This window comes from Chionomys nivalis, chromosome 2 (assembly GCF_950005125.1).
Source record: "Chionomys nivalis chromosome 2, mChiNiv1.1, whole genome shotgun sequence".
Taxonomy (NCBI): domain Eukaryota; kingdom Metazoa; phylum Chordata; class Mammalia; order Rodentia; family Cricetidae; genus Chionomys; species Chionomys nivalis.
The window spans coordinates 6,622,547-7,199,262 of record NC_080087.1 but is presented as its reverse complement, the minus strand read 5'-3'; the positions used below and the strand labels follow the sequence as shown (position 1 = coordinate 7,199,262).

Here is a 576,716-nt window from a genome sequence, read left to right as displayed (position 1 = left end):
AAGCATCAGGTGAAAGCCACAATGAACTCACACCTTGTCCTGATAGGACAGCCTAGTTGGGTGAAGGTTTAAATGAAAAGAAAAAGTGAAAAAGAAACTATATTATTTAAATCACTGCTTGGCCTATTAGATCTAGCTTCTTATTGGATAACTCTTACATATTAATTTAACTCATTTCTATTAATCTGTGTATTACCATGTGGCTGTGGCTTACCAGGTAAAGTTTTGGCATCCATCTCTGGCAGGGCTATATGGGTTCTCTTGACTCCGCCTCCTTTCTCCTTGCATTCAGCTTAGTTTTCCCTGCCTATCTCTGCTCCTTAAGGCCCAAAGTAGTTCCTTTATTTATCAATGGTAATCACAGGATACAGAGGGAAATCTCACATCAGGTAAAGAGGATGCGGACCCCCAGTGCCTCACTGCATAGTACAAAATGACTCAACAAGTTGGGACATTATTTGGCTTTTCTTTATATTAATGAGAGAATTACTATATGATTCAATAATTCTACTCCTAGGCAAGTTCCTACATTAGTCAGAGATGGGAACAGCACCAATGCCCACTAATGCATGAATGGACAGATGTGTTGCTGTGTAAATACAGTAGCATTGTTGCCGTGTAAAGGAGGGAGGAGCTTCAGTGTACACAGATGTAGATACTCTGTTAAGGGAAAGGAGTCATGCACAAAGGACCACACGTGGTATGGTCACATGACTCAGTATACAGTGAGTATATGGAAAATCAGAAGATCCACAGAGAGAGCCCAGACTGTGGCTGCCAAGAGAGGAAAATTAAAGGATGTTGCACTGCCCTTTGACCGCTGGCTTAGAGCCAGACGATAGCTGCAGGGTGTTGTGTACTAGAGCTGACACCATTGAGCCATACACTTCAAAAACAGTTCATATTGTGTCCAGTTCATCTCAATAAAATGGGGAAAATATCTTACAATTTTCTTCATTTCTATTTTTCATCTGACTCTCAGCTTCTACTGAATAATGGAAATATCGGATGTGCTCAATAACCATTCTGGGTTTAAAACCACTGTCTTTTTGTTATTAATCTCCTGAAGATGTTCAAGCCAGTCCCCCTTTATCTGTAATACTCTCTGTGGCCACTCCCTTCCTGTGGGGAGCAGTGCACAAAGACATTGACAGGGTATGGCTGGGCTGGGTGGTGAGGACACCATGGTTTCTCCCTGGATATTATCTCACAATGTTCTTGTTAAAATTTCAAGTTAAATGCTTTCCTATGACTTAAGACTTGGTGATTTAAAGGCACAACGACTCTTGCAATTTTTCTGCCTCCTTTTCCACACTCTTCCCTGAACCTAGAAGGGGGTGGTACAGATGTCCCATTTAGGCCTAAGCATTTAATGATTATTTATTCTTAGTAATTTGACAAAATTTGGTCTCTGCATTAACCATCACCCACTACCAACACAAGTTTCTCCAATTAAGGCTGGGAGCAGCACTAGTCTAATAATATAAATATAGATATTTAGAACATAGTTGAACACTGTGTTCCTTTAGCAAACAGTAAGAAATAAATTACCTCTCTAGGACCCATGACTTCCCAACCATAGGTTTTTAACAAGTTTGTAGTACCAGGAATGAAATCCCTCCCATGGAACTAGCTTTAAATCCAAACAAAAAGCAGTTGGCTATTCTCAAACAGGTGTGCCACTATTGCACCAGTGGCTACATCTCGATGCCACAGCCCATTTCATAAGGAGCCATAGGAACCTCTCCATCGCAGAAGCACCAGGAAACAGTCTCATTGCTCTTCTCTGCTGCCCTACTCCATGGTGGTCTTTGGAGAGACTGAATACATAGGTGTGTATCTGGAGAAATATCTAAAGTGCTTATTATTGGCTAGCACAATGGCCAAGTCAATCAACTCAGTTACCCATAGGCCAAACTGGCAGACTTGAGACATGGGTAAGAGTCAATGCTATGATACCCTTAACTCCAAAGTCTAGAGTTGCAGGCAGCATTTCTTAAGTGCATTCTGAAGGCAGAATTCATCATCTTGAGTAACATCCATTTCTGTGCATATAATCTTTGGCTGAACAAATGTGGCCTCCCTAATTATGGGGAAAACTCTACTTCACTTAAGGTCATTTGGTTGCAAATATTAATTGCCTCTGATAATCATAGCAAAGAAAAACATGTACAGCAATACACAGCCTGATCGACCCAACTCAAGCACTAATATACAGTCAAGCTAATAACTGAATTATCAAGGGCCAGGGAGACAGACCAGTGGATAAAGTTCTTGTGGCAGGAGAGTAAGGATCGGAGTTCAGAACCCCACTACCCCCATAAACATTATTAGCAGGTGTTGTGGACTGTAGGCTTTGCCCAGTCCAACATGGCAGAGGTATGTTCACTGCCTCTAAGAGCCACGCACACTGTCCCAGCTCCAGGGTTGCATCAGGTCTATGTCATCATTAAGCAACTAGTAGCATGCTGCTCACAAACTCCATTTAAGTGCTCAGCCTCCTGAAAGAGCCAGAGCTGTTCCTGCAACTAGCACAGACCAGGTGAAACTGCTTGTGGTCTTTTTCTGTTAATGCTGAATCAAGAAGACCTCTCTTAAAGGAGCCACAGCACACCTGCTAACCCCAAGAAAACAGAGCCCCGCCACCCCCAAAATGCAGCTACCAAGCAGTGGCACTAAACTCTGTTTATTCTGTGTCTAGAACTCCTTTTTAAACTCTTTCAGATTTTGTGTGGATTTAGTTGCCATTGTTGGCACCAATCTGTAGTTGGAAACGGCTCATTCATTTCCTGTCCACCCAGACCCAAAATAATTAGACTGAAACTATATTAATTGCAATACTGCTTGACCAATAGCTTAAGTATATTTATAGCCAGATCTTACATCTTAAATTAATCATTTTCTATTATTTTATATTTTACCATGAGGCTCGAGGTTTACCGGCAAGGTTCTGGCATGTCTGTCTCCTCAGGCAGCTACATGGCATCTCGCTGACTCTGCCTATCTCCTCTATCTGTGCTTGGAATTCCTGCCTTACTCTATTCTTCCCTGTGATAGGCACAAGGAAGATTCTTTATTAACCAATGATATACAGAGGGTAGTCCCACATCAGTGGGTGACTTAAATCCCACTCATCATGAGGCAGAGACAGGGGATCCCAAGGACAATCTGGATAGCTAGGCTGGCTGAATCTGGAAGCTTCTGGTTCAATCGGAGAGCCTTTATCAGTAAATAAAGTGGAGAAATAGTAAAAGACATCAAATATAAACCTCCACATACATGTGCATTCACATACACACATATTTGTAAACATACACAGACCATACACACATGCACTCACACACACACACACACACACATGCACATACACCTATAAAAGTCAACCTGGGTACATACCCAGTAATCTGCCAGACAAGTTCTGCATGTCACCTCCATACTCTTTAGAGAATCAAACAATGCTGTATAATCCACGATTTTCCCTGCTGACATTTAATAACCTAAGTTTAACTTACCCACCTGGGCCTTATTTCCCTCATGATGACTGAACACAGCATCCTTCCTCCAGGTTCCCAACTCCCTCTCAGCACCTAGGGAAGGGGCATGACACCTAATCCCTTTCTTCCTCCCCCAATTCACTCATTCAAAGCACCTTTCTTCCTCCACAACATGGAGTTTATTTCTACCATATTTAGTGTGGGGTGTGAATACCCATCCTTTAGGGTCTCTTGATCCCTCTATGTCCAACTTTGTCTCTGCCTTGCTTGTCACTGCGGGGAAAAGAGGAAGATGAATAACACACTTTGTGCCTCCAGCCTTCCGGCTGCCATGATAGCTGTGTTCTCCACAAACCATTTGGCTATGCATTGCTATGCCAGCTATGCAAACAGACAGCAACTGTCCTAGGTTAGAGTCCCAGACTCTCAACAGAGTGAATTTATTCCCTCAGATGGCACTCTAAAGCGCAGCCAGTCCAGGATTCGGGGACAACAGACGAGGGTAAAAGAGACCCCACTGAGGGAGGAATGTCACTATAGCTGGCAAGAGCAATGCACAGGTGGCCCCTTTTCTGGTTGGCACAGAAGTGTGAGAGCATTAGGGCTCACATATGCGTACATGCTTAGTGTGTGTGTGTGTGTGTGTGTGTGTGTGTGTGTGTGTGTAAGCTTGTGGGTAGCAAGACCTAGGCCAGCTTATGAGATTTCAAGAATAAGAAACAGACTTGAAGGGAATTCTTGAAACTTAGGAACCGGCTTGTGTAGGTGTAAATAACATACTGCCTGAAGATGCCACATAATCTGTTCACTAACCCTAACTGGCTTCTCTAGAAGACGTCGGGGAACGTCTGTTCCTCTTCTGGTTGTTCTCTACAGATACCCTTGTCAGCAAAGATATGCCTGTTCTTACTCAAGTGTTTATCACTTTATACTCCCAGATGCTGACTTGGTTTCCCTGCTTCATGAGAGAAGCCACAGAAAGCAACTTAACTTAGAAGCACAACCCCCTCATTGGCAATGCACTAGCTGATGCCTTAGCAGTTCGACTGGCTGTGGGGCTCTGGTGCCTTCTCCATCACTGTCTGTCAAGCCAGCATCTCTCCTCTGCAGGTACCAGATCTCTGCACCTCACAGTGGTGGGATAAGAAACACACAGGGAGCCTGTTTTCTGATTGACACACAGGTGTGAGAGCATCGAGGCACATTCACAGGTGTGTGTGTGTGTGCACATGTGTGTAAGGGAAAGAGGGACTTCATTTTGGTTGCTGTGGTGATGGAGAGATGGTCCTGGGCACAAACTTTTGATCCATGACATCATTCTCCATCACACTTGTGAGACTCTGAACTCTTTATTTATTAATCAGAGTCTTGTGCGACCTTCACTAATCTTCACAGATATTCAGTGCCAAAGGCTGTCTCTAGTAGCAAAGACTTCGTTTACATAATCTTTTCCCACTTTTAATTTTAAATAATCAAGTATGCCTTTTCTCAACAATTAAGTAAGACAAACCCCGACATAAGAGCTTGCAGTCCACAAAGGCTGAGAGGCCCACACTGGACAGTACCACGGGGTTAGTGAACCCCAGCTGATTGGCAGTCAGGGTGCCTGCTGTTTCCTCGCTTTGGGCATCGTGGTCTTAGTGGGAATCCGCTCACATACAGGTACTGAAAACAGTTCCATAAATGGACCATTTCGACAGTTCAAAGAAATCACAAGAAGTAGCTGGGCATCTGGTGGCTTAGCTAGCCAAAAGTTTACTGTAGTGATTCTGAAGGGAGGAGGTTTTTATTAAAATTCACAGTGAGCCATGACAGAGAAAGAGCTATTCCCTAGGCAAGACATGGTGTACCCAACCCTATCTAACCTTCAGGAAGAGGACAAGGGAAGGAAGAGGGAAGCCTTATGCTCCAGCGTACTCCAAGAAGGGTCTGATGGTCGAACTCAGGTGTGGTCAGCATGGCTACTGTTGGCAGACTCCATGTGGAAGCTGGTCAGCCACCTGGAGCTCAGGGATGGAGACATGAAGAACAGAGAATCTCCTCTGGAGAAGAGAGCCGCAGTCAGATCCAACCATTCCACAATCTCAGCCTCCCTGCCCAGTTGGCAATTTAGGAGCCCACAGGTTCTTTTACAGTTTACAGTCCTCTTCTGTTCCACGACGGTGGGCAGAAGACAGTGACAGGAAAGGACTGAGGTCAGTGGGGCCAGTTCATCTTCTCACTGCTCAAAAGAATTGCTGTAGTTCCTAGCCAGGTTGTCCATGCCTCCTCCTGGTGCTACTTACCCCAGTGTTTAGTGACCATTCCTCCATCCCCAAGTCCTCACTGTGAGATAAGACACGACTGAATGGCTAAATGTGTAGGATTTTTTCCCTCCTTAAAATGGCTTTTTTTTCCAGGAGTAATTACATGTCATAATTTCTGTAACATCCTGATTTCAACTATTCTTTCTCATTGTCCCCATTTTGTCCAAGGGCTCTTGCTGGAGCCATTTCCAGCTGTGCACTCAGTGCAGCTGTGGAGACATGACTTCAAGTGATGATGAAGACCTTGCAGAATTCATGCACTATAGTTATCAATAAATACCATTGTTTAAAGTCACATTGTAATACACAAACCCTGGAAACAGATTTGTGTGTTCAAACGCAAGCACAAAAATCAATTGCCAAGCAACAATTCCCTCTGTGCTGCAACCTCTCACGTCCCCAAGTCATCCAAAGTTATTACAGGTGACCACGCCTACAGAGACGCCCTTTACCTACTCTGCCAGGCTTTTCCCTTACACAAGAAAAGGGATGTGATAACCTGCTTATGGAGCAGTGGAAATGCCTTTGTCTTCCTCTTACTTCCATTTAAATCCACGGGACTTCTGTGTTTCAGCCTCTGCAAACTAAGACGGCAAACTTAGTTGTTTTTGAAAGGTACGTTAAGGAGAATCGAGGGTCTCGTGTGGAAAGTTGTGAAACTCTTTCTGTTTTATTAGTCACATTAGCATGTCATTGCCCTTTAAATGTCACCAGCTCAAGAGCACAGCTGCATGGATCCAAAAAGCATCTCTTCTTGCTCTATCAAAACACTCAGTTTCCTGAGACCTTGAAGGAATGATGAACCACACAGCTGGGTGCTGATGGGAGCGTATCGCTGTGCTACAACTAATCCAGTCCAACATCAGTGAATTTGGGATGGAGAGATGACACAGGGGGTAAAAAGCTTACTGCATAGATGCAAAATAATAAGTTCTAATCCCAGAACCCAGATCAACAGTGACCTTCAGACACATTACCCAATTATTCCTTCCAGTCCAACAGTGCATCTATGTGACTCTATAAATCAGTATGTAAGGGGTAGACAGTAGTGGCCACACAGCCTACAGAGCAAATGTCTGTTAAGTAGGACAGCAATGATAAATGCAAACCAGTTTGTGCAATAAGGTATGTGCAGACTAGTCAATTAGTCTTTCTGAATTATGTATGTGTATTATATATTATACATAATATATATATACATATATATAACCTGTATCAATAGTCTTTCTTTAGTGAAATGTTACTGAGCTTTCCTTTATTTCTCTAGCCCTTCATTCCATATTCATCAATTTCAGTCTATCAAGGACATTTCCTATTAAATATTCGCTCTCATGCTAGTAGGACATATTTTTATCCCTTTACAGGCCTCAAACTTCATCCAAACCCTAACATTTTAGATAATATAGCAACTTCCGTATTAGATGGCTTCACCCACACCTCCAGACATACCACTGGCAGGTTTCTGCTGCCAATTCAGCTCTTCTCATTTCAGCCAACTGGTTTACCTGCTCTCCTGTAGTAGAACTGTAAGTTCTATGTGAGGTGTGTAGGGAATGAATTCTGCCTAACCTTTTGAGAAATGTTCTTGTTCTTGGGGCTGGAGAGATGGGCCGGCAGTCAGGAGTGCTTGGTGTTCTTGAAGGGACCAGAATTCCCAGCATTCTTAGAGCAGCTTTAGCTCCAGAGGAACCGATGCCCTCTTCTGCCTGAACCCATGCATGTACATGCATGTGTTTACATGTGTGTGAACATAAATAAATATCTTTTTAAAAATGTTTAGTTTTAACCAGGCAATGGTGGCACACGCCTGTAATCCCAGCTCTCGGGAGGCAGAGGCAGGCAGATCTCTGTGAGTTTGAGGCCAGCCTGGTCTACAGAGTGAGTCCCAGGACACTCACAGCGGTTACACCGAGAAACCCTGTCAGAGTAGTCAGTGGATAAACAGCCATGCAGCCTACTCCTGTCATCCCTTCCACATCTTCCAGCCTCTGCTGAGTTTATCTGAATGAAAATGAGGCCTTTAACCTTTGAGCAACTTACAAGACTGCTTTCATGCTCACTTCCCACTGTGCACAGCCCTAACGATCAAGCAGAGGTGGCTGACAGGTGCCTAACCCAACTAACGTCTTCCTTCCTCCAATGGGCCTCCCAGTCTTGCAGCCACAGGGAATCTACCAAGGCCCCGGTTTCTCGCCGTTATTGAAGTTTCTGTTTGGAAGTCTAATGCGCTTGTTTCCTGCCCTGAAATCCCAGCTCAGAGAGCTGAGGTGCTGATGCCAGTTTGCTAGTATTTTGGCAGCAATCGCTGAGTTTGAAGTTTTAGACAAAATTAGAAAATGCTTTACAAAGAGAAAACTTAAAGACATATTCAAATAAATATAGAAATTCTAAATAGCATCATTATGATAAAAAGAAAATAAGTAAACCTGTAATTACAACATTCCCAAAATGAGATCTCTAGTCCAAAGAATTAAACCAATAAATTCTTCAAATTCTTCAGGAAAGAAAGAGCATTGTCATAACAATGTTTTCTGTGGAAGAGCAAAGGTTACCAGGAACTTAATCAAAAAAATAGTAACAATATTACAAAGAAATTAAGACAATTCATGCACACATGTATAAAATTCTCAAAAAAATGTTAAAAAATAATAACATACTGAGATAAATCAATGACCTTTCTGAAAAAGTCATTTTTAAACATTGAACCAATGTTCCCTAAGTCAATGGAGTAGCGATTTTCACATAAGTAATTGATAAGTTTGAAAAAAATTAATACATCTATTTATGATGAAAATATTTCACCAAAGTAAAAATGGAAGGCAATAGGTAAATCTCATAAACAATCTATAACACTGAAACATGATAAATAGATGATAGATAGATAAGTAGATAGATTATATAGATAAGTAGATAAACAGATAGAACGATAGATAGATAGATAGATAGATAGATAGATAGATAGATAGATAGACAGACAGACAGATGGATGAATGGATGACAGATGGACAGACGGATAGATAAATGCAAACATAGGTAAGATGTGTGCGTGAGTTCATATACTATCTACTCCGCCGTGCTTGGCTGCATGGCGGAGCCTTCTAGGGACAGATGTTCCATTTGATATTCTTTTCTGCTAAGAGGAACCACAACCCTTGGAGAAAGCTGGTGCCAAGTCTGGTGCAGTGAAAGTCAACAATGTTCCAAGAGCATCATGCTGCTTTGGAAGGAAGTGCTCAAACCAGGCACGACAAAGGAGCCAATTCAACACTACAACTGTGGGGACGGTTTGAGTGTCAGAGTGAATTACATAGTATTTCCTATACAATGTACATGGGAACAAAATACCTCAAGCAAGGATACAAATAGGGTCATCATCAATTTGGCTTTAGCTGATATTTTCTCATAGTAGAATAAAGTGTGTCATTTTTAAATTGTGGAATACAATAGAGTAGCAGTGGGCAATAAAAATGAGGAAACTTGTATCATACACAACCCAAAAGAAGTAAAAAATGTAACACCAAGTGACAGAACAACATAAAAGAGATGAATTTGTGTGCTCATGTGCATATATATTGAGTCTTGTTGTGTGAAATATGAACAACTTGTATCTATCCATTGTTCTGGAACTCAGCATCTTGGTTACTTGTGGGGAGGGAATGGGAATGAAGTGGCAAGTGATGATGACAGAGAATATGATTTCCTTTGTCACCATGTCTTTGGTTGGTTGCATGGAAATAAAAAATGCTATGAACTCATACTCTTGAAAATACTTAAACAACTGCCCGATTTCTCCCCACAGAGCAAACAGACTCACAGAGCGTGAGAGCAAATGGCCTCAGAGTGACCCCACAGAGCGTGAGAATAACAGGACCGTCTCCTTTCATCTGTTTCACGGGTCCTCGTGGTCAAACTAGTGCTTTGCAGTACAGATCAGCTTGGCTGTGCTCCCTCAGCAACAGTGAGGTGGTCACAACATCCCACAAAGGACTTGACATCCCACGGGAGCGCTATACCACTGTCTCAAATAACCGGGGGGTTTGCACTCACAAGCAGTCATGGAGCCGACTCTAACTTCCCAGGGTGAATCTTATAGTGGCAACAACTTCTGGAAGTGATTTCCGGGCTGAAATATTGAATTAACACTATTATCCTTCTATGCCCCATTAGATGCTTAATGAATGTTTTTTACACAGATTACAATGGCCATTGGTATCCGGGTAGACTTATAAAAGAAATCATTATCTTGCCACTTTAATATCCTTCTTTGCTTTACTTCTCTTAAAACCCTTCCAGTACAGAGATCCACACTCTTCTCATTCTTTATACCTCTCCTGGGCTTCCACTGGATGCTCACTGAGGTGCCCTGGTTCATCTGCTCTGGTCTGTGGTGATCGCAGGCCTCTCTGTGACTACTTCTGCATAACACCAGGCATAAATTGCTGTTTATTACCAATGTACATAATGTGCCAGGATTATGGAGGAGAAACTTCCCTCAGATGGAAAAAAAAGACTATATAAAATAGATGTTTGCATTTTAATTGTTGGAGACATGGCTACTCTTACTTTCGCCTGTGCCAAAATCAGAAAATAAAGCAACAAAAGAAGAAAATGTTGGTTGAAAGGCAAACCCTAGCTAATGCGCACTCTCTTTGTCTGGGCTGCAGGAGCCAGGCAGAACATGAGAACTCAAAGTGAATTAGTCACGTGACAGGGATACTTTTCATCAGTAGCAGGTCAGGTTCACACAATAGAAACGATTGATGGATGGTCAGGTTATCATTTTCTGCAACAATGTTTTCCTTGTATTTCATTTTGTACCATTTTGAAACACAGCCCAGGAGGTCCTGGGAAGAATTACACATCCAGCATGTTTTTCTTCTTTACCAGTCATTCTTATTTCCTCTTCCCCATAGCACCCATCTCTGTGAAATGATATGTCTTCTCACAAATCAAGAGCTTTTTAATCTCCCAGGTCAATGGGGAAAAAACGTAAAAAAAAAAAAAAAATCAAATAAGTAGTTCACAGTTGAGTTTGTACAATCCTTCTTTGGAAATCTGAATTAGGCTCCAAGGTTTGGAACTTTTCAGAGGGCAGATATGAAAACACGTGCAGAACTCCATACTGAGAAACACGAGTCCTCATCTGTTATTAACACTCCCATAGCTTCCTTTCCAGAGGCTGTGATACGACACTCTGGCCAAAGCAACTTAAGAATAAAGGGCTCATTCTGCATCACAGTCTCAGGGCTATGATGGCAACAAAGTCCAAACTTCAGGAGCTCAGAGCAACTGTCACACTGCACCCACAACCAGATGAAGACAGTCAACAAATGCATATTGCTGCTCAGATCCTGATTTTTATTCAGGTCATGACCCCAAAGCCCAGGGAATGGTGCTGTCTGAAGTGAACAGCCCTTCACACATCAGTTAACGTAACTGAAATAAACCCTCGCAGACATTCACAGAGGCCCTCCCCTCAGGTAGCTCTAGACTGCTAATTGACAATTGAAACTATCACAAACACTATATAAAATTATCTCTAGGGCATGAATACAAGGGACATCAAAATTTTAAGAAAATGCTGCTTTTAGAATTGGGTTCCAACCCCAAGATAGTATGTAAAGATCTCAGAATGCAAAAAAGGAAAGGAAAGAAGGAAGGAAGAAAGGAAGGAAGGAAGGAAGGAGGGAGGGAGGGAGGGAGGGAGGGAGGGAGGGAGGGAAGGAAGGAAGGAAGGAAGGAAGGAAGGAAGGAAGGAAGGAAGGAAGGAAGGAAGGAAGACTCTGAAAAGAAACAGTCATAACCCCAAGCACTTTAAATACCAGATACTTAGCCTATATAATGGTCTTTCTTATATCTCAGTGACTTCAAACGCAAACTACCCCTTCCTCTAATGGAATGCAGAAGAACCCTTAATATATTCTATTATCTGGAATAGTGAGAAACCCCACAAATAAGCCAGGGTTAGAACCATTCCCAGATTGTGCAGCATGGGACAACATACTAATGTACTGAAAAACTGTAAAAGTGCCAAGTGTGATGACCGATGTGTGTCAGTGTGTGTGTGTGTGCATGTGCACAGATACATATGCACATGTATGATTTATAGGAGGGATAGGAGAACAACTAACCCTTTTAATTTGGAAATATTATACCTCTTTCCTTTAAAGACTCCAAATACCCCTTTCACCATTAGAATTGATGAAGAAAAGCAACTCCACGATACTTCTTACGTCATGCGCTGTAGAGACAGCAGGCAGTTAAGGTTCCCACAGTCCACTGAGCTGTGGTAGTTGTTAGGACTTGAGTACCAAGTCCATCAAAAACTAACTGTGTGGGAGGATTGCTCCTAAATGATGGTGCTCTTTTGAGATAGTGGGAATTCTAGCAGGTGGAACCTAGGAGGGAGAAGTTGGTCTTAAAATGTGTGACCTTGAGAGGACATTTTGTCATTCTAGTAATTCTCCCTCCTGCCCAGTTTCCATGACAAACCAGCTCTGCTCCTCCACACGCTCTCATCCATGACAACTGTCCTCACTTCAGGCCCACAAACTTGTAACCATGATCCAAAATGCTCCTTTCTTCCTGTAGGTCAATTTATTTTCATCATGTGGTGTGGAACTGCCTGTCTCAGAAGTGAACCCACCACTCCAGTGGACAGTCCACACATTTGCTTTCTCTGGAATGTCTATATCTCCACAAATTTTCAGAATTGTGTTTAAAGGGAAATAGAAAATACATACATGGAAGTACTTTTCACTGTATCACTTGAGATGTTTGTGTTTTGAATAAGTTTCTACCCACAATTTCTTCTGTTGAGAATTCTCTGTTCAGATCAGTGCCCCATTTTTTTATTGGGTTCATTAGCATTTTAAAGTTTAGTTTCTTGAGTTCTTTATATATTTTGGTGATCAGACCTTTGTCTGTTGCAGGGTTGGTGAAGATCTTCTCCCAGTCAGTGGGTTGCCTTTTTGTCTTAGTGACAGTGTCCTTTGCTTTACAGAAGCTACTCAGTTTCAGGAGGTCCCATTTATTCAATGTTGCCCTTAATGTCTGTGCTGCTGGGGATAAACGTAGGAAGTGATCTCCTGTACCCATATGTTGTAGAGTACTTCCAACTTTTTCTTCTATCAGGTTCAGTGTGTTCAGACTAATATTGAGGTCTTTAATCCATTTGGACTTGAGTTTTGTGCATGGTGATAGATATGGATCTATTTTCATTCTTCTACACGTTGACAACCAGTTCTGCCAGCACCATTTGTTGAAGATGCTCTCTTTTTTCCATTGAATACTTTTAGCTCCTTTATCAAAAATTAGGTGTTCATAAGTTTGTGGGTTAAAATCAGGGTCTTCTACTCGGTTCCGTTGGTCGACTTCTCTGTTTTTATGCCAATACCAAACTGTTTTCAATACTGAGGCTCTGTAATAGAGTTTGAGGTCAGGGATGGTAATGCCTCCAGACGATCCTTTATTATATAAGATTGTTTTGGCTATCCTGGGTTTTTTGTTTCTCCATATAAAGTTGATTATTGTCCTCTCAAGATCTGTGAAGAATTTTGATGGAATTTTAATGGGGATTGCATTGAATCTATAAATTGCCCTTGGTAGAATTGCCATTTTTACTATGTTGATCCTCCCTATCCAAGAGCAAGGGAGATCCTTCCATTTTCTGGTATCCTCCTCAATTTCTTTCTTCATTGACTTAAAGTTCTTGTCAAATAGATCCTTTACTTCCTTGGTTAGGGTTACCCCAAGATATTTTATGCTATTTGTGGCTATCGTGAAGGGTGATGCTTCTCTGATTTCCATCTCTGCTTCCTTATCCTTTGTGTATAGGAGGGCAACTGATTTTTTGGAATTGATCTTGTATCCTGCAACGCTACTAAAGGTGTTTATCAGCTGAAGGAGTTCTTTGCTGGAGTTTTGGGGGTCGCTTATGTACACTATCATATCGTCTGCAAATAATGAAAGTTTAACTTCTTCCTTTCCGATTTGAATCCCTTTGATCCCCTTATGTTGTCTTATTGCTATTGCTAGAATTTCAAGCACTATCAGAGAATTCTCAACAGAAGAAATTCAAATGGCCAAAAGACACCTAAGGTCATGCTCAACCTCCTTAGCGATAAGGGAAATGCAAATTAAAACAACTTTGAGATACCATCTTACACCTGTCAGAATGGCTAAAATCAAGAACACCAATGATAGCCTTTGCTGGAGAGGTTGTGGAGAAAGAGGCACACTCATTCATTGCTGGTGGGAATGCAAACTTGTGCAACCACTTTGGAAATCAGTGTGGCGATTTCTCAGGAAATTTGGGATCAACCTACCCCAAGATCCAGTAATACCACTATTGGGAATATACCCAAGAGATGCCACATCAAATGACAAAAGTATCTGTTCAACTATGTTCATAGCAGCATTGTTTGTAATAGCCAAAACCTGGAAACAACCTAGATGCCCTTCAATGGAGGAATGAAGAAAGTGTGGAATATATACATATTAGAGTACTACTCAGCAGTAAAAAACAATGACTTCTCGAATTTTGCGTGCAAATGGATGGAAATAGAAAACACTATCCTGAGTGAGGTACCCCAGACTCAAAAAGAGGAACATGGGATGTACTCACTCATAATCGGTTTCTAGCCATAAAATAAAAGACATTAAGCATATAATGTGTGATCCTATAGAAGCTAAATAAGAAAGTGAACCCAAAGAAAATCATATAGTCATCCGCATGGAGAGGGGGAAGTAGACAAGATTCCAGGGCAAAAACTGGGAACTTGCGGGTGAGGTGGCATGGGGCAAAGGGGAAATGGGATGAGAAATATGAGAAGGGGAGGATGGGAGGAGCTCGGAGGATTGGGATGGTTGGGATATAGGAAGGATGGATACGGGAGCAGCGAAGTATATATCCTATCTAAGGGAGCCATCTTAGGGTTGGCAAGAGACTTGACTCTTGAGGGGTTAGCAGGTGTCCAGGAATATGTCCCCAGCTGGTACCTTGGGCAACTAAGGAGAGGGAACCTGAAATGACCCTATCCTATACTGATGAATATCTTGCATATCACCTTAGAACCTTCATCTGGCGATGGATCGAGGTAGAGACAGAGTCTCAATTTGGAGCAACGGTCTGAGCTCTTAAGGTCCAAATGAGGAGCAGAAGGAGGGAGAACATGAGCAAAAAATCAGGACCACGAGGGATGCACCCACCCACTGTGACAGTGGAACTGATTTATTGGGAGCCCACCAAGGCCAGCTGGTCTGGGACTGAATAAGCATGGGTTGATTCCGGACTCTCTGAGCATGGCGGTCAATGAAGACTGATGAGAAGCCAAGGACAATGGCACTAGGTTTCGATCCTAATACATGAACTGGCTTTGTGGGAGCTTAGCCTGTTTGGACGCTCACCTTTCTGGACGTAGATAGAAGGACCTTGGTCTTCCCGCAGGGCAGGGAATTTGGACTGCTCTTCAGTAACGAGAGGGAGGGGGAATGGAGTGGGGGGAGGAGAAGAGGAGTGGGGATAGGGGGAGGGAAGTGGGGGGAGGGCAATATTTGGGAGGAGGGGAGGGAAATGGGAAATGGGGAGCAGGTGGAAATTTTAATTAAAAAAAGAATAAAAATAAATAAATAAGTAAAAAAAAAAAAAAGAAAAAAAAAAGTTTCTACCCACAAGAAATACCTCCTCTGTCTTGATGGAGATGAGAGGTGACATTTGGGGGTCAGTTTTTGCCAATCTACTTAAGAAAGGACACAAAACTTGCGGGAGAAACTGGAGTTTACTGATACTGAGTTTACTTCTCAGCCCTTAAATGGGAAATTTGAAGGGAAAGTCTCCATGACTATTTACTATTAAAGTTTGTGGTTTTGTTTCTAAAATTTTCAATTCCAGTGACTTGTCTGTGAACACAATCACAATGCATTTTCTGAATTAATCTTTTGATAACACGGCATTTCGGGGCAAGCTGAATTTTTCAGGCTACTACTTGAGGAAAACAAAAAAACAGGTAACAAAGCAGTAACAGGAACTGTGAAAAGACCGTATTTACAACACAGTAACGCATCTCCCAAGCTGAGCTCCTGCTTTCCAACGGGAACTATACTTTGCAGTCTGGATTCTACCAACATGCTCAGCTCTGTCCGAGTTGCTGACAGAGAGAGACTGAAAACAGCAGACAGCAAATCTGCAGGGGAAGAGTAGAGCCCCAAGCCACATCAGGATGCAGTAGCCCCTGACTGCATTCTTTTCCTAGGGTTTGAGAAGAGTTCAGCTCACAAAACCATATAAACTTTCAGGCAAGGATGAGAGTTTTTCCATTGCCAACATCAGCCGGGTCCTTTTCACCAAAGACCGTATTTGCCAGGTCCTTACAGGCAAGAGTCTGCTCATCTCATCTGCTGGATGATGGAAACGAAAAGAACACTTCACATTCCAAGCCAAACCACCGTGCCAGTGCTACAGAATGCCAGTCCCATCTGCTCACTGGCTCCCAAGCGTTGTGTCTGTAACTGGTCTTAAATCACGTTATAGAGGAAACTGGTATGGGGAGATAAGAAAAGGGGAAATGTTTATGCATAGAAACAGAAGGACAGAAAGGCAGGGTGAAGGGGAAGAAGAAAAAGCAAAGACAGAGAGGGAGATGCCATAACACCCAGACAGAAAGAGAGAAAAAATGTAGAAACAGAGAAAGGGTACTGGGACTAAGATAGCTTCCCAAGTCTCTTACTGGCATTAGCACAGCAGAAACGGAGAGCTGTGGGTGCTATCAAAGGAGCTAACCTCTAAGAAAGTGAGAGTGCAGAGGGGACTAACCCAAGAAGCTTTCATTCCGTGTAAGCATTTCCTATGTCAGCAAGAGCCTTAAAGACACAGTTCTGGTGAGCTGTTCATCCTCGTCATCCAGTAAAGGGTGTGTGACAGCTCTCACATAAGCTTACTCATTTACACAACCATGAGAGTTTACATGAGAAACGCCCCCATAGTCTTGTGCATTTGAACAGTGTCTCCAGTAGGTGGTGCTGTTTAGGGAAGTTGTGGAACTTTTAGGGGTTCAGCCTTGATAGAGGAAGTAAACTATGTGGACAATCTTTGGAAACTTACAGCCTCACCCCATTCTCTCTGCTTCCTGCGTCTCTCTGCTTCCTGTATATGAATAAAAACATGATTTTCCAGCTTCTTCTCTAACCTTCTGTTGCCATGCCTCCCTGACATGATGGACCTTCCCCTCTGGAACTGTAAGTTAAATTAAACGCTTCCGTCTATAAGGGGATCCTGTCATAGCATTCCATTATAAAAACAGAAAAGTTACTTATACATATAACTATAATAATGAACAGGATGTGGTAATTAAGAAGGCAAAGTTATCCAAGAAAAATTCCTAGAAAAAAATTCTAATTTAAGTGAGGAAGAAACAGAAAGAGAGGGGGAGGGAGGGAGGGAGGGAGGGAGGGAGGGAGGGAGGGAGGGAGGGAGGGAGAGAGAGAGAGAGAGAGAGAGAGAGAACAGAGTGATAGAAAGAAGGGAGTTTTTCTGGTGGCGGTGGCTAAGTCACATTCACTGAGCATTTATTCTCTGAGGAGTGTGTGAAAACATAGCATAATAGTGGTTGTAGGAAACAAATCCTAATTCTAGAAATCACACTGAAAATGAAGAGAACAGAGAAAATGCATTGTCGGCGCTAACATAATGACTGATTGTAGCAAGAACAAGGAGTTTGGGGAAACACATGGTGAACGACAAGATAGAAAACTGAGTCAGAAACATGATCTAGAGCGCATTTTACCAGGACACCTGAAGAGCTGTGTTCAGGCCTGATAATGAGTTCCTTAGTGCCCAAAGAATAAAAAAATAAAAACGTTATCATTGCTGCTCAGACAGCGATCCTGACAGGCCACAGGATAAGGATTTTCACATGAGTACCAGAAAACCCAACTATCTAGATGATCGTGCAAAGAGTAGGGTCCTTCCATGGTACACATTACATTTAACTTCTAATTTAGATTTAAACATTACTATTATGACAAAATTGGAGAGAAGTAAAATTAACCTATCATCCAATTTCAAATACTTTATTTTTACTCAAGTATTTTATTGACGGAATGTGCAACTTTATTTTAGGAGCACAGGATACCCAGGAAAATGAAAACAAACTACTGCTGTCAGGTCATCTCATCTACACAAATGTATTGATGTTTGGTGATTTATCCTGTTGTATGCTCATTACTGGAGACTGACTTTGCTCTCACTAAATTCCAGTGATGAAGCCCTGGCCCATCGTGCTTTAGGACATGGTGTGTTGGGGGTGAGTGCTCAGCAGGCGATTACGCAGAGTTCTATCTCTGTGTGGTCAGTGTCCTTACAAGAACAGAAGAGAGCAGGGATGTCGAGGAGAAATGCGTGTGCCGACACCCTGAGAAGGTTGCCCTGGGACTTCCAGGAGAGGGGACTTGGCAGGAATAAACTGCCATAGTAAAATCAGGTTTGTTTTCTTAAAAATATCCATGTTAATGTGGTTTTACAGATACAAAATATATATGATGATTTTTAATTTTAAATATTTCTTTATTTTTATTTTATGTGCATCAGTATTTTTCTGTGTGTATCTAAGTGTACTGTATGCATTCTTGGTGCCCACAGAGGACAAAATACGACACAAAATCCCTTGAAACTGGAGTTAGAGACTGTCGTGTAGTGACGTGTGGGTGCTAGGAACTAAACCTTGGTCCTCTATGGGAGCAGCAAGTGTTTGTAACCACTAAGCCATCTCTCCAAACTCCTATTTTTTCATTTTAATGCCTTTTTCTTCAAAACACAACATACAAAAATATACAACATACCAAGTAGTATATAAAATACTGAATGACCTTCAATACCTAAGGCTAAAAACATAATTCAATTAGGACCCAAAGAAATCCATCATGTATCAACCCTTCATTAAAATACTTAATGTTCTAGGTATTGAAGGATAATCAATTTTAGTAACTGAATCATAAAAAGTTTGAAAGAAACAGTGATGTAAATAAAAGGATTTGAAAGATGGAAACATTCCGACTCATTATGTGTCAAAACACAGTCAACTCTGTTTTGATTATGCACTACTTGTAGGACTTTCTCCAAAGTTTCACATGTACACACAATAAAAAAAGACACAGTACCCAATATATTCTCTACAGGAAAAAAAAAACAGGGAACAGGGATGGAGAAAAAAATCATTAAAACCTGAATGCTAAAATGCTAAAACTTGGTGTGTGCTGTGTGTCCATGGTCCTGTTTACACATGGCATTCTTCCACAAACATGGAGGGAAGGCCGTATACTATCTCTACACACAACAATATGCTATAATAACTCAAGGTCCTAGACCAAAAGAAAAATAAGGACTTATTAAAAACATAATCCAAGAGAAAATCACACGCTATAGAGAAGTCATTTTCTGATGAAAGGGATAAAATCTGTAAAACTCATCACCATGAGAGAAGATTCACACCAAGAAAAACTAAAGGTGTGATCTGGATGGAAAACTAAAGGTATGATCTAGATGAAAACTAAAAGTGTGAACTGAATGAAAAACTAGAGGTGTGATCCGGAAGGGAAACTAAAGGTGTGATCTGCATGGAAAACTAAAGGTGTGCTCTGGATGGAAAACTAAGGTGTGATATGAATGGGAAACTAAATGTAGGATCTGGATGGAAACTAAAGGTGTGATCTGGATGGGAAACTAAAGGTGTGATCTGGATGAAAACTAAAGGTGTTATCTGGATGGGAAACTAAAGGTATGATCTGGATGGAAACTAAAGGTGTGATATGGATGAAAACTAAAGGTGTGATCTGGATGGGAAACTAAAGGTGTGATCTGGATGAAAACTAAAGGTGTGATCTGGATGGGAAACTAAAGGTGTGATCTGGATGAAAACTAAAGGTGTTATCTGGATGGGAAACTAAAGGTGTGATCTAGATGGGAAACTAAATTGTGATTTGAATAAAAAACTAAAGGTGTGATCTGGATGGGAAACTAAAGGTATGATCTGGATGGAAACTAAAAGTGTGATCTGGATAAAAAACTAAAGGTGTGATATGGATGGGAAACTAAAGGTATGATCTGGATGAAAACTAAAGGTGTGATCTGGGTGGGAATCTAAAGGTATGATCTGGATGGGAAACTAAAGGTGTGCTCTGAGTCCAGTTTCTCCTTTGCATGTCTGATTGAGTCTATTCTGTGCAAGCATACCACCTATGATGACTTCACCCCTAATACCTTAACATTCACCTCAACAGTCTTGAACCAATTTGCCTTTTGATAACAACCAAAGCCTTTGCCTAGATCACTCCACAAAATGTAGCCATACCAAAGCATTCACATTCAACCCTTCCCTCACCACCAACTTAACAGTGTGGATTCCACCATCTGTCATTTAAAGATGTGGTTCATTTGCCTTACAAACTAAACCACTTAAGAGCTTAATTAGTTTTAATGTGTCCTTTTTGTGAGGAAAATGCATAATTAATTACATTGCATAACTGATCTGCAATAATCAGATTTCTTTTCAGGCATAGCATGTCTAGCATTCATGTCTTCTGATATCTCATAAGTTATATCTCTCAATGTGTTCAGGGGTCCTGTGTCAAGATGGCTCTTCAGTTTCTTAACAAATAGTAAGGAACTGATGACAAAATTCCACCCTGAATTAGAGTCCAGCTACAACATAAAATACAAGTGGAATTTTGAGAGAAAAACTTCAGCTGAAGTTTTATTTTTAAATCCTTTTATTGTCTTAAATAATATCAAACCAACAAATGCTGCTGTCATACAAAGAGTGAAATGACTCTTGAGTACAGCATTTGTGTCCTACAACAAGATGAACTGACTTCGTACACACACCACTGCATTTTGTGTTTCCATGTTTTTAACAGGTACATATTTTATGCATCGTGATGCAGTATTGGCTGTGGAGTATAAAATGCCCTGTCCTGTCTGTAATGTCTGTGGTAGATGCCATACACACTCAGCATTATGGAGAGAAAACTAACCCTGTGTATGCATGTGTGTGCATATTTATATGTGGTGCCACAGACATGTATGTGTGCATGTATGTGTTGTATATAAATGTGTGTGAGCATGTGTGCTTGTGTGCACATACATGTGTATTCTTGTGTGTGACTGTGTGTTTGTTCCCACATATACATGAGAAAGATATATTTAGGAAAGGTACTTCAGCATCCAATAACTTCTCTGAGTACAACTTAATTAGTGTGAGAAAAAGGCATGAAATTCTGTCTTTATATCATGTATAGTCAGTGAGTTGTTTCTAGTGAAATTTCCTCAAGGTATCCTTTCACAGTGAGAAGCATTAGCACATTGTGCCATCAGCTGAAGTTCCTACTTAATGGGAAATGCTATGGGCACAAAGTGTATTCCTGCTAATAGGCACTAATGAGGAGGAACCAAGACAAGATCTGTTGCTAAGCAGATTTACATCAGGAAATGAGCCTCTTTGGACCATTTACCCTGGGTACAGGACAGAGTGCCATGGTTGGAATTTTACGTGGTTTTTATTAGTCCTGGTTTTATGGCTCTATATTCAGTCTTGATGCTTCCTTTATTCTAGCTTAAGCTTATTCATCAAAGATTTGATAAGAACATGCCCTGTGATCTGATGCATTAAGAGATTTGAGAACAACCCTTGTGAATATTAGATTCTTTCCACAGAAGAGAATTTTACAAACTTCTGTAATACAGAGCAGAGGAAGTGAGTGTATGGTAAGCATGGAAGGTGTGAGTGCAAAGTATAATCCTGTGGGCATCCTGTGAAGGTCAGTGCACTGTGGAAGGATCTAGATGACTGTACACATAAGATAGCTATCCACACTGATAGGATGGAAAGGGGTATTGCAGATAAAAAGGAGGAGAAAGAGAAATTGTAGATTGTGCTTAGGGGACTGTGATTCTCCCAGTATTTCAGACTTGTTCTCTGTATGACCTGACCTCTATAAATTCTGTCAGAAAATATTTATCTTTCTGTTTGAAAGTAGGGTCTCTGGGTGAGGGTTTTAATTAATGAGCAAAGAAATACAAAAAGTGAGATCATAAAGGGCAAGGAAGGAATTCCAAGTAAGAATCATTTTATTATGTAACAAAATAACAGAACTTTTAGAACAGAACAATTAGATCAAGTTTTATCAGCAACAAAGTGAAGAGATGGTAGTGAGCAAACAGTTTAGATTCCACCAGGGAAGTGCTGATAAAATGAGGTTAATGGGATTCTGCAGGCAGGGTGGGTCTACACATGACATCATGACCACCTTGCATCTCCATAGCACATTCCCTGTGCTATGGAATAATCCTCCTGCACACTGTGAATATGTATTACTCAGCTTGGTTTAATAAAGAAGCTGACTGGACATTAGCAGAATGGGATTTTAGGCGGGAGAGCCAAACCGAGAATACTGGGAGGAAGAAGGGCAGAGTCCAGAGTCCCCAGCATAGAGAGAAGCAAGATCAGCATGCTGTACAGAGAAAATGTTCCAAGCCACAGCAAAGCATAGATAATAAATATGGGTTAATTTAAATGTAAGAGTTAGCTACAAACAAGCCTGAGTTATTGGCTAAACATTTGCAATTAATATTAAGCCTCTGAGTGGTTACTTGCAGGTGGTCAGGACAGAAAAACTCTGCCTACAGATGATGCCCAAAGTTGACAGAATTTTTACATAAGACCTGAAAAAGCTTTAAAAAGATTATAAACACAAAAATGGAGCCAAACATGGCTTTCTAGTCTCATGTCTCTCATGGCAGCCACAGTATAGAGACATGTCTCCTGGCATCTGCCAACACACCATGAGCTACACTGCAGAAAGAGTTCTCACAGTCACACACAGGCTGCAGTACAGAAAGGCTTCTCTCAGTCAATGCCTGTGGGCTTGAACTACCAGCACAAATTCCACCAGCACACTGCAAGGCGAGATTGGGGTTCTGCTCATGCAGGCAGGAAAGATAACAGATACTCAGGACAGACAGATTTAGACAGAAAAAACTCTGAACAGGTTAGAGTGTGTTTAAAAATATATATAAGAATGGGAGAGAAATCGAAGTTAAGGATAGTCATAGAAATAAATATATAGTTTTAAAATAATTAAGTCCTTAAAAGGGGAGCAAAATAATTTTTAAAAAGTCATATAAAGATGGAAAATACACATAGAGTCTGAATCCTATAAGTTGTGTTGTCTTTAAAGTTTTTGGCTGCTAAGAAACACTAGATTATAAAGAGGTACTAGATTAAACCAACCTATATATTTCAAAAATATCTTGACTTCAAATTTTAAGACAAAAAAAAATATGTTACTTTGGGAAAGTGGCTATGCTTTTATTTCCACAGAAAATCAGAGGCTGTGGGTTCATTCAAGGTTAAAGATGATCAGGTTGAATGGAGCAAGACCCTCTGAAATCCTGACTACAGACATAAAGGAAAAAACATAAAGAACTATAAGACATGTGATATATTTTACCCACTCAAACATAAAACAAAAAAATCAGCCTTGACTGACTTGTGTATAATACAATTCTATACTCATATTAATGTAGATATGTATATTACCTTTAAAGTTTATGTATTTTCAGAGTAAGGAAAACAGACACCAATGAAATGAATGACCCAGGTGATCCAACATCTCAAAATGCCTCTGTTGTAGTTTCCAATGAATTCTGCATCCAAAAAAAGCTTCAAGGCCACTGACTGAGATGATCCAGCCTCACAGAATACTCTAGGCAAGACTTAACCATTATCCTAAATTTTCTCAGGGTCTAAAGATTACCAGTGCCACCAATCAACAGGAAGTAGTCTAAAGAACTATTTCCATATTCCCAAACAAATGGGTTATGGATATTGTTTATCACTTAGGTTGGTTACAAGTTATTAATTGTAATGGTCAGGAAAAAACTGAACAAAGAAGATTGCATTCAAGGATCTCTTTCTGGAAAGAAAAGGGAAGATACAGAAAGGATAAGATAAAAGGGTAGATTATTGAATATACTTTTAAACCAAAAAAGCAACTAATAGTCTTAAATGTTACATTGGTATGGCTTTTTGCATATTGATACAAATTTAAAGTTAATTTTATTATACTGTATATATATATTTTTACTCTTTTGGGAGATTATGTCTATGCAGCTCATTTAAAAATGTAATGTATAATTAAAAATACAGATTAATAGTCACCTATAATAGTTCAACTTATAGTCATGCTAGAGAACTTTTCAAGGTCATATGCAGATATATTTAGATAGATACATGATCTTCAAATACTTCAAAGACCTACAAAATATGGCATTTGATATGTTTAATAACCTAAGCGTTTTCATGACAGGCACATCTGCTTCCAGCAGCAACAATCTACTTCAAAGAAGATGATGGGCATCAAAGAAACTCTATATGGAGTTTGTTTTCTTTATGACAAAAGCTATCCATGTTGGCAAAACCTGCCCTTGTCCCAGTTGCTGACAGTATACTGCCCAAATTCAACCAACAGGGTATAAGAAAGTAGGCTGTCAAACTTTACCAAGACATGGTAGGATAGTTCTTCAAAATCCCCTGCTTCTCAAAAAGTTTGTCTGATATACAAGGGCCATAGGCCCATAGCTGGATGCCCCAACATCACAGAAAAACCTAGGATGACTGTCCAATTAACCTGATGTCCCTGACATGAAGTAACATTTCACCATTCTGGGGTCTTTGATGGAGCTGAAGATTATATAGCCATAATTATTATTTTCTTTAATTATTAAAAAAAAGGCAAATTAGGTATAAAACTTTAGATTCACCAAGATCAGATAGATAGATAGATAGATAGATAGATAGATACATACATACATACATACATACATACATACATACATAGAGATAGATAGATAGATAGATAGATAGATAGATAGATAGATAGATAGATAGATAGATAGATAGATAACAGAGTATTTTCTCTAATTTTGCCAAGTACAAATAAAACAGAAACTTTACTTTTGTTTTCCGGTCATCCAGTCCTGAATAATCACACAAAACTATATTAATTACAACACTCTTTAGCCAATGGCTCAAACATATTCCTAGCTAGCTCTTATCTTAAATTAACTCATTTCTATTTATCTGTGTATCTCCACAAGGTTGCAGCTTACCTAAAGTTCTGGCATCTTTTTCCCTTGGCAGCTACATGGCATCTCCTTGACTCTACCTATTCTCTCTATATATCTCTGTTCAGATTTTCTGCCTGGTTTTATTCTGCTAAGCCATTGGCTAAAACAACTTTATTCATCAAGCAATAAAAGCAACACATATACAGAACATCCCATATCACAAATGGACTGGATATTCTTACTTGATAACTGTTTATTTTTTAAGATTTTTAGTTATTATATATACAGTGTTTGGCCTGCATGGTCACCTTCACGCCAGATGAGGGCGCCAGATCTCATTACAGGTGGTTGTGAGCCACCATGTGGGTGCTGGGAATTGAACTCAGGACCTCTAGAAGAGCAGCCAGTGCTCTTAACCTCTGAGCCATCTCTCCAGCCCCCTTGATAACTGTTTTTGTCATATATAATTTTACTATGTTAAAGTTAAAGCCTTCCTTTTTATTTAGACAAAAAGGGGAAAATTCTATGGAATATTCCTTTATAATATGTGAATATATGTTGCCATGACTGTTTTAATAAAGAATATGACTGGCCAATAGCTGAAAAGAATAAAGTTAGGCAGGATAGTCAGACTATGAGAATGCTGGGAGAAAGAAGGGTGGAGTCTGGAGGTTTTAGTCAGATGCAGAGGGAGCAGGAGATGAATAAGCCATGTAAATAAAAGTACCACCATGTGGAAGAGAATGAAGAAGGAATATGGGTTGACTAAAAATGTAAGAGCTAGTTAGTAATAAGCCTGAGCTATTGGCCAAGCATTTATAATTAATATTAACCCTCTTTGTAGTTATATTTATATAGACAGTCAGGACAGGAAAACTCTGCCAACAACCCTGTGTCACCTGCCTAGCTGGGATCACAGGTGAAGAAAATGGGGACCAGGGTGGAGCCTGAAATATTGATGGACACATATCAAGGATGACAAAAGAGGAAGAGATGTGAACAGGGATTTTGGACCCTTGAGCCTTCATCTCAACCTCAACAATCTTCACTGCAGCTGAGGTACAGAGAGTATCAAGTATTTGCATTCCTCCAGCTTCCCTGGGGGCATGATGCTCATCAGGCCTCTGTTCTTGTTCTGCCTATCAAATTCACTGCCTTTTCTCTGACCACAGGCTCTCCATTCTTGATAGAAGCCCCTGACTCTTATCAATGCCTTGCCAAAGCCACTCAATCCATCTACATCTACTAAATAGTGACTGAAGACTCAAAATGAAGAGAAAAGAGAAAAGTGGGAATGGGCATAGGGGAGGATAGTAAGAGAAGCACTTGAGAAGCAAGGATTTCCTATGTGACGTCATGGATAGGTGATGGTGAGGGGCATTGGGACAAGATGGCAGGTAGAAATGATCTGTCTGACCTGCTAAGGAAGAGTCAGAATAGGAGATACATAATCTACTCTGAAACACCAGAAATTTACTACACTGTTTAAAGAGATCTTTTAAAAGGCTTTTATTTAAGTTGTTTTCTGTTGACACTTTCTAATTAAGGATAGAAAACGCTATTCCCTATCTAAAAACCTCTACAACCCCAAACTTCTTCAGTCAACTTTGTAGCTTCCTTCTGTGCATCCTCACAGTGCTGAAGCAGCTGATGGAGCCTGGACTTTAGGTTTCTTCAGCTGTGAATCCCAGTTTTCACATGCAAAGGTTTCTAAGTTCTTTGCATCACAAGTATAAAAATTTTAAATATAATTTTGACTCTACTGTGCAGTCACACCTGGGTGGCCACCTGGCTTTTCTCCAGAGTATCTGCTGCTATGGACACCTCTTGCTTCCCACCGTATCTGTTCTTTTGGACACCTGTGACTTAGGAGCTCAGCATGTGCATTAACTGCCATCCACCCACCCCCCATAACTGCTAGACTTGTTTATCATCTGTGAGGAGGAAAAAAAACACATTTTCTATCATAACAACAATGTTCAAATTAAAAAGAACATTTGTTCAAGGAAGAAACTTTAGAAATGTTGCAAAGAATAAACAGAGAAAATGCTGTTTGCCTTACACTTTCCTTCTGGTGTCCTATGTGTATGCATTCAACATGGCCAGTCTCAAAACTGAAGGGAAACAGAGAAGGAGTGGATCTGGGAGAGAAGGGAGGTGGGAAGAGTGTAGGGAGGGAAACTGCAGTCGACATGTATTGAAAACAAAATAAAACAAAAGACATAAATGACTTAAAATCAACTCTGAAAAAGCACTTAAAATTCAAGGGAAATCTTGATTCTAAAGGCATGAATTTTAAAATATGTATCCAATAAAAATCTTGGGTTTAGAATATGTAAAGATCTCTTGCAATGTACAATGAGAAGACAGAAAACACTTGACACTCTGCTGGAAACTGAAAAATCAATCTCTAAATATCCTAAGAAGTTAGTACTTCTAATAAATACAAACTAAAGCTGTGGGGACCAATCCTGCTCCTTGCACTCCACAGAGGTTAAAAGCAACAAGCATTCATCATACTAGATCATGGTGGTGTGACTGAAAGCCCCCAAGCACTGTCCCTGGGGACGGACAATAGGACGGATCCTCAGAAAGTGATTAGAAATTTCTTATAACCTAAATGTGAACCTGTCATTCAATCTAGTGCTTGTTATCAGTCCACCCACGATGAAGTATTTTACACAAAGCAGTTCATATAAGGGAATGTCATTCAACAATAAAAAGAAACATTGTATCAAGCAGCGGCATGGATAAATCTGAGACAAATTATAGAATGCAGCTAAAGAAAATGACAAAACCAAATCTTAAGGACAGAGAGTGGAGTACAGATTGCCATGGTTCAGGGTCAAGAGAGGCAGGTGACTCCGTGGGAATTCGGGGTGACTTCCAGATGAGTAGTGATTTTCTTCATCACTTTCCTTGGGTGTGATTCCACAATTGCAAATGCTTATAGAGATGACTGAGTTCAGTCTGAAAATGTGTTCATTTATATATGTAAGTTTATATCACCAAAAATTTCAAAATACAACAACGTACACACACACAATCAACTCCATAAGTTAAATGGGGTTCTCCCACAAAAACCTCTGCCCAAAACTCGAGAGGAAGGATATTCCGATGTAAGTGACAGTGCTCAGCTGGTGAAGAAGACTTACTATGATTTCATCCACACCTGGGTTGTGCTGAATTTCTCTATCCATAATGGAAGATTCTAGCACCCTGGTGATGTTTAAATTGCTATCAATTAACAATAAAAATGTAAAAGTTCCTCAGACATGACAACCATGGCTAAGTCACCACAGCCAGGTCAGGAGCATGTATTGCACAATATCATTCTAAAATGTCTCACTGGGAGCAAAATATATGTTTACAGAGCAAAATGGGAACATATATTAATTTTTCATTTTATTCCTATTTAGAAGTGTGGTGTTTAGAAGTACCACATACAGATGCTAAGCAATGGGAAGGAAGCACTAAAACTTTCATGTTTTATGCACCCAGATGTGAATATTTTAGAGGGTTTCTGAGTAGCACATGGGTCAGTGGTCACAGGAAGCATCCTACTTGCGGTCTACTAGAGCCATAAATAAGAGTATATGGTTTTGCAGGCTGATTAAATATTGAGGGGAATACATGGAGACGAATGGAACTCCAATGATGATGGATGCTTCCACCCTCCTTCAGTACCAACCTCCGTTTCCACTTAGTTGACTTCTTCCATAGGCAAAAATTCGATGACTTTCTTTTTCTTTTTCCTCTAAAAATAGGTATGGAAGAAGTGTGACTTCTGTACCAAACAGAAGATGTCTCTGCTGACTCTCAACTTAGTGGGTTCTTCATGAGGATATTAATTGTGTGAAAATAACAAATTTCATGTCGACTTTCAAAGGGTTGAACATAAAATTACAGTCCAGGGAGCCACCATAAGCCTTTGTCACTGGGGCTTCTAATGGTGACTATGACGTCAAGCACAAATAACTACAGTGTGCAGACATAATTGTATGCCTCTTCACAGACGCTGGTCTCTAAGTTCCTCATGATAGAAAGCCAGTCATCCTCATGGCTTCTGTTATCCATGTCAGTGTTCTTACTGAACATCTCTAAGCAGCGATCCTGCGATTGTGCTTTAATGGAGCACATACAGTCGCACTGTGGAGGGACTGTGTAGGACAACAGCATGTAATTGAGACACTTTCAAATTAAGTCTTTTATGCATTTTACTTCCAAACTGTTCCAGTCTGTGGATGGATGGTCAACAAGCAATTCCTCGCTGACTCTTCTTATAACTTATGAGATGCAACTGCCCCTGGGAAGACGGGTGTTTCTCAAGAGGCATTTATCCACCCGTGGGGTATGTTTTCCATTTTTATTGCTGGTCATGCTCTAATGTGTCTGGAGAAGAGATAGTGAAATTGAAATTGGACTGGTCCTATCTCGCCACACCAGCCGAGAACTGGCAGCCTGGAAAAGCTGCTGTGCGGCTCTTGCCTTTTTCACGCAAAGAATAAAAGTATCTTTAAGAAAGTTTTCTGTGACTTCTGGAGAAAGTTAGATTCCACTACCTACATGGGCGTGTTTCAAGGCCTGAATGCCTTAACATATCATTAAAAGCCCTCCGACATCATAGCTCTCCCTTGCTCTCCTAAGCCAGATTTAACTTGAGAGCCTCCCTCAGCTCCCTCAGAACCTGCCTTCTCTGTGTCTGTGCCGTCCCATGGTGTGAACGCTGGGATCCCAGGTAATTTCCATGTCTGCCCAGCTTTTATGTAGGCCCTGGGGAATCCAAATTCCAGCTCTCAGGAAAGCAACAGAGATCTGAAGACTAGACAGTCAGTCTCAAAGATGAGCATGACTATTTCAGGCTCTCTGACGTCCTCCTGTCTATAACTAGTCCCTCTAAAATCCTTCCCTTCCCAAGCTCTTTTTTATCCTACACCTGTGAATAATTTACTTGTGTGCATTTATGAAAACATCATATAGCTATTGTTAAACGTCACATTTTCCAGAGAAAGGGATAGAAGGATTTATGATGCTCCAACCTACTCTTGGGAACCCAGAGACCCAAATGGATTTGTAGAAATGCATTGTTTCTCAGGGACCCAAAAGAGCTAAGACTCACGTATGGTCAAATCTATAGAGATATACCAACAGAAACAGTATAAAGAGACAGCACTGACTATGGTAAAGTCAGCTATATACACATGCTATAGGGAAAATAAATTTCTCTGTTTAGACTTATTTTCCCATTGATTGATAGAAGATTAGGAAGGGCATGTATTAAGGCACGTATGGAGAATACTGGATAGGGGAAATAGGGAATAAATAAAATCATAGTTTATTGTAAGATGTAAAAATGATCAAGAATAAAGAAAAAATTTAAATAATTTTATAGACTAATAGTGGTAAAGCTAAATCCATAGGACAATTTGATCTATTTACTTTTAATGCAATTACTAATGTAACATAAAATTTATTACCATAATCTTTGTGGCTGAATATGTCTTATACAACTGTGGATTTTTATTTCTCTGCTTATGTATTTTTATATTAATTAGATGTATCACAGTATGGCACTTTAATTGCCTTGTTGCTTTTACTGTATTCTTGCGTTAGTTTGCTTCCCTGGGAAATTATAATTGACATTTTATTCCAGTTAAACTTATATAAATATCATGGCAATTGTAGACAGCATCACTTTTCTTTCCTTTTCTATTGCATTTTATATTCCTGGAATTTTCAACTTTATAAAGTGGAGCCTATGAACCATACCACATGTGACCTCCCACAGGTGTCTATAGAACCACTCCCTGGTGTGACTTCCATGAACACCAGCCACAACCCAGATGACAATATTACACAATGTCAGAGACTGTGCCCCGAGTTCTGTATCAACCCTGCCACTTGCTACTTACAGGGCCCTAAGTTCGATTAAATGCTTTGCCTTTGTTTCCACAGTTGTGACAAGAATAAAGGTTACTTAATGTGAAACAAATTATGACTGCATCTAGCACGATGCCTAGAGCAAACAGATCTAAACCTAAGGTGTCTCTGGAAAGTGTTCATGGTCAGCCTCCTCTCACATCCCTACACTTGTGAGGATGCTGGGATATGCAGGTACAGGACGCCCATAGGACTTATCCAACACTGCTTTGATCAGTGGGGAGAGCAGAGAGAGCAGCAAGAGGGGGACAGTGCCAGCAGCCCAGGTCTCCTCACTTCCTCCCTGCACTGCACTGGCTGGGAGCGCTGGGCTGTCTTCAGGACCTGGTGTGCTAAAGTGTCTTTAGCATGCTCTTATATTTGTGATAGCGAATGGTCTCCATTCTTCCACAATGCTGATTTGCTCTGTGAGATTCATGCAATATGAATGAGCAAAAACAGGAGTCAGCATCACTCCATTAGCCTTTACTACGCAATATCTTCACTTTTCCTTTCTTACACTACTTGGACTACTGTCCAACACTCCATTTTACATTGGGAAAATCACATCCTCCTGCAAGCTCGCAGGTCTGCCAGTCCAGCAACGACAGTGATGTACACAGGAGGCACAATAAGATGAGAGCATCTTCAGTCTCTGCTAGAGCTTTTTTTAAATCCCTATTCCTCTTTCTATTTTAGAATTCTCTTCTCATTCCAAAATAGACACATTACAAATGGAAAATTAGTGGGCAATGGATAAGGACTTGGTGATTATGTGCCTGCCTGGCAGTAGGATTAGATCCTATTATTTAAAGCAATCACTGACTGAGCTTTCTAATTCATACAGGATAGAAAAGACAGGGCATATGTTCTGGAAAAACTCTCCTTTGGTGTCCACTGGCTATTATCCACAGGAAACAGTTTCCCTACAAATATCCCTTGACTGACAAATTTGTAATTATATTTGGCTAAGAATTAATCATTAGTGCAAAACTGTAACTCACTGACAAAGAGGGCATAACCAATTACCTGAAAGTTTTGTGGTTCTCTGGTTGTTCCCCTAGGAATGGCCCTAGGCTGTTTCTTCCAGCCTTCTCATGCAGAGACCTAACCTGGTTTTAGAGAAGTTCTCTCTGACATCTGCTCCAAAGCCTTCCATTCTCCTCAAGCCAGGAGGTGAAGAGCATCTAATCAAAGCTCCATGAAGATGACTGACAACAACCCCAGATTTCTGGGGGCCAGGCCAGCAGACTGCAGCACATACATGTGCTGTTAACATATGTGTGTGTGATGCTGACAGAGAAGACAGTTCTCCAATGAGCAGCACAACTGAGCTCAGTCTTCAAGGGGCCAAGAAGCCTGATTAGGAGGAGAGCTCAAAAGATATGAAAGGTGATTAATAAATGACTTGCTTTTGATGTGATAAATACAGTTAAATTCATGTCACCAAGGGTCGTGTTGATGAGTGCCTAGGGAAACAGCTCTAGGGTCCACTTCTGTAACTCCTCCAATAATGTTGGGTAAATACAGAGATCAGCATGGCCCCTGAAGAGGACTGAAATGCAAACTCACACAGTGTTTCACATGAAACAGTACAAAATGCTGACATTAAAGCCACGGTTGAATATACATCTAAAAACCTTCAATAGGTTCTGAATTTTAAAAATAAACAAAAAAGGGTTAGTTTCACAGCGAGAGAGTCTAAATATTGAGTAAAAAAAGATCCCTTAGCAAATTTCATGGATTCCCCTGGAAAGTTAAAACTGACGGGAGAGTACTGTCTCCCAATTTTCCCTGTTCTCCGGTGTCTGACCTCAACACTGTGCAGAAGAGTGGAGTCTCAAATGTTTAACAGAGAATGGTACCCAGGGTGCCCACATCTGGACATCTACAGTATCTTAGAGGAGCATCATGCTCAGGATCCCTAGAGTCTTCAGACTGTAACAGGGCTCTTACAGCTGACACGCAAAAGCTCTCTGATTAGTTCCAGGAATGCCTTGGGAGATGGCCCTAAGCCCTTGCCAAAATAAGACAGAGGCAAAATAAATAATGATGAACATGTGCTGTCAAAGTTCACCCTTCATCTGAAGACTTTTGATCTTATAGCATATATCTCATATAGTGAGTCATGGATGAGCAATTTCCGCCTGCTGTAACTGGTGCTGCAATACTGCCTTTAGTTACATGGTGGAGTTTGCCTCCACCTGGCCTCCCTCACATATTGGCCCAATGTCTTCATGGCCTTTAAACCATCCTGGAAAGTAAGATACTCGAATGCAGGACCAAAAAGTGGCTGCATTCAGGTCATTATTGTTGTTATCATTATAATTATTACTATTGTATGATTATTTCTTGGCTACCTTCTTCATTGTTTTATATATGAGAACTTCTACGACCTTTGAAATCTTCTCAGTAGCCTACCCTGGGCATCAGTGCAATATTTTAAGTAACAAAGACCTTACTGCTAACTCACAAAGTAACTTTATTTCTGTGTTATGTACTTGAGAAAAAGACTTGGCAAGTTCTGAGGAAGGAAAAATGGATTCTGGTTGGAAATTCACTAGGTACATAGACATGTTTGTAAAGTCAAACTGGTGTTTCAGACTGCTTCTACCTTCTTATATTTCAGTAAAAGGAAAATGAACACATACACAAGAGCGAAAGATGGTAGCAATGGGGTGAGAGAGGTGGCTCAGCTGTTAAGAGCCCCGCTGATCTTACAGAGGACCCAGGTTCAATCCCAACACCCACATGGTGGTTACAACCATTCATAACTCCAGTTTCAGAGAATGTGATGCCCTCATCCGGCACCTGCAGGCACCAGTCACATGTGTGTTACACAGACATACATGCAGGCAATTATTTAAAATAATTAACTAAAATCTTTATAAATATGGCAGCAACTAAACAGAATAGGTAGTAAAAAATTGAAAAGGAAAACATTGGGCATTACTAATACTCATAATGTAAGGGAATCATTAATCTATTCTATTTTTCCCACTAAAATATTTTAAAAGTTAACATCATTAATTCAATGGTTACTGTACATCAGGCACAGTCCTAAGAACTTAGTTGACTGTAGTTACCTATTCTTGGGATGTGTTGTGATCCAGCTGCCCTCACTCCCCTGACTGACAGCGGAACTTCCTTGTGATCTGTAATTGACAAGGATGTTTGTGTTCTTTCTGACTGGTGGGTCTCCACAGAAGGAGTAAAGTTATAAAAGGTTGCTGGGCAAAATAAAGGTTGCTGTTCTTCCACCTGAAAAGAAGCCTCCGTGTCTCAATCCCTGCACCCCCGGCCAGTCTTGGCTATCCAGTCTGCTCTGACCGCAGCAAGTGGAGGTTCCTCCGAGATTTGGAGAGTGGGGATTCGTGAACGGGGTCGCTCAGTCTGAGGAGCATATTGGGGAAGGTAACGTGTTTTAATTTTCATCCCCAGAGATAACTCTGAGGGACATCCTCTAAAAGATATAAAAAGGCAGGAGGGTGAATTGAAAGGCCTCAAAAAGTAACTAAAACTCTTAAAGCAACAAGGCATGGAAGTAACAAGGAAGATAGCCAAAGATTTTGTGCAGGAGGGGGTTTAAATGTTCTAGATTGGGAACAAGTCAAGTCAGATTAAAAGGAGTATGTGTTTATTCATAGCCAGAGATGCTTTGAGTGGCGCCCTCTGGCAGACTGGCCAGTAGGGAAGTAATAAAGAGGAGGCAGGAAGGTGAATTGAGGACCTCAAAAGATAGAATGTGTAGATATATATGTTATTGTGTTGATTGTGTTGTCTTTTGTGTTCTGGACTGGAGAAAGACATTTGATTCTGGGAACTGCTAAGAAAGGTATTTTGACTTTAAAGTGCAGGCCTAAGGATTTGATGCTTTGGAAAAGAGGTTCTGTTTTTGTCTCCACAGAGGATGAGAACCTGTGGATTCATTGCACATTTATGCGGTTTGAATTACTGAGACTCCCTGAAATGTAAAATATCCCCCCAAAATGCAGCGCCCATGCTCAGCAGGAAGTAGCCAGACAGGTTGACAACACCCTAATTCCCTAAAAGATTCCTAAAGTGGGGCCCCTTCAATGGTTCTGGAGCAGGAGCAGCAAGCCTGCTTCCCTGAGTTCTGCTCCACTCCATGCAGCAGTTTGGACCCAGAGAGAGTGTCTCTGGGGCCAGAAGGCAGCTGGAGCAGAGCTTTGCTAGGCATGTTGCCCTGACCCAGTGGGTGCCCGGCATGGGGGACACCACGGCGGTGTCAGGAGTATCAGCAAACCATAGAAGATCGGCAGAAGTTCACAGACTGTGCAGATGGCTGAGACTGTCAACCAACACGCTGAAAGAGTGAGCAATGCTTTGGACATTCAAAATGATCTTAATGGACATATTCACTTGGACATATTGTCCTTGAACCAACAAGTGGCTCTGGTTCAGGAGCAAGTGGACTATCTTTGGACTTTTCAACAATTAATCATGTTATGTGTGTTACTCATGGCACTGTATTGCATGCTTCTGCTACTGTTATGGAACTCAACCGTCATATGAGAGGGTTTGGTATACTGCTTTTGTTAATTTTACCACTCAGTTAGTGCATGCTAGATGGTTGCAGTGCTGGTCTGGCTCCTTGGCTCTGTCAGTCCTGGGCATACTTGGTTTAGGGCTATGTGTCTGGGTAGCCACAGACAGGCAATACTTTGGGGGCAGGATGCCACCTAAGACAGGGAATATTAGAGGGTTATTCCCCATGACAGGCAAGGTATTATAAAATAAAATGGGGGGAGTTGTTGTGATCCAGCTGCCCTCACTCCCCCTGACTGACAGCGGAACTTCCTTGTGGTCTGTAATTGACAAGAATATTTGTGTTCTTTCTGGCTGGTGGGTCTCCACAGAAGGAGTAGAGGTATAAAAGGCTGCTGGGCAAAATAAAGGTTGCTGTTCTTCCACCTGAAAAGAAGCCTCCATGTCTCAATCCCGACACACACACACACACACACCCCTGCCAGTCTCGGCTATCCAGGCTGCGCTGGCTGCAGCAGGGATGGATAGAGAATGTGATCGTGAAGATGAGGAGATAATAAACAGATGGATGGATAGACAGAGAAAGGTGATAGGTAGTTAAATAACTGATAGATGTGTAAATAGATATTTAGATAGATAGATAGATAGATAGATAGATAGATAGATAGATAGATAGATAGATAGATAGATGATAGATAATAGATAAATGATAGATGATAGATAAATGATAGATAGATAAATAGATAAGTGATAGATTGATTGATAGATAGATAAATGATAGATAGACAGATAGATTGATATAGATAGACAGATGATAGATAAATGATAGATAGATAGATGATAGATATAGATAGATAAATGATAGATGATAGATAAATGATAAATAGAAAGACTGATTGATAGATAGATGATAGATAAAAGATAGATAGATAGATAGATAGATAGATAGATAGATAGATAGATAGATAGATGATAGATATAGATAGATAGATGATAGATAAGTGATAGATGATAGATAGATAGATATAAATAGATAGATGATAGATAATAGAAAATAGATTATAAATAAATAATAGATGATGATGATGAAGATAGGTAGATTGATGATAGATCGATAGATAAATTAATAGATAAATAATAGATAGATGATAGATAAATGATGATGATAGATACATAGATAGATAGATGATAAATAGATGGATAGATAGATAGATATCTGCTTTTCATGAGAAATTAACTGGCATACAAAGTAGACACAGTAAGGAAAGGCAGGATCCTGTCTTGGAGAGTGGGTCATAAAAACTACATTTCTTACATACTATCCTAGATATTCAAGATTAGTTAATAATAGTACAAGACCCAACTACTACAAGCCACAACATTATAAAATAACTGCTCAGTCATCTTTTCACAAATGGCTTATCAGAGTCAAGGGCTTTAGTGACGATTAAACCAAAATGCAAGGAATTTGGGGATTATTGCTTTGTGAATAAAGTGGCTGTTTTTGCTGCAGATTTCTGCTGTAGCTGACTCTCCTCTGTTACAACTTTGGGAATTAAATTCCACAGTTCAGAACTGTTTGATCATTTACTGAGTACTATCTTCATATGCTTTTGGGGTTTACTGATCACATTCCCCTAGTTACATATGAAAATAGTGTTCCACTGCCAAGCCTTTGTTCCTCTCTCCTAGGTAAACACAGAGATCTGCCTTACTGCAATTATCTTTATCAACAGGCATTTGGTCAATGTTTAGGGTCCAGGCAGAAACATTCCATTTAAGATATTCACAGATATCCAAAGACAGAGAATTACTACTAACCCAAAGCTACTGATTCATAGTTGCTCAGAGAGATAGAAGAAAAAGCTTGCCCTGGTTTTACCTGACTTATAGATAAGGAATACAGTGACCCAAAACTAACCTTACACTAAAAGATTCCTAACTCCTTACTCTCACCCTCATCTCAGGTTTTAGTTCAGGAAAGGTATTGCTTGTGTTTTACTCTCAAGGACAGCAGAAGAGATAATCAACTGCAACCCAGAGAAAGACTGCCTTCCTGTTGGCACCACAGACCTGTTGGAGGAGGAGGCCACTTGTTTCGATCCTGGCTGCTCAGCCCCGAAATAATCACACAGAAACCATATTGTTTAAATCACTGCCTGGCCCATTTGTTCTAGCTTATTGGCTAATTCTTAAATCTTAATTTAACCCATCTCCATTAATCTGTGTATTGCCATGTGGCAGTAGCTTACTGGCAAAGTTTCGGTGTCTGTCTCCAGCAGGACTACATGACGTCTCTCTGATTCCACCTCCTTTCTCCCAGCATTCTGTTTATTTTTTCCCCGCCTAGCTCTGTTCCCCTATAGCTTTGCTATAGGCCCAAAGCAGTTCCTTTATTAACCAATAATATTCAAAGCATACAGAGGGGAATCCCACATCACAAACCCACAATGCCCACGATCAGAATGGCTGATAACCACATACCCGGGAATTCATCATTTAGAGGCCTGGCTTCCCTCTTTGTTTCTACCACTTAGAGCAATAGGTGTGAACTCCAGACTTGAAGTTCTGTAAAACTGTAGTGTCTGGTGAATATGCTATCAGATCAGGAACCATAGCTTCCCCTTGACTGTTTGTGTAGGTTGCCTGGCTACCTGATATCCTCTATGAATGCTGGGGAAATAAAGCTGCATGCTGATTTAAAAAACAATCCAAGCCCTATTCATGATTTTACTGAAAATAAACTTTTTAGCTCTTTATCTAACCACCTAAAAATGTAGCGTAGCATATGAATCTCCCCTCTAGAATTCCCTGACTTTATCACTTTCTTAACTAACTTTCTCCATTAAGGAGTCCAGCAGACGTTTACTAAGCCATTCCCACCTTTGAGCGGAGAGCCACGGGTGTGTGTGTGTGTGTGTGTGTGTGTGTGTGTGTGTGTGTGTGTGAAAACTCTTATCTGACTTGGGGGTAAAGAATTCCAGCCCTGTAACCTGCTAGGGCTGGGGAATTGTTCATTATAAGGGTATATATTACTGGGAACATTTGTAACAGAGAGAAGAAAAAAACATGGATTGAAAGATGATGGTGTGAGTAGTCTTTCTAGCCCTCAGATGTTAGCTCTCTCCATTTATTGTGATGTCTTTATTTGAGCCCTGAGAGGGATTCTTAAGAGTTGGACTCTTAAGGTTCCTGTTACACAACAAAGTAGGTAACAGCTTGGCTCAGCATTGTGTGTGTGTGTGTGTGTGTGTGTGAGAGAGAGAGAGAGAGAGAGAGAGAGAGAGTCACATTCTAGTGACACTTGGAATAATTTACCAGAATCACATATGAAGTATGATAGTCCATTTGCCAGCTAAAACACAATCCTTCCCACAGAGAAGCCACAGTATAACCAGCAGAATTCAAGGCATCTGGGCTATACTGGGAACAGAGCCATTTAAACCTAAAGAAGTTGTCCCTAGGGTGAGTGTGAACTATTGTGATACAGTCCATAGCAGGACATGTGAAACTTGACCCCATCGTTCACCAGCTACTAGTACCTGCTTACCCAGGCAATTCTGCATATGCACTATGCACTATAGGCATTTCTTTAAACATTTAAAATCCTGTGACCACAGAGTACTTCAGGGTTTGAGTCAAGAACCAGAAGATAGTGGGAGATAAAGAGAACCTGATTCAACACCACATTATGATTATAAATGTATCTACTCTTTATACCAAATGTCTAAATTCATAAGATAATACTATCTAATCTAAGGGGGAGAATGAAGCATAAAGCAACAGCAGTCAGGAACCACAGAACCCCACTTCTAGGGATGCCAGCACCCCATTGTTGCATACCACAGCACCCCATTTATATCAGTGAAAACATCATCCTTATAAAATTTTGTAGAGATATTTTTCTTGGTGACCTTCTTTGCTTAGGTAGGTTTTTTTTGTTTTGTTTTGTTTTTTTGGTTTTTTGTTTTTTTTCTTTTGTTGTTGTTGTTGCAGGCAAAGGTGCAGATCCATTAAGAAAGGCTTCCTGTCTCCACACTAGCAACAAAAACCTCACATCTCTTTTAAGAAGCTCTGCCACCACACACTTAAATGGTGTTTATGAGCAGTTAGCATCAGGCTTCCTGGTTGTGGAATGGACCTAGAAACTCCACAGAGTTGTGACAATAAATGTGTCTGCACCAGTACCTTCACTATGGAGCTAGACAACCAAAAACCTAAGGAAAGGACAGAGCCAGCCACCAAAGCCACAGCTTTAATCCTAGATATACTGCTTAGCAGATTAAAGACTCATGTGGTCAAAAATGATAGAGCTATGCCTTAAAGACATATTCAGAAGGAAAAAGAAAAAAAACTCTAAATGGTTTACAATGTGTATAAAAATATACATAGACTTGGGGGAGAAAAGAAAAAGGATAGAGAAAGTCCTTTAAAAAATAAAGCAGCTGGGTGTAGTGGTGCACACCTTTAATTCCAGCACTTGGGAGGCAGAAGCAGGCAATCACTGTTAGTTCAAGGACAACATGGTCTACAGAGTGAGTTCTAGGAGAACCCGGTCTACATAGTAAGTTCCAGGACAGCCAAAGATACACAGAGAAACCCTGTCTCAAAAGACCAAAAATTAAAAAATAAAAATAAAAGAAACAGAGTAAGAAAAAAAAGTCATGTAAAGATAGAAAATACAGAGAGTCTGGACACTGTTATATTATTATGTTGTCTCTGAATTGTTTGACTACTAAGGAAGAAACAAGAGCCACTAAAAGACATTTAATTATAAATGCTGCTAGATTAATCCAACCTACATTTTAAAAATGCCTCGACTTCAAAATTTAAGCCAAAAGATATGTTACTTTGGAGAAGAGGCATTGTTTCTGTTTCCACAAGAAATGAGAGGCTATGGATTCATTCTTGGTTAAGAAAAGTAATGTTTGATTGAGGAAGACCCCCTGAATAATCTCCAATGGGAATGGATGGCCCAGATGATCCAACATTTCAGAGGACCTCTGTTGCAATTTCTTCTGAGTTCTGCATTCAGAAGAGCATCAAGATTACTGACTGAGATGATCCAGCCTCACAAAATACTCCAGTCAGGATGTGACCATAATCCTGAATTTTCTTTGGGTCCCCATAAGATTACCAGTGTCTCCGATCAGCAGAAAGTAGCCTAGATAACTGTACCCACATTCCCAAAAAATAGATTATGTAGATGCATGTCCTTGTTTACTATGCTGCTTACAAGTTGTTATAAACAATGATAGGAAAAAAGCTAAACAAAGGAGATTAGATTCAGGGTCTTGCTTTGAAAATAAAAAAAGGGGAACTGCTGTGGGATAATGCTTTTGTACACTGCAAAAAATGTGTCACTCATATTGGTTCAATAAAACGCTGATTGGCCAGTAGCCAGGCAGGAAGTATAGGTGGGACAACCAGAATAGGAGAATTTGGGGAAGAGGGAAAGACACAGTCACCATCCAGATGCAGAGGAAGCAAGGTGAGAACGCCTCACTAAGAAAAGGTACCAAGCCACATGGCTAAACATAGACAAGAATTATGGGTTAATTTCAGCTGTAAAAGCTAGTTAATAAAAAGCCTATTCTAATAGGCTAAACAGTTTAAAATTAATATAAGCCTCTGTGTGTTTCTTTCTGACTGAGTGACTGACTACAGGAGCAGGCTGGACAGAACTTCTGTCCTTCCATGGTTACTGGGGTACTGTTCACAGTTGAAGTGTGGCGTCACCAAGGTGCCTATCAATAGATAAATTGGAGAGCAAAGTGGTGTGTACATGTAGGCTATGCTATGTATGTATGCTGTAACAAAAAATGCAAATCTGTGACTCACAGATAGGTTCATGGGCATGAAAGACATTTTGTGAAGATAATAACAAACAGATACTGTTAGTTCTTTCTCAACTTTAATAGCGAAAGGAAATATTCACCACAAAGGAGAAGATAGGAAAGTAATCACTAGGGTTTGAGAAGGATGGAAGAGAGAAGGATACGATGAATATAAATAACAAAACAGTTCAATAGAAGAAGTTCAGCTGGTGCTGTACAGTCAGTAGGATGGCTACTGTTTGCCACAAGGAACCATAAATTCTCTAAAGATACAGAGGAGAGGAACTCAAAGGTTCTGAACATGAAGATAAGGAGACGACACGCTAATCTGATTAGTTACACATTCTGTTCACATGCTATCACACTGAACTCCTCCAATTGTTTCCAGAAGCCATTAAGTTAATAAACAAAAAAATCCTGGTACCAGGTGCTCAGTACGTGAGCTGTTAGTCATGGAGGCCTCTGCATCTCCCAAAACAATGTCGGCTACTATTGCTCTAGGTTGCCTACAGAACTAGATGACTGGGCCTTATTGCAGAAGCCATCACACATTTCAGTTGTAAGATATACAGAAACCAAAACGGAAATGAGCTGAAAGCTTCCTCCTTATTGGCTAGCTTTCATATAATATAAAGTTATATACAGCATCTGAGGAAGGAGAGTCATCAACAGTCTTAGCAGAGGTGGGTCAATCCTCCGCTACCTTACCAACCTTCCAGGCAGGATCAGTACAACCAGTGGCATGGCTGTTCTGTTATGGGGATTACCAACAACTTTCTGATTGAATCCGAGGCCCTATTCTACTGGAGGGAAACCATGCCTTACAACATAAAATTGGTCGAAAGCCCATAGCTAGAGAGAGTATGTACTCTAAAAGGAACCTACAACTGTCAATCAGCCTTCAAAATTTATATGGTCACAGAAGTTTCTTTTCTGCAGGAAGTAGCAGTGAATACAGAGACTCATAATGATTCAAAGTGCTGAGAACAAGAGATTACTGAGTGTTCATCCATTACCTCTACACAGACAGTTATGGCATTGATGGAGGTGGGTCATCTTTCTATCTGTTGTTTCATTGGTTAAGTAATAAAGAAACTGCCTTGGCCCCTTTAATAGGACAGAAAATTAGGTAGGCGGAGTAGACAGAACAGAATGCTGGGAGAAAGAAGCCGAGTAAGGAGTCGCCATGATTCGCCCACCAGACACAGACGCAGGTTAAGATCTTCCCTGGTAAGCCAGCTCATGGGCTACACAGAATATTAGAAATGGGTTAGATCAATATGTAAGAGCTAGCCAATAAGAGGTTGGAACTAATGGGCCAGGCAGTGTTTAAAAGAATACAGTTTCCGTGTAATTATTTCGGGGCATAAGCTAGCCATGCGGGTGGCCGGGTGCTGGGGACGCAGCCCCGCCGCTCTTATTACAATAGAGTGGCGCCCAGCGTGGTAATGAATGCCACGTAAAAGCTGAGAGGGCTTAAAAAGGAGAGAGAGAGAATTCAAGACAGTTTTTTGCTGTTTGTGGGTTGCGTGCCGCAAAGAAATTGTCCTGACTCAGCAGCAGGAAAAAACTGGCTGTTTTAAAATGCCGGCTTTCTGGGCTGTGCCGCCATTGCGATCTCTGTCTGGCTCCTGCAGGAGACAGAGCTTTTGAATTGAGCATTTGGAGTAAAGTGCTACGATTTGTTTGATGACAACTAGACTCACTGTGTGCCTAAAAGGAAGTCATTTTGTGCTGCGGCTCAGAGGCACAAGCAACTCCACCATGCTACTGGTGCAATGTGCAAGAGGCACGTGTGGCTCCGCCTTGTTGGACTGGGCGGGGCAAGCAGGCAGTACCTGTTTTTGACCTAGGAATGTCACAGCTTAGATTCTTTTTTTTTTTTTTTTTTTTTTTTTTTCAGGTATAATTTTTTTTTTTTTGGGATTTTTTTTTTATTAATTAATTAATTTAATTATTAAAGATTTCTGCCTCTTCCCCGCCACCACCTCCCGTTCCCTCCCCCTCCCCCAATCAAGTCTTCCTTCCTCCTCAGCCCAAAGAGCAAGCAGGTTTCTCTGCCCTGTGGGAGGTCCAAGGACCACCCACCTCAGTCCAGGTCTATTAAGGTGAGCATCCAAACTACCTGGGCTCCCACAAAGCCATTACATGCAATAGGATCAAGAACCCATTGCCATTGTTCTTCAGTTCTCAGTAGTCCTCATTGTCCATTATGTTCAGCGAGACCGGTTTTGTCCCATGCTTTTTCAGTCCCCGGCCAGCTGGCCTTGGTGAGTTCCCGATAGATCATCCCCATTGGGGTGCACCCACACACTGAGGCAATGGGGATGATCTATCGGGAACACAGCTTAGATTCTTAAGTGCTTAGCGATTTAAAAGCACAAAACAAAGTGCTCCTGGATAGTAAAAAAATTAGATTCACAATAGAACTGATTCAGACACTGTTGGATGAATGTACGTAGGCTTGAGAGAGAGAAAAATATATATATAAAGAATAAAGTTAATGTCTTAAAAAAAGGGTAAAGTCTTTAAAGAGACAGAGTACAGATAGTTATAGATTAAAAGAAATAAAGAAAAATAAGCCACGTAAAAATGGAAAATTCACAGAGAGTCTGGATTCTTTGTATTATTGTGTTTTCTTTAAAATTTTTGACTGTAAAGGAGCTAAGTGCAGAGAGACATTTCATTACATGGACTGCCAAGCTAAACCAAAATGGATATAAGGGTGTTTTGATTTCAGAATATGTGTCTAAGGATATGATGCTTTGGAGAAGGTCTTCTTTTGTTTTCACAGAGGACGAGACCCTGTTAATTGCTTCTATCCCAATATGGTATGATAGACCACGCCCTCCAGAAAGGTTGCTGTGAACACCCTCAAAAAATTGCTTCACTCAACTGCCCACTGAGATGAATGAACCTGGCACACAGGTTATATCATGAAAGACCTAATTAACGACGCCCCCATTCAGCAGGAAGCAGTTTGGAGAAAAAAAACTGCGCCCATGTTCCCAAATATTGTTTATAAATGTTCTTTTACATTTAAAGGGGGATATGATATAGATATGAATAATTTGCATTGGTATGGATTTTAAGGTCAATTTTGTTATGTGTATATGTATTTCTGATCTTGATTACTGTATTGTGATTGTATAGTTCATTTAAAATGTAATGTATAATTAGGAAATATAGGTTGTTAATGGACAATCATCGATAATTGTCAAGCTTTTAGTCATGTTAATTAGATTTTCTAGATGTGCATAGATATATTTCAGTTAGATAGGCATTCTTCATATCTTTCAAAGACTACAGAACATGGCATTTAATGTTTTAATAACTTAGGGTTTTTCATGACAATGAGACACGTTTGCTCCTGGCAGCACCAGCTACTTCAAGAGGAAGATGGGCACCGAAGAGGCTCCTTATGGAGTTTGATAGCCATTTGGGCAAGAAACTGTTCTTGCCTGGACTGTTGCATAAACTGGACACAAAGAACCTACAGAGAGAGGACTGCTGAACTTGCCTAAAGGTGAGATGGCTTTTCGGGGTTCCTGACTCCTAAAAGAGTCTGCGAGACATTCTGCAGGACACAGCAAAAAGTGACTGAACTGTCTTTGGAATTTCCTGCTTGATGAAAATGTCTGCTGGATACTATGAGCCTGAAGGTTGAAGATGGATGCCCCAACAGTACAAAAAAACTTTGGGTGACTGTCCAGGCAGTGAGATGTCTCTGTCATTTCTAGAGTTTTGGATCTCTTGTTTTCTTAGGTAATATTATATCCTTCTGGAGTCTTTGATGGAGTTGAAGAATGGATAGATAGTTATAGTTTTCCTTAGTTGTGATAAAGTAGATATAAATATTGTAACTGTAATTCTTGCTTGATAACTGTTTTGTTATATGTAATCTTACTATGTTAAAGTCTTTCTTTTTTGTTTAAACAGAAAAAGGGGAAATGATGGAGGTGGGTCATCTTTCTATCTGTTGTTTCATTGGTTAAGTAATAAAGAAACTGCCTTGGCCCCTTTAATAGGACAGAAAATTAGGTAGGCGGAGTAGACAGAACAGAATGCTGGGAGAAAGAAGCCGAGTAAGGAGTCGCCATGATTCGCCCACCAGACACAGACGCAGGTTAAGATCTTCCCTGGTAAGCCAGCTCATGGGCTACACAGAATATTAGAAATGGGTTAGATCAATATGTAAGAGCTAGCCAATAAGAGGTTGGAACTAATGGGCCAGGCAGTGTTTAAAAGAATACAGTTTCCGTGTAATTATTTCGGGGCATAAGCTAGCCATGCGGGTGGCCGGGTGCTGGGGACGCAGCCCCGCCGCTCTTATTACAATATGGCATCTTCTCCAAACCTCAGTGAACATTGCAGAAGACAGATAAGAAGGGATACAAGAGCCAGAGGATGGGGAAGAATGGTGTAAAATATGGCCTCTAGGTATGACGGAACTGTCGCATGCATAAACTCAGCAGACAGTGGTCACCTGCATGAGACTTAGCAAAGCCATGTTCCATTGTGTGTAATTAGAAGAGTTCACGAGACTCCACCCCTCCTTGAGGCAGTTAACAGTTACTGCACCGCATGCTCATGCAAGCAACCCTAATCAAACTCGGTGAGCCACAATAAAAAAAAAGGCATAAGTGTAGGATGGGGTTTGAGTGAAGGATAAGGGGTTCATAGGTGTAGGGATGAAAGAAGGTTACGGGGACCAGCTATAGTCCAAGTATGTTTTGCGTGTGTGCATGCGTGTATGCATGTGGGGTGGAATAATGAAGTTACATAATATAATTTTACAAAACAGCACCAAATGAGAATAATATGGCATGATTCATGTTTTCCAGGACATCTCCCTGCAGTCAGGAGAAAGATCATTGGGCATGTCTGACATGGCAATGCCCGGCCATGAATACATCGTGTTCACTGGTGGCTTTTATACTCAGTATGGACTTTCTTTTACTTGGTGTTCCCAGGTAGAGGGTTTCCTTCCATCTTGAAGGTGTGGGCTAAGTGGATTCCTTTTACAATGCAGCCATAAAGTCATAGTCCTGGTAGCAGCAGAGGGGAAACCCAAGAGCTTTTACAGACAGCCACTCATAACAGATACCATATCCCTGGCTCAGACTGCTGCTGCCTAAGGATTTACACAAGCCCCGGGCACAGGCAAATGTCAGCTACTTTGTAATTCAGCAAACCGGTCCAAGAGTTCTCATGTCTGCTTTTGGAATCCAGATTTCTCAGGTTTAGAGGGTCCTAATTAGCTGAAGTTAATAACATTTACACAGATCTCCACAACTACATAAGCCTCTTACAGCCCGAGGATGGGACATAATCTTACATAATCACTAATCTCATCCTACGGTGGGCCTCCATTTCGCTAGATACAATTTCCCTGGATTAGCACAACAGAAGGCAGAAGGCTGCCCTGTGGGGATCCTAGCCAGAGCCTAAATGAATGGAACCAATGAGAAGGTGCTTTGTGAAGGACAGTGAGCTTAATGACTTAAATTTTCAACCTGACTCATTGCATGTGCCAGGGTTTGTTTGCCAAGGAGAAGGACTAGGACCCATGCGCCATGGGCTTACATGTCAACACACACAACTGCTTCAACCAAGATTGCTTCTGCGCACGCCGCATGGCCTCCACTTGTGCTATTCTGCCCTCTCTTCCCAAAGGTCTTGGTGGTTTGAACACCACAGGAAATGTCTGTCTCTAGATGTCACCAGGGTTCTGGTATCTTCTATCAGCTATGTGTAAGTAATTGGTCCTGGACTCAGCTAGGAGGGAAATACATGTTACCAACTCCAGACACGTTCGTCTCCGTTAGGATATCAAGACTACCCCTGAAGTTTACAGAAACATTCTGCCACTGGGAGTATAATAGGGTAACTTTAGCATGTGGTCTTTATTATAAAACAAACAAACAAACAAAAAACCTGACTAGACTCCTTCTTATCCAGTGAAGTCAAAAGAGAAAAGATACTGAATTCCAAATAAACACAATACCCAGTAAAAAATTGAAAAGACCCTAAATTTGACTTAGTCCACACTTGCTCTAAGATGAGCTCGGTGATACTCCTTCCATCTGGCGTATTTCCACAGGACAGCACAGAACACTAGAATTCCATAGGCTGATTCTCTCTTTCCATTTCTCTCTCCCTTCCTCATTCATCCCTTACTTCTTTCTTCCTCTCTATCTACATATACACTATACACTTTTGTTAGGAACTATGACTTGGGGGACACCCTTCTTTTATAAGCAGCCCCGTAAAGAGGCAAGGCACCAAGTGACAAGGCACTGATCTTCCTATGAGTAGCTGCTTGGAAGACCATGTCGAACCCATCAAGTGTTCAGATGGCTGTTGAAGGTGTCCTCTGCATGACTCCAAGAGTTCTGGAACTTGAAGCATGTAGATATTAAAATACATATGAAAAACACCACAATTAACCTATTATTTTATACAATTACTCTATGCTATTTAAATTGTTTTTAAACAAGCAAAAGGAGACATTCAATTTCTTTTTATTCTCTGAGTGACTATGACCACCTCACCAAATATATAGAGTTGCTAGAATAAACCCTTTTTTATGCTGTATATGCTTCAACAATACCTTGTTTTAAAAAAAAACAACATTGGACAAGTTTTAATCAAAAGCATAAAAGAACAAAGTCAGTAAGAATAAAATCCTGAGTGACTGTATTTCCTAAACTCGCTGCCTCTGTTTATATCCCTGCTGCTATGGTCAAATGCCTTGAGAGAAGTTACTTACAGACAAAGGGTTTACTTTGGGGCACAGTTCAAGGTACAGCCCATGTGATGGGGAAGTCCCAGCAACAAGAGTTTGAGGCGCTGACCAGAGGCATCCATAATCAAGAAGCTGGGATTGATGTACTCATGTGATGGATGCTCACTTTCTTCTTTGTACACAGTCCAAAATCTCAGCCTAGGGAACAGTGTCACCTGCAGTAGAGTAGATGGGCCTTCCCAGCTCGGTTCACCTAGACAGGATAACCCTGGCTAGGCTTGCCCAAATGCCTGTCCCCCTACTGACTCCACATCTCATCTAGTTGACCATTGACATTCGCCATCACAGTCATGATGTAAATTTTGGTTGAAACTGGATGAAGACTTAGAGACTGACTTTTAGGCCATCTCTGCGGTGGAGACACATGCTAGTTGAGAGAATCCCCCTGCAGTTTTCAGATCATCCAGTTATCATTAGTTCTGCTATATAATAGCCTCTTCTATGAAAACTGAAAAAAAAGGAACAAGGAAAGAAAGAATTCTAAGGATTGTTGATGAACTAACGCATAACTAAGTCTTCATTCTTAATAAGCAAACTCTCATTCTGTCTCCACAAAGTGGTGGAGGGTGTGATGGCTCAGTGGATAAAGGCATTGGCTGCCAAGCCAACCAGCTGAGTCTAATCCTTAAGATCTACAAGAGGAATGGAAGAACCAACCTTCTATATTGTCCTACAACTTCCATACACACTCTGTGGCCCACGCTTCTGCATAGATATCAAAAAGATAAGACAAATATGGTATTTTCATGGAACTGATGTATTGAGTATGAAATTTAAGAGTTTTGCCATTTTATGACTATGCTAGACACTAACATTTATTTGTAATGTATATATGTATATATATTACAGAAAAAGTATGTCTGTGTGTACACAGAGAGGGGATAGAGAGATAGAGAGAAAGAGACAGGGATGGAGACAGAGAGAAAGAGTGACCTAGAGACTGAGAGGGAATTGGAATTTCCCTTTTCAGATCACATTAAAAACACATTAATTAAGAACACATTAAACTAGGGTATTGTCCTTCCCTAGAATGTAGGACCTGTTACTATGGTATCATCTTGATACCCATGACACTCAGAGAGGGTCTTCCATAAAGCAGATGCTCAGCTTCCATGTGATGAATGCATAGGTGTGCCAGTGAGTGAGTGTGTGTGCCAGTAAGCGAGTGTGCTGTGTATAGGTTTGCCAGTGAGTGAGTGTGAGGTATGCATAGATGTGCCAGTAAGCTAGAGTGTAGTGTATATAGGTGTGCCAGTGAGTGTGCTGTGTATATAGGTGTGCTAGTGAGTGAGTGTGTGTGCCAGTGAGCTAGTGTGCAGTATGCATAGGTGTGCCAGTGAGCGAGTGTGTGGTGTGTATAGATGTACCAGTGAGTTAGTGTGCAGTGTGCATAGGTGTGCCAGTGAGAGAGTGTGTGGTATGACCACAACCCTGCTCTACTCCTCTGCCATGTCATAATCACATTCACAGCCATGCACATGAATAATACACTGAATGACCAGGCAGGTTAGCTCTCTAAAAGGAGACAATCATCCCTTAGAAGTGAGAAACGGGAGCTATGAGTCCACTGCCACCCAGAGCAGGAACTATTCCATGTCCTACCTTATCTCTGACCCTATACTGACATTACTCTGCCCTAACACTGAGATGATAGGGTCCCCTTTCCACCAGTTAGTATTCAAGTGCTAGCACTGCCTGTAGATGGCTTGCTTTATTCAAACTCTTCCCTGGCTCCAGCACCCTTTTCTACTCCCATAAATGCAAACACTTGAGGTGTGGCCAAGAGAGGGGTAGTGTGAGCTACCTCTCTCAAGCCGGTTGAAATAAACCCAGGCCCCTTCTGGGATCCTCAATTTTCTATAGTGCTATGGTTTGACAAGAAATGTCTCCTAAAGGCTCACCTATCTGAACACATGTTCTTCAGTTGGGGGTGCTGTCTGGGGAGGTTGGGAACCTGTAGGAAGAGGAAGCTCACTGGAAGTGCATCAAAGGAAGGCTTTGAAGATGTATAACCTTGCCCCACTTCTTGCTCACCCTGCTTCCTGTGTGCTGGTGAAAGTTGTGATCAGCCAGCCACCTGCCCTGGCCACCTGCCCCGGCCACCTGCTCCGGCCACCTGCTCCAGCCACCTGCTCCAGCCACCTGCCCCGGCCACCTGCTCCAGCCACCTGCTCCAGCCACCTGATCTGACAACATGCTGCCATGCCATGTTTCCTGCCATTCTAGACTCTCCCTCTGGAATTTGTAAGCCCAAATAAACCCTTTATTTTCTAACTTGCTTTCCTTGGGGTGTTTTATCACAGCACCAGGACAGTGACTAATACATGCAGCAGCTCCTAATTTTGTTTCCAAAATCTCTATCTCTAGCTAGCAAGGTATCCCAGTACTCAGGAGAGAGGAGGCAGGAGTTCAAGACTACCCTCAACTACTGAGAGAAGTTAGGTCATGCTGGGATACATGAGACTCGGTCTAGAAAAAAGAAGAGAATTGCCAGGGTATATAATATGGTACCACCTTAGCACACATTAGTGGGTATAAAATTGCTAAAACGAGCCTGCTGGGCTCTGGTCCTGTGGTTACTGTAGCATTTGCTACAGAGTCAGGTGACCCAGTCAATCCCACCTGGTGGCTCAGTCTTCTGCCCTTATGTTCTTTATTTAAAATTGGATCATCTGAGGATCTTTCAAGAAAAGGAGATTTTAATAAACCATGGAGTCCTCCTTCATATTTTAGGCCTCTCCTTGTCTTGAAGTCCCTCGTGGCTCCTTGTCAACCGGATTTCACAAACTCATGTCACCGATCTTTGCTCCATTTCAGAAACCCACTGAGTCACTGGAGTGAGCATCGCTTTTGATAAGCTGCTCAGGAAAGGAAGTGGAAGAAGTTAATGCATTTAATGCATAAATTATCAAGCCACCGGGCACTCTGTGCTGCTGATGTGACAGCCAAGAAATGAAAAAGAATAATATTTTACAAGGTAGAAGTTGGTAGGGAAAAAATGCATCCTGTTACTCTTCTCAAGACGTAAATGGCCCCGTGTTGGGGGCTAATATTGACTCTCTTTGTCACCAAGAGAAGCAAACTTTACCTTGATAAAAATATATTTCTTATTTTGCAAGAAGGGGATTTAACTACATGTAGTATCTGGTCTGTTTTTCTCTTTCAAACGTGTGTGGTTCTAGCAGCCTTATGGATGGGTCTGATAACTAACAACAAATGAATCAATTATCTAGCTCTTAATCTTTCATGAAGACAAAAGAACAGCAAATCCTTTCCCTTCCCACTTTCAGGCTACCTGCCCCTTTCTGAGCATATCCACAAAATCTGCCTCATTGACTCTGAGAAAGTCTGCACTCATGGGGACGTCATTATGATCATTGCATGTGCCCACAGATCAGCACAGTACCATGCAGAATGCTGTGAGGTCCATTGTATGGAATCAAATAAAAATCTCCCATGATGTAAATTTGCGAGCTGAAGATTGACAAGACATTCCCATGTAAGAGTCATTGTTTGTGTCCAAGAGCAGTCAGCAGACAGGCTGCATTACCACAGTTCCATTGAGAAGCCTTGGCTCCTCCATATGGGCGGTTTTTGCTCCTTCATGGAGCCACACAGAGATGAATAATGAGTGATCTGATGCAAGCCCAGTGGAGTCATGTTCTCCAAAACCTAGGTGCATCAACCAGCTGCTAAAACCAGAAGATGCATGCCATCCCCAGTACCAAGCAACCTGGATGCATCTCTCAGCTCCGCTTTATGGGGAGTCTTGAACTTGAAGGTTTGTAAGAACAAGATGTCACGCTCTGCTGTGTTCAGACTCCTCTCGCACAAGGTCATCATACAGTTTAGATCTGTACACAGAGAAATACATTTACAGATAGTGTCAAGAAAATTGTAGCTGGCACCATATAAAGGATAATGTAGAAATTATTCTCCATCAACTGGAATGTCTGGGAATCATGGATTCTTAGACACAAAACTCCTCACTTTGAGTCAAGTCAGGGTTCAACTGTTGCCACCAGACTGTGTTGCTCAGAATATTCAGGTGCAGTGTGGCTCAGACTGGCGAGCAAGTGCAGGGGTAGGGGTGGAGTGAGTAGGCTGCAGGTCTGGGAAGCAGAGTGTGAGAAGGACTGCATGATGTTTTTACCTTATCCAAATTCATCAAGAAGCAAAAGTTGAACTATAATGAACATCGCCTGGTTCCCAAACTAGAAGCCCTCTTTACTATTTCATGACTATTTTTAACATACAGGATAAAATCAAGGTTATATGGTCCAACTGCTGAGCCATAGGTATGCTAAAGTATATGCTTAGTTCAAGAAAAATCCAACAAAATCCTCAGGACTAACATGCTCTGGAATGCTCTTGTACACTATAAAGTTTCATCACTTGTATTGGTTTAATAAAATGGTGATTGGCCAGTTGCCAGGCAGGAAGCATAGGCAGGGCGACCAAACTAGGAGAATTCTGGGAAGAAGAAAGGCAGAGAAATAGTCACCAGCAAAATGGAAAGGAAGGAAGATTAGATTGCCTTATTGAGAAAAAGTACCAAGCCACATGGCTAAACGTAGATAAGAATTATGGATGAATTTAGGTTGTAAGAGCTAATTAATAATAAGCCTGAGCTAAAAGGCCAAACAGTTTACAATTAATATAATCTTCTGTGTGATTCTTTGGGACTGAATGTATGTGGGACCGGGCGGGGCAGAAACTTCCATCTACACTAATGAGCTTTATTTAGCTTTAGCTGTCAATTTGACACAGCCTCGAGTCACCTGAGTCTCAATTAGGAGGGTACCCAGATCAGACAGGCTGATGGTAACCTCTGTGAGAAATTGTCTTCATCCATATGGGAGAGCCCAGTCTACTGCAGGGGCACAATCCCTACGTAGGTGGGTCTGCACTACAGAAGAAAGTTAGCTGAGCAAGAACCAGGGAGCAAGCTGGAGAGAAAGTCAGTAAGCAGCATCCCCCTAGAGTTTGTGTTTCAACTGCTACTGGAGTTTGTCTGATTTCCCTCTGTGATGAACTACGCCCCAAGCATAAGCTGAAATGAGCTCTTCCCTCCCCACAGCGTTATTGGCCAGTGTGTCTTATCACAGCAACAGAGCAAACTGGAGCACAATGTCTGATTTCTTCCCTGCAGAATGACTCGTACTGGACCTCTCAGGGCAAGGCTGAGCCAAATGAGAAACAAGCAAGCAGATGGGAACCCAGCACAGCGTCTAAAGAAATCCTCAGCACCAGGAACGATGACTGGCTGAGAATTCACTCGTGTTTCAGATTCGGGGTTTTAGATCTGTGGATATTTCCATGTACACAATAAGATATGGCTCTAAGCATAAACACATATTCAATCTCATTTCACACCCTTTATACACACAGCCTGAGCATTGTGTGAGATAGGAGTGATATTCTTCTGAGTTTGGTAATTCTGCAATTGTTGCTGTTGTTTTGTTTGTGGTACTGAGGATAGGATCAGAGCTTTGCACATGTCAGACAAGAGCTCTACCGCTGAGCAACAGCCACAGGCCCAGGCCTGGGTGCATATTCAAATCTGGGTCACCTAAGGTCATGTTGGCATTGGGGCAATGTTCATAGTCTCAGACCTCAAAGCTTTGCAGATTTGGGCTTTTGGGATTAAGGAAAGTCATTTCATACTAAACTGATTCACAGAACAGACCGTGAGCTCAGCAGTCTTCTCTCCTAGACAACAGCTGCCATGTTGGTGAGGAAGAAGGCAAAGGAGAAAGTTATGTGTTCACCCACCACTGTCTGTGAGGGGTGGTTTTCAGGACACACACACCCTGAATAACAAAATCCATGATGCTCAGATCTCTTACACTAAACAGTACCAATTTTTGGTAGAATCTGTGTACACACTCCTGTGTGCCTTAAGTCATCTCTGGTTTATGAACAAGAACCTGGAATATTGCTGATCCAATACTCTCATTTTAATTTCTGTTGGGCTATCTTTAGTTCCTAAAAATCCATCCCTTGCCCATATCTATGTCAGACCTAACCCACTTAAAGTTAAAGATCTTCAGAATACAGAGACCCTCCCTCAGAGACCCAAGGTTAAATCCTTCCCTCCTCTGAGTTGCTTCTGGTCGAGATGTTTTGCCGTGGCAAAGTGGATGATACAGATGTCCTCCAAGCACATCCTTCCTGTGTTCAGATCATGATGTCCTCATCCTCTGGTTGCCTGAGGAATGGGAGACTTTACTTGAGTCTAGCAAACATGGGGCTTCGCTCACTTCCATGGCGCCTGGCATTGGAGGCCCTGCTCGGCAAGGCTGTCCTCAGCTCTGGCAACCTTCTAGACAACTCTATCATTCCGACTCTGTCCTCCTTTGCTTCACACTCTGAGAACTAGAGGCTCTTGGTCTGCAGGCGGAAGAGTAGCTTCTGGCTTGCTCAGATGTCTTTTGAGAATGCCTCATTGTGGTAGCGCATTAAATGTGCGTGTAATGCGTTGATCCATTAGGCTGCGGCGATAACCCCTCCCACAACAAGAGCTGGCAATGGCAGTTTGAGACATTGTCCCGTGCTGTGTTTATGCTGCCACCTTTGGAGCTCAACCAGCAGCCGAAGCAAAGGGCAGAAACAGTAAAAGACTGCAAAGCACGGTCTGATATTTTCTTCTCCCGACAGCCTTTGACCCCAGCCACGGCGAGGTTCTCTTCCAGGGCTCTGGGCTGCTTCACATCGGAGGTGGCTGTAAGAAACGTTTTAATGTGTCTCGAGCAGTAAATATAAAGAAATTGAGTCCGAATTACTATCTGCAATAAAAGCAGCACTGGGTGAGGAGGGCACTGTAAGCTGTGAGCGGCTCAGCGGCCTGCTAAAGCCCAGGCAAAGGCAGGTTCATTTAGAGTCCTTTTAAACCCCACCCGGAGATAGGATGGAGTTGTTCTTGTTCACGGGTCAGTTTTTCAGCTCCGCTAATTATATTTTGTGGACCTAATATCCTCGATGCCATTTCAATTTTGGCATTCACTCTTGGCCTCCTTGCCACCCAGAAGTTGCCTTCTAGACCCTACTCTGCAGTGAGGGGGCAGGAGGCATACCACCCTCGGCCCACCCCTGTCACGTGACTGACCTCCGGGCGTCTCAGTCTGCTGATGCGGAGCAGCCACCGAGACTCGCTGTTGGCTGGTTATTTATTTTTGCAAGTCCCATGTGACAGGAAATATTAATAAGTGACCCCATAGGAATTTGTCACTCCCTTATTTGGAAGGACACCATGCTGTGTTGTCTGTGGGCTTGGACACATGTCATATTTACCATCTTAGAGCAGATTAGACAATGGCACAGGAAAAATTAATTAATAGAGATTTCAGCTTGGCTTTCACGTCCCTAAAGACTTGACTCAGGCAGACATTTCATTTTTTTTTCCGAACTGGACGCTGTGCAGAGATAAATGAAGGCAGATGGCCTTACCACGAAGCTACTTATCTTGATGGAAAAGCTCCGGGAGCCACAGCTGTAAGTGACCATGACCCTGTGACATCCCGCACATAGACAAGCTTGGAGACAAGGGGAAGCAGCATGCCGCACAGCTGCAGCTGTAGGAGGAGCCCTCATGGTGCGGCTGTGATTATTTTTGGTTTAAACTCTGCATCCCATTAATTCTGATATAAAAGGCTGATCCCGTGATTCTGATGTATCTGCCACCAAGAGAGAGCACGATCTGATTGAGCAGATAGAATCCCACACCGTCAGACCCCAGCCATCTCAAATCTGAGCTCCTATCACCTCGCGGCTGTTATATATTTTAAGGTCTCGGTCCTCAGAGTTACCTCAGCAATGTTTCATCAGCAGACAGTGAAAGGAATGACAATGGGGCTATCTGGAAACATAAAAGTCATTTGGGCACCTGTAAGTGTCAAGCTATTAAAGTAGGAAATGAATGCTTGGGGTTGTTCTCCTCCCTCCGGATAAACATCCGAGGGACATGATGAATTGCAGGGAACGAAACAAACCTCTTATCTCCACGTAGACTAAAGAGCTCTTGCCAACCGTTACATCCTCTGTGCCTGTAGATAGGGAACACCTGCTGCGTGGGCTGGAGTCTCTTACCTAGGGTGCTTCTGTCTCCATCCAAGTGAGCATTTGTTCATGCAGCCAGGATATCAGAGACCAGCATCATAAAAGCAGATGTAATGGACAGATTTAAGGCTGTCCTGAAGGACTCAGGGAATACATTTGTGAACACAGGGAGCAGGGTTGAGTGTTCTCATGAATTACAAGTTGGGGGTAGATTTATTTTATTCTGTGGGTATGGGAGTTTTTCTGCATGTGTGTGTACCATGTGCATACAGTACCTACAGAGGCCAGAAGAGGGCATCCAATCTCCTAGAACTGGACTTACAGTTATGGTTATGAGCCATCATGTAGGTGCTAGGAATCTAACCCCAGTCCTCTGGAAGACCAATAGGTGGTTTCATCTACTGAGGCATCTCTCCAGCCCTGAGTTATAGTTTCTAATGACTCACACCAGGCAGAAGTTTAAACGTATCAGGGTGGGATCAGTTCCCTTCAAAATCGAAAGGAAGTAACCATGACATGGGAGATGATTATTAGGTGTTAGGTGAGAGAAGAGGGTTAAGTGACTATTTTCCCTTCCTCTGCATGGAATGCATTAACAGCTGCATTCTAGTATAAGCCTCTGCTGTGCAGGAACAAGAACAATAGCATGTCATTGTATGCCTTATTTGGGGGTTATCTTAAAGCTTGGTTATAATCATGTCTTGCTCTCTGGATAGCCAGTGTATCTCAAGACCCTTGCAAGCCTATCCCAGGACACCACAGATTCCAACCCTCTTTTAACATAGCTGACTCAGCAATCACATCTATGCTCCCTTTGAAGGAAATGTTAATTCCTTCAAATGTTAAGCATGCGCATTCAGACCTTCCCAGACTGTCTTCCTGCAGGTAGCACAGGATTCTAAGGAAAGACACAAGACTCTGCAAGTCAGTCACGAAGCACACAAAAAATTTCTTGGAGCTGTTCTCAGACTCTTTGTAGGAAAAAAGACTCTATCTTACAGTCTCCCCATAGAGTGTTTTTAGGGATACAATTTACCCCATGTTATCCACACAGAGGGCGCATTTCCTCCATTCAAGCCAGGTTAAGAGAAACACAGCTGACGTGTATCAGATAAACCTGAAAAGACCTTGAAATTAAGTACCTGGCACAGAGAAGGAAAAGTCTAAAAGGCAGTGGGTGGAGCTTTCTGTCTTTGATTGACAAATGAGAAAAGATAACTATCCAGACAGTGGCCAGTCAAGTGCCCTTCATGGTAGAATAGCTAGTCACCTTGGAAAGTGGCCTGTGATGGTTTGGAGATGGACCATTTCAAAAAGCAGCCTGCCAGGGAGGAGGGAAGACAGCAACAAAAGGATTGTACCCAAGGTATACCACCAAAGAAGCTGAAGGAGAAAGGAATCAGGGTGACATAAAAAAAAAAATGATTTTGGAACAAGCAGGATAACTAGATAACCAGGGGAGTGATTTTGAATAGCGTTTCTCTAGTGATAGAATCAGACCTAAGATGAGAAAGATCCTAGCAGAGCATTCTATGGAGAGAGAGTCGGGACGACAATCCAGTGGAGGACCCTGGCTTTACCTGTCACAAGAACAGACAGAAAGCTTCTACAGACTTCAGTCTTCACAGAAGACAGCAGCTCCAGACTCACCATGGAGAGTGGGTGTCTAGGGAGTGATACACAGAGGTTAGCCCTTGCCTGTGTGACACAGGACTGACAGACAGGAAGTATAGGAAGTACAGTGTTGAGAGACAGACAATGGTCCAGTGTGACTGGCCCAGTGTGATGATCGATCCTGACTGTCAGACTGACGGTACTTAGAATTCCCAAAAACATTCTGGCTTGTCTGTGGGGGAGTTTCACATAGAGTTAGCAGAGGCAGGGAAAATCCATTCTAACTCTGGACAGCACTATTGTATGGGTTGGCTTCCTGGACAGGATGATGAAAGGCAGAAGCAAGCTAAGTGCCAACACTAATCCCTCCGCACTTCCTGGCCACAGATAGGCAGAGTGTGACTGACGACCTCATGCCCCTGCTGCCAGGCCAGGATGACACCCTGCTGGATGCTCACTAGGACTATGTACCCAACAAGCTCCTCCTTCCCTGACTGGTCACAGCAGTAGAACCGGCTAATCCACTTGGTCATTCAGGGCTCAAGCCTGGTGAGAAAGCAGAGAGTATCTGCTGGCCCAGGAGAAGCCACCTTGAGACAGGGGATTTGTGATTCTGAAACACTACTCAGTGATGCTGCCCAGCTGCTGAGTGAAGGCCTGGTCTTGGTGGCCACTAAGAGGTGATAGAGATGGTGTTGTTTGCTGGCGTTCTGGAGAAGCAGCTTGGCGAAGCTTGGTGAAACCAGTGAACATTCGATCAACAAGCACACAGGACTCTCCCAGCAGTTACAGCAGGAGGCTGCTGAAGGAGAGGAGTCAAGCTCGCCAGCCAGAACCCTGAATGCCCAGGAAGCCTTGGGACAGTTCACAGGAAGTGAGTGCAGTGGGTTGGAAGGGCAGCTAAAATTCCATGTTTCATATATCGTGTGTGTGGTCTGTCACTCACTCAAATGATGACGTCACAGAAGCAATCAGATACAGGAGGCCATTGGGAAATCAGAACTGGAGTAATCAGCACAATCATGATATTTAAAAAGATGAGTACCCCTTTGTCACACGTGGGAAGAATGAAGATAGAGAGGGAGACTCAGAAGCAGTTCTTAGAAAAACAAACATTTAGAGGTCACCTGAAAGACAAGCCATCCTTCAGATGAGGGAGCCCCCAGTGAAGTTGCTAGGCAGCCAGAAGAGATTCTTGAACCTCTGACATCATGGCCCAGAAACTCCTTGTTCTGCTGCCTCCCAAGTCCCTGCCCATTAATGGGGCATGCACATGCATGCATGTATGCTCAATCACATGTGCACATGCACACGCACACACATACACACCCCATACCTGAAAGCCTCTGGGAGGCAAAACTACTCTGGTTGAGAACTAGTGTCCTGGACCAAAGGAGCTGTCAACTGTGTCACATACAGCATCAAACAGTCCAAAGCACTTAAGTGACCAGACCCCAGGCTTGTCAACTGGAGGTCATTGTTGGGCTCTGAGAAAGTCAGGTCACTGGAGTGTTGACAAATGAGACAGAGATGGAGAATACTGCGGTGCTGTTGGAAGGCCTTGCTTGGATAAAGAATACTCACAGGATGGGCACTTGAGGTAAAGAGGTCCTTTCTCCCCTGGGAACATGCAGAGGGCACTTTATTCCCCTGGGAACACACTAATGCTAATAAAATAACTTAGCAGAGAGGAAGGAACTGGTGATTCAGGAGTTTGTAAACTGTGCACAGAGAGCCACACTGGGACCACACTGGCTTTGGGACAAGAACTTATGATGCCAAATGAAAGGGACATGTGAGGAAGGCAATGCTTGGACACAGAATATGGAGGCAGGGTGCCTCTTGTTGTACAGAGATGCAGAACAACCTGCCCATGTCTTTTCTGAAAGGGCCACTGACTTGAGAGTAACCTCACAGCTGGATGTGGGTGTCCAAGACTTCTCCCCAACTGTTCACAAACCTGTTCAAATGCACAGCTAACTCCCTCAGCTCACAGGACCTTCAGCCAGCCCCATGCAGTAACTACACAGCACTCATCCCTCAGTGTTTTTATTACCCTTTTATGCCTTGTGACTTTCTCCTCTTCACCCATCTCTTCAAATCCTGAATATCTTTCCTTGTTTTCTATGACACTGCTGACCAAGAGTCTGATGGAGTATTGATTGTAACATCCCAATACCTAAATATTTACCCAAAAAACATAAACAGTAACTGTAAAGTAAAATTTAAATTTCAGTATATAGTTTAAGTTAGACTTTCAGGGCAAGATGAAATAGTAAAAGTATTATTCAAGTTTCCCTGCAGAAACAGAAACAATAGTAATATATGTTTACTTGTGCAATATGATTTATGTTCATGTGTGTGTGTTGGGGGAGGGAGTGAGGAACAGACAGGCAGGAGGCTGTTATAATGAGTTCTACGGCAGGCTTATGGAGGGTGGTGAGTCCCGAGGGTTGTAGTTCACAATCTGGAGCCGATAATATCCAATGGAATCTTTACCCAAACACGAGAGGCTACAGTCTTACCTTAGAAGGACTAATAAATACATCAGTTTAGTGTAGAGGAACTGATGTTCAGCTCCAGGCAAGAATTCAGGAAAGATTCCTTTCTGTTCAGAGAGATAAACTCTTTTCCTTCTATCTAGATCTTCAGATGAAGTGCTTTCTCACCAGGAAAAACAATCTGCTCTGGTCTAGAAACCCGAAACATCAGAAACAGGATCTGGAGCCTGTCATGACTGGAGTCATTGCCTTCCCTGTTCTTGGCATTGCTGCTAAAAACGTCACCGTGTGCAGTGGTCTTGATGTGTGAGGACCCCGACTCATACATTGAAATACTAACCCCTGGGGTGGTAACCATGAGGAAGAGACTGCCAGAGAGGTGAGTAGATCATGAGGACAGAGTGTTCTGTTCGTGCTGGAACTAGAGAGCAAGCTGAGTAAGGACAGCCTGTAGAGCAGCAGTGTGAAGAAGCAGGGAGAACAGCCCCCAGAAGGACCCAACCGGCTCACCACTGCATCCCTGCATTCAGCGCCGGTGCCTCCTGCTGCCACCATGCCCAAAAGAAAAGCTGAAGGGGATGCTAAGGAAAACAAGCCAGGCTGGAGGACTAGCCACAGAGAAGAACTACAAGGCTGTCTGCTAAACCTGCTCCTCCAAAGCCACCGCCCAAGCCTAAAAAGGCCCCTGCAAAGAAGGAAGAGATGGTACCCAAGGGAAAGAAGAGGAAGGCGGATACAGGTAAGGATGCAGATAATCCTGCAGAGAATGCAGATGACAAAACAGACCTGGCCCAAAAAGCTAAAGGCGCTGGAGAAGCCAAGTGATATGTGTGCGTTTTTTATAACTGTGTACTTCTGGTGACTGTACAGTTTGAAATACTATTCTTTATCAAGTCCTATAAAAGTGCAGAATTTTGTTTTACTTTTTTTTAAAGCTATGTTGTTAGCTCACAGAACACTTCATTGTTTGGTGGAGGAAGGAATATGTGTCACTAACAATGTCTCCCAAGCTGGATTGATAATGGTTGATGATGGAAAATATCTTTCCCTGATAATTTTGAAAGACTCCTCTTGGCTCCCAGAAGAGATGTCCTGGTATTGACATATGTGGCCACCATGGTAGAACATGCCCTGTGAGAAAAAACTAAATTCATTTTTCTACCTCCTTCCCCTGTACCATCAACATAGACTTAACTCCCTTAAGACCAGAAACCTGTTGGAATCTGACCTCCAAAATTGGCTTTGCCAGTCTGTTGAACAATCTGGACTTTTCAGTGACATTATTGAGTGTCCTCAAAATAGTAGCGGTTTCTTCTATAGAAGATTATGGATCTTCAGATGGATAATTCTGTTTTCATTTCATTTCCTGGAAGTCAGGGCCTGCTTGTGAAATGTTGTCAAACAGCATTCTCAATGTGAAATGCAGCCCTCACTCTAAGCTCCTCCCCCTTTTCAAAGCATCAGAAAGACTCATCGGGTTTTGTAGTGGCTTTCTGATGTTGGTAGTTGATACAAGAATGGAGTTTGGAAGTTCTTGTACCCTGTAAATGACTGTCTGCTTGCATCCTGCCTGGAAAACCATGTTTGTGGAAAGTGTCTTTAATAAAGCTGGGTGCAATTTGGCTTGGAAAAAGAAAGACAGAGAGAGACAGAGACAGAGACAGAGACAGAGACAGAGAGAGAGAGAGAGAGAGAGAGAGAGAGAGAGAGAGAGAGAGAGAGAGCCCATGGACATCACATCCTCTCACCCCAGGAAGACACAGTAGGAAGGTTCTTTCTACAAACCTGGAAACAGGCTGCATGCGACACACAGTGTGCCAGTCATTTGGTCTTAACCTTCTACCCTCGAGAGCTATGAGAACGAATTTCCATTGGTTCCACTCCAACCAAGCTAAGGTTTGTTACCAGACCTGAAGAGACTAGTACACCACGTGAACCCATTTGTCTGCCAACCTAGGCTCTTGTTCTGCTTCCAAACACACAAGTTATAGAGTATTATGTTGTATTATTAAAGTTACACACTGCCTGTAGAATCAGACTCACCCCACAAAACAGAAATTTTCCTATTAGAATCAATGTGCCAGTAACTCTGACAACTATCCCACCTCAAAGATACAGGCATATCACCCACTGGGTGGCTGTAGCCTGTCCTTTTATGGGCTGCACCTAAAGAGTTGAATCTTATCAGGATGAAGTGTGATTACTTGTGTGTCTGACTGTTTCCTGTAGTCTCCGAGGTTGACCAGATCTTCCTCTCACTCGCCTATCCTGAACTACAGTATCTGCCTTTCCTCGTGTTCCTGGGAGTTCTTGGCTCTCTGCTGCCTCTGATGGTGCACAGCCGTCAGTGACAAGCCGTTTGGACACAGTCCTCCAACTAATTAAGGTCAGCATAAATGGCCCTTGAATCAATTTAAATGTCTCTGCAAGTCACATAAATGAAGTTCAGATTCAAGGAGTATTCTTCCTGTCCATCTAGCTTCACTGAGATTTATAACCACCAGGTGAACTTTCCCAGAATTCTTGTGAGGCACGGGGACCAAAACCAACAGTGTAGTTAACACATAGACCATCAGCTGAAAGTGTGCCTTCACCCCCTGACCCACACTCTCATCAGCTCCTCTGTGAGTCTCATTAAGTGGATTTAGGCTATAGAACATTTCTGAATAAGAAATAAGTGGGCCTGTGTTAGGACAGGCTAATAAGGTAGCATTGTGGTACCTTGTGTTTATCACCAAAAAAAGACACCTTGAAAAAAGAAAAATAATTTAAATATAGTAGATACAACACATACACATTCCGATGTTTGAAGCCTCATTCAAAATGTAAATGCATAGGTCTTCTTTCGTATTTCCTACAATCAAACCACCTGAGCAAATAGTTTGTGCTTTTTCTCATAAGCTTTAATCTATATAAATGAAGCTTGTATCACTTTATGTCCTGCAGTCACTGCCCCCGCCCACAGCCATGAAAGAAAGTTCTCCATGGAGACATTTTCTGTCTGTTTTCTTCACTGGTCAAGGACTGAGCCTGAGATATCATCAGTGCCCAAGAAAGTACAAAGATTCTGGATTTCTTCTGGAAAGCTGTTTGGGGAAGAAAAGACATAGAAAACAGACTGCCCCCTGCTCTGTCTCATTTATTTCTTTTTCTCTTCAAGAGAAAGCAGAGACAAGAGACTTCCGTCTCCCCTACCTTGTCCTTGTGCTGAGGGGCTTCAACACTGGGTCCCAGCTCCGTTTCACTAGCTGCATTTCACCTAACTGCCCTGATATTCTGTGATTATTCATTTCCCAGTGGCTGGGGGCTATAGTTTCTCACCTGGCAGCTCAATGTCCGACTCTCTTAGATGTCTCTGCTCTAAGTTACATCTTTTCTGTCCATCAGAATGGCCTCGCGTGCCTGTTCAACTTCATGTTCATCAGAAGGAAACACAGACCTCAGAGTACCTGAGCAGTGACAGGTAGCATTTATCACTGCCTTGTTGACTGGAAGCCAAACCACAAAGCCCTTTGGACCCATCTCAGAACTACTGTTTCCTTTCACCAAGACTGGTACTGAGCTGAGTGTCAGAATGTCCTCACCACTGTGGCCATACACACAGGACTGCAGCGTCGTGATTGACTGGACCTGTGGCCCTGTAATTGCACGAAGTCACTAGCAAACTCCATCATCCTCTAATCTCCTATACCTCCCTCTGGGACCCCTTCTCATCCCAGCCCAGCAATCGTCTGGTTCCCTAACCAGCTTCCCTTCATTGGTTGCCCTAAATTATTAGTTCCCACCTCCATTTGTTAAATTAAATAAAAAGGAGAGTGAATATCTGCTCTAAAGATGGAGCACTCGGGGTTGAAGATTGAGGCATGGCACTCTTTGGTACCTGGCACATCATAGCTGTCACGGTGAAGGAGGACACGACATATCACAGACACGGAGCATCATTCCTGACAACATTACCTGTTTTGTAGCCATATAAGGAACTCTGGGAATATGGTACAGATTAGGGGAGCCGCAGGTATGGCTCGTTTCATCCTGATCAAGGCTGAAGCATCATGCTGGCCTCTTTCAGAGCCATTGTTCTTACATCCATTCATCCATCGTCACAGCAGTAAGGGGCTCCAAGGCATTGGAAAGACGATAAACACGGGATCCATCCTCAAGACAAAAGCGTTTGAGAGGGACCGCATGCTCTCATGAGAAGCTTCCTCTTCACTAACAGTAGATGTTGATATGTTATGCTTCACAGAATGTTACATGAGAAAGGGGAGGCTAGGTGAGTCTAAAAAAGACAGGAAAGGGAAGATGAGTAAATGGGAGGGATTATTATTTGGTTGAAGAAATCAGGGAGCAGAGCAGGAAGAATAAAGTTGAAATATTCCAATAACATCATCATCTTGGGTTCAGGGGCTAAGATCAGAGGGTGAATCTCTTCAGCTTTTGCTTGTGAATCCATTAGTTCAAAAGACTGCCCCACTGAATGTTTCTACCACAGCAGACACTGGGCCAAGAGAATGAAGGAAATGTGAATCCCACAGAAACCACTCCCACATTCCCGGATCACGTCTTAGTGGAGACCACAACTACACAAGGAAGAGCTGGGAAGGAAAGAGCAGGCCCTATGGAGCTGGCAGATAGATACTGGGAGCGGAGCTGGGGAAACAAATCCCCAGGGCAGGAAGAGCAAATGCAAAGACCTCTGTGCAAACAGCTCAGCACATGTGGACACTCACAGAGGACAGGACGGTGGCAAGGGAGCAGACCTTGTGTGAGAAACACGGAAGGGGGCAGCTGCAGACAACCAGCCCATCTTAAACACAAAGGGACCCCACAGCATGGGGGGCTATGGAACACACTGGGGTATTCTATGCCAAAATGACATATAGGTGCATGTTTCAATGAAACCATTCATACAGATTTGTAAAGAACACAACTGGAGTGGCAAACACAGAAGTCAAGACACCAATCACGTGACTATGGCCAATGTTCATGGGAGAAGCCCTGATATCCTCAAGAGGTACCCAGAACAAAAGCCACAGTTTTCATATTTGGAATCAATGGTTGATAGTTGAGGCTGTAGGCCAGTGATAGATCAGTTGCCCACCGTGCACCAGTCCCCAAGCTCAATCCCCAATATGCAAAAAATAATAATCAATAATAAATAGCAATAATAAAGCAAAAGCAATGCCCAACCACATGTCACAGCGAGTCAAATTTTTTTTTCCATCTCTAAAAGCCATTATCTGAAAATGAGATGTGTGGAGGCAGGAAGGAAGCAAGCGGTAAGGGCAGACATCCCCGATGGAAAAGGCCAGCAAGAAAAGATGAACCGTCGATGGAGGTGGAGACGCCAGCTGGGAGGCTACCTCCAAAGTCAATACCCTTCGTCCTCAGAAGGGTCAGAAGGGAAGGGGAACACCTAGCTTAAGAAGCACCATGGCAGATCAGGAACAAAATCTCATGCCGTGTTCCAAATATCCATTCATTTCTCATCTGGCTGTGAGCAGGATCAGCAGTTCCCACATTGGAAGAAGGTGGTGGGAAGCTCAAAGTCAATGGTCCAGGACAATCATCATTTAAGGACCAAGAGAATCAGGTGGGGCATGGTATAAGAGGGCATGGGAGAAGATGGAATGGGAAAACAATAAACAACACTGGAGATACTTTAGAACCTATGTTTTAATAAATTTTCTTACACCTACACGTTTAAGTAGTGTAAATGGAATTCACATGGTAGGGGGATAATTGTCTTGCCAGAAGCCATAGAGAGTCAAACAAAAGCCCAGCGTCAGGTACGGATACATCCCTCTCTTCAAGTTGTTCATCAGGGAGTCCCAGAGACCCCCAAACCAGTACAGGCTCTTGCTGTTGCCCTTGGTTGCCCATCAGAACTTGAAAGTAAAGTTCTGTGGATGGAAACGCCACAGACTGGGCACAGGGTGAAGAAACCAAGCTGATACTGGCCTGATGTTCCCTCTCTGATAGATGACATTCATAGTGCCAGAAGGTGCTAGGCAGGTTGTGCAGGAAGACAATGACCAACTAATTGTACCCATCTGTGAACCCTAAAAGCTACAATAACAACTGGCATGGCATGACATGCCCATGGTACAATAGTGGCATGAAAGCCTTGGGAAGTAACCATATTGAACAATATTTATATAAGTAACTATATTTACTATATTTATGTAGGTAAATATAGTTAAGACTCACTCAACTGAAAGAAAATTAAGCCTACTACTATAAACCTGAACAAGATTCTGTGGCTAGAGAAGTCATTGGCCCAGAGCCTGGAGGAGACCCTCCTACTGTCTTCTTAAATTGATACAGTATCCAAGCACCCTCTAAACATCTGCATCATACTTTCTCCCTGCCAGCTTCAGAGCACATCTCAGAAGAAAAGGCAGAAAGGTCACGGGGCCAGAGGACGGGGAGGAAACTGTGAGTGGATGGGAATCTACCAAAGATGGCAAGGCTGTGGCACCCACGGACCCTTAACAGTCGGGGAAGTCTTCATGGGAACTGCACTGAGTCCAACCAGTCAACAAGGTAACATGGACAGGGAAAGGGCTCCCAAGGCCCCCTTTCTGGTTGAGGAGCTACAGGTGGTCATGGCTATGGATGGAAGGTCGGTTATTCTCAGGGGCTGCTAAACTGTGGCCCTACAACCATATGCATGTGAGAAACACTAATCGAATGTGGTAAAAGCATAGCCCTAAGGAGGGTGTCATCCAAGGGCTGACTGAATAGAGAGATGTGGAAAGAGCTTGGGTTAGATTCAGGACTCAGATGAGTAACCAGGGAGAATTTAGCTCTTGGGTTTATGAAATTGAGCAATCCTAAATCCCTTTCGGAAAATTGCTGTGATTGCCTAAATAGGACTCTAATGTAGGTATTAGCCGCTCACTGAGAAGAAGGAAAATAAGCTGAACACAATAGGGTCTTCCAAACTACCCTGCCTTTGTCACTGCTCAAGCTTTGGAGATAGCCTCTCCTTTCCTCTCCTCTCCTCTCTTCCCCTCCCCTCCCCTCCCCTCCCCTTCTCTCTCTTCTCCCCTCCTCCCCTCTCCTCTCCTTCCCTTCCCTCCCCTTTCCTCTCCTCTCCTCTCTTCCCTCCCCTCCCCTCCTCTCTCTTCTCCCCTCCTCCCCTCTCCTCCCCTCCCCTCTCCTCTCCTTCCCTCCCCTCCCCTTTTCTCTCCTCTCCTTTCTTCTCTCCTCTCCTCCGTTTCATATCCCAGATCCCTCCCTTCTGTTCAGCCCCATTCCTTTAATTCTATTCTCTGCAAACAGAAACCCACACACCTCTGTGGAAAAGCTAGCTCTCAGATTTCCGTGGCTGGGCTACCACTCTGCAGCAGCAGCAGCAGCAGCAGCAGCAGCAGCAGCCGCCGCCGCCACTGATGGTCCCGTCCTCTTCTGATGCCCTGAAACCACAGTAATTTGGAAGGGGGGAAGCTTAAGTAAAGCCCTAGCCAATGGTCACACTCAATAAGTGGGGGAAGAAATTGGCTCTGTAGATTTCTCAGAAAAGTTCCTGCTGGAATAGTTGAGACTCGGTGTAAGGAAATAGCAGCTTAAACCCACAACAGGGGGATGAACAGATTGTTCCTCCCCTAAGGCTTTTCTGGTCTGAGCACTGCACCCGCCTGGTGTGCGCCTTGTTTAAGTTTCCCAGATCCTCTCTGTAGACTAGTCAGTCCTATGATCCTGCAGTTTGTGTTTGTTCAGTCTAAACCCTGGGCTTGTCTGAAATGCTACAAGATAGGTGGGAATCAGAAGGGGACGTGCACGGGCTGTGGGTGGCTTTGGCAGTATGCGCCTCTATTAAGTAGACTCAATTTAGTGCTGGATAAAGAGAAAGACGAAATTAGAATCATGGTTGGCAGAAATAGTCTCCATCTGGCTCTGTAATTACACACTGTCTTGACCTGAGCAATCTCTGCTGTTTCAAATGCTGTTTCCTTCGAGAAGAAGATTTTAAAAGACATCGTAAACCACAGGTTAGGTAATCCATAATTCCTGATATCCTCCGCACCTTTCAGACAAGGAAGCCATATCCCACGTTCCCATTATGGCTCTGTCTTTTGTAATTAGATGAACTCTCCAGTGACCCGATGAATGTCACCTCTTCACAGCAGGGTAAACAGAAGAGATCTCCAGGTCTGTTTGCACCGGTGACATCAGACACTATTTCAATGGGAGCATGACTCAGTATCCGCCTCGGTGCCCTCACTCCTGAAGTTCCTTTAAGGCTGAGCCTGGGTTGCTGCCGACATGCGGCATTTTCAGAGACCCATGGTGCTCTTTATATCAACCCTTGACTTCACCTTCGATGCCAACAGGAAATTGTATATGGCTCTAATCTCCCCAGCACAGCCCTGCCAGCAAGCAGGCTTCTGCGCAGTTTGATGGCGCCACCTACTGGCCACACGCACCCTTTGCTTGCCTTCTCTTGTTTTTGTTGTTCTGCTCTAGCGTTTGGTGTGTCCTCTAACTCCACGGAGACCTCACTTTTAGCTTTTCTACTCCACAAGTGCAGCAAGCTGGACTCAGCAAATGAAATCTCCATCTGACCCGCTTCTGGCTCTAAGGTCTTACCGCTGGTGGGAAACTCATGGGCAGGAACCAGGCTCCTGTTTACCACCAGACACCACCCTGTCGAGATGACTATGTCTCCTTGAACCTTGAACTCTGCCTGACACATTCACCCAAGCAGCCTGATGATCCCGGCTTCCTCGCCTCAGCCCTGAGGTGGCGCAAACCATCACTAGACCCCAAACACCTTTCCCATCCCCTCAAAGGCTCCTGCACTCCTAGGCATGCACACGAGTGGATTGCTTTTAAACAGAATGACACTGACTGTCACTAAGCATAACAAGGGCCTTATGTGCATTTCATTGGAAGCACAAGCTGAAATTAGCCTGTCAGCCTCTCACTATTCCGGATGCCAGTGTGGCGGGTGACACAATTAGCTCAAGAGAATAAAGAGCAGGCTTGTCAGAGAGCTCCTCTTCTTGCTTCCATCCTTTCGTGTGCCTGATTTAATTCAAATTTTGTCCATGCTTGGAGGTATGAATGTGAGTGTGTGTGTGTGTGTGTGTGTGTGTGTCCCATCCAAACTTCAAAACAATCACTCGGGGGAAAGCTGGAGTAAATTTGGCATTTTCTATAAAGTCCCAAATGCCTTTTCTCCCTTTTATTTTATTTCTGCAAATGAGAATTTATCAAAGGCTAAGTCTCGGTCCTTTGTGCCGGTGGAAAAAAAATATGTAAAATTCACCTTGCTGCTGGAAAGATCAAAGCGGGAGAATGTTGGCCAGAATGACTAATTTCCCATCAGCTCGGAGGCTTCAGAACACCGAGCTCTTCTTAGAAAACAAGGTGTCGGAAACTACATGTCTGAGATGCTGAGGGACATTGAGGGTCTCTCTGGTATGTTTCTCACCTTTAACAAAAGGCAGCTTGTTATCCGACCCTTCGGAGCAGCTTCAGTGCACGCCTCTCTACCATGAGACCATGAGTGTCTGTTGCAGAGCTAACACCACACAGATGCAAGTGTCTAGGGGCAAATGTGTACATATGGATGCTCGTGTGTCAAGAACTGATGCTGTCTCAAGCAGAGTTGGTCAGCTTTCTGCAGAGTGGCAGAACACCAGAGAGCAACTTAAAACAAGGGAGGGCTGTGTTTGTGTTTCCCCTCCTGGTATTTTCGTTCTGAGGTGGTTGGTCCCGTACATGTTGCCTGTGTGGAGGAATAACACTGAGTAGGGTGTGCAAAGGAACACAAAGCCTTCATCTCCTGGATGCTGGAAAGCAAAGGGTTGAGGAGCCAGTCCCAACATCCTCTTCAAGGACATCATGTCCCCATTGATCTCACTTCCTTCCTTGGGGCCCCACCTCTTAAGGATCCCCTTACTTGCCCACCAGATGGGGACCGGTTCTTTAAGATGTATCTTGAAACCATGGGCAAGGGCTGTTTTGACCATTCTTTCAATAATAAAGGGGCATGTGACAAAGATAAAACTGCCAATCAAGAAAGTGGCTGTGGATGATCCTGACATGCAGCCTGGGCAGGAGAATAAGGTAACCAAAGCTTAAAGGGAAAAGACAAAGCTGTTCTATTCTTGGGATGCCCTTTCTTCCTCTAGGGGGTGCTAGCCGCTCTTCGTGTTTAGAATTTTCAGATGGATCTCAGCCTGACCTCTAGAAATGGACATAGGAAAGAGGTGCCAGGACACAAAACTTCTAAAATAGCAACTACTTTGTACGGTGAGGACAGGTGGTCCACACTCTCCTATGTGTGCGTTTGACCACTTTTAGTTCTGCTGTGTACTTTTAGCAGTTGCAGAACATGCAGCACCTTTCAGGGCCACTTGTTCATAATTTTGAGAGGTTTCTATGCCACAAGAGACATTATGGATCCATTGTGTGCACAGAATCCCCCCACAACTTCTTCAAAATCCTGTCTTTCTATTTCTCCCTCTTCTTCTCTATCCCAAACAAAGCACAAACCAGCATCTAGTCACTACAGATAAGCGTGCATTTTCTAGAGTTTTATTTGAAGGAAGCCATGCCGTATAATCTTTTGATCTGTTTATTTTACTCTATACAACCACTCTGAGGTTCATCTAGGTAATCATTTTTATACCTAGTCTTTCAGTGGGCGAATTCCCATAGCTGTTTTCCCTTCGGTGGACATTTGGGGATGGGGCCATTGTCCCAGCCCAGTTTTAGACTACAGCTAATAAAGCTGCTGTGATCATTTGTGTGCAAGTCTTTGCATGTATGTACCTTCCATTTCTTGTGTAAATACCCAAGAACAATGGACGTCACAGATCATGTCTGGGTCTCACAGGAGGCATATGTGGAGGTTCTAAGGTCATCCCGTGATGCTGTGTGCTGCATTAGTTCTCATAGCGTGTGTGTCAGACACCGCAGCCACACTCCTCCTCCTCAAACTCTGCCATTATCTGCCTCACTGTCATCTCCACCTGCATTTACCTAAAGCGCCGGCTGTCTCCAGATGTCTCCATGCTGTGATTTTCTTTGTGATAACATTACAATCGCTCATTAACTGCATTCCTGCCTTCACAATCCTGGTTTATTATTATTTTGCATAAAACAACATGAGTTTTTTTCACCAATTTCCTTTTCTTAAAAACTGGTAGAACATTAAAAGTGTGCTTTACCAGAAATTACTCATAAGAAGATACATTTTAGTAAAAATCAACCAAAATTATATTTTAGTTTTATGCCCAAATACATCTGTGGAAAGAAACTTTTATACATTAATTTGCTCACCAGAGCAAATATGTGTTTTCATCTGAGAAACGTATTTTCTCATAGAAGTTGCTTAAAAATTAACAAAGACTATCTTAAATCATTTGGTAAAAGACTGAAATCCTTTATCATGTTTACTTTTAAAAACGATTCACTTTTAAGTGCAATAACCTAGATGCTACAGATCTTTTAGAGTTCTCCTATACCAATACGTACATTTATCTCAGCATAGTTGTCGTTTTTATAATGTGTAAGTGGTGTGTTCTTACTATTCATATTTATTTCAGAGTTTTCCAAACTAATTGGGTCAGAGTGTAAGGAGGGTAAACAGATGACGTTGTGTTGGGGAACATCATTTTCAGCTGTGTGACTGTGTTCACGCTGCATTTGTTTCACTCTGTGAAGCTGTGATTCTTTGCCTGCCTAAAACACCTGATGGTCCCAATAAGGAGATGAGCAGCCAATAGGAGGCAGGAGGACATCAGGGGCCATCTGCAAGCCATGGAGAAAGAAGTAAAGAAAGGTATACAGAAATAGAGAAAGATAAAAGCCCAAGGGCAAACGGTAATGGGGTTAACATAACACAAGAAAAACTGGCAATATATAAAACCAGATAAACATTGTTAGAAACATTCTGATTATATCAGTAATCTAACAAGCAATAAATATCCATATTTCTGCAATATGCTCTCTGACTGCTCATCCATCAGCTGTCCGTTTTCTCTTCTAAAAACGAGGCTTAAAGTGTGGCATGCGCGAGAGATGCTGGAGAGGTTCGTTCAGCATGGATAAATAGTTTCATTATCACAGTGCAAAACTGTCTGGCAAACTAGAGAAATGAATTGTTCACAAATGAAACCAAATGAAGCAGGCTTTACAGAAAAGCACCCAGGCGGGGATGGGATAGATGCTGAGTAAAAGAACGGCAGACACAGAGAGAAAGCGAATCCGGTGTGGGGAACTGAGAAAAGAAAGGTTAATGAGGTGGAAATGAGTCTGCGAGGAGGGACAGGAAAAGGGGACATTAAAAAAATCACACACGCTGGAAAATTCCAACTTCTCCCTAGTGCTCAGCTAGGGGACCATCCCCCCAATGTTGGACTTCAGAGGTCTGCTAAAACCCCATCCTTAGCAGACATGCATCCTTCAGGGACATCTGGGGAACCAGCTCTTATCTTGAAATTACCAAAGCAAACATCCCTCGAGAGAGGAAAATAAAAGACACACAATATATTACAACCTAGTACCGATTGGCTGTAAATGAAACGGGGGATCTGGGGAGGGAGGACCGCTTCAGGTGATCTTCCAGCCTTGTATCATCCACACCAACTATTTTCATGACGCGGTCTCTATGAGTTAAAGAGATTAAACACTCTCTTTGCCAGCAAGTTGTTACTAGAAGATAAAATTAATATTTTGATGGAAATATTTTGTACAAAATCCATTTGAAACACAAACTCCGTGAGCATCATTAAGGGACGAAATCTGTTGCTGTCTGCAAGCATTTATTAATAAATTGTTGGAACCCATTCTCTTTGACATCTTAATTTGATCAAATTTTGTTATTTGGCTTCGACTCAGAAATAGAGAATGCTTATGTGCTGATTTCTTGATCGTATAATTAAAGATAAAATTTGTATTAAGACTACTTAGATTTTTTTTTCCAGAGTCCTCCTCTAAATTACAGCAGATTTGGGTAACACAAAGGAGAGAGAGAGAGAGAGAGAGAGAGAGAGAGAGAGAGAGAGAGAGAGAGAGAGAGAAAGATCCCCTATAATCGATCAAAGGTTAGGATCATATTTTCTAGTTATTATATATTTTAATTGCTTACCCATAATTTATTGCATTAATGTAATACACTTCATTTAAACAGCTTCTTTAAAATATTGCTGTTTTTACACCATTCTTGTAACGTGTTAAGTGTGGTTTCCTCCGATCTCAGAGGCAGCCACAGAATAAAAGCTGCCTCATTTAAATGAGTATTGGGAAGTTGCTCTCCAGAAGGCGTGTGCTCATTTGCATAATCTGCATAGTAACGCGCAAACAAGAAAATCGCCTTGTTACGTTGCCTACAGCGGTTCCAAGCGGGCGTTTTATCCATTAGAGTTCCAAACCTGAGGGGCCCCCACACCTACACCTGAATAACCAGCTGGAGAGGGAGCTCAGGCCCCCAGCCCCCCTCCTCCTGCAGGAGTGGAGGAGTGGAGGAGACTGTTGCAGCCTAAGCCACCACGCGCAGAGACTCTTTCCTGCTGAGCTTTGCTTCACTCGAACCACTGTCGGCGGCGGTTCTTTGAATACAGTCAAGAGTGTCTAGCTCCTCTGTAATGCTCTTCTCACCTCACCTCTGCCTCATATCAGCTAAGGCTGTGACTGTAGCCCTTGTGAGAGGTAGGTACTGTTCCCCTTGGCCTCTGAGACCTAGGTACTGTTCCGCTTGGCCTTTGAACCCGCTCCTCCCCGTATGCCTCCGCTCCTCCACTTGAAACTTGGGTCTCAGGGGATCTGATTTCCTTGGCCAGTGCCCAAGGTTTCTCGCACGTTCTTTTAGCTGTACCTTTCAAGTTCACCCCCTCAAGTCTCTCAGTGAGCCTTAATCCCCAAAGCCCACAGCAAACTCCTGACGACAGAGTTCCTGGCACCAGCAGTCCCTGAGAGAAACTGGGTCAGAGGCAAAGCCAGGTTTCCCCTTCTTTTCAAGGACCATCCTCCAGGGTAGAACAGCTTTTATTTTAAATTCTCAAACTCTGGAGCGATGGTTCTGGTTAAAGCACTTACCAGGCAAGTGTGAGGATCAGGGTCTAGAGCCCAAAACCCAAATAAATACTATTATGAGCAGACATGCGGCTCACCTGTAACTACAGTCTCAACATAGCAAGAGCAAAGCAAGAACAGCAGCATCAACGGGCTCTGGCTTCGACTGAGACACAGTGCCTCAGAGAATACAGAGGAAGAACAAGGAAGGATGAACTAACATCAGCCTACATCCAACCCAGGACTTCATATGCACACGCATGCCAGCAGGCATGAGCACACACACACACGGAGGGGAGAATCTTGTCCCTATGCTTCCTATCCAGGAAGAACTTGTCATTCACAGCGTGTTTCAGGTCACACACGGGAAACCACACATTCTTTTGGTACAGGTAAGAAAATCACCAGTTTAGCCCTCTAGGCACTATATACGATTTAAGACCAATAAAATTCTGTTCATAGTTATAATTAGCTTAGGAGAGATGCTCTGAGGTTAAGAGCACTTCCTCTTCTTCCAGAGTACCCTTTTGGTTCCCAGCACCCAGGACAGACAACAGCTCACAACTTCCTGTAACTCCAGTTCCAGGGGATTTAATGCCTCCTTCTGGCCTCTGCAGATACTCACATTAATGAATATAAATAAAAAGCAAAGTTAAAATCACCTTGTAAAAATGTGAGCACTTGGTATTGTTTCAATGTCTAGATCTCCAGGTAAACACGCCAGGACTGGCTTTGAGAATCATAGCCCCGCACTCAGAAAAACCCTTTGTGCTATGTGTCTCTGTATGTGCATATTTCTCAGAGACAGTTTATGGGACAGGAAGAGACTCACAATAACACAAAGGGTAGCCTCTTGCTGAGTTAGATTTTTTTTTTAATGTCCCTTTGCTGCCAGGTCTATGGTGTTGTTTGCTCTTTGATGAAATATTTTTTCTCCTTAAACATTCCCACCTTCTTGCACAGGCAGTAGAGAGAAACGACTCCAGCCATGCCATGATTTCTGCTTAGGGACACTGCTGGTGGCAGAGGAGACAGTCTGTGGAGCAGACCTGCGACTCTGGGTACCAGCCAGGAAGAAGAACAAGGCCCTACTGTTGTCCTCTTCTAGGTCCTTCCGCTGCCCACCCCACCCCGCAGGCAGTGGTGGCAGGTGCGAAAGACTATTGGAACAGGAAGGCACAGTCCAGAGAGCTCCGAGACAGACATTAATTAGAAAATGCAGCCCCTCGACCCAGCCGCCGATGACCTCCGAGTACAGATGCTCAGTGCATCCTGGACAAAATTATGATAGCGGGCTTCTCAAAACGCTCACTTTATACACAGGCAAAACTGCCGAGTAGCTATGCTGCCGCCTTCCTGTCTGGGCACCAGTGTTTCCCGAGGCGGCAGCCTGGCACTGGGGGGTGAATCAAAATGCGAATCCTACAGAAAGTCCCTGTGTGCCAGTTCTCAAAGGACAAGGCCTGGCTGGAGTCCCTGGTCCAGCATGCACCAGCGCAGGGAAGCTCTCCCTGGGAAACCTCAAAGGGCTCTTGTTTGGCTCCCAACATTCTAAGCTTATACCTCTGGGGATTCATGGTGGAACGTTCTAAAATGTTTTAAAGCAGGCTGCCCTGACACCTTGTGGCTAACATGGAGAAAAAAAAAATTCCTCGTTCGGAATGGACACACCAAGCAGAAGAGAGTGATGTCCAGATTTCAAATAGAATGTTCCAGAAATAAGGAGTGCATGGTAGAGCCTTCCAACTTGACCCAGCATCACCACCTTCGTGGAGTCCCATGAAGAACTATTTATAACTCGGTAACAATCTTGACTTATTTTATTAATTGGATTTTCTGAGTCATGATATTTTGACCATACAGTTTGATAGGTTCTGACAAGAAATTAAAGTGGGCCATGACTAAAAGAATTTTTGTCGTTAATTCTCACTACTAGATATCAGCCATGGACATGATCTCTCTCTTTCCTCCTCTCTCTCTCTTTCTCTCTCTCTCTTCCTCTCTCTCCCTCCCTCTTTCACACACATTATATACAGTGTGTGTATGTTTATATATAGCGTGCATATTTTTATATATAGCATGTGTATATTTATATAGTGTGTGTTTATATATAGCGTGTATTTTATTATAGTGTGTGTATGTTTATATATAGCGTGTGTATGTTTATATATAGTGTTTGTATGTTTCTATATAGTGTGTGTGGTTATATATAGTGTGTGCATGTTTATATGATAGTGTGTATATGTGTATGTATGTATGATGTGAATACCAACTACATGTACTCTATCTAAAACGTTCTATAGATTGACTCCTACCACAGGTTCTCTTGGCTTCCTGACAGCTTTCACACCAAGATTTTGAGATTCATCCCTGTGGTTACATGAATCAGTAACTTACTATTGTGCAGTTTCTCATAGATGTATATTAGAATTGATATATATTCAGTCTGAGGGACATGGGGTCGTGGGTATGCAGGCAGTTTTATAAAGAAACCTTTCTTCCCCAGTGCTCACCCCATATTGAGACATTATTGGCAGTTCATAGGTGCTCAGGGAGGGGAAGGAGCATCAGTCTTCTTGAAAGGCAGGACCGCTGGCAGTCCTCCAGCTCCCATTGGTTGCCCCACCCCCATTCACTCAGGGCAGCACCAGCTGGACCTAGTGAGTTACCAAACAAATCTCTTTAATGAAAAAGATGATAAAGTTGGGAGAAGTTGTGCTAGGGGTTATAGAGGGAGTTGGGGGCGGGAATGAGGGTAGAGATGATCATATTCCACTATATGTGTGTTATATATATTATGTATGTATATGAAATTACCACAGGACAAAAAAAGGAAGATAAATAAATCCTTAAATTCTTATGACATGGTTCTCATTTCTTTTGGTGAAGGCATAGAGCTTGAAGACAGACACTGATGGCTTTACATGGTCCTCTCCCAAGTGGTTATGAGACTTCTCTGTCCTCCTAGCAAAGGACAGCAGTGCCTGGCCAACTCAGCCACAGCAGTGCTGGCTGCTGCTAGCCCTCTGTCTCCAGCTGTCCCATGCTGTGGCTGTAGCTTGCTGTCCCTGAATGTGGCTCTGCTATGCTATCATCTCAAGGCCCTCCTGGTTCTATGCTGTCTCTTTGGGTGTTGATGCAGTGTTTTAACCTCTGGGGCTGACATCTCATGTGTTCCACTTCTCTCCTCCATTCATTGGCAATTCTCTCTAATCTAGAATGTGGTTATAATATTTATGCAATCTATGTTAAAGCCTTTCATTCCTGGGTCTGTTTGTACTCACTGGTTTTTCCCTTACAGCTCACAGTTTGGTGTTTGAGCCATGCTGGGGATGGACTTCAGGAATTTAGCATGCTAGACAAATAACCTAGCCTGGAGTCACAGGTGCATTGTTAGAGAATTCTAGATATGGTGAGTGTCGCATTGCTCAGATGTCCTTGCCAGACTATAGTCCAGCAGATCCTTGGACTCTCGTGTTTCCATGGGCTGGGTCCTGAGCAGCCTTCACTCCTGAGCTCCTTCAGCCTGTGACTCATAGACTAGCTGTCACAAGTAGCCAGTGGATCGGAGACTCACGGCCTCACAGCCAGCCCTGGGTGAGTTCTGAGAACCATCTACCTCAGCGGTTCTAACACACTGCACCTGTGAGGTGTTCAGGGCGCTAAGTGTAAGCAGACGCCTGGACACTATCCTTTGTCCCTTCTAGTTCTCCAAAACTCTGCCTGGCCATTTGTGACCATGTTTGCCTCTCCAAGTACCAATGTGAGTGTCTCTGGCTGAGGACACTTGCTTCTGACCACCCACAATGCTATAAGGACATTCTCATCTCTCCCTTCTCGGGGAGGGGTGTGTGTGTGACTATCTAACACCTGATACTAGTTGGATCATCTTCTTTGTAGCACGAGAGTCAATCTAACCCTGGATCACCCATCAATCATAGAAAACCCAGCTTGTTGACCTTTCTAACACAGTGGGAAACTTCGCATATTTTCTCCCTGTGGCTATTATGTCATATTATTGACGGGGGTCTCACTCTGTAACCCAGGATGGCCTTAAACTCAGAACGTTTCTTGCTCAGCCTCCTGAGTGCTGGAGTTACAGGTGTGCATACACCATTGGTTCTCAACCTTCCTAATGTTGCAACCTTTAATACGATGTTTCATGTTGTATTGTTACCAATTGTGGAGTTATTTTCATTGCTACTTTGTAACTGTAATTTTGCTACTGTTATGTATGAATCCTAATGTAAATATCTAATATGCAGCATATTTGATTTGCAACACCTGTGGAAGGGTCCTTCAACCCCAAAGTGATCACGACCCGCTGGTTAAAATTAGACAAAATAACTAATTCCCTAGTGGTTCTGGAAGCCAGGGTCTGAAATGAAGGTGCAGGTGAGTCTACTACACACATCACTGAGGCCACAGGCAAAAGCGGTTCTCTGCCCTCCCAGTCCCTACTATCCCATACTTTCTGACTGGTTTCTTCATCACAAGGAAACATTTTTGAAAATCAGATCCCCTGTAACTAAGAATAAAAGTAAACACCAAACAAGGGTGTGCAGTTCCACTTCTCAGCAGGGAGGGGACAGACAGACTCCCAGGCTGGGTGCCCAGAGGAGATGCTTGGAGTCGGTGGACATGGGGTTGAAGTTAGGAATCTAAATTTTCCAAAAGCCAAGAAATGTAAGAGAGAGAGAGAGAGAGAGAGAGAGAGAGAGAGAGAGAGAGAGAGAGAGAGAGAGAGAGAGAGAGAGACAGTGTTATCAAAATGAAACTGTTCTGTGGGGTGGGGTCTTTAGCGATGACTTCAGCCTAGCTATGAAAGCCTATTGGAAAGGGGCATGGGGCTAAAGGATTTGCCCTCTCAGGTGCTGGAGGAGAAGCATGGCCCACCAATCAGGGAGATCAGGTGAGAAGTGCTAAGGAGGGGTTGGTTCGTCCAGGTAGAAGGGATAGAAGGGAGCCCAGAAGGAGCTAGATGTCCATAGAGCTTAGGACACAGAAAAGGATGGAGAGGATGTACTGAGGCATGTGACTGTCACTAGGCAGGAGAGGTTGTGGGAGGGACCATGCAGCCTTGTCACACTGGTGCATGGGTAGCTTGGGTAGCCTGTGCTCATTCCCTGTAAGGAGCTCATCAGAAATGCAGGAAGTTTAAATTTTGCATCATAGGAAATGGCCTATGAAACACAATTTATGACTCTGGCTTGGTCTGTTTCTCTTTCCTGTGGATTGATTAGAAACATCGAGGAAACGGAACTGTGCTCTGTACTGGTTCTAGAGTCAGAGAGTTTAATACTGACGGGACCGCAGCTTTGCCTGTGTCTTCTCAGAGTAGAAAACTACCAATAAAGTCATCCACCTGAATTGCCAACAGAGAGGTGAGTGGTGGAGAAGTCACAGAGAATTCCAAGGTTTCTATTTGAACCAAGCAAACAGAAATACGAAGAAGCCACTGTCATGCAGGTTGACAAGCAACAGCATGCGAGGTTTTCCTCTGATCACTGGAGAAGTTAGAGGTGTGTGAATTCCTTAGTCTGGACACATCATTTCCACTAGAATGTGTGTGACTAGATAACATGGACTGGGCAGGGACCTGTTTATCAGGAAGTGTGTACAGGGTTTTGTAAAGGTTTGAGCAACATCTTCCATGGGAATCCCAGATTTCCTGGAACAAAAGAACTGTTGTGCAATTTCTAGTTGGTCTTAAAAATAAAGACCTGGGGTAAGATATTAGGGTGAAAGCTGAGAGATCAGAGAAGTGGCAGCCAGCCATGAGTTCTTACCTCTACAAAATCCTCAGACTGAATGGGGTATCCTGTCTCTACAAGTCCTCAGACTGAATGGGATATCCTGTCTCTACAAGTCCTCAGACTGAATGGGGTATCCTGTCTCTACAAGTCCTCAGACCGAATGGGGAATCCTGTCTCTACAAGTCCTCAGACTGAATGGGGTATCCTGTCTCTACAAGTCCTCAGACTGAATGCCTCAAGCTCCTGTCTCCTCCTGCCTTATATTCCTCCCTCTGCCCAAGCTTATCCCTTCCTGTCTCCACCTTCCTTGTGTTAGGATTAAATGTGTGTGACTCCCAAATCCTGGGGTTAAAGGTGTGAGCCATCCTTACCTAGCACTCTTTCACTTTCAGACTGGATCAATCTAGTGCAACCCAGGGCGGCCTTGAACTCACAGATGGCTATCAGCCTCGGCCTCCTGAGTGCTGGGATTAAAGGTGTGTACCACCACTGCCTAGCCTCTATGGCTAACTAGTGTGGCTAGCTCTACACTCTCATATTCAGGCAATCTTTATTTGTTACAGCACAAACAAATTATCACCATAGAGAATCCTCAAGCATGTTTATTGTTTGTTTATCTTTGGAGAAAGGGTCTCATGTAGCCCAGGATGGTTCCAAAAGAATTTTCTACCTAGCCAAGGGTAACTTTGAACTTCTAATCTTCCTGTTTCCTCCTCCAGAGTGCTAGGATCACAGGCATGATCTGCTTTATGTGGTGCTGGGATCCAACACAGGTCTTCCTTCATGGTAGGCATATACTCTATCAAGTGAGCTACATCCCCAGAAAACCATTAACTTTGCATATGTTATTTTATTACTATTACAAATAACACATGCAAAAATTTCATCAACAGTAAAATGATTTACTAAGTTTTAGTATTTTTCTGAATTCTTGAAATTACTAACCTGAAAAAATTAGGAGTACAGACATTTATTCTCAAGTCTGCATGATATATTTAATTTATACATGAAGCTGAAGGCAATTTAAATTAAAGGAGCATTTCTTTTAAAAAAGAAAACAACTGGGGCTGGAGAGATATCTCAGCAGTTAAGAGCACTGGCTTGGATCTCAGGGCTCACATGGCAGCTCCCATTCATAACTCCAGCTCCTGGGGATCCAGCTCCCTCTCCTGGCCTCTGCCGGTACTGTATGCACATGGCAAATGGATGCAGGCACAACACTCGAATACATTGGATAAATACATGTAAGATATTTTAAAACTGCTTATGAGAACATCTACAAAGATCTCATGTAGTTCACAAGCGTTTTAACTGTACCTAAAGATACTCTGTTTTCTAGATCATTTATTAAGAGATATACTGTAAAATCATGGGTTTTTTATAGATAGCAGGGGAGCTGCACTCATGAAATCTCAACAGTACAGCTGCTCAAACAAGACCTGACTAATGGCAATGCCAGCTGATATGGCATGGGGCCCCACTTCTAGGTGAAGAACTTCAGGCAATCAACAATTACTGAGAGGGTAATCTTCCCCAGAAATGAACTCTCCAATCCTCATGTTAGTCCTAAAAACATATACATACAAGCCACACGAAATGCGGCAACTGGTTGCATGTGTACATATATACATATATGTATATACACACATGTGTATTTATACATAACATATATATTTGTAATTTATGTATATATTATAACAATTATTGTAAGAAGCCAAGAATTTGAAAAGTAAAGTGGAACATGGGAGACATTGGAGGGTAGAAATCATGTAAATATATTTTCATTAAAAAAATTAAAAACAGCAACCACAACCAAAATAAGGCAAGTACTTGAAGGAGCTTCCATAAACTTTCTCATGAAGTTTGCAATCATTTCACTCATCATATTTAGTTATTACAACCTTCATTGTATCTTTCCAGGAAAAAAAGCACTTCTGTAACTTTCCCCATCCCATTGTGTCGTAACAGAAAGGGAGGCCTGGCATGATTTCACCTCTCGCTGTAAGGATTTTCTTTTTCAGTCTTTGTCTAAAGTGTCTCCACAGAAAGCCTGGAGTAAAGTTGGAAAACGGAGAGAGCAAACGCATCAGACTGGACAAGGAGAGTGGGCAGACACAGGGTGGACGGGTCTAGGATGACACAGATCAGACCATAGAGCAGAAACACATCCAGGGAACACCCAGCACCAGGCACTCTGCCTGAGCCAAGCAGCCTGACCCATGAGCACTGAGGGTCACCCGTGCCCTCCTGCACCTGCAAAAGTGTTCCGCTTATTCTCTAGGGAATGGCACACAAAACTATGAAAGGGGCCGGAGACTAGACAGTTCCAGTCCCTGGGGGTAGACCCTGCATTTCCTGCAAGGACAGCTATCTCTCAATGATGGATGAGAATTCTAGGTCAGTAGATGCCCTCAAAACAGAGTCACGATAAGATTTTCCCACAGTGTAGCCTTATCCTTGGGCACAGTCGCCGCTCTTTCACACTCAGAAGCCGGTAGTGTCAATTTACATTCAGAAATTTGGCTAGAAGGAGTTCACCTTCCGCCTCACACTGCTGCAAACAGCCAGGAGACATCCTCCCAGCCTAGCTGTAGGCAGAATGCCCCAAGCCTGCGTCCTCAACCCAAGCGGAGCTAACCCACCAGAAAGGAAAAGTAGAGGTAACTCACCTGCAGCAGAGTGTTTGAGGAAGTGACACTAGAGGCAGCAGACACCAAGGAGGGTAGGAGCTCTGAAAGGCATGTAGGGACGGACGAGTATGGAAGTTTACAGCCGACCCGGAACTCAGCAGACCCGGAAGTCAGCAGACTCGGAAGTCCTCCTCCTCCGTTCATTGTACTGGTCCTGTGGGTGTTTGCAGGGGGGCGCAGGCAATACAGAGACCTGAGGAAGATGCCTTCACCGTACAGCCTGAGAAGAGGCCAGTTCCCTGCTGGAGGAAATCCCCAGGGAGCTCCTGGCCACTTCCTCCTTCCACTTGAGTGGCATAGAGGAGCTGGCACAGGTAGAACCAATTTCTGTGATGACTGCAGCTGGGGCCTTGAGCATGCCCAAGGGGGCCTGGGACCAGGCCCACTGACTGAGGTTGAAGTACAGGCCTGTGCCAGCTGTGCAGGAACGAAACTCTTCATATGCACAGTGTCTTCTATACCACAACTCTGGCAGCCAAGACCCAGGTACCTCAGCATGCTCAGGGGCTAACATGGGACATCACGGGAATACCCCTTTCCCTGTCTCCACCGCCTTGCTGTCAAGCCCTGAGAATCAGGAGGCATACCAACACAAATTGTCTGTTAATTTCATGATTGCTAACTATACTCATACTTTACGCTTTACTTTTTAGATTTAATATTAATCTTCAACTAGGAATTTGCACCAAACACTTGAGGATAATTGAACAGAGGGAAACCTGGTACGGAGTAGCAATCCGTTCATCAAATGAGGAGTCCAGGGTTTTACAGTAGTCCTGAGAGATGTGAACAGAACTAAGAATGGATGACAGGGCCTCCACACTAACCTCCTACATCTACTAAGAACATAGAAGATAGTAACTGCAAGAAAGACAGACATTATAGCCTCAACATGTGTGTCTGGGATGAGCTCACCACTGGCCTCATCCTCTGTAGAACAAGGACCGAGACCATCCCTGAAGTGATAAGGCCCAGGCCCAGACTGCACTGGAGCAGGCCTACCAGCTGGGGATAATGGGCAGATTGCATGCATTTCAGGGCACTGCATGTTCTTTCTGCTGCATGTTTATATTATGAACTCAGCACATGATACTAGTTAGTATACCAGTCACCACACATCCTTACCTGGGTTTGTGGTAAAACATTTAAGAGTGAGCTTCGGTCATCTGTAGCTATTATGAGAGCACCAGGCAACAGTCTAGAGTGGAGAGATCCCATCCAACTGAACCTTTATACCTTGTCACCAACATTTCTCCGGAACACTCTCAGCTCTAGAAACCAGAGTCATCCTGAGGCTGCAGACTTCACATGAGTGAGGTTAGTCTGTATCACATAAATAAAATAATGCCCTCTGCATGCATCTATTCTGTCGCAAAGGATTCCTTCTGTAAGGCAGAGTCGTGACTGCTGTGTGTACACATCCCTTTATTCATCAATAAGCATGTTCTTTTTGTGTACAGCTCGCTGTGAAGAAGGCTGTGATGAGCATGGAAGAACATGTCTTCCTCTCACTGACTCTAGTCCTTTTGGGTATGAAGCCAGCAGTATGTATGACTGTTTTGTATCTCTGGTCCTTTGTGCAGTTTTTCATAAAGCCAAAGTTGTGTTGCTGTGGCAAACCATCAACACGTCTGGGTACTCGGAGTGGTCTTAGAATGTGGAGGACTATGGATTCAGAACCCAGGCCCCTCCGTGCTCATAAGGTCCATGGTCTCAGTCATGGCTGGGCACAAGCAGTGTTGGCTACAGTTTGCTACATATGGACAATGACAGGTCTTAGTTCTTTACAGATGGTGTGAGAGCTGAACATACTGTACAAAAGGCATGGGTGCGTCAGAACCAGTGCTCGCTGTATCACATCCACCTCTGCTGTTAGGTCAAGGAGTGGACCAACCAACTTAACCCATAACGTTAGAGGCAGGTACTCTGCTAAGAGGAAACCATAATGCTAGAGGCAGATACTCCGCCAAGAGGAAGCTGATGGTGCACCAAATAAGCAAGTAAATATAAAAGTTAAATATAACTCAGATGATCAAACAGTAAGTCAAAGCAGGCATGGTGGCAGAAGAATAAAGTACCTCAGAATGAGTGGACCTGGGCCCCAAGGAGACGGCTGAAAGCAAAACTCACTGGGATCAGAACCAAGGAAGATGGGAAGTCTGGAGGTAGGGGCAGGACAGGGTGCCACTGCCAGCACATGCTTGAGACTCCCAGGAACCAGGCTGGACCACTTCCCTTAGAGTACATGGGGTGGAAGGTGACAGAGCAACTGGTGGCAGCAACCTTGGGAGAACCTGAGGGATGGGAAGAACTCAGCTCAAGACAGAAGGTTCCAGAGGGTGACCCCCTTCCAGATTGAATGAGTGTCAGGCTGTGGTGCCAAGAAAAGATGCCCCACCCTGATTCTGAACCCAACCAGTTTTACTCAAAACAGCCTGGGGCTTTCCGGATTACCTCATTGGAACATGTCATTGACATACTTCAGGTCACACTGTAGGTCGGGTATGCAGCGCTGGCAGGCAAGGACCTGCCATCTGAACTGATGACAGACAGGCAAGGGGAACTATTTTTAGCAAGGAACCTGACATTCAGTACCTGTCACATTCATCTCAAGCTCTATCATAGCAGGTGAGCAGAGATTGCTGGCCCAGCTCGAAGCTGAAGGGCTTGTGGCTAATACAGGTGTTCATCCTTCAGACCCTGCAGAGGGCAGTGATCTGTGTGGTACTTCTTGTCAGTGTGATAAATTCAGTACAGTTTTGTTAATACACTCACTCCCTGTACACTCACCCCATGTGACAGTGAACATGACAGGGACACCCAGAAGTAAGACAAGAGTTCTCTTCTTAATGAGCAGACCACATCGAGGCCATGGACAACCAGCATGCATTTGTGAAAGATGCCCTGATGGAGGAAGGTCATTGGTTAATTAATAAAGAAACTGCTTGGCCTGATAGGTTAGAACATAGGTGGGTGGAGCAAACAGAACAGAATGCTGGGAGGAAGAGGAAGTGGGGCAGACGCCATGCCTCTGCTCTCCAGGGCAGACGCGATGAAGCAAGCCGCCAGGTCAGACATGTGAGTCTTTCCCGGTAAGACTGGTGCTACACAGATTACTAAATATGGGTTAGGCAAGATAAGTCACCACCTCGTGGTGCTACACACATTAATAGAAATGGGCCAAGCAGTGTTTATATGAATACAGTTTGTGTGTTGTTATTTCGGGGCATAAGCTAGCCAGGCGGCCGGGAGCTGGGTGGCAGGAGCACAGCCTGCAGCTCCTCGCTACAGTGCCCCAAGGTCCTCGTCAGCAACAGACATCTTGTGGAGAAAAGTCTAGCCCAGACCCACAGTGTGTGGCCTGCATCAATTAACACACACATTCCTTTTGTTTTCATTCAGGAATTCACAACTGCAGAGAAATTTGGAGAAGCAGGAATGACAATGAAGTTAGGAGAGCCCCAGACTCAATGGCTCTTGTCTGAGTCTCCAACCAGGGTGAACCTGGATGAACATTGTCTTTCTTGTTGAAATTTAAGAACTCCTGAGGTGTGGATAGAGGGGCAAGAAAACACCATGAGCAGAATGTATGCTTTGGCTAACTTCAGGGTGGGCCTTCTGGGACTCAAAGCAAGCCCATCAGCACACAGGGGAGGATGTAGCCTATGTTCCCTTCCCTAGGTGGCAGGAGCCATTCTGAGCCCATGCATTTATACCATTTTCTTTCCCAAAAAGTGGAGCTATGAGTTTGCATCCCAGAATGTAAAAACCTGCTGAAATATTGTATGTACACTACACACCCCGCTGCTTCAGGAAAATATCATGTTCAGTTGAAACACAAGGGATCCAGATCATTCCCATATTTAATCCCCTTCTATTGTGGAACAATCTTTTTGTACAGTGGGAAGATATATTGCTCTCACTAATAAAGAGCTAAATGATCACGAGCTATACAAGAGGAGGTGATGCAGGGCTTGGAGACAAAGAAAGAGCTCTGGGATGAAGAAGGGTGAGCTGTCGGGAGATGCCTGGAGAAGCAAGATGAACATGCCATATTAAAGGTGCCAAGCCATGTGGTAGAGTATAGATAAGTAATGTGGGTTAATTTAAGTTGTAAGAGCTAGTTAGTAATAAGCCTAAGGTACAGGCCAAGCATTTATAATAATAAGTCTCTGTGTGGTTACTTGTAAGCTGGCTGGCAGGATAAAATATTCCATTTACACCTTTTCCCACCTTTCTTTAACCCTCATTAGAAATATTAAATTCCTATGGAGCAGCCTGAGCAAAGGAGATCTTCCTGAATGTGAGACTGGCCAGGACTCACCCATCCAAGTTAGCACCATGCTCATGGGCTCAGTACCACCTCTCAGCCTGGTGGGGGATGAGGTCACATCCCCTCCTCTTTCTCTGCTCCCCACTTTTCTCTCTTCACTGTAGCAGCAGAAACACCCCCGCCTTTCTGTGAAGGTTAATTTTACATGTCAATTTAAGCACACTGGCAGATGCCTAGGCCAGCGGTTAAATGTTAGTTCTTACTTTATTTGTGAGGATAGTTCTAAGGGAAATTGACACCTGAGTTGGTGAGGTGAGTCGAGCAAATGCACGCCCGTGTTGAGTGAACACGTAATCCACTAAAGAACCCAGCTCAGCAGGAGGCCAGGAAGGTGAAATTCGCTCTCTGGATGCAGTTTTCCTACCTTTGATGCTCCTGGAAACTGCACAATTAACCCCTAACCGCCAGGCCTCCAGGCTGTACACTGGCCTCTCTGATCTCCAGCTTCCACAAGACAGACCATAGGACCTGCCAGTTTCTGAGACTGTGTGAGAACGTAGCTTTTCTCAGTAGTTCTCAGCCTGTGGGTCACCTGACCCCTGAGGATGCGCAATGTTTTCCCAGGGTTCATAGCTCGGATACCATGCATATCAGATTTTTCATTATAATTCATATCAGTAATAAAATTATAGTTATGAAGTAGCAGCAAAATAATTTTATGGTTGGGGGGTCATCACAACATGAGGAACTGTACTAAAGGAAGGTTGAGAACTACTGACTTATGATAATTCTACTGTTAATGAGTCAGAGATGGAGACAGGGACAGACGCTCTCTGGCTGTGCTTAACTGACCTTTCTGTTCTGTGTTACGATTGTAGTGCAGCGGCAGAGTCTCACTCTGGACTGAAGCATGGCTTCCAACTGTTCCACCACTCTCCACCAGCCGTGCAGTGTGCCCCACAGTGGCGGTATCTGGTGAGTTCTGTGGTGAAGGGCCACAGGTGAAGTGCCTTAAACATTGAAAGTCACTATCTCTAGATGTCTGGGTGCCAGATGTGTGATGTCAGAGTACCGGCTGGACCACACCCCTTCTGACAATGCTACGGAAAGATCTGACAGCTTGTTTTCCAGCTTCTGGGGTACACAGAAGATGTAGACATAGTCTCTGCCTTGGGGAGTGGCCTCGTGTAGAAGTAGCTACTCCTGCATGATTAAGCTCAGCTGAGATAATCAGGGTGACCCCCTACCCAATCTGCTCTGTGTCTTTATATAAAGGTTGGACATGTGCATATGGAGAGCATGCACACATAAGTGTGTTCCCATCTTTCATGGCGCATAACCCCAGCCACTAAACATGTCATGTCATATGGACATGACAGCTCAGACATCGCTGCTCAGACTCTTTCCTGAGGGGGCAGCCTCACATCTAGGGGACAGTTGTTATAGAATGTTATTTTAAGACCTGTGACCTTTGTTTAATGATGCAAAGATGTGTTGCGTTCTTTTCCGTTGTGTTTGTTTAGCTTTGTGAAGCTGTGTTACTTTGTCAGTCTGAAGCACCTAACAATGAGCTCAGCAGCCAATAGTGAGGCAGGAGCAAGGATAGGCAGAGCTGGCAGGCAGAGGGAATAAATGGAAGGGGGAAAGAGAGAAAGAAGAGCAAGGAGCAAGAAAGAAGAGAAGAAGACTCCAGGAGCCAATCACCTACCCACACAGCAGCAATGGAGTAAGAAGTAAATAAAGGTATATAAAATGAGAAAGATAAAAGCTCAGAGGCAAAAGGTAGGTGAGATAATTTAAGAAAAGTTGACTAGAGATATGTCAAGCTGAGTCCGGACACCCATAAGTAATAATAAGACTCCATGTGTGATTTACTTGGGAGCTGGGTAGCAAGCTCCCCAAGAGTCAAAAGAATAAAGAGTGAAAACAACCAGCTACAGACAGTGGACACAGAACAGTGCTGGATCTGTAACGCTATCTCCGTAGAAGGGACTTCATGCCCGTCCTAGTAAGGTGAAGGACAGCTTGTGTGACTCAATTTTTAAAGATAATGAGTACTGACGGTTGTTAAAAGAAGGGAAAGCTATTCTTGCCCAGAGCTCTCTTCTGCAAAGTCACAGAGATCCTTGGACAACACTTACGGCAGGTTGAGGGAGATGGGGGAACCGAGGAACCAAAGTACGTGCAAGAACAATGTCCACCCAGCACAAGGGACAGAGGTCTGATGGCAGCAAGTGTAACTGGAAATGAGAAAGTCAGCAAGGGCAGGAAATAGCTCGTGGGTGTCCTGGCTCCTGAATAGCAAAGAAAAGAATAACTTTAAGTGGTGTGTGCCCTTAAATTCCAAACTGCAGACAGGTGGGCTCAGCATGGCTTCGGAGATGATGGTGTCTCCTTTTACACTGGGATGAGCACAAATAAGTCAGCTTCAGAACCCCACTGCCCACTGTGAAATAAACCCTTCCCTTTGTTCTGATGTAAACAGTTTAAGTCTTGTTCCCATGCCTAGATGGGAACAAGGCACACAGGGCAGTCTCTATCTCTAACATAGTAGTTTGGATAAAAAACGGCCCCCATAGGCCCATTGGGAGTGGCCCTATTAGGAGGTGTGACCTCATTGGAGGAGGTGTGGCTTTATTAGAGGAAGTGTGTCACTGGAGGTGGGCTTTGGGTCTCAGATGCTCCCTGCCACTGTGTCTCACTTCTCTTCCTGCTGTCTGCAGATCCAGATGTAGAACTCTCAGTTACCTTTTCAGCACCATGTCTGCCTGCATGCCTCCTTGTCTCACCATGATGAAAATGGACTAAACCTCTGAAACTGTAAGCCAGACCCAATTAAATATGTCTCTTCACAGCAATAAAAGCCTAACTAAAACATCTAGCAACCACTGGGAGGTTGGGGTTTGGCACCATAACCGACCAATCAGCATAACTGAGTTCTCCTTAAAGGTCTCAGTACCTATAGCCCAACACTTTCCTCATAAATCTGACCTGAGAAAATCTCTGTAAATGAGATTTCCAGATAAAAATGAAAATCACCAGGACTGGAGAGATGGCTCAATACTTAAGAGCCCTGGCTGCTCTTGCAGAAGACCTGGATTCAATTCCAAGCAGCCACTTGGTAAATCACAGCCAACTGTGTGACTCCAGTTTCAGGAGTTCAGTGCTCTCTTCTGGCCCCCATGAACATCAGACAGGCACACACATCACACACATACATACATGTGGTCGTTTATATACATAAAATAAAACTAAATAAATCTTTAGAAAAATTGAGAACCACCAACTTGGGATTGTTTAGGATCTACTCAGGAAGACAGAGGAAAGGTCACATCTGCTGTGTTAGGAGCCTTTGATGATGATATATGTAATGAAACTCTGCAATAATTTAATAACACGAGTCCCTTATGAAGGCAGAAGTGGGTAATGGGTGCCGGTTGGTGGTGAGAAGAAGGATAAAGGGGGATTTGTGTTTCTTTGAAGACCTAACAGAGAAGAAAGAATTAAAGATAAAGGACAAAGAGTAATGGGCGGTGCTGGAGAACAGAGGAATCACCGTTTGGTGCCTCTGGGACCTGGAGTTCACGTGAAGTGGGTGAGGGAGCTCACTAAAGTGCCTCAGAATCCCTTGCAAGTGAGAAGAGTCTGAGATCAAGAAGAACCCAGAGCAACTGCCTAGCATCAGAAACTCAAGTGCTATGCAGATCGGGCAAGGAGCCTTCCTGAGCAGTTCTACAGGGACTCAAGTTCTACAGTTAACTCAAGAACCGTTCCTTCCCCTCAGAGGGCTGTGCACATCTTCCTGCACCATTAGAACGCAGGGAAGTGGGTCAGCGCCCTGACTCTAGCTACACTTGGTAAACGTACAAGACAAAAAAAACTTGCCACACCTGCTGATAAAAATCTGGAAATTGACCCTGGAGGGTTCACCTGTTACGTTTTGAAAGAAAATGTGGGATGAATGTCATGATCACAGATTAAATTAAATTAAATAGTTCTGTAAAGTAATACCCATTAACACACCACCTACAAAAAACATAGTTCAGTGACTTAGGCCAAGTGGATTTATATGCCCATGAACATAAAACAAATTGTCCATCCAAACATAATAACTGAAAGGTTAAACTATGCATCAAAGCTAAGCAAACTCCAAGACAGTCATGATCTTTGTCATGACCCTGATGCAGCAAGCAGATACTGTGTTGTGCAGTTCATTCTTGCCAACAATACTCCCCCTTGGAATTTCATTCTACACACTTGAATGGATACATTCAAATAAGACCACAGGATCAAACCCAAGTTAAGATAAACTCACTAACTCTAATTTTGTTAACTAAATTTGCAAAATACAATTCATGAAAAGACAGTGGTGTCTGAATAGATTTGTCATTGTTTCACCCACTATAATTATTTGGTCTATGTTTTCTATCATGCTTATGAATAGGGATAAAGATAGATGGTATGAGGATGATAGGCAAATTAGATAGATTGATAGATGATAGATAGATGATATAGATATATAAATAGATGACAGATGAGTAATAAATAGAAAATAATAGATGATAGATAAATGACAGATAGGTAATAGATATAGATAGACAGGTAATAGATACAAATACATAGATTGAAATACTTATACACATATATATGATAAATCTATATAGTAATAGAGAGACATAGATATGGTGAGATGATTTATAGATAAGTAGAAAATGGGTATATAGAAATAACTGATACACCAATAAATATGTACAAATACATATGATAGATATATCAACACATACACACATTATGAGGAGAGATAATTGATGAATGGATGGATGATGGATATGTACATAATATCTGGATGTGTGGAAGATAGGCAATAGACAGATAGCTGGACCAAGAATATTTATGTACCTAGAGATAGATAAATATAGCTATAGACAGGCATAAATTGATAGGATTTTTTCAGGGTTTTTAAAAACAAAGCCACATGTGATTGAGTACACATAATGGCAAATTCTGCTTTCTGACAGTAACTGCTAATACAGAACACTGTCTTCAGATTCCACGAAAGTCCACACACCAGCTAAAATACTTTGGGGCAGCCATCCTCCCACACTTCCTCCATTCAAGTCTCCCAGGCTTGTTATCATTGTAGGGGGCAGAAGAGACCTCTGGGATTTGCAGCAAGGTTCCCTTCATCTTCGCACCATATCCCAGATGATGGAAGAAGAAAATGAATTACTTTTGCCTGTTTCCCCTCTTAGAGCCTAGCCATGCATGATAGAAAGTCATCAGAACATTGAGAGATCTTCAGCCTTGCCCAGTTAGCTCTATGAACATACTGTACTGAACTACGCTATACTGTTCCATAGAGCCCCTGAGGCATGGTACCTGCTACCACAGGCTGACATGCTATTTCTGCCTCGGCTCCCAGGTAAAGCTGATGATCATGGGCCTGTCCCTCCGTGCCTTCATGATGGAAGCATCTAGCATCCACAGAACATATCTCCGGGGTACTCATGAAGACATTTTTCTCTCTTTCTCTGGAAAATGGGGAAGTGAGGAGCAGACATAAATGAAATGAGATCAGGGAGCCAGGAGACTTTGCACTGCACAAACTAGTATTAAAATTGGGGACAAGAGGAGACAGAGATGGTGTGAAGGACTTAAGGAAGAAGTGCAGGAAAAATGGGGGACACTTGAGAATGTTGGTTAGTCCTCAGAGCCTCAAGAACCCCCTACATTTCCAGGCTCCACCCTTCCCTGCCATCAGTATGAGGCCAAGCACGTGCCCAGAGTTTCTTGGAGAACAGTCCTATGAAAGACCTCCTTTGAAGTGGTGCTTATTTAAGAGGCTCCCAAGTCTTTGAAAAGATCACTGTGGTTTAAGGGGTCCTAAAAGGACCAAAGACAAAGATACAACTTGTCATGAAATGTTACATGGTAGCAGGCAATGGAAACAAACATCACCAGCAGGTGCACTTTTGCCTCCACCCCTGCTCAGTGTTCTGTCTGCCATGTGTAGGAGAGACCCATCCAATCACCTTGCTAGCAGGGGGCGGGGTCCCCCGAGGATATTTTTTACTTATAAAGATTGCAGGCATGCTCCCAGCCGCCCCTTCTACTTTCCTGTTTTCCACTGGAACTTTGGTTCTGTGAGTCTTTCCCAAATTAAAGCTGAATATTTTATTATAATTTCCGTCTTCCGTTCATTTACACCGCAACACCTGGCGCCCAATGTGGGGCTTTTCCGATACCCATCCCGAATCAGAACCTCCTGGGTGGCGACCCCTGGGAGCCAGCGGCCCCCACCTCTCTCCGGAGGCCTCTCCCTCCACGCAGATTGTACCTTCTCAGCACAGCTGAGCTTCTGAGTCACTGAACATTTGCAGCAACTCGAATTTTCTTGGCATTTGCTAGAAAGTCGGCAAACGGGACTTCTGAAGGGCGACTCGGCCCCGCCCGCCATACTACTTGGCCCGGGCCGCTAGCCCACCACAGCTTTCACAGCGCCTGAAACAGAGCACAATCATGGCTCAGTGGATCGCTGACTCGGCCTTGCTCGGGTCTAGCAACAGGGGTGCAAGCACCTCTGTATTCAACGCCCCCCCAGCACCTAGCAGTAAACAGCGTGATCAGTACATAGCGCCACTCCGCATATGTGACTGCTCTGCGTCCCCTCCCCATGGGTGGCTGAGTTTGGCCTTGTTTTCTGGCCCTCCCCCCTGCTGCTTACAGTAACTTGCGATTTTGAGTTGTTTCAGACCGGCTCTGACTTCGGCCACGTGGACTCAGGTGCATTTCTTTCGCTGCCACTGGCAGGAACCGGTCATTACAGGTAAAAAATTTTCTTTTAAATACTGATTTGATTAAACATGTCTGAAAATGTTACCATTCAAGACTTTAACAGCCTTTTTGATTGTACCATGTGGGACCATGCAGGATGAGAGGGAGGAGAGACAGCTTGAGTTCTGCAGCATCTAAGCTGCCTCTCTGGTGAGTTAGGAATGCCTAAAATACCAGCCCCTCACAATCATTAAAATATGTAAAGCTGTGATTAGATTTCATATGCATGCAGCATGATCTGGAAACCTGGAATGTAAACAGCGAACCAGATGCAATTTCCTAAGAATTGCAGTCTCAAACCCTTCTCTAGAGCACATGTAAGATGCAGTGGATGTTCATGAATTTCGCTGGGCATGGCATCAAGAAAACGGTCAATTCTTATTTTGGGGTCGGCTGGTCTTTCTTTGTAAGAATAAAGTGGGAGGCACAGTGGAGGGTAAAGAAACACAAGCCTACCAACCCACAGGCAAATAGAAGTGTCATCCTCCAGGCAGAAGGATGCCACTCCAGAACTGTGATCTCAGCAGGCTGGGGTGCCCACCGCAAGGGCAAAAATGTCACAGCAGGCTTGAGATTGAAGAGCAGGGCTCTGTAACAGTGAGTCTCACCGGGCAGGGATGGGCAGGAAAGGGGGAGTCAGTCCCCAAACAGGGGAGCAACCGCAGGCTGAGTCTCTGTGGCTGAGGCAGGAGCAATCCTCAACTTATAGTAGGAACTTTAAGTCTCAGGTGCTGGACTGGGAAAACTAAGATATGTATATTCTCACCTGGACCCTGATTGGCCAGGTACATGGAGAATATTGACCAATTAGAAGAGAGCCTGCCAAAACCAGAAAAGAAAAAAAAAAAGCACAATGCTATCAGGGCCTGGGAGGGGCTCAATGATGATCATAGTTCTACTCCTCCCTATCCCTCAGTGTTATAGAGGAAGCTGGAAGGGAAAAGGGAAACCCCTTAACAACTGAAGATGGGGGGTTTGCCTGGATTCCTAGGAGGTTCCCGGAGATCTGCACTCCTGTTGCTATTGTGATGGTCCTCCTGTTATCAGCTGTGGTCCCCTGTCACAGGAGCCCCAATGACTGCAATACCTGAGGCAGGAGGCCGTGCCTGATTATTCAGGTTCAGTCCCTGGTACCCACGTGGTTGAAGGAGAGAAGTGACTCACAAATTGCCCTCTGACTGCCTCCTCATACATGCACACTTGATAACACAGAGAGAGACACGCACATAAGCAAACTGTAATTTTTACACACACTCACTCTGCTGGCAAACTGTCTTTTATAGACTGGAATGCTGATAGAATGAACATTGCTGACATAAATAATGGCTGGGAAGAACTCTCATCCACTTCAAAAATAATATTTTCCTCACAAAGAGGAGACATTCATGGTAACTGTTACAAATTTTGCTCTTGACAAAGCCGTCCTGTAATTTATATCAAGCTTTTTGGGAAAAAAAAGGTTTTTTTATGACATTAACCAGAATAATGAAATAATTCAACAAAAAACAAGAATTACTTTTCAATCTTCTTATCCCTATCACAAATTTATCTGGACCCTAAGACCCAAACCTCCATGAATATGAACATCCAGCTCCAAATATTTAAAACCCTGGCCTGAGCCTTTTGTGGGTAGCTCTTCCCTTGCATGATCAAACCTGGGCTGGTTTTTAAGTTGTACTGGGCTTTCCACCACTTGCTGGCAATGCAGAAACCACCTCCGTGTCTCTCACAAAGTCTGCCAACTCCATGGCACCATAGGACAAGTGCTAGCTGCTTTGGACAGCTGTGACAAACACCTTCACCGAAACCTACTTGGGGAGGGGTTGGAGGGCTTATGTGGGCTTACCATTGGAGTCCATCACAGAAAGAAGACAGGCAGGAACCTGGAAACAGGAGCTGGTGCAGAGGCCATGGAGGAGCATTGCTTCCTGGCTTGTTCCTCATGGCTTGTCCAGCCTGCTTTCTTACACAACCATGACCACCTGCTCACAGAGGGCTGGGCTTCCCGCATATGTCATCAATCAAGAAAACCACCCACAGGCTTGTGCACAGGCTAAATCTGATGGGAGATATTTTCAAGTGAGGTTCCCTCTCCCCAGACGACTCTAGTTGGTGCAAAGTTGACAGAAAAGATAGTAGCCACCAGCACCATGAGACAATGGACTGTAGGAACCCCATCAGCCAAACACAGGGTCCCTTTCTAGCTCTGCCACACACAGGGAGTTTGAGCAAGTCAGCTAGATGCTTCACACAGCGTCCCCTCCCTCAAACTAACACACCAACCCTCTCTTTTCCCTCCTCTCTCCTCTCTTCTGTCTCTCTCTTTTCCCTCCCTCTCTCCCTCCTCTTCTTTGCCTCCCTTCTGCAGTCTTCCAAATTCGGGTGAAATCTCTCCTGTTCATATTTCACCACTCACATGTGACCCTCAAATAGGAAGCGATGGACGCTCAGAGGCGTTATTGCCATTTCCACGCTCCATGCTTCCACTAGCACATGCCCAAAGAACTGAGAAGACATCCTTAGTCTTCGAAACTGTCACAAGTTCAGAAATGGCTGAGGTGTGTCCAGCCACCATACAAACATTCTAAGAAGACACAAATATTATTTAGTTAAATGGGTATTAATTCAGGCACTACTGTTACCGTTTCAATCCCCCCACCACACACACACACACACACAAAAGCTCCTGTTTATGGCACTCGTCCCCAAGGTTGTGTTGGAGGCACTTGTCCCCAGGTGATGGCAAGTGTTTCAGGGGCGGCTGTGGAACCTGCATGACTGTGGATAGAAGCTGACAGAAGCAGACCAGTAGAAATCATGGCTCCTCGTCCCCATCACACTCTCTGCTTCAGGTCAGCACTGGTATGACTGTCTCCATCACACGCTCCTTCTGGGGAAAACTAAGCTGCCCCAACCATGAAGGACTGAAACCCCTGAGATCATCAAAGCAAACCTCTGTTCCCTTCAGTTATTTCTGTCAGACCATCCGCTCACAACAATAAGCACGTGGCCAGCATGGGTGTATCGTTTATTCCATTAAAGAACGTATTGAAACATGTTAGCACTTAGACAGGACTGGTATACAACACAGCAGGGTTAAATCATTGTTCTTAATAAATATTTAAAGTGGCTTGTCCAGTTGAAAATTATGGAGTGAAAGATGAACTAAAGATCAGGACACACATGGAAGAAGTCAAATGAATCGCACGGAGCACACATCTATCAACACGCCGAGGAGGATGCAGATCCAGCACTGACATTGTTAGTGGAGAGTTGACAAAAAGAAACATCTTCATCGAGCTATCCAGGTGGTGGACTGGGTAGTGGAGACCCCTCTGTCACTTTCCAAACATCTGAGAGTCATCTTCTGCATCTTCTAAATCTGCATATTCCTTAATAAGATCCCAAAGAATCCTTAAAATGCACAAGACATAAATGCAATGGATTAGGAAAAATAGACATTAAGGAGAAAAGTAAAAGTCCCAGTAAATATCCATTTTAGGACAAATCTACCCGAACAGATAAGACTGAAATCAACAAGCTTTCTTTTTGGTCGTTCAGACACACAGGCCTTGGCCTTGAATACCGTGGGATTTCTCTAGGGCCTGAGGGGTACCCCCTATGGCATCTTCTGGGCTAATGATACCATGTGGATGACCCACCTTCTAGCCCATCCATTAGCCAGAGTGAGATCTTTGCAACCGTGACTGCCCTTTGCTGACTTCTGGCACAACATAAGGAGCTGGGAGAACAGTCCAGGCTCTCTCTGCACATTCCTCTACCACGTGAGAGGGAAAGTATAGTCCCTGATTTCTGCCCTTCCCACGACTACAGCCTGTCGGGACCTCATGCTAGCAGAGATGTATGAGGATGTGCCTGAAAAGACCATCTTTCTACATCAGGCAAAATAAGTAAATAAGTAATAAAAGAGCCTCAGAAAGAAAAAGGGCTGTTTGTCCTTTGCCTTGTAACATGGACCCGATGTCTAGAAACAGCCACTGTGGGGCTCCATGAAGAAACACAAATGCACAGAAAGTTAGGGAAGCAGGACACCGCTGGGCCCAGGCCACGGTGCATTGTGGAGGCCAGAGGAAAACTTGTAGGGGTCACAGCCCTTTTCTGCCATGTGGGGGTCAAGGATCAACTCAGCCTTTTAGGGATAAGGCTTACACTTACCAGCTGAGCCCCCTCACTGGCCCCCATTTACTTTTTAAATTGAGAGTTTAGATGTATACAGGATTTCATTATGTTTTTAATAACATTAAAAGTCCTTCAATTTGAGCAAAGAATGCCACCCAAAGCTACATGCTACCCCCATACCATATTTCTGGCCTTTACCCCTGAGAATTTACCCAATCCTTTAGCTTCTTCTAGTGAAACTATTTGCATATGGTTAGAGAAAATGTACATGTTGGTTTCTAGATCTTCAACTGATCACATGAGACAAAGCACGCACACTCAAAGCAAGCGCTCATGAGGGCTGCCAAAGTCCCGTCTCCTTTCAAGGGAACAATTTCTCAAGCACTCGAGCCCTTACCAGCACAGTATCTGGCACAGGGCTGGGGAGATGGCTCAGTGGGCAAAGCACAGCCACCAAATGTAAGGACCGGAGTTCATATCCCCAGAACCCATGTAAATGCCAGCGAGGCATGAAGGCACCCTGTCACGAATCCCAACACTCAGAAGGTGGAGACAGACCTTTGGGGCAAGCTGCCTAAAGAGACTAATCCTGTCAGTGACCTCTGGGTTCACATGAGAGATTCCGCCTCAACAAATAGGGTGGAGTAAATGAGAAAGAATCCCCACGGTAACCTGGAGCCTCGTGTGCACATCTCCATCTGCACACACGTGTGCCCACAGATATATATAAAAGGCACATTCACACACATACACATTTCAGAACACAGTATCAATGCTTACTGCCTCTCCTCTTTGCTGATCTTACTCTTTTTTATGAGCTGCTTGACTTGGTTTTCGATAACCTGCAGAGAGATGAAAATCCTCCAGTCATCTAGAACACCACGAAGTTGGTCATGCAAAATGACAATAAAATAGAATCAGAACTGGTGGTTCTGCCAGTTATAGGACACTAACCACACCCTGCACAGCTCAAAGGCGTACACAGCCAGGCTGTGCAGAACTATGATGTAAGCGGCAATTGTCCATGTGTGTTTGGAGTGTTCCACTCCTTGCTGGCTGTCGTGTTCACTGTTCTGATCCCAAGGTGTGTGGATAAGTTAGAGACACAGTTATGATTGTCATCACAATGTAGTGTGTCTTCACTAATGCACTTGCTTACAAGAGTCCAGCTCTAGGCTGAAGTCTGCACAGCCAGACACAGCAAACACAGTAGACAGCTATTCCATAAGAAGAAAGCAGACATTTTTGGGTGACTTATGACAAAGGCAAACAGACATGTCAGGAAATTTTTCTACAGATAAACACCAGTTTGCATATTAAAAAGACATCTTACTTTTATTTTCTTCTTTAAGATTCTGTTGGTTGTTTCCGATTTTAAAGCTTCATTCTGAAAGCAAATGGTTTTAAAAGCAATTTTAAAAGAAATGGGTAAGGCTTTATTTATGAAATTAAAGAAGCATTATGAGACAGGCTTGGCTGTAAATCTAAGCATGCTCAGTACCACATCACTTTTGAAAGAGACATTTACTCTGGTCAGGCAAGGAGGTAGGCTAACTGCAGATCTTCATCTCTCCCTGTGTGCCTCCAATTCTAATCCACCCATCTCATCCTCATCTCTATAACAGACCACTTGCTGCAGCCTCCATGCCCCCTCACCTCTAGCTGCTCACACAGACCTTCCCCTCTTAATTTCCCTCCCTTCAGCCCCGCCCCTACTCCAGCAGCATTCCCTGGGAAGCTATAGGCTTTCTTCTCTTCTCTGTAACAGTCCCCTGCTTCAGCCTCCCATCCCCCTCTGCCCTCATCTCCAGCACATCACATAGATCTTCTCCAGCTCTCCTCTCCATTCATCCTGCAACCCCAGCCCCAACTCCAGCCCGCTTACCCTGGGAATCTGCCTGTCAGAGAAGCAAGCTACTTCTGAAAAATGTGAGAAATGATGGAAATTGCTGGCTGCCTGGACAGTCACCCTAAGTTCCTCTGCAACATTGGGGGCATCCATCTTTGGCCTACAAGCCTAGCACATTCAATAGACTTTTCTGTGAGGTGGGGATATTCTGAAGGGCTGTCCCTCCTTGTCTTGACAATGTTTAGCACTCACTTTCTTTTGTGTCCTACTTGTCCAGTTAGGAAAGCATACAATCAGCAGTCAAGGCAAGGGCATTTTCTTGCCCAGTTGCTCACTTTTGCCACAAGGTAAGTAAACTCCATGTGGAGTTTCTTAGATGCCCATGTCCTTTTCTGAAGTAGATTGGTGCTTCCAGGAGCAGACATGTCTCATTGTCATAAAAAAGAACCTATGTTATTAAAACATCTTAAATGCCATATTCTGTAGTTCTCTGAAATGTTTGAAGATGACCTGTCTATCTAAAATATGAATTTGTTTGACCTTGAAAACATACCGAATGTGACTATAAATTAAATTATAATAGATGACTAATTACTAACCTTTTATTCCCTTATTATCCAAAACAGTTGTTAATAATAATTTTCAAGGGCTAGAAATTTGTATTGAATTGTTAAATGAGTTGTATAGGTATAATACCTTGAACAAGAGTAGAAATATATGTACAGTATGTTCTAACAAAATTAATCTCAAATTTGTATCAATATACAAATTTGTATACAATATACAAGAGCTTAATCCAATGTAAATCATTTAAAACTAGCAGCTGCTTTTTAAAAGTAAATTTAATAATCTAGCTTTTTATCTTTTATCTATATCCACCATTTTCTTTTCAGAGTAGATTCAATAATCTACCCTATTGAATCTATATCCCCTTTTTTCTCTTCAAAAGGAGAAACTTGAATCTAATTTCCTTGGTTTAGTTTTTTCCTGATCATTACCAATTATAACTTGTAACCATCCCCCCTAAACAATAACAAATATCCATAATCCATTGAGCAACCAAAAACTACCCACCCCACCTCTTAAGAATGTACACATTGTACTCTTAAATTTACTTCCTTCTGTATGGGGGTTACAGTATCTTTAGAGTATCCAAAAAAATTGAATTGTCAGGTCCTGGGAGAGGTAGCTATATCATTTTTTTGTTGTTGTTGTTCAATCTATGGGAAATGGGAAAGTACAGGGCTTGTCTCAAGTCCTGGCTAGAGCAGTCTGCTAGACTGGATCATCTCTGCTAACCACTTTGAAATTATTCTGAACAGTCTGTAGTCCAAAGCGATCACTGAGTGGTGCATTCAGCTAAATGACATCATATGAACCAAGCGGAATCATAGTTGTGCTGCCCCATCTTCTTTTTGGAGACTTCAGAGATTACTCTAGGAAAATGTACTGTTCATTGTGGAAAAATTAAACATTGTTCACATCAAAATGGAAAGTTTGTATTGATAGATATGAATAAAGAAAGGTACCGCAGAGACAAAAATAGGTATGGAAAGTAGTAGAATTTTTGAAAGCAGAGTTTTGATAACCTTAGTCTCTAAATTTTTACCTTTCTTCTGTCCCACACCAGGTGGCTCTCATGATATGAGACAGAAACTCTGAATTTTTCTTTAAACCACATACTAAGATTTAAAGAAGGAGAGCCACAGTTCAACTCCAAAGCCAGATTTGATTTGTAAGTGAGTTGGGACTACCATTATATTGAGAAGTAAGGAGATATGTATGTTTAGGTAGTAAGATTTTACCCTACAGAGACTACTGGTATCATTAGTTAGATTTTTCTTTGCTTTAGATTTTTCTGGATAGCTATCTTTTCTTTCTTAGGCATATAGATTTCCAAGGTCTTTTGACTTCTTAAAGATGGGTATTTTCTGTTTTCCTGCAAAGATAAGAACATAAACCTGCCATAACTTTTGTGAGATTTCCTTACAGCCTGTGGAATTGTCACCTCAGTGAAGGAGCTGTCATTTCTCTTATCAAGATGTTTCTTCTTTTCAAACTGAATCTTGATTAATTTTGATGGCATCCATAGCTTTTGTTCTTCTGTGGAAACAAGAGTGAAACAACTTCCCCAATGTAGCACATCTCCAGGTTTCCATTCTGAGGTCAACACATCCTTGAGATACACTGACTGATTTAGTTTAAAAGTTTTCTCTTGGGGCTAGAGAGATAGCTCAGCAGTTAAGGGCACTGACTACTGTTCCGGAGGACCCAGGTTCAATTCCCAGCACCCACATGGCAGCTCACACCTGTCTGTAACCCCAGTTCCAGGGGATTTGACATCTTCCCATAGACATACATGCAGGCAAAACATCAATGAATATAAAATAAAAAAATAAATAAAAAAAAAAGTTTTCTCTTTTGCCCAACGGCTCTCTCCAGTTGTTGCTCCTTTCTCATAACCATAAGAAAATTCAAGGATAATAAAGCATTAGGCAATCGATTTGGGGGGTATATTTACCATCCGTTTTATTTATTTAACATATTATTTATAGTTTGATCTTTCCCTAACTTACTGACCTGTAGGACTGTTTAGTATACCTATAATATGCTTCGTATTATAATATGAAAAAAAACACTGTTTCATTTTCTTAGTGACATATGCTGGGGCATTATCTGTTTTTATTTGTGCAGGTATAACAATGATGGCCATAACTTCTAGCAAATGTGTGATTACTGAATCACCCGTTTCTGAATCCAAAGCAGCTGCCCATTTAAAATCGAATAGGTGTCAATGGTGTGATGTACATATTTTAATTTTCCTAATTCTAGAAAATGTGTAACACATTCATCTGCCAGATTTCATTCATTTGAGTACCCTTTGGGTTACATCCTGTAGGTAGTGGTATTTGATTGTATAAAGAACCAGTAGGACATAGTCTTATAATTTCCTTACTTTGTTGTCAGGTGATAAAAAGTCCTTTTTTAAACTGTTGCTATTGACATGATGCTTTTTATGAAATTCTGCACGTTCCCAATCAATAATTGATCAATTTCTGCATTATCTTTGTGCTAGAGGACCTGGCAGACCCATATGAGATTGGATATGTGCTATGTACATGGGATGATGTCTACTCCTGATTATATCTTGTATAAAGTCAATTTTATTTTCTGTATGCAAAACAACTCTTTCTTCATATTGTGAATCAGTAACTATTTTGAGAGATTCTTTAAAATCCCTTAGTACCATAAAAATTAGCATATATTTATGACTTTTAGACAGAATCATAAGGGCTTTCTTCTACTTTACTTCAATTTTCTGGTTTGTAACCTTCCTTTCTTGATTTATTTCCATTAGTATAGAATGTAGGGGCTCCAGTTATTGGTGTGTCCCATACAATGTGAGGAAGGAACCAATTAGTTCTCTGATAAGTCAAGTTCTCTCACTTTCTGGGATAGCTGTTGCTAATCACTCCCCAAAAACTTACTACAAGCTCTTCGCCAACATTTACTTTCTTCCCATAATCTGTTAATTTCATCATTAGTGAATGGTACTACAATTTCTGCAGGATCTATTCCTGCAAATTGACAAAAATCTCAATTTTCCTTTTATAATTAACTCAGAGACCTTTTCCACATATGTTTTTAATTTTTTTTACTTGGTTTATGTGGTTGAAAGTTCCATTCTAAGATAATATCTTCCCTCTTCATTAAAATTTCTGTAGAGGGTTGTTAAGAGGGTAATATGATCAGAATGCAGTTAAGATTTGTATTCACATGATCTACATGTGCCTTCCATAATTTCTCTCCAATCAAAGTAAATTTTCTCTCAACTTCAGCTGGTATCTCCCTGGGATTATTTAAGTCCTTGTCACAATCTGAGGTTTTGTTTAAATTCATAGGTTCATCAGGTTTTATCCAAATAGTGGGCCATAGATTGAAAATGTCTCCTAGCACTCTGTAAAAGTGATTAAAAGTCTGCAATTGATCTCTCCTCATTTTGATTTCTTGTGGTCTAAATTTCTGTAAACCTATTTTATAACCTAAATAGTTTATAGAATCTCCTCTTTGTACTTTTTTAGGAGCAATTTGTAGTCCATACAAGGCAAAACTTTTTTTACTTCTTCAAACATTCTTTCTAAAGTATCTGCATTTGAATCAGATAGCAAAATGTTGTCCATGTAAAAGTAAACTACAGATTTAGGAAATTGCTTACATATCATTTCCAAAGGCTGACTTACAAAATATTGGCACAGGGTGGAGCTAGTTAACATTACCCATGGAAGAATCTTCTATTGATATCCTTTAACAGGCTGAAAATTAGTATAAGTAGGCACTATGAAGGCAGATTTATCTCTGTCTTTTTCTTAAAGATATAGTGAAGAAACAATTTTTTAAATCAATAACTATAAGATGCCCTCCTTTAGGTAATACAGAAGACAAAGAAATTCCAGATTGTAGGGAGCCCATTGACTAAATCACCTTATTAAAAGCTCTTAGGTCTGTTACCAATCTCTATTTTCCAGATTTCTTTTTAGCAGCAAACACAGGAGAATTCCAAAGGGTGGATGATTCTCAATATGTTGAGCGTCTAGCTGCTTCTGTACCAACTGTTCTAAAGCCTGCAGTTCCTCTATCATTAAAGGCCATTTCTTAAATATAGATTTGTCTGTCAACCATTTTAAAACTAAGGCCATTCGTACCTCTGAGAGTTTGCCAGTTGTTGTTCTGTTTTTGTACAGCCTGAATGGTCAGTGACTGTTTTTACAGTACCTAATAATATCATTCCTAGAAATATGAGTTGGTTTATGGTACATTTCTGAGAATGTAGAAATGTTAATCTGAGTATTCCATTGTTGTAACAGATCACAACCCCTAGATTCACTGCCATCTTAGCCACATATGGCCTCAGTCTTTCTCTCTGTCCTCTGACCCTATGCATTCAACCCATCTCTTGCTTTGCTTTTCCTGAGATAGAGTTCCAGTTCCTCAGAATTGAAAATCTGCCTCCTAAAAAGGCCAATTTGCTTGACAAATTTTGTTTCTTTTTCTTAGGAATTGAATGTTGGTGACAAGCCTGTGTCAAGCAAGTCCCAGTGAACTTAAGCATGTTGCACCGATGGTTTATTTTTCATTGTACTTAAAACAGTGTGTTGTTAAGCATGGAGTTGTCTGCCATAGAATTTAACCATAAGTTTACATGCACTGAGAAATCGAATAATTCTTGCAACCCATCTAATTGTGGTGTTTGCTTTTCGATGGTGTCTACAAACCAGTCCACAGCATAGCCCAGGTATGCTTGCATCCATAAATAACACACACAACAGCATCAATAACTGATTGTTAGGGTGACTACAGGAACTGTGTTCAGTTAATATCCTGCATTCCCACCCATGATTTAGAGCAACACCACCCTTCTATGTATTTTGCAAGTCTTATTCTGCATTGTAAACAAAAAGCACAGCACTGCTAAAATACATGGAACTAGCCACAAGAGACCCTACTAGATCACATTTCACACAAGTTCCACGCAAGCACTCTCATGTCTCCTTTGTTTTTATTTTAGCTAGGCCTTCACTGCTCTATGTAGACACTACACCTTTTGAAGTAAAAGCATATTTAGGACTAAGCTTCATTAGATTTTACCCTGAATCAAATTGTTTTGTGGGTATGGTTAAACAAACAAACAAACAAACAAAAAAGGAAATCTTTACATGAATAATTTGCATACCTCTACACTTTTAATCCCATTCTCGGTGATATCTGACACTCTTGAATGCACCATCGTCTCTTTAATGTGTTTCTCAAGTGCTTTAATCTCATCCCATTTTTCAAGGATTTCGCATCTCCTCTTCTCAACCTTCTCAATCAGAGTGAGTTGGTCCTCATCATTTTTGTTTCTATCAAAAGATTCTGGAGATAGTTTTGAAAGCAGTTACTCTGTTTAATATCTCAACACTTGTTAAGAGTGCTGGGTGTATGATGTCATATGTTACATATAGTGGTAGTGTAACTATATATGTATATATGTATTAGCTATATCATATAACTCAAGCATATTAATAAAAATTAACTGTTCTGAATAAATAGGGTATTCCTCTCAATGTGGTTGCATACATTGTGGGTGCCTTGTCTCGCAGACTCCAGGCTAAGTGGAAAGGGGCAGTTGTGAATGATGACCAGAACCTCCAGCAGGTTAGTTTTCTCACAGTGCACACTTCTGAGAAACCACATGAAAAGGATGGAGCAGGGGAGGGGTGCACAGCACCCTGGGGAGACCCCTGTGAACACCATGCAGTTTGGTTCAGGTTTTAGGAGAATCTGCTGAAGACTGAGGAACTAGAGGCTGAAGTGGGAGTAGGAATTAGGTAGGTGTATGTATGGTGAGGGAGGAAAGGGAGGTGGATCAAGACACCCAGAGAAGATACTAGAAAGGCAGCTGGCAGTTCTGGAAGGCACTCACCTGATTTCTCCTTAGCAGACTGCAGCAACAGGCTCTCCGCCTCCAGTTCACTTCTCAGTCTAAAAATCGATAGGGAAGCAGTTACACAATAGCAAGCTCTGCTTGGGCCTTATTGCAACTGATCATTTTATAACACAAGTCTTGTGTGTGTGTGTGTGTGTGTGTGCGCGTGCATGTGTGCCTGCTGGTGTGTATGTGTATGCATATATGTGTGCATCAGTGCATGTCTGTGTATGTGTGTCTTTGTATGTGTGTGCACATGCATGCATGTGTGTGCATGCATGCATGTGTGCCTGCTGGTGAGTTTGCATGTATGTGTGCATTAGTACGTGTGTGTGTGTGTGTATGTGCATGAATATGGATACACTTGTGTATGACAGTGTGGATGTGCCTGTAACACACATACCTGTGGAGGCCTGGGGTTGATGTCAGGCGTCATCCTTGATCATTCTCTATACACTAAAACAGGATCTCTCACTTGAACCAAAGCTAAGTATTCCACATGTCTAGCTAGCCTACTACATCAGGGGATCCTCTGTCTCCACCTGCATATGTGTTTCCAGGACAACCACCATACCTAACATGAATTTCTATGGGTGCTAGATTGACTCCCTCCTGATCTACTCCCCAGCCCCAGTCATTTTTAAGAATGACATGCTCTGCCCAATGGTGACATCACTCTATACAACTGCTCAGAGAGTATCTTAGGGTTTCTATTGCTATGAAGAGACACTATCATGACCATAGCAACTCCTACAAAGGAAAATATTTAATTGGGGTGGCTTACAGTTTCAGAGGTTTTGGCCATTATCATCATGGTGGGACTTGGCAGCATGCAGGCAGACATGGTGCTGGAGAGGGAGCCGAGTATCCTACATCTTGATTTGCAGGCAAGAGGAAGTGGTCTATCTCACTGGGCATAGTTTGAGCATGTATGAGACCTCAAAGTCCGCCTCCACAGTGACACACTTCCTGCAACAAGGCAACACCTCCTCCAACAAGGCCACACCTCCTAACAGTGCCACTCCCTTTAGGGGCCATTTTCTTTCAAACCACCACAGAGAAATTTCAGGTTTTTCTAAGTTAAGAAAATCAGAAGGCTCTTTCTGGCCCAGCCATCCTCAGTCCAATCAAGGAAACCTTCAGAGACCTCCAAGAGGCTTGCCATGAGGTCCAGCACCATAGTCAGACATGCAATTGTTTGTGGGAAAGTCCGGGTTAACAGGACAACGTTGGTACAGGTAGTACATCGCACATGGCAATGCAGAAAAATTCAGATACTGAGCATCACAGTTTCAAGGTCTTGCTAAGTATCAGTGGAAACTTCACCAGCACCACACCGTTGGTTCCTTACTTGTCATTGCGCTCCAGGGCTGCCAGGGCAGCCTGCTCGAGCTTCCTCAGCTGCTCCTTGGCTTGTTCAATGTCTGTGCTGTGCACGGGGCTCTTCTCCAATCCCTTAACTTCGGCCAGGAGCCGCTGCCAAGAGCAAGGCACACAAAGGGTAGGGTGGTCAGGGAGAGAAGTCACTCTGGGCTCTTGCTCAAGTAAGGCCCAGGTTGCTCATGTAAGGCCCAGGTTGCTCATGTGTGGCCCAGGTTGCTCATGTGTGTCCCAGGTTGCTCATATGTGGCCCAGGTTGCTCATGTATGGCCCAGATGTCCTAAATGAGTGCATTGGGAGAGCTGGAGGAAGAAGCAAAATAATACCAAAGTTCCAAGTATAATAATCTTCACAATAATTTAAGATTTTATCTTTCTAAGAATTCTTAAGAATGGCAGGGGCATTCATGGTTTCTTTGTGGAACTGGGTTGGGGAAAGACAAAGAAGAAAGGGCTGGGTACATCATTATCAACTATTTAAAAAATGTGATAGACAATCTGAATCTCCTATCTTTATGTGAACATAAAGGTGGGGCTCATGCTGGGTGACAAAGGCCTTTGCCTCGTTAGGTCCTGGACTTCAAAATGGAAAGAGAGCCCCAGAAGCTTGCCAGTTCTCTCACTTGGGTGTCTGATTGAGATGTGGGCATGAATTTTTCTTTTCTGCCACACAGAGTAAGGCCTGTGACTGTAGTCACTGCTCAGTCCTGATTTTACTTAAAATGCTGATTTGATTGATTGATTGATTGATTGATTGAACATTTATGTGTATGCGGGTTTTGCCTGCATGTATGTTGTTTCACCACATGCATGCCTAATGCTTGTGGAGGTCAGAACAAGGTGTCAGATCTCCTGGAACTGAAGTCACAATGGTTGTGTACTACCATGTGGGTGCTGTGAACTGAACCTGACTCCTCTGCAAGAGCAGCCAGTGCTCCAAACTGCGGAGCTACCCCTCCAGGCCCTCAAAACCTATTATTACATAGCATTGAAAGTCTCAGAATACAGAATGTAATGTCCATGTGTGTTTTATTAAGATGTAATTTAGAACTGACTGTACGCTAGAGGATATATATGTGTGTGTGTGTATATATGTGTGTATGTATATGTATATATGTACACATATGCTTTATTAAGTGTACACACATATACATATATGTGCGTATATATGAAGAAATATATATATAAAGAAATTACATTTATATATATGTAAAGAAATATATATAAAGAAATTACATTTTCTACTTCTCAAAATAGTTACTAATCTCAAGGTGCCAGGTTCTTGGAGCTTTGGGGCTGTCAGTCTGTCATTCCCTTAGGACATTTTTCACTAGAACAGGGCATGTTTATCTACTGACCCATTGGCCCTACAGAGAATACTGGGAAAAACTGTCATCAGTTACACGAGGAGACAGAGATCTGTGTTGTGGCTCTGGTATACTTGCTGTGACAATCGGCCCACTCAGGGTAACAACAGGATGCTATTTCCTGGGAATCACTGCAGTACCATTTATGCCCCTCCCTAGTAGCGCTGGCTGTGTCAATGTACAGGAAAACTCTTGGCCCACAATACTTTAGCTTCATATGAAGATCACCCTCTTAAAAAAGAAAACACCAGCTATTTTGCATGACAGAGGAAGAAACAACCTGGGGCTTCCCAGGTTGAGAGTGTCCTCCTGCTCCTAAGTATGAAGTCATGAACATACAGGCTCACTCTGGGTCCTTCTTGGTGGTTGCTACCTTATACTGTGCTGTGGGCTGTGAGTCCAGAAGAGCCGCCATGTAGAGTTCGTATTCATCCTGTGGGGGAAAAAACGTCACCAGATGGATGGGCTTGTGTTATGGGGGCGGAATGCAAGGGTGTGTATGTACGTGTGCATAGGCACCCACATGTGCGTGGGTGTGTATATACGTGTGCATAGGCACCCACGTGTGCACACAAGGGTCAGGGCTGACATCAGGCTTCTTCTTCTATCACTACCTCCCCTGTGCTTGCTCACAGATTGGCTAGACTTGCTGGCCAGCAAGTCTGGGATCTTCCTATGTTTCTGCCTTGCCCCAGCACTGGGATTCAGATGTGTGTCTCATAACATTCAGGCTTTATGTAGGTACAGGGTATTGAAACCCAGGTCCTGCAAGCACTTTCCCCCACTGAGTTATGACCCAGCCCCAAGTATTATTTTTTTTTGCATGCATAAGTCCCACAGGTATTAACTATTTCAGTTAAAAGCACTTCAAGCATGAAGTCTAAAAATTGTGCAATGTGTTTAAACACACACACACACATACAAATTTATAGCACTGAATTGTCGTTGAATCCTATATTGACTACAAGCTACTGATCCATTCAAGATGCTGTTGGAAAGCATCCTGACACACATCTAAGCATGCTATCCCCTGCCATGTGTCAATCTGAGAGCTGCAGAAGGGGAGGTGGCAAGAGCCCAGGGAGATAAGCAGCACACTGCCATCGCTAGCCACCCCTTGTCCTCAGGGAAATCAGAGCACAGCACGGGCCTTGTGATGGTTGGGATGAGATCGTCCCCACCAGCTCATGTATTTGAACACATGGGCCTAAGTTGGTGGTACTTTGAGGAATGTAATGGAGCCTTTAGTTGGTGACGCCTCATGGGAGGGAGGGAGGCAGGCAGAGAGGAAAGGAAGAAGGGAGGGAGGGAGGGAGGGAGGGAGGGAGGGAGGGAGGGAGGGAGGGAGGGAGGGAGGGAGCATCTAAAGACAGGCTTTAAGTACTTATATCCTGGCTCTAGTTTCTATTATTTCTCTCTGCTTCCCGTACATGGATGACAATGTGATGGACAGCCATGTGTTTCCTGTCTGTTGTTATGACTTCCCACCACCATGATGGGCTCTAGCCCCCTGAAACCCAAGCTAAAATAAAGACATTCTTCCCTATCTTGTTCATACTCTGGGCATTTTAGCACAGCAGCAGAAAATTAACACAGGCCTTATGCAACTCGACTTCAAGCTGGATCCCACACAGCTACTTTTAGGGCAAAAATCACAAGGTCTAAGAGCCTCGTTCTGAAAGTGCATTTGCCATGCTGTTCTGAACTCATGGTTGGGAAGCTGTGGTGGGCAGTCACAGGCCTAAGCAGCAAGTTAATCAGTGCTTGCTTCTCATGGCTCCCATGACAGACAGAACAGGAACTGTGTAATTGCTGTGGGGCCCGAGACATCTCAGGAATGCAGCTTCTCCTGCATAGCTCTCAACCATGATGAGGAAAATGCTCCTTGTTACCTTAACCTCTTTCAGGAGGTCCCCAAAGATCAAAGAGCTGTTGCAAATATCCTCAAAGATTTCCCCAAAGACCTGCAACCGGTTGAACTGCTGAGGATTGCAAGTGCATATCTTCTCAAGCTCCTGGAAGGAAGACGCACAGTCAGTCCCTAAAGGCGGTGGGGTCCCCGTGTTCCTCTCAGAACAGTTTGACCTTCTGAGGGTATGGTTGGAAAAGGCGATCCAGATGCTGGACTCTGCAGAGGGGGTGGCAAATCAGGGAGCCTCTGATAGCCTTCCTTCCACAGTTGCTCAGAGCCTGGCCACTCGTGTGTGTTCACGCCTGCTCATTTTCTCTCTCCACCCATGCCTCCTGCAGTCCAAAGTTTATCCTCTACCCCCTTCCCCCGTCCCTTCCCTTTCTCACAGAATTCTCGTTCCTAATCTTAGGCTGTGGCTCTCTGACACATATAGATGGCTCTTCTCTCCCCTCCTACCTTGAATTCTTGCCCACAGTATGCTGCTCTGGTCAATAAGGTTCCCTCTCAGCCCATAGTCACCTCACACACCACGGCCCCCACCAGCACACCACCATCATTCCTAACCCAATAGCATCTGTGATGGAGGAAGGTCATTTGTCAATAAACAAACTGCCTTGGCCCATTTGAGAGGCCATCCCTTAGGTGGGGGGAGTAGACAGAATAGAATGCTGGGAGGAAGAGGAAGTGAGCTCAGATGCAGGGCAGCTCCTCTGAGGAGCAGACGCCATGCTCCCCTCTCCCCAGCAGACGCAATAAAGCTCCGACCCAGGATGGACGTAGGCTAGAATCTTCCCGGTAAGCACACCTTGGGGTGCTACACACATGAATAGAAATGGGCCAAGCAGTGTTTAAAAGAATACAATGCGTGTGTTGTTATTTCGGGGCATAAGCTAGCTAGGCAGCCATGAGCCGGGCTGTGGGAAGAGGCCCACAGCTCCCTACTACAAATGGCGCCCAGACATGGGGCACTGAATCTACAGAAAGCCTGAGAAAGCTTGGGAAAGAATAGAGTAAAGCATGTTTTCTTGGTAGCAGCAATTTCTCGGGTCTGCTCTACCTGCTAGAGGCAAGCAAGCGCTCTCATCTAAGAGAGGCTTCCTGACTCAGCTTCAGCTGCAAAACCCTGCAGCTCATTAAGAGATCCTGCCACGAAACATTTAAATGATATTGATAAAAGCTGACTGCATGCTTTTCGGTTTTCAGCTGTAGCAGGAAAAAAGTTGTGCTGTTTTAAAATGCCGGCTTTGTGGGCCATCCTGCCAGGGCAAACTCTGACTCTTTGAGGCAGGAGGTCAGCTACAGAGAGAGCATTTGAGTGTTGTAGCTTGTTTGCTGGCAAGGACCTTGAAACGCCACGGAGTTGTGGTGATAAACATGGCTACAGCCGGTACCTCAGCCATGAGGCTGGAAAGCTAAGGAATGGCTGGATCCAGCCGTCAAAGCCACGGCTTTCATCCTACTGATATTTGATGGAGGAGTTACTTTCATTTAATAAAGAAACTGCCTTGGCCCATTTATAGGCCAGCCCTTAGGTGGGTGGAGTAAACAGAACAGAATGCTGGGAGAAAGAAGCCGAGTCAGAAGTCGCCATGATTCTCCTACTCCAGACAGACATAGCTTAAGATCTCCCTGGTAAGCCAGCTCGTGGTGCTACACAGAATATTAGAAATGGGTTAGATCAATATGTAAGAGCTAGCCAATAAGAGGCTGGAGCTAATGGGCCAGGCAGTGATTAAAAGAATACAGTTTCCGTGTAATTATTTCAGGGCATAAGCTAGCCATGTGGGCGGCTGGGTGCCGGGGACGCAGCCCCACCGCTCCTATTACTACAGATATTGCTTGGTAAATTAAAGACTCGTGTGGTCAGAAAAAGAGAGATATACAGTAAAAGAAAGATTCAAAGTCAAAGAAAATGTTTAAATGATTTACAGTGTGTTAAAAATATATGCAGGCTAACAATTTAGTTCTTAAAAGTAAAAAAGGAAGAAAGAAAGTAGTTGGGTGTGGTAGTACACACCTTTAATCCCAACACTTGGGAGGCAGAGGGAGATTGACCTCTGAGACTTCAAGGTGTGGTAGCACACGCCTTTAATCCCACTGCCTGGGAGGCAGAGACAGACAGATCTCTGAGAGTTCAAGGACAGCCTAGTCTAAAGAGTTATTCCAGGACGAAGATATACAGAAAATATAAAATAAAAGTAAAAGTAAACGAAATAGAAGTTAAAATAAAGCCGCACGAAGATGGAAAATACAATGAGAATCTTGATACTATATGCTATTATGCTCTGTTTGAATTGTTTGAATGCTGAGGAAGGAGCAACAGCTGCTAAAAGATATTTGTTTATAAATGCTGCTGAACTAATCCAAGATAGATATTTTCAAAATACCTTGACTTCAGAATTTGGATCTAAGGATATGATATTTTGGAAAAGAGTTTCTTCTTTTGTTTTCACAGAAGATGAGACTCTTTGGATTGCTTCTATTTCAATATGGTATGATAGACCACGTCCTCCTGAAAGATTGCTGTGAACACCTTCAAAAAATTACTTCACTCGACTGCTGACTGAGAGGAACCTAGCAGACAGGTTATACCATGAAACTTGATTAACAGCGCCCCCATTCAGCAGGAAGCAGTTTGGAGAGAAAAAACTGCGCCCATGTTCCCATATATTGTTTATAAATGTTCTTTTACATTTAAAGGGGGAAATGATATAGATACGAATAATTTACATTGATATAAATTTTGCTTTGTTGATACAAATTTAAGGTCAATTTTGTTATATGTATATATATATATATTTCTGATATTGATTAAGGTATTGTGATTGTGTAGCTCATGTAAAAATGTTATTATATAAGTTGTTAATGAATAGTTATCTATAATAGTCAAGTTTGTAGTCATGTTAGTTAGATTTTCTAGATGTGCATGGATATATTTCAGATAGGCATTCATCATATCTTTCAAAGATTATAGAATATGGCATTTTAAATGTTTTAATAACTTAGGGTTTTTCATGACAATGAGACACTCTGCTCCTGGCAGCACCAATCTACTTCAAGAAGAAAGAAGATGGGCATCGAAGAGGATCCTTATGGAGTTTGATAGCCATTTGGGCAAGAAACTGCTCTTGCCTGGACTATTGTATAAACTGGACACAGAGAACCTGCAGAGAGAGGACTACTGAACTTGCCTAAAGGTGAGATGATCTTTCGGGGTTCCTGATTCATGAAGGAGTCTGCGAGACATTCTGCAGGACACAGCAGATAGTGACTGAACTGCCTTTGAAATTTCCTGCTTCATGGAAATGTCTCTGGATACTATGGACCTTTAGGCCGAAGATGGATGCCCCAAGGGTACAGAGAAACTTTGGGTGACTGTCCAGGCAGCGAGATGTCTCTGTGATTTCTAGAGTTTTGTAAGTTGCTTACTTTTTGTTTGCTTAGGTAATATTGTATCCTTCTGGAGTCTTTGATGTAGTTGAAGAATAGATAGCTAGTTATAGTTATAGTTTTCCATTGTTATGATAAAAGATAAAATATATATAAATATTGTAACTGTAATTCTTGCTTGATAACTGTTTTGTTATATGTAATTTTGCTATGTTAAAGTTAAAGCCTTTTTTTGTTTAAACAGAAAAAGGGGAAATGATGGAGGAAGGTCATTTGTCAATAAACAAACTGCCTTGGCCCATTTGAGAGGCCATCCCTTAGGTGGGTGGAGTAGACAGAATAGAATGCTGGGAGGAAGAGGAAGTGAGCTCAGATGCAGGGCAGCTCCTCTGAGGAGCAGACACCATGCTCCCCTCTCCCCAGCAGACGCAATAAAGCTCCGACCCAGGATGGACGTAGGCTAGAATCTTCCCGGTAAGCACACCTTGGGGTGCTACACACATGAATAGAAATGGGCCAAGCAGTGTTTAAAAGAATACAATGCGTGTGTTGTTATTTCCGGGCATAAGCTAGCTAGGCAGCCATGAGCCGGGCTGTGGGAAGAGGCCCGCAGCTCCCTACTACACATCTGTATCAATTCTTTTGACCAGGCTCTTCCCACCCATCTTCTACAAGAGGTTAGTACCTTGGATACAGAGTTTCCAAAGCTGTCCTCACCCATCACTGAATATTGCTGATCATGAAATTTACCTCCAGCTTACTTTTGTCAAATGTCACCTTCCTCCCCATCACCTTAATTCTTATTGACCATCCTGGGTATTAGGTGCATCAGTAACTTTGTTTCATTCTGCCTGAACAAGTAACTGGAATACCTCAGGTTGAGTCTGGGCCCATGAGAGTCTCTAAACTTTAGCCCCATGTTGAGTGCATGAGCCCCACTCCCCTTACCTCCTTCAGTTTGTTCTCGTGGTTCACAGCCACTTTGCTCCCCGTGAAATCATTCTTCCGGAAATCTTCCTTTGCCAACACTTCTTTCTGGAAGCTAAGGAACTTGTTGTATCTGTCAGCTTTTGTTATACCAGCTAGGTAGGAGCTGACATAGCGATACATATCCCTGCCTGGGAGAGACTTGTAGCACTGGCGACTGGATGTCACCTCTGGGTATTTGAGCACTTTCATCTCAGGCAGCCTGAGCTCCTCCTTCCTGTGTCTTTCACGCGAGAACACGTGTCTTTCCCTTACTTCGTCGTCCTCCTCGTCCTCTGGAAACGTCTTCAAGGCGACACCCTCTTTGTAAGCATGGGAAGTGATCACACGTGGGTTCAAATACCGGAACAGCCGCGAGTCGTGGCTGTCATCTGGATGCAGGGCTGTGTTGATGGTGAAGTAAGCCCATGCGTCTCTCATCTTTGCTAACTGTTTGTCTCTGGACACAGAGGGTGGGAAGACCCTGGTTTGCTCCCTTGGCTGGTTTGCATTGCGCCAGTGCTGGGTAATAGTCTGGGGTGGCTTATAAAGTTTGTTGGGGTTCAGGTGTCCAGAGGTGTAGACATAGACATCATCCCTGTGCTCCTCCTGGAGTCGGGTGAGGAGCTTCCTCAGGTTGCACAGAGTCTTAACATCAAGTGTCTCACGGTGCCTCCACTTCAGGTAAACTGCTCAGGAGAGAAAGCACAACCGTGAGCCCCTCCTGCAGTCACTGGAAAGGTCTTCAGAGAGGACAAGACCAGTCATTGTAAGTCAAACACACCTGTGGCCGCCTCAGGTGTAGCTGAGGATAAAGAACACGTGGGTGAGCTGCAGGGGCTCTTATCAGCATAAAACTCACAACCCTCCAAGGGCAACCTGCTGGGTAGTTTTAATTGTCAATGACACAGTAAAATCACCCATGAAGGGAATCTCAAGAAGGGAGGGTCCAGATCAGGTTGGCCGTGAGGTCTTATTTGTCCCAGGTTGTCTTTATGTCTTTAACTGATGTGGGAAGAACCAACCCACTACAGGCAGCACCAATCCCTATGCTCAGTGCCCCAGATGGTGCAGGCATAGAGAAAGCACAAAGGACAAGAAAGACATTTACATTCTTTCTCCTCTGCTCTTGACTGTGGTGCAAAGTGACTAGCTGTTTGAAGTTCCTGCCCCCTTGGTTTCAGTGGTGTGATGGACTGGTGCCTGAAATCATAAGCCTGGCAAACCTTTTAGCTCCTAAACTTGTTTTTGTTTGGAATTTTTTATCAAAGAAATGAAAGGAGGAGCACCAATCAGAAAGGAGATGAAGTGCTTTGACGTGACACAGTGTTGCTTATGAGTATAAGCAAAACTACTCTGAGAAGGCAATTTTCACATGAGGTTCTAATTTTCCTTGGCAAGGATGAAAGGGTCACCTCTAAATGTGATTAATAAGGCATGCCAGGGAATAGGCAGGGGTTGCTTATTTGTTTGATTCTTTCTCCCCTCCAATTACCAAAGTGGTATTTCTTAACCTGTGAGTTGTGACCCCTAAAAATAGAATAACCTTTTCACGGGGGTGCCTAAGACTGTCTGAAAACACAGATGTTTACATTACAGTTCATACAGTAGCAAAATTACAATTATAAAGTAGCAAGGAAGATCATTTTATGGTTGGGGGTCCCCACAGCATGGGGAACTATAGTAAAGAGTCATGGATTAGAAAGGACTATCAAGGTCCATGCACCCAGCCCCTAATGGCTGACCTGCCCTTCAGTTCTTGCTCTCCTGTGCCCGTGTTGACAAGTTCTGCTTCTTATTGATGGAGGAAGGTCATTGGCTATTAAAGAAACTGCCTTGGCCCATTTGATTGGCCAGCCTTTAGGTGGGTGGAGTAAACAGAATAGAATGCTGGGAGGAAGAGGAAGTGAGCTCAGATGCAGGGCAGCTCCTCTCAGAGCCAGAAGAGATGAAGCAAGCCGCCAGGTCAGACATGCTGAATCTTTCCTGGTAAGACTGATGCTACACAGATTATTAGAGATGGGTTGATCGGGATATGAGAATTAGCCAGTAAGGGCTAGAGCTAATGGGCCAAGCAGTGTTTAAAAGAATACAGTTTGTGTGTTGTTATTTTGGGGCATAAGCTAGCCAGGCGACCATGAGCTGGGGCGGCAGGAACGCAGCCCACAGCTCCTTCAACATCTTATGCTTCAGTGGAAGGACTCTGAGAACCTGATCTAAGATACCATGTTCTGGGGAGCCCTGGACTCCATACAGTCCTCACTATGTGGATACAGACCTATTACCTTATCCTCTGAACTAGTGCGTTCTTCCTCTGAAAATGAGGCTAACCATCTCTCACAATACAGCTAGTAAACAGTCCGCCAACAGTCCCCTCTCTTGTTTAAAATCCCCTTACAAATGCACAAGTAGAGGTGTACACAGATCTGTAAGGCATCATTTTCCACCACAAGGGCAGAGTCCACAGATGTCTCCAAAACCAAGGCATTGACTTCTAGGAAGGTCCTGGAGGATAAATAATCAAGCATCACCCCTTCAGTAACATTGGGACCTCTCTTGTCCCCAAGCCATAGAGATTCAGGCTCCGGGGTTGGGGAGGGGACGTCAGGTGATGTGGGATTTCCCTCTAAATGCTGTGATTACCACTGTTAAATAAAGGAACGGCTTTGGGCCTATAGCAGAGCTAGACGGGGAAAACTAAATGGAATGCTGGGAGAAAGAAAGGCAGAGTCAGAGAGAAGTGATGGAGCTGGAGACAGATGCTGGGAACTTTAGCCGGTAAGCCACTGTCACGTGACAATACACAGATTAATAGAGACGGGTTAATTTAGGATATGAATTAGCCAGAAATATGCTTAAGCTATTGGCCAAACAGTATTGCAAATAATACAGTTTCTGTGTGATTATTTCGGGGCTAAGCAGCCAGGAACCAACAAACAGCTTCCGCCAACAGTCAGACCTGCCTTAGATGTGAGCAGCCTCACTCGAAGCAGGCCAGGATGTACCCATAGCCATCACTTGTCATAGCTGGGAGTCCTCAGGATGAGCCCATCTGTGAGTAGCTGCATGGCCATCACGAGGAGGGCTGCTGGGATGCTTATGAGATCCTTCCTGGTCCAGCCTTCCAGGGTCAGAGCTGATAGCTAAGCACAGCTCTCTACCAGATGTTGGACTGTTCTTACTGCCTGCCTGACTACCTGACCAAAGGTAGGCAGGAAGATTGAGGACTTTAGGACCTTTGTTAGGTGCAGTTCCATGTATGTACCCAGTGCTGGTCTAAAAGCATTGCCTAAAAATTCAGGGTATATCCTGGGAAGAACAGAAGGCCAGCAGTGATCCAGCTGTCTCATAGTAACCAGAGTGTGTCGGACAAGCCCAGAGCTCCAAGCCCCAAGTCCTGTGTTCAGGTCTCACTCACAGGTCTGGGACCCAGGGCTGGAAGCCTCAGGGGAATTTCACTCCCATACACTGGCAGAATCATCTTCTGTACACACACACACACACATACACACACACACACACACACACACACCAGTGGTCCAGGTAGCTCTCCCTTCTGGAGATCAATCATTTTTGACTCAGAAACCCTGCATCTCTGACTGGCTAATGATTTCCCACCCTTTGCTTCTAGTCACCCTAGGCTCCCAGTATGCTACATTGTCTTGGGACCTTAGGACATAGGACTATCACCAAAGCTCCTCCTTCTCAGACCTGAGAGTGATGCCTGGAGTCACACCAGGTACTTAAGAAGCTCTGGCCATCTCAGAATTCTGTCTCTTTGGGAATGTGGTCAAACCCAGATCCCAGTCACCCTAGTACAGCCCAGTGTGGAAGTGAGCCATGCTCTTTCCTGCGTGAATGGTAACAGCTGAATATTGAAACAAACTCTTCTGAGAGTGAAATTTTTTAAGATTTTACCCAGTACTACAAAGAAATGCCCTTGACTGGCAAAATATTAATGTGACTTTCAAAACTGATAGTCCTGAACTTCCTCCAAAGTATGAACACACAAATTAGGAAAGATACATGACCCCAACTGTGGGAAATGGGAGCAGAAGGTTTCAGCTGTGGGAAATGGGAATGGGAGGTTCCTGGTGCTACAGAGACATTCCTCTGTTAGTTTACGTCCAGGAAAGACTCAAAACCACCAAAGCCACCAGCGAGTTCTTTCTGCTTAGAACAACCTTCCTTGAATACAGTTCCTCATGTTGTGGTGACTTCCAACCATAAAATCATTTTTGCTGCTACTCTATAACTAAATATCTAATATGCAGGCGGTCTTAGGCGACCCCTGTGAAAAGGTCGTTTACCCCCAAAGGGTTCTGTTTGCCTGTGCGAAGTCACCAGCGTCCTGACCAAAGACACTAGCAGCCTGCACCTCCCACCATCTCTGCCCAACTCCCAAAGACTCGAATGTTTGAACTGCTCCTCGGGAAGTGCAGACCCCCCACAAATGATCTGAAAACAAGCTGGCTTTGGGGGAAAACAAGAGAGCTTTTTGAACACTCTTTAATGAGGACAACACAGCGTTGGGTTGTTAGACACTGCGTCAGCTCAGTTAAATACCCTCTATATCGTCATCATTTTTTCTTTTTCTTTTTTTTCTTGCCAAGATGCAAATAATAGGCTTTAGTGTGAAGATTACATTAATTTAAACCATTTTACTCAATCTAACCAGCTCCTGATTTTATTTCTGTTCTCACGGGCAGCATTTGGACAAGCTCTGTGGACTAAGAGAAGAAAGCACTTGGGACACTGTGAACTCAGTACTGTGTTCCGTGATCACTGAGGGCAGACTGTGAGTGGATGAGTGTAGTGGACACTTAACGTCAACACAAAAACAAAATGGAGGCCTTCCTGCTCCCTGTCCTGACATGGGATGTGCTGACAGCAACATGCTGGGATCAGGTGACCCATATCAATCAGGAGCAAAGGCCCCAAGGTCTGCAAAGACAAGAAAAGCCTCAGCAGGGTCATACAAACCCAAGCTCCAAGAGGCTCAGCAGATACTGGTCTCCTCCCGATGGACCTCAGCACACAAGAACCATTCACATACTCTAGCAACATGAGATCCTGTGAGGCCCTGACTTTGCAGACTCCATTTTTGAAAAGGGGTTTCATCTTAAGCAGTCTAGTGACCAGGGAATGACCTCAGTTCCAGGAACGCGCTGTGATAGCGGAATTTAAATGATACCCTAGAAATAGCCAATTAAGGAGATAAGGAGCAGGGTCATAGAACTTATGGAGGTCCAGATGTTTTTTGCAGACACCCTCGTCTTTGCAGACCTCCTGACAGCAATTTGTGGCCCTTTGTTAACAGTCTGCACCCAAAGTTTGACCAATGGTTGCAGAAATCATCTTACTCTGTACCCCCTTCAACCAATCCCAAGACCCCAAAACATGTATCCATCCACCCTGATTGTGGCAGTTCTCCTTTAAAAGCTCTCCTTTCCCCAGCTCTCCTCACCCACTGTGTTGGTGTGCTGGAAGAGTGTGGTCCAGACTTGAATTTGTTAAACAAAGACCCTCATGCACTTTGCTTTGGTACAGGCTCCATGGATTCATTTGGGATTCAGTGACACAGGCATAACAGTTCTTTGGGTGACCATGTCTCACCAGATCACTTGCCAATAGCCCGGCTCTGTAGGTAGCGAATGTCCCACACCCCACTGACCTGACTAAGCACACCTGAGGCTGCGCCTGTGCCTCTGACACCTTCAAGGAACACCTGGAGTGGAGCTAGCAGCCACTCACCGTCCTTCCCACCAGAGGGTGTGGACGTGGGGGTCTGCTGGGCACTGGGCCTTCAGACTGGTAACCTCCTTGGTGCCACCACCTCTACCAACGAGTGAACTCTGCCTCTGGATATCGGTGTCATCATGTAGAGCGAAATTGTTAAGGTTGTTAGGTTTATTTCATGGGAATTGTTCTCCACATGTGACTGCCTGTTTCTCTGTGATCTTCTGTGTTCCAAGACAGCAGTATGGCACAGAAAGTTTCTCTGAGCTCAACGTTATAGAAAGCAGACACTGAACTAGAGTAGTGAGTCCCTCCATCCGTTTCCCTCCAGGGCACTGTACATACTAACACACACGTACACCTTCACACATCCCACAGACACCATGGGATGGTTACTGTTGATTTTAACCTTGACACACACAGCCTAGACTCCCTGCAGGAACCCTCAAGAGAAACTGTCTAGATGAGGTTGCCCCGTGGCTATGCCCTGAGGGGTTTCCTTAAATGGGTTAGTTGAGGTGGAGAGACCCACCCTGTTTCCTGGGCTGGGCTCTAGATTGAATGAAGTCATGTGTCCCTTGCTCCTGGTTGTGGAGAGAAACGACCAGCTTCTTCAAGCTTCTGAAGGGGCAATGTGCCTCTGGGTCCAAGCAAACCATCCTGATCCAGGAGCTGATCTTCGGCCATCAGAAAGGTTCCTACTTTCAAACCCACTTCTGAGAAACAGGCTTTCCCAGGCAATCAAACATCACCTAAGCCAAGTAAACACACAAAAATGGAGACAGACAACTTACAGTCAGGTTCCAGATCCTTAGCCATCGTCCCTCCAGTCACCAGTTGGGAGTCAAGGCTGCAGTTGCCATGGGAACAATCAACATTCTTAGCCCCTCCTCCACAACACAGCTGTGGGGCCCCGCCACAGGGTGGCAGGAGAACCTGTATTTCCCATGGCTCCTCTGCCAGGCCTGCCAGTATTGCCAGCGAGCACAGGAAGGATGCTCACTGGCTTAACTTTTCAAAACAAAACATTCTTTGGATTTGACAGCAACTAAGCAGACTTATTATGGAGCCTGGGGACAAAAGGTGACTCTTCCCTGTGGTGTCCCAAATGAATGTGCTTGGTTTAGCCCAGAGTGCAGTGGACACTAAGGCAACCCTGGGCTGTGGTGTTACTGTATATGTGATAGTGCCACCAATGGAGATTCTAGACTTCTGTTGACTTACTCAAGGCTGTCCAGGGAGGAAAGAACTCCAATTTACACACCTCCACCAAACTCTATCGCCTCTTTTTTTTTTTCTCTAGCCAGAAAGAATTCTTGCAAGTCATAACAGCCATGCTACCTCTTAGGTGACAAAATCAGAACACCAAGGCCTTAAGAAGACAGCAAAACCCCAACTCTCTCCTACTGTTTAAAATAGTCCGTCAAAGTGATTGAAGAAGTATATTCAATTATTATCTGTGCAATCTGTCAAAACAAAACTGGATTTTCCTGAAAGCAAATCCCTGGTTTATCCATGTTGTTCTATGTTCTTCCTCTGTGTGATGCTGGGGTCCCTCTGAAAGCTAAGGGATGGGAGGACCAGACACACCTAGGCTGTCCCAGGGAGGAGCCTCCTTAGCAGCAATATCCACGCCTGCCCTATGGAAAGCCAGGAGAGCAGAGGTGCCAGCCCCTCCGTGACCTTGACCTATGACCTCAGCAGTGAATCCTGACCCAGAGCCAGCTCTGTGGAAAAGCGGCTGTGAGGTGCTTCTCAGTTGTCAAGATCTGGGGTGCAAGGGAACAACTTACCTCAGAGACAAATGTCCTACCATGGCGCAACAGTCACCAACCACACACCCCTAGCAACAGTCACCAACCACGTACCCCCAGCCCAGCTAGCAGCAGAGTCGGGGTGTGGGATGTGTGCATGTGCGTGTGTGAAACCCCAGAGGAAAGCCAGCCCCTGCCAGACAGGACAAGAGGGTGGGCGGGAGTAGGAGACACAGCCATCTGCCTCGTCTTGGGTTTCTGTGGCTGTCATCAACACTGTCGCCAAAAGCAAGTTGGGGAGGAAGGCATTGCTTATGGTTTACAACTTTCAGGTCCCGCTCTGTCCCCCAAGGAAGTCAGAACTCAAACTGGGCAGGAACCTGAATGTAGGAGGCGATGCAGAGGCCACAGAGGAGTACTGCTTACTGGCTTGCTTCCTTCCCATGGCTTGCTCAGTCTGATTTATTATACACTCAAAAGCACCTACACATAGTGGGCTGGACCTTCTCACATAGGTGGTTAATCAAGAGACATTTTCTAATTTGAGGCTCCTCTTCCTGCATAACTCCGGCTTGTGTCAGTCACCAAAACACTAACAAGCAAAGGCCCTGGCAAGATCAAGGAGCAGTGGACTTAATGCTTTATACAGAGAGGCTACCCCTGGTCCCTCTCCACAGAGACAGAGCATTTGACTGGGCGAGTGTCTGTGGGAAGAAGACCGGGGTCAGCCACTCAAAGCAACTGTTGTCTTTCCCACAAACAAGAGAGCAAACTTGAGAGATGATATTTTAAAAACTTTGTATTCAATTATTCACACCAAAGAATATCCATTAAAATTATGAACATTTCTAAATATATTTCATGTATCATACATATATATATACTTTATATGTATAATTACATATCCACAAAAGATTCCTTACTGCTTTAAGCATGTGAGTAGAGCAAAGATACAGATTTTGCAATATAACACCCATATATGCATATATACTGGCTGTTTGATTTATGAATTTATTTACACCTTGTCTGAGTTATAATAAATGATTACTGTCCTATTATACAAACGTAACAGTAAAGGTTTTTAAATACAAAGACTGCAAATGAATACATGAAAAATTACACACATGTACAATATTTATAATTTATAAATGTAAAGATAAGACTTCTTTAAATTATTGCACTTACGCACTTTACAAAGATATTTTTTTAATGTCAGACATATAAAATCATCTTTTTGGAATTTACTAACTCATCAACTATAATAGTGTTGGATATTGTTAACTTGAAATTCTTTTCTTTCCCCTTCCAAAAGAGAGCCCATTAAGGCTTTGGCTGCCGACCCGTCCCCTGAGGATCAGTTGCTTGGACCTGTGTTCCTGTTCCAGCAGGTGTTGGCTAGCCAGGAGGCTGTCACCGTGACCTCTGAGGTGCCTTGGCTGGGTGCAGATGGAGAATCTCTTTTGTTCATGTGGAGAAAGTTGTTCTTCTCGGGAAGAGTCCAGATGCTGCATTTGCCGTTTGGTAAGTGTTTCACAGTGTTCTGGGCAAGGACGTGGTGTTTAGACAGGCAGGGTGCTGTACAGAAATGCGTCTGTGCGTCAGTCAAGCACACTTCTCTTTGTACAGTAAATGAGCATGTAGCATCCACTCTACACAACAAACCACACGGAAACGCTACTCCCACACGTCATTTAGAGCCACTAGTCTAGATACAGCTTACGACTGGGGATTTGGGTGACCAAACTAGGAAGGAAAGTGGGGACACCCATGATAGAATGATATTTTAGGCAGGCTAGACAAAAACAAGCATTTGGGGATTTAAGTTACATTAGAGATAAAACATCGGCAAATGTATATTGCTGGAGATTAAGCACTGAGCTGTGTGTGCCGGCTTCCTTGGTGGCACACTGGAGTTTGGGTGTGATCCTGTGCCCCCCCCCCCCCAGGGTCAGTTCTAGGTGTGCCGTTTCGGTTACAGAATCCTCACAGTTATGGTAACAGCAGGCAGACTGCTCACAGCTCACACAGCACCAACTTCCATGGCTGAGAAGGGACAAGTCGGGGGACCGCGGCAGTGTTTCTCTGGGTTCTAAGTGTGCTTTCCTTAGGAGACAGTAGCTTGGTTGTCCTGTGCTCCTCGCTGGCAATGAGAACACCTCCAGCATCTTTCTTTCTTTTTGTTCTGGCTTTGTCAATTCGTGAAATGCCTTAAATACTTTTATTGATCAAAGTGTACAGCTTTGTTTGAAGACAGTAAGAATGCTGTACTCCACTGGGCAACTCTAATTTCAACTTAGTGTAAACAATGCCAAAGGGGGGCAGCAACAAAAACTCACACGTGAAAATACAGCTGTCACTCAAAGGGGAACCACGGCTGGTGGTGCACATGCCTCGCTCAAACTTCACAATGACTGCCAGGTCGGACTGACGCCTGCAACAGCAGGAGTTGGGGACTGGATGAACAGCCTTCCTAGAATCCTCCTGCTCACTAGATCAGCAGAGCGTAAAGCAAACCACGCAGATTTGAAATCTGGCCTTCAAAATCAAAGCCAGCTGAGGAGCCAGAAACCAAGAGATCCGTGCCTCTAACTGGAACCACAGTTCCCGACAAACAAGAGGATCCCTAGGTCACCAGGGTAGACATCAGTGACTTGGGATGACAGGACCCTGACAAACAAAGGCGGACCTACCAGGCCCACACCCACCCCTTTAAATGCTGCCTGTCCCTTACACTTACCAAAGCATGTGAGAGAAAGGGGGAGAGTTGGCTATCAAAATAAAGATACAAGGCCAAGGCAGGGCAACTACTTTAGTCCTGTTAAAGCTGAGATCTTAATTTAGACCCAAGAGAGCAGGAACACCACATGCCAAGCTAAGCCTGTTGGAAGACCTGCTCAGTCCCTAAGGTGTCAGGCAGCAGCAGGCAGGCTGTGCCAACACATCTCGCACATACATGAGCACAGTGAAAAAGCAGAGCTCACCGAGTGTGTATCAAATAAAAATGCCAACGCAGGCCAGAAAGAGGAGCCCAACACTAACAGGGCGGATCCCCTGACTGTTGTGGGAACAAGTCTCCTGAGGTATCACAGTGGCAATCACCAACACGCTCTTCAAACCGGAGGGAGCCAGGAGCCAGGTGGGGCAAGACTCAACTTCTCTCTTCCTGTTTCTCACATCCTAGGAAGTGGGAAGCTGACAGCCACCCAGCTTTTCGCTACTTCCTTAGCAGCTGTGCCTTCTACTTTGTTTTAACTAATTTAGACAACTAATCCATGGTGACACAATTTTTAGGATTGGAGGTTCACCGCCCAGACTCAAAACATGTCAGTGATGGCACGCACCTAGGTATCCGGGAACATTTTCCCAGATAAAAAGGTACCACAAAGTGTGGAAAGAAATTAAACAACCGCCATGACTCTAAAACTTGTATGTTAAAATGTTAATAAATAATGTAATTTTGGTAAATAATGGAACATTCTCTTTATCATATTCATTATTAGTCACTAAGTTTGCCTCAGACACTAATGAGAAACTCCTGGAAATCCTTGGTGGGAGAAAGCATGGTGAAAAAAGAGCTGGGAAAATCTTAGAGGCAGGATTCAAGTGTTTGTCTGCTAAATATACTTGCCAAGACACACACACACACACACACACACACACACACACAAACACACACAAACACTCTTGACTGCATGAATTCAAAAGCCAAATTATTCACTAAACAAGGCTGCATCCTGGCCTCTCTTATTTTTGGCAAATCTATGCCTCCTGGGTCTCACACATGGTGAAAACAATCTTACAAACATCTTTTAGAAAATAATAATTTTAAAAAGGCCTTTAAAAAAAAAATTCAGCTATCACCTTTTATCCAAACTGCTTCTCGTGTGGCAGTATTTCATGAGAGTAAATTTCTAGCAGGTTCCTGTGCACAGCTGCCCCAGTAGAGGCCACACAATACAATATTTTTGGCTAGGTCAAACTGAGAGAGATTTCTGTAATATACTTATTGCCATAGCCACCACGAAATGCTAAAGCAGCCACAGAATGCCCACGACCAGGACCCTTCTCCAAACGTGGGAACAGAATTCATGCATTCCTTCAAAATGCCAGAATGAAACAAGCATCCTAAAGCTGCCCCTTGCTGCAGTCTGGCTTCCAAGACAGATGATCTGTCAACGTGTGTGGGGAAAGCGGCTTCTGTTAAATCTAGTGCCACATGCCTGCATGAGGAAAGGACTTGCTACGGCCTTCCGCCTGTGAACACTTACAGAAGCCACACTTCCGTTCATGTCCTCATGTCCCAACGTGGAAAACAACTGCTTTTGAATATGGGGGTGACTGTCATTTTTATAAGTGCTTACTCCTTTCTTTCCTTTTGTCTCACATGTGTACAATATATACATCTGTGTGTTTGTGCCCACGCCATGCATACTACATGTGCATGTGTGTGCCCAGCCCTGGTGGTCACTGGCATCACCTTTTACCTGATACGGTGACGACAGCAAATCAATGTCATGGAGGGGAGATGGTAGCTTTTCAGAAGCCCGTGGGGACAATGAGCACATGATGTTAATATAAAATGAGAACAGGTTTGTGTTCAGCCGCTCTGCTATAACATAAATCAATATGTAGAAGAAAACCCAATAGATTTTTGCTGATGCCAAGCTCCTGTAAGCAGTGGTGCTTACAGTATGGAGTGTATCAAAGCCTATCTCGAAAATGCATTTCAAAGCAACTTTTCACCCTCCTGGCAGAGCGGTACAAAAGGTGTTTGTTTCTGACCAGTCTCTGACTTCTCAAGACTCATTCACTAAGCCAGAACAACCAAGCACGGGTTCTCTGGTCTCCCTGACACCGTCCTGAAAATCCTCGTGGTGTGAACCGGTGACTTCCTTAGAACGCAGCAGGACGGGCCCAGGAGCTCTGTCAGCTTCTCTAAGTTCACCCAGCAGCAGTTACCAGACAGTCACACACAAGAACGAGTCACAAACGGGGATCTCTGTGGAGGACTCCGGATATGAGTGTGGCAGAGAAGTCACGATCAAGAGTCAGCATGGCGGCCCTGCACCTCCTCCTGTTGGGCCGGACTGCACAGTGAGGGGAGAGATTGCAATCCCAGGAAACCGAGGCTGCACTGTTGGTGCCGCTGAGGGGAGTGCGGAGTGGGATGGGGTGTCATTTAGAACAATCTTTCAATTTGGATGTGACTAAAATGCTGCCATAACACACAGTCAAAATTTAAAGGAATTGTTTGGAAAATTAACATATTATTTTACTCACAAGGTTTTTCTTGCTGTAGGAAATTCAGATGCCTTACTTTTATTTTCTCTGTGGCTAAAGTTGCCAAAGGCTACAGTCTACAGTGAGGGGAACGTGTTTTCATTCTCTGAGAGCTGAGGTTCTCGGATGCCTGGGATGTACCCTGTGTCTCCTTGATGAAGGGCAGAGGCCTGCTTCCTTAGGCGGAGTCAACTCACCTACGTGCCCCAGAATAAACTGAAAGAACACACCTAGTCTGCCTAAAATCGACAACTTGAATTCCTCAATTGCCTGCGGGCTGTGACCCTTCATTACCGTGTCCCAGGCTACAAGAGGGAGGTCACATGTGGACTTCACTACAGGGACAGTGTCGTGTTTATAGCCAATGCCACCAAGCAGCAGTGCCCTAGAGGAGAAGCACAGAGCCAGGGTACTGACCACACCCTCACGGAAGGACTCAGACAGGAACCCCTCCTGTGGTCTCTGCCCACCTTCAAGGCCAGTGCATTGCTGGCCTGTTCACAGAGGTCATTCAGGAGTCAGGTGGAGCCACAGAACAGCTGATGTCTGAACACGGTGGAGCCCAAACAGCTCACTGTCCGAGGCGTGAGCGACAAGCAGGAAGTCCTCTGCTTCACGTGTGTATGTGATGGTACCTTCTGGGAGAGGTGTCTCCTCCCCCTTAAAAATAAAAGGAACGACGTGGAAGAAGCAGGATGAGGGTCAGTTGTTGGGCAGACATCTCACCAGAATCAGTCATCAACCTTCACGGGCAACTTCTCAGACGGCTCCTTTCCAGCTGCCGGGGCTGAAATCCACAATGCAGTCTCCTCCCCACGAATCACCTTCTCCCACTGATTGAGATTGTCCCTAGGGACAAAGGACAGAGTTACAAATGACAGCGGGGGTGGGGGTGGGGCTGGTGTGGGGTGGCAAGGCAAGCTCTTGCCACATCTCTTCAGCAGTGAGCCCAAGAGACACCAGGGCACTGGGCACCTTGTCCCAAGGGCTCTAGGCTATGAGGACAAAAGCTGGGCTGGAACAAGGGTCGTGTTTACTAATTACTGAGGATGCAGTCAGAAAGAGTACCTAGGGCTCCTTGTTGGGGCTGATCCAGGCAAGAGGCAGCAGGTGAGAGAGAAGGATGGCACTACCCAAGTTGCACAGACCTCGGGAGGCAAGTTATCCTCTCCCCAGTGCCTTTAGTCTGACGGCCTCTCTTGTGTGAAACATCTCAAATTCAACAGCATGGGCTTCCAAACATCCTGCTGCAGAAGCTCTCTGCTCTGGTGACCTCGTATGGGAGCCCCGTTCTACTGTCCTCAACAGGTACAACGCAGGCACATGGCCTCGCAACCCTGCAAAGGCGACAGCTTGCTGCGTGAGCCCGCAGTGTGAGCCCGTCCCGTGAGCCCACAATGTCAGCTCGCCCTGTGAGCTCGCCCTGTGAGCCTGGTGGGATCCTTTACACCCCACCCTGTCTCGGCTTTGTTTTGCACGAAGTCAATGTCAGAAGGGAGTTTTATCAGTGGCAAGCACAAAACTTATACACAACACTACTAAAAACTCCCCTAACTTCCTTTTATTAGCAAGCATGATAAAATACCTTGGGGTGTATTGGAGGGGAGGGGGCTAGAATCCTAAAACACAATGTAAGCCAGGTGTCTACACTATAACATTGAGTATCATTTTCCTAGATCTTCGGGACTGTCTGACATATTGGGAAAAGACATATGCTAAATTTGGTAATTTCCTTAATCTTCATGTGAACAAAATATTTAAATACTGAGGTAGCCTTTAAAAAATGATGTGGGTTAGCCAAAGCCACTACAGTCAGTCCTGTGCTCGAAGGTTAGACAGCTATGTACCCTGCCCACTCCTGAATATTTACCACAAAACATGGTGGCCCAGAAAGGAAAAGGGGCTTTCAATTTAGGGTCAAGTATAGGTGATGTGGCATTCCCCTGTGTATGCTGTGACTATGCTTTATTTGCATTTGTTAATAAAAAAAATTCACTTTGGTCTATAGCAGGGCAGAATATAGCCAGGCTGGAAGAGATATAGAGAGAGAGTAGGCAGAGCCAGGCAGATGCCATGTAGCTGCCGAAAGAGAAGAATGCCAGAACCTTACATGTAGGCCACAGCCTCATGGTGATATACAGATTAATAGATATGGATAAATTTAAGATATAATAGCTAGCTAGGAATATGTTTGAGCCATTGGCCAAACAGTGTTGTAATTAATATAGTTTCTGTGTGATTATTCGGGTCTGGGAGGCCAGGAAACCAATACACAGTCTCCATCTATATACAGTCCTGGATGCAGATGAGTTGCTATCCCTACTTCCCTCTGATGTGAGCGCTTCTTCAAGTTGATCCCTCTAGGGGCAAGTCATAGCCCCGGGAGGAGCCATCCCCGTAAGCCTCTGTGGATCAAATCCCCGTGAACTCCCAATGATTCAGGCCACTGAAGTGCAAAGAGATGGGCCACATGCAGAACTATCCAGGACTGGATGGAAGAAATGCTGTCTCTCAGATAGGAAAACAAATGATTTAAAGTGACCTTCCTTGGTGGCTTTATTGATTTGGTGTTTTAAAGATGCTTCCACAGCAGAGGCTAGAGTGCACCATGTTTGGGTTTTATCTAACACCTTCTGGCTAATAGCATGCCCTCTTCTTTCCCTGGTGTCCATCCCAGCTGCCCAGCATGGGCAAACCTGAGCAGTGAGAAAGCTTGGACACCACTCACCTTTTGTTTGTCCAAGAGGGGCTTCTCTTAAAAAAAAAAGTTAGAGCCCAGTGGTGGTGGCACACACCTTTAATCCCAGCACTTGGGAGGCAGAGGCAGGAGGATCTCTGTGAGTTTGAGGCCAGCCTGCTCTACAGAGCTAGTTCCAGGACAGCTAGGGCTACATAGAGAAACCCTGTCTCAGAAAACCAACCAAACAAAAAAAGTTGGAATCTTTAAAAATATCAGTGTTCTTATCTGAGCTGAAACCTAGGGAAAGGTAAGGCGGAGCGACTCTGCCACTAGGACAGGTAACAGATAGGAGGGCACAGCACACCTGAAAGGAAGGGCACTCACTCACCCAAGCCTTCTCCTCCCCCACTCACAGTTCCTGCTGTGACTGAGGATGAGCCCCTTTCCTGACAGCCACCCGAGGAGACAGCGCGGGACCTTCCTCTGCAGGCTGACAGTGGCTCCCACTCTGTCTGGGAGGAATGAATGTGTTGCTCTCCCTACACACCGTGTAGAGGTCACTGTAGGAGACACCCGGCGACTGTGAGATTTGTGACTGGCATGTCTGAGTGTCTGCGGGCCACACAGGGTGTCGGAGGCTGCAGGGTGCTGCCTGGTAGGGATCTGGGAGTCAAGGTCCCATCACATAGACCACAGACAGGACATTCACAGGTCGAGAAGGGAGCTGCTTACAGAAAAAGGGGTTCACTGCCTTCAGGGAGACTCCTCATGCCTGGCTCACACAGAGCACAGGTAAGCACCCTACCCCGAGGGGTCCTCTGCACACAGCCCCTTTAGCTCAGCAGCACAGCTGTTCTTTGACTTGCCTTGGTCCATGGCATGGGCTGCCCATACCATCTTTCCTGTCTGAGCGAAACAATAGACTGCCTTAGCGTTAGCTAATGTCTGAAATTCAACGCTGATAAAAAGGAAAGCAGGGGGAGTTCTCAACCCTGATGAAGCCAGTCAACTGGGCTCACCCAGGACCCTGAACAGGGCAAGGGGCTAGCACAACAAGGACGCAAGCTGCAAATCAGAAAACTCACTATAAACTCAATACCACATACCCACAGGCCGATGGAGTGAGAAACCTCACGCAGAGTTCAGGATGGCTTTGATGGAATGCGGTGCTTACCTGCAGGCTTTCAGCAGCGGCTCCGTGGGCGGGAGGATCTGCGTCAGCGTGGTGTAGCAGGGGATGGCCACGGCATTGTAGAACCCAAGCTGCCGCAGAGAGAGGTCAGGGAAACAAAGCAAGGTCACTGTTAGGATGTGGATGCCCTCACTTTTCTGTCCCTGAAGTCTAAGATGAAGTCAGTGGTTCTGCTGTATGCTGTGTACTGTTTGTATGTCTGTTCTGTGTGTGTGCTGTGTGTGTACTGTGTGTATGTGCTGCGTGTGTACTGTTTGTGTGTCTGTTCTGTGTGTGTGCATGCTGTGTGTGTGCATGCTGTGTGTGTACTGTTTGTGTGTCTGTTCTGTGTGTGTGCATGCTGTGTGTGTGCATGCTGTGTGTGTGCAGTGCTGTGTGTGTACTGTTTGTGTGTCTGTTCTGTGTCTGTGCTGTGTGTGTGCTGTATGCTGTATATGTGCATGATGTGTGTGTACTGTGTGTATGTGCTGTGTGTGGCGCCTTGCTATGTGTTTGCTGTTTGTGTGTTTGTGCTGCGTGTGTGCTATGTGTGCTGTTTGTGTGTCTGTGCTGTTTGTGTGTATGTGCTGTGTATGTCTTGTGTGCTGTATGTGCTGTTGTGTGTCTGTGCTGTGTGTGTACTGTGTGTGTGTTGTTGTGTGTCTGTGCTGTGTGTGTACTGTGTGTGCTGTTGTGTGTCTGTGCTGTGTGTGTACTGTGTGTGTGCGCTGTTTGTGTGTCTGTGCTGTGTGTGTACTGTTTGTGTGTCTGTGCTGTGTGTGTACTGTGTGTGGCGCCTTGCTGTGTGTGTGCTGTGTGCTGTATGTGTGCATGCTGTGTGTGCTGTGTGTGGTGCCTCTGCTGTGTGTGTGCGGTGCTGTGTACTATGTCCTGTGTGTTGTTCCTGCTGTGTGCTGTGCCCTGTGTCTGATCAGTGCTATCTGCTGTATCTCCTAGGCCCTGAGCAGACCAGTGCTGAGTGATTGACAGTGCATTCAGATAAATGCCAAGAATACCTGCACACATTCCTAACACAGAGCATCCATTTACACCCAGGGGAGTCAGAACTTTAGTGAGTTAAACAAGTCAGGTTTGAATCCAAGGCCTGTTAAGGTCCTGTGTTAATATGATGCTGCCCTCTGGACATTACAAAGTCGGGAGCCCATAGTCCTTCACCTGCCCAGTTCTCTTCCAGCTTGGCATGCAAGGGCAGCTGATGCCATTTCTGGTTTTCTTTCTTTAGCCTTGTGCCATCCCTACACTCCTTGCTGGTGCTCAGAGATGCTCTCCTAGCTCAGCATTTCCCCTCTCTCTAACAGTGAGACATCACCATCTACTAACCGATGCTACCCCAGGCTACCTAGTGAAGGGCAGAGGCGGATCACTGTGGGGCTGCCCTCCACTGATGAGCCCCACTTCATGACTGACCAATGAGATGGCACAGTGGGCACCACCGACTCCCTAGGTTAGCCCAGCAGCTTCTTGAGAAACACAACTCCAGACGCATCCGAGAGCAGAACAACAGGAGGTCTACGTGGTTTGATTTCACTATCTCCTGCTGTAATGCTCACAGTCTCCACGCATGAGCAATGCTTATATGTTTCCACTTTTGAAACGGGTTTGAAACAGCATCTCATCTGCAGTTCAGGTGGGCCTGGCACTCATGAAGCTCCTGCCACGGGCTCCTGGGGCTGGGGCTGCAGGGACGAACCACCACCATGGGCTTATTTTTTAACTACATAGCTTGTGCAGGTATTTTCTTATTCTAAAACTGAGCAAGGAGTCACTGGGCTAGAATATCCAAGTAAAAGATTGTATACTGGAGAAAAGAGTACTTCCCTGTTGTGATAAAACAGCTTCACAGTGATCAGTTTGGAATTCAGAATAACTAGAAAAAATTTGTGGGTTTCAGAGATATTTAAAACTCACTCATGCTACAAAAGGAGTTACTCTTGGCAAAGATCAACCTATTTTAAAACGAACTATTTTTCTGATTGAGAGTCCTAAAACACAACCTCTTTGGGGAAGGAATCTGTTACAACTGTTTAGAAAGACTGTGTTAGGTCCCTTCCTTAGTGACAAGATGTATTTCAAATAATTTAATAGCCAAATGTAAAACGGTGGAATAAAAGCAGTAGAGGGAAGAGAGGAAGGAGTCGACACCCCAGAGTGTGCGGGACCCCCACAGGTTCACACAAACACGGGGACGAGACAGAACACACTAACAGTGAGCTCTGGGTTTGAGACCCATCGACAGAGGGTTCAAAACCACCAAGTTCCATAGATAGATGATGGACAGAGAGACAGACAACCACACAGACGGCTCTTTGTCTTCATACCTGTCCTTGCGGGACTTCATCTCGCTTGTCTCTGTCCATCATGGGAATGGGCTGAATTCCCAGCTTCTTCATTTCATCTCCCTGCAGTAGACAGAAGGAGGTGACCCGTAGTTTTCAAATAGTCATACAAAATTTAGGTGTTAATAAAAACTTCCTTTAAAATGTCTCCTGCCCCAAGAGACATGGTGTCAAAGCAATGGCCATCTCTGTGTCCCTGTACTGTGCTGAGATTCTTCTCTGCCAAATTACTAGACATCCGAACATCTCGCGAATGGCAGGAGGGGTGATGGGTGTACAAAGGCATCATGGTTTCCCTTGCTTCTTTCTCAAATGGTTCTTTCTTTGTGTGAAATGAGTGAAATCAGGCTTTCATGGTGTTGATGGAGGAATGATAAGCAGTTTGCCAAAAGGGTCAGTGGGGATCCAGGACAACAGACACACAGCCTGGTACCACATTCCTGAGGTAGGTGGTTGCTGTAGGGGACTTCCCGCACACCAAGCTTGGGGATGAGCATTTGTGTAATTCCACTTAGTCCTCTAGAAGCACTACAAGATACACACAGCGTCCTTACAGTTCCTACAGTCACCAGACACAGCATCCTTACAGCTCCTACAGTCACCAGACACAGCATCCTTACAGCTCCGACAGTCACCAGACACAGCGTCCTTACAGTTCCTACAGTCACCAGACACAGCGTCCTTATGGCTCCTACAGTCACCAGACACAGCGTCCTTACAGTTCCTACAGTCACCAGACACAGTGTCCTTACAGTTCCTACAGTCACCAGACACAGCATCCTTACAGCTCCTACAGTCACCAGACACAGCATCCTTACAGCTCCTACAGTCACCAGACACAGCGTCCTTACAGTTCCTACAGTCACCAGACACAGCGTCCTTACGGCTCCTACAGTCACCAGACACAGCGTCCTTACGGCTCCTACAGTCACCAGACACAGCGTCCTTACGGCTCCTACAGTCACCAGACCAGCGTCCTTATGGCTCCTACAGTCACCAGACCAGCGTCCTTATGGCTCCTACAGACACCAGACACAGCATCCTTATGGCTCCTACAGACACCAGACACAGCGTCCTTACGGCTCCTACAGACACCAGACACAGCATCCTTATGGCTCCTACGTCACCAGACACAGCATCCTTATGGCTCCTACGTCACCAGACACAGTATTCTTATGGCTCCTACAGTCACCAGACACAGTGTCCTTACGGCTCCTACAGTCACTAGACACAGCGTCCTTACGGCTCCTACGTCACTAGACACAGCATCCTTACAGCTCCTACAGACACTAGTTTCTGTTCCCTTGAAGCCTGTTGAAGTCTTCTTAATGATGCACATGGAGTCATTTAAATCAACTTTTTTTTCTTCAGAAATCATACCTAGAACCTGTTAGTTAGTCATGAGTGGCTAGACCCCTCACTCTATGCCCTAAAACTTGTCCTGTAGCACCCAGGTCCCCCAAAACACCAGTTCTTCAGCTCCCCGCTTTGCATGCAGAAACTGGTGGTCTCATCGCTTTCGTCTCTAACCAAAGGAGGGAAAACTACCAAGTTCCTGCTCAGGAAGCTGTCAGGAGTCTCAGAAGGGAACACGTTTCCAGATAAGTGACTTCAATGCGTGCTTAGAGCCAGATTAATGTTGAAAAGGAAACCCAGTGACAGACACCTAAGGAGGGCTTCAAAGACTGTGAGGGGCAGAGGCAGGCTATGGCAGGGGGTACAGGGGTGGGGGTGGAGATCTGAAGCCAGGCTAGTGGAAAATTTGACATGGGGTGCTAATGCCCAGAGCTATGCTAAGGGCCAAGCAAGGGTACTCTGGGACTGTATGACCCAAGACTGCACTCTTCATGGCTGCTCTGAAAGGCACAGGTGAGGAATGTGTTGGGGTGAGGGGTAGAGGAGGAAGCAACAGCAGCAGCAAGGTAGGGAGGAGAAAAGACACTGGACTTCAGGGGGTTAAATCAAATGCCAGGGCCTGGAGACCACTCGAGGCTCCTTCCAGTGTAGACAGGTCCTAGAGACTGCCATGGGCTAGGTAATCCACGAGGAGTGTGCAGCGAAGAGCCTACGTGTCTGCCACATCTTCATTCACGGCTTAGAACACAAATGTCGTCCGTAAAGGATGATCTGCATGGTGTGTAAAACTGAGCGGAGCAGTAGCCCAGTTTCAGGACATGCTGTAGGTCACAGGAACAACCACAACCACACAACCACACAACTGAGCTGACTGGCAAGGAAGGATTGGGCCAGGGGATCTCACTTTCATTAACTAAGCTTGACAGGTTCTGTTACACAGTAAAACAAAGTGAGTGTGTGTGTGTGTATGTGTGTGGGGGGGAGGGGTCTGGAGCAGCGGTTCTCAACCTCCCTAATGTTGCAAGCCTTTTAGTACAGTTGCTCCATGTTGTGGTGACACCCCCAACCACAAAATTAACTTTGTTACTACTTCATAACTGTAATTTTGCTACCGTTACGAATCATAACAAAATGTTTGTGTTTTCCGATGGTCTTAGACAACCACTGTGGAAGGGTGGTTTCATCTCAAAGGGGTTGAGACCCACGGGTTGAGAACCACTGCTCTAGAGGCTGTCTACTCTGTAGAAGGCAGAATCTGAGCTGGCCTGGGAACACAATGACACTGTCTTATGCTAGGGTCAAACAAGGATGACACTCTGCAGTTCCTCACGGACAGCAGTTGCAGCCCAGGACTTCGGAGCCCTCGATACCTACTGCACATTAAAGCAGTATCCAGTAGTACATTTCCCAGTGAGCACAGGTCGGCTGTCGAGAAAAGGAAGTTGCTGCAGCAACGCTCACTGAGCATGCTCTCACTCACTCTTCCAGTGGGGATCGGGGGATCTGCCCTTAGTTGGGTAGGCTGGAATAGAGTTCTCAGCACACAATGATACTTGCTGAATTTGTCATGCTGTATGACTGACCATGGGTTTCCAAGGCAACTCTGAGCATGACCAATCAGGTCTTAGGCAGACTGACTGGCCACTGTGCTTCATTTATTCGTTCGTTCATTCATTTATTCCATTTCTTGGTAATGTCTAAGTTAATATAAGAATCAAAGACATACCTCAGCCCAGAATTCTGCGTATATATCATTTGCTGTCAATTTTGTAACTGGCCATAGTTTCGTCACAGAACAAAGATCGCAGGCAGTCATCATCAACCCGATTACACGGTCTCTAAAAGATAATATAAAACTGGTGAGTGCGGTATTTGCGCTTTGCCTGGAGACCTATGGGGGTGGGGGTGGCGTGAAGGCATCATCAGGAGTAAGGCTTGCCAGTGCGACACTTCTCAACGACAGAAAAAGCATTAAGAAGCAGAACCACGTAGTTTAGCAGGTAGGACGGCAATACGGACTTAAAGGGCAAAGTAGCTTTGGCTGTGACATCGGGTTGTACAGGAGCATGTTCTGAGCTCCTGGTGCCTCGGTATCCCTGCTGGAGCAAACACAGCAGGCAGCAGTTACCTTCCAGGTTGTCTAGCCTTCCTCAGAGCTATGGGCCAAGCTTTCACTTCACAGACCTCCGCAAGTGTACTGTTACCTGAACAGAAAACCTGCCCCATACTTTCACCCTCCATCCACCGAGTCTGAGACGTACAGAAATGCTCAACTTCTTCAAGGGAGAAGTCACATGACCAGGTCTGAAGAGGACTTGATGCATGCAGAGTGGGGTGGACCATGTTCCTCCAAGGCTATGCTATTTAGCAAGAACCTGTTCAGACTCAGACTCTGACAAAGAAAGGGGTTTTCCGTTTAGCTTCCTGGCCTCTGTGGCGATACACTACGTGTCTGACTTGTGATTTGTACACAAGTACAGCTAAATCTTTTCTCTTAAAGAAAAATAGTAATTGCTTAAAAGTTCAAAGAAACATATTGCCGGCGACTTTACTGGGTTTTCTCTGGTGATACTTAGTCTTGTGAAATGAAGTAGGGAATTATAATATCCTGTCCTTAACTGGAGAAAATTACATAATTTATAAAGATCCTCCATCACCTGACATGCAGAACTGTGTCAGAGGTGAGACACACTGACACTTTCCGCTCACATGTATTCAGTGAGGTCTGAGGGACACAGGGCTACCAGCGGATTTCTCCACTGGGGACACAGCCTGGACCGGTGGACACGGTTGGTCGCAGAGATGCTCACGCCGTTCTCACTACAGTTTCCTGAACGCCACATCATACGGTGCTGTTTGCCACCAGCCCACTTCCTGTCTTATTCACCGACCTCCACAATCTGGCTTTTTAAAGGGGACATCCCGAGGGCTTTTTTCATCTGCTACTGGTCAGGGCAGATAACTGAGAGATGCTCAGCAGTCATGTATGGTCACCCGGCATCCCAAGTAGATGCCACTTCAAGACCCAAGTAGTTTAAAGTGACCAGAGAAATCTACAATTCTCTGGCTCCATTAATTTTTAGAAAAAGAAGAGCGTTTTTGAATTTGGGCTTCTAAAGAATTAATTTACCAGATAGATGGAGAACATGAAAACTAGCCTTATAATAATTCTTTCTCATATCGGAACTCTGTAAAAAGTGGTGTTAATAGCACTGGGCTTTGCAAATGTGTAGACCCTTTCCTACAGAAAACATCCTCACACTTAGAACTGTCAACATTATTGAGACAACACAATGCAAAGTCGTTATTTTATTGCTCATGAGGAAGTGCGTAGCCTGGAAATTTGACATGTATCCGTATTAAGTATAATTACTGCTTTTATTCACAATTATAAATCAGTTAGGCGGTCATGGTCACTCAGAAATGCCAGAATGGATGCTTTATTCTGTTCATGAATGTAATTAGACCTCAACCCTGAAAGGGTTCCTGCCAGCAGCTGCGCCCTGTGGGGTTCCTGCAGGAAGCATTCCTGGTATAATCTCAGGGTTACCAGTCTGTCGCTACAGACCTCAGAGGGAAAGCAGAAAGCAACTCAGACAACAATGTGCCCATGGTCCCCTAGTAACTTCAAACACTTTGGCTCCATTCATTTAATCTACAGTTCTGGATCCTGCGTAATAAGATAAACTCTGCTCTCATAGAAACTTGTAGTTGGGAAAGGCAAATAACCCATACATTTTATCAAAACATGACACTGTGCTTTCCTTTCAGGTAAACAATTAAATGTAATACTAAAATGTCAATAATTCGGAAGGTCTACAGCAGATTACAGTCTGCTTCTGAAACACTCACAGGAAGGGGTGCAAGCTGGTGATGTCATGTGACTCGTTTCATAAGATGAAAGCCAATACAGATGGACTGCAGGGGAGCTGGACAGTTGGCAGAAATGCTTCAGGAGACCTCCCAGGTTACAACACTCTTAACATAGTCAACTCAGTGGGGAAACTGAACGAGCCATTAAGTGACACTGATTTAATGCATCAAGAGGAAATACAAATATAATTCTATTAATACAAGAATTCAGAGCTAAATATAAAAATTGAGCTATAAAATGCACAAACATTTATGAAGTGTTTGCATGGCTGTGGGGTTTGATAAGAGCAAGGAACAGATGTGTCTTCTTGATCTGAGGATTTTTCGCTCTTCACAGAGAATCTAGGGCTAGAGTGTCACTAATAGAGGGTTTGCCTAGCATGTGTGAGGCCTTGGGTTCCACCCTCAGACACACACACACACACACACACACACACACGCGCGCGCCAGACAATGATTTGTTAGGAGTAAACGCTCAGCAGAACAAGCAAGCATTGTGAACAGACAGCACAGCAGGGCACGCGGAGGTCAGCGAGTGTGAGATGCTTCCGGGCAGCAGACAAGAGTACATGGAGCAGGTCTCACCCTCCTGTGAGAAGACGGGGGAATTCCTAGCTCGTCTGTTTTAAAGCTTAATGTCTGTATATTTCTAGCACTATATGCCACATATACTTAATTTTTTTATTTCATGTCTATCAGTGTCTTGTCTGCATGTGTATCTGTGCACCACGTGCCATAGAGGCCAGAAGAAGACAATGGAAAAGTGGTTTTGAGCTGTCATGTAGGTGCTGGGAACAAAACCCAGGTCCCCTGTAAGAGCAGTCAGTGCTCTTAACCACTGAGCCATCTCTCCACGCTATGCTATATAATGTCAAGGGTCCACAGGCATAGGAAATATCACATGAGCAAAGTTTATTGTATCACTCTTTATAACGAAAAAGTCTAGAAACTATCACCATCAATCTGGAGAAGGTTTCTAAACCTTTACAACTATTTATGTTAGATTGTGTTATAGGATATTTTTAAAAAACAATGGCTCTGCAATGTTTGTCAATTTTAATATTTGCAAATTTTAATTCGCAATATTTAGGTTGGAAACAACCTAAATGCTCCTGCACCGAAGACTGGATAAAGAAGATGTGGTATATTTATACAATGGAATACTACACAACGGGGGAAAAGATAACAATATCTTGAAATTTGTGGGCAAATGGATGGATCTAGAAAACATCATATTGAGTGAGGTAACCCATACCCAGAAAGACAAATATAATATGTGCTCATTCATTAGTGGCTTTTAGACATAAAGCAAAGAAAACCAGCCTACAAAGCACAATCCTAGAGAACCTAGACAACAAAGAGGACCCTAAGAGAGACATACATGGATCTAATCTACATGGGAAGTAGAAAAAGACAAGACCTCCTGAGTAAATTGAGAGCATGGGGACCGTGGGAGACAGTAGAAGGGGAGGGAGGGTGGAAGGAAGCAGAGTGGAGAAAAACATACAGCTCGATAAAAACAATTTAAAAAAAAAAGGACCGGCTCTGGCATAGGCACATTTTGAGGAGAAGGCACATGGCTACATACACGCCGCAGGCACACTGTGCACACCTCTGGAGAAACAATGGAGTGATGCCAGAGCAAGCTCGTGACATCCGGGTATAAAAGTGAGACTGTCACTCTCTTTCCTGTTCGGGTTTCTTCACTCGGAAGCTTGTTGAGACAAACAAGTTTTACCTTTAAAACTGTCAACCAACACAAACCAGTCGCAGCTGATGTGTGCCACCAACACAGAGGCCCATATGCATTAAGCATGAAAAATAGACTTTCAATTTGATGTTTAAATTTTCTATAATGACACATTAATTATTATGACTATTTGGTTAATAAATAACTGAATATATCCAAGAAAAAAGTAGAAGAATGGGTTTCTGAAAACAAGCATTCTTCAGGAGGGTCGAATATCCCTTTGAAGGTGCCATAAAGAGAATGTAAACAAACTCCTCTTCCTGCACAAGAGCCACACACACTGTGGGCCGAGGCGACTTGAAGCACACTGCCCTTGTGAACTTCAGGGAGGCAGAGCGGGAGGAATGAGAGGCACCTTGGAGCTTTATCAACAATGACTCATGTCGTCCTGGAGAGGCCTTGCTGTGTGTGAAAGAAAGATGGCCTCCCGCATTGTTCCTCTAAAAGATAGATACCTTGTATACATTTCAGGCTCGCAGAATGTGGGCATGCCCTGGTGTGAGGTGGAGCTTGCACAGCTGCTGTTGAGCTGAGGCACACACATCGTTATAAAGACATCCTTCACTCCTGCGAGCCGGGCTCCAGTTCTACCCATTTGCTAAGAGCCCCAAAGGCAGAGACCACCCTCTAGAAAGAAATCTAAGACCAGGTCTGGAAGGATCCCAGAAGTGACAGGGACGGAACCAGTAAGTAGCTGTCCTTGCACCTTAGGATAAAGATGGCCTCACGGAGGAGAGGCTGACTGGATACACATAATCACAACATGGAATCTGAGGCAGATGAGTGGCTCACACCATACTGGGCCTGAAGCTGAGCCCACTCTGCAAACCATCCCCTGGAAAAACAGTAGACCTACCACCAAAATGCACTTCAGTAGAGGCATGCCTTCCGTGTGTTCTCCGCTGAACACACACGTGCTCGCACACCAAATTACAGTTCTTGGCTCACACATCAGGCTCATAGCCTCGGCCAAGCTGTCCTTACCGATGCGACTGGTTGTGGAGGTTCAGCGACCCCGTCTGGTACATCTCCTCCAACTGCTTCCTGTTCCCAAAGTACAGGGCGAGGTCAGTGGCGATGATGGCTTTGCGGATGATCTCCAGCACCTGCTCGTACTCGCTGGAGCTTAGGGTGGAGAAGATGTTGTGCCCTTCCAGCTACAGAGAGACCAGAGGAAAACCACCACTAGCAGCACACCTAGCCTCAAGGCATCTTTCCCTAACTGGAAACAGTACGGACAACAGTGCCAAATGTCACCCCAATGACAAGTTTGGGGAAACAAAGGGACTGTTTCGTTGTCATGATAGAGCAATTGCTTATGTGGATGATTTTATCTATAGGATACCACTTGGTCCCACAAAACACAAGTGGCTTTACTATGCCTTATTTCCGTGTGTTTTTATAGTGATGGACATAGGAAATATAAGGTACTGAAGTTACCAGCAGCTTTTTCTTTCGGACCTGTGAATACTACTAATTTTATACCATATTGAAAGTCACGCTTAGACAACCATCTATACACTCAACCACTTCAGGTCACACTCTAACTAGCAACCCACTTTCCTGGAGCTCACAAGAAGCAGACACGTTAGGCATAGTCGCTGAATGTGCAGGAGTACCCAATTGAAAGAGAAAACCTCAAGAGGCAAAAAAGAAACCCAAGAGGTGTGAACACTGAGGAACTCAGCAGTAACTAAAAAGGGTATAAGGCTGTGCCTCCGTACTATGTGGGGGTATCATGACATGACATTACCATGGTGTAGGGAAGGAATGCCTACACCAAGCCAAAAAAACAGGACACCCTGGCTGCAGCCAAGAGTATAAATTGGGATTGCACATGGGTAGTAGACACTGTGGCTCTACTGTAGGCAGAAGCCATCTACAAAAGACTTGGGCGCCAAATGGAAACCAGGAAATTAGAAAAGGGTCATGGGTGGGGGCATGTATTCATAGATGGTGGGAGAGCAGGCTGCGGATTAAACCAAAGTCGGGTGCTGGGGTGCAAAGTCTTAGGCATGGAGGAGCACAAGGGTATGGAAGAAGTCAAGGGCTAGCCCAAAGCAAAGTGTGATGGTTTGAATGAATGGTCCCCACAGGCTCCCAGGGAGTGGCACTATTAGGAGGTGTGATGTTATTGGAGTAAGTGTGGCCTTGTTGGAGGAAGTGTACCACGGGGGTGGACTCTAGGGTTTCAGAAGCCCAAGCCTGTCCCAGTGTCTTTCTCTCTCCTGCTGCCTGTCTCCTGAATCCATATGTAAAACTCTCAGCTGCCTCTCCAGCACCATGTTGGCCACACACCACCATGTCCCCTGCCATGATGATAACGGACTGACCCTCTGAAACTGTCAGCCAGTGCCAATTGGATGCTTTCCTTTATAAGAATTGCTGTGGTTGCCAGGCAGTGGTGGCGCATGCCTTTAATCCCAGCCTGGTGCCCAGTGACAAACTCTGAGACATAGGTGTATTGTCAACAGACTTAGCAAGTGAAGAATTGACATGCTTTTCTTAGGGTGACTTGTATAGCAACCTGGTTAGACATCTGCAAGTCTGACCTTGTTCATAGCTGTAAAGGTTTAAACTTATGATCTGTTGACAAAAGGCTTTTCATCTAGTTTAAATTGCTTTGAGGTCAAATTGTGTGCAGTTAGTCTGAGCAAAAAAACAACAAAGCAGGCTTTTCCGTGTCCACAGTCCTCATGGGACAAAGTATGAAGCATGTCCCAGAACATATTCTATCCACCAAAAATTATATAGCTAAGTGAAAAGTCATCTTCCTGACCATCCGCGGATATATGTGCCCATAAGGTCTCACATACACATCGCGTGAGATGACACACTACAGGGCAGGAGTTGGGGAGACACCAAGCTGCTCTAGCAAGAGTGAGCAGCAGTTTCCAGAGTCTATGATCCTACAGGCCTTGCCTGGGCAGGATTAGCCTCCATCAGACTCAACCTTCTGGTGGGCTGACATCTGAATTTATCAATTGTCATATGCTATATATTTCTATGGCCTCCGACAGAGGATACCACACACTGGCTATGGGATATAGAGACACCAATCTTGGATGCTACATCCTAAAAAACTACTTGCAATTGGGTTAAAGATAAGACAGCACAGTAGACTGCAGCTGCCGCCTGCACAGCGCATTGCGTAGACCACCCCCGCCAGCACCGCAGCTTGGCACCTTACCTGCAGGATGGACACTGTCTGGGAGAAGTGGTGCTGCTCCATGGTGGAAGTGGAGTACAGTGCTGCCAGGGGGTGGTCGAATTTCTGAAGGTAGCTATTACTGAAGCCCCTGTGGTCCAGGTCATGACACAGGCATGCGATTAGCAGGCCTTTGCGCTTGAAGAGACAACAGAATGTGGACATGTTTAAAACATGGCAAGGGGACACCTGGGAGACTCCCAGGTTACATTCACATTATATTCATTTCTGCCACTGATACATACAAATTCATAGGAATCTTTGGAATCACACACTTTTGGGGGATCCTGTTCTTTGTTTTTCTGCATGTGAACTTGACAAGTCAAATGCGTTTTCCTCTTGAACTCTGGAGAAGGGGCAGGAGCTATCAAATGCACTAAAGCCTCACTGGCAAGCTCAGTCCTGCACGGGGCAGGCAGCTTGGGTTCTCCTTGTTCTAATAAGGCCATTGCCATTCTCAGCCAATACACACCACATGCAAACACAGGACAAATGAAAACAGCACACTGTACTGGAATGAGAAAAATGCTATGAAACCAAAGGGAGGTAAACTTATACTGAAGAGAGCAGCCTGGGCCAGACCCAGCAAGAGCCAGACAGCAACAGAGCCCTGTGAGAAGAAGGGAGGAGGCAAGATGGGGCTTAAGATCATGGTCGAAGAGCACGCCTGAGTCGGGTCAGGAGCACGCTGGAGACCTAGGGCAGGGCACAGGGTCCTCACACAGTGTCATATTCTAAATGACAAGGAGCAGAATGAGGGGACTCCGGGATTGCCATCTCTGCATCTAACTGGTAGCTTTAGAAAACTGTTTGCAATAATCAAGGGAAGGCAGAGGAGGGTGAGAGCAGGATAGTGACAGAAGTGTTAAAAGTGTCAGCAGAGTCTGGATGCGGTTTTCAGGCATCCCGGGAGTGGGGAATCCTGCAGGTGGCGCAGGTGAGTAGACCGTCACGATCCAGGCCAAGGATGACAGCGGTGACCGGAGAGTCAAAATTGGGAAGGCTGCTGTCTGAGTCTCAAACTGGCCTTGGATGGAGAAAGGAAATGGCGAAATTCTCCAAAACTCGGTGAGAACAGAGGAGGCAGGAGTCTGGGCAATTCTGAACTCCAGCTCCAAGGAAAGGGTGGAAAGAGGTTCCCAAAGCCAGGTGAGGGAGCGGCAGTCACCGTGACCCTAGGACAGCTGCGCCACTGTGAAAGGAGTTAAATGGGGAAAGCTGAAAGTCTCCGCAAATAGAATGCAAATTTCAGTAGGATAGAAACTTAGTCAACGAACAGAAAGCATGCTTCATTTGAGTCTTTCAAATATATTAAAGTCAACAATATCTTGTTAAGTTTTGCTAAAACTAAAGATTATTTTAGGCAACAAAAGAGCAACAACTATGACTAGTTTATTGCTTTTCGTGCCTGTGTGTGAGACAACAGCAGATGTGCAAGGGGGACACACACATTTGTGTGTCTATGTAAAGGCTAGGGGAGGACATTGGATGCCCTGCTGATGTGGGATTCCCCTCTGTTTGCTGCAAATATGTTTTATTACCATTGGTTAATAAAGAAATTCCTTTGGCCTATGGCAGGGCAAGATGGGAAATCCAAGCAGAGATAGCGGATGAAAAAAGGCAAAGTCAGGGAGATACCATGTAGCCTCCCAAGAACCAAGAGGCAACAAACCATGAGCTTCATGGTAAAATAACACAAATGGGCTAATTTAAGATGTAAGAGTTAGTTAATAGGAAGCTGAGCTAACAGGCCAACCAGTGTTGTAATTAATACAGATCATGTGTGATTATTCGGGCCTGGGCGGCCAGAAAAGCAAAGCCGAGTCTCTGTTTACACCCTGATCTATTACTTCTTGCTTTATTTCTTAATGATGGGGTCTCTCACCCGACCTGGACCTAGGCTGGTGGCCAGGAAACCCTAGCAATCCTCCTGTCTCTGCCTCCCACAGTGCTGGGTTAAACTGTGCATGGCCATGCCCACAGCTTGTGTGGGACCTCAGGCTTCCACAGCCGACTTTCACCTCCTGAGCCACCCTCCCAGCCCTGCTTTTTGCTGTTTGAGGTGGTACTTTATTCCACTTCTGGAATCCACCTTCCACGGTTTCTGGTTCAACTATGACTTTGGTCTGACAGGGTGGCAAGGGCATAGGATGGATCTGTGTTTGAATGTGACCATGTGTTATAGGTGGTGGTGTTGTCCTTTATAGTCAGAAGTGTGGCACTGCTTTGCAGGAAGCAAAGAGGCCTGGGTCTGTGGTGTCACTGACACCACCAGGCTGGGAGCCCAAAGGGATGTGCTCAAAGTCTGGTTGTCTAGTGGGGTCAGTGTCACTGGTACCTGGGCACTAATTCTTGTCACTCAGCACTTGGCTGGGAGTGTGCTATGGTCACTGAATGGGTGATATTTGTGATTCTGGAATTGTGAAGCCTGGGAAGCTGGTTGTGTACCTCAAAGCCTGTTTCCTTAGGCTGGAGGAGACCGGATATCACTAATGTCTTAACTACGCCACGTGCTTGGTGTTCTTAAATCATCCAGGTAAGTCTATGTTAGCCAGGGCATATGAGCAACAAGAAAAATTCACTCTAGCTGGGTGGTAGTGGTGCATGCCTTTAATCCCAACACTGGTCTACAAACTGAGTTCCAGGACAGCCAGGAATACACAGAAAAACCCTGTCTCAAAAAACAAAACAAAAACAAAAAAAAGAAATATTCACTCAGTTAAATACATGCAGGACCTGTCAGCTTTAATAAAGAAGAAAGGACACATACACACACACTTCACAGTTAAATTTCTAGATCAACATTTACAATCAAGTGTAATATGTGTCTGGGTGCTGATGCTAAGTTCATGCCATAAACTCCCTTGGACGTAGGCATCACATCACTGACGTTTTCTGATGGATGTGCACACCCACCTCGAGGTCTGTGAAGAGGCCGTAGTTGTTCTGAAGTATGGCATACATGCAGTGTGCCACCGTGACTGCATGCTTCCAGTTGTGGTAAGGAACCCGCCGGTAGTTCTTTTTCACAGACATGATAAAACGACACAATTTTTCAAGTTCAAAGCTGTGTGGAGAAGAGACTGTCATGACTATGACGAGACCAGCATAGCGCAACACATCCAGGAGAGCATCTGGCTGATGTGTGCACTAGCTGCTCCCTCACACACCTGTGGGATCCTTCACACACCTGTGGGATTGCTCACACACCTGTGGGATTGCTCACACACCTGTGGGATTGCTCAAACACCCGTGGACTCACTCACACGCCTGTGGGATCCCTCACACATCTGTGGGATTCTCATAAACCTGTAGGCTCCCTCTCACACCTGTGAACTCCTTCACACACCTGTGGGCTCCCTCACACACCTGTGGACTCCCTCACACACCTGTGGGCTCCCTCACACACCTGTGGGCTCCCTCACACAGCTGTGGGCTCCCTCTCACACGTGTGGGCTCCCTCACACACCTGTGGGATCCCTCACACACCTGTGAGCTCCCTCTCACATTTGTGGACTCCTTCACACACCTGTGGGATCCCTCACACACCTGTGGGATCTCTCACATACTTGTGGGATCCTTCAAACACCTGTAGGCTCTCCCATACATCTGTGGATTACCTCACACATTCATGAACTCCCTTACATGCCTGTAGACTCTCCTGCATATCTGTAAATCTCCTCACATACCTGTGGATCCCCTCACACACTTGTAGAATCCCTCACTCACCTTAGAATCCTCCACACACATCTCACACACCTTAGAATCCTCCACACACCTCTGAACTCCTTCACACACCAATGGGCTTCCCCACACTTCTGTAGATTCCCTCACACACCTATAGGCCCCCTCATATACCTATGGGCCCCCTCATACACATGTAGGCCCCCTCACACACCTGTAGGCCCCCTCACACACCTGTAGGCCCCCTCATACACCTATGGGCCCCCTCATACACCTGTAGGCCTCCTCACACACCTGTAGGCTCCCTCACACACCTATGGGCTCCCTCACACACCTGTAGATCACCCCAGACACCTGTAGGCCCCCTCACACACCTGTGGGCCCCCTCACACACCTGTGGACCCCCTCTCACACCTGTGGACCCCCTCACACACCTGTGGGCCCCCTCACACACCTGTGGACCCCCTCACACACCTGTGGACCCCCTCTCATACCTATGGGTTCCCTCCTGGCTGTAGTCTCTTCCACTCCTTGTTCCTTCTAAGGCCAGAAAGCAGCAGAAGAACCAAGCCCAACTCTGATAGGCCCATTCTGCTAGTCAGCTTGCCGTCTACCCTGCTTACTCTCTATGAGCTCCTTGTGTTTACAAGCATTGCCTGTGCTCCAGAGGGCTCAGACATCCACGTACAGCATCCTCCTGGCCTCTAAGAGGCACACTCAGACCCACAAATGCCAGCACATATTACAAAACTCTGCACCTGACTAGGCTTTCAGGGTGAATACAGGGCATTAAGGTATGCTCATGTTACAAGCGGAAAATAGCCACACCCAAATCTCTTCACACAGTACATGAAAGAGGAGGACACTCATGTTATTGTATACCCAGTCTCTGGATTATTATTTTTTCTTAATTGAGACCCAACAACTCTCAAAATATATCTCAGGCAGATTAAAAGACAAAGAGTTCATAAAGCTTGGAGTATGCTCAGCTTGTGTGTCCCTCATTAAATCTTTCACCGTCCCTGAAGGGAAAGGTCCAGCTTCTAATGACTTCCAGCCACGCCCTCAACTGTCTATGCAACAACTGGAGCTGCCAGTCCTGAAGCTGCTACTAATAAAAGCAGAGAAGACCCATAGCTGAAGAAGACGGACAGTGTCATTCCAGAGAAACTAAAGGTCTCTGCACACAGGATAGCGCAAACCTCAACATACGGAAAACAAGCGAATGCAATCCTTGCACTTTGGACCTGTGTGAGTAAGAGGTAAACCATCACACACAAAGTCACGGAACTACGCTGGACAGGGCAGATGGAGGGGGCTAACAGCCTGTGGTCTCTGTCACAGTCCCTGAGAGACGTCTCCTTTATGCCTCACCTAACAGATACATGTGGACCTCAAAGAGGATGCTACAGGCAGGTGGTATTCCAACGCACTGCTTTAAGTGGAGATCCTGCCTCTCCCACTGCACAGCCTAAATGACACTAAATGCCACTTGGAATGTGTGACAGTGAGAAGACATGCTAGCATTACATCTAGGTTACCTGTGTCCAGGACAAAGCCTAGACAGCTGTCTGCTATGGCTACAGACAAAGAGGCCAGGAAGTTGACAGTCCCTGGAGCATTTGGAAAAGCTGCATATTTGTACAATAAGCTCAGTCGATTTGTATTTGAATGTCTATTAAAATGTCATAGTTTCCCGTCACTATACAAAGAACCTGGTTAGGTACAGGAGGGCTAAGTAGGTCACCCCCACGTTCGAAAGGATTTGCATAGGTCGCGCATACCAGGATGTCCCGCAAGACTGGTGGATCATGTAGACAAAGATCCCAGGCCACATGCTCTCGAAAGGACCGATGTCAAAGTGGAATCTGAAACGGGAGGAGGGAGGAGAGTAGCAGATCATCAGGTGTAATCGAGATGAACACGGCAGGCATGGAAATCAATATACCCTCTCATCCGCCCCAGTGTTCAAAGGACATGGTGATCTGCCCCCGCCTCTGCCGTCCCTGCCATACCTGACAGGTTCCTACGGGACCCTACAGAGTCTTCTGTTAAAACAGCGGACACAGGTGCCACCAGGGTAACTGACCCTAATATATACATAGCACACCATCCAGGGGACACAGGTGCCACCAGGGTAACTGACCCTAATATATACATAGCACACCGTCCAGGGGACACAGGTGCCACCAGGGTAACTGACCCTAATATATACATAGCACACCGTCCAGGGGACACAGGTGCCACCAGGGTAACTGACCCTAATATATACATAGCATACCGTCCAGGGGACACAGGTGCCACCAGGGTAACTGACCCTAATATATACATAGCACACCGTCCAGGGGACACAGGTGCCACCAGGGTAACTGACCCTAATATATACATAGCATACCGTCCAGGGGACACAGGTGTCACCAGGGCAATTGATATATGTGTGTGTATGTGTGTGTGTGTATGTGTATAATATATATCATCCAAAGGACCTTATCAGTAACAGCCTTCCATCTAAGCTGAAACATGAATTCAATACCTGTAACCACTGGTCACCACACAAGAACTGTGTTCTTGTTTACTAATGTAATCACTAACCCCCAACCAGGGTAAGCGGTGTGGCAAAGGCATATGCTTCCAATCATAAGGTGAACGCCAGTTTAGGGACAGGGTGGCTGCCACAGGCACACAAGCACCACAAGGCCCTGCTTCTCTAGACTTAAAGTGTGTTAGCCACACACTGGAGAACAAACGTGCAAAGATGAAACAAATTATTACTAAATTCCTTCATATGCCATTTGGAATATATGACAGAGTAAGAAGAAATGTCAGCATTTAGGTTACTGGTTTCAAATTTAGCTCTGTGACAAGGACTCACTGTACACCCCTGGCTGGCCTGGAGCTCTGAACCTGCTGCCTCCGCCTCCCAAGCACTGGTGTTGCAGGCTTGGGCCACTACACAGGGTTTCACTTTCAGAGCTGTTACTTAAGGCAAGCAGAAGGAGCACCGTGTTAAACCACACAGGACAATCCCACGGTAACCGTGGTTCTGACTCCGCCATCGGCTTGGTTTTAGTTCAGTGGAAACAGCATGAGAAGCTCACAGCTCGATCTCTCTGCAGATGCGTGGAGGCAGGTTGAATTGCATGAGGCCTTGCCACTCCTCTGAGGTACAGATGCTGTGGTAGGACAGCTTCTCCATGGTAACCCTGTAGATGCACTCTGAGTGGCGGATCCTGTGGTACATCTGCAAGGCAAGAGGGGTGTGAGTGAGGGACTGGGTCTTGGCATCGGGAGATTCTCTGAGGCTCACAGTTGAGACACACTGGAGCTGTGTACACACACAACCTTGAAGGGACAGCACTTGTCTGAGTTACATCTTCCTTAACAAATACCTTCTCACCGCACATCACCATCTATCTTTTCTATAATGTCCTCTATTACATTTTTATGTTAGTAATAAAAGAGTTAAAAATCAAATGTGCGTGTATTATCGTAAACAAATGACTAAGATCTATGCCCCTTCTATACCTGTTAAAACAAACACGTTGATAGTTACATGTCACCCAGAATACCCAAACTGGCTTTTTTGAGAGGACTGTATTTCTTTCCCTGATTTAACTGCATTTTTTTTTCTTTTCTTAAGTGAATTTGGGGTTTTGCCAACATTGGGAGCAATGAATCCAAACCTGTAACATGTTTTTATGATGCACAATATTATGCCTGTGGGGTAGACACATGAACGGGGAACTACACTAATGGACAATTGAGGGCTTGGCACATAGGTGGTTCTGAGTGCTTGCCTCCAGCATGTGCCGGTGACTCTTCTTGAGAGAGAGGTGGGGAGGGGACTTGAACATAAAGCAAGAGCAGCTTCCTGTCCTGTTGCATTAGTAAGACCATGTGTACTTATATGTGTGCAAATATAGTTTTACAAATATTTATACACCAATATAAAATATTGTGAGATAAAATTTAAAAAGCAATGGAGCCAGTAAAAAGGACAATGTTTACATGTGTGAATTTGTAACTCTGTGAGAATATGTGGAGAAGCGAACCCTTTACAAAAGTTACTGTGTGTGATTAATAGCTTTCCAATACATCACACTTGGGTGGAAAACGAGTATAGGGCAGCTTGCTTTCTATACTCGAGGTTATGTTCATCATCTAGGTGGTGTGGGATTCCCCTGTGTATGCTGTGAATATCATTGGTGAATAAAGAAACTGCCTTGACCTGTTGCTAGGGAAGAACTTATGTAGGTGGGAAAGACTAAACTGAATGCTGGGAGGAAGGAGATGGAGTGAAGAGAAGCCATGGAGCTGTTGCCAGAGACAGACGTGCTGAAACCTTGCTGGTAGGCCACGAGCCTCGTGGTAAAATATAAAATAATGGAGATGGGTTAATTTAAGATGTAAGAGTTAGCTAGCAATATGCTTAAATAATTGGCCAAGCAGTGCTTTAATTAATACAGTTTCTGTGTGGTTATTTTGGGAGTCTGGGCAACCAGGAAATGGACGTGCGGCCTCCTTACTACATCTAGGTAATGATATGAATGGTGATGAGAGGCATCAAGGATCAGTATGTCTTTTATATCATGATTTAAAACTACTTGGCACAGTTCTTAGCAATCTCTGCTGGACCACACAGCTCTGGAGACTGTGGGATGTGACCCCATATGGGGTCAAGTAATTGAGTGTAGCTGTAACACACAATATGCTGTTATAAAACACAGCAGTGGAAAATTCCATTATGATTCGAATGCCTCTGAATCTGAGGTGCTTCTTAATGAATTTCCCTGGGAAGCATCACACAACCTCACTGGAGTCTTGGCTCCCAACACAACAAGAACATACTTTGCTCTGTGTGTGATGGCACATCTGCTCTCATAGAAACACGATATATTAATGATGGGAAGAAAAGACAATGTTTGAGGCATTGCGGTATGTCACTACCACATTAGCATATTATAGATTGTGTTGTATAAAGACCGCTGCTGTGTGAGTGGCTGACAAGTTTCATTTTTAAAAAAATTATTCAATTACTTTTGGCTTGTAGTTGGTACAGAATTCTCATCAATTTCTGAAATGATTCTGAAAGCACTTCTGTCATAATGTCCCGTAAAATTTACACGAAGCAGTGTCCTCCCAGGCCTAGGCTACCACTGTGAGCAGCATCTCTATGAAGTCACAGACACCTGACCACAGACAGACTTCCTCCTATCCCATCCCAAGCTTGGCTGAGACCTGGGTTAGATCAGAGACACATGCCCCAGGACCCTCTCCCCAGCCTCAGACTGGCATCAGCAGCACCTGTCTAAGGCCACAAAACCACAACTCCAGGTCCTTATATATCCTTAGGTTCCTACTGTGATGAGGGAACTTGGACAGCCACAGCATCTGGCTAAGGTCGGAGACTGGAGACACTAGGTCTTGCCCATCAATAACCTGTGAATTTTCTGCACACAAAACAGCTAGCCTAGCTAAGACTGCCCAAGATATTCACACCACACATCTGAGTATCACCTAGTAGACTCTAACTTCGCTAAGACATGATAACACCAAAGTCAGACCCAAATGTCCAGTTGATAAAACTGGGCCAGCAGTTCATGCCAAAGATGTGACTGACCAAGTTCTAGATGCACAAAACACAACACAAAATGTGACAGCAAAAATCAAGGCCATATGTCTGCCCCCAAACGTATCAATCCCATTGCAATGGTCCTTAATGAGAACCACTTGGAATAAATCACCAAGAAGCCAAAACAAATAGAACAATCATAACTATGTCCGTGAATTTGATGAGAACAAAAATGTCTAAATGAATCTAAAGAAGACAGGAATAAATCTCTGAATGAATTCTAGTAGAACACAAACAAGCAGCTTAGGGAAAAAAGTAAGTCAATTCAAGATGCAAAATTAGAATTCAATAAAGGGAGAGAAACACTGCAGAAAAATAAAAGTGAAATAGAGCTGGAAATGAGACATTCAACAAGCAAAATGAGAAGCTCGCTGAGAGCACAGCTTGTGTGCTGCACAGACTGGGAATCCTGGAGAAAGGGGGGAGGGATGGGGTTATTCGGTCAAGGAGAACGGTAAGGTGAAAACAAAGAACATGTAACAGAACACATGAGACACTTGGGACACCATGAACAGATCAAACCTAGGAATCACGGTTATGGATGGAGAAGAACTCCATGCCAAAGGCACAGAAAATATTTTCAATAAAATCATAAAAGAAAAATCTCCAAATCTAGATAACAAGATATCCATCCAGATATATGAGGTTTACCGAACACTAAATGGATGGAGCCTGGAAAGTACCTGCCCATGCTGCATTACAGAATTAGAAAAGAGAGAGAGAGAGAGACAGAGAGAGACAGAGGAGAAAGGAGAGAGGAAAGTGGGAGAGAGAGAGAAGGGGAGAGGGGGGAGTGTTCTGCCTTTTTTTGGAACAACTAAATATTTTCTCATTGGTATTAATGGTGCCAGAAACTTCTGAAATATTGCTTATTCCTTTAAATATTATCTTTTAAATGTCAAAATATTGGCTCATTTGTCAGGAGAGGACAGCAAATTTGAAACATGTCTTTTTTTGTCAAGGAAATGTGTGAATAATGTAAAAAGCCAACACATGGCCCAGGCAGTGCGGACAAACCGCACACCCATGGGCAGCAGAAAGGGGACATGGGTGAAAGCGAGGCTGAAGGGGAGCTTCCAACAGTGTCTACCAACACCAGCTGCTGCGCAGCCCACTGCCTCCTCCTAGGTGTCACAGAACAGCCGCCACCCTGGACAGGACAGGACCGCGCTGCATGTGAGCTTCGGGAGAGCTAGCTCTTCTAAAGGCCAAAGAGCATAGCATGATGCTCCGCCCACATCATTCACTGGAAAACTCAAGCAAATGCTCCCTTCACTTCCTCCCAAATCTCATGAACTCCTCCTGACTGTTGGGCCTAGAGATGACCCAGGCTTGGGCAGGAAGGGCAACATTGCTGGGACTGTCAGTGTCTGGCACAGTTTGGCATGCCCTGTAGCCCACTGTGATTCCATATTGGGGAGGCAGGTAAAGGCAGCTGCACTGGGTCACAACCTAGGAGTTAAACTCCTGTTTCTGCCACTGTCTCTTACAAACTGGTGAGTTGCAATCTGGTTGAAGATTTCTGTCATCTTTTTCATTTAAAAAGCTATAATGGTCAATACATTAGAGCATATGATTTTATTTATATTTTTACTCATTTTATGTTGTGCTTACTCTAAAATTAACTACAACATAAATGAGTTTAATGTCATGCAGAAATAAGTAAGTTTTGGGGATTGTATACATCTTATAGCCTTCGATGTGAACATCAGGGAATGATATAATCCAGGCCCTCATTGTGAACTAAGGAAGACAGACGACTGTATGTCTCTTCAGTGCTCCATCAGCTGTCTACATAATCACTGGGAATCTTGGAACCTGTCATAGCAGAAGACACTTTAAGAAGCATCAACGGCTGTTGGACTAACACGGAAGTCTGCACAGATGACCCATCAGAACCAGGACGGGGGACAGGCACAGGTCCTCAGAACCAGGACAGGGGACAGGCACAGGTCCTCAGAACCAGGACAGGAGACAGGTACAGGTCCTCAGAACCAGGACAGTGGACAGGTACAGGTCCTCAGAACCAGGACAGGGGACAGGCACGGGTCCTCACAACCCCAATCTGAGACAACCTGAGAATGTGAGTGTGGCCTCGCTCTACCATAAACTAAAAGTACAACCTTTATGCTTTATAACTTGGAACCTGGCTTCTTAGCAGAAAGAAACCATTGGCTGTTTGCTGTTCGGAGCTAACCATCTATGTGCTAAACCCTCATGACAGTCCTGTGGTGCTCACAGACGGGCAAATTAGAAGGCACCAAGTCTTCAGTGATCATAGTAGACCCCTCGTCACCTCAGGGAGGAGCAGTTCTAGAGAGTGTGAGCTCTGGAGTCATCTCCCTGAGTAGAATATCTTTGCCGTTAACTGACTGCAATCATGTAGGCAGGACCCTCAGTTCTTTTACCCAGGTCCCCACCTGTGAAGTGAGTGCACTTTAGTGACCAACCAATCACAGGGGGCTGGGAAGGGCTGATGTCACTGGCTGGTGACAGTTCCGGTCTTAGTGCCAGAAGCTGTTAAGATTCTGTATTGGTCTCAGATGACTCTCAGCTCCGCATGCCGTTCACTCCCCAGGACTGCTGTATCCTCCTCTAATGATGGTCAAGAGGAGTCTAACAACTCCTGCATAACAGTGATGTCCTGTACCATCAGACAGGAGCCTACTGCGCCTCCCACTTCCTGTCTAATACTTCCTGTGGGGAGCCAGCATTTGCCTGTAGTGGGAAATACACTACAGACATAGGAAACACCATACCAAGGACTCACTGCTAGGCCTGGGTCATGCCACGTTACTGTTAGATTAACTCTGGGGAGGTCTGAGATTCAAACCACATTCACTAATATAAGTTAAGCACGCTCTCTCTCCCATTGATTGAATTTGCATTTCAAATGATAGTAAATATTTCTTAAAATAGGTATTTTCTTTTTTTTTTTTTTTTTTGGTTTTTCGAGACAGGGTTTCTCTGTGGTTTTGGAGCCTGTCCTGGAACTAGCTCTTGTAGACCAGGCTGGTCTCGAACTCACAGAGATCCGCCTGCCTCTGCCTCCCGAGTGCTGGGATTAAAGGCGTGCGCCACCACCGCCCGGCTAAAATAGGTATTTTCAGTACATTATTTTTCAATAGCATTAAATGATATCATTATTGATACGAAACGGATTCTCTTCACAAATCTTAAGACCAGACATATCCTGTACAGAATGAGAAACTTGTGCCACAGCAGGCCAAAGGAACCCCACACCAGCAGAGGTGGCTGTGGGGCTCTGGGAATGAAGTCCCCAGCAGAACAAGTGACATGCAGAAAGAGCTGCCGCTGCATGGAGCTCGGGATGCAAAACCGTCCTCGGGCAATGAGGGTGTGGAGACCTAGATAAGACAACAGGAAGCTGGGGTTCTGAAGCTTATGCTACTCCCGTACGCATAGGACTTTCCAAAGGGCTCCAAAGAGTCAGGGCCTGGGGTACATGCAAGAATAAAGAAGCAGTCCTGGGAACAGAATGCCCACAGCAATTATCCAAGATAAACTGGAAGGAGCAAATGGATGGAAAAGTAAGTAGGAAATACAGGAAGTAAGGAGACAAGCCAAGGAGGGATGCCCCAGAAACGGAACGACGCTGCCCCAACCCACAGAACCCGGCGTTCTCTCCTGAAGCTCACAGCCTCTGGTTCGTGGACACGGCCATGGTACAAAGTCAGACAACTGGGATATTTCTCATCTTCACCTGGGCGGGAGGATCTGAAATGTCTTTCCTAATGTCAGGCCCCAGCACATTTTGAGTGTAGCGCCAGAAAGAGAACTGTTCCTCTCCTGCTCGGACCGGGTAGGGCATGTGTGAGAACTTCCTGCACACCCTGCCCTTGATCTGAAACCAAGACAAAGCATGAATACAGAGGCAACTGCTGACTTCCCTCCTGGAAGTGTTTCGTCTTGGAACGGATATCAACAGTCCTTCTGCAACCTTTCTCGTGATATTTTCCAGCAGATCCTCAATCTCAGCCTCCAGCCTCCATCTTCCTGAAAGGCAGTTTAGCCTAGCCTGTCCGGCTGCCATTAAAGAATGAATCCGTATTCCATAAAACCATCTGCAGTGATATTTCCTAAGATATGGTACCAGAGTCGCTTAGACTAGAAAGCAACAGGAGCAGACTGGATCTGCTGGAGACTAAGAAGCCAGACATCAGCATCTACAGTACTAAGGCCAATCCTAGGGGACGCTATAGCACCACTTGCCCGTTGAGGAAACCGAGGCTCAGAGGCTTTGGCTAAGTTAACTAAGGCCACAAAGCAAGCATTGAAGGGGAGAGCTGTCTCATCTTGAGTGATACAGCACACACTGAGAATTCAGAAAGTGATCAGAGAATGACCGGCAGGACAAAGAGAACGACACCTGAAGGAAAAGCCACAACCACCACAAAGTGTGTGCTGTGGAAACCCCTCACAGATCAATTAAGGAATGGAAAGCTGCCCTGCGTTCAGTAGCAGGTGACACTCACATACAATGGTGTAAACCTATGGGATGTAACTGTGGCTAGGCTTCAGGCGCTAGAGACTGTTAGCAGATATAAAGACACAGACTGGACCATCGTCCAGGCTTTGGAGTCTAGTGACCCTTAAAACACACACACACATACACATACATGGGGAGGGGGTGGATTTATTTCCCGAGATTCAGGGGCTGGTGACTGTCCCTAGCATCATGTCTAAAATGGATGAGTACTCAACTCCTATGTATAGAATGAATACCTGCTAACACTTGCCATACATGTTATAGTTTAGAGATGAAACATCAGAACCCAACTCACACTTGATTTCTCTGTCCTGACAAATTTGGAGAAGGGTGTGTGATTGTTTGCAATCTGTGAATATCTAGGGATTTGGGTCTAGATTTTGTGGATAATGCCTGCCCATGAGTCTGTGCCTATACGTGTTTGTCACTGACAAGGGTGTGCCTGGCCGTGAGTCTGTGTCTATCTGTGTGTGCCTGGCTATGAGTCTGTGCCTATCCATGTTTGGCATCACAGCACTGACAAGGGTGTGCCCGGCTGTGAGTCTGTGCCTATCCGTGTGTGCCTGGCTGATGTGGGAAGGTCATATGTCTATCTGTTGCTTTCATTGGTTAATTAATAAAGAAACTGCTTGGCCTGACAGGTCAGAACATAGGTGGGTGGAGTAGACAGAATAGAATGCTGGGAAGAAGGGAAGTGAGGTCAGAAGCAATGGAGCCAGCCGCCAGGTCAGACATGCTGAATCCTTCCCGGTAAGCCACCACTTCGTGGTGCTACACAGATTATTAGAAATGGGTTAGTCAAGATGTGAAAGTTAGCCAAGAAGAGGCTAGATATAATGGGCCAGGCAGTGTTTAAAAGAATACAGTTTCCGTGTTGTTATTTCTAGTGTAAAGCTAGCCAGGCGGGAGCCGGGCGGGACAAAAAGCAGGCCAGCCTGCCTCATCACTACACCTGGCTATGAGTCTGTGTCTATCTGTGTGTGCTTGGCTATGAGTCTGTGCCTATCTGTTTGTGCCTGGCTATGAGTCTGTGCCTGTCTGTGTTTGCCATCACAGCACTGACAAGGGTGTGCCTGACGGTGAGTCTGTGCCTATCCATGTGTGCCATCACACCACTGACAAAGTTTGCACGTTAGAAGCCAGCTTTATTAAGTTATAGCATAAGATCGACCACAGGCATTTCTCTGAAGCCTTTGCTGAGGGTATAGAGGATTCTTTAAAACTCCACACAGCAGCCAGGCTAGCTTCTATACTTAACTTACATTATTATATTAAGTTCATCCAGACTGTCAAACTGTCTCTCCATTCCGAAGTCTTTTTTACCTCTGTCCTGTTTTCTATGCTGTTTATGAAGGCTTATTCTGAACCATGGTTATTCTAACCATGCCCACTTCTGTAAAAATCGCCTATAAGCACTGTGGTAGTTAGGGTGGAGTGTCACCTTAACCCATGGGATAGCCAGGACTTGGAAGGCATTTCTGGTCAGTGAGTCCTTGAGGGTGCGTCTGGAGATGGGTGCTGTTCTCAGAAGATCCACTCACCCAAATGAACTGCCTCAGAACCTCCTTCCATCCCCCTTCTGACCCCATCTTCCCTCCTCTCTAGCTCCCTCTCAGAGATTCTATTGGGTCTTTGGACACCACAGCTCCGGGTTCCAGGCTGTGGACTCCAGCACTAACAACTGCAGCCCTCAAGTTCTCAGGCCTCCAGCTAGACTGAGAGTCACGCCATCACTGTCCTTGGTTCTGAGTCCTTTGAACTTGGCCTGCGCTCCTTGAGATCTGCAGCTTATGCAAGGCTGTCCTGGGACTGCACAGCCACTATCATTGCCTAAACCAGTTCTGCCAAGTCCCGTCTCTCAGGCAATAGCTGTCACTTTGTGCTCCTTATCCATTCTGTCTCTAGAGAACTCTACTAAACCCTGGTAAAGGCCACGTGCTACATATTTTATGTGGTACATAATGTCACTCCTTTCTTTGCATTTATTTATTTATTTATTCCTTTTGGTTGGGGTATGTGTGTGTGTGTACCTTGGTACACCTGTGGAGGTCTGAGGACAACTTGAGCACTTGTAAGAGTCATTTCTCCCCACCCTACCCTCATGTGGGCTCCAGTGACAGAACTCAGGCTGTAGGGCTTGGTGTCTCCCAGAGCCAACTTTTCAGCCCTTAACATCACTCCCTGATGTTGGTCTTCCTACAGGATGCTGGGTAAAGGGCTGTGCCGAATACAAGGTGTGGAACTTGAGGACAGAGGGTGCCTGTCATTCATCCCTCTGTCCCACACTTGCCCTGCTGCCTCAGATACCTTGTTCAAATACAAACTGCACGTACCCAGCTTCTCTTAGTATGGTGGAGTCACGTACATGATGGTTGTGAGGTGGGGTTTTTATATGTCAAGTGTCCAGAACAATGCCCATCACGTGGTATCTCCCCAGCACAAAGGTGATTTCCCCATACCTCCAAGGTATAGAGAATTGATTGACCCAAAAGGCACAAAGTCAGTCTATTCTCAGGGCCTCCCTGTTCCAGGCCCATGCTCAACTCTTTCACTGAAAGCCTTCTTTAAAGCCACAAGGCTTGTGAAAACTAATTGATTCTACTAATTTCAAAGACTCCTAGCCTTTCAAAATGGTTGTTTTCCCCTGGAAGTACTTTTAATGATCAGTTAGCTCGAGAGATGAAATGTAGTTGCTGCTGACCAGACATGCCCTTTGATTCCATTAGCAGGATGGAGCCTGATACACCCAAGATAAACTAAAGGGAATAAAAGCATGTTTAGTGTTAGCATGGTCCTGCGGCCTGCCTCTTCTCATGTACAAGTACCACAATCCAAAACCTGGCTACAAACCACACACACACACACACACACACACGGGTTAGAAGCCACTATGGGGCTATGGGTTCTTCGTTCAGGAGCAAACCTCCTCTGAGTTCCCAGGATTGCATGCATCTAGACTTAGTGAGAGCCAACCACTGCAGGCTGCTTTACACCTCACAAAGTCATTTCATATCTATGATCTTAATAAACACGAGTGTTCTTCAGAAAGAAGTGAAACTTTCAGGGGAGGGGGGAGGGAGGGAGCTGACATTGTCCGGTTACCTGCTTGGGGCAGGCATGCAGCAAGGTAGCGTTCCTACTGACAACATGCTCAACACAGCAAGGCTAACTGGCTCAGAAAGCACCAGGAGAGCCCAGGAGCCATGTCCACACTCGGGCCCTGGAGCTTCCCTCCCACAGCTGCAAAGGCTCAGAGTTGGGCTCCAAGGAGCCCACAGCAAGAGCTCTGCTCCATTTGGTCTATGAGGATGCTTTGAGAGGCATCCGGAAGTGCTCTTCTCTCTGATGTGAGACACGGCCAGTGAGAGCCTTGGCAGGCCAAGAGGAGAGGAGAGATGGAGCTTCACACTGCTCTCATATTTCAGAGTTGAAAAAGACCTCAAAAGTAATGTGTGTGTGTGTTTTTAAGTTTTTAGTAAGGAGAAGCATCTTGGCAATATAAATCAAAATGGATTGTGGCCACTCTGGTATATAGCCTTCATTTTCCTTGAAGGCAAGCTGCCCCATCCTAGGAGCAGAGGGTGTGAACTGTGCTGGGTTGCGGAGGCAGAGAGAACCTGCCACTTTGGGAGGCCGGCATGTCTGGGTGAGGTGAGATGCCCCAACGACTCAATCCCATTCTAAGTTACTAAAGTGGTATCCTACTAAGTCCTGCTGGTCAGACTGCTCAGTAAGAGGTCCACAATTTCCCTAATTGCAGCACCAAATACCATTATAGGATTATTAGTTTATGGATCACTACATGCCCAACCCATTTAAAATATAGCAACATAGAAGATAGAGGATAAATTTCAGAGCATAAACTAAGCCTCATTTTATTCCTCAGGAACAGGACAGAGTGGCCAAGAAGACTAGAGGGTGTCATTCATGATGGTTACATGCACTCATTCAACTGAACCCTGAGTTTCCTCACAAGTAGACCTTCCCTGGCCAGCGGGGAGGCATGAGTAGCTGCTCCCGCCTAGCAAATACGCCCTAGTCTACCTGTATGACAAATACTAGGCAACATTTCCCCTCTCCCAGCAGACATGAGCCGCAAGGCCAGTGCTTCACGTTCCGTCAGTACATGAACAATTCTTTCTGAACAAGCTCACACCTTGAGATCCGCTCACAGCCTCAGGAGATAGTTTTCTTCAGGCACTGTGAGGTACTTTGTAAAGCAGGCATGAGCAGGAAACAGACATGAACAAAAGCAAGCAGCCTGGGCGCAAAGGCTGCGCCGGAGTCCAGAAGCATGCTTACGTTAGCACAGTGCAAGGCCAGAGCACAGAAGACGGCAAACATCTTGAAGTTGTTCTCGTCCGTCTTGGAGAAGGCACTGCCGCTGATCTTGTTTACCATCTGCACCACGCCGATCACGCTGCCGCGGCTCACGATGGGCATGCACAGAATGTTCCGGGTGGTGTAGCCCGTGTACAAGTCGACTTCCCTGTGGAAATAGAAGGGACAGCTCTGTCACCAGCATGAAAGACCAGTGGTAAAGACAATGCCAATCACCATGAATCTCAACATAGCTCCTGTAGCTTTGTGTGTGTGTGTGTGTGTGTATTGGAATGGCACTGAGGATTCAAGATGTTGAAAAAATGAAAGCGTTTTGTTGAAACATTTTCACGAAGATCCAAGCTTGTTCAATCTTGTTTACAATGGTTTTCTACTGGAGGTTCCTGGCCTATTGACTGGGCTTTCCGCATCGGGATCATTAAGTAAACAGACAAGGTAGGTGATTCAGGAGAGAGTGCGGGAAGTCTGGCAAACAGTGTCTTCCTCTTAACCTGGTCATATTTATGCGACTGGTAACTTGCTATTTTAAATGGGAATATTCACATTAAGGTTTAGAGCAGGACTCTGCAACCATGCCTATCACCCAAGTGGTACACAGCCACACTCATCATGAACCAAAACCCCTCACTAGCATCCCTTCAGAGCGGAGGGTTTGCTGATTCCTGATCTGAGGAAATGCTTTGGGTTGCCCAGAACCACTCACAGAACCAGCCCGGGGGCGTGCATGAGTCCACAGTGCCTGGCTTCCATTGTCTACCCGTTATGTTTATAAACCATCCAGGTCTCTACTGATGGCGCATTTCATGTATACATTCGCCACTTACTGGACAATGTCCCTGGTTAGTAGCTAGTTACCGGCTCTTATAAGTAAAACTGTTGGGAAAATTTGCGCCTGAGTCTCTCTGTAGACAAATGATTTCATTTCCTCTGGTGTATGTGTAGGAGTAGGGTAGACTGGAGGATCACTCATGGTCAAAACTGTACTGCCGTTTCCCCAAGGGGCTGTCTGATCTACTCCCACCAGCAAAGTGGGAGGGTCCCACTCACTGAACAATCCTAGCCCCTCCCACCTGCTTTAGAAAGCCTCTTGCCCTTCTGGTGTACACTAGAAGACGCTGGGCCCTGTTTACTCTCCATACGCTGAGTGGCCATGAATGCGTCCTTTCTGGTGAAGCACCCCACAGACTCTGCCCTTTATGGGGAGGTCTCATGCAATCTAGATACTAAGATGATGATGTCACATGCTTTGCCAGGGTCCCCCTCAATCTGATGGCTGCTTTTTTTTTTTCTTTTTCCAATAGTCTGACTCCCCAATTTCACATAAAGATTTTTAAATGACAACCAATAATTTCTGTATTTGAGCAATGTAAGGACAAGCAAGCTTGTCTGGGGAAATGGAAGGTTATTAGTAGTCTCGGCCTGTCGGCAGAGCATCACTAGCATCCCGCTGTGGTTCTAGATGCGGTCCTGCGTGTCTAACAGCATGAGTATGTATCAACTAAACACCATTGTCATCTAACAGTCTCGGCATCTACCTTGTGACTTCTAATTTCAAGAGATAGAAAATGTGCATATACTATGATGTCAAGTTCTCCAGAATCCGAGATGCCTAAAAAGTTCTCAATGGCCATTTTAATATCACACTGTAACTATATCCCAGTTGGGTGGCTTACTCAATCCCTGTATTGTGTGTAGCAAAGTTTCCCGAGCTCTTACGAGAATGATCTATCTGCAGTGCTAAGAAGCAATTACAAGTAGGCGTTTTCACACCCATTTCAAAGAGGATGACTCTGAGGCACAGAGAGATCAAGTAACTGACACCAGTTCTGTCTATAGTGGATGCAGGACAGGGCCTAACTCAACAAACCAGACAGGACGATTTAAAACCCAATTCCTTATTCCCGTGTGGCAGGCGTGTGCACACTGAGACAGCACACAGTGTGATGAAATCGTGACAGCCACCAGGAGAAGTGATAGCTCTGTCACTTGAGTCTGTCAGGCCCCAGCAGGGAACGCTGATGTATGAATAGCCTCAGACCATGCTCTGACCACTGATAACAGGCTGGGACAACAGACCCCATCAAAGAGGGTTCAGCCAGGGAACCCCAAGGGAGAAATGACAAGGGCCAAACTCCCCTCTCACCTGTTAAAACGCGGGTCTGCGTAAGCGTCGGGAATGTTCAGGACTTCCCCTGTCCTTGCCACTTGGCCAGCAATCCCCTTCTCAATTGAAAACCTGCAGAAACAGAAAAACAGGGACATGCTAATTAGATAATGATGTCATCAAATAGTTACAAAGCTTTTCATTGTCAAATGTTGAACTGAACCTTTAAGAATACATATTAATTTTATATTTATATATCCTAAATGATCTTATAAAATACATCAAAGGGAAGCAGCAAAATACCCTACAGGGCTAGCTCAGAACCAAGTTGGAAGATTTAATACATACTAACTTGAGAAAGTCACTGACTAAGAAATGAAATGGAAAACTCTCTGCTGGGCTCTAACACTGGCCACCAACAACCTCTCTACACCAGCAGGTCAGCTCATTGATCACAGTGTGTGCGCTTTCTTAGCGGATTTCCCACACAGCGGGGCTCACTAAGTCACACATGTGCAGCCCGGACTCAGCTCTGTTGACCTTTCTGAATGCAGAACATGGAGTATCTGTTGTCTGCAACCCACGTACCCACAGTGCAAAGGTGTTTTCACGTCTCTAGTTTGCTCATCTTAAAAACAATCAGGATCCATACACGAACTGAGGGTGTTTGGTTATATTTTTGTGAGAGAGCATCATCCTGATAGATAATTTTCACATTATTATATTTTATGTATTATAATCATTCATGTGTTTATTTCAAAATGTAGTGACTTAAGAAATACATCTGCAACTCATGCTAAGAGTTTTCCAACCTCAAAAGGGCACTGACCCAACACAGAATTAAAACACCCCCCAAAGGACCAGCACTGTGTGAAATGTAAAGTCGCCAACTTCTGCATTCCCTCATGTTTTCAGGAGCCCAAATTAGACACCATGAGCCATGCCAGAGTCTCCTCATGGCATGCTGAGAGCCGTGTGAATGGGGATGTTCCTGCAGTTCTCGGTGATGCTGGCAACCAGCATCCATCAGTCCTGGCAAAGCCATAGCCTGGTTCCCTCCATTCCTACTCCTGAGCTTGGAAACGTGAGCAGCTGTTTCCACAGCTAGATCAGCACCAGCGGTGTGAGCAATACCCAAAGTCAAGGCAAGGAAAACCAATTTAACTGGGTGACCATCACCAGGCTGACAAGTCCAGAGCTAGAACCAAACCAAGAAATGAACAAAATGCAAAGCCCCATGTACCCTGATGGTGTCTTTACATCAGCATTGTGTGACTATGTAACGCAGGACCCATCACCCTAGAAACAAAAGTGCCAGGGGCAGAGTGGTGACAGCCTGTGGCTGGCCTCATTTTGTCCTGTGGGATCATTTTCCTAATAAGGTGAAGCAGCCAAATATGAATGTAGTTCCCTCATGTCGGCGACATTTGTAAAAGGAAGTTTCTGTCCTGCCTGGTCCCCTCTTATTTTGAAAAGAAAAAGGGGGTGCTGTGGGATAATGCTCTTGTACCCTGTAAAGATTTGTTACTCATATTGGCTTAATAAAATGCTGATTGGCCAGTAGCCAGGCAGGAAGTATAGGCAGGGTGGCCAGAATAGGAGAATTCTGGAAAGAGGAAAGCCTCAGTCTGCAGTCACCACCCAGATGCAGAGAAAGCAAGAAAAAAATGCTGCATTGAGAAAAGGTACCAAGCCATGTGAATAAACAGAGATATGAGTTATGGATTGATTTAAGTTGTAAGAGCTAGTTAATAATAAGCCTGAGCTAATAGGCCAAACAGTTTATAATTAATATAAGCTTGTGTGTGTTTCTTTGGGACTGGGCAGGGCAGAAACTTCCATTTACAGCCAAATGGGAAACATTTATTAGTGAGGACATGGTGCTTCACTAGAGAATTTTGCAGAGATTATTTGGAAGGTCAAAGTGGACACAGCAAGAAGAGGCAAAGGGTGAAAGGGACTTGACATCTGCACATGATGCTCGACTCCTCCACCTGTTAGTGCTCCTTGTAGGCTTCCAGGCCGTGACAAGACTGAGCCACCAGGATTCTGCCAAAAAGTAAAGGTCATCTGTCCATGGAAATGACAGTAGCTGCCACTTAAGGGAACAAGGAAGGCTTTCATTTCGAAATGCAGCAGCAGGGTAGCTGATCCAGAAAACGGTCAGGTTCAGGAGGTGTTCAAGTCCTTGATTTCCTCTGCTCACAAGTTGGGAAGCAGCAGGGGCTGAGTTGGTTACGCTCACCCTGCTCCTACACACAGGAGCCTGCCGGCTGCAGCTGGAGCGACCTTTACCTACCTGGGAGCACTAGTAAGTTTTTCCAACATGATTTCCAAAAGGACCGCCTCCGGAAGACGGCATTTCCAGGAGTGACGCTAACGCTTCCTAGGCACGGTTTCGCTGGCACAGCAATGTCATTCCCAGAAGCACTACCTTCAGGAGGCGGGTCCTGGTGGGAATGATATCAGAGTATGACAAGCCTTGTCAGCACACCTGTGAAGAGGCACAGAGAAGTGGACGACAGGAGACCTGCGTATCTGCATCGAAGCCGGGACGGCCACTCCAGCTGTACCTGATCTCCTTGGTCTTCTTGAAGACGGGCTTCCCCTCCTTCTCCTCCCCAATGTCAAACAGGTCCGAATACAGCTCTTTATTCTTGTGGTCCACCTGGAAGAGCGCGCAGCGGTCGGCGTTCACTAGATTTTTTGCATATATCTGAGGTAAATGAGAAGCCAGAGTAAACTGGTGGGAAACTGAAGCTGGTTACCGCGAACCTTAGCACGAGATGCAGTTTGATTTCAGCTGCTCTATACTGGGGAAGGAAGCAGGAGAGTACATATAGGAGTGGAGAAGGAGACGCACAATGAACATTGCATGTTAAGTCAGTCTGTGTGCTGATCCCAGCAGATACAACAAGAACTAACGAAGGTGCCCACGTTCCTGCTGGTGCTGAAATACTAGAGCACTGTCCTTGACCTGCTGACCAGTGACCGATCTCTCTTCCTGAGCATCCTCAAGCTCTCTGAGTTCTTTCCAGGAGCTTCTCAGGATGCTCCTGACATCTCGGGCTCTCTCCGTCAGCACTATGGCTGGCACCCACACGGCCTGGTTGCTGTCTATGACTGGAAAGACTAGGGAATACTCCAAGCATGGAGGCCTATGCCTTTCATCCCAGAATCCTGAAGGCAGAAGCAAACAGAACTCTGATCTCTGGGGTAGCCAGGGCTACACAGTGAGACTGCATAGGAAGTATATGAAACACACTCTGGCTGTGCCTGTGCCAGAGATGGCATTCCAAGCTCAGAACGCCAGAGTTTCTAGCCCCTTCTCGCCTCTCTGCTTTCTCTACCTGAAGCCCCAAGAGCGAAGAAGGGCCTATGGAGAGCAGAGTTCCAGAACACTGGCAAGCAGGGTCTCAGGTTAGGAAACCACAGAAAGCTTGGTCCTACGAGCTAGGGTGTCACTGGGTTGGAAAAGCCCTGCCAAGCACATATAGACTGAGTCCAAAACAGACATTGCTCTCGGGAAGGAGGCCAGACTGGACAATGGATTTCACTTATTTGGATTATTGACAGTAACAGTGCCCTCTCCACCCACAGAGCTAGCTCCAAAAACAACCAAGGCAAGTGGGCCACTACATTTATCCCAACTAAGAAGAAACACAGACCTAATTGTTTCTATCTCACTCGCTTCCTTTTGGAGAACCTCTGTGTGCTAATGCATGCAGATGTGTGTGGGTGGCCATTGAGGCCAGAATGATGCTGGGTGCCCTTGGCTGTGGGCCACCAGATGGGTGCTGAGAATTGCACTCTCCAAAATCAGCAAGGCTTTGTCACTACTGAGTTGTCTCGCTGCCCCCTCGTTTTCATTTGCTAATTTTTATTTACATTTCTGTATTTTAGTTGTTGTCATCATCTTCTAGCTTGTGCCCGAGTAACCTTCTGTAAACGTTTTCTTCCTCATACCCATCCTAATATCTCCTGCTATTTCTAACCTTCCCGCCTATACACTTTCCCTCTCATTCATAGCTACTCCCTCTTCTTTCCTCAACCCATTCTCTTTCTAGTCATCACTGTTAACACCCTGCACTCTGAAATGCCCTCAGCCACACTTCTGCCAGCAGCATCCCCAAGCCCTGTCTTTGAAGCACATGAGTCTGTCAGCGCATGTTGTCACCAAGTGCCCTGTCAAGGCGGCTTCCTGTCACTGCTGTCAGCCTCCCGCTAGCTAAACAGTGGTGGGTGACCCACACCCAAGTGAAGACAACACACCTGGAACACTCTCACAGAATAAACATAAACAATGGGAAAGTAGAGCCTGGAGGAAACAGGGAAATGAGAAAGCCAGCCACCACAATAGCTCCCCAGGTTCCCGACTCCCCAGTGTGCAGGCTCAAGACAGCAGGGTAACTGAAACACTAATTAAATATCTTAGGATCTGCCTTCCAGAACCGTCAGTGATCAGATTCAGGGCTCAGATGAAGGGATGTGACTCAGGAGCTGGACAACATAGCTCACAAAGTGGGTGAAAGGTGAGTCAAACATGAGGGAAAACTCAATAAGGAAGCAGATTCTAGGGAAGAAGCAAACACAGAAGAGTCAGCCACCAAACAGAAACAGTGGACAGCGCTGTCAACACACGGGACCAACAGAGGAGGGAGGAGGGAACACATCTAGAAAAACTCAGAAAATTGAACGACTGAGCATGACCAGCTGAAGAGGCTGCGGGGTGGGAGAAGAGCCAATGCAAGAATCTCAAGACACAGACGATGCAGCCATTGGAATTGCTGTGAAACAGTTCTCAGCGTGCCCACTTCTAGGAGAGAGCCACGGAGACTTGATTTAAGGAGACAGAACTTTAGGAGCAGCATCAAGGGGGCTCCCTACTTTGACTCATACAGAAAGTGCCTTGGAGAACAGGAAGCAAAATTAAGCTTTCTCCAAGTATAGCTGTTTAAACCAGGGTGTCCCAGGGTCCTCCCCAAGTTCTCAACAAAGGTGAAGAAAGGCAGAGGGTCTCAAAGAGCCATAACTCATGATGATTAACAGAGCATATTCATCAAATACACACAAAATGCCACACCAAGAATAAAGACCAAGAACATAAGGGTGGAAGGAAAATCACAGTCAAAACTAAAAACACCTACCATGATGTGTTCAAGTAGAGAGTCTATGGCAACTATGTTATCAAAGTATGTCCTGAAAAACACAAACACAAGTTCCATGAGCAACCTTACAGACAGCATGGTGCAGGTGAAGCTCTCAACACAGTTTATGGGTTCCACATTTAAATAAATGAATATGCATAATATTATTTGACGTGGGATAACCCCTCTGTATGGTGTGAAGATGTTTTATTACCACTGGTTAACAAAAAGCTGATTTGGCCAATAGCTAGGCAGGAAATCCAAGCATGGATAAAGGGAGAAAAAAGGAGGAGTCAGGGAGACACCAGCAGCTGCTGGAGAAGCAAGATGGGAGGTGACAAGTGACGAGCCTCATGGTAAAATATAGAATAGCAGAAATGGGTTAATTTAGATGTAAAAGCTAGTTAGTAATAAGCCTGAGCCATTGGCCAAACAGTGTCTAAACAATTGGCCAAACTGTTTGTAATTAATATTAAGTCTCAGAGTGGTTATTTGATAACTGATGGGTGGGAGAGAAACCTTCAGTTACAATTATTAAAAACAATCAATGAAGTTTTATCATTGCCTTAGTACAGTGGAGTCATCCAGTAATTATATCATTGCTTAATAGAGAGGAGGAAGCAAGGCTGTAATATAAACTACGTAGGACTGGATTCAGGTGCATGATTGCTGAAAAAAATAAAATTAAAGTCAAACTGCACTGAGAAATCAGAAGAACTAACCTGAGATGAAATACCATAATGCAAGCAGTGGGAACCCAAGGACCTGCAATTGTTTTATTAAGGTAAAATTCATGTTCAACGGCAGGAGTGTCTTGTAGAGGCAGTGAGACACTCACTAGGATGTAACCTCCAACGGCCAGCCATCACACAATATATTAAAAACTACTCGATATGGGTTTGCTGGCTCTTGAGGATTTCAGCCGTGCTCTGAAATTAACATGGACTGTGTACTGTGATACCATGATACAGTGATGGTAGATGCTCTCCTTCGCTTGAGAGCCACGAAACTGAGGACTTCACTGTATTGTGAGCTCATGCCTAGGAGAAGACAGCACTGGAGTGAGTGAGTCTCCTACCTGAGCAGAAGGCAGGAAGTCATAATGTGTCATGTGGGCAATCAGCTGACTTTGGGACACTTCCAAAATGTGCAAATGTGTTGACCAGAGAGAAGCTCAGCATCCCTTTCTGTGTCCCCAACACATTTGACAGGGTTCGTAGAGTTGAATGAGCAATCACTAGAGCTACATGTCTCTAATTTCAGATCCCAGAGAGCAACTCCCAAGTGAGCCAGCAACTCCAGCCTGAGCAGTCTGCAGGGCTCCAGAATGTGTTACTGAGGACTTAGGAAGCACTGGCAGGGCCAGGAGAAGCCAGTACCTGTCACAGTGCTGCTGGAGGCCAGTGATGAGTATGTGCCTCCCCACGTTACTAAACTGGTAGGAGGACATGACCCAGGTGACCATATCCTGAGCTTTAAGGCTTTGTTATTAATGAGGTAGGTTATGGAGACAGGAGCCCTCCCCCCATAGAATGCAAAGTCAACACAAACCTATAATTTAATAAATATCTGTAATAGCTTTCACTACCAACCCGGGGAGGTGATCTAGGTCAAGCTTCAGAGAAACGGAATGTTTTCTCATAATCGCAACCGGGGCACCAGAAATGCAAGGGCATTGTTAATGATGCTGTGTAGAGTGACCTTGTTAGAAAATGCCAGAGAACACATCTTGGAAAAGGTTAGAGAAATCAGCAGCAGCGTCTTCTGTTTCCAGAATAAATGTCAGACTAAGATCACTACATACACAGACAAAGACGCAATTCTGTAATCCACGAAGTGACAAAGAACTCTCCCCTGAATGTTTGCATGCCTCGTGCAGCAGATGGAGATGTCACCCTAGGGACCTGTGCTTCACACCACTGCCACCAAGGTTAGGTACAACACTTACTTTGATACATCGAGCAGGAAGTCATTCAGTTCGGTCTGTTTGGCGAGACCTCTGCACACCTGCCACACAGACAACAGTTTCTAGTCACCCTGGAGGTCTGATGACTTAGGAGCAGACCCCAGAGTGCCATTTACACAATCGCTGTAGGTCTTACTTCTTGAAAAATGCAACATGCTAACCCCTGATCAGTGGGTTTGTCCTCTCACATCATGGCTGCTTAGCCCTCACACCTGGACACACACTCTCTCACCGAGGCAAGGAGCTGTGAGCAACACAGATGCTCTCCACCCTGATGAGTTACACACCCGCTTCCACCTCCAAATCCGGCAAGTACCCAACATACTCTGTGGCTCCAGGAGGCCCTGCTACTCCTGCCATCACCCTGCAATTACCCGTCTCTTCTTGTCATACAAAGAACAACGCACCAAGAGATTTACGATGGCTTACAAATGAGCATAAGGGTTACATAGATGACATTGTTCAGATATAAAATATTACATCCAAAACCAAAGCTGGGGATCGCTTACTAGCCTCGACTCTAGCCTCCACTACTGCTGCCTTGGGATGCCCTTGTAAGAACACCCCCGGACTTACCTGCACCTGGTGTATTGCTACGGAAGCCCAAGCAAGATTGGCAGTTGCGACCTAAAAAAACACACATATGCGCATGTCAGACAAACTTGATCGCAGGTCATCAGGTTTCCACAGCAAGCCATTTTACCTGCCGAGCCATCTCAGTTGGCTATATTATCTTCTTTTAATATTAAATAATATTTTTCTGGGAGACAAAAATTTAATTGGAATACCTCTAATTGCCTCTTTAAGCCTGTGTGGTGTCCCTAAGAGGGCAGAATACTGCGCCTATGTATACTCTATGCATCCAAGGACTGAAGGCTATATTCCACGTTTCCATTTTTATTTCCATGTGTCTCATATGTGCGCAAATGCACACATATGTGTGAAGGCCAGAGAGAAACCTCACAAACGTCTACCTCCATTGAGGCTAGAGAGCAGCAATTGGGCTGCACTAGCAGGACAGAGGCCCACGGACCCTCCCGTCTCTGCTCCCCGGAACTGACTACAGACACACACACATTGCCACACCTGGTTTTTATAAAGGGGTGCCAGGGAACCCCCTCGGATCCTCGCACTGTCCACTGAACCTACCCACTCCCCACCCCACCCCCACCCCGCCTCCAGCACATAGCCCACTCCTGCTACTGTCTTCCACTCTGCACGTCCTTCCTGGGCACAGGTGCTAGCTAGCTCTAGGTGCTACAGACAAAGGAGGAAGTAAGAGCGAGTCTGGGCAGGACACAAGTGTCCTGTGTCCTGTGTAGTGGAAAGAAGGGTCATGGGAGCCGTGGGAGCACACAGCAGGACAGAAGGAAGGACACAGGTCCCATGTGCAGGCACTCAGGGCAGGTGCTATGAGGTGACAGGGTCCAGACTCCACCCCACAGGAAGGCAAGACTTCTTTGCACAGGACATCCCCAGAAACAAGGGGTTGGCCATTCAGGAAGTGGGTGAAGCCAGACCACTTCCAGGGACCTGGTCTATCCGCCATAGGAGAGGCACGTGGTAGTGATGCTGTGTGTGCTTAGTGTTTGTGAGTCAACTGTAACCAGAGCATGGCATGTGCACATAACCGAGGAAGAGGACACATTCAGGAAGGCACAAGACAGCTAGGATGCCACCCTGCACTTGGCTTCATATTCGCTGAAGTACATTTTTGGTTAAGATGTTTTTATACAGAAAAAAAAAAAAGAGTGTATTTCTAATTTAGCCTGTCTCCTCTAAAAATGGCTGCTCAAGAAAACAGGTTTTTAAGAATACACTGTTTGCAGCCAAACACAGTCAGGCAAACAGTGACTTCCCTATCCATTCACGTATGCACATCCATCACGTATGCACATCCATCACGTATGCACATCCATCACGTATGCACATCTATCATGTATGCACATCCATTCACGTATGCACATCCATTCACGTAGGCACATCCATTCACATAGGCACATCCATTCACGTAGGCACATCCATTCAGGCATGCACATCCATTCACGTATGCACATCCATCACGTATGCACATCCATCATGCATGCACATCCATCACGTACACACCACATATGCACATCCATCACGTATGCACATCCATTCACGTATGCACATCCATTCACGTAGGCACATCCGTTCAGGCATGCACATCCATTCACGTATGCACATCCATCACGTATGCACATCCATCACGTATGCACATCCATTCACGTATGCACATCCATTCACGTATGCACCACGTATTCCATCACGTATGCACATCCATTCACGTATGCACATCCATTCACGTATGCACATCCATTCACGTATGTACCACATATGTACATCCATCACGTATGCACATCCGTTCAGGCATGCACATCCATTCATGTATGCACATCCATTGTATGCACATCCATCACGCATGCACATCCATTCACGCATGCACATCCATTCACGCATGCACTCAGCACCAGCGGGTACCAACAATGAGGGCAGGAGGCCAAAAGACATTTTTAAACTGTTTTTTAAATGCACATTTTAACTCACATTACGTTTTTTTTGTCTGCACGCCACATGTGTGCCTGCCAGAAGACGGTGTCGAAACCCCTGGCTGGAGTTACAGATGGTTGTGAGCTATCATGTGGGTGCTGGGAAATGAACCCGGTCCTCTGTGAGAACAGCAAGTGCTCTGAAGCCCTGGGCCACCTTTCCAGCCCCAGTGGTAGTGTTTGAGCCTCACCTCCTGGTGACTGAGACAGAAGGCCTCCTTGCCCCAGTGCCTGTACAGCTCAAGAATGCCGATCAAGTCTCCAATGGCAGTGACGATGGGCAAGCAAAGAACAGACTGAATTCGAGTTCCTGATTCCAGACCTGTGCCTCTTGGAAACCGCTCATCCTGAAAATCAAAGGAGAGAAGACTCGGGCCTGAGCATCTTAGCTTTGCGTGTACACACATTAAGCATGAACAGCAGCTGTCAGTTCACGTGAGAGTGAGAAGGGCTACCGCCAAGTCTGGCACTGGTTCCCTCACCTGCTCTGCCAGAGCCACCCCAGGCTTTGCAGATGTATGCACAGGCAAACACATGTGAAGAGGCGTGTACACAAACATGCCTTCCCTTCCGTGTTTAAGGTCATGTTGATTATTTCATCTGAGTTGAACTTCCAGAGCGCAAAGTATGCATTCAAGTCATCCATTATCAATCAGTTATCATTACAATGAAAGTGGGTTTGACTTAATAATATTCTATCTTAGATAAAATTTCTACAAGCCAGCACAGGGCAAAGAAAATGATTACTATCAAGACAGCAATTCTATACACGTGGTTTCTACCATCTGTGTGAAGCGAACGGAACACAAAAAAACCCTTCCTGAATCAAAAGAGATGTGAATGTGTTCAGGGGGCTTCCAGTCTTTGAACGTCTGCACCCAGGACAGAGCATTTTCAAATGAGAAATGATTCTTCCTGCCTCCCCCACACCCACCCTAGACCCCTTCTTTCTTTCTTCTTCAATAAAGCAACAGTTAATTAGTTCTAGGTAAATCATTGACAGAAAAAAAGTAAACCAAAACCCCCCAAAAAAGAAGCCAGGTTCCAAGTATCCAGTTCAACCGTTTCACAGGACAAGCTCCTTCTGCGTGTGTTTCTGCGTGTATTTGTCACCTATGAAGCCTACACCCCCTGCAGTGACATTCATCAGACATCTGCCTGAACACACTTGAGAGACCGCACCGAGGATCTGTCTGTCATCTCTCTTGGCTGCCACATCTTTGCTGGTACCCTCTGTCACTGAGGAGGCTCAGAAAGGGCTCAGGCCTGCTCCTGTGATTGCTACTCTGACTGGTGGGAAGGCAGGGAACGAGGCGCCAACAGTGGTTGGAGACCTGACATCAGACTCTGCCATGCTGGCCTCACAGGTGGGGAGTGAGAAAAACCAGCAGAGTTGAGGTGGCTGGAGAGGAGCCACACCTGACTCACGGCCAGCAAGCTTCTGTCTTTTACTACCCAGAAGCTTACAAGCCTGCCTCAACAGAATGGCCAAGAGAACTCCCGAGAACCGGCCACTGCAGGACACCCTTCCCATGGGACAGTCGGTCCCGCAGCAGCGTTGACATGACTCATCAGGCAGGAGCTGGCTATTTGCATAGCTATTGACGTCTTAGTCTGGTAAGCCATGGTGGTGTGTGCTGAAATAAGAGCGCCATCTCACAGCAAGCACAACTGGTGTGATTTTTCTGAACATAAAAGCTAAACTATGAGCAAATTCGTTCATTGATCTGCATCTTCTTTTAACGCATTTATAATTAATTTCGAAACAAATTAACTAAGATCAAAATAATGTATCCTCTTTTCAGTTAAACCCTGAGAGCATGAGAGTCCAAGCGCCCTACCCCAAGGATGTCCTCCACAAGCAGCGTTTTCCTGGACTTGGCCACATAAGCAGAGATGGTGGTGCCCTGGGTGATGGGTCCGGCAGGGATAAGCCGGGGTTGACCTTCCTTCATTCCGGGCGGTGTGAACACACACAGACTCTAGGAAGAAGAAAAGATGACGATTTAGGTGATGATCCCCGCCTTTGCCCAATATCTACAAGACTCCAGAGCAGAGGCAGAGTGTTACCTAATTAGGTCCCATAAAGTCTGGGAGCCAGGCACAGGAAAAGACGCGGGTGATGCAAACTTTCACGGGGAGCAGACAGGGAACCTAAAGCCAAGTCTCGTTCCCGTTTCACATGGAATGCACGTTTGGCATCAGAATTCACAAACATTACAGGCACAGAAATGCTCATGTTAGCCTTCTCTTGGGAACGAGACATGGCGTGGAATGAAGATGGCATCTTGCTACAAGACCCTTGACTCTACCATGCCAACCAACCCATGCTAAGCCCGGGGCTGAGTGATGGTCACTGTCTTCCCACCATCTCAGAACACTGCTCTAAGACCCTATCACTCACACAGCTCAAGCTGAAACGGCAGATTCGGGTGTCCTCACTGCAGAGGCATGGCTACTCTTAAGAGATCTCCTCTCATTGGAGTGACTCTGGGAAAAGATTTTTGGCAAATCCACCCCCAAGAATATTAGAATCAATCATTTTGACAAATCTAGCCATGTTCTAAATTATTTTCCACTTAATAAAATGTTTAAATCATATTCTAATTATCGAAGTTATATCCACCCATTTGGAACTTTGCAATGTGTCCTGGGAAACGCTACTGAACACCTTACTCCCACCTTACAGATAAAGCAGCCGCGTCAGCTGGCCCACATTGCCTACCCTGTCTTGGCCAGGGCTGCACTGACTGAGGAAGCTCTCTCTGTCTGGAGACTGAGCTCCACTAGTGACTTATCCACAGACGCCAGCTTTCCAAGCTTTCCACTTTCCTCCTCAGAGCTGCCTTCTAGTCACAGGACAAAGACTTCTACAAGTTTAAGATTCTTGGTTAAGCCAACATAGAAGGAGAGAGGGAGGGAGGGGAAGAAAGGGGACAGAAAAAAAAGGGAAGGGGAGAAGAGAGGGAAGAGAAGAGCAGAGCTGAGAGTTGTCCTAACTCTGGCAGTTTAAAAATAACAGGGCCTGGCGGTGGTGGTGCACGCCTTTAATTCCAGCACTCTGGAAGCAGAAGCAGGCAGATTTCTGAGTTTGAGGCTAGCCTGGTCTACAAGAGCTAGTTCTAGGACAGGTTCCAAAGCTACAGAGAAACCCTGTCTCAAACTACAATACAAAACAAACAAACAAAAAACAGGACCAGGAGCTACATTCAAGTCTTGGGTCCCCCAACACCGAGCAAGAGACCTGAGCTTCAGGAGTATCTGCTACCCAACAGAGTGCATGTGGAAGAGATGTTCAAACAGTTCTGTTGAAAGGGTGCCGCCCCCTATGCTTGAGTACAAGAGCACACTCAGAGATGAGAACGGATTAGATGTTAAATGATGGCTCATCTTATTTATTTTTGTTTTTAAAGGCTAGAATCAGAGCTACTTTAAAAACTGCTAGCATGTGTTAATTCGATGCAGCCTTGGAGCTTCCCATTGCTCTTGGATCTCCCTGCTGGATCCTCTTCACTACACGTGAACCAGTTCTGAGGCTCTGTTCACTGCAGAGAAGTTTCTCTGGCCAAAGAGGAAGGGAGCGCTGAATTGACAGCTTGTAGACGGCCATTTGATGGGTACCTCATGTGCCTGGAGCCAAACAGCAACAGCAACAGCAACAGCAGCTTCCTGACCTGGCCCAGGACCCCAGCAGGTGAGTGAGGCTGCCGAGAACTCTTCCACTCTTCCGACAGCCTGCATTGCACCTTCTGGGCCGGTGAGGGTCAGCCAGCAGGGAGGACGCTTCCAGCTCAGTTCCTGCCTGATTTATCTGTGTCTTATGGTTGTCACACCATTTAGTGCTGGTGGGAAACCAACAACAGTAGCTACCAACTGTCTCGTTTAGGGTCCTCCCTGGCCAAAAATTCACAGGTATGTGCTCACCCCGGAGGTGCCGCTGCCTTTAAACTTAGGAGAATTCTACTATCTGCTCGGACAGTGGCAGTGAGGGAAGGAGGCTGTCATGGCGCTAGGGGTTACTGACAGTCAGTAGTTCTTCTCTCTCCAGACGGAGGAGCAGAGCACGATGGGAGGAGAGGAGAAAGAGACAATTGCAAGAAAAAAACAAAGACCACAGTGTATTTAGCAAGAAGAAAAACAGGAGCAGGCAGCAACTTTTCACACTTGGGATGACAGTGAGGAGCCAGGCTCTGGGCATCCGATTTTCCCCCATCAAAGATGGCAGCAGGGGAGGAACTTGGGTTTAACTCCGTGGTTGGACAAGGAATGGACCACGAAGGGTCTAACAGAAAGGATGCTCTAGAGCAAGCGTCCAAAGGAAGCTTTACGCTTTCTCTTGTTTTAGGTTGTAGTCGTTCACTCCAAAGACAGACAATGCACAGATTTTTTATTTTTTTGAGAGGCTTAGCAATTAGCCCCTGGACCACATCCTTAATTAAGCCTTCATGGCACAGTCCTGACCTCACAGATCTCGCACATCCCCACACTCCCGGGCAGTCATGGGTAGAGGGTGTGTATGTGATGTAAAAGGTTCAGGCCCATGGAAAGCCATCCCAAAGAGAAGGCTATGGAATGTTCACATAACTGCTAAAATTTGAAAACTCCGTAGGGATAATTACGGAAGAGTAATTCTTTACAGTGGGGAATATACTGGTTTTACCAACAAGTTTGTGATTTCATACACTCATGAGACAGAAATGTTCCTAGTGAAAACCACTATCAAAATCATGAAAATACTGCAATATAGGAAAGCCAAGGGCTCAGGACAGAGGGATGCAGGCCAACTCAGGACAGAGGGGTGCAGGCCACGGGCTCAGGATAGAGGGGTGCAGGCCACGGGCTCAGGAGAGAGGGGTGCAGGCCAACTCAGGACAGAGGGATGCAGGCCACGGGCTCAGGACAGAGGGATGCAGGCCAACTCAGGACAGAGGGATGCAGGCCACGGGCTCAGGACAGAGGGGTGCATGCCGGCTCAGGACAGAGGGACAGGCCGGCTCAGGACAGAGGGGCACATGCCGGCTCAGGACAGAGGGAAGCAGGCCATGGGCTCAGGACAGAGGGGTGCAGGTCACCGGCTCAGGACAGAGGGGCGCAGGCTGGCTCAGGACATAGGGATGCAGACCACCGCTCAGGACAGAGGGGTGCAGGTCGGCTCAGGACAGAGGGACAAAAGAAAATTAGTTTTTCCTGGATTTCTTTATTTATCCTATGTGTGACTGTTGAGGACTGTATCTTGGTTGTATGTGGAGGACACTGAACGAACCCGTGGGAGAGAGTTCTTGATTCGTGTCTGTATGTGGGTCTTGACGTTGAACTCAGGACTTCAGCCTTGGCAGCAGAAGTTCTGACCCTCTGAGCCACCTCACTGACTCTCCATCCTTCTTTTTAACTCAACACACATCGCCTGTTCAAAAGCGTCCCTTGTTTCTGACTATGGGTCAGTCGTTGATGGAATGACCTGTCTGGGGACGGTAGTACAATCTTCATGATTTTTACAAATCGAATGAAAGCATAGAGAGTTGCTATTACAAACAAACAAAAATGTCATTAAATAAATTCTGTGGGTCAGGTGGTGGTGGCGCACACTTTTTAATCCCAGCACTCGGGAGGCAGAGGGGGGTCTCTGTGAGTTTGAAGCCAGCCTGGTCTGTAGAGCAGGTTCCAGACAACCATGGCTGTTACATAAAAAGAAACCCTATCTCAGGGGTGGAGGTGGGGGAAAGGCAGAGGTGGGGGGTAGAACTTCCAGGCAGGGCTGAGCTTTACACAGCCCAGCGTGGGGAAGCCCCAATGAATTCTATACTCCACAGAAACAGGCCAGGAGAAAGGCCTGTGCATATGTGTTCTGTGTGTGACATGGCCAAGTGACTCTTGCTTTAGTTCTTGGTATTTAAAGATAGTAATTCTTTTCATGAAATAGACTAAGCATTCTTCCCGATGAGTCTGCTGTATGAATCAATAAATAAATGATAGGGTGGAACAAGGACTAAAGACATCGGCAGGGGAAAGGGAGGTTCTATTTTTCAAGATCAATAAAAGTTTTGAGCTAAGGCTGTGACTAGGTTATTTGCACTTTAAGATAGCAAAATCCAGCCAGGCAGTGGTGGCACACACCTTTGATCCTAGCACTCAGGGAGGCAGAGGCCAGTGGATAGCTATGAGTTCAAGGCCAACCTGGTCTATAGAGCAAGTTCCAGGACAGCAGGGAACACAGAGAAACCCTTTCTCAGAGGAAAAAAGATAGTAAAAATACTACCTTCATTTTCTGCATAGATGAATACCACCAGACAGTATTTTATGCACTATCAATACTCCTTACATATAGTCACAGCTACTCTCCTGTGACATCTAGTACTGGACTCTCCGATTCAATCCCTACACTGACTTTGTATAAACAACTCTTAGTAGCACAAGAACGCTTCAGAGGTTAGAGATCTAAACACAAGGCAAGGCCCGACACTCGGAGCCTCGGCCTCCTCCGTGTTTTCCAGGGCAACTGACTCACTGCCCACCAGCACGAGGCTGTGCCAGGGAGCAAGGGGCGAGCAGAGAGCTAGCTCTTCAGTTACAGCAACGTCCTGAGACTGCCAGCATTTGTGAGATAAAAGCAGATATACATATAAATATAGATAGATAGTCTAAACTGGATAAGATTGGTACCAAGAAGCTGGGTTCAATGAAGGGATAAAAATGTGAAAATTAAAAATATATATAAAATTTGGAGAAATAAATGTATAGAAATTACCAGACTGTTTGGGACAAATATACACACCAGACATTTTCTAAAACAAATAATTCAAAGATCACTTCATTCATGAAATTTCATTTTAATGTTGATCTTTTCGGTCTCACTCTTAGCAAGCTAAATTTTAAAGACTTTTTAAAATTAAATAGGAGGTGAAACTTAAAAACAAAACCAAAGAAAAAAAATCACCAGGGACAAGACAAAACCCAGGTTTTATGCTATTCTCCATTTGAGCCACTAGATGGCAGTGCTAGGAAGCAAATTTAGATGGAGGCGGCTGAATGAAAGCAGGAACCAAGGTCCCAGGAATTTCTAACAGAGAAGGCAAAGGCGCTTTTTAATGTTGGTTAGAATTTATTCCACAGTTGAATAAAAAAATCACAATGAGAGTAAACTACTAGGTGCTAAATATAAGAACGGCACCAGTTTCAGGCTGCGGCTTTATGTCCTAACATAAACGCTGCGTTTCCCTGCTTTTCCATTTCCGCCCCAATTTGTACCCAAGAAGCAACATTCTATGAATTGTATCCTTCATTGCTTTAGAGTAAAATTTAATAATGATAATAATAATAATAATAACAATAATATATTAAGTAGTTTCAAGGCAAAAATCTATCTCCTTACCAGAGACTGCATTGGGTAGAAGGGTCTGGGGGGCTCTTCCTGCAAAGGTCACAGCTTAGGCACCTGACTTAGGGCTTTTAAGTGTGTTTTCTCTGAAGAGGAGATCTTCACATGCCCGACACAGTAGCCCAGTTCTCTGGTACTTAGCAAGAGCTTGGTGTGATGTCACTCGCCTCCTCGAGCTGCCTCCGCTGTCAACAACTGTGGGGGCAGACTGCTCCCCTTACAAACTGGGATGCACTAAGTATCCAGTGTATAAACTTTGTTACAGCTCCAGCATAGCTGCCGATGCCTCCTTGGAATAAGAACTTCTCTCCCTGGCTGATTCTCTCCCTGGCTGAGGATCTCCAGTGAAGCGCTCCTGGCTGTGGTGCAGGGTCTCTGCTCTTTTCCTGAGAAGACACCGGATCTGTTCTGGCTTTCACAGGACTTGACTCGGCAAGTTCAGGTTGTTCCTCGTCTTAACAGCTGGCATGACATGACGGCCTAGGTAGCTTTATGGTGGTTAGGCAATACATAAGGATTCCTCAGCCATGTGGTACGTTTGGTCTTAGTTTTTTTGGCTTCTGTCTTCTGCTTCACTTTCTCTGCTTTGTGTGCTTCCTCTGGCAAGAAGCACCTGGACGTCAAATTTGGTTAGCAGAACCGAATTCCACTCACAAATTATACTTCTCATTGGTGCCTATTTTAGAAATGAAGCCGTCTCTACTGGCCCGTCTATAAAGACGGAAAGTAAAGCTTCCCAGGCGCAGGGCTCGGTGCCTTGTTCCACCTTATCTAACCCTTGGTGTCTGCTGATCAGCTAAGGTCTCTGCAGAAGTCTGTTCCGGTTGATTTTTTATAATTCTGTGACTGAAATGGGTAATTTTTTTTAGAAGTTTATTTTGTTTTAGAAAGACTCTGTCCCGAGTGGTGAGGTCCACCCCTAATTCCAGCACACGGGAAGCTGAGGCAGGACAAGCACGGGCTAAGTCGGATCCCAAGACGCTGTGAGCTCTAGACCAGCCTGCTCCACCGAGCAAGCCCTTGTGGGGGCAAAGAAAGAAGGAAAGGCACCTCAGTGGTAGGTTTAGAAAGCCAGCTTCTCTTCTTCAGATTCAGGCTGTTGCTCCATTTAGAGTTTAGCCTTGTGCGGGGTGAAAGAGAAGGATCTGTTTGTTGTACGTGTAGCCAACCAGTTTGGCCAGTACCATTTGTTGAAGAAGTGTCTTTTCTCCAGTGCGCACAGGTTGTCTCTTCGACAAAGATCGGGTAGCTGTTGGAGTATACGGGTCCGCGTATGAGTCCCCGATTCCATTCTATTAATCTACAACTCTGCTTCATGCCAATAGAGAGTTGTTCCCATTATTGCAGGTCTGTAGTAAATCGTGACATCTGGGGTGGAAACTGTGCTTTCGAGGTCTGCAAAGAACTGTGTTGGGATTTTGATGGGGGTTGAACTGAAGCTGTAGGTTCCTTTTGCTAGGACAGCCACGTGTGCTATATTAATCCTGCTGATCCATAAGCATGGGAGATCTTTCCATCTGCTGATGTCTTCTTCAATTTCTTTCTTGGGTCTTAAAAGTTTTTAGCATGCAAATCTTGCACTTGCTTGTTAGAGTTTTACTGATTTTTTTTTTTTTTTTTTAGGTTATTGTGAGAGGTATTGCTTCCCTGGCTTCTTTCTCGGTCTGTTCATCATTTGTAACAGAGCCACTGTTACTTTCATACTCCGCCACTTTGTTTAGCGTGTGACAGATGTAGGGGTCTCCTGGTGGACTCTTTAGGGTCTTTTGTGTATAGAATTGAATCTTATCATCTGAAAATGAAGCTCTCTGACTTTTTCCTTCCCTGTTGGAATCCTCTTTATCTCCTTTGTCCACCTTATCATTCTGGCTAAGACTTCCGGAACTATACTGAGCAGGGCAGGAGAGGGTAGACATCCATTCCTGAGTTAGTGGGAATGCTTTGAGATTTTGTCTGTTTGGCATGACTGTGGCTGTGGGCTTGTTATACACTGCCCTGATTATGCTGTGATATAGCCCTCGTATCTCTAGCTTCTCCAAGACTTTCATCCTGAAAAGATGCCGGGTTTTGTCAAAGGCAAGGCCTCTTTTGCATCTAATAATATGCTTGTGTGGTTTCTGAACTTAGCCTGTTAATGTAGAAGGTCAGATGCATTGAATTCAAATAAAAAGGTCAGTGCCAGGAACGACTGAGATCTTCTGGAATTGCTGGCCAGTGGGGCACTAGACCCTCAGACATTACAGGCTACTGCCAATGCGTTGGTTATCCTCCAGAACTGGATCATAAGACCCGACTGCTGAAAACACCACATGCTCAAATCAGCACATGCAGAAATCTTGCTGGTCTTAACCTCGAAGCCTCATCCCTACTGGCTACCTTTAATAGTGCTAGAAAATGCCATGCATTCTACCAGGGGAGAAAAACAATCAACTCTCTTACCTAAGTGTAAACCCTGGGAATACACTAACAGTAGCCCTGGCAATGTCTGCTCACTGGTGCAATAGCGGCATAAATAGGGGCAGCCAACCATTTTCTGATTGGATTTAACACACATTCCACAGTCATGTCTGGTACTGTTGCTTGGCCGTAAAAACGAAGACTGGCCAGGCCCTAGGGGGAAGCCTGATAGGATTATTCCGCTGAATGGACATGCAATATGGTCCCCCTAATGCTTATCTTTAAACTGCGATATTAGTGTATATATTAACCCTCATCAAATAAGGTTCTTTGTATAATAGAGACCAATTAATACAGAGGCCTACAATTTGTTGGTATGCTGAAAGTAAGAGACTGGGAACTCTCAACACTAAATGAAACAGCTGTATCATACCCCTTAACCCCCACCGTAAGACTTAGGGATCATTGTGGAAGCAGGGCTGGGGACACAGAAAGCTTGTAGGAGTTGGAGGTAGCAGATATCTACAGGAAAACAGCTGGATGTGTACCTTGTACACACAAACCCACAGCAACTATTACTGTGTGCATAAGACCTGCATGAGATCAAGCCAACAAAAATCAAAGCATGCATGGGGGAGGGGCTCCTGAAGCCCGTACACAAGCTGAGGATCCACTGATAGCTGAAGGATGCTGGCAGATGGAGTGTCTGCCCATGCTCCAGCTGACTGGCACACTACAAACCTACAGACCAGTGGGTTTAAGTAAAGAGCCCACCAAGTGGAAAGGAATGGTACGGTAAAGGGCAGGGGAGAAACTGGAGGGGAAGGCAACGGGGGTGGAGTCAATCAAAATGCATTGTATGCATGTATGAAATTCTCAAACAGAAAATTAACTTTATTTTTACAATTAAAAAAAATCCTCATGTGCAATGCTCCATGCCTCGTGAACAAAAAGAACGCATGAGCTCAGCAGCAGCAGGTGCAGCTGCAGCAGCAGCAGCCACAACCACCGCTGCATAGAACTTCCCCGTGGAAAGCAGCTTCTAAGCGAGATCAGATCGAAGAGTTACACTCTTGGAAAAAAAAGTTTTAAAACTTTAGAGAAGCTGGAAAAAGTGTTTTCTTATTCATGTCTATTATCTACATGAGTGTTTGTGTATGTGCATGCATGCCTGCAGAGGCCAGAAAAGGCATCAAATCTGCAGCTAGAATAACAGGTAGTTGAAGCCACCCAGTGTAGGTGCTGGGAACGGAACCCAAGTTTTCTAGGAGAACAGGAATGGTTCTTAACCAGAAAGCCATCTCTCCAGCCCATATGCATATATGCCTCACTGGGCTGAGAATAATAATAATAATAATAATAATAATAATAATAATAATAATAATAATGTCCCCCAGAAACCTAACATGAAGTGAATAAGGAATGCTAGGAGGTAATAAAACCGCACTGTTGTCTTTTTCTTAGGTACCAACTAAAGCCTAAATGTGTGAGCCTCTCAAGAAAACGGTAAGCAAAGCAGTTCTCCTGGGGCACCCACCAGCACTCCCTGCCAAACACGCAAGGATGGGCCACAGCTCTGCCATCACAGGCCAATAGGACAGGAAAACAAGAAGATAAAATGGCCTTGAAATTAGTCCTGAAAGAGGGGGGTCTCCTCTGAGATAACAGTGTTGCAGCAGGGTGTGTGAGACTCTGTCCACCTCACTGTGATGGATAGCTCACCTGGACGGCACAGTTAAGGGGCCTGACTCTCAGTGGAGAGCACAGGAAAATAGCTTCCATGCCAGGTCCAAACCAGCCGGAAGAATAGATACAGAAGTATTAGGAAGGGAAGGTGGGCACATGAAACAGGTGAGCAAGCGTGTCAGTGCTGGAGAGATCAAGGAGAGATGGCAAAAAAAAGGAAGGAACCATATGGAGGGTTAAGAAGGTTGTTTTCTATGACAGGAGTCCTGGGTGAAGGAGACAATCCCTCCCTGGAAGGCATGGAGTAATCACAGTCCTTATGGTCCCTGAATTTTCCTGTCAGGCCAGTAAAGTTTCTGTCTAAATGAAACATTTATTCTGCGAAAACATCAGGTAAACAAATGATCACAAAATTATAGACTACAAGATGGGGAAAGAAAATAAATACAAGATTCAAAATTAAAGCAAGCTCCAGTGAAATCTGAGTTTCACATGAGAGGGGGCTACGCTCTAGCCACACATCCTGATGCTCCAAGAGATGCTAAGCAAAAAAGGAGAGAGCCATACGGAGGACTGAGAAGGTCGTTTCCCGGGAGGTAATAAAACCTCGCGGTCGCCTTTTCCTTGGGTACCAACTGAAGCCTCAATGTGCGAGCCTCCCAGTGTAAGTCGCTGTGATGTAAAGGAAGAGGAGTGTGAACAGTCTGCCCCAGAGGATGTGTGTGTGAGCCGATTCGACCAGAGGCTGAGAGGGTCCGAGACCAGCACTCAGCAAGGTGGGAGAGACTGAGGGTGAAAGCATTCAGAGTAACACGGAGAGGGCTGCACACTAGACATCTTTTCCAAGTCGCCTCTGAGAAGGCTATCATAAAAGTCAACAACAGCCACGTGACTGACCATGGGAGCTTGAGAATCTAACTCCAGTTAAGTCGGCACCCCCTGTGACCTGCCACATGTCAGCCACATGGAGCCTCAGGGGAACTTACACGTAGCTCTCCTGTCCTCTCTGCATCAGCGGCAGCTCGGATCAATGCCTGTCCCATTTGTTCAGGTGAACAGCTGGCGTCATATTCAGGATCCGAGTTTTAGCACAGAGAAGACCCACTGAGTCCCAATTTGGTCACTTGTGAGTGTGAAGTTCTATGTGTGGCTTTGGCGGCTGGACACAGCTAGCCAGCTAGGGTTCACATGGCACACCTCGCTGACATGATCCTTCTAAATGTTTACATGCAGGTTAAAATAAGATTTTAGTCTTAAATTAAAAGACCATCTCCACAATTTTTAAAAACAATTTTAAATTAGCAGGGAAAACATAGCTGTTTATTTTCATGGCTTAGTCATCGTAAACACTACAGTCTGCAGTACAGTTTCAAGCGTTCAAAGTTGATTAAAGTCTGCATGAACACTTTCCTGAACACTCTTGTCTGACTGTTCCTTTGACAGACACAGGGGAGGGCCTACGGCTCACAAAGGTCCTCAGCCCACAGGAACTTTGATGTCAGGGAGAGAGACATGAGTAAAGTATTAGTGAACTCTGATATCACACGGCCAGCAAGGGCTACAGACAGAGAGAGGACTGGTTATGAGGGGAACCAATCAAGGCTGCATGCAACGGCTCTCACTGCATTGCTACACTGGACAGGAATGGTACCTGATACATCACAGATCCCTTCCTGCTAACATGCTCTATAACATCAACATTACATAGTTAGTTACTCAAGAACACGGGAATCAGACTACAACCCCCCACCATAAGTCCACGGATGCGGCCTAACTCATAAAAGCCGTACATTTACCTCATGAGCTTCTGAATGAACTGCTATAATAAAAGCATTAAGACTGTTGTGATGACATAACAAACGAGGCCCCAATACTGAGGTTGGCAAAATGCATCTGCATGCATGTGTGCTGCACGTGACCACGTGTTGTCACATGTACTCCAACAGAAATCCAGGAACAGCCATGGAGTCAGAGAGGCTCAGACCCAGGCTTGGCTGCCCCACCTCAGTACTTTGAACAGACTCACCTTTCAAACCCTTAGAAAACTCACACTGACGTGAACCGTTTTTTCTTATTTACTCTGAGGTAGAGGAAGGGCAGAAGGGACACAGCCCCTCCTCTGTGGCATTGCTGCCCACAGGACTGAAGTAACTTTCATAGGAAACACGCATTCTAGAAATATCACACATGGTACAGGATACTATAAACCAAAGCAAGAATATACAAATCAATTGCATGTTAGGCCTGTCTGCTGCTGGGCTGTTCTGGACAGGCGGTAGCTGTACGTGCAAGCCAAGCACAAACGAGCCTGGAAGGGGTCATGACGACATGCCCGCTGTTTGCAGGACAGCAGATTCTTAGAGCACTCGTGAGGATTTCTTATCTAGAGCACCAAAATCTAAATATAGATACTTACATTATTGCACTCTCCAAGGAAGTACAGTGCAAATCCGTCGGCTTTTGTGGCTGCCAAAGCAATAAAAAGAAGGGAGAAACCAGTCTCAATGGGAGAATATGACATCATGGATTCTACAGTGAGACTCGGGTACCAGCCTTTGCGTGGATTGGTTAACGCGACCGATGCCCATAAACACAACAGCGTAACGTGTGGCTTTGACCCACAGCATAATCAGGAGGTTCCCGGTTTTCGCCACTGGCTGCAAATAGGTTCATGGCTGTACCCCTGTAAAAACATCTGTCGGGCCTTCAATCTTCACAAAGACAGATGGGCATTGTATTTCATTTTTAAGTTAAAAACACCCACAAGAATACCAAATAATTAAGTGCTCACCAAAACCATTAGGCAAATATACACATAGCACTGAAGTGAGCAGATTTTAACTTACATTCTTCTTATTATCTGAAGGCCATTATCATAACAAACACACTAAGTCCTGGCAGGTGGGGTATCACCCAAATTTAAACTCCCTATAACTCACTTGGGTCTGTGCATGTTTGGGTGGGTATCTAGTCTGGTGCATCCGAAGCCTCCTGATCAACAGAACAGTGGGGTCACAGAGGTGACGATGACAGTGAGCCAGATAGCATGTGTGGGAGCCCACAGAGTGCTTGCATGAAGTGAAGTCATAACAGACACTGGTGTCCACATGTCCAGGGCATTTTTATTCTCAGATGAAAAACTTGAAAAACTCAGTGTCATAGTGGACAAGTGAAAATACCATGTCCTGAAGGATTCAGCATCCTGTCTACTGGACAAGACATCTCTGGCTGCAGCATCCTGTCTACTGGACAAGACATCTCTGGCTGCAGCATCCTGTCTACAGGACAAGCCATCTCTGGCTGCAGCATCCTGTCTACAGGACAAGCCGTCTCTGGCTGCAGCATCCTGTCTACAGGACAAGCCGTCTCTGGCTGCAGCATCCTGTCTATAGGACAAGACAACTCTGGCTTCAGCATCCTGTCTACTGGACAAGACATCTCTGGCTGCAGCATCCTGTCTACTGGACAAGACATCTCTGGCTGCAGCATCCTGTCTACAGGACAAGCCATCTCTGGTTATCGGAGTTGAGTTCCAAACTTGTTTGCTTCCCTTCAAAATGAACAGCTTGTTTTAGGAGACAGAACGCTAAGCTGGGTGGGTAGTGTTGGGAGGATCTGGGAGGACTTGGAAGAGGGGAATAAATATGCTCAAAATACACTGTATGAAATTATCAAAGAATAAATTAAAACATTATGTTAAAAACCTGGCATCTTCCTTTCTAAAGATGCAATTTAATCCGATACAAAGGAAAGCAGGTGCTGGCCCCAGGTGGGAGCCCTCAAGTAATTCAGGGATTTGCGGGTTCATTCATCCTGGCAGCTTCACATTCATGTTCTTCCGCTACAAACTGAGCCAAGCACCGAGAGCAGTGACAGGGGCTTCGTGTCACTCTCTGCCAAGTAACCCAGCCTAGAGCAAGCACAGCGTGACTTACCTATCCTGATGATGCTGCTCAGCTCATACAGGAGCAGCTGGTTGTCCCCGCCTGTGTCCAGGCGCTGCTCAATGTAGCTGTTCAGCTCGTACACCACTCCCTGCATGTTCGTGTCCTGGTACTTGAACACAAAGAGAACAGAGGTGAGGCATGGTTAAAGCGCAGTGAACCCCCTGGCGTCGGGAACGTACTGCTTCAGTGGCTTCAGGTTCTGGCCGTGGATCACTTACAGAGCGCAGCCAGACGTTAGGGTCCAGCAGTAAAACAGGGAGACTGCAAACTAAGCCTGCTCTGACTGCTCGCTGAAACGTATCTCTCAACTGTATCTGTGCCCGCTTATTCATATAAAGAACGCCAAATGTTATACATTACAACTTTTACACACAATGACAGCCCCACCTGTCAAAGAGTTCAAAGGTCGCCTGAGGAAAATGTGAGAGCTTGCTAGGGAAATCCTCGGGACTGTGCTAGGTGAAATACAACTCCATGAGCTCAGGCTTCCTGCAGAGCAGGGGTGAGTGTGACCTGAAGCTGTGGTCACTGCTAGGACATGTTGTCATACCAGCAAGAAGGGTGAACAAGGGGCCTATCTGATCCTGCCCCAGACAGACCACACTGCCTCTCTCAACGGAATAGAAGCCGAAGCCCCTCCCTGCTCTCCCTGCCCCATGCTTGCCCTATTTTCCAAATAGCAAGCATTGCAAACTAAAAGTAAGACAAATCTGTTTACTCCTCAGCTGAAAACCCTCCCAGATTTCCCACTGAACTGGGGAAATAGGTCAGCACCTCCAAGAAACACCGCTACTGTCCACCAGGGACGTTCTCTCTCTCTCTCTTGTCCCCAGCCCTGCGCACTCAGGTCTCAACTTTGACACCTTTCTGTTTCTGGGCCACTCAGACATCTTTCATTCCCAAGATCTGCTACTTGTGACACAAGTGTCATGTGTAAAACCTGTCTGTGGAGTGAACCAGGGACTCCTTCAATGGGTCCTTCCACACCACCTTGGACGCCTACGGAACGGAGCCTCTGCTGTTCACACTCCAATGGAAGAGGGCCGGCAAGGAGTTCAGCCCCATCTGCTCCAAGTGCAGAGCAAAGAGGATCCAGTGAGCCTCCAGCTGGACCACTTGGGCCACGGGTGCTTAGTGAACCCCAGCACTTAGTGAACCCCAGCACTCCCCTGATTCCCTTCAGAGACGGCAAGGTGGGTGAGCCACGGTGAGTGACTACAGAGGCCTGGCTGCCACCCAAGTCACGGCTGATGGCTGTCACTAAGGACATGGCTATGTGAGGAGCCTAAGCTATGTGAGGAGTGAGCTGGAACCAAGCATGAAGACTGCTCATCTGACTATGTCCCCTCAAGTCACACACAACTTAATCCTCGAGGTGGCAGGAGGCCACATGGCTGCGTTCAGTGTCTGTTGATGAAGAGAGTGGTATTGGTGGACAAAATCAAAGCAGCAGCTGGAATGGTCCCATCTGCAGAGAACTGAAGTCCTGGCCAACGATCGGGTGTCCCGCCGATCAACAGGGCAGCCCTCTACCATGCTCTCATGTCTCTAACCATAACGTTCTGAGTGAGAGAATGAGCAGAAATACGACCTGACCACTACAGAAGATTAGTCAATGAATCCTCGGGGGAGCCAGTCCACAGGCTTAAACCTTCTAAGTCAAGAATGGGAGGCCAGGCTCAGCAGAAAAAGAACATTGGTATACAACTAACCATACATAAAGCAGGCCTTCCCCACAAGCCTGCAGCTTCCTACCTCGATATCAGTGCATGAAAAAAATTGCCCAAACTGGAGGACCACTGGACATCACCTTTGCCCTGACCAGCCCGTATCTGTGGTGAGCTGAGGTGATCTGCCTCAGGGCCAGATTGCTATTATTCCCCTGCTATCTTCTAGCATGAGACTCTTACAGGTCCCCCCTTCACACAGTCACCAGTGTGATGAGAGAACCCACACAGGCGTTATAAGCAGTTCAAATCTCGATGACTCCAGAACAGTACTGAGCAGGTCACAGCCTGTGAGGGAGCCTCTAGAAACTATTCTGAAGAACCCCATAGAATATTCTAGTGTCACAAATGTGCCATTAGCCATCTGGGATTTATTTATTTTGTGGGGTTTTTATTAGTGCGTATGTTTATGAATTCTGGGAACTGAGCTCTGAGACTCATGTTTGCCAGAGCTAACCTGAACTAAATCCCTGGCCTTTGGATGTTTCTCTTCCATGAACACACACACTTCTATGTTCCTTGAGGGTAGGGGAAGATTTGGCACACGGACAAATGAGTAGCTGAGCCCTGGTACAAATGACTTCCCAGCAAGTCCTTCCTCAAGGCCCGGCCATGCCCTTTGATAACAGTCTTTGCCCCACTGAGGGTTGTGCCAGAAGCTGCCCATCACCTCTGGACAACAGTCAGTTGTCACAAACCATACATGCACACATACATGCATACACATGCACACACATGTGCAAACACACACATACATACACACCCCCAAAAAAATACTGGGAAGGGGTTCGAGTATTTATTGTGGAATGTCATCTCTGGACTCCAGGTTTCCTGTCTGCATGACAGGGGATGTACTATAGCCATCTTCAAGACTTTCAACACTTTGTAAAGTTCATAGTGAGTGTCAAGTGCCAGCTGTCCTTTAAGAGAGTTTGTGATCCAGAGACAGGAAGTCAGGTGCTGCGCAGTTACCCACACCTTGGGATGAGAGTGGACACCCTCGCCTGCGGTTTCCATCCACACTGATCTCGCGTGGATCTTATCTTTATCAGTGTAACCACTAAACACAGTGCTTCACAACGAGAACAACGCCAAAGAACAAAAACCAAAGTATGCCAAGTCCTGCCTGACTGATGTCACAATATCTCCTACAAAATCTCACTGTGTCCTCAACTGTCACTAAGAGCTCGCTGTGGTATCTCGGGGCATCTGGCACTTGTCTGGTGTGGATCCTGAACACTGAACGCACATCCTCAGCCTGCATAGTAAGCACTTCGCGAGCCAAGTATGTCTCCGGCTCAGCTGAGGCATTTTTAAGTAAGCAAAGCTATAAATAAAGACTTTTTTTTTGGTCACACAGACACCATAAACTGGAGAATCCTAACAACTCTACGACTGGGCATTGGCAGTGAACAATCAACGGAGTCCAGGAGCCTCAGAGGCGGAGGCAGAGGCACGCTGGCGGCCTGGAGTGAGGGGCTAGCTTCCAGCAGCCATCTATCTTCAACTCAGGAGTATACTGGAAAAGGTAACAGTTCAGTGGTAAGAACTTGCCTGACAGCTGCAAGACCCAGGGACCCACTTTCGACACCTCTGAAAAATGAGTAAGAGCAGCAAGCAATTGACAAGAGTCACAGGAGGGTTTATCTTAGAGTTATGGGGAGGGGGCAGGCAGCTGCCCTACCAGTCCTGGAAAGCCACTCTCAAGAATGCTACGTCCTCTGTGGAGGAGGCAAGCACAGTCTGGGGTCTGAAGAAAGCCAGAGAAGACACAAGGAGGAGCAGAGGAACAGCACACAGGACACCAGCTCCAGAGTGAGCATGGCGTCTTGTACAACACTGGGCATCACCCAAGGGATTCACGGGGAGCCATGGAATCAGGCAGGATTCTACAGACAAGCAGGCTTGGCTTCTGAAAACATACCATCAACTCAATGCAAAGAAATGGAAATAATAAAAAAATACACTAATGAACAATATTGAATTCAAGGGTTTGTTAAATGAAATGAACTAATTGAATGTGGGGCAAAGAGATAAAGGGGTGAGAAGGGCTGTTCGAATCATAATTTAGAGAAAGAAGAGAGATGCAGAGTCGAGAACCACTGACCACAACAGCAAAGGATGCTGATGCTTAAGTGGCTGCTAGGAAATCGCCGTGGAAAGGGAGTCATGAGAACACACAGGAGATGGAGCGGAAGTGCCGGGCCCAGCAGAATGGCTTCTGGGTGTGGGTCCCTGGTAATTAAAGGTTCTCAGCAGTGTGCAAGTGCACAGCAGCCAAAGCTCTGGTTCTCGAGGAGTCTGAGCTGTTGTTGTGGGGGGCGGGAATAAATAAGAAAACATGAGCAAATAGCCCATCTCTTTGACAAAAAGAAAGCAAACACCTTAATGAGACTTTGCAAGGGGAGAGCAGCTGATCCATTGAGGTTTGCCATTTCCAGATCCTTTCTCTGTTCCTTTCTTCACAATACAGATGAGTGCTGATCCACAATGCGCACAACACCTGGGGTTCAGGGGACCAGGACCAGCTGCACATAATTCTGTTGTAATATCTTTAAATACATATACCCCAGTGTGGGTTTAAGGCTGCTGAGACGGAAAGGGTAAAACAGGTCACAGTTTGAAGTCTTGTGAAACAGGAATAGTGTTCAGTTCCCATGTTTAGTTGTTAGAGCATGGTTTAGTTCTGAGCTTCAGACTAAGTGGCCCCTGCTGACCACCACAGAACATATGTGCCTTTTGTATAACACTTTCATCACACAATCAGAAAGGACTCTTTATAGACAAACGGTCTGTGTGTTCAGTCTACTGCTGATACTGTGGGATTTGCCCAAAGTGAGAACAAGCAGATTCAATAATAAACAGCGAGAGTGCACCTAGGTAGGACAGACTGAGCTGTCCTGGGAAATGGCTGCCATCACGTCCACTCGGACACTGCTGCACTCAGGGCCGAGCTCCCTGGGGGCTCTCACAGATCCTGTGAGAACCAGCAGCAAAGGCTGAGACAGACAACCCACTGCCTGGGAGGAGAACTGTTCTTTCACAAGTGCTCAGTTCAAGTGCCTAAAGCTGCGGCACGTGATGTGTCTGATCATGGGGAAGGGGGCAGAGCTTCTCTGCAGGCATCCCAAGGGCTCATCCTCCCTAGGGTGTAATGACTGTCTAGGTTAGAGACACTAGTTGGGCTGTTTGACTTCCAGAATTAAGAGTGTTCTTATTTCCCTTTACCTGTCTGGGGCACAACACTTCTTAAATGTCCTTGGATGCTGTGCTGGCTGATGCTACCGACTCGGTGGGATCCAGAAAGCACTTAGGATACAAGCTTCCAGATGTCACGCCTTAGAGGGAGCTTCTAGGTTGGGTTGGTTGAGGTGGAACAACCTACTGTTATGGAATATTGATTTAAGATGTGTTACATTCAGTTATGCTGTGAAATGCTTACTTGTTTAATGATGTAAAGATGTGTTACATTCTTTTATGCTGCATTTGTTTAACTCTGTGAAACTGTGTTACTTTGCCTGTTTAAAACACACGATTGGTCTAATTAAGAGCTGAACAGCCAATAGCAAGGCTGGAGAAAGGATAGGCGGGGCTGGCAGGCAGAGAGAATAACAGGAGGAGAAATCTGGGAAGAAGATCAAGGAGCGAAAGGAGTAGGAGAGGGGCCAGCCACCCAGCCACACAGCCACACAGCCACCGAGCCACACAGCCACCGAGCCACACAGCCACACAGTCACCCAGTCACCCAGCCACACAGTCACCGAGCCAGGCATGGTACAAGAAGAAAACTATACAGAAATAGAAAATGGCAAAAAAAAAAACAGAGGCAACAGGTAGATGGGCTAATTTAAGTTAGAAACTCTGCCTAGAAACAAGCCAAGCTAAGGCCAGGCATTCATAAGTAAGAAGAAGCCTCTGTGTATTTATTTAAGAGCTGGGTGGCTGGTCCCCAAAGAGTCAAAAGTAAAACAGAACCAACCAACTACAGCCTACCTTGCATGGAGACAGAAACACCTTATGGGGTGGGGTCCTGTAGTAATAAGAGCGGCAGGGCTGTGTCCCGCCACCCGGCTAGCTTTACCCGAAATAATTACACGGAAACTGTATTCTTTTGAACACTGCCTGGCCCATTAGTTCCAGCCTCTTATTGGCTAGCTCTTACATATTGATCTAACCCATTTTTAATATTCTATGTAGTACCACGAGCTGGCTTACCAGGAAAGATCTTAACCTGCGTCTGTCTGGAGTGGGAGAATCATGGCGACTCCTCGACTCGGCTTCTTTCTCCCAGCATTCTGTTCTGTTTACTCCACCCACCTAAGGGTTGGCCTATCAAATGGGCCTAGGCAGTTTCTTTATTAATTAACCAATGACCTTCCTCCATCAGGGTCCTGGCCTCCAGAGCATCCACCTTCTTTTCTCTGCTCCCTGATCTCAACTGTAACGGGACACCTGCTCCATGCTGCTACCATGGCTCTCCCAACAGGAGGGACTGCCACCATCCCCCACGCTGTGAGCCAAATCAGGCCTTTCCTTCATGGAGACTTCTATCCCAGGTATCTTGTCATGCAACGGGGGAGGGGGTTACTGATACACTTTCCAAGTTTGATGGATCTGTTTATTATCAAAGTGACAGGGTCTCTGCTGGCTTTCTACACACTTGCCCATAAATATTGTCTCAAATCATGTGAAGCTACTTCACAGCTAATGCCCCCCCCCACCAACAAACACACACACACAGACACACACACACACACACACACAGGCTCACAGGCAAACTACACATCGGAAAATGCAGATACAGACCCATGAATATGCATATACATTCACATAAGCACACTCATGTACACACAGGTGCACACAACACATGCATACACACACATAGTATGCCTGATGTGTATTTATACTACCACACCCTTCAGGCTGTAGGTTTTACAGGTGATTGCTACTTCTTTACTTAGATTTCGAAGGATATGCTTTCTCATTCTCTGCATGTCCTCAATTCGTTCTTTTCTGTTGTTTGGGAGTTTTGTCTGTTTTTGTTTTGGGGGTTCTTTTTTGGCTACTTTGAGATAGCTTTCGAGGCAGTCCATGTGGCATCAGATTCACTATGCGGCAGAGGCGGGCCCTGAACTCCCGAGCCTCCTACTCCTGTCTCTCGTGTGCTGGAACTGCATGCATATCCTCACTTCTGCCCTTGGGTATGTCGTGCCAGCTGTGGTTGATGGCTGGAGGAGGGAGACATAGTTACTCCAGGTCCTCCCCCTTGCCTCCTGAGTCCAGCTTTAATGCTCCGCTTTGGAATTGGTGAGCACGGCTATAAAGTCCACCACATTAACTTACATTTGGACCTTTTAGAAGTTTACCCTGAAAGTAAACTGAAGTCACTTCAGTTTGCACTGCCTAGACACAAGACCCCATCTTCTACTCATTCACAGAGAAGCTCTGAGTCCTGACATCTTTGCCTTCCTGCTTCCTCAGCTTTCTACGTTCAGTTATAACTAGGTTTTCTGCCAAGCTGTTAGAACACCTCTCCTAAGGGGCTGGAGAGAGCACTTGCTGCTCTTCTAGAGGACCCAGGTTCAATTCCCTACACCCGCATAGTGGCTCGCAGCTGTATACTGGCTCCAGTTAGAGTATCAGAAGGTGCTAAGGTTTCTGCAAACTCCCTTGGGCAGCCCAGCAAGTGACCACTGGAGTGGGGGCTCCTACAGAGGCCAGTCTTGCGTTCTGGGAGACAAGGCACTCAAAGGAGCAGCCTCCACTAAAAGCAGGGTATGCTTCCTGCCCTTCCACCCCATCACCTCAGGTCTACATTCCCCACAGAAAAGAAGCTCAGCCCCATAGGACGCTTGCTTCTGTGTAAAACACAGCAGCATTGCTTTCTGTTCAGGGATGCAGGGAGAGCTCTGTGAAGGCAGGAACACTGCTCAGCTGCCCGTTAGGCTGAGGGCAGTCCCAATCCCATGGCTGCGTCTCCATCTCACAACCTAAGCATTTGAATACTATAAACTTAACACAAGAATTTGTCTCTGTACAGTCCAATCTTAATTCCATTCTTGACACTGCCAATTTCAGCCTGTTGGAGCCTTTGTCTCATATTAGAGGTCACCGGGGCACACTAGCTGTACCTGGACTGGTCATCTTCCGGGTTTTCCCTCCCTGCTACCAACCCTTCCTGGGCAGGGGAACTCCCCGCCATTGATACACCTGCTGTGTTCCAGTCTCTCTGGGAAGAACAGCACTAGCTGTAGCCTCTCCCCTCTCTGCAGAGCATACCACTTGCTAGAACAGACCTGAGGACAACTGTGTGATCATGGGTACCAGAGACAGGTCATTCAGAAAGCCCAGATGATGTTGTGGGTATTTTATTTATACAGAGGAGAGGGGGGAGGAAAGCTGGATACCCATGAAAAGCAATTAGTTTAAAGCTGTCATCACGTGGTCTTCCTTTTCTTAACTAAACCACACAAATCTCGAGTCGAGGAGAAAGCTGCAGCCATGGTGAGTGTGGGTGACTCTGGCTGCTGCACCCGTAAATCTAAAGGCAACTCTGCCAAAGTTTCAAGACCAACACAGCTAAGCTAAAAACCACCACTTAAGACTTACTTGAAATGCCTCTTCCAAAAGGATGGCTCATAAAGTAAGTAACAATATCCTGAGAATGATGACATGGGCTCCCACTTAACATGGAGAGAGCCTGGTGTGGCCCATACTGGGGCTGACAGCGAGCATTACGGGTCCCTCAGCACATGAAGATGCTAAGTGGACGCAACAGAGCCACCGCCGTCACCAGGCTGGGTGAAGGTCAGAGGATGGGATCTGGACTCTGGAAAAGCAGTCTGTCCCACCCGCCCAGGAAAAACCTGGCGGTGCGACTGACAGGGGACCATTCTCAGCCCTGTCTCCTCAATGCCCCTCACCACTTAACTTTGAAGGCGATGTCACTCACCCTCTCATCTGTCAGGAGAGTCTGTGAGACACAGACACGAACAACTCAGAGATGTGGGGACACTAGACAGGCATTCCCAAGTACCGTCAGTTAAAAAACAAACGAACCCATGACCGCCAAAATCCAAACTACATTTGAAAGGTTTTGTGAAGGTCTGTCCACATACCACAGTGTGAACGGCGTCTCAGCACACCTGGCACAAAGGCTAACTTGGGCCTGAGGAAGGACCTACAGGAAGTGGATGTTAGGGAAGTATCTGTCTTGTTTTCTCAGGAGAACTCAAAAGTGAATGAGTCTCGATGGGCTAATCGCACGGGCAAAAACACGGACACAATTTTAATTGTGATGGTCCGATGTGAGCAAAGTAGGAGCAGAACCGGGACCGTGGGCATCCCGCTAGAGAACCCCAGTTAGCAGGGCACACAGCGGCCCAGGGGTCTACAGAGTGCTGGAGATCGTCACAGAGAGGAGACAACAAATGTGAGGGGCTGATGTGCCAGGAAACACCAGGGAGAACACCCCAAAAGAGGGGTTCCAACTAAGTGCTACGCTCCCCACACCAGGCTGAGCGTGACGCTCCCCACACCAGGCTGAGCGTGACGCTCCCCACATCAGGCTGAGCGTGACGCTCCCCACATCAGGCTGAGCGTGACGCTCCCCACACCAGGCTGAGCGTGACGCTCCCCACACCAGGCTGAGCGTGACGCTCCCCACATCAGGCTGAGCGTGATGCTCCCCACATCAGGCTGAGCGTGATGCTCCCCACATCAGACTGAGCGTGATGCTCCCCACACCAGGCTGGATCAGTAAAAACCAAAGCATTTATACCAAGACCCTAATGAACACCATGCATTCCAAGAGCAAGCAGCAGCCTTTTATAAATATTTGGGGGCTATGCGGGGAAGAGTATTATAAAAGAAAAACTTCAAAATGGACTCCATTCCTGTCACAATCCCACTTCTGAGAGCACAAGGGAACATAGCTGCAGTAGTTGGTCCCCAGGAGCCTCAGACATGCCCACAGGGTGGCACATTCCAGAAACTGAGGGCTGAGATCGCTTTTCATATTGATGCTGTCTCTCCCTATTCTAGTCAGAACTTCTTTCTTTTTGTTTCTGTTTTTTCGAGACAGGGTTTCTTTTGTGTAGCCTTGGCTGTCCTGGAACTCACTCTGTAGACCAACCTGGCCTTGAACTCACAGACTCCTGAATGCTGGGAGTAAAGGCGTGCACCACCACTGCCTGTCTCAGGACTTCTAAGTGTTGATCATGCAACAGAAAAGACAGGGAAGTGGCTGGTCATAAGTATATAGATAATCCTGGGTCCCTCAAACAGCCCTGCCACTAGGCTTAAGATGGTCGCTGGGGATCCAAACCAAAGTCCTCAGGCCTGCAACAGAGGCGCTGCACTGTCTGAGCTATCCCAGCCCACCTGCCCAGCTCACTGTGTTGGCTGGACCCCTTAACCATTTACTCTAGATGGCAAGAGCACTGAATGTCTTGGGGTGCTGAGCAATACTTTTCACCACAGTCAATGGCCTTGGTTCCACCATAAGCAAGGTGACTGAGCTGAGGTCCAGGGATCTTCACAGGTAAGGTACAAGGAGGAGATACCTGTGATGTCCTGCAAAGGAGATGGCTTGAGGGTGGCCTCCACAGGCAGGGCTTAGGTGACATCCTTATTCTCCACATGAGGATGTTTGGCAAATGCGGCTTCACTGGTTACTCTGGAGACTGCAAACCTGGCCTCTGTCTGCAGGCTCTCGGGCTCTAACGGCCCAGCCTTGGCACAACTCCAGATGTGTGCCTACCTGGGAGTTCAGCCCGGAGCTTCTGTGTGGAGCCTCTCTCTGCCCTGACTGCCCTGGGGACACCCTAGAAAGCTGCACAGTTTCTGCTCTGCCCTTTTCACCCCGATGCTAAGAGAACACAGGCATTGAGAGGAGGGGACTTCATGTTTGCAGTCCTGGGGCAGTGTTGTAGAAACTGCATCCAGTTACTCACCCTGCTGACTTCCTTAGGAGCCGATTCATCTGGGGATGGAGAAGCAAGGAGAGAAAGAGTTAGCATTCGGAAGGTGCACCGGGACACAGCACACGCGTTCACTCCTGACACGCTTCAGCATGGCTTCCTCGTAGGAAGTCTGAGAGTCTTGTAAAGGTTGAACAGAACGAATCGGGAGGATGAATTTGAGGGAGATTAAATATCACCACAACTGTTGGTGCAGGTTACGTTTCAAGATTCTAAAATGGAAACATGGTCACACGGGCACAGTCAACTCTACAGAGAAGCTGATGGGCCAAGAAGCTGCAGGGGGCATAAGATGCAAGCCCCAGAAATGGACCACAGATCCCTTAGTTCATGAGCTCCGAGGAGAGATCCCAGCAGGCATGCAAAGGTCTGGTCACTGAAACAGAAAGACACTGCCACGCCAGCACCGCAGCCGGGCCACAGGGTCTGGAGTGGCTTGTGAGCTGCTGAAGCTCTGACCACCTCTCCAGACCCAGCAGGCAATGACGCTTCACTAGTCTATCCTTTCTCTGAAAAAAGCGACACTGTTTCAAGCATCTTCATTTTGGGTCCTGCGTCATCTTCAGCCGTCTAAGTCTGCCTGCAGGTATAGTGCAGGTGCCCTGAAAACTGACTGAGCCCTGTGTGAGCACAGCAGAGTCAAAATCAGCCCCTGTGCCAGCTCCCAAGTTCAGACAGGCATGAGTGTCCCCATTGGCCCATCCCTGGTCACAGTGTATCCTGAAAGCATTTCCACTACAGTACCAAGTCCGGTCCCACGGCACACTGTGGCTTGCAGAATAAACAGCTAGATTTCAACACTCTGCCGGTGTGTGCTCACTGTGTGTGGGCCACGGCTGAGGAAGGGCTCCGGTACTACATGAGGCTTCTCCAAAAATGAAGAATGTTCCAGGTCTTTTTAAACGCCCCCTTTCTTTTCCAAGACAGAATTTCTCTGTATAACAGTCCAGGTTGTCCTGGAATTCACTCTGCGGACCAGGCTGGCCCTGAACTCACAGAGATCCACCTGCCTCTGCCTCCCAGGTGCTGAAACTAATGGCGTGCACCAACACGCCTGGCTGACCTTCATCATTGAAGGAGCGTCGTGGGATTTTTCACTTATTCTTCACTTCCCACTTTATCTGTTCCTGAGCCTCTCTGCAAATGGAACTATTAAATCATTATCAGTTCATTAGCGGATTCGAAGGCTATAAAGGCTTAGTGTGCTCAAAAGAATGGTATCTGAGCAATTCAGTGAGCCTGAGTTAAAAAGCAAATTGGCTTGGTGTGGCAGTGTGTGCCCAGGGAGGCTGGTGCAGGAGGAGTGCAAGTTCGAGGCCAGCCTATGTGTTCAGTGGAAGCATGTCTCAAGTTTAATTGAATTAATTATCAAACACAATCATCTTCGCGGGCATCCAGTGTGGAGTCAAGTGTGTGACAAGGTTTGGCATCACAACAGTGCAGAGTGGCCCCGGACTGTGGCTCCTTCCATCACTACAGAACGGTTTAGAGTCCAACATCTGCTAACAGATGTTTTCCTGCTTTGCTCATTGACCCGGCTTTATCGCTCCTCTTCGAGCATGAACCAGGCTCAAGACCTGGCAGATCACTTCTCACACTAGTGTGTGCAAAAGACACACTGCCTGCCCATGTCTGCAGAACCCACTTTCTTCAGCTCCATGGACAATTTCAAGTATTTGGAGAAAAATAAAAACAACTTTTGCCTGTAATTGGTTTATGGATTTTCACCTTGGAATGAATTTAGAAATATTCCCTCCTCCTCTTCTCCCTCCTCCTCCTCTCCTTCCTCCTCCCCCTCCTCTTTCTCTTCCTCCTCCTCCCTGTGCTCTCCATCTGACTTAGCACTTAAAACTTCCACTAAATGAACGTCAAGTCTACTACACATAGAGAATGTTGTGTTGTGGGTTACCAAGGAATCCACACTCCCTCTTCCCATACTGCTTACTGAACCCCCCTGTCCCAGAGAGTCCAGCGTGTAGCAGTTAGGAGCACCTCGGGACTGGTGCTCAAGCAATCAATGGTAAATCCTGCTCTGCAGGGCCCAGCTGTGCTCCTTAAGAACGTGCTAGACTTGCGAGCCAAAAAACATACAGAGAGACACCGTCCTAACAATGAGAATTGTTACTGAAAACAGAATTATTCTTCCTAAAATATATAAATAACAAAGAAGAAACCTGCCCCCTCCAGCCCATGTTGTTACTATTGCTGGTAGGTCAGAGGAATTCCAGGCTCGAACCTCAGTGTGGGATGCTGTCCCAGTGGCTTCCAGAAGCACTCACAACTGGTCTGCTGATGGCTGTTTCCAGCCAAAGGCCAAGCTCCCTTTGAATGGCTGGGCAAGGTATAGTGGAAACGAGGAACTGACTTAGATAACAGACTTCAAAGTATTTGTGAGCATCAAATTATCCCTGGAAAGGTCCCAGTAGAGGACCCAGGTCTTTAGGCGGAGGAGGGCCTCTGCCTTAAATACACACCTGGGTAGCATGTAGATACAGAGGAACCTGTGCCCCGGCCCTCAGCCCTGTCCTCAGGAGCCACGCAGGCCACTGACATACGTGGAAAAGGGGACAGTTAGTGGCGGCATGCTTCCCACGCTTGCTAAAGACGAATGTGTTTTCTCAGAAAGGAGAAACCATCTCTCCATCCAACTCCATCTTAATGATCTTTAAAAGCATTAGCAAGAACGAGGCATTGAAAAAAAGAATTCCCTCAGGTTTCCTAGTACTGAGTGGTGCCCCTTTCACAGTAAACACTCCCTTTTAAATATTTTATGTCCTTATAAAATGTGTGGGTATTTGTGTTTTGTGATTGCTTCTGATGTTTCCTTGATGTGAGATGGGGCTACAGTAATGGACCCGCACTTGGAACAATGGGTTACAGAAACCCAAATGAGCTGGCAGACCATGTTTTGTCTGTGGCTATGGTCATGTGCTCACTCTGGATGTTCTGGACGGTTCCAGGAGTACTGGGAACAATCCCACAAGTGACAAGCTCAAACGCTCTGCCCGGCAACCGGAACAACTGGCAGAGTGCAGAGGTGGCCTGTAGAACAGGACAAATAACCACCAACAACCCAGCAGACGGAGTTGGAGTTTAGGATGTATAAAGAACTGTAAAAAGTGGGCCATGTGCTTGCCGTGTAAACATGGGTCCCCAGCAACCATGAGAAAGCAGTAAAAGCAGGGGTGCGAGAGCATGGGCCAGAAGTGTCTTCTTGTCTTCGGGAATAATGTGAACCGGAAGCCAAGGACAAGGGGGGAAAGTGACAGGAGCCTCTCAAGGGCTCTGAGGGATAGGATAGAGGGAGGGTGGGCACCAGAGGGAGAGGCTCCTTCTCACATGCTGGTGGGGAGTGTGGCAAGGGACACGAAGAATTACTGGTGCACTAGAGAAGGCAGGTTGCTAGAGTGTGCCACTGTTAAGTAAGAGAGCAGGAAGCAGAGTGAGGGCTTCCTCCCAAGTGAGGGGGTAGGCACAGGCAGGAGGGGATGGGGTGGGCACAGGGAGGAGGGGATGGGGTGGGCACAAGGAGGAGGGGATGGGGAGGGCACGGGGAGGAGGGGATGGGGAGGGCACAAGGAGGAGGGGATGGGGAGGGCACAGGAGGAGGGGATGGGGTGGGCACAAGGAGGAGGGGATGGGGAGGGCACTGGAGGAGGGGATGGGGTGGGCACAAGGAGGAGGGGATGGGGAGGGCACAGGGAGGAGGGGATGGGGAAGGCACGGGAGGAGGGGATGGGTGGGCACAAGGAGGATGGGATGGGGTGGGCACGGGAGGAGGGGATGGGGAGGGCACAAGGAGGATGGGATGGGGTGGGCACAGGGAGGAGGGGATGGGGAGGGCACGGGAGGAGGGGATGGGGAGGGCACAAGGAGGAGGGGATGGGGAGGGCACGGGAGGAGAGGATGGGGTGGGCACAGGGAGGAGGGGATGGGGTGGGCACAGGGAGGGGATGGGGTGGGCACAGGGAGGAGGGGATGGGGTGGGCACAGGGAGGAGGGGATGGGGAGGGCACGGGGAGGAGGGGATGGGGAGGGCATGGGAAGGAGGGGATGGGGTGGGCATGGGGAGGAGAGGATGAGGTTCCTGACTTTGTAAATGCTGCAGCAATGAGCGAGAACATTCATGTCTCTGTGTAGTGCTGACTTTGTCCCTGGTTCTGTCCTCAAGAGTGAACAGTGCCGTCATATGGTAGCTCAGGTTGTTGTTTGGAGACCCCCCACATGCTGGTTTCTGGGAGCAGCAGTTTGCACACCTACCGGGAGCAGATAAGGCTTTTTCCTCATTAGCACTTGTTACTGTCTGCTGCCTCGATGACAGCCATTCTGGCTGGTCTTCATTTTCCAACGGCTAAGGAAGCTGAACACCTTTCCCCGTATTTATTGACCATTTGTATCTCCTCTGCTGAGACTCTCTGTCCCATTTATTAGCCCTGTACTGGTCGGCTCGTCTCCCTTATGTATGTATGTATGTATGTCAGATCTGCCACTCAGTATGAGCTCACAGATATGAATAGAGTGGCCAGCTGTTGGGCTCCCAAGAACCACCTATCTCTTGTCCCCCAGCACTGGGGTTATGACCATGCGTGGCCCTGTTCCAGATCTGGCCGCCTTCAATGTGTAGCATACATTCATAACGCCGCATGTGACAGCAGTATCTCTACTGATAATAATCGATTCTCCCTCAGCACCTGAGATGCCTCATGTGGCGAGTGCAAGAGGGACTGCAGGCAGCTTCCAGTGGCCTAAAGTGCTTATTTCCAATTTTCAGAATTAAAATGTAATGACATCATTGTCTCCCTTCCATTTTCTTTCCAACAGATCCCATGTGCACCCTATTCCCACTCCAATTCATTGCTGTCTTTAAACATCACCGTTACATACATGTACAGACACATACATATACAAATACAACCCACTGAGTCCATTCAGTCTCGCTTACATGTGTGTGGTTTCAAGGCTGACCACTTGGTATTGGCTAACGCTGACTAGAGACGGGAGTGCCGACAGCAGAGGAGCTGCTGGAGCCTCAGAGCCACTCCCAGGCTCCGCCTCTACCACTGGGCCAACTCAGACCATTCAGAAAAACTGATGATCATAACTGTCACACGTGGAACAGTGTATGTGAATGGTTGTAAGTGTCACACATGGAACAGTGTATGTGAATGGCTGTAACTGTCACACGTGGAACAGTGTATGTGAATGGCTGTAAGTGTCACACTTGGAACAGTGTATGTGAATGGCTGTAAGCGTCACACTTGGAACAGTGTATGTGAATGACTGTAACAGTCACACTTGGAACAGTGTGTGTGAATGACTGTAACAGTCACACTTGGAACAGTGTATGTGAATGACTGTAATGGTCACACTTGGAACAGTGTATGTGAATGGCTGTAACGATAACACTTGGAACAGTGTATGTGAATGGCTGTAAGTGTCACACTTGGAACAGTGTATGTGAATGGCTGTAAGTGTCACACTTGGAACAGTGTATGTGAATGACTGTAACAGTCACACTTGGAACAGTGTATGTAAATGACTGTAACAGTCACAGTTGGAACAGTGTATGTGAATGACTGTAATGGTCACACTTGGAACAGTGTATGTGAATGGCTGTAAGTGTCACACTTGGAACAGTGTATGTGAATGACTGTAACTGTCACACTTGGAACAGTGTATGTGAATGACTGTAACGGTAACACTTGGAACAGTGTATGTGAATGGCTGTAAGTGTCACACTGGGAACAGTGTGTGTGAATGACTAACGGTCACACTTGGAACAGTGTATGTGAATAGACTGTAACTCTTACACTTTGAATAGAGTATGTGAGAGGATATCTCAAACTTTGAACAGTATAGGTAAGACGACTGTAACTCACACTTTGAACGGTGTAGGTAAGATGACTGTAACTGTCACACTTTTAATGGTGTAGATGACTGTAACACACTGAGCGGTGTATGTGAGAGGATACGTCACACCTTGAAAGACATGTACATTCTCTTTACCTCGTTCTTACACACAGCAATAAGGCCACAGAATAAACTGAGTCCCAGGATGCTACAATGACCCCTTTCTGTGGCAGGTGATATTTATTCTAAAGACCAGTGTGCAGTGACAAAGAAATGTTTTTATACAATGTGCTAAAAAGTACAGCCTTAAACTGTCTGGCCATGAACAAAATTACATCAGTGGAGACAAGTACAGTGCTTTCAAATTAGCCACTTGGTCCTTCAGCCTCCAGTCCTGAAACGAACATCTACTGTATCTTGCCATGTCAAACACTGCTTAAGACACAAGAGGCTGAGCAAATGGATGGTAAGATATGCTCCTGATTAATTCCTGAGAACTGACAACCCATAAAACATCATAGAACTATATGTATGGGAAACTGTAAGCAGCAGAAACACGGAACAGATGGTATTTGTAGAGACTGGGACATTTGACATTAAATCCCTCATAATAAAGCCAGTGTCAGACAAACATACAAGCTTCTTCAACAAGTGAACAGGCCGGTGACCTCCCACCATCCTAGAGCTCCTTCTACAAAACAGTTTAAAGTATCTTAAATATACTCTTTTTTTAATTTGTGTATGTGAAATATATAGTCTGTGAGTGCACATGTGTGTATGTGTGTGCATGCATACATACGTTCAGGTACATGGGCATGTGTGTCCTATGTAGGTGGAGGCCAGAGTGCAATAAGATTGTTTTATTGTTATTATTATTGTTGTTGTTGTATGTGATATGTATATCTGAATGCATGCACATGTGTGGCATGCTCTGTATGCGGACATCTGAGGACAATTTTCATGATAATGATTTCCTTTCACCACAGGTTGCAAAGATGGGACTCAGGGAAACAGGCTTACACGGCAAGTGCTTTTACCGCAAAACCATATTGTTAATATTCTTGACTTCAAAACACTAGAAGTGATCCCACCATGCTTTAGCAGAGGCTTGGAAATGCAGAGCGGTCATATACAACCAGACGGCTCGGCAACAAAGAGCACACCCCACATATATCACAGCTCAGGTGGACCCCAAAGCCAAGGTGCCAAGAAACATGAGAGATTGGAAGTGGTTAAACAACACTTGATTCCATCTACAGAACTGGAAAAAACCAGAACTATGGCAACAGAGAACCATTTGGTTATGACAGGATAGAAGGACAGAAGCGTGCAAAGGAGGGGAGGTACAGTGTCACAGGTGTGCCCTGTCCTCAGTCTGGTGGTTGTATGAACCTAAATGTTTTAAACCCACAGAATTATACACCAGGAAAATTAACAGCCGAGTACTTTGTAATGTATCTGGCTGTCATCTGAGGTCACCTGTGTCAGAGGCTGGCCCTGCGTCAGTCTGTGAAGATGGTCTGGTTCCATGGGAAGGACATGGAGGCAGGCACAGAAGGCTGCTGAGGCAAGGGTTAGGATGTTGAGCTCAATCTTAAGCTCCCTGGCTGAAAGTCTACACAAAACATGTTACTCAACACAACATTGTCGTGACAGCACCCGAGTTCTGCTGGAAACAGGGAAGGACTCTTCCTGCCCCAACAATATGGCTTAACTCAGAGCTGGGAATGATGAGAACAGAGCCAAGCGGGAAGGTGAGGGAGGGCAAAGGGTGGGAAGGTAAAACTGATTAGCCGTCCCTTGAGGAAAATCCTTCACCACAATGAAAATGGCATCACACACAAAAAAAGTCAACAGTGAGAGGTGACAGCCTACAACCGGTTTCCACAGGTTGTCATGAAACTGCCACCTGTGAATCTACAGTTATGGAACATTTTCACGTCGAAAACAGTGTCACTTTAGAATGATGTGCAGTGTGTAGAGTCCAGCCTTAACCTCGCTGCTCACACTGCCTACCCCTGGGCCACACCGTGCCAATTAGGCCAGTGTGCAGGTCCTGGAAGGTCACCAACCAGGCAGCCACCTGTGGTTCCTCCCTGGGCAGGCACTGGCAACTGTGTGGGGAGGAAAGCTTTTCCACACCAAAGGCATTTTAGCATATGCCGACAAAAGGCAACAGAGAGACTTCAAAGGTTTGGAAAACACATTGAAAAGGGAAAAAACAACTTTCAGTCAACAAAGATTTCAAAAAAAAAAAGAAAGAAAGAAAAAGACAGTTTGAAATCAGAAAGTAGAATCATGACTTCCGACACCTCTGGAGCAACCACTCAGACACACAAACGAATGGCAGGTTGTTTAGCTCATCTCCAACAATGGCTGAGAGATCTCAGAGGGAACTGCAGAAGGACGGAAAGTCACTGGGGACAAAAGAGAAGCTGAGCTGAGAGACAGACGGGCGGGCATCCTGCCTCCTTCACCCACACCCACTGCCGGCACCCCTCATGTCTCTTGGCATTGTCCTGCTGCTGCAGAAAGCAGGGGTTCTTCTCGGGGCTCCTACCAGCTCACCTTGGAAGTCCACACCAGGGTTCCCACCACCACCCTGGAATTAGAGAGTCTGAGAAGGACTAACTCCTCCCTCTGCTGTTTGACTGTCAAGCCCTGAACTGTTTCCTTTCTGACCTTCTTAGGATGTTCCGCTCTATCCATGAACATTGGCTTAAATGTATTTTTTCTTGTAAGAGAGAAAAGTGTGCCATCTTCCCTTTCTCTTCAATATTTTCACTGATGGTGGGAGACGAATCAAGGAGAGAACAATCTATGTAGCTCTCTAGGGTGGCCTTCCAAATACCTGCCCACTTCTGTAGCAGATGCCCCATGTCAAGCCACCCTGAAAGGTGCTCAGGGTCTAGGTTGCAGCATCAACTACTTAGAAAGCAGCTCAGGGTCTCACTTGTGTTCCCGCCCACGCCTTCATCTAAGCCACAAGGGCCACGAAATCATCTTTATGTTGAAAGTCCTTCAGTCTGAAGTGACAGCCACAGGACCTCCTGAGCTCATACCTGTGTGGAGGATGGCCCCATTGGGTCCCTTTGCCGAGAAGGCAGGCCGCTCTCTTCAAATAATTCCCTTTTGCTTCTCCCAGGGGGAGCTCTGGTTGGAAGCCCCTGGTCCTCTGTGTAGCAGTGGGAAGCAACAGACCTTTGGCAGGTGGGACCTAGTGTAACGTCATTAAGGGAATACCCTGGAAAGAGATATGGGGGCCCAGCCTCTCAGGAATCCTTTTGTAAAATGGGATCTCTACACACACAGCTATGCCCTCCTGCAGCTGTGACATCATCAGGCCAGTGCTATATCCTTGAATCTCCAAAACTATGAGCTAAATAAGCCCCTTTCCTTTATTAATTCAGCCTGATTCAAGTTAAAAAAAAAAAGGATCAAAAAGTAAAGTTATAAACCAGTTTGAAGTACACTTTATCACAAAATTCTCGGATTGCTCTTCTTCTGTCAGTGTGATCTGCCCATCTTAACTCCTGTGATACAACACAAGCAAACCAAGTCTTCTACCTTCAAAAGAAATCCAACTGAATCATTCCATAGACACGGAAAATGATCTGAAAGTGCTCCGCATCCCCTGCTGAAACACTAAAGTGCCGCCCTCCTGACTGCTCTGCTGCTGTAGAGAGGAGCCATGGCCAAGGCAACTCTCAATGAAGAAAGCATTTAGCTGGGGGCTGACTTCTGGTTTCAGAGGGTGAGTCTATTGCAATCCTGGAGGAAGCAGACATGCACGCTGCTGGAAAAATAGCTGAGAACTTTACATCCTGATCTACAGCCAGCAAGGAGAGGGAGGAGAGGGAGGGAGGGAGGAGAGAGAGAGAGAGAGAGAGAGAGAGAGAGAGAGAGAGAGAGAGAGAGAGAGAGAGCAGCCTGGCTGTAGTCTCTGGAAACTTCACACCTCCTCCAACAAAGATAAACCTACCCCAGTAAGGACACACCTCCTAACCCTTCCCAAACAGTTTACCAACTGGGCACTAAGCATGCAAGTATACAAACCTGTGAGGGCCATGCTCATTCAAACCTCAAGTGCCTTTGACTATGTTTGATATGAAATATTTAGTCTAAAATTAATCTCTCAATTATCCTGAACAACAGCTGTTCTTTGTCAGTTATCATTTCTTAGTGTCTTTTCTGTTTGTTTTTTCGAGACATGGTTTCTCTGTAGCTTTGGAGTCTGTCCTGGAACTAGCTTTTGTAGACCAGGCTGGCCTGGAACTCACAGAGATCTGCCTGCCTCTGACTCCCAAGTGCTGGTATTGGATTAAAGGCATGTGCCACCACCACCTGGCCCATTTCTTAGTTTTAATAATATTCGTAATTTTGTCATGCTTGACTGCTTTGGACTTTTGAGACCAGCCACCTTCGCTGTCCCCTGCTTGGCTATGATGGCCATTCTCAGAGGGGAGTGTGGACCCTCTTTCTGCTCAGATTGTACTTTTCACCAAGTATTTTTCATGTTTTATATTTAGGTTTTTAAAGTGTGCTCAAGTCCAAAGGAATATCCACTTACTCTGCTTGAGAACTCTAAAGTCATCCTGGGCTTGTAACTGCCTGCGACCAAACATCTGTCAACATCTTTACATCTCAGGGCAGTAACGCAAACACGTGGGAAAGCCTTGCTTCAGTTTCAAAAGCTGAGTCACTACTACAAGTCCTCAGTTCCCACAGCCATTCCACCTGTGAAGCAGGCATGTGGGCTGCTCTGTGGAGGTGACAGGCGACCAGAAGACGAAAACCTGACTGACCTGTTCCTAACACGGATGATCTGGCATGCCATGATGGTTTACTCCAAACGCTTGCGTCATCAAGTCTTCAAAGGTACTGGGAGGTTCTTATCTAAATTTCAAAATATGTACGTTGTTCTTAGAAGCACTTAAGAACATCCCAGAAGGTTCGGCCTGTCCAGTGAGTGCCTGCCTCCTCCCGTGATGTTCCCAAAGGGCTGTATCCACGTCCGAATCTTCTCATGACTACCCTCCCATGCAGCTCAGAGCCCTTCAAAGGGCCTTCTGAGGGCTAAATCCTATCTTCTTAGGGAACCTCCCTTCCAGAGATAAGAGCTGATCTCACCAGAGTCACTGGGTACACACTGCCCTTTCTTTTCTGCCCTTCCTAAAACTGAATTCCACAGCTCTGGGGAGTCAGGATGGCTGGTATCAAAACAACAAAAGAAAGGGAAGGAAAGCAAGCAAAGATGAGGACTAGCAGAGCGATACGGAATGGAAGAACAAACACAGAAAGTTTGCCAGCATGTGTCCCCACTCTCACCTCCATACCTGCGTCAAAAACAAGGGGGGGAACTAAACAACAAACAAACAAACAAATAAACAAACCAACAAAAACCCTTTTCAAGCTGCAGAGGCTCAGAGGACAGCACACCAAAGCTCCTACTCCAGAGTGATCAAAAAGGAGGGGCCACAGCGTGCTTTATATTTCATCCCGCCCATGACCTGAACTGGCCTGCTGCACTGGTTGCCTTGCATGACCAGACAACTGCTCCTAAATCTTCTCCCCAGTTCTCTCAGAAATCAAGCCCCAAGTCCTGTTCCCTGCTCTTGCGTCTCCCTATCTCCTCCACCCACATCATCACTACCTTAAGTCTTCCAGGCACCCTGACACCGAGCGCTGGCCCTCAAACTCAGCGAACACAAGAGGTCCTGTGGAGCCCCTGTAAAACTAAAATACCAGGCCCCGAGACAGTCAGCCCGAGTGAGAGGGACACCGTGAGCCTGACCAGCTCCGAGGTGACCATCCTCTCACTCACGAGTCACTTGTGACACCCAGCCCCTAACAACTCATCATGCCACCAAACGACACCTGATCTGGCACCTCGGTCTTTGTGCTATGATAGTGCCGTACTCTACCACCACGAAGTGCAAGCTTCCTGATGGCAATGGCACAGGGAAATGCTGCTCCTGGGGTACTGCAAAGAGCCAGGGACACTAAGCAGACATCGGTTCTCAGCACCAAAGCCAGGTTTAACTGGCTGAAGGCAAACACTGGATTTGAAAATTTCATTAAGCATTTCTATGATAACATTACACTGTCTGGTGCTGGAGAAGGAGCTGAGAGTTCTGCACCTGAACTGGAAGGCAGCGGGAAGTGAATGTCACACTAGACCTGGCTTGAGCATTTGAGACCTCAAGCCTACCCTTAGTGACACACTTCCTCCAACAAAGTCACACCTACTCTGACAAGACCACACCTCCTCATAATGTCACTCCCTATGAGCCTAGGGGGACCATTTTTACTCAAACCACCATATACACTCACAGCAGGTAATCAATAAATATCTCTGAACTGGTAACTGACCGGTTAGCCGGGAAATATCACACTGGGTCACATTCCAGGTACAACTAACTATCACAGTGTTTTGTCAACTTGACACAAGTTCAAGCCATTTGGGGAGAGGGACTCACAATCGAGAAAATGTTCCCACCTGGTTGATCTGTGGACAAGTCTCTGCGGGCATCTTCATGATTAACGGCTGGTGTGGGGAAGGCCAGCTGACTGTGGGTGGAGCTTTCCCAGACAGGTGGTCCCAGGGAGTCTAAGAAAGCAGGCTGAGCAAGCAATAAGGAGCCAGCCAGTAAGCAGCAGCAGTCTTGCCATGGCATCTGCTTCTCCAGGTCTCTGCTCTGACCCTGCCCTCGGTGATGGAGTGGGAACTGAGAGCTGCGAGATGAAATTAACCCTTTGTGCTTTTGGTCATGATGTATTACCACAAGAGAAACCTCGTGAAGACACTAGCCTGTCACGTGGACATTTCTATAAAGGGTTATGCAACCTGAAATCAACTTTGATCACTGTTGAATTTTCAGAAAGGTTTTAAGAGCTTAGAGTTGGAAACAATGTACCATCATCTTTCATGGGTTTTTAATGTTTAGAAGTCTGTCACAGGTGAGAAAAAATTTTAAATGCTAAGAGGAATGACATCAACTAACATTTCCACAGCATCTCTTTCTGTGTGTGAAGCTAGAAAACACAAATTGTATAAAGACATCTCAACAAAAACAAGTATTTCCCAAGACCTAGCAATTCATAAAGATTTTATCCATTTGAATCGCTCAGAAATGTGACTCTTGCTGGGAAAACACAATGGCTTTTCATGCATGGCAAAGAGCCACCACCAGCTTCAAAGACACCGCAGACACCGCTTCAGAAATCAGTCCAGTCCATGGCAAAGGAACTTGGATCAGTTTCCTAGGCGCCCGTGATATTATAAAAACGAGACTTAATTTTTCATCTTATTAGCATCGCCACCTGAAGTTTGGTTCGGAATCATAAGCCACCTCACTCCCAAGCCAAAGACGCTTAAAGACACATCATCAGAGTAATCGACACACAATTAACAGAACTAATGCAATGTATCAATTACCGGCAGTGCTGTCTCCGCTCGAGCTTCTAGTTGGTAGACTCATGGTTATTTATAACCCATGTCAAAGCATTCAGTGCATGACTTCCATTTGCCAAAAGCAAAGGAATACCTGATTTGAAAGTTTCATGTTGATAATGTAATTTCAACTGCTGAGATAAAATAATTGTAATGGAATAAAAACCATTCTAATTTCAAGTAAAAGAAAGAGAAGTGTCCGAAATTACGTCCCATGAGAATCGTTTCAGGCATGTCTTGTTTGTTTATTCATGATGAGTACATGGTTTTAGTGTTCTACAAGCTACAGCCTTGCGAGGATGTGTGTTCTGGCAGGGGAACTCGTGCCTCGTTAGTTTAAGATGCCGTCACAGCGTACACCAACATGGGCACCATCTGTTAGACATTCACCAGTTTAAATGCGGCTAAATCTGAACCCCAGGCGATCAAATAGAAGGTTGGGGTGGCATGATTTTAAAATCTTTATTCTAAGTATGAAATGACTAAAAATTTCACTTGGATAATAATAACTCCCATCTCTAGAATCGCATAAAAGAGAGAAATGTGATAATTACAGTTTTTATATAAAAATAAAACCATGTAAAAATTTTAAATCTAAGGTAACTGACAGCAACAATGCTTTAGCTATGAATTACTTAAATGTCAAAAGTAGTGGCAGCATCTGCTCTAGAAGGTGCCACACACAAAGCCACAGGTCACAAAGGACAGTGCTCTATCAACAGCCTATAAATTATTTAGGCTAATTCACCACCTTCTTAGGTACTAAATAAACTCCCATTAGAGGTTAATATTACATTGGAATTTGGGGTTTTATTAATACTCACCTTAAATATCATCATAGTATCAAGGATACCAAAGTGGTCACGCTGAGCGCCAATTCAGCATCCTTCCTAACACTGCCCAGACCGGTAACCGAAGATGGGACACTGTTGACAGTCGAGGTTAGGTTTGGTTCTTCTTGCCCAGAACAGAACAGTGTTTGCAGTATGGGATCATGTCCCATCTTGGAGACTCTTGTAAAAAATGCAGAAGACTAGGCCTCCACATAGCTTTACGTATGTGCTGTGTGTGTCCAGACACAGGTGTGCAGGTGCTAACTGCAATAGTAACCTCAGAGTCCCAAAGGGCACCAGTTGGTCAGTATGTCAGACATAGTTCACATGTAGATGAACATGAAGGTATAATGTGTAGTGTGACTAAATATAAGATATAATTCTTTCCAAGATGCCCTTTTTTTCCAAATGCATAAAAAGGTATTTTATGAGAGTGTTGGGAACTCCTTAGACGTTACACTCTATCTTGAGGAATTCCTCACTCTCTTCCCAGATGAGTCAAATCACTTATATAGGAAATAAATGCAAAACCCAGCTCCAAAGGTCACTTTAAAATGGATCATTGTGAACTTAGCCTCAAGGTCAACTTCAGAAAACAATTTTCAGTGCTGGGGAGACAAGAGTGAGCTCCGTGAGTGAAGCATCACCTCTTCACACATGGGAGCCTAAGTGTGAGCCCAGCACACACATACGAAGCCGGGTCACCCCTTACACTTGTAATTCTGGTGCTGGGAGAGGAGAAGCAGAGACCCTGTCTCAGAAAACAAGGCAGATGACTTATGAGGAGCAATACCAGAGGCTTACAGACCTCTGCGCACATGTGAAAACATGTGCAACACATAACACATACATGTACACACTCAGCAGACATACGTACACAAGCATACACACATACATACACACACATACACACTCAGAAGACATACACACATACAGACATATTCACACATACATACAGATAGACATAATCACACACATACACACTCAGCAGACATACGTACACAAGAATACACACATACATACACACACACATACACACTCAGCAGACATACGCACACAAGCATACACACATACACACTCAGCAGACATACACACATGCAGACATATTCACACATACATACAGATAGACATAATCACACACACACACTCAGCAGACATACACACATACAGACATATTCACACACTGATGCATCTCAGCTGCACATAACAAAATGTTATACATTTGAAATGGAAATGATAAGAAAGCAGTATAACTGTACTGGAAACATTAAGAACACTAATTACATTCTAATCTGAGCAGTCAAGGGTTCACCTCCATCCTAGAGCCCCTTTTTTCTCCCCTTCTCCTATCAGATGTCCCGGACTATAAACCAACTGCATAGACAGACTAGACTGTCAGACCTCCAAAAAGAAAACAATGAGTCCCAACTTTCTCCTCTGTGTTAGTCTAGTGACCTTTTAACCTGTCCTGGAGACCTCGGCAGAGGTCAACACACCATTGCTTACAAGTTGCCTCGAGGGATTGGAAATATGTACAAGTTGGCCCTTCTAATGCAAAAATCCAGCTGTGGATTTCCAAAACAAGTGTAAGGTCCATGCAAATGTTACAAACACACACACACACACACACACACACCCGGGGGGGGGGGAACGAGACAGAGGCAAGGGGGAGGGAAAGGGAGGAGAGAGATAGGGAGATGGAGAGAGACAACAACAAAACCTGAGACACGTCTGGTACCTGGCCCCACACAGTTGGCAGAAATGATAGCCAACATTCCGGTACAATTCACTCCCTTAGGCAACTTACAAATGAGCTTGGGAAGTATTTGCCTGGTATAAGTGTGGCAAGTGACCACAAGCTGACCGGAACCACAGGGCCAATGACCAGTCAGCTCCCTACTTCTGCCTCTGTGCCATGCCTTCCCAAATGCCAAGACGGGACTCTGCGCCTCAGAACCAAGAGCCTGATGAGTACTTCCTTCTACACATTGTTTTTGTTAATGGCATTTCTCCACAGCAGCAGAAAGCAACTGATGCCATACGTGTGTGTGTGTCTTGATGTCGTATGTGCACAAGACTGCAGGTGCCCTCGGAGGCCAGTGACACTGAATCCCCTGGAGCTGGAGCAAGTGGCTGTGAGTGACCATGTGGGTGCTGGGAGCCAACTTCAGTTCTGCAAGAGCAGTCCTTGCTATTAACCACTGAGCCCTTTTAAAAATGTGCAGTGTTAGCTTACATAGCAACACAAAAGTTGGTAGAAATTCTCATTTGTAAGAATTAAACTTAATTTCAAGTTCTGTGCTGCAAGGTGTTATGTCAGTTTGACACACGCTGGCATCATCTGGGACGAGGGACCCTCAACTGAGAACATTTCTCCAGAAGATCTGGCGGTAAGCAAGACTATAGTACATGATCCTTGACTAGAGACTGATGTGGGTGTGTCCAGCCCATGGTGAGCAGAGCCACCCCTGGCCTGGTGACCTGGATGCTACAAGAACACTGACTGAGCAAGCCACAGGTAGCAACCCGGGAGTAGCACCACTCCTTGGCTTCTGCCGCTTCTGCCTCATGCTCCTGCCCCGACTTCCCTCAGCAGCAGAGCATATCCTCAGAATTGCAAGCCAAAACACACTCTTTCCTCCCCAAGTTGCTTGTGGTCAAGGTGTTTCATCACAGCAACGGAAACTCTAAGACATGTTTCATAGGTATCATGTTTCTGCATTGCACTATCCCTTATTACATAATAAATTTAAATAGGTATTTTGTGTGTGTGTGTGTGTTTATAAATTCACGTAGAGACAAGAGCTTGACACTTGTCTCTCGACTTGACTATTTCCTCAGTCATTCTGCCTCCTTGAGTTTTTGAGGCAGGGTCTCTCACTAATGTGGCTCTCCCTGATTTGGTCAGGCAGGTTGGCCAGTGAACTTTAGAGATCCAGTTGCCTTTACTGACACACACACCGTATACCACTGGAGTTACTGGTGGCCACCACGATGCCAGGTTCTTACATGGGTGTTGGAGATCTGGATTTAAATCTTCATGCTTAGTGGCAGGCACTCGAGCAGAGCTGAGTTGTCCTCCCCGCCCCAAAATGGGCGCCATTAGCCAGGCTGAAGCTCAAAGCTCAGCCACCTGAGACTGCTCCCAGTCTCTTGTTCACCCTGATGGAAGATGCTGCTTAAACTTTGCTCTATTGATGACAGGGTTGTCCTGAGAGGGAAATGCTGATCCCTGATTTGTCCCTACGCTTCTTCCTCTCAAATCACGTGCTCACACACACGCTCATGCTTGTAGACCCTGAACAAGTCACTACAGTTGCTTCGAAGACTGATTCATATCTCAGGGTGCAAGCTCTCCCTGGCAAATATTTGTTTTCATTATGATATGTTCAGAAACTCTAAAGACTTACTCAGAGCACAGAAATTGCCTATATTTCTACCACATCTTTAAAACACTCTTTTTTCTATGTTAGGCAGAAGTTAGAATGCCTATCACACTAAGAAAGCCACCCCAGAACAGCTATGTTGGTGTTAACACAAAAGTTTCTCGAGTAGAATTAACTGTGCCTATGAGGACAACATGCATAAAAATAGGAGTCCAAATTTGGTCAGATGGCCAAATCAAGCCATTTAGGAACACAGGAACGTTACACTGCAATATTTAGAGAAAACACATCCATGTTGATTCAGTTTGAGGGGAAATGTATTTGACCTCTCAGTCCTTTGGAGTCTACTCTTCTATTTTCACGAATACAGCTGCTTCTATTTTCTATTATTTGAACTGCAAAGGTGACTAGTTAATTTAAAAGATAAATATGTTTCTGAGAATAAGAGAGAAACACACAAAGGGAGTCCTCCCCTAAAATGATATTCTGCATAAATTTTAAATGCAATATGCCCCAAATTCCAGGAATCCAAATATTTTATGTATTTTTTTCCTGCTTTCAGTTTCATGCATCCACATAGTGAATTTTGGTCTTTCTCAGGCCGCTTCCACTGGAACCCCATCTCTAGCAAGCCTGTCATTGTTGTGTGACCCACTGAGCTTACATGGGGCAACTTGGGTGACGGCTGGGGAGTTATTTACCAGTGCATAGGCAGCTCACCAAAGAATCTGACATGTAAAACAGTTCCCGCATCTTTCTCACCTCTCCGAATTGCATCTAAAAGGGCCATCCTCATTTTACTATTGGAGGCCCCATTCTGTTAGCATCTGTTACTAGGAAGGAAGGAAAGAAGGAAGGGTCAAAGATAAGCCAGCACGGTGCTCTCAGATTGCGCTCTGTAGAGTGGAGTATCCATATATAGGAACACAAACTATGCTTTTCTAATCAATATTAATCACTGGCATGGTCTGCACACAGACAGTGGTCCCTGGGCCAACAAAGAGCTGTACTGGGCATGCCGTGGCCCATCAGGCAGAAGGGCCCGTGAGAGGCCCCACAGCCACTGGAGCACATGTGGAGCCCGTGTGGAACTTCGGTCTCCTCTTTCAATCTCTCTTCCCAGCAGGTAATGTGAGCTTTTCACTTGGACACACATCCCTGCCACTGCCATCGCTGTCATAGCCAGAGGCCAAATGCGGTGGGGCTATCAGATCCTGAATTGGAAATTTTTCAGTTCTGGCCTCAAACTCACAGAGATCTGCCTGCCTCTGCCTCCCGAGTGCTGTGATTAAACATGTTTTGTTTTCTAAAACATGCTGTCCCATCATGAGCTAGGAAGGCTTGGTCTGAGATCTGCGGACACTTATTGCGAGCAAGTAGGTGGCGTCTTACCTTCAACTTTGTTGTTTTTTCTCTTCAGCCACTTTTCTACGGTCTCGGCGCTCACGCTTTCGGAAACAAACTCATCTAAGACCTGGGGGTGGAGAGAGAGGTAGGCCTTCACTTTCTCATCCGTCAAACCTGCAAAGGAATTGCAAAGAATAAAATTTACCCATGCGGCGACTTCAAACAGAAAACACACGGTGTACCCGACCCATTGTGCCAAGAGTTAGGAAGTTCCCTCTGCTGCAGGGAGCTGGGACAAGCGGGGTGACTTCATGGGAAGACGAAAGGGCAAAACTTTGGAAGCACACGGGCAAAAGGTGACGATGCTACAAGGTGCCACGAAAGCTCACCTGCTTATGTCTGCATGCTAAGGTGGCATTTTATGTTATGACCACAAGAAAAGAGTAAAGCTAAGGACTGTGAAGTCAGAACTTGGTACATCTGAAGTAGTAGATGATAAGTCACGCCAAGTAGCTGTTCCCCCGCTGTCAGTTCTGGGGGCCCGTGAGCCAGACGGTGCCTTTCTACTGTATGCTAGGTTGCCTGAAGCACTTACACGGAGGTAAGCACTACCAGCTAAACCTGGCAAGGCACCGTGGATGGGTGCCAGTGACTGGATGAATGTGTTCATCACTGTTCGTCTTTATTGCTGTCAACTCAAATTCCTCCCTTTCCACGAAGGCACTAGAGCCGCTGGTCCAACCAATGTCATTTCTCCATTGTTACCAATGAAGTTCTAAGTCTAATTCCATCCCTGCAGAGAGTAGGCCACGCATTTCCACAAAGCAGAGAATCCACACATGTTAATTAATTCTGCTGAGCACTCGAATCACAGCTGTGAGAATCTTACAGTGGAACAGGGTCGCTGGGAAGGCAGATGGCTTCTTTCAAAGAAAGCATTCTCTAAACAGCCAACTGCAACACACACAACACACACAGCACACTAAAAAGAAGGCGACGCATTGTATTCTCAGCACAGGGCAAAGGGTACACACAACACACACAGCACACGAGAGGGGAAGGAGAACAATCATATTCTGAACAGGGCAACGGGCACACACAACACACACAGCACACGAGAGAGGGGAAGGTGACCCATTGTACTCTGCACAGGCAAAAGGACACATACAACACACATAGCACACGAGAGAAGAAGGGGAACCCATTGTATTCTCTGCAGAGGGCAAAAAGACACCTCTGGAACAGAATCTGACTTAAAACTTGCTACAAGACACTAAAGACTAAAGGCTGGTCAGAGTGGAGTGCTCACCTGACATGGCAAGGCACATCACTAGGAACAGAGAGAATCAGGTACTGGCGTGAAGGTGACAGGATGGGGTGTTGGAGGGAGGAGAGAGCCACTTGTTGGTTCCCAGCTGCCTGGCTAGCTTAGACCCGAAATAATCACACAGAAACTGTATTAATTAAAATCACTGCTTGGCCCATTAGCCCTAGCTTCTTATTGGCTAACTCTTACATATTAATTTAACCATTTCTATTAATCTGTATGTCACCATGTAGCTGTGACTTACTAGATAAAGTTCCATGGCTTCTCTCTAACTCTGCCCTTCTTCCTCCCAGCATACAGCCTAGCTTTTCCCACCTAGTTCTGTTTGTCCCTGCCATAGGCTCAAAGCAGTTCTTTATTCATTAACCAATAAAAGCAACATACAGACAGAAGGACCTCCCACACTGGTGAATGGGGACCTTGTGGGAGATAGCTGATATGAAGATAATACTCCTTTTTCTTACTCCCTTCTGCCACTTTGATGGCAGATTTCATCATCTTCATGCTAATGTTCCAGATGCTGACCATGACTTCTGTGTTCTTGTCACCCACCCACCAGGATGCCCACACTGTGAGCCAGGAATCCCAACGCGTTCCCCATCTCTGGTCTTTGCACACTCCTCTTATGACCTCAAGAAAGAGCATTCTGTGAGACTAAAGTAGTCACCCTCCCAGTTTTTTCTGAAGAAAATTTTACCTCTCAGGTCCCCTTCCCTGTTTCTACTACTTCCCTACATCCCAGAAAGCCAGGCTGCAGAGACTGCTGTTTACTTAGGCTCCTTGCTATTTCAGCACATTATAGCTATGTCCTGTTTGCAAATTGTATATTACATAAAGGACCTGAGTCCAAAATATCCTCTTAAAAGTCAACCATAAGCAAACAGCTAGTCTTTAAAAATAGACTCAATGTAGAACAAACCCCTTAACAAAAAAGATGTGAATATCACAGATAAACAAACAAAAGGTACTAATTGGTCATTAGTGAGTTGGAGGTAATGTGAAAACAAGACTCAGCTACATAGTTATTACCGTGGCTAAAGTCCAAAACCCCCCGAGCACTAATTGTTGGTGTGGAGCAGAGCATCAGTCCTTGCTCTCTGCTGGTCAGCGTCCAAGCAGTTTTGAAAGATGACTTATTAGTTTAAAAGTTGTCCTGTATAACACCATAATAATAATATCCCTCATAGTCAACATAGCCCAACTTACATGGAAACCCGTGTCCACATAAAGACCTGCATGTGGACATTTTGTAAATGGCTTTCTTCCATAATCTGCTAATTCTGGAGGCATGTAAGCTCCCTTCTAGGGAGTGAAGACACAGATAAGCTGTGTACATAACTAAATGTTAGTTCATGATAAGAAGAAATGATGAGAAGCCAGGAAAAAACCTAGATGAGCTGTAACAGGGAGATAAACTATTGTTGGGAGCTGCAGATCCCTGGCCTGACTTTCTCAGACCCTTTGCCTGCTGGAGTGAATTGAGCAAAACACCTGTGCCTGCAGCTGCTCTGAGCACGAGACCCTGATGGCTGGCTGGTGGGACTGCAGCTGAAAGATCCCAATAGCTGGGCGTGGCTAAGGATTCATATATAAGCTTTCCCTGAGCACAGTAGAGTTGGCATTGGCATTCTTGTATCAGGGATGACCCGTGTCCGCATCTCTCTTTGTGTGTCTCTGTCTATGTGTATTTAAGTCTCCAGCTTGGTTCCCGGCTCGAGTGCGGGTCCTGTGGTGACACGGGAGCACAGGACTGTCAGTTTTTACACGACTATTCGGGTTTTTACAAGCTACCCTGCAGGGCCAAACATTAAACAGTTGCAGATATGCAACACAGGAAGAAGAAAGAAAAAGAAGGAGGAGGAAGAAGGACGAAAGGAGGAGGAGGAAGTCGTCTGGGGTAAATAGGAAAAGATCAGTAATTGTCTGAAGTGTCTCGGTCCAGAAAAATGGAGGGAAGCTGACTGGGTGGAACACAGATCTCATGGGGCCAAGAAATTATTCTCTGATACTATGGCGGTGAACATTGATGCTACACATTTGTCAAAACCCGGAGAACCTTCTGGAGCAATGGATAACATGGGGACACATGCCATTGTTTACAGATAAGAAGGCTGGGAGTAGATGGTGGACTATGACCAAAAGAAGGATGCTGGCCCCTGTGGTGAGTCTCACGCCATGGGCAGTCCACTTGCTCTTTATTCGCACAACAGTGTGATCACTGTGAGTGTAAGGGATGGAAGATTTCTCCTTTTGGACATATCCCATTAGGTCACAAACACACCCACTAGAATAGTTACCTCTCAGTTTAGACACCAACGAGATACACATTTAGATTAAAATCAAACACAGTTTTAAGTGTTTCTTCATAACAACTTCTCGCTTGAATAAAGGAATCTACGCATGTGCTAATGGTGAGCTGTACCTGACTGTATCCAATGGAAGATTCCTAAGAGCTGTGATAATGTAACTTTGGTAAGAGCTGTGTTAATGTAACTTTGGTAAGAGCTGTGTTAACGTAACTTTGGTAAGAGCTGTGTTAATGTAACTTTGGTAAGAGCTGTGTTAATGTAACTTTGGTAAGAGCTGTGTTAATGTAACTTTGGTAAGAACTGTGTTAATGTAATTTTGGTAAGAATTGTGTTAACCTAACTTTGGTAAGAGCTGTGATAATGTAACTTTGGATTTGAAGCTCAGTGCTTACTTTCTAGGAAAAGCACTGCTTTCTCAATCCTCACTCCATCCTGTGCCTGTATGAAGAGCTCAGGGACAAACACACATGGTAGATGTCTAGCCCGCCCTTCTGCTCCTGTCACACTTTGGCCCAGGACACTGTACTACAGACCCAAACACTCCCATCACTCAACTCTTCCCCACAAGCAAGATTCTTGCATCACAAATTAGGCACCAGGTCCACAGGGTATAGGTCCCAGTCCTAGCTTTTAATCCTTTCTCTGAAATATCCTAACTGCCCCGATTATTAACTCCCTCTGTGTTCAATCCATGTATGAACAGAATGTAACATAAACCATTGTCCCTCCCAAAAGCATCGTTCCACATGTGAGGTAAATTCAACAACACTCTTTCCTACTCTTAAACATTGTACTACAAAAGCTCAGTCCCCGAAGGTCAGCCTGGCTATGAAAGCCGAGATGCATAGCCTGTGATGAATGCATGAAGAGGCGTAGATGCTCCACGTGGAAAACATTCAAACATCATTCTGCTTTGGCTAAGTGCTGTGTAGTTTGGGGTCTCAGATTTGGTTTTAGCTTCTCCGTCTTTAACTCCACCAACTAAGAGTAGAATTAACAGTCTGACAATCTTCAGACAGATGTCTTGTGACACAATCCAAAGCTGCAGCACCCTTCCTAGTCAGGTAGCTCGTTCCTCCACAACAGGTTCGCTGTTGGGGGACTTCTCACAGCCTGAGAACCCCGGCTGTGTGAGGACACAAGAGCTGAGTGCATACACAAATTTATGTAAAAGTTCTAATTAGTGTCAGAAGGCAGTTCCAAAGTACACACCAGAAATAATTTTCCTTAATATGAACTACAAGATAAATGAGTAATGCAAGCAGATTAACGCAAAATTTGTCAAACACAAAAATCAGTTACATCTGTTCTGAGATTTCCAAATCCTCTTTCATCCACCTTTGCCTTTCTGGGTCTTCCTTTGTTGGCGTCCACACTTCTGCTGCTTGAATGGCTTCCCTGTATAAAGGATAAACCAGCTAAATAGCATTTGCTACTAACACATGATCACGTCTGGTGCAGCTGGCATGCAGGAATATGTTCGACGTGCAGACAGCGGGATACAACCATGTACTGACTCTGTTAGGGCTCTGAGAATTACGTGTCTGGGGCACAGCAAACACTCCACGCAAGTCACAGTCCCCAGTGTAAAATAAGGACAGAAGTGCAGAGGTGTGGCATCCTTAGATGATTGTTCTCTCGGCTGCAGAGACAGTAACAGGGTCAGAACAAAGCCAGCCTAACAGCCCGTCTCACAAAGCCCAGCTGTGGCCTGCCTCTTTGGTCTGTCCCTTCCGCGACCACGAGTTTTCAGGACTGCTCCTGGCCACTGCCACCTCTGATGTGGAGTCATTCTCCAACCAGATTACAAACTGAAAAACCTGTGGCAAGGGCGTGGGAGGGAAGGGTTAACAGGAAGTCTATACTTCAGGAGACTCGCCCTGGTCTAAGCTGGGGGTGAGGAGAGGTCAGAAAAAACAGCACCACTTCCCCGTGGTTCTTCCTCCTTTTTGCTCCAGTATACTGAGCCCTCACACTCATGGCCATGGTGCTATCTGCCTGACCCCTCCTCACCCTGCGTCTGCCTAAGTAAGGCATTCAGACCAGAAGCGACTTGACCACAGACCCCTCCCCGACCATACCCTCAGTGCTGAGGCATCACGTCCCAGGGCACACTGATGCTCCGGGGTATCATGCGCACACTGCACCCTGCTCCGCTGTCAGGTGACATTGCCTATGTGTTGAGTGATCACTCATAAAACTGTGGGTGCAGTTACTGGTAACTAGTCTGTCTCAGTCTCCACATAGCAGGCCTGAGAAGCCCCTCTCAGAATGGCTGCTCACAAAGTAGACCTAGGTTGGGATGTACGGACAAGGCTCCAAAGGCACGTACAGATAAATAAAGGCCAACTTGCTGGGTGACAGCAGGGCCTGTCACCAGCCTTCTTTTTAAAAGTGTGAAATTTGGGAGGGTATAGGCAGAGGGTATCTATATGATATAGTATGAACAAAGCCTCAGTTAAAAGCCTGAGTATTGAATCTCCAACACACTCCCCTGGCAGTCCACAACACACATCACAAGTTAGTAATGGAGGAACTGAGAGTGCCCTAGGTGACTCCAAGAGCAAAGGCTCTTGGCAGCATGAGCCAGCTGTCCCCTGGACGCTGGCGACACACATCTCTCCTCTGCCCTCTAGCTATAATGACTCTCAGAGATTCCAAGCGCAGCTGTGAGGAAGGACTCACGTAAGTCAAGTTGTCTTGAGCACAGCACAACCGTGTGTTGAGTCCCATGACTCACGCTAGTGACTCCAAGGTCAGAAGTCTTTCTAGAGGCCACGGCACTCAGACTGTCATAATCAGCGAAGGAATCAGTGAGTAACTCTTGTCTTGTGAGTTAGCAGAGGGCTGGGGAAGCAGTGGCATAGTGACGGCTGGAAACTGCCTGAGTCCACGAGATCCCAGACACAGCCTGGAATCCATACCCTCAGTGAGTGCTGGGTTGAGGGAGTCTTCTCCACAGCCCGCTGCTCCTACCTCAATTACAACTGCCTCAGCCTCGATGAGTCTTTTTTTCTCCTGCATGCATTTCCTTTCTATTCCTGCACAAAGCTCCTAGGTCCATGGGGAAGTTGTCTAGCAAAGTAGTAACTTTGTACTGTGAAGACCCAGCAACATTCTAACGTTCTCCATCCACCGACACGGTACCAGCTCTGCAGAAGTGCCCTCAATGGACTTCCTGTCCTGATAAAGGGTCATGGCTGGAGGGGCTTATGCCACAGTTCCTTCTCGATGCTTGTCACATACAGGAGTGGATTAATGGGCTCTAAGGGCATTTCTTTCGGAGTTGTTTTAAAAGTCTTAAACAGAAATGAGCACGCGGCAGCCCTGAGGTTATAGAGGAAAGGACACCAGAAATGATGCTGTCTCTGTGACGATGGAGAAAAGCAGGAAACGAAGCTAAGACGAAGGTCCTGTAATACTAAGGCTTGTTTCTCACAAATGCACACCATCAAAACATTATTGTTCTACACAGGCACGTCCTCCCAATGGGGGCTTGGCCCAGGCTCAATGCCTACCCCAGTATAGTGCTGTTGGTGTTGGGACCTCTCACCCCTCTGCATTTGCAGCCCACAGGCTGCACAGCTTCAACGGCCTTGCCTCCAGTGTCCGTTATTTGTAATTTGCATTTATCAAAGACCTCTCCCACATGGCCCTGCCCACATACCACCGAGGGACTCAATCAAAGTCATTTTGGGATCTCTAACTACAAACTTGTCACTTATGATTTATGATAAAGATGAAGACAGGTTTCCGATTTTTGAGAAAACTCCTAAGAGTAAGATTAAGCCCCAAATATTTTACCCACAGGAAGTCTAGAGTTGGGAGGACTTACACCCTACTTCTCAGCTCACATTTACAGTAACCTGGTGGCAGACTAAGGACTCCTCACCAGCAGGCTATGCTCAAAAACAGACCACACTCCTGAGAAGGCCACTTCCAACCTCACTGTGTCCGTACACAGCACAGGTGAAACAGGTATGCAGATCTGAGCATGTGCTATGCAGCTGATTGACAGCTCTATCCAGAAACCGAGCTGTGCCTTTTGCTAGGAAAACTTAGGCCGCTGTTTCAAAGCAATAACCATTTTCAAGAAACCTGTATCTAGCGATATGCTAGCACCTAATAGCATTTTACAATCACAGAAACAACCCAACTAACCATTGCATTAGCCTGACCGAAGCTAGTTCATGTGAGAATGTCCAGCAGTATCACCCAGGGAGGGGAGCCCAGGTCTATGGTGACAGCCAGCTGGAGAGACAGTGAATGTGTGCTGAGGAGACAAACCCGAAGGCTGATGGGTAAGCCAGCATGAGAACTCTGCCTGGATGAAGTAGTCAGAGAGTCAGAGCAGGTGGGAACCATACAGTAGAGTCAGAACCACTGAGAAAAGCCCAGGCTAGCAGGCCTGAACACAGCTCCTCCTGGCTGAAGGTAACTTGGCTCAAACGGTTACCAAATTGAAACAGTTAGTTTGGGCTAAAGGCAGAAACAGTCACTAAACTAGCACTGGATCAATTCTACATTGACATGACACATGTATTGATAATGATAGTCACAAAGTCAAGATCAAATACACAGCCATATTCAAATGATTGGACACGACGTCCCAAACACAGGACCACAGCCTGAAACACAACGTGATGGAACACTCTCAAACACACGTTACACCTTAACCTCCACATGGGCGGTGAACTTGTGGGCACGACCTGCGTGCCTGCTGCCAAGAGGGCTAGCAAGCTTGCCTGTCGGTCGCTGCTTTTCCATCCATCATCAGATGGATCCATCACTGTCTCCTCGGTTCTCTGACAGCACGTGACAAAGGGTCTCTTCAAAGGTGTTTAATAAATCCTCCCCACAGAGACAAAATTGTACAGTCTAATGCCATGTTTTAAGAACACATTAAAATATTTTACAGAGGAAAGAAGGAAAAATGGGTTGCGTGTAATTTAATGTAGAGTGGGGGAGGGAAGAAGAGGAAAACCGGAGAAAAAAGGGAGACACCCTCCAAAAAGAGCATCATAAAAATATGCAGATAGACTCAGAAATGTAACACAAGGCCATGCATGGTTTTAAGATTAAATTTAGAAATAAAAGCGGACTAACAGCCATCATTTCTATGGGCATTTACAACCTGGATCAAATGATTACTTAAGAAGCCCCACCTGAGCTGCGATGATAGCTCGCCGGGCACAGTGCTGGCCAAATGAGCACAAGGGACTGAGCTGGGATGACGAGGACTCATGGCTGTGGTGATGCAGTCCCGTAATTCCAGCACTAGATAATGAGGAAGGAGAATGCAGGGCGTTGCTGAGCACCCGTCTAGCCAATCAGCAGTGAGCTGCAAGTTCAGGGAGAGACGAAGATTGAAAACTGAACTGGAGTTCACTCAGAAGACAGCAGATGAGGAGTCCCTGACCTCCACAGAAACACACCTATCAACACGCACGTACACACAGATGAGGAGCCCTGACCTCCACGGAAACACACCTACCAACACATGTACACACAGATGAAGAGCCCTGGCCCTGAGGGACAGGGGTCAACATCCATGTGTACACAGATAAGAGAAAAAAAGCCTCATCTCCACTTTCGTTCCTTTAAAGTCCACGGAGCCCTAGAAGTGAAAGCCCCACCCCTCCATTGAGTATGCCCAAGAGCAACCTCTTTCGCATGTTAAAAACTGAAAAGACTTGACTGACAGATCTGAAACTAAGAAAATCAAAAATTATAAAAATCTCAGGATGAGCTGAAATAATTTTTTCCAGAAAAATTGGGAAACACACCTTTTTCCGCACGTGGCAGCACATGCCTGTAACCCCCGCATTGGGAAGACTGACTGGGACTGAAAAGTTCGAGGCCACTGTACAGTACATTAGGCCAGCGTGGGTTCTACTGCAAGACCCAGTCTCAAAAAGAGAGGGATGGAGGGGATGCAGAGGGAGGATGCAGAGGGAAAGGGAGAGAAGAGGGAGATGGAAAGAAAACACGCTTTCTTAAAATGTCTGATCATAAAGTCATCTAGAAATGTTATTTCTTAGGATTAATATATGAACTAATGTTACTATTCATACCTCTTTGACTCCATGTTTGGCTTATAAATCATGCTGAGGCCTGATGATCAGGCATATACATGCCTTAGGATGAATCAGAATTAAAAACACACTATCAATAAATGGATGAACGCACTGCACGGCTGATAAGAGCACACTAGCTGCCTTTTTCTTCTCTGTCACACAAGCACCTTACAGAATGGCTCTACTCTATCTTCTGCTTCCAGGTACAGGCTCCGTCACTGCCAGGGAGGCCCGACAGCAGACGTGGCCCACACAGTGGAGGCAGCAAAACTGAGGCCACAGGCTAAGCAGAGCAGGCTGGTTAACTCCCAAAGCCAGACCCCAGGCACCTGCTTGCTGCAGCTACGCCCCAATTTCTACAGTCTCCCCAGAACAACACCAGCTGAGGTGCAAGTGTCGAATGAGCCTGTAGGAGATCATCTACGTCAGACCACACTCTCAGGAACACGAGCATGCTGAGGCAAACCGTTCTCAAGACTCAGGCCCTACCAGTAAATGTCTGCTTAGCAACCTTCTGCAAACCAATCACTTTGTGGTCGGTGCTCAGCTTACAACAAGTCCCTCGCTTCATCAAAGTCTCTTGATGCAGTCTGAGCCTCGCAAAGGACGCCCTGACCAACTAAACACAGCGAGCTGGGGGCTATGCCAAAGGTGACTCTAGGTGGGATAGTGACCAACGATGCCAAAACTGGACAGCAAATACCAGAGGCTCTGGAGGGAAAGAAAACAGTCTGGGTTTAGACCTGCTGAACCTCGGTTATAGGCACAGAAACTTCTATGGTGTAGGGAACACACATCTACAGCACAGAAGGAATCACCACACTGGGAACAGCTGGATAGTTAAATGAGGCTCAAGCATGAGGGCCTCAGGCATCCATCTAGAGCCTGGACATGGAAGCTTTTATCTGCACCGTGAGTACTAGGGCCTCAAAAGCCCGCCAGCCTAAGGAGCACCACAACAAGCTCTGGGCTCAACTGCAGACCCTCTGACCTCCACACACACCTGCACAGGCAAGCGGGCCGGCATGTGTGCCCCCGGTGTGGTGTGTATGTGTGCATACTAAAATGACTGGCATTGCCTAAGGACACTTCATCCCCAACAATTCAGCAAAGAGAATGTAAATTCGCATGTTCACCCGACATTATGTTTTCAGAAATCCTAACTGAAAATTATATTGCATATCATCCCGTCTGAAAAAGTTTAAGACCCTCCAGGAAAATTCAAAGCAAGTATATTTCTTTAATAGAATCACAGATGGTCTTTTGAATGCTACAGTTCCCAAGCTTCAGGGCTAAAATGCCACACGTTAGTGTTCCACAACTACTTCAGAGGCAGAGTTTTCCATAGACCCCCATTTTACAGAAGAGAGCAGTGAGGCAGAAAGGGGTCAAACATGAGGAACAGAACAGAAATGGTTATTCCTACTCTTCGGGATTAAAGAAATAAGAGATTTGCTATAATGTTCTCCCCCCCCACACACACACGTGCATACACACACATATATTTGTCAACAGGGTATGCTAAGTCCACATGTAAACATAGACATGCACACAAACATAATGACCATGTCTTCTGAAGACAGAAAAATGAACAGGTTAAATTATTTGATACATATATAGCCTTTCTAGACTGTTTTCTGGATCTATAAAATGATAATTATCATCTACCTCATAGGTTCCATTAAATTTAGAAATGATGCATGAAAAAATAAAGAATGACTCAAAATTGCAGCTACACTTAAGATATAAATGGAGACCTATAATGTGTATATATGTGTGTGTGTATGTGTGTGTGCATATATATGTATGGACACACACACAAACATACACACCTCCCACTTGGAGATTCAAGGTGTTTAAACAGAAGGACCTAGACACTGGGATTTCAGTAAATACACATCTCAAAGCTTCAGTCCTTGGGTGAAACCCTTCCCCTCTCCCAAGAATCCTTAAACGTAAGTCCCCAATTCAAGCTCTTCCTGGAGGCTAAGTGTTTAGAGACTGATTTCCAATAGATTTTTCAAGGACGCGACACCCAAGAAGAACAAACTACTCATCAGAGCCTCTAGAGCTACGGAGGAGTCCCGAGTCTCGAGAGCCGGCGTTTGCTCCTTATCCCACAAAGGATCAGGCAGTGGGGGAAGATGCTCAGGGCCTGTTTCTCGACCTTTCGTCTAAGCCCCAATAAGAACCAGGCCAGCGGGACCCTTGCACAGCCGGATGGGACACAGTGAAATGACCCAGAGGTAACCTTTATAAAACAGGCACTTCAGAAGTAAATTCTCTATAAAACCTTGCACAGAGCCTATTCGGATCTCGTAATTGAAAACAATGCTTACAGCTGCTCACTCTGGCTCGTGCCCACGTGCGGCAGTTACAGCTAGTGTAGACAGGCTTTGTCCTCACCAAGTCTGGCAAAGCAGATGAGCCCCCAGTGCAAACAGGAGCCACATCCTTCGCCCTTAAACACATCGCGTGATTTTAACAGGTTGCCATTTCATTAGACGTATCTACTCAACATATTCAAAATGAAAATTCCACATAGTGAAGCAACGACGAGGAGCCCATGGGCATTTCATAGATCATTATTGTGCCCTCCATTTATAGATTAGAAATTTATAACATAAGTCAAGGTTTCCTCACAGCTGGGCAGAATTAACTATCCATCCCCAACCTCCTTAATAATTAATTACAGCACGGATGGGGCCTAGGTTTGATGCTCAACCCTCAGGAAAACAAAACAAAACAAAAAAAAAGATGTGTGTGTGTGTGTGTGGAGAGAGGGGGGGGGTGGAGATGGCGGCAGCTAGAATTAAGCTTGCAGCTTGCAGTAACAGGTTTCCCAGGTTTCCAACAGCAGGTCAAAGTTCTCCACAACATTACAGCCCAGTATCTACTGAGAGCTGGGGAGACACCGAGAATGGAAAACAGAAAGGGCAGACTTCCGCTCTGATGCACACCAGAATGGCTGCCTTCAGCTCAGATCCCAGGTTTCAGAAAGCGCTCTGTGTGGAAATCCTAAGGCTACTACGTCAGCGCATCCCGTGGTTCGACCACCCACATCCTGTGGTCACAGGTGAGAGTCAGTGGAGAGAACACAGCACCAGTCAGCACAAAGGGAGCCTCAGAAATCACTGCAGACCTGGCTTTGTAAGCGAGGAAGGGAGTGAGATGAGTGTGGGACCTGGGGAAACACTCTATCTAAAACAGTCTGACTAGTACCAGAGACTTGAGCTGTCTCAGCCCCTCGGTGACGGTCAGGGGACCTGTGGAGTGCATTGGGACTGAGAATACTATGTCACTATCTCAGGACAAGGGCTTTAGTTTAGGGCCAAAGGTTGCACAGAAGTGTGTGTGTGCGCGCACGCGTGCGCATGTGTTTTAAACTAAAAGATCATTTAAATTAAATGATTTTTTTTTAATCTTCCGGATACTTTAAAAAGCTCCTTGGGGAGAAGTTACAATGACTCTCATTATAAATTCAGACCTAAGACAACAATCAGAAGTCAGCTCAGGCAAAGCAAGGATTTAAAAGCCCCTTGTTCTTCCAAAGCCCACAGTCTGGAAGAAGGCAGAGTGTATTCTCAGGATGGGACCCTGGTGTCTGCTTTCTAGGGTAGCAAGCTGACTTTGTTCTCCTTGCCTGGGTTGCACCATCTGAGGGCTACCTAAGAACAGACATTGGGTGCCACCTGCTTCTCCCAACTCAGAATCCCCAGGCTAGTAGGTGCCTAAGAGAAAGCGTTTGGGGAGACTGGAGAGTTGGTTCAGTGAGTAAGTGTGCTCTTCTATAGGACAGGATTTGGTCCCCAGCACCCACATTAAACTACATTTAACTCCAGCTCCAGGAACCAGCACCCTCTTCTGACCCCAGAAGTCACACACAGACTTGTGATAGACATACACACATATACACATAAGAGAAAAAATAAAAATAAGTATATTTTTATTTTTTTAAAATATTTATTTATTTATTATATTATGCGTATAGCATTCCTTCCACGTGTGCCTGCAAGCCAGAAGGGGGCGCCAGGTCTCATTATAGATGGCTGTAAGCCACCATGTGGTTGCTGGGAATTGAACTCAGGACTTCTGAAAGAGCAGTCAGTGCTCTTAACCTCTGAGCCATCTCTCCAGCCCCCAAAATAAGTATATTTTTAAAAACACTGAAAGTCCAAAAAGAAAAAAAAATCCACTCTTGCCCATGAGGTGACTGTAGATGAAGGACAGAGCAGACACTGGAGACCTGGGGAAGGGGGTGTGGTGCATTTCATTTGCATTTTAATAAATAAAGCTTGCTTGAATATCAGAGAGTAAAACAACCGCACTGGTCAGCCTTACAGACCAAGCAGTGATGACACACACCTTTAATCCCAGTAACACCACTAGTTTCCATAGAAACCAAGCAGTGCATGCCTTTAATCCCAGCCCTAGAGAGGAATATAAAATGGGAAGAGATAGCTCTCAGACAGTACCATTTTGAGATTCTGTGCCATCCCATAATCCAAGGCAGGTCTGTCTACACCAGCATCACCAGAAACTGGTGAGATCAACCGCACAACATGATCAACCACAGAAGATGCTAAGAGCCATAGCGTATTTTTAATTCATTGGGAAGGAAAAGTAGTGGCTTCATATACTCATGAACCTTATCTTACATACGTGATCTTGGTATGCTACAGATTCTCTACAGACATAGAGGGCTGATGTGAGCACAAGAACAAGGAGAAGGAAGGTAATGGTAGCATTGGCTCCAGACGCAGCTCTGTATCAGCGAAGGTGCATCGGCGATAATCCACAAAACAGGAAACCGGCCCCGACGCATCTGAGTGCTTCTGTGTGCCCAGCATCCCAGGCATCCTAAGACAGCTAAGGTCCGGCTTCTGTTCTCAACACATCACCTCTCCTTTTTGGTAACTGGTAGAAGGCAGTACACAGGAGGCTTTGTTATCATGAGCCTTGCTTTTCAGTCAGGGCAGTGAAGACCCTGGGGTTAAACTACTTCATGGTATGTGGTAGGAAAAGCAACTCACCTGGACAGACACAGAACAGAAAGCACTGGATGGGATATTCTGTGTTAGCCAGGCAAGTGTGGTTGTTCAGTACTCACAGGCTAGTCACTTACAGAGGACCCAGCTCTATCTGGGCAGAGCGCAATCTTTACAGCATTTAATCCTCCCCCTCCCCCATCTCCTCTCTGTCCTCCTCTTTCCTGGTGACTCCTGTTTCTTCACTCTGTGAGTCAGATGACTAAGCGCAGAATAAAAATGTTCTCCAAGGTCAAATAATTAGTAACAGTCCAAGGGCTGAGGACCCGGACAGCTTGCCTGGCGTGGCCTGGCCTGGTAGCTTTACAAACACGTAAGCTGTAGGTCGAAACCAGGAGGATAGACCTTTCCCTTCAAACACGACTTGGGTTATCAAAAGCACACAGCGGGCATGTGGGTAGAGTCTCCCCGTCCTGTGCTGGCTGGCTGTTTGCTCACTACTTTCACTGCATTAAGATGGGGCAGCAGTGGGCCGGTGGGGGTGCCCTCTATGATAGCTAACAGATAAGAGACTATTAGAAGCCGTGGAACTTAAAGGCACCCTGTGCTAAGCTATGCGAGAAATAAAGTGTTGAACAGCCCCTGCAGTCTTCATCAAAGGGTCCAGAACCTGGTGAGGGAGACAGACACATTGGTGTGGAAAGCCAGCATGTAGGGAGGGCACAGGGGGCATGAAGGAAGAGGTGACCTTTGAACTGGCTCTAGAGAACCAATGAGAGCTGGGTGAGAAGAAGGTAGGCCTCTGGCAAAGGCAGCAGACTTGGCCAAGGCCTGGAGATGGAGGCCAGAAAATGCTCCCAGGAGAGCTGACTCACGGCAGCACTGAACAAAACGACAGGGAGAAGCTTCTAGAGAAGAAAGCACCTGAGGAGCCCAGAGCTGCTTGGTCTGAGAAGCCGCACACAGCTGCTACAATCCATACCTAAGGACAACACGACAGGACTGAACGTTGGAAACTCAGCCAGCCAGAAGCGCGCAGCACCCCGCACGGGGTTGAACGTGGGAAACTCAGCCAGCCAGAAGCGCGCAGCACCCCACACGGGGTTGAACGTGGGAAACTCAGCAAGCCAGAAGCACACAGCAGCCCCACACGGGGTTGGGACAAAGGGGGCTTTGTACCTCAACCGTGTAGCAGGGACTTGGCATACTGGAGAAATGTTTGTCATCTACTATAGATGATCCCAAATATGGCCCCCAAGCCGAGCATTCCACTCCTCTGAAATGCTTAGTCCATCTATGAGGTCCTCCAGACAACTATAGCAGAAAAACAAACAGACGGACAGACAGACAGAACACACACCTGGAAGTGTCCAAATACTCATCAATAACTGAACCAATGATACCTTCGGGTATTTACACAATGGGACACCTACTGCACAGGACAATCCTATGAAGTACACACACTTGTACAGAAAAAAAGAATGAGGCAACGCATAAACACTGCGGAATTGTGACGCGCTGGGGCAGGCCGTGTCGAAGAAGGTCAGCATCAGGGGCTTTGGGAAGCACTATCAACAGGTCTCATTCTCCAACCGGGGAAGCTAGGGCTGAGCAGTCAGTGCTAGAATCCAATCGGCTTCCATGACTAGGTTTAACTGGTGTTAAGAAGAGTCATGCATAGGTCCAAAACTACTCAGCAAAACTGACCTATTTCAAGAAAAGTTTATCATCCTCTGTATGCCTTCAAGCACGCCGACGCCGCTGGCACAGTGCCCATTTGCGCTTTTCTCCCCGTAGGTGTCTGGTCGCCATGCCACTATGAAAACATTTCAATCTCCCCTGGGCACACTCAACAAGACTTTTAAGGAAAAAAACTCCGTGTTCGTGAGCTACCGTTCATTAACTTTTCCTCCGTTAGACACAAGTCCTGAGACAAAGAACTCAAACTCATGTGGCTCCCGAGTCAAAGCCAAATCCTGGATCCTGCCCATCCCTCCCTCTTCGATTTGATCTTGCTATTAATGAGCTATTTATCCACTTGGACCTCAGCCTAATTCTTCCAGAGCCAAGCCTCTATCTTGGTAACACGTGCCCATCACAGAGCGTCACTCAGCATGGTTCCCTTAAGGAAGTAAGCATTAAGTCTACCGCCCTCAAAAGATCAGGCTGTCACGAAACAAAGGCAATTACTATGTCACTGAACGGGTATGCTCCAAAAACCAGAGACACTTTCTAGAAAGAAAAAACTTAAAACAAACCAAACAAAAAACAAAATAACACAACAACCAGAACCTTGTTCTGATATCTGCAGGGTTGCAGCCACTAAGCCCATCAGCAAAGGCTGGGATCCAGTGCCTGAAAACTGGCCACACCCAAGAAGCAATAGGTGTTCAATACAAACGACCCTGTGGACCTTGAAAGTAGCAACACAAGTCTAAGATGTAAACTAGCTAACTAGGTAATTATATATTAGTTACAAATTAAAATTATAAGTAAAATTTATTATTAAAATCTCACACACTTTCCAAACTGTGTTAGGTTGGGAGCCTAGGCCCCAGTCCCTCGCATCTATCCCAGGCCTGGTCTGGACTTCAAATCCCAGAAGGCCAGGTCCTGACCCCTCCCTGGGGGTAGGGTCCAGGACTACTCCCCAGGGTACTTAAGTGATCCCCCAAAAGAAAAACTCGTGGTCCCCCTTTCTTCCTCCCGGGGGGTTTGCTTTTCTGCGGCTTCCTGTTTCCCCCTTGGGGCCACCCGGGAGTGCAGATCTCCCATTAAACCTGGATATTTCTTAATTCGGCTTGTTTTGACTTGGATTGATTGGGAATTTTTGCGTCGTCAGAGAGCTCGCTTAGGAAATATTCCTAACACTTAGCTTTTTTTGAGATAGGGTCACATAGCCCTTGGATTTATCATGTGGCCAAGTCAGGTCTTGAATGCCCGACTCCCTAACTTCTACCTCTGGAGGGGGGAGGGGTCAGGATTACAGGTGTGCACACCTCAGCCAGTCCTGGCTTCACAGTCTGTCAGAGAACACATTCCCCCTGAGATATCCCCTTCTCTTTGACTGAAATGCACAGCGAACTAACTGTCCACACAGCTGAAACCCTTGGTCCTGTGTTCCTCGCAGAGAAATCCATTCATCTTTTTTCTTCCTTGGCAAGAATGAAACCAGGACTGTGTGACTGCTGGGCGAGCAGATTCCAGCTGCGCCTGCCTGCTTCTCTACTGACGTCACTGTGTTTGACTCTCTGCTGCGATTTGAATGTTCCGTCCTTGAAAATGCATATGTTAAAACCTAATTTCCGAGGAAGGTAATCGGGAGGGGGCCTCCAGGGGTGATTTGGTCAGGAGGGTGCAGCTGTCATGGATAAGACTGTGCCCTTATCAGAGAAGTCTCACAGGGCAATAAGAAGGCAGCATCTCTGAACAGAGCAGGTCCTCACAAGGCAAGGAGTCTGCCAGTTCCTGCCCTTGGACTTCTTGGCTCCAGGCGACAAGAAAGAAATGTTTGTTCGTCAGTCCCTGAGTCCAAGGTTACTTTGTTACAGCTGCTCACATAAACTAAGCCTGACCAGAACCATACAAGCAGAGCCAACACCCCTCTGCACTATGCAGAGGGGATTTTATCACTGCTCCCTAAGGCTTCATGGAGGAGTCAGCCCACCGGATTGTAAGGAATCCTAGTGGTAGATGGGACAGTTACTCCTATTCCCTTTCCTGATGAAAGTCCTCACACAGTTTCCCATCACACAGAGATCTGCCCAAGACTACGCATGATCATTGGCAGAGCCTGGGTTTGAGTCTAGCCTTGGTTTGTGGGCACATCACAGGGGGGTTCAGAATGAGCGAGTACCCTCCCCTCCCGCGGCCAGCTGAAAACAACAGAAGTCATTTTCTCACAGTGATGGGGGCTCCAAGAGGAATCCAGGCTTGACCTGGGGCCAAAACTTTCACCTCTGCAGCCACTGCTGTTCCCCTAAGGCACAGCCTACTGCCTTTCTCGGATGGTCCCAGCTGAAGACCCTACAGTTGGCCTTGTTTGCCAAGGTCCTTTTCCAAACAGGAGCACTCACGGATTCTGCATTCGGGACATAAGCACATCTTTTATGGGGTGCTCAGCCCACCCCTCTCCTGCACTAAGCAGTGAGGAGCTATCCTCCTCTTTACAGTCGCTGGCCTTTGTTCCTAGAAGCAACTCCTTTTTTAAAATCAGACAAAACAAAAATGAAAACTGCATCGGATTATTAATAACAATTTGATGTTGGGCTGGAACCACCTTCAGGTTTATACTTTAGCCGGAAGACACTGGGATCTCAAACAGAACAGCTCCTAGAGAGCCTGGCAAGTGGCATCCGGTAGCTAACATTCTGAACTGCCTAACAGCAACTCTGTGCTGCTGTAAAGTCTCCTTGTATTATAAAAGAACACGGCAATCAGCTTACTTTAACTGCAGACTCCGATCTGTGAGTCAACTCAAGGGGGGTGGGGTGGTCACTCAGCACATGGTAGTTTTCATTTTAAAAACACCTTTTAACATGTGCACAAAGTGGGAAAGCAGGTGGTCCTACTCGTCAGGCCTCTAGCTGGCACCACAAGTTGGCAGGACGGTGGCAATGCCTAGCCACGGATAAGGAGTTTCTTCTGCTGTGGAGCCAGACCCCCTCCCGGGCCTCACAACTGTCACTTGGTCACCAGGACAGACCTCAGTTCTGGCATGCTTCTTCCCTCCAATGCTGCCAGCAGACACGCCTCTAACATGAATAATAAAAACCTAGAGACAGAAATTGGGGATCAACCTGAAAACCAGAAAAGCAAAGCAGTCAAGCATCTAGAGAAGGCTCACCTCTACCAGCGCTGGGTGACCGCAGACTAAGCAGCCAGAACCTCTCCCTTTACTGCTGAGATTCAAGGCGTGTGACTCCCTAGTACTGGGATCAAAGGTGAGCCACCACTGCCTGGATCTGTTTCAGCATGGATCTTGTGTAGCCCAGGATGGCCTTTAACTCATAGAGATCCATCTGACTCTGCCTCCCAAATCCTGAAATTAAAGGTGTTTGCTACCACTGCCTGACCTCTAGTGGCTTAGCTTTGCCCTTCTGATCTTTAGGCAAGCTTTATTTATTAAAACAAAATAAAGTATCACTATATTTCCCCCTTTTGTCTAAAATAAAAAGTATATCACTCTACACGCCTCTGACTTCACACTTGGCATCATCGCTTCTGCCTACCACACCCTGAAAACTCCAAACCGACCCTTGCTTCCCAAAGTCTCCTGCTAATTCTCTCAGCCGACCAGTCCTTGCTCCTCTTTGCCACCCCTTTGCCATGTGGCCACGCCTCCTTCTCCCCTTCAGATTCCTGTAGGCTGTCCAGGCTGAGCCCCTACTAGTTCAAGGCCAGCCTGGTCAATTAGTTCCAGAACAACTGGGTATCCATAGTGACATCTGTCTCAAAAAGAGTCATGAGCTTTCAAGGGCCACCTTTAGAATTCTCTCAGAGTGGGTAGGAGACCTCCCCTCCCTAGGCTTCACATACACCTCATTGTCTCTTCAAAGGCCTTGTCTCCAGAGAGTTCCATGCTGAAGTACTGGGTATCAGGACTTCAACGTGTGAATTTCCACGAAACAATTTAGCTAATCCTCTTTCTTTCTGAAAATCATGCTAATTTCTAAAATGGCTTTAAAAGACAAAATGAACTTTTTTAAAGAAAATTAGGTCTGTTGTGTATAAGTGTCCACACATATCGGCAAGTATGTGCAGGCACACTAGTATGTGGGGGTAGGCATGTGGATGTGTGTGTATGTGGAGGCCAGAAGCCCCACACTTGAACCCAAAACTGGCCAATCCAACTAGCTAGCCAGGTGGTTCTTTATCTTCAGCTCCCAAGTTTGGGGGAACAGGTCGGCCACTATGCCTGCTGAGCATTCCTACAGGTGCAGGGATCTGAATTCTAGCCCTCGTGTGAAGCGCTTTCCCTGTGGACCATCTGCTTGGCCTCCAGAAGAAGCTTTTTAACAACTAGAAAATGGGTAGGCAGAAATGAGGGCTACCAAGCTGGCCCGCATCTGATCCTGCAATATGAGGCCGTGGCACTCCTGCTGCCTGAAAACAGGTCCGGCCACTCAGAACAGAAGCAAGGGAGCTCACGCCACAGTGCCCTGTGTTCTCACACAGCATCGACCTAAGCTCAGAACTCCACACTACTACACTACTACGTTACATTCACCTCCTTAAAGGAACGATGTTTTCAAAAGTAACATTTTCAAATACAAACTTATTTTAGAAAATGATTTTTGTTGTTTTCTTCATTAAGAGAAATCCTTACATCGTTCAGACTGGCCTCAACTCATGACCTCCTGCCTCAGTCTCTCAAGCAGAACTGCAGGCATGTGCCACCGTGCCCAGATTGATTTTCTTTAATTAAGCTAGTCACTGGCATCTCCCACAACAGGAAGGCATTTTCAAGACCCGCTGAGAGAACCCTGTCACACAGGGGATAGGGTGCATTGGTTCCTCAGACGCTGACTTGGGGCGGTCCCCATTAGCATAGGGCGCATTGGCTCCTAGGATGCTGACCTGGGGCGGTCCCCATTAGCATCACGAGCATCACTGTTGAAAGCACAAACTCATCTCTCACGCAGTCTTCTCATCCCAGCGCCTAGACATCCTCAGTTAGTCATAGCTACGCTCTGAATCAGCAAGGCAGTGGCTTCTCGAGGCACACGTTTCCAGCCAAGTGTCGCGCACTCTGAACATGCACAGCTACAAATGACCACACAACCGCCGCAAGGATTTATCCTCAGGTTACCAGTGTATTTCAGTGACTAAGCAAGTCTGCAAACACAGAATGCGAACGTAGCAAGGAGGGACGTCTACAACCGCCATTCATCAGAGTCTCGACATGGAATGAATGCATAAAACCATGACCAAGCAGAAGCACCTCGTTACTTCTAGGAACCTCATTCGTGGGACCTCTGCAAAGGCACACTCGTGACGGCGGGTCCACCAAGCAGAAGACTGTACGCGCTGTGAATGGAGCTGCTAGCACACACGACTTTTAAGCCTCCGGGAACTGGCCTGCAAACTTCTGCTTGGCTCACCCACCTAAGCACACATAGATGATATTTCCTTAACCAGATCTTTGCCAATGCATCTGAAAGCACTGGGAGAGCAAGCACCATGGGATTCTGTTAGGAACCCTAGGAACTCGAGGCTGAGTACTAGCCTACCCAGCCATGAGTCGGTATGAAAAGCCGTCCTATGCCGGGAGCACTGCACAATGACCAGACTCGTTGGCACAGGACGGGAGGGCTCTCCTCGTTATATTTTTGGAAAAACAGGGCTGTAGTTCGTAATGCAGTCATGCCAGGCCATTTGCAGTACCCATCCTCCTGTTCCCCACAGATCTGAGGCACTCCTTCTGGGGTCCTCTGCTGCTGTCAAACACCCCGCCTTCCACTAAGTGTGAAGACAGATGATTGGGCTCACCTACCATTCCTGTATCCCAAATTCCTCATCTGAGAAATACAAACAGTAATGACTACACAACATGTGAATTTTTAAAAATTATTTTTATTTTATAGGCATGATGTTTTCCTGAATGTATACCTATGCCTCGCATATATGCCTGCTGCCTACTGAGGTCAAAAGAAGCCACTCACTCGATCCCCTGGAACTGGAGTAACAGATGACCGTGAGCCAATAAGTAAGTATTGGAGACCAAACCTGGCTCCTCTGGAAGAGCAGTTGGTGCTCTTAACCACGGAGCCATCTCTCCGGCCCTCATGTGACTGTTTATAAGTACCATAGATGGAAACTGCTTAATGTAGCTTACAGTCAATGTCAGCAATTATCAAAACCAGCATAAACATAATTTGTACTTAGTTAATAAAGACATACCACTATATTGCTTATGAAGCAGCCTTGATGAAAGGCCACACCTTAAAAGTAGCTCTGTGAGGTCAGTGATGTTTCTACATTCTCAAAACATATTTCTGGGGTGTTCCTTTAAAAAAATAAACAAAATAAGGACATTTAACACTGCCACCTTTGTCATTCCTAAAATACACATTTCACTATTCTCCATGGTCCTGAATGGGTATGTGCATTCGTGTGCTTTATACTGTAGTCCACAGTTCTCGGGGACAGCCGTATTCAACTAGTGAGTGTTTCCAGGCTAAAGAACTTGGTAGATGTCGCTGAGCTGAGATGAGGTGAGCAACTGATAATGTCAATACCTAATGTGCTAACTGGTTTCCAGATCTCTCTTCTGTCCCAGCAGAAGCGCCCTGCATGCCCGTTTCTAACAAGGTAACTGTAATGTTACATGTGCCCGGGTGTAAGAATGAGGCCTTCAGATGGCCAAGGGGTTACAAGTTACAAGATAGGGACCCATTCAGACATCACTATCAACCTAACAGTGTGGCTGAAGACCCTCTTTTCAGCATCAGGCCCAGCAAGTCACCACCAGCAATGGCAGGCAGGCCAGTCTCAGGGATCTAATCTGCCCTCATCTTCTAGTGTCAACACAGTAAGACTGCTGAGGTCAACAGATTGTACTGGATCAACATCGGCTGAAGCGATCCCGCTCTGGACCAGCTCATGCTTCCCTTCATCCAGTTCAGAAAACGGGAGGGTAAATGCCAGGACGTAGCATTTCTTCTCCTGGGAACTTACGGGCCACCCTTAACATCAAATCTCTCACCCTCACATAGGCATATCCACAACGTGAACCTTCCAGATGGTGAAAGAAAAGTCACAGGCCGCGCACAGGATTAGAAGTAGCTTTGACACTATTTCTGCCAAATCATTCATAAATAAGACTAAAGCATTTAAACAGACAGGCCTCTGGCCTACTCAGGAACGATCCAAAAAAAAAAAAAAAAAAAGCCGCAGCAGAGCTGCCTTTGAGACAAAGACTCTGCTCTGGCACAACACTCAGGATCGGAGCCAAGCAGCTACTTATCAATCCTCTGACATCAGAGGAGGACTGTGTGCGTCAGCAGGCCAGCAGGGACCCTGCTGATGGCAACAGGACCACGGGCTTCTTATCTTATCGGCTGATGCTGTCTGGCACTTCAACAATTGCTGTGAGAGCCCGGGGGAAGGAAGGTGTGTGCGTGCAGGGAGGTGAGCCAAAGCTATGCACCCCAGCAGCTTAGTAAAACCCACTGTTCGGCACCTTACATTAACCGTGGTCAAAGTCCTGCCCTCAAAACCAGCCTTAAAAGGGCTTTCGCTTAAAGAATGACCTAGCTATGTATAACAACCACGTCTTCATCAGGGTTTGCATTAATTTCATTTAGAAAAGCGCAAAGAAATACAACATTAGGGTACCACAGCTTACGTCAGCTCTACTGAAAAGGCTCTTTTAGGGTGGAAGCAGGATTTGGACTGCTCTTAAAAATCTGACAGTATCCACACCTCTAATAATAAGGGGGGGAAACAGGGGACGGGGGAGTGTCACAACATGACAGATGGGAATCAGACAGTTACATCACTCAAAACTGCACTAAGGGGGTCTCAGAAAGTTTCCCTAAAGGGGTCTAAATAAAAAATAATAATTAATAATGGGTCTAAATAAAAAATAACTAAGAATGGACCTAAATAAAAAATAATGGATCTAAATAATAATAATAAGTAAATAAACATTTTTTAAATAGCCTTATCCTAAAAATGACTTTTAATCCATATTTTTCAGGGAAAGCAGAATGTGATTCCAAGGCTAACTGAGTACTCTGCCCCTGAGCTCCACCCCAACACCACCCCCTCCCTTCTTTCACTTTTTATTTTGCAGTAAGGACTCAGCAAATTTTCCAGGCTAACCCTGAACTTCTCCACAACCCAGGCAGGCCTTGAACTTGTGATCCTCATGCCCGAGTCTCTGGCATTGCCAGGATCACAGGCTTCCGGGGCCAGGACATCATTAGAGTAAACTCTAGCTATTTAGAGAAACATCTTGTTAAATGAGAATGAGCTCTGCGAGCTCTGCAGTTCTGCTCACTCGTGCGCTTTGAGGAGAACCAGCACCTCAACATCAGAACAAACACTGTTAATTTGCAAGCAGACACAGTCTGTCCTTTGCTCTTCCTTCCTCACTATGGTGTCTTTACTCTCTACTCTGTGATTCGTGCCCCACCACCAACCACCACCTTGTTTCTCTGTGGCTTGAATCAACTCTACCTCCCTACATTTGAAAGCCTCTGCAAATGTTGCAATGATACTTTGGGGGAACCCCACAGAGTTCCTGCTGTAAACCCAACCCAGCCAGTCCAGTCTCCTGGCTTGTGAGAAACACAGCCCTCCCCACGGATGGCGCCCCACCCTGCTCCCTGCCCCACTGCTCCAGAGCGAGCCCTCAGACACATCATTAGCCCCTGACACATGACCTTCTGTTTCCTGAGAAACAGGCTTCTTTTTTCCACTTCAACATTTTTCTGAACCTCTACCCATTTTCTCCCCCCCCTCAACTAGTTCCCTCTGGGTTTGATCCCTCCTTCTGCCCTGCTCATGCCATTACTGTCAGCTCTGAATTTCACGCCTTTAAATTCTCTGCTCAGGTTTCAACCACACGTGCATTTCCATGAATCCTACCTACAGTGACACCTTTGGCAAGACCATTTCCTTCAAACCCAGAAAACCAGTCACCTCTTTTTCACCCCATTTGCCCCCAAAGTCAAGTGTTTTCTGGTGCTTACTTTGACACATTTACGTGTATATATAATACATACAATTAATCCTAATTAATTCCTTAGTCATTGCCCAACAATTTCAGACCCACAGCTGAAATGTACTGAAATCCCTCATTTTTGAATGAACCAAATTTCCCCTAATTCCTAAGTTTCAAGGAAGCTCGAAGAGTGCGTCATTCTTCATCCTCCCCCCCCCCCCCCCCCCCCGCGCATTGGCGGGGCAATGTCAGACAGTTGTGTTCCCACCAAACTCCCTACTTTCTTGGCATTTACTCCTCCATTCTAGATCAGCAACTGGATGCATTTAACCAAATCGTTTCCCTAAAGCAAGTCCATTCTCCAGCAGACCCACTCTGCCATGGAAAACAAAATGAAACTTCACAGAAACAGAAATATTTTTTAAACAAAAGCTAAGCCTTACAGAATAACCCAAAGCTTTGGATACGGCAAGCATCCATCAGCAATACTATGTGACGTCAGAGATACTATGTGGCGTCAGAGATACTATGTGACATCAGAGATACTATGTTGTTGTAATAAGAGCGGCGGGGCTGCGTCCCCGGCACCCGGCCGCCCGCATGGCTAGCTTATGCCCTGAAATAATTACACGGAAACTGTATTCTTTTAAACACTGCCTGGCCCATTAGTTCCGGCCTCTTATTGGCTAGCTCTTACATATTGATCTAACCCATTTCTAATATTCTGTGTAGTACCACGAGCTGGCTTACCAGGGAGAATCTTAACCTGCGTCTGTCTGGAGTGGGAGAATCATGGCGACTCCTGACTCGGCTTCTTTCTCCCAGCATTCTGTTCTGTTTACTCCGCCTACCTAATTTTCTGTCCTATCAAAGGGGCCAAGGCAGTTTCTTTATTACTTAACCAATGAAACAACAGATAGAAAGATGACCCACCTCCATCATTTCCCCTTTTTCTGTTTAAACAAAAAAGAAAGGCTTTCACTTTAACATAGTAAGATTACATATAGCAAAACAGTTATCAAGCAAGAATTACAGTTACAATATTTAATCTATTTTATCTTTTATCATAACTAAGGAAAACTATAACTATGTGACGTCAGAGATACTATGTGGCGTCAGACAGTTGAGTTTTTGAATGAAACAAGTTTTAGTAAACTGATAGTTGCATCCTGTCTTCTTGAATATATCCTCTCAATCTCTTTTGCTGGCTTAGGTCCTCTACACATAATTTAAGAGTTTAAATTTCCCTCTTCTGTCTCCATCCTACATCCCTTTCCTTCCACGACCACTCCATCCCTCTCTTCAACTGTAGCATATCTGTGGGTAACTTCTGTATCGCTGCCATTGGCTTCTAAATGAAGCAAAATCTAACAAACAAACAAAGCATCAAGTAACCCTTTGAATTCTCGGCATCGCTGCACACCAGCCCTCTTGAGCCATCACTGCCTGTCTTCCACCCCCATCTCTGAAGTGAAATCATCTTCCATCTTCTGAGTCACAGCTATCCTCCAGCCCGCCCCCCTCCATCTCCAGGGTACTATACATAAGTGTGGCCTCTACCCGTACTGACCCTGTGGGACTTCCGCATCCTTTTTAGCCTTTCCATTCCCTGGTTACTGCTTCTTGTCAGAACTCTGTTTGCACCATGTCCTCTTCTGAGGGAGGACCAATGCCACCCCTAGCTCAGAACCAACCCAGATCAGCTAAACAGAGTAAGAATGGCACTCTATTTCCCCTCAAGCTATTTGTTTAGGTGTGGCGCAGAGAAATTCACTCTCCCAATAAGTGTGTCCGGTCTACGACCCGACCCGAGTGCTCATATCACCAGGAACAGAACAACAAGCAGGCAGAGGGGAAGAGGAGCAGTCCCCATGAACGTGCAGAGCTGAGTTGACGGAGATGCCTTACCTCAAGACATCTGGAGCAGACATACAGGTTCCCTGTAGTTTACAGAATTAGAACTCAGCTCCTTCCAGTGGTGCCAAGTAACTGACACAGCCTTGTGCCTGCACTCACCCTTCTTCATTGCGGGACCTCTGACACCAGGCCTTTTGATTCCTCTGCCTTCGCATTTCTCTCAGCAGTGCCTTCCTCCGAGGGAGAGGAGTGCCGGGGTGCCAAAGTCTAAGTGGTCTCACTGCTGCCGTGCATGGCTGGGAAGACACTCTCTCAGATCTCCACAGCCACAATTCATGTTCAAGAGTCATCCGTGAGCTCCTAAGTAAGGCCTGGCCCCGCGGTGCTGTCACCACCCCAGGCTACACCAGCGCTAAGTGGACCCTGAAGAGACCGCACGGTGTCATGGTGGCCCACAGGACTGGGTGTCTGAGTGGAGCTGGCATGAACCCTGTAGCTGGTGTCCACCTGAGGTACTGTATCTCTCTCACTGGACACTCCTGCACCTGGCGCTCCATGGAATTTCAAGAGAGACTAATGTCCAGAAAGCCCCGGGCTCATGAGAAGCTTTACACTGCCTCACTTGAAGCACCTTAGGAGGATGAAGCAGCTTCCTTCCGGTGATATCACCAGAAGCACTGGACCCCAGTTCCAGCTGCTTACCTTCTGCTATTACTAAGCGAAACTTGGACCGTAGAAATCTTCTGGCTGCTGAGGAGACCAGAGTTGAAGCTTGGTATGGTGGTTTGAAAGAAAATGCCCCCCAAAGGGAGTGGCACTCTTAGAAGGTGTGGCCTCGTTGGAACAGTGCTGTCTTGTTGGAGGAAGTGTGTCACTGTGGAGGTGGACTTTAGGTCTCAGATATGCTCAACCTACACCGAGTGAGACACGCCACTTCCTGTTGCCTGTAAGATGTAGGGCTCTCAGCTCCAGCACCATGTCTGCCTGTACGACACCATGTTTCCCCACCATGATCCTGGACTAAACCTCTGAAACTGTAAGCCGCCCCAATTAAATGTTTTTCCTTTGTGAGAGTTGCCGTGGTCATGGTGTCTCTTCACAGCAATGGAAACCCTAACTAAGACACTTGGGTCACAGACAAAGGCATTGAGGAAGCTCTCCCTGCTCCATGTGGCTTCTCTACTCTGGGTAGCTGTTCTTGCCTCTATTCCCTCAAGTGAGCCTGGGCACAGGCGAGACGGGCTAGGCCAAAGCCCGGCTAGGTAGGCTAAACTGGTCTGTGCTCCTTCAGCCGGTGTCATCCTTTCTAGAAAGTTTATCCCTCACACTGAACTATTGTTTTGGTTTGTGCTATAAAAACTAAAATCGTTTCTCCGATGGCAAGGGAACCCTCATGCCCCCCATTCCTCACTTCCTGGGGAGACTTCACAAGTGCGCTCCATTGCACATACTGTCTTCTATACCTGCTACAACCCAGATTCTCTGGAGAACAGGGACATGATGCATCTTAACCAAAACGACATAAATCTATCTAGGTTGGGGGGCAGGGCTGATTTTGTTTTTGCTCTGTTTTTAAGAATCTGATCAGTAGTTCTTTGCTGTTTCAGGGACAAAAAAAAGGGGGAAATTTTTGAGGAGAAAATGCCTCTCTGCTCTGCCCACTTCTCTTCGGCTAGTCTTCCTTCTTTTGTAGACCTCGCCTCTCCATGACAACTACATTGAAATACCAACTCTTTCCAAGCAAATGACTTCGTCCTTTTAGGGCCCCCAAACAGAAGCTCCTTCCGCTTCCACTACTGCTGCTAGTGCATAGCACAGCGCCACTGTTGCCAAACGGTTTGCATACACTTCTGCCTAGTGTGCTGACTGCCTAAAAAGGTAAGGCATATGTGCTGAGCTCTTGCTGGCTGACTGGAGAAACACCACCAGGGTCCCTGTCCTGTGTGTTCACGGCAAGGCCAGAGGCAGACCACAAGCAGCTAGAAAACTCTGGGTGTTCACTAAAACCACCGGAGAAAGAAGCAAACATTATCAGAGTAGGTAATGGGTCAAATCTAAGCCAGAGAAGGCTCTTCCTGACAAGGGACACACAAACTGGCCCCATAGTGGCACTAGCAGACAAGATGCAAAAGACGCCCCACACCAAAGGAAGAGCATGAGTTCTCCAAGGACTGATGAGCTTTAACAGACTCAGAAATAAGAGGCAATAAGGGGCATAGGGAAGAGCTGGAAGACTACATTATGGAGTAAGCAAGAGGCAGATGAAGGATTCTGTACGGCAGGACCTGCTGTGGACTTGGGACTTTTTAATCTGCCCACAGCTGGGAAACACACAGAGAGTTTAACCTCAAGGTGGTTATAAACAGATTAACATTTCAGAATGATCTTTACTCCTGTGAGAAGAATCTGTCAAAGCCAGGGATGCCAGTTCGCGGCCGCAGTGATGCAGCTGAGAAACAGCGGGGGATAAAAGAAAGATGCATACCGACAGGATGGGGGACGGTTAGATGCGCACCATGGAGAGAATGCGTGAGGGGAACGAGCCAGCTGTGACTTCTTACCACACCGTCATGCAATCCTATTTTCCAGGACTTTTACAGCCATTCAGAACCTGAACACATTTCCCTTTCCACCTGACGACACCTCCACTCAGGCCATCATCGTCATCTTTGGCTGGACATTGAAGTAGGCTCCTCGCTGATTAAGCGGTGTTACCTATAGTCAGGTCTCAAATAACCAAATGACAGCTTCATGCATACACTCAAAGCCGACTAGCAACCAGAGGTAAGACAGCGACATTTTACGAAACCGATTTGACCCTCCCTTTATGACCTTGTTGACCTCAGCCCAGGCATGCTGAGTGCTGCCTATGCCTGGCATGATGACATTTCTCAGATATGGACAAATGTTCCAGCCTTGTATTTGACATTGCCGGAGCCCAGCCCCCACTGAAATGAATTCTCAACAGCCGAACTGTTCTACTGGAACATCTTCATTGTGGTACACTTCATAACTTCTCATAGCCTACATTATTTATTACTTAACTTTCTCTTCGTTTCTCTTATGAAATGGAATGGATTGCAAGCATAAGAATGTTTTTGCTCACTGATGTGTTCCAAACTACTAGAACAGTGCCTGGTCTATAATTGGTAGTTAGTTTCTTTTTATTTGTTTCTCTTCTGGTGGTAGGGAATCGAACAAAAGATGGGAGGAATGATCAGCACTTCCTGGTCTAGCGTGGACTTACATCTCAAGTCTCCAAATAAACACTGATATCAGTGAACTTTTGAGTACACTGAACACAGCACTGGGGATCAGGAAAAAGAAACAGAAAAGAATGGACCAGAATCCATTTCCACAGATGATGCTTGGGCTGCCTCTCACATGACGACACTGAGCAAGCGGCTTTGTTTCCAGGGGGTTCCTCTGCATGAGAAGACACAGCTGTGAGCGGGGGCGGGGGACAGGTGTGGTACAGCCCAGAACCTCAAGGTCCTGGAGCTTGAATTAGAGGCAGCAACGGGGCCAGTGGTGTCAGCCCCTCCGAGGGACCCAGTTACAGAATGCCTTGTGCCCAGGTTTAGTGCATTCTCTGTGAATCCTTTAAACATCTGGCTCTCCTGGTGACGGGTAATCATAGGTCAAAAATTAATGTCCTTATAGGATAATGGGATGCATTTAAGACATACCTCTTTAAAAGGCAGGGACGGATGCGATGCCAAGGAAAACAGGGCACAGGAGCACTTAGGAGAGTGCTGTGGGGCTTATGCACTGACGGGCTGCTGGGCAGCAGTGGACGAGAGCAAGGCCCTGGTTTCCAGGTTTCGGTGGCTCTGGGCAGGGCGTAACTACCTAGCAATTTAAAGTAATTTAAAATGGTAAAGTCGACTTTGAACGTGTTAAACGGTGTAACTGTGGCACATTAAGTGGGGAAAATGGGTAATAAAATACGTTAATTTCCTTTCAGAACCACCCACGACGAGGAGAAACTGGAAATAAGGAAACCTGGCAATTGCTTTCTATGTTAACCTGCCATTGCCCCTTATATGGACAGAAATGTCTAATTTAAATCTGCCGTACTAAGAAGAATGGTTGGGTCCCTTGCATGATAATGAGACAATCACAATGCTTTGATAGACGGTGTTCTTATCCCGAAGATCCATGTGTCAAAGCCTTAATCCTCAGTATTGTACATCTGAACGTGGGTTTGGTCTTTGGGAGATCAGAGAATTTCAACCATATCAGGAAAGAAGGCAGGGATCCACACATTTGCAAAGCCTGGGGGAGGGTCCTCAGAGGAGCCTGCTCCCTCTTGGCCTTCGCAGCACCTAGGCCTGAGCAATGTTTGCTGCTGAAGACTCCAGTTTACAGCAGGGACAGTGGTGTCCACAGCCAAGACAGACAGGAGGCTTCATAACTGCAGTACAGCAACGTATTGTCTTTTATTTCTGAAGTTTTTAAGGTTCGTGAAATGTGTTTTGAATTTTGCTCAACAAACTTGCTAAGTCCTCCTAGGACTGGAAATTAACTTATTCTGTTGGCAGAAAGCATTTAAATTAGCCCTAAACTGACCTCACGTGTAAAGCAAACACTGGAGGACTCCACCCGCTCAGGAACCCCGGAACACGCGGTGCTGGGGACTCTCCTCCAGCTAGTACTTACACGTGGCTAACTCTCAATTGCTGCTGCATTCCTAATTTGCTGTACTAGATCAGAGGACGTGAGAAGCGCAGCTCTTATCTTTTACTCACTCAAGTAAAGAGCAAGCACGGATAAACAACAGCAACCACGGGGGAACCTGCTACTTCCCAGGGCTTCTTAGAAAACTCTGATGCGCTTTGAAGCTGTGCTCAATAACTACAAAGGTCTGTTTATTGATGCACTGCTGATATGGTGAGCCAGCTGTTGGCCAGGGCAGCAGATTTCTCAGCAGTGGGGGGGGGGGTGGTCATTATAAAACATAACTGGGTACCCGGCTGCCATGCAATGAAGTTGGTGGGTCAAATTGAGCAAAAAGGGTTAATTTAGAAATGTAAAGATAACATAATAAAAATGAGAAATTAAAAAGTGTGTGGGGAGGGCCCATAAGTATACAAAGGGCATATTTTATGTCACTGTAAATGTGATTCCTGTGTGACTATTATCTAAAATCAAGCATATTTTTCTAAGATAAAGTAAAAGCACGGATTTTAAAAGTGCAATTTAAACAAAAGGCTTTTAAGAAAGAATCACAGAATCTGGAGTCAAGTCAAAGGACAGATCATCACACACCAAGGAGCACGGGCTCTTGAGTCATGGGAACAGACAGAAGTCTGACTTTCACTCTCTGGGGATTTTTCCTAACTTATCTTGTAATTGTGACACGCACAGATGAACTGTTATGAACTTCTCATCTTTGATACAGCTTCTCTGTAGTTATCCTATTCAAGTCTCTAGACATTCAAACACCAGAACTGCATAACACAAGACACACTCGCACGTGCATGCACGCGCACACACACACATACACATAGAGACACACAACTTGTGCTTATACCAGCTTTCTCCCTGTGAGGCCTGGGTAGATGGCTCAGCAATTAAGAGTATTTGCTGCTCTTGAAGAGGACCTGGGTTCAGTGCCCCAAACCCACACGCAGCTCACAACCACCTGTAAGTCTGGTTCCAGGGAATCTGATACCCTCTCAAGTCCTCTGGCACTGAACACACATGGGATGCATACATACACTCAGGCATACACACACATATACACAGACATTAAATGAATAAGTTTTTCTTACTTTTTCCCTGTGGAAACATTAAACCCACAGAAAAACACACAAGTGTGTGACTTACCAATGTTACTTCATGTGGCAAATAACTTCATTCACTTTGTTGTTGCTGTGTTTTAAGACAGGAGTCTCTGTGACTTGGTTTGTCCTCTAGCACACTAGGGGCCTCAGGCTGGCTTTGAGCCCATGGTCTCTTTGCCTCCACCTTTCCATTACTGAGACTGTGGGCATAAACCATGGCCATGCATGGCTCATTCATCTTTCAGAAATGCAAGCAAAAAAATGCTGCAAACATGTCTGCTGCTGTGTAGACATTCTGTCGCAGCAATAAAACCGCCCTGACTAAAGCGACTCGGTGAAGGACTTATGTGGCTTCTAGAGCACAGTCTATCAGTGGCAGGGAAGTGGCTGTGGCAGGGGCTTCGGCGACTGGCCATATCATATCCACAGTCAGGAAGCCGAGGGTAGAGACTGAGCTCAGTTGGCTTTCTCCTTTGTATGAAATCCAGGGCCCAGCCCTAAGACTGGTACCACCCGATTTCAGGGTAGGTCTTCCCACTTGAGTTAATCTCTCCTGAGAGCTGAGGGCTTGTCAGAAAGGTGACTCCAGACCCTATCAAGATGGCAATCAGGAGGAACCATCACCACGACCACCAAGAACTGGCTCCTGGAGGCTTGCAAAATCTTTCTTCAAACAAACTACTTGTGGTAGTCTCAGTCAGCATCTGTTGAGAGCCTACTATGTGCTGGTCCCATTCTAATTACTTCCTAATATATTTGTGTTTTTCTACAAGCCCAGACCAAGAGTGGAGGGAGGGGATGTCACCATCTATGACTGCTTCATATATATATATATATATATATATATATATATATATATATATATATTCAGTATGCCACTGCCTCTAGCCTTTCAACCTGCGCTCTGCTATTATGCTAATGAGAGGTCTTAGCAGAAAAAGGCCAAGCAATTAACCAGGAAACACAATGTCAACCTGGAAATTATAACCACCAGTCAGCCACTTGAGACCCCTATGCCTCTGAGTCAGTAGGTAAAGATAGGAGTTACTTGGCTTGGTTAGTGTATTAGTCAGAATTCTCTAGAGAAAAAGAATTGAAAGTATGGGATTTATTATATATAACATGATTTATTGTCCTGTATTATATATAACAAATCCCATAGTATACAATATATTGTATATGAGTATATTTAATTATGTAGCATAATTATTATAATTTTAATATATGGTATGATGCATAACTATGTAACACATTCCATAAATATATGAGTATATTATATAATAAATATTATAGTGTATATAAATAAATACATTATAAATGATAAATATAAATTTTATATTATGTTATATATATATAATATTTTTTAGAATGTCTTATAGGCTATGGTCCTACTAGTCCAACAATGGCTGTCTACCAATGGAAAGTCCAATAATCCAGTAATTGTTCAGCCCAGGAGGCTGGATGTCTCAGTTAACCTCAGTATATGCCAGCATCCCAGAGACGAAGGCTCTAATGCCAGTGAAGGAAAGGACTTGCCAGCCCAAGGAAAACGACAAGCAGACAAAGAGCATGCATTTCCTTCTTCTATGTCCTTCTTAGAGGCTGCCAGCATGTGTGGCTCAGATTAAAAGTAAAATTTTGCACCTCAAAAGATCCCGGTAACGGTGAAGTTTTCCCCTTTCAAGCGATTTAATTAAGAAAAGACAGGTATGCCCAACCAGTTGGGTTTTAGTTAATTCCAGTTGGGTTTTAGTTAATTCTAAATGTAGTCAAGTTGACAACCAAGGACAGTCATCACAGCTAGGGTGACTGATCTTCATACCCAGGAGAAGGCTTGGCTGAGGACTGAGGAACCTAGCCCCAGGTCCAATCCAGCCACGGGCAGCAACAGAGCTTGGCTCATGTCCCCCAAACAAACACAAAGACTTGGTACACTGGCATTTTCCAGAAGGAACTGCTTTGAAGACCCAGGCGTCCCCCAGCTTCTGGGCCGGCCATCCTCATACAAATATGTCTATTACTAGTCCAAATGTATCTTCCACTCAGTGACCTCTGGGCCTCAACCAGGGCTGGATCCTCCACTGTGGTTCAACACATGCCTACTCCTCCAAAAGACCCTTAAAGAAGCAAGAGCCTTATGCCTAGAACACCTCATCTGCAAACAACTAACCCATCTGAGCTGGTCTACCTGCTTCTTACCCAGAGACACAGGAACCCTGCTGTCTGTCTCTGTTTGTGCTGTTCCTGTAAAGGAATAAAAGCTTATCCCGGTATGGTTTTGATCCGTGTTGTAATGGATAAGCCGGACACCTGTTTGTCATCTACACAAAGGATGTAAGAGAGAAAGATCCGGAAGGCAGAAACCTCGGGACATCACCTGGTGCTGTCATACCCTGTGATTACAGTCAATAGGAAATTGACAATTAACAGCCCAGCAGGACTGCTAATGCCTGAGGCCCTGCAAAAGGTTTTGGTTCACACTACAGGCAAAGAGCCAAGGCCATCTGAGGTACTTGGTGGGTAAAAAGAACATGGAACAGACAGTGAGAGACAGTAGCTGTCAGTACCGGCTGTAGAAACGCAGACACAGTCCCTGTAGTTACTGTGAGCATGCCTCATCCCACTGTGGACGTCAATAAAAATGTAATATACATGTCTTTGTGTTCTTCCCTCCTCATCACATGGCGTGAGACTATTAATATTTAGCTTTGCATCACGGTATTTAAAGCACACGGTGTTAAGAGAAAGGGCCTATGTCGAGGACTTCCGCGTCCCCTCTCAAGGGAAGGGCCAGCACACACTGGGTTTCAGGCTGTGTAGCTGCACAGTGGTCTGTGGAAGCACGGAGACTGGATGCGACCTCCTGAGATGCGCGTGGATACCTGGTTGATGAGGGGTGAGCTGTGGTGGTTGGTTTTGTAAGTGAACTTGACCAAGGCAGTCTCCTTGGTTATTGGAACTGAACCCCGAAGCAACCGTGAAGGCAGTTTGTAAGTGTGGCTACTGAAGGAATCAGGATTGGACCGTCTCAGAATGTGCTTCCGGCTTGTTGATGGTTATGAATCGCACCATCCAAGGAGCTGTAGCCACCCCTCGCTGAGGACAAGTCTTCTCCTGAAGTGCAGGAAGAACAACAGCTAGGCAGTCCTTACTGGAGCGACTGCCACCGTCTGGACACACTCACCCGAGGCCGAAATCTACTCCGTCAGCCACGTCCCTTCACACATACACTACTCTTTGTCCAAATAGCAAAAAAATAAAAATAATAAAATCTTGCCTTCGCTGTCTCCTCAGACTCCACTGTCATTAAAAGAGTTCCATGTAGCAATAGGATAAAGCACGTTTCTCTTATTAAGCCCTGTGAATTCAGAGTATGCAGTTTTCCTATACAGCTCTGTGTTTGTCTAGAGACCATGCTGACCTAAGATGATGACCACTCGGGAACTGTGATGCTCGTGTGAGGGCCGCTTTCCAACGGCCCCATCTTGGAGATGTTGGGAAGTGGTGGACCCTTAAAGAGATGAGGCTCAGTAGAGGCTTAAGGTCATAGGAGGCATACATGCCACCAAAGAGGATTGTGGAGCCCCAATGTGTATCCAACCATGAGGTCAACAGGTCCTCTGCTACACACACCAGCCATACAGTGCTGCCTAGAGGAAACAGGAGCGGCTGAGCCTCTCCGAACCATAAGCCAAAAGAAACCCTTCCTCTTTCCAAGCTAACGACTATGAGCATTTTATTTCAGTAACTAAGAGCTAATGCAGTCGCACTACCTTCAAATTTTGTGCAGATAATCTGCAAGTGACCAAAACTTCAGGCGTTCACACCTTCAGAATAAAGGTCTTACACATTTCATGAGCCCGTTCAGGTTCTGCAGGACAGAATGGCAACAATGAAACAGAGCCACACAGGGAGAGCAATGCTTCTAAGCTGGGAAAATAGGGAAGGAGAAGAGAAGAAAGACACCAGTACGCCAACCTCCAGGGGGACAAGGTCACGTCCTGCTATGCTCATACCACTGTGCATAACGGAGTAGATATCTGGTATACCACTGTGCAGAACGGAGTAGACATCTGGTATACCACTGTGCAGAACAGAGTAGACATCTGGTATACCATGCAGAACAGAGTAGACATCTGGTATATAACTATGAGGGATAAATTAACATGTACAGGATGGAGGTGGGACAATGGGGGAGACCACACCCCTTCCAAGTATTGATAGAGAGAAAGCAGCCAGAACAACCCAAAGAGAAAGCTACATGACAAAAATGAGTTTCCGAAGTTCAAGCCAATTCTCAGATTTCTCAACCCAAATCATGGCAAAATGGGTGATTTCCTCCGGCGCTGAGTCCATGGTGGTGAGCAGCTCCTTGGGCAATTCTTACGTGGCAATATCTTATTTTCCTCAGGTCTTATATGGCAGTATATTACTTTTTTCTATATATTAATATTTACTCTTTGAATGATAAAGGGATTTATTTAATTCATTACCTCCTTTTACTAACAGCAGCAAAATAAGCAGAAATTCTGAACATCGCATGTTTCATCAAGTAAAATTAGGAAGGATTATCAGACTTTGCAAATCCATGCCCAGTGATCAGGGACTAGCTGTGGGATTCCTGGGGCTACCTGAGTGATTCGAGGCTCTCTCTGAGAAAGGAGAAGCTGTGTCCACAGCAAGGGGGCAGGTGGAATTATTTTCACAGACCGCCTCAGAAGCAGAAGGGATCACAGTATATGCAGACTGCTTCATGACTTACATGTTTCATAAACAGCATCAACAAACTGCTGAAAATGCCCAGTGATTCTTAGACATATCAAAGCTGAGTCAGTCTTGTGACATGGAGTCTACCAAGTGTCGTATTTAGTGACCCTCCCCCCACAGCACCCCATTTTAGATAATGGCATACGGCCTCAGCAAACTGACTGTGGGCCCCTCAACAGCTGTTCAGAGTGTTCATGAGGTCTCCCCACTGTAATCTATGAATAGGCTCCTTCCCTACTTGCCTGACTGTGTGGTGGAGATAAGGTATAAAACAGTACTGTTAGGAAGCCAAGATGTCCTGATCACATCTCCCAGGAGAGGACAATTCATTTTGGCCTTTTGAAATACAAGTTAGGGACTACAGAGGTTACACGGCTCACAAAGTTCTCTGGAAATGGAACACATTGCTGAAACAATTTGACTTCAGAGATGACGGCTATCAGGACTACACTTAGCGCAGGGAGCTGAAGCCAAAGACAGGATTTATTACGAAATCTGGAACTTTTATTTCTCCTGTCACTCCTCTAAATGCCTACATTTTGACCAGCACGGGCTTTTGTTATTTTTTAACTAGTATATGCAGGACAAGATGCTATGTGCCCTAGTCCCCTCTCCTGGGAGCTAAGCAGGGTCAGGCTTGCTTAGTCATGGGATGGGAGCACGGACCTTTATAAACTTCTTATCCACAAAAAAAAAAAAAAACTGTCTTCTGTCCATAAGGCTTTGTAAAAGTGAGCGCTGTTCTTAAAGAGGATGGTGCTCAACTATAGGTCTATACCTTTTAGACGTCTTCCATTTGACAAAGGAAAACATCCCCTGTTGCACCTTCTATTAGAGAAATGTTGTTTGAGTCTTTCCAGGGAAATGAAGTCAGTTCTGGCCCCACCGGCTCTGGCTACAGACACAAGTAAACCAAGCTGCAATTAAATCTCATATATAGAGTTTCCTCATCTGTTAAACAGAGTAGGAAAAGGGTGTGTGTGTGTGTGCTCGTGCGTGTGTTTGTGTGTGTGCTTGTGCGTGTGTGCATGTGTGTGTGTGTGATCTTTTCATAAGTAGAAAATGAGTCTCCAACTTCTCCAGTGAAACTGTAACTTTCCTCAATTTCTGTCTTTAAGAAACTAAGCCATATGCTCCTGTCCCCAGCCACTGTTCCATTCAACGTGCAAGAAACACAGGAACTCTTAAATATCCCTGATAGTCACCTCAGTATCTCGGACAGCAATTCAACAGTTCAAACGACACAAACATCCTTAAATAAGCATTTTTCCCAATACCTCCTGAGAGCCTGACGCAGCCTAGAGGCAGAAGGACCAGATGAAGAGCGTGGCCTCTGATGCGTACAGAGCAGAGCTGGCTCCCAGGCTCACCTGAATGAGGACGAAGCTCTCTTCAGAGCCTTCTCCAGGTGAACTGAAGTTGCTCTGAGGATAGAGCGGGTCCAGCTGGAGCAAGCAGAAAAGCAGGCCCCTGCGGTGTGAGGGTTGCACAGCGTAGCAGTGAGTTGTGAATAAATCCAAGAGGATTCTGATTAAAGAGGTGCTTCCACTTTGTTAAGAGGCATCTCAGTGCTTGCGGGGTTATCAGACTATCTCCCAGAAATGAAGTGGCTCTATTGAATACTATTAGAAGGAAGCTAAACGTCATTCCCTCCTTAAGGAAATATTACATTATTTGCTCGCAAAGCGTGCAAGTCTGAGAACTTCTTGTGTCGCGGAGGAAGCGCAGATGTGCGAGCAGAAAGGGAGGAGCTGCAGTCTTGCTCTGCTTGCTGCTAACACAACATTGCCATGAGTGTCCTCACCTACACAACAGGGCTTCTGCGACTGCTCAGGGGATCATCTGCTGAGGCTCCAGCACGGCCCAAAGCAAAGAGATGACTCAGCGAACGTCTCAATCAGACATTCATGAAAATGCAACGCTTCAAAAATACTCACTTGAAGAAATACCCTACCGGCCAGTCAGCCATTCAGGAATCGCTCTCTTTCCCATCAGTCCTGGCTGCAGCACTAACAGGGTAAAAGAGGTTTCCATGCTGACCACATACGACCACCTGGGCACACTGGGACATGTCTTCACAGACGGTTGAAGCCCAAACAATGCAGACTTCTTCAAAGGCAGATCCACACAGCTACACCATCTGTGCAGGTCTCTATACATCAGCTCACTCTGTTTCCCAGACAAGACCAGACAAAAAGGAGAGATGATTCGAAATGACAATGGATGTCGTGTCATATGGCCTCTTGCTTTCTGTGCCCACGTGGAGCCTGGCACACACAGCCAATACATGCTGGACGACGCCAACAGGAGGTTTTCCTTCACCTACTCACTTCTTTAAGTTTCTACCATTTTACACTGAAAGTGTGCTGGTTGGGGCTGGAGAAGTATCTCAGTGGTTCAGAGCACTGGCAGCTCTTCCAGAGGACACAGGTTCAGTTCCCAGCACCCACATGGAGGCTCACAACTGCCCATAACTCCAGCTCCCGACAGCCTCCTTTGTCCTCCACGAACACTAGGCAAACACAGGGCATGCAGACATACATGTAGGCAAAATACCCATACAGAGAAAAAAATTTAATATCTAAATTTGTGGTTATACTTTTAAAAAGTCTTATTCCTTTAGCAACTCAAAGATTGATGGCAAGTGTAAAGAAAATGAGGCCAGGAGTGTTGCTTGGTGTAAGAGAGCCTGCCTAGCTTGTGCAAGACCAGGGATAAATATCCAGCTCCACAGAAAGAAAGAATGAACAATGAGGGGAAGGTGGTAGTGAGGATGGGGAGGGAGGGGCATTTCTGCAGGCTTCAGCCCCACAACCACTACCATGTGGTATGAACTGTAGGTTAACTTGGAAACGGGGAAGCAACAGGGGGCGGTTAAACAAGTCCAACCATTTGGGAACCAAAAGGAGAAATACCAGTGTGCTTAAAACTCTTTCTCCAATTGTATATTTGGAGAGTTAAGAAAAACATATTTCAGAATGTAAAACGTTAGCTTTAAGTATACCTGTTCTATCTTATTTTGGTTTTTATTTCAAACTAAAGATTATTTTTTAAAAAACAGATTCTTTTGACTATACTTGAAGAATTTGGGTTTTCAGTTCTATACATCTGGAGCTGGAGGTACATTACTGAATTGCTGAGGATGTAGTTAAGAAGAATAATGCAGGTTCAGAAAAAGGAATGCAGAGGCGAGGGGTACTTATGTACAGGAATATTCTAGTAGCTAATAGTATCAAATCACTTATTCTCCCCTCACCCCCCCCGAAAGAAATTATATAAAAATTACTACCTCCCCTGTACAGAGGAGAAAGCTGAAGGAGAGTGAAATTAAAGCCCACATGTTTGCTTCATGGTCAACTGTAGTCCCAGGGAGAGAGACTCTTCACGAATCAAAATGAAGCCTACAACAGCCCTTGACTTTCCCGGGCACTTTCTGAGTGCCCACTAGGTGTCCATTGAGAGACCATGGCCTCCTTTCTCTTCGTGTTGACACGTGAGTTTGAGGCAGTTCCAACCATGAGGTGAACATGACATGGTTTCTTACAGCTATTTCCCTTCAAGGAGCAAAATAGCTAAGTCAAAATAAACCAGAAAACGAGGCTGGGTTGCTTTCCCGGATACTTCTTATGCCGTTACTTGTCTGAACCAAAAGCAGACAACCAAGGGAAGGACATTTTGAAGTGGGAGAGAGGGCAGAGCAGAGGGTGGCAGTGGCAAGAAGGGGGAGAAGTCAAAGGATCGCTCCTAATTCTTCCTTCACTGGCAGTGCTACAGAGAAGGCAACTGTGCTGTAGCTACGGTCTCTGTGTGACCAGCACAGGGGGGCTTTTCTTCCACAGCCCCCAAACCAGAAGAATGGATTTCAGGCCTTTCCTACAGATTTCCAATGTGTCTTCGTTTCCCTTTCAAGGAAGAACCTCAGACCTGAAGGTTTTGCTTGCATTGGTGGGGTTGGTGCAGAAACTGCCTGTTGCTCATATTTCCCTGCACAGTCCTGTGCCTGTTGCTGGCTTGTCTCTGCACAGCGCTGTGCCTGTTGCTGGTGTGTCCTTCCACAGCGCTGTGCCTGTTGCTGGCTTGTCTCTGCACAGCGCTGTGCCTGTTGCTGGCTTGTCTCTGCACAGCGCTGTGCCTGTTGCTGGCTTGTCTCTGCACAGCGCTGTGCCTGTTGCTGGCTTGTCCTTCCACAGCGCTGTGCCTGTTGCTGGCTTGTCCTTCCACAGTGCTGTGCCTGTTGCTGGCGTGTCTCTGCACAGCGCTGTGCCTGTTGCTGGCTTGTCCCTCCACAGCACTGTGCCTGTTGCTGGCTTGTCTCTGCACAACGCTGTGTCTGTTGCTGTCTTGTCTCTGCACAGCGCTGTGCCTGTTGCTGGCTTGTCCTTCCACAGTGCTGTGCCTGTTGCTGGCGTGTCTCTGCACAGCGCTGTGCCTGTTGCTGGCTTGTCCCTCCACAGCGCTGTGCCTGTTGCTGGCTTGTCCCTCCACAGTGCTGTGCCTGTTGCTGGCTTGTCCTTCCACAGTGCTGTGCCTGTTGCTGGCGTGTCTCTGCACAGTGCTGTGCCTGTTGCTGGCTTGTCCCTCCACAGCGCTGCTGCAAAGCTCTCCGTCCCAGCTGCTCTCTGACATCTGAAGTCTGCGTTTCCCAATAACAAGCACCGCAGCTGTACCGAACGGGCCGCCAGAGGCTTGAACTGCCGTGAGCATTACTCATCTGGCCCGGCCCTGCTTTGCAGTCACGGCCAAAAGGCAGTGTCAAGTTCACCTCATCCTCGAGACTCACAAAATGAATAGCTCAAACAGCTCATCACGAGATGTTTAAAAAACAGCTCTAAGGAGCTGGTGATATACCGTAGCCTGATTTGAATTAAGAATGTTAGCAACCTCAGCACTGCCATCGTGGGTTTTATGCTGTTTACAAAAACACTAAAATCCACAAAACTGAGTGCCCCTCCCCAATTTAAAGGTCTTCAATTTATCTTCATTCAGAAGAGACCAAATATCCATCTAGAAGTACAAAGAGACAAAATAGTTTGTCACATACAAAAACCAATGTCTGAAGCATAATCAAAATGGCTAGCATGCCCTGAGAAAGCTAGTGGTCTCCACGTGGGCCTCCAACATGAGCAAAAGCAGCACAAATGTGGGACACTGCCACAAACTTACCCAGAAGCCATCAGCACAGCTCCTATACAACCATCACTTGTAGGCCCCAAAGTCAATCCAGGCAAAGAACTAATGCTAACCCCACTGAGCAGCAGGACATTGAGAACTATGGTCTCAAAGTATCATTCCATGGATCCCTCTTCACAAAGGAGAAAAGAATACCTTTACCATGGAGGCAAACATCATCTCAACCCAGTAGGCAAGTTTAGCAGAAACAACATTAAGGCATCCTGTGGTGATGTGCTGAGCTAGTCAACCATGCCCTGCCCTCCCACATGGTTTGAAAAGGAAGTGCACTGTCAGGATTGGTGGAGGTGAGCCTGTCATGGGAAGCTGACCAAGATCTGGGGCTATCCTTAGCCTCAGCCCACAAATACAGAACTGACATGCAGAGATGCCAAACAACTGTCTCAAAGCCAGGCATCAGGGATCTGCAAAGCTAGGTTCCCAAACAAAACACCTCTGGCTCTATAACAGATTCTTCAGCCTGACCCCCCAGCCACCACTCGCTAAGCACCAAAGTTTGCCTTGTCAATCTTGCTGCTTGGTCCCTCCTCCCCTCCACATCTTCTCTTTTCTGATGTTTCCCTGCCAAAACCAGGTTATTACAGAAAAGATGGTATATTCCTTGCCTCACTACAAAAACGTTAAAACACCTGACAAAAGCAGCTGAAGGGGTGAAGGGTTGATTGGGGGTGATCACAGCTCCAGGGATACAGACCATCATGGCAGAGATGGTACAGTCACTGGTTGCTGTTCTGGTGGAAGCTCTACCCTAAGTCCCCTCCCCTGAAGTCACCTCAGTCCCCAGTAAAGCCCGCCATCAGTGGCTTCACCCCCCAAGGGAATTAAAAAGCCCCCACCTCATGGGTTCCCCTCGTGGTCTCCTCAACTTCTCCTGGGGCCATCCAGGAGTGCTTTGCTCAGAATAAACCTCGACTTATTAATTGGGTTTGATTGGCTTATTATATGAGTGGCGGCAGATTCTATTAACCAGGAATTCAGCTTGACAGTCACATTGTGTCCAGAGTCAGGATGCAGGGAACAACAGGTGCTTCTCAGTTCTCTTCTCCGTGTCTTATTCTTTCTAGAACCCCAGTACCTGGGCTGGTTACCCACATTCAGGCTGTCTTCTCACTTCAGTTAGCCTAAACTAGATGATCTCTCATAGATATGTCCAGAGGTTTGTTTGCAGGGTGACAACAAAGGCCACCAAGTCCACAATCAGGATTAACTGTTACAGTTCCACACGTTATCAACCAGACACCTAAATACAACACTGAAGCTACGACTCTCCTCTCTTGTCTGCATAAGCTCGTGGACTCCGGTGCACCTTCAAAAGCCCACACTACCTTCAAGAGTCCCAATGCTATATGAAAGACCAAGGCCAAAGCCTCATGAGACTCTAGGCAATGTCTCAACTTTGAATTACAAGAGAAAATTTAAGTTATAAGCTTCTAATACTCAATGGCGCATGACAAACACTCTCATTCCAAAAGGGAAAGATGGGCACAGCAAGGAAAGACTGGACCAAAGCGAGATCAAAACCCAGACAGAAAAAGCTTTCAGTTCCATGTGTGCTATCTGGGGCTCATGATGGAATCTTCTAGGTGCCAAACAGGATTACTAGATAGTCGTTCTCCTCCGGGTCTGCTGACTGCAGTACACGTAGTCTGTCTCTTAGGCCAGCTCTACTCCATACATGCAGTATCCTCAACAGACGTTCATGGTCTTGCTATCTCCAACACCCTGGGGTCTCTAGTGTAACTTGGGCTTCACCTCCACAGCTCCTTTGCCATCTTGCAAGAACTCTGATCCTACCTCATACTGAGAGGCCTCTGCGGCTCTCCGGAACTGTGCTGCAAGACTCCACAACGCCCCTCAATTCTACATCTTTCATGTTACAAAACCAGAACCATATGGACAACGCTGCCAAGTTCTGATGACATCTTGGGATGAAATCTCGCCCCACTGGACCACAGCTGCATTGGCCTTTCTATGCTGACCCCGAGGAAGCACTGCTCTAAGTCTGTTGTTTTGAGCAGGGAACCTCTTCAATGACATTCTCGGTTTAGGGCCTCTCTACAAATCAATTTTCATTTCTACAAGACAGAGCCTTTGACGAGTAGGGTCTTTCCCTCAGGACATCTTTCTCCTTGTTCCAGGGCAGAGTACCAAGTTTCTACTTAGTATCACTCATCTCTTTAGCAGTTACAGCTCCTTTGCCACCTGCACTTCCTGTTCACACCTTAAACTTCCTCACGCACATCACTCCCCACTGCATGTCGTGTTGCTCTTGCACTTCTGCTCTAGGATTTGCTCTCAGGTTGCAGCCCTGGAAGGAGCAGCGAGGAGTAACTGCTACTGCTTGGGTACCACCCTGTCTTGAGACTGCTCTGCCAAACCCCTGACTCCACCACTGTTAAATTCATCCTAATGCAGACCTTCATGGGTACAACACAACCAGATTCTTTTCCAGAACATAATCTGAACGGCCTCTAGCAGAGCTCCCAATGGAGTCTTTGCTTCCCTTTGAGCCCTCATAACTCAGTCCTTCACTGTCTACGCTTCTCTCAGCCTTCCAGTCTTCCAAACTCCTACCAGAATGGTCCATTTAAGCCCTGCTCAGTATTCAAAAGCTTCCCTAGTCTATGGCTCCAAACGGTTCCGGAGAACCAAACAGGCAGCCTTTTCACAACCATGTCTCTACGTCTGGGTACCAATGTCCTCCCTTAGTGACTCTTCTCCTTGCAGTGACAGACGAAAGGGACTTAAGAAGTGAAGGGTTTGTTTTGATTGACATCCCAGAGATGCTGTCCAGCAAGGAGGGAAGGCATGGCAGCTGACCCCTCTGCATCTGGTCAGGCAGCAGAAAGCAAGGAATGCTGGCACTCGGTTTTCTTTCTCCTTTCTATTCAGTTTTGAACCCCAGCCCACAGAATGGCACCACTCAGATTTAGGTTGTGTTTTCCAACCTCACTTAATATAATTTAGATGCTTCCTTGGTATGACCAGAGATTTATTTCTATGGTGATTCTAAATCTCATCTAGTTGACGATCAAGATGAACAAACAGGAGGCTAAAAGTCTTTGGCTGTATTCTAGTCAAGAAAATGATATCAATTATAGAGATGGCTTTCTATGCCACTAAAAGGGAGCGGTAAGCCAGGAGAACAGATCTGAAAGAGTGTTATCATTGTACCACCGTCATTAAGATGAACGCAATCAGTCGCATGAAATACTTGCTCATGCTCCATTATAACATCAGATGGAAGTCAGTGCTCACTGTAATCAACTTTTAACACCCAGACCTCTACCACTGTACAGTCAAGATCTGCTCAGAGACTCTAATTATCATGCCTGCCTTAGTTAGACACAAAAGTCTTCATAGATGGGTAGTTTCATAGACAAGTGAAATTGGTTGTTCACAGTCCTGGAAGCCTAGAAACCCAGGCTCCAAGCGCCATTAAATACAGCTCTTGGGAGTTCCTGTGCCTTACACATGGCTCGTGCATCCTCTCAGGGTTGAAAATGAAGGCAGCCTCTCCGGGGTCTCTTTGCAGAGTATTAATCCCATTCATGGGAGAGGGGTCTTCATGGCCTTCACCTCTCAAAGACCCCACATTTGCATGTCTGTTGCCTTGGGGATTATGTTTCAATGTGAGTTTGAGAGAGCACAACTGTATTCATATCCAAGTAATCTCCTAAATCCAACCCCTGATTTCGCCCCAAAACCTGATCTTGGGAGCTGCCTAAGCTAAAACTTGACTGCCTTCATAGGCATCTTTTCTTTCACCCGGTACCCTGGCCATCGGGAGGTCCTGTTTACTGTTCCTTTAAAGTGCTTCTGCGATTCCAATTCTAAGCGGCCCCTGCTTCTTCTGGAACCCAAGTCACCACCCATCTGTGCTGGCCGCCAGTCTCCTTCTCATCTCTCTTCTCCAAGTCAGGAGACAGATCCATCTTAGCAAGTGGTGAGGTCACTTCTCAAACTCCTCCCGTGACCTCTGCTCCCCTTCCCCACCTGCAGGGCTTTTCCAGTGCCTCTAAACATCACAGCCGCTGTGCTCACAGAAGAGTCTGTCCTTTTCAATCCCCGACTCCGAGTCCGTCTCCTCAGTTCTCTGCACACCTCGCTTGCACTAAATCTGGGCTCAGACTTCTCCTTACTGTTTCAGCCTTATGAAATAATCAAAATTATAACCATCCTCCATATCACCTACCATGGGTCTGGAATATCATCTGTGTATCTTATTGATTGGTTACTTCTATCTTACCCTCTTTCCCTAACAGATAGCAAGGAAGAAAGTAATTTTAAATACACACACATATTATGTGTATGTGCTTATATATGTGTGCATATGCATGTGTATGTGAAAATATATACCTATATATGCATAAAGTATATGCACTACTTATGTAAAAGGACAGGTATACATACATATATGTCAACATATGTGTACATTCCTATATATAAACATATGGATGTGTACACACAAGGCATGGATTAGGCACACATGAATGCAAACCAAATACAACAATGGCTGTACTTGTACACTAATATGTCCCCACTTAGAACTCAAATCTTAGTCAGAAAAACATTTTCTCCATTTAGGTAACCTGAGCTGACTAGTTGTGACATTAATGCATTATTAACCTGAAGGACTCCTGTTGGGGAATATTAATTTACTGTGTGTTACCTTTGTTGATGTTGCATTTGTTTAACTCTGTGGAGCTATGATCCTTTGCCTGTCTAAAACACTTGATGTTCATAATAAAGAGCTGAACAGCCAACAGTAAGGCAGAAGAGAGAAACAGGCAGGCTGGCAGACAGGGTAAATATGAGTAGAAATCTGGGAAAAAAAAGAGATTAGGAATGAGAAGAGGAGGAGGACTCAGGAGCCGGCCACTCAGCAACACAGCGAGACACGGAGTAAGAAGGAAAGAAAAGGCATATAGGAATAGAGAAAGATAAAAACCCCGAGGCCAAAGACAGATGCGATGATTTAAGAAAAGCTGGCTAGAAACAAGACAAGCTAAGGCCGGGCATTCATAACTAAGAATAAGTCTCCGTGTGTGCTTTATTTGGGAGCTGGGTGGTGGGCCCCCCAAAAAAACCCAAAGAATAAAGAGGAAACCATCACACAGCAGACTCCCTCAAATAAGTGTAAAATGACAGGAAGATCTGAAAACATGGCACAGGACAGAAGTAACCACCTTAAAGTTTCAGTTTACGGTTCTCTGCAACTCAGTAACCATGGACTTGATCTTAGCAGTAACAAACCAAAGCATAAAAGGCAAAATCAGAATGATGCCAGGATTTAGTCACATCCTTCATGGGGTCTTAAATACAATCTACTGTGATATAGTACAAACAGGAGCCAACAGAAAAAAAGACCTGGAAGCTATCACAGCCTACCTGCTATGGTAAGGTGGCTATCGCTGAAAACCAAGCAAACACACAGGCAGCCAGAGCAGCCTGAACACAGTGGCCATGCCACACATGAGGTGGCACCAGACCACGAACAGCCCAGTTTAACTAACCACTTTGCTTCCTTCTTGGTTTTTGCTAAGAAAAAGAGCCTGCTGGTTTGACCTTAAGATGACAATATAGGTTTTATCAATTATATAAGTGTATTTGAGGATAATTTGTTCCTGTGAAATTTAAAGGAAATTCGACGTGTTACTCACATCTGTTCTCCTCCCTTCCAGATCTGGGAGAGAGAACGCATCAAAACACTAAATACCACAGAGCTCCCAAAAATAGGACTTAGAAGCCCTAGATGCGAGCGCTAGTGATTTACTGTCAAATTTTCTCTTCAAACATGGAAAATTAAAGGCAAGCACAATTAGTAAATTGTGTCTAGAATTTTCCAAATTTAGGCAGTTCTTCCCTGCCCTTACATTTTAGGCACAACAATCCAGTCTCTACCATATGCCCTTCTTACAAGGGTGCATCCTCGGATTCAAGGCTTTGGAGACCGGTGCTGACAAGCAATGCCAATCCCATAAAGGCAGTGGTTCTCAACCCGTGGGTTGCGACCCCTTTCGGGGTTGCAAATCAGATAGTTCCTTACAATTCAAAACAGCATCAAAATTACACTTTTGAAGTAGCAACAAAAATCATTTTATGGTGGGAGATGACCACTGAATGAGGAACTGTATTAGAGGGTCTCGACATCAGGAAGGCCAGCAACCACTGCTCTACAGATCCCTGTGAATACAGTTAGGTGAGGCATATAAAACTTTAAACCCATTACATAGAGCACGACAATGGCTCAGGAAACGGTCCCATAGATTCCTTTGCTTCAATCGGGCTCAGTCACTGGGTAAAATCAACAAACCAACTTTTAAACAAAAATCACCTCATTCCCATCCGTTTCCATACAAATCAGGAAAACTTCTAAACCATTTAACCCTGAAGCAGAAGTTAAGCCACTTCTGCTCTTAGCTAGAAGTGCGGTGGCAGACCCAACTCGAAGAAAATAGAGATGACAAGTGTGGTGCCCGTGACTCCCCTGGAGTCGACTCCATCCTCTCTGCATCTTGGAAGCTCTCTCAGGTCTCTGCTGGTGTACTTCCTTCTACCCACTCCTCTCCCTTGCACTTTATTCTCTCCTGCCGCTCAAAGAACACAACAGTCCCATCGCTGGTGCTCACAGGCTCACCTCGGGGCTGATCCGCCCACACCACGCTAGCCCATCTGCTTCAGCCTGCTAATCTATGAACTAACGGGGCAACTGGGAGTGGCCTGAAAGGGAGCAAGCAGCCGCAGTCAGTTCTCTGCCAGCCTTCTGGCTGCCGAGACTGCCAGTGTGCCTCGCAAGTAAATAATAACCACTCTGCTGAAAACGACGGAAAGCCAGGGCAAGCAAATAAAAGGAAGCCGTTGTAATGTGCAGGCCCTCACCTTAAAAGGCAGACAGATCTTTATGTGTAGTCCTTGTCTGGGTCAGCTCAAGCCCTGGCAGCCAGGATGGGGCTTTCACTGTTGCAGAATACAGCGTGCGTCCACAGGACTCTGGGTTTTTCCTCAACCCAGCCTCTTTCCAAGCTCCTGGTGCAATCAGTTTGGGGCTTTGCTGTTGTTACCTCCTGACCTCTCGGAGCAATAAGATTGATAAGGAACCCCTAAAGCTACCAACCAGTATCATAAGACAGCCCCTTAGAAAATCTGTCTTGAGACAAGACCTGGTGTGCATTTCACACTCACACACACACACACACATGCACGAGCACACATTCACACACACGCGCACACACACTCACACACACACACACGTCTATGATGGTGTGAACAAGCAGCCTCCTCACCATATAACTTTGCCATGCCACCATTAGCCATTAACGGCCAGGGGAGCAGACTGGAGCAGGAACGCTTTGCCAGCCAACAGCTCAGAGGGCATGGGCGGCCCCCTGGGTCTCAGCAGCAGCTGAGCTCCTGGGTTTGGCATCAGTCTAGAGACTTCTCCAGGAATGTGGCTCTGCTCAAATCCTCAGACTTCTTTTCTTCTTCCCAGAGCAAAAGGCAACACACCACCAGTAGGGTCTTCCGCTGCTCAGCTCCCTTGGGTCAGGGCTGACCAACCGCCCTCCAACAGACTCTAACTGTTCTCTCCAGGTCCCAGCATATGCCCTCCACACTGCTGACATCACAGCTGATCCGGAATCTTCACCTCACCACACCCTACACATCCTTCCCCAACCAGAGGCCCGAAGTGAGAGTCCAACACCTTGACATCAGCCACCCCTTCACTCCTCAGGGAGCCCACGGAGGAGGACACAGTGTTTTCAGACCTACAGATTTGGGGAGAGATTGCCAAGATGGCCTGCAGCCTTTCCAAGAGGCCAACCATGGGGAAAGGGTGGCCCTTCGGTGTGCAGTTCTGAAGAGAGGCTGTCTGTGATACTGTAATGAATGGGTTCTCTGTGAGGTGAGGTTTGGGGGTTGGGCTAGAATGATGGGAAAGATGGGAAGGCGTCGTTTGAAACGCAGCATCTGTTTCTCACTGCTGTCCACTGACCTCCCCGTAGAAGACTGACATTTATAGAGTTCCTCCCCAGGCTTTTCACTAGCAGGACTGTGTTCTACACTGGCCTTGAGACTGCCCCAGCACCCCACAGCAGGCCCTACAGGGCCTATTTCAGCTGCTTTTAGATGTGCAGATGTGTGGTCATATCAGTGTAATCAACAGTTGGTATTTTTCACTGGGTGTAGAATCCTTATCTGTAATTCTAGCAGGTGGGAAGCTGAGGTGGGACCAGGAGTTCAAGGTCAGCCTCCTACACTTAGGTTACTCAGGTCAACACAGGCTATGCAAAGCTCTGTCTCATAAAACAAAAGGTGCTGGCAATCCTGCTTCTACTCTGTGCCTTCCATTCCCGCCTGATGACTGAAGACTGAGTTCTTAGGATGTCTTTGATGTGGAAAGATATGTTAGCCAGATGCGGTCCACATATCTGGGGCCTGATTTCAGGAGGCGCAAAGTGCTGGTGGCCACCTGGGCTGCATAAAAAGACCTAGTTTCCATCCCCTCCCTGCTGCCCCCAAAAGTAAAAAGGGCAAAGAGGAAGGGAAGAAGAAAGAAATTGAACTGGCAGGCTCCTTAAGATCTGTGTGTCTCATCTTTCTAGCACACTTCAGAAAGATAAAACAGATGGTAGAATACTTTCTTTAATTTTGCCACATACAAATAGACTAAATATTGTAACTGTAATTCTTGCTTGATAAAACCTTCCTTTTTATTTAGACAGAAAGGGGGAGATGATATGGAATGTTCTTCTGTCTATGTGTTGCTTTTATTGGTTAATGAATAAAGCTGTTTCTGCCAATGGCTTAGCAGAGTAAAACCAGGTGGGAAATCCAAACAGAGATATATAGAGAGAACAGATGGAGTCAAGAAGACGCCATGTAGCTGCAGAAGGCAAAAGATACCTGGAATCTTTCCAGTAAGCCACAACCTCATGGTGATACACAGATTAATAGAAATGGGTTAATTTAAGATGTAAGAGCTAACTAGGAATATGCCTAAGCTATTGGCCAAAAAGTGTTGTAATTAACATAGTTTCTGTGTGATTATTTGGGTCTCGGTAGCCAGGAAATGATGGTGCAGTCTCCTTTTACATAATCTATTATCATTGTTTACCAGTCCTGAAGAGTCCACTTCTGCATCTAGCTAGCAGTCAGCTTCGGGTGGGGTGCTTCCGGCTTTTCTCGTGCCCTTATTGGTTCCTAGGTGCAGTTACTACTCAAGAGTCCCTTCACACAGTTTACACTGCCTCCTCTCAGAGTGGCCAAACAGAAAGAATCCCACAACTCAGGAGCTTGATCTAATCAAAAGCACTTTACCCAGCTTCGTCCTGCCTGCAGTATTTACACACAAGATGAGAGCAAGCAATGGGGAACAAAACTCACTATAAATCAGTATTTCAAAATCAGATTTACAGGCCATGATAAAAATTGATAAGAAAAGTTTATCATTCAGCTACCTTCTGTTTTGCTTTCTGATTCATGAACCACGCCTTTTGTGTGTGTTTCTGTATGAGTGTGTCTGTGTGTTTATATGTGTGCCTATATGTGGGTCTGTGCCTGTGTGTATGTGTCTGTGTATATGCCTATGTCTGTGTGTGTGTCTGTGTGTCTGTGTGTGTGTGTCTGTCTGTCTGTGTCTGTCTGCTGAGATGCATGAGGAGGTCAGATGTCCTTCTCTTGCTCCCTATCTTATTTTTGAGACTGGGTCTCTAACTGAACTGGTGTTCAATCGGCTAAACTGCCTAGACAACATGTTCTGGGGACCTCCCTGTCTCTACCTAACCCCATCCCCAGGGCTAGGATTGCAAGCATGCGCCGGACACACCCAGCTTTCTACACAGTGCTGGGAATCCCAGCGTGGGTCCCCAGGCTTGAATGTCCCCGGCACTTTGCCAGCTGAGCCATTTCCCCAGCCCTATGCTGCTCCACTCCAGGGGGAGGGCCTCTAACGCCCTCCACAGCCTCTGACAGTGACAGGAAGAGATTATATAGTCAGCAAGTGGAACAGGGTCAGCAGCCAAGTCCTCCGGACCCACCATGGCATCACCACCTGCCCTGTTCCCTTCTAGATACCACCCACCTTCATGACCCACCTACTCATCCCGGCTCTCACGCCCTGTCTCAGTAGAGCACTCCAGGATGTGGGGCCCAGCCTGTGGGAGGTGGCCTAGAGAATTAGCCTCTTGGCCTCTCTGGCTAAAGTGTTTTGGTCCCTCTTAAGGGAATGTTCAATCCTAATGGAGACTCCTAGGGAAATAAATGCTGGGAGAGTACCCTCACGAATGCAGTCTCAATCTCCGTGAGACAGAGGGCGAGGCAAAAAGAGATCCACCAGGAAACTGAGCGTCAAGGCCCCACACTTGGATCCGGTCAAGGTCTGGAAAGGGGCCTACAAATGAGAAATCTGCAAAGAACGGCAGCTTCGCATTCTTTCTCCTAAGGAAAGCACATGTTCGACGGACATTCAAAGCCCAGGACTTCTGATTCGTCTTTAAAAACGACCAGGTTCACTTCGAGGCTGGTGGACGGCTTCGTGGCGCCACTCTCAGTCCATCTTTTCTGCAAGACTGTAGAGGCTGCTTATCCCAGAATAGGAAGCAGGTTGCATTTATAAGGGGTTACAAGAGAAGTCAAAACAAGTTTCATCTCTAAAAAGGACAAAAATAACCACATGAAGATAGGTATGACAATTGCGCCTCCCTTTCATGTGTGCCTCGAGCAGACCATAGGCCTCTCTCACAGAGTTCCAGGGCTGGCCCAGGAAGTTCTTGGAGCTACAGGTATGAGCCCAAGGCAGTTCCTGGTATTTGTCATGATTGAGCACTGCACAGTAGTGACCTAAGGGTCAACGAGGTCGTGACACACGTGGAAGTGAAGCAGGAAGTGGTCACAACAGGAGACTAATGGTTAGTAGCACAATGACACCTCCAACAACACCCTCCCCGCCATGGCTGCTGGAGGCATTCTAGGGAAAACAAGAAATGACTAGTGAGCAGCAGAGAGAGATTTCAGAGAGCAGGAGTCTTTAAGACACTTCGTTCTTCCTCAGACACTTCAAGTTCCTCCCACACTGTTCAGACGCAGCCTTTGCCTACTGGAGTCTGGGGCTTCCCAAACCCTGCACCCGAAGCAGTGTGGCTTCCCTTCAGCCCCCGCCCACTGGTGCCTGACACAGAAACAGGACCCAGCATGCAGAGGAAGAGGGCACACTCAACTGTGGGCTTTGTGTGGATAGAGGGGCTGGGATGCAACCCAGGGACTTGTCATGTCAGGCAAGCACTCCGCCACTGGGCGGCCACCGGTCTTTATTGTTCTGACGAGGATTTTCTTTACAATAGTGAGGAATCTGATGTCAATGTTCATCCAGTAAAGATTTTAAAAAAAGGAAAAAAAAGGAAAGAAAAAGTAAAAGTAAGATGAACAAATGAGCCAATGGTGCCAGCCCAGTTAAGGCTGTGCCAAAACTAAGGGGAAAAAAATCAGTTACCATCCAAATGGATGTTTCTGCTTACTTAGGCCAATTCCTCCACAGCCGGCTCCTCAAGACTGTTCAGAGAGAGGAAGAGAGGTGGCTCAGTGGTCAAGAATAATTGCTGTTCTTTCAGAGGCCCTGGGTTCAGTCCCTAGCACCCACATGGGGTGGTTCACAGACACTTATACAGTTCAGGGTGATCTGACATTGTTCTGGCTTCTGTGGACACTTGCATACATGTAGCACACACGTGTCCTCACAGTCCACGCACACAAGGCACAGAAGAAAACACTACTTGGGATTCTCAAAGAAAAAAAATAATCTCCTACCCTTGTTGGAATCTAGGTCATAGCCTCCCAAACACTCATTCTCTTTTGTAATGCATCTCAGTGCTAACTGATTTATTAATTTATTTGTGGCTATACATTTAATGGTCTCCTTCCCATTTTTGCAGGAAAGCGGCAGGAGGATGGGGATCATTACACCCTCAGGATAACACAGAACCTGGAAAACACTGGACCCTTATAAACCAATTTCAGGAGGCTGGAGAGCTGGCTCAACGGTTAAGAGCACTGGCTGCTCTTCCGGAGGAGCTCCATTCCCAGCACCCACATGGCAGCTCACAACTGTCTGTAACTCCAGTTCCAGAGGATCTGACACCTTCACACCAATGCACAAAGAATAAAGTTAAATAATTTTTTAAGAGATACAAAGTTTTGTTTAAAAAAAAATAATTTCAGTCAACGAGTCATGATTTGGAGCTTTCTCAGCTACCATTCCCACTGTAATGTCTTCCCAGTACTGACCTCCAGGTGGGCCCTGTTACAGAAGCAGCAGCCCCTCTGGTCCTGCCTGTTGGCCAACATGGCCACCACACTGTCCGTCCACTCACTGTCCCAGCAGTCACAGCACAGAATCCTTTGTCCAGATTGTTGGAGGTATGGAAAGGCAGACACATAGGAGGGCGTTCTTGGTAGCCCTTCTGGCGAAAGTAACTATGCAGAAACAGGAGTGCCCTAACGGGGCAGGAGACACCTGCTCCCCGCTAATGCTTCCAGCCGCCTTTTCTGTGTAACTTAAGTGGAAAACCTACTCATGTGGATGCTGTAATAGCACCACAGAAACAACTGCTAAAGAAGCCAGATCGCTTTGAAACAATCTTTGTAGACAGAGCTTTGGAGGTGTACAGTAAGACAGGAGTGTGGTCCCGCGGGTGCTGAGTGTAATTTCTCCATCTCTGAACACATTGCGAGTCTCCACATAATTCCTACACAGAGAACTAGAGAGCTGAAAGTAAAACCCTACGTACTCTCAACCTTAACCTCAAACCCCTGCGGATAGAAACCGGCGGCGAGTTGGGTTCTGTCCGGGCCGCTCTTCCCTCACTCCCTATCAGCTCTGGGTCCCTGGCTTCACTTATCTGTTTCCTCCTGTCCACCCTCCCTGCTCTGGTTAGAGCCCAGAAGTCACAGTCCAACAGTCCCTCCAGCTGGCTTCCCTTCCCGCCCTGTATCTTCCCCATCCTCACATTGACTGTGCTCCCAGAACCCACTTCTTAAAGCCATAGCCGAGATAGATCCTTATAGAAGTTCTGTGTGGCCTGTGTAGGGCACAAAGCCAGATGCATCTGCTGAGTTCTGCCCAGCTGCCCGGAGTGACTTCGGCTGTAGTCCTGGTGTCTATGTGTTCTCATAGTTCCCAGATCACTGCACAGAGCCTCCATGCTGTTTCCCTTCGCCTATTCCTGCCAGGGTAGACTTCTAATCAACCAACCATGGTCCGCTTTACACAGCTGCTCCACTCCCTGTTCCCTGAGTGAGTCTCCTCAGAGCAGGTCTCCTGGAACAGCAACCATTTATCCTAGACTGTGGACATCAAACGCTGTCTTTTTCATCACTAAAGCTACCTCAGGATGGCAGCCGTCCATACCTGACCACTTGAAACGTTTGAACTTCCTCCTGTTTTAGGGATGAGACGTGAAGATTAGTTCAGAAGGTGGGGGAAGAGCTACCTATCTAAGACTACAGGTGAAAAGAGTTTCTCAGTGGACCTTCCCAGCATTCTCTTCGCTAGATTCCCTTTATTAGCGTGATACAGAACTTGCTTTCTCTCTCCAGATCCACTTCCAGTTCCTGCCTCCATCCTTAGATCCTGTAGGGAACCTGGCCCACAGCAGGTGTTCACTGGGCTTGCTGGATCGCAGCCAAGGGGGTGCAGATAAGGGACTCGGGAGCACAGGAACAGTCCATGAAGTCACACACGTGTGACCTCTAATGAATGATTAACATTGTTAATGACAGAGGTAACACACAACACACAGAACCTGCACAGGTGAATTCTCAGCGATCTCAGGGCCTCGCCACAGGCATGCAAGGACGGGTGTTCGCCGGTACAATAAAGCCCAGAGTCTCAGTAACTTAAACCATCAGATTTGTTGACTCCCTGCACAGGCTCTGGCAGCCCAGGGCCTCTACCCCTACTCTGCCCCACTAAGATGACCTGGTCGGTCAGTGCTGATTCCCACAGCAGGGCATGGATGGGCACAGGGTAAATTCCACCCCTATTAGAGGATGCATGTGACTCCCTTGCACCTCTTCCTGGTCTCAGCAAGTCACATGATCATAAGCATGAAAGGGCGAGGGAAAGGTGACCCTAGGTCAAACCCAAAAAACTGGAAGAAAAATGTCATCACTGACATGTGCACTGAGAACTGGGGATCACTGCTTAGAGCAGGCAAGTGCATGGGGTCTGGCAAGCAAAGGAGAGGCTGCACCAAGGCTAGCAGGCAGAGTAGGCAGGCCAGCCTGGGGAAGCACTTGAGGTGTTGGGGGAACCAGCAAGCTGTGGCTCACACACAGGATGCTGGCTGGGCAGGCTGTGAGAGTGAGCTCACAGTCACGTGAGGAATGGAAACCCAGAGGATAACAGAGTAAAATCTATACCTTAGTAAGATTATTCGGACACCGACTCGGGACTCTTCACATTCCAGTAGAAGTGTGTTTATGTTGCTAGCTTGTCAAAATTACACGCTTTATTTTTTATTAATTTGAAAATTAAATGTTTTTATTTTCTGTTTCTCTTTTGGTTTTGATATCTCCCCACCCTCACCCAACTTAGAAGGAGAAAGGCTTCTTGGAAACCTGTCTACCAGAGAACCCACGGAAGCTCCCAACACACCCCACCCCCACCAGGGCAGCTGGCCCTTCTAGTTGGAGTGGGAGGCTGTTTACATCACTCCCAGTTCCTTGAGTAAACCGGCAGTCTGTCTAGACCATTTCTCACTGGGTTATTTTGTAGACTCATTCATAGGGATATAAGGCAGCATGCATTTTTAACAGCAGAAAGTTTGATCCATGTGATCAGGTATTGATCTGCTAAAACCACGACCCCTGACTGGACAGACAGAGGCACCAGGAAAACCCACTGACTTGATGGCATATCACCCCAGAGTATCTGTCTTAGGCTGAGCTCAGGGAGCACCTGAGAGGACAGTGCGTACCCCACGTCACCCGTGGAATTAGAAGATGCCAGCACTCCACCTCCCAAAGGCTCAGTTTTCGGTCACTAGCCCTCGCACTCAGAATTGTGTTTGCTAGCATGAGGACTGTCTCAGAGACGATAGCTGGCCAGCTCCGGTACACGCATATGCCCACCATGCTGCTGCCCTGACGCGGCCACAGGTCCTTCCTGTGGGAAGTAGCTTTGCTTGTGTGAGAGAGATCAGATAGGTCCTAGAGAGCCAGAAGATCTTTCTAGTGTACGTTCCCATCAGTAAACCCCTGCGTCACGCCTGGCAAGAGACCCAAATTCCCTGCCTACTATCAAACCTCAGTTTTCCCTTTAATAACCAAAGGTGGTAAATAAGTTGAACTGCCACTAGAATTTATATATATATATATATATATATATATATATATATGGTCTAGATCCATACAGATCTATGTGTATAGATGTATGTATGTATGTGGTGCTTAATTAATTTCAGAGTTCCTTCTCTTGTTATCCTATCCCTAGGCTTCACTTGTCTCCCTCTCCTATTTGAGAGAGTGAAATGCCAACTTACCCTATCAACTGCAAGATAAAGACATGATTCATAATGACATCACCAACCGGGACCCATGGCAAATGGTACGTCAAAGAAAGTATGCCTTGCTAATAAGCCATGCCGAGAGAAGGATCGGTGCTTCTTACCACATGATATCCCAGCTGGTCCCCACGGATGACTCTCAATGACTGCAGACAGATCCACCCTGTTTCACAGCCACAGGAAAAGGGAGGGGAAGAAAGCTCTGAGGAGCCCCACTGTGACCTTGCACTTGAGTCTGGCTAGCAGATTCTACAACTGGCCAGGCCCAAGTCACACACCTTCTAAGTGGCAGGAAAGCCAGGACTGTGGCCAGAAGGGATGTGAGAAAACTAGCGGGGCAGCTGGGATAGCAGGAATCGCTACAACCTGCAGACCTCCCTCTTGTTACAGTTGCTCCTCTCTAACCACCAGCACTGCAGGTGCAGACATCCACTCTGCGTTTCCTTGAGAACAACACTAAGGGAATTCTCCAGAAATCTGATACAGTCCTCTAAAGGAAAGGCTACCCCAGTGTTTGTATTAAATAGGTTGGATTTTCTCATGGTGGAGGTCATAATATTCAGGCATGGCCAGGCACTTAAAATCGACATTCCTCTTAGGCCTATGAAGTAACTTATCAAGTCCCATTTGAAAATTACATCATCGTTAGTAATCACTGCAAGGGAACCATTCAGTTACTGTCTTTTCCTGCTGCCAGGGATACCGCCATATCCCTGCGTCTCCCCCACCCTGGAGTATGAACTTCTACATGCAAGACCCCTCAGATTCACTTAGAATTTTAAAAGCTATGGCATACTGAACAATTCCCATTAGCAACGGAAGATTCTCATGTTAAATTAGCCGCCATAAAACAGACCCGATGGAATTGTGTTTCTAGACAGTAAAGGCATGTCGCTTCCTGACAGGGAAGCCTTGCTCTCTATCCTCTGACCCCAGCTAGGGGACCTTCTCTGCCTCCCCTCTCAGCCCAAGGAAAAAGACATCATGGACTCTAATCCCAGGAACAGAAACATGACAGTTTCATGATGGAAAAATGGCATGTGGAATAAGTCTGAGCTTTTCACCCTGTCATTATGAATACACACTGAAAACACTAGCCAAAAAAAAAATTAAAATCGTCCACTAAACACTTTCTCCCACCTGAGTGACCATGCTCTAGTTTTCTTCTCAATAACTATCAAAATATCCAGGCATTCAGTACATGAAAAAGCTGAAGTCTTGCCATTTTAACTTATATGACATAAATATGTTCTTGTTCATACATAAATAATGTGAAAATGAGTAGCTAAGTCCTTGGTTACTATTGCAGTTGCAACCAGAGCCCAGGCACAGCAGTGAAAACGCAACCCAAATTAACAAATAAAATATTTAAAATCTACAACAGAAAATAGTCATTTATCATTGTTTAGAATAATTTTTATTTTTCCCATTAATTTTTGCACAGGCTTTTTGTTGATGGTGGTTGACTGGCTGGTTGGTTTATTTCAGTACAGGGTCTCATTATATGTAGCTCTGACTGCCATGGGACTCAGTATGTAGACCAGGCTGGATTGGAACTCACAGAGATCCTCCTGCCTCGGCCCCGCATTAAGGGGGTGCATGCACCACTATACCAGCCAGTGCAGACTTGTTTTTAAACAGAATGACTCTTACTGTTTTAACCCCTCACATACATGATGAAAGGGAATCTCGGGTTCTTCACGGAAGTGTCTTGAAGAGTAACATTGTATGTTTATTGGACGCTTGGAAAAGTTTTTAAAGTAATCATTTAGTATTTAGTAATCCAGAATTCAATGGGGAAAATGCTGACCTGAGTACAGATTTAAAATGCCTGTTTGGAGCCAACAAGCTGACTCTGTGGACAACCGCCCTCCCAAGCCTGCCAACCTGAGTTCAATCTCGGGGACCCATGTGGTGGAAGAGAGAACCGAGATCAGAAGGTTGTTCTCTGACCCACACCTATACCATGGTGTGTACATGTACACGTGTGTGAACAGACACACACACACAAATAAGTAAACCAACACAATCTTAAATCCTATTTGTAGACATGGAGGAAGCCATCCAGTTGTGAAAAGGAAATCTTAAAGTTGTTATTTGAAGCTCTCGTGAAGTTGTTGTACTTAACTCATTTGTCTCTCAAACAGCAACATAAAAGTTAGAGTTATATTACAATTAACCATACCCCACCTGCAGGAGAGATGGCTCAGCAGTTAAACACTAGTGCTCTTACAGAGGACCCAGGTTTGGGTCCCAGCACCCATACAGCTTACAATTGTCTTTAAGTCCAGTTCCAGGGGATCCAACGCCCTCTTCTGACACAAAAGTAAATAAATCTTTTTTTAAATGTCATACACTAGCCCTCACGTCCCTCTTTGGCTTTGACACTGATACTGACTACCTGTGATTTCAGTTTATTTGGGCTAAACGCCCTTCGAACAATTGGATGAAACCACACTGAACATCTTGCTCTGCAAACCATGCTCCTGGGCTCTGCATCTTCATTCACTGGCCCTGGCCTGGCCTGGCCTGAAACTGGAGGATGCTGGCCTAGGCGTGGAACTCCTGTCTCGTAACAGGCAACCAGGAACATGGGGTTGTGCTTATCACCCCCCAGACACCTCAGTTTCCATGGATCCTCCTCTCTTCCATCAGCCCCTCGCTCCTGGACCCTGGTGGGCTGCTACATGGCTGCTGTCTGTCCTCTGCCTTCACTGTTGGAAGGTCTGAGTTGACCTTGTTTGGCTTGCATAAGCCAGGCTCCTCTGTGACTTCTGCCTCACAGAGCTTCTTTACTCTCTGGAATGTCCTTGCTCTTGCAAGGACCCCTCCCCCACCAGCCCCTAAGGACCTGGGGAGCTTGTTGTGCACAGCCTCTTCCAGGAAAGGTTCTCCTTGTGTAGCCTCTGGATAGAAGAGCTCTTTGGATTCTGTTCAAGGCTCTATTGCTGTATTGGTAATATCTAGCAGTGTTCTTGGTGCATCAGTAAATATTTGAATCACTGCTTAAATGACTTGAAATGGAGAAAACATTTAAAACTCCCTAGGCAGGCTTATTGACTGTCCCATTCAAACATAAAGAAGGAATTCTGAACTTGGGAATTATTCGTTGCAAAAAATAAAATAAAAATCTCAGCCAGAGATTAAAGCCATTGAATGAAATTTACAGAAGTACACATATAAGACAATAATAATTCTATTCATTGTTTGCAGATAAAGTTATCTGGGAAAAAAGTTATTCAGATAAGTTGGCTGCCTGTGGTAATGCCAGGAAACCTACTGCAAATCTATTGGCTTTCTAGAAACTCATTTCCATCAGACCGGCTGATGCCAGATGTTTCTGCCACTAGTGTACCCAAAACAAGTCTGGAGTTTCTGCACGTGTGCCAAACAGGAGCCAAAGGCAACGCTGTGGGCTGTGAGGAAAGCACAAGGCAAAAATCACCTGGCTGTTTTAGATGATATAAAGTATCTGCACGTCTTTTAGAAAAGATGATACATACCCAAATACCCCGAGTCTTAATTTAAACCCCTTTGAGCAGAGTAATAACTCCGCATATACTAGCGAGGCTGACTTGGTGAGGTTGGACTAAGTTGAACTTCACGGGGTACTTTTCAGCTTCGTCACACCCTCACAGCCTCCTCCGGGTCCCTTCAGCTCACCCAGGGCCTGCTGGAAGCCTCTTTCATTTTCTGGTTCCTATGATCTAACCTCAAGCCCTTGTTGGGCTTGCAACATTGCAGGGGAATTGTGGGAATCCACACCCCAACCAGAAAAAAAAAGGAAGAAACAGCCGGGCAAAGCCTATATTCATTGATTCAAACTAGGTGTTTCAAACACTGACTTTTACCCACAAATTTAGATTTCAGTTCTTTCAGCATTATGCCTGATTGGCAGTTTGGAAATAAGGAATTTCAAGTAACCAGTTTCAACCCAATCTCCTCCTTCCTGCATTCTCCTACAGGAATGAACAGAGGCATTCCAGGTCAGACCTGTCTGAGTCCCCTTTGTCTCTGCCCACATGACACAGGACTCGAGTCTCCAGTCCTTACCCAGAGGCCTGTGAGGAGCCAGCTTAAAAACCAGTTTGGAAATAAGTGGCACGGGAGAGTGGACTTCCCTGACTACACACACAGCAGTGCAGGGTTCCAGGAATCCCGTCTGTGGCCAGCGTGTGGGGGTGGGGTGGAAGGATGGGGGCTGTGGAGAAAGGAGTTGATCCTTGGCAGGCAATAGGAAAAGGCTCTCTGTAAACATGAATGTATCCTGAGTAGCTGGCACTTCGTTTGAAAAGCATTTCCCTTGTACATACGGCCGAAATGATGGAGACCTGCTATGAACTGTCCTTAGGGTCTCCTCGTGACCATTTAGACCCCAGCTATGGAATGGAGGAGGCAGGATCACTGTGTGCACTGGGCTGGTGCCCCAAACTGTAGTACTGGGAATACCGTATTTGTGTCTCTCGGACACAAATGAATTAATTACTCTGCCAATTATCACTTCCTCTCGAGGCCAGAGATGCACTACTCAGAATTTCCAACCCAAATAAAAGGAAAATTATTTAATTTCTAAAGCACAAAAATAAAGACTTGCATGTGTTTGCACACCACAAAGAATTTCACAAAATATTTAAAATTCTACACACACAAAAAAAAAATTGGGACCAGGTATTTTTCTTCAATGTGTTTTATTAAAAAAATTTTTAGACCACAACACTGCACACTTAATTTTTTAAAATTCTGTGTGTGCCGGTCCGTGTAGAGGAAAGTACACATAAGCGCTGGGACTCCCAGAAGTCAGAGGTGTCCTATCCCCAACTCTAGTCCACCTGTGGTTGGGCAATGCCTGACATGGGTGCCCGGGTTCTCTGCAGGGGCAGTTCTCACTTTTAAACACAGTCTCTCCTCACCCCTCCAACTGATCCAGTTAAAGCTGCCTGACTGCATTCAGTTCCTCTCTTGGGTGAATACAGAGGGCATCCACGCTATTTCTGCATCTGATGCCTAGAACTGAGGCTATGGCACAGCTCCAAGAAAGTGTGTTTCGGCGATAGAGAACTGGCTTAGCAGTTAAGAGTACTGGCTGCTCTTGCAGAGGACCCCAGCTGGGTCCCCAGAACCCACATGGGGGCTCACAACTGACTGTGACTCCAGTTCCAGGGGACCTGATGCTCTTTTCTGGCCTTCACAGGTACCAGGCGCACACATGATACACTCAGACACACACATACATGTACATTAAAAAAGATTACTTTTAAAGAAAAGAATGCATCTTAACACTAGAGACACACTCTCACATCATCAGGAAACATCTAGAAACTCAGGCACATGGCACTCTCAGGCAGTTTGCCTCTGACAGGCAGGAATGGCACCTCAGACAAAGCCCTGGCCAGTGGTGACTGCAGCGATAGAGAAGGGGCTTACACAGGCCTCAGACTCTGGGAGGACACCCAGGAAACAACTTCCCAAAGGGCAACACCTTCCACGGTGCCGCAGCCTCACACTCCACACAGGCAATGTAAAAGAAGCCCTGCCAGACTGCCACTGCCATGGGACCTTGTGGTACCCTGGGAGGAAGGACTGGAGTCAGGAGGCCAGCAGTCCGGGCTGGCCTGGGACAGAGGGTTTTCCCAGTACACGAGACTCACGTGGCTAAGATGGAAAGTCCCAGTTGGTCCACCTCACAGACGCAGATGTGACTAAGGACAGCCACTGAGCAGAGAGAAAGGTCACCAAAGGCCTTCTTCAGAGCAGGGCAGACCCAAGTGGGTTTGTGGACAAGCCTCAGCCAATCCAGGGAAGGCTTTCGAAGCCAGCACCAAGGTTTCTCCCCAGAGATGGACATCTCGACACAACACTCAGATGCCCGTGACTAGCCTGCTACATGGCAGAACTCACACTTGAAGCTGCAACTTGAACCCCAGTGTGACAGTCCAGTTGGTTGGACTGACTTACAAGTCCTACCCGCAGCAGCCAGACTCTAGAGCTAGACCCTGAATGTCAGCGTCCTTGTCTCTCCTCCCCTCCCTCCCCCTCTCTTCTCTCCACTGATTCTGTTTCTCTGGAGAAGCCTACTACAGCACCCCATAAAATCCCCCTTACAATGATACCCCATACACACACACACACACACACACACACACACACACACAAGACACACTGGACAAGAAGGCTCATGTTTGCCAGAGATCTTATAAGGAAGTCTCTTTAGAACGCCACAGATGCCTGGGAACACCGTCAGGTTCCCTTGGTTTACCTGTGACACAGGAATTCCTTAGAGAGAGAGATAGGGAGAGGGTGGACACCAGATAAATGGGATCCTCCTAAAGCAAATGGTACTTATAAAGAATTACTGCTGTATTTTAAGGTTTGGGGGAGAGGGGGTGACTGAATTGCAGAACAGTCAACTGTGCACCCACATTCAGGTCAGGAGAAGTAGCCACTGTGCAGCCTGGAAGAAGCCCCTGTCAGCAGACCCACAACCACACTGCCATTTCAGACACACGCTCCTTCTGACCCCAGGGCAGGGATTTCTAGGTGTTTTGTTCTGAATTAAGACTTCTGAACGGCATTTGATGGGGGGGGGGCCTTCACCCCAGTGCCCTGGCATCCATCTTGAAATGTTGGGTGGAAAGTTTCATTTCAAAACCCCCTCCCCTGGGAGTTGCCTCAGTCCAAACTCCACCTCCAAGGAAGCCCACCAAACGGTGACCCCTCCCCAGGGAAGGTCAAGACCACTCCCACAGGCTATTTAAACTGCCCCCAGAGGATGAGCATGTAGTCTCCCCTTTTCCCTCTCTGGAGGTCATTTTGGTTCTCCTCCCCCACTCCATGTTTTCCTGGGGGCCACGGGGGGGGGGGGTGCTAACACCCATTAAACTTGTGCATCTTCTAATTTGGTCTGATCTGGTTTGATTTGGATTATTGTGTCAGTGAAGAATTTTGTTGGCCAGAAAGTACTTAACATTTGGAGGTCCCACGGTGGGGGGTGGGTGTTTTTCCCACTGGCCCAGGGTTATGTGTTGAAAATGAATGCACTTCTCACCCGGTAAAATCAGCTTCGTCTGGGTGAGTTCCCCTTTCTCAAGTCGGGCTGTCCTGTTGAAGGCATGGCAGTGCCAGGCACCCAAACCCACAAGCGGCTAGATAGGACCTCCAAATGTTAAGTATTTTGGAGGGGAATATCAAATATTTATTGGGGAACAACAAGGTAGAGAGCCGCCATGGTCCTCTGCTCTGTGGGCACTGGGAGCTACCATCTGATCTCTGACCACCACCCAAGATAGCCAGCGAGTCCCTCCTCTCTCTTAAAAGCAATCATGTCTGCAGACAGAAAACCATGCCCTTAAGTCTGCGAGCCCCAGAAACTACTGGCTGAATGAAGTCCCACAGCACCTTCCCAGTAGGAGGCCTCAGGCTTTACGGTCATCCTCCTGCCAGACCAGGGAGTGTCCTACGGCCGAGACATAAACTGAGTGGTGACCACAAGCCACTGCCCTTCACACACCAGAGCCTCTGTAAGCCCTGCCCCTCACACACATGCGAATGGTTGACACTTGGGTTTCCCCTTCACTGTCCCATCTTGAATGCTACCGCGATGAACCGCCCTGGAGTCACGGTCACTAGCCAACTGTCCTCTGACTCAAGCCCTCTGGCTTCTGGTGGGCACAGCACACCTGTTTGTGACCCCCTTCCCAGCTGACGGAGCACTCAGCCCGCATGGACATCCTCCTCACTCCAATCAGGTTTTTGTTTTCCTCTTCATTTTAGATGTTAATTCATACATTCATTTCAAGAGGGACGTCTTTCGTTATACCAGCTTGATTTGGCCTATGTCTCTCCTGCAGTTTTTTCGTTTTTTCTTCCTTTCTTCTAAAGTCTTCCAAAACTTCAAATTCTAGCATCTACTCATTTGGTTCATGATTTCAATCTCTGAATATTGAGGCTGGCCGCACACTTGAAACTTCTGAATTCTAACCTTATATATAGGAACCACTCTTGGAGAAACACCATCTACTCAGTTTTAGAAGTTGATCAAACCACGGACATCTTCTCCGTCCCTGGCACTAGAGCCAACACGGAAGCACAGCACAGAAGGAAACAAAGCAACCAGGATCTAACTGCAGGGCGCTTGCATCCTGGGAGACAAGAAAAGCATGCCACATCCATCACAGGTCCAAAGAGTCATGATGAAAGCCAAGCTCAGCAAGAGGCACAAAATGGCAACCTGAAGAGGAAGGGCCCTGCTTTGGGGCCAGTCTGAGTGCACAGACGGGGCTGAGCCTCCAGTCTGAACCCGAGAAAAGCTGTCTGGGCATCAGGCAGCACCAAGACTGTGAGGAAGAGGGCTTAGCAAGCTCGGAGAGCCAGTAACACCACACCGGGCCCCAGGAGAGAGGGCAGGCCTCTGGGTAGCTGCAGGGATGCCAAGCTGCACCTGACTGCCATGACACCACTTTGGGCACACACACTCCAGGCCACCTCTGGCAATTGTATTGGAAAGCAAGCTGCCCATGAACAAGGGCATGTTGGCCAGCTACACAATGCAGGCCTAAAGTGATGAAGGTAGCAAACCAGATGAAGCTGGAGCCAACGAGACTTCTATGGCAAAGCAAAGAACCTGGGCTGACATTGGAGACTTGGGCCTGAGCACCTGGGAGGACAGAGACAGGTCTTCAGCTGCAAGGAGAAACCAGTTGAAGACAAAAGCTTAGCATTGGTTTTAAATACCCAGATTTAAATAAACATTCATATATATACATATACATACATTTAGAAATGTGTGTGTGTGTGTGTATGACCCTGAATTTAGGAAAAGCTAAAGCTAGTAGGTATATTCAAGAAATCATCAATGAATGAATGCCACGAGATTGACTAAGGAGATTAAAAAAAAAAAAGCGAGGCCTGGCTGACCCTGTTGTCTTTGCTCATTTAGAGAGTGAGATAAGAAAGACAGGGACCCAAGTTACCAGGAGTCCAGCCTAGGCAGGAAGTTAGAGGGAGGAAGGCGGCTGACTGTCAAATAAATACCTCTCACCGAAAGCTGTTATTAGCTGCCACTCACAGGAGTCAGAGATGGTTTAGGTCTCGTGATGGATGGAGCGAACCCTGCATGGGGACGGAACACCTCTCTGGGCGTGCTGCTTCTTCCAGAGACGACAGACATGTGAGAGAGACAGTGGATGAGAGCTGGAGATCCGACCTCCATGTGGACGGCACCGTCCAGCAGGGTGGAGGGGCTGGACTGAATACAGGGGGAGAGAGCAGGAAGCCAAAGAGCTCTCCAGGCTCTGCCCTTGGACTTCCTCAGCCTGGCCGCGCGTGCGCACACACACACACACACACACACATACTAGCAAGCTCCAGGCAGCTGTCAGGCCTTCAGCTGTGGTTTCCCATGTGTCCCAGCTTCCATCTTCTTGGACCGAGCCAGGGTTCTCTGGCTCTCCTCTCTGGGATACAGATGGCCACTGTGTATACTCCAGCCTCTAATGTGTATCCCCTTGGCTCTTACATCAGGATACCTCCAGGAATCTCCCAAATGCCTGGCAGATGTGTGGCTGCCCTCCGTGAGGCTGTTCCTCGTGATCCACTTGAGAATACGCAAATATTTCTGTTCTGCGAACACAACCATCCTCTCTCGCTTCAGTCTTTCACCTCTACCACAGAAAATGAGCAGGTCAGTAACCTTAAATCTAGTGGGAGATTTTAAATAAATAGTTCTAAATACCACCTTACAGAAAACATTCAGAATTAGCCATTTTAAGTATTCAAATAACAGATTTTTCACTAAGCTAATAAAAAAAATCGAAACATGCATTTTTTGAAAGGGGATAATTATTTTTTTCTGGCAGAAATCACTACATTTCATATAAATACCTTGTCTAAAACACTATGGTTAAAATCCTTAAGATTTTAGGAAATGATCTTTTCTAGTATTAGGGGTTAAGAGATAAACTAAAAGAAATATTGTGGGTTCCTGTGTTTCTGGTCACTATTTCTTAGGCCATATTTACTACAGAGGAAGCAACATGTCAAACAGTGATTCAAACTGTCTCTGAAAGCCACTTGAAGACAGAAAAGATGGTGTGTAGCTGACTTCCATCATGTTCAGCACGATTAGAATCTCCAGGTTCCATCAGCTGGCCCTACCATCACCTAAGCGTGGATGGATGCTTTCTATGTAGAAAGAATGATGCTCTCGTGATTTAACATGCACATTGAATAGATAATATATTAGCTTTATATTGAAGATGGCAATGAAAACTAACCTGATGCTTTTAAATGCATAGCATGTCAACGGTGACCTCGTCCCCCCCTTGCACACTGGGGGGTTGAATCTAATACACGCTAGGCAAGCACTGTGTCACTGAGTCACACCAACAGGCCTTCTTAAATTTTTACTTTTAAGACAAAGAGTCACTAAGCTGCCAGGCCAGCCTTGAACTTACAGAACTCCTGCCTGATCCTCTAGGTGACTGTGATTACAGGCTTGTGCCTCCAAGCGTGGCTCTTTGTGTCTACACAGCTTGTTCTCAATCGCATGATCAACTATCATCATGCCATGATAAAATGAATCCAAATGACCTGCCTGGGACTAACTGTCCATGTGCCACTTAGGGACATCACAGACACCACTGCCCACCATCTGAGCATGTGCCAGGAATATCTGCCGTACAGACCGGATGACTCCTCCTGTTCATTCACAAAAAGAGGCCTGTGCATGCCTGGGTATGAGAATGTGGATCACATCCTGGACTTCCCCAGTTTCTCTGTATCTGCCAGAGTAAAACCCTGAGCCAAGAAGGAGCAAACTGAGTCTGAGAAACCTTCACACCTACCACTAAGTCCAGCCCATGATGCTGAGGCCAACACCACCTCCCTATCACCACTCTGAAAGCGATGCCATCTCGTCATGCTCCACACAGAATCTGAAACTCTGCTCAGCTACAAGTCAGCTGAGGATGTGGGAGTGTCTTCTATCTATATGTTTCTTTCATTGGTTAATTAATAAAGAAAACTGCTTGGCCTGACAGGGCAGAATTTAGATAGGCGGAGTAGACTGAACAGAATGCTAGGAAGAAGGGAAGTGAGACAGACTCTATAGCTCTCCTCTCCAAGATGGATGCAGGTTAAGATTCTTCCTGGCAAGCCACCACCTCGTGGTGCTACACAGATGATTAGAAATGGGTTAATCAAGATGTGAGAGTTAGCCAATAAGAGGCTTCAGATAACGGGCCAGGCAGTATTTTAAAAAAATACAGTTTCTGAGTAATTATTTCGGGTATAAAGCTAGCCGGGTGGCGGGACGCAGCCCACAGCTCCTACTACAAGCTGAGACACACCATCAGCAAGAGGAAGGATGATGGTCACCCATGACAAGATGAAGGATGATGGTCACTTATCACAAGATGAAGGATGATGGTCACCCATCACAAGAATCTGAAACAATAATAACGCAGAGGAGGAACATGGACTCATTAGCTTCAGCCATGGCATGCCACCAAGAACCAGCTGCCCTGCTGCTGAAAACTGCTCCCTGGTCATGTTACCTAGTGCCTCTGACAGGAGGTTTTCAATAGAAAAAGCAGCCATCGCTCCTACATGGCAATGAGCTGAGGCTTCAGTAACTGTGCAGACAGACACAGGACACTCAGGGCCCAGAACGGGAGACCATATACGCACCTGGGCCAGTTTTTACATCCACCAAGAAAGGACAAGATGGTATGAATATGCCCCAATTTCTAAGCTATCTAATTTCAAAACAAGATTTAAAGCATTTCCAACCAAAATGTGGTGCTATGGGTAAAACTTACACTGATCTATAAAATTCCTGAGTTACAGATGTTACATTTCACATCCTACAACAGAATTGCCATGCTGTGACTATTCAGAGTGACCCAAGATACAATCCAGATGTAGAGAGGGTCCTTCAGCTAATGGACAGCATACTTCTGTATCCAACACAAAAAGGGCCCTGCAGGTAGCCTAGGGCATGCATGCATCTGCAGCTACTATGGAGAGGGCCCTTTGGTTAAACGAGAATATGTATCACCTATGGATTTCAAAGATTCAAATTCTGTCTCCATTATCAGAATCTCTAATATCAGAATTTCATCTTTTTTTTTTTTACAGAGATAAATGACTTTATACTATTTTGGGATTTTTGATGTACCAGTGGGTACATGGTGTGGGAGGGAGCGATGAGTAAGTCTTGAAGAAAAACTTGACAAGAGTCCCTGAGTTGATGAAGTTGATCTGTGTGTGTGAGGAGACGTGCAATCGTGAGTGTGCCCACAGGCCTGGGAGCAGATCAGAGCAAAGGGACACTCGGGTGCAAGTGCTGAGGACCGCAGGACACAGCTCCCCTGCCATCATCTATGAGTTCAAACAGCCGCACACAAAAAAGTCACTTGAATGACAAACTTTTTGTTTCCTTAATTAGGTACAAATTCACTTATAAACTGTCCAAATAAAGTATGAAGAAATATTAAAAGCTACTTTCAATTAGCCTACTTTGGGTTAAGAGTTTTTTGCATTTTTAATTAAAGCACACTAGAGAGTTTTAATCAGCTAAGGAAAAGCATCGCTTTCAATTACAAACTAACACTAAGCCCATCTCCTCCGAAGTCGTTCTTGCTGCACTACTTTTATTTTGGTTCCCATCACACACCCTTGTCAACGAGTCAGGAGACGTTTCTCACGCACAGAACACTCCGGACTCCTGGGAAGCTTCACCCTTCAAAAGCAGAGAGTCCATGTGTGGCCATTTCAACACTAGTGGGCCGCTGTGTAGCTACCAACTCCACACAGTTCACAGCATAGCTGAGCTACCTCTAAATCCAGAAATCCAAAATCTTCAGGGTTTTAAGCATTTGTATAAGGCTATGCCTGACCTCATGTGATGGGCTGCAGTCAAATGCAGGGGTGTTAAAAAAGATTATGGGAGATGGCTTAGCAGTTAAGAGCACTGGCTGCTCTTCCAGAGGTCCTGAGTTCAATTCCCAGCAACCACACGGTGGCTCACGGCCATCTATAATGAGATCTGATGCCCTGTTCTGTCTGAAGCCCTCTTCTGTCATGCAGGCATACATGCAAATAGTGCACTATATGCATAAATAAATAAATCTTTTAAAAATGTATGACTGTAGTTGTGTGTAAGGTGGAGACGAAATGTTAGTGAATGTCGTATTGAGAGCTGGGACCCATCCCCAGGGTATTGCACTATATATACATAAATAACCCTTTTGAGAATGCTTCTGTTCTGAACTCATGTGGGAACTAGAAGTCACACAGGCTTGTCTCTGCACTAGGAGTGAGATTTGTCTCATCCATGTCAGGTGCCATTCACTTAGCTGAGATGGATTACCACATCCTTGCCATATACATGTGGGAAGCAGGCAGTGTAGACCCATGTTTTGCCTGGAAATTCTCGAAGATGCGTTCACTGGGAATGTCTGCTGATCACACTGAGGAAGGGAAGGTTCTGGAACTTCCAGAGGCATGATGAGTGACTGTCTACAAAACAGACAAAAGGCAAAAGGCCTGGCAGCTCACACAGCCTCTGTGTACGGAAGTTGAGAGGGAAGTGAAAGGTGGCCTAGGTCCCAGCATCCTCTGGCTTGCTCCATTCAATGTCATGCACTATGCCTCAAACAGTGCCTCTCCATGAGGGAAGTACTGCACAGGGCATTCACACAGGACAGTCATGTGGGGCTCAGAAGATGGGGGAAGGGGTTCTCTGTGACAGGACCATCAGTGGCAGAGTGACGTGTGTCAGAGCCCTTGTGGGTCAACAGAGCAGAAGGGTCAGTATACAAGTTGTGGGGAGGGGAACATCAGTACAGATTATAAAACCTTTACCTGCAGGTTGGCTTCCTCACAGTCATGGGCATTACATGGTAGGAAAACCCCATCTTCCCTTGGAAGAAAAACCAAGAGAAGAGGGATCCATCAAAAGAAAATGCATTCAAGCACCAAAAATTTAAAACTCAGCATCTGTATTTGTGGAGGAATCTGGGAGAAGGCATTCAGAAGATGGGGACAGTTGAGATCACTTTTATTTATTTTTATTTTTTTTATTTATATTTTTATTTTTTTCCACAATGATTTGGTGAGTTACAAAACAAAACCAAATCTTAATAAATGGAATTCGAAAATGAACAGGCCCCAAGGGCCCCCTCCTTCAGGGCATCCTATGTATGGGTAAAGCTGGTTCACTGCTGTTGTTCTTGCAGGGAAAATCTCCTGGGTGGGTCTCAATGTTGTGTGGAGTGGATGGTTAGGAGTTCAGATTCTGGGCTTTTGGTGACTCCTCAGGCAACACACTCTGATGGCCATGGTCTCAGCTCTAATTTGTGAATCTAGATGTCCTAGATCCACCATGACAGGTACTCACATATCTGTCCAGGTATGAAGTATCGTGGATTATTACACTGTGTGTCTCCCTAGAAAAGATCTCATGTGGTTGAGAGCGTCTAGGCTTTCTGGTAGGGACCTAAACGGAGCCTCAGGCCTGTAGTTTATTCCCCTTGTTTTGTAATATGAAACTGCAGGTTGCCCTTACATTATACAAGGACTCTGCTTTCCACCGTCTCGGCATCACACAAAGTAAAGAACAGATGAAGGCGTGCTCACCTTGCCTGTTCCAGAGACCACCGAAGAAGACACACACACACACACACACACGCTTGACAAAGAAATGAAGAATGCAGACACAAGACAGGAAGTAAAACAGACAGGCGCAGGGAAAACCAAGCACACACAGGGGGAAGTAATCACTCAGCTGATAAACTACATATTTGACAGTCTATGGGGGAAACTGGCCACATACAAAAAAACCTCGTATCCTTAAAATGCAAGCATAATGTATGTTCTAGAGAAACCCAGCAGCATTCTGAACTTGAGCATGCCCCATTCATCGCCGCCGTGGGCCTTCATACAAACTTTCTGTAGATATGCCCCCCCTTATAATATAACTTCTAAACAGACGCATGATTCCTATTGATGGGTTCAGTGAGCCCATCCAGGTGGGTGTGAGGGCCTCAGCTCTGCCTTAACAACCATCACATCTGAGGGAAAACACCCAGACAGAAGTTCTCCAAGCTGCCAGGAAAACACAGCCACATTTGCCATGGTGCAGAACTGAACAGTTCAGCTAACAGAAGAAACTTCCCACTGTGAAGGGTTGGGGGCTTTGTCGTGCAAGGACATATGAAATTACCTGAGAGACAACCAGGCAAGTAAGACCCTTGAATAACAGGACCTACTGGCCTAGAGCTGTGAATATGAAAGGCTCCCGAAGTTCCTACCCACTGAAGAGTGCAGGCTATTGTAGTCTGTGCGACTGAATGATGCTACCAGTTTGGTCTTGGCATAGACTTGGTTTCAGAGATTGGATCTGTGCACACGGTGCCAAGCCCAAGCCAGGAGCACGTGAGCACAGAGCACAGAGTTCTCAGTCACAGACCACCAAACACTAAATGGACACCTAAGAAGCCAGTAAAACAGTCCAGGTATAATCCTGTATAAGCAATCAACTTCCGTCCTCGGTCCAAAGCAAATATCGTAACAGATTTGGAATCATGCCGTACAAGAAAAGCAAGGAACCCTGGTGAGGAAGCTTGTACCTACTTCTAGCCTACTCCAGGGAGACTGTGGGAAACTAAGCATGTTCCTACTTTCTATCAGTTTGTTGCTATGATAAGCACCATGACTGAAAGAAACTTCTGGAAGAAGGGGGCTTATTCAGTTTATGGGTTAGTGTCCTTCATCAAAGGAACTAGGCAGGAACCTGGAAGCAGGACCTGGTAGCACAGGCCATGGAGGACCCTGGTTTGCTCAGCCTGCTTTCCTAAAAACTTAGAGCTTGGTAGTAGTTCCTAGAAGGGACAGTTTCATTTACATCCAAATACATGAGTGAGAATACGTGAGTGTACAAATTCAAACTCTCAGAGAACGTGGTGAACCCAGCAATATCATTGGCTTTAAGCTACACAGTTCATAGCATTGAGCCTGCTGAGGTGTTCATGGGCAGCCAGCTCATCTCCTAGTACCAACATGAACACTCCAACTCCAGGAGCTTTTCCTAATGCCACCCTCAGACAACACCTTCTGTCAAAGTCAGTGTCATTTCTCTGGCAGGCACGAGGGCTCCAGATCCTGCCACTGGCAGGACCGAGGCAGTGTGAGTCACTAAATCCAAACTTTGCAGAACGGTAGGCAGGCTCTGGATCTGAGGGCCATGTCAGTCAATAGAGTAGACCCTTGTCAATAGAGAAGACCCTTGTCAATAGAGTAGAACTTTGTCAGTAGAGTAGACCCTTGTTCATAGAGTAGATCCTTGTCCATAGAGTAGATCCTTGTCCATAGAGTAGATCCTTGTCCATAGAGTAGACTCTTGTCCATAGAGTAGATCCTTGTCCATAGAGTAGACCCTTGTCAATAGAGTAGAATAGACCTTTGTGAATAGAGTAGACCCTTGTGAATAGAGTAGACCCTTGTCAACAGAGTAGACCCTTGTCAAGAAAGCAGACCCTTGTCAAGAATGCAAACCCTTGTCAAGAAAGTAGACCCTTGTCAATAGAGAAGACCCTTGTCAATAGAGTAGACCCTTGTCAATAGAGAAGACCCTTTTCAATAGAGTAGACCCTTGTCAATAGAGTAGACCCTTGTCAAGAAAGCAGACCCTTGTCAAGAAAGTAGACCCTTTTTTAAAATGTGGTAGACATTATAGAGATCCACTTAAGAAGATTATGAAAAAAGTGAATTGGTAATGTCATTGTTTAACCTAATGAAAAAGAGATCTTTTTAATATGTGTGTTACTAGAAATTAGACCCAGAGCCTTGTATTTGCTAGGCAAGTATGCTGCCACTGTGTGACTCCCTCCCCATATCTGAATAAAAGGTGCTATCAACTGTCAAAGGCTGCACACAGTGGGAACTGTTCTATGATCTCCTGCACCCTGTTTCCTTTACCAGTTTCAAATTCACAAATCTATGTACAGGCAAATAGAAAGATGTTTCTATTGGTATGGTAAATAAACATCTCCCATTTACATAGAGCACAAGATGCACACAGTATGACCACATGGGTGAAAGTGATGCTCAGACAGGGAACTCTATATGCTTGTCTCTACAAGCAAACAACATCATTCGCTAACTGTTTCAAATAAGCAAACACTACCCCACACACACATGGGCGTGCACACACACACACACACAAGTCTAACAATTCTGAGGAGAAAAAAAAAGTGGGAAACCGTAACTTTTCCAAACTTTCAAATGGTGGAGGATTTTGAGGGCTGAGTTATTGCTTGTTGTAAAGGAGGATTCCAATCTTATGATTGACAGTCCCCCAGGAAACCCTGTGCTGCAAGAACATGCCAAAGCCCTGAGAGGCCTGGAAGAGCGGCAGTCTGCCCCCTTGGTTTCCTGCCACAAATGCAGCATGTGGTGCCAACAATCAGGTGATGACTTCACCATCAGGGCCACTTCTCACAAACACTCACACTACTGGGGCACACTGCTGGGCACTAACTGTGGGTGTAGATGGAGCCTGCTCCAGAGGCTGCTGTCTGTCTGTCTTCTACCTCATGTCTTCCAGCTACAGGATTCCCTCCGGGTTCAAGTCAGACCCCAAACCCTAGTTTCAGCCACTCCTTGCCTCCAAGAGTACACATGCAACACCTGGAATCCCACGTTAGCATCTGTCACATGAGAGACAGAACAGCCCTGGCCTGGGGGGTGGGACACCTGCTAGACCACAGCTGAGACATTAATGATCCTGTCCTAGCTGTGGTTATTTAGTTCCACAATAGACTTATCATTCTGTATCACATCTACCACTTGGTGGATGATCCAGCTGAGTTACATAGATGTGGTGCATGTTTCTTCCTGGGCAGGAAGGCAGCTCTGGCATAAACTGCTGGTGGCCTGGAATGGCACGCCCCACTGGCTTGCTCCATTAATGGCTAAAAACATCCATCAAGGCCGAAGCTAAGAGTGAGTCAAACAACAATCCCTGCATCTTCTGTACCAGCTGCAGCTCAAAGGGACTATCATTCCAGTGTTCCCCATACCTCCCCCCAACACACACCCCAGTTCCTGCCTGAGTTTCTACAGTGTTCTGGCCCTGTAGCTTGAACAGCATTAAGATCAGATGGCTAGGCAGTTACACATTGAAAACAGCTTTCTGGTGGATGGAGGTGCCCGACACACACCAGACTCTGGAAATGCCTACCTTAGGCACAGATGAAGAAAAGCCTAGACTGAACCAGCAGGAGGTTTCTGGAGCATCACATGCTAGCCGGCTAATGGAGTTACAGAACAGAGGCAGCCCAAAGTCTGTGAGAGCCTCGGCCTTGTACCACAGCCCTCCTCATCCAAGCACCAGGAAAGCAGTCCCAGAGCGGAGCCATCAGCCCACACCCTAGTCTCACCATGGGACCAGGCATCCTCCAGATGGGTGCTGGAGCTTCCATAGAGCAGTCACGGGAATTCTCAGCGGCGTGGCATTTACAATGAAGGCACCCAGCCAGAGCAGACAGCAGAATCTGGCTAGAATTCCCCACAGCCAAAAATTAACTTCCAAAAGCATGCCCTGTCTCTACCACTTGTAGCAAGAAAACGCAATTTTGGCAATTATTCACCACAATCCTATTTCCTTGGGGGACTATGTTCTCTTCCCCCATCTTCTCACTTCTTCCATCTAGGCCTTCATGGCTGTCAGTGAAATCTCTCCTAGAAATGGGTCAGAATTTCTTGATGTTGGTGGAAGGGGCCAAGCTAAAACGGCACCTAACCAGAGTCTAAAGCTGTGCCTTGGTGAAGGATCTTCAGCCTACTGCTCAGAGAGAGTTCTAACCCTTCTTTTGCAGAACTGAAGCTCCTCTTTGATGGTCCAGTACGGATCCAAGCTGAAAGCAAATTAATCCCAAATGCCCCTTAACCCTGAGGGAGGAGGAGAGAAGGAGAGGAAGGAGTCGAACAGGACTGGGAGGGAAAGTATTAATTTTCTAACCTGCTCTTGCCATTGTGCCCACTTCCGAGGGAAGAGAAGTAGGCACCCGAGCCCCCATGCTCAGAACATCTTCCCTGAACGGGTCTGTTGAGAGAACACTCAGTCTTCAGAGTCTGACATTGCTAACATTACACAAACGAACACAAAGGAATTAACACTGTTTAAAGCAAATAGCATGAAACCTTAAACCTCACCATTTAAGTGCACACTAGTGGGAACTGATAAAAAGTGAAGTTCGTCATCCCAAGGTTAGGTTGCCCACACAACGCCCACCTGGCATAGTGAGGTGTGCATTGAGTTGCCTACCTAACAATCTAAAATAGGATATTCAAACAACTGTGACACATCAGCTGCTCCAGCGCAGGTGCTGGGCTCTGCCTAAAGCACAGGGTCGCCCGCAAACATTACATAAGGTCAATTGTTAACCCTCCAGTTCTTGGTCCCCCAGATCTGGCAGCAGAGCCCTACAGTGCACCGTATTGGAGCCAAAACTTGTGGTTTACCAAGTCCTTCCACACCCGTTACTCTATCTTTATTCCAACCCAAACTGGAGAGGAGGCAGCAGGGAGAGGTGAAGGGCAGAAGTTGCTGGGTGCCTGGGATCACGCTCCGAGTGGCAGAAGAAACCACATTCAGACTATTGGGTGTCCAGGCTGCCCATCTCAAGCTTGGATCCACGCGTGCTGTTACTTCGGTGTGTAGACTACAGGCATGTCAGTCTGGGGCTTTCCGATACACCACCTTAGTAGAAATAAATGGTCAGAAACTCAGTTAATTTTACCTTTACCAGTGGTCCTTCCCAGGCAGTTCTCAACTGCAGCGCCCAGAAAGCCAGGAGGGAGTTGTGAAAGCCAATCTCCCTCACGCACGTCACTCCTCTCCATTAGAGAACAGAGATGCACACCTAGCTATGGGATTCCTAGATGCAGAAATTTTTGGAAAGCAAGAAAATATCTTCATGCTTTTTGTTCACCAATATTTTTTAAACCCTTTAAGAAAAAAATGACAAGTTTCTGGCCAGGCATGGTGACACGCACCTTTAATCCCAGCACTTGAGAGGCAGAGGCAGGTGGATCTCTGTGAGTTCGAGGCCAGCCTCGTCTACAGAGTGAATTATAAAACAACCAAAGCTACACAGAGAAACTCTGTCTCGAAAGAACCTAAATGAATGAATGAATAAACGAATGAATGAATAAAATTCCACGTTTCTGTTTGCACGCTGCTGTTTTAGGTGGCACACTGAGCCTCTGCACCTCTCTCACCACTAAATCTAAATGAGAACAGATTTAATGATTCCTCGGCCCCTAAATATTTGAACATGCAATTTTTTAAAATTATGTATTATGCATGGGTTTGTGCAGAGTGCAGATTCATATTGAGTCAGAAGCTTTGGACCCTCTGGAGCTGAAGCCACAAATGGTTGTAAAACACCTAGCGACGTCAGTGCTGGGAACCCGGCCATGAGTCTCTGAGAGCAGCACACACGCTTAACCACCGGGCAGTCTCTCTAGACCCCACTGCCTCTCTTCATCCAACACATACGTCTTAAATAAACATACCTGAAGACTAGTCTTAGTCTGTAAATGTAAAAATGTCATGTCTTTAACCAAAACGACTAGCAAATTTTTAAAGGCTTGCTTTATATCCTAAATGGAAAAGAAAACAGTTAATATTCTCACTTCAAGGAAACGTAGCAAAACATCCAGCCAAACTCTTAGCTCAGAAATCTGTAAAAACAGCCCAGCCGTGCTCTTAGATGATGCCCCATGCTTGCTGCTATCAACAGCTGCAGAGTGCTCCACCAAGCTGCAGGGGTGCTCCCTTCCCCCTAGACATCTCCTGGAGTGGCCTGAATCTACAATGGAATCAAGATACTATTGAGTGTGTCAAAGAAAGAGCTGACAAAGCTTGCACTGCTGTTGTAAAGCTTCAAGCACAGACACAGTGAGCGCTTCTCACACGTGTTGTGAAGATTACTCATGGAGGCAGTGTCTACGCCCAGCAGAGGGGAAGACAAGGTGCACGGTGCTGTGCATGGTCTCCGTGTGTTCATTCCTCCACTGTGTCTCCGGGGAAATGTCCTCGCCACTCGTACAGTGCACATTGTGCATGGGACTGCTATCCCTGATGCAGGAGTGATGCATGCCTCGGACCATGGTACCAGGCCAGGCCCTCAGTTCTCTCCTGCAGTCCAGACATGCTATCAGCCTTCCCAGCTCATCCAGGGGAGAGAGACTGGCTCTCCACCACATCTGTGCATAGCAGCAAGGAGTGAGAGACCAGGACTAAGACAGACACGCAGCTATGTATTAAAAGCAACACATTTATCCAGAAAATATGTATTAAATAAACATACCTAACTATTCTTGGTCTGTAAATGTAGACATTTACATCTCTGGTACGCAGACAGACAGGGAGAAGGACCATGGCTGGGCAATAAAGGTGCTGAATTTCTAAAATGGCTGGCTTCTTTTTCAACCTCCTGACCTGACTCACCTGGCTGGCCCCCTACTGATGGACTGGCTCAACAGGTTCAAGGCCTGATCAGGATAGTTAACCTAACAGTTGTGAGCCCAGAACAACTGCTTTCAATATGACCAACCACAAAGTAGGGGGGATTCTTTGGAGATTTAAACCCACCCCATCCCATCCCCACCCCACCCCATTCCACCCACAGCCTCCGGAAGAGACTAGATATTTAGGCTTTCCAAGTCTTACCCCTGCTTCACTGAGGGTCTTTTTCTCTTTTTCTTTGTCTGTTGTGCCCATGTCTCCTCACCCCCAATGAACACCTGCCTTCAGCTTCTGCTTCTGTTTGTTTGAGATCTGCCTGCTGCTATCTGTGACACATCAGCTCGGTCCTTTTCATTCCTTAACTAGCAGAGACGAGCGAACCCAGTCAGGACCCCCAGACTGTGCATCATTTCTGGACTGTATCAGAGGCGCTGCCACTGTGAAAAACTTCAAAAGTCTGAAGACAGATGAATAACAAAAGTTCCAGCTTCTTAACCACGGCAGCAAACAGGACGGGACACCTCGGAGGCCCTCAGAAAGTTAGGTCTGTGTGGAGAAGAGGCTCATGAAGCCAAAAAGGTAAAATATGAGGTTCACAGTACCGCCTCTAAGAAGGGGAGGCAGGTTTCACGCATTTTCAAAGGCTCGTTTCTAGAATGAATTATCAGAAGCAAGTAAACACAAAAGTCTACTTTAGTCCTCCCTGGAAAGCAGGGCCAAGGGCTGGGCTGGCCAACTTCTGGTGTCTGTAAGCGGTGAGGATGGCCAGAGGAGGTGAGAAGGCAGCCTGCTGAGGTTCTAGGGCCCTGAGACCATCTACTTATTAGGCTGCAGGCTGAGGCATGGGCTCCCACCTGGCTCAGGGACCACCCTCTTCCCACAGTCTTAAGATAAAGGAGCTTCCAGCCAGTCTTAGACGGCAGCCTTGGCCGCCACCATCAGCACCTATATTTTGCCTGCTTGATCTGTGGAGACAAGAGCTTGCTGCTCTGGCTCTGGAAGGCAGATTCACTGCCACCTACCTCCCCTAGATGCAAGGCTATCATCCTTGGCCAGGCAGCAACCACCACCCAGAAACTTTCTCTGTCACAACCCCACACCAGACTACACATTCGGCCCCTCCCTCTTCCTTGTCTTCCCTCATGCCCGAGGCTATCCTGGCCTCCCTGTTCACGTGTGTCTAATCCAGACTGCAGGTTTTCCGAGTTCACGGGCACTAACTGCTCTCGACCACGTGGGCACATAGGCGTTCCAAACAGTCACTGCACTGAACTCTACAGAAGCAACAGCCACATAAACATGGAAATGCTGGTCTACAAAGCCTGACAGCTAGGATGCTGGAGGGCGGTGGTCTGCAGGTGCTGTGATGGGCACAGTCCCCAAGGACCACCCAGTGCCAAGACAACCCATTCACTGCTGAGACCTCATCAGGCCTCCGGCTCCCTGAGAGGCTTGACAAGCACATTTCCCAGAACTCCATCCTTCCACCTGCCTGACCTTTGTGCCCAGGCCGGGGGGGGGGGGGCACTCGGACACTCACAGGTGGGAGAATGCAAGCCAGCCCAGGTCGTTTAGCTAATCAGCCCAGACATGCAGGTGAAAGGCTCCTTTGGCGTGTGCGCTCGGCTGCAGCCTGCTTCCGAATGCATCAGTACCTTATCACGCATTTTTCAAGTTGACATATGGAATTTTTATCGCAGGCTTGAATGGTTGGGGATGATGTATGTTCCCACATTGTTTTCACAGCAAATGTGGGGCTGAAGAGCAGTGCCTTCCATTTATGGAGTCTCTGCGCTGCAAGCCTTCTTGGAAAGTCAGTCTCCGACGCTAAGTCAAACAGCTGATTCAGAACTGGAAGCATAATCTCATGGTTTGGATACCTTTTCCAACTTGCATCCCTGTGACAACACCTCACCTCCAGGTTATAATTCTAAGATGGACAAGCAGACAGGGGGAGACAAGGACGGATGGACAGATGCACAGACAGAAAGGTAGAAGACATGAAGATATGAGTCTTGCCATGAGTTGGTTGGCTCGGTGAATCCAGTCCCCCACATTCCCAGAATTCTCTCCTCGTCTTGCTGTCCCTGGTCTCCCTGCTTACCTCTCGGGGTCAGAACCTGCTAACTGCATCACTGCTCAGTGCACCGGAAGTTAGACACTCTAGAGAAAGGAACCATAAGGTAAAATTCTGGGTTGAAAAGACTTCCCTTCCGAGACTAAGAGAGCGTCCGTCGTGAAATGGAATAGAGATGCATGTAATAAGTCATGCAAGATGACTGCCACTACAAGGCGTCACACATGAAATCTAGAAAAGTCACAGTTTTAAGGCAGGCAGTGGGAAGGCGGGTTCCTGGGACCGGATGGAGGCTGCAGGCATAGGGAGAAGGAAGCGGAGGTGCAGTGTTTAAAGTTTCCGTGAAGCAAGAGGAATGCCTTCCTCAGCACAGTGGGTAATGGTGTAGATTTCAAAACAAACAGAAGCAGATTTTGATGTGGAGGTGAGGTGACAGAGACATTTAGCTCAATGTTATCATCCCTGGTGCATATGGACATCAGCAGATGACACCCTACAAACAGACACAGCTGTCACTTACAAATAAAACTTAAAATGAAGGCAGGTCCTCAACATTGCTGTGAGATGGGGGCCAGGACAGGTTCGCTGCAAAGGACAAAGTTTCCACGAAGACAGAAAATTAACCTGTCTGCTTGGTCTTTGTGCCATCTCTGAGACAGTCCATGTCCTGAGATCCCAGGGAACCTGGAGCCACCGGATCTGAGTGACCCTACCTGAGTCTTTCCCTGGGCTCCCAGAGAGGCCAACGTTGCTTTCCCAGGCTCTGCCCCCTCACGCGGTTGCTCTTCCCTGTGGCTACTAAACAATGCCATGCCGTGCCCATGACAGCCGAGGTACATACACCATGCACTCGTTAGTGATCCCCGCTGAACTATGCTGGCATGCCTGAGAAACAAGTGATGTTGCACTTCTAGAATCTTCACTGGGGCAAACAGGAACTATTTAGGATCAAAAGAACAAGGTTGTCACTCAGAATTCTTAACCAGTCAGCCATTCTAAGTATGTCAGCAACCTGTGAATAGGAATGTCAGTTTCTGCAAGAGGATAAAGCTGCGTCCTGTCACCAAGCCAGAATTACACCACATGAAGCATTTAAAGTATCCTTTTGTTATTTTTTCTTTTTGGTTTTGCTTTGCTGTTGCTGTGTTTTGTTTATTATTTGTTATTGCATAGTTTCTCACAGCTTTGCTCTAGAACTCAATATACAGACCAGACTGGCCTTGAACTGGCAACTATCCGGCCTCCACCTCCCAAATGCAAGTATCCTGCTAAGGCAAATTCCACCCAGGTCCTATGATTCAAGAACAGGTACATTTTTATATACCTGCCTCTAATTTGTGTCTGAAAAGTGATATTGGACATAATTATTAGATCCTTGGCCTCCAAGAGAAGCTAACCTGGATGGGAATGGAGTGCTGCGCCTACCAGGGCAAAGGGTCAAGAGGTTGTTGAGTCTGCATCTGGGAAGACGATGGTGTGGTAGTAACAGGGTCTGCACAGGGAGCAATGGCTTCCTGAAGTCCCGAGGGAGAGGGTTGCCTTCCTCAAAACTAAGCAGAAACTCTGGTGCTCGCCACCCCATCTTCTCAGTCCACTTGAGTCTGGCTCAGCAGCGGTGGCCTGTCTCTATCACTACAGACTCACCTGAAGTCGTCTGCACCGTGCCTTGGGTACACCCCTGGCCTCTGCTTTCTGCCCGGTATTCCCAGCTAGGCCAGGTAGTCAGGAGCTGGGGGCCTCCAGAAAGAGTATTTGGGGGGCAAAGTTAGTTGCTGTCTCCCTTGAGCACATGGATAGGGCTCCTGGAACCTACGTCTCCCACACAGAGAACACCAGCAGCCGCTCTGGCCAGCCTGATGTTGCCTTTGCCCTCCCTCTATGCAGCCCATGCATCACCTCCCTACTGAGAAGGCCTGGCCTTAATCACAGCTCTGACTTGGAGGAATTTTCCTCAGTGAAATCGGGGTAATTCAGACACCACCAGAACTAGAACCACACCAGCGGTTGGTTGAGAGTTTCCAAAAGGTTTCCTTACTACAGCTAGTTTCTGATGTCACCAGCCCAGCTAGTTTCTGACGTCACCAGCCCACCTTCAGAGCTTGCCTACAGAGAGCCTCCTGGCTTCTCCCACTGGGGGACAGCAGCAAGTACCCTTACATAAGTAAGAGAGGAAGCAAGAAGAAAGAGAGGTCAAAGCACCCTGCATGCTCCATAGCAGGTCACATCCCAAAATAGGCCCATGTCAGGTCTTCTTGGGAAAATGGGCCAGACTGGCACAGGGCAGGGACAATTCCACACAGCCCAGGATGGGAGAGAAGCTGGAGGCCTGTGACAGTGACACGCTGGCCCCACCCCACATGACATCACTGAAGGACTTGCATGAAGTCAGGGTCTCTTTCAAAAGCCAAAGCCATGCTCTAAGGATTTCTGGGACCGCTCTGCTTCCTCTCCTCTCTTTTTATATGAAAACACTCACACTCGGTATGAAGTCAAAGTGAAATATTTCACATAGAACATTCCTGTGTTCCATGCAGATCTCCAAAGTGGTTCCACTTAAAACCAAGTCTGTTCCGGGTGTGGTGGTGTACCCCTCGATCCCCAGAACTCAGGAAGCAGAGGCAGGAGGATCTCTGTGAGAGTTCGAGATCAGCCTGGGCTACACGATGAGTTCCAGGACAGCCAGAGCTACATTGTGAGTCTCTGTCTTAAACAAAACCCCAACCTGAGAGTCTCTTTGGAAGAAAAGACTCCGAAGAAAGCCGACATTTACTGAACTCCTACGTCACAGATCCAGAAAGGGAAGATCTGAGAAGTTAAGGCCAATCCCCCTCTAACACAGAAGTGTCTTGTAGGGGTGCCTCCTGCAACCCATGCATCCAGGACCCATTGGGCTAGCTGTCCCTGAGAGCACTCCGTCAGCCAGGGAGAGAGCTCAACTCCCAGAAGAGAGGAAGGCAGCTGCACAGGTTACAGAGCCACCTAGAGTCCTGCTCACAACAGAGGGAGAAGGGGGCTCAGGCTGCCATGGTTAGTACCAATACACAACTTATCAAAGCCAATCAGTGGTTTCTTAAGGAGAGTACAGGTCCAAGTCTATAGAACTAAAGGATTCTAAATGATTGCAAAAGACAAAAGTGCAATCCCCAGTCGTCGACAGTCTTAAATTAATGCAGTTTATTGACAGCTCCATTCTGATACATGCAAAGTAGATACAGAATGTTCTTCGGGGAGTTCAAACTGCAGCCTGTTCAAAATTTGCCCCAAGGACCCAATTGCACATCTTCGCTTTTCAAGATATAAAGAAAAAAATGAAGGCCCAAGGAGAGGACAAAGACACTCATCTAGCTAATACAGACCAACAAGCCCAAAGTCCTCCAGTAAATAACAGTTCTGAGAGGAAATGTATCCATACAAGCCAAGCAGCAGAGGTCCTGACCATCGCCTACCCTGAGAAAGATGGGGCCTTTCTCAGGTGTGCCCTGCTACACCACACCTGTTCCACCTAAACCTCCTCTTGCCACAACGCCAGTCCCTAGAAACACACACTGCATGCACAATGAGAGGCCCCATAGAAGTCCCCCGGTAGGGGCTAAGCCAGCTTGAGGCATTCAGAGCTGGGGCAGGGTAGAGACAGAGCCTGCTGGAGGGGCAGAGCCTCCATAAATGGGGAAATGCCTACCACAGCCTCTCCAAATAATTTGCCCTAAATGGAAGAATTCTAGTGACAATTGCTTTTTATTTTTATTCTTTTTTTTTTTTAGTTCTTTCTCTTTCTAAAAATTCTTCCTTTTTATTTTGAACACATTTTTCCTTTCATTCCTTGCCAAGAAAGTGGAGTTGTTGGACAAGTCCAGCCTTTCCTGCTGCCACAGCTTCCAGGAGCTTTCCCTTCCTGAGACGGCGGGACACCTTCCAGGCAGAGGCGAGACCTCAGGCAGCTGTGCCTTCTCTTCCTGACCACACTCCCTCCACGTGGATGTCACTAACACCACCATGCTACCATTTGGGGAAGGGACCCAGGAAACTACAACAGCTCCTGGGCTGTGCTCTGCCCTTCCTCTGGATGCTGGTACCCTTCCTTGCCCTCGCAACGGGAGCAAACAAATAACACACCCCACATGGCTGTCCTGGCCACTGTGCTCTAGCACCTGATTGATGGTGGCACAGCACACAGACCACCTGCAGCTTCTCAGCAATGAGAGGTTATCAGCCCCAGGCATAGGGTCTGACCAAGACTGAGCCTGATCATCAACAGGGAGGAGAAGGGCTGAAGGAAAGCAGTGTTACAAGGCGCTTCTGCCACACTGGAATCCAGACGAAGAAGTCAGAACAGTTTTGAATCTCAAAAATTGAAGTATGAGAAATGTAAAAAAAAAAAAAATGCCAACATAAAGCAAAAAGAAAACACAAAAATAAGTTAGAAAAATAAACAAAGTACAGAGTTCCTAATAATGGCCCTTTGACAAAAAGAGCAGACAGGTTACTAAACACAGAAGGTGCCAAAAACGCTCAACCAGAGTAAGATCTATAAGGGGTAAATTGAGGCAGGGTCCTAATGTCATTCATGAAGAGTGACTTCTGGAACAAATGCATTCCCTGAGGCCTGTAAGAGCTCCTTAAAGACTTGCAAGTAACAGCCAGGTCACATTCCTTCAGGCTGTGAGTGGGAGGGTCCAGAAACACTCCACAGAGAGGCTCTCGGGTTTCTGCCCCCAAGGTCAAAGGGTGTGGCCAGGACTACCTGCAGAACCCCAGAGGAGGAGTGTGCCACACACAGGAGATGCTTACAGGGGTTGTGGTAGGCTGACATTAAAAAAAAAAAAAAAAAAAAAAAGGTTTCTCACAAAACCCAGTAACTAGGAAGGAAGTGGTGGCTAAATAAAACCAACGGGTGGACTACAAGGAAATAATATTAAGTGATAAGACAAAGAAAATGTCAACATTACAAGCAGGACACAGGAAAATGAGGAGGGTTGTCGTCCAGATCAGGGGTTAGAGTAAGGGGAGGAAAGAATCCCACTTACTTAGAGAAACAACTCTAAACCTGAAGTCTGAGATAAGAGCAGGAAAGAGGCTAGGCATGAGGATGCAGATAACTAAAGTCTCAGACAAGGTCCCAGCAGGGGCTGGCCATATCCATCCCAGCCTGGAAGCTCTCTCAAGGTCTCCTATAGATGGCTAGCCCCTGGGGAGAGCACTCAGAGCCTGCGCAGAGCAGGTCAGGGAGAGCTGTAGGCACATGTGCCCTCTGCCCCTGCTCTGTGCACGTCCCCAAGTTGCCGTCACAGCACAGCAGTTGACAATAAGCAGGACCTGATTCAGAGGTATCATTATTTGCCAGAGTCTACTCATCCACTCTAGAAGTACCAACACACAAAGTTCACAGTCGCACAATAAAGACTTGCCAAACATGGAGGTTTCTACCGGCTTGGCCCGGCTGGGCAACCCTCCAAGCAATCTAAGCAATACTTGACACCTCAAGTCCAAAGCCAAGGGCTCTGTTTAGAAATACACGGGAGCAGGAGCGCCTGCTTTGGTTTGCAGATCAGTAGTGATACAGACAAGGAGCTGATGCACCACAGGGAGGGTGTTGATCTGTGTGTTGTTGGTTTTTTTATTTTTTTATTTTTTAAATATTCATAGCTTGACATTTCGAGAAGACAGAAAGCAACTGAAGAGACTTCAGGAGCCTGACACAAAAGCCTGATGTCAGGAAGACAGTAAGAACCAATGGCAAAGGGGAACCCCAGCAGCTCGGGGTTCATCACACAGCATTTCAGCACCTTCTCCCTTGTACTCCAATGTGATTTCGGAATAGGTAATAAAACCGGAATAGAAAGCAGTCCACGTTGAAGTGTCCCCCTGACTCTTAGTCTCCATCCCTGAAAAGCCCACTTCTCCCTTCTGACACCCCACACTGACCAATGTGTGCAACTAACCTTCCTCGTGAGAGCAGAAACAAATGGGAAACTGTATTTTTATTGTCCTTTCTAATATAAGCATGCCTGACAACACATGTATGCGGATGGCAGGTGTCCCCCACTCCTTATATCTTCTTGTTGGTGGTGATTTTTATTTTGTTTTGTTTATGTAACAATGTATTCAATTTTACTTCTACAAAATCCACTTAGGGGGATCCTCCAAGTGGACACTCAGCCAGCCCACCACCCCTCATTGTGTGCACTATGGTGGACGTCACTCCGATGGCACAGAAGAGCATCTTGATGATAAAGTCCCAGGCGAACAATACATTGGTTCACTGTACATACATTTTTAATACTGATCAATACTGACAAATTGTCCTCTTCAAAGGCTGCGCCGATTAATGCTCCCCTCAGGAAATTTGAGAGGGTTTGCCTCCCACAACCACCAAGCACGTGCTCACTATAAAATGTATTAACTCATGCAGTGCCGCCAGGTAAAAGCGGCACCCAGTGTTACTTTAAAGTGCATTTATCCTCACGATGAAGCAGAACACTGTTTCAGAGTGTGTTTGCCTTCAAGGAGCCATCGTTTCTTCTCCTTTTCCATACTCTTTGCTCGCATCCTCGGATTGGTTTTCCTTAACCACTTCTGAGAACACCTTGTGCTAGAGGACCAGGCTCTTGGCTCTGGCTTCTACAGCAGGTGAATGGGGGAAGGCACTAGGCCACTCCCTCGGGGTGGGCTCCTGTCCACAGCCATACAAAAGGGATTTCTCATCTTCTGGTTCAGTCAGTCCTTCCTTTGATGACTGCTGGGATTTGAGTCACACTTAAAAGATTCCCCCTATTCTGAAGCCAGAAAGGATTTCCTCATGGTATCTTCTTTCTTTTTATTCACAGCTTCTTCTTTTTGCTATTAAATATATTTTCCATACGGAACTTGATCTGGGCATACAGTGTACAGGAAAATCTCATTCTCTTCTGAGTGGATACCATCCTGTTCCCCATATCCTCTCCTCAGCTGTGTACCCTTCCTTTCTTCTACCACGTGAGGTGGGATACGCACAACTCCCTGCATGACCGCCTGTCTCTGGATCTGCTGCACTGACTGCTCTGTCTATCTGTCTGTCTGTCTGTCTGTCTGGGGCCAGCAGCGTGCTGTTCTAATCACTGAGTCTTTATAACATCTCTTTAATTGGCCTTAAAAATTAGATGATACAGTCAATCACAAGAAGCAGGAGTATTACCCCAAAAGACACAGTGACTGGCTAGACAAGAATGTCTTCATGAGCAAACTTCTGATTCTGGAGCGCAGAGAAAATCTGGAAATATACATACGTGACCCTTAGAACAGCACATAGAAGACACCATTGCTCTGTATGGGATCCACAGCGATTGACCTCTGAGACACCGTGTGACCCTCTTCTGGAAACAACAGAGCTATGACAAGAAGCGAAGAAGCTGGAGTGGCAGTGGCTTCTGCAATCCCATCGCTGGAGAGGCTGAGGAAGACATGATCTTTGCTGGAGTTCAAAGCCAGCCCAGGCTACAAGGCCAGACCCTGGCTGCCTTCCCATAAAAACGTCACATAAATCACACACACTGCAGGGCCCTGCACAGGCTGTACTCCTACCTGCCTGTCGCCTCCTCCTTTCTTTCTCATCAAAGAAAAGCATTCCTCATGCAGAACTTTTCCTCTCACAGAACTTGCCAACTCTAAAAAGTCCAAATCTGCTTGTATTTTGATAAATAATTCATCGTCTCCAAATGCGTGGCATTGTTTCAGCACTTTCCATGCAACGCTTGTCTTGGCGACGCAGAAAATGTTTTCTTCAAAGCAACAACGGCTCCGAGCGCAGCCCGGGGAAAGCCGAGTCTACCAAGTGTGGAACGCGCAAGCCGCTCCTTCCTTTGGACTCGGGTTGCCTGTTCCCCGCTGACCTCACTGCGTGTCAAGTATTGTGTTCACGGTGACGCAAACGCCTGGCGGCTGGTGCCAAAGAGTGTGTTCGGATTACATGGGAAAAAAAATGAATAAAACAAAGTTTCGGGACATGCATCAGAGCTCTGCAGCCACACTTTCTGGTTGTTTCTTCCCTTTTGGGAAAACTAGCACTGATGAAAGGCCATTTTGCTCAGATTCTCCCACGCAAACACGCTCCCTTGTGCCTTCGGTGGATGGCTTGGTGTGTCCTGAGAGGATGAATAAAGAGTCTATGAATGAAGCCCTATTCTAGAGGCAGACAAGGACTGCTGAAACCAGAGCTCCAAAGGGGACAATATGCACCAGGACATACAGAAGGACAGACAAGAGGACCTAAACAGACCTGGGAAGGACACGAGACCTAGACAGGCAGCCGTCAGCACAGAGCCAGTCAGTCCCCTAGGAAAGAGAGGGTGACACGGTGGCATCTGAGTTCCCCAGCTATTTATCTGTAGCTGGCACGTGAGGCACACTGTGGGAAGTAAGAGATGTGGTCCTGAGGCAAGGGAAAGAGGATCCCGAAAGCCCTGCAGGAGCACACTGAGGGACCCAAAGCACCCCCTAGGGAAGACTAGCATAGAGCACTCTATCCCTCCAGCGCCCACTCTTCCCACGGTCACTCATTAAGGTATATCATCAGTACCTTGCATCTTGTCCAGATGTCAAGATGGGAACTCTGTGAAAGGAAAGGAACAGACCATGCTGCTAGACACGCTGGCTGCTGTCATTAGGACTGTAGTGGCTCACAGTTGGCACTCAGTATCTGTGTATCACTTTATCTGACCGGACCATAGTCACCTACACATCCCTTAGCATGCTCTCTGGCTGTCTTCCGCAGCTGACCCACCACTCTGTGCTCCGTCCTCTCCACATGGCCCCACCGCTGTGGCGCCCATCCTATGTTCCCTCAAGCCTGGCTTCCCCTAGCCGCCTTTGAGCATGCTGCTCAGATTCTTTGTTCTTCCTGGAATCTTCCTCTTGTTCACCTCTACAACCCTCAAATTCTTCCTCTTCTAAGACAACACTCAGATGTCACCCTGTGAGTCGCTTCCCGTTAGGAAGTTTGTGAGGGGCACACACAGGCAGCTTTCCTAACTCTGGGTGATCTTGAGACAAACGGTGGGCTCTGGCCTACCCCTTGCCCGGTCACTCTCCTCCCCGGCAGATGTCTTCTTAAGTCCCTGCTTCACTCTCAGACCTGTCCTTCCAAATGTTGCCAGTCACTCCTCCAAATCTATCTAATTGTGGGTTACTAAGTGCCCCTCCCAAGCACCCAGGAGGCCTTCCATGCCCCTGACTTTCTCTTCATTCTCCTTGTTCCCTAAAAGCTTTCTCAGGCCTTGCCCTCCTCTCTACCTTGCCCTAAAGGGCCAAAATGCTGGACAGTTGGAGTTACGGGAAGCTGGCATCTGACGAAGCACTTCCCACCCTCCTGTTGCTCCCAGCGTGAGATGGTTCCCAGACCACACCTCCTCTCATCTGCGTTCCCTGCCCCTGCCGAGCTGTTTGTTAGCTTGTCTCCGTCCTTGGCAGATGGACATTCTCAGACGTCTGTGGGATGAAGCCACATCATCTGCCCATCACTGCTCTCCCTCAGCCGCAACTGATCTCTGAGGCTGCTCCTCTTTGAATTCCATGATGTGTCTGTCCCATGTCACCCCAGGTTCTGCTCAAGGCTGTCTCATGCACTCTTCATGCCTGACTCCCATTCCCGCTACTCACTTAGAATTCCACTCTCCAACGAACCTTCAGCTACTGTCTCAGTGCTAGGAGATCACGGTCTATTTCTAATCCACTTCAGGCCAGAATCATCCTCTTACTCCTCAGGCGGTGGCGGAAACCCCCTTCTCTCTGTCTCAGAACTTCCAGATTCACGCCAGGCATTCACAACTGACTCCCCGTGGAGGGTGCAATGCCAACCTCTCTCCTTCTTCTCCAGCCTTGGAGATGGGAAAACTTCGTCCATGTGAATTTTTAGCATCTACCACACCTTGAGCATCTCAACCTCACCACTGCCAAACCTACCAAACCTGCCTGTGCTGCACCTGCGCACTGCCTCCTGTGGGACCCCCTTCCTGGTAAACAGAAGCCTCCGATCATACATTCCCTAGTCCTCCCCTGCAACAGCAGGTGTGCAGTGCGCTCGATGCCTCCAAACACCGCATGGGTCCTCCGTTACTTTTCGCTTCCACTGTCATTCCCTCAAATCGATAACCTCTGTGCACACCCTTCCCCAACAGTCCCAACATTCCTTTCCCAAATTACACTCAGCTAAGCCTCCAGAACAAGAATCATGAACTCAGGGGCTCACGACTCTCCCAAAGCCCCCCTCCTACTATCTGAAGCCATGCTCAGTTTCCCCCAACTTCCATAGTTCTGTTCTTGCCCTTCTATGGGCTTCATCACATACCAGACATCTAGGCTGAGACTCCCAACTCTAGCGGCGCAGCCTTCGCTCTGCTCCTCTAGCCCAGGACCCATCTTGACGGCTCTGCACACCACAGCTGGCCATGCTGCTCCAGACTGACCTTCACACCCAGGGGCAGCTCTCTGTATGAATTCTCTGCCTACTTTTTTGGTGTGTTTTGCCTGGTTTCTGGTTGTTGCTGTCTACACCACCAGAGAGCAGTAGAGAGCGCGCGCAGGTACCACCCAAGCCGAGACACCTACGACCTACAGAGGTACATATAGTACTGACTGACTCCCATCCCAGTCATACACCCCACCCCCAGCTTTCCAACCCGGGAACCATGGTGCCCACCGTCTACACAGCCACCCATCATGTCACCTATCCCTCTATCTTCCACCTCCCTGTGTGTACAAGGTCTCCCCTGCAGAGGACTCTGCCACAGAGACTTCCATTCGTCCTATACCATGGATGCTGCCCCTTCTTTCACACCTGACTCTGAACTCAGAGGACTGTCCCTTACAAGGTGGCCTTAGCATAGACCTGTAATTCCTTTCCCCTTAGCTGGCTGAGATCCTGTATCTATGTCTTCCAGAGGCGCCTCCTTTATCCAGAAGGTATTCCTTGGGCCTCTGCCAGGCAAACTCCCTTCCCCAATCCCTCGAGACTCAGGCATGGGCATCCTATAAAACACTCACTGGGTCTTCCAAGCTGGGGTCTGCTCTGGCCTCATCCTGAGTCTCCTCCTAGCCCTGCTTGGAACCCAGGAGCTAAACCCCCGCCATTTCTTGGAGCTGCAGGTCCAGTGAGGACCAGCTCTGTGGAACACATTCACTGGAACTCCAGAGTTCAGGGTAAACTCTGGGTAAACGGCCACAAGTGTCCAGGTCTCACTTGGGTACCATACCTCTTCCCCGCACACGGCTCTGCTTTGCTGGCGCCTCTAGGTGTCTCACACAAGCAGATATTGTGTTCTCCTCACAGGGCCACCACTGTCTTAGCTTCAGCATCAGAACACAGACGAGTCCCTGCCCACACTCCTCTCGGGCTGCCTTCTAGAAAGGAAGCCGGTCATCATGAGTGAAGGGCAATAGTACATGTATAAGCCGGGGGTGCCAGATACCTGCTCCGCCCTTTGCCACAGCTGGAGATTTCCTGCCACTGGGAGTTTTCCTTCAGTTGGACTTGAAGGAAGGAGCTCCCCACTCACAGGGTGGCGACTGTGCTAACTGTCAAAGTGTTTCCCACACAACTTATCCCGTCTGATAGTCAGAGAGAATTTCTTTGTTCTAGGGCACAAAATGTTTCCTGTGCAAAAATCCTTCAGGGTCCAATGTATCAATGTGAGACACAAGGCCTGTCTTTTCACACTCTACTTCTTTTCAGTTAAACTTTTAGAAGATTCCTCTATCCACATAGGTTTATTTCAAATTAAAAGTAGGATTTCACGGGGTTACATATTAATAATCTAGATAGAATAACGTCACCCAGTTTAAATAGCTTTGCCCTTTGGACCTGCTGACCCAGCCAGAAACCAGCTCACCCCTCCATGGACAGCTGATGACATTCACTGCCCACACCCAGCCTGTCAGGAATTCACAGACTGCTATTTGGGTCACCTGTTGGGGCACTCCTGTCTGTATGCCACGTCTTTGGGGAGTCATGGGCCATCTCTCCATCCGACACACAGTTCCACTATAGACCATGTGTAGACAAGCTGGAAATGGGGCCCTGGCTGATCTAGACCCAGACGGGTGCCGTGCCCGCCCTGAGCCTGGTTTTCCTCTGCAGCATCAGCTTCCCGGAGCTGATAAGAACCACCTAACCGTGAAGTCTGCTGTTGTGTGGAGTTCTGAGTGCATTTGCCGTTACGGGGATCATATTTATCTCAGTGTATCCTGGTGCCGGCCACACAGTCCTCACACCTCGGGAGGCAAGTGACAGGCTCACACGTCGTGCAAATGTACGCTTGCTGTTTGGAAGATCTGAGAATCATGCAGTGATTTGCAGTGGGAAGGCATTTAAACTCTGCACTCAAAAACTTTCCTGGTCATATTTCCCTTGCGTTCTCCATATCCTCCCCCAGAGCCCCCCCCCCACCCTTGCATGTCCTTCGCAGTAGCTAACTGGTACAAACAGCACACAGAGACATTTGCGGGTAGGAGAACTATGTGGCGCAGATACATAGGGCTGTATTTCCCACAGGTGTGTCTCCTGCTCTTCCCAGGCAGTGCCTCTTCCAGCCATGCCACTCTAATGGGAAGCTGACTGCCGTTCCTATTGGCCTTTCAGTGTGACGCCCCTGCCCACGCAATCTGAACTGTGTGGATGATCCAGGACAATTACTGTCTCTCCATGGACAAGATTTTCCAACTTCATCAGCTCTCCCAGCAGGAAAAGGAGAAGCAGAGGTCCAGAGGTCAACAGAGGACAGGAAGTGATGTGAGTTCAGAAATGGCCTGATTCAGACAGAGGAACAGCACTAGGCAGGAAGACCACTTAGAGCACTGAGCGTCCACACTGAGCCAACTCCCGCCTGAGAGGTTCCTTCTCACCCTGGCCTACTAGCCCAGCACGGGTCTGGGACTTCCAGATGCTTGAGAGAGAGGAGGACAGGCTAGGGTAGGACCTAGCATGTGGCATTGGTTTCAGACAAGTGTCTGCTCAGTGCCTGATCAGGTGAACCAAGAAGAAGAATAAAATAGACAGGAACAGAACAGGGCTCTTGTACCGTCCGCACGGGGATTGCTTTCAGACAAGAGAATTGCAGTGTGCACTTGTCCAGCAGTCGCTGGGCTCAGGGGCTGCACATGACAATTTGTTTGGCTGACAAAGAGATCAAAGTGAAAGAAAAAAACAGATACAGACTCCACAGGGACACATCTGAATACCTTTGTGTGTTTTCACGTCCTTGAGGAGTACACAAACTCTTTCCAAAAGGCTCTTATTTTTCCCCCAGAAAACTGCCAAGTTTCAGAGAGTTCAGCAATTGAGACCCAGGTGGTCTGCTCTTTGGCCGCAGGCAGACAGAAACAGAAACCATAAAAGTGTGTGGCACAGGGGACGGGAAGGCAGAGAGCAGCTTTCACTTGGGCATCAACCTCTTCTACTGTTCAGCCAAACTGTTTATAGGTGCCCCAGTATTTCCTACCCAAGCTCTTCCTACCTTAGTACTTCATACCCTAGTACTTCCTACCCTAGTGCTCCCTACCCTAGTATTTCCTACCCCGGCACTTCCTACCCTAGTGCTCATTTCCTACCCTAGTGCTCCCTACCCTAGTATTTCCTACCCTAGTACTTCATACCCTAGTACTTCATACCCTAATAGTATCCATACAAAGCTGCAGGAGTCTTGTGCTTTGATCCACACCCAATCTGTTTGGGGGGACAAGAGTGACTATGCCATAGCAGGGTTGGCTTCTTCCAGAGTAGATGTCTATTTTAAAAAAACACCCCCATAGGGTGCCCTTTATTACCCAAGATGATCCAGATCTCTCTGGAGTTGCTCATCTTTATTCAGAACCATAATTTCTTCTGCAATGCCCACCCCATCCCCAGACAAAGACAGCATCTTTAGATACACTTTAGATACATCTGCTTCTTAGATACACACAATCACAGACAAACAAACAAAAAAGCATCCTAGCCAATTCTCCCTCATGAAGCACTTGGTACTGTCAAGTACAATGACCTAAAAGTGTGCACTTGAACATGTCCAAGCACACACACACACTCACACCAGTTGCCAAAAGAGAAAGATATTTATTTTATAGAGGGGAAAATTGAAATGTAAAATAGGAAGAACACCCGGGGCAAGCCTAGTCATAGGTCTCAGGTTTATTCCAACAACTCCAAGAGAGTCTATGGGCCCCACCTTCTCCCATCCCTGCAACCCAGGGCCAATCCCTGGAGTCCCTTTAGGGAAGTGTAGTTAGTCTCTGCTGACCACAATCCAGGGGCAATTGTACAAGTTTATTTATACACAGATGCCCAAAGCACAGTGCTCTATAAGTCACAAATACACGGGATGGGGCTAGAGAGGCAGATAACCAGATACCGGAGAGAAGCCTCAGAAGTTGAGGTCAGCTGGGAGCACAGAGTCCACACCCTTTGAGGCAAGCAAGACAACTGGCAAATAAACCTAAGAGATTTGCTGAAACTACTGCCTGCAGATGTGTGAATGCTCACTGGGCTATGTGGCCACCATGAACTGGCCCAGGGCCAGGAAGTAGGATTGCAGGAGTCAACCCGGTCCTGGAGGGAATACAGTCACCCTCTAGCGAACTGTACCCTAAGGGCTCCTGGGTGGGCACCTAGATCAGCGCCGGTCCTGAGGAGGGTCTCAACCCAGGCATCGCATGCCCCAGAGCCCAGTCCGCCCTGATCAAGGAGTAAGTGGTACTTGGGAGCAGTAGCGAGAAAGCTAATTTGCAACCTGGTGGGGAGTCTGCCTGAAGAAAGCAAGGCAAAAGCGCGGCTTTCCAGAGAGATGCAGACAAAGGAAAGCTCGGGTGCGCACGCGGTGGACTGTGGCACCAAATTCATGCTCATGGCCCAGCGGTTGCCAGAGTCTCCCAGTTCCCCTTGGATACACCCTCTCAGAGCACAGACTCTCTCACCCGGTCCCACCTGGTCTCTTCCCGACCCAGTGTTCTGGTCCTCACCCTGTTCACCCTCCATCCACAACCGCTGCGACTCCTTCCTCTGCGCATCTGGAACCTCTTCCCTCAGCATCTCCTGCCTGTCTCCTTCCTTCCAGGGAAGCACTGCCTAGACTTCTCTGATCAATCTTGTCGTCGCCCACCACCCCCCATGACACGCCTTCTGCTGCCCCTGCCCTAGCAGGCTTTCAGCCCGGCGCCTGAGAGTGGAGAGGCGGAATGGTCATGCTACTGTAGTCTGGTGGGTTGGAGCGAACCAGAGGTGCCTCTTTTTTCCAAGCTAATGCCCCATTGTTCCTCCGCTTTCTTTACCCACCCAAGCAGCACCAGCTACCAATAATCCGTATGAGGTGGGCGGGGGTCGGGGGGACCCATCTTCTTCATGAAGATGGGTGCAACCAGTTCCATACCACTGGTCCATGCGCCAGAACACAGCCACTGCAGGCGCGGGTCCTGTCTTCCCTTATATTTGGAAGCCCCAGGTTCCCAAGCCCTGCCTGCCCTCACGGCAGCCTCAGGAATCCAGTGGTTTGGATTCCAGGGACCCCCAGTGGAAGGAAACGTATATACTCCAATCTAATGGTCAATTATCTCTAGAGAAGTGTGGAATAATCGGGGACAACTTGATGGCATAAATAATGGGCCAGGTCAGTGTGGTCAGGGACAGCTCTACGGAAGCAGGTTAGTTTTTAAATGTCTGACACCTTTCCTCTGCGCACACGCGGGGCTTGGGAAAGCCCAGTGTCCCTAAGCTGACAACAGGCAGTCCGAACGCCACAGAGGTGCCACCAGCTTCCTGTAGCCCACTGACCGATCACAGCCGGGCACACACACACACCTTGCCGGTCATCCACCACCATAGCAGTTCCCTCCCCACCCCACAATCCAAGGTCCCGACTGGACCCCACCAAGCGAGAAGCCACCCGGGCCTCGGGGAACATGGGGCCGGACCACTTACTGGGGCTGAGGAAACACTCGGTCAGCCTTCGGAAGCAACTCGCATTGTTAGAAGGTCCATCTTCCATGTCGGAGCCGAAGAGCAGCGGCCGAGCGGTGGCGAGGGGGAAGGCGGCGCCTCGGGGCCGCCACGGAGTTCGGCCACCGGCGGCAGAGCCGGGGCCGAGGCCAGGGCAGCCCCCGCCGGCGCCCGGAAAGCCCGGGGAGTCTGTGCGGCGCGCGCCCGGGTGGAGGGGGAGCCGCGGCGGCGGCGGTGGCCGGGGCCCGGCACGGGCTGGGAGCAGCAAGCCTAGGATCGCAGGCGAGAGGAAGAGCCGCCGCCGCCCGCCGCTGCCACCGCCGCTGCGGTGACTACTGCCGGGGGGAACGCTCAAGGGAGCTGCCTCTTGTCCTCCTCCTCCTCCTCCGCCAGCATCGCCGCCGCCTCCTCCTCCAGCCGCCGCTGCGCCCTCCCTTCTCGGGAGACGCGCGGGGAGGTGGAAAGCAGATGAGGAGGGGACAAGAGGGGGAGGGGGCAGGGGGGGCGGCGGCCAGAAGTACCAGGAAGATGAAAAGGAGGAGGAGGGGATAGGGGAGGAGAAGGCGAACGCCGAGGGAGCGCGGGCCGCCACCCAGCCGCAGACGCCGGCGCGGAGCGCAGAGAGGGCGCTGGGGCCCCCAGCGGGGCTGGCGTGGCCTGCCGGAGACAGGGACCGGGACAGGGGCGGGGGTGCCGCAAGCTCGTCCCGGCTGCAACCAGGCAGCTCCCGGGCCAGGCTCAGGCCCACTGCACTCCGCCCGTTGGCCTCGCCGCGCCGGGGTTCCTGCCGGACTTGGCCGCGGCCGGGCTCGTCCCCAGCCGCTGGCAGTGGGGCCTGGGGGCGGGGAGCGAGCCGCTCCTCCGGGCTGGCCATGGCCCTCCTCCCCAGCCTCCAAAGGGGCAGGCGGGAGGGCGCGGCGGCCGGGACTCGGCGGGCTCCGCCCCCGCAGCACCAGCCCTCCCCGCCGCGCACAGGCTCCGGTCCCGTCCGCCTTTCTTGTCTTGGGTGCCTCTCCGGCTGGGGGTTCACATCGTGTTTCCTTAGGGATTCAAGAGGACCCCCGGCTGGGGACGAGTCCCGAGTCCCAGCGCCTCGGTGCGGACTGGTGCGCACAATCCTCGCCCGGCCGGGCTAGGGGCTGCGGGGACGCTGCCCGCGGGCGTGGCGTGGTGTGTGCGCGCTCCGAAGCCTAAGCCGCGGCGACTGCTCCAAAGCAGCGGAGAAAAGCGCCGCAGTGCCGCTGCCCGTGGAGGCGGCGGCGGTGGCGGCGGCAGAAGACGCCCACTGGCGGAGCAGGCGCTCCCCGCGCCAACACCGCCCGCGCCCACGTTGCGCGTCCGCTGGGACTCGGCCCCGCCGCGTCAGGCCCCAGCACCCCGGCACTCTGTGCATGGTGTATGCCCCTGGCCAGCAGTAGCAGGTCTGGCGTTCCAGATTCTAAACCCACAGCCTGGCAGCTGTTCCAGCTGTGTATGAGCCACATCCGCCTGTGGGTGACCTGAGTCAAGGAATCCTCCCTTTAGCCGGCTAGCAGAACCTACCGAGCAGTGTTCAGTTGGAGCTGCGGGAGGGAAATTCAAAGTCGGACACTTAGCAAGAGTTTTAAATCAAGGCAGAGTTCCCATTAGGTCTCAAAATGTGGTTCATCCTGGGACTTGCCTTCCCATACCCGCTTTAAAACGAACTTCGTGTGCGCCAGAGTCCACTTTGTCCCCGTGGGGCTAGAAGATAGAAAAAACAAACTACGGCTCAAACACAAACTTAAAGAGTTCACGGCTCTAAAACCTAGGGGCCATCTGTCGCCAGCAGCTTACTTGTCCCCCCTACTCCTTCAGCAGCCTGCAATCCAGACTGCTTCCATAGAAGGAAACTGGTCAGATGGGCTCTCTGAACAAGGAAGTTCGGAAGTTGGGCGCGGTTAAGTAGCGGTTAAGCTCAAGAGCAGGTGCTGGCATTCGGTGCAAGCCTACACGGACCGTCTCTGCACACCCGGTTTGAGTGTGGGGCAGTGCCCTCTTCGTCTCTTGGTAGGACAGTTAGGGTCATTTTCCCCGGAGAGAGAGAGCGCGCGAATGCCACAGCCCAGCAGCCAAGCTTGCGCTGCAGGGCAGCAGCTAGGCTGACCCAGGGCTGGGACTCCTGGCTTGCGACCTGCCAGGGACCATTTCTCCTCATCAAAGTTTTCTTCTTTATTCAAACGTTTTTCATGAGTTTGGTTTGCAGCGAATTCCACATTCTTCGGCAGTGAAGTCCCCCCACCCCCGACTCCCGAATCCAAACCCCTGAGAGTGGAAAAGTAACACTCACAGTTGCACCAAATTGATCAAGTGACATTCCAGGGACGTGGTGCTTCAGGTGTCCACAGAAAAGTTCCCGGGCGGTTTGGCAATTCCGGGACAGACCTATTCAGCATGTCACCGGAGCCAGTCCACCTTAGCCAGGGATCCCTGGATTTGGGAAACACGAAAATGGTACTGTGAGTCTTACTTTGGGGGCTAAGTGTGCAAAGACATTGTTTTCTCATCCACTAGCCCCTAACCCCAATGGAGCAAAAAAAAAAAAAAAAAAAAAGACAGAACGAGTTGTGCTATGGGGTTTGTATCTGCAGCCTCGGGTTAGCGTCTTCAGAGCCGCACCAGACCCGACCCTTGCTTGCTTGGCTAAGAGCCACATTAGTGCAGGTTCCTGGGATTGGGTGCTCCTGCAAAAGCGGTTAAAAAAGCGGTTAAGCAAAGGGGTTCTCCTTGAAGAGGTAATCGTTAATTCTTTACAGGGCAAGTCGTTTCTTCGTGCCGCTTAGGGCTTGTCGCTCGTTGGTTTTTGAGTTATTAAAACGGTTTTCCAGGTACTAGGAATTTTACTTCCAGGTGAATATAAGCTACATGGAAGGCACAGGAGGCGGGTGAAACGCATTAGATATTTGTTCTGTTCGTCTTTGTTAGACGGAGACTCAAACTGGTTAGCCTTTTCCAAAGTCAGCCTTCTTCCTATTTTCTGTCCGTTTCCCCGCATTACTTGCTGGAAGGGACGCATATCCTGGACAAATTACAAAGTCACAAAATGTAGCGACAGGAAAGGAGCGCTGGGAGGAGGTATAAATCAGCAATTACATTTTGATCGCCCCCCTCTTCCCTTAACACTGGTGTCCACGGTTGTTGATTTAAGGCTTCTAGGCACCTGGTCGTTGTGAATTCCAAACACGGATCTAAAGGGTAGGTCTGAACTTTCAGATGCGGTATTACCCTTCCCTTTGGCGTTTCTCTGCGGATACAACCGGCCACTGAACCTCATCACTGCAAACCCTTTGTAGAAAAAACAAAAACAACAACAACACATCACTCAGCCTCAAAAAGTGCTGTGGTGGTGTTCCTAAATTTGGCCATGTAGTTAGTGTTGGAATGGCATCGGATTGTAGCTCAACTGGACCGCAGCTGTGGATGTTAGGGTACTGACAAAGGAAATCAGGTGCCCCAGCTGTCTCAAAGCTCTTGGTAAAAATGATTCTCCTCACCACGGTCAGCTCAACTTGCAGGCATTGAAAACTAAAAGAATAGTAAAACAGCGGTTAGCACCAGCAGACATCAGAATTACCTAGTTTATGTTATATGCTCTTAAAAAACACCGTTTCAAGGCAGAACCCAAGATACGTGAAAATAATGATTTTCTTCAAAAATGTAAATTAATAGCGTTAGCATGGTTAACATTTAATAATGGTAGACCTATAGGTCAGTGAATTTCAATAAATTCCTGTAACTTTTGTATCATGGGGAGTGCTGTTTTTCCCTCTTTTAAAATGCTAACAACTGTAGTTTATTAACATATGAAAACCAAGGCTAATTAAATGTTAAATTGGCTTATTTAAATAGACAAGGTGTGTGTGTGTGTGTGTGTGTGTGTGTGAGAGAGAGAGAGAGAGAGAGAGAGAGAGAGAGAGAGAGAGAGAGAGTGTGTTTAATTCCTGTCTCCCCTTTCTCTTTACCTGATTTTAACTTTTAGAACTTACTTACAATACAGAGCCAAGCCTTCAAAGCTGGTGGCCACTGTTGTCAATTTAGACTTTCTAGTCATCAGTAGTGCTCTTTACAGACATTCCTTGTCCTGCTAGGATGCTTTACCCACTGTCTGCTGAGATAGCTGTGGAGTTTATCTTCCAGGCTCCCCTAAGCCCAAGTCCCTTCAGAGCTGGTTGTAGCTCTGACTTAGCAGGAAGTTCCCTTCGATTTCCCTCACCCTCATCCCCCAATACAGTTTTGTTTCTAGGCTACTGGAATTTGATTCTGGCCAGCACATCTCAAGAGAGTTGCTGCCTATGTGGTTCCATCTTACACAGCCTGGCACCGGGAGACTTGCTGCCCCATGACATTTAATAAAAGACAGACAGAAAGACAGACAGACAGACATTCCTTCCTCCCTGCCACCTGCTGAAAGGTTACAAATTTCTATTATTGGTTATGTTACAAACCTTGCTAAAGTGAGGGTTGTATTCTTACAGTAATATCACAGTCAAGCCTAAAAAGGAAAAAAATGGGACATTATAATTCCAATAAGAAAAATACTATTGAAGTCAACTCTAGGGTGGGGAAGTCTTGAAAACAAACCAAAGAAGATAAAAATAATTCCTTCATTTACTGTTTAAGTTCCTGTCTCACCAATCAGGTTACTTTATAAATCCAAGCACTCATTATTTAGAGAAGTTTTAATTTTATTATTTTATATGATAAAACAAATAGTCAGTATAAGTGTGCAATTATTCTTCCCAGAGTGAATAAAAATCAGAATTCTGTCTAGTTATTTTGATTTTGCTTTTGCAACATATAAATTCACATAAATCTCAAGGGTTCACTTCTTCGCAAAAAAAAAAGGGTTATGTGTATTTCTTTTTTTTTTTTTTTTTTTTTTTTTTTGGTTTTTTCGAGACAGGGTTTCTCTGTGGTTTTGGAGCCTGTCCTGGAACTAGCTCTTGTAGACCAGGCTGGTCTCGAACTCACAGAGATCCTCCTGCCTCTGCCTCCCAAGTGCTGGGATTAAGGCGTGCGCCACCACCGCCCGGCTTTTATGTGTATTTCTTAACAGGAAGAAGGTCCAAAAAAAAAAAAAAAAAACCTTTATTGGTCCAGTTGTAATGTTTACTTCTTCCTTCATGGCAGTAAGTTCTGCACAATTGCTGTGAATATCGAGTCTCAGGGGAACTGGTGTTAGTAAGCCCTGCTGAGGTACAGTAATGAATATTTAGTTCTTGGATAACTATGCTAACTTCTAACAACACTCCAAGATGACCCTGACGTTTAACCACCCAGAACCAAGTTTCAAAGTCTTGCCTCTAAACAGTATCAAATCCCTGTGGAAACCCAAGACATTTACAGGATACTGAACTGTTTCTCTGTGCTCAAGGCCACATAGAAGTTGGAGCACAGCAGGGAGCTCTGTTTAAATAACCAACATTGCCACTAAACTTCCACAAATAAGATACAGTGATTTCATTGCAAAGCAAAGAGAACATTGTGTCTCAAAATCTCAACAATAAACCTAAAATATTCCTTCTAGAGAACTGAAGGTCATTCCCCACACTAGAGTAGGAAGCCAGCATGAGAGACATCCAGATACAGAGTATATCCTAAATGGTCTATCCTGAACCCTGGGTAGGAATGAGTTTCCAGGTATCAGTGAGGGAAGTGCCCAGACAGCCTCTGAATCCATCCTCTGTGCTCATGGCTCAGAGCCCCAGTAAGCTGTCAGGTGAGGTGTGCTTTCTTCACCTGTTGTTGAGAATCTTCCTCACAACATTTTTATTTAATTTTTAAAGTAAAATTTGTTTACTTATTAATTTATTATGTGTACACATCACATGTGCATGGGGTGGGGTCTATGTGCCATGTAGCATGTATAAGGGTCAGGGAACAACTTTCTATCTTCCCCCCCTCTTCCTCTACTATGTAGGTCCCAGGGATTAAACTCAGGCCACCAGGCTTGGTGGCGAGTACCTTTACCGGCTGAGTCATCTTTCTTTGGTTCAATATTTTCACTTTTAATTGTCAAATTTTTATTATGGGCCTCAACAAGTATATTAGCGAGCTGAGGCAGTTATAGGAGAAAAGAAAACTTTGTTGGATTCGACAGTTCAGTCTCAAAACTATCCAAATGATTCCTTCATCTAGGAATTGATTCTTTTCCATTCTTCTCACAAGTAAGTGAAGTATGGCTCAGGGCACAGTGGGCATGCAGAGTCTTGTCTCATCTGGACCAGAGTTAGATGGGCATTCGAGGGCATGAGGCTGCAGGAGGGTTTGGACGAGCTGTTCTGATGTCTCATTTTGGCTTTGGAAGATGACAGTTGTTTTCAAAAAGAGAAAGAAAGGCTCTTGTTCTCTGAGTTTCTCTTATTAAAAGTGTCAGAAGGACAAAGGAGAGAGAGACAGAAACAGAGTCAGAAGGAAAGGGGCATTCAGCAGGGTCACAGGGGATGTGCTGTGTTTAGAACAGTGACCAGACTAGTCTTAAAGGGTTTGGATATTGGGTTTTGAGGCCCTTATGTAGACCACAGCTTTTTAAACTGTGGGCCCCATGTGGAATTGAGTAACTAAATGTGAGGCTTCAACAACCAAAAAAAAAAAAAAATGACAATAGTAAAATGCTTCCAAACATTCAACCACCAAATACTAATCCAAATCTCCTGCTGCTTCCCTGGAGCCTCCATCCTGGAAACACAGGCCAGTACTTTACACTGAGCATGCCCACAAAGGCCTTGGCGGGAGTTGGACACTTTTGTAGTGAATTTATTGGATTGCAGTGTCTTTATTCAACATCAGCTTTCCTGCTCTTCCTGAGGCCTACTGGTGTTGTTACGGAAATGCAGACTTTCGAGATTTTGCTATTCCTTCTTCGGTGGCATCATCTTTGGAAAGGATTGCCTTCGAGAGTTGGAGCTTTAAAGTTGTTCCTTGAGTCGTTGACTTGAATTTTGTCAAAAATTCTGAAAGTTTGACTTGAGAGTAAGACAGAATTTCCAACAGTTTTTGAATTGACCTAAAATATACTTCTGCTATTTTGTACAGTATCCTTAAAAGATGTTGTATTCACAGCATTGACAACTATATAACCAAAATATATTGATCAAGTCTGAAAACCATTGAATTGAAGATGTTCTGTTTCAAATATTAAGAGTTAATTTTTTTTGTTGTTTTTGTTTTTGTTTTTCAAGACAGAGTTTTTCTGTGTAACAGCCCTGGCTGTCCTGGAACTCGCTTTGTAGACCAGGTTGATCTCAAACTCACAGAGCTCCTCCTGCCTCTGCTTCTGAGTGCTGGGATTAAAGGTGTGTGCCACAACTGCCCAGCAAGAGCCAAGCATTTTTAAAATTTTTTTCTTTTTGAAAAAATAAGCTTGCCTATCTCATTAGTATACATATTTATTTTAGTCTTTAATAAGTGGTAAATTTGAGGTGCTTGTACGCTTAGCCTGCTACCACTACTGTCAAAATTTTTAAAGTTATTTCTATGTGGAAGTCTATAAACTACACTAAAATATCAGATGTCATGGGAAATATCCATAATAAATCCTATTTTACTTTGTGCTTGTTCTTACAACATTCATTGCCATAGTCTGAGAAACTCAAGGTGAAGGTGACCACAGTGACAAGCAAGGCTAATTATGTCATCAGAGAAGGATATGCCCAGACGGAGTGCCCAGAGGAATTTGTTGGCTTTATTTCCCATGTCATGTCAGTCACCTTTAAAGGATGCATCTGGCTAAGCCCAAGCTTGGAATGTGTGGTCTAAATGTGAGGAAAGTATGTCTGGGCTGCCATTGCTCAAGTTGTCCCCTTGGCCAAAGTAGCCATGTCCTGCATGCTGACTAAGTCAGCTCCCAAAGGATTCGAGAGAATGCTCCAGGTGGGCAAATATGTTGTACATTCTGAGTGGACTCGGCATTGTCTCTTTCCCAAAGTATCTGCCTTTGGAACCTCCGATTCTTCATTGGGTATCTCATCTCAAAGGTTTTTGCTCCATTGCACACAAACATAACCTTATATGCTTCTTACTCTGAATCACCAGAAATGCATTTAAGCAAAACACAGGAAGCACAGAGTGGCTTGGAGACAATTATATCATAGTTACCAATTAGCCGTGGCTGCTTTTCCATTCGTGATGCAAAGGCCTTACACAGGGCACTGAGCAACACAGAAGATGTCACCTCAGAGTCACCTCAACTGACACCATTAGGCAGCCTCTAGAGGCTTAGGCTGCCATGTGCCTTCAGAATGATCCCCCTACTTTGTGAAAAAAATAGAAAGCAGTAATAAGACAAAGCAAAATTTAATGTGATTGTTATATGATTCTCTTATATGATTGAAAATTGAGCTGTTGATATGATCACCTTGATGTGAATCTTAATAGTTCCTATAAATACTTTCCTTTTTGCCTTTGGAAGCAAAAGATCCAATTGCTTTGCATATAGAAGCAGGCCACTGTTTATTGAGCTCCTCAGTCTATAGATGAAAGAGGAAGTTGGAGAGATGTCTAGGATCTTGGCGTATCTCACAATTTCCATAAAGATTACAATGGACACGGATGCACTGAAGCAAAAGGAGAATCCATGAGGCATGGGAACCTCTCGATGGACTGTGGTCACATCTCCAAGTTGGAGAGAGACTTTGCTCATGTTCCCTTCTTGCTGCAAGGTGTCTCTGTTCATCACAGTTCACATCTCCTGCTGAATGTTTGGAGTCTAACAAACCACCCTGAATATATCTACTGCCCAGGATTGTCTAATCCGTCTTTCAGATCACATGGAGCTGTTGAAAAAAAACTAATTTCACAGGTTGTAGCAGCATTTCTTTTGTATTTTAATAAATAAAGGTTGCCTAAAGTTTAGAGAGTAAAACAGCCACACTGGCCAGCCTTACAGACCAGGCAGCAATGACACACTAGTTGCCATAGAAACATGGCAGTAGTGGTACATGCCTTTAATTCCAACCCTAGAAAGGATTATAAAACAGGAGGAGACAGTTCTCACACACAGTCTCATTCTGAGATTCCTGGAGACTGGATCGCCTAAGGTTTCGGACTGAGATAGAGGTAAGAACCAGTGACTGGCTGCTTTGTTTTTCTGACCTTAAGGTTGAACCCCAAAACCTGTCTCTGAGTTTTTATTAACTGTGCTATAGTAGGTTTTGAATGCATCCGTGTTAAGCCGCCCTTTTAAAAAGAGGTGACTTTTTTTTTAGGCAAGAAGTTCACTATTATAAATAAAACACCATTGTTTTTATTATAGTAAAGTACACATAACAGAAAATGCATGAACTACTTTTTGTGTATACAGTACTGTGACATTAAAGACATTCACAGTGTTGTCCAACCATCCGTCTCCCAACATGCTTCTCATTTCCAAACTGAACACCACCTATACCCAATGCCCAGAGCTACCCTGAACCCACACTGGTGGTCCAGTGTAACAACCTGGAGAAGGGTGACTCACAGCAGTAGGCAATAAAGGCAGGCTGGACGCTGGGGAGAGGTTTTCATGAAAGATAGTAATATTAACTCTGCACAGGTGAGAGCTAAAGGGTTCTGTTGTAGCAGGAGAGATAAACCCAGATTGATGCAGGACAGAGAACCTGCCATGGGGGGCTAGGAAGGTCAGTGGCCAAGGAGCAGGGTCCAGGGGTCCATGCTTGTCTCTGTCGGCTTCTTAACATTTCTGAGAACTGACACCTGAAAGCACGGTGTATTCAGGGGTTTATAGGATGTCATGTGGGGTTTGAAGCACACCTGTACTAATGCAGGATATCCTTCTGTATATGTATTGTTTTTATTGGTTAATGAATAAAGCTGTTTGGGCCAATGGCTTAGCAGAATAAAGCCAGACTGGGCAGCCGGGAAACGTAAGAACAGTCTCTGTTTGCTTGTACTATACCACATCTAAATCAGAGCACACAGGTCCAGCACCTGAGACATGCACCATTCTTTGCGGTGATGACACTCAGAACCCTTTCTTCTAGCTTTTGGCTGATTTCAAAGACTCAAGACTCTTGCTATGAAAGTCAGTGGTCTTCTTTCTTATAAATATCATCCCCGGATAAGTAGAGTGAAAGAAAGTGTTTTATGTTTTGCTTCGTTTTAGCTACTTAGCTTAAGTTTTTATAGCCCTCTTTGCCTAAGACCAGTAAACTGGAGGATTATATGTTTTAGGGATATAATAAAGTCACAAACCCATAAGACATCGCAAGGTGATGACTCATAACAAAGCAATCTAGCCACTCGATGTCCTGCAGCCACCCCGAACACCTGACACTCAGCCTCCTGCACTGCCCGCCAGGGAGGGAAAACAGATGACTCACCTGTCACCTGCCGGTTGGCCCTTTCATCTCTCTCTGGGGTTCTAATTATCACTATTTCACAGACCTAATTACCTTACCCTCATAACCCCCATGCCAGCTTGTAGGGGTTCTCCCAAGGATAGAAGGTCCCAAGTCTCTGGATACAGGGCTTGCTGGGCCAGAAGCAAAATGTATGCAGATCTAATAAAGAGCTCACAGCTTCTCCTACAGTAGCACAGGAACTCACTCATTCCCAAGATGCAACAGTGCTCTTGTAAGCCCTGGAGAGATGCACAGACTGCTTTAATGGTCTGCTTCCCTCCTTCCTGCCTTGTGGTGGTTGACTTAAAGGATCAAAGGTCACACTGTGTAGGTGGAGGCTGCTCGTTCATTTCCCAGCTGCCCCGATGCCAATAATCACACAGAAACTGTATTAATTACAACACTATTTGGCCAATAGCTTAGGTATATTTCTAGCTAACTCTTACATCTTAAATAAACCCATTTCTATTAATCTGTGAATCACAATGAGGCTGTGGCCTGCCAGTAAGGTTCTGGCTAGCTGGATGGTGTCTTTTTCCTTGGAAAGCTAAATGGAGGCTCTCTGACTCTGCCTACTCTCTCTATCTCTGTTGGGATTTCCTGCCTGGCTTTATTCTATTAAGCCATTGGCCGAAACAGCTTCTTGAATATCCCATGGTGATGAACATATTCATAATGTACAGAGGGGTGTCCCACATCATCACTCTACTGTTGTTACAGTGAGATAAAGACTTGGAGCTTCAAGGCAGGCAGTGTCAATCAAGGCCATGGTCCTCCTGCACACGAGTGGGCCTCACCCACTTAGGTCAGCCTTAACAGTGACAACAGTGGAGTCTGAGGATGGAACCTGCTTCCCAGGGGTGGCAGATGCTCATGGTAGCCTCTGTGCTTTTCTAGAGCTCCAGGCTTCTCTTCCTGCTCTGAAGACTTCTTGCTTCCCAGATCAACCACCTGAGCATTTTCTATGTGCATATGTACGTATAAGAATGCAATGACACAATACAATGCACATGTGGACACATATGTGTTTATATGTTTCTATGCATATATATATATATATCTGTCTGTGATTGTATACTTACATGTCTGAATATGTATATATCATGTGTATATATACATGTTTGTGTATATGTGTATTTGTATATGCATATGCGTGGGTGCATGCATTCTTGCATATATGTGTGCCTTTATGTGTATGTGTGGATGTATGTGTGTACACATTTATGTTTGAATGCATGTGCATGTATATAAGCATGTCCATATATTTGTGCATGTGTGTTTGCACATGCACATGTGGGTGCATACACTCTTGTATACATGCATATATATGCCTCTGCATGCATGTTTATGTACACACACTTGTCAGAATGTCTGTTTACCCCCCCCCCCCCGTTGGCTCTAGTTCACAGGAGAACCCCAACGGGTAAACTTCCTTACACTTTCACTGCCTGTGTTTCCAGATTTTTCTCCTATGGATTCCTGAAGAAGCATTCTTTTTTAAAACTATAACCTCTGGTGTTTCCTTTTCAAAATGTAAGCTGGATGTGGGGAAGCTGAATCTGCATGGTCTTTTCACTGAACCCAAAATAAAGTTATTAGAAGTGCCCCTTCCATTACGCCTGTGTAGAGATAGCTTTCTCTGTGTGACACTCTACACCGACTGCCCCAGCCATGTCATAGGCAGTGCTGTCTCCAGCGCTCTTCCAGACAGCGTCCTTCCTCCTCCCACACACTGCTTTCTCCCTCCCTACTCTCTGTGCTAACAGGTTTTGCACATTAGCTCTTACCAAAAGAGAAAAATCCTCTCTTGAATGAGGAACCGGCATGCTCATTCTCTCACACCCAGGAAGAACTGCTAGCCTAGCGGCATCCACCAATGAATTGTAAGGGCTTTGGTTGCTTCTTCCAGAGGGAGACCAGAGCCAGTCAGACATGTCCAGGTTCTGTGCCAAGGGGTGCATGGTTAGATGGGGTGGGAAGGAATGGGAAGCTGTCTGGGCAGGGAGGGGAACCCCTTTGTTCGGGTTCATTGGGAGGTTCCTAAGGATGATAGAGAAACAGCCTGGTGGCCAGCTGTGCTTGAGAGGTCAGAATAATCCTGTTTGCCTTCAGGGCAGCTTCCCCAGTGTGCAGTGTCCATCTTATCTACACACAGGTGATGTGACAGGAGATGGTGTGGGAAGTCCTTCTTTATATGTGCTGCTTTTATTGGTTAATGAATAAATGAACTGCTTTCGGCCAATGGCTTAAAAGAATATAGCCAGGCTGGAAGAGATATAGAAAGAGTAGGCAGGGTCACAGAGAAGCCATGTAGCCGCCCCTGGAGACAGACACACTGGAACCTTGCTGGTAAGCCACAGCTATGTGGTGATACACAGATTGAGAGAAATGGTTAATTTAAGATGTAAGAGCTTGATAGGAATCTGCTAGAGACATTGGCCAGGTAGTGTTGTAATTAAAACAGTTTACATGTGAATATTTCGGGTCAGGGCAGTCAGGAACAAACAGACAACCTCCAACAACAGGAGAAGGTACAGTGACTTCATTCAAAGAGTTAAATCAGGCAGATAATTCCCACTGAAACACAGTTAAATGCAATCTTATCCCAATGCTCTCTGTGATATAATCGCTTTCTCTGAGAGCAGAAGGAGAAACAGAGCCTCTGAGTTGATACAGAGGAGCTGAGTAGAAGCCTCACCCAGCTTTTCTACCAAGCCCAAGGAAAGAGTCTGTCCACAAGGCGAGTCTAAGGCTCCCAGGGCTAGCAAAGAGCCACAATGAAAAGAGAGCTCAGTAGAGTGCTCATGGTGGGAAGAGATGGGTGGTCATTGAAGTGGTATTACCACATGGTTTAGCCTCACACATAACTAAGCGCTCTTCTTCCCTTTAGGACAACAAATGATGTGGGCCCAGTTAGAGGTGCAGAGAGAAAAAGCTGAGGAGTTGCACTTTATGAATGCTCACCACCTTTTTGGTTACCGTGGATACCATAGAGACATTGCTGCTGAGGATTGTAGGGTATCTGTGGTAGATGCGATTGAGTATCCACGCTGTATACTGTTGGGTACTGTGGATGCCCATGATGGGTGCCATTCAGTACTGATGTGTACCGGTGGTAAATACCATTGAGTAGAGTGGGTACCCATGGTGGGTGCTGTTCAGTACTGATATGTACCTGTGGTAGACACCATTGAGTACTGTGGATACCAAGGTTAGTACTGGTAAGTGGTATCAGGTACCCACGGTGAGTACCATTGGGTACTGCTAAGTGTATTAGTAGGACTGAACTGGGGAAAATACATTTAAGAATCTTGGTCTTTGGTTTTCTTTTTCTTAAGGAGTATAACATCAAATTAGGGAGGTATAAGAACACCTAAGTGAGGAATTTCACCTCTAAAATTTTGAAAGTAATATAGCATAAAAGGATTTAAGGTCATATACAATCGTTTACCAGCTCTAAAATGTAAACAGACTATTGCCAAAAGAGGCAAGAAAGCTCAGCAGGAAGTTAAAGCAATTTCCACAGAGAACACAAAGGGAAAATTACTCTCTCCACTTTCCATGAAGGCAAATGTCCAGTTCAATACGGGGTGCTCTCTTCCAAGACAGTCATTTCTTGGGGACAAAAAGAAAAAATAATGGATTCTTGTTTTCACAAATTGACCTTGAACTTGAGTCACAATCTACAGACAATTTCTTCCACTGCGTAAACTATACACACAAAATGCTTCCTTCCAAAAGTGTTCATTACCTCTGCTAAGTGCATCTATTTTCTCTGTATAGTTTAGGTGAGCAGCTGAAGGGAATGCACCCTTGTGCTCACTTCTTGACATTGCTATGGAGCCGTAGTTCCGAAGGCTCCCAGACTACACTGTACATTGCATAGTCAAAGGCCCTAGCTAGAATGCACAGGAGACTTTCCTACTGGCACATCGTAAGCCAACTTCAACTTCTGGATGTTTGCATGGGTGTGTGTGCATGTATGTATGTATGTGTATATTTATGTGTTTGTGTGTGTGAGTGTGTGTATATGTGTTTATGTGTGTATTACTTATGTGTGTGTGCGTGTGTATGTTGGCATAGATGTGGGTACACGTGGTAGGCATGCACATGTGGAGGTGGGTATCTTCCTAGATTGTTCTCTACTTTATCTGCTGAGGCAGGGTCTCTAATGGAGACTAGAGCTTACTGAATCTGCTAGTCTAGCTAGCCAGGTTGCCCCCAGGTTCTCTTGTCTCCATCTCCTGGGAACTGGGGTGACAGATGGGCCACTATACCTACATGACTTTCTGTGCGAGTGCTAAAAATCCAAACTTTGGTCACCATTCATTCTTCCCAAGTCCATGGATTCCTATTTACAGCGCCTGAACTGAGAGTGTGGGCGAGGTATTAGTTAACATTACCCAGCATGCCTAGGTGGTTGGTAGGGGAGTCTATTTGATTAAAACAGTTTTCCAGTTCATTTACATAGATATTTACTCTACAGACAGGAATTAAACACTCTTTCTCTCTCTCTCTCTCTCTCTCTCTCTCTCTTTCTCTCTCTCTCTCACACACACACACATACACACACGTGCACTTTCCAGGATAGCTGTATGTAGAAGAATGAAAATAGATCCATACCAATCACCCTGCACAAAACTCAACTCCAAATGAATCAAGGACCTTAACCTAAGGCCCAATATACTGAACCCCATTGAAGAAAAGTGGGGAATAGTCTTGAACTCATGGTCACAGGGGAAGGTTTTTCTGAACAGAACACTGATAGCACAGGCAGCAAGGGCGACAGCCAATAATAGGACTTCATGAAACTGAAAACCTTCTGTATGGCAAAGAACACTGTTAATAGGACAGAGCAGCCGCCCAGAGAATGGAAAAATTACCATTAATTATACATCTGATAGAAGGTTAGTATCTAGAATACATAAAGAACTTTTAAAAATAACACTGGACATAAAGAAAAAAAACAATAAAAATGGGTTACAGAGCCAAGTAGAGTTCTCAAAAAGATGAAATACAAATGTCTGAGAGGAACATTTAAATAAGTGTAGCCATTAGGGAAATGCAAATTACAAGCACTTTGATATTTCATCTTGCAAAGGCTGCGATCAATTAAACAAATGACGGCACATGCTGGTGAGGCTGTGGGTAAGGGAGACAGTTCTTCATGGCAGCCACGGTGGCAATCACTGTGGTAGTTCTTTAGGAAGATGGGACTAGATCCACCTTAGACCTAATGGTCCAGACCACACTTGAGCATATACTCAATGGACTCGCCATTCTACTGCACAGATACTTGGTCATCCGTGTCCACTGCTGATCTAGTCATAGTAGCCAAGAACTGGAAACAGCCAAGAATGTTGGTCAACTGATGTATTAATAATGAAAATATGGCACGTTTACACAATGGAATAATATTCAGCTGCTAAAAATGAAATTCGCAGATCAGTACCTTGCTCAACCCTCATCAGAGAAGCTTCTTCTTGTAGTAGGTGGGAACTATGGAGACCCACAACGTGACAATATGCAGAGAATGGGAGACTTTGGAGCAGTCCCACATGGGCTGTCATTATTAAACCCCTCCCCCCAGGCTCAGGAATCTATGTGGATAAGGAGGTAAAAAACATTAATAGCCAGAGGTGCTGGGTGACATCAAGGCAGCAGCGAATTCCAGACACAACGGGACCGACACACATATGAACCCCTAGACTGTGGCAGCAAGCACAAGACCCACACGGGTTCAACCAGAAGAGATCCCAGCACAAAGAGGGGGAAGGGGATATGTGGTCTCACCACTAACCAACAAGTTATCTGCAATTAATAAATGCTGGCAAAGGGAAAAGTCAGATTTCTCTAAAGGAGTCTCACTGGGTATAAAACACACATCAGTGCAGGCCCCAGCCTAGGAGTACTTGGCCAACACGACACAACCCCCATGGTTTCTTCATGGCTTTTTGTTTTGGCATCTTTTGTTGTTTGTTTGGTTCCTATTTTGTGGTTTTCGTGTTTTAAGGAGGGAGAGAACATAAAGTTCGGTGGGTAGGGAGGTGGGAAGGATCTGGAAGGAGCTGGGGGAGGGGAAAGATGGAAAAATATTAAAGAAAAATTTTAAAGCTTCCCAATATATAGTTCAGTGCAGAAAGAGACAGCCTGGAATCTCAGCGTTTGGAAGACAGAGACTGAGGATCCCCTGAGCAAGCTGGCTCATCGCAGGAGCTGAATTAGTGAGCTCTAGGTCCACTGAGAGAGAGGCCTCAACATGTAAAGTCCCACACAATCAAGGAAGGCGACAGGCGTCAGCTTGGCACACATACAAAAACCCCACCCGAATACACACATGTACCCCCCACACACACACGTACACGCACTACACATGTGTGCAAGAGGATAAGTACAAAGTTACAGGTTTGGGTATTAATGCCAATCTCAGCAGTTAGAAAAATACACTCTGTGTCTGTACTTATTTTCTATTAAAGCAATGAATTGCAGTCATTGGGAGTGTGTGTGTGTGTGTGTGTGTGCGCGCGCGCACCTGTATGTGTGCGTGTGTGTGTAGGTGCCCGAGGAGGCCGGAAGACAGAGCCAGATCCCTTGGAGCTGCAGTTACAAGATGCTGTGCACCACTCAGTGTGGATGCTGAGAACAGAATCTTGGTGCCATGCAGCAGTAGCACCTGATTTTAACCCTGGAGTTATTTCTTCTTCTGCTCCCTGCTTTTCTGTGGGTGCTGAGGATTAGAACCCAGGTCTTTATGCTGTGCAGCAGGCATGTTACAGTCTGAGCCATCTCCCACGCCCGGGAGGATTTCTTAAATGCGAGGTTCCTCCCCCTGCAATTTTGATTCACTGGATAGGGCTGAGGTTCTGCATTCTCAATAGGCATTAGAATGTTGTGAAGTCCACTGTCTACATCCCTAGCATCTGTTCCAATCTGTAGCATCACCAGGACTGTACCCCAAATGAGTGTGTTTCCCAGCCCCCCTGTTTGGTTGCTTATGGGTGAGCAGCTGGAGGCCGTGAGATAGAGAAGTTCACCAAGGTTCTAAACCAGCTGGATGAGATGGCCATTTGTATTAATGGCAATGAGTTTAATTTTCCCAAATCACTTATTATCCTTATTATCATCAAGGCAGGAATGAGAACAATGTGTGAAATTATATATTTCATACAGCTGCAACGAGATCCCTCCAAGCTGTCCTCGGTCTGGTTTTGTCGTATTTTCTACCGGTCTATAAAAGCAGAAAATGTCCTTATTGCTGCCACTGAGCAATCCCGTCTCCCCTCACATTTGTGGTTGAAGTGCTGACCACATTTCCAATGGTTTGAGAAGCAGGTACTTAGTAGATGACTTGATCAAGAAAGCAGAGCCCCCGTGAATGGAACCCAGGTATCAGGGGTCCTAAGGGCTCCTTATGTCAGCCACGTGGGGACATAGTAAAAGTTCTGTCACCAGGTGGTGGCTCTCACCAAGCTCTGATCTCCTGGCACTTGATCTAGGACGCTGAAGGCCCCAGGTATGAGAAATAAACATTGTCAAGAGTCATCTGGCTTAGGGTTTTGTTATGGCAGCTGGAATAAACTTGGTCGTCCATGCCCTGTGTCTACTATAACTGTGAACAGAGGTTCAACAGCACACATCTGCTTGCTCCAGCGTGATGTGTTTGCCCTCCAGGTCAGCTTGGGTGTCCCTCCAACTTCCCCTTGTGGACATCTGCTCCACGAGCTCTGTCTGAAAACTCACATGCTTGCTGAGGCATCCCTAGACTCTGTCCGCAGCTTCTGCTCAGCCATTCGCTGCACAGCCCTGCTCTCTCTGTGCCTCACCAGCCTGTGCTGTGCTTCCTCTTGCTGGGATCCCCAAGGGCGGTGGGGTCTACTTTTGCTTACTGATACACCCTGGCTTCAGGATATCCTGGCACACATAGTGAGCTCATATCTGATGTGGATGAGCATGACCTGAATCACAAAATAGGAGAGCACAAAATAACCAGGGTTTGGCTCAAAATTGTGATACCCTCTTACACTAGTTTTAACTCTGAATAAATGTCAAATTCTTAGAGTCATCTGGAAAACTACTTTTTAATAAAGGAACAAGGGAACATCAATTAGACAATCTTTAAAACTGTGACATCAGTGAAGGAGGCTGATCACCTTTTGCACAGTCCCTGCTAAGCTGTCTGTGTATGCTCCATGTGGCCAGGGTCTGTGGAAACACAGCCTTGGGTAGGGAGGCTGAGGGTCTCATAAATAAATACAGCATGGTGCTTACTCTTTGCCAGACATGGTTTTAAGTGCTTGTACAACATCTGCTCACTGATTCATCTGTCAGTTTTAGGAGATGGAGACCAAAGGCAGAAGCATGCCAAGGCTGAGAACATGTTCCTGCTGCAGTGGGTAAGGGACAGGGCCTGGCAATGGGCTCCACAGCTTATGTCTGGGCCACTGCCCCAGGTCAATACGTGAACACCACATATTAGGGCCAACCGTGGGATGCAAGGTCACCCTGGAAACTGGAAACAATCCACAGGAGCCACCGCCAGATGCTCTCTTCTTGTAAAAGCTATGAGAGTCTGACTAATTCTGCATCTTTCTGTACTGATGCGCTTTTACAGAAAGAAAGGACCCCATCTTAGCTGGCTGGGGAAGAAGGTCAGGGAAGGAAAACACACTGAGCCAATAACGGGAGCAGAATGTCCCTGGTCTCAAGAGGAAGGCTGGTGAGATATTTGGAAGCATGGACAGGAGCGGAGTGGTAGAGAGGCCTAATGAGGAGGTGACAATGCAGGAATTCCCTGGACACAGAGTGCAGCCAAGAAGGCTGCTGAGAGTAGCCCTCGGCATTCTGTGTTCTCTCTGGGGTGAATCCCAATCAATACATGCACTGGACAGCTATACAGGATGATTAATACACACATGCATGCAGTGTGTGTGTGCATGTGTGCATTCATGCGCGTGCATGTGTGTGTGTGTGTGTGCAGGCAGGTATGCACCATGGTGCACATGTAGAAATAAGAACGACATTGGGTGTTGGTCCTTGCCTCCCACTTTGTCTGAGATGAGTCTGTGAGATGAGCTTGGGATCTCTCAGCCTCTGCCTCCCATCCTGGCCCAGGAGCACAGAGGCTGCAGATGTGCGTCCTGTGCCCAGCACCCTTATGTTTCCTGAGAATGCTAACTCAGGGTCTCACACTGCACAGCACGGCTTTAACCATGGAGCTGCCCCAGCCCCCTGATGTAGATGTTGATCTGAAATGATCTCCAGGGCATATTGTCAACTGAGGGAAACAAGATGAAGATGGTGACTAGGTGAGGTGAGCTTAGAAAAGACAGGAGCCTTGTCAGCCATGTGGGAAGGCCCAGGAAACGACAAACGGAGCTCGCTCTCTGCCTTTCTCTCATTCTTTCTTGTAGGTAAGGAGGACACTGCACACTGTGTGTGTGTGTGCATGCGTGCATCTGTGTGTATCTCTCTTTGTGTTTGTGTCTGTGTGTGTGTGTGTGTGTGTGTGAACAGATGGCTCTGTTGTGAAAGTGGAAGGTGTGGGAGTGAGACTCTTAAAGCAGCCTTTTTATATTGTTTTCATTTCAGATCATAAATTTTAAACATTTTTAAAATTCTTAAGTCATGTGTTAGATGAAAAACAGAAACAAAGACCCAAAACAGACTCCACCACTGGCACAGTTTCTGGAGGACCTGCCTTGGACGGATGTGTGTAGAACTGACCAAGGCATCAGGATGATGGATGCAGGTGTCAGCCTCTTATTGGTTGTACTGCTTTGTTCAGTCACACAATGGGGCTAGTTTAGCTTCAATATCTTTAAATTAATGGAATATTCTCTCTCTCTCTCTCTCTCTGTGTTGTGTGTATGTATGTGTATGGTGTGTTGTGTATGTATAGTGTGTTTGTTGTGTTGTGTGTATGCGTGTGTATAGTGTGTGTTGTGTGTATGTGTATTGTGTGTATGTGTGTATAGTGTGCGTGTTGTGTGTATGTGTGTGTGTTCCTGACCTCCAGTGCTGTTTGAACTGTTAAATGAGGTCACGTCCTCTGCTATTTAGCCCACAGCACATGCTCAGTGCCCACAGACTGTGCTGTGTCCTCCTTACCTACAAGGATGCGCTCCCAGATCTTCAGTGGAAGCCACAGACAGCACTGGCCCCTCCTTCCTGTACATTTGCATCTATGATAACTTAATTCATAGAGCAGGCACAGCTTCTTCTGTCTTCGCCATTGGCAATACTGGGGGTGCCAGGATTCAAAGCTGAGGTTTTTCCAAGCCAAAACATCCCCCTCTCTCCCCATGTGCCACCACCTCCTACCTCACATGGCTGTTGAGTAGCTTTGGCCCAAGCTCCAGTCAGACATTCTGCTTGGATGACTAACTGCCCATAAAATGGCCTGCTTGCTTCTGTGTGGTTTCCTTCTAACAGGCCATGGGCTGCCTTCAATGTTGGGTTGCTCAGCCACCATTCTTGTGGGACATTTCCCTGGGATGCTCATTGTGCTTCTCGGGGACTACCTCTGTTCTCACTGACCCAGATTTCTCACTGACTTCTGCTTTCCCTGCCTTCACCATGCCTCCTGTACACAGTGACCAGGGGGGTGGATGCTCTGTTCACACCACTTTTCCTATACACAGTGACCTAGGGAGATGGATCCTCTGTTCACACCATGTCTCCTATACATAGTGACCTAGGGAGATGGATGTTCTGTTCACACCACTTCTCCTATACACAGTGACCTAGGGATGCAGATGCTCTGTTCACACTACTCCTCCTATATACAGTGACCTAGGGAGATGGATGTTCTGTTCACACCTCTTTCTTGATGAGCATCCTCTGAATCCCACCATGCTTCTGGCCTAGTCCAAGCCTTCAGCATGCCTTGCAGGATATTTGGGAAACCTTCCAGCCATGTCTCCTGACATTCAGGACTCCCAAATATTCAGAGCTCTTCTCAGTTCTCTGAGTGTCTCTAGACAGCCCTTTCAAGAGTCCCCAGAGTCACTTAATTCTGCTTTCTCCCTTGTCCTTCTTACCCTGGCATGATTTCTGATTTCATGGGCCAGTTCAGCTGAGCTGTGGCTATCCAGACAGAGGGCAAACTGAACTCTTGAAGTGTCTGTGGGGTTCCAAGATAGGATTAACATCTGAATCCTTGAGTCCATCCTCTGAGGGGAGTAGATGCCCTCCATTTCAATAGTTCTCCTCAGCCTTCATAGTGACATGAGTTCTGTCATCAGCTTCTTTGGATGTTCAGCTCTCAGAATATCTCTCTTAGGGCTTCTCATTGTTCACAGCTATATAAAAAAAGCCTGGTCTGCCAACATGTGAGTGCATGTACACACATACACACACATATACACATACACACACATATATATACATACACACATACATACACATATATACAAGACACACACATATATAGACACACATATATACATACACACATATACAGACACACATACACACACATATACAAGCACACATACATACACACAAAAACACAAACACACATGAATACAGACATACACACATATCACATATACAGACACATACACACATGCATACACACATATACAGACATACATACACACATATATACATACACACTTACACATATACAGACACACAGACACACATATATACAAGCGCACATACATACACATATACACACATACATACACACATATCACATACAGACACATACACAAATATACACACATACACACATACAGACACACAGACATACATATATACAAACGCACACACACACAGACTGTGCTCTCTGCGCCACTGGATATTTCAGACTAATTATATCTGGTAGTTTTCCTGCTCATATCTTACTCAAGTGTCTGAGCCACCACTCCAGGCCACCCTCTGGAACCTGACCACCCAGCCCTGCTCTGAAGTGGCTTAGCCACTTGTCTCCTCTTCCACTAGCTTACCCGAGAGGGTAGAACAGCACAGATATTTTTTGCTTAAATTTATCATTTTATCTATGCTTTTAAAGCAAGTACTTGGTGCTTAGTGAATTAATGCATTTTAATTGGCTCCCTTATTCTTTTTGAATGCATGCTCAATGAATGGATAAGCAGACAGCTTGTGTCATCTCTTGAAGCCCTTACAATGAATCATCTCCTAAATAGATGCTTAGGTTCAGAAACTTCAAAGAGACTCATTTCAAAAGTGCCTCATTAATAACCAACCCTCAAATATAGAGCTGGTCCCTGGACAGTTCAAGGGAGCATCTCTAATGACAGCAGGGCAGGGGACACGGAGGCAAGAAGCTATTCCCTCGGCCCCAGATTCACCCATAAGGAGTGGCTTAGGGAGCCGTAGTGAGAAGACACGTGAGCCCGCTGGGTCAGCAGAGCATGCTCAGACCTCACATTCAGAGGTTCACTATCCCTCCAGACAGTGATGATGCAGGCAGTGGACTCAGCTTGCAGCGAGGGTCAAGGAAGAAACAGCAGTGACTATCCGGGAAAGATGACGACATGTCAGGCACTCTGACCTCAGCCTCTTGGTCACTGGTGCAGTGCCCATGTGTGTTCCCTGGTATCTGATGCTGCGGAAGTCAGCTGCTGGATCTCTGTTTTGCATTGTTCCCTCTGCCTGCTTGTGTCTAAACCCCCAGGGACGAAAGTCTATCAGTCGCGGAGCTTCTCCTCCAGCCCTCAGCCAGAGGTCATTTCCCTGGCAATGACGTACACAGTGCAGAGCCAGCCCCGCCTGCTGCAGGCAACAGATGTGTTCAGGAGGAAAGCAGTGATTAGAAGATCCCTAGGCACTTTTTTGGCCATCTAGTTCTGCCCGTTTCTAATACAAGAACAACTTCTACGTGAAAGAAAAATGCTACCTAACACAACCGGGGGCAGTGGGGTTTTATTTGTGCGTTTTATTTCCAGGTTTCAAACAGATCCAAAATGGGTCTGAGATGGAGATGGTCATCATGTTTGCACCTAGCACAACGCTGCTCCTCGCCCACTTAAATATCCCACGATGACACAATAGGCCTAAGGAAGCATCAGTGGGGTGAAAAATGCGTCTGTTTCTAGGTGTGGTGCTGAATTTTGAGATTTCTCATATCTTCTTGTTTAAGTGCTAGCCAGTGATTTATCAGCTCACTGGCTTCATCGATACAGGTTCCTTCTTGACTTCTGTACTGTGACTACAGATGTTGTTCAGCTCTGGGACTGTGAAATGAAATGACTTGCTTGAGAAGTATTAGGAGCTGAAGACGGTTAAGAATAGAAGCATCAGGCATGGTGGCACACACCTCTAATCCCAGCATTTGGGATGCAGAGGGAGGCAGATCTCTGGGAGTTCGAGGTCTACACATGATCTATATTGTGAGTTCTAAGCCATCCATGGCAGCATGGTGAACCTGTCTCAACCCCTGCCACGCCACTGAAAGCAGAGTAGCAGAAAGGTACATTTACTATGTCTTGTTTCGTGACAGTCTGGCATATAGAACACCAAAACACAGCTTGCTACAAGATGGACTTCACTGCGAATAGGAGGCAGACACGGTCCAAGCTTGCTCTGAGACATATTTAGAGTCTTCCCCCAGATATCTTGACTTTTAGCTTTAAGTAAATCCTTCCCTTTTTATAGATGGAAATCCAAATGTTACCCAAAACCAAAACATACTCATGTGCAAAGATGTTAGTGGTGTGTTACTCGAGACAGACTAAACAGAACACAGTTCAAAACACTCGGCTTCATTCTGCAAGGGCCTTCTCTTTTAGGGAGTTAGCCCTCAGGTCCGACGGTCACAGGTTACTTGAAGGCAAAGGCAACTGTGCAATCCCAGAAGGAGAGACTGCATTATCCTGACATCACCCCCAGCCCAACCTTAAACGATGTCCAGGTTTCTATATCCCACACAAACAGGCGTGAACTCAGCCCTCATAAGGCTGGGAAGGAAGCAAGCAGCTTGAGGGACAGGAACCACATGCAGCAGAATTTTGCGGAGGTCAGCTCCAAATGCGCCAATGAATTTATTGTTTATGTAATTCTCATCGCTGAGATCAAACAGGATAAGGGCTTAAAGGGAGGAATGATTTATGTGGGCTCACAGTTTCTCAGGGCTCAGTCTATAGCCACTCAGGACATCACAGAGGCGGGCGCACAGGCGGGGGCCTTTTTTTTTTTTTTTTTCAATGGCTGGCTCACAGGAAGGGAGCAGGCACAATACACCCTTGAAACCTTCTGCCAGTCACCTACATCTTCTAGGCTTCACCTCCCAAAGTCCCCACAGTCTCCCAAAATAGCACAACCAGCTGGGGACCAAATGTTCAAAGCAGGGCTCTGTGGGAACATTGGGATAGAAATTCTAAAGCTGCCCTTCAGCACTGCATCCCAGACTGATGCAATGGCCCGAGAGAGTAGGGGACCTGCTCTCTCTTTCCTGTACCTCACTGCTGAGTAGCGATGAGGAAGCCACTCCTCTCTAACCCTCATTTCCTCATGCATACAACCATCAGAGACCATGTGTCTCAAACCCAGAGCTCCTGTCTAGCTGTAGGCTTCCGTGAATCAGAATACTCACCCAGGAAGTTTCCTTTTGTTTGAACTACCTGAGACAGACGACAATGAGATGGAACGTAGGTGGTAAAGAGAAGGGTCAGAATTAAAACAAAACCCAATAAAATAAATGGACCCCAGCACAAACCAAGCTACTCACTGAGATACTCCAGTTTCAACCAGCTGGGCAGCTCCCTTCCTTCGAGATTGCCATGGCCTCCCACACAGGCAGTGATGCCCACACTCTCCTCCCCCTAAAACTCTCATCTGAAAAGGAAGTCAATGGCAAGCGACGTTTATGTCACAGCCACATCTCTGTAACGCGTTTTCTGCTACAGAGAGACGCAAGTGAGACTTTCTCCCTGAGACAAACCCGTGCGTTGTCTGCAGAGTGAGTCACTTGCTGACTTCCTGTGTGACAGTGTATGGAACTCCTTGGCCATGTTCCCCAGAGGAACTGGTGAAACCTATTGAAAAAAATCCATTTAAAAATCTTTGGAAACAGTCCGAGAAGCCAAGGAAGAAACATCTATTCAAGAAACCCTAGCAAAGTGCGGAGGAACAGCCCAACTCTGTGAGACTGCCCTCTTCCCAGAGGAGGACTTCTGGGCCACCTACTGAAATCAATGACAAGGTTTCCTCCCCCAGACCAAGAACTCCCTCAAGCTAAGGACACAAGATCCCTCTCTCCAGCTCAAGAACCGCCCCTCCTCAGACCAAGAATGCAGACCCTCCCTCCCCCAGACCTCTAAAACTAGCTACTCTCAGATCAGACCAAGGTCACAAGCTTCCTCCTCTCTCTCAGACTAAAATCTGCCACTCTACAGGGCAAAGGTCACAAAACCACTAACTCCCAGAGGGCTCAGAATTAGCCTTCCTCCCCATAAATCAAGAACACCCAGGTAGACCAGTGCACAGCAGAGTTTCTCCTCTGAACCCAGCTGCCTGTGGCTTAGGCCAAGACCAGGTGCATAAGGTCAAGAGGTGGGACTCTTTTCTTCTCAGACTGCTGACACCAGATCAAGGCTCAACCTTGAAAACCAACACAACGGGCCCGAGTCAGTTCTCCCAGCTGTGAGAAACAGGTCTGTATCAGGAGAGGCGAGCCAAGGAGGTGCCGGGGAGCTGCCTTATCCAAGAGCATGCAATGACGCAGCTGGCAGGAACCCTCATGAGGGCTGAGAACGGATCAAACACAGACCTCAGAAACTCCTTCGAGGGAGCCAAAATGTGATCAGGTAAACTCATTCTGCCAGGGCATTGCTGAAAACAATCCAGCAATCAGCCAGCAAGGCAATTAAAGGGGCTTAGTCTCTGCATACAAAGGAGAGTCCCGCCATGCTTTTGTCGGCAGAGTAGAATGCCCTAAGTAGTCCCTCCCCTGAAGAGCAGCTTCAGAAGTATGACACAGTGTGCACAGGGGAGGGCAGATTTCATTTAAATTAATACAGCCAGTAATCAGCCAAATAAATCCGTGACTAGAGGTAACACGAGCTGTGGGGAGAGGACCAGCACTCAGGGTTGCTACATTAACCAAACGTCCAGCTTCCAACAAAGAGTAATTAACATAGGAAGAAACAGGAAAGCACAATGTCTCCAGGATGGATGGGTGGTACAAAGCCAGCAGACAGCAGAAACGACTTGAGGGGGCTTCATGAAAGTCAGATTAGCACGTAATATGCCAAACTAGCAATTACAACCGTGTTGGCAGAACTGGCAGAAACCATGAATAGGAAGGAAAGAAAGGTTTAAAACAAAGAAAAGGGGCAGGTGGGGGGGATGGCTCAGAGGGCACAAGTACTTACTTGCAATTATGAAGCCCTGAATTTAAATCCCCGCACTGCAATTATGAGTACCCGAGTTCAAATCCCCAAATCTCATGTAAAGCCTGCTCTGGCTGCAAGTGCCTGTTACCCCTACATGGTGAGAGACGGCTGAAACAGGCTGTTCTGGAGAATTCCCTGGATGGCCGTCTGCTTAGTTCAGGGAGAGACCTTGTCTCAAGGCAACAAGGTGGAGGATGATAGAGGGAGATCCCCAACCTCTTGCTCTGGCCTCCACATGGCCTGTACATGATACACGCACCTGCACAACTCATAGCAGGGCAACACGCACACATGCATATAGCACAAAAGTTAAAAAGGTTAAAAAATAAAATGCTAGACGACACTGTGACATCAGGCAGAAAATACCAATACAAAATAGAAGTTATACAAAGGAGCCAAGTGGGAATCACAGAGATTAAATATACAGCTACTGAAATCATGAAGCTTAGCAGAATACTTGGACTAAAGCAAAAAGAATAATCAAATTTGACTGACAGGAATTAAACAGGTGGAAAACAGATAAAAAAAAAAAAAGAACAACTGAGAAGCCAGGTATGATGGCCCAGCTTTTAATCCCTGCACTCAGGACACAGAGGTAGGTGGATCTCTGAGTTTGAGGCCAGCCTAGTCTACAGAGCAAGTTCCAGGATGACCAGGGGTACACGGAGAAACTGTTACTCAAACCAAACCAAACAAACAAACAAAATCAAGCAAACACCGAGAGAATAACTAAAACCAAGCAGAGCTTCGGAGAGAAATTCAAATAAAAATAATGATTAAAAGCCCCAAATTTATCAAAAAAAAATAGTACCTATCTGGAAACTTAGCGAATTCCAAGAAAGATGGAATGAGAGAGCCCAGGAAGACAGGTTGGGGAAGATGGTTACACTTAGAGATGTGGAGAACACAGCAAGAGAAGAACAGGGTAGAGATGAGCAGGGATAGACCTATCCGTCAGCAGAGGAAGAAGGGGGCTACAGAGCTGGGAAAGCAGTGTCAAGCCGAGGCGTCTTAGTCACACAGATCCAACTAAGCTAAAGCAGAAAAACAAAGGCGAAGCCAAGGCTTTTCCAGACAAACAAAGCTAGAGACGACTGATGCCGGCCAATGCTTTCTATGGGGATAACAAAGGAGCTCTCCAGACTGAAGGCAAGTGCCAGCTGACATTAACAAACAGGTCTGACACGAGTGGCCATGGATCCTGAAGACAGACATGTGCTAAGAGAAACAAGTCAGGTACTTAGAGACAAGGGAACATGGATCCACTCACAGAATCTTCAAAAAGCGGCTCATGGAGACAGACATCAGACTGGTCATCTCTAGCACTGGAATGAGGGGGAGTGGGTAGCGTGAATGGAGCCAGAGGTTCACCTGGGACGATGAAATGCCCTGGAGTGGACGGTGGGTGGTAAAGGCTGTCTAACTACAACAGATACCTCTACAGAGCTGTGTGCTTGAGAACCGTGAAAATGACAAACTTTAGATTGCATATATTTTGCAATAGACACACATACATAGTAAACAAGCAAAAAGTGGAAACCACAAGGAAAAGGACAGGAAAGAAAGCGTCTTACTGGTCCCACTCGTCACAGGTCACAGACCTCCTGCTAACCCTTAGCACAGGCACCTCAGAGCCCGGCCATTCACCTTCTCACACATTGGTTTCATACCACAAAGTGAGTCCCTCCTTTAATCTCTTATCTCCCTGCTATGAAAACAAGCAGAGGATGTTTCCTTAGTGGCTACGTAAAAATTAAACGCCATGAATTCTTCCCCTAGATACTGGGAGATTCTTCAGTACTTAGTAGCTTTTGGTTGCTGCCGTGCAGGCAGTCACAGAAGCAGGGCTCCTGAGCGCTGGCTGCTGCGTCCTCTGTCCCTTTAGAAGTACTGTGTTACATTAGACTCCAGTGCCTTTCGCGGTGGGTACTACTGTACACACAGGTCCGGTAAAGGTCAGTACAAACAGAAGCCAGGTATCTCAGGCTAAAGCCACACACAAGAAGTCCGGTTTGTGATCCTAAATCTGAGGAGAGGTTTGACGTAACAGAATGTGGGAGGTTGAAACCAGATAAGGAGAAGGAAGTAGGAAACCGTTGGTGAAATGAAAAGGTTGCTTGAGAATGTACCCACTCCGTGATGTAGAAATTAATAAAGGAGAAACTGAGGAACAAAAGAGAGTGAATGGCACAGAAAGCAGCAAGCAAAGGGCAGACGTAAATTACAAAACACCAGTTAACGCTCTCTGTAAACAGGCTAGTGAGTCAATCAAAGGCAGAGGTTGTTGGACAGGATAAAAACCGTGACCACACTGCATGCAGGAGACACACTTTAGACTTCAAGACCCAGGCGCCGTACAGTAAGGGAATAAAGAGAGCCAGCATATAGATGTCAGCTTCAGGATCCGGGATGGACAGATGTCCACAAAACAGACTGGAGCAGAAGATGGTGGAGAGATGGGGAGGGACATTCTATAATGAAGGGGTGATCCACCCACGGGATATAATAATTTATAATAAATATATTACACATCTGCATCCAACAACAACAACAAAGCATAAGCATTCCAGAGGAGACCTTGATGTGCACAGAGGGCACAATCACTTCAATAGACACTGGATTGAACTTCAACACCCTGGCTTCAATAATGAGGAGCCCTAGGACCTTCTAGGAGAGACGCCATCACTTCACCTCTGTGTGACATTTTCTCTAGAATGTAGGAGGAAATGGACAAGCTGATGGCTTTGCAGATACAGATGTGAAGAGGTCAGACAGTGAGGTCCCAGCTGTCGGCAGAGCCGGTTGGGAAATTGCTGAATAGCCAGCTCGCCATGCCAGAGATCCTCTACGTGATATAGCTGCCTTCTATTACCTGTGGGTTTGCTTTGAAGGATTCGGTTAGCTCAGGTCCCATGAGGTCTGAAAAGGCTAAATGGAAAATTCCATAAATAAATAATCCATAAGTGTTAAGCGGTATGCCATTCTGAGCAACATAATTAAATTTTGTGGCATTGCCCTCCATCTCGCCCTAGACAGGAACATCCCCTCGTGGAGGTTATCTGCACTGTGCTTACTACTTCCTGTTAGCCATTTAACAGCTGCCTTGGCTATGAGATTAACTTGAGGTGGTATCAAACCACAGCAGTAGTGTTCAGGGGACTCTTATTGATTTGAATAATGACCCCGAAGTGCAAGAATAGCACATTGGCGATTCAGATATTTGAAAGGAAGGGAGAAAGACACAAGGAGAGGGAGGAAGGGGAAGGCTAAAGTACTGTCTTTATGTTAAAAAGTGAAAGTTCTTAATATAGAAAGAAAACCATTTCCTGGGATCACTGTGATCCTTAATAGGAATGAACTTTCCACCAGTGAAACTGAGCAAGAACACAAACAAATACAGGAACTAAATCTCTGCTGGTTTTGCTGTAACCCTTCACATCTGAGCATGGCGGCCCTGGCACATGGCAGGCACTCAGCTGAGATGGAAAGTGCCAGCCCACAGGATTCACAATGGTTTCACACCTCCACACGGGCCTTGAAACAAACACTCCATAGACAAGTGGAGGCCCTTGTGCCGTACAGGTCACGGTAGCTCAGTTCAATGCCTTGCTCGCATTTAAAGAAGAGTAGCTGTGTTCACTGTTGTATGCTGAAATGGATACTATTTGTTAAGAAGTCCCCATTGCTAACTTCAGAGGCCTGGCCACAGTTCCCCACAGGAAAAAGAAACTTGTAGAACACCAGGCACCCAGGATCAGCTGACAGATGCCAGTCCGTAATCTGGAGATTCTCTAATGTTTCTTTTGTTTTCTGCTTATGTTCAGAACCAAAAGAATCCCTGATAAGACCAGGCATAGTACCTCTTTGTTTTATTTCTTCAGGAGAACTCAGTGCATGCAGACACTAGGTGCTACAAACCTGAAGCAGGCCATACTCCTTCTGATACTGTGCTGGGTTCTTTCTGAGTCTACAGACAGTGGGGAAGTGGCTTTACCACCAGGAAAGTCCATATGCAGGAAAGGAGGGTGAACAGCAGCAGATATAGGAATGGAACACCCTGGTATCATAAAGGGGTGAGTAGGAAACTCCATGTGTGCCATGTGTATGTACATATGTGGCTCTGCACTCATATGTGTGAGTGCACATACATATGAGTGTAGATATATATGTAGGAATGTATACACATGTGTGTTTGGCGCATGGGTGAGGGGAGGCTTTCTAGACTCCTTCAGGATTGTGAAACCTCTTGACACTGAGGACATAACATGATACACAAAGATCACCCTTGAGAACTAGAGAGTCAAGTAATCAAAATAAATTGTAAAGTAATCCCATAATAGTTTAAGTTAATCGATGATTTTGTACTGGGGTACATTCCTAGCTTTGGGGGGATGGGGGACTGAAGACTGGACACACCTACACAAGAGCTGAAGAGCAACAGCCACTGAAGAGAAGGTTGGAGGAGTCCTTCAGATAGGAGGGAGGGCCATCGTGTGATGTGGAGATGACGTGGGAGCCCACAAGCAATCCTTTTTAGCTTGGGGTGAGAGGAAGGACAGCAGAAGGACACGGGGAAGGGGTGTGCAAGTCAGCTCTGTGCTGTTGGGTTGTATTTATCTCTGAACTTTCCTAGAAGGTTGAGCTCCCTTGGGTCAGGGCTTCAAGCTAGCGTGCCCTGAGGCAGTCCAGCTGACTCCTGCCTGCTACAAAGGAACAGTGCTCCAGCTGCGGTGAACTGCAAAGAAAACTGGAGGATGAAAAAACAGGCTCCTTTTTGAATTGTGATCTACAAACACTCAATTCTTTCTCCACCTCCTGGGTGGGGGCAATTTTTTAACCTGTGGTAAAGCCAGAACGCATTCCCAGATTGCTATCAATGAGCTGGCTGGATAGCAAGGCATCTAATGCCCCCAGGGCTGGACTCTAATCTCTGACGCAGGCAAAGCATCCTGCCACTGTGACCCTGCTGCTCTTTCAGAGGACACAGGACGTCACAGGTGTGACCATGAAGGAGAGGGGCTTTTAACCCTGGATAAATTCATCTGAGGTGCAGGGCGATAACTGTAAAAATTAGACTGTTCTGGTAGCAAAGCGATAGCAATGGCAGCTACACTGTAAGTGAAGATCACTAAGGGGACTGGAAAGGCAGGGAGCAGAGCTGACAGGGACTGAGTTCTGCCTATGAGAAAAGGGGTTTGAAGGGCTCTGCGAACCTCATTTATCATGATCATGGGCTTTCAGTAACTAACCTGCACAAGAATCAAGTGCATCTCATGTGGGAAAGGTCAATTATCAACCACAGGCTCCGAGTTCTGTTGCAGTGAGCATCAGTGACAGAATGTGTGGGAAACCCTTCACTGTCCTACAATGTGAAACCTGTTTTCACAGATTTGCCGTGTTTGTATTGTCAATGTGACAGAATCTGGAATCTCCTAGGAGACAAACTTCCAGGAATATCAGTCAATCATGGATTATTTAGATTAGGTTAGCCTCTGGGCACGCCTGTAGGGGTCATCTTGATTAGGCTAATTGAGGGCTTAAGACTCACTCATAAAATGTGACAGCAGCAATCACTGCCTGGGGTGCTGGACTGTAGAAAAGGGAGGAAGCTATCTGAGTGTGGTGTGACCAGCTGCCCTTCTGGCTGCTGAGGGTCACTTCCTTGTCACCATATCCTGAACTCTAACTGTGAGCCAAAATAATCCCTCCTGCCTCAAATTTGCTTCTTGTAAGATACTTTGCCATAGCGACTGGAAAATTAACCAGTAGATTAGACCTTGGGCAGCATCTCTCAGAGGTGCTGTGCACACACTGTGCTTATTCCAAGAACACCTCACCTTAATAAAATGAAGGCTGCCCAGAGTTGTCAGGGCAGGTGTGTGGGTGGAAGCCTTACCCTAGCCCCGGCATCCATATATCCAAAGAGTCTGGAATGTTTGGGTGGAACTTCCATCCCAAGCCCCTTCCCTGGGACTTGCCTCAGTCCAGACCCCACCCCGAGAAAGCCAAACGATAATCCCTCCCCAGAGATACTCAAGACCACTCCCACAGAATATTTAAACAGCCCCCCAGAGAACAAAAACATGGTTTTCCAGTCTTCTTTCCCCAGGACCTGGGGGGGGGGGAGTGGTAAGCCATCCGGGAGCATTGCTATCCATTAAACCGGGACTTTTCTAATTTGGCTCAGTTTGGTCTGATTTGGATTATTGCACCAGCAGAGGGGCTTATCTGGGTGCAGAAACTTTTCAGCTGGGTCCCAGGTTTGTTTGCAGTCTGGTGAATTGGTTGTTTCATGGCCGTGATGAATGCTCAACAAAAACCATGCAAGGGAAAGCTCACAGTTTGCAGATGTCACTCATCGTGGTAGGAAAGCCCGAACAAAGTGGGAACAGGAGGCGCAGGGTCATATTGCACACACAGTCAGGAAGTAGAGGGATGAATGCTGCTGCTCAGCTGACTTCAGTCAGGGATTCAGCTCCTGAGATACCCACATTCGGGTGGGTGTTTGTCCTACTAATATTACCTAAAAATACTTCTGAGAGACACACTAAGAGACATGTTTTCCAAATGATTTGAAATCCATTCCATTGACAATGAATATTAGCGATCATACTTGGTCAATTATTTTTAACTAGACAGATGGGTAGAACTGATGTGGGATTCCCCTCTGTATGCTGTGAATATGTTTTAGTGCCATTGGTTAATAAAGAAGCTGCTTTTGGCCAATGGCTTACTGGAGTAAAGCCAGGCGGAAAATCTGAACAGAGATGTAGTGAGAGAGTAGAGAGAGTCAAAGAGATGCCATGTAGCCACTGAAGGAGACAGACACCAGCCAAAACCTTACTGCTACACCATGAGCCTCGTGGTAAAATATAAAATACGAATGGGTTCATTTAAGATGTAAGAGTTGTTACTTAACAAAACATCTGAGCTAATAGGCCAAGCAGTGTTTTAATTAATATAGATTTTGTGTGATTATTTCGGGTATGGGTGGCCAGGAAATGAACAAGCAGCCTTGGTCTACATGTGACATCTATGTCTAAGAGCATACTGCAGGCTTTACAGTCTTGTCCCACACCTGAATCTGGGTCTTCAATTGCGGCAGCCAGGCCCTTCCTCTAGAAGGCTATCTTGGGAGTTCCCTGTGTAAGGTAATACCCTTGTGGCTTTTGCCTCTACCCATATCTTTGGGCAGCGGAACAGGGGAGGCAAAAACAGACCTTCCATTCTTCCATCATCTCCAAAGAGAGGCTCGTGATTTTTGTGAATGTGACCATAAAAAGAACCCTGAGGTAAGACACAGCAGGTGGCCCTTGTCGCTCACTCAGCTGCCCATACACACCCCTGCAAACACGGGGGAGAAGTACCCCAACTTGAGCTTCAAAGGTGAGCTCTAAAGCAGGCTGCAAAGTGAGTCTGGGAAAAAGGAAAATGGAGACTGGACTGGAGGGATCTTTTAAGGACAGAGGATAAGAGAAATTATACATTTGAACACTCAGAAAGCACGCTAACCCCAAGTCACTCAGAAATCATACTGCCTCTATCAATAATCTCTACCTTGAGTCAAAGCAATAAAACATGACCCAAGCTTCCTTGGACCTCCTGTCTCCACCTAGATCTTGAGACTCTTTGCCTCAGTCACCCTGTCCCTCCTAGACATGGCTGGACACTCAGGAACCTTTGGGACTGAGGGACAGAGAGGGTCAGGAGACCCTCTGCTTTTCTAGCTCTAGGAGCTTTCTTGAGAAAAAGGACAGGGGTCTGATGTCACCAGAGCAAGATGTGACTTTTAAAATCCCAAAACCACATCTACAAGGTAAAAGGATGCAACATGTCGCTGTCAGATTCCTCCTGTTGTGGAACACGTGGCTTCTAGCGCTTTCCTTCCCCTGGCATTTGTTGCGCCTGGGCTGCATTTCTCATATCCTGAGGCACTAGTGTGTAATCACTGAGGAGTGAGACCGGCTGGAGCATCATATCCAGCCATGTAGCTCCTCCAGAGATCCTGTGTGTGCTTGGGAGCTGGCGCAAGTCCACAGGCTTGGGGCCAGAACAAACTGTGGGTGTTGTTGGCTATGGTCCTTGAACAATCCCCACAGCCAGCTGAGCATTCACACAGAGAAACAGGCTCAGTAGGACCCGCCTGTGCTACTCCACAGAGAGTGGCAGGTGTTCACGGGAGAAGCGCCCAATCAGTGCCCTTCCAGGAAGGGCACCTGGTCAAGGTGCCTTCAAGAAAAACCAGTAGCAGAAGGAAGAGGGTTACCATTTATCAGAAGGTTTTATCCTAGGGAGTGTGTTATCTGCTCTTGTTTCTGTATTTGTCATAAAACACCAGGACCAAAGCCATTCAAAGGAAAGGGTTGGAGCTCACAGCTCCAGAGGGGTAAAAAGAGTCCTTTATGGCAGCAGGAAGGCTTGGTGTCCAGAGCAGAAGGCTGAGACCTTGAGGCACAAGCACAGAGCAGAGAGAGCTAACCAGAAAAGGCATGAGTCTTTAAATCCCCAAAGTCCACCTCCAGTGACAAACTTCCTCCTGAACGTCTCCAAACACACCATCAGTGTGTGTGGGGGAACCTAATGTTCAAATACATGAGTCCATGGGGAAATGTTCTTATTCAAACCACTATAAGGGGTCTCTCTCTAGGGACTTCACAGAGTCTATGTCACTATCCTGTCACTGCCAAACTCCTTCCATCACTCCTGAAAAGACACCCAGGAAAGTAGGTGTTGGCGAATAAGGGTCCCTCCCATTGAGTAGATTTGTCAACAGCAAATATCCTTTGAGGATCTGCATGGGAAGAATGGGAGAGGCAGAACCAGACAGTTGGCAGACGCACTCTTCTCTTTTAGTATTTTGGCCTTCATGAAGTCAATCTGAAGTCATGAGTGATTCCACTATCAGACACTAAACCCAGCCACGATAGCGGCCCCTGGCGTTCCCTTTTCTCTCTAAGCTAGTCCTCTTCTCCCTCATCACTCTTGTCTTCCACTCATCTTGGAGACTGAGAGGCCAACCCCACTTTAACACAGAGTGTGTTGACTTCTCACATGACACGCATACCACAGTGCAGACAGGCTTGCTTCTCCAGTGAGCATTTGTACCACCAGTATCCACCATGCCTTGCTCCCAGCAGACACGGAGTAGCCTGCGATGAGCTGGATGACCTGGCAAAGGCAAGGCTGAGGGGAACCTGTTTGCCAGTTTGACTCCAAGGTCTTTACTTTGAGACGGCTGACATCATAGCAGCTAGCCCTCATTACAGTTGTGAACAACCGGCCAGATTATTCATCTCACTAAGTACCTGGGCCAATGTGCCCAGGGTGGTCCTCTCACCATAGGCAACTGTGGAGCCCTGGTCACCATTCCAGATTCATGCCACTGTTCCCCATAGCTATCCAGGTGGTACCCAATATCGGGGATAGGTCTCAGAAATCCATAGGACAACCCTTTTAAGACAAGATCACTTGAAGGAGAGATCCCGATTTTGATTTTTGGAGTGTCCTCCTGTTATCTTAGCTTCATTTCCAGTGGCTGTGACAAAAGGCTCTGACAAAGTTAGCTTAGAGGTCAAAGGGTTTCTTTTATCCTACTGTGTCAGGCTGGCGTCATGAGGGAAAGTCAAGGAGACGGGACTCTAGGGAATTGGTTCTATTGCTTCCACGATCGGGGACAAAGAGTAAAAGGCTGTGTGCATGCCAGTCCTCAGCTGGCATTCCGCACGCACACAGTCCAGGACAAACCAGGCAAGAGGACTGCCCAGATTCAGGGTATGCCTTCTTAGCTCTATTAATTCAGTTAAGAACATCTCTCAGCCAGGCAAAGCAGCACACACCTTTAAACCCAGAACTCTGAGGCAGAGGCAAAGTGAGTTTGAGGCCAACCTAGTCAACACAGGGGTTCCAGGCCAACCAGGGCTATATATTAAGACCTGTCTCAAGAGAAAAGATGAAAAGACGGAAGGAAACAGGGAGAGAGGGAGGGAAGAAAGGAAGGAAGGGGGACAGGCCAACCCCATCTGGACAATTCCTCCTCGATGAGACTGTCTTTCCAGATGATCCCTGATTATATCAGCGGACAGTTAAAACTGCCCACCACACCCTGCAGTTGATTTTGGTCCTGAAAGCTGAGTATATCTTAAAAAACACGTCCTGAGCAAAAAGGGCAAATTATGTAGACTGTTAAAAATGAATGTTTTATAGAATGCTAAAATGCATGCTCAGCTTCCTTTCTCCATCTTATCCAGTTCAGGATTCCCTGCTCATGGAGTGGTCCTGCCCACAATTAAGAGGGGGATCTTGCCTCAGTTAACTTAAGACAATGTCTCACAGACATTCTCAGAGGCTGCTCTGACTCTAGACAGTCCTACACAGTTGCCCAGAGACCTGCTTCCAATAGTCGAGTTTACAGCTAACACTATTGTGGCAGAGCTCAGGTCTGTGGAGAGGAAAACAATGAAGTCTGAAAGGCAGCATCCAGTCACCAGCAAAAATGTCCTCAACCGGGCAGCAGAAACCTTCCATTGATTGTCTCCGTGGTGGGCATGGGAGGACCTTCAGGGCATCACCTTTCCATGTCCACTAAGCAAGCTCCTTGGCTTCCTAGATGTATTAGCATTAGGCAGTGTCCCATACAGTACCTATGGAGTGCCCTGGTCCCTAGAAATGGAACTAGAATCGGGCTAAATACAGTTAGTAGTCTAAATAGTTCCTAGAGTAGGACTATATCCTCTCGGTCACAATTCATGTTCTGATGAATTCATAACTTCCTAAATTCCAGGTCCTAATTCTGTAAAGCTAAGGATCGGGAACTGAACCAGAACAAAGACCAAAGAACCCAAAGAGCTAGAATCAAAGACAAGGCCATTTCTCTTCCCCCTGCCACCCCAATTTGTTGACACTCCTTAGCCACATTACTAACATTTTTTTTCCATTAAAACTTCAAAGACCCAGATGTGGCTCAGTCAGCAGAGGGCTTACTTAGCACACAGGAAGCCCAGGTTCCATCCTCCGCATTGCGCGAACAGTGTGATGGTGTACACCTGTAATCCCAGCACCCAGGCGATAGAAGCAGGGTGTTGTGCGCTATTATTTAACTGTGTAACGATGTGCTACATTTGTTTATGTTGTGGGATATCACTTTAACGATGTAAAGACTGCTGCATTTGTTTAACGATCTAAAGATGTGCTATTTGTTTAGGTTGCATTTGTTAACAATGTAAAGATGGGTTGCTTTGCCTGCCTAAGGCATCTGATTGGTCTAATAAAAAGCTGAACAGCCAATAACTAGGCAGTAGAGGAATAGGCGGGTCTGGCGGGCAGAGAGAATAAGTAGGAGGAGGAAGCTAGGCTCCCTCTCCTTTCTGTTCTTTCCTTGGAATCACTTGACACCAGGCTCTCCCAGTGTGGTCACTCTCTGAGCTGCCAAGGGTTCTCAGGTGTCTGTGCATCTCAAACCTGTGCCGTGTATCCCACAGCAGACCTGTTGCATCCTGCATGCTTCAATTTCTCATTTGCATACTTCCCCAACTCCTAAGTCCTCTGAGGACTGCAGGGTCTTGCTTCTCTCCACACCCATGGTCCTGTGGTCCCCATTCCATGCTTGCACACTTTGTAAGGCTTGGCCACCTCACCTCCTCTGAACTGGCTGGGAAAGAATGGCCTTCGGTCTTGCCATTGGTTCTCATCTGTGGTCAGGCTGCTCTCCCACATCTGCCCAGGGCTGTGCTCAGGCTCCACTCAGCCAGAGAGCTGGGACCATTCTTGCCTGTAGTTCTCCTGTACTGGCTGCTAAACCTTTTATGAACTTGACTTTCTTCAGGACGCTGCTCAGTCTCCGAAATACAGCACCTGTTCTGTCCCTTGGTGTCCCATGCCCCAGGTGGAGAGCAATGCGGGAGGCAAGGATTGTCTCTTGCTTCCTGTTAGGAACAATCCATATAGGGAAGGTGCTAAAACAGTATTTACAAGAGAAGGGCGAAGTGGGGCACCCTCAACTAAGCAGAGACCTTTGTGGTCATGTGCAAAAGGCTTGGTTTTCATAGACACATGCAAAGGAGAGCTAAGAGGGCAGGGGCGGTTCCAAATCACACACATGCTTTTGAGGTTTGCACTGTGTAGCTGTCACTATGGCCTCTTCACTGAAGCATTCCCTCCTGGCAATGGAATCATAGACTTTTAAAAGAACCACATGATGAACTTCCTTGAAGCCTTAAGCAGTGGGACAGAGAAGACCCTCTGGCTGAGCTATCTGCCAGTTGAGCAGGGAGCTCAAGCGATGCCATTGTTTTGAGTCGTAAACTTATGCTGGAGAGGGCTTTCCATTGGTGTACCTGTGCTCGAGTCGCCCTGGCTTCTGTTAAGTCACTTCAATAACTTACTGCTTCACCCAGCTAGACTCGGGCGGGATCAAGTCTTTGTTCAGTTTTCAGTGCCCTCTCAGGAGTGAGTACACTTGAGTTCACATCCCTTATACACAAAAGAGGGTCCCTTGTCCTCTACCTTAGAACAGAAAGAGATATCCATGCTGCATTTGGGGAACTTACTTTTAAGGTTCTGATAGCCTTATTTTATGAAAAGATTAAATTAATTACGAGAATTTTTGTCAGTATTTGATTCAGCAATAAAGCCATCAGATGTATTTTGTTGTTGGTGGTGGTGATGAGCGAGGATGACCTCCACTGTTGGGCTAAATTACTAATTTGATGGCTGTATTTGTCAAGAAGGTACCTGTTCCAACTTCAGAAAATAAGTCATTCAAAGTGTGGCCTATTCTTGGTCCCTTTGTATTATCACACCATCACAAAGTCCCTCCAAGCTGTGGGGAATTTTCCTGGGCACTTTGCTCATGAGGTCCCAGCTCTTCAGGACAGAGAACACAGGTCGGGGATGGCAGTGTGTTCTAAGGAGCTGGTTGTCATAACGGGCTCACTCATACCTGTTGCGTTGCAGGAGTCTGCGGCACATTCTGCGGAGTCATTGCTCATCTGCCCCCGAGTGTCTGTGCGGTTCCGTAGTGCCAGGAGAGCGGGGCCTTTGCTCCCACCTTTAAATGTGAACGGGAGGCAGCCTGCTGGAAAGAACAAGGTGAGGCATTAATGTCGAGTATGGCTAAACTGTCTTGCCTAGAGTAGGATCTCCCAAGAATCTCGTGTCTTATAGGTTGGGATAGTGTGATGGGGGTTTCCAACACCTTCCACATCACTACACATGGTGGGATTCAAGATGAACCCACACACACATCTATAGAATGTGAGTGCACACACAAACCCAGCCTGAAACCATTGGCACAAATCGTTAGACCAGAAAGACTTTGGGGAAAGTATCTGGCTTGATCCCTTCAGATGGCCTCTGCAAAATTAGCTACGGAAGGGGATTTGCAAGGGGTACCTCACTGGGGACATTTTTCCTGCAAAGCTGTAGTTCAGTTGTTTCATCCTGAGCCTCCCCTGGGATGCAGCCTGCAGGTCTGGGATGCAGCCTGCAGGTCTGGGATGCAGCCTACAGGGGGTGGGAAGAAGGGAGCTGTGCCTCTCAGTCAGGTGGGTTGATAAGATGAAGGGGAGAGGGGTGGGAGAGGGGAGCTTGCGTTACACTGTGCTGAGCTGATCTATGAATGACAGCCCAGGTATAGACCATGCCCTCATCAAACCAGCAGATCTCAAATACATGGTGCCGGGTGTCACATGTCTGTAATTGACCATGAGACTCTGCAGCACTGCAGAGAGACACACAGTTCAAAGTCATGGGTCTTTAACAACCTCGTCTCCCCAACCCACAGAGAACTTTAGAAATGTTTAACATTTGAAAGAAACATCCAAATCTTGTCCTCTTTCTGTGCTCTCCATGTCTAACTCAGGCAGTACAGAGGATCCCCTAGGGCTTGCCATGGGAGTTCACTCCCACTGAAGGTGCCTGTTAGTCTGGGAACCATGGTGTAGCAGGCCAATAGAGCTGTCTGTGTTACTAGGAAAACGCACAGATGAAGGGCAACAGCAAAGGGGTATGGGATAGAAATGGCTGATGGCAAAGGAGGTGGCTGGAGAAAACTCAACAGCTTGAGGAAAGTTGGATCTGATTGGGGCAGAGGGACTGGCCCCAGGCGGTGTGCTAGGGAATGACCAAATGGTGGTCATGGGCCTCTGGAATCTCTGAATACAGAAGGACAGGAGAAAACTGAAAAGCCACATGACAACTAGTGAGACATACTCTATGTCCTGTCTAAAGCCCTGGTGGATAATATCCGGGATCAAAAGATATGGTAAGAGTGTTTCAAATACAGTTGACATGTCAACTGCCCATCAGAGAGAGTACATGGATAAACATGACTGTACACTGCACCCAGGACAGTCATTGACATGAGGTCTTGAATAGTTTGCAGTAACTACCCAACCAGCACTGGAGTGTGGTAGCTTTCTCCCTAACCAGCACTGATGACTCTGACTCTCTGGACCAATCACAACACACACAATGCCTCAACCATGAAACTAGTCTTTGGGTCTGACAGTTGTGGTTTCCTAATGCATGCCACCCTGATCTGCCTGGAATCTACAGAATGGGGTGCCATGAATTTCCCATCTTCCCTCTATGGGGAAGAGCAAAAATCACAGGCTCACCACTTTTGTACCTCGAGGCTTCCAGCCTGTGTGTCTGGTCTGTGAACACATTTCAAAGTCCACAGCACCTTATGAATGTGTGGATCTAAAAAACCAAAGCCAAAGCTTTATTCTGAAATAAGAGGAGGGAATCAAGGTCAAAAATCAGTTGTGAAAAATTTGGATAACCAAAACTGGAAACTGCTTGAGTCATGTAGCATGATTCAAGGTGCTCAGGGGAGCCAGGAGATAACACTGAGGACCCAACACTGTTGCCCGGGTACAGGGGGGAGTCTCCTTAGGATAACAGCACAGAGTGTGGCTTAGGACTATGCTGTTCTATCATCAGAGAGAAAGAAACAGGAACTCAATTGCAGAATGTATAACCATGGATTCATTCATCAATAGTACACGAGTTTCCCTGTGGCCAACTAGGCTGGAGGTGGCAGTGCATATTCTGTACATGTGTAGCAGCTTCTTGTGACTCAGTCCCAAACCAGGGACACACACACACACACATGGGTGTGAACACAGAGGCTGAGACCCTGGAGCTCAAACATTTAGGGCATGAACCCATCCTTCTGCTCACAGCCTAGTGAGTGGAATGGATAGAGGTGGACTGTGTAAACCAGAGCTCTGGGGTCGACAGCAGGATGCAGTGCCCTTGGCGAGAGCCCAGGACCATATTGCTGGTGTTTGGGGTAGCGTAGTCGGTCTGCTGCAAATGGTACCATGGGCACTCTGTTGGACTGTGACTACAGGTAAATAGGCCAGAAGGGACAAATGGGACAAGGCACCCTTTGGGGGCCAAGGGGTCCTGTGGGACAATGGCTTGACCCTGTAAAGATTTGTTTCTTGTACTTGTTTAATAAAATGCTGATTGGCCAGTAGCCAGACAGGAAGTATAGGCAGGTAACAAAGCAGGAAGTAGAGGTGGGGCAATGAGAACAGGAGAATTCTGGGAAGAGGAAAGATTCAGTCTACAGTCGTCACCCAGACGTAGAGGACACAGATGAAAATGCCTCGCTGATGAAATGTATCAAGCCATGTGATTAACACAGACAAGAATTATGGGTTAATATGTAAGAATTAATTAATAAGAATCCTGAGCTAATAGGCCAACTAGTTTATGATTAATGTAGACCTCTGTGTGTTTCTTTGGGACTGAATGGCTGCAGGACTGGGCAGGACAGAAACCTCTTAGTCAACAAAGGGGGATGGGAGCTAGTGACATTCCTGAGAGCTCTATGTGCACACAGAGATGTGCCCTCATTTATACTCCGTAGCCCACGGGGCCTACAGATTGACGGACACAGATGTAGCTGCAACAGGCCATTGTGTTTTTCTACAAATAAAAATCAGGATTTCAACATCTTTCATAGTAAAACGAAAAACACCCATCCATTCATGAAACACTGCCCAGGTGCCCAGAATCCAGCCAAGGGGAGGTGTGTGTGTGTGTGTGTGTGTGTGTGTGTGTGTGTTCGAATAAATATCGTCTACATTTGAGCCAAGGCTGGGTTTAGACATTTCCCCCTAAAATGCCTGTTCAGCAGATTCCAGGATTGCCAGGTTTGGGAGAAAACAACATTCTTCCAGAACAAAAGGAACCTATGGACAAATGACTCTAAGTGAATGAAGGGAAGGGGTAAGGAGAGGTGGAGAGAGGTATGCACACATGGACACATATGTACGCACACACAGGGGCACACCCACCCACATGCATCTATATACACGTGCACACATACATAAAATCTATGCATTCTCTGAGTCCCTCTCGGTGTGTCACTCCCTCTACAGTGGGAGGGACTTTCTTCCTGGCCCCACCCTCACCTTCTGGCAGAGTCTCCTCCAGGTGGAACTACACAAGAGATTGCTTTGAGTGGCTCCCTGCCCTAATTCTGTCTGCCAAGAGTCACGTCTCTCTCTTCTTCTTCCCTCCACCATGATGGGAGTTCAAGTTCACAGTTCAAGATTCTGGAAGCCCCTCTGAGTCTGCCATCATGACAATAATCAGGAACAATCGTGTTCTCAAAGAAGGACCTCCAGCAGGCCCAGAGCGCCGAGTGAGCTCTGATACCAACCTATGCAGCCTATGCAGTGTCTGGGCTCAAGTCTGGGCACCAGCTAAGGCTGCAGCAGATGAACCCAGAAGAGACAAATGCCCTCTGAACCATTCACGGAGAGCGGGAGTCCTTCCTGACACCCAGGAATGACACAAACATGGTAGAATGAAATCCTCCTTGGGAGATGAGCTGGCTTGAAACAGACTCTGGATAGATGGCATTGAGTTCGGTCCACAGAAGCATGGACTGGAAGGTTTGTCCTTTGCACTTCCACGAAAGAGGAGATGGGAGCAGATACCTTCAAGACAGAGGGAAAGGGGTATTCCAGTGTTGTTCGAGATGTCTGATGGAATAAAATAGCTCTGGACCAAAATATTTTTAATGACTGTTCTTAATTTATTATTATTATTGTTATTATTTGGTTTTCTGAGTGACTGAGTTATTCTCCTTTATACTCTTTCAAGATTCACCCCCGCTGTAACAGTCAGCATGTCCCTGCAGACCCTGTTTTGTTGGTTGATTCAGCCACTGGTGGGAATGGGGCACTATGGTCTTTCTGCCCTTGGCTATTGTGAAAGATCTATTTTTATTTTATGTGTGTAAGTGTTTTGCCTGCATGTATGTATGTATCATGTGTGTGTGGTGGCTGTGGAAGCCAGAACAGGGTATTATGTACCCCAAAACTGGAGTTACAAGTGACTGTGAGCTACTATGTGGGTTCTGGGAACCGAACCTGGGTCTTGTAAAAGCAGCAAGTGCTCTTAACTGATGAGTCGTCTCTCCAACCTGTCACAAAACTCCGTAAAGTGGAGACAACCAAAACAGATACCTACGAAGGGGCTGGAGAGACGGCTCAGCAGTTAGAGCCCTGAGTTCAATTCCCAGCAACCACATGGTAACTCACAGGCAGCTGGATCTGATGCCCTTTCCTGGCCTGCAGGTATGCAGAGCACTCTTACATAAAATATAAATAAATAAAGATTTTAAGAAAGACACCTGTGTGTGCATTTATTTGTACACATGTTACCTTCCTTCACCAAGCACAATAAAACCTCAGACTAAACACTCTACTTTTTGTAAGGCAAAATAACTGAAAGGTCTGTTGATTTTATAAATCTTTTATGTATTTTTGCAAGATTTTATAAATCTTTTATGAATTTTTCACCCAGAAACTTCATTTGAGCTGTTCTGTTTAAGTAATGAAATGTCCATCCATTAAAAATCAATAAGAATGTGACACAGAGTATCCTGGGCTTCAGGGAGGGTCTGTGTCTTTGGCCTCTATTCTGCAGCCCAACTACACAGCTACTTATTCAAGTGGCCACAGGGACCTTGGAGGACCGAGGAGGAGAGAAAAGCAGTAGAACTTGGACCTAGAGTAACACACATAAAGTGATGATGATGGTGAGGGGCCGCATCTCCTTCCAGGAGCTGGACAGCCTGGGAGAGCCTTCCTCCCTAGGTGGGGTGTACAGGCTGAGAGAGCCTTCCTCCCTAGGTGGGGTGTACAGGCTGGGAGAGCCTTCCTCCCTAGGTGCAGGCAGATCCGCACTTCCTTTGTGTACTGCGGCACACTCTGCAAAGCAGTGAGTTGTCTGCTCCTCTTGAAGGCTCATAAGCCTATGCCCAGGGAAGGGCTTGGATGGGGCTGGCTCACAAGGGGAAGTAGTAACCGCAGGATCCCACTGTGTTCTTAGCCTCTAGGCGTTCGTGCTGGGCTGTGTGAATTCTAAAACTCATGTGGCTCAAAATAGAGCCCAGTTGCAGTTGGTTCCACTCTTCCATTCAGTGCTCTGGGAACAGCAGAGAGAAGAATCACACCAGCCTTCCCCAGCAGAGCAAGCAGTGCAGGACCATAAAATACTCAGACACGCCCTCTGCCTCTGGTATGCTGCGGCCAGCTGGTAAAGGTTCAGTTAATAGTTCTTTATTCCCTTTGCATGTAAGTCTGTGGATTTTATTCAAATAATAAAACCTGCCTCCATAAGCTACTGAAAGAAAGACAATGGAGAAAGAATTTCCCATGACGTAAGCCACACAAGCTACTCTATCTAGGATGGCCAACACACCTTGTGAACTTGACGTGTGCAGTGTACTACCTGTCAAAGTTAGGATACCAGGGCCACACGTTAGTTGGCTACTGTATATAAACCATTTTTACTGTGATCTCGGGTGGGGGTCTGCCATTGGTCCATTTGAGCTTCTTCTGAAAATACCTATTACACATAGAAAGTTTTTTAGACTTGGAGAGTCACAGGCAGAGTTGCAGAACAACAGAAGTTAATCTAGCATCAGGGGATGAAATCTTTGAGTCGTACTTAGAAAAGGAATATTGCCTGTGTGATATTCCTATGATATGCCTATCAGCAGACTGGCTGAGCTCAACAGAGGCAAGGCACAATCTCCGTCATTAGAACAGGCCAAGAGGTCATCGCGAGCCTCAGGAGATCGCCGGCTAAAAGTCAAGCTTGCAGTCCTTCCTGTTTTACTAACTGTGGACTAGAAGTGAAATAGAATGACGAGCAGGGCATGAAGGACTTTCTATATAGGCTGTAAATTAGCACATGAAAAGCCCATAGGCAGGGAACGGGCTGACTACCACTCCAAAGCTGGCTTAACAGAGGACAGCACAAGAAAGCCCACAATACTGGAATTTTAAACTTGGCAGTCTTGGTAGACATTCCCCACTGAGTTGTTGTCTAACTGTCCTCCTGTCTCTGTCCTACTTATTAAATTAATTCATTAAAATAGCGTGGGGAAGCTCGCTGGCATGTATCATGTGGGATGTGTGTGTGTGTGTGTGTGTGTGTGTGCATATGTGTGATACAGGTTAAAGAACAACTTCTCCGAATCAATTCTCTCCTCCCACCTTGTTTTTGAGGCAGGGTCTCTCTTGTACTTGTCACTGTGAGGCATACTCCAGGTCAGCTGCCTGACCCAAGGGAGTGCAGCAATTACAGATGTTCACCGCCACAGTCAGCTTTTGATGTGGGTGCCTGGGACAGAACTTAGGTTGTTAGGTGTTTTTACTGCTGAGCCCTTCCCTGAGCCATGGCCTTTCTTGATTAACTCTCTCTGCTCTTGCCTCTACCCACATGTCTATGTACAGTTTGTTTGTTTTTGTTCCAGAAATCACAGTGGTTGTTTGCCATGCTCTGACCCACACCCATATCTAAGAGATTCCCTTTTGATGTTCCTGGAGTCTTCTGCATATGCAAATGTAGCACAGGTTTCCTTCACCATGGCTACCAAGTTGTGTATATAAGAGCAATCAAAGGGAGCCTGGTTAAGTTTCTTTATGGACTGGGAAATGGGAGCACATCATGTAGTTTATGTGCACTGCCAGTAATTAGGGAGAAGGAAAACTAAGCTGAAAATCCGAGTGCAGAGTAGAGCACTAAACAAACCCCGGCAAGCCTGGAGACGGTCAAGGTCGGTTTTCAGCACCACCTTTCCTACAGGGGCCGACAAGATGAGGACAGGAGGGAGCACTCATTTCCCCACAGTGCACACTCCTGTGTAGATGGAAATTTCTGTCCTGCCCGGTCCTGCAGCCATTCAATCCCAAAGAAACACACAGAGGCTTATATTAATTATAAACTATTTGGCCTATTAGCTCAGGCTTATTGTTAACAAGCTCCTAAAACTTAAATTAACCTATAATTCTTATCTATGTTTAACCATGTGTCTTGGTACCTTTTCTCAGTAAGGCATTCTCATCTTGCTTCCTCTGAATGTGGATGACAACTGACTGCATCTCTGTCTTTCCTCTCCCCAGAATTCTCTTAGTCTGTTTGCCCCACCTGTATTTCATGCCTGGCTACCGGCCAATCAGTGTTTTATTAAACCAATACGAGTGACAAATCTTTACAGGTACAAGACCATTTTCCCACAGAACATACTCTTGGGATTCACAAGTCTTGAATATGCAGCAGAGAGGAGCCAAGAGCTAAAAGTTCACCCTGCTCCTCAGCTCTCAATCTTGTCTATATACAGTTTGTTTGTTTTTGTTCCAGAAATCACAGTGGTTGTTTGTCATGAACGTACCAGAAAATTCACCATTTTGGTCCACTTCTCCCTCCATAATGCTGCCACCACCCTTAGCCTCCACACTCTATAGATTCTCTTTAATACAGGTTCTCTTCTTTTGGTCACCAAGACATTCTTCATTTGTCACCTCTAGCTTCATGCTATGCAAAAGTGCCAGGTGGAGGACCTGGCTTTAGTGTTTTGGCTTCAAAGTCGTTGTAGACCACAAAAGTAGAGTCCAGTCCTTCAGAGACCTGCACAGCTTTAATCATTGACCTGATGGGTGGTGAGGGAATGAGGCAATGACAGACACATAGACGCATGTATAGAAGAGCTGGGATCAAGTGGGTTGTGTGAGGTCTGGTGGAGCTGTACAAATACACAACAACCAGGAACTTCAGAATGTCTATTAGGTACAGCATAGAGAGGAGTAAGCTAGTCTCAGTAGGAGGTCCCTGTAGGTGAGCAGTGTCAGGCTGAGTGTAAACACAAGCAGGCTTTGGCATCCCTTTGAGCCTGACTCGGGATCTGAGGCATTGACCCCTGACATGGTCATTCCCATACACACTCTGGCTCCCCAGAGAACATTCACAGTGACTCTCTCACAGCGGGAGGTGTGCACCACTATTTTACTATTTTACAGGGGGCGGGGGAGGATGGGCGTTGTCTGCCAATAAGCTCCGGCTTCCCTTGGGGAGAGGATATTTCTGCTTTCAGAACCACACTAGAGAAGACCACATAGGCTCTCTAGGTACCACAGAAGGAACCTGCAGGGTGGCTAGACATGAGTGGCTGGGCACGTCAGCCAAACTAAGGAATACACAATCCATGGTCCTACCCTAGGAAGAAGGAACATGGCAGACACGGCTGGTCCTCCCGCCACCAGTCCCTCAGGTGCCATCCGTTCACTCTGCCTGCTGCGTGACACATCCTCAGCCATGCTGACCACACAGCAGCCACCTCCCTGGCCTGATAGGAGCTGTCATCGGTCAGCAGCCCTCTGGAGGCGAGGTTTTCAGGAAGCCACATCTCCTCTTTGGGACCATTTGAATAAAGACAGGAGGCACCCCCCCCCTTTTTTTTTTCTCAGATCCTCACTTGGGAGTTGCACCAGAGTTTGGGGGCAAGGCAATTCAAATGACACCTCCTGTATGGACAAAAATTCCCCACAGACTGGTGACAGGAAAACCAGGGGTTTAGAAAAAAACCACAGCCAAGGACTAGGCAATCCCCCTTGCCCATCCCTGAAAAGTACCCAGGGTCCAAGAAGGGATCACTAAAAGAAAGCCAAACCCAAATGGCACAGAACCCCAGAGAGGTCTCAACGAGTGGATGAATTGGTGGTCAGTCCCTAAGGCTGACACCACTGTGGCCCAGCAAGACCGCAAGATCAGAGGGGTTGTCCTGGAAAGATCAGAGGGGTCGTCCGGGAAAGATCAGAGGGGTTGTCCGGGAAAGCAGAGGCGGTCTTAGAGCATGAATGAATCCCAAGCCATCGTGTCCCTTCACACGGCTCACTGCAAGAAGAAATCCTAGTATGTTTATCTACGAAATGTGACCGGAATAACCCAGGTTTCCAAAGCAAAGCCAGCACTTCCATTTAGGATTGCTGCTTTTCATCCAACACCCAACACTGCTCTGTAAGCTTGCAGGATTGAAGTGAGGAGGGGAGGGAAAGAGAGTTTAACGTTTTCTCTAGGTTTCAAAGACCACCTAGCCTTGGTAGTTTTGGTGGATGACTAGGGTCAAAGGCCTCACAGTCTAAGAAAGTGTCCCCCAATACCAGTCCTCACACCCAAACCCTGTCACATCAGCTGTGTAGTGACATGAGCAACATTCAGCGGTAGAGGTGTCTCTTAAGATGTTCTCCTTCCTGAAGTAAAAGGTGTCCCCCTGCAGGACATCTGAAAGCCAGGCAGGAACAGCTTCTGGTTCCTCCAGAGTGAGTGCTACAGGCTCCTGTCTGTGGCTCCCCTCTGGCATGAGCTGGTCCCTGACTCTCTACCTTACCACCCATCACAGGTACCTCTGAGCCCCTCACTGGCCCAACTCAAGGACTTGCCTGGCTGCCCCCAGATGCTCACCAACAAGAATTCCATTCTGAGAAATGTGATGGTTTAAACAGAAAGACTCTCGGAGTCCAACCTGCCAGCTATCATGATACAAAAAGTGCCCTGACGGTGGGACTCTCCAAAAAGTTCCCTGACGGTGGGACTGTCCCATGGGGGCGGGCTGGATGCAACATTTTGGTCAAATATGCATTTACAGTCATATGTAAGTAGGCCAGACACATGAAATATGGGATAGCCCTAGTGCAGAATAAGGGCAGGCACCCTCGGCCTTGGGGAAGAGCTCCCCACATCAGATCTGGGGTGGAGGCTGTCTTCTGAATGCTTTCAGTTTGAGAGCCTGCTTGATCCATTAGTTCATCTCGTGTAAGTTATCAGCACGCGGGGGAAAGAAGGAGGCCTGTCGTATGGAATGGAAGTGATTAAAGGATAAATTGGAGGAATCATCATTAAATATTTCTGCTAAAACTGAGTTTTTTTTTCAGTAAAGTTGAGTATTAACTTTTTCATATGAAAAAAACCTCCCCAATTATACCAATTTTGCCTTCTGTTTTACATACATGAAGAAACAAAAAATATTTATGTTAATTACTTGAAGCAACCTTTTTAGAGAGAGTTGGAAATCAATTTTTTAAACTTCTCCCAAGAGACAAGATATTAAGGGCAGAATAAGCATGTTCTACCCTCTGTTACCACAGGGAGGCAACAGTCCTAAATACACACAGTTTAATCGCTGGGTGGGTGACCATGGGGGTCAGCATTGTATCCGTACAAACTGTGGTCCTAAACCTTTTTTATTTTCTAGAGACTTATTATTTAATCTTCTGTGTATGGCTGCTTTGCCTGCAAATATGTATGTGCACCGTGTGCCTGCCTGGCACCCACAGAGGTCAGAAGACAGATCCTATATCCTGGAATCAGAGCTACAGATAATTGTAAGCCACCATGCAGATGCTGGTGATTGAACCCAGGTCTTCTGTAAGAGCAACAAGTGCTCTTAACCACCGAGCCATCTCCCTAGCCCATCGTAGATATTTTTCCTGGAATATTTTTAAGCCATCTCCTTGGTGAAGCCTGACATGGCCAATGACGAAGCATGGAAAGACTCTGAATATATTTGCTATCAGACAACCACAGCAACTGTAGGCTGCAAGAGGAAAAGACAGTGACCGAGTTGTTTTAAAGGGATGGAACCGACATCAGGCTCCCAGATATCACGACACACTGGGAGATAACGGAACCGTTTACATCAGCCTGGGAAGAACAAGCTACACAGCCAAGCCGTCTTCCGAACGCAACTGAAAGATCTGAACGCAGGTCAGAACTGCACACCTGCACGTCGTTCCTGAAGATGCTACCCTCGGTTAGAGGTGATGGGAGAGATAACAGCCTCAAGCCCAGCACCGGGCATCAGAATCAGGTGGAAATAATGAGCCCCAGTGCATGGAGAGCCAGTATCGCAACCGTTGTTTTTGTGGAAGCTTTAGTCTTACTCTCTGCAGCTCAGTTCAAAAGCAGTATTTTCTTTGACATCATGTCTCACTCCCAGTTCCTCACATTTATATATATGATTATACAGTCATAATAAATAATACTATATTAAATATATACATAGTGTCATTTGGTCCTAGAACATTTTCCGTCTCATCTCTACCTATGCCACAAATCCACAAATGCTGCTGAAAGAGATGGCAATACCACAGAGGCAAGCCACAAGGACATGCCACACCCCAGAGTTGTTGACTTGCCACCCTCGTCATTCTGGTGACAGAGCAGAGGGCGTGAGACGTCAATCAGGTAGGATGTGAGGCAAGTACACAGTGTGCCACTGAGGTGAGGGACAGGACAGGAAGGGGCAGGCCTGGGGCAGCCTCTGTGAGGAGTGCATGGCTGTATGAGAACTGAAGAAAGGCATGGTTTTAGTGCGGTGTGCCTCAGAAGAGCCGTGTGCCGGAGGCTTGGTACTCAGCTGGTAGTTCATCTGAGAACTGATTAGCTTATGAAGGAGCTAACCTCATAACAAATTAATCCAGCTATGAGGCCATAGCTTATGGGCCATTAAGTGGTGGACTGGCCAGAGAAACGTGGGGGATGCTTTGAAAGGATATTCCTCACCTGTGGTCCTTTCCCTCTACACCCCACCCCATCTCTCTGCTTCCTGGCTACATGAGTGAGCGGCTCTGCTTGCCATGGGCCTCCCCACCAACCAGGAACAACTTAGTCAAGGGATTGACAAAGCTGTTTCAGCCAAAGAACAGGTAAAATACAGCTAGGTGGGAAGTCCAAACAAAGATACACAGAGAGAAGATCAAAGCAAGAAGACACTGTGTAGCTGCCAGGGAAGTTAGATGTGAGGTTACCAAGTCACAGGTCACATGGTAAAATATAAAGTATTAGAAATGGGTTAATTTATAGTAAGAGCTAGTCAGTAATAGGCCTAAGCCATTGGCCAGACAATTGTAACTGATAATAACCTCCGAGTGGCCATTTGGGAACAGGTGAGCGGAGAAAAACTGGTCCAGGAGGACCAGCAGGACAGAGAATACTTCTAGCTATGTGGCCCCATCCTTCTCTGTGAAATATAAAATTAGTTCTTATGATTTGTCTGTGGCAGGCAACACTAGTGATTCTTTGTTAAGTGATTACCACACCATGATCCCCGTGATGGCACAGAGCACAAAGTAAGAGACTTCACTGGGGATGAACCAACTGGTTCCATTTCCTGTCTTGTTTTGACTGTCAGGAGGGTTGGGGGAAGCTAGTCTGCTTGTCAGAAACCAATGTCCTGGCCCTGGGTCCTGACAAGAGCTTCTCATCCCTTGTCATACTTCACACTAAGGAGTTTCTGTGGTTTAGGCTGATTTCACATAGCAACCAGCAATCTTCCATTCAATTGCAGACTCCCTTAAGGTGTAAGGCAATGGTACCCTCGGTGGTCACGCAGGCCCTGAAGCAGGTGTCTGGCTCTGAAGAGCAGCAGAGCTCACCTTCAAAATTATCTGTGTCATGTGGACATGCCCTTCCCCCACCCTAGAAGTCTAAGCATTGAGATAGTGCATGGTCTGGTTCAGGCGAACCGTGTCATGAGCCCAGCCAAGAAGGACTGGCCCTTATGCTGAGCCCAGCTAGTGACACCATCTAATGACTTCTGGTCCCTTTGTTTGTACTAGAGATGGGTCCCAGAACCTTGCTGGTGCTAAGCAGAGTCACCACTGAGTTGTAGCCCTTGCCCGACAGCTCTGCCTCAATTCAGGGTCAGCTCAGCTCTGACGGTAACACTATGTAGTGCTCACACTTGATGAAGTTCTAATCTTGAACCTCTGCAGGCTTCCAGAGGAGAAAAACTGGATGGGTTTGGGCAAGCAGATACTTCTCTACCTGGTGGGACTCAGGCTAGAATTTAAGTTTCCCCAGGAGAGTCTCCGCCTGCCCAGCAGCCCTGGCTCACTCATAAGATCTCACTGACCTCGGTTTCATGCCGGTTGGTGAATCTGTTTACTGTCTACAGCTGGCCTCTCCTGCCTCCATCTCTGCCCCATCACAAGAGCTGGTGGCAGCCTAGCTTTTGGGCCCTGACACACAATGACTGCTCACCGGAATGCTGGTTGTCCATCATAGAACCTGTGTTAGTCCAAAAATGGTGCAATTCCTGACTATTTTAATCAGTTCCCAGGGATTCCTGAGACTCAAACATCCTTTCTGCTAAGAGGATCCAATGGAGCTCTGTAACTACTTTCTGGAGAGTTCCAGAAGCATCTCCACTAGGACCTGAGATATGCAGCATAAACGAGAAAGAACCTGCCAGGTAAGTTCTCTTCCTGGTAAAATAGTGGAAACTCTACACTTTGTTCTGAACCAGGAACAAAGACCCCTCTCTTTCCTTCACCTGGTGACATGGGCTAAGCCTACTGGGTTCAGGCATCTCAGCTGACTGGTTCTCTCTGTCCACGAGGTCGACTCCAGCTCTCCAACTATCTCCCGCAGTATGCAGAGGTTTTGTGAGGATAAATGGCACTGTCTCTAAAGTGCTTAGAGTTCTCACAGAAGAAGAATAGAGCATCGACACGTTATTATTCTCGCGCAGAGTGGGTGGAATTGCAAAGAGAAATCATGACAGAGATGTAAGGAAACTTAAAAGTCTGAAGCTTTAAAAGGCTGGGATTATTAAAACCCCTAGATGTTTGACAGGAGAAAATTAAACTCTTCTCCTGTCTCAGAGCTATAATGCCACCTTTCCACTACTTACGGCATCCCACAGTCTCTTCTTCCTACACCAAGCTTTTTGTGTAGCTAGGTGAGCTCCATAGATGAAAAATTACTGTATAGATACGATCCTAAAGTCATAGCTGGGTCCCCAAAGGGCAGGCATGACAGACAGTCACCATCAGCATCTGCAGTTATGGTTGGGTTGTGTAGGACCTAGCACATCTTGAATGTGCCCAGGCAGACCTAACATCTGCCCACGGATATGGCTTGAGGCTCTGCATCTGTATGGACATGGGGAGACGAAACCAACTTGTCCACAGAAAGCTGGGACTCCAAAAGGGCCACAGGCGTGTGGAAATGTAAACCAGAAAGATCCACTATCAGAAAAGGGAGAATGACTAAGGCAAGCCTCTCTCTGGTTTCTGGAGGGGAAGCACTGTCTTGGGCAATACACGCACAATACCGGTAACCCAGCATGGGTCTGGAATCTACGCTTTTCTGTGTCTGCCTGGTGCTGGAACCATAGCCTGGGAAGTTAAAAAGTTCAAGGAGGGGGTGTCCCGGAGGCTGCCTGAGAGGGACAAGCAGTTTCATCTGGAGCGGCATTGCAAGGTTGAGCACACACTCCTTCTCACAGGAAGCGATGCCTGAGGAAACACTGACAAAGCCAACCTGGAGAGGAAAGCAGACTCGAGTTCGTACACACGGAGAGAATAAGATTAGCCTGCCCCAAATCCAGAGCCATCTGAAACAAAGGACAGAACATAAAAAAAAAAAAAAGAAAAAAGACATGCGGGCTTGATGAAGAATCTAACATCGGTCTTTAGAAATGAAACCAAATACAGTTACTGAATTTTTTAAAAATCCAGCACCTTAGAGGAAATTTTAAGAGAGAATTGGGAAACTGGGAAAGAGAATGGAGAATTTTCCAGAGTACAGCCCTCGAGAGAGAGAGATAAAACGTGAGAGAAGCATGCAGTCCATGACACAGAGGGAGACAGCTGAGAATATCCAGAGGAGAAAGCAGAGGCGGTAGCAGTGGTTGATTCGAAGACCAGATGAGAGAGACGTTCCAAAGTTGATGAAACATGAAAGAATGTCGGAAACACGAGGTGTGCAATCAGCACAAGGGCTCTCTCTTGGATTATATACCAGTCAGGGCCTCCAGAGAAACAGCCACTAAGAGATTAGATGGCCAGATGGACAGATATACAGACATATAAAGAGCAGTATTGCAAGGAATTAATTTGTATATTTAGAGAGGATTACAAGAACCTAGAACTCTAGCCAGTTTTGAATCTGAATCTTGGGATCTCTTGCCCACTTCTGCTGCTAGCAGACAAGGAAAGCACTCTAGCCTGAAGAAGCAAGTTTCACTTCTGTTCAGACAGATAGATAAATGCTGCCTGCAGCATGAAGGGATCCCCCTACTTAAATGTTAATCCATGTCCAAACCATCATCACAGAAACATCCAGAGCAATATTGGAACAACTACCTGGCCACCCAGTGACCCAGCTGAGATGAGACACAAAATTAGCCATCTCGGATTTTCATTAATGGAATTCCTAAGTAAAAAATGACAGAGGGGAAGATTTAGAATGACCACACACATAAAAATAATAGGCATAGAGAGAAATAAAATTTGAACATAAAAATGTTTTTCTTTTTTTCATAACTCTAAAAACATTTTAATAATACCTTCAAATTTCCGAGGTTAAAAACAGTGTTAAGGACCATTTTCTTTACTCCACTACTCAAGAGGAAGAATGAAGTCCAACTAATAGAGTTCCCGAAGCGTCCATCATGGCCACAGAGCATAGCATTGCTCAGTCACGTGGTGACCACACCTAGATGTGGTGCCAAAGGTAATACAGCAAACTAGGAGCAGGCCTGAAGACCAGGCAAGGAGCACCTTTAGCAAGTCACCAAGGGCAGCCTCTGGTACTTGTCCTCTGGTGGAGACCGTGACCTTCTACCCACACACTGTGGACAGAAACAAAGACAGAAGGGGAGGGCAGCTGGGCACTAGCAGTCACTTTCTCTCCTCACCTTCCTGGCTGTGGTGGGCTGATCTCTCTGAAACCAAAATACATCTTACCTCCTAGATCCTAGTGACGAGAGAAACAATGAATGCAGTTAGCCTGACTGGTAATCATATCATATAGACATATCAAAATGTGTGCTGTGTGCCTTAAATACACACACACACACACACACACACACACACATGTCTGGAAAGAACTTCCCTGGAAAATTAAAGTTGTCCAGTTTTATAATTATCAGAGATACTGTGTTTATGATTATTGCTGACTGGCTAAAACAAGATGAGATGCTATTTAATATTTATAAACCTGGCAGTGTAAGAAATGGCTGGTGAAAATTAAAATTAGTACAATTATTTTAAAGACTGATTTGGTTTGTAAAGCCTATGAATATAAGAGGTTGTTATTACCCAACAAGTCTAAATTTCTTAAGATGTCACTTCATGGCATTTAAAAGCATATACAACAGTGTCACATGTACGTGACCCATACAACTTGAGTCTTGGATCCCTGACTAGGGTCAGCCAAGGGAAGATGAAGAAAGTACAGGCACATATAGGAAAGCTGGGTTGGGAAATGTCTGTTACCCCAACAACGTTGAACCGCAGACTGTGATTAGGGACAGCACAGAGGAGGACCTAGCTAGTCTCCAGGTCTCTGTAGGGAGCAGCCTCAGGCTATAAACATCCATGCGGATAAGGCTGTAGCTGCTGGTCTTTGCACACACTGTCACTTACTCACAGACGCCTGGGCTCCTACAAAGGGTTTTGTCAACCTTCTTGATCCTGACCTGGGTGGGTGATGGCTCTGCCGATATCTCAGGGTCCGAGGACTGGAGTCCTCAACATGGCGGTGCCCATGTCAACCATACACATTCGCTCACTCAGGGTTTCTCCCCTTGCTACAGATATGAGTGGAACAAGGGTGCTACCAGGGAAATCCCACACAAAAGCCTCAACCCTACACAAAGAACGATAGGTCACTGAAGAAAACGGAAGCAGAAGAAGTTATCCAAGAGTTTGGGGGATGATCTCCCACAGTAGAAGTGCCTCAAACAAGAGCCCACCCTAAAATTCTAGCTGTCACTAACTGTTTCTTCAAACAAGTTGATGAAAAATTGGAATGAAGGATGTACCTACCAGCGAGGACTCCAACAAATCATTTGTCACCAGCAGAGCAGTCATTCTTAGGTGAGGACCCTACATCCCTGTCTGCATCCTTATCTCCATCCCTGCCCATTTCTCTCATCCAGGTACCCAATAAAAGTTTCCATTTTTGAAATATAGATTTATTTTCTAAACATGATAGAGTCACGAGACTCAGCTCCAAAAATGAGATACTTGATCCTGAGTCCCAAACATGTTCAGTTCCTATTTGACTCAAGCCTCTCCTAAGGTACTATAATCTTTTGGAAGGGAAATCAAGTTTCGGTAGTAAATTATTTTACTGGTGGCTGGTTTTCTAGGAAAAGTTGGCCCAAAGCATCCAGCACACTGATTTCTGTTTATCTGGTCCGTTCTAAGTTTGCCTCCATCATCTCATCATTGGATATATATATATAATGCATATTAGGTGTGTTATTATATGCAATAACTATCATGGACACTACAGAGAATGTCTTGTTGCAGTGAAATTATTGCATAAATGTCCCCTGATGTCATCGTTTAAAGCCTTTTCATTTTGAGTGATTTTAGAGCTACAGAGGAACAGCGAAGCCCAAGTGTGGCACTCTTAGGTGTCCTCACCGTCCTTGCACTTCTAACCTCTCGCATAACCAGGGAACACTTATAAAGATGAAGAAACTAACATTCGTGCCGCGTGGGTAACTGTGGCACTCGCTTTATTTGGACATGGCCCTTTGGAAGTCACGCTTGCCGGGAGCATGTCCTGTGCTTGCCCCCGACCTCTGACCTCTCGTCCACAGCAGTCTGCACTCTCGCTCCGCAAGCCCCTGCGCGCGTGCGCAGGATCCCGGAGCAGCCCGTGTTAGCACTTGGCTGGCTGTTGGAGCCTCAGCCCCGCAGGCAGTCTACAGGCTGGCCCCCAGCGCCTGTGCACACAGCAGGGGCTGCACACGCTGCACACCCTGCTAGCTTTCTCCGCTTCCCCCCGAGACTCAGCACAATGAACAATTAACATCCGAACATCTCATTTACTAAATTAGCGTCAATCACAGAGCTAATTAAGGGAAAAGTCAGGATTCAAACGGTGGCCGGGCTTATTTAATCTTCACCACAAACGTAAGTCACATTCTTCTCACTTTATACATTAAAAATGGAGCACATGGACTTGCTTTTTTTATTATTATTATTATTATCAAAATAAGGCTCCTTAAAGGATACAAACATACAGAGCAGGCTATGTTACCTATGTCTGTCCACATGTGTTCCCAACAAGGAGCATTAACTGAGGGGTAATTAGGGCTTCTATTCTATTAATATTCTATTCTAGTACATTAGAATCTCCCCAGCATGTCTTCAGGATAAAACTGAGGCTTTGGGATTATCTTTGGGATTTTGAAACCGAAGTTTTCTATGATGGTTTCCTTATCTCAGTGGGAAAAAATGGCAGAAAAACTATATAAAATAACTGACTTATCACATATTTCAGAAATGACATTGTGAACAAAAGCTCCTAGAAGGAACAGTGCCTGCAGACACAGGTTGGCTGATAGACTGCGGGGCTGTGAGGAGGTTGGATGTGGCAGACCCACAGGTTAGTTGGCTCATCTTGGGCTGGTACCAGCCCTCAGAGCATCCATTCCTTGCCCCGCTCTGTGTCTGAACTGACTAGCATCCTATGGCCATCAGATAAAAACCTTTGAGATCTATCAATAGGCTACCACTTCCAACCCTCCCCAGACTGTCTTGAGATAGCATCTTGAGACTATGGAAAGCTCCCCGCATCTTGCTATCACCCCCTCTCTGTCCCCACCACCGAATTTTAAACTTGCCTTGAGTAATGAGTCTCCTTGTTCTGTCTGAGTATAAAACTTCACGAAGCTGCTTCCCTGTGAGAACATGGATTTGAAGTAATGTAAATCTGTGTTTCCTGGGTTATGGTCATTCAAATGACTCCAGAATAAACTACCTCTTATTCCCTTTAAGATGAGAAGTGTGGTTTTTTTGTTTGTTTGTGTTTGAATTGGCAACATCCATTTTTATGAGTAGTAATTCATAAAGGACAATGACCTCTAAGTTTGAAGGTTATGAGGCACAGGCATTGGTTTTCATCTTCACGGTGAATCTATTCCAGTCATCACACAGCAGATTGTCATGGTATAGATTCATTCAGTTTCATTAATTTTTGTGTTACTGTCAAGATTTGCTTAAGCTTTTCATACTTAAAAATGTTTACCACATGTACACACACACATACACACATACACAAACACACACACAAGCACATGTACACGTGCAAACATACACACACCTCTACACTCACAAAAAGATAAAAAACAAATGAATAAATCAAAGTAAATAAAATATGTTCATATTCTATTTTTTGTGGTGCAAAGGTCTTAAAGATGGTTATGAAATTAAAATACAATGAGAACTAATTTTGTTTCTTAAATTTCAAAGCATCTAACCTTTTCCCTTCGTGGGAGCCCAGAACTTCCTGGGGAGTTACCATGCTTTGATGGCATTCCCAGTCCACAGCCCAGGGTCCAGACCTGTGAAGGCGAGTGTGGCCCGAGGCCAGACTGTGCTCACACCTGCCACACAAACAATGTTCAACTTAAAAGGAAATCCTGAAGTGAGAAACACTCCCAGTCCAGGGTTTCGGTGAAAAGCTAAGATGGGGCCTCTTTGTTAGGCTGAGATACTTTTTAAACTAAGTTTGCAGTGGAAGGTTCCCGGCCAGAGGAGAACGAGTGCTTCCATTTACAAGGACTAGTCTAACCCATAATGTTGCAGTTTGCAGGAAACCTACTTCCTGGCATGGGAAGCTCAGGTTCTCCATACCTACCCTCGAGCATACAAGGAAATGTGCCGCACTCAGAAGGCAAGTCAGCTGAATGCTGTCAAAACTGTCCTATTGGCTACAGAGGACACTTCTCAAGTTATCCTAGTCTAGCTCAGCGGGGTCCTTGTGCTGAGAGGATACTGAATTGCTGTGGGAGAGAGGACCCAAGTCAGTCAGAACCACTCTGAGGAACGTAAAGTGGTTCCGCACTTGCCTCCCTAGACACCAGAACGACGTGAGTCCTGGTGAAGACGACAGTGAGTGTCTGAGAGACAGGAAGAGAAAGGCTAAAGCAAACTCACACCTGCGCACATTAAAATAGGACGCGTGGGGTTGCTGAAATGAGCTTAGTAAAAATGCCTTTTAGCCCAGCGGTGGTGGCACATACCTTTAAACCGAGTACTTGGGAGGCAGAGGTAGGCAGATCTCTGTGAGTCTGCGGCCAGCCTGGTCTACAAGAGCTAGTTCTAAGATAGCTAGTGCTATTACACAGAGAAACCCTGTCTCATAAAATAAACAAACAAAAATTTTAAAAATACCTTTTAGACATGGAAGAGCACCTTAGTTAGGAAGCCCACTGCCCAAGGTTGCACCTGATAGACAGAACCCGATGACACTACTCACTCAAGATAACCAGACTCCATATGAGAGCCCATGGCGTCCACAGGACAGTGGATAAGCAGAGATCAACAGCAACACTCCGCTGCTGGGCACATCTGGAGAGACACCATCTTGATCTGCCCTGCGGCTGAAGAGTCTCCCCCAGCATCCTGACCCTCGAATCAGAGACTTCCATTAGAGAAAGGACCTGACCTTCAGCTAAGACATGTCCCATGGGTGAGCAGCCTTGGGGAGACAGGCTTAGGACTGTAGTTGGGAATTTCGAGTATGAACCCTGTGTGAAGACCCTCAGCATAATAAAACACAACATTTGTTATGGCAGCTACAAGCTTCTACTTTGCTCATGACCAATCTGTCCCACCCACCCTTGGGATGGTTCTTGTCCCTTACGTTCAGTTTTTTTTTCTCAGTTCCTCTTATTACTCTCTGCATTTTGTCAGATTGTCAGATAATAGAGGTATTTGACTTCTCTTTTACTGCAGTGCCAACTTAGGTTGCTGGTGGGGTGACTTAAGAGCTGCCCTTCTTGACATCTCTTGGCTATACAGTCCCCTTTGTAACTCTGAAAAAACAGCTCCTGACTTCCAGTCTTAAGGCAGAAGCCATACCTTCAGGAACCTTCAGTTCCTGCCACAGAGAGTCGTCCCCAGGGTTCTGGTTCCTTCCTTCTCGTGACCATATCCCCATTGCTCAGTCGTGAGATGCAGTGGGGTTCCTGACTGAGCTGCTTTTCCATGGCTAAAAGGCATTTTTTCCACTACGCTCATTACAGTTGGGGAGGTGACTCCAAGGGCAAAGGGCCTGTCATGGACTCATGAGAACTGGGTTCAGACCCCCAGGACCCATGGAAAAGGCGGGTCTGGCAGTACACGCCTGCAATCCCAGTGTGCCGTGGGGGTGAAGACAGGAAGGTCTTGGGGGTTCCATATCCAGCCACTCTCGTTCAAACTGTGAACTCCAGGCTCAGGAAGAAACCTTGCTTCGAAACATTAGGTAGAGAGCCATGAAAGAGGAACCCAACATCGAACTCCATTCAACAGGGACACACACAGGTGAGCAGACGCCCACACATGTACACGCATGCATGCTGATAGGCCACAAGTGCAAAGTATCATAAGACAAACAGTGCTTGGATCCTTTCTTTCCATGCTGTACTAATTAAAGAAGTTCCCTATCTGGTGTCTCACACACACACACACACAGTACAGTGAGGAAGAAAAATCTCTTCGTATTAAAGGAAAGAACAATTAGAACTCTGAGAGGAAAATATAAAAAAATAGCTGTTGACCCTAAGACTCATAAAAATAACTGTTGATCCAGGCGGGAACTGGCAATTTAAGAACTATGTTAAAAGGCATAGAAGAGAATTAAACTAAGGCATCTACAGCAACAGGAATGGATGGTGAACAAGCCAGCCACAGACCTTGTGGTCTACAATGGCGTCCTGCCTACAAGATACGCTAGGGCAATGGCGGCAGAAAGCCAGCAAGAGTAGCAACCTATATGTAATTTGACTTAAGACCCACTTCATGAGATGAAACCTATGCCCAGCACTGTGAGACTAGATAGCCCAGGGAACTAAGGTGAACCAGATGCTGCTGTTCTTACAAAATACATGTAGCACTAGACAGACTCCTACTGACTTTCTTCTATTCTCTTACACCCGCGCCTCGCTCAGCCGTCGTCAGAGAAGCTTCCTCCCACAGCAGATGGGAACAAATACAGAGAGCCACAGCCAGACATCATGCAGAAAGTGAGAGACCTCGGAGCACTCAGGCCTAAGTGGGAGGTTTCCATCTAATCCCTCCCCTCAGGGCTCAGGGAGCCTGTGTGGAAGAAGAGAGGAAAACGTGTAAGAGTCAGAGGGGATGGGGGACACCAGGAAGACAAGGTTCTCAAAAGCCAGCAGGACCAACGCTCACACAAGAGAGGCAGCAAACATGGGTCCTGCACAGGACTGCGCCAGATCCCTGGTAGATACATCATGGCTTCCAGTTAAGTGTTTGGGTACCATTTTTTTTCTTTTTTCTTTTTGTTTTTTGAGACAGGGCTTCTCTGTAATTTTGGAGCCTGTCCTGGAATTAGTTCTTGTAGGCCAGATTGGCCTCGATCCACCTGCCTCTGCCTCCTGAGTACTGGGGTTAAAGGCATGCACCACCACCACCCAGCTCACCACCCACCTGAATGAGTGGGTCTCTGGCTCCTGTGCCTTCTCTTGGACTCTTTCTCTTCTGTTTGCTTGTCTTGTCCAACTCCAATATTATCATTTTTTTGTTTTATGCTATTATATTTTATTTTTATCCCTTAGAAGCCTGTTTGTTGTCTCATAAGAGACAGAAAGGGAGTGGATCCAGATGGAGGGGGACAACTGGGAATATTAAAGAGGAGCGCGGGGAGGGGGGATCCTAATCAGGATATATACTGTGAGAAAAAAATCTATTTTCAGTAAAATTGGTAGAGGGGACAAAATGTATGGTAAAGGAGTAAAGAAAAGGATGAATATCCATAATCTAAAAGAATTTCAAGTTCATAGGAAAAGCACTAAAAAATAAGATGAAAAGTGAGCAAAATAAATAAAAATAAGTAAATAAGTAAACATGAAAACTTGACCCTGTCCACTACTAAACAAAAATGAAAGAATCACCGAGCAGTTTTCATGAGAGTCTGGTGAAAAAAAAAAAAAATGAATTCGGACCCATTTCTAATTGGTTCAAACTCTTTTTTTTTTTTTTTTTTTTTTTTTTTTTTTTTTGGTTTTTCGAGACAGGGTTTCTCTGTGGTTTTGGAGCCTGTCCTGGAACTAGCTCTTGTAGACCAGGCGGGTCTCGAACTCACAGAGATCCGCCTGCCTCTGCCTCCCAAGTGCTGGGATTAAAGGCGTGCGCCTCCACTGCCCGGCTTGGTTCAAACTCTTGAGAGAGTAGATCGGTGGCTTGCGTAGAGATGACTATGATCTGTAGGAGCTCTGACTGTACTCCCCAGGGACTGAATCTTGTAAAAAAACTAGCCTCACCAATAGGCACAAGGGCACGGGCACAACATTCACAGAAGCCCTTTGATAATATGAAAAGCCAAACAGGGAAGAAGACCATCCAGTATCTTTTAGACAAAAAGCACTTTCAGACAACACTGGAGCATGACTGTATAATGAACCCCCACCTGGCTTAGGAAGCAAGGGATGAGTGCCATACGCCAGCCTTTGAAAGGACGCACTGCAGAACAGAGTACAGGAAGTAAGGGATCAGCGCCATATGCCAGCCTTTGAAAGGATGCACTGCAGAACCGAGCACAAGGCTGTCTGGTGCAGTTTTGATTTTCCAAAGCATCACCAAGTTTTGTTTGGGTGCACTGTGTGAAGCGCACCTGGAGTAAAGGTATGCTGTTGGAGAAGGGAAAGTAGATCTTATTGTAGAGAAGGAGACAGATACTAAATTTTGGACTGTGGTAAAGCTGGTGCAGAAATCCATGGTGAGTTTGGAAAGGACTGAGGATTTGGGGACACCCATGGTAGGGGTACTGATAGCTCACACTGAGTGAGAGTTGCACAGATAGTCACTGCACACATGAAACACTGACGTGTACTATGATGAGTGTGCATGTGTGACTATTGTAGGGTCCTGACCCAGTGATTCAGTACACATGTGTGGAGCCCGGGAATCTGAGATTTCCAGAGTCATCTGGGAGCCAGAACAAAGGGTACCCTGACAAATGTGAGTACAGCCATGATCTATAAGAGCATCTATCAGCCTAGGGAATGTGAGGATGCTAACAGCAATAAAAATCACATCCATAGCACAAAACTAACACAGGAATATGTGTGTGGGTTCAGGCTGGGACAGGACGTAGTTTGTGTGCCTGCCCACAGTTTATGTGCTTACAAGAGGTATTCAAATGGACAAGAGGGTAGCATCTCACCTGCAGAGAGCAACAGTGTATGCTGGGGACCTGCAGAGAGCAACAGTGCATGCTGGGGACATGCAGAGAGCAACAGTGCATGCTGGGGACCTGCAGAGAGCAGCAGTGCATGCTGGGGATATACAGAGAACAACAGTGCCTGCTGGGGACCTGCAGAGAGCAGCAGTGCCTGCTGGGGACCTGCAGAGAGTAGCGGTGCATGCTGGGGATCAACAGAGAGCAACAGTGCCTGCTGGGGACTTGCAGAGAGCAACAGTGCATGCTGGGGATCTGCAGAGAGCTACAGTGCATGCTGGGGATCTGCAGAGAGCTACAGTGCATGCTGGGGATCTACAGAGAGCAACAGTGCATGCTGGGGATCTAAACAGAGTAAAAGTGCATGCTGGGAATCTACAGAGAGCAACAGTGCATGCTGGGGATCTGCAGAGAGCTACAGTGCATGCTGGGGACATGCGAAGAGCAACAGTGCATCTTGGGGATCTAAAGAGAGCAACAGTGCATGCTGTGAATCTATAGAGAGCAACAGTGCATGCTGGAGATCTACAGAGAGCAACAGTGCATGCTAGGGATCAACAGAGAGCAACAGTGCATGCTGAGGATCTAAATAGAGTAAAAGTGCATGCTGGGAATCTATAGAGAGCAGCAGTGCATGGTGGGGATCAACAGAGAGCTACAGTGCATGCTGGGGACGTGCAGAGAGAAACAGTGCATGCTGGGAATCTAAAGAGAACAACAGTGCATGCTGGGGACTTGCAGAGAACTATAGTACATGCTGGGGACTTACAGAGAACAGGGAAGGCTGGGGACTTTCCAGGAAACAGGGATATTGCTTCCTTGGCCCAGTCAATGCTCCTTGTGCCTGGAGCACAGGACATGAGCTAAGGGATGAAAAGTGATCACCCCGGGTCTGGTGTTGTTTGTGGGCAATACTGGGAGGTAGGGCCACGGATATTCTCAGAAGCAGTCAGGTGGTCCCAGCAGTAAGGCACCAGCCTGCCACGTGCACCCACAAGGCCCTCCTATTACTCCTCCAGGAGATGGAAGAAAATGTAGGTGCTTGGCAACTTATCTCAATATTTGATTGCCATACTTCAAAATAAGGATATATATATAGAACTAATAAGTTTTAGAAAATTACAACTTTTTGACATCTCCTGACACCATGAACTCTGAAAACCCACAAGACTTCGGGGCATATTAATATGCTGCTTGCATAATTTTACTTTTAAAAGTGCTTCTTAAAAAAGTTAGTGGTTTTAAAATAAATATCACAGGCAAAAGAAAGTTTTTTTCCCACTATTACAAGTCTTGCTTTAGACATTTTACATTCTTTGTGGTGAGAATAGGTTGTATGTTAATTATATAAAATTTGGAAGATTCATAAAATGAAAAGAAAAAAAAACCTACAAAGCTACAACCCAGAGAACAATTAACACTTTTTTATATTTCTTTCCCATCTTTTTTTTTCAAAGTAAGTGGTACATTACCGAATTAATCAGATTTTTTTAAAAAAATCTTAAGACTTGTTTTAAATGCACACATCACATTTAATCCACAGTAGCCTAAGCATAGCTGTAGGCAGCAGACCAAACATTTACACCCTTTGGCTCATGAGCTCCATTCTATTTGCACAAATTTGAAGGAGGCTTGTGGCTGCTCATTTGACCTCTTCGCAAAGATGTTGTGAAGGAGGCCTGCGCTCTAGCCACGTCGTGGATGAAGAAGCTGAGGGGAAGCTGCTCTACTGGCCAGTCAGAGAAGGAGATGATATCAGAATGCAAGAACACTAGCTCGAGTCTGTGCCCCCAAATAACAAAGTAATCTATTTTAAAGTAATGGATGGAAGAACACACAAAATCATGCCAAGGGCCGTTGGTGCACGAGAGAGCTCAGTTTTCCTAAAGGCAAAAAAAGAAAATCAGCACACAGATGTACAGAAGCCCAGAGGCTGAAGCCAAGAGTGGACACAATGCCCATGGGTGGGGCCAGAGCTCCCACGGGCAGGCCTGCTGCTTCAGCATGGAGTCCCCACGCAGCCCCAGAAAGAGAAGATAATGACACTGACAACAATGATTCATGCCTTTCTCGTGATCTCTCATCCTGTCCCAATAAGGCTTCCGTAGTTCCACCCTTACTATAGGCAAAAACACAAGGAATAGTCTTCAAAACACATCAGCTACCAGCAAGACTCCCTGAGACAACTGGAAACTCTGAAACCCAGGGGATCCCTCCAGCCAGGGCCCTGCTCCTTCTGCTAATCCCTGGAAAGCCCTGCACAGCCCTGAGTTGTCCAGGAGCTTGTCTGCTCAGGGTAGGCAGAGAGATCCTGCAGACCTAGTGTGGAAACCCAATACAGTGGCCTAGAAATCTTAAGAAAGATGTCATGCTAGGCGGTGGTGGCACACACCTTTAAACCCAGCACTTGGGAGGCAGAGGCAGGTGGATCACTGTGAGTTCGAGGCCAGCCTGGTCTACAAGAGCTAGTTCCAGGACAGTCAGGTCAGGGCTGTTACACAGAGAAACCCTGTCTACCTGTCTCAAAAAAAAAAAAAAAAAAAGGAAGGAAGGAATTTGGGAACCCCTAAGAATCTCTCGTTTATGTCATGAACATTCTACCCTTTTGTATTCTGATAAGGGATCCATTGTGTGCACAGGATGTTAGAGATGACCATAGTTATGGAAATGGCTACAGATACAATTTTCAGAATCATTTATCCCATATTTCACAAGATTCCCACAGCTGTTCCCATTTCAGGGCTCACTCAGTAAAGCCAGGAGCCTATAGGTCATTTCATGCTGGCTGCGGTGAGCTCACGTGACCTGAGGACCCGAGGTCAGAAACACGACAGGACATGGTTCCTGGCATTAGGCTCTGAAGAACCATGGGTTTGCCTCCTTGGGGGTGGGGGGCTCTCTGCCACAGGAGCTCAGAAACAGAGCAGGCGACGCAGCAACGGAGAAGTAAGAAAACTGATTCTGCTCTTTGCCGCTAAGAAAGTAGTATGACGTCGGCACTGTTCTCAGATTCGTTGCCTGGATTGGACCACTGAAGGCCCTGTACAGAAGGCAGATTTTCTAGTCAATAATTAGCATTCTCGAACAACACAGCATTAACAAGGCCTTTGAGCTGTGGCTGCTGGTTTCAGCAGCTCTGCTGGCTTCCCTGGAGAGGCTCAGCATGTCGTGTCTCCCTTTCTGGTGGGAAAGCTGCCATCCTAATGGTACCATCGTATCATGCCACAGTTGGTATGTCTGAGCACGTGTGAACATGTATGTATATATCCATATGTAACTGTAAAATACCTTTCCTGTGAATTTCATACCTTACCAAGAAGAAAGACCAACTTTTAACGTAATAATTTTAAAAAGGAGTAATTAGGTTTATGCTGCAATGATCTTCTAATAGTATGTAAAACTAAATTATCCAAGTTGTAGGTGCCCAGAAGATCCAGGTCACTAGAAACTTAACCATTCTGCACCAAATCTGCAGCCACTTAAATGGAAGGAACTCAACGGCCCAGCAGCTTGGCAGGCAGACGGGTGAGTGGGGACGCTCCTGGACTTCCCCATGCAGGTCTCCTGAGACAGTGTCTTTCACATGACAAGGGTCAAATTTTATTTCATATGACAGAGGGTCTTTGTGACATGCCTTGCCTTGCTCCTGAGCCAAATGCAGCGTTTCAGTTCTATTTTACAAAGAACTCTTAAGTCTAACCTGAGAAGTAAACATAGTTTCCCTTTTAGTGCTTAGAGACTCACTTCCCCCAGCTACACACGCTAACTTGCTTAAATTTTAACTAGACGACTCTAAATCATTTATTATAGACTTATTAAAATTTTAGAAAACTCCCTTTTAGTAACTAAATTGCATCCGAACAGAGATTCCTGGGAGTCTACAGTCCAGCCACCCTTGGAAATGATGTGGATAGTGGCATGCTTGTCCCCTCCCATTGGAATGAACACAGCAGCAAAGAGAGACAGGAAAACACAGAGAATGATTCCACAGTCACTTGCTTTGTTTTTTTGATATCACTATATATTTAGATACTTTTCTATTCTCTGATAAAACACTATGGCCAAGGCAACTTAAAGAAGGGAGAGTTTATTTGGGCTAATGGTGCTGGGTAGAACACCCGTCCATCATAACAGACAGGCACAGCAGCCGATACAGCAGCTCAGAGCACACATCCACAGGCATGGTAGCTGCTAAGAGCACACATCACACTGACAGGCACAGCAGCCAGTACGGCAGCTCAGAGCACACATCGATAGGCACAGCAGCCGGTACAGCAGCTAAAAGCACTCATCCTTTGCTGTAAGTATGAGGCAGGAAGAGTGATTACTGTGATGGGCACAAAGTTTTCAAACCTCAAAGCAACACTCCCAGTGACATACTTCTTCCAACAGGACCACATCTCCTAGATGCCCCCAAACACTGCACCAACTAGGGACCAGGTGTCTTAATACATAATCCTGTGTGCGGGAACTTTCTCATTCAAACCACCACTATCAGTGAAGCCCAACACGCCCAAAGCCCAACATACATAGTTTTAGTCAACAGCTCTGTCATCAGATCTCCCAGAGGGAGCTCTCCATTCAGTCCCTCTCTGCCTAAGAGCACCATGGAGAGCCTGGCTGCCTTGCATGTTTATGATTGGTGTGCTAATGGGACCCTGGGCTGAAAACAATAGGGTTCACACTAGTGCAAAATCATCTACTGTGTGTGAGATGACAAGCTGCCTGCTCACTCCCAACCAACACCTCAAATTACTTCTCTTTGAATACGTCTTAACTTGTCCTTCTTCCTGCTGGACACTGGCCTCCTACAGGCCAGAAAGCTTGCTCATTTCAGTTATATGAGCACATAGTCAGGGCCCATCTATGACCCTAGAGCGAAGGTTCCAATGTTTCTGAGACACAAATTGGAAGCATCTTTTCAGAGCAAGTACAAGTCTTTTTCCAGTGTGAAAGAAGAAGGACTCTTGGGACACTGTTAATTGTCAAGATCTGGAATTATCTAGAGGTCTGGCCTCCAGGTACCCCTGTGAGGGGTTATGTAGCCACTGGGTTTACCTATGATGGACAGGTACCCCTGAGAGGGTTTATGCAGCCTCTGGGCTTACTTATTATGAACTGTCTTGATCAAACTAATATATATGAAGAGACCCATCTGTACTGTAAGCCAGACCACTTCCTGAGCAAGGACCCTGAACTGCAGAAAATGGAGAAAGTGAGCAGAATGCTAGCTCGCATCCCTTGCTCTGTGTTCCTGATTTAGGATACACAGAGAGATGCCACGTGACCACCACAACTGTACCATTGAACTGTGAGCCATATTAAACCCTTTCTCCCTCAAACTACTCTAGCCAAAGAATTCTATCACGACAACAGATGACGAAAATAAGACATCCAGCACGACAAATGGATTGCAATCCTGTGTGTGAACACTAGCGCTGTGGTAATGGCATTTCACCCAGTCTGCAGGGACCAAGACAGCCTTGCCCGCCCTCTTGGAGGGTTCTAGAAATACATGTGAGACAAACCTCTGCAAATGTGACTGCAAGGGTGTGGGGGTTCTAGACTAGACTAATTGAAGTGACACGATTCATAGATGTGGGTGGCACCATTTCATGAGCTGGGTTCCTGACTGCATAAAAAGGGGAAAGGGAAGGTTGGAGATTGCTGGAGACCAGCTTCAGCAAGGACTCCACTTACCAGGGTAGGGCCATGGGGATAAGAAAAGTTAGTAAAGAGAACGAAGACGCGAGTGAAAATAATAAAACGGAAACAGGACAGTATCGGTAGGGAGCTCTAGTGAATCCTGAAATCAGCCACATTTAATTTTCCATACACTTTTATACACTAATATAACAGGGGAAAGAAGACAAAAGACTACTTTAACATGACACAAAGGACATTAGGAACAGTTATTTGAGTCAATACTTTGAGCTATCAAGTCATTAGCACTCTACTGTTTGGGCAGTGAACACACCATAAATCAAGTATCCTGAAGGCGACTCCCAAGGTCAAAACTCCTAATTCAAAAGAAGGAGCAGAAGTATGTTTGAATATCCTGACCATTGATCAAGGCAGAGAGGATCTACCCTTTTAGGCCATCTTAATGTTCAAAACACCCAGCAACCACACCCTAGGTCAGGGGTCAGAGTGTGTAGCCACAGTTGTTTTTGGAGCAAAAAAAAAAAAAAAAAAAAACTCTTTGGCCTTCAGACAAGGTGGAATAGGCTCACATTTTGGGGCCTCCACAGAGCTGGCTCTGTAATTAAGAGCATATGTTGCTTTTGCAGAGAACCCGAGTCCAGTTCCCAGCACTCACTCACAGGGCAGCTCACAGCTGTCTGGATCTCCAGCTCCAGGGGACCTGACAACCTCTCCTGGCCTCCACAGACACCTATATGCATAAAGAAAAGGAGACAGTAAACTGAACCCAGTAATTCATCTCTCTCAGCTTCCTGACTGCAGTTTCCATGAGCCCAGCAGCCTCAGCTTCTGCCACCATGCCTATCTGCCACGATGGACTGTGTATCCTCAGACCGAGAGCCAAAATAAACCTTTCCTCCTCCCACTGTTTTCATTTTTTGTAGGATACTTGATTTTATTAGAAAAGTAACTGATATGAAGTGTTTGGGGGGGAAGCATATTCACATTTGACTGTATCAGGTTTGGACAACAGAAAGCTATTTCCCACATGTCTTTAGCAGGGTGATTGGAGTCAGGACTTGGTGCCTGCAGCTGTAACACACTGCATCCCCAATATACTTGGGCTTGTTCACAGCTCCTGAGCCTTGCTCTGTCCATCTGTGTAGGAAGGAAACAATGTTCTTGCCTTAAGTATGCTGTCCTGAAAATCAGAAAAGCCAGGAAAGCTCAGACTGACTGCTCACTTGAATCAAAACCAAACACCACCCCCCATTTGAACACCTATCTCAGGCCAAGTCTTATAACTAATCCAGAATTAGGATGAAGGCACAGGAAATCCACTGCTTCCAGGAGGCCTGGTTCTTCAATTTTATTTAGATGCTACAAAAATAGACTTTTATTTCAATAATAAAAGTTTATATTTAAAATTGATCAAAGGTTCCAAGAAGTAAAAGAGCTTTGTAAATAGAAGTTTAGTTAATACACATTATTTGAAGTTATTACCAAGTCCCTGGAACTGGGACATAGCCCCGTGGCAGAGGACTTGCCTAGCATATACAAAGCCATGGATCCAATTCCACAAAATTCCCCAAAAACCACAAAAAATAAAACAACCACTAATAAAAGATTAACCATGTCCTAATAATGCTACTGGGCAGATAGCAAGTACAGTCAAAAGCCAAAAGTTCCCAGCTGTCTTTGAAGACTTGTTTCCTTAGCACCATACCAATAAACATCCGTGTTGGAAGGGAGAAACAGTCTTCCACGTAGTGTGGGTCACATGTCCAGCTACCCAGTCCTTGTTCTTTCCCAGTGGTCACCTGATGACCTGAGTGCCCCAGGCGTGCACTGGGAACTTGAAGTCTATGCCTGTGCACCGATGATGATCTCATATTTTGTCTCTCACAAGTTTATGTGTTTGAACACTTGGTCCCCAGTTTGTGGCGCTGGTGGAGAAGGCTGTGGAATCTTTATGAGGAGGAGCCTTGTTGGAGGAAGTGGGGTCATGGGGTAGCCTTTGAGGATTTGTAGCCTGACCTGAGCCAATGAGATGCCATCAGTCAACTTCTGGCTTCTGCCACTGTGCTGGCCCTGCCTGCAGTTAGCCTGCTTCTGACACCAGGCTTGCCCTGCCCACTGGCAGCCTATGTTTGGGATCATGGCCCAAGCAAGCCCTTCTTCTTTCTGTTGCCTTTGTCTGTATGTTTTCTCACAGCAACAGGAAGGAAATTGTGACCGTGTTACTATGAAGTGTCACAATGTTGGATGTCAGGGGCGACGTGCCCTGGGAATTCTCTGACAGAGCCAAACATCTCCTTCTTTGTAAGTGGCGATTAAAGGGCAGGTGTTCATCTGGGAAGGTCTTCTGAGGGAGACGTCCCAGAAGTGATCCAGCAGGGAATGTGCCCCTACCTGTGCACACCCACCCTGGATATGCTCACACTCTTCCCTGCTCATGCACATTCACCCTGGATATGTTCACACTCTCCCCTGCTCATGCACACTCACCCTGGATATGTTCATACTCTCCCCTGCCTGCACACACTCACCCTGGATATGCTCACACTCTCCCCTGCCTGTGCACACCCACTCTGGATATGCTTACCCTCCCCCCCTGCTCATGCACACCCACCCTGGATGTGCTCACACTCCCCCCGCTCATGCACACCTACCCTGGATATGCTCACACTCTCCTCTGCCTGTGCACACTCACCCTGGATATACTCACACTCTCCTCTGCCTGTGCACACCCACTCTGGATATGCTTACCCTCCCCTCTGCTCATGCACACCCACCCTGGATATGCTCACACTCTCCCCTACCTGTGCACACCCACCCTTGATATGTTCACACTCTCCCCTGCCTGTGCACACCCACCCTGGATATGCTCACACTCTCCCCTACCTGTGCACACCCACCCTTGATATGCTCACACTCTCCCCTGCCTGTGCACACCCACCCTGGATATGCTCACACTCTCCCCTACCTGTGCACACCCACCCTGGATATGCTCACACCCTCCCCTACCTGTGCACACCCACCCTGGATATGCTCACACTCTCCCCTACCTGTGCACACCCACCCTGGATATGCTCACACTCTCCCCTACCTGTGCACACCCACCCTGGATATGCTCACTGCAGGGCAAGGTCGAGGGAGCTTCCTGAAGACACGTTTTCATTTAATTTCTCTCCATGTGCATTTGTGGACTCCCTTTGCAGAGAACAAGATGGAGCTGGCATGGCAGCCCACAATGCCCGTGATGACGGGAAGAGGACCTGGAGCTGGCATGGCAGCCCACAAGGCCCGTGGTGGCGGGAAGAGGACCTGGAGATGGCATGGCAGCCCACAAGGCCCGTGATGACGGGAAGAGAACCTGGAGCTGGCATGGCAGCCCACAAGGCCCGTGATGGCGGGAAGAGGACCAGAGTCCCCAGTCTTTGTGCTCTACTAACAGTGGCCTGGATCCCCATGAAGCAGCACTTTCAAGGAAACACCTGGGGCACTTACTGTTTCACTGTAATAGCATCCTGACTCCTATTACATTGTAAAATAATAATTACAAGTCAGCAGTGTGCGCTGCTTCATTGAACTCACTCAAAGGCCTGTAAAACCAGCAGTTGCCCTGGGGAAGCGAGGACTCTGAGACGATCTTGTACACACACCTGCTGAACAAGCTTTCCCTTCGCATGCCACTAGCTGTCACTCAAAAACCCGACCACCCAAAGCATTTTTCCCTTAAGCATGATGCAGACAGCATGGGTATCTAGTCTTTCTCGTAAAGGCTTGAAGCTGCTCTTGGGCTGGTAACTTGGGATGATGGCCATCAAACAATGCTTTAGAGCCAGAGCAACTGCAGAGAAAGCAGGGCTGCGGGATGCTGCAGAAAAATGAACTGGGATAGAAACATGGGCAGCTGCTCTGTGAAGGGGTTAGGAGAACAGACAGCGGCTACGTGGTCGGGTCTGGCTCTCCAGAGGGGCACACCTCAGGACAGGACTGCACACCCATAGCTGGAGGAAACACCCCCCGAAGCACCTGGAGGGAGCATGCTCCCCACCCAGTCTTCATCTGCCCCTGACTTGTGGCACGGGAATGCTTCCCACAGCATTTTCTCTAGCAGTGTTCCCGAAAGGCACAGGAGCCCTTTCTAGACATGTAAAACACACTAATCCTCAAGAAACCCCACGGTAGATATGCCCCGTCTCCCTAGCACCACCAGATAAGTGGAGAGAAACACAGTACCAGCGGGTATGATTGACAAAAAAGGAAGTGCTAGGAGCTTTAAACAAATTATTTTCAAATATTGATAAGAAAAAGCCTAGGGCCTTCTGGGAGAATAGAACATCCAGAAATACTTTCCTCTTACTAAAATGCTGTTTTTAAAAATTGCTTAAACTAAGTCAGACAGTGGTGGCTCATGTCTTTAATCCTAGCACTTGGGAGGCAGAGGCGGGTGGATCTCAGTGAGTTTGAGGCCAGCCTGGTCTACAAAGCAAGTTCCAGGATAGCCAGAACTGTTACACGGAGAAACCCTGTCTCAAAAAGTAAAATGGTTTAAGCTAGGCTTAGTGGTACACACCTTTAATACCAGCACTTGGGAGGAAAAGGCAGGCAGATATCTGTGAGTTTAAGGCCGGCCTAGTCTATAGAGTGAGTTCTAGAACAGCCAGAGTTGTGTAATAAGATCTTGTCTTGAACAAACCAAACAAACGAAAGTGTTTAGTTAAGGAGTCTAGAGAGACAGCTCAGCAGTTCAAAGCACGTGCTGTTCTCGCTGTGGGCCAAGTTCAGTTCCTATCATCCCTGTTAGGTGGCTTACAACCACCTGTTACTCCAACTAACGGGATCTGAATGAATGTTTACACTCATATGTACATACCTACACATAATTAAAAATAAATGCTTTACAACGTTCGGTTTGGGGAAAATTATTCATTAACATTGTTCAAATTTTTCTAATTACAGCAAGTCATAAGTGACTGGTGTTCTCCCAATTTCCCATTCACCTTTTCTACTTTACTCTCTAAGCTGCTAACCGTTGAGGTCAGTTTCCTTCCCTTTCCTTCTGTGGGTGTGCAAACAGACATGACTGCCCCATCCTGCCTGTTGTATCCCAACACACACTCATGGATCCCGTGGTAATGTGTCTCTGAACACTTTATCCCCGCAGCCATGGGTAGAGGATGGCAGGAGCCAGCCTGTGTAAGCAGCCTGTGTAGCCAGCCTGTGTAACCAGCTCCATGTTGGGAAGCACTGACTTGTTTCTCTTCATGCTACAAGAGTGACAGGCAGCAGGTTGTGGGACGGTACCTGAAAACCTTCCAGGTAGGATGGGTGGTGTAGAACTGCCCTCCACCAGCAATGCAGGAACACGCCTGCAAGTTTCTTAGCAGCCACCGACCACATGCACTCTCATGGTCTTCAATCTTCCAGGTACATCCTTATGAAAGAAGGCATCTTAGGGGGGAAGCCAGAGCCTCCTGAACAGGCTGAGGGACCTCTCATTTCTCTGGGCACTGAGTGTCCACACTCTTTGTCTCCTCCCCCCCATTGCCATCCTTATTCTTTTTCCTGATACTTTATGAAAGTTTTGTATAATGCTCAATCTTGTCAAGATCTAGAATGACCTAGGCAAGCCACTTGGGCATGCCTGTGAGGGGTTGTTTATGTTGGAATAATTGAGGTATGGTAGGAAAATCTCCCCTAGGTGCAGGAGGCACGATTGTATACGCTAGGATAAAGGGGACATTTTCTAGGGGAGGGAAAAAGGCCATTTCTGTAGTGCTTCTGAGGATTCTTGAGTGCTTGTATTTCCAGTATTTTTTTTTCACTTGAATTAATTCATCTGGAATCCATTCTGGGATAGGATGAGGTATCAATCCATTTGTCTAGATACCTCTGATTTCCCCAACACTGTTCACTGATGTGTATAAACACAGACCCTGTGCCTTGGCTGTGTGTGTGTGTGTGTGTGTGTGTGTGTGTGTTGGGGAGGTCTCCTGCTTTACAGGTTAAGTGTGAATCTTTTGCCTCCATGGTTCTGCTTTAGCAATAATAACTTTATAATTAACACATCTTAATACCTGGTCAAACAAGTCTGGATTTATTTTGTCCTATGACTTCTAGAGTCATCCCGCCTCATTATAATAAACCCTTTTCATGTATTTATTATAATGGCATCATAAATTAGAGAATTGACCACTTAGCAGTATAAGGTTTTTTACCCTGAAAAATATGATACATTCAGTTTGAAGTAAATCCTAAGGAATCTACAGCTTGAGCGTCTCCAGAGTTTCAAAAATTCATAAAAATAGTAAATAATCCAATCCCCACCCATCACTTCTTGTTTGATTCTGTCTTCTTCGTCAAAGCTCTTGGGAGTCACAACAAGGGGAAAGTTTATGCCAGGGAAAATAGTCCGGAATGTTGTTTGAAATTGAAAACCTTAAATGAAGCTTTACTTCCCCCAGCTTAGCTTTTCAATTAATAAATATCCAAAGCCAGGCACGACAGCACACATCTTTAATCCCAGCACTCGGGAAGCAGAGGCAGGAGGATCTCTGTGAGTTCAAAGCTAGCCTGCTTTATGTAGTGAGTTCCAAGACAGCCAGGCCTACATGTCTCAAAAACAACAAAATAAAATTAAAGTATCTAACTAGGGGCTGGAGAGAGGGCAAATAGGTTAAGAGCACTGGCCACTCCTGCAGAGGTCACGGGTTCTCAGAAGATGCAGGTTTGACGCCCAGTTCTGACAAGGCTTCTTACAAGTGTCGTAACTCTAGTGTAGGGGATCTAATGCCCTCTTCTGACCTTCTTAGTTACTGCACACATGTGGTAAACACGCATGCACACAAATACTCTTACACATAAAATAAAAATAGATAAGCCTTTTCCTAAAAATCCAGATGTTTAAAAAGAACTTTCTCTTCCCAGCACCCAGCATCTTCTAAGCCTCTGCTTGAATCACTTATGTGGTATATTTCTTCACTTCACGAGTTCAAACCTTCTTACTATAACATAAAACTTTAAGAAACATGGGGTGGAGGGAATGCTAACGGTTCATTTGGTACAACCAGCTGCCACCTTAGTCCATGGAAGCTCTGTTTACTATAGAGGGGGCAGTTCTGGGTCTGTCTCCTTCCCACTGGAAAAGCAACTCAGGAGTCCTTGTCCATTCCCAGCGTGGGGAGGAAATCTGACAGTCTGCTCCTGCTGGCCACAATCTACTGCGGAACTTCCAGCCTGCAACTGGCTGTGGCCCATCCAGGGGACAGGGCTTGCCCTGAGGACCGGTAACTGCTCAGACGGCCCCTGGGGAAATGCCTTATGCTTCATGTTTTCTGTTTCATGTTTTCTGTGCGTAATTAAGGTTTAAAAGGCAAGCTGTGTTTGAAGTGGGAGAAAGATGGAATCTGAAACTCCTTAGCTTGTCTTTTGCTTCACTTCTAATTCACTTAACATAACATTATCTTGTGCCCAATCAGTCACATGAGGGATAAAAATCTACATATTGAGCCAATGCTGGTGTTAGTTTTTATAATGGGGCACAGGAAGTCAAACCTGCTTCTAGATTAAAATGTGCGGAAATTAATGACAGCAGTCTCCAGGAGCATGCTTCTCCCCACACTCCTCCCTGCAGCTCATCCTCTTCAGCTTCCTCTTCTTCCCTCCTGAACTTGCCTCCTCCCAACTTACTATGTGTCTTAGGGTTTTATTGCTGTGAAGAGATGCCATAACCACGGCAACTCTTATGAAGGAAAACATTGAAATGGGGCTGGCTCTGGGCTGGCTCACAGTTCAGAGGTGTAGCCCATCATTATGGCGAGAAGTATGGTGGCAAGCAGGCAGACACAATCCTGGAGAAGGAGCTGAGGGTTCTACATCTCAGTCTAAGGCATCAAGAGGAGACTGCCACACTAGCTATCTTGAGCATGTGAGACTTCAAAGCCCACCTCCATAGTGACACACTTTCTCCAACAAGGTCACACCTCCTAATAGTGCCATTCTCTAAAGGCCAAGCATTCAAGCACGTGAGACTAAGAAGCTCATTCCTATTCAAGCCACCACACCATGTTCCTCCTTCCCTTACTGTGCTCAGAGGATGGAGCAAGGGTGCCCTGCCATGAAGGATTCTATCCTGACTACAGAGACACTCTGATATATCTATATATGTATATATAGATATAGATAGATAGATATAGATATAGGTATAGTTATATCTCGGATACACACACACACACACACACACACACAATTCTCCACAATGGAACTGAGAGTGACCTGAAGCAGGCCACCCTCTTTAACCTGCATCTTGTACCACTCATCACAGCGACCAGACTCCAAACTCAGGATTCCACGCACACTGTAGGGACCACTTCAAAGCATCTCCAGGCTAGCTGTCCGTGCCGACATTGAAGGACAAACGTGCAATTAAGCATCCTCTCTGCTTATCGGCCGCCTTGACTTCTGATTTCCCTTCGACATCTGCTCGTCAATCTCGATCATGATGACTCCATTGTTTTCAGTGATACTTTCCCACTTGTCCCTCTCACTGCCTTCAAGGTCTGAGCTCTGGGGTATCATTATTTTCAAAATTAAACTTTATCTGAAGAGGTTTATTACAGATGAAGGGTCGATTTGCTATGCAGGGTATTTTGATGTCTTTTTGTCTGTTTATTTAACAAGGGAATGGCAGTATCTGGGCATTTACTGTCACCGTGGTGACACTCCTGACAGGAAGAGGCCCTATGGAGACCGAGACTACCGTCGTGATTGACACCTGAAAGTGGTACCCTGTACCACAGGCTTTTTCTCCACCTGGTAGAGTGTCCCTCCCCTAGGGAGCACTGGCCCTCACACATTGCCTACTCTTGCCGTGAGTGCTGGACTGGGTTCCCACAAAGACTGCTGTATCTTGTTCCCTTCGGAAAAGCAAATTTAGATTTTCTTTCCATCTTGAGTCATGGAATTTCACATAAAAAAGAAAGAGTAGCTTCACAGATATGTACTTTTTTTTTGCTTGTGCGTGTGTGATACATGTGTGTGCATGTGTATGTGTGTGTTCATGTATGTATAGAAGCATATGCACATGTGTGGAACCCAGAGGTCAACACTGGGTGCTTCCCAGACTGCTCTCAACTTACTGAGGCAGGGTTGGTCTTTAGTTAAACCCATAGCTGGCAGATTTGGCTAGTCAGGCTAGGCAGCTTGGCACTGGGATCCTATGCCTCGGCCTCCTGAGCACCAGGGTAACAGGGGAGTGACTGTGTGGGGCCACTCTCGTGTATCAACTGCTTTTCTCACGGAGTCACCTCCATGGCTCTGGGTTTGCTACTTTTCTGTCCCTGACCACTCAGAGTTAAAGCAAACTTTCCTGTCTTTGAGGGCTTCTAGTACAAAGCTCGTGCAGGAAGTCCTTCTTTCTATGTGTTGCTTTCATTGGTTGAATAAAGAAGCTGCCTAGGCCTTTTGATAGGGCAGCCCTTAGGTGGGTGGAGTAGACAGAACAGAATTCTGGGAAGAAGAAGGCAGGCAGAGAGAGCCGCCATGGAGTCACCAGAGTCAGACATGCTCAGTATTTCCCGGTAAGCCATGACCTTGTGGTAATAAACAAATTAACAGAATGGGTTAATCAAGATGTGAGAGTTAGCCAATAAGAGGCTAGAGATTATGGCCAGGCAGTAATTTAATTAATACATATTTCCCTGTGATTATTTCGGGTATAAGCTAGCCGGGCAGCGGGACCCAGCCCGCTCCTCCTCCATAAAACACAAAGCCTAAAGTTTTTACTCCTCCCTCTTCCTCCTTCTCCAGTATCCCTTCTCATGCCTCCAAAGCACTACTCAGCTCAACTCTCACCCTCACAGATGAGAAGCCCAGAGCCCAGGCAAACAAATCCTGTTATCTATGTACCATGGCTGGCCAGTTTTAGGGTATACTTTTACTTTTTTTTCCTGTATGTTTTCCAGGATGCCAGGGAATAGGCTTTCAGTGTTTGCAGAGTGGGTGAGCAGCTTGTGTGGTTTGTCTTGCTGGATGCACTTAGAAGTCACAGGTGCACAGCTGAGGCTGCTCGTGTGGAAAGCAACGAGAGGCTGCCCTATCTGAGTGCCTACACAGTTCCAAATGTTCCGTGAACACCATCTCGTCCCATCCTTCAAGGAGAGCAGCTTGTGTATATTTTAAAGACTGTGTTCAAAGACAGTGCAGGTCTTGTCATGGGCTGCACAGCTTGAAAGTATCAGGAAGGGATTAGTTTTGGGCTTGTGTCCCAAGCACCACCAGCTGGCTTCAAAACACTTCCTAGTCTGTCCCAAGAGAACCACGCACCAGCCAGTAAAGAAGGTTAAAACATAAGAAGACAGTAACGTTGGTTTTCCTGCTATTTACAAAGAACTGAAATCCTCTAGAAATTCATGCATGGAATATATCCCTTGAACACGCGTGGAGAAAGTGGCCGTGTTGATGCACCCCTGTTTATTGGGCAACAACATCCCTTTCAGCCGGTTTTCTTCCTAAACAGACCATTTATCTATCCATTTACTTCCTTATTTATTTTTGATACAGCCTCATCTAGACCAAGCTAGCCCAAGACTCACTATGTTGCTGTGGCTGCCCTTAAACTCCTGCTAACTCTCGTCCCCACTTCCTGAGCACAGGGGTCACAGGCGAGCACCATTGCTCTTGGTTTTGCTGAGGATTTGAACCCAGGGCTTTGTGTGTGCCAGGCAAACACTCTACTGGCTGAGCTGTGTGTCCTCAGCTCCTAAGCTGCTGTCATCCCGGGTGTCTTATGCGGAGACTGCCATGTTTTCACATCCTTCACTTTCCGTTCACTTCAGAACTGAAAGGTAGATGCAGCCCCAAGCTGCTTTGTCCTCAAATTTGTCATCAACTCGAAGGGAAATGGGTAGATGCTTAGGAAGCAGACTAGAGTCTGAGTCCTGGTGTTTGTAATCACAGTTCCAGTTAAACCTGTAAACACAGAATGCTTACTAAATGACTAAGGAGCTGTGATCATCTTTTAATGTATATTTATCACACAGGCCTCAGCAGTTCCCATCCAAGGAACAGCTGGGGGTGAGGGGCTGCGTCTGGACAGCTTTCTCTTTTGTTCTGCTTAAAACCGTATCAATTTGTTCTATTACAGCATTATTTAATATGAAAATTATTTGCTGTACATGAAATAAAGTACTATTTTAAAAATGTTACAGCAAAATAAACTGTATAGATGTAAAAAATCTAAAATGCCAATACTATTTCCTTTTATTTGCCAAGTACAAGCCTTGGTTAATTGTTTTTTAATTCTATTTTGTAGAGCAAAAGAAGAATGTTTCTTCAAAGAAGGGGAGACAGGACATGGCAGACAAGGTCTCACTCTGTAGCTCTGTTGTAAAGTCAGATTTTATAATCAGTTACAGTTAGTGAGGTATAGCTGGTTGCTGTGAATTACAACACCAGTGTGTAGAAACCACAAGTCAAATAAACATGAATTTTTTTTTTTAAAAAAATGGACCTTATTTATTAAGACTGGGTCTCACTATGCAGCCTTGTCTGTCCTGGAACTTGCTCTGTAGATCAGACTGATCTCAAACTCACAGAGATCTGCCCACTTCTGCCTCTCAAGTGCTGGGATTAGAGGCGTGCGCCATCACACACAGCTTTATCCCTTCTTCCTGACGTCACTAGAAACTGGGTAGACCTTTCCCACACTGATGCCTGCTGTCTGCACACAGGCTTGGCACTGTCTCTCCGGCACTATCTATTTGGTTTTCCAGGCTCATCTCCGAGACAACTGTTTCTTCAAAATGTATTATTTGACAGTTCCACACGTGTATACAGCGTATGATTTTACACTCACATACTCATGCCCTTCCCTCTTTTATTCTTCTCTTGCCCTCCTGTAGTGGTTAGAATAATAAATGTCTACCATAGCCTTAGGCCTTTGAAGCTAGGTGCCCAGCTGCTGCTTTGGGGAGAGGTTTAGGAGTGGGATCCTTGCTGGAGGAGGTCCATCACTGGGGTTCAGTTTGGAACTAAAAGCTTCAAGCCATTTTCAGCTCACTCCCTCTGCTTGCTACTTGCCACCGAAGATGTGAACCCTCAGCTTCCTGCTCCCATCACCACGCCTGCCATGTGCTGCCATGACTCCCCATCACAATGGGTTCTTATTCTTCTGCACTGTAAGCCACAATAAACCCTTCCTTTACCTTGCTCACGGTGTCTTATCACAGCAATAGAAAAATAACTAATACATATCTCCGCCCCCACCACACACACACATACACACACACATCAAGCCCCCATCACAACCGTATGTCTTTCTGTTTTGACTTTGTTCTTGGTTTGTGACCCATTGGGTTTAGCCACTCGTGTAGGCATGGGTGCAGAGATACTCACGGGAGCATGGGTAATTCATCCATGAATACATCACTAAAGATTCTTCTCAGCAGCCCTAGATTGCCATTAGATTCCCTGGGCAGGGCTGACATTGCCCCATCCCCACCGTCACTTGGCTCTTTCTTTTTTCCCTCTCTCCCTCAATGTTCTCTAAGCCATGGAGAGATTCTCTAAGCCATAGGATATAGATGTCCAGTGCATGGCAATTATTTTGTTTTAGAACCAGTTGTGGATCTCTGAATTAACCACAAGCTCTATATCTGGTGTTTCAAGTCCTTAAAATCTACACACACAGACAGACACAGACTCACATATAGACACACACACACACACAGACTCACACAGACATCCACACATAGAGATATACACAGAAAAACACAGAGAGACACAGACAGACAGATATACACACAGACACATACACAGACAATCATGAACACACTTGGGTTAATACTAGATGCAACAGCTAGCTAGAAATACACTTAAACTATTGGTCAAACAGTAGGGCAAATAATTTAGTTTCTGTGTGATTATTTTGGGAGTCTAGGTGGCCAAAAAACAAACAAGTGGCATTTCCTACAACAGATTGGCATGCCAATGTGGGCTGGCTATATCCACATAAAACCTGAGAAAGCTTAAAAAGAAATTCTAGACACACACACACACACACACACACAGAGAGAGAGAGAGAGAGAGAGAGAGAGAGTTTAACACAGTTTCTTGCTTTGCTTGCTGGCACCATGCCACAGCTCCTTTAAGAGAGGTCTTCCTGATTTAGAGGTAGCAGGAAAAAAAATGCATAGTTTCAAAACAGCAGCATCCTGGTTCACCAGCACAAAAGACTCTGACTCTTTTGGGAGGTTCGGCTACAGAGCACTTGAATGGGGTTTGTGGGCCCCAGTGATTGTATGTCCATTCAGGGTCAGAAGGAAAGTAGCTGAGACCATGCCCATGGCTCAGCCCTCTCTGCCTGGACAGGCAGCAGAATCAAGTCTACTAGGCATGCACAAGCAGGAGAGCATGGTGGATTTCTACCACCATACACTGAGATATTTCCAGGCCGTGCAGTGCACTGCATGGCAGATTTAGCTTTTACTTGGATAAAAAAGGTTTATGTACTGCGTGCTCCTTCTCCAAGTTAAAGTGCTGAGTGTGGCTCCTATCTGGCGGCCCCAGAGCTGGTGGTAATGGTACCTCCACCATTTTGAAAAGCAGAGAGAGGTGGAGCCAACAACCAGGGCAGCTTCTACCAAGCTGCTTACATTTTAAAAGCTCTCTAGGACAGAAAAAAAAATTACAGATATACAATAAGACAGCTTCAGACATAAAAGAACTCTAAATGAGTCACAGTGTTGGATAAATGTATGTAGGCTTGGAAGAGAGAAGAAAAAGAGTAAAAAGACAGTAAATGTAATATAAAAGTACAGACAGTCATAGATCAAAGGAGTAAAGATAATAAAATAAATATTAAAAAGTAACAGAGTAAGAAAAATAAGCCATGTAAAGATGGAATATACACAGAGAGTCTGGATTTTGTATATTATTGTATTTTCTTTGAATATTTTGATTGTGAAAGAGCTAAGTACAGAGAGACATTTTATTGTCTAGCTAAACCAACATATATGTTTTAAAGGTTTCTTGACATCAAAATTTAAGTCTAAAAATATGTTGTTTTGGAAGAGAGGTTCTTCTTTTGGTTCTACAGAGGATGAGAGCCTGTGGAATTCTTCCAGACTAATGTGGTTTGATGGACCAAGATCCCCTGAAAGGTCACCATGAACACCCCCAAAATACATTGTCCAACAAAAAGCAGGAAGCAGTTTGGAGAGAACTACACCCAAATCCCCAAATATGACTTATAAATGTTTGCTTACATTTAAAGGGGAATATGCTACAGAAATTTGCATTGGTATGGATCTTGCCCTACTGATACAAATTTAAGGTCAATTTTGTTATATGTATATTTATGTTCTTGATTAAGGTATTGTGTTTGTGCAGCTCATTTAAAATATAATATATAATTTAAAAATATAGGTTAATAGATAACCATTTATAATAGTCAAGTATGTAGTTAGGTTTTCTAAATATATAGAGATATATTTCATTTAGATAAGTATTCTTCAAATCTTTCAGATACCTTCAGAATATGGCATTTAAAATGTTTTAATAACTTAGGACTTTTCATGACATGAGACACATCTGCTCCTGATAGCACCAATTACTTCAAGAGGAAGATGGGCATCTAAGAGGCTCCTTATGGAGTTCGTTGGCCATTTGGATAAGAAACTGCTCTTGCCTGGACTGTTTGATTTTATGCTGTATGAACTGGACTTACAAAACCCACAGAAAAATGACTGCTGAAGTTGCCTAAAGAAGGTGAGACAATCATTTAGGGTTCCTGATTCAAGAAAGAGTCTGTAAGACATTCTGCAGGACATGGAAGAAAGTGACTGACAAACTGCCAATATAGGTGGAGCTGTCTTTGAAATTTTCTGCTTCGTGGAAAAGTCTGCTGGATATTATGGGCCTGTAGGCTGAAGACAGATGCTCCAATGATAAAGAAGAACTTTGGATGACTGTCTAGGCAGCGAGATGTCTCTGTCAACTCTATAGTTTTGGAAGTTGCTTACAAAGCACTTCTTGTTAACTTAGGTAATATTGTATCCTTCTTTGGTCTTTGATTGAGTTGAAGAATAGATAGTTATATTATAGTTTCCCTTAGTTGGGATAAAAGATAAAATAGATATAAATATTATAACTGTAATTCCTGCTTGATACCTGTTTTGTTATATGTAATTTTACTATGTTAAACTCAAAATCTTCCTTTTTATTTAGACAGAAAAGGGAAGATGATATGGGAAATCCTTCTATATATGTGTTGATTTTATTGGTTAATAAATAAAGATGCTGCTTTTGGTCAATGGCTTAAGAGAATATAGCCAAGCTAGAAGACAGACAGAGAGAGAGAAAGAGAGAGAGAGAGAGAGAGAGAGAGAGAGAGAGAGAGAGAGAGAGAGAGAGAATGTTGGCAGAGTCAGTGAGACACCATGTAGCTGCCAGAGGGGAAAGATGCAAGCTGCCAACTGGAACTTTGCCAGTAGGCCATGAGCCTCATGATAAAATATTAAATAACGGAAATGTGTTAAAGATGTAAGAGGTGGCTAGCAATACACTTAAGCTATTGGCCAAACAGTATTACAAATAATATAGTTTCTGTGATTATTTTGGGAGTCTGGGCGACCAGGAAATGAACAAGCGGTGTCTCCTACAACACACACTCTCATAGAAACACACACAGACATACATGTAGACATACATATATACAGACATACACAGACTCATACAGATATACACAGAAACACATAGACACACAAAGAGACACAGACACACATACAAACACATACACAGACAATCATGAACACACACAAATACAGACACACACAGACACATGTATGCAGACATGCACACATACAGACACAGATCACACACACACACACATGAAATAAACTAAGAAAGAAATAATCTGGAAAGATAAAGAAAGCAAACTCCAATTCGACAGCAAACACCTAAGCACAAGACAAAAGAATGAACTCAGTCTAAAACCATGATACTCAAGACAGGTGGAGGGAAGTGACAAGGGAGAAACTGCCATGTCCCCAGAGTTACAGACTGAGCATCCCAGGCCCTGGGCCAGTGCCCTCTGGAGTGCCCTCAGCTAGTCCCCATTGCTCCTGCAGTGTGAGTCACAGGCACCATGGGCTTTATTCTAAATGCTAATGACCCCTCAGAAAGTGCTGGCTGTGTCCCAAGGGTGTCCTAACAATGCCCTTACAGCAACTGGGCAGAAATGATTATCCTGTCCCATCATCCCTCACATTGCCCATGGAGAAACTGAGGCTCAAGACCTCACATCAGGAGACAGGAAGGACTGAGGAGTGTGTTTAACTACTATGAAGTATTGGTTTCACAGAACAGAACCTGATTCCACAGCATCGATGGTGAGAGAGAAACTGGGGAGTGTCTAGTCTTGGAATTATATGGAAGCAACTGAGGTCAGGGACTTTCCCAACACTGGTCTCTCCCAGCGACACCAGCTGTAGCCCTGGACTGGTTACCTCGCTGAGCCTCGGTTCTACCATCTGGTACATGAGGGTAATGCTGGCACTCTCCCTGTGTGCACTCCAGTGATGAGAAATGCTGTTGCCAAACTACTGAGAAATTGCACCAGTTCTAATATGTTCTAGTGTTAAAAAATCTGTTTGCAAAAGCTCAAACATGGCAGATGGGCCATGCAGTCAGTGTTCCATCGTTACCCCTGCAGGAAGACCGGCGGGGTTTAGCACAACCTGTCATATTTTATAGCAATTAAAAGAAAAAGTGGTGGTGGAAATTCTAGTCCAGTTTTTAGGAAAGGAAATAAGTGGGAGATATATATGTTTTTCACACTTTTCCTCTAAAATCATGAGGAAGTGTGAGGGGAAAGTGGAAGGGGGTGAGCAAGTGTCCAAGTATACACCTGTGTATGTACGCATGTGGAGACCAGAGGATGACAATGGGTGCAGCCCCTCAGACTCTGTCTACCTTGTTTGTTGAGACATAATCTTTCAATGGTCTGGAAGCTGCCACGTAAGCTAGACTGGCTGGCCAGGCTACCCAGGGATCTGCCAGCCTCTAGAACAGATATAACCAATGCATGCTAGCATGTCTGCTTTCTTAGATGGGTTCTGGGAGTTGAACTTAGGTCTTTGTGCTTGTATGGCAAACATGTGACTAAACGCTAAATGGACTATCACCACAGACCCTAAGGAAATATATTCTTTAACTAAAAATTTTCTTTTATTTATTTATTCCTCTCTTCCTCCATCCCCCACCTCTTGCCCTCCCTTTCCCTTCTTTCTCTATGTGTGCATGCACATGCACCCACACACACACCCACACACACACACACACATGCCCGTGCTATCACAGACACTAGAGAAGAGCATCAGATAGATCCCTTGGATCTCGAGTCACAGCGGTTGTGGGAGGCTCAACGTGTTACAGGCTTGTTATGTACATAAACCGAGATGAGAGCTCACTCCTGCCCTCGAGAGTACAAACCTCCGTGATGGTGAGCCAACCTCCAGATGCCCTCCTAATATCTTTGAAAGAAGAGCCATTCAAAAATCAATTAAGGTCAAACAGCCACCGCAGCAGCCTCCTCCTCAGTTCTCAACTGCTGGTCCACTCTAGTCTCTCTTGAGCTATTGTCCCCCTCAGCTCCCGTCCCCAGCACAGCCTTCCTGTGAAGCCTCAAGTGGCCATGCTTGCATGCTCATGAGGGCAGTCTGTGCAGATCAGAGCACTGAGACTTCCTGTGCAAAGTGAACTGAGCCTAGTACCGACAGGAATCAAATTTGTGGGCTACAAAAAGCAAGTGTGGCTTGACTCAAAAGAGCCATCCTCCTGCATAACTCCCTCAGGAGGCCTCAGCAAGGGCGGCATCTGGAGATTTAATCTGCCCTGTCCTCACTGATGGTTTGGCCCCAAAGCCAAGGTATAGTGCTCCCCTCAAAGCACCACGTGAAGTTTCGAGGAACCCTGTTGGGTCATCTGAAGTCCTGGACTCTTGAGTCAACTTATCTTAAGTCCTTGGCTTCCAAAACCACGCAGGCTCTTCTGTGTTATACTGCCTGTCTGTTTTGTGGAAGACACGTGGAGGCTGTGTGTCTGGAGGCTGGAACTGCATCTGACTAGGAAGTGACGTCACTGGCTACGTTGGCACTGCTGACCGTGCCTCCCCTTCTGGAGCAGAGCACTTTAGAGATGCTAAGATAGAAACGCAATTAAAAGGGACATGTGGGGTGGTTTGCAGTGACCCAGTGCTGCTGTGTTTGTCTAAAACTTCAAAGACAGTGAGCACCCTGTGTGATTTGGAGGTGTTTGTCCTTTTTAATGTCTCTGGAAGATATGTAATGCTCACTTTTGACTAGGAGATATCGACGACTGGAGACTTTCAAGCTCACAGCTGTTTGTATAATCAGATTCTGCAGCTCACAAATAACATGTTCTATTTCTAATTTACACCTTTAGCTCATGTGAAAAGCGGTGCTGTTCGTGCTGCCCTTCACATCCTTGCAAAAACGCGGACCTTCAGATTCTGCTGTCATTTCACTACATCGGAGTTTTGTTTGACTCAGCTTTCCCAAAGGCTGACTCTGAAGGGGCTCAAAAACCACTTATTGTTAAGTAGGTCATTTAAATAGAATAAACCTGAGGTATTCATGTATATGTGTGTGTACGTGTTTGTGTGTATACATATGCTTATAATACTTACATATATGTACACACACACACACACACACACACTTATCTTGATGGCTACAGATAAGTGTAGCTCTCAGCCCTCACCAGCTTTCTTTTTTTCTCTAGACGGGTTCTTGCAGAGATTTGCCACTTATTGAAACACAGAGATTAAGTGGCTGTGGGGTGTGCAGTCCTGATTAGAATTTTTACAACGTAACCCTACACTCAAGGCTCAGAGAACACTGCAGAGGAGCAGAAGATTGTAAGAGCCAAGGGACAGAGACATTTGCCATGAAATAGTGTCTTCTACACACTAGGGAAGCCGCACCGTGAAATCTCAGTGACATGGCTGCCTAAACAAGACTGTCTACAGATCACACCAGCCAATATGCCAGTGGGGATGTGGGAAATTTCTCAAGGTCCCACCCCTGGATAAACAGCTATGCTATCCGCGACTGCTGAGGGAGGGAGAATCAATTTTCTCTAGTGACAAGACCTCTGATGTGCTATCTAATTCCAGGTGATCAGACCTAAACACAGCTACATAAGGGCACTGCTAAATGAACTCAGTGGGGTGTGTGTGTGTGTGTGTGTGAGAGAGAGAGAGAGAGATAATAGATAATATAATTATAGAAGAGATCATAGAGGCGTTGGAGTGAGAAGGAGGGTTAGAAATAATATATATTATTCATGTATGAAATTCTCAAAGAGAAAAAGAAAAAGAAAAATTATAAAACAAAGACTATTGTGCTGAGATAATATACACACCAAAGCCATTTAAAAAGCACACCATTCGAACCAATTTAGCTCAAAACCCAGCTATACCAACATGGGCCATATACTCAAAGGATGCTCAAGCATACCACAAGGACACTTGTTAAACTACATTCATAGCAGCACTATTCATAATAGCCAGAACCTGGAAACAACCTAGATGCCCTCAACCGAAGAATGGATAAGGAAAATGTGGTACATTTACAGAATGGAGTACTACACAGCAGAAACAAACAATGACCTCATGAAATTTGCAGGTAAATGGATGGAAATTAAAAAAAAATCATCCTAAGGAAGCGAGGTAATGCAGATGCAGAAAGACAAACATGGTCTGTACTCACTCAGAAGTGGATATTAGCAGTACAGCAGAGGATAACCAACCTACAATCCACAGCCCCAGAGAGGCTAGATAACAAAAAGGGCCCAAAGACGGATGCATGCATTTCCCTGGGAAGAGAAAATAGACGAGATTGCCTGGGTAAACTCGGGGCAGGGGTGGGGAATGGGGGATGGGAACTTGAGGGAGCAGTTGGGTGGATTGGGTACAAGATGCAAACTAGGGGTGGGATGGTAACTAAAGAGCGTCTTGATGGGAGGACCTTTTGGGGGTTAAGGAAAAATCTGGTGCCAAGGAAAACCCCCAGGAACCCACAAGGATGACCCCAGCTAAGACTCCTAGCAACTGTGGAAAGGGTACCTGAACTGGCCTTTCCCTGTAATCAGATTGGTGACTACCCTGATTGTCATCAGAGGTCCTTTATAAGTAAGTGATGGAAGCAGATGCAGAGATCCACAGCCAAGTACTGAGCCAAGCTCTGGGAGTCCAGTTGACGAGCAGGAGGGGGGTTTGTACCAGTAAGGGGGATGAACAGCATGATAGAGGAACCCACAAAGACAGTTGACCTGAGCTCATGGGAGCACATGAACTCTGGACAAACAGTTGAGGAGCCTGCATGGGGCCAACCTAGGCCTTCTACATGTGTGTGAACCTATTCCCCATGCTAGATTCCCTCGTCCAGCCTTGTCACATAGGGAGGAACTGGGTCCTACCTCAACCTGATGTGCCTGGCTTTGTTCAAACCCATGGGAGGCCTGCTCCTTTCTGAACGGAGTCGGAAGAGGAGTGGATGGGGAGGTAGATGGGAGTCGGGAGGATGGCAAGGAAGGGGGGGGGAACTGTGGTTGGTATGTAAAATAAAGTTAATAAATTAAAATAAAAATTTTAAAAAAGCACAGCGTCCAGTTTTCAGCACATTTACAAGGTTGTGCATCATCATCCCTAAAGAGAAGGACTAAACCCAAACAATTATGACCTGCTGTGAAGGTTTGGGCTAGAATTCCCCCTCCCCCCACAGACTCATGATCTGCTGTGACTGTTTGAGCTAGAATTCTGCCCCCTCCCCCATAGACTCATGGATTTGAATACTTGGTCTCCAGTTAGCAGACTGTTTGGAAAGGATTCGGAAATATATCACTGGAAGCAGAAGGTTTCAAAATCCCAGGTCATCCCTAGTGAGTTCTTTCTGCCCCGTGATTGTGGCCTGAGATGGGGCTTTAATGTCAACCACTTTCATTCAAATCTGTTCTCTATGGTTATTTTAATCACTCTTACTGGCTATGAAAGGGTGGTAGTTTGAATGTGAATATCCCCCATAATCTCATAGGGAGTGGGCTATTAGGAGGTGTGGCTTTGTTGGAGTAGGTGTGGCCTTGTTGCAGGAAGTGTGTCACTGTGGGGGCGGGCTTTGAGGTTTTCTATGCTCAGGATACTGCCCAGTGTGTCAGTCGACTCCATGTTGCCTACAAGATTTAGGACTCTCAGCTACTACTCGAGCCATGTTCTCCATGGTGATGATAACGGACTGAACCTCTCTGAAACTGTAAGCGAGCTCTCTCCCCCCATTAAATGTTTTCTTTATAAGAGTTGCCATGCTCATGGTGTCTCTTCACAGCAATAGAAACCCAAACTAAGACAGGTTATCTCACTGTACTCGGGGCTCTCCCTTTCCTAAAGGCTGATGGAATTAAGCACATTTTTGTGTATTTATTAATCACTTGATATCTTACTTCAGGCAAAGACAGCCAGAACCAGGGCTCATTTTAAAATTGGTCATGAGAGTTCTCCCTTCCTATGAATGCCACCTTCTCCCTTCCTATGAATTATTATCTTACTCTGATGAGGAATCCCTTGAAACACAGGTGTCCTTAGTTTTTATGACGTCATTTTGTTTTGGTGTTTTCTTCTGTGGGTTTTGCTTTCATTGTTGTATCTATTAACCAGTACTAAATACAAGGTGTGAAAAGACATGCATGCATGCCTTTTCTTCCAGGAGACTTTGCAGTTTAAGCTCTTACATTTAGGAATTTGATCTATTTTGAGCACATTTTTTATACAGAATATAAGATAATGATTTATACTGAGTGTCTTTCACCTAGTTTTGAAACTTTTGTATTATGAGAAAGTAAGATTACAGGAGACTATTAATAGCCCTGAGTGCCTACAGGAAGAGTCCTTTCTTGCAGGACTCCTAGAGCTTTGGAAGTTAATGTATCACATTAACAGTAGTGACAGCAATAAGCACACACATGTACATACATGCACACACAGGTAGACACACATGTACACACATGCCTGTGTACACACACAAACAGGCTGGAACATAGCCTACCCTGTGCACATTTCATGGTAGTGATAGCAGTAAGTGGTGCCCTGCTGTAAAAGCATGAAGCTGGAGACTACCCAGGAGACTTTGCGGCTGTCCTTCCTTGTGACTGCTATGGGAACACTTACATTGCAACTCTGTCTACAGGACCTGTCATGGGACCAGAATGCTCTGCAGCCTGGTTGCCCCCTCCATGCAGAGGTCACCCTCGGCTCATGACCACTGAGAATCTGAACTGTAACCAATGCTGGAAGAACTGAATTTTCATGTCGCCTGAGCTGAATTTAAAAAGCCACAGAAACACATTGACTTCCCTGCTGGACAGGACAGGATTATAATCAGACTGAATCCTTGGGTAGCCACTAATGTGTTCAAAGAACAGTGGGACCTGTGGCTGGAGAGGTGGCTTTGTCTTTAGTCATAGAAACATAGAGACATGACTTCCTTTTCCATAACCAACGTTAAGAAGACCGGCCAAGCAGCACATACCTATAATCCCAGGACTGGAGAAGCAGAGGCAGGAGGGTTCCTGGGGCTTTGCTGCCTGTCCAATCAAGCCAAATCAGCAACCTCTAGGTTCAGTAAGAGATCCTCTCTCAAAAACTAAGGAAATGGCTAAAGATGGCACCCAACACCAGCTTTTGCCCTCTGCACACACATGACCACACACTCATATACATATATTACAACACACGTGCACGTGCACACACACACACACACACACACACACACACACACAAGAGCAATAGGAAGGGCTTCAGTAGGGCCCTTCACAAAAAGGCAAAAAGTCGAGGTAGAGTCTTGGCTTCTCTGAGCTGATAATTTAAACAGTGGTGCATTTTGCTAGAGTTGTTTCCCTCCCCTCTCTGCCAAGGTAAAGCATACATGTAGATGTCTGGCAGGATCCATCCTCTACTCTGCCAAGCATATACCTAAAATTAAAAGTTTCGTTGCTAATAATTTTTTTGCACCCTGTAGAAATCTTGGAAACCCCATAATCATGAAAACAACATGCAGATAAATGTATAAGATAGCACATCGCCTGCAGCAAAGACTCGGTACCTGGTGTGCTAAGGAAGTTGGCAGCGCAGAGACCAGCCTGTGTGCTTGGCTTCAGCAACTGACTTGCCCACATACCCAGCACTCTTAGTCTTCCTGAGGCTACAGCAACAAGAACGCAATGGGCTATTTCTACAATTCAACATTGTTTCAGGCAGATATCACCCTTACTCTGTGTTGTAGTTTGAATGTGGAAAGTCCCCTATGTGTTGAAAAACTTCCTCCACAACTGGAGATGCTGTTTGAGAAGGTTCTGGAACTTTCAGGAAGTAGAGCTTCACTGCAGGAAACAGGAGACTTGGGGGGTAAAATTTTATAGCCAGGCTCCACTTCCTGTTTATTTTTACTTCATGATGCAGGCACAATGTTACCAGTTCCTGCTGTCACATTGTGCCTTCCTGGCCATGAAGGACCATGTGCCCTCTAACTGTGAGCCAAGACAAACTCCTCTTTCTTTTTTAAGTTACGTCTTATCAAATACTTATTCACAGTAACTAGAAAAGTAAGTAGGATGTTCTATTATGTGACTTTGATTTTTTTCCTATAAAGTAGCATCCCTAATTAAAAATATCAACATTTAAGTTTGAATTTTAAGAACCCAGTTTCTCTACTCAAAGATAAGTCTTAGGGAGACTTGGTTCCCATCTCTATGTTTGGGGAACAACATAGGTGCAAAAATTGTGATAGAATTGTCACCCAGTGAATGTCAATTCATATACAAAAATAACAGGAAGGAATTGGGTAGGTGTTCTTTTGTTTTGTTTTGTTTTCTGCTCATGACTCCAAAGGACTCTGCAAGATTCTCTCACAAGAAGCCAAAATCCACACATACCAGACACATCCTATCTCTCAGTGCCCTGGGATGCAGGAATTATAACATGACATTTTTATTTTTAAACGGAACCAAACACTTGGAAAGGAACTAAATGGAAACTCTATCTTTCTACTGACCCCTGACCTCTACTCCTGTTGCTTAGATAAAACATTGCCTCTTGTATTCTTCCAGAATGTTTTCTGTCCCTACAAGGAACTGGTTTATATCTGCAGTTATGGGTAATCTTCAGTTTTCAAGGTGGGGAGACTGTGCCCCTGCCTGTGTGGGGACTTTTCCTCCCCAATGACTGTCCTGGCTCAGGCTGGTCACTTCTGCTCTGAGGATGTCCTAAGCTGTCCCAATTGTCTCAAACCTATTTTCCATGGTTCCATTCTTCATGGGTCATCGGAACCACTCAGGGCTCACAGCCACTGGTTTTAGCATAGAGAGAACACGCCCAACAGTAAATGCAAAGTTCCTTAAAATCTGTGTTCTTCATCGCTCCTGTAAACAAAACAAATAAATGACCTACCTGCAAGCATGGACAAAAGTTCAGTCCCCTGGAGATGTAACCAAGGGGAGGTAAGGGATTTGACTGTGAAGCCTAGGACCTGGTGAGCTAAGGGACACAAAGCCTGTCCCAAAACTGACCTTTGGAGCCATAACTGCCTATCAAACACAACATGAATACTTCCAGCTGACTGTGTGGAAACTTTTTTTTCTACCCCAGTAGTTACCAGGAACCCAGTCAGTGTAACAAACAAATGCAAATGATTCAAAAGTGTTTCTCGGCGATCTGTTGCTGCAAGAATGCTTCATTCCCAGCCTGCGTGCCTGCGTGCGTAGGGAGGTCAGGTGGAGCTTCTGGGTACTTCGGGTAATTGACATTTGTCTAACGTATGCAGCCGTCATAGCAACCACTTGGCTTCACAATAGCATCCACCATAACACTTCCTTAGCAACGTGCTTGACACCCTGACTTTGAGATCGTCATTATTTTGGCAACGTGATGAATGTTTGCTGTTCTTGAACTTTCCGAAGGTCATCGGCTCCAAACAGGCATTGCTCAGCTTCCTGTTCCCTCCCTCCTCGAATCTCCATTGTGCGGACTGAGTCGTAGGACAAAGCTGATTTGCTCAGGGAAACATAATGTGTTTTCTTTATATTTTTTTCTAATGGGAAAATTCAAATTTATTTGGAGGTTTTTAGGCAGAAAAATCCTGCAAAACCTTGACATTGCTTGCTTGTGTTTTGTTGCTTTGCCACTAATGGAAAGAATAAAACTGAAAACAAACCACTTGTTTAATCCAGTTTGGACTATTTAGATTTGTCTCTTAATGCCATTTAGTATGTCTGTGGTATAATTAGGCAAGAATGCAGAATTAATTGATCGTCATTAGAAATCAAAACTGAAGCTTATTTTTAAGAGAAGAAAAATTGTTATGTAATTTTCTCAGGTCACTAAATTCCAGAAAAACTAGGAGAGATTGCAGTCACATTGAGCTGCATTCTGCATTAACTATTTTCAAACTTCCCAGTTGGTGAGAAGAAATAATAGTCAAACTGTGTCTCCACAAAGACTTTTAAATGTGAAATTCACACTAATTAAGATAAACTTATTTTTAGATGGATCTCTGTTAGTTCTGTAAGTCCAGGAGCTCTATCTTACTAATGATGCATCTGCCTAGTACTCACTTAATGTTTGTATGGTATAAAATATAAGACAAAATAAGCCATTGTTCTGTCCTTTTTCTCCTAGGATCCAGGGGTTCAAAAGTCAACGCAGGCATTAATCAGTTTCTGTGAAGTCAAGTGGCCATGGGGAAATGAATGTTCTGCAAATATAATTTCACTGTCCCGTCTCACAGGGCAAAGAGCCAATTCGATATACATACAGGAGCCGCTGCAGTCATTGGTCTCAGCAACACACAAATCATTTTAAATCGGTTAGGCTCCCCTTCTGGGCTCTATGCCATTCAGCACAGGGCTTTGGTCCCACTGACTGGCTCCTTTTTCCCCTCTGTCAATATCCCCTTCCTTTACTCCTTTCTTACCCTGCCCTAGCTTAGAACTCCACCCCGGAGGCCAAGAAGGTTTGCAGTCAGACCTACAGAGCAGGCAAGGCAAAGCAGACACCATTCCATTCTAAACACGGTAAACTGAGGCTCCAGGAAGGCACCATGCCAGCATCAGGACCTCAGTCTCCTGGCCATGCTCCCACTGGGGACCAAACTGACCATTTCTGCTTGCTTCTGCATCCACCCATCATTCTCTTCTCTTTAGAAACTGGCAGTGCATGTGAACTGCAGCCGCTGAGGAGGGTGGGGTGAGGGAGGGGGCTCTATTACCATTCCTAGCGGTCAGTGAGTTATAACTCCCAGGCACTGCCATTACAAGCCCCATTCCAGCTGGACCCCAGCCTCCACAGGGTTAGCGTCTCAGAGAAAGAGAGGGTGTATCCTGAAAGAGAAACAAATGGGGCGGTCATCTTGCGGAAGTGGACTTGTAGTAAGGGAACGGACTGAGGCTGTGGGCAGCCGGGCTTCAGTGACTGGAGAGCTGGGAAACAGCCTCTCCCTGCTGTAGAATCAATGATGCTTTCACGTTCCTTTTATGAAGAATGGCACAGCAGAGTGAAGTGGAAGCTCATATTTGCAGTCAAGGGAAGACAGCGTGCTTTGAGGAGGAACTGCAATAAGAGGGGACCCCGAGCCGGCTTCCCGTCGGGTACCGGGAGGCCCTCCTGTAGGTAACATCGCATCCTCTAGGCACACAAAGCCACACCACAGCAAACAGATAGGCAAACTGGGTGCCTAACTTGCCCCCAGTATATCTACCTCCTGGCTGTTTGAGGTCTGATGTCTGAGCATATGAAAAAACATGGCTAACACCTGGGTACTAGCAGTGGCCTCACGTATCCACCCAGTAAGCAGTCATCAGCCCAGAAGACAGAGGCTCTTCATTACTGCCTGAACCAGTCTGCTTCTCCAAGACCCCTTCTTCTTCCTCCCCCAGAGGGGCTGAGACTTGGAAATTCCCTGTCAGTGGTGACAGTCTCCTTAGTGAAGTCTCGCTGGGCTTTGCTTGGTTTGGGCTGGCATGCCGAATCTGCTGCACGAGTTGGTTTTCACTCAGTGCTGCTCCTAAGTCATCCCTGGCGAGAACTTTAGGGCGGCCCTCTTCAGCTCTGCGTACTATTCCGTTTGTGTACTGGGGGAATGTTTACCCACACATTTCCCCATGGCTGGACTTCTCTGAGCTGTCCTTTCCCTGAGTCATGTTGGAGTTTCTCCAAGAAGCATGCCCAGAATGGAGACACCAACCCAAACCAAGATTGCCCCCTCATTTTCTGGAGTTGTTGAGACAATTCTGTTTCCACCAACAATGTATAAGGCTTTTCATTGGTCCATATTCTTGTGAAGTAAATTTTGATTAATGGGTGTCAACTGTATATTACTAATTTAGATTTTTATTTGCCTAATAACTTATAAGTAAGGCACTTTTTCATATATACATATATACATACTGGCCATTCAAGGCTCTTTGTATATAGAATTCTTGTTTGCGTCTTGCCCACAGTTTTCAGTCATTTGTAGTCTATGGGACTGATTTTCACTCCTTTGTATGTTCTAGAAATGAGCCCTTGGCTGGCTCTCGGTGTTGTGTGTGTCCTTCCCTGAAGAATGCTGTTGCCTGATGAGATGTTCTTGAATGTAACATAATCAAGTTCAACTGCAAATGTCCTCTGTGAGGCGGGTTCTTGTTTAAGATGTCCTTCCCAGGGCTCCGTAGGTAAAGGTGCTTGTTGTCATGTCTGAGTACAATTCCTGAGACCTCTGAGGTAGAAGTAATTGGTTCTCTCAAGTTGCCCTCTAACCTCACCGATGCCACAGTTGTTCATACCAACACACACGCACACACACACTAATGAGATGCCCTTCCCTTGTGAAGTCATGGAGACATTTTCTTATCTTTTTTTTTTTTTTTTTTTTTTTTTTTTTGGTTTTTCGAGACAGGGTTTCTCTGTGGTTTTGGAACTAGCTCTTGTAGACCAGGCTGGTCTCGAACTCACAGAGATCCGCCTGCCTCTGCCTCGCAAGTGCTGGGATTAAAGGCGTGCGCCACCACCGCCTGGCATTTTCTTATCTTTTTAAGATGAATTTACTTTTTGTTTCATGTGCACTGCATATATGTCTGTGTGAGGATGTCAGGTCCCCTGGAGCTGGAGTTATAGACAGTTGTGAGCTGCCATGTGGTTTAAATCTTAGGGGCTAGAGAGATGGATCAGCATTTAAGAGCACTGGCTGCTTTTCCAGAGGTCCTGAGTTCAATATCCAGCAACCACACGGTGGCTCACAACCATCTGTAATGAGATCTGGTACCCTCTTCTGGTGTGTACAAAGACAAAACACTCATGTACATAAAATACATACATAAATAAATATTTATCTTTTTAAAAAGCTTAAGTCTTGCCTCCTACACTTAAGCATTTGTTAGGATTTTTGTGTGAGAGTGTGAAATGGAGACAGAGATTTCCTGCTATATGAAAGAAGCTCATCAGGCCTCCTAACTATCTCTCTTTACTCCGTTCCCAGGTGAATTGAAAGAGCCCCCTTTTACTTCCACAGGCAGAGAAGGCATTGCTTGGTCTGTAAGAATGAGAGAAATCCTGCCCTGTGGATAGAAGTGTGTATGCATGGCTTATAAGCAAATGTCACTGTTTCAAGGTGGTGGTGGCGGCTCTCTGTATCCCCAACGTTACATCATTTCAGCAATTTAGATCTACACCGACTCAAACCATAAGAATAGTTCCAATTATGTCATAAAGCAGTGGCTCTCTGCCTTCTAACACCTTGTAAAATGGTCACATGATTTTAATTGTTTTAACAGTATGGCTATAAAGTTGACTGGTTTTATCATTCTGTTTGAATCTTCAGGAATTTATTGCTTGATTTCCCGACACTGGACAACCTGGCAAGGTTCTAGGCTCCTCACAGGTGCGAGCTCGTGCTCGGTAGCCTGCGTCTATTCCTCCAGGCACCTGCCCTCCTGCCTCCTGTCTGAAATGAGTTCCCAGGTCCCCACCACCGTCTCCTCTACTTGCTCATGCCCCTCTGACACCTGCCCCCTGCGCCCCCCCCCCCAATCATCCCACTCATCTGCAAATCTTTACAGAGCATCTGCTGGGAGCTGTGCTCTGGTGACAACAGAAAAAAAGCAAAGTGCACAGAAGCATCTTTCGGCCACCCTGTTCAGTCACCTCCCTTGTGGCAACCCACTCTTCTCCTCCCTGTATAAGTCTGCCCTCCTCACCATCCTCATGAGCTGCTTCCCACCCACCCACAGCACACAGCAGTGCCTGCGTTGCTGTATTCCACTCACTTCTGCCTGCTGACCCCTTCCTGTCCCTCGCTCCCATCTCATGTCCCATTGACCCATCAGCAAGTTTTCTGACTGGGAATGTGCGATTTTCTAGAAGCACCTCTGAACTTAATGTTGGTCCTCTACTCATGCATCCCCAGAAGATGTTGACAACGTTGGTCCTCTACTCATGCATCCCCAGAAGATGTTGACAACGTTGGTCCTCTACTCATGCATCCCCAGAAGATGTTGACAACGTTGGTCCTCTACTCATGCATCCCCAGAAGATGTTGACAATGTTGGTCCTCTACTCATGCATCCCCAGAAGATGTTGACAACTCCCTACGACGGCCTCGCCTGCATCTTCCTGTTGTTTCACACCCACCACATCTGAGTCTGTGTTCAGCCAACAGAGAAGGCAGCTGTCAGCAATCAGAGAAAGATTGACGCCCTACCAAAGACCACACGTGGAACTAGCAGCCAGTGTCCTAAGGGAAGATAGCGTGGCGTGGTCCTGGGACAACTGAGAACTTCTGGGAGGTGTGAACAAGCTGAACTCTGAATGATGAGTGCAGTTTGGGAAAGATGCTGTGGTTTAGATCTGCAGGTCTCTCTGAGCCTGGTCTCCAGGGCAGCCTCTAGGGAAGTAACTGGACCTTAAGACGAAGGCCGGCTGGGGGCCTTTGGAGCATCCAATGACTCCTTGAATTTCTCATTTCTCGGTTCCCTTATCACTTTCTACCCTGCATTCCCACCGGAAACCACAATAGTATCTCACATTGAGAACGTTTAAATTTATAGTCACTACTTCACCCTGCCAATCACTCCCTGACCCGACGTTTTTGTTTTCTCTCTAAGGCACTTATAACCTAAAACCTTCCTCATTCTGTGACTTCATCCATCCTGAGCCTTTCCCATCCTGCAGCATCCACACTGTTTCCTCAGGGTCTCTCACAGACCTCCCTCCAGTGGGGAGCAGCATGAAAAGCCTGGGTCCTCATGTGAAGATAAAGGTTCTGAGGCCTCAGCGGTGCCCACTTCACTAGGCTTTTGTCATCTGTCACCCATCAAAGTCAACCTTAAAGTCCCACCACAGATGCCCTGATTCTCACCCCGCTGGCTCCCAGACAGACACTTCCTCTTTCCTCTTTGTGCTTTGTTGTTTAGAACATTCTTACATGTGGGATGCCCTTCATATCACCATATACTTTTCAGGAATATCGTTAGAGCAAGCAAACTAAGCTACTGTATTAGAAATCAAAGGCAGAGCGGGGTTGGGGTGGGGTGGGGTGGGGGTGGGGGGCTCAATGGGTAGAAATACCATGTAAATGCAAGCATAGTGTGAATTCCAAGAACCCACCACCGCACAAGCTCAAACTGATTTGTAAAGGGACTTAAGTTCTTTTAAAGGAAGCTAAAATTTAACAAATAAGAATAATTCCTGACCATTTATTTTTTGGCTAAGATTTGGGCACAAACCCACAGTGAAGCAGAATAGTCTTTAGTACCCAGAAAGGTCCATTTTTTTCGAATAATTGGGACATTCCATATTTAATGATTCCAACACATAGTACAATGAACAGGAACCTGATGCCCTGATGATCTCATAGTCCAAGCTGCCGAGAACTGTTAATGCAATGAAGGTGATGTGATTGACAGGAAGTGATGTGCAAGGGCCTGTGTTAGATAAGGAAAAGGAGGTAGGACAATGTCATGTCCATGCAGACATCTGGGCAATTCTTTTTCAGACCAGGGGCCTGGATATAGCCGAGGGAAAATTAAACAAGCCTAAAGGGTTGCTCCTCACCTCACCTGTGTTTAACAAAGACTGCCCTGCTGTGGGATAATGCTCTTGTACACTGCAAAAATTTGTCACTCATATTAGTTTAATAAAATGTTGGTTGGCCAGTACCCAGGCAGGAAGTACAGATGGGGCAACCAAACTAGGAGAATTCTGGGAAGAGGAAAAGCAGAGAGAGTCAGTCACCAGCCAGATGCAGAAGAAGCAAGATGAGAATCCCTTATTGAGAAAAGGTACCAATCCACATGGCAAAACACAGACAAGAATTATGGGTTAAGTTGTAAGAGTTAGTTAATGATAAGCCTGAGCTAATATGCCAACCAGTTTACAATTAATATAAGCCGCTATGTGTTTCTTTGGGAATGAACTGCTATGGGACTGGGCAGAACAGAAACTCTGTCTCCACTGCCCTACCAGAGAGCAGCCTGTGCATGGACATTCAGCTCATCTTCTAGCTCTAATGACCAAACCTTATACAATATATGACTCCTGGGCTTGCTATTACAAGGTTTCAACTTCATGTACTCACTTGTGCCCACTTTTGATCAGCCTGAGGCCCGACCTGACCGACTCTTTTGTTCTATCTAGCGTTTGACCTTGACTGTGTCCTTCAACTCAGCAGCTGTCTAAGTCATAGAGATTTCTGTTTAGGTTTGCTGCACATTTTGGCTTATTCAGCCTCTGTATCAGAGTAAAAAGACCAACATCAATGCACAGAGATAAAGAAGAAAAAAATACTGATGCCACCACTCAGGATGATGGGGCGATTGGATGAAGCTCTCACACTGGGAGTCCTCAATGGCTGACAGCCATCAGAACATCGCCCCTACCTTAGATGTCCCATCTTAACCTGGCGACAGTGACCATGGTACCAAGTGTGGCAAAGAGGGGACTTTTCAGATGTAAAGAACCTGAGAGGTGAGATCAACCCAGATTGACTGGGTCATTAAATGTGATCTAAAGGGTCCTTAGACACGGAAAACGGAGAGGGAAGAGCAAGCAGGGTAGGGTGGGGGAGAACGTGGCTGTGGGAGGAAGGCCACCTAAGCATATCTGTGAGAACATTGTGGCTTTGAAGGTAGAAGCAGATGATGCTGCCTTCAGTTGAGGCAGAGCCAGTGCAAGAACAGCCTCCCAGCATCTTGGTTTCTGCCCAGTGAGTCCTGCAAGCACAGACTGAGTTGACACATGATGGGCTTCCTACCACGGTGTCATGGTCATTTGTTTGACCAGCCATAAAGGAGCAAAACAATGCTCCAGTCCTGAAGGCAAAAGTCCCCAAGCTGGGGAAACCCATAAGCACATGGGAGCTCGTGACCTGACTTACCACCAAAGCTGCACCGGCCCAAGGATTCTCATTGAAGTCGGCTCACCTCGGAGCCTGTGAATCAAAAGTTTCTTAATAATTCCAAATTGAATCACAAGTTAGCATATAGCTCTGTACGAGGACGGTACAGAGTCACTGACAGGCTAATTGTTCTTTGGGATCTTGCTGTCATCCTCCTAACAATTCGACTTATCGTTTAGAGAAGCCATGTTGCTAATATAAGTCTGCCCCACGGGCTCTGCCACAGAGACGCTATCTTGCTTCAACTGACAGGAATTTCTCTGGCCACCCTAGCCAAAATCACCCTGTAACACAGTCAGAGTCCATGTGGGCCCAGGGTGTATGGGATAAGATTACAGGGATCGTTGTCTATCTTTAAAAAAAAAAAAAAAAAATAGCTTGTGCCCAGGGCTAGCAATGACGAGAGCCGTTCTATATCCAGGACAATGGTCCATATCGCTTGACTGGCTCCATGTGCCCTCAGGGGTGAGCAGGACCTCAGTGGTTCTACCCTCCCACAATGCTTCTGGGGCTTGGCTGACTCAGTTCTTCCTATTTCCCCGAGGTTCATGTGTAGCAGAGTGCACCCTAAATGAATTCTTAGCATCAAATGCTTGTAAAGAGTGAGAATGTCTCTTATGGCGGGCCTGCAACACTCTCTGGGAAAGCCTGCTGGGCACACACGCTGTGACTCAGCTGGTATAGGATGGTGGTAGGGGCATATATTGATGAACATATAATTCTGAGTCAATTATTATACTGGGATAATGCATGATTTTTAAAATGCTGCTGATAGTGTTGGGGAGTTGACTCAGTAGTTAAGAGTACTTGTTTTTCCCCCAGAGGACCCAGGTTCAGTTCCCATCACACGTGCATGCACACACGCACACACACACACACAATAGCTTGCAATTCTACTTCTAGTTCTAAGGTATCTCACCCTCTTCTGATCTCTGTGGACCCGAGGCGTGCACAATGGTGCACATACATACATGTAGGCAAAATGCCCATACACATAAAAAATAAATCTAAAGAAACATTGGGTATAAAAGAAAGAAGAAATAACTGAAGGCAATAACAGAGCCGTGTTTTGTTTTCCCATGGTGGCAGTGTGTGTGGTGTGTGTGTGTGTGTGGTGGGGGTGTACACTTATTCATCTATGCATGTGAATGGGTGGGCGCTTGTTTACTATGGCACACACGAGGATGTCACAGGACAACCTCAGGCATTGGACCTCAACTTTCTCCTTGCTTGAGGCAAGGTCTCTCCAACTCACCTGTGTGTACACCAGACTAGCTGGCCCAGGAGCACCTAGGGAATCTTGTCTCTCCCTCCCTCCTAATTGTAGGAGAATGCAGTTTACAGATGAGCAGGCTCTGGGGTTTTGAACTCTGGTTTTCACACTTGTACAGCAAGCCTTTGATCCCCTGAGACATCTCACCAGCATGGGGTGGCAGTCCTTTAGACCCTCTAGAAATCTGTGCTCCGAAGGCATTCCCCTGCCTTATAGACCCACAAGTGTGTGACGCACACCCCCAGTGAAGCCACGTTGTCCTTAAAAGCTGTGAGTGTGCTGTGGCCGTCCAGCAAAACTGTTGTCAATATGCCAGTCAGAATAATTCTATTTCTCAAGCAGATGTCAAGCCTGACTGACACTCCTCTGCTTACCAAAGCTGTGGAGGAGGGCACCTTGCCACTGGGGTTAAAGGCTACTCATGCGTGAAGGGGGAGAGGCATCTGTCCAGCTGTCAGCAGGCAGCCACCTCCTCTGTGTTCTCACTGGGAGTCCCTCAGTCTCACCTGTATGTAATGGGTGTGTTTTTCTCCGCTGTCTGTCCACACCGGCTTCCTGTCTGTTTGCTTCCCAGTTAAACCCTGACTTCTGGTTTGATTTTAGTCCCTTCTTCTAAGAGGAGGAATTTAAATCTCAAACTTTATACCTTGTGTGCACCGAAGACATCAGTTTGCTGGGAAGTCACGTCGTGGGCCAATAAGGTTAAGGCATAGTCTCAGGGAGGGGAGAGCACTGCCCCAGAGTCACGCACAAACAGTTCGTAACTCATCCTAAATTAGGGGGCACACAGGGAGGCTGAGAGGGTCCCACGTTAGCATGCGTGGTTCCCTTCAACCCCTAAACACTGGCCTGGAAGAGGATTTCTGAGGATCAGAGTCCATCCCTGCACCAGGCAATACTGTTTTCCAAAACGCTTCCAAACCCATTCTGAAGACAAAATAAATGTTAGACCCAATGAACATCAAAACTATTTAAACTTGCACGTGAGTAGTTTAAGGGGAAGGTGGTCTCTCACAAGGATTCACTTCCATGTGATTGCTCATGGGAAAGCTAGAAGGGTCGGTGCCTTCCAGAGGCTTTGTGGGATAGAGACATCGTGAGGCCGAGAGACCAGCGGTGCAGCATTTAATGTTTCTGCCTTGATTTCTGTGATTGTCTAAGGAACTCTTAATTTCTTTCAATCAGAATAAAACAGACAAAGGTACTATTCTGCTTCCCAAACTAGAAGATAAAAGCATCTTTTAGCAAATATGCCCATGAGCATTTAAAGCTTGTGATAAAGTTGGGGGTATATGTATATGTGTATGTGTGTATATGTGTATGGATATATACATATATATGCATATATAGTATTGTCTATATGCATATATGTGTATGTATTTTCCATCATCCACATTTTAAATTTTTATTGATATAATTTCCTTATTAAAACAGTCACTCATTTCAAGCCTTTATACATAATAATAACATCAGCCTGTTACTAACTCTCGTAGTTTAAATTAGTGTTTATTGATACCCTCTGGCTTCACTCCTGAGTAATTAAAATATTGCCTATCTACTACAAACGAGTCCCAACGGTTATTTTAAAATCCTATCTAATGACGAAGGCCAGTGGCTGACGGAATTAGTGGCATAAGCATGAATAATGCATAAGCACTCTCCTAAGGAGAGAAGATAATATGAATTCCCCGAGTAGAGCCATAAGCCAAGTGCCATGACCATTAACTGACGGGCACACCATGGGCTTAACTGTATTACAAGAGGCAGAAGATCCACTCAAAGTTTTAAATGCAAATATTTAGCTTTTTTAAAACTAAGAAATAAAATAAACCGCCATTGTTTTCCAGCCTGAATAGTGAACTGGATACGATGAGCCGTGGCCTTCCAGCCACCGTGTGAGCCTGTTTGCTGTCCTAGGCTGCCTTTCCTTCATCTTTACTTCCCTGGGGTTTTATATGCTGCAAGTGTAGGATAATAAACCCAGATCACCGCAGGCTGGAATCGTGACATAGCGGATGGAGAAGCCGTGGGCAGAGGTGAGAGGTCACCATCAATTCTCCACAGTGGGAGTTTCAGATAAAGCCTTGGATAGGTGACAACTCTGAGTGCCTGTAGCAGGGTCAGGCTGTTTGGAACCCGAGCCAGGCAGGCAGAGTTGTTCACGAGTCACTACCCAGCCATCGGCCTCTCCAACTGCCTTTCTGATCTGGTCACTCATCCCTTAAAACCTCCTGAATATGCCCTACAACCTCACAGCTTGCAGCATTCTGCCTGGGGAGGAATTTATGCCCCAAGTCACCAGCCCTATGCCCAAAGCTGATGCCAAGAAGATACGAGAGGGTCCCAAGCTCAGAGTAGAGGCAGAGGAGTGGAGAAGTCTCTTTTGCTGTGTCAAAGTTCAGGCTGAGCAGCAAGTCAGAGGCTGTTTGTGTGGGCCTGAGGAAGGGCAGGTTCAGGGATGACAAAGGACTCTGACGACAGAACTCTGCACCCCTACTGCCACACAGCCTGTCTTGGCTACTCCCTGCTGCTACATGGGGCTTCCAAATTCTTAAACTGGGTAAAAAGCCCTGTGTGGTTGTACTTAGAGATGCTAGTATTTGTTAAAGCTCCTTTCGGACACTTTCAGAATGATTGCACCTTCTTACTTTCTTCTTTTCTTTTGTTTGTCTTTGAAATAGGTCTCATTCACACGGCCCAGAGTAGCCTGGAACTTTCTATGTAGGTAAGGATGAATTTGTACTCCCAGCTCCACCTGCCAGGATAGCAAGTGTTTACCACCATGTCTGATTTTTGCCATGCGGGGTACCAACCCTAGGCCTTCCTGATCGCCAGATAAGCATTCTACCAGCCGAGCCACAGCCTGGTCACTTTTGTAACTGTGAATGGTGGTGACATAGTGTCATTGTGATGTGGATAACTTGACAGAAGTCATTTAAACTCAAATCAAATCACACGCCTCTGTGACTGAGGTGGAGTACCTTTGAGGACCCCACCTCCTCTGGGATCCTGCTATGTGATCGTGATCCCAGACCGCTAGGAAGGACAGAAGCTTGCTCACTAATTTTTACCCCAATCCATCCCTACTCTGGCCACCACAGAATTGAAACATGATTCTTAGGTGTTCTGTTCCTATACGAGAAGATCTTCTAAGTTCTGGACTGATCTTACAATAGCTCATTTCTACTGTCGACTTGACAAGGTTTCCAGTCACTGTGGAAACAAACTCCTGGTCATGTCTGTAAGGGAATTTCTAGAATTGGTTAGCTGAGGTGGGAGCACCCACCCTAACTGTTGGTGGCACCTTCCAGTGTACCAGCATTAAAGCATTAATGCCCCTGCTTCCCTCCCACCATCCCCCCACTGCTTCCCACCTGAACATGTGTGATGCCCTCCCAGCCTGCCAGGCCCTCTTCTTCCATAAATTTTGTCTGTCAGACATTTTATCACAGAATCAGGAAAAGTAACTAATTGCTTGGGAAGGTGAGAGTAGGCCCCTAATGGCTGTACTGGGGGTGGCACCTGCTGTCCTAACCCACAGAGTTTTCCTGCTTAGTAAGAAGCCTCAGGGAGGGGACACTCTGAACATTGTCCCTAGAGGCTGTGGAGATTAAAGGTCCCAAACAAAATGATCCCTTGATACTTCCTGGGCTGGCGGGTGGGGGAGGGGGGCTCTGTAGCCTTGCCCTCTTCTACCTAAGGAGCTTTCCTGGATGTAAAGTCAGCAGGCCAAGGGGTGCCCACAACATTGCTGATGGTACAAATGTCTGAAGCTGTGTCTGTGAAAACAATACTGTTCATCTTCCTCATGTTGGGCAGTGCAAGGGCGAGCTGGGGCCTGATCGCTCTCTCTCTCTCTCTCTCTCTCTCTCTCTCTCTCTCTCTCTCTCTCTCTCTCTGTGTGTGTGTGTGTGTGTAAAATGCACTGAGTTTTTTAAGCTGTGAGGAGAATTAACAGTTTAAAGACAGGTGAATGTTAAGGAAAAAAGAGATTTGTTAGTATTTCAAGTCTCGCCATTTTAAATTAGACTTTATTAGATTAATGGGAATTATTCTGTGCACCATAGGCTTTCAGTGCTGCAGCTCCAAGCCTGCCTCTGTGAAACTGCCTGGGGATGAGGGGAAGCAAGAGCTCATACAACCTGTATCTGTTCCAACACTCTAACCAGAGGCAGGGAAGGGCAGGTCAAGAATCATGTACAAAGAAATTAACCTGGCCATATCACACACTGGCAGGAGTGAGCAGCCTCTGAAATCACACATAAATCTCTGAGTCTGTACAGTACAGGCCCCATGTGGAGCAGGAAGGACTAGGGTGCTGTCAGGTGAAGCCAAAGACAGACCTAGAAAGACAATTCACAGAGTCCCCATGCTCAGGACTAGGGATGGGAGGCAGGAAGGACAGATGGAGGGAGGGAGAGAGGAAGGGAAAGAGGGGGAAAGGCACAGATGGAAGGGGAGAAAGGAAAAGAAAGGGAGAACAAGAAAGACCAATGATCAGAGGAAAGAAGGGAGGGAGGGAGAGGAAGAAGAAAGGAGGGAGGGGGAGACTCTTAGGCTCTATACTCCCCGGCAGTCATACACAGCTCTTCTGCTGACCCAGGAGGGACATATGGTGTATCAGGAGTGTGACACACGCCTGTTAGCATGGCATGTGCAGCCAGGCAGTGAGAGCATGGTGCCTCTGCCGCTGCCTCCTCCTCTCCTGTCTCCTGTCCCTCTATTCCTTCACACAGAGGGCAGTACCTACAAGGGTTCTCTCTACACAAGTGCTGACAGCTACAGAAGGCACCAGACCTGAGGCCTTCGAGGGCTCCTCCCATCTCTTGTGGTGGGTGGATATCTGTATCTATCTATCTATCCATCGATAGATGTAGATACTGAGAGCCCTGACTATGTGCACATTTGTTCCTGGCTCTTCCACGCTGGGCCAGCACTCCGTTTAGCTTATTATTGTGTCCACAGCCCTTCCAGTTCTGCATCTTAGCTCCATGTCTCCAACCCCTTCCTCCATTGTGACCAGCAGCCTGCAGAATCCAGCTCTCCACTCCACTCCCCCCTGGTGTATGCTGCCTGCTCACTTTAACTCAGATCAAAGATGACCTGAAACAGCTCCACGTTCTTTCTCCTACCCCTGTCCACCAAAGGCGCACAAGGCCTCTCCTCTAGGGGTCCAGACAAGGACTTCTTTCCAGCATCCTCTACCCTTCCTCCCTTCTACCTAGCAACAGACCCAGTCCCAGAGTGGATTGGCAAGATGTAATCTCTCACCTGTATCCTACCAGAAACTGAGAAGTCTCTGCTTTCTCTCTGAGCTCCATGCAGAGTATTGTGGAACCTACCAGAAATTCATGCTTTTCGCTTCAGGTTACACTGCCCATGACCCTCTCCCTCAGCCCTGCATGGAGCTACACATGACCGTCTACCTCAGCCCTGCACGGAGAGCTGCACATGACCATCTACCTCAGCCCTGCATGAAGAGATGGGTCCCCCACTGCTCAAAGCTAAAACCCAAGTCCTCACACTGGAAACCAGGTGACATGCAACTCCCTGCTGCCTTGCTCCCTCCCCTTGCTTCCCCTACTCCCAACAAAGCACACTTCTCCCTCACCTGCCCCAGATACCCCCAGGAAGGCCAATCCTGGGTGCTCTGACTCCCTCACCACCCCCTCTGTCTCTAACTTTACACTGCACAATGACCCATAACTTTAAGTGTTCATCACAAGATGTGGGGTCACTTCCCTGGCCCCTCCTTGTGGAGACTGCACACCCCTTCCTTGGTGATTTCCCAGCTGCCAGACCACTGTTTGTTAATGTGTTCACTGATCCACCCCCATGTGCAATACCAGCTCCATCACAGCAAGGGCCCTGCCTGCTTCCTCACAGAAGCAGAGGAGTAGACTCCTCTCAAGTGCATCTCACACCCCAGCAGGGGAATCTCTGAGACCAGGAACTAAAACAGACCTTTTCTCCTACACAACTATTTTGCCAGAGCATAGATAGGCTGACTGACACACGCCATCACAGAGCTGCAAGATTAAAATACCTGTGAGACACCTCCAAACCTCTACGGGAGCAGGCAGAGTTTGGAACACAGACCATACTAACGGCTAGTCGGACTATGGAGTGATGGGAAATTTCTTCATCCGTGTTGGGGATGCGAGGCCTGCCACCCTGGAACTCACTATGGCAGTGTCTCTTACAGAACCAAGCACATTCTTACTCCATAGCCCAGCAAGTATGTACCATGGTATCTGCACAATGGAGTTGACGACGCACGCACCCAAAAATCTGTACAAGCTTACAGCAGCTTTCATCAAACTACAAGTTCAGGGCCAGCCAGGACACCCTTTCTTCCCTGAATGGGTAGACTCGCCATGGAACATCTAGAGAATGGACGATTATTCAGGGATAAGAAGTAAGTTGTCAGACACCAAAATGACATCAGAGAACTTTAGACACATGCTGCTAACTGGAATGAACCAGTCTGAGGAGGCCAATGCTGTGTGAGGCCAATGGTATGGCCCTCTAAACAAACAAGACCATGAAGACTGAGGTGGCCAGTGGGAGAGAGGGTGAGAGAGTAGACCTCAGGGGATCTCCAGCCAGGGCCGTCAGCTATGCTGAATGATCCCTCAGTGCTGCAACCTGGCATCTCGCATTTGACAAAACAGGAATGCACAGCGCAAAGATGACAGAATTGCCAGGCACTAAGGATGGCAGAGCTACTGAAGACAGGGGCCAGGTGTGGGAAGCAGGTTTCTGAGAACGTCTCCTTTTCTGCTTCTGTAAAGTTACAACTTGTCTAAAACTATAAGGTCTATGGCCTGCACAATGGATCAGTGTGTAAAAGAACTTGACACAAATGCCCGATGACCTGAGTCCAGACACCATGTACAAATGTCAGATGTGGCCAACATCTGTAACCCTAGCATACTTACAGGTGAGCTGGGAGGCAGAAATGGCAGAAGACCTGGATGCTTGCAGGCCAGATAGCCTGGAGGATGCAGCAAGAAACCACAGGGAAGACCCTGCCTCAACCAGGTAGAGGGCCAGGACTGGTTCCCAAAAGTCGTTTTAATGATCACCCCCAAAGCATGCCACGGCATGTGTGCATCTGGATTCACAAATGCACACATATACATCACATCACACATACACATGCACACACAGTCATAGCTAAAAGATAAAATATGAGGTGAATTCCATAAAAATAGGTACACAATCTAGGCATAATGGTGCACGCCTTTAATCCTAGCATGCTCGGGAGGCAGAGGCAGGCTCTCTGTGAGTTCAAGGCCAGCCTGGACTACACAGTGAGGTCTGGGGTAGCCAGGGCTACCTAGAGACATTCTGTCACAAAGCAAAATGGGGTACCCAAGAGTGGGTATACATTGTTGAGGGATCAGAATAAATGACATCCTTTGTAAGCATTTGGTTACTAAAAACTATGTCCGGTTGGTACATCCATTATGCCGAGAAATATGCCCAACCACGCTGGGGGCAGTAATGTTTCTGGGGGATTCTCCTGCCATCAAGCATTGACCCAGTGAGCACATTTTATTGGCAAACTGATATTTGAATGACTTAGAGTCTCACCAATAGATGTCCCATTAAATAAAATGTTTCCAACGTCACCTTTGGTAGGATAGACGCAACAGGCACAGGGAGACACATGGCTAGCCCCACCACCTAGTCACAAGAATTAGATATTCATTTTGTAACTCAAGCTCGAATACTTAACATTAACACATCGCATCCTGGAGTGATGTCACAGGCCTACAATTCCAGCTACGCACAGGCAGAGGCCAAAGGGCCCCATGAGGGTCCCATGCACCAACCAACCAGGATTAGGAGTAACTCAAGATCAGTCTGGTAACTTATGAAGCCTTTGTCTCAAAATAAAAACACATGAAGGGCTAGAGCTTCACCACAGGGGCACAGCAGTGCCGGACAAATACCAGGCCTTGGCTTCAATCCCCAGAACCCCCATAACAATAACTCCGTGTTGAGAAAACAAACCTCTGTGCTGTTTCATGCAAGACATGCTAAAGGCCACCTGGGCCCACACAGTGGAGAGGAGCCAGCGGGCACCTCAGCGGGCACCTGTGGAAGCCAGCACAGGAGGTTTGTGGTCTGAGAACAGTGGAGTGTTCCTCAGGGGGTGGGTGGAGCAAGCTGTGAGCTCTCGCCTCTCCCCACCCCCATTCTTTCTTTTCTACCCTTTGACTGTAAGACGTGACAGATCATATGTGAAAAGTCTTAAATCAGCATGAAGATCAAATCTACCGAACAGATCAAGCCAGATCTCTCTACGGAGAACGATACGTGATGAGAGTTCTTAGCAGTTGTTTTTATCGGGCAGACAACCTTCTCCTCCAGTGACAAGGCCACAGTGAGCCACCCTCCTGCCTGTGACAAATAGCAGGCTGCCAGCAGGCAGGGGACACCCAGCTGGGATCCATATTAGCAGGGCAGGTCCCCACTCTTCTGCTTGGGGAGCGTCTGCACGCTCCTTTGACCCTCTGCCTTCTCCCAGGGTTCTGGCCTACTCACCCAGCCGTTCCCTCTTCTAGGAAGAACGGGGAATGCGGGCAGCCCTTCTGCACAGCCGGCCTTTGCCACCTGCTGCCACGGCCAACTGTGGGCACTTAGATCAATGGGCTCAACGTTGGTGTTCTCTATTTTTACTCTTGTCTGTGGCTATCTAGAGCTGGAGAGGAACAGAGAACACTGTGAAGATGTTTGTCCCTCAGAGATGAGACGAGCTGCACTAATGAGAGGCTCATGGAAGTCCAGGTCCCCAGAGCAGCACTCATCCCAGCGCCTCGTGGGACAGCTACAGGAATCCTGTCAAACCACTCTCATTTTTATTTTCTTATTGGAAAAGAGTCACAGAAATGAGATCGTGTGTGATGTTTCAAAGCTAGTCAGAAGCAGGTTCGGGGTGCATAGTTTGGTACCACAGCCCAGCATCTGGCTCACAATTATATGGTAGTGTTCCAGACTCCCACTTACACACGAACTCACATGCACTCATACACACATCCACACACTTGCACACTCAACAGACACACACTCATGCACTCACATGCACACTCATGAGCTCACATGCCCGTTCAGTCACACACATGTTCACACATACATATGTCCATGCTCACACGTACACTCACTCTAATCACACATGACTATTTTCCCATTTAACAAGTGTGACTTCATGCTGTACAATAAGCCTGTGGTCACTGCTGCCAGCTGGATGCCACCCCACTCCAAAGGGGAGGCCTTGGGAAAAGGGCAACTGATCACCGAGTCTCAAAAATAATTGGGAGAAACTTTCTTGAAAGAGGAACTTCCAGGGCTGGGGGGTGGTAATGAATAAACATGAAGGTACCTATTGTTTTCGCGCTGCATGCAATCCTATAATAGACGAGAATTAAAATCGTATAGATACTCTCTTATAAAGGGAACCTTATGCGACACGGCTGCTTTTAGAGCTCTGTCACAACAGGCTGTCATTTTCATGTCAAAAGGGAGTTCATTTCTTCCGCGCTATCCCACTCTTCCCAGCTATTGTTCCCATAGCTAAGAACCGAGAGTGACTTTCTGGGGGTGGTTCCGAGAAGACAGAAGCGAGCACCCCTCTGGAAGAGCCTGCTGGCACCCTTGTCTCACCCTTTCGGCTCTCTGTTTTCTCTCTTCCTGGGGACTTTCTGCATGGCCTCTCCCGTTCTTTCTGTGCCCACAACACCGTCAGCCGTGAGCACTTCTTGGCTGTTGGAGATGCTCCCCAGCTGCCCCAGTATCCAACACAGGTGACACTGGCAGATGAAGCCCTCAAAGTCCATCACTGAGGGAAGTCAGGGCAGGAGCCTGGAGGCAGGAACTGAAGCAAGTAGAGGGTCACTACTTGCGCTCCATAATTTTATGTCAACTTGACACAAGCTGGAGTCACCTGAGAGGAGGGAACAGCCATTAAGAAAATGGCATCCAGAAACTTCGGCTATACACAAACCTGAAGGGCATTTTCTTAATTGGTGATTGATGAGGGAGGGCCCAGCCTATTGTGGGTGGGGTCATCCCTGGACAAGCTGTCCTGGATTCTAAAAGGAAGCAGGCAGAGGAAGCCATGGGGAGCAAGCCAGTAAGCAGCTCCTGCTTGCAGGTTCCTGCCCTGCTTGAGTTCCTGTCCTGGCCTCCTTCACTGATGAACAGATGTGGAAGTGTGAGCTAATAAACCCTTTCCTCCTCAACTTGCTTTTTGGTCATGGTGTTTCATCTCGGCAACAGCAGCTGTAACTAAGACACAGCTTGCAGGTGTGATCCTTACGACTTTGCTCAGCTTGCTTTCCTGCACCAGCCAGGACCTGCCTGTGGACCACTCATGGTGAGCTGGGCCCTCCCACCTCAGCTAAGGTCGAGAAAATGCCTCACTGGCTTGCCTGCAGGCCAATCTGATGGAGGCCTTTCCTCACCCAAGGTTCCTGATCCTGGGTAACTTCAACTTGTGTCAAGACTAAAACCCAAGGAGCTCAGACAGCATCCTTTTCTCATCTGTCATTTCTTGGGGGATCCCAAGACACATGCTCCTTAATCGACCATTTATTCCGTGTAAATTAATGCATGTGTTTAGTCATGAAGAGCTCGCCCTGATTTCCACAACAAACACCACCCCCCAAACCACCCCAGAAAAGGTGGCCAAAAGCTTTCCTTTAATTCCTCATTTTGCAAGCCAGGACCTGGCATAGCATTCTCCTCTGATGACAGCGGTAATCCCACATCTTCTCTGTGTTGTTTAGCCTCAAGATTATTTACTCCAGATTTCACAATCATCTGTAATAATCACTCACTTTGATGGCAAGCAGATTTTAATGTGACTCAGTTTAAGATTATTATATCCTGAACATTTAGCAAATGACCAAAACAGTTTATAGCTAGTTTTAAAATGAAAGTAAGCCATCTTGAAATTAAAACAAAACAAAATAAACCCACAGGACATTTACCCCCCATGTGCATCTTATTAGTAGTGAGCAGAATTGTGTGTGTGAAGGACCATGGGTGTGCTTGTTCTGTGTGTGTGTGTGTGTGTGTGTCTGTGTGCATATAGGTTTAGGGTTGATGCTGAATGTGTGTATATGTGTATGTGTATGCATATGTCTCTCTGTGTGTATGTCTCTCTATGTATGTCTCTTTGTGTATGTGTGTATGTAAGTTTAGGGGTGACGGTGTGTGTGTGTGTGTGTGCTATTTCCTCTTCACTGTCTGATAGAACAGCTAATTATTGAGAACATTGCAGACAAGGCGGGATGGTGCAGTTGGTAAACTCAGGTCACACTCCACCACTGGGCAAAGCTTGAATTAAGAGCTGATGCAGCTAGTCATCTTGTCTTTTTCCATCCTGTAAGAATGCTTACTGGACTTGTGCAGGGAGCCACACACCAGGTTCCCCTCCAGGGCATGGAGAAGAGGAGACAGAGTGTGACATTTTTCACAAAGCTGTTCAGATGGAAGAGCAACAGGGAACAAAGGAAGCTTCCAGTTACGTTTGCCTCTTTGGGTTCATGAGAAATGAATGGAAAGGAAGGCTGAAATTCCATCTTCGCGAGTGCAAGCTGGAACAGAGGCACTGAAGGAAGTGTGCAAACACGGATGTCCGTGTAGCAGGCCTTCTTGGACCTTCAGTCCCTGAATCATGACACAGAGACTTATTATTAACCGTGAATGCACAGCCTTACCTTAGGCTTGTTTCTAACTAGCGTTTTGAAGAACTTGAATTAGTCCATTTCTGTTCATCTGCGTGCTGCCCCAAGGTTTGTTTACCTTACCTACGAACTGTTCCTCCTGCTTTCCTGCTTCCTCTGTGTCTGTTCATCTGGCCCCTAGCTGGCTCCCCTTTTCTCTCTACCAATCAGCCCTGCCTATCCCTCTTCAGCCCTGCTACTGACTGTTCAGCTTTTTATTAGACCAATCAGGTACCTGAAGTAGACAAGGTGAAACAGCAACTCATCTCTGCATAGTTAAACAAATACAACACATCTTTACATAATTAAGCAATTATTCTGCAGCACAAACAAATGCATCACATCTTTACATAGCGAAGCAAATATTATATTCCATAACACAGGCCCTCAGAAGATTTCTTGGGGATTCTGACATCAGTCCTGTAACGTCCATGTGTGCTGGGACACGGCTAATGTGGTCGCTCCCAGACTCACAAGAAGACAGAATCCAGACATGATGCTCCTAAGCCTGCAACTGCTGAAGAAAAACATTCAAAGAACACGTCACCTCTACTTGGTACAGGAAGAGTATGGCTGGAAGCAAAGACATACAGTTTCCATAAACATCAAACTGCCTCATTTACCTCCCCCACCCAAAAGGAAACTTTCACAGGAAACACAGTGATGATTCTAACCCGCGGAGTTCAGTTTAAAGCAACCGCATAGTAAGAGGTGTCTAATCTGCGTGGGAATATAAGGACCCTGACAACAACTAAAGATGGGGTGCAGTGGGGCCCACCTTTAGTCCCTGCCCTCAGGAGATGGAGTCAGGCAAATCTCTGTGTGTTGGATGCCAGCCTGGTCTACAAAGGCAGTTCTAGGCTAGCCAGGGCCACACGGTAAGACCCTGTTTCAAAAATAAATAAATAAATGAATAAATCAATAAATAGGTAGAAACTGAAGACAACAGACTCATCAGAAATGCTAGCCATTCTGATTAAATTTTTGATCAAACAGTATTAAAATTACCCACTCATGTACACCTGGACAGCTGGACACAGCCCCTGTGAGGTTCAGAGCAAGGACAGGGGAAGAAAATGATAGGACTAAGAACAGAGCCCAGCAAAGCCGGGACGCTGTGACCCTGACTGTCCTCTCTGCCTCCCTGGAGTGCCATTGCCTCCCACTTCTAATTTAAAGTCTCCAAGAAGACTTACTCTCGTGTGAGGTTTCTAAGCCGACTGAAAAACAGAGATCAGAGACAATTCCTCTCTCTAAACTTTTCAGGTGGGTTCATCAGGTTTTGTTGGCCTCTCATTGGGAGAACACGTCCCCTCCTCGCCTGCAAAGCAAATGCCACTGATGTTTTAACGACGCAGACTTCCTCAGAGAGCCAAGGGAACAAACGCAAGCAAGCCCTTTCTGCTTTGGTTGGCCCACGACATGGGATTTCCTGTGCTCTAGTCCACCAGGCACGATTCCTTAAACTGCTAGCTGTGCCCGTCCCTCAGTAAGGCTGTGCCGCACATCTGAAAGCACGGTGTCACAGATTTCCCCGGTTTCCGTTCTCTTTGCTAAGTACTGCGTGCTCAGTCTTCAGCCACCTGGAGAAATTGATGGTGATTTTAGTTTTATACTGAGACAACAAAACCAACAAATCCAGCATCCCTGAACCCTGCTTTCTCTGCTCCAGAGTCTGCGGCACCGCGTAACTCTATTCTCACCCCAAGGAGGATGAACCGACAGACACCACACAGAGAAAAACATACTGAAAGCAGACCTGAGTAGCTGCTTTGTTGGACGCCTGTTTTCTTGTGGTGAGCAAGGCCATGTGTGACTAGCTGAGCCAGGAGAGACCGCCCCTCCCCGCCAAGAGATATCTCTCAGGCCGTTCCTGCTTTCATTCTTGTGAACACACGTTAAAGATAAATCTTACCCCGGAATGTTAAATTTCCCCCATGAGAATATTTCAGCCTCGGCTTGCATAACTGCAAGACCTCTGGCACCTCTGTGCTCGGCAAACGTGCTCAGAATAAGGAGGAAGAGCTGCATAACACTAAGCAAGGACCGGTTTCAAAGCAAGTACACTCGTGAAATCCCAAGCTTGGAGGTCACACTCTGTGGAGCCCCAGACAGATGTTAGATAATGAGGATTCAGATTTCCTTTTTGATGTTTGTCAGGGTCTAAAAGGTGCATAAGCCAAGCTCCATCTTCTTATAATGGCCTCCATTATAATATGTCGCCCTGGGGACCATCATCTTGCTCCTACCTTGGCTGTAAACTATATAAATGTGGGAAAATCAGGAGGCTCTACGTAGTCAAGAGAGGTGGATGTAGTCAGGACCATGGCTGGACAGAAGACAATGGTAAGCTGGGACTGTTAACGGTGATGTACAGATACCAGTGCCCCTGTGGCCTCAAAGGAACGCGCATAAGAAAGGCCATTGGGCATGGTAGGGGACACTGAGCTTCTTCAGTCACCATGCTGTGCTGGAACACCAGAGAACCTCTCACTCCTTACCAGCTGTAACTTAGCATCCATGACCAGCCTCTCCCCTCCCCTGCTTCCTCTCTCTTCCCCTGCCTCCTCTCCCCACCCCTCCCTCTTCTCCTCTCCCATGCCTCCTCTCCCCTCCCATCCCTCCTCTTCCCAACCCTCTCTCCTCTCCCCTCCCCTCCCTTCTCTCCTCTGTCCCCATTCTGGCAACAGCCATTTCGCGCTCAGCTTCTGTGAGATGGCCACTCTAAGGGTGTGATTATGAGCTACTGTCTTTCTGTGGCTGACCTGTCGCACACAGCACAACGGTCTCTGCATCCACCCACGCTGGAGCAAATGAGGGGGTCCTGTTCTCTCCACGGCAGAATGGTATTCCATAGTGCATGTGTGATGTGCTTGCTGCATCCAGCCATCAGCTGAGGAAAACTCGACTCTATTTCTTGTCAGTCCCACGACCATTTGTATTGCTGGGATGAAAACACCCCGAGGGAAGAGCAGTTCGAGGGCAGAAGGGCTTAAAGGTCAATAGCATCAGGTCACAGGCCCTCAGTGTAGGGAAGTTGAGCCAAGAGCACAAAGCAATCAGCCAATCTAAGTCAAGAGCAAAGAGAGACTAGATGACTGTGTGGTGACCACTCAGCCCTCTTTCTCCCTTCTTACCTAGTTTGGAACTTCAACTTCAGGAATCACAGGAATGCAGAGTTGAACAGTGCCCCCCCTTTAAACTTTTGAGGGCCCTCCCCTCGGTTCCTAGGACAGTTGAATTAATTTATTTCTCCATGTTCATATCCAGGGCACCAGTCCCCTCCTCCTCCATCTTGTCAACACTTGTTTGACTTCCTTTCTGTCGCTCAGAATGGAGGGAGGTGTTCTGGAATGTTGTGGTTTGGATTTGCAGTTCCCAGACCTGGTAAATGCCCAGCACACAGTTTCGTCTTCAGCAAGGCCCTGTGAGATGACTTCTACACAGAAGTCATTGTGTCCCCGCTCTACCCCATCCTCGATAAGGGGCCAGATGCTTATGACCCGCCCTTCCCCAAGAGCAAACACAGTGATGTTCTCAGCTCCCTTCCTCTGCCTGCTTAGCCAGGACTTCCTGGGAAGGCCTCAGTTTCCCCAAGCTGAAATCTAACCAAGAACTATTCTTTAACTTCCTTCTATAAGTAAAAATATTGTTTTAAAATGTTAAATGCCACGAAACGATAAAGATGGGTGTGTGGGGGAAGGGCTGATGGACAGATGGATGGGAGCGATGTAAGGGAAACACTTGATTAAAGCCGTGACTCACGCATATGCAAGAGCCCTCACATTTTCTTCCAAACACGTGTTAAAAAACGTTGACAGCTGCCTCAGGAATGCGCTTCAGATTCCCTCCCAATACTGTAATTTCCCCGGCTTTCTATAATTCTTCTGCTCTGATCTGTGTGTTTTGCTTTCCCAATTCCTATGCTAACCAAATAAGACAGGTCACCATGTTGGGGGTGGGGTCCTTAGCCCTCAGGAGAGAGCCATGATCAGAAGAGAGGTCTCTTGGGCTAAGCGACAGCCAGCAGCTATCTCCCTCGCTGGACCCAGAAAGCCTAGCCTGGTGTGGTGAGGAGGGAGGCTGAGTAGGAAAGGAGAGACAGGGTGGGGCTGTCCCGGTGAGAGGTGAGCCCCAGGTCAGGAGAGGTATGCCAGGCTGTGGGAGGACACAGCACACGCAGAGACTGACAGGGGAGTGGGCTGAGGCTGTGCAGCAGGACCAGCCCTTCCCTCAAGAGCCAGTCACAAAGTGAGGCTGGTGTGTGGAGGAGGCAGCAGGGAAACCTGAGGTGAGCCCGGGTCATGTTGCAGAATCAGTGGGTGAAGGACTTAGAACTGTCCCGGACAGCCGAGTGCAGTCAAGATGAGAGCAAAGTCATCCCAAGGGCTGGGATGCTTGCCCATGCTGCTTGGGGCACGCTTGAGAGATTCAGGGTGTATCTTACAGCCACCTTGCATTCTCTACGGGTCCTGAGGAGCAGGGGCAGGGTTCAAACAGACATCAGTTCCTGGGGAGAAAGGGTGATTTGAAGATGAGAGACAGCACCCTAGGAGCAGCCAGCTGGAAGCTGGTGCTTCAAGTCTATACGCCTGTGTCCATGCCTAGGCTCATGCTCATTTCTACCTACAGTGTACTTAGCATCGTGTGATTGTGTGTATGTGAGAGAAAGAGAGAGAGAGACAGAGAGACAGAGAGAGACAGACAGACAGAGAGACAGAGATAGAGACACAGACACACAGAGACAGAGATAGAGACACAGAGAGAGATGGACAGAGACAGAGACCATGAGAGACACCAAGTGCAAGGTCCTTAAGTTACCCCCCCACCCCCGTTCTCTCCCTGTCCCCAGCAGACCCTCTCCAGGTGAATGGTCCTGGCTTTATGTGGTTTCTATAGAGCTGGATGCGAGAGGTGTGGGGGGACTTATTTAAACACTCCACTTTTTCTTTCATTTAGTTATTTTTATTTATTTATTTATTGGTTTTTCATGGCAGGGTTTTATAGTAGCATTTCGATTGTATTTTACTAAATAAAGACTGCCTGAAGATCAGAGAGTAAAACAGTCCCACTGGTCAGCCTCACAGACCAGGTTATGGTAACACACACCTTTAATCCCAGTGGCCACACTAGTTGTCATAGAAACCGGGCAGTGCATGCCTTTAATCATGGTAGTGCATGCCTTTAATCTCAGACCTAGAGAGGATTATAAAACGGGAGGAAACAGCTCTCAACACACAATTTCCTTCTCAGATTCCAGGAGGCAGGATCGCCATTATAGACTGAGGTCGAGGTAAGAGCCAGTGGTTGTTGGCTGTTTTGCTTTTCGGATCTTCAGGTTGAACCCCAATATCTGATCTTGAGGTTTTATTCATCATGCATCAGGGTTTTGCCACCTCGTGGCCCTAGCTGTCCTGAAACTCACAGTGCAGACTAGGGTGGCTTTGAACTCATAGATGCACCAGCCTCAGCCTCCCACATGCTGGAATTAAAGGTATGTGCTACCAGGCCAGGTTTCCACTAATTTCTTTAAACAGGGGCTGTGAAACAAGGGCTCAGAACCAGCAAGAGAGGGACTGGGGAAGGGCATGTCACCATACTGGTGGCAATGCTGGATCTTGCCTAAGCTGTGCACAGGGCAGACCCAGGGTGTAGTCTCTCAGAGGTTAAATAAAGTTTTCACCTGAAGAACACGGGTTATTCCACGTCCCCGAGACTTCGTCCTACAGGCCTTGCCCAGAAACGCACATCTCCAGCCTGTGCCGGCATCAGCAAGTGTCACGACTGGCTGGCTGTGTCAGCTCTCTGCCTCTGCTACCTCCCTTCCTCCCTCGTCTGTTTCTTAAGGTCAGGGTTGATGGCCAGACAGAGATGGATCACAGGCCTGCCTCCCAAGCTTCCCGGAACAGCCGGGGCTCTGGCACCACACTGCTCTGAACTCTTCCTGAGTTCACCTTCCCAGATGAGTGGAACTCTCCATCTTGAACACGTTCCGCTGGCCTCGGGATGCTGTGATTAGATGAAAAGGAAATTTCATGATCTGTTGACTGCAGCCAGGGTCGTTGTGAAATGCTGGCATTCCATCTGCCTGTCCCTTTTCCAAGGCAACACCCTTTCAGGGTCTGACGGAGCCCCCGAGTCTCACCCTCTCTCTGGCCATCTCAGTCTTGTGCATCGGCTGGAAATGTGACATTAATTCACCCAAAGACCCACGGGAGGAAGGCAGACAAGCCTCTGTGCTGATGTTTTCTTGATCTCATCAGGGTCAGTGGAAAGACAGGAGACAGTGGTTTCTAGAGTCACACGATCATCTCTCCAGTGCCCTGTCAGACCTTTTCAGATTCATGCGTCCCTCTGTCTGATCATAGTGCTCCTCCCTCCATCATGCACCCCACACAGAAGACCCCTCCCTGGGGATGTGTTTGTTGTCAGTAGGAGCCCTGATTTTTCTTGTTCTCGGGAAGCAGCACTGAGCATGGGGATGTGACCGATAGTCATGTGTATTCTTTTGATCCAAAAATGAGCTTTAGGGTTTCAGCAGCTACTTTTGGCGTGGTTTTTTTTTTTTTTTTTTTTTCAGAATGGGGGCTTAAATCATTCTCACTGGGGCTGGAGAGATGGCTCAATGATCAAGATCACGTATTCCTCTTCCATACGATTCAAGTTCTGCTCCCAGCAACCATATCAGGCAGCTTACAATCACCTGCAACGCCACTGCTGGGTCCTGTTACTCTGGACCCTGTCCCCTGGGGGCACCTGCATTCGTGTGTACATATCTACATACATACACATAATTCAAAATGATAGAAATAGGCAGAGCCCCGCGGAGCACACATTAAACCACAACACAGGCAGATCTCTGTGAGTTCTTGGCCAGCCTGGTCTACATAGTGAGTTTCAGGGCAGCCAGAGAGACACAGACAAACCTTGTCTCCAAAATAAGGAAGAAAGAAAAGAAAGGAAAGAAAGGAAGGAAGGAAGGAAGGAAGGAAGGAAGGAAGGAAATAAATCCTAATTTTTTTTCTTCTCATCAGCACACACTCATTACTGAGTTGAGGGTCACAGTTCATTTTGCCAGATTACAGCTTCCACGAGCCATGCACACATGGCCAGTCCCTTCCAAGGGTTATGCTCCTGGAGTGTTTCACATCAGCAAAACCAAGGCCACTGAACACAGAGGCCGGTAAATCAAGTGTTGGAGAAAATCAATGCAACGGCTCGGAGCATGTCCTATAAAAGCAGTCGGGTTTCTGTTTCAGGAGGAGCCTGTTGCTAAACACAATAGATACTTTTGTTACAGTCTTCATCCTGCTTTGTGGCTGAGCGGTTCTGGTTGGTCAGGGGGCTGTTCTTTCCCCCGGAGAATACTAAACAGGTAGTGCTTGATTTGGTCACCTCATTCTAACCGGTACCCGGCATTTAACCTCTTAGAGAAGCACCAAGCCGTGAGGCTTCCGCCAAGGTCGGGGCTTCTAGTCTATTTTGGGGTAAAGAGCTTGTTCTCTTGACTGTCTTCAGATGGAGGTACATGAGTCTGCTGTACGGATCCTACTGAAGTGTTCTCTTGTATAGACAGTTTTTATTGGAACCACAGTGTTGGGCCCCATCATAGAATCCACTGGGCAGGTCTAAGGGCTTTGTCAGACTGAAGGGGCTGCTCTGGACAAAGGACAGATGGGCAGAACATCTGCTTGGATTTACACTACTCTTTATCATAACATAGCATCTTTATTCAAGAGACCTTGTTCTTGTCCATCCTGCTAGTGTGGCTGACTCCAGTCGGATGGCTCAAACACTTAGAAATACTTATTATATTGCAACTTCCCAGTCTTCTCTCATAGAGACCTCTTCAGGGACAGTGGATAATGACTCTTTATGTCATAATTCTGTCTGAGTAAGATAGGAAAACCTAGACAATTCTTTAAATTTCTACAAATGATTTGAACTCATGCCTTTGTTATGCAATAATTCCTCAGCATTCCCAAGTCAGGCCCTCAGGTGTGGGCATGTGTGCCAATGACTCTTATTGGCTCTAGCAGGAATCCCGTTGATAGTACTGGGGTCATCCCTCGGGATACTCTCTAGTAACACAGAAGGCAGTGGCTTTTGTCAGAGACAGCAACCTCTGAATACAGACTTGGGTTCCAGGCAGCCCTCCAGGAACCAGCCTTGCTACCTCCCTTGTCCACAACTAAAAATTGGCTGGGTTGTGACCTATCTCTGCTAACAGGAAAACAGCAATGACATAGGCATAACATCTATTAGAAATGGATTTCTAGAATGGGGGCTCATGCCCTACCCTGGGAGATGGTACCAGGTTAAATGAGAGCCTTGGTCGATGGAGACATTGACCATGTTGTCAGAAAGAGGAAAAAGTTACTTAGAGCTCTGGTAACATCTGGAGACGACATGCTTTAACTCCCTGAAGTCCCTTTAGAAGCGGTGATTCAAGCTCAAGAAGCAAAGCAGCTGGCTGAGGTGCTGATTCAAGCCAAGGTCGCCAGTGGGGTGGCAGGTCCTTGACAACCACTCTGGTCTGGCTTGGTCTGACCCTTCCTGGAGTCAGGCACGCCATGAGCCTGCTTCCATGTATGTCCAAGCTATGTTCCCACTTCTGCTGCAGCATCCAATGGGTTCAGATGCCAGAAACTGACCATTTCCCTTGGAGGGTCTCACTATGAAGAAAAGGAGAGACTCTTGTTTCAGATGACCGTGAAGCCATTCAGAGAAGACCCAGCTTCCTTTGTCTCCTCTGCCCTACCTTTGTTTCTTCTCCTCTTGCTTGGGCTGTTGCTAGATTATGTAACTGAGGCTTCCTGGACGGACATAAGGGAACCTTCATGTCAGATCCCTCGGGGAACCTTTGAGGGCGCTACCGAGCATGACCACTGAATATGTACCTTTCTGTGTCGCGAACTAGGCCTGCTAAAAGCTGCCAGTGTCCCAGAAGTTGCTCTGTTTGCTGAGATGGCTTCCCTTCTCCTGGTCCACGTTTCTGTGTAAAACTGCAAAAGAGCATCTTGGCTCCTGGAGATGACAGGTGACCAGGAGGCTTGATAGCCTGGGCCCTGCAGAGAGTTGTTCCCTCTGTTCTAGCCTTCCTCTGCTGCACTTCCTCTGTCCCTGGGAGCAGGTTCTCTAGTAGGGAGAAACTGCAGGTCCTTAGAGCTTATTGTTTGGGAAGCTGTCTCTGCATATGCTCTAAAACACAGCAGGAGTTCACAGTCTACACCATCACCATAAGCCTCTCAGTTATCTGTCCACGGGGATCAAAACAAAAAGTCACCACTTAGCGGATTGGTATTTATACCGGGGCAATCATATGAACCAAATGTAAGCATCCTGTGCTTGAAAGGCCATCTCCATCTGAGATGATGAAGCCTATGAGTTAGAATGGCAGGCTCAAATACCTCTTCCACATGAAGTGGAGACATTAGCATTGCTAATATTCTGACGGACCACTGGAACACAAAGCGCAATGAGAGGCTGGTTTCAAGTGTGTGCCCAATGCCAGGCACAAATCATGCGTGCCAGCAAGGTATCCTAAGGTCTAGCACATGAACACTTGGAGCAAATGCTCTCAGCATGTGTAGAATTCACTCCAGGCCTGCAGTACATGAGCTTACAGCTCGTGGGCCATGTCCTTGAGAAGACTGGGCTTCACTCTTATTGCAGAAGCTAGCAGAGACTACCACCTCCCCTTAACCTTGCTTCTCTGCCACATTGAGAGCAGCCCTGGTATCTTGATGTCCCTACTATGGCTGTGCTATGTCCCCCAAAGGATCTAATCTCCCACCTTGATGATAAGTTAACCAAGTCACTGTATGGTTGCCTGTCTTTCCAGATCCTCTCCACTCCACCCCAACCCAGGCTTTAAGAGATTTTTTAAAGCTAGGCTTTGCCATATCTGCACTTGAAAGCCGTGCAACTGGTTGTCTCTGCCCCATGCTCTTCACACAGCCCTTTTGCAAGAACCTCAGCTAGAATCTCACAACACTTGGCTGCCTCCGACACATCTGGACATGCCTTCCTTCTAAGATCCCTTCCTGCCACACTACCCAGTCAACACAACTGCTCCTTCTCTCCGGTTTGCAGGCTCCCAGAGGATGCTGGGGGTTTTCTGGTGGACATATGCAGGGCTTCACGATAGAGTTGGCTCTCAAAGCCTGGTGAAGTTTCATGAACAAATCCCACAAATAGATCACGATGGCGTAAGACCACAAACTTTTAACATTTGTAGGGAAAGAAGGCCAAATCGTCAGGCTCCTGCAGAGCCCTACCAGCTGGTGAAACCCACACTTGGGGGTATACTGGTACCTACCCTGGGACAGGAATACCAGGGCCCTCTACAGACGGCAGCATATACAATAATTCTCCAGCTGAGCTGAAAATCCAAAGTACTACCCCCAAACACAACAACACCAGGCTTGAGTTTTCCCTCAGATAATGAACGTACTGCGAGCAGTGTCAGGCAGCATGCTGGCAGAACACAGAGGCTGCTTGGCAGACAGCCTTCTTTCTGAGTTCGCAGGAGGTTCCTCGCTAGGACCAGGGAGTGCCTGTCACCAGCATGCAGGGATGGAGTTTTCCATACGAGCACTCTCTGGTTCAGGACTTGGCAAGACAGGTGGTTCAGGAGAGGTGAACTGGATGGTCCCTTAAACAATGTTTTAAAAACAAGAGGCTCTGATAGATGAGGAGAACTTGGTTTTGGTCTGGGATCCCTGTCTGGCTCTCCCAGGCAGGGTCCTGATGACAATTCTGCTTTCATCTTTGTTCAAACAAAACACCCAAAGTCTCCTCTGACTGGGCCAGGCAGTCTGAGCTGGGTTTACTAGTTGAACAGGTCATGAGTATCTCCTCTTGTGGATCTGCAGAAGGTATGGCTGCCCTTCCTCTCAGTGTGCTTTTCTCTTCGTGTATCTCGTGTGTCCCAAGGGTCACACTTTCCAGCACACTCAGCTCTCAATGGCCAACCACAATTTCCACATCGACAATTTCTAAAATGTGCTCAGTATCAAAAATGGTCCCAATCACTTATGCCATCTCTGGGAACCATCATCTCCAGCAGGAAAACCCTTTCTGTACCACTAATCAGGTCATCTCCCTTTGTGAGATTTCCCCCTCCTTTACTCTCCCAGACGCCCGCCCGGCTCCTCTGCTCTGAGGACCTTGAACCCTCACTCTGTGCAGGGTCCTTCCCTGACTCCCACAGTTACTAACAGGTAGCTGGCCCTTTGCCTCCAGCAAACCATCTTAACCATCTCGGCATCCCTACACTAATCTAGAAGCCGAAATCCAGACTGCTTAGAACGGAAGATCCTGACATTTGACAAACCACTATGAAATTTGTAATTTACGCCCTGGCAATGCTGAAGCACGCATGGGCAGCCCGTATATGGCGGTTCTGCTAAGCTTGCCCATATTGGGTTTCATGGTCGAAGTTGATGAGATGACTAACCAGGTCTCGTCCTCACAAACCACTATACCCCATCTGAATTTCCCCTCCCAGTCTTCTTTAGAAACTTCAGCCAAGCCATGCTGGTCTGGGTGAGTGTCAGGGAGTGCTCTCTTTCCCACAGCCTTGCCCTGCTCCCCAGACCCCACTTGGCCAACCCATCATGTGGGAGACCCCACTGCTTCTGCCACTTTCTGAGTTATTTCTAGGGGTCCCTCTGGCCCTTCTGTTTCTTGGTGTTCAGAAGGAGTACTACATCCTGGTTACTCAATCATGGGGCTAACCAACCTTCTATGGTCTTTCATTCCCTGCTGGGAAGACCAAGCATCATGGACAACCCCTTATCAAAACCCTTGACAGACAGCTTCCCTTGGCCACTTCTATTTACCCATTTATTTTTCATTTTGCCTTACATCATAAGGCAAATATGCTTTAGACTTAATGAGCCAATATCATTATTTTATACTTTTTTTTTTTTTTTTTTTTTTTTTTTGGTTTTTCGAGACAGGGTTTCTCTGTGGTTTTGGAGCCTGTCCTGGAACTAGCTCTTGTAGACCAGGCTGGTCTTGAACTCACAGAGATCCGCCTGCCTCTGCCTCCCGAGTGCTGGGATTAAAGGCGTGCGCCACCACCGCCCGGCTCAATATCATTATTTTAGACAATATCAAGCTCTTTTGGAAAAAATGGTCTCATGTAAATAAGTCACACATTGCTTTTTGTATGAAGTAGGCAGTGTCCAATGAATATTTTTCAGAGGATAGTATATTGACTGTGAAAAAATATTTCTAACTGCTGATTCCATTATTTAAAGGAAAGTAGCTTTAGTAGCTTCTATGATGTGGCTAAACAAGGAATATTGAAGGTTCTAAGGACAAAGCAAAATAAAATAAGAAGCCCCATCACTAACTAAATATCCTACAACTCTAGGCAAAATACAGGGACTGACATTTACGTGCTGACATGTGTTGACTACGGACCACAAGACTGAAGTCAGTCCATTAACGGAGGAACTATTTTAAAAGAGATATTGGATTTTCAGAAGTTTGTGGTTGTTTCATCACTCATGAGCCTGTGGCAATAGGTATCAGAAACCTAAATTAAAAACAAAAACTTGTGTATTTTCTACAAATATCACTCATACTAAAGAAGAACTTGCTGGTCTTGCTTTCATGTCTGCTTTCCATGTAGCTCCGCACAAAGAGAGCCCTCTTGTCTCTTTATCAGGAGGAAGAAACAGACCCATAGCGTGTCTGGAGGGAGAAGAAGCAGAACCTTAGGTCAGGGTTATGGAGCAGAAGTCATTGGCCCTGTAAGCCACACCATGTCTAAGTCTGCTGATTGCCAAGTCTGCTGAAAATGTGGATGAATACCACCTTGTCAAGAGAAGCCATAAAGTGATTATTCCACTGAGCAGGAAGAAGGCAATGTTAGGAGGGTGGGCACTCTATGCTCACCTTCTGGTCTCTCTGTTCAGCCTGAAGGAAGACATGCCCAAAGGGAGGCTTACACTTCTGTCTCTGGGTAGATGAACCTGCAGAGGAGGTGTCCTTGATTCTTGCAACATGGTGTGATATGAGATGGTTGAATGAATTGTTAGCCTGATAAAGCCTGGGATGACTCAGGAGACGGGTTTCTGGGCACACCTTCATGGGACTGTTTCTGTAGGGTGATGAGGCTGGGAGGTCCACCCACTGTGGGTGGCACCATTCCCTGAGCTAGGATCTGGGACTACAGAAATAGGAGAAAGTGAGCATCCGTCGCTGGGATGGTTATTTTTAATTGTCAACTAGACAAGAGGCAAAATGGCCTGGGAAGAGACTCTCAATAAGGAACTGTCCAGACCAGGTTGGGGTAGGTGTGTCTGCCGGCGTGTCTGTGGGCGTGTCTGTGGGCTTGTCTGTGGGCTTGTCTGTGGGCGTGTCTGCGGGAGATTATCATAATTATGCTAGTTGATGGGTAAAGACCCAGACTAAAAGTGGGGGCAGCATTTCTTGGGTTGGGGTTCTGAATTGTGTAAGAGTAGAGAAAGCAAGCTGAGCTGTAAGTAAGCATGCGTCACTCTCTCTGCTCCCAAGTTTGGATGTGACCAGACTCAAGTTTCTGCACTGACTTCCCCACAGTGATGGACTGCAGCGGAACCGCAACCAGAATAAGCTCTTTCTCTCCCTGCAGTTGCTTTACGCCAGGGCATTTGATCACAGCAACAGAAAAGTGACCAAGACAGTTGTTCTCTGTGTCTAAACTGCTGATGCCATGGAACCAGCCTCAAGTTCCTCCTGCAGTGACTCCACCATGATAGCTGCACCTTGAGCTGTAAGCCAAAATGAACCATCTCTCCTGTCAATCGCTTTTGTCCCACGTTCTAATCAGAGTGACAGGAGTAACCAAGCCCTGTTTTTTTGTCATTTGTTTGCTTTTGTGTGTGTGTGTGTTTTTTTAACATCGCACAATTGTTCGCTGTATGTGTATTTTGAAGGAAGGCTGTATTAGTTCTGTGGACTGCAGAGGAGGAAGGTAAGGTATGGAGAACCCAGGACGGTTATCTCATTAGTCTACCCGTGCCTAACGAACCCATGACAGAGATGGTTTGTTTTGGAGCCTTTAGTTCAAAATGAGACAAACCTATTGCTTCGGGTTCCTGCTGGGGTACTGGACGGCAATAGGGAAGCAGAACAAACTGGAAACTCACAGAACTAGGAAGCAAACAGAGAAGGAGAAAGGGGTGGAGGTCCCAAGGTCCCCATCAAGAACCTGACCTTAAATACCTAAGAACCTGCTAACCAGCCTCTTAGAGTTCCTCACCACATTTTTCAAATAGCTGCATCTTGGAGCACCAGTCTTCATCACATGGACCTGTGGAGGTTTCCAAGATGCATTCAGACCATTGCAGGGCTTCCTCTGGACCCTGAGTGGCTACAGAAACACAAATATCTGTTCCTCTCATCTGTGCATAACCTAAGGAGTCTTCCAAATCAGGAGAAGGGAGCTGTTAGGCCTTCCATGGGAGGCCCCTCTAACACTGAGTCTTGGCTAGGTGTTCAGAGCACACTGTGCAGCTGGCGGTGGTATCTCCTCTCCAGTCAGGGCCAGAATACAGATGGATGTGAAGCAAACATGGGAACCCAAGAAATCTACTCCAAGATAACAAATAAAATACAGAAGTCTCCCTTAAATGTAACATTGATGTACTAAAAGGATAACAGCAATGTTGATTGACAAGTCCTAAAGATGGCAGGGGATGTAAACGGTGTCAAGTCTAAACTGTAAATCGTAGAGCAGCAGGACTCCCTGGCAAGGGTCACGAGAGGTTCACTCAAGTTGCTTGAATCTGCACTTTTTTTTGTTTTGTTTTGTTTTTTTGCTAAGGTCTGGCTAATTAGCCCAAGTGGACCTCAGACTCTCAATTCTCCTGCCTCCGGAGATAATTGGGAGTATGCCACCATGCCTGAATTTAATCTGTATTTTTAAAGTTTATTTCATTGATATTGGTGATGAAACAGTTCTCAGGACAAGCAGTTTAGAAACACTGGGTTAGTGAAAGATGGTACTGTTACTACTATGGAGTTCTTCATGGTGAGGTGAGCATCGTCAGTGGCTGTAGCCTTAGGTGTGGGGATACAGGCAAGTAGCTGGAATGGAGAAAAGTGTTGAGGGTGCTATGACATATATGGTATACCAACCGCCTTCCAAATCACAATGACCTTGGAGCTTGAACACGCATGGGACAGAGGACTGTAGACATGAAGACACATGGGACAGAGGACTGTAGACATGAAGACACACGGGACAGAGGACTGTAGACATGATGATGCATGGGACAGAGGACTGTAGACATGAGAACACACGGGACAGAGGACTGTAGACATGAGGACACACGGGACAGAGGACTGTAGACATGATGATGCATGGGACAGAGGACTGTAGACATGAGAACACACGGGACAGAGGACTGTAGACATGAAAGGTAAACAAGGAAGTGGAGAGCCAGGTAGGCAGCACCAGCCTCCCAAGCTCACGAAGCAATCCACATATTGCACAAATGTAAGACATGACAAAATGCTCCACCCAACCCTGGGTACCACTTCACCCTCTGCTCTAACCAATCCTAAGCCACATCCAGTCCTCCGCTCTACCTCAACCTCAGCTGCACCCAGCCCTACACCCTACCCAGTCCTCAGCTGCACCCAAACCTACGCTCCACCCCCACTCTATACCTCTCTTACAAATCTAATCAAAAATAAAAACCCCCAACATGATTCACAAATGTTTGAAAAGCTTCGCCTCAGAGCTAAGTTATTGGTCCTATGGAGAATGTGAGGACTTGTTTGTCTTTAATAACTTATTTTTAATGGTTTTTACCAAACTTCCCCATTCTAAGGATCCTAATTGTAGAATAAAATTTCTAACTTTTGCACATGAAAATACAATGAAGTAAAAAACCAGCTTCTAGAACCTCTCCCTGTAGAGACAGATTCCTGGATTTGGTGTTAACTCTAGCCAGACCTATTAGGACAATGATTACAGCCAGACAAGCCACAGCCCAATGTTTGACAGACAATAAGACAATGTTTGAAAGACCAATAAGGAAGGAGGGCCAATCGCTGCAATTTCCTGGACCAGAAAGACGTCACTGTGCAGCATCAGATCTTGCCAGTCTGTGTCCCCATAAGCCTGGCATTGCACAGCCGTGGACAAATCAAATATTGAGGCTCATTGCGCTTATTGGCAAAGGCTCCTGGCACCAGAAAACTGAATGAATCACACTATACATAGTCTCCAATTTGAAAAGGATATTGAGAATTTGGATTTTGTTTCTCTTTGTCTGTTCTAACAAAGGAATCAGCTACATGCAGAAATGGATACAACAGGAAGCAAAGACTCCATTCTTTATTGCCAGGCCAGAGTTCTGTGCCCAGCTTCCATTACAACAGCCTGTCTGTCAGTAAATGTCTCTTTACAGAGTGAGTGGAGTAGTTCCAGCAGCAAAACCGAAATCACCCCTAGGCTTGCTTGCAGTTTGTCCACAGTTCATGGGGGGATGAGTATGATGTTTGAAATCCCCATCTCAAGTGAAACGGTTTAATTTGATACCGTAGTATAGGAGAAGATACCTAGAGGGTTGATCATAAATTCAGCCATGACAAATGGGTAAGAACATGTTGGGGAATCTGTCCCAGAAAATGTCCAAAGGTCTTTGCTTTCCTAGACTCTTATATTCAGCCAGTCCCTCTCCATCTCCTGGCCTGCTATAGTCCAGAGGGAGAAGACATGGTCCAGCTGGAGTGTTGACCCCAGTCATGACTTGAGACCTTGAGGAAGCACCTACATGTGATTCCATTCTTCTGTTTCTCACATCAGGCTCACGGCCACCCCAAGCTGCTGTTCCCACAGAAGAACCAATTCTAGAAGGAAACTTGGGCAGAAGGGGGACCAGTAACCCAGAGCCAATGAGCATCCTGTCCTCATCTCCTCCCTTGCTTCTCTGCTCCAGGGCAGCATCCTCTCCACAGTGAACTGCAGCCCTCCAGGGGCTAGGAAGGCATCTATTAATCCAGGAAAGTGAAGGGCCCACACCCCGAATGGAGCCCCATGGCGGAAGGAAAGAGGTTCCCCTGTTAGCCCCACGATCATGCAATGGGGAGAGCATCAAGCTGGGAACAATGATTCTCAGAAGAGGCAAGTGGGGCATCCAATCAGGGTCATCCCAACCTAAACCCAAACACTGACATAACAAGCTTACAGAGAACACCGGCTCCCAAGGCTGGGTCAGATGGTTGGTTACCAGACAGGCAAGGTGGCATCCCTGAGAGTGTGAGTGTTTGCTGTCTTTCTCACTTGATTGTGATGGAATGAAAGCTGAGTCAGCGCACCAGATGCTGGTCCTCACGGAGGACTCCAGGGTGAGTTGTAGGGCAGGCCCATCCGACCCAGGGTATCTCCCAGCAGCTTAAGAAAACGTCTCAACTGGTGCTGATGTACATGGCATTGCAACAAACACACTTGTTGCCAGGCACACTGGTCCTACTGCACATTAGGAGGCTGTCCCAGTTCCTGTAGGGCTGAGGCCCCTTCCTCCACCTCCAGGCTCCCTCTTTCTCACTCTCACCTGCTGACCACATCTACTCCACTTGGGCCCATTTCCTCTTCACCCAGGACCACCCTTTCTCTCCAAACAACAGACAAAGGGAAAGATGGCTAACCAAGAGAAGCTGGGATAAAGAAGAAAGATACGGACTGAGCAAAACAATCTGATCTTGGGGAATGCATTGGTGTGAGTCCCATCCATGCTGACCGGTTACCAGGGTGAAATGAAATGCTTCTCATTGGGAAACTTGGAAGAAAAATCAAAACTAAGCTCTCTAAATTCAGACATCTGCCAACCCCAGGGAAACGCTGGCCACGGGCACAATTAGAAATGAACGTTTACATTTAAAAAAAAATTTTAAAAAGGAATATATCAGTTAGGGTTTGGTTTCAGATAAGAACTGAAATACCACAGCTAAGAAACAGAATAAGCCTATGTGTCTGCCAACAGATGGGTGAATAAAGAAAACGTGATTATATCACAATGGAATATTATTCAGCCACAAAAAAATTAAGAGATCATTTTTGCAGGGAAATGCATGGAACTAGATATTATTGTTATGTTAAGATAAATAAGCCAGACTCAGAGATACTGTGTGGTTTGTGGTCTCTCTCACATGCAGAATCTAGATGTAAGAGAGAGGAGAGAGGTGGGAGGAAGAGAGAGAGAGAGAGAGGGAGAGAGAGGGAGAGGGAATGTGTCTGACTATATATGAAAAACCTGGGGAAGAAAAGAAGTAGGTGTGGGTGGGAAGATATAGATCATGTAATATGAAAGGAGAAGGGGTCTATTTTGGGAGGGAGGGGACAAACAAGAAGGGGACATCCAAACTTTAGGGTTGTTTGAGATGGCAAGTGAATTTCCCCACAGTAGAAGCATGAGATACATCTTCCTAAGGGATGGGATCCAACCCTGCTCACTTTAGCCTTCGTGGATTCGTGTCCAGCTGACGGGTATTCAGATAGACTCTTGAGACAAGACGATCCTCATTCACTGAGGGATGTTGGACTGAGCACCTTGCTTGCCCTGCCCTTTCTCAAGGCTACACCTCTGCATGCTCCACCCTCCCTCAAGGCTACACCTCTGCATGCCCCCCAGTAAGACTGACTCTGCTCACGCACCTGGTGCCTTTCGGTGTAGTGGCCGCGATGGCACCTGTCGCGCTTTGGGTGTCAGAGGGGCAGAAGAATGGAGGACTGAGGGCAGAGGTCCCCATATTCCAGGGAGCTGGAGTCCTGCAGCTCTCTGGGCACATTTCCTAGCCTGTGGCTAACATTCTGCCAAGGGACACAGAGAGGCTCCTTCCTGTCTTTTATTTTTATGCCTTAACTTCCTCACACACAAATTAGTGTCATAAAACTTGGGAAGGGACTTAGTTTATTTTTATTTTATGAATATGGGTGTCCTGCCTGCGTGTATGCCTATCAACACAATTTTCACAGCAGCATTAAGAACCTGACAACATTGGAAGATGCTAACAACTGATCAGAGGAGGAAATACATTTAACAGAGGCTATTATTTATCTCTCAGAAGACTTTATTTTGGTTGGTGTCTTTTACAGCTATATGACCCCTTTAAAATTTTTTGGAAATAGATTTTCTTCCTGGTTTTTCAAGACAGGGTTTCTCTGTGTAGTCCTGGCTGTCCTGCAACTTGCCTTGTAGACCAGGCTGGCTTCAAACTCACAGAGATCCACCTGCCTCTGCCTCCCGAGTGCTGGGATTAAAGGTGTGCACCACCACTGCCCGGTTCTGGAAACAGATTTTTTTTTTAACAACTCCTCCCAGATCTTCCCCAACTCTCTACCCACTCAGATCTGCACCTTTCCTTTCTCTGTTATTAGAATACAGACATCTAAAAACAATAATAAAATAAGGTAAAATAAAAACATACAAACTGAAATACGATGAAACAAACCAACAGAATAAAAAGAGCTGAAGAAAACACAAAACATACATATAAACTATTCTACTATATAAACTACATATAAACTAATCTAATCTACCCACGATCTCACAGGGAGGTCATCCTGTAGACTGAAGCTGGCTTGGTAGCTGGGTTGGTTTTTCACCTTTTCCTCTGGTAGCAGACAGACCATGAATGCTAGCCAGACAGAGAGAAGCTTTCGGTAGACACCAGCTCAATTGCTTCACGTTCAATAAGTTGTAGAGGTATTGTCTTCAGCTACAGGGCCTTACTATCAGATTGTGGAGAGCAACCAGGCTATTCATAATTTAGAATCAATACATTATAATATTCCATTCGGCTACAATCAAATTAATTGCGCTATCAATATTTTAGCCTCAGAGACCATTTAAAGGTAACGGAAGCTATTTATTAAGTGCTAAGCACCTTAAGCCAAATATCGATCACGTGTAGCATCGTGCATCTACCCCAGTTCTCACCAGTTGGGAAGCAGCTAAGGCTGCATGACTCTTCCGCACAGCAGAGCCCCTTGAAGCTGGCAGCTTAAGAGAATATTGATAGAGAGGTCTTTGTGCAGAACAGTCTGACAACCAGCTCTATTTGGGATGGGGGCTTGCTGTAGTGTCAGAGGGAGAAGCCATAATTCAAAACTATGCGTATTAGAAACTGTCACCCTGGAAACAAACCTCAGGCCGGCCCCGATTCCTTCAGCTTTCGCCCAACTTCCAGGAAGTTTATTAAATTACAGCTTTTTGCAATAAAGTTAGCTGTGCCCCCCCCCCAAAAAATGATTTTAAAGACACAGATGAGACTATTCGACCATGCCGGGCAAGGCTGCCTTAGAGGATCAGAAGAGCTCCGCCTCCCTCTGATTCTGCTGAACTGGGTTAATTGGGGACCCACCATCTCCAGGGAGATCACGAGTGACATTCTTCTGATTAGTTCTCATTCTGTTCAGAGCCTGCATTCCTCCCCCACCCTCAGCCCCACAGGGAGAGGCTGGGTCGTTATGGGCAAGGTTCGGGACGATGTTCAAAAACATGTTGAATCAGTACAGGGGAGCCTTGGAAATTATTTTAAAGAGAATTCAGTGTCTTGCTCGTGAATATGTGGTTCTGGGTCTTTCTTTCTTTCCCTCCTCGGAGCACCGTGAAGGAAGGAAGGTCTGTGTGCCCTCACCATCCGCTTTCCTTCCTCTGCGGGCTCGAGGCTGTGGTCCATCCACTCAAAACAGAAAGCTCCTGCCATACTTATTCATGTTTCGTTTCAGAAAACAACGCAACTGGGGTCCAGTATCTCCCCTGCTAAGCACTGCATTTAGCAGGGTGCAGATGCCATCAGCATGTAGTAATTGGAATAGTGGGCTAAGTTCCCGGCACCCGGCCACCCGCATGGCTTTACCCGAAATAATTACACAGAAACTGTATTCTTTTAAACACTGTTTGGCCCATTAGTTCCAGCCTCTTATTGGCTAGCTCTTACATATTGATCTAACCCATTTCTAATATTCTGTGTAGCACCACGAGCTGGCTTACCAGGAAAGATCTTAACCTGCGTCTGTCTGGAGTGAGAGAATCATGGCGACTCCTGACTCGGCTTCTTTCTCCCAGCATTCTGTTCTGTTTACTCTACCGATCTAAATTCTACCCTATCCGAGGCCAAGCAGTTTCTTTATTAATTAGCCAATGAAAGCAACAGATAGAAAGATGATCCTCCTCCATCATTTCCCCTTTTTCTGTTTAAACAAAAAAGAAAGGCTTTCATTTTAACATAGTAAAATTACATATAACAAAACAGTTATAAAGCAAGACTTGATAGCTGCCTGCCTTTATAAAAGGAAGGGGAATATGTCAGAAGCCATTTCCCCCCCAAAATTATTGCAGGGACCATTGCTTTGGGGAGTTTACAAAGCCCCACACCCTAACGGTATTTAGAACTGTTTTATTGGCAGAGCCTATCCCACACCCAATTATCTGTTAACAGAGAGCTACCTGTTAGCGGAACCCTCCCCATATTCCAACTATCTAGAGAACTAGGTGCGTCAACTTGTGACCTCCTGACCAAGGAATCATGACCTGACCGATTGTAACCTCCTGGCCGACCTCGTGACCGGCTTGGACCATCTTGGCAAGATCCCTTCCTGCCTCTGCCCCCATCCCAACCCAAATTCCTCATCCAGGGGTTATATAAGCCACAACCATGACGCTAATAAACGGAGGCTTTGACAAGAACTCTGCTTGGCCTCCTTCCTGTCTCCCGCCCATGTCTTTCAGGTAGCGCCTCTCCGGGACCCTGGAATAACTGACCAGCCAGGTGGGTTACAATCCCTAGACTACTGACCCGCCAAGGCGGTCTACATCAGCGCAGGCAGAGCAGCCTAGCAGGAAACCTAGCCGGTAGGGAGTGTTCCGTCAGCACCTGCTGAAGGAGTCAGTGGGTGCCCAGCAGATTAAAATACAAACTCAAAATCTCTCCATCTTTTTCTCTTCCTTAGAGGCGTGCATCGCAGGTGGACAGGCTAGCAACAGCAGGGACTTGGAACTGGGCTGGGAAGCAGGCTCAGTGCAGCTGTGCAGAGGGAAGAGCAGGGCTTCTGCTTGCTCCCTCTGTCCACAGCAATTGAGAGAAGGACACCAACTAGTAGCAACCAATTATGACTCATAAGCTTTAGAGTCCCGTGAGAGAGCCTGACCCGGATTCTTGGACTAATGATGCTGAAATCGCATTGAATTAGCCTCAAACAACAATGCCTTCACAATAGATTCCCCTTGTACACCTCGTCAGTTTGATCTTTCCTTCCCTCTACCCTCTTCAGGACAAATTGAAAGTCATTGTCTTGACAACATAGAAAAGAAGAGGAGGAGGAAGAGGAGGAGGAGGAAGGTGTCACCACCCCAAGGGAAACACTTGATATTTTAATTACTGCTAATTGTGATGCCAGAGAAGAAAGGAGAAGGTGGAATTTTTTAAGTGTGGGAGACAAGGTTTAAATGGTGCCCGCGGGTTAGCACATCAATTACATTCTGACAGTTTAAAGAGTCCGTCAAGGCAGCCGAGTGACTGAGCTTCCTCACTGCCCTACCTTAGAAGTGGTGACCTTGATCTGTCGAGGTGGGGGTTACAGAACCCTAAGCAGCGGATGAACTCAGTGAGACCAGCTTGAAGTATGCCAGTCCTGAGTCATATTTCTGAAGCTGGTAAGATCTCAGGTTGAACTCACGGCTCCTGATTTAACTGTATGATTTAGAGGTCTGTACAAACCTCCCATCCTTACTCATCCACGGCAATACTTCTTACTGCCACAGAAGAATTGGCCATAGATTTTAACTTAAGTTCCTGAGGGGTTTGGATTTCGGAGTGCTTGAGTTGAGCCCGGTTGACGCGATGTTGATGCTTGTAATCTTTAGGAAGTCACTTCGTCTCTGGGCATCACTTAATGTAGAGAGGAATGGGGAACTGCATTAGGTGTCTGTGGAAAGCGCCTGGCACCCAGTAGGTGTTTTTAAAATAAACTGCAGATTCCTTCACTTAAAATAGATTTTTTTCATTAAAATGTGATTTGTGATAACCGTTCAGTTTTCAGAAAGTCTCCCTCGCGGAGAATTACACAACTTAAATTTGGGAAAGAGAAAACAAAACCAATTATTTGCAACAAAAGATTCCATCACTAAACTCCAGGGAGCAGGGAAAGTTCAAAGTGCTCTTGAATGGGTAGTTAGTATAGGTTCTACAGGTTTTTATTTGGAGCAACAACTACAAATGTAATTTATGTAAATCATAAATGCAAAGATTAATAACACAACTTTTTCACGCGTGTTCATGTTTAGTCTCCCCCATTTCTACCATCCAAGGGTGTTCCAAGGCCCAAGACACTTCTTTCAACCTTGTCCTAACAATATGGGCTTGTAGGTTGGAACCTGACCCAGACACCTTCACAAACATATCAGCACACAAAGGTAGTTGATATCAACCTGCTGTCTCTTGGAAGTTTGGTAGCAGCTTGTATTTTTCAGGAAAGCCAAGTGTCAATTACAGTCTTTAAAATGCAACTTCAAGGACTAGAGGGATGGCTCAGCAGTTGAGAGCACCAGCTGTTCTTCCTGGAGACCCAGGTTAGATCCCTGCACTCACACGGTGGCTGACAGCCATCTGTAACTCCAGTGCCAGGGGACCCAATGCCCTCTTCTGGCCTCTAAGCGGTACACTGACATATATTCAGGAAATCAACCCATACAGACAAAATCATAAAGTGATTTTAAGTGACGTCATTGTCACCACCTCTTCTTGAACACTGCTGCATTACAGTGACAAGGTGACAGCCCCACAATGAGAGGTGCAGTTTGTCCTCTTTGATTTGGGTTCGCTCCTGCTGCCGGGAGCGACCTTGCTTATCCTGAAACACTGACAGCCACGGCAGGCAGTTCTGGTGAGGAAACCTGGTCTGCGATGCCAAGTGAGGCCCCTTTGCGGCCTACGGGAAAGTGGCTTCTAATAGCACAGGAAGGAACAGGGGACTGGAGGCTAGCCATCAGCCATCACTCAGGCAAGTGGAGCTCAAGCTGTGTGGTCCCCATGCCCCAGTTTAGATCAGCTGAACCAGGCCAGCTGAACTGTGGTTCTTTGACATTTGAAGCAGGACAAGCTAGTGCTGGGTATTTCAGGGCATGGCCCTTACATTTCATCTTCAGGAGCTTCCAGCTGGACTCCTAGGGCCATCTGAGTGGCCATGAAGAACAGAGAGGAAAATCACATATCCCGGAGTATTGACGTACGACCTCTTAGATCTAAGGGAAAGGGGGTTACCTTCTAGATGGCGTTCTAAGACCAGGGGAATCAACAGCCCCTGATCCTGGCACTCCTACGAGGGTTTATCTTCAGGAGGGGTACCAGGCACAAGCTGTGTCTCTGCCGTGTAGCTAACATTCCTGGACTGGAGATCATATTGCTTCCACCCCAGGGTTGCATGTAGTAGCCGCCATCTTTTGGTTCTCTTATCTCTTTCCAATGTGATCTCTCTGTGTCTCTGTCTCTCTATCTCTGCCTGTGTTTCTATCTCTATGTTTCTTTGTGTATCTTTCTGTGTGTGTAGGGGGGCTTATTCAAGCAAGCCCTACCCAAAAAACTCTCACCAGTGCAGACATATGAGGAGGCCGGAACTTGACATCAGGATGTCTTCCTCAATCGTTCTCCACTTTATGTTTTGAGACAGGGTCTCTCACTCACCCTGAAGCTCACCATTTCAGCTAGACCGCCTGGCCACCAAGCCCTGCCTGAATTTAAACGGGCACTATGGATCCTAGCCCTTGTGCTTTACCACCTCCCTGGCCCCTTTACAGGGCTCTTACAAGTTCTTTCCCTTGAAAATTCATGATTATAAGAAAAGAAGTCAGTGTTTGCCAGGTCCTAAGAGGCAGCGTCCCATCCCTTGCCAACCCAGGACTTCAGGACAACATCAGCTCTCACCAAGGTGAGGCTGAAAAGTTCTCCTAACTTTCTTCACAGATTGTGTTTCTGTATACTAACACAGGTAGTCTTGAGAAAATACCCTTAAACTCTACCGTTCTTTATCAAACTAAATCCCTAGGTCCTGGGTACCTACCTACACAGTGAGAGGATGGCCACACACGTGCCCATCTCACCTTCCTAACATAGGTGCCCTCGGGTGGATACTGACCACTGACCACACAGCCCTGTATCACTGGGTCATTGTGAGCAGAGATGACAATGCCGTGGCTGAGCGGGTCTCCACTGGCCACACGCACGATAAGGACTTTATGCCTTTGCTTAACTTGTCACATGGAACCAATGTTATGGGGGAAGAGGCATGAAGAGGGCAGAGGTAGAGACGGAGAAGGGAGCAGGTATCACGTGAAAGAGGGCACTAGGAAGCTGAGGAGGGTGGATGCTGACAAAATGCAAGGAGGGGTACAGTGGGCGGGGCAAAAGGGCAAAGGGTCACAGACAGGAGATGCATAAGAAGGGTCAGGAGAGAGGTGGGAAATTGGGTGAAGAGAGACCAGGGGTTGGGGAAGGGGTAGGGAGAAGGCAGAGAGGGTAAGGGGCCTGACTGGAGGCTATGTAGGGGACAAGGAAGTGACAGCTATGTAGCCTCCTGCTTCTCCACTGCTTAATGATGAGCCATTGAGGTAGGTGAGGGCAGAGCACTGAGCTCCTGGGAGACATTCTGACCAAACTGGCTCTGACCTTCACCCTCATGTCCATATGGCAGTTGTCCATAGCCAGAGGCAGGGCAAAGACTGGCACCATGGCAGACAGATCTCAAACACTTGACGCACAGCCTAGGTTGGTCACTTGCCCTTCACCTACAAGGAGCAGGAAAGGAGTCTGAGACACACCCATCCCCACCTCAGATTGTTAGGAAGACTCAAGGAGTCCTCCCTAGAGAGCTCTTCAAGGAGTCCTTCCTAGACAGCTCTTCAATCCATGAAAGTTCTTCACCTCAAGCCACAACTTCTCTCCAAAGTGACAGCAATGCTTAAAACCCACAATCCACAGGCAACCGCATTCAGGAAGAGAGATCAGAGTACAGACCAAAGTATTCTGGGGGTTAAAGTGCAAGGACAATTCTAGCACTCATCCTATATTCTGAAACTTGATTACATGTCTATATATGCATTTTTAAGATGAACTGGAAAATCCCATTCTTCACCCCTTACAGGCTCCAAGGAATCCTCTCCACTGACCCTGGCAGACTGAAGCCATAGCTCCCTGTGCAGGGGTTTGAACAGCAGACCCGAGTCCACTCTTGGACCAGCCCTTCACAGAAGAGACTGATTCAAATGAGCATAGAGGTTCAGAGGTCTAGCAAGAGTAGTCATTCTAGCTAGGAAGACCCTCCCACAGCTGTCCCTGGGCCAGAACTGGAATTAAAGGCTGTCCCTCATGACCATGCATGTATCCATATGTGCACACATGTGCATGTTCATGTGCACACAAGTGCCTGTGGAGATCAGAGGCCCACCTTGGGTATCTGCCATTCCTCAGGTGTTGTCTGTCTTTACTTTTATTGTTTTTTTAAGACGGCATTCTTTCTCAGGCCTGGAGCTTTCCAAGTAGGTCAAGCTGAGTGAACCCAAGATCCTCCTACCTCTGCCTTCTTTCTTGTTCACAAATACCTTAAAGCACAGGGGACAGAATCATTCCTTAATCACCTGAGGACAGGTTAGACGGAAAGACACATGATCTATCTGCAGGTCTTGGGACACAAATTAAGGGAGGATCATTCTCTGAACTCCCATGGAGGAGGGGATACACTGGGCACCAGCTCACCCCAGTCAGAGCGGTTGTCACCAAGAGGACCAAGGACAGTGGGTGTTGGGTAGGATGGAGGAAGGACCTTTATGTACTCTTGATGGTGGGGAGTGTGGAAACTGGTGCCCCCACAAATCAGAACGGAGCTTCCTCAGAAACTGAAAACTAGAGCTGCCGTGTGGCTTAGCCAGTCATACGTTGAAAGGACGCCGAGTCAACATGCCACAGAAGTGTGTGGTTTCAAGACAAAGCTGCACAACTCACAGCAGTTAGGGGGCAAAGCCAGAGGAATGTGCTATATGCACCCCGGCATTCTGCCTGTACCTGTGTGCTCTTACTATCAGCTTCTGGCTTCCCCAAAAGTGCAGAAACCATTTTCTTATGAAAATGACCCCTTCCTTTTCTGGTCCCGCTCACCTTGCTGACATTACTTAATTTGCCTTTCGCTCTGGCCTCACAGTGGTCCTTTCTCCCACTCGCCGAGGTACCCCCCATTCGACTGTTTATTCCACTGAAGACAAAAGCAAACAATCCAAACAGAGAAACCGCCAGCGGCAGTGCTCACAGGAAGTCGTGAGACATCAGTGAACTAGAAGCATGGGAGCTCAAGCAAGCCACTGTGTGCGAGTCCACAGCTTGGAAGGACTCTCTGGGACTGGCCTTACAGTGTGAACAACTATTTAGCCATTGCTAAGCCAGAGTGGAAAATGTTCAGCATAGCCTGCGCTGTCTGGTCCACCTGTGGCTCCAGACTCTGCAGCTGGGTGCCAGTCATAACAGGCACAATTCCTTCCTCAGTTGGTCCTAACCTGTTAGCCCTGCAGCACGCTACCCCAAGGGCATTCATTCTCCGAGTTCCAATTGTGAATCAATGTTTGCTCTTTAGCCACAGAACCCCCAGCTGAGTTCTGCAACTCTTACCACATTTGAGGATTTCTCTCCCCAGAATGTTAACCAACAAAATCCAAGTTGTTTTTGAAGAAACCTGAGATGGTTTTTATGCTTATTGTGTAGGGCTCGGTGTCCTTGCTGAACTGTGAACTCAGACAGTGATTCACCAAACCAGGGGCCACCATGTCCTAATGTAAATTTGTCTATTCTAAGTCCCCTGTGGTCTCCGTGTAGGAAGTGAATGTGTATGTACTCCCATCCGGACAACACAGTCAGGGTAAAGGGAGTCTCCGGGGACCTGGGTTACTGCCAGAAGTCAGGGAAATGTCCTTTTCCCCCTGGGTCTAGTCAACATGCCCACACATGGCTCAAGAAACCAGCCATGCTTCCTGCTAAACCCGAGGGCCAGGGAGCACACTCTTTAGATTTCCATTTGGCCAGCAAGTCTGGGTGGAGGAGCTGCGTGCCTGACAGCTTGGCTAGCCCACCATCGCCAGCTAATTCAACAGAGGTCTGCACTATCTGTGTCTGTCTGCCTATTGTAGGCAGAGGGCTTTATTCTAGGAATAGTACATGTTTTAGGCAAAGTGGCCCCCACATGGGACAAAAGCAAGTAGGGTGTGCCCCCAAACCACACAGGACCCAAGGTTCTGGTGTTATCTTGTAGACATCAGGCATGGCAGCCTTGCTGCTTGTGCCCAGTACCTGTACCAGTTTTCTGGCCTCCTATAATATCAAGCAATGCTAAAACTGAGGCTCTTCTTCACCTTTGCCCTTGGCTTTGGAGCAGACTGTGGGGAGGATGTAGTTGCCCTGAGCTGTTCCCTACTCAGGGGTCCCAGTCCAAAAGCTTCCTTTGTATATGGATCCTGCATCTTTTGGTCACAGGTAATGAAGGTGATGATGAGACCTCTGTCCTCCGTTCTTGGACATCAGGTCACCAGATGCTCTGACTAAGGGGCCTGGACCCCAGAGCCCTAGCAGGTAGTGCTATCCAGAAGGGCGGCCTAGACAGCAACATCCAGGGGGAGAAAGAGAAGTTCCGTGGGGCAGGTCCATCAGAAGGGAGGCAGGGCAGAGTCAAGTCGAGAGGAGGCAGAGCCAGGACAGCTTCCAGTGGCATGAACTGTTTGATTGGCCCACAATACAACTTTCCTTCTGTCTGCTCAAAATGGTTAGAAATAAATACTGTTGGAGTCAAAATAGTCAATTTCAACAGGACTTAGCCTGACTCAGGCCTTCGCCACATCTGGTCACCCTGCCCTCTCACACTGCAGTTGTGGCCTCCTCTCCATTAGAGGAAGTGCCCATCTTGTCACATTGCCTCCACATCCGCTCCTGTCCCCAGTTGGCCCCTGTGATGTACTGACTACATTTCTGTGGCTACTGTCGTTCTTGCTGCTGCTGGTGAGATTCTGAAGAAGGCTGCAGATAATCCAAGGACCTGCCCGGCATACCCTACATAGAAGTCATTTTGATGTTTATTTCCTGTGTTTGTGTGTGCAGGTGCCCATGTGTATGCCTGCATGTATGTATGTGCACGTATATGTGTACACATGTTTGTGTGTGCAGGTGCTCATTTGTGTGCATGCATTATGCAAGTACATGTTTATGTGTGAAGTTGTCCATGTATGTGCCTGCATATATATATATGTATATACGTATATGTATATACATGTTTGTGTGTACAGGTGTGTAAATGTATGCACTGTATTATGTATACATGTTTATGTGTGTAGGTGCCTATGTGTATGCCAATATGTATATTTGTGTACACGTTTATGTGTGCAGATGCTCATGTGTGCATGTATGTATGTGTGTGCAAGTGCCCATGTTTGTGCATATATTTTTTGTGTGTGCATGGTTGTGTGTGCAGGTGCCTGTATGTGCATGTATGTATTTACATGTATGTATATGCATGTGTGTACATGTTAGTGTGTATAGGTGCCCATGTGTGTATGAGTGTATGTGTGCAAGAGAGAGAGAATGTATGTGTGTATGAGAGAGAGAGAATATGTGTGTGCACATACGCACCAGAAAACAACCTCAGCTGCCATTCTTGAGGTGTCATCCACCTTGATTGTTGACACACTGTCTCTTGTCAGCCTGAAACTCTGACAGGAGTACAGGGGTGCAGCTCCTGCCCAGCTTCTTTTTACCTGGGTTCCAGGTGACCAGACTCTGGTCCTTACGCTTGCCATGCAAGCACTGGTGACTGAGCCACCTAGCCTTTCACACAACAGCCTCATTGAGCACTACTTATTTCTGACATGCTTAAGCTCCCTTCCCAGTGTGGCAAGTTGGCACTGGACCCACTCATCTGTGACCTGACTGAGTTGCCATGGGCAGCCTAGGGCATCCCTGGGAGCCAGAGGTGAGGAGTAGGCCCTAGGGCTCCAGGACTCTCTGTGGATGCTTAGCCACCCTGCAGGTTCTGCTTGGCAGCAATGTTCCTGCTTCTGGGCACTCTTTGACATCGTTATTGCTTTGTGATTAACGACAAGTCAGCACAGGCTAATGTTCCAGCTTACTGTCCAGATGAATCTGCTGCCATTGGCACCGCAGGCCAGGGTTAGAACCAAGGTGTTCTGATTGGTTTGGTTCTTAGAACAGAAGTGCCTGTTCTGAGGGGTCAGAGAGAAGAGAAACACCTTTCCCAAAGTGTCCAGATCCTCTAAAGCCTGAGGGTGACTCAGATGCTGGAGGCTGGAGAAACAAGACTGTAGATGACAGAACGAGACCTGATCCCCCGAGAGCACAGGATGCTCCCCACGTCCCATCTGCAACCCAAAGACCTGATCCCCCGAGAGCACAGGGTGCTCCCCACGTCCCATCTGTAGCCCAGACACTGCTGCTGGCGCAGCTCATGGTGGCTGCCAAATTGCAACTGTTTGGTTCTTTATTCTGTGCCTCTTCCGCTTATTGATTCTTCTTCCTTCTATGCTTTCAAACATTCCTTCCCTCAGGGTATCGCATTTGATTTTGGTTCTATGTTTAAAGGCTTTGCTCATGTCTTTTCCCAGGAAATGTACACAAACACCAGCTGTCAGATTTTGTTTCAGAGAAGGAGATGGAGGGACATGGGTGCCACTCGAGCGGTGAATGACATTAACTCAGGAGACCTCAGATTCTCCGCGTGGCCCACCTGTTCTGTGCACCTTACATTTGTCCCATGTTTAAGAGCAATGCTTTACCCACGACTCATGGAGAAATGAAAGGCCAAAGAATTCCCAAACACACCAGCCGCCCTCTGCCCACAAGCTGGGCAGGATCGGTGCCCACTGTAATTGCAGGGCTCCGGCAACATCAGAAAGCAATTCTGTTCTCTTCCCACAATTTACAACCTCCCTCGAGCCCTTCGGGAGAATAACATTCCACTTTAAAACCATGCCACACCGTTTGTCATTTCCTATAGCACTGAAAAGCCCACACTAATGGAATGCCTTTTGGCCAAAATGAAATGAAGCCAGGAAATGTTGAATATAAAGTAGGGACTTCCAAGCCTTTTTTTTTTAACCTTTGTTATTCTTTATGTAAGACAGTTTGTTTTCTATTTGACAACCTATTTTTCTAGTTTTTGATTGAGATGTAACTCATATACCATGATAGTCACCCCTTTAATATGTGCAATTTGGCAATTATCAGATTTTCTGCAAGAGAGTGCAGCTACCACTATCCAAATCTGGACATTTTCATCAGCCCCAAAGTAATATAGAGGGCCATTTACAGACTGCCCTTCCATTCCTGGGGCTGGGCTACTGTGGCAGCAGATGTCATAGTTCAGCTCCGTGAGTGTTCCTGGACGAGTGTTTTGACTTCTGTCTTCGTTAGGGTTTTACTGCTGTAAAGAGACACCATAACCACAGAGATTCTTATAAAGGAAACAATGAACTGGGAACGGCTTACAGTTCAGAGGTTCAGTCCATTACCATCATGGCAGGAAGCATGGCCGCATGCAGCCCGACGGTGCTGGAGAAGGAGCTGAGAGTTCTGCCTCTGCATCAGGAAACAGCAGGAAGTGACAGAGACCCTGGCCAGGCTTGAGCTTCAGAGACCTACAAACTCACCCTGTGTCGACTCACCTTCTCCAACAAAGCCATACCTCCTAGTAGCGCCACTTCCATGGAGTCTATGGGGGCCATCTTTATTAAAACAGCACATTCTGCTCCCTGGCCCACAAAGGCTTGCAGCCATATCATAAGGCAGAAATACATTTAGCCCAAGTTTAAAAGTTTCCATAGTCTATAACAGTCTCAAGCCAGAAAAAGTCCAAAGTCTCTGCTACTCACAGCAGTCTCTTAACTGTAACTCCCTATAAATCAAAATCAAAAGGCAGATCATATACTTCCAACATGTAATGGCATCAGATATGCTCCACAAGGGAGGAAAGGGAACATCGTGAGGACATACTGGACCAAAGCAAGACTGAAATCCAGCAGGGCAGGCTCCAAACTCTGCAGCTCCATGCCTGATGTCAAAACATCCTTCAGATCCAGCTCCCTTCAGCCTGTTGACTACAGCACACTTCTCTCTCCTTGGCTGGTTCTAATCGCTGTTAGCAGCTCTCCTCGGCAGGTGGATCTGGCATCTCCAACCTCTTGGGGTCTCCAAGGCAGTCCAGGTTTTAACTTCACAACTTCATGTGATGGCTACTCTAAGCTTCCTTGCAGGGACAAACACCTGTTCTCAGCAGCTTTCCTTGGTCATGGAGGGATATTCTATAAACCCTTTCTTCTATTCTTGACTCTAAAACCATGTGGCCAAAGTTGCCATGCTCTGCTGCTTGCTAGGGCTGGAACATGGTCCCCTCGTTCAAATATGCTTTCGCCAGCTCTCTGTTTTCACACTGCCTATGTCTGACTGTCCTGGAGCTCACTCTGTAGACCAGGCTGGCCTTGAACTCAGAGATCTGCCTGCCACTGCTCTGGAGTGCTGGGATTAAAGGCGCATACCACTACATCTGGTTCTGAGCTTTTCTTTAATTTCGTTTCACAAATTAAAAGCTTACCTGGTGGGACCTTCCTTGCCCTGAGGTCACTGTTCCCTTTATTCCATTTGCCATCAGGCTTTTATTTAATCTGTTTGTTTCCATGAACACAGGGTTTAGCTCTGTTCCACTTCCTGCTGCCCCCCTTCTCCCTTAACTGCACATTTTGTATTTTTCCTTGCTCAGCTTGCTCTTTTTCATTATAGATCTTCATAAAAGTAAACACTAATTAATAACCACACAATAGAGTCCATACTGGGCTGTTTTGAAATTTCCTTTGCCTTTGCAAGGAATCCAAAACTCTTCAGTTTAGCCTCAGACAGAACTTTTGCACAAGGGTAAAAAGCAGCTACATTCTTTATCGGAATATCACAGGAACAGTCTCTAGGCCACATAGTAACATTCTGCTCTGCAATCTCTTGAGCCAGGTCCCTACAGTTCAAATAACCCTCAGCACCACTGTCTTCCATGCTCCAAATAGCATGGCCCACTAAGCCCCCCTCCCCTTAAAGCATTCAATTGCTTTTCTGATCCAATGTCCCTATATCTATAATCCGCCAAATAAAAGCATGATCAGACCTATCATAGCAGGTTTTACCCTATCACCACAGGCCCTGACACCAACTTCTGTCTTACGATTTTACTGCTGAGAAGAGACACCTCTTATAAAGGAAAACATTTAATTGGGGGTGACTTACAGTTTCAGAGATTTAGTCCACTACCATCATGGCAGGAAGCATGGTGGCATGCGGGCAGGCATGGTGCTGGAGAGGGAGCTAAGAGTTGTACATCAGGCAGCAGGAAGCTTCTGAGACCTCGAAGCCTGCCCCCTAAAGGCACACCTCCTCCAGCAAAGCCATTCCTAGTCCGACAAGGCCACACCTACTAATGGTGCTACTCCCTGTGAGCCTATGGAGGCCATTTTCTTTGAAACTACTCCAGCATCTCTGGAAGTAGGACATGCAGAGGGGTATCAACAGATTGGAAGTCATGGACTCTCCTGCTAGGGAACTTGGTCCGCCCCTAAGAGCTCCTCTCCTGCTCTGTGAACCAGCATACAGCACTGTTAAGGTGAGGTAGGAGAACATGGGGACTCAGCACCCATCACTCAGAACACAGACGCAGCCTAACAAGGAAGACAGGCCTGCTCTCAGAGGGAGGTCTTGCTGTCCTTGCTTTCAGGGCATCCGTATGTTCTGTCAAGCTGCTCAAACATCCGGTTGCTCATGTGGCTCCTGCCCCAGCCCACACGCTCTTCCACAGAGGGCTGCTCAGAGAGGGGCATCAAGGGAGAAGGCTGCTCCATTCCACATGAGACTCACTTCAGATTCTCTCGGCAGGTCTGGATTCTCAGCAAAGCTGAGAACCCTGCCCAGGAAGGTGAGGAGATGACCAGGGGTGGCTGCAGTGTCCTGCAGCAGGGGCTCTGGGGACACTACCCTGTACTTTCTGCTCTGGAAGACAGTACATGTCCTTGTAGCACGAATTCTAGTTGGTCTTAATAAATACCCAGAGTCAAAAATAGGGGTTGATGCTGAAGGATCAGAGAAGCAGAGCAGCCAGCCACTAGAGTTCTTTTACCTCTACCAATGCTCAAATCAAAGGGGTGATCATATCCTCAGACTGTCTCCTCAGATTTCATCTTCTGGTTGCAGGAACAATCCTCCTACCTCAAACTGCAGGGAGCTCCTGCGCTCTTCTGACTTATATATCTCTCTGTCCAGCCTTGCCACTCCTGTCTCTACCTCCCAAGTTCTAGGATCACCTTTTTGTGAGCTGTTTCTCTTTTAGACAGTTTCAATCTCCTGTAGCCCAGGGTGATCTTGAACTCTCAGAGATCCCTCTGCCTCTGTCCCTCAAGTCCTAGAATTAAAGCTATGAGCCAACACTCCCTGACCTCTAGTGGCTTAGCTCTGCGCTCTGATTTTCAGGCAAGCTTTCTTTGTTAAACATAAACAAAATGTCACCACATGTTCTTACCACTCATCCAGCATTGACAGCCTGGCGTAAGGTCCCCCAGTTGCTCAGAAAAACACCTGCCAGCTACTGCTCTGAGAATTTGCCTTTGTGACTGCAGACCCTCACTGCCAACTGTGGACCCTCACTGCCAACCCTCACTGCTGACTGCGGACCCTCACTGCCGACTGTGAACCCTCACTGCTGACTGCGGACCCTCACTGCCGACTGTGACCCTCACTGCTGATGTGGACCCTCACTGCCGACTTTGGACCCTCACTGCTGACTGCGGCCCCTCACTGCCGACTGTGGACCCTCACTGCCGACTGTGACCCTCACTGCTGATGTGAACCCTCACTGTTGACTGTGGATCCTCACTTCTGACTTGCAGCTAGTTACCCAGGTAGATGTTGGCACTCCAAAGCTCACAGACCCCAAACCCTCACAGGTCCTTTTAGTCTGCTCTTGGTTTTCCTCCTTAATTACCCATCTGACCTTTGCAAAATAAAGATGCACAACCAGTCCACCCCCACATGGGGTCAATACAGAGTAATTAGGTCCTCAATACATAAATGCATACACAGGCACACACACGTACACATGCACACTCATACTATCACAAACACATACACAAGTATAAATTAACAAATACATGTGTGCATCTATATATACATACAGCTTATATACACAAGCATGTGAGCACCATGATTAATTATACATGTATGTAAAAACATGTGTGAACATGTTTCTGAATACATATATGCACATAGAACACAGGATCTTGTATATGTACTTGCATAAACATACAATGTCATCAGTTTCATCAACAGAGAGATACACACATACATCTGTGCATGCATGTACATTCCCAAGCTCTTATGTTTACAAATGCTGATATGTTCACACACATGAACATAAAGATTCTCCTGTTTTGAACGTAAATCTTGACTAAAACAGGGGTTGCCTGTTCCTTGCTACCATGCACATTCTGAGTGGGATGGGGCATAACACAGAATGGGCCTCCTGCCTAAAAGAACAAGTAGACTCAGGCACCCTCACCTCTGGTTGGCTCGTCATACCATCTCCCCACTGCACCCCAGACTCTGGGGTCCTTGAGCCATCATTCTCCAGGACATTGTCAACACTCTTCCCAGCCTCGTTCTCAGGCTGTGGGAAATAGTAAGCTGTGCTGGCTAGTTTTATATCAACTTGACACAAGCTAAAGTCATCTGAGAGGAGGGAACCTCAATTACGAAAATAATCTTCATACGATCAGGCTGCAGCAAGCCCATAGGGAAATTGATTAATTAGTAATTGATGGAAGAGGGCCCAGCCATTCTGGGTGGTGCCATCCCTGGGCTGGTGGTCCTGGGTTCTATGAAAAAGCATGCTGGGCGAGTCATGAGGAGAAAGCCAGTAAACAGGTCCCTTTCATGGCTTCTGCATCAGCTCCTGCCTCCAGATTCCTACCTTATTTGAGTTCTTGTCCTGACTTCCTTTGATGATGAATTATGATGTGGAAATAAGGTGAACAAACCCTTTTCTCCAAAGTTGCTCTTGGTCTTTGTGTTCCATCACAGCAATAGGTACCCTAACTAGAACATGAGGTATGTCTGCCTCATTAAAGGGCTAGATATTGGCTTTGAATATTAAGTCCTGAAACACACACCAAAGAGGAAGATAGCACATAGCCAGTTTCAGACAGGGAAATTAGGTTGTCAGAGAATCGACTAGATTGTAGACAAAAGCTCTGTACCACCCAGTTCCACAGCCATTTAGTCCCAAATAAACACACAGCGGTTTATATTAATTACAAATTGTTTGGCTTATTGCTCAGACTTATTACTAACTACCTCTTAAACTTAAATTGACCCATAATTCTTATTTATGTTCAGCCATGTGGCTTGGTACATCTTCTAAGGCATTCTCATATTGCTTCCTCTGCTTCTAGAAGGTTGTTCAATGGGTTAAGGATATTTGTCATTGTTTAGGGGGATTGGTTACAAGTTGTTATTGGTAATGGTCAGGAAAATATCTAAATAAAGGAAATTAGATTCTAGGTTCTTGTTTTGAAAAGAAAAAAAGGAGGCTATAGATATGATAAAATAAAAAAGTAGATAGATTATTGAATCTACTTTTAAAACAACTACTAGTTTAAAATGTTTTACATGGGGTTGTATTTTTGTATATTGTCTACAAATTTTGTATATTGACACAAATTTGAGATTAATGTTTTTAGAACATACTGTACATACATTTCTATTTTTGTTCAGGTATTGTACCTATACAGCTCATTTAACAATGTAATGTAAATTTCTGTCCTTGAAAATTATTATTACCAACTGTTTAGGATAATAAGGAAATGCCAGTTAGTAGTTAATCACCTATTATAATCAACATTGTAATCACATTAGGTATGTTTTCAAGGTCAAACAAAGATATATTTTAGGTAGGTCATCTTTTAATACTTCAGAGATCTACAGAATATGGCATTTAAGATGTTTTAATAACCTAAATTCTTCTTTTTTGGACAATGAGACATGTCTGCTCCAGGCAGCACCAATGTACTTCAGAGAAGATAATGGTCATCAAAGAAACTCCACATGGAGTTTACTTTCTTTGTGGAAAAAGTAAGCCACTGGGCAAGAGAATGCCCTTACCTTAGCTTCTGACAGTACGTTGTCCTAACTGGACAAGCAGGACACACAAAAAAGTGACTGCCAAACATTGTCAAGACAAGGTAGGACAGCCCTTCAGAATGTCCTGCTTCACAGAAAAGTCTGCCAAATATTCTAGGCCTTTAGACTGAAGATGGATGCCCCATGTTGTAGAGAAACTTTGGGTGACTGTCCAGGTAGCCAGCTATTTCTGTCTTTTCTCACATTTTTGGAAGTTGCTTACTTATACCTCTTACTTACTCGGTTAATATTATTTCCTTCTTGTGTCTCTGAGGAAGTTTATTGAAGACTAGATAGTCATAATTTTCCTTGTATATGAAACTCAGAAAAGAAACTCACTAAGGAAATGTAAAGTATATAAGGTTGAAAGATATCAAAAGATAGTTTTGGATGGTAATGCAAGTTGTGATAGAAAGTAAATCAGCTACAAAACTTTGGACTCACTAAGACAGGATAATGGAGTATTTTCTCTGAATTTGTCAAATGCAACTGGATTAGACATTGTTGATGTATTTATTGCATGTATATGTTGTATACGGTTATTGTACTTGCTATATATAGTTCTTTCATGTTAGTTATAGCCTTCTTTTTATTTTAGACAAAAAGGGGAAATATAGTGATATTTTATTTAGGTTTTTATAAAAAAAAAAAAAAACCTGTCTGGAGATCAGAATGTAAAATTAAGGCACTAGAGGCCAGGTAGTGGTGGCATATACCTTTAATCCCAGGGTTTGGGAGACAGAGGCAGATGGATCTCTGTGAATTCAAGGCCACCCTGGACTACTCAAGATCAATGCAGAAACAGATCAAGATGGTGGTAGTTCACACTTTTAATCCCAGTACTGGGGAGTCACAGCCTTTAATCCCAGCACTAGAGGGGAATATAAGACAGGAGGAGACAGCGGTTCGGGCCTCAGTCTGCAGTCACCCTGCCTTGGTAGAGGTTAAGACTACTCTAGTGGCTTGGTTGCTTTGCTTTTCTGATCTTCAATCTGAACCCCAATATCTGTCTCTGGGTTTTTATTATTCGTGTTACATTAGACAACAGAACTGCTGGCTGCCTCCAGAGTAGGTTCTCTAGAACGGACATTCAGGTACCACAGAATGAACCAAAGTGCGGCCATGGCAAGCCTAGGGCCATCTCATGAGTCCTGACACAGCTGGTGAAACCCAGTGGGCGGGAAACCACTGAAACATCCCTTTCAGACATGTTTCTGTGGAGAACTTCTACAATAAACCAGCTCACATTGCAGGATTAGAATCCAGCCATGTTCAGATAAACACCAGCCTGAAACTAGTCGGCTAATCCTCCCCTTGGGAAACTCATCTGCTGTCTTACTTTGTCCCTGACTTGATCCTTTACTTCCCTTACTTGGGGTGGATCCAAGGCCTTGAGCCCCTTCACCCCCCTCAACCCTGTGACACTCGTCTCACCACTTTCTAAGCACTGGTATTTAGGCATCAAGGGCAAACCAAGTCCTGCTGACCCCAGGCTGGCCACATCACCTTCCCTCAGCTGCCACCGTGGCCCACTTGGCAGGTCTCACTTACCGTTTCAGTATCTGCTATTCTGGCCCTCTCTACTCTATCAGATCTTGCTTGTCCAAGCCTCCTCCCTGTCACACAAAGCTTCATACCTAGGGACTGGAGAGATGTTGAGACTGTAGAAGCCATGAGAACCATTGTTGCTTTTAGTTGCCTAACACGGCTGTGGGGATCATTAGACGTGTCTGTGGGGTCACCAAACCCAATGAGTAAGTGACAGATGGAGGCCAGACAGCATCCGGGGCCACCTTAGGCGTGAGGTCCTGGGAGGACTGGCAGTTAGGTAGAGCCATGGTGCGGCAGATGCTGCTATCTCTGCTGCCCACTTCCTTCACTGTGACCCGCCCACTGCCAAGGACTAACACACAGGAGACAGGCTAGCGCTTTTCACATGAGTCTCCCGGCTTTGCTGTTTGTTTCTAAGAACCTGCTAGTCTGCAAACTCAGTCCACACGAGGCTCCTTCTAGGGTTTGTTCCTTGCCATCTGGGGTTCCTAAACTCAAGACCAGCTCTTGCTGTGATCAGAACCCAGCTTTTCTCTGCCTTTCCTCCTGTTTCCTGATAGACCCAAATGACGGTCAACTAGCTTCTGTCCCTCCACTAAGACCCTTCTCTGCTTTGGAGTTAAGTCTCAGGTTTCGCAGACAAGAACCCTCCTGCTGGCTAAAATGACCCTGTCACTTCCCATCCCACAAGGAGACGAGTTCGGCAAAAAGAAGACTTTTGCAAACTCCGGAAACTCTTCTTCCACTTGCCAAACTCTCTCAGTGTCTTACTGACGTGACCTGGGATGAGTCATCTCGCCACCTACCTTCCCTACAAGGGTTGTCACTGGGATCATGAGTTGATATGCAGAAGTACTTTGTGCTTTAAATAGTGCCTTTCAACAGAGGCGCTTAAAGGATCCTAATCACCACAGCGGCACAAAGGCTTACACAAGACGCTCCTCAGCAGCTGTCAGATTTCTCTCAAACTTCTCCCGAGGAGCAGACGACAATGGCAACTGTTCCTCCCAACAAGTGGTCAAGACTAAAAAGAAGACGTTACAGAAAGAGGAAACACACACTGAAAACTCTGAGGTAGACCGCTTCCAACCCTGACTAGCACAGCGGGCTGACTGATCACACGAGACCTACACAACTTCTGGAAATTTGGGGGAGGGGGTGAGTTTCACAAAGAAATGGTTCTGGAAAAGCTGAGATGTCCCTAGGTTCATGGTAGGAAGGGACAGGGCCCCCCAGGCTAGTTCAGCCTCCCTTTTTTTAAGTTTCTCTCTTCTCAAGGTCCACATCCCGTCTCTGTCTTGCCCATCCCTATTCTTACCGCCATCCTCACCATCGCGTCCCTATTTAACTGATCTCCTTCTTCATTCCATTGTGTCTATTCTCAGCCCCTCTCAATCAGTCTCATATCTGCCCTATCCATCTCTACCGTATCTCCATCCTCCTCTCCATCTCTACCCTCATCCCCATCCCTGCCTCCATCCCTATCCCCACCTCATCTCTATCCTCATCCCCATCCTCACCCCCATCCTTGCCTCCATCCCCAGCTTATATCCCACAGGTAACAATCACACTGGGAATTTGTGAGCTGGCTGTGCTGTCTTCAGCGTAGAAAAGTAAAAGAACTGGGAGGCCCAGATCTTGAACATTTAGCAGGAATTTCCTTTCTCTATCTTCTTGAGTGCCTCTGTCTTTCCCTAAAACGTTACTCGGCTGTTCTTTTCTTCATTAATATGTCAAGGAGTGCAGACATCCATGGAAGAGCAGCGGTTTACCATAGCTGAGCCAACCCAAGGTGCTGCTGGCTCCCCTTCTCGAACAATGAGTCCCACAAGCCGCCCACACTTCCCACCCAGTGGGAAGACGCTGGAGCTCTCACAGACTCACACCTGAAGTTCTAGCACATTCTAGAAAAGAGCAGGATAGAAAATGCTGAGCTCTTCCAATTGGTAGAGTAACAGGCACCCCCCTCACTTGTTGTGCACCTCTTAGCAAATTATACTCAATGGGAGGTGCCGCCGTGGGGACAACACGCCATGTGCATTAGGACGTGCACATTGAAGCCAGGGACGAAATAAGGACAGCACTAGAATATCTTGGCATAAACCCAGACTTTGCTCCCCCACGGGAGTCCTCGAACAACACCCTGGGGTGGGAGCTCCCACTTGAAACACCCTTTCAGCACCCGTTTGGCAAGCATCTGTCCTTACTCCCGTGTGAGACACGCGAGAGTTATTTTTGATTGTATTCAAAGCCGACAAACCGCTGGCATGTGTGTGGCTGGGATCTCCGCACAACACTCTGCCGACAGCAGGTGTCAGTCAAGTCATTTAATTCGGGGACTTTGAATAACAGTTTCTCTGATTTAATTTTAGGTTTCAGTTGGTTTTGGGATTGTCATCATTGCAAAATCTAGTTTAAACTTGCTTCTAGCTCACTCAGGAAAATCAAGAGAGCAAAGAACAGGGGGGAGTCTCTCCAGAGAACCCACCTCAGCCTCTGTGGGGGGCTGCTCACCATACCCCAGCACCCCAGCCCACCTCCCTCGCAGCGCAGAGATGGGCCCTGGCTCTGGTGTTGGCCTGGGCTGGTTCTCCTGCCTCCTAACTTCCCTAATGGCTTGAGTCCACCATGAGGTATAGAGGTGACTCTTCTAACCCCCCAGTGTGCAAGCCCTGGGGGCAGGTGGTGCTTTCTGTCTGTGCATTTGATTGGTATAGCAGTTTGCTGTGGACACTTTAACATCATTGGGGTTTGCAATAGCCCTGAGCTGTAGACAAGCTGGCTGCAGGGTGTTTGGACCTCACATGCATTTAAATAAAGCTTAAAAATTAATGTTCTACATTTTTAATGTTAATATTGTTGAGCAATATTCTTGCCTTGGGGAAGTATGCAACTGGGGAATAAATGCACCATCTGGCCCCAGAGGCTGCTAACCAACTTCCCCACCTTGCTGGAATGATGGAAAGAGTGGCCTAGTGTGTGCCTTAGCCACACCATGAATAGGATGTAGCAGCCTAGTGTGTGTGTTATTCACACCATGAATAGGATGTAACAGCCTAGTATGTGTGTTGTTCACACCATGAATAGGATGTAACAGCCCAGTGTGTGTGTTATTCACACATGAATAGGACGTGAGCTATCTCAGAGTTCCCCATCCTCATCGTGACTTACACTCAGTCTGAACTGGTGAGTGGCATTGCTGCTCCTCTAGACTCCCCAGTGCCTGCAACTACTTTATGAAAAAAAAAACAGTTGGAAAAAATATATGTGCAATGAGTATTTTCCTGATGTACTTAAAGAAGTGAACTTGTGCAATGAGCGCGGTCCTTTCCCTCTGAACTCACACGTCCTCAACAGCTCGATGCAAATAAAATCTACCTGCACTTGTCTTTCCCATAAAAAAAGCTTGAAAAATAATGATATACATTTTTTAAATGTTAAGATTGTCACAATCAATCATACAGACAAAAGCCAGGTAATTCAGAGTTAGCCATGACAACTTTGATCTCTTTATTTTCACACGGCCTGCTGAGGTAAACACATGAGTTCCATTAAATGAGCCACTTAATGCCACAATGTACCCACTAGAATACCTCCTGGTTGTGTAATTACTACAACTGAGGAGTCTTTGCCTATACTGAAGAGATGCGGGCATTCATATTTAAATCCAGCTGCCTTGCAGCAGACTCCAGCAACCCAGCACTTAAACTCTCCCAGTGAGTTAAAATGAGCAGCAAAAAGAATGCAAGTTCATTCTAAAATGCACCCGGTTCTCCTTGTAGAGTCTGAAGCAGGCAGTAGTCTGGGCAGTCAGCGTTTACTGAGGACCAGGGACTGTAGCAGGCGCTTGATCTGGGTTGTCACTGTAGGTCACTAGTTTGCATGGTTCTATCACACAGCAAGGTCTCTGAGGTTAAAACCATAGTGAGCAAATCAAACGAACTTGGGGTGAGAGCATCCACTGACCCCTGTTCATCTGATACTTTAAGCTCTAGACTAACTTTATATAGTTCATTGCAGGATCTGATATTCAATGGTTCTGCAGTAAAACTGGAACTACCGTCTTTCTTGTTACCTGGAGACTGGAAAGACTGCAATGGTCCTCAAACCTGGCACACAGATACAAGTTCTACGATGTAAAGAAGGGTGTGGCCATTCTGAGAAGCTGTGACCAGGCTGAGAGCCCCACCTATGCACAGGGGCTGGGCCTGCCTGTGAAGGGGCTGTAGTCAGCAGTACAAGTGAACTGGGCTGGACACGGTCACTGTGTCAGGAGGTAATCTTCAACAGCTAGGGAGGGTCTTCCAGGATTGGTGCCTGGGACAGACTCTCAACAGGGAAGCAAACTGATTCCTGCCGGGCAGGAGATGGCTTGTCTACAGGACTCTATGTTTGAAAGTTCTGGAAAGAGGCTGCACTTGCCACGGAGTCTTCTGCAAGGCTGATTGACTGGTGAACTTCAGTGATTATGCGGAATTTGGAATGTCCCAAGTCCAGGGCAAAACTGTCCTGGGCCACCTTTAGCCCTCTTGCTAGCCACCGACAGCTGTCTTCTGTGCCTGACCTCTGCACATCATGTGGGTGTGTACACACACAGAGAGCACTGGATTTCCTGTCTTTGGAGGGGGCAGTCGAGACAGGGTATCTCTGTGTAGCCATGGCTGTCCTGGAACTTGCTTTCTAGACCAGGTTGGCCTCAGACTCAGAGATCTGCCTGCCTCTGCTGGGATTAAAGGCCTGTGCCAGCACTGGTCAGCAAAGCACTGGTTTTCTAACCAGTCACAAAGTGATGGCCCCTGTCAGACCATATCTGAGACTGCTTGAGATGTCTCTCTGCTTCTCTGTAACCTCCCGACCTAATGCTTCCACCAATATACATAAAGATGCCTTTATGTATTTATTATTTTTTGTTCTGTTTCTAAAGATTTAATTTTTTATTTTATGTGCCTGCATGGATTTCCTGCATGCATACCAGATTCGAGTCTGGTACCTGGAGAGCTAGAATAGGGCTCTGTAACGAAACTGGAGTTACAGATTATTGTAAACCCTTATGTAGGGCTGGGAAACGAACTCAGGTTCTCTGCAAGAGCAGCCAGTGATCTTAAGCACCAACCTCTCTTCATTCTGTTTGTATAAAAACTTCACGAAACTGATACCTTGCATTTGGAGAAACTTAAGTCTGTTTTCCAAGATGATGGGCACTCATATTTGGCTCCAGAATAAATAAACTCACGTCCCCTTCAAGGTGACAGTTGCAGATTTTGTTTTTGCTTTTCATTGATGAACCCAAGGGTCTGGGCACCTCAGACTGAGTTATAAATAACCAAAGCTGGACAATTTACAAACACAGACGTTTATCGCAGACAAATCTGAAACCAGGATGCTAAACGCATCCACAAATTTGTTATCTGGTAAGGCCTGGTTCCTCATAGAGTTTGGAAATGTGACTTACTAGGACACTAAAATTTTAGTTTCTTTGTGTAAGTGTTAATTTAAAAACTCAACTATCTGGAAACACAGACCAGAATAAAAATTTTAATGTGTCCTCATTTCAAACTAATATGCTTTATTCTATCCTTGAAAATTGCCTTCAATTCTGATTTTTGATGTTCAGTTACAATTTAAGGAGAATAAAAGAATTCTTTTAAGAGGAACTATTGTATCGTTCCTACAAAATGATATGGGGTGAGGGCTCATAAACCTAAGGAAAAAGAAATATCAGAAAACCTACTAAAATGGAGCCCCCAGTCCCACTTCCAGGGGGATGTAGCTTGCCTGGGTTGGATGCCACATAGCTCAATCGAAAAAATAATTAACCCTTGAGCGCACTTCATGAAGGATTCCTGTATATTCTCAGTGGGTTATGTCTGTACATGCACGTGTGTGGATGTGTGGGTCAACATCGGGTGTCTTTCTCAGTCGTTCTCCATCTTCCGTCCTTTCTCCTCTCCCTCCCTCCCTTCTCCCTCCCTCCCTCCTTTCCTTCCTTCCTTCCTTCCTTCCTTCCTTCCTTTGTTCCTTTCTCCCTTTCTTTTCTGTCTTTCTTTCTTCCTTCCTGAGACAAGGTCTTTCATTGGTCCTGGGGCTCTCTGATTGGCCAGATTGACTGGTCAGTAAATCTGTCTCTTGCAGGGATTAGATCTCAGGTCTCTTGACCCACTGAGCCATCTCCCCCGACACACACACCCATATTCTGCTTTATCTACCTCAACGGAAGCACCAGCTTTGCTATGTGTTGACACTGACACTTATTTAGTTGTTGGTATAATCCTGAACCTAAACACCACCTGTTTGCAGCATTGCCTGGGACTACGACAGGCTACGGGCTGTAAATTGCATTCTGGTGCAGACACAGCTTCTCTCTGAGACAGCAGCATGCTAGACGTGGCTTTATCCTGTGCAGTCATGGGTACAAAGGGTCCAGACGCAAAAGTGGAGGTGCAGATCCACGTGCAGTGAAACTGACAACATGTTTGTGTGACTACAACCTTATCACACAAGGGGGTCCACATGACATGTTTGTGTGACTACAACCTTATCACACAAGGGGGTCTACATGAAAGGGGAGGAGGAGGAATGGCATCTTAGAGTGTGTTTCTACAATTGACACAAAAGGGACACACGTTAAGGTTTTAATGGTTGTCGCAGTGAACTTCTAAACAAGGGTACCTAGAGAGACCTCAATAAATCACATCCTCCAACATAAAGAAGGGGCTAGCCCGAGTAGCTAAGTAAAACCTGGACATACACCCATCCGACAAAGGATTCTTAAACTTGCTTCCTCTTGTGGTCCTGGGAAAAGCATTTAACCCGTGATACTGATAAATGAGAACCAGGGCTCCTCCACGCCTCCAGGACCCATCCGGCCAACATGTCTATACAGCTCTGGTCAGCTCAAGGGCCATGTTACTCTTTCAAACTTAAAGCTTGCATGCGGGGTATTATTTATATGTTAAGCCTCACGGGGAGAATATGGAAGCTCCCAGAACCTATGGAATGGAAGGAACAAGCATTAAATCTTAGTATTTAACTCATAGCTTCCTATGGCACACAAATCTGCCAGCATCCCCTAAATATGTCCATGATTTATTATGTTCTCCTTGGTGTATTTAATTAAAAGATTGTAAAGTTGACTAGTGACTAGGTCTATAGCCTCCAGACGGCCATTAATTAATTACACAAAAATGTTTTTCTGCAACAAATGCCGTCCCATTGGCAGCTGCCTGCAATACTATAGCACGAGCCATGGGGAAAGCAGAGGCTGTGTCTGAGTTTGGAAAGGGAGCCTGGGGAGAGCTAGTCCTGTGGGATGGATTTCAGGCTGTGTGATGGTCCGAAATCCGTGAGTCATTTCATTGGTGAGGCTTGTGGGATCCACCGAAATTATGCTCTTTAAGCTCGACATAGTGGTGCATACCTTTAGTCCCAACACTCAGGAGGCAGGGGCAGGTGGATCTCTGTGAGTTTGAGGCCAACTTAATCTACAAATAAAGCTCCAGGACAGCCATGGATGTAAAGAAACTCTGTCTCAAAATAACAACCACAAAATGTGTTCTTTGTACCTTGGACCATCAGTGTCTGTAACTACATCAGACTTGTTAAAGGAAACGCAGGCAATTCTCCTAGAAGTGTAGACCCTGTACCCCAGGATCAGACCGAGCATCATTGCTTTCTACATAAAGGAAGTGCTGCAATTCCCAGCACAGCCACGGTTATCCACCCATCCCTGTCTGCCAAGGAACCGTGGAATGACCAGTCTGTGGAGTCGTATTATCGAAACAAACTGCACTTCAAAGAGAGGTCTGCCCTCCAAAGGCTCTAGAAAACCCACCCAGGCAGGAAAATCGGGGCATTTGAGATCCAGGGCACAAGAAAAATGGTGGAGTTGGAGCCTGTGTCCCTTTGCACACCTGGCCTCTCCCTTAGTGCTTCTCATCTCCGTGGTCAGAGCTGGAGCCTGTGAAACCCATTTCAGTCAACAAGGTAAAGACAGGAACCTCATGCGAAGACCCCAAAGGGAAAGTCAGGCCTGCTGGGTTGTCTGGGGAAGAGGGAAAAGCCAACAAGGGTGGGGAGGGAACCAACTAGGAATGCAAACGAAAGCAACACAGGAAGAGCAAGGGGGCTACAGCAGGAGGAGAGACTGCCCACCTCCCACCCTCCTCTTGTCCCCTGTCTTCTTCACTCTCAGGAGAAAACCTTCCATGGAGAAATCTATTTAAGAGGCCATAGTTTTTCCTACAAAGGCCTCCATATTTTGTTTTTCAGGATCAACAAATGCTGTTTCTACCTTTGAACAATCTTCTATCCATGTTCAAAAAGAAAATAGGAGTAGGGGGCCCCAGCATTTGGGGATGGTGAACCCCGAAAATGTAGATCCTGGTTGACATAATGCAGCAGGTGCAGAGCCCCGGGCCAACACCAGGGCTCACTGGATCTTCCCAAATAAATGATTTTCTTACTCTGCCACATAAACTAATCACCGTGGACACAGCCACGGTGTGCAGAGTCTCAGTGGGAGTGGGCTAGGGTCCCTGAGTCACCAGCCACACAAAACCAAGGGCCCATGAGTAGGGAACTGGATGAGGTAGTTGGCTGTGTGTGAGGGGCTTGCTGGAATGTGTTGGCACCATCAAGACAGCTGAAATGCTAGAGCGATTCTTTACACTAACACCGTAGCTGTGACTAAGTTGACACAGTGGCTGTAAATCACTGGGACAGCTTCTGATGCACTGGCTACATCTGTCTCACAGGAATATTCTCCAACATTGTTTGAAGTCACAACACTGAAGAAAGCATGGACAGGTGGGGCACTGGCGGCTTGTACGGCTGACCGGACAGACGTATGAGCAGGTAACAGTGAGGGCTGTGAGAATAAGCAGGCAGCTGTGTGATCAGACCTGAGCAACAGCGTGAAAAGATTCAAGCACCGTAAGCGCCTCACTCTGGTTCTAGGCTGTCAGTCACTGGATCTGCCTGCTGTGATTATTAAGGGTTGATTCGTGGTAGTGGTAAAACAGCTTTGGAAGTACCTTTTTCTAATATTTGTAGTTATCAGAGATAAGAACAAAGTTAAATCCGAACCATTCAAATGTGAATTACAGTACTGCTTTGACCTTAAACAAATCAGCCCGAATCTCAATCATGGCTCTTACTTCCCTGGGACACTCAGTTATGTGTCCCTGTGTCAGTCGAAGCTTGTTTTACAGTCACACAGGTCAAGTCAGTTGTCATCTTGGATGATGTGGGATTCCCTTCCATATGCTGTGAATATGTTTTATTACCATTGGTTGATAAAGAAGCTACTTTGGCCTGTGGTAGGGCAGAATATAGGTAGATGGGAAAACTAAACTGAACGCAGGGAGAGAGGAGGCAGAGTCAGACAGATGCCATGTAACTGCCGAAGGAGAGAGACACCATGTAGCTGGCAAAAAAGAAAGAGGCCAGAACCTTGCTAGTAAGCCACAGCCCCGTGGAGATGCACGGACTGATAGGGGTTGATTTGGGATGTAGGAGCTAGCTGGAAATGTGCCTGAGTCAATGGCCAAGTAGTGTTGTGACCAATGTGGTTTCTGCATGATTATTTGGGTCTGGGCAGTCAGGAAACAAAAGCAGCCTCCATTTACACTCGGACCTCTCAGAAGCACACAGCAGCAATGAATGACACACTTCTCTTTACACTTGACCTGTGGAGAGTGTCCTGCCACGTGGGTTTCACTCAGAGTCAATGGTCCAGTGTCTGTGTGAGAGCCGTCCTTTCCCCTTTCCTAAGATTCAGGTTGAGAAATGGAGGTGTCGAGAGAGAGATGGACTCACACACAGAGCAGCTCCCTCGTGCTCCACCTTGGTCGTCAGGAAGGAACTAATGGACTGGGGGTCAAGAGAATGTACAGTGCAGGCCATGGTCCTGTCTCCCTGCACTTCCATCCAAATGGCAACTCGGAGGGCATACCCCTTGGGGTCGTTTTCTGTTGCATAGTTAGGGATGCTCTTCAGCAAGGGTAACTTTTGAACAGAGACTGGGTCTCTGACTGAGTCCTTTTAGCTAGGCTGACTAGCCAGCAAGCCCCTGAGATCTCATCTCCACCTCCCAGGGATGGAGCTGCAGGCACACACCTTGATGACTGTCTATAATCACATGACTAGGAGATGGGGATTGTGGAGTCCGGGGACGGTGACTTTGCAGTAGATGTGTGAAGAGGGAGTCAGAAACCGTCCTCACCACCCTTGTGTCCTGTAGTTCATCAAAACCCATCAAGTTCCTGACAGATGCTCTCAGCATCTCCAGTGTGTAGGTCACACCTGGGTCACACCTGGCTCATGAAGCTCACAGCATAAGAAGTCACATCAGAGATACCACTGTCACCTGTGTCAACAATGCTCTGAGTCATTAAACATTGCAAAAAATCAAACTCACTGCCACTGATTCAAGTTTGCAAAATGCTAACTTTTTCCTTAAAAGCCTAAGATTTATCCTGGGCTACAAACCTTGCATTGCTTTGCCTCGAAGAACAGAATTGTTGATCCTTTCTGAGCTGTTGTCTGCCCGGCATCCAGGTCTGGATGGTGGCCACAGGCCTGCTGTTCTTCCGAATAAAAATGAGGTGTCAGGGAAAGGGGCTTTATTCCCAGACACAAAGATGTCACTCTCTGGTACTTGTGACTCAGTGGGTCCTACACGTGTGGCTGCCAGCTTCCCATTCTGTTGGAGGAAATACTGCGAAGATGCCCGTGGTGTCGGTGTTGAACACCTCCAGAGTGTTTGTGTTCTACGTGATGCTGTGCTCTGCTTCCCCGTGGCTGTGAGAACAGAGACTGGGGAGGAGGGCAGGACCCTGGTCCAGTGGAAGGTTCTGGAGAAGGCACAGGTGGGTCTGCCCTCCTCTGTCTGCTCCACACTGTCAGCTAGGACAGAGCCACAGCAAGAGTCGGCATGGCCTTCATGCTTTGTGAGTGTCCTGGCCCTCTAAACCTGCTGAACAGAGACAATGTATCTGAAAAGCCCTGACAGAGACCAGACCTGAGTTTCACTTCACTAGAACCGGACAGAGTTGAGCAAGCAGGTCTCATGAAAACCACTACTTATGGGTGACCATCAGCAAACATCCCCACAAGCCCTTCTGCTGGATCAGCACACCCCTAAAAGTCCTTCTGCTAGCTCAGCAGATGCCCCCAAACTTGCAGCCTAAAGACAAATTTCCCTACCCTGCATCTGGAAGGTCTCTAACCACTAGGTCCTCCCACCAATCAGCCCCCATACTGATCTTTCCTCCACCAATCAGCCCCAGGTTAATCCCTCCTCTCTGGAATTTCCCTAACCCCACTTTAAAAGAGCTTGTGACCTTCTTTGGGGGTCGCCAAATGCCACCCAACATTGGAATCAATAAACGCTCTTGTTTATTGCATACGTGGCTGGTGGTCTTCTTTGGGGCGTTTTCTGGGACCCTAACAGTATCAGAAAGCAGGAGGAAGCCGACCTGCTTGGTCCAGGAGCCTCTCTGCAGGAGTCTTATCATGGCTGATAAGTCTGTCAATCCCACACATTCTGTAGAAATCATGTACATTAAGCAGCTTAAATTCTGTGCGCCTCCCTGTAAATACAGTATATCCTAAAAAACCAAATTTGTACTGTAATCTTTGTTTTTCTTCTTTCTGATTGGAAAGAAATGGAAGTTGCAAAGCTGAGCAGTGGGTGCCCCCTGCTGGTCACTACTGGAAGTGGCATGCTGGATAGTCCCGGCTCAGAACTCCAGCAGAGGCTGCGTCCAAAGGAGCCCTTCAGAGCTGTTCAGAACATTTCAGAGCACTCAGCCGCAGGAACTGCCTGCCCTCTACTTGGTTTTCAACAGTTGAGACTGTTTTTAAAGATCCAAGGTGCTTTCCAGAGTGAAGCACGATTCTAAATATTTAGAGACACTGAGTTTTCAACAAGCCCATTTAGGTGTGATTGCCACCCCTAAATCACAAAGCAGGGAGGCTGCTGCTGTCTGTCTTTCTGTGTGCATGCACGCCCATGTGTTAATGACAGGAAACAGAAACAAAGCGAACCGGAAGTTAAAATAGGAAGAAGCTCAGCAGAAAGAAAACTTACATTTATGTACAAGAGACAACATCTCTTTCCCGTGTCTCAGCTCTCGCCTGCAGTATCACCCCTGCACACAGGGGTGAGGCTGTGGCTGCTCACACGCCATAGTGGCAGTCACCACTCAGCTCTGCATACACTTGCGTTGAGGGTCCTCCACAAACTGAAAAGCAGGGCTCTTCCCATTTGAGGTGGGGTTCAAGCTACCTGCCTGCACAGGTGTTCTGCATGGAATACATGACACGGTGCTACCTGAGCACGGACTGAATGTCATACACTGTGGTGCAGCCCTTAGGTCAGGCTAATGGGGACATTCCTATCTAGTCACCCCCAATCCTAATGGTGCCCAGACATGGTGGGCTTTATGGCCTCTGGGGACGCTTTGTGAGGGCTGAAAGCTAGGAGGGTTTCACCACTCAGGAAGTGATATTTGGATTGTTCATGTAAGAGTTATATGATTGCAACAGATAGAAATGGCAGGTGGCTTATTTCAAGTTAACAAAGTCTTAAGACACGTATGTTCTAGAAATACATTCTACAGAGACTGGGATGCAGCTCGGCCAGCAGAGAGTTTGTCTAGAATGCATGAAGCCTTGGGTTTGACCCCCAGCACCACACAAGATGAACATAATGACTCGGGCTTGTGGTGACATGGGCCTGTAATCAAGCACTTGAGGGAGAGGCAGGAGAATGAGAAGTTCAAAGTTATCCTTAGCTCTGTAGTGACTGACGCCAGTCTGACTACATGAAACTCTGTCTTAGAAAGGGAGAGGGAGCCAGGTGGCGGACACCGTTAATCCCAGCACTCGGGAGGCAGAGGCAGGCGGATCTCTGATTTCGAGCCCAGCCTGGTCTACAGAGTGAGTTCCAGGGCAGCCAGGACTGCACAGAGAAACCCTGTCTCAAAAAAAAAAAAAAAAAAAAAAAGAAAAGAAAAGAAAAAGAAAAAGGGAGACAGAAGGAATGCAAGCATACTCGAAAAATGAAACATTTCTTTCAAAAACATATCATATAGAGAGATACAGCTTGCTAATATGAGGAGCAAAAACTGCTACACCCTCCTCTTCAGGCATCCACATTCTGAAGAAATTATGGGATGTGCACACTCCGGACCAGGGCTCATAGTACCTCCCCTGCTCAAACCTCTTTCCTCCCCAGTGAAGCCCCACCTCCCTAGAGAGCTCTTCTAATGGAGACCTCCTCGTGCTCAGACTGCCTGAGTTGCTTCTGCTGCAGAGTGTATGCCCAGCTGTGCTAAACCACTGAGCTGGGTGGCTCAGCTTAGCAGAAAGTGATGCAATGACCCTTCTCAGGACCTTAAATACACCTAAGGCTTGACTACGTCACACAGAAGTGCTTTGAAAACATGTTCAGTAGGTCCTGGCATTAGGCAGCGTGTTTGGGGAATGTAGGTCACCTTAGCCTGTTATCTATGGCTTCAAACAAAGATGAGCTATTCAGGATCACTGGAGTCATGGGAACAGTTCTTCCTGGAGTTGTCTATGTCAGGAAACAAATTTTGGTCCTTCCTCTTTGTCCATCTGCATGGCCATCTCTCTCATTCCCACATACCTGCATCAATAGGGGAGCTGGATACAGAGCTTAGTGTGTGCTTCTCCATGTAAGAGGCAAACCACCATCCTGGTGGCAGCATGTGATTGAACATGCCACCTTTGTCATTCCAGAAGGTGAATAAGTATTTAGAGGAGGTCCTGGTGGGAACAGAGGAGCTGTGCTCCAGGGACCACAGGGTGAGCAGTATCCACAATGACAGCAGAGATCTGGACTGGGTCTCCTGGCAACCTGCTGATACCAACAACATGGTTCCCCTGTTCACCTGCCTCTGCAAACCTACAAAGGAGATGTATGATAAACGAGGAAGAAAAGAAGGAGGAGGAAAAGGAGGAGGAGGAGGAGGAGGAGGAGGAGGAGGAGGAGACATAAACGGGAGACGAGGCATGCAGAATAACACAGGTGGACACCAGCCATTGCTGTGATGCCCATCTCTAGCCCTCTTAGCTTCTCCAGATGTGCCAGGGTCACCATCTTAGCCTCTCCAGATGTGCCGAGAACCTTCGCCACCCAGTCAGACTCCAAGCATCTTGACTTCCACATTGGGCTACATCCTAGCCAGAGTGGTTAGTGTACAGTTAGTTACTCTACCTCCACAGCTTTGCCTATGGCAGGAGCTGCTTAGTGCAGATCTTCACTCCTTGGCTCATCCCTCTTACGTCTTCTATTTCCCTGGTCATATGCCATCAGCTGGGGACACAACCCAAGGGGTCCTCCCTGAGTTTCTCCCTTTTCCTATTTTTATATAGAACACTCAGAACATAGTGAAAGTCACACACCTAAATGCCATATCTTTTGGTAACCTTGTGCCTTGCTGTGCAGGTAACATCATAAGCTAGTGGACTTTTTTTCTGTCCTATTCCATTAAAATATTTTTGTTATTGAACTTTTCTATTTACCCCTTTAGTAAAAAGCATTTCATGTAACAGGGTGATCTCCCGATCAAGGAGAGGAATGCAATTTAAATGCAACCAATGTTCAGTAGTACTGTTTCTGTGGAAGACTCTCATCATGACACCAAGACCATGGGGACCAATGGCCATAGAAGACATGACACAGAGTCACGTCTAATCCAGATGCCCAGGGCCCATCCCAGGGAAGCTGGAGCTCCCCAGCGCTTTCCATCAAGAGGCCCCGGAAGTAGGGCATCTCACTGAAGAGTCAGGAATTCTGAAGGCATTTAAAACCAGATGAGGCTGTGAAGACAGCTCAGGGAAGCAAGACGGCAAAGTCCATGGGGAGCCGGTTCCTTTGGGACTGGACTCTACAGAGACAGCCTGCCACTCTCTCTGAAAATGTCTAGACATCTGTGAAGGCAGCAGTCACTTTGTACAGTGTTTCCTGAAGTCCCCGCAAGGGACCCAGCCTACTATGTGATGTGGGAGTGATTTCTTTATAATCTGTTGCTTTCATTGGTTAATTAATAAAGAAATTGCCTAGGCCCATTTGATAGGCCAACCCTTAGGTGGGTGGAGTAAACAGAACAGAATGCTGGGAGAAAGAAGCTGAGTCAGGGAGTTGCCATGATTCTCCCACTCCAGACAGACACAGGTTAAGATCTTTCCTGGTAAGCCAGCTCGTGGTGTTACACAGAATATTAGAAATGGGTTAGATCAATATGTAAGAGCTAGCCAATAAGAGACTGGAACCAATGGGCCAGGCAGTGATTAAAAGAATACAGTTTCCGTGAAATTATTTTGGGGCATAAGCCATGCGGGCGGTCGGGTGCCGGAGACGCAGCCCTGCCGCTCTTATTACAACAACTATGCTTCCTTGAACAATCTGGCTTTGCTTTACAGAGAGCCTGTGCCGTGCGCTTTATTCAAACAGACTATTTTAGCTTCAAAAAACTTACTTAGGATTAGGCTCAATGTTTGGATTTGACAAAAAGTCCTTGTTATAGAATCCTGGGTTTAAAAATGTCGCGGATTCATTTTAAACTTAGATGCCAAAACAAGCACACGGCCCCTTGAATTTAGATGATCAAACAAGAGGCTTTCCCTTCTCCACGTCGCTCTCCGACTCACTGAAATACGATGGAGGGAAACACGCAAATATCTGAGAATAAGCTCCTCGTTCCCTTGATTTTGAAAGACACTCATTTGGAGTACTCAGAATCCAAGTCCACACGTGTTTTAAGGTTCTGGCTTAAAAGTTGATGAAATTTCTGCTGTTTCTTCTATTAATGGCCTCTTATTATTTTCTCGTCACTATGATAAATCCTCTGATGAAATCAGCTTAAGGAAGAAGGGAAGAAGGGTTTGCTTTGATCTACAGCTCCAGAGGGATGCGGTCCATCGTGGTGGTCAGGACATGGCGGAAGGCAGGGAGGGCACAGTGGCAGGAGCCAAAGGCTGCTCACACGGTGTCCACGTTTAGCAAGCAGAGAGTGAGCAGGAATGGGGCCAGCTACAGTGCCTCCAGGCTCACTGCCACAGTGCAGCTCCCCACAAAATTCCCAAACAACGCTGTTAGCTGGAGACCCAGGGTTTACAGACAGGAGCCTAGGGGAGCAGGCATTTCACGGGTCAGGACACAACAAATAAAAATCACCAAAGAGGCCTAAGTTCCTACTGTCCCCTCTCTCTGAGGGACTAGAGGTACTGAGTCCTGGTCCTTGTTGTTGTTTTTACTCCTTGGGGGACCCACCTCCGAGCTCACAAATAAATCACACATTCTTATTATTATTTATGAATGCCCAGCCTTAACTTGACTTGTTTCTAGCCAGCTTTTTTTTTAACTTATTACCCCATCTAATTTTTGCCTCTGGGATTTTACCTTTCTCTATGTCTGTATATTATCTTGAATTCTTACTCTGTGACTTGATAAGAAAATGGGTGACTGGCCCTCACGTACTCCTCTCCTCCTTTTCTTCTTCCTCCATCCCTTCCCAGCTTTCTCCTACCAGGGCTGACTCAGTAGCCCAGGGGTTGGTCTCCAGCCTCTCTGGATCAACAGAACATATTTTGATTTTGACTTCCTTCCCTGATTTCTCTCTGGGGGAGTGGGCCTGGAAAATCATCCGGGAGTGTTGTATCCATCAAACCTGGGCTTTTTCTAATTCAGTTTGATTAGGTCTGATTTGGATTGCTGTATCAGCAGAGACTTATTGGGGCACAGAAACTTTTCATTCTCCTCCTATTAATTCTCTCTGCCTGCCCGCCCCACCTATCCTTTCTCCTGCCTTGCTATGGGCCATTCATCTCTTTATTAGACTGATCAGGTGTTTTAGCCAGGCAAAGTAACACAGTTTCAGAGTTAAACAAATGCAACATAAAAGAGTGCAACACATCTTTGCATCATTAAACAAATGTTCCACAGCATAAACAAAAGTAACACATCTTAAAATAATATTCCACAACACCTGGTAAACAGCATTTTATGAGAAACTGAACATGATGTAACATTACTGCAATGACCAACCAATTGGAAACTCAAAACAGTCCTAATAGATCGCTGCTCAGACAGGGCTGATAAAGACCAGTGTCAGTTAACATTGTATTGAGTTCTCTCATTTTGTCTTCATCAAATCCTGTTTCAGAGAAGTTGAGAGGAGATACAAAGCAGGAAGTAAGAGGCAAGAGAGTGTCGCCTGCTGCAAGCTGTCCTCTGACCACCTCACAGGTGCCACGGACGTGAGTGTGCCCACACACCTCATTAAATAAACATAAACGGCTCCTCAGGGCCGCTCTTTTCCTTGGATATTCAGTCACGTGGAGAACGAGAATTTAATGGGAAGACAAGATCATTTACAAAAGTAATCAGGGTGCCATAGCTCGGTTCTCAAACCTGAGGGTCCATGCTGAGGGGCTTGAGCTTATTCTGTGAACTCATTTCTCCGCGGGTGCGAGATAAAGATGGCAGTAGCAGCTTTGTCCAGAGCAGCATGAGCAGACGTGATCATGAGACGGCCCCGGAGCAATTTTAAACTCTATAAATTGTATGCAAAGTTGGAGATAAATGCAAAAATAGCTTCCATTTTCATATCTTCCCAGTGTGGGTTTGCCAGGATCGACACAGTCCTAAGTATTTGCAACGGAAACTGGGAAGGGGAGGGAAAACCTAAAATAGATTTTTAAGCTCACTAAAAATATTCCACAAAATCCTCAGTGGTCCCACTGAGTTCCAGTCTGACTCACAGATCTGTAGGGATGTCAGAATCCCTAGGGGCCAGAGCAGATTCAAATTTCCCAAAGGTAGCTTACTTCCTCACCTTGAAACAAGACAGGAGATTTGATCCAAAAACAGACACTAGATCAGTAGAGATATTGGTATTTTAGTTCATATGAGACTGGTAATTAGCTCCCTGGAGAACAGAAAACAAAATATAATACACAAAAGGAGGGAGGGAGAGAAGGAGGGAGGGGGTGTGAAGTTTTTAAAACCAAAGGCAACAAGGTAGCTGTATGTGATGTTTGAGAAAGGCAGGGAGATCGCTGAGGTGGACTGGGGTCTGCTGTTGGTTCTATATCTTTCAGGCATTTGGCAATAAATTTGTCTCTTCTGACCCTTTGAAGCTCTCAGTTTAGGTTGTGCTTGTTTGTGATCTCCATGGGACAGGGGATGTATCAGGACAGACAGCTGCTCTGCGCCCCCCCCCCCCCGGGTCATTTAATCAGATCAAAGAGCTGGACTGAAGTTCAGTCAATTTGCCTCTGTTAAAGTCCCCAAAATGAAACATCTGCCTCCCTCACACATCTTCAAACTTAGGGTAAACTTCAATAGACTGCAATCGCTTTCCCCTGGCCAGTGGGGGAGCTTTATGCGTTAGCTCTTTTAGCCTGCACACATCAGCCTCCCCAGGTAGGTGGGATTATTGCTCCTACTCCAGGGAAGAGAGAAAGTCCCAGAAGAATGAAGTAATTTTCCTAAAATAGCAACATTAGGAGATGGTAGACCTGGGACTCCAATGGAGGTCTTTTCAAAGAAAAACACGCACTGTCCTGCAGAGAGATGCCATGGGGTTGTGAGGGTCCTAGTCACTCAAAAGGCCACTACCCTTTAAGATGCTTAGCAAGGATGACACCCCACCTGATTACAGAGGGACAGACTGCATTCAACAGCACCACCCTGCCTATCAGTCGGTTCACCAAGATGTCGTGACTCTAACTGAAACAAAACCAGAGAGGCTCTGGGCCAACCAGAAGCTGCAGGGTGAAGGCTGCATCTTGCGTTCAGCTTTCCTCTACCAGTTCTGAAAGCTGCTGAGCTGAGAAGTCAGCAGTAGTTACCAGTTCCTAAAACTGCTAGGGAAGGGTTCAAAGGTCAGGACGTAGGCTATCAACCATCTGAGGTTGTTCTGAGTCAGCAGCAGGTAATACTTGAGCTCAGGCTCTCCGGCACCTGTACCACACAGTCGTCCCACCAACATCACCAGGTGAGGTTGATAAAAACACTGCAGAAGTCTGGGGGGGGGGTGGGGCATGGGTGATACATGATGTGATGTCCTATTCAGAGATCTTAAAGAAACAGTGAACTTGTTTGCTTGGTTGCAGAAATTGTATAATAATGACCTTGCAAAGGTGTCTGCAGACCAATCCCCAGAGAGTGTGGCTATAGGAACTTGCAGAGCAACTGAAGCTGTGCAGATGAAATTAGCAATCTGGGGTCACTGAGGATCAGTTATCTGGGTGACCTAGGTGAGCCCAGTTCCAAGATCAATCCTCGGAGCCCATGTCACAAAAGCAGAACATGGTGGGGGCAGGCAGGTCTTGACAGTGTCCTGCGGCACCCAATGTCTCAAAGAGAACTCAAACACACACGTGTACATGTGCACCTACACATACATGTCTACCACAGAGGGGGGAGAATGAAAATCATGTGAGCATTCTCCACCCAGCATACCCTACCTAGCTAGTAACACAATGTAACAGATTAGACACCAGTGCTACCCTTGCAGGGGATAGACACTGTTTAAGTAGCCAGTCAGGAACTCTGCTTACATTGTGAACACAAGGCACAGAGAAACTGACATACCATGAACCCAAAATAGACACCCCACCCCCCCCCACCCCCCCCCCCCCGCGAGAAAGATCAAAACCTCAGGAAACTTCAGGGAGTTGGGGGAGGGGGAAGGCCCAGAGCTTGACATGAATGTACCTCCTTGGCATCAACTCTTCTTCAAGTCAAGGTCAGTGCCAACACTGGAGGCTGCATCAAGTTTGGTGTCCAGAATGCCCTGGCTGCTCTGCTTCTAGGAGGTCAACCTGAGTGTCTTGTTGGAGATCACCCTGGAAAATTGCCACCCAGATTCATGACCGCACGAGCAACAGGGCCAAAGCCCTGGCTTCTTCTGCCGCATGCATACTGTTGTCGTCAGCCTCTCTCTGAGTGGATCAACTGTTGTGAGCCTTTGTGGGCCCTGGCCAGTCCATACGCTGCTCTCGGGGGAAATGCAAATCAAAACGCTAAGGTCCTGCACCTCGTTTCCTTAACACAGACAGCACTGTAGATAGCTACTGTTTAAGGTCGATGTCTTCAGAACTGTGGATTTACACTGCTGCTCCCGCGTGTCCCCCAGAGCCCCAGCTTCCTCCAGTACCCACACCACCCAGATATCCAGGGTTGTGCTTGCCTACATTGGGGGTGGGGTTAAACATGGCCAGGACGGTGTGTGCAAGGAGAAAACAAGACAGCACACTGTCCTGGGAGAAGCCGATATCACTTCCACTCTAAGGAGCAGGATCCCGTTTCTATATTGAAAGTGCACTGAGTATTTGCTTCTTGAAACTGTGGTGGGGAAGCAAGAGTTAGGAAACAAGAAAGAAGAGTGAACAGCGGCCAGCAGAGCAGGGAAAGCATGTTTACATCCTTCTAGCAACTCTGCCATTGCACAAACCAGGAAATCGTGTGAGCAGCCGCAGTCAGCCCTGGCTGGCCCAGGTCTCATCAAAGCAGAGTCCTGGTTTGGTTAGAAACTCTCCAGACATCAAGAAAAAGTGATGGCTGAACACTTACCCAGTTCCCTGACCACTCATTTCAATGTCGACTGTCACAAGAGTGAAGGTAATTATCCCACTTAGCCCTCAGACGGAAGGGAGATAACCTCATATGATCTTATTCGAGCAAGCAGGCTGTGACTTGAAGTGTATGACCTGGGTTAGGGTCAATTCCCTACCAATAGAGCAAGCCCACTACCAATACAGAGCCAACACCAGTGTGCTCTCCACACCATCACATATTCCACAGGATGGATTCAACCTAGACATTTGCAAATGCTCCCCGTCTGCATTCTGGTGAGGGGTCTCTGGACCCTGACTAGTGGCAATGTGGTACCTAGCACAAGCTGGAATCTGCATGGGTGTGTACCTCTTCCTAATTGGACTGCATCCCAGTGCAAATTCAACAAAGGCTTCTGGGTAATGTAAACACGTCTTCACATTTTTTCCTGGATACCCAGGTTTTCTATTCAAATGAGTCCTTGAACCTTCTGGAAAGTGTGTGGCTGCTATGTGTACACTGCACCCACACCTGCCCCAGCCCCATGCAAGGCTTCTGCTGTGCTGTGAGGCCCCTGTTCTCTAGTGTTAAGTTAGCTGTAAATCAACCTTACAGAGACTCTTCATGGGGAACACAATCAGCTGGCCACCGCTTCAGTTCAGGAAAATGCTGCATGTCATTCTGGGTCTGGGAAACCCCAAAACACATTTATTTCTTCTCCACCATAGATGGATACTTTATTTCTTCTTGCTACGATGTGCTGCCCAGTGAGATAATCCCATGTAGAAGGGTAGACTCCCCTGGCCCTGGAACATGCTCACACCAGCTATGGAACACTTGTTCATCATGTAACCTCTAGTGCCATCAGACACCAGCTATGCAGGGGCTTGATCTTTGACAAAACAACCTAATCTTGGTGATGCAGTTAAAGCATACCAGAAACTACATAGTGGATCTTCACTCGACCAGGTCAGAAAGGCAGTCCTTGATTCTAAGATCACGTTGACAGAATTCTCCTGAAGCCTCTGACTTGTCTGCTGACTCCTCTGCCTCAGGGGTTACACAGTTGCTTCCCCTGGGTACCCTTGTCCCCAGAGTTCAGGACACAGCATAGTGTTGGTGTCTTATGAGCTAAAGACCAGCCATTAATATCATCACTCATAGGAAACCAAGCTGAAAAAAGAATCTAGCAAATATGTCTAATTTAATATTTAATTTTATTTTACGTGTATGGGTGTTTTCCTGCATGTGTGCCTGTGCACCACTTGCATGCCCGGTGCCTACCCGCACTAGAAGAGGACATCAGGTCCCCTGGAACGGGACTCACACACAGTTGTCAGCCACCTTATAGGTTCTCTACAAGAGCGGTTATTGCTCTTAACCACCGAGCCACCAGTCCCAAGTAAATCTAATTTTAAAACACTAACCCTGGACTAGATATAGACTGGTGTTTCTACTGTCGGCTGGACAAGGACAAGCTCATGACCAAGCCTTCTGCAGTATTGGCCAGGCTCCAGTTCAGTGCTCCTACTGTGGTAAGCAGGCCAGCAGTTATGGGCTCCACCTCTGTAAACACATGCAGGATGCTCAATGTTCTCTGCTGAATAAGCAGCACATGGGTCTTCCAAACCTGATGTTGATATTTAAGGAGCATTTAAGAGGGACACTCAGAAGAGAACCAACTCCCCACCAACTCTGACCATGTCTGTGGCATCTCCCAGATTATGTTCCCAAAGATCTAGGTGGCATTTTCCTGTCCTGAACCCGAGGCTTCAAGCAGAGCAAGCTATCTCCCAATGCACTGCTCTCAGACCCGGGAAAAGCTGTGATCCTCTGATCCGCCACCCCTCTCTTCCCAACCCTAGGGGCTGAACTACGACAGGAAAAGAGGCTTGTGGGAGACCTGAACCTGATCTGAAGGAAGGGCCTGCTGGAGACCCATGCACCACACTGTGACCTGAAGACAACATGGCAGGGGACTGTTGTGAGGCCATCCTGGCTTTGGTTTTGAGAGTCCGTGTTACCTATGGCCTTGGAAACCTCAATGAATGGTAGGTGGTGTAGGAGCCTGTGGGTGAAGGTAGAATTCTCTCTTGGTGGCAGTGGCAGCGGCAGTGGCTCTGCACAGAAGGAGGTTGTGCTGAGTGAGGACCACAACCACAGTGACCAGGTGCAGAAAGAAATGCCATCTCCTTCTGCCATGACCAAAGGCGAAGCTGTGTGTGGTGCCTTCTGGGAGACGGCACAGAGCAGGTTAGGGTGAATCAATGCATTTTATAAAGTGGAATTCTTCCTCCTACCCAGAGATCCCCAATGTCTGACAGAATAAACTTGCCATCCATTTCCAGAAGCATTTTATCTGGGTAAATTATGTGTTTCAAGGTATTGGGTTCATGTGCACCTTCTCATATGCACGCAAGGCATTTTTTCATATTCGTCCTTTCTGCATTATCCTTTCTGCTCTCCACTCTCCAGTCCTGCTGAGCCTCTTCTCTTCTCAAATAGCCCCTTCCTGCTTTCCCTTCCCTTCTTCCTTCCTTCCTTCCTTCCTTCCTTCCTTCCTTCCTTCCTTCCCTCCCTCCCTCCCTCCCTCCCTCCCTCCCTCCTTCCTTCCTTCCTTCCTTCCTTCCTTTCTTCCCTCCTTTCTTCTTTTCTCAGTCTAGAGGCTGCAGATAGAAGAAGCATGTGATATTTGTCTTTCTCGATCATTTATTTAACTTAACTCTACTTCTATCATTTTTTTAATGATCAAGTTTGACTCCACTAATAAAGGACCACAGGAGTGCGGTTGTCATGGCTCTAGTATCTACTCTGTGGAAGCCTCTGTCATGGGGCACAATAAGTAATCTGTCCATAGTCACAGAACTGGGAGGGTACAGGAACCAGGCCATCTACTTTTCCTTGTTATGTCAGCCCACTAAAATTTCAGAAACAGGTTTGACTTTTTTTTTTAAGAAAGCAACCTGTACACAATCCTTCAGTCAACTTGAATCCCTCATATCAGTTCCAACCACACACTGAAGCCCAAGGTAATGTAAACTGTATATTCTTGATGCTCCCGGGGCAAGTTTATGTAAGGTGTCCTTTGGAACACTGAAGGAGTCCAGGCATAAGCCCTGAGGGACAGAGCAGATTAATCAAAAACCGCCTTGTCCCGGCCTTTGTTGAAGCAATTATTACACGTATCTTTAACCGTGGGAGCTTGGGGGATAATTGGGTACAACAGAGGAATAATTTAGGGGAAGTATTCCGACACAAAGGGAGGGCAGACCCAGGCAGGCCTGGCTTGTAATTACCCGGTTGTTATGTGTCCTCAGATTGGGAGCAATTGCAGAATTCGGCAGACAGTGCAATATAGCCTATGTAGCTGTGAGCCACTAGGGGGCAGCAAACAGTCACCAAAGAAGCCAGCCCAATACAGACTGACATTTCCAGGACAGACACATTCTAAAATGTCTGTCAACATTTCTTCAAGTCCATTTGAGATGTCATCAAGGAACCAGTGGAGAACGCAGCAGAGAGAGTATCACTTGACTAAGAAAATGTCACCTGACTGGCAAGCAGCTGAGCTGTGGAGCAGAAGATAGACAGAAGGTCTGAGGAAGGGTAGCCTCTTGGGATGGCCTAGGAAAAGATGTCAGCCACAAACTTCACAACCCCCAGCCAGGTGCAAAGGGACGAGTTTGGCCATGCCCTCTCAGAATGTCCCTTCTCTTAAGAGTCTGTGGTCTACCAGACAGAAATGTTAAATGAACCGCTGGGTTCTCTGATCTCCCTAAAGTCTATGAGTGCATAGTGTATGCAGATACATGCATGTCTGCATGTACTGGAAGGCTCTTGAGAATAAGCAGATCAAGCAGCCCCTTAGACTGTGTGAGGGACCACACATACAACCACAGTTAAGAAGCAGATGCACTTCTTAATCTCCTCAGTAAATATTGGCGTCTGTGAGAAGCCATACACTGTGGCAAAGTGCTCTAAGGATAAGTGTTCTCTGCAGCAATAATGATGGTGTTGAGGGTTCAAAAACCACCACAAAGCAAACAGAAAGTGTCAGATAAGTGAGTTCACGTGTGCTTTCAAATGCTTAGCTGGAGGCAGGCTTGGAATCTCTGTGGCTGGGCAGCTCTGGGTATGCTTCTTGTCCTGGGGGAGGAGATTGATGACCCAGGGGGCAAGGAGGAGGGAGCCTGTGATCAAACACAAGGACTGAGGAATAAACAACATAGGAAACTCCTATGGCCCCGTCTTGGTTCTTTGAAGGTAGACCATCCCTCCCTTGAGCATCTGAAGCTAGGCTGACCCTAAGATATAAACTAAACGTGAAGATTCAAAGTGTCAGATGTTAGTGATGGGTGAATGCTTGGAAAACCAAAATAAAAAGCCTTTGCAGATAAACATTCCTCCTTGCATGACTCCGGGAGCCTCCACAGATAAAAACACGGCTGAAAGAGCTGTCATGCAGAGATGGCAGAAGCTCAAAAGTACAGAGAATGGACTCTGTCACTCTGGTACTTCAGAAATGGAAATACAAGGTATTGGATTCAGAGGAGTTTTAAATAAGCACATGTTCACTGTACGTAAAGACAAAAGAAAACCATGAGAACATAAACAAGGTACAGAAGCTATTCCAAAAGATTAGGAAGACTTAAAACCAATCAACCAGTTAAATAAGCAAGCGATGATCAAGCATAAGTCCCACAGTGGATCAGACATGGCTGAAGAGAGAGTCTGTGAACCGGAAGAGAAACATGAAATCAATAAGGACTTGCACGGATCTCACCAATAGAGAATGAAGAAGGGGTTCTACAAGTCTGTCAATTCCCATCGAGCCCTCAAAGCCCCAGAAACAACGTCTTCAGTACTTGTCAGGACACGCCCCTAGTCTCAACTGTGTCTACAATGTCATCAGAAGAACATCCAGACCCCTTGGCTACCCGTCATCTGCTGCACTAGTCCTGATGAGCTTTCTCCGTGCCCAACTTCTTAAACCGTTCCCATCACCTACCTGTCTCTGTACGCTCCCTTCTTTTCCGTGTCACGAGGATGGAGGAGAGAGCTGCCCAGCCCACTACCCAACAGGCCTTCCCTCAGCCTGTCCCATTACTGCCCTGCTGGGTGCTAAGACTTGAGTGCTTCAGCCGTGCAAGGACACTCTCCCCCGCCCACCCAGCCCTTCATCAAGTCACACACGTCACACTTAGAACTGGACAGCTTCTCATCTCTTCCGCGTTACCTTTGCTTTGCAAGCCAGAGTGGTGTCCACCAGATTGCTCACAACAGTCTTCAGATCTGCCCTATACAGCTCCACACAACTCTGCCATCCTGGGAAAGAGAAGAAACCTTCCCGGGGTCACTCACTTATTACTCCTCCTCTGAGGAGTCTGTTGTGAGCTACTCTCATCAGCAGACTTCCGCCAGGTAGCCACACAGCTTACTCTGTGTCACCTGAGGTCTCAGCTCAACGCTACCTTCCCAAGGCCTTCATCCAGATCATCTTTTCCTACTCCATTCCCACATTCCCAGCACACACATGCTCACACACACTCACACAGACATACATACATACACTCACACACATATATACACTCACATATACACACATACTCACACACACACATATATACACTCACACATACATACACTCACACACATATACACACTCACACATATATACACACATACACATACACACTCACACATACATACACACACATACATACATACACACACACATTTGCCTTCTTTATTTTGGATGTGGTACTTATTAACCCCTGCTCTATTGTTGTTCCAGTTGCTGTGTTAAACAGACACAAAGCAACATAGAGGAAAGAAGAGCTCACTTTTGCCTATAGCTCCAGGTCCCGACCCTCATCAGTCACAATTCCAGGTCACTGTTCAGGTTCGTCACATGGGGAAGCCAGTGAAGGACCTTCCAACAGCTGGTCATACCACAGCCGTCTCGAGAGCAGAGAGAAATGAACCCACACATGCTCACTAATGTCTTTGCTTGTGGTCAGCTTAGTTTCTCCACTCATATACGACTTAGGAGCCCCTGCCTAGGGAATGATGTCACCTACAGTGGGCTGAGTCTTACCATAGGAGTTAACACTGCCTAGGGAATGATGTCGCCTACAGTGCGCTGAGTCTTCCCATAGGAGTTAACACTGCCTAGGGAATGATGTCACCTACAGTACACTGAGTCTTCCCATAGGAGTTAACACTGTCTAGGGAATGATGTCGCCTACAGTGGGCTGAGTCTTCCCATAGGAGTTAACACAGACATGCAGACAAACCCAACACAGACAGTCTCTCAGAGACTTTCTTTCCAGGCAACTCTGGGTTATAGCAAGCTAACTAAGCTGCCACCTCACCTGGCAACATTTGGATATGCCTGCTTTATTGATTTCCACTTTCCTATCTCCTTCTTCTGGGACATAATGTCTACCAAGACTGATATCATTGCTCAGTTTTCTGAACTGAGTGCAGCTCGGAGGAAACATTCCATAGATATGTAAGACCAAAAGATGAAAAAGATAAGAGCCGATGAGTGATCTAACAGCTATCAACCAGAGATCCTGGAGGAGAGGAGCCCTGAAACAGACCAGATAATTTATGAATATTCGAGGGGCAGCACTCCTCAGACTCAGGAAACATCATAAACTCAAGGCTGAAGAAGTAAATAGGCAAAAGCCCGTGCAGCAGGGGTCAATCAATCAAAAATAATGAGCTCACAGCAGCTGTTGTGACCTAGACCAGACCTACACAGAATCAAGCCAATCAGCGGTCCAGTAGGGACGGGGGAGGGGCTTATGAGGTGCCACTGCTAGTTGAGGAGGCTACTTGGGAGGGGGGTGGCAGGGTGAGCAGATGTCATATCTCTTTCAGGGTGTGAATGATAGTAAATTGCCCTTGTCCCCATGTGTGGTCCCATGGTCCCCACCCATGTGCATACAGGCAACACTAACTGGGTTATGTTTTCTTATTTAGAAAAGAACATGAAAGGGAGAAGTATTGAGGGATCTGGGAGGGGGGATTTGGACTGGATATGATCAACATACCTTATCTTTCTGTATGATTTGAAATCATCTGGGAATAAATTAAAATATTCTCAAAAGGCCTTCCAGCACAGCCCTCTGGGTGCCCCAGCTCCATGGTCCCCATCTCCTTGCGTTCTCTGTGTCTTCCAAGAATCCACTGGTAGCCCTGCTGCCTATCCACTCCCCAGACCTAATGAGAGTAGTTAAACACCAGCAAGGCAGGTTTTCTGGGATAGGCTGAGCTTTGGAGACCTTCCTTTTGACAGATGTTTGCAGGGCATGGTGCACACACCTCTCATCCCAGCACTCAGGAGCCAGAGGCAGGAGGACTTGTGAGCTTGGGGTTACATAGCCTGGGTTACATAGCCAGACTCTGTTTCAGAGGCAAAACCAAGCAAATCCAGATGATCTGTTCTTTTTGGAATTGTTATCACCCTTTCCTCAAATGTATGATCCATAGTATAAATCTTTATACTGGGAAATAGGGCTGTGGCAGCAATCAAGAGAGAATGCCTTATAGGTGGCCAAGTGTGAGTTCACCCTTCTGTCTGTGTGGAGTCACTGGCCGCCAGCTGCTTCCTAAGAGTTCACGTGCAATGCACACCATACCACACGTCCTCACATCTTCCCAGTGAGATGTGCCAGTTACAGAGAAGAGCAGCCAGTGGTCCTGCCAGGCCCTGCAGCATGGATACCCACAGCACATCTTCATATTAACATTGGCACCAGGGCCTCATTCTTCCGATACACCTGCCATAACTCATGAGGGACTCCTAGGCTGTAGCGCCCCATAATTAGGGACTCCATTCAAATACAGCCCTTCCCCAGTCCTCACCGGCTCTGGCTACTGAGAAAGCAGTCTGAAAACTTTTTGTCTATTTGACTAGAACATCCTCCACCCAGGGATGATCTGCTAAGGGACCCAGCCTGCCAGGAAGGCAAGCACCTCTCATTTCTGTGTCCATGTGTTTACTGCCAGCCTCCCAGGAAGGCAAGAACCCCTCATTTCTATGTTCCAGAGTTTCTCGCCAGCCTCCTAGGAAGGCAAGCACCCCTCATTTCTGTGTTCCCTTGTTTCTCTCCAGACTCCCAGGAAGGCAAGCACCCCTTATTTCTGTGTTCCAGAGTTTCTCATCTATTCAGTCCTGCACAGCGCTCACTCCCTCCTCCCTCTTCACTCCTCACCACCATTCTCACACTGGTTTATCTGCTCCTTCATCTTTTGCTCACTCATTCACTCCTCCCTCGGAGCAGTTTCCAGAGACTTTAGATGGATGTAATTTAGAGTCTTTGAGGGGACACTAGGGAATCTCTGAGCTGCCTCAATGCAAACTAAAATTGTGCGTGGACTTCACCCAGCAAAGACCAGGGAATGATTTCTTCTTCTCCCACAAGATGGCAGCAGACACTGGAAGGATGACAGTGCAGGGAGGAATAATCTAGGTAAGCCTTAGATTTGCCAACAGAGGGAAGATGATAATGCTCACCGTAGTGGCCCTGAGACGTTGTCCTTAGCTATGTGGTCCAGCTTGTTTGAACCGAGATAAGCCTGGGTATCATCAGAAGTTGGTGTCAGCCTCCACTGCTTCCTACACAAAAGGAGTTCAAGTTGCTCCCTCCGCTCCAGGAGGAAGAAGAAACCCTGTCATATCCCCATCCTTCCTGAGGAGGGGGCTGCTGAGCACATGGGACTTCCCTGCTTTTCACCAGAACATAACATCACAAAGCAGAGGACCGCACAACCTGCAAGTGAGACTGTACAGGAGGGCGGGTCTCTGTGTGTGGGCTACAACTCGACCCAGAAGCGAAGAGAAGTTTGTCTGTCTGTATGTCCATAAAAGACAGCATCTTGTTTCTGTATCACTGGGGGAGCCCACCAAAGAACCCATGCGGAGGAGTTTTATGTGGGATTCTGGGTTCACCTGTTGTCCCCTATTGTAACACCTGTCACCTGTTTTCTTCCACTACAAGTTCTAGAAGAAACGAGACCCCTTCCCCCATCTTCCTCAATCTCGTCTCTTGTAGGTGGCCCTTTCAGTGGGAAAGCCTCTGGCATCTAAAGTTTATGGCAGAAGTCAATGGGCTGTAAGCAATCCAGTTAGTGATGTTACAATCTCCACTGTAAAATACAATGAAAGGGTTGTAATTTTTCTCCACCTTTGAAGCCTTTTTGAAGTATTTTTTTCCAAATGGTTTAAAAGTAACTGTCAGTTCTTCATGTGAATGTTTCCCCTGTATTTGGATTATACTTGAGCCATGCTTACTCACGTGGAAAGGTCATGTACCATAGGCAGATAAACGTGAGACACAGAGAGCCACCAGGGGCCGCATGCTCTTGGCCACCCACCTAATCCCATTTTGCCCCATTCCAAAGCCAAGATCCCCTTCAGGGACAACAAGGAGGTGGCCACTGTCCAGCCTCTGAGGTCATCACAGGAAAACTGCCTGTCCAAACCATAGAGGCATCCCTCAAGGTCACTCACAGATCACTGGATTAAGGGAGATCTCTGTGGGTTCAGATAAAAAAGAATTGAAAAGAAGTCCAACAGACCATGGGCACTACATAGAGTGCAGAGTAGAAGCGATTCTGGAATGACCTTCCAGAATCTCATAAAACACATGATGCCAAAGAACAAACATTATTACCATGATTGGGGTCAACCACACATCTCCAGAATTATGACCAGTCCCCAGAGACAAAGTTTCAGATGGAACCTAAAGGAATTGCCTATAGCTGGTCAAGACTCTTCCCCACGTCACTCCCTGAAAAAAATTTGACAAAAAAAAAAAATTTCAAGTAAGCTTAAATTTTTGTTGTATCACGTTCATAGTTATCCTGAGTCATGTGATTTAAAAGCCATGGGTTGGACACCTTGATTTAAACAAAAGAAAATAAAAAGGACCCAATGGATGGATCTGGGGCAGGGTACTTTCTGAAGCTAAGTGGGAACAGAGATAAGGACATAAGGAAAAAAGATAAGGAGATTCCCTGAGAGACAGCGAGACCATGCTGGAGGATCCCGCACAGGGAAGGACCTGGTAGCTGTGTGGAATGCTGGCGAGGGACACAGACAGTCACAGGTTGGGGACTTGAACCCCACTGTAGAAGATTGACAAGTCCACCCCACTCTCCTGCCCTTCTTCATTCTGCACACATCTGCCACCGCCTCTCTCTATGCTGTCATCCAGCCTAGTGTCTCACTGTGTCTTACACAGGCTGCTTTTGGTCAGACAGGAAATTAGAATAGCCATCTATTCTAATACTAGATATTGTGAAGGACAGCCTTCAGCAGCAATGGCCAGGATCCAGGCATCTGCCAGCGACTCTGCCAGCTTCTCAAGGCAAAGATGCTGAGGTCCTCACACTCTTCCCAACACATCAACTAGAGCTGACATTTAATGATGCACCAACACTCATATCTTCCACTTCGCCCCAACCTTGTTTGACTGGGATTAACCGGGAAGCCAATGTGAGTCACCATGCAAATTTCTGGGCAACCAGAAGGTGGAGCCCAATGATAATGTTCTTCCCCTCCATGACCCGCTAGGCTAACAGTTATGAGGACATTTAGAAAGGTCACAAAAATATATCCTCGGTATCGAGTCTTACTGAAAGTCATGCAGCAAAGACTCCAGGCCATCTGAAGGACTTAATGGAAGTGGGGTCTCCTCTGTAGAGGGTCTTACTCCACCTTCCCCTGAAGTAGTCCTTGGGGCTTGGTTCCTAGAGGTAGAGGAGGTCCATGTCCGCCAGTTTTCCTACATCACAGTGTCCTGTGGCTCAGTCAGAGACTTCAGGATACCCCTACCCCTTCCTACTCTCCTGGGGTTCACTGCACAGTCAACTGCAGCTGCCTTCCTGGGGTGAAAACTGCATCTCCCTCAACTTCACGGATCAGGGTTGCTTGGCAACCGCCTCCCTCTCCCTTTGAATCTTCTCATAGGCTGATTTTCATTCAGGTATTGGATAGGTCATGTGGGCAAGAGTTAGGGAGACCATGGTACTGAGGAAGTAAGATTTCCATGGATGTGCTGGCAACTTCCTGTATTCCTCGGGTCCTCTGGAGCTCCTGCTGCACAGCTTTAATGGACAGATGGGGCTGTAAAGGGACTTCTGGAAAACTTGACACTGGTTGAGAGACACATGGAAGGTGGGGTCTCTCTAAGATAACGAGGACGTCTACCCAATAGGTCTACACCATCCCCTGCGTTCTCATTCTCTCTGTGTGCAACTACACCTGGTTGGAAAATATAAACAATGAGTTCTGACCGATAGTAAAGGTTAAAGGAAAAATCAGTGACAAACCTCTGCTCCCTCTGCCCCCCTCTCAAGCCACGTTCTCAAGGCCAAGTGTACTATGAGCCCTATAAGATGCTTCTTCCTGCACTACAAACCTGCATCCTCAGGGTGGACTCTTGGGTGAATCTGGTGCTGACTTCATGAGATTCTCTGGACCAATGTACTAGAACATGTGACCAACTGTCTGCTAGACCTACCTGGACCAATGGACTAGAACACGTGACCAACTGTCCGCTAGACCTACCGCTCTCCAGTCCCAAATGGCCACAGGGCAGATGTTATCTGTGCAAAGTCTTCTGACACAGAAAATTGCTCCTTCACTTTTACAAAGCAGGAATATCTTTATAATAATAATAAAACCTTATTAATGTCAACCATTTGAGGAAAATCATTTGAGATGTTGGAGCTGAAACTTTAGAACGCTGTAAGGCAACGATTCTCAACCTGTGGGTTGTGAGCCCTTTTGGGGGGTTGAACGACCCTTTCATAGGGGTCGCATATCAGAGATCCTGTATATCAGATATTTACATTACTATTTATGACAATAGCAAAATTGCAGCTCTGAAGTAGCCAATGAAAATGATCCTGTGGCTGTGAGGACAGCCCAACACGAGGAACTGTATTAAAGGGTCGCAGCAGTAGGAAGGCTCAGAACAGTGCTAGAGGGGAAGGAAGCTTGACTGTGTTCCTCTCTGTGTGCCTAGGAAAAGGCCTTCAATTAGAAGAGAGCATGAAACTCTTCATTCCAGCCTCCTTTCACAGGCACAAGGAAAAGCCAGCCGTATGACAGTTCATAACTCCGCGTATCACTAGGAGTCACATCTGCGCCTATTAAAATTGTTAGCAAATACTTTTTGCCAGTAATTTTCAATGACATGTTTATACTTATAAAAAATCAGAAACACACACACATGTGCATATGTCCTTATTGAAAAAAAAATACAATTGGGGTTTTGCTGTTTTGAAATTGGTGTAGTCCAGGCTGGCCTTGAACTCAAGGTCTTCCCACCTCTGTGTCTAAAGTACTAGGATTACAAACACGAACTGTCACACCTAATATTAGGATTATTTAACTTTATGTGTGTGAGTGATGTATACCACATGGATAACCACATGTGTATCTGGTGCCCTTGGAAGCCGGAAGCCAGAGTCAGACCCCCTGGGACTAGAGTTCCAGATCCTTGTGATCTCCCAGGTTGGTGCTAGAAAAGTGGGTTTGATTTTTCTCTAGAAGAGGTCAGTGTTCTTAACTATGGATCCACCTCTCTAGCCCCATATATTGGGATTTTAAACAATCATTTACATAATAGATGAATACAATTTTTCCTTATCTCCAATTTTCTGCATGAAGCATGCCACCCTTCTGTAGAGGAAGCATTAAGCTGGCAGGTCAGACGTGCTAACGGGACCTCCGCGGTTGCTGGTCTGAAGTCGGAAGTGCAACCAATGACAATTCATGGCTGCTCCTAAACGTCAGGGTTTGAAATGAAGTCAGTGGTGGCCTTACCTAGCTCCAGACACAAAGACTGTAGTAAAAGCAACAGCATGAATCCTTGTGATTTGGGAAAGACCTGTCACGTTACAGCGTGTTGTAATTAGCGTGTTCAAACACCCCAGCTGTGGCACCATCTCAGAAGGGGACACACTTTAGGGGTGGGCCCTACTTGGGGGCAGTGGTCCACGGGAGGATGCTGACAGTGATAGCTCAGCCCCCTTTCATTCTTTGCTTCCTGGTCCCCCAAAATGTGAGCAAGCAGACTCAGGCTCCTACAGCTGCAGTCATGCCTTCCAGGCCATAGTGGGTTGTGTGCTAAGCGTAAATCCTTCCTCCTCGCATTGCTTCCTGTCTGGCATTTGGTCACAGATGAGAAAAGTCCCCTCTCTACAGGCACAGGAATAACATAAGGTTCCTGTCTGTCTTTGTCCACTGAGAACCACTCTCCACCCCATCCCCACCCTGAATGTGTTTCTAAGATTCTGCCCATGTTTCTCCCTGCCCCGCGCAGTCTGAATTTTCTCTTATGCATGAGCTCCTTTTCCTTCCACCATAAAAATTCTCTAGTCCTAGTTAAGGGCCCCTTCCTAGGCCGACCTCTCCTCATCCTCCCTGGCCCCACCCACTCCTGTTCTCTCCCTGTTCTTTGCCCCAGTGTGACTTTCTGAAACCATTTTCTATTCTGTTCCACTATTTAAATGCCTACTTGAGCACCCACCAAGCCAAATTCATAGCTGACCGATGGGTTTAGACTTGGACTTTGAAAATCATGGCTCCAGATGACCTATGATGTCACATGCACAAGACTGTCATTCAGCCCACTGTCTCCAGCACGGTAAGTTCCAGAAGAGCCATGTGCAGGTCTTAGAAGCGGCAGAAGGGCAAACCCAAAGTGGGGAGTGGGGAACGGAACACAGGCAAGGCTAGCCACCCCCCCTCCAGGACAAGGGAGCCTACTGAGGGAAGGGAAGAGGGAGGAAGGGAGCAAGGGAGGGAGAGGAGAGATGGAGGAACTCACTCAGGGTGCTGGCAGCCATGATGAACCTGTAGGCTAAAGGCATGTATCTAGCAATGGGGAGCACTAAGAATGCCTGCGAAACATAATATTGGATATTTTACCTTCTAGGAACATGATACTTCTTAGCAAGGAGAACACAACAACCAGAGAATATTTTAGACTCAAGACAGGCACTGTGGCAGAAGATTGCTGAGTTGCGTATGGGTAGTGAGAGGGGAGAGGGATGGGCTGCCTTGAAGGCTGCAACTCTTATCGGTAATAAACACCCCAGACTTCTGACATTACTATGTATAAACAAAGAGCCACACCAGGTCAGGTGAGAGGGAGCAGCTAATTGGGGACATTTTACTTATAACTAACTTATGAAACCCAGGAGGATTTGGAGCCATCTTCACCAAATGCCCACACTGAGAGCAAGTGTGGAAGGCCCATCTGTTCTCAAGTTCATGCGCCATGTGGGCAGTGGGTCCCGCCCGCTTTCCGGGGGAATAAGCAGGTACAGAGAGGAAACACTGTACCTCTGAGGTTCCTGTCTGTCTTTGTTCACTGAGAACCACACTCTACCACCACCACCCACACACACCTTGAATGTGTACCTAAGATCCTGCCCATGTTTCTCCCTGCCCCACACAGTCTGAATTTTCTCTTATCCATGAGTTCCTTTTCCTTCCACCATAAGAATCCTTCTAAGACCTGCATAGAAAAGGAGCTGTGGTCTCAGCAAAGCCACAAACCTGACTTTTCAGAGTGCCAAAGAGTAAATGAATTGTCTTCATACATCTGCAGTGAAAGCCTGTCATCTCATCCTTTCTGCAATCTCCTAGAATACTGCTGGGATCTCTCCAAGCACAGGAGGAGCCCTGAGAAAGTGCATAGAAAACTCTTCACCTCTCCCCGTAGGCAGGTACTAGGAAGTGTGGCTGTGCCCACATCTCGCTGTCCTTCTGCCCTTCAAAGACTGAGACCGCTAAGAAATACTGGCCAATCATATCATTTTACAAGTGAGAAAACTGTGACCAAGGGAGGTGAAGGAACTTGGTCAAATGCTCATGGTCACAGGACAAGCTAGTAAGTCAGTAGCAAAGATGGCCTCCAGCACAAGAGGGCAGCAGGCGGCAATGGGGTATAAAGGGCGAAAGCCTCTGCCTCCTTGACATCTTGACATTATCTGTGTAGCCCAGAAATCCCAGGGGAGATCTTGGGTTCAAGAATTCTCTACTTGCTTTCACTGAGGTTTGACCGGCCAAGACTACGGGACTTCTCAGCTCCTACAGAGTGGAGGCTATTTGTGAGCGGATCTCAACCTCACTGTCACACATGAAACAATAGCTAGTTTTATATCACTCTGCTTAGTTGTTATGTGTAGCCTTAGACACTATAGTATAAGGACAAAGAGGAAAGAGAAGTGAGCCCATGGCTCTGTGAGAGCACAGATTCAGGAGACAATGAATCCTGACTTTCTCAGGTGTCTGAGGAAACCTTGCAAGGACCTTTAGAAAGTTTAGCGGCCTCACTGGCCAGCATGCTGGTTCCTCTGAAAGCACATGGCTTCTCTCTGGGGCTGGAACCAGCCTGGATTTTCACGGGAGTCCCCACAGCTGACCACAGCCCCTCTCTTGGTTTGCTGTCTCACTCAGAGTGAAAGCTGACAACTCTGACTTCCCTGCTCCTCTTTGGCATCTCCATCCTTCCTGCTACCCCAAGACTTCATCATCCACCAATCCCAGTGTGTCCCTCCATGTCCCCTGTTCTTCCTCCTCCCCACAAGCCCTTCCTTCCCTCTCTTCTGTCTACACGGCTTGCTTTCCAGCTCCGCAGTCGCGGATCTTTGCCCCACCTGTTATGATACATATTTATCTTGTTTTTGTTCTCCTTTCTCCACTGGAACACACAGCCGACTGTGACCCTCATCAGCTTCTTCTTAGTGCCTACAACACTCCAGAGAGAGTCTACTGAGAACTGGATGCTCAGCAATCATGTGACAGATGCATGATGGGATGTGAGACAACAAAGCAGTCACATCTCAGTGGGACAGCATGAGATGGAACAGACCAGTGGTTTCAGGGAAGTGCTGCAAGGCCAGGCAACTAAGATGCTGCTGACAGGGTTGGGTGGGGGTGGTGTTGGCCAGAAACTTGGGAAGTCAGAAAACAGTGTCCAGAGCAAACAGTGGGGTGACATGTGTGCATCCCTGTGCTCTCCCTGATACACAGGTGGAAATATTTTGATTGCTCACCAGAGAGCCAAACTCCTACTAAACAAATCAATGACAGACTATTTTTCTGGAAGATTCTCAAGGCAACTAGTGCACACACATTATCCAAGGGCACCAGCCTAAAAGCAACAATTCAAAACAAAACCAGTATTTGCGAGTTTCTCTTTATATCATTTTTCTTAATATATATCATATTGATTAAAAGATTAAAAATGACTACTTAACAATAGGGGGCAATAGTTAGACTGACTAATATAACCAGCTAAAAGATCCATAGCCTAATAAATACCTCTTAGATATTTAACCCTATCATACCCAGTGGGGTTACATAAATATATACCCACCCTTTCCCCAGTGTGGGGTCACCTTTGGGCACAGCCCTCAGACTTTCCTGACAGCCAGGGGGTATTTCTCCCTTTGATACAATGTCCTTGACCAGAGAGGGACTATCTCAGAAATGATTTGCCTGTTTATAGACGGACTAGCTGCCTAGGCTGAGGACCCTGAGGCCAGTCTTTGAATGAATTAATCCGATGTATCTCGAAAGTGACTAGAACTGGCCCTACTGGCCTCAATAATGGCGCTCATCAGCTCCCAGACTATGCCGTAGTCAGGTGGCTCTAAAGCAACCAATATAAAAGATCCAGATTAAGATCTAATGAGAGCAATGATCTCCGGTCACCCAACGGGCACACAGTCTTCCTAGCCTCTTTATAACCTCAATAATCTGTAACTTCATGTCCTTCTACTATATTCAAAATATCTGGAAGCAAGTGTCTGTATCCTTGGAAGGAGGTCTTCACAACATCCAATGTCAACTTTGCAGGTCCTCTCATGACCATTATGTATTCAAACTTGGTGAGCAATCTGGCAACACCAGGGAAAGTTGATTGGTCCTTCAGGTCATAGTTTTAGACTTTGGACAAGGATCTCTTTTGTCTGGAAGTTGGCTCTTGAGTTCCACTAAGTCAGCGGTTAATGTAGTAGGCAGTCATTCTGCTTGCTGACGTCATTCTACAGAGATTACATCATTGCTATGAGTGAGTCAGGTCTAAAGAGGATTGAGGAAAATAGTAGGTTGATCATGTCGGGATGATTGATTGAGCCGGTTGGTCACATCCAGGTGATTGATTGAGTCTGTTGATTGTGGTGGCATTTCATTTGTATTTTAATAAATAAAGCTTGCCTGAAGATCAGAGAGTAAAGCACCCCCACTGGTTAGTGTTACTGACCAGGCAATTGTAACACACACCTTTAATCCCAGTAGCCACACTAGTCTGCCATAGAAACTGGGTGGTTCATGCCTTTAATCCCAGTGGTGCATGCCTTTAAGCCCAGCCCTAAAGAGGATTATAAAATGGGAGGAGGCAGCTCTCACTCACAGTCTCATTCTGAGATTACTAAAGGCAGGATTGCCATTTTGGACCGAAGTCAAGGTAAAAGTCAATGGCCGGCTGTTTTCCTTTTTGGCACTTCAGGTTGAACCCCAGTATCTGTCCCTTGATTTTTATTAATTATGCTTCAGTTGATCACATAGGGGTGATGGGTTGAGCCTGTTGATCACATTGGGGTGATGGGTCGAGTCTGTTGATCATACCAGGGTAACAGGTTGAGTCTGTTGATCATATCAGGGTGATTGGTTGAGTCTGTTGATCACATCAGGGTGATTGGTTGAGTCTGTTGATCACATCAGGGTGATTGGCTGAGTCTGTTGATCATGTCAGGGTGATTGGTTGAGTCTGTTGGTTACATTGGGGTGATTGGTTGAGTCTGTTGATCATCTCAGGGTGATTGGTTGAGTCTGTTGGTTACATTGGGGTGATTGGTTGAGTCTGTTGATCAAGTCAGGGTGATTGGTTGAGTCTGTTGATTATATTGGGGTGATTGGTTGAATCTGGGCCAGTTAACAGATTATTTTTAGTTTTGATCATGAAGGATTTCTCATTTCCCTACGAACAACACACTAGAAACTTCTGTAATGAACCCCCAAATTATCTGGGTACAAATCCAACTTATAGAGTGTCACTCTCTACAAAGTCAAAAAGAAAGTTGGGATTGAGCAGAGTTTGAACTGCGGCTCAGCTCTTCCCCAGCTATTCTGGTCTGGGTCTGGGTATCTGAGAATGGATGTCCTACCATCCACCTTGCAAGGATATCCTCAGAATATTATCAATATTCTCAGATACAGCACCAAGAAGAGACTACAAAGTAATAGCCAATAATCTTTGTGATTTTTATTACTTAAACAAAACAAAAATACCATATCTAATCATTATGTCTGTAGTAAGTTATGAAAAGAATTTTCAATAATAAAATGCTTTTATTATAATTAAAAATTCTTACAGCTTTAAAAAAAAAACTCAAACTAGCAACCCAGATCCTCTCTGGTTGTTCAATCTATTCTCAAAGTTTATTTTGCTAATGAGGTCCACCCAATACCTTGTCTTCTACACTGTAGCTGGGGCAGTTGCAGCGTAGGCAGCACTGGAGAGGGTGACCCTTCACTCCAGACCCATAGCTGTCTGCAGCAGTGTTACCTGGTGCTTGATCATCCACGGAAGATGAAAATGCAGGTGAGCTTAGGAACCTGGGGTCCTTATCTTGCTTTTCATTCTACCTGCCTGGAGACATCGTATTTCACACACCAGAGAAGCATACAGCCCAGCGGAGGGGAAGGCAGATGCCGAGGACGTAAGAACAAGTACTCAGAGCACCTGAGAGAGGCATCTCTGCAGCAATGGGGGAAGGGGGGCATTTGGGGTTGGGGGATGTTTATTTGCTATCATAAATCTTCTCTAGATTTTAAGTCTATGAAAATGCATACACACATGTATACACATGTGGGTGGACCTCATTATTTATGGACTTCACAGCGGTAACTATACCTGCTCAGTATAGGTTACCTTCAAACCTCACAGTGGCATTCAGCACACCTGATTACTTGGGCTCAGCAGTGGAAAACTTGAATTTTGGTGATATCCACTGAGACTGAAGTCCATTTCTTGATTGAGCTTATGTTTTATGCTTTTTTTATTGGTGTGATTGCTTTAAAGCCTCAAAGCAAAGATGGTGATGATGATGGTAATATTGTCAAAGATACTGATGGTGACTGTGATGGGTAGTGATAGAGACGATGACGGTGATTATTGTAGTGATAGCAATGACGGTGGTGCTGGTGGTCTGGTGAAAGTAGTAGTCAAGGGGGTGGTGGTGGAAATGGTAGTGGTGGTGGTGGTGATGACTGATGATAGTGATGGTGATAGCGATAATGGTTAGTGATGCTGTTGGCTACACTGATGGCGAAAGTTCTAACAATGATGCTAACAATGATGGTTACTGAGAACAATCATTATCATCACGGCAATAGTGATGAAGATAATGATGATGTTAGTGACAGTGATGGTTAGTGAAGAATGAATCTTGGCTATAGAGAAGATGATAGTTATAGTGATGATGTTAATGATAATGTTTTGATAGAGACAGCCATGGTAATTGTGATGGCCACAAGCTACCTGTGTGAGTTCAGTGTGGGTGAATCAACAGCAAGTCTTCAATGAGGCATCCTTAAACAGAAGCACATAAAACAACAATGTTGATCAGTGAGCAGAAATGAACGAGAACTTAACCCTGGGTCAATGACTTAGTGTTGACTCAGTGTTGCCAGCATGAATTGACTCTGGCATATAGTCAATAGGCACACAGATAGATACACAAATGTGTGCTGACCTGTGAGCAGTTAGAAGCTAGAGCACACAGCTGGGGTTGTATGCTAAAGGAGACATGAGATTCAGGAAGCCTGTCGGATGAAATCAAGAGCTCTCAGGAGATGCAAGGGAGAGGCGGAAAGAACTCATGAAGGGTTCATGCAAAGCCACCAGCAATGCCTCTAATTCAGCAAAAGATGCACCCAAGGCATGCTTCCCCCACCCCACACTGAACACTTCCTGCAGTTCAGCAAGTAGTGATAAATCTTTCTGTAACAAACTCTCACCTCATTCCAACGATTTCAAAATTCTGAGTTTGTACATACCACAAATCATTATCTCCAAACCTGTACATTAACGAAGTTTAAATGCCAGTCTTTTAAGCCAGCCACACCCCCCACACACACAACCACCACATACAGCCATGCTGCTTGCAGTACACAGGAAGGGCAGGCTTCCCACTGTCTGTGTTTAGAAGCTGTGTAATCACACAGCTTGTTGTCCCCATAGCAACACATTCCATCACCTAGGTGACAGTGATCTTATGATGTCACCAATGAGCTAAACTAACTTAGAAACACACAGCCCTTCCTTCTGGGTACACCCACATCTTATGGGTGCCCTCCAAGTCTTCTGGGGCTGGGGTACCTAGTGCTGTTTCATAGAGCGGTATTTTATGAGAGGATTTTATTTGTTTGAGCCTCTTTCATTTGAGAGGCTTCACCTTGCCCCTACTTTTCCCACTGACATTTCCCCAGCTCAGAAGTGAAGCCCAAACAAACAGGAGATAGGTGACCACTGCCCAAAAATGTTAGCAAGACTGTCATGCATGTGAGCTGAAGGGGTCACTCTAGAAAAAGTTGCTAAGGTCTGGGAAGCATCCCAGGCCAGTCTCTCCTTCCCTAAGCAGTATATCCATCAGCACAAGGAAGCATCAGTCCTTGCTTCTGTTGCACACATCTCAACAAGGCTACCCCAGCATAAACAAAGGTGCTACACTCCAGCATGGAGGATAGAAGAGGCCACTACGGGGGACAGGGGGGTGCGGGTGTGTTTAAGAACAGAAGCCTAGAATTGGAAAGGGATTTCCATTGTATCCCTCTAAAGCAGCTGATTTATTTCAAAGCTAACAAATTCTAGAGCAAAGACTATACACTTAGAGAACAATGGGCTATTCAACTGGTCCCATAGCGCAGAGCCACAGCCCTAACATGGGTTTTGCTTCTAGCAAAATAAGCATCACTAAGGTACTTAATAATTAACCCGAGGGTGCTTTACAAACAGTGTGGAAGTCCATTATGAAGACATACAATTAGCATGTATCCCGAGTCATTCCTCTCCTGCAAAGCAGAGCTATACCCTCACACTGCTCATACAGCACAAGTGTGGTAACCCGGGCCACCGTGAAGCCTGGCTCCTGGAGCCATGTTCAGGTTCCTGACACTATTGTGCAAGTCTACTGCCGATGATGACAGGCCGGCAAAGGGGCCCGTCTTACTAATGCAGTACTTTAGAAGACAAAGGGCTGGAGAGACAAGGTTACAGCATGGCTGCTCTTATGAAGACCCTGAGTTTGGTCTCCAGGACCCCTCTGGTGGCTCACAACTATCTGTAACTCTAGTTCTAGGGTACCTAGTGCCTTCTTCTGATTTCTGCAGGCATTGCATGCATGTGGTGCACTTAGATACACATAAAATAAAAATAAATAAATCTTTTTTAAAAGAAGACAAAACTGCAGACTAAAATGTTATAATGATAAAAAATAATTTGAGAATAAGACAAGAAAGTATAAGAAATATGAAAACCTACTGCAGAGCCCACAAAGGCCAGAATGCTGTCATAAATCATGAAGGCTGGACAGGAGGGTGGGCTGGAGAGGAGGGTGGGAAAGAAAAATCTTCTGCAGTTTTCATGGTTCAACCTGTGGTTTCTCCAGGGAAACAGCACACACGGGACAGAGCAGAAGTGTTGGCATGTACTTCCTGTATGACCAGGAGTGTTGCCCACTGTCTTACTGCTTCCCACAGTGTTGGCCTTAGATGGTGCAACGGCAGCACACAGTGCAGGCAGAGGTGGGGTGCACACCGCAACCTGGATCTAGGCCACACCCACAATCACTTTCCCACTTCTCCCTACTCAGATACGCCACACACACACACACACACACACACACAGAGAAAGAGAGAGAGAGAGAGAGAGAGAGAGAGAGAGAGTTCCTCCTCCTAACTGCTCCCTGTTCTACCCCCTTCCTACTTCATGCCCTTTATTCAGTAACCGCTGAGTCCAGTCTATGCTGCTCATACGTTCATAGGTTGAGCATGGTCAACCTACCAGGGGTTACACTCTCAGAGAAAATTCCCTGCCCGAGAAGTCATTAACCGTTAATAGGTTCTCAGATACAGAAGGGGTCTCGTGAACCCCTTTTCTCTCCATGTTAGAATGGTTGATCTTGTGTAGGCAGCCATGGCTGCTGGGAGTTTAGGAACACAGACAGAGGTGGCATCATGTCATGTTTTGAACTGGTCCTCCCCAAACTCTGGCTCTTAAGGTCTTTCTCACCCCTCTTCCGCAGTGGTTCCTGAGCCTCTGAGGAGGGCCATGCGACATAAACGTCCCACGTGCAGCTGATCCTTCCATTGGTGTGTTCCTCGCAAAGCAGTTGACAGTTTCTATGTTAATAGGTGATATTTTAAAAAGTGGAGTTAAACTATGACAAATTCACCAGGAAAGGAATATCCCGTGTTAAAGGATTCCCAAGAACATCCAGTCCCCCCTGGCTGTCAGACCTGGACCCCACACTCTGCAATGTTAGCAGCAGCCGGCTCAAGGAAACCCCCACTTGCACAAAGTGAATGGCCATGTTGACATCTCCATGGCAACACAGATTTGGGGAACACACAGTGACTCCATCTTACATATTCCTTAAGAACCTTGTCAGAACTAATGCTGGTTCCTGATGGGCAATCTGTTGACTCAGCCACATTCCCATAAAACCTGCCAGCACCTAAGGGTGCAATGACAAGATCTCCAGGCTCCACGACCTGGTGCTGAGTTTGGTTTCCGCAGAGCCTGTGCTGCTATAATTAATTGGACGGGAAGTGTTTGCATCTTGCTAGCCACTATGCATGCCAATCCAGGGGCTAGAATTAATGACAGAGGAGAAAGCAGCCACATAGCCCTTCTGCTTGCCACCTGGCTCCCCTCTGCCAGCTCGTGGTGCATACTAAACTTTCATTTAGATTGATTTGTGTTGCCTTGGGGTTCTGGTCTAAGAGCGTGAAAACAAGCAAAACAAACCCCTGGCTGATTCCTCTTTACAGACAACTCTGTCCTTTTCATGTTATTGTACAAGTCAGATTTGGATGTACACTGAGAGATGTAACCAGTCACGTTGTCGTTATGATCAATGGAATAAGACACCCTGTCCATGCCCCTTGTCCCTGCATGAGATCTTTAGCTGGTCCTCCCCCTGACTAGTTCCTCAGGAGTCGGTATCCTTGGCAATTAGCAACAGAAGACTAATTACATAGCTGGAACTGAATACTTCTAAGAAATCTTGGGATCAGGTGATTTCAGAGTAGGTTAATTCCACACCTCAAAAACTTTAAGTCAGCCTTGCTGAAATCTGTATTCCTCCCACCGTGGCAGAACAGTGACCTTAACAGCTAGTTACTCAGACCCAGCCACACGTGGGTAAAAGGCCATTGTTCCACTCCCGAGCTTCTTTCTGGGGACCCCAGTAGACATGTCCTGCCTTGAAGGTCAGGAATAAGCCAAGCCTATGTTGCACTGTGGCTCCCATCTGGGAGAGAGCGACTATGATTGTCTAAGATCAACAGTGATTCAATCCTTGACTAGAAAGCATCCATAAACCTGGGGTAAGCAGGAGGTGAGAGCATGCATGATACGGGGACTCAGAGACACCTGTGGAGGAGCACCTGCTCTGCACACCTGGCACCAGACCACAGCTGGGGTCTAAGTCCCAAACAAGGGAATTAAGCAATAGGAGCTGCAGGTCTTGATCAATATGCTCTCTGTCTTTCTAAGATGGCTAAAGGGGAATTAACAAAGAAACCAGAAAACCAAGCCAGGGTTTTCAGCATACAGAGGACCCTGAGCAAGGTGAAGTCAGGTCCAGTCATTGCCCAGGTTCCTTCTGTGTGTCCTGACCAAGGCTCCCTGTGAACAGACATTCTGCAGAGCATCCCTGCTGCCAGGTCCCAAGACCACTGCACACCCATTCCCATTTTGGGGTGATTTCTCAGGACACAGGGACTGGGGCTTGCACACATATTCTTAGAATCCCTGTTGTGTCTGTGCACTAACCAGTATGTGAGCTCCCTGATCCCTGATCCCTCCAGTAAAGCCAGTGCTCAAGTCTACTCATGCACTGGCTGAACACCAGTAAATACAGGACAGCCAAGATAAAGGAAGGACAGAGATGAGAGCAAGGAAAGAGATATCTTGGTTGAGGGAGCCATTATGGGGCTAACAAGAAACCTGACACTAGAGAAATTCTCAGGAATCCACAAGGATGACCCCAGCTAAGACCCTAAGTTCCTAGAGGAGAGGGTGCCGGAACTGGTCTTGCCCTGTAGTCAGACTGATGAATATCTTAAATGTCACCATCCAGCAACTGATGGAAAAAGAGGCAGAGACCCACAGTGGAGCACTGGGCTGAGCTCCCAAAGTTCAGGTGAAGAGTGGGAGGAGTGAGAATATAAACAAAGAGGTCAAGACCATGATGGGAACACCCACTCTTTGGATGGATACCTTGCTCAGCCTAGATATAGTAGGGAGGGCCTTGGACTTTCCCCAAAGCAATGTGCCTTACCCTCCCTGAGGAGTGGACAGGGGTGGGAGGGAGAGGTAGAGGGCATGGGAGAAGGGGAGGGAGTGAGAACTGGGATTGGTATATAAAATGAAAAAAGACAGTTTGTTTTCTTTTTAAAAAAGTAAAATAAAAAAATACAGGACAGTCACTAAAATGCCACCAAATACCCCAAAAGGGAAAGTAACATTGTAACTCATTAACTATGTCACCATATAAGCTAAATAGCAAAGCAAGTAAATTAAAATAGTCAGTGTGGGGATTTTCTTATCATGGTGGTCTCAGCATGTATAGAATTCTCTGGAAGGCTGGATTGTGTGTGTTTTCATAGACCTTATGTTTTTAAGAGGTGGATTTTATAGCAAAATTGAGTGGAAAATATAAATTCCCCACATATTTTATAACCTACCCACAAATAATGCATTGTTCAATTACTCATAATGTTTGAAAATATGGATAATTTTAATACAACACACATTTGTCAAGATTTTTTTAAGTGACTAGGATGTTTTGGCTTCCGTTCCATTCAGAATAGACCTCAAGTCATTTAATTTCTACCAAGTTGAGATTTAATATTACCTGTACTTAAACAATTATTAAGTAGTAACAGAAATTCTTCCCAAACAATAATTATATTATAGTTATGAATTCAGCTAGTATTTACAACTGTTTTTGTAGAATTGTTTAAATGACAGGTTTAGTACTTGAATGACTTGCCTTTTGTAAAATGGATTTTACTATTCCATCATATGTGTATGTGGCGATACAAAAAGCATATTTGTTTATACTTTGTGTTTGTGTGATGTGCGGTATTTACATATGTATGTTCATGGGCGGTCACATGCATGCCACATCATATGTGTGGAGGTCTAAGGGACAGTGAGGCATGTCACTGCTCACCTTTCTACCATGTTTTGAGATAGGATCTCCTTTGTTGTGTAAGGCTACCTGACCTTCAGGACTCTATCAGTTCTACTGTCCCTAGAAAGGCACCCTGGGAACATAGACACTGGAGCTGCTACATCCAGCTTTGCCTGGGGCTCTGAGCTCAGCTCATCAGTCTTCAGTGGCAGGACTGAGCCACATTCCCAGCCCTGTTCATGCTTTTAAGCCAGCCTGGCTCTCCTCACAAGCATGAGAAAGCAACCCAGACACACCATTCACCCATGTGGGAAGCTCTCTCATGGGGTACCAGTCTGAACTCCAGGAAGTTTGCTGTGAAAGACAGGCTCATCCATTCCTGACACAGGTGTCTGTGGCCAATGACCAATGGGGTAGAGCTGTGTGTGCCAGCAAGAACTGGTTCCTGCTCAGCACGAAGGTGTCACTGTCCCCAGCGGCCTGGCACAATAGACAGGGTGCAGCATCGAGGGTTAAACTTGTGAAGTTCTTGATAAACATCGAGGGTACGGGCACTCCTGGGCTATCCCTACGCTGCTTATCTCATGATGACAATTGTTGATGTCCTGTGGCTTTGTGACACGGCTGAATAGTATTCATACACACACACAAGCCGTCACATCACACATGAGTACACCACACAACATACACCCTTTAGGGTGCTGTCTTTGATGTTGTGTTTCTTCCTGCAGGTTAGCCTTTCAACCAGTGTAGGGCCCTAGGAGAGTATGGTAGGAAGCCACCCAGTCTGATCTGGATGCTGCAAACCGCCTCTTCTTGTCTGGCCAGAAGCACTCACGACATTAGAGCTGGAAACCATGTGTCGCTTGTGCTGAGAAAGGTGATGGAGGAGGGTCATCTTTCTATCTGTTGCTTTCATTGGTTAATTAATATAGAAACTGCTTGGCCTCTGATAGGGTAGAATTTAGATAGGCGGAGTAAACAGAACAGAATGCTGGGAGAAAGAAGCTGAATCGGTGAGTCGCCATGATTCTCCCACTCCAGACAGACGCAGGTTAAGATCTTCCCTGGTAAGCCAGCTCGTGGTGCTACACAGAATATCAGAAATGGGTTAGATCAATATGTAAGAGCTAGTCAATAAGAGGCTGGAACTAATGGGTCAGGCAGTGTTTAAAAAAATACAGTTTCCGTGTAATTATTTTGGGTAAAGCCATGCGGGCGGCCGGGTGCCAGGGACACAGCCCTGCCGCTCTCACTTCAACAGAAAAGGCCTCTAATCTTGATTTCTTCCAGCACGTTTGCATCAACTCCTCAGTCTTCAAAGGCAATGATGGTGTTTCAAATAGAAAAGCCCAACAGAAAAGTTCAGCCTTTAAACACTGGAGTCCACAGTTCATCTGGAAATTCTGACTGTCGGATTGGCCATGCCTCAAGTTCACACTCTCCTTGCACGTCCCCAAGCGAACAATAGAAAGAGAAAGCCAGGCTCCCAGTCCCCGCGAACAAGACTACAGACAGCACCCACAGGAGAAAAACAGACTGGGATCAGAATCCCACCCAATACCAGAGGTAGCCTCTATCTTATCCCCGAACCATTTCCTAGGCCACAGCAAAGGTGGCTTCCTAAAAATATTTTTAATAATTTAATTTTTTATAATTTTAATAATCATTTAATAATTTACATATAATTTTTATATGTACTTGTGTTTTGCCTGTTCGAGGGCTCCAAGTCCCCTGGAACCAGAACTATAGACAGTTGTGAGCTGCCACGTAGGTGCTTGGAATTGAGCCTGGGTCCCCTGGAAGAGCAGCCAGTGCTCTTCATCTCTGAGCCATCTTTCCAGCCCCCACAGCAAAGGTACTTTGGCTGCAGCTCTTCCGAGGAGAATTCCCCTTCCTAGTAAAGACTTGGACTCAGCATTAGACAAGATTTCATTCCCTAGTGGAAACCTATATTGCTGCTTCTCGAGGAGGAGGGAAAGTTTAGGACAGAAACACACATGCTGAAAGTCTAACAGGACCCCTCAGGATGTTACCACTCATCTGGCCACTAGAAGTCTGCCCTTAGATGACGGCTCAGGCATCAGCAAACACAGTCATTACAGGGATAATAGAAACAGCCCCAAAGCTGGCAATGGTGGATCAGCCAAAGTGTTTAGAGCTCGATTTTAATATAACATCAACAACAAAAAAAAAAAACCACACACACAATCTTCCCCTACAGAAAACTACTGTAACTCCAGTAGATAGTCCTACACTCATGCACATACTAGTAAAACATGTTTATGCACATATGAAATTCTCAAGTTCTCAAAAAAACAAAAGCAGCCTATTCTGCTCACATGAGAAGCTAATAGTAATAGAATAAAATTTAAAAGGCATCTTATAATGGTAGCTATGCTACAATAGTACAGATAGTAGCTACACTGTGATATTTCAGTGACCCAGCTACAATAGTACAGAGAGTAGCTACACTGTGATATTATAAAGAGTGACCCAGCTACAATATTACAAACAATAACTATGCTACAGTACTGTAAACAGTAACCTTGCTGCAGTATTACAACTAGTAACCATGCTACAATATTACTTTCTCAAAAATATAAACACACAGATGACTGTGGCAGGGCTTGCAGAGTACTCACGGGGCTGTATGTGCTGGTCTGTGGGAGGACTCCATTATGTTTGCATTTTCTCATTTTCCCTTGCACAAATACTAACTTAAAAGAGAACCACATATTTTAATATTCATAATTATAGATACTTATATATTTGTATATAATTATAGAATATATATTTATGATATAATGTTCATAATAAATTACATAAACATATACTTACTATTCATGTATAGTACATTTATATAATAGAAAGATATGTCATATAAATTTTATTAGTCAAGGCTCTCTAGAGAATAGCACCTGTGTTTGTATGTGTGTGTGTGTGCTTTAATGTATTTGTTTACATGATTGGCGTCTCCACATTCCAGTGACAGCTGTCCACATGCTGGAGACCTGGAAAACGCAGTTAACTATTCAAATGCTTCTGTGAGTGTAGAAGGAACAGGAGGAAAGTGACAAACACATGGGATATAAAGGACAGATTTGCTGACTCGGTCACTGACTGTTTCTCAGAAGAGCGGAGTTCTCAGACATAACAAAGAAGGCTGTTTCTCTTGCCTAGTCAGTCTAGGTAAGCCCATGTTTTCCTACGGCATCTTACATTCCTGGGAAGACCCATGAGAAGCATTCCAGGACTACAAGCTCAGCCAGGCTGTTTTCATTGACAGAGTGGCGGCCCCCATTTCACAACCCACCCATGTGCCTTAGTTTGTTAGAAAAAAGAATCATAAAGTTAAATATCTCAACTTAGCAGGATCCAATCCCACCAGATGTTGATACACATGTGCACTTCCCAGCTTGGCAGCCACCCTGGACCACACTCCTCCAGGGAACTGATTCAGCACGCCAGCAGGAGAGTGCCACCTAGCACCAAGTCCAGGCAGTGCCACTGCACACCAGGGCGGAAGAACTGAGCTACGGAATCAGCCTGGGTCCATCATGGACTAAGGGATAAGTAAATGGAGTATGTGCACAGTGGTGTTTTACTCAGCCATTAAGAAGAACAAAATTATGTCCTTTATAGGAAAATGGATGGAGCTGGAGTGAATTAAGGCAGACTCTGCAAGGCAGAGATTATATATTTATCTCATGTGCAAAATATATGCTTTTCCAAAAAAAAAAAAAAACTTGAAGGTAGAGCAGGTGCTATTTAAGAAGAAAGGGACCAGAGGATGCGGGAGGGAAGACAAAAGAGGTTAACTAGGGAAGTGAATGTGTGCAAAGTTTATTTTATATGTGTGTCATGCTTTTGTAATGACACCTGCTCATTTGTACAATAATACACACTAATAAATAGTTAAGAAATAAAAGTTAAAATAATTACTGTACAGTTTTTTTAAAGTAATAACAATGTCTTCGGCACAATAGGAGAAAATTCTGTCTGTATCCTGTGTAGCACTTCCCACTACTCAGAACAATCCTCAGACAAGGACGATGGGTGGGGATGCCAAGCATCAGCTCTGACGGTGTTTGGTTCTGTGCCGGGCACAGTCATAGCAGTGATTGTTGTTTGAACTATTAGACTAACAGGTCTCATAAATGTTCTGCTATGTCTTAAACATAGGTAGGGCCCCCCAAAGATCTATACGTAAAGAGCTTGGTCCCCAGAATGACACTATCGTAGTGAAGCATTGTTAATTAGTGCCTTCTTAAAGGGCTGGAGGGAAGCCCAGCTCAGCCTTTGGGTGAATCTGCCAGCCCCAGCTGTGGTGGCTGCTTATCTCATCTGAAGGAGAGGGTGTCATGCCAGGAGGGATCTGCCCAAGACGTAAGAGCACAAGCTCAGGAGACAATAGCTAACATCCAGACTTTAACCAGCCCTTTGCCATCTTCGCTCAGGCTGCTACAACTCCTGGTCTGCACATGGTACAGTCTTCTCAGCCTCTTAAAGTAATTTCTCATCAGAATTCAGCTTCATAGCACACCCAAAATAAACTTACATATTAAAAATGTTTTCTTGATATGCTTTATGTCACTGAATATTTTTTAAAATTTTATTTGTTTATTTATTTATTTATTTTTTGGTTTTTCGAGACAGGATTTCTCTGTGGTTTTGGAGCCTGTCCTGGAACTAGCTCTTGTAGACCAGGCTGGTCTCGAACTCACAGAGATCCACCTGCCTGCTCCCAAGTGCTGGGATTAAAGGCGTGCGCCACCACCGCCCGGCTTGTTTATATTTTATATATGAGTGCTCTGTATACCTGCAGGCCAGAAGAAGACATCAGACCTCATTACAGATGACTGTGAGCTACCATGTGGTTGCTGGGAATTGAACTCAGGATCTCTGGAAGAGCAGTCAGGGCTCTAACTGCTGAGCCATCTCTCCAGCCTTGTCACTGAATATTTTTATAACTTATAAAAGAAATATTCATCAGAAACATGGATCTAGTACATGTTCCAACCCAGTAGGACCCAGTAAACATTTACTGAACAAGCAAAGTCAACAGGAACATCTGATGACGCAAGAAAGAGTGGCCACATTGTTGAGCAGAGGCAGGTGGAGAAGGAGCTGCCACCCACTGCACAGAACTTACCAAGAACAGAAATCCACAGTTTAAAAAGAAAACAAAACTCTCCTAGTTCTAGAAACAGAATGTGGAGGATAGTACCAACTGTCAAATTCACAGGACCTAGAATCACCTCAGGGACAAACCTCAGGCATGTTATGAGGAGTTTTCTAATTGGGTTAACTGGGGTGGAAAGACTCAGGCTAGATGAGGTTGATGCCATTCCGTGGGCTGCGGTCCTGGACCAAATGACAAGGATAAAGATGAGCACCAGCATCCATCTCTGCTTCCTGCCTGTGGATGCCATGTGACCATCAACTTCCTATTCATGCTACTGCGACTTCCCTACCATGATGGGCAGTAGCCTTGAACCTATGAGCCCAAACTAAACCTTCCTGCTTAAATTGCTTTCCCTGGGCATTTGTCACAGCCGTGAGGGAACCAGCTAACATGTGGGCTATAAAGAGTTAGAAAGGGTTGACTCTAAGAATTGCTGGCCAGCCTGACCTTGATATTGCTAAAATTCTTCCTGGCAGAGCAGACTCAGGACTCCAGGAGTGGGTGTCACTTCAAGAAGCCCAACAGCAAAGATTTGAAGCTACCGCCATTAACATGAACCTCGCAGCACAGAAGACCCCCTAGGAGTCTATGACACCACAGGCCAACTAGATGTGTCATTCATGACCCCCTCATTCAAGAAAGGGTCCTTTGAGGAACAGGACTATGAGGATGTGTGACTCAGGAAAATGAACCAGCAGAGACCACTGATGCCCATAACAACATGGCTTCCCAATGACAGCGTGTAGCCCCCTGATAATTATGGCACCTCTAAGTAAACAAAGAAATATAGTCAGATCTCTGACCCAAATCAGGTTATGTTTTCATTAAAATGGTTGTTCTTCTTATAGTGTCCTTTGTTTACTGACATGATTCCTATGAAAATAAAGTTGCAATCAAGTTGACAATGAACTTAAGTGTGGCTAAGCTTGGAAGAGTCTCAGGGATGGTGCTCAAAGCCTGGGTGCTCCCTGGACAATGGGGCCTCATCTTTGGGTGACCTTACAGGTCCTCAGAGAACCCCAGGGAACACACTCAGAGAGAGAGGCCTGGTATGCTCCAAAACATTGAATCCTGAGCCCACGGTGAAGTAGTTACTAAAGAGGTAGAAAAAAAGAAGGAATGAAGACATTAGGGAAAAAAATTAAAAGCAAACAGAAAGCAAAAATAGAACCAAACAGCATCACACACATATACACACACATTCTATAAATAACCCGGCTGACTGACCTACATACATGTGTAGGAAGGGAAGTTGGGTGGAATGGGCAATGAGATTCTATTTAGAGAAGGAAAGCTGAGGGGGTGGTGGCTCAGGATGTAAGAGCAGTCACGGCTCTTGCCAAGGACCTGCGCTCAGCCGCTAGCACCCACATCAGGCCACAACTTCAGTCCCAGGTTATCTGACACCCTCTGGCTTCTGTGGGTACCTACATACATGGTGCACACAAACTCATGCAATTACACATATGCTCACAAGCAAAAATGGAGAAGTCTGCAGAAGGCTATACATACACTGTTCACTATGGCATGACAGACAGCATACAAAGTACTAGAAACATCCAGGCATGGTGATATACACTTTTAAATCCCAGCATTAGGGGGCTGGGGGATAGCAGAAGCAGGTGGATCTCTATGAGTTCAAGTGAGAACCAGGCCAGTCAAGGAAGGCTACATAGTTAAACCCTATTTTTAGAAAAGTGAGGCGGGGGCAAATGTTCATCAAACAAGGAAATGACTGAATAAAGTCATGTATCTTCGCCACAAAATACTACAAAATCAGGTCAAAGAATTAATTAGAACACACAAGTTAAGCTGGCAGTGGTGGCACACGCCTTTAATCCCAGTACTTGGGAGTTTGAGGCAGGCGGATCTCTGTGAGTTGGAGGACAGCCTGGTATGCAGAGCTAGTGCCAGGACAGCCAGAGCTATACAGAGAAACCCAGTCTCAGAGGGCAGGGGAGAACACACAAGTTAACATAGTGATATTTCTAGAAATTACTACTCGTTGAGCTGAGATACTAAAACTACATATGAAGTTCTTCCTCAAAGGACCCCAGAACATTACATGTGAAACGACATGGTAACTACACATATGTGTGTTGACAGAGGTTTCTGTCCTGCCTGATCCTGCAGCCATTCAGCTCCAAAGAAACACACAGATTGTAAACTCGTTGGCCTATTAGTTCAAGCTTCTTGTTAACTAATTCTTACATCTTATATTAGCCCATAATTCTTGTCCGTGTTAGCCACACAGCTTGGTACCTTTTTCAGTGAGGCATTCACATCTTGCTTCCTCTGCATCTGGATGACGGCTACAGACTAACTCTCCTCTTCCCAGAATTCTCCTGTTCTTGTTGCCCTGCCTCTACTTCCTGCCTGGTTAACATGTCTATACTTCCTGCCAGGCTACTGGCCAATCAGCATTTTATTAAAATACAATTGACAGGGTACAGACCATTGTCCCACAGCATGTGTGCACGTCCGTGGATGCCTGTATCCTCTCTCTAAAACCACTTCTCAGGGCAATCATCAGTCCAGACAATGAGATTCGTGTGCTGAGGACTCCTCACCTGTGCTTATCTATGCCCAAGTGCTCACGTTGGCAACTTAGCAGCATGGGATCTGACAGTTTACCTTGAAGAGAATATTGGGGGCCAGCAAGATGGCTCAGCAAGTGTCAGCTCTTCTCACACAAGCCCAACGACCTGAACTCCGTCCTCAGAGACCAAGGTGCAAGGAGAGAACCAGCTCCTGAAACTTGTTCTCTGTTATGTACACATGCGCTATGGCAAGAGCACGCGCGCGCGCGCACACACACACACACACGCGCACACACATCTTGTGTACATATACATCATAATAATAAACAATTAAAATGTTTGGATCAAGCTCATACATGAAATCTCTCTACGTGACTTTATAAAGAAGAAACAACCAATGCAAATGGTCTTAAGGTTGTATCACTTGGTTTCATCTGGTGATTTTGCTCCCTCCCTTTTGCTAGCCTTGTAGTCATCTCTGGAGAGGAGTTTGAGAGAGACGATGTGTCTGTGGGTGTGTTGTCTGTTTCAGCATCCTGACATCACAGTCTGCAGCACTGGCTGCTGGCCTCACTCTGCACCACTTCCCTAAGAACCCTCTCTAAGTCGTGCGTCCTTCCTGGAAAGTCAGAGGGAGCCAGCTACACCCAAGTAAACCATTTCTGCAGCCAGTACTTGGACTCCTCTGGTTCCATTCAGTCCTGAATCCTTGGGAACAGAGAGTCCTGGCAATAAGGGTGTCGTGGGTTCCTAGTTCTGGGCAGTGACGCCAACTAGAAAACTTAATGAGAGCAGCAACATCTTCACCTGGGAGCTTCACCTCCAAACCGAGGCAGATGCTCTAGGCATTCACTGTTCAAGAACTATTCAAAACAGCTGGGGAAAGCTCGGGACAGTGTTTGCCCTTCAAACATGAAGTCTTGAGTTCAATATCCAGAACTCATATGGAGAAAGAAAGAGCTGGACCTGGTGGCACCTGTTCATGAGGGGGCTGCTTGTCATTCAGAATAAAGACCGGTGCTGTGATGTCTTTAGCTCATTTCTGGTCTTCAACACCAAGGCTCCAATTTGCATTAAACTGTGTCTTTGCAGACGGGTTGGCCTGAATCGACATGGAAATGAAACGATGTATTAAAACACAGGCTGTGAGAAATAGTCTAGGCACACTCAGACATCCTGGCAGCCACTTGCCAACTTCCAGGCCAAACTTGAACTGTCACTGGGGAAATCCACCCAAACCATTTCACATTGGAAGGTGGAGAGCACTGGAAACAGTTCTGCCAACTTACACATCTGCTCCTGGAAAGTTCCAGAGAGGCTCTGCTACAGTTTTCCATCGTTCTGTGTATGCTGGATGCTGGGTCTGGCATTCTGGCCCAGCTTTCTGTTCCCTTTCACAGGGTGAATGCACAACCTTCACAATGACTTTTTCTCTGCCTGATGCTGTCCACCATTCCTGAAGACTGCTCCTGTGAATGCCCGCTTCCTCCAGGGTCATCTACCCAATGCATCTCTGCGCTTCTCCTTTCAGCCCGTCCACCAACGGTAGCCAGGACGTGGATACAAACACACTGTTGAGGTCTTACAGTGGGGATTGGCTCCGTCACTCTCCAAGCGGAAGCCCCTCAATCTGCTGTTTATAAATGGAACTGAGAAGCAGACGGTGGAGCCGATCTCAGTTCCAGGTCTGGAGAGAAGTGGACACTGATTTAAGCTTTGAGTCCGATGGCCCAAGGACCAGGAGAAACCAAAGGAGGTGACAGGTGACCCAGATCCAAAAGAGTCAGTCTCTGCTCCTCCATTCTGCCCCCTCTGAGCCTTGGTCTCATTGGCTGAAGCCTCCCTGCCCCCCTTGATAACAATTCCCTCTCACTCTGTCTTCTGATTCACATGTCAACAACACCCTCCCAGCCTCACCAGGTAGGACTAACCACCTAGGTATCCTTTAACTCAACCCAGATGGCATCTCTAATCAATGATTACCACCTTCCTTCCAGCCCTGCAGGGTAAACCAAGCCGCGTGCCCACAGCCTTCTAATGGCCCCTTCCCTTCAGCTTTTCCCTATTAGGCATTCGCATAAGCTTTCTGCCTTTCTCTGGGCATCGTTCTTTATTCTCTTTCCCTTGCAGACTGGCAATAGTCAGGCTCGATCCCCAGGCTGTGGGTACACTCCCTTCTACAGAAAATCTCAGCCGAGCTGTTACAAGGGGATGTTTCAAGAGAACACAGTGCTTGTGTATTTCCTCATGGCTAACCTGTGACTGCACCATCACCATTGAGCTCCTGTCTCCAAACTACATGTCACAAAGTTTCAGAGTATAATAGTCCCATCTCCATGTTCCCACAAACCCTGTGTATTTTAAGGTGCAGTTTTGCATAGCATGTTGAATTTTACAGATATACATACCATCTGCTATAGTTTTTATCTGGAAGGCTCTCCACAGGGCTCATTTATAAGCTTTGGTCTTCTTGGTGTCACTGTTAGGAGGTAGGGGATATTTCAGCACAACAGAAAGACTTTGGGTCACTGAGGGTGTGTCCCTAAAAGTAATTATGAGTCCTCGGTCTATGCCCCTTCTCTCATTTGCTTCCTGTCCAGGAGGTACATGGTGTCTCAATATTGCACAGTCCTACATGGGCCCAAAGCCACAGGGCCAACTGATCAGAAACCAAAACCTTTGACCCTGCAGGATGAAATCACTATTTTCTCTTTATAAGATGATCACCTCAGGCATTCTGCTATAGTATCAGAACAGTGATTTATCATACGGTCTGGGCTAGTAGGGGCCACTCGTGATTTCTCTTGCTGTAGCCCCAGATCAGCAATGAGTAGCTGTCAGTTAGCTTAAATAAGCGTTGGCAAGCGGCCTTAGAGGCTGTTGTGGGAAATGGACAAGCCTCACAACTCCCAGGTTCTGCAGTGTTCTGGGAGCATATGGAGCCACGGCTGGAGGTCAGCGCTCCTGGCTACTGTGCTGTCTGTGTTGGTTGAGCCATGCCCGGGCTTCTGGTTCTCCACAGGGGAGAGGAAGAGTTAGGACATGTGTCAAGGATCCTCCCCTTTGGTGTGGGCAGATGGAGCTGCACCCCACACACCCCTGCATCCTGGAACAGAAGGAGACACTCCCTTCTTCCAGCTCAAAGTGGAAGAAAAGAACACAGACAGACTGATGGGCAGATGGATGGATGAAAGGAAAGAAGAAGAGAAGAAGGGAGGAAAGGAGGAAAGGGAGGGAGGGAGGGAGGGAGGGAGGGAGGGAGGGAGGGAGGGAGGGAGGGGGGGAGGGAGGGAGGCAAACAGACTACTTAGTCACTGGTTTGAGTTGGCTTCAGCCACCTTACCCTCAGTTCACAGCCACACCCTACACATTGCAACCTGCAAGCTGAGCCACCTTGTACAGGTAAAGGGACCTCTCTGAACAGCTATCTTATTTAGAATCTTGTCTCAAAAGAGAAGGAGGTGGTAACAGAGGCAACAACATCAGTGAGCACTCTTGGCAACCCTACTGTGTGTCTGAGTTGGAAAGTCACAGCCCAAGGTGGCATAGAGTCATACTCTTGGGAAGAAGCCCAAGCCTCCTTCTTCAGAAATTTGATGGACCTGGGAGGTGCCTCTAATGCCCACCGACCTGTGAACAGAAGACCCCAGGGGTATGGGATTCCTTCCCAGAAGCCTCAGATCAAGGGCACAGAATCCCCCGGCTCCCATGCCTCACACTATGAATCCATCCGAGGATGGACCCATGGATGACATCAGAACTCTCATGATCCAATTCTCTCCCAAAGGCTGAGCCTCGAGCCCTGCCGCACCAGAACGTGAGCTCTGGGGTCGCATTTGAGATCAAAACTATAACAAGGGGAGAAGCTGAGAGCCTGGCTGGTATCTCTAATGCTAAGGCTAACAGTGGCCTTGACAAGAAACCATGAATGCAAACTCCTGTAGTTGCTTTTACTCCCTCAAAACAAATGTCCAGGGGCCGTGGATGTGGCTCAGTTGGTAGAGTGTGAGCCACACATGTGTGAGGACCTGGGTGGGATTTGTTGTACAGTATAAACCAGCAGTAGTGGCGCATGTCTGTACCCAACACTTGGGAAAGTGAGGGCAGGAGATCAGAAGTTCAGGACCATCCTTGGCCACACAGTGAACTTAGGGTCAGTCTGTGTTGACTGAGGTTTTTGTCTTGCCTGGTTTCCACAGTTGTTAAGCCACAAAGAGGTTTAACACAGAGGTCTATATTAGTAATAAACTGATTGGTTCATTAGCTCAGGCTTCTTATTAACTCTTATAACATATATTATTAGCCCATTATTCTTGTCTATGTTAGCTACGTGGCCCGGTACCTTTGTCAGCGAGGCAGTTACATCTTGCTTCCTCTGTGGCTGGGTCACAACTGTAGAATGTGCTTCCCTCTTCCCAGAATTCTCATTGCCCCACCTATACTTCCTGCCTGGCTACTGGCCAATCACCATTTATTTAAAATATAAGTGGCAGGATACAGACCATAGTCCCACAGCAAGTCTGGGCTACATGTGAGCCCCTCTGAAAATGTAAAATGACAAATGTCCATATCTCCTCAGTCACTCATCTGGTGGCTGACTTATAACTCCATATGTCTTCTTATACTGCTGGGCTCTTTGTTCTTGTAAAGTAGAGCTTTCTGTCACTGACCTGGCTATGACATCATATAGCTATTTTGGGACAGAATATCACAAGTTTTCTTTCCTTGATCTCGAAGTGTTGGTGCATTGGTTTAAGACCTACCTCAAGGTGAGACATGAGTCCTTCCCTAGAAACTTTGGAGTTTCTGCAGATCCTTGTGAACATGTGGTTTTTCACTGAGCACACTTTAAATGTGTCTGCTGGTGCACGCAGTGTGTGTACCAATTCCCTACAGCCACTGCTGCTTCCTGAGTCCAGATCAAGAACCCCTGCGCATAATCCACCCCCTCTAGTTCTGAAAGCTTACACAGCAAGACAACACAACCTAAGCCATGTTGTGTGATGTCCCACCTTCTCAAAGCGACAGTTCAACCAACACCCTAGAAACAGTGTGCAGTGACTATCTGTGCAAGTCACAGGAGAGACACAGGTCTGAACGCTGACTGTGGACTTTGCTGCCTCCTGCATTCTGGGATGAGAAACACCTGGGATGAAAAGGTCTCTCTGGTCAGCTTTAAATCCCGAGCTCTCTCTGGTCCCTGAAGACACAGCAGTCTTGAGAGCCAAGATTTATGTGGACAGAAAAGCGATATCTAACTTAGAGATGTTCTTCACTTGCTAAAATTAGCACCAGAAGGCCATAGCCTGTGGTGGAGTCCCACATCTCAGTCCATACGTGATGTATGAGGCAGAGCCACCAGAGATAGTGCCATGGCTCAGCCACCAGGAGGACACTGACGTAACACACGGGCAGCTGCCAGCAGTGCTAGCAGTGTGGTTTTCCCTGGGAGCTCACACGCAGGATCTGCTCACAAAGATCTGAAGAGATCTTTATAAAAACCTCCATTCTCTTCAGGCACCCACATCATCGTGAGCTGGATGTGATGTGATCAGCCCCCTGGGAGATTTAACTAGGCACAGAAACTCCCGACTATAATCCTTAATCCCTGGAGGATTGCCATGAGTTCAAGGCAAGCCTGGTATACAGAGTGAGTTATATGCCAATGAGAGCTACAGACCCTGGCCCAAAAAAAAAAGAAAGGGGGGAGGGAGGAAGGACAAAAGGAAGGAAGGAAGGTGAAAGGGGAAGAGACAACTGCACCCAGGGTCTGGACTTCCCAATCACAGTTAAACTGTCTTCCTTGAAAGATGAGGTAAAGCCAGGTGGGGTGGCGCACACCTTTAATCCCAGCACTCAGGGAGGCAGAAGCAGGAGGATCTCTGTGAGTTTGAGGTCAGCCTGGTCTACAGAGTGAGTTCCAGGACAGCTAGAGACTTAAAAAAATGGCGTAAGACTAACTTGATTACTATAGCTTACTTCTTTCATCTATTTTAAATATCCCAAATAAAAGTGTGTGTTCTACCATCTGACTTGCAGAGCCCAGAAAACATTATGATGCCTACTCTTCCTATCTGTACAAAAGTAACATTTTTTTAAACATTTTTTTTAATATTTATTTATTATGTGTACAATATTCTGTCTGTGTGTATGTCTGCAGGCCAGAAGAGGGCACCAGACCTTATTACAAATGGTTGTGAGCCACCATGTGGTTGCTGGGAATTGAACTCAGAACCTTTGGAAGAGCAGGCAATGCTCTTAACCACTGAGCCATCTCTCCAGCCCCCAAAAGTAACATTTTTATTAAATACCCCAATTGCACAGGAGCATGGGCCACAGTGGCACTGAACTTTTTATCTGCGCCCTAAGACTTCTGTCCTCATTTGCTTATGGCTCCGTCAAAACATTAGAAGAAACAATGAGCTTGCTCCCTTTGGGCTTTGTCTTGACATGTGTGTTCCAGCTGTACTTCCTCTGTAAGTGTTCTAGAAAGGACAGCAGCCAGGGCCCCAGCTCTGGTGATTCATAGTAAGTGCTGTGTGTGCATCCAGCAGCTGCTTTGCTGGGCGATGCTGTCATCTGTCTGATCTCATGCTCCTCCCTCTGACTCTGAGACAGGGTTCTCACATAAGGTAGCGGAATGCAGAGGACCTAACTGTCCTTCCCAGGCCATGCAGCTAATCTAAGTGTGACCAAAAGTGGGATTTGGCATGTGGGTGCCCAGAAGATCCCATCTGTAAGGGCTGACAAAGGTCTTCTATACCTCAGAATCTCCTACTTGCGTGAATTGGTCTTCTTAATGTGCTCACCATAGCCTGTGTATCTCTCATGAGGGTGGCCCTAGAGCTCCTAAGAAAGCTTCATTTTTGTGTGGTATCATTGAGATTAAAACATGCCAAAGTGGATATTCGAACTGTCAAGACAGCTCTACGGCATGAGTTTAACCTTAGAAGATGTGGGGAACACTAGGACAGACTGCACCCCTGAAGTAGCATGTATACACATGTGCATGCGCGCACGCTCTCTCTCTCTTTCAACCTCAGGTGTGAAGTACCAACACTGGGACTGAGACGTTCGAACTGCTGTTACAATAAAATCGCCAGCGTTTTCTTCTCCTTTCCCAAGAGATACAGAAAACGGGAAGAGGGAAGAAGCAACACCCTTCAGCTCCAGTCTCAGCAGAGTGGTTCTGAGTACTGGACCAGCCAACCCAGCCCAGTCTGACCCCCCCCCCAGCCTGCCTCTGCTGTACCCTTCCAGGGACCTATGCAGGGGGGAGGGGGTGAGTCAGTCCTGCCCCTCAGCCCATGCGCCACAGAAGCCCGCAAGGGCTCACGCGCCATTCACTACCCTCCACACTGACTCCTTCACATGGCTCAGTAAATCTTACACTCATGTTTCCTTGGCTACTTACTTTCACAAGAACAACAACAAAAAAAAAAAATGATCATGGTGCCTTCCTCACCAAGACTGTGAGTTTTCCCATCCTCCAAAGACAGAGAAACCACTCAGCACTGCATTGCTATCCCGCCCAACAAATCAGATTCTAAGTCTAGCCTTAGTGGAAATATAAAATGAAACCGGGAAAGATTTGCAAGGACATAGGGTTTCTAAGCTTGCTGCTCCAGCTGCGGGTTCAACTCTCTCAGCTTTTCCTCTAGTGCATGACAGATCCGGTCCTCTGCTGTCCTCTCTTCTTAGGACAGGACTTGGAAGCCACTCGGCAATAGCACTTCTTCCCACCCCTCTCAGTATAAGATGAACAGGGAGCGTGAACCTCTGGATGGGAGTGTTAACTGCATGATGCTGTAAGAGACAAAGCCTATCTGAAGTAGCCCTAGGTTTACAGGACACCAGAAGGTAGGCCAAAACTCCGAATTTCCCCCGCACTGCCTGCTTCCTCTCTTCTGCCTGAAGCTTGCCTTTGTGGAATGCATTGGTTACAGACTGTGTACTGATACGGAAGCTGTTCCTAACTTAAGTCCACACTGTGTGTGAGGACTCACAATGCATGCTGCAGTTATGTGCACACTACTGAAAGCATACCGTAGAATCACGGCCCCCAAACCTCTATGCCCTACCTCATTACCCCTCTTGAGTCCCTGGCACCCACTCATCTTTTTAAAGCCATTTGAGGATGCCACAAAGCTAGGGCCACCCTCTTAGGTGCTCTTGAGTCAGGCACCACCACCTTGCCATGCTTGTTTCTACCACTGCTGAGGATTACCACAGCTCCCCTACCCCACTCATCAACTGAAGGACATCTTGATTCCTAGATTGCAGCAATTACAAATTAAGCTTCTATAAAAATTATTGTGCCATTTTGTTTGCTTTCTATGGAGAGAGGAACTGTTACACCAATTTTTAAATATGTATTTATAGGCACTACTTCAAATGTTTGTACTCTTGAATCTTGTTGCTAGCTTGTTAAAACTAGGAAACCTGAAAGGAAACTCAGCAGCCACATGGCAATGGGTGTGGATTTACTAAATCACACACACATGTGGGCAGTGGATCTGGGTCTAGATACCAGAACCCAAAATGTCCACCTCCTGTGAAGAGGACATCCAGGATAGACAGGAAGCCAGCTACCAGAGTCCAAAACAGTGGGGCTTGGTCTTTCAACGACATCAAGAGCAAGAGACAACTGTCAATGTTGTCCTCAAAAACTTGGGCTACCTGCTTGGCTCCTTCCCTCCTTCCCACGAGCCTCATGGCTTTACCTTCATCCTGGGTGCTCCTGGCAGCAAGCTGAGCACCAATGTACCTTCTGCAGGACATTAACAGCTTCCAGAAGCCACCTCTGGATGTCAAGGAGGCAGGGAAGGCTCCCCTCCCATTTTCAAAGTTCTTTGCTAGAAGCAATTAAGGGAGAAGCTGCTGGGAATGACTTATTCCCTAAGCCAGGTTTATCTACTCAGCCAATAACAGCCAGCAAGCAGCCCACCCACTCCACATGGTCCCCTCTGGCCTGTTCTAATTTGCCCCCACATCTCTATCAGGCTCTCTCTGCTGCCCCAAGTCAGGCCCAGCTGGGCAATGAGACTGAGGTTGGTTGCTGGGCTCGGTGGCTTCCCCTAGCTGAAGGGACTGCACGGTGTCAGGGCCTCCCTGCATCACTTCCTGCTTTGCTGGGAAAAGGGTGTGTCAAGTCCCCCATCTTCTCCATTGCCTGACGTTGAAGACTATACCCTGCAGGGAGGGTTGCAGCAGAGTAGAGGGCAGAAATGAGCAGAGTTCTCGCAATGGTGTGGTCTGTCTCCTGCCCCTATCACTTTACCTGCATCGCCTCTCACTTAGATTTTTGCAATGACTCCAAACTATCTCCCTCTGCCGCTGCCCCTGCCCCTCCGCCCCATCTCCAATGTCTTTCTCCTACTATTTCCAACTGAGCCATCTAAAAAATGGAACTCTTCAGTACCTTCCTGGCTGCAAACCTTTGCTGCCTCCTCCCCTGTAGTCTTAATTATGGTTTCTATTGCTGAGAAGAGACACCATGAACACAGAAACTCTTACAAAGGAAAGCATGTAACTGGGGGTGGCTTACAGTGCAGAGGTTTAGTCCATTATCATCATGGTACGACAAGGTAGCATGCAGGCAAACCTGGTGCTGGAGGAGAAGTTGAGAGTTTTACTCTTATGCAAGCAACAGGAAGTGAATTGAGACACTGGGTACAGCTTGAGCACATATGAGACCTCAAAGCCCACCTCCACAGTGACACACTTCCTCCAACAAGGCCTACCTGCTTCTACAAAGCCCACCTCCTAATAGTGCCTCTCACTATGAGTTTACAGAGGCCAATTACATTCAAATTACCTCTCTCTCCCTGGAGCCGACCTCCCATCCATCTCTGTGGTCTCGCTGATCTGAATTCTGATGATATGCCCTGCTCTGGGGCCTTCACCCAGGCCATTCCTTCTGCCTGTAGGGCATTTTTCTCCCATAAGAGCCCACTTCTAGGGACTGGAGAAATGGTCAGCCATCGAGAGCACTTGGGACTCTCGCAGAGGACCCAGGTCCCCAGCACACACAAGATCAGAATGACCTTCGTGGGCACCAGGGAGACACAGGGTACACATACAGGCAAACACACACACAATAAAATAATCTAATAAGTAAGTAAATAAAACCACTTTTAGAGATTAGAGCGATGACTCAGAGAGTAAGAGCATGCATTGCTCTAGCAGAGAACTCAAGTTTGGATCCCAGCACCACACTGGGAGGTTCACAACTCCCTGTAAGCTCCACGAGATCTGCTGCCCTCTTCTGGACTCCCCCTGCACCTGCGTTCATGAGCACAACCCCCACACAAACACAGATACCTAAGTGTAACTGAAAATAAAATATGTTTTAAAGAGTCATTTAAAATTTACTTTCACTTCTTAATAATAGAAGCCTTATATTCTCGACATCCCCAGTGGGTGCAGGCACGTGACCAGCACACACAGGCCGACCCAGAACCTGAAGGGCAGACACAACAGCCTAGGAAAAATCCATTTCTGGATTCCACAGCCTCTCAGAAATTCAAGAGAACACCTGAGCCAAGCTCTGCTCCTCTCCGTCAATCTTTCTCTCAGATCTTGTTTGGAAACTGAATTCTGTGGCTTCCCATGGTTTGTTTACCCCAGTGGTGTGACAGTGCACAGTAGATTCCTGGCTCTGGGAGGAGAACATCTCAGCACAGCTGGCCTGTGGGAGCCAGCCACAAACGAATCCAGGAGACTCGGGCACATCTGTGAACAGCAGTATGGGTGCTCCAACCGAAGGAGGGAACTACCACAGAGTTTCCTGTTTAGACCCATGACGATGTTCTTCCGGGTTCTGCTTACATGGGTCTCATACTTGGTTTGACAGTGTGACTATATCAAGAGGTTGTAGTAGCAGGATTTCCCCTGGACATCACTCTGTGTTCTCTGAACACATAACCAGGTAGGGCTACCATGGCAGAGAACTCAAACCTTCCCATAGAGTCAAGGGTGAGTGGGTTCTCAAGATTCTACAGTCAACTAATACATCCTTAGCCACAATCCTTGACTGAATAGCAATTAGCGTCCATCCCACCCCTGTCCCCTCTGTGTCTGATGGCATAAACAGCATCCAGAGGTTGACCAGCTGGCCTAAACCAACAGTGAAGTAGGCTACCCTGCTGTGATCTGGGCCAGGAAGGAGCACTTGCTATAGCAAAACCATCTTCTAACCCCGCAGGGCTCCAGGTGAGGGTGAGGACATCTCCCTGACACCCCCTGGAGCACCTGTCATTAACAAACGCTATGACAATTCCTGGTGCTGCTCTGTACTCATTGTACCAGATGATTCCTATGATGCCTTTGTTGGAAGAATTCAAGCCCAGCATCCACAGCCCCCCCCCCCCAAGCCACTCTACTCCAAGAACTCCTCATTAATTAGGTCACCACGGTGTCTGAGGCGCTGTCCTGCCCACTGGGAGAAGAAAATGCATGATCTTCAAGACACAGCCTTGGCCTTGGCCTCTGAGAGCAGATCGCTTTCCAGGAAAGCAAAAACATCTGTAGATAAACAGTGATGCAGAGGCATAGACCCCTCTACAAGCATGTTATGACTGTGTTTGCTGCAGCTATGTTTGGGGGAGTCGATCTGAGCCCCAACTCCTTGAGGACCCTGGCTCAGGGTCCTGCTCTTCCCATCATGGCTGGAGGCAAAGGCGCTATGGAAAGAAGGCTCCCTGGGGTAGGCAGTGGGTTAGGTTCCCTATTCCTCATCCCTGTCACAGCCTGTGCACTCCCCTCCCCAAAAAGAAGCTGGATCCCGCATTTAGAAAGAGGGTGGCACACAAGTCAGGGGCTAAGTATGGGGGACCCAGAAGGCAGCCCACAGATACACTATTCCACAGGAACAAGTCACCCCCTGACATGAGGAAATGACTTAGCTAGCCAATGAAAGAGCTCACTTTGTAAGCTGGAGGAAATAAGTCAGACTCCCTGAAACTGATGAAAGAAAAGAAAGAAAGAAAGAAAGAAAGAAAGAAAGAAAGAAAGAAAGAAAGGAAGGAAGGAAGGAAGGAAGGAAGGAAGGAAGGAAGGAAGGAAGGAAGGAAGAGGGAGGGAGGGAGGGAGGGAGGGAGGGAGGGAGGGAGGGAGGGAGGGAGGGAGGGAGGGAGGGAGGGAGCTGGGTGTGGTACATTTGTAATCCCAGAACTGGGGAGACAGCAACACAGCAGGCTGGTCTACTTGCTAAGCTCCTGGTCACTAAAATGCCTTCACAATTTAAGGCAGGTGGTGCACAGGGAGCAAGAGCCGAGGCTGCCCTTGTCCTCCACATACCTGCACACACAGACAGAAACAACTGACCACAAACATTTGCAATGTCCAAGTGAAGAATCCCGCCTCCACCACACTGCACGGTTTTATTTCCTCGTTGCTTCACCCAACCCTTTCAATGTCCCCGTCACTCAGAGAAACTGAAGGGCACACAGCACTCCTGAGGCAACTGAAACATTGCGAGCTAAGTCAGCTGCCTGCTCTGCTCTTCACCAGCATGGTGGCTCAGGTCAGCATCAGGATGGGGTGAGGGGCAGACAGCTAGTATGTCACATCTTGGTTCTGAACCAGCAGACTGAGGTTCAACACCTCTGCTCTGGGCTGTTCTTGGCAGACATACCCATATATAACACAAGGAAATGTTTGCAATGTGTCCTCTGGAGGTCGAAGCCAAGGTGAGGCCATTCCTAAAGAATGTGCAGCTCATTGTCTCCAGCCAATGGATTCCATATTGGCCTGTGAAAAACTATGCTCTCTTGGAGTTGGGTGGAGTTGGGCTGGAGGGAGCAAGTGAGAGAGAGGGTGGAGAAGACAGGAGAGAGGTCACTCCAGAATTCCAGCATGTCTCCCCTTACTAATGACTTTGTGACAACATGGAAAATATGTTTGACCATAGAAGTAGCAGGAGCCATGTGTCCACTGTCCTCCCTGTAAGACCCATCACATATCTGTCCTCCATAGCTGTGTGAGAGGAAAACCATAATTCACAAATAGATCCTGTAACTGGGGAATCAGCCTGAAATCCAGAGCCTGGGTAATTTCCATCTAGACACCCTGGTTTCAGAGGAAACATGAAGATACTAATGAGATCTGCGGTAAGCGGGGTTGTCAGTCTGCCCCACAGGGCTGCTCTGCAGAATCCCTGGAACAGGACTCACACATCTCTGTCCACACAACAGCCTCTAAAGGGGCTGAGGATAGTAAGCCAGGAAGTGATGGGGCCACCCAGTCCCAGGAAGCTACCAACTGAAGCCAGTGAGGGGTGCACACAGGAGCCATGTTCTCCAGCTTCCACGCTCCCAGCAGCCAACCAGCACAAATGAATGCAAGAACAGTCATGTTGGAATTGCCAGCTACTTGGATGAGAGCTGGCCAATCCCACTACACAAAGGAGGCAAAGGACCCCAAGTGAAGCAGGGACTTGATAAGTATAATACCTAGAGATGCACTGACTGCTATAGCCCTAAAACCATGCGAGAAGTCCATAAAGAAGAATCAGGAACCATAAAAAGGAACACAAAAACTTATGAGAAAAATATGAATAAAGGCTAAGATGCACGCAAATATTAAATTGATAGGGTGTCAGTTCCTACAAAATAGCTCTCTCGGTACTCAAGACAAAGTTTTGGACAAGCGTACCACAGCCAGGCAATGGGAAGGGGGTTGAATAAGATACAAGCGTATGAAGAGCTCATGTGACATGCATCAAGGGACTCCAGGACACAGACGAGAGCATGGGAGAGACACAGTATAGGAACAGGATACCCTGCTGCCCCTGAGAGGAGGAACAAGACTTCACATCAAAGGGCCCTGATCCCAGATAGGTTAACGCTTTAACTCCACACTTAGACGTTGTGTGGAGTTATAAATTACTGAGTTAATGCTTTAACTCCACACCTTGAGAAGCCATTGTGATTCAGCAAGTCACAAACAGAGAAGCTGGGTTGCTGTGAGGAATGGAGGTGAGGTCATGATAAGGGATGGTAGGGCACAGAGACGAGTTTGCTGAGCAGACAGCAGCTCAGCAGATTCACCCAGGAGCAGACTTGCAAGAACCAGCAACAGGAGTCGAGGAATCGGTGTATACAGGATATGGGGAGAATTCTACAGAGAAAGCAGGTGTCTCTAGACCAGAGAGCAGGTGGAATCATGGGAAGATAGCTACACAGACTCGTGTCCACAGTAAAGCTGCAGCCTCGGGCCACCAGTTCATTCCACCTCCAGAATTATTACCACCAGTATCAAAACCACCGCCATCAGCATCACTGTTAGCACTAATAAACCTACCACCATCATCATGAATACTATCAGCACTGCTACAATGATCATCATGTCAACCACCAATACTATCAACCATCATCATCACCATCACCACCCCTAACACTACCACCGTCATCATCACCATCATCACAACCATTCTCATCATCACCATCACCACCCTTAACACTACCACTGTCATCACCATCATCGCAACCATTATCATCATCCCCATCAAACCACTACCATCATTACCATCATCACCCCATCACTATCATCATCACACCATCATCACCATCAATACCACCATCATCATCACTATCAATTGAGCCAATGGCAGGGAAGAACAGAACTAGGTGAGAAAGCTAGGCTGTATGCTAGGAGAAAGAAGGGCAGAGTCAGAGAGAAGCCATGGAGTTGCCAGAGACAGATGCTGGGAACTTTACCTAGTAAGCCACAGTCACATGGCAATACACAGATTAATAGAAATGGGTTTAATTAATATAAGAGTTAGCCAATAAGAATCTAGAGCTAATGGGCCAAGTAGTGATTTAATTAATACACTTGTATTTTAATAAATAAAGACTGTCTGAAGATCTGAGAGTAAAACAGTCCCACTGGTCAGCCTTACAGACCAGGTTATGATAACACACACCTTTAATCTCAGTAGCCATGACCCACACCTTTAATCCCAGTAACCACAATGACACACACCTTTATCAGTAGCCAAACAAATTGCCATAGAAACTGGGTGGTGCATGCCTTTAATCCCAGTAGTACACATCTTTAATCACAGCCCTAAAGAGGAATATAAGACGGGGGAAGACAGCTCTCAGATGCAGTCCCCTTCTGAGATCCTGGAGGCAGGATCGTCATTTCAGACTAAGGTCGAGGTAAGAGCCAGTGGCTGGCTGTTTTGTTTTTCAAATCTTGAGGTTGAACCCCAATTTCTAACCCTGAGCTTTTGTTAAACGTACTTCCCCTCACTCCAGAGTCCTCACCTCTGTGGCTCTGGGTCAGTTGTGCCGCTTGGGAAATAGGATGTGTCTATGGCTTTGGGTGTGTCTTTGCAACGGGAAGTGCGTGGAAATACTGGGGTCACATCCAAGTACACGAGACATGGCAATTTGGCTGCCTCTGGCTAGACACGAGATAGAGCTGCCAGGTTGTCCTAGACAGCCCTGAAGTGTGCTCCCTGGCCAGATGACTCCCAAGGAACTTCTGAGGGGAGGTCACATTGAGGTCTGCTTTCCCTGCATGTATGTTGGTAACTACGTAAGATGGTCAGCGAGTTGTTACGAGGCCTGCATGGTGAATCCTGCTAACTAGATTGGACCAATGGACTCGGGAAACTGCAGTCAGAAAGGAGCAATCATGAGCATCTGCACCCCATCCTCCTCCGACTGAAGAACTACGAAGATGACTAAATCTCCCAGAGGATCCAAGGCATTGACTGTTCTTGAGACCTCATCCCAGAACCAAAGCAAGGAGGGGTTGGGGAGCCATGGGAACGTGATGTGAGCAGAAAAGGTGGGCCTGCTCCACTCAGCTGTGGTCCAGGATGGAAGTCAGGAAACCGATGCTGTGGAATATTACTTTAGCTAGCCAAAGATGTGTGATGTTTGTTTATGCTGCAGAATATTTCTTTAACTATGTAAAGGTGTGTTGCTTTTGTTTATGCTGCATTTGTTTAATTATATAAAAATGTGTTGTATTTGCTTCACCTTGCCTGCCTAAGGCACCTGATTGGTCTAATAAAGAGCTGAATGGCCAATAGCTAGGCAGGGAAAGGATAGGTGAGGCTGGCAGGAAGAAAAAAATAACTTAGAGGAGAAATCTAGGCTCTGGAGGGAAAGAAAAGAAAAATGAGAGGAGGAGGAATGAGGGACTCTCCCAGGTTAAAAGCCTGGCAGGTGTCAGCCAGACATAGACACACAGTGAGAGTAATATACACAGAAATAAGGAAGGTGATGAGTCCCAAGGCAAAGTGTAGATAAAGATAAACAGGTTAATTTAAGTTAAAAGAGCTAGCCACAAACGTGCCTAAACTAGGTGAAGCTTTCAAAACTGATAATAAGTCTCTGCGCCATGACTGGTTGGTGGCCCAAAACAAAAAGCCTGGTACAAACCAGGGTCACTCTGGGTCATCTTCCCCAGGAATTGGCCCCATCCTGGGTTCTTGCACACTTCTGCAGTGCACTTTAGAACGAGAGGCATGGTTTTCCCAACCAAGCCACTAGTACCCTCAGTCTCTCCGAGCACACTCCCCTGGCCCTACTTCTCACTGTGATTTGCTGTATGTTCTTGTGTTTGTAGCTGTGACTTGACTCCTCCCTGGATGTTGGGCTGGACAGCAGGTGCACAGAGTGAGCCCAGAAAAGAAAGTCTCCAATTGTTTCCTTGGAGCTTTTTGTTTCTCAGATTTTGTTCCAAAAGAGATTGCCGGTTACAAGAACATAGCAACAGCAATAAGAGGAACAAGATCACAGATAAATAAATGAGGAAAACTCAAGAGGATGCATGGTCAAACTGGATCCAAGGGTAACAAGTCCTCCATGTTTTTGTAAAAAAAAATATGCCTGTCGGCCTTCTGAGAGCAACTGAGAAGGGGGAGACACCATCACTAGGGGTACAAAGTATGTGTTATGTCCTGAGGGTTCTACTGATCCCCAGAGAGACCCCAAGCTTCAATCTCACTCCTGGACCTGTGTCACAAGCTGAAAACTTGTTGCAAAAAGGAGGGGCATTAAACAAATAAATAAACCAATAGAAATGTTTAGCTATCGGAAATCTTAAAATCTCTGCTAATAAACTTTGACTCTAAAAGTTGAAAATATTTTATAAATACATATGCAGGAGGGGGAATTATGAAGAAATCGGGAGTCATGGAAAAGTGGGGGAGGGAAGGACAATGGTCCCAAGTATTGACCTAGACAGCATGCTTTTGTCTTCAAGTTCTTGGACCCAAGACTTCCGTGTTGTTGTGACACTGCCCACTGATGCTTGGCTACTGCCTTCTGGGTCCTCCACTGATACCGCCTCCCACCAACTCTCTGAATTTGTTCTCAGGAGGGGTGATTGCTGCATTCTATACCATGAGAACGGGCAGCCCCTCCTATTGTATACATTCTATACCATGAGAACGGGCAGCCCCTCCTATTGTATACATTCTATACTGTCAGAACGGGCAGCCCCTCCTATTGTATACATTCTATACCGTGAGAATGGGGAGGTCCTCCTATTGTGTACATTCTATACCGCGAGAATGAGCAGGCCCCTCCTGTTGTATACATTCTATACCATGAGAGTGGACAGGTCCCTCCTATTGTATACATTCTATAACATGAGAATGGGCAGGCCCTCCTAATGTATACATTCTATACCATGAGAACGGGCAGTCCCTCCTATTGCATACAGTCCCTTCACTGGCCTCATTGCTGTGTCTTCAACAAGAAATTCACTGAGCTTCCCCAGGAGCTAAAATGTGTGCGTGCCTAACACACTGAGACATTTGTGTGAGTGCTGAGCAGGGAGATCACCAGACAGGCTAGAGGAGGAAGAGGAGGCCTAGGCCCAGGATACCTGCTATGACCCAACAATGACGGAAAGTGGCACAGAAAGGCTGAGGCAAACCTGGACTCTGTGGTGGCACTTCTACTACAGGAGGGCACTCTAAGACATCCTCTGAAGACATCCTCCAGGAACTAGGCAAAGACAACTCAGGACAGGCAGCCTGTCGCCAAGGTGCGGTACGGATGCCCAATGCATGACGGCTCAAACCAGGCCTGATCCATCCAAAGGCATCAGTTGTGTTCTGTAAAACATCCCATCCAAGCCCTCTGGTCTGTGATGGGTGGAGCCAACCTCACAGATGACTCGTGGTAAGCTGTCACTGCTGTACCCGGCCTACAGCAGCCACTCGCCATCGCAGGAGAGCCCATACCAAAAACAGGGTTCTAAAGGAAGCTCCAGAGATACCAAGGAATCTGATGTCCTTGAAGACAGAAAAGAGCAGAGACAGTCATGCCAAGAGCAGCCGTGATGGGGTGATGGGGAACACGGTCCAGCACAAATCTTCATGATTCCCAACCCGGCGACTGTGGTGATGTGGGAAGGCTTAGCCTGTCTATCCCATGGATTTCTGGTAACAAGGCGCCCTTGAGCATGATTAGCTGGTGACAGTGGGAAGTCCCGTGATTCTATCCACGGGCCTTAGAAAGCCACTTGATTAAAATCCCATCTCCAGCACCTCCTCTTGATTGTGAAAGGCCTGAGGCTGGGCGCATGCAAGGCCATTTAGACTCCACTGGGAGACAGAAACCATCTGAAGGGTTAAGGCCTGGCTGCTGTGGGTTCGATCTGGTTTCACCTGAGAATTGGAACCTTGATGCAAGTTACCTCTCTCTGCACAAAGCCACTGCCGTGATTAGCGGGAAAATTGTGAAGCCGTCTCATGAACTCTTGGCCACTCTTGCTGTGCCATGACATCCTGGGAGTACTGGACAGGGCCACATGGTGAGAAGGAGGAGAGTTGAGACTTCTATACAGGGATGGTAAGGTCACCAGTATGCAAATTACGTTAATGACTGACTGAGGAACACGACAGAAATGAGAAGCGAATACATGTGTCAGATGATGTTAGTAGGAGAGCGAATACGCATGTCGGGTGATGTCAGTAGGGTGGGCAAGCACAAGATCAGTGTCAGATGTATTTGTCAAGAACCTGGAGATGACAGAGAAAGTACCCCTGCAGAGGAGAACGAGGCTGTTGGGCAATCCTGACCACACACAGATGCGAACATGTGAGAAGCAGCCCTGAGGAGTTTTCTCGTAGTCAGAGAAGAGAATTACATTTTTTATCAGGGATAAAATTGAAAAGAAGCCTACAAGCTTAAATTTTGAATCTTAGATAAATAACTGTCTCTGTCCCCTCCTGGTCTAGTATACTGTTTTACCGTATGGGGATGTATCCGGAGGATTTAAATGAGAAATTGCACTCGCATCTTTCTGCAAGTTTGAGGTTGTTTCAAAAAGTAAATGTTTACTAAAATATTTATGAAAATCTACTGCTTAAAAGATTTGAAGGGGGCCAGGTGGTGGTGGCACACACCTTTAATTTCGGTACTGAGAAGGCAGTGGCAGGTGAATCTACACAGAGAAAGGAAGAAGGGAAGGAAGGAAGGCAGGAAGGCAGGAAGGCAGGAAGGAAGGAAGGAAGGAAGGAAGGAAGGAAGGAAGGAAGGAAGGAAGGAAGGAAGGGAGGAAGGAAGGGAGGGAAAAGGTTTGAAAGGATTGACAAGATGGTTAGGAGGGTAAAGGGGCTCGCAACCTAATGACCTGAGCATGATCCCAGGAACCCACATGGTAAGAGAGAACTGACTCAAAATTACCTTCCAGCTTTTATGCAGGATGCCTAAGAAGCATACCTGCACATGTGCACGCACACACACAGACACACACAGGCACACACAGACACACACAGGCACACATACAGAGAGACACAGACACACATACACATGCTGCACACACAGAGAGACACATGCAGACACACACACAGAGATGCACACACGCATACATATACATGCAAGCACACAGACATACACATGCAGATGAACACACACAGACACATACAGACACACACAAAGATGGGAGAATAAATAAATGTAAGTTTAAGCAGAGCTAGAATAAAGACTATCTCCAAATATTAAGGGACATCAGTGCTGACAAAGGCAGCCTTAGGAAACAGGAAGTGTCTATGTGAAGAAAAATTCAAAACATTGCTGAATGGCATAGAAGACATCTTTACTATATACCATATTTTTAAATGTGTATCAGTTGTACTGAGATTTTAATTCAAAAATAAATGAATGATATTTAAAATGAAGAAGAAGAAGAAGAAGAAGAAGAAGAAGAAGAAGAAGAAGAAGAAGAAGAAGAAGAAGAAGAAGAAGAAGAAATGTGCCAGCTAGAGCATCTGACAGCTGACAGCATGGGCTGGACCTCTTACCTGGATCATTAGGAGGAATTCCCAGGGAGCCTTTTTGGCACCGAGGGGGATAAATGTTCCTTAGAGAGTTTAAAGCTGCATGGGAATGGGTGCCGATTGCTAAATCTAAAATGTCCGGACACAAAGGATGGCGCATTGTGTCTCCTGAGCACTTCACGCTGCCCGTGATTCAAAGCACCCAGTCCAGGAGATCCGGGTGTTCCCTTCTAGAAACATCTGCATGTTCATAATTGTTCACTCACTACTTGTACATTCTTATCATTCTACCAATACTGAAAATTCTTAAGAGCCCGGAAAATAACGTTCAGCCCATCCCCCTCCCTCCTGGGAAACCCTGGGGTCGGTGTTTATGTTTCCTCTTCTGTCTCTCTTCCAGATTCAGTCCCAGGTTGTTTACCAGGCTCTCCCAATTAAAGAACTAAGTTTTACAGGTATTTATTACTGGAGATGGGAGCAGAGGCAAAACAAGAGAAACCCATCGCTTCTTGTTTTTAAAAAGGAGACTTGGGGAATTGGAGAGATGGGCCAGCCATTAAGAGCACATACAGCTCTTAAACTAGATCCAAATGTGGTTCCCAGCACCGATTTAGATGGCTCACAACTGCCTGTAACTCCCCTCAGGGGAATCGTATGCCCTCTTCTGGTTTCAATAGGTACTGCATTGATGTGCATAAACCCACACACTGATGCACTTTTTTGAAGAACATAATAAATGAAAACCTTTTTTAAATGATCAAAGGAGAAAATTGAAAGAATAAAGTATCAGTCCTGAGAGTTGAAGCGGCACAGAGACCTGCAGCAGTGTGGGACGTCCCAGCAATGATTTGGATTAGTTCTGCAAACTGGCACGCAGGTGGCCACCATTTTTATTGACTTCGTTCATTATTGTGCCTTCACCTCTAACCTGCACCAGATTTCACTCTTGATGGGGAAAATAACTAAAGAACTATATGTACTTCTCTCTGTATTCCAGTTTAATTTAAACATGCTGAACTATTAAATCTGGGATACCTGACATCCAGCAATCAAGGCAGAATTAATAGATGCCACAGTCTGGCCTCCTGGAGTGTGAGGGGGTGAAAAGAAAAGCTACATTCTGCAAGCCCCAAAGAATCTCACTCAAGGAAAAAGAAAACATAATTATTCCCCAAAAACATTGAAATAAAGATTGTGAATTAGGTGCGAAAGTTTTTGAGAGTCTAAAATTGATGCTGGAAAGTAGAGTGTGCCACTTGCTCTGTGAGGACGTGGGGAACATTCTGTACTCGGCACCCAGAAGCAGGAACTCCAGTTACCAGGGGACTGGAACCTGCAGCCTGGAAGGGGGCTGGCCTTCGTGGCACACAGCCTTCCCATGTGTTGGGACTGGAATGGAGCACCCATGTGTCCCTGCCTCCTCTTTTTCCTTGTGCAACCCATCCCTCCACATGTCCTTAAGAAGAAGCAGTATTAGCCGGGCGGTGGTGGCGCACGCCTTTAACCTCAGCACTCAGGAGGCAGAGGCAGGCAGATCTCTATGAGTTTGAGGCCAGCCTGGTCTACGAGAGCTAGTTCCAGGAAAGGCTCCAAAGCTACAATGAAACCCTGTCTCAAAAAACGTAAAATAGAGGAAAAAGAAAAAAATAAAGAAGGAGGAGGAGGAGAATGGAGGAAGAAGAGGAAGGAGAATGGAGAAGGAAGAAGGAGGAGGAGGATCTGTAAAGCCCAACATGTGGTACTTTCTAGATGAAGATTGACTGGATGGAACCCTGGCTGTACTTGTCTGTGTTTCTAGTGGAGCCAGGAAATCCAAGCTTAGGCAAGAGAGACGCTGTCAGATGGCCAACACCAACATCAGGCGCTAGCATCCACACAGGAGTCTGAAGACTCAGACCCAGGCTGCAGGGACCTTTCATGACTTTAAAACACAAATCTTAACTGAACAGGATTTGCTTCTATTTATTAATTTTTACCAAGAAGTCACCACAATTCTGCCACAACTGTTTCCCAACTATGACAACAGTATCTGAAAAAAATACATACTTCACAACTCAGATGGGATGGGGGTTGTTACTTTTTCAAATTACTCTAAACATGTTATACAACAATAGAAGAAGAGCATACAGGATAAGTGTTAAACAGCACAGCCCTTCTCTCCCCCCTGTTCTCCTTTCTAACCCTCCCCCATCCCTTCTCTCTTCCCCTTCTTTTCTTCCTCCCCATTCAGTGTTTCAAAATACAGTTAAGATAAATTGACCTCATGACCCATAAATAGGCTGCTACCGAGAATTTGAAAACTCTGAGACTGATTGAAAATTGTTCTGCCACCAAGGTCTGTAAAATCTCCAGAGTCTGTTGTCTGAGTGAAGGTGGGGAGGGGCAGAAAGAAAATTTCCCTAAACTAGTTTGAACTCTAAGCAATGCATCTATCAGCTGAAGTTTGATTTTATTTATTTTAAATAAACTGATGGTGAGCTCCCTAGTCTTGACTCTGGGGGTGCTGCAGGACCCACTAGGGGAAGAATAGCTGGCTAGACTGGGCAAAATATAATGTGTATGCACGGGTATGTGTACACATGTGTGCACGTGTGTGCACAGACCAGAGACAACACCAGGTGCCATTTATTTTGGTTTTTGAGACAGTGTAGTTCACAAGCCTGGTACTCTCAGATTAGGCTCAGCAACCTCGCCACTGAGCCACTCCACTCCCTGGCCAGGGATTACGAGTGTGTTCCATGTGATTCCTGGCTTTCTACACGGGTGGGGGGGGCGGGGGGGCTGGGAATCAGCTGAGTCATTCCCAGCCCCAAAGACAGAAGACCACAGCTGCCATGGCCATAGCAGCTTTGGCCTATGGATGTAGTAGCATTGTTTGTCTTGACGTTTGTGGTGGGTTTTTGTTGTTATTGTTTTGTGGTTGTTTTTTTTTTTTGTAATTCATCTTCTTTGATAACTGGGAAGTGTCTTTCTTCAGTAACATAACTGTTTAACAAAACATAGCACAATTGCTTTAAAATTGTCTGTCCAAGATCTCCTGAGTAAATTGGGAGCATGGGGACCTTGGAAGAGGGTTGAAGGGGAGGGGAGAGGCAAGGAGGGGAGCAGAGAAAAATGTAGAGCTCAATAAAAATAATATTAAGAAAAATAAAATAAATAAAATTGTCCTGTAAACCAGTCACCACCTAAAAGAATTTTGCTCTTACGTGTGCATATGCGTGTGTGTGTGTGTGTGTGTGTGTGTGCACTGGTGTAAGCTCCTCTGGGCACTGAAGGACAAAAACACATTGGTTTGGGGCCGGCCATCAAGCCCCAGCAATCCTCATATCTCTGCTCGGGTAATGGGCACACACAGTCATAGACGGCTCTTTACATGATCACCACATATCTGTGCTCAGGCCCTCATACTTGAATCAATTATTAAAAGATTATTAAGCTAGCTTGCAAGACTGGATACGGCCTTTCCCTGCTTAGCACTGTTATCTCTGAGGTCACCGCATCCTGACTGACATCTCAGTTGTACCTGTGCCTCTACTGCACCTAATTCCAGACAATCACAGTGATAGGCAAGACAGGGACAGAACTGGACGAGACTGGTCTTAAGGGGCAATGTTAGCCAGAGGTAGTTACGTATTAGGCTGACACATTGTACAGACCTTTTCCCTGTATGCCATGGCAAATTTGTCTCTGCAAGACACATATAGACACTTACAATGTAGCTAAAACAGATTCTGCATTCTCTCAACCATTGTTACACAGGCCTGTTAGTTATTATTTTATCATTTAAAATGTACAGTTCTTTTTTTATTATAGACGGAGACACTGACATCTGTTGGGCCCTAAGTGAAACCAGACAGGAGACAATAGCCCACAATCTTTGCTGAATTCCCAGGGCCTTGGTGACCCCAGGTGAGAGCCAGAAGGCAGGGTCTGTGGGAAACTGAGCTGCTGCATTTGAGTCCAAGGAAATGGGGGATACAGTGTAAATACATCTCAAGGATGGGGCCTTGATGTTGCTTGCGGGGAGGAAATTGCCTTCAATATCATAATCTTAAAGCCTGGAGGTCATCAAACCCTTGCTAACATTTCCAAAAGTATTCCAAGACCCTAATCCTCATGGACTTGTGGGCACTGTGACTGTGTGCGTTCATCCCAGCAGCCTAGACAGGAACCAGTCTGCACTGGTGCTGTTGGCAGAACTTGCTCAGAGACAGTTAAGAATTTGCTATAAGTAACCCAAGACCCTGGGGTCTCCAAAGGGTCACCCCTCCTTCTCACACTACACACCAGTGACATAATAGATGACATCACTCCTGGGCTCTGAAGTCCTCATCGGTCACCTGCTAGTCGGGGCCCTCCTGTGCTTTATCTCCTCCTGTCTGCAACAACCAAAACCCTCCATGTCAGAGGTGTGCTCCTCCAAACGTCAGCCCTCTGCAGCAAACAGAGGGAGTTTGGACTGGCACTCGGCTACAACAACTAAGATAATAACCGGAAGTCCCCACATCTTCACAGCACCTGTCACTAAAGTATGAGATCTATCACCAGAGTGAGGGTGACATAAAAGCATACTCGTCCCTTTCGACTCTACTTCACAGTTAGTCTAGGTTAGCCACAAAGGAGACCAGCAAATGACTGTTACTATGCCTCAATGCATGAGTGCCTCAAAGAGACAAAAATCAAAGTCACAACTGGGGGAAAGGACAAAAAATTCGTCCTCTCCTACTTAAACTCTGGACAGAGATGCCTAAATCTGGAGGGTCTCTCCAAGGAGATACAACCACCCAGCCAGTGTCCATTTCTAGCCTCGGGGACAGCCCAGCACCCTTCTCCTTAGCTCCAACACTTTAGTAAACAATGCAGGTACCATATGCAACACAGTTGCACTCTGTGCAGCAGGGAGAGATAGCTGCTGTCTTCGTCAACCAGAATCATGTGTGTAGTTATATTTTCTGTTGTTCTAGCTCCACATTGGAACACCAAAATGATGTCGGCTGTTTTCCACTCTTCTGGATCTTTGCTCTTTGGGGGACCTGCCACCCAGCTCCCAAATAAATCACACATGGAGTCTTATTCTTTCTTGCAAATGCCTGGCCTTAGCTTGGCTTGTTGCTAGCCAACTTTTCTTAAATTATCCTGTCTACCTTTTGCCTCTGGACTTTTACCTTTCTCTTACTTTCGCTCTTACTCTGTCCAGCTGTTGGCGGGTCCCTGATGTCCTCCTCTCCTTGTTCTCTTGCTCCTTCTCTGTATTCTCTCTGCCTGCAGGTCCTGCTTATCCTTTCTCCTGACTCACTATTGGCCGTTCGGCTCTTTATTAGCCCATCAGGTGTCTTAGATAGGCAAAGAATCAGAGCTTCACAGAGTTAAACAAATGCAACACATCTTTACATCACTAAACAAATGTTCCACAGCATAAACAAAAGCAATACACCTCATAATATTTACCAATGCTTGCCTGCCAATACCTATTTTTAAAAAAACTCTAGTTCATTATCAAGGTTCTTTACCAAGATTGAAAATGTTTCCAAACTGAGGTGTGTGAGCCACATCTGGAACTTTCTCATGAATAAAATCTGTCAATTTAATGCTAGACAGAGCCAGAGGTCATGGTACACTACTTGAGAGGTGCTTGAGAGGTAGAGACCAGAGGGTCACGAGTTCAAGATCATCCTCAGCTACATAGGAAAGTTAAGGCCAGCCTGGACTGTTTGAGACCCAGTCCTGTTTCTTTTTCATTGCTGTGGTAAGCATCATGACCAAAAGCAACTTGCAGAGGAAAAGATCTATTTCATTTTACAGATCACGGCCCACCATACGGGAAGTCAGGACAGAAACTCAAGGCAGAAACTCGGAGGCAGGAACTGATCCAGAAGCCATGGAGGAGTACTGCTTACAGGCTTGCTCAGCCTGCTTTTTTATATATGTATAACCCAGACCCACCTGCCCAGGGGAGGCACTGTCAACACTGAGCTAAACACTCCCACACCAATCATCTATCAAGAAAATATCCCACAGACTTGCCTGCAGGCCAATCCATGGAAGCAGTTCCCATCTGAGATTCTCTCTTCCCACATGACCTCAGTGTGAGTCAAGAAAAAAAAAAAAAAAAACGATTAATACAAAATGGTCTATAGAGTGCCTCTTATTCGGTTGTGGTTACCAGTCCATGGGACAATGCCTCCTGATTTAGACAGGCTCTCTCCCTACCCTGGTTAATTCTCTCTGGAATTGCTATCACAGACTCACCCAGAATCTGCTTTATTGATTCCCAGGCTCTTCTCAATCTAGTCAGATTGATAATCAGCACTGACCACCTACAAACCCTCTCTAGGGACTGGAGACATGACTTGAATGTTAAGAGTGCCAGATTCTCCTGTAGCGGACCCAGGTTCCATTCCCACACAGTCATAGATTCCTAGCACCCCCAGGGTGGCGCAAAAGCATTCCATAAATCCAGTTCCAGGGGATCTGAGGCTCTTTGTCCTCCAAGGCCATTGCACTCATGTGCATGCAGGAAAACAAACACATTTTTAAAAATCTTTTAAAAATTATTTGTGGATTTAATCTTTTTATCAAAGGCTGTTTATATTTTGAATATTTTATCTGCTGGTTTGAGGGAATATTTGCCTTGTACCCCAATTCTGACACCCCAGGTGGTACAGATGTAAGATAATTGGCCTTCAGAGGCCTTTACAGGGGGAAATCACACCTTTGACCTAATTTCTATATCCAGGATTCTAAAACATATAAATTTATATAGCCATTCAACTAGTATTTTCTACTTGCTTACTACACTCTTTATTAAAGCGAAGGGCTATTAGCTTGAATATTATTCAATAAAGGCTTAATTAAATCTATTATGGTATGCTGTACCATGGAATGCCATGCAGACAAATTTTTAAAAACAAAGGTCAGACTGGAGAGATGGCTCAACAGTTAAAAGCACTTGCAGAGGACCTGGGCTCAATTTCCAGCACTCAGATGGCAGCTCACAACTGTCTCTCTGTAACTCCAGTTTTAGGGGATCTGAGGTTCTCTTTTGACCACCAGGCATGCACATTGTGGGCACAAATAAAAAAAAAAAACACTCAAATGCATAAATCAATCTTTAAGAAAATCAAGAAAACAAAGTAGACAAGTCCATGCTGATAAGTTCCAAAATACACACAAGTGAGTCAAACAGATGAAGGGGAAAGTGGGGACGGATGCCGTGTTACGGTGAACCGTCACCTGGACAGACCTCTGTGGGTACCATACCATAGCTCCTTTGGCTACATCAATGTGACTGACCTTAGGGCAGGGTGGGAGGAAGCCATATAGCACAGCTCTGTGCATCCTTCTAAGATGGTCATGTGACTGCTACCTCACATTCATCGGGGAAGGAAGGGGAACATTAAAGCGCTCATAAGGGGTTTTTTTTTTTTTTAAATGGTTGAACATTTCTTTATTAAGTATGATTCTCCAGCTAAGCAGGTGAAGCTAATTTCTGCTTACCCGAGGAACAAATATTCCCTTTGTATTATTTAGTCTGTCCACAGAAGGGCTAGGAGGTAGCATTGTTACATAACCCTCCTGTTTCTTCCCAAGGCTGTTCTCCCTGGGGAGAGGGGCAACTGTCAGAAGCACACTGGGGATCAACTCCTGGGTTGCCTCTTTGGAGGGTGGGTCAAAAGATGACCTCTGTTGTAGCTCCGGGATGCTCAGAGCTGGTCCTCTAAAGCAACCGTCTTTCCAGCTACCAGTCTTGCAAGTTGTCTAGTCTGTAGAGAGCTTGCTTTGCCCATCTCTCAGAGGGATCTTCGTTGGCTTCTCCTGTGAGGTGCCATCCACCCTGGAGTGCAATTACGGCTTATCCAGTCTTCACACATGCTACGCTTACAGTGTAGGGACTTGGTCTCCATTCCGTTCTACACTTTGGTCTTTTCCCTGAAACTCACCTCCCTCCTACACCATCTTTGACCCCCCCCCCCATGACAGTCTCCTTTATAGTGTGCAGCCAAAGAAGTTCTCACAGCCCTGAAAACACCCAAACGACTCTGCCATCCCTCTCTATAAGACGTGTGCTTTTGTATGTTTTTTGTTTTTATCATTTTTGTTATTAACATAACTTCCTTCTTCCAATGCTTATGCTGATTTTCAATGTCAGTGATCACAAGTCCTTCATTTATATATATTATGAAAAAGAGTAATTTTCGAGACATATTAAAAAGTTCTTAATTCTATTGATCTTTTACAAATATTAATGAGTAAGGGGATCAAGTGGGTGTATGTCAGCTAACTTTCAACAGTCACTTTTTAAAATTTATTTATTATGTATATAGTGTTCTGGGCACCAGATCTCATTATAATGGGTTTGAGTCAGCATGTGATTGCTGGGAATTGAACTCAGGACCTTCAGAACAGCAGTCAGTTCTCTTAACCACTGAGCCATCTCTCCAGCCCATCAACAGTCACTTTTAACAAGTTTTCAAGGCATAAAATTGGTTCTACCTTGCACACCAATAGTTCTGGACTCCCCCGCAAAGCCAACCACTCACAATCATTATACAAAAGCCATCAAATCCACTGTCACTCTGATATCCCAGATACCTCCTTATGGGAAACCACCAACTTACTTCTGTCTTTGATTCAAGAGACATGGAAGAGCGTGCCACAATGCCATAGCAGAGAGCATCATGGTTCTGAGACTCCCGGGAATGCAAACTACAAGCAGGACCTTCCCAGGCTAGTCCTGTGCACAGCGACCAGGGTTGTCCCATACCTGGTTCTAGACACCAAGAGCACAAGGCCAGGATCTCAGCGACATCATCCTGAACCAATCACATCTAAAGTGGAAGCTCTCTAGTTTTTAAACACCTGTGACAATAATTTAATACACTAGACAACTGAGATTATTTCCTGTCCGTAAGCCATATGAGGAGAAACGGAGGTTAGAGTCTGAAGACAGAACAGCAAAGTCCTAGGTAGCAGAAAAAGGGGTGATGAGCCCGAGGGAACCCACAGGGAAGCCGAGTCAGTGAGTTGCCATGATTCTCCCACTCCAGACAGACGCAGGTTAAGATCTTTCCTGGTAAGCCAGCTCATGGTGCTACACAAAATATTAAAAATGGGTTAAATCAATATGTAAAAGCTAGCCAATAAGAGGCTGAAACTAATGGGCCAGGCAATAATTAAAAAAATACAGTTTCCATGTAATTATTTCGGGGCATAAGCTAGTCGTGCGGGCAACCGGGTGGCGGAACACAGCCCCGCCGCTCTTATTACTACAGGGGCTGAGAGCAGCATTCTGAAGGGAGGTACCTGGGGGAAATGGGACTCAATGTGACATCAGAGAAGAGTGGCAAGCGATACATTGTAATTAAACCAAAGTCTCTAAGTAAATTATAAAGCTTTGAATAGAAACTCAGAGGGAAAAAAATGCGAATAGAAAAAAATGAGGTCTGTTCTTATGAGATCAATAAGTACAATGGTGCAGCCTGCTTATCACAGACACGTTGCACACAGACTCCAACGCTTCCGTCAGCTTCACGAGTGACTGCCATGGATGATGTACTCTTATGTCTAAGTTCAAAGCCATGGAGAAAAGTAGAAACCGAAGTATCCTGGCTTGCTTTCCGTTGCTGTGGTAGACAGTATAACCAAAAGTGGCTTGAAGGAGACCTTTGTTTCAGCTCTCAACTCCCAGGCCACAAGTCCATCAGTGAAGAAAGTCAGGGCAGGAACTCAAGGCATGACCTGGCATTGAGGTGGTGGAGGAAAGCAGAGGCTATGGCTTTGCTCACTTACCTTCCTAATACAGCCCAGGCTCGCCAGCCTAGGGAGGGTATCACCCACAGTGAGCTGGACCCTCCTACATGAATTATCAATCAAGAAAATGACCCATAGATGAACCCACTAGCCAATCTGATGGAGGCACTTCTTCAGTTGAGGGCCCCTCTTCCCAGGTGTGTCAAGTTGACAGCAAAGATTAGCACCACAAAAAGAAAACGAAGCTAGCGTTGTTGTATTTCATGTCAAATTTCTCTAAATCATTAAGATAAACATTGTATGTGGCTATTTTCCAGGAGTCTCATAGTACATATGCCATACCTGGAGCCTTCTGGAGACTGCAGGAGAACTATACTCTGACCATGGTTTTTTAATGTGTGTGGGTGTTTTATCTGCATGTATGTCTGTGCTCTTCATGGACGCCTAGGGCCCTCAGAAGCCACAAGATCCCCTGGGACTAGAACTAGTTATAATGTGGGTACTTGGAATTGTACCCAGGTCCTTTGGAAGATTAACTAAAGCTCTTAACCAGTAGGCCATCTCTCCAGCACCTCTGACTATGATTTTATAGTCATATACACACATGCCCATAGATTGAAGAAAAAGAAAACCTTCAATAGATACCACAATAAGCATTCAGACAAATCTGTGATGTATGCTTCATTTCCCCCTTTTAACCAGTTATTGAGATAGATTTACTAAGGATGATGAGAAAACCAAATCACCTATGTTTAAACCCCATGACCCAATATGACCCTAATCTCATAATCCCAAGAAACTTCCAAGGAGTAGGCATCTGCACAGGACCTGGCTCCAGTCCCCGCTGGCTCTGTGGTGAACCGCACACTCGGCATGCTTGTGAAGAAGACACTCAAAGAAGTGGTGGAGTCTGTTCTTAAGTTCAAGTCCCCAAGCCACTCGTTCCTACAATGCTATATGCTTCAAACTTCAAGTAGAGATGCTGGTACATGATCTCCAAACCAGTGGATACCACCCCTAAAATGCAACCTCCGCTTGCTTCAATTCAACACCGACTTATACTCTGCAGATTAGAATGAACAAACACATTGCCTTTTCATTCACTGTAACCTCAGGGAAACCCTCAGGGTCAAGGTCAACCAGATCCTTCTCTGGTCTTCAAGGGAGTCATCAGCTTGACCTAGATTCCAACAGGAACACAGCAGAAAAAGCTGTGATGTGGCACTGACATCTCACCCACAAGCAAGGGTCATGTGTCACCACCAGCTGTCACTCAAACCTTGTACCACTTAGTATCCCTTCCCTAACTGTCAAAGCAACAGTCGTATATACATAGGACCACACACCATGTATACACAGAGACATGTTTCTCACTCTCTTGCCCTGTGCATGGCTTCCAAGCCACACTCCCCATTTCCCACCCAAAAGTAGCCACAACACAATAGTTGAGTGCTCACACCCTCAAGGGTTTCTTGAGTTTGGTGTCTTCAGATGAACGACGCAACTCTTTAGGTAGAATCCTGACTCACCCAGTTCAAGGGTTGCCCCAAAGTCTTTAAGTTTTACGGGTTCAGCAAAACCAACATATTTCAAAATTATGATAATCTCCAACTGCTACAGACGTAGGTACATTGCACTACCCATTGTGGCTGGCAACGCCTTCCCTGTAGAGCCCCATCATCTGGGAAACAGGCTCCCACAGCAGAGGTTCTTGTTTTGTTCTAGTTCCACCAAAAAAAAAATAGATGAAAATGTTTGTTAAAATATAATACTTGTATCTTCTTTTAGAACTGGCAGCAATGCATCCATCAATTATGAAAGTAACATAACATGTACCTGGGTTGTTATTTACCATAGCAGTGAGATCAGTTCACATAGACATCTTTAATTCTTGTGACAGAGCAAACTTAGGTCCTAAGCAATAATGAATATAGAATTGATAAATGTGCTGGACGCCGTGGTGGTATGGAGTCATTCCCCTGCTATGATGTAAAAGCATCAACCATTCAAATAAACCCATCTGAAGTTCTTACCAATTACCCCTGCACCCAACAAAACTACGTAAGCAATGCTTTAGCTTGTTGGACGCCAATAACTGAGCAATAAATCATCAAAAATGCACAGTCATTAGAGATCACCTCTTTTGTGGTAACTGGGCAGGATCAATCAACTTCCCGTAACACTCAAATGTACCGAGCAGGGAGAGCCACATCCCAACCCTTGGTTTCTCGATTTTGTAGTAGAGCCTTGCAGGTTTTGAGTGCACACAGCTCCACCTTCTCTGCAAGGGAAACTTTGTACCTCCATGCCCACTGTGACATTGAAAGAGATGGACCAAAGACTCCATCTTGGAGCTAGCAGCCATCTGATGCTCTGCCTCTGGGAGCCTGCCTCCATGGGCTGGCGACAGGGAAGAGGCAGACAAGCAGAGCTGCTCTTTTCGGCTGCCCACCCATCTGGGTCCCATCACCCGGGTGAGTCTTCTCATCACCTGATCTACAGCTTAACCAAATAAAACCTCATCAGCCCTCCTTTTCATTTTACCTACAACCCAGAAAAAGGCTTGACTACATCATTTGGGCCTCCTTTTAACCAAACCCAGAATGCTTTAAGTGAAATAAAAGGTGTCTGTCTAGGTTTCTTTTATGTGGAAATCAGAGATCCAAGTATCACTTTTGTTTCATAGGGAATTTTCCATCTTTACTTTTTCTCTGGTATCTTTCCAGGCAGAGACGAACCCAACTGCTTCCCTTCTCCATCTCCCCTTGAAATGAAATGCACCACTCCATCTGCTCAACCCTCACCTCCAACTTCAGGAGGACCGAGGCCCTGCCTGTGCAGAGGATGAAGATTCCTCATGACGCAACCCTCAACATCCCTGGACTGGAGAAGCATGGGAGAAGACAGGGGCCCTCACTGCTGTCCCCATCAGCTACAGGCACTAGAAAACATCACCAGCACCCCTCCCTCCAGATCGAGGGTCCTGAGCACCCACACAGGCCATCTGTCCACAGGATAGGGTCTTCACCCAGTGCACAGACAACAAGGCAAGCAGGGAGAGGAGGCGGCCAGCATCCTCAGTCAGCCCTTCCTGGCTCCTCCTGCCTCCTTCGCTTGCCACCCAGCCTCTCCCCCAGTGTGCCCCAAGTTCGCAGGGATCTGGGTCTCTGGCACCAGCCTAGTCAGCTCTTCTGCACCCCACCCCCAATTTCCCATCTATGGGTAGGTCTACCCAGTTGCTCTGAAGACTGGGGCATTCCTGTGGAGCATCTCAGCTCCGAAGCTCTCGGCATGTGCTCAGTCCTCTATCTCCTCCCCCTCCCCCTACCTGGCTCCTCGCTGCTGCCCCCAAACCAGGCAGTGGGTTCCTCCTCTGGGAGCTGGGGTTCTCCTCCACCTCCTCCGCCCTCGAGGGCTTTGCGCTTCTTCGACATCTCTGCCCAGGGCCTGGGGTTTGGGGGTTTTCTTTCCCCTCCCCCTGGGCCCTCCCCTCTCGGAGAGAGTGAAGGTGGGGTTAGGTGGAGAGGAAAGGGGTGGGGAGAAGAGGCCAGGGAGGGAGAAGGAAAGAAATTGCTGCCGCTGAAAGACTGGAAGGGATCTGGAAAGCAGGCTGGAGAGGCAGAGACCTGTGCTGAACCCCCAGGACTGCTTCCATCAGTGTGGCCCTACTCTGGAGCTCTCCTCCTCCTCCTCCTCCTCCTCCTCCTTCCTCTCTCTCTCTCTCTCTCTCTCTCTCTCTCTCTCTCTCTCTCTCTCTCTCTCTCTCTCTCTCTCTCTCTCTCTCTCTCTCCTCCTTTCCTTCTATTAAAAGAGTGAGATGAGAGAGGAACTCAAAACCCAAGAGGAGAGGCTCCTCCGAAACCTCAGAGCTTTCCTGCTAATGTGGGAGGGGACTGGGTAGGGTACTCTCCCTCTCTCTGAGGACTCCGGGTCCTGTCTGGCTATGTGTGGCTGTAAGGGAAAGAACCGCAGGCAGAGTGAGGGATGTTTGATTGGGATGGTTGGGACATGGTTTCAATGGCTTGCCAAATAAAAATAAACAAAATGCTACAGAAGACAACAGAGATCTTTCTGACGCTGGGGATTCAGGACCCCCTTCTCTCTGATGACCTCATGTGATATCTCACAGAAGAGACAGGGGGTGATGGTGGATAGGCAGGGATGGTCAGTTCGGGGACCCTGCTGAGGACCTGAGACCCGCGCAGCAGGAAGGAAGGAGGAGGTTGGGGTGCATTACAGCCCTCTCTGAACCACCTCAAGAGGCACCTGCCAGCCTGGCTACGCAGCCCCTGCAAATGCAGCTGGGGCGCAGGGGGCTCTGAAACTTGAACTCAGAAACTCCAGAACCCTGGAGTGATGAGCCCCAGGCTGTCGCTGGGCACTGGGGTCGGCTGCAGGCTTTTCCTCACCTCTCCCTCAAAGCCTGTATCTCTAGCGTGACAAAGCCCAGCGCTTCTCACTTCCACTCTTCTCTCCATTCACCCCACGGATATTCACAAACACCGCACAGGGCTCACGCACATTTTCTCACTGCTGGAAAGCTTGCCGGGAGATACATGCTGGCAAGGATTTTTATTTTTTTTTCTCCTTAACTAGAAAAAAAAAAAGGATTGGAAGTAAGTTTTCTTTCTTTTTTTCTTTTCTTTTAATCCATCCCCCGTTGGACTCTTAGTGGTTAATGTTAGATTAAAAATATATATATTATCAACTTACCCGCCAAAGTGTGCTCCAGTACAAAACTCCTTTCTGCTTCGTTTCCAGTTCACAAATTCAAAGCGGGGCGGTGGAGACGGGTCTCTGGGAACGGTGGGTCCAGGCTCCATCCAGAGTTGCTCAAAACAAGTCACCAAACCCGAGTGGCGCAAGTTCAGGACCTGTCCAAGACGCTGGCATAGGCTCCATGCAGCAGTCTTATTCCAAGGGCTTCGGGTACTCGGAATTTCCGCGCTGGTCATCTCGCCAAAAGGGGAGAGAACTCTAACAAAGCAGGAGGGAGGCTACCCTCTCCCGCCGGCCTTTCTGGGGTCCTTGAGAGAGCCTTTCTGGGGTCCTCGGGAGAACCTTGAGGTGCCAATGAAGACTGGTCCATCTCAGCTCAGCCTCTGGACAGAAGCAACTTTAGGACCCACACACCTAGGAGTAGAGTGTGTCTACGAGTGTGCATGTGTGTGTTCACGCGCGTGTGCGCGTGTCCAACCCGTGTGCCCGCATATACTTCATTTGGGTAGGGGGGGTGCGTGTGCTAAGAAGAGCCACTCACTCTCCCTGGCTGCTGGAACTTAGAGAGTTTTCCTTTAAGCCAGCAACGCTGATGCTTGGACACCCCCCCCTCCCCGCGTCCAACAGGAGGCGATGACGTCTGCAGCCTCGTTGCCAGAGCAGTCCCCAAGCGGCGGCTGCTGTTCATTGACAGGAGCAGAGGCTCGGACGTCAGCAGCCGGACCTTGGCGACGCTGCTCCCGCGGAGACGGCTCCCACCCCCGCACCTGCCAGCCCGCGGGGGAGGAGGGAGTGAAATCAAAGCCGCGGAGGAGCGGATTGGGGCGACGCTGGGGCTGCGGAAGGGGGGGTGACTCGGATCTGCCCTCTTTGTCCTGGAGCCCCGGAGTATATAAATAGTACAGTCTCCAGCCAGACTTGCACCCGCTCTCGCACGCCCCCACGTCCCCCTCCCCATCACTTTGTGACGGGTTGGCACTGCGGGAAGGGAGGCAGGGGGCGGGAAGCAAGGAGTGGAAATAGATGTTGGGTTTTTTTTTCCCCTCTTCCCATTCATAGATTCGGCTGTAGTCATGGGGCCTCGGCTCTGGGAGTCGCAATGAATGGATGGATTCCTGCGCGCCCCGGGACCACCAGGTCCGCTGAGGCGTCGCTCCGCTGAGGCGTCGCTTGCACAGGGGGCGCTCTTCCATGAGGGAACTGGCACACTTGTCCAGGCACACAGAGACTGCAAACCACAACCCCAAGGAGGCCAAAGGCCTGTCATCTCTCTCCCCTCCGATCCCTTCTGGGTTATTCCCTCCCTGTGAAGCTCGGAGGCCAAGCAATCCGCTGAGCTCGGAATTTGCCCACAGAGGAGCTCCCAAATGGAGCCTTTGAGAAGGGACTTTCTGCAGTCGGGATGGTGACAAAGGCAAAAGGAGCAGCCACATGATGCAAAGCTTTTGGTCACTGGTTTGTTGTTGGTGACCAAAACCTCATCCCTCCACCACCTAAGTACCCAAAATGCTCCACACCGGAAGGGAGGGAGCTCAGCAAAGGTGCTGGGTACTTCATTCAGTTCGTTTTAACCTGAGTCCAGAGCTTGAGGGGTCCTTGGGGCTACAGGAGCTAGGGGCACACACAAGACCACACAGGAATCACTGCCTACATCCCTGGCTGTGTTCTGTGCACTGAACAAACCGCTAAAGGATGCAGATTCCCAGTACACAGGGGAGTTTCATAAATGCATCCCATGGAGAGGTGGGGATTCAATGGTTTTAAAGTGAATCTGAGCTATTTATTACCCCAGGACAGATGCGCATGGATAGGACAGTAGAACCCAGGATGTGGGGGGCTACTGTAAGCGGTCCAGGCCAGGAATGGCCAATGGCTAGGAACGTGGGGAGTGAGTAGGGAGAATCCCCACTCTCTACTGATCATCCTGCCCCCGCCCCACACACACAGAAAAAGACCACAGAAGTGACATTGCAACCCCTGTGCCAGCAGAGAGCCCTCCTCAGCTGTCAGGCAGAGAAAGGACAGAGGAATGTCCTCCAGACTCCTCCATCTATCCAATTCTTCACAACAGATGGGTGGGCACAATCATGGGACACTCTCTCGCTTCTCCCCTGTCTGGACCACCCAGAAGCACTTTGCTAGTGATGCTCTTTATTTTATTGGGTCAGCACCAACCCCTTCCCCATTGGTCATTTCACCTTCCTCTCACCTGCATGAGTGCCTAGACCACACTTCCTTGTGCCACGCCTCTGTGAACAACCTACCCTTAACTTGGACACAGAGCCCTGCTTAGCACCTGCATGTTCCCAATGAACACCTTGTCTCCCCATCTTCCTGATGTTGGGGTGTTCCAGGACCATTCACAGACCCCCCCTTTTGATTTCCATCACCTCTGAATGAAGGCTCCCACTCAGCATGGCAGTTATAAAATATGTCCTGCCTATCACTCAGAGCACACAGCTCTCCTCTGCGCTTGAGATTCAAGTGAACCACAAGCTCCTGTGGGATGTCCATCAAGTCTCAAGGCCACTAAACTCCACACCGTCACAGCCATGGTAGTTCCACAATATCCTCACATTAGCAAGTAGAAACAGTGTGTTCCTTGTCGACCTTAGGCCAAACCTTGGTAGTGAGATGGTCACTTTCCTAAAACCCCATTCCATCTATTCCCTCAGCCTGGAAGTGTCAGGCTCAGGCACCTCTCGCCTGCTAAACCCGCCAGCTCCATGGAGTCACATCCAGGCTGCTGCTGTTGCTCCTTTGCCACTTGGCCTCCATGCTGCACCAGGGCCCTGTGCAGAAATCAGGGCCCCCGGTAGAAATGCAAGATCATACCAGTTCTTAGTTGAGGCCTTCATGGCTCTCTACCAAGTAACAACCAAGAACCTATGATGTTTACAGTTTCGTCTTCTCCTGGCTACTTGTGCCTACAGTCATGATAATTAATTTTGGTTATCGACTCAGTTTGGTTAATAGACACCCAGGATATTAGTGAGGCAGACCTTTGGATATTTTTATGGTGGTGTTTCCGGAAAGGATTAGCGAAGGCAATAAGACCTGCCCTGAACATGGGAAACAATATTCCAGGGGCTTGTGCCCCAGACTAAACAAGAAGGACAAGGGTGGGTGCTGAGAGCCCATGTTCACTTTTCTCTCTGGATGGCACCGCAAGCCAAGTCCCTCATGCTGCCATGCCGTCCCACCATGACGAATGGCATTTTTCTGAGTTATGAGATGGAATGAATCCTTCTTCCTTTGAGTTGTTTTTTGAAAGGGTTTGTAGGGTGGAGTTGTTTCATTTTATTTCCCAGTAAAAGGAAAAGCAACTGATATAGAAAACAGACGCTGAGAAATAGGGTTTTGCTGAGTCCAGCCTGGCAATGTGACCATTAGGCTGGAGAACTGGTCTGTGGGAAGAACACAGAAGAGATTGGAGATGCAGGCTGGGAGAACCACAGATGCTATAGCCAGAGATGGCTGGGTGGTTCTGGTGGAAGTTTAGGTGCCTGGGGAAAGTGGGCAGTGCTCATGAAGTTTCAGACGGGGAATGGAAACACAACTGGGAACTGAGCTAGAAACTGTCTGTGTGACATTCTAACAAAGACTCTATCTACGTGTCCTTAAAACCTGGGGGAGTACAAATTCTAAAACAGTGCCCTGTGTTGTTTGATGGGGGAAATTTCAATTTAACCTGACATTGAGACTATGGCATAGTTACTACAGACTACATTTACCCAGATTGATAGAACAGAAAGGGGTGGAAATACGGTTTGGTTTTGAGTCTTATTAAAGTTAAGGGTGGGTGCATATTGACTATACCTATTAAAAAGATCATCACAATTAAAAGGAAGCTACACTGGGAAAATAGGTGTGGTACCTTGAGGATAAGACATACCCATCAAAAGATGAGGGGCCTAAAAATGCAAATTACTTGAAAGGTGAATATCTGCCCAGAAAGGGAACAATGGGGGGTTCCCTGATGAAAAACCATCTCCCAGGAAAATGTTTTCTTGTGTTCAACCTTCTAGCCACTCAGCAGCTTCTGCCGCCATGGTCTGAAGGGGTCTGACTACAGTGAGGTCTGACAGAACTTCCCCAGAGCAGGCACGTGGTACCGGTTTTGTAGGTACACAAAATGCAAAGTTATGGGGTCCCCGAGGCTTGAACCAAGCTCTAGGAAGATATAGGACAGGAAATATGTCAGGGTCAGATTCCCTGGAAGGAAGAGGTTATTGAATAGAACTATGGAGGTGACGTCTAAGGTGCAATGGAGACCCCAAGATTTTGACGATGCCAAAACTATGGGACATCCCCCAAGGATTGCCTTAAGCCCCGAGTGGAGCTGGCTAAAGACAAGAGCAATGTGTGCTACAGGCAGCAGAGATGGAGATGCAGAGATGGCCAAGGCTGCCGGAACACAGATGCTGCCATCAGGAGCCCCAGGTGCCAGACCAGGAGCTGCAAGGTTGGGTGTTTGCTCTCCTGGGGTTTGGTTTTCCTTTGGTCCAGTCTTGCCTTGCTGTGTTCCCATACCTTCTGCTGTAGTAAGAATGCTCACCGTGTACCTTTGCTTGTCGACAGCATACAACTTGATTTTTGACTTTTCAAGGGCTCAGTCATTAGATTGCCTTAGAGTTAGAGAAGGCTTTAATCTTGGACTTTAAAATAATGTCAGAACTGTGAAGACACGGGGAACTCTTGGAGATGAAGAAAATGCATTCAGCATTGAGATGACCATGAAACTTTAAAGGCGGGAGTTGAATGTCATGGTTTGGGTGTCGATGAGACGTGGATTCGTGACAGTGAATTTCGACTAGAAACTGACTGTTAAGAAACACGAGAGAACATTAGTGAGGGACATGTATGTGAGGGTAATTCAGAGAGATTTAAGAGAAAAGATTCACTCTGAAGGTGGGAAGCACCACGGACTGCAGTCCCAGACTGAATAAAAATTCAGAGAAAGTCAGCAGAGATCTGGAATTCTCCTTCCTCCTTTCCCTGATTCACTAAGATGTGAGCGAGCAGTCTTCTGCCTCATGGGAGGTCCTACTGCAGTGCCATCCCGTGTGGTCGATTATATCCGCTGAATCACAAGTCAAAATAAGATTTCCCTCCCTTAGGCTGCTGTTAGTGTTTCACGTGAGCCACACAGGCAACCTCAGAGGCAGAGCCTTTTCGGCTGTGTTGTCATCCAGAGGCTGGAGTATCACCTAACTTCTGTCCCCCTGTACCACCACAGCCCTCCTCAGAAGTACACAACACTGCCCCAACTCACACACCTGTCTTTGCCTGGTGTCCCTCCGCACCTGACTTATGTGTACATCCCTTGTTTAATTCATTCCTCGTCCCTCTTTCTTTCTTTGCATTTGTGTGTGTGTGTGTGTGGTGTGTGTGTGTGTGTGTTCATGTGTGTGAGCATATATATAAGGCCAGAAATCAATGTCTGGTGTCTTCTTCAATCTGTCTCTCACTGAACCCAGAGCTCTGCCATTCAACTATCCCGGCTGAGCAGCAGACCCCAGAGATCTTGTCTCTGCCTCCCCTGCCTTGGGATTAATGTGCTCAACGTCTTTAACTGTGTGCTGGAGATCTGAACCCAGGCCCTCACACTTACAAAATGAGCACCTTACCAACAGATCCATTTCCCAATCTTCCTTTCCCTACTTTCCCTACATGGCCCTTCTCATCTCTTCCCCTTCCTTTTCTACCTGACCCAGAAGCCAGCCCTGATCCTGAGAACAGCCACACAGGAGATGAAGGTGCCTCTGAGCTGTCCTGCCCCTCCCCCACAGTCTCAAGTCAATGTGCATAAACCCCTTCTCACCAAACAAGGAAAGATCCAACAGCTACTGAGATACCCAGTTCCCTGTGGCTTTCTCAACTGTGTGGATGAAAGGAATCGCCCACAAGGGGACACAGTGATGAAGACAGTGTTGGGGGGTGGCTCTGTGTGCCCACCCGACCAGAGGAAGGATAACACCAGTGGGAGGTGCCTCTTGGTCAGGTCATACAGGAATGCCATGGATGCCTTAGGGACAGGGCAGGGACGTCCAGAGTCTGGAGAGCAGCTGGCTGGGAGTATTCGGATGTCAGTCACCTGGGTTCAGCTGTTGGACTGATGGCCGGAGAGAGCATGAGGGATCTCCAGGCCATTTGAGGGCTTGAAGCTATACTTAGAGATCTCAAACGATTTTAAGAAAGAGATGAGATCGTGCCTTCTGTGTTTGAGGTGGGGAGAACGCTGGATGACTTGGGGGCTGAGAGAGGAGCAGCTGAAGGAAGATGCTGCAGGGGTAGAGTGGAGCAGGAGTGAGTGTGTGGTGACAGCGTGTGGAAGCCAGGCAGGGGGAAAGATTTCAGAACACACATGCACTTCCTGTTTTCCTAGACAGGACCTGAAAGAACGTAAGTTGGGCCTCACTGGGATGGTGGCACTATTGATGGAAGCAGACACACTCTCCACAGGCTCTTCTCTGGGAATGCTGTGGGGCTGGGATGCAAAGGAGTGGGATGAAGCTCAAAGACCTTTGCTGCCTTGTACCTCTGAAAACTGAGTTCTTGACTATGGCAGATCAGCGTTGGGGGAACTTGGCAAAGACTCAACAGATCAATGCAGAAGCAGGAATGGCTGGTCTTTTTTTTAAAGGATTTATTTATTAGGTATACATCATTCTTCCTCCATGTATATGCCTGAATGCCAAAAGAAGACACAGATCTCATCCTAGACTGCTGAGCCACCATGTGGTTGCTGGGAATTGAATTCAGGGTCTCTGGAAGGGCAGTCAGTGCTCTAACCCCTGAGTCATCTCTCCAGTCTCACAGCTGGTCAATTTTGCAGTGACCGATCTCTTTATGAGAATAAGGACCTTTCCCTTCACCCCAACCCTGCTTTCTCCTGCCAAGATCACTAATGGATCAAACTTCAGAGCATTTTAGGGTTGAGCTACAGTGGGTAGTGCAATTGACTGAGCATATTCCCTTCATCCTCTCAGGACTTGGGTGTCCATGAGCAATGTGCATGACCAGCTTCCTCTGGTCTCTGCTGTCCCCCTTTGCTGTCTGCCTGCTTCTTCACACCCATGCAACTGCTTTCAAAACCCCTAACCACAGCCTTCAGAATAAAAGTCCTGAGGTTGTGGGACTTCGGACATATGCGGAAGGACTTGGCTTTGGCACAAGAGCTGCTTCCCAGAGCCAGACTTCTTCCTTTTCCTCTTTCTTGGAAGAGCATTTCCAGGTCCTTGCTATTCTGAGAAAAGAAATATTTAGATAAATGTGTTCGTTCCAGCCCTTGAAAAGAACAGAGCAGAAAACACAGGCAAAGGTGAAGTAGCTTGAGAAAGAATGCTCCCTTGGAAACACCTTTTCCAGGAGAAATGGCATTCCCCGTGGCAGGGTCTAAATGTGTCTCCTCAAATTCACCTAATTCCCAAGAGCCAGTGCTTAGGATGGGGAGGAAAGGGGTTGTTTCTGTCAAGACCCTCTCAAAGGGATCAATGTCAGAAAGGGTTGTCCCTGTCTGTCGTCCAATATGTGACAATGCAGAAGTCAGAATAGCCACTGGACCGCAGACTTTTCCGCCTCCAGAACTCTGGAACTGAGTTCCAGTCTTCTAAACTCTTAAGCCTTGGGCACTCTGCCTGGATACCAATACGGGTGATGTCCCATCAACCTGAACACAGCAACTCCTATACTGACATGGATTTCCAGGTTGCGTGAACTTGCTTTAAAATGAGTATAGAAGACACAAAAAGTTAAAAAGTGTTGTCAGCATTGTCGTTGGGTTAAGTCTGAAAATGAAGATTCAGAATCTAATCTTTGATTCTTAGAATCAGAAGGAACGTCGAATCACCTAAGGTTTACCTAAGGGCCCTGAATGTCCTTATGTAGGAGGAAAATGAGAACGAAAGACACAGCACAGAGCACAGGCTGTCTTCATCGCTTGTTTATCTTGCCACAAAACACCCAGGAAGAAGCAACTTAAAGAAGGAAGTCTGGTTTTGAGTTTGAGTCCTTCGTGGTGAGGAAGTCCTGGCTCCAGAAGCTTGGGCAGCTGGTCACATGACATCTGGAGTCAAGCAGAACGATGGGCACTGGTGCTTTTCCGTAGTCCAAGACCCAAAAGCAGGGAATGGAGCACTCTGCTTTCGGGCGGCTCTCCCAGCAGTTAACTTAACCAAGATGCCCCCTCACAATCCCAGGGGCTTGTGTCCCGGGTAACTCAGGTTGACAACCACTGGGAGTTACCGCACAGGTCATAGTCTGTGAAGTGGTTCCTTTTGTCAAAGGCAAACATTATGGCTATGAGCTGTGTTCAAATTTTAACCAATCACACAATTCCAGAAATATTAATTATTCCCCCTCTCTTCCAAAAGTACCATAGCTGTGTTCTGCTAGCCATGCTCATCCATTCATCTTACCACTTAGGTTTCTGTGCATTTAAATTCGATACGATACAGACTTTACAGGAAAACAAAAGAAGGTTCGCCTCTAGTTAGCCTCTGCCCTCTGCCCCCTTTCCTGCCTGAGCACCCCTGGTTTTCAGAATTTTCACCCTCCTGTTCTTTAAGACCCCAGCCACAGATGTGTATGTTTCCTAAGATAACAGGTCTTTTCTTACACACAATGCTGCAGTCAACACAGGTAAACTCACTCCCTTCAAATAGCCCTTTTGTCTAATCTGCCTGCACTTCTGTTGGTCCATTAATAAAAGAACATCGTTTAGAGCTCCACCCTAAGGATAGAATGCCCTAGATCCTAGACACTCTCATCCTGGACAATTTCTGGAATCTTTCTATATCTTTTATAATCTGGATTTTTTTTTTTTAAGAATGATCCTTCGCCCCCCCCCCCCATACATCGCTTCTGGGTGTGGGTGGATTGCTGCTTCCTCATGATTGGGTCCAGGATGTGTGACTCATCTGGGCACCAACGGAGGTTTGGATGGGTGTCGCCTGCAGAATATCTGGAGGTGCTGGAGTCCATCTGGTCCCTGCTGGCTGGCGAGGTAGATTCCAATCAGTATGTTTTTCTTTTTGATTTACTTGTAACTAGAAACCAATCCATCAAGATATGAGAGAGGTAAATGCTACACCCCCCCTTTTTTTGTCAGGTCTGTTTCTAGAAGAGGCATCCACAGGTGATTCCCACATGGTCCACTGCCTTTGGTGGCTTTAGAGCTCAGCTCTTTCTGCACAAAAGCCTTCTCTCCCTCATCTATAGATTTATAGACTATTTATTGGTATTATTTGCACAGTGGGACCATTAATTCCTACTTCTAATGTTTCACAATCATTCCTTTCTGTTGCAGTTTCTGTAGTGCTATGTGGTTCACTGAAAGGGCCCGTGAGAATGTGTGCAAACTGCCCAGTGTCCTCATAGCATGTTCCATGACCACTTCTGACTTTCTGGTCTACCTGGATCTTCTTTGTCCCAGTCTTGGATCCAGCCACTTCCCACGGGATCACTGGTCACTTTCAATGGAAGAAGAGACTAAGATATGGACATTGGTGATAATCAGTAATGCTGAGTGTGCTCTACTTGGCCTTGAAGCAGGCAAACAAAGTAGAAATGACTTATAAGCTTATTCATACACACACGTGTGTGCACACACACGCACACATGCATGCACCTGTACATTTCAGAACTCATCACTGTAACCGAACACTCAACAAGAAGCAACTTAAGAAAGGTTTGTTTTCTCTAGTGGTTTAGGGGAACCTTCCACCACACTGGGGAGGGCTGGTGCAGAAGTGGCTCTGAGCTGTGATTTCTCTGCTCTCACATCTCAGTGGAGCAGGAAGCAGAGAGCAGAGAATCCTAGCATTCAGGTGGCTGTCTTCTTTTCCGTTATTCGGTCCTGATTGTAGCCCATAGAATGCTGCTGCCCACATTCAAAGAGAGTGTTCCCTCCTCCAACCTCTCTGAAAGAAAGTGACCTCACAGACACACCTAGAAATGTGTCTCCCAGCAAGTTGATAATCAAGATTAACCCTCACTGTAAGTAAGATAGAACACTTCACAAACAATGTCTCTTTTATTTATTTTATATGTTTATAAAGTCATACTGTGAGAGGTATAACTTTAGGTAAATTCTTAGACGTGGGGTGCTGACGTACAAGGCCAATGCAAGCTGTTCTCCTGTTATTATTATTCTATTATTATTGTTTGCTGTGGGAGTACATTCCACTCCTTCAGCCAATTGCATTTAAGATACCAGCCCACTTGGGCATGGTCTCTTATATTACAAATGCAGCTATAAAGCATGTGCTCTCTTGCTTTCAGCTCTCACTTCCGGCTGCTAGACTCTGTTCCTGTTCGAGCAGAGGACTGTGATCTAGGACAGTGATCTGTAAGTTTCCCTTAAATACATAACCCTTTATTATTCATAATTCTGAACTGGTGTGGTATTATTTTGTGACTTCTGCCATCAATTATTATTATCATAATCATCATCAGACAGTATCAATTTTCCTCCAAAGTGGTTGTATGCCCTTGATTCACAATAAAGAATATTACGTAAAAATTTTCAGGTGTGAACAAATATGCACAAATTTTAAGATATTTAGTAATTTAGTTCACTGAATAGTGTGGTTAACGCCTGGGGACTGATTTTTCTCAGGTGGTTTGGAATATGGTAAACTTATGTGTTATCTAAAAGCACTGTATTCCTTGCCTGTAAAACTGAGCACATAGGCTGGGCGATGGTGGCGCACGCCTTTAATCCCAGCACTCGGGAGGCAGAGGCAGGCGGATCTCTGTGAGTTCGAGACCAGCCTGGTCTACAAGAGCTAGTTCCAGGACAGGCTCCAAAGCCACAGAGAAACCCTGTCTCGAAAACAAACCAAAAAAAAAAAAAAAAAAAAAAAAAAAACTGAGCACATAGGTGCCTAGCCTAGTACCCTACGGCTTCCGTAACTGAAAACACTGGAAATAGGCACTTGGAACAAGACATGTTTTCTACACTCACTTCTATCATGTTCTTCTTAAATTTTTTATTAGATTTATTGATTTAATTTTGTATGTGTGTGTGTTTGCCTACATGTATGCAGTCCTCCATGTGTGTGCATGGTGTTCACAAAGGTCAGAGGAGGGCACTGCATCCTTGGAACTAGAGTTCAAGAGGGATGCGACCACCAGGCAGGTGCTGGGAACTGAACCCAGGTCCTGTGCAAGAGCAACAAGTGTTGTTAACCTCTGCGCTACCTCTCCAGCCCCTACTGTGCTCTTGTTCTGCAAACTTAGAGTCATTTTGTGTGATTAAGTTTCTATTCATCTATAAAATTGGGGATAAATGCTCTTATTCTGAAAATTTACATTCGTTTTTCTGTGATTAAGCTTCTATTGATCCATAAAATTGGGGATAGAATATTTTTCATACTTACCTAATAGGCTTGAAGTCAAATAGGTATAGTTTATAGACACAAATGACTATGTCTTACTTGTCTCCTAGTCATCTGTTTTCTGCCCCTCTACTATCCACCATCTAACTATCTACTGTCCGTCTGTCACCTATGAGCCATCTGTCTGTCTGTCACCTATGAGCCATCTGCCCGTCTATCTGTGATCTATCTGTCTACCTAGGTAGTCAGCTCCCTGCTCTAACATCTATCTATAACCTAGTAATCATCTGTTATCTGCCAACCTATTCATCTTTAATTCATCTTCCACCCATGTAGCCATCTATCGCCTGTTTATACACCATCTATACATCATCTATACACCATCTATCCATCCACCCATCTTTTATCTTCCACCTACCCAGCAACTACCCACTGTATGGCCCCTGTAGCTGAAGCATTTCCCTTTCAACACAATGAGAAGAAAGTGCATTTAGCTGAAAATTAGGAAAACTGTTTGGTTCATTTCTGCCCTAACTCACTTCTTCCCTCTGGAAGGGCTCACTCCCTTCCTAGGATCTCTTCCTCCTCTACAGGATGAGAAGGCTTGCCCCTGCCTCTGAGTCTCAGCAGGGAGATGACTGGAGAATTGCGAGGGACCCCAGGCTCCTTTGATTAGGGAAGGCCCCTTGATTTTTTTTTCTACAGGATTCTCCACAAGAGATGAAATAAAGACTCAGAGCTGTTCTGGCTAACACAGGAAGGACATGAGGAAAGAAAGGAAAGGTTTCTACTCCAAGGGCTTGATGCAGGAGACTGGAAACAACCGGGCATGCCTGCCTGGCAAGAGGACAGTGGACCTGGAGCTGGAAAGGGGAGGAAGCATTGGAGATGGCCACGGTGTCACATTGAAATCCAACTTCATCAAAGACGTCAATTACCTAACTCTGATGAGGCGGCCTCTCCTAGACTTGCTTCCCGTCCCATCTGGCTTTAGATCCCCTGGTATACTCACCCACAGCCCCTGGGTTCAAAACTAAGAAGCCCAGGCTCCTTATGTTTCAGCAACATTTTCAGACTTCCCAATCCCTTTGGGTTTCTAATGTCAGCAATGCCTTTCCCTCTGCTGGGGTATCCCGATGCCCACCACCTCATGTCCACCCTCAGGGCTTGGGCCAGCTCTGCCTCTCCCAGAAGCCTTCCTCCTCTTCCCAGGGCTGGAGCTCAGGATAGCATTACACAAATGATGTGTGTGCATATGCATGCCCTGCTGGAAATGAAAGTGCCAGCCTCTGTGTCTCGTAGAGAATGATCTGGAAGTACCCTTGCACCTGCTATCAGAGACTCAGCAAACACCAGGGTCAGCCCCACCCTTGGGACCTCCTGGCTTTTCCAGCTCCTTAAGAAAGTTGATGTCCAGTCCAGGTGCTACTTTGTGTTCAAGGAATGAAGATGGAGAAAGACTGATACCTCTCTCTCTTCCGGCTGCTACATTCCATTCATTTCCCTGTTCATGCAGAGGACTGTGATCTGTGAGTCTACTCCTAAATAAATAACCCTTTATTATACTCAAAAAAGAAAGAAAGACTGATACCAACAGATGTCTCCCCACAGCAAAGAGAAAGACGAACCTTCAGCTGAACACTTACTTGCGGCCATGCAAGAATATGAAAGCTAAAAACAGAAGGACCTTCTCACCTAGGCTGAGGCTCGCCCTCCCCAAACAGAGCCAAGCATCCTTCAGAAGGGCAGCAAGAGAAAGTGGAACCCACAAGTGTGAGCCATTATCTTTCCCACAGAAGTTGGTACAAACTCATCCCCCTGACCCCTGCCTCCCTTCTTCCCAGCTGTTTCCCCCATTCCTCACCTCACCCTCTCCTCCTGTTTTCCCATCCACTTCTCTCTCCCCTCACCATCCCCCTACTTTCTCCACCCACCGTCATTCCCTGTTTCCCTATTGCCTCCATCCCCTTCTTGTGTCTCCCTAGTCCCCCTGACTCCACTGTCTGCCTCACCTCCAGAATCCGTGGGAGCCTAGGTCATAGTAAATGTCAAATCAAAACTGATCTGGTTAATGTCAAGGGGCCCCTGGTTTCCCCCATAGGCTTCCACTGATCTGGGCATAAATGGGTGTCTGACAGTTGCCAGGCAGACTTACAACTTCATGATCACCATGCTAACATGTTTTAGTCTGGCATGAAATTGTTTCCCATGACTTCAATTTTTTATGAGCATTCAAGCTTGCTCCCATTAGCCACTACAGCGTTTGACTCATTTGTGGAAAGAAAGAGCTATCACTTCTTTAAAAAGGTTTTAGAATAGACACTGAGAAAACACAGGGGGAAAAAAGCACTGATGAACTAGAATTTAACTGTCTTTAGGGATCAAATTCTGTGTGTGTGTGTGTGTGTGTGTGTGTCTGTGTGTGTGTCTCTCTCTCACGTACACACACAATTGATGTGGGATCCCCCTCTGTATGCTGTAAATACCACTGGTTAATTAAAAAAAAAAAACTGTCTTGGGCCTGGTCAGGGAATAGCAAGGAAAACTAAACTGAATGCTGGGAGAAAGGAGGCGGAGAGAAGCCATGGAGCCACTGCTGGAGACAGATGTGCTGAAACTTTGTTGGTTGGCCACGACCTCATGGTGATTCACAGATTAATGGACATGGGTTAAATTAAGATGTAAGAGTTAGCCAATAAGAAGCTAGAGCTAGTGGGTCAAGTAGTGTTTTAAATAATATAGTTTCTGTATGATTATTTCAGGGCTAAGCTAGTTGGGCAGCCTCCTCCAACACATAAGGAAAGAATTACTAAATAAAGCAAAACATCAGCATCATCAGTCCACCCCTTTTCAAAGACAGCAGAAGGTAAAATTTTATCAGTGGGAACTGGGATTAAACTGCAGAACTTTCAGGGAATAAGTTGGTCTTTCAACTCCTATGAAAGCAGCACCTGTGGGCAAGACACAGTGGTTCAGTTGTTCACAATGCAAAGTCACCTCACTAAGTTGCTTCTTAGTGTCCAGGACCAGGGCTCACCTACGTGAGAATGCAGTGATGTCACTGGACATCGTGAAGATGCTGACATGTGGTGACATGGCTCTCCACACTGAGCAGGGCCTAGAGACACTGGTGAGTCTCTCGCGAATGTGGAACTTTCCATTGAGAAATGCTAGGATTTAGACTCAGTGATGGTACAAATAAAAGAAGATGCAGTCACAGTGTGGAACCTATTTACCACTTGATCTCTGATCAAAAATTCTTTTTCAATTACTTCTTTTGTAACCATAGAAATATTAAATAAAATGTAAATGTGTACAATGAGTGGTGCATGATGGTTGTCAGGACATATGCACACATGGGCTGGACTTGATCAAAGGGAAAATCACAAGCAACCACATGTCTGAAGAAATTCTATATAAACTAGAAGAGGGAGACAATCAACATCTTATTTATTTCAAATGTCTCGGGGTCCCTTTTAAAAGAAGTTGCTATGCCTGTCAATTATCTTTTATATCTTGCTTTATTTCCATTTATCTTAAGTACAAACTAAACTAGCTAATAAAAATAGTTTAACTATAAGTCACTGTAAAAAGATATGATACATTGAACAGAGTCCATGAATGACATCAATTGCGAAACCAAACAAACCTCATACAGAAAGAAAATCAAGGAAGCAGAAAAAAAATTAAAGTTTGTCCAGAAAATGTCTTATGCCAGCCCACAGAAAAAGGCTAAGAACCTTAAAGTCTGCCACTTGCAGTGACGTTGATGGAGTGCTGGAATTAATACCCATGTGCAAACTGTCCAGTATGGTGCCAGCAGCAGCAGGCAGGGTTTCCCACCTCAACTAACAATGGTGCCCAGAGACTCACATGCCCAAATATTCCAGTTCCTGTCGTGTTAACAATCAACACTCACCATTAAGACGTCTTTGCTGAAAGTTGCAGGGCCCCATACAAAATGAAAAGATGGGTCTCCGATTCAGAAGTTATTACTTGACATCTTGATGTGGGTTGTAGCACATTGGTAACCTAGCATATATGAGACCCAGTAACATACATGGGGGTGTGGCGCAGCTATTAAAGTGGCACCAACCGGATAATCTGCCCAGGGTCTATTTTTGCCTCTATTCAGAAGCAGATGGCACTCAGGAACCATTGGCTGTTCATCCCTTCAGCTATGAACCAAGACTCAGCCAACCAACAAACCCAGCAGCTCAGTCACGTGACTGACGATAGACCGTCCCAGGACACTGACACAGGAGACACAAAAGAAAGGTAAGTGCTGCAGAGAGACCCCAGCTAATCTTTGAATATTCATAAGCTGTGAGCCATCAGGCCTGTAGACCCTATAGAACAAGACAAAACCAGCAGCTCTAACTAGTGTGGTTGATGAAAAGTGCTGTGCTCCCAAAGTTGAGACCCTAGTCTGTGGAACCTGGGGCTATGTGATAAGGGGCATTCTGCAGGTGAGATCAAGGCAGTAGGTATGAGATGGAGTGAGAAGCCCACACTATGCCTGACAGCTAATTTGTCACAAAAATGCTCAGAAGGGTTGGCTGTAGGCAGACAGACTGCAGAGCTGTTGGCTGTGAGGCTGAAGGGGGATGGTGGGCCAAGGGCTAAAGGTACATCTAAAAGCTACACAAGGCCAAGGGACAAACTCTTCCACGAATGTCACCAAGACTGTAGCTGTCACACACCTTAATAACAGCCCGAGAAAAACCCCTTCTACTCTGGACTTGTAGAAGTGGGCCATACATTTCTGTTGTTTTCAGTCAAAAATTTATAATAAACAATAGAAAATGTATTTACTTAGTTTAGCAGTAACCCCAAAGGTCAAAATTACGTCCGCTCTAGTTACTCTACCAAGAACACTACATGGCTGCGCCTGTTGTAGCGCTGACGTTAGGGCTATTGGATCCTTGTGACAACATCAAAGGAACTTCCCAGAGGACTCACAGACTTAGCCCATGCCCCAAATGTTTGTGTAGACACATAGACAGGGTGATCCTTATGTAAGTATGCCCACATCCAAACCTGCTTGTGTAGACACGACAGTCCTTCTACAGATGTGAAAGGACCCTCGTCTCACCTGTCCCTACAATCCAGAGCCACTCGCTGCAACCGAAGCGGGTATGCTGTTCCTAGATTGAACCCGGGAAAAGTGCCATTTCTAGACACAGCTGTGTTTGTAGGCATATGCCAGAGAGATAGGTACTTAGGCCCTG

The 576,716-nt window shown here is 46.1% G+C and overlaps 2 protein-coding genes and 1 pseudogene across 12 annotated transcripts; 1 reads left to right on the top strand and 2 right to left on the bottom strand.

Moving 5' to 3' along the window:
- Positions 1–60,719: 60,719 nt before the first annotated feature.
- On the top strand, positions 60,720–60,991 carry LOC130861808 (non-histone chromosomal protein HMG-17-like; annotated as a pseudogene).
- Positions 60,992–96,820: 35,829 nt separating this feature from the next.
- C2H6orf118 (chromosome 2 C6orf118 homolog) lies at positions 96,821–121,777 on the bottom strand. Of its 2 annotated transcripts, XM_057762602.1 has the most exons (10): positions 121,753–121,777; positions 115,202–115,908; positions 110,844–110,966; positions 109,325–109,384; positions 107,557–107,681; positions 106,203–106,261; positions 105,471–105,652; positions 99,224–99,277; positions 98,671–98,732; positions 96,821–97,164 (listed from the first exon to the last, which is right to left on the bottom strand). In XM_057762602.1, the coding sequence occupies exons 1-10, from the start codon at positions 121,775–121,777 to the stop codon at positions 97,089–97,091; spliced, it is 1,473 nt and encodes a 490-aa protein (XP_057618585.1). In that variant the 3' UTR covers positions 96,821–97,088. The 2 variants fall into 2 exon arrangements, with proteins under 2 accessions (XP_057618585.1, XP_057618586.1); XM_057762603.1 differs by lacking the exon at positions 98,671–98,732 and having other exon boundaries at positions 97,024–97,164.
- A 1,718-nt stretch (positions 121,778–123,495) lies between these two features.
- Pde10a (phosphodiesterase 10A) lies at positions 123,496–560,690 on the bottom strand. 10 transcript variants are annotated; one of them, XR_009055987.1, is made up of 23 exons: positions 317,409–318,347; positions 219,369–219,497; positions 200,428–200,456; positions 189,735–189,855; positions 188,216–188,265; positions 176,183–176,323; positions 174,533–174,688; positions 172,348–172,398; positions 171,754–171,812; positions 169,806–169,857; positions 167,232–167,374; positions 164,698–164,790; positions 162,516–162,702; positions 151,170–151,312; positions 149,856–149,939; positions 147,304–147,454; positions 144,370–144,525; positions 142,164–142,336; positions 137,283–137,394; positions 134,183–134,263; positions 131,847–131,935; positions 128,463–128,841; positions 123,496–124,287 (listed from the first exon to the last, which is right to left on the bottom strand). XR_009055987.1 is itself a non-coding variant. In XM_057754784.1 (23 exons), the coding sequence occupies exons 2-23, from the start codon at positions 357,129–357,131 to the stop codon at positions 128,724–128,726; spliced, it is 2,367 nt and encodes a 788-aa protein (XP_057610767.1). In that variant the 5' UTR covers positions 357,132–357,217; positions 560,138–560,690; the 3' UTR covers positions 123,496–128,723. The 10 variants fall into 10 exon arrangements, 9 of the variants coding, with proteins under 9 accessions (XP_057610767.1, XP_057610787.1, XP_057610777.1 ...); XM_057754784.1 differs by lacking the exon at positions 317,409–318,347 and adding exons at positions 357,083–357,217; positions 560,138–560,690 and having other exon boundaries at positions 123,496–128,841; XM_057754804.1 differs by lacking the exon at positions 317,409–318,347 and adding exons at positions 357,083–357,217; positions 560,138–560,690 and having other exon boundaries at positions 123,496–128,841; positions 219,369–219,450.
- Between the last annotated feature and the right edge of the window lie 16,026 nt (positions 560,691–576,716).

Excerpts from the sequence above, each read along its gene's own strand:
- C2H6orf118 (XM_057762602.1), bottom strand. The coding sequence starts at position 121,777 with ATGGCTAAGGATCTGGAACCTGACT. Across the intron at positions 110,967-115,201 it reads ACGAGAACAAACTGAAGGAG|GAGCTTGAGAAGATATGCAC; the intron begins GTAAGGGGAGTG and ends TCTTCCTTCCAG. Across the intron at positions 98,733-99,223 it reads TCTTAAAGAAGAAAATAAAA|GTTATCGAAAACCAAGTCAA; the intron begins GTAAGATGTCTT and ends ATCTCTCTGCAG.
- Pde10a (XM_057754755.1), bottom strand. The coding sequence starts at position 318,300 with ATGGCCAGCCCGGAGGAGCGGCTCGCTCCCCGCCCCCAGGCCCCACTG. Across the intron at positions 169,858-171,753 it reads TTCCTGCTCGATGTATCAAA|GACATACTTTGATAACATAG; the intron begins GTAAGTGTTGTA and ends TGTGTTTTTCAG. Across the intron at positions 144,526-147,303 it reads GCCTCTTCACAGACCTCGAG|CGCAAAGGCCTGCTAATCGC; the intron begins GTGGGTGTGCAC and ends TGTCTCTTCAAG.